The 572,605-nt window shown below is 42.2% G+C and overlaps 6 protein-coding genes across 11 annotated transcripts; 4 read left to right on the top strand and 2 right to left on the bottom strand.

Moving 5' to 3' along the window:
- Nucleotides 1-55,287: 55,287 nt before the first annotated feature.
- ASCL2 (achaete-scute family bHLH transcription factor 2) lies at nt 55,288-56,987 on the bottom strand. The gene is made up of 2 exons (XM_038138606.1): nt 56,205-56,987; nt 55,288-56,106 (listed from the first exon to the last, which is right to left on the bottom strand). The coding sequence occupies exon 1, from the start codon at nt 56,735-56,737 to the stop codon at nt 56,216-56,218; it is 522 nt and encodes a 173-aa protein (XP_037994534.1). The 5' UTR covers nt 56,738-56,987; the 3' UTR covers nt 55,288-56,106; nt 56,205-56,215.
- Nucleotides 56,988-64,421: 7,434 nt separating this feature from the next.
- TSPAN32 (tetraspanin 32) lies at nt 64,422-95,575 on the top strand. Its single transcript, XM_038138433.1, has 8 exons — nt 64,422-64,557; nt 66,572-66,686; nt 67,808-67,905; nt 74,543-74,617; nt 87,287-87,388; nt 88,888-88,980; nt 91,069-91,152; nt 93,302-95,575. Exons 1-8 carry the CDS (start codon nt 64,492-64,494, stop codon nt 93,395-93,397), a joined length of 729 nt encoding a protein of 242 aa, XP_037994361.1. The 5' UTR covers nt 64,422-64,491; the 3' UTR covers nt 93,398-95,575.
- An 8,713-nt stretch (nt 95,576-104,288) lies between these two features.
- CD81 (CD81 molecule) lies at nt 104,289-138,112 on the top strand. Its single transcript, XM_038138126.1, has 8 exons — nt 104,289-104,441; nt 114,613-114,727; nt 126,389-126,486; nt 129,311-129,385; nt 132,035-132,142; nt 132,711-132,806; nt 133,140-133,229; nt 133,922-138,112. The coding sequence occupies exons 1-8, from the start codon at nt 104,376-104,378 to the stop codon at nt 133,982-133,984; spliced, it is 711 nt and encodes a 236-aa protein (XP_037994054.1). The 5' UTR covers nt 104,289-104,375; the 3' UTR covers nt 133,985-138,112.
- A 5,641-nt stretch (nt 138,113-143,753) lies between these two features.
- On the top strand, nt 143,754-148,250 carry TSSC4 (tumor suppressing subtransferable candidate 4). 3 transcript variants are annotated; one of them, XM_038139542.1, is made up of 4 exons: nt 143,885-143,954; nt 144,362-144,489; nt 145,314-145,386; nt 146,424-148,250. In XM_038139542.1, the coding sequence occupies exon 4, from the start codon at nt 146,512-146,514 to the stop codon at nt 147,553-147,555; it is 1,044 nt and encodes a 347-aa protein (XP_037995470.1). In that variant the 5' UTR covers nt 143,885-143,954; nt 144,362-144,489; nt 145,314-145,386; nt 146,424-146,511; the 3' UTR covers nt 147,556-148,250. The 3 variants fall into 3 exon arrangements, with proteins under 3 accessions (XP_037995471.1, XP_037995470.1, XP_037995468.1); XM_038139543.1 differs by lacking the exon at nt 145,314-145,386 and having other exon boundaries at nt 143,754-143,892; XM_038139540.1 differs by lacking the exon at nt 145,314-145,386.
- A 1,394-nt stretch (nt 148,251-149,644) lies between these two features.
- TRPM5 (transient receptor potential cation channel subfamily M member 5) lies at nt 149,645-186,316 on the bottom strand. Its single transcript, XM_038138434.1, has 24 exons — nt 186,200-186,316; nt 185,070-185,250; nt 183,670-183,836; nt 180,443-180,623; nt 177,971-178,035; nt 175,964-176,155; nt 174,536-174,638; nt 173,536-173,654; nt 172,563-172,913; nt 170,368-170,499; nt 168,981-169,104; nt 167,401-167,546; nt 166,559-166,671; nt 165,118-165,213; nt 162,531-162,789; nt 161,252-161,370; nt 160,769-160,901; nt 158,200-158,374; nt 156,052-156,220; nt 155,169-155,347; nt 154,603-154,735; nt 152,559-152,631; nt 151,627-151,717; nt 149,645-150,603 (listed from the first exon to the last, which is right to left on the bottom strand). Exons 1-24 carry the CDS (start codon nt 186,314-186,316, stop codon nt 150,503-150,505), a joined length of 3,519 nt encoding a protein of 1,172 aa, XP_037994362.1. The 3' UTR covers nt 149,645-150,502.
- A 21,229-nt stretch (nt 186,317-207,545) lies between these two features.
- Nucleotides 207,546-542,022, top strand: KCNQ1 (potassium voltage-gated channel subfamily Q member 1). Of its 4 annotated transcripts, none has more exons than XM_038139094.1 (18): nt 207,546-208,014; nt 250,773-250,863; nt 288,610-288,736; nt 290,516-290,594; nt 291,526-291,622; nt 292,146-292,286; nt 299,180-299,290; nt 301,775-301,870; nt 304,091-304,207; nt 305,232-305,373; nt 306,677-306,703; nt 309,073-309,138; nt 311,985-312,105; nt 432,216-432,291; nt 438,970-439,064; nt 439,718-439,764; nt 440,577-440,638; nt 539,924-542,022. In XM_038139094.1, the coding sequence occupies exons 1-18, from the start codon at nt 207,617-207,619 to the stop codon at nt 540,125-540,127; spliced, it is 2,097 nt and encodes a 698-aa protein (XP_037995022.1). In that variant the 5' UTR covers nt 207,546-207,616; the 3' UTR covers nt 540,128-542,022. The 4 variants fall into 4 exon arrangements, with proteins under 4 accessions (XP_037995022.1, XP_037995021.1, XP_037995023.1 ...); XM_038139093.1 differs by having other exon boundaries at nt 304,091-304,213; XM_038139095.1 differs by lacking the exon at nt 306,677-306,703 and having other exon boundaries at nt 304,091-304,213.
- Nucleotides 542,023-572,605: the final 30,583 nt, after the last annotated feature.

Raw genomic sequence — 572,605 nt, 5'->3', positions numbered from 1 at the left:
CTGTTTGCCTGCATCCAAAAGATTTCTTCTCTAATTTACCCCTTCTCTCCTTTCCCCCTCCCCCCCACTTCTGGATGGAGTTAATTCTCATTACATGTTTCAGTCTGGCACATTTGCTTCCCCAGCTTGGGAGTTGCATGAAAGGATTTTGATCTGTGAAAGGATGAAATAAAAGGAAGGGAGAGATTTAGCCCTCTCCAGCCTTTTCCCCCCTTTGTTTGCCTTGTCATGGAGGCAGTAAAGTAATAGGAAAATAACACTGATTCCCACAAGGCAGCTGCGGGACTGGATGCCGTTCTCATGTGAGCACCTCCCGGCGCCCGGCTACTGACAACGCTGTGCCTTCCAGGGCTCCCCCACCACCTCAGAGCTTCATTTGGCCATGTCATTCTGACAGCAGGAGGGCAGAATCTGACTCCTCAGAAATGAAAAAGGCTTTAGAGGAAATAACCTGGAAAAACCCTCGCAGTCCTGCCTTCCTAAGTGCTTTGCTCCTCCTGCAGTAGTTTCTAAGGGACCAAATGCTTGAGAACAGCTGGTGCTGACAGTGTGTGACAGGTCAGACCCATGCCATGGTCTCTGTTTTGTTGTGAGTAAAACTGGCATTTTTCTCTGATTAGATTTGCAGCAGCTGTCCCACCCAAACAAGTGCTGCAGGAATTCATGGCCGTGCTTTGTGTGAGCCACCTCCATCCTGGTGACAGGCCACTGACTGGCACACATCCCTGTGGTGGGGAAGCTGGTGGCCTTTCACCAGCTGACTGCCCAAGAGCTCATCTGCAACCTTGCTGACCAAAGCACTGACATCTGGTAGGGTTGGTGGCTCATCCTGCACTCAGCAGGACGCCTGAGTTCATCCCAGCCTGCTGATGACTTCTGCAGCGCCAAAAGCTCTGGAGGACCAACAATGCATTGCAATCCTTGAGGATGCAAAGCTGTTGATGTTTACCAAACAGCAGGGAGCAGGCAGTGTGACCAACACTGCCTGCCCCACCAAGGCAGCTCGGGAAGCTCATTGGCGAGAGTTGAAGCTGAAGTAATAAGTTGGCAGCAGCTAAAGATTGGTGCAGTAGTGAGACAAAATGGATTTTAAGCCATGTGGAGTATCTCCTCTTATTGCAGGTGCTGAGGGCACTTGGCTGGTCAGTACAGTAAAAACCAGAGGAAGGAGTTAAGCAGCCATCGTGGCTCATCTATCCCCAGCCTCTGTGTCCTCACGTGTGGTATCACCTTGTGCACTGAGAACAGCCCTTGCTTTTGCTTTAATTTCATCCCTAATCCCCTCTGAGTCTCCTAAACTGTATATTTGCTCTCTGCTAAACCCTGGATGCTCAAAACACAAGATAAAACCCCAGCAAACTGACGGAGGGTAATGCTGCCTGGTGTTGCAAGGTTTTCTCAGAAAACATTTTGGGAGCAGGTTCCAAGGCACTCCACTGCCCAGAAGGCAGCCAAGGAGCAGCATTGCAGTCTCAGCCACCTCCTGTCTGCTGGGGTGGCTTTGAGGACCCTCCTATTGGGGGATACAAATGAGCAGAATGCTATGGTTGATTTATTTTTGTGTCCCTGGCTGAGGTGAACCATGGTTGTTGGACAGGCTGGGATGCCAGGAACAGGGCTCTGAAGATTGTAAGGAAGAAAAGAACCCACTCCTAAAGAGGCCACAAAAATAATGCTCAGGAATCTTTCATGGGAGGCACCAGTGAAGAGACCTCAGTGGGGATTCTGTAACACCATTAATGCCAGTGAAGTTGACATTTAAAGAGGGCAAACGACATGGCTCTGCCTCACAATCCAGGATGAAGCTGCAAAGACATTAAGGATGAAAAGCCATAGTTACGCTAGGTGCTCCAGAAATATTTAGTTAAAACTATTCGGAGACTTTGCTGGTGTAATACCTGTTAAAAAGAAGCATTGGCAATTAAGGGTCTTGCCAAGACTGGGCCAGCTTCACTGGGATTTCATTTGGAAGGAAATAGGGACTTGGGTAGGAGGAGAGTTACAAGACTTGCATTTGAATGTATTTACCAAATCAAGTTTTAACTGTGGATGAATTATTTTGGCTTGCACTACCTTTAAAACAGCATGTAGAATGTGGAATTACAACATTTTTTGTTTGAGGTTTTCAGTTCAATTCAAGAACAAAGACAAAATTTAAATTAATTGATTAATTTAATCCCTTTTCCTACATGCTGTTTTCTTACCTTAAAGTCAGAAAGAGAAATCATTTTGCTAGACCTATTATTTTTGGAAACTGACTTAGTTTAAAGGTCTCTTTAGAGAAGTATTTGCCAGGGATGATAAACCTAAAATCAGCCCTCACAGCAAGCTCCAGTTATCCAAATCAGGAATAAATTTGCTAAGAGGATAGCCTTAAAATGTCAGTTCATGTAAAGAATTGAGAAAATTGGAAAAATAGTAAATATGGGAACAGAATGAACCACTCAGCCTTCCTGCAGGCTGTAACCTATTCAGAGATCACATATGAAAGCTCTTCTGACAAGCAGAGGCTTTGAAATGTGCCGATAACATCAGACAAGTTCTCAAGATTATTGTATGACTAGATGGAATTTCTCTGAATATATTTTCTGGCTTCCTTTTGTCTCGTTGCATGTTGTTACTTCCCTTGTGAAATCCAGTACTTTATTCTAGACCATCAGTCCTTCTACTTAGTTATCTCATCCCAAAGCCCTTGATTTTTATTCCCTTGTCTTCTTACTGTTGGCAAATGAGGCATACAACTCTCTTCTTCTTTAAGCCCTGCTAATCTGCTCGCCCCATCCCCGTCTGGTGATGAGAGTCCTGCATTGTATGGAAATGCTGTCCAGCATGGAGCCAAAGTTCTGCTTTCCACGCAACCAAGGGCAAAACGTCCAGATTGCCGTGAGGGGATTGCCGTGGTAAGAATTTCACTCTCTGATAAGAGTGGAAAATCAGGTTGGTTCTCCTGTACTGGAGGGGCTGATGGAGGAGGAAAGCTGGGAGAAACCATGTGGCAGCAGGTCCTCCTTTTGGGCAGCAAGGTGGGTGGATGTCCTTCAGAGCAATTATCAGGACAGCTGCAGAAGGACAGGCATTACTTTTTCCAGACAGTCCAGTGCAAAGCTCTTCAGCATATTTTCCACCTGTGTCCTTTGCAGGCAAATTCCCATCTTTTTGGAAACCAGCCACATCTTAGTTTTTTTCATCTCTTCACGCATCTACATCTCCCTAAACCACCTGCCTGGGTCCATGTTTAAATTCTGCTGATATCAGACATGAATTTTGGGGGGGGGGTGTAAGCCTATTTGGCTAAACCAAGACAGGTTTGTCCCAGCTTTTGTCACGTTTGACTAATTACCAGATTTGCTAATAGGGAAGAGGAGCCTTTAGGAAGCTTTACAAAGGAAATACAACAGATGGATGGGTTTCCATCACTGCTTTGTTTCTCACACTCCAACCACATGACCATCCTTGAATGTGTGTGGGTGCCATGTGTATCCAGCTGTGTGTTTTAAGGGATTAATCTGACATAAAGCAGGCACGGCAAACATGGCTGGACACTGTTTCACTGCACTAGTCCCCAGACAGAGAACTCCATAAACTGGGATGCTCTGACTGCGCTTCTCTCAAGGGTGAAGCAGACCCAAAAACAACCCAGGAAAGGCATTAAGGTGCAAAGTACTGCTGGTCCTGTGGAGGCTTGTTTCACCTGACACAGGATGCAGGATTGGTGGTGCAGAGATAGAAACAAGATATTAATATCTGTGGCTGGATTGGAGCAGGCAAGGCACTGCTATAAGCATAACTATGATGACAATCAATATATACAAGCCTATCTTTAAAATCTCTTTCCACCATGGCGCAAGGCTCAATTTATCAAGTAGATCATCCAGCCATGTCCCACCATCAAGCATTGCTTACAATAGTCACCATTTCTGGCCACCTCGGGTATGGGGACCAAGGGGGAACCCCACCTGCCAAACATCCACCCCTACTTGGGGTGGGGAGCTGGAGTGATCTCCACGAACCAACCTGAGGCCTTGATGCAAGCTCCAGGGTGTACCAGTGGCAAAGGCACTGGGCAAGAGTGGGGGGTCTCTCTGGTGGGCCAGGGAGCTGCAGGGACAGGGTTTGTGCTGTGACAGTCCCCCAGCAAGGCCCAGAAAGGGACGGTGTACTCTGATGTGAGGGCGAGCTGCCATCTCCCATCACAGCCAAGGCAACCCTGGTAGCCATGAGGGGTGCCCAGGCACCCTCGCTGCTCTTTCTTCCACCCACCTGCTCTCTCTCCCTCTTCCCCTCCACAGCATGGAGGGGAAGAATAATTACAGTCTGCCATAATTTTGAAGCAATTATAGGGGGGTGAGCCAGCTCCATCAAGAGATGTTTTTTCCTCTTCTCCCTTCACAGCTCCATTCAACATCCCCAAGCGCCACAAAGGAGTTTAATAACCCATAATGACACCTCAGGCCTTCACATCATCACATCCTCCCTAAGACTGGGCCAGCATCAGGAAGGAAAAAAATAAAAGAGATAATTAAAATGCTCACCTCCCTCTTAACTTTGCAGCCTCCTATTATCTAGAAAAGGTGGACTTTTGTGCACAGGCTGTCTCATGACAGATGAGCCCTGGGGGAGGGGGGCTGCAAGCAGCAGAGATGTGCTAACTCTCCAGTCAGGGCAGCAAGATGCTTTGTGCCACCCTGGGAGAAAAGCTCTGCCATCCCTCCACTGCAGAGGCAACCTCTGGGACGTGATGGGTCTCTCTGCAGGGGTTGTTCTTCCAAGGCAAAATCAAACCAGCCAATTATGTTTAAAAAAAAAACCAAAAAAAACCACAAAATCAAAAGCAAAACATGCACTTTTCTAGAGATGATGGAGAAGGGCTGTGCAACCTCCTCCAATGACATTTTGCCTCAGGGTGTGCCAGTGCATTTCCACAATGCAGTGTATAGGAGAGATCTGCTCCACAGATGCCAACCAATGGCTTGAGGACCAAGGCCAATACCCTCAGCAGCTGAATGCAAACGTCCATGTCAGAGACTTCACATTTCAGAAGGCCAGACCAGCCAGATTAGCTAAACCTGAGAACATTCCTGTAACCCACGAAAAATGTCCTTCTGTCCCCTATTTTGAAGCACGGGGCTGGTTTCATAACTCTGCATCTTCACATCCAGACACAAAATTCTGTACCCGTGTTGCTCGAATCTTGCCTCAAAACCCATTGAATCGCCACTCATTGGAACACTGTGAAAATAGAATTCTGGGAAGTTTTTGCAGCAATCAACTTTTCAGAGGAAAATAACCTAATTTCCAGGAAAAAAAAATTTAATTGTTTGGGGAAAGGGTTTTCAAAGGGCTATCTGGATGGAGGGGGAAAACAGCCTCTTCTCAGGAACTGAGAATTTAGTCCTGAGTTTTCAGAAGCAAACCCAGCTCTCTATTTCAGCAAACAGACCTGGAACAGGCAAGTGAAAATTCAGAAATATTGTATTGATGATTCACCTGCCACTGCAGAATCCAAAACAACCATCTTGTCTCAGATCAATGGGGAAGCACTTAGGAGCAATTTTCTCTTCAGAAATGTGGCCAGCAAGCAGAGAGTCAGGAGCAAGTGGTGGAATATAATGCACACCTCTTGGAACATGCCATTTAGTGGTGTTGTAAAATTAATTGATGACACCTCTGGCCTGCTGTAGTTCAACTTGTGGACAATTTCTTTAACAAGATCATCAGAGAATGTCATCTTTGTGCAGAAAAGTAATTTATGTGTATTGCAACAGATTTTCTGCACCACCAGTACTTCTGATTTTATGTAAGTCTGTGACACCAAATATTTTACTCCTAGTTAGTGGAGTTTATTTTAAAAAAAATAAAAATTGAATGCAAACCTTTGGAGAACTGAGGAAAAACTGAAGAGGATTCTGTGAGCTCCCAGAAAGGTGGAAAAACCTTCAAGAAACAGTAATTATCATGTGGAGGTCTGGCACAGGATTTTTGAACATTGAGTTTGACAGTGAATTTGCTTTTTTTGAAAAAAAAAAAAAAAAAAAAAAAAAGAAGATTGTACAGCTAAAGAGCAGCCAGAAAAGATCAAAAACATTATGACACGAGGAATCAAATGTCCACAGCTAATTCTATTGCCAGCCATGAACACAGAAAACAGGGAGTGCCTTTCTGACAGCTCAGCTCATGGCCGTGGGCATTTGACTCACTGCTTCGTTTCCTGCCTTCTGCCACCAGGCTGGTAATTGCTGTGACCTTCAGCTGTGAAGAACCAGTTAATGGTGGGCAAGACATGCAGAAATCAATCGAAATATTTGGCTCTCACCTCCTTTCATTCCTCTTACCTGATGCCTGGTAGTCCATCAGGTCTTTGCATTGCTGAATACATGTGGAAAAGGGACTCCTGCTACTGCTTATTTTTCTCCAGACCCTTGGAAGTCCCAGCACAAAGAGATTTGCAGTGACCTTAATTTTTCAACTCTTCCTGTAAATGAAAAAAGAAAGTTAAGGACATGTCCCCATTTTATTGCCAAGTTCATTAAGTCCTGGTCCTGCTGTATTCATCCCTGAAAGCTGCTTTTGGGGAATTGAGTCTCTTCATTGCTGGTGACCATAGTGTCTGGCATGTTTAACCTTCCTGCCTGTTCACCCATGCCATGGAGTAAGACAGAATTCATGTAACTCAAAGCAGCATCAGAAAGGAGGAAGACAAGACTTGGTGAGGTACCAAAGCAAGTTCCCACTGCCCTTCCAGAAGGAAACCTTCCTGTGTGTTGGACTGGTCTGAGCCTGGCCAAAGCTGGTGACATGGAACCTTGAAGGGACTTCAGCCCACGGTCATCTGTGACTGAGGACCCGACTGCAAGGCTGCACAGTGTGGTGGGATGGGTCTTGACCCCCTATCAGCTCTTGGTCCCTGCCTCTGAGCGTTGTTTTTTCCCTCAGTTTCCTGGCCACCCATCCCTGCTGTTCCAGCTGTGGAAGCAAAGGATGCTAGAAGAGGACAAGGGTTTTCCATCAGCACTTTGTCAGTGTTTGCCCAACACACTCCATTTTCATGAACATGTAACTTCTCTGACATAGATACATCTTCCTCCCCCTCTTATCCCTTTTCTCATCTTCTGCAACAACAGCTCAGGTCACCAAGGTGGCCCAGCAAAATGCAGCTCAGTGCTACTTCCATGTGAACAGCAAATCGTCCACTTCTTACTTCAGTCAGTTCCCTCTCTCCTCAGGCACTGGAAGATAAAAACCATCCACCTGTCAAACAAAAGGTCTGATGTGATTGTAGCATTACGTGTCACACAGAGGGTCTCAGACCTATGAAAATGTCACCATATTGACTTCATACAAACGTTTATTCATCGCTCTGTTTATACACAGTGAGATTTATTACAAAGACACAACCAGATCTCTACTGGAAATTATCACCAGCATTTCACAGTGAAGCCAGTGCTTTCCTATTGATTCACATCTGCTTGGGATCTCATCTGTTATTCCTAGCAGGTAGTCATCAAGTAAATAAAAACATGAAAAAAGAGCACGAGAAAATATTTTCCTCTCCTTTTCAGAGGATGAATGTAAATGCATCATCCATGGCAAGGTTCATTCCACCCAGCAGGCTTAAGGGGATGACTCATCAAAGCCCTGTGTTTCTCTTCTGGATCTTCAAGGTGTATCAACAATGTTTTATTGATTCACAGTCATGGAAAGTAAAGAAAGAAAAGAGTCTGGGATCTCTACTGGAACAATATGCCGGACTTCAGTACTTCTGCCATTAAGCTGCTGGGATGAAGTCATGAAAAAGCATTTTTGAGATTATTTTTCCTATCCTCCCAAATGGTGGGACTGTCGGTTACACACATGGATCCCACAGGATCTTTAGACTCACACAGGTCTTAGTGGAGAGGAGAACAAAAAGATCAATAGCTGAAAGTTAGGCAAAGAAGAAAAGTTCAAGTCAGCAGAAGGATATATGTTTCTAACAGTGATGGCAAGCAAGCCAAATGGGCATTGGGAATGCTGTGTTCCCCCTTGCCTTAGCTGTCCTCACCAGAACAGGTGCCTCCTTCGAAGGTTTTGTCCAAGACAGGACAGGGTGAGACTAAAAGGGATGGACAGCCTGTGTGCTGTGCCGGAGGAAATCCGGCTGTGGTGACCCACAAGGCACGAAGATGGGACAGGATACCTGCTGCCCCCAGCCAGGGAGCCCCAGGAAGGTGAGGCAGACCCCTCCCAAGACCCACCAGCACTGCATGGCTGAGGTCCTTCCACCTTGCACCTGGCCAAGACTGGTTCCAGAAACCTGGCACTTTTCCTGAGAAAAGACAGGTAAGAATAATCACCCCTGCAGAAAAAGTCTTTCACCTTTCCCTGTGTACCAGCCAGGAAAATTCATCTCTCTGCATCACTTAATGTGGTAGAAATTACGTGGTTTGAGTGCTCATCCTTTCCCCTTTCCCTTTGGTGCTGGCAGTGCCTGCATCAGGAGGTTTAATAGTACTTTCCCTTATTTAATTTACATCAGGGACGTGCTGGATGGCAACAAGGTGGGATGGTCCAGCAGGAAAAGCACTACAAAGAGGGGAAAAACTCCCTGGATCTTCATTGTTCTGTCTCCCTTCTTTTTCCTACTTCCAAAACATCACCAAAGGCAAATAAATACCTTTATAGGAGGAGGCAGGATGTGATTTTCTCCTCTTTCTCATATATATTGCTTCCCTGCCTCTCCTGTGGGTTTGCCTTCCCCCACCTCCCCTGTTCCCTTCCTCCCTCCCTACGTTTGACCTGAACAGCAGCAGAAGCCTGGCCATAGCCTGAAGGGATTTGCCTTGTGCCTTTAGTGGGATGGAGTTTGGATTTCCTTATCTGTCCCCGCTAGGGCCATGTGTTTTTTCTCTGCTCCCCCTCCCTGCAGATGCGTGTTGAGGGCAACAAGAGACAAGGGGTCCTTGTAAGTGCCTTATGATAATTGCAGAGCAGCGACTGCTCAGAAAATCTAAATTCCTCCCTGACATTTCCAGTCTAAAGCTCCCACTGACTCAGCTGCTGCTTGTGATATTTAAACAAGGATTATCTCCTTTTTTATTCTCTTCTTTTTTGATAATGGGATGGCAGAAGGTTAGTTTAACACTTTCCTATGGTTGGTTTGGCTGTTACTGATCCCATACTCTTCAGGACTGTAACCAAACCTCTGCTTCCCGAGTCACTCATGTGGCATAACTAGGAGGATCAAAGGCTCCTGTCAAAAAAAACCAACGATCTTTCCCCAGATTGTCATCTTTTCCAAGTTCTTCTTCAGGGTGAGCTTTAGCATACCTGAAAATTTACAGCTTTGGGTGTAAAAGGACTCATCCCATTGGCTTCAGCACAACTGCACCTAACATCCCTCGAGGTTCCCAAGCATTCCATCTGACAGCAGTTTTCTGTCCACTACAATAGATTTCATTTCATAAGGATGCTGAGAAACATTTCCATGAAAGAACCTCAAAGAAAGTGCAGGGAACTTTTTGACCCCCAAGAGACACAAGTGCAGCATGACTGGGAGAGAACATGCCCTAATGAGATCTCACCATCAGTTCAGGAATTACCTGGCAGAAAAGGGACTGCACAGCAAGTAAGCAATACCCCATCCAGCCCTCCATTTCCATGCTTAGAAATGGTGTCCAAAATGCAGAAATGTGGTCCCCTTCATGACAGCACAAAAGAGACACCCAGCCCCAACTCTTCCAAGAGTCCCCATCATCCCAAGAAAGCTCTCCACATCCTAAAGGATGCTCTGGGGTACACAGGTTCCAGAAAGCTGTCATGGGGATCATTCTCTTGGAGTTGCAGGAGAGCTGCAGCCTCCTCTCCAGCGCTCAGAAATGGGAGCAGGATCAATATGGCTGATAACATGTTATTAAGGCATGCACTGAGTCAGAGTCCCCTGCCATTAGCCAGAGGTTTATTTCTGGAATTGGCCGAGGAACTGGTGAGGATGAGGTGAGGAGGAGCCAAGGGGAGCTCAGAACGGGTCTAGACCGGGGTGCAATCCCAGCACCACATGCAGGACCAGCTTCCTTCCCTCGTACTGGGGTTTGCTGAGCAAAAGACAAGTGGTCCTTTCTGCTTTTCAAAGAGATTAAGGGGTTAGGAGGTGGGGAGGGGGCTTTCCCAAACCCCATTGTGGAGACTAGGGTGGGGTGCTCTGGGGAAATTTAAGCAGAGCAGATGTGCTTGAAAGCATGGAAGAGCTGGGCACACAGTGGGCCACGGGCTGGACCCAGTGAGGCTGAGGATGGGAGTGAGGATCTGCCTTTGCACATGCTGTCCACAGCACTGGCAGTGGCCGTGGGGAGTGGCAGGGGCCCTGATGTCTCAGCACGTTCCCTATCGCACTGCTGCAGTCAGGCAGAGCAAACATCCCTAATGGAGCTGCTCCCAGGGCGCCGCCGATAAGCAGCGCGGGCCAGGAGCAGGGACAACGGCCTGTTTTTCCCCATGTTTCATGACACAGAGCTGCTTTTGAGCCCTGGCAGCACCTGGAGAAGGCCTCTGTTAGGCCCCTGTTTGATCAGGACCAGCACTGTTTGGAATGCCTCCCTGCTGCAGGAGGATGACAGCTTGGGGCATCTCAAACAAGCAAATGGTGCAGAGCTGGTGTGGCTGCACTGTCTGTTTTGGGTCACCATCCCACACTTGTCACACCCTCCCAAGTGCCAGATCGTTCTCTCCTGGACTCAGGGACATCATCCAGGGCAGGAGCAGTACAGGCCATGCCACACCTCGGGTGGGCAGAACGCCTGGTCTCCTCCTCGTGGAGAGTGCCTTAAGTGCCCTAAGCACTTGTTTCCACTCCTGGCAAATTGCAGCTGCCAGGCAGTAGAAGCTCATGGCTGAAATAAAATGCTGCTCCCTGCTTTACTCCTTGAGGATAAAATTCCAGAGAAGGAGTGCTCTTCTCTTCCAGCACAGCTTGGAGACCCAGCAGTGTGATACAGCTGTGCACTGGCTGTGCATAAACCTCCTCTCCTAGCACTGTTCTCTCACCTGGAGAGCAGCAGGCAGCCACCAAACCACAGTCAAAGAAGTGAAGCTTAGGCACAGAGAGATAATGGGGGCCTCATGCAAGGGTGAGACCACTTATCCTTAGATTATCCTTACTAGCTTCTTGTTTTCACTAATTAACCTCTCCATCTGGTCCAGATCTATTTGTAAGGCCTTCTGTGCAAGCAGCTCTTAGAGCATGTTTGGGGTTAGTCAGGTGTCAAGGCGTTTAGAACTTCTCTGTCAGAGAAATCCATGCTCCATGATGGAAAACATGTTGTGGGTAGTTCCCACTGGTCTCTTTTTGGTCACCTCTACAGACCCAAAAAGGACTTGGAGGACTCCTCATTCCTGGGAAGCGCTTAAAACCTGGAATTGAAATGAGGTTATCCCAGGTGACATGTGACACACTGGATGGCCAGATGGCTATGGTGCCCTTCCAAAGGACCTCTGCAGGCTGAAGAAGTGGTCAGCTCCAGCAAGTGACTGGAGTGAATGCAAAAGAAAAGGAATATAGCAGCACTTGAAAAAAAATTCTCTTCAAAAACCCACCTGTAACAATCCCTCCCACAAAAATGTAAAAAACCCAAAGGCAAGCAAAATAAAAGAACCAAAAAAGAAAGTCTCCTTCCCTCCATCTGGTCAACACACTTTTCAGTTTGCTAGGAAATTTTTACATAAGGACCACTTAGTACCCTTGCTAATAATATGACCCCTTATTACCTTCTTCTGATTGCCAGGACACATTGCAGCTACTTCCAGACCAAGCACGGGGCTCTGTACTCAGCCCCACTGGGTCCCTGGTGCCCGTGGGGCAGCCGTGAGCTGTCAGATGGACTCTTGGCAGGGCCAGGCGAGCACAGGGACAGGGGACTGGCTGCTGCTTGTGACGTGCCTGCTGGCCTGTCCTCTCATCCTCTCCACTGGCACAGAGTGACTCAGTGCTCCAGGCTGGCCCCAGGCTGAGTCACAGCCAGGGAACCTTCCCCCACATCCTCCAGCCGTTCTTAGCACAGGTGGATCAGGACAAATGGTGTCTCATGATTCTTCAGAAGGTGGCTGTTGTCTGTCCATCACTGGCTTTGGATTTCCTAGAACAAGAAGGTGCTGCATTTCTGTTCAATAGTAGCATGAAAAGTCATATTCACATCCTTTCTAAGGCTCTTCTGTAATCATGGCACCACATACTGCTCCCTTCCCTGTCTCACATAATGGTTATTCTATCAGGCTTCCAACACAGGGTAAGAAAAACAGGCTGAGTTTCCCAGTGGTGCCTCACCAGCTCTCCTGATCCCTCTGTTATTCTCCTGTCTCACTGTAGGTGGTAGGATTGACCATGGGTAGGTCAGTCCCTGGGCTTCTGCTCTTGCTAGCAAGGCCTGAAAAGCAGACCAGCTTCTCCCAGAGTCCACAGCTGTGCAGGACATAAACTTCTGCTCACACCCCCCCGTGCATGGCTGAAAGAAACTCCATTCTTGTGTTTCTTGAGAACTGGTGGCCTGGAGAATTCTGCAAGACGGTCCTGACCACGGAATCTCCTTCTGAGGGCCATCTTGCCTTAAAATAAGAGGTAAAGCTGATGTAGAAACCTTCTGTGTTTATTTTGTATGCAAATAGCTATAAAGTCCCATGGCCATCTCCACCCTGCCTTTTGCTCAGTGCTATCAAAATTCTGATAGGTCTCAAGAAGATGTAATCAGAGACACATCTGGGAGGAAGTGAAATCCAAACCATCCTCTCAGCTCCCCTGACTCACCGTCTACAAAAGGAATTGGTCAAAAATGTTTCTGATGTTGCAAGTTTCTCCTTAGCCTTCCTCTGAAGCCTCCCTTCAGGTTGCTGGTGGTCAGCCAGGGGTTGAAATGGGAGGCAGAAGGCTGGAGCTGCTCCCGAGGGCCCTCATGCCAGGCAATGCAGGCAGGCTCTGCCTCGATGGGGGGACACATCAAAGGAAGATTGCAAAACTTTGGCAGCTCCTGTCCTCCTCTCCACTGACAGATGCTTCTTACAAACTTAGGAGATGTCCGTAAAGAAGTGGTTTCCTGAAACAAGAGGGACTTGGAATAGCTTTCTGCCTTTAAGTAAACATTCATCTGTTTAATGGGTGGAGATGGGTATGAGAAAGCCTGAAATCTCATTCCCCTGTTGAATTTCCAGGAAACCAAGCATGCTGAATCCAGCTGGATGCACGGCCCCAGCCCACAGAAACATCCTGTCCCTCGTCTTCCCATGACAGCATGTTTGCTCACCCTCTTTCACCCTCATTTTCACACTTCCAATGGGATCCTGCTTCACTTCAGGGTGACTGCCAATAATCTCTGGGAATAGGCATCTGCCTCTCCTTCCCTATCAGCCCCACCTGCAGCCTGGGGATATATCCTGACAGCAGACAGGGAACAGCTCCAAAGATGTTCTTTGTATCCCATGGCAGGGCATGGCAGGGCTGGCCACTTCCCCTCTCCCTTTGTCCACACTCAAATCCCATGCCACCCAAAAAGGTTTCGGTTTAGACCCCTGTGTTAAAGGGACTAGTCTGGGCCTAATTTTTGGAAAAGCTGGACACTTAGTCACCTTTGAAAAATCATCTGTCTGCTGTGAAATATAGGGCCACAAGCTCCATCTGAAACTGTTTCTAAAAGGTCTTAAACCCCCGTTCCTTGTAATGTATTTTTAAACGTGCTTTTTCCTTCTTTTCTCTGTTGTTACCGCTTTCCTTATAAGTGGAGGCATGGGTCAGTTTTGCTTCAGTGCATTTCTTTTCAGCATTAAATAGTGACCTGCTGAAGTGGCACAGGGATGTGCTGGCATTTTGCAGCCTTTTATTAGGCAGCAGTCCACTTGTGAGTGCTGAAGAGGGCTTAACCACCGTGGTTGTCAGGAGGCAGGGAGAGGCGAGGGAAGGGTAATTGAGGGTTTAGACAGCGCTTGGCTCCCTGAGACACCGACCATCAAACCCAGGCAGGGCTATTGATCAGCCCCTCAAGTGGTCTGCCTCTCCTATTAGCACTGTCCTCAGCAAGGCACAGCGTATTGAAGAAGTATAGATTTTTGGTTGTGCTTTGTAGTGACACCAGAGGCAGGTAGAATTGGGAGGCACAAAAAGCCAGCAGGACGAGATCTCTTCATGGGGAAAAAGACAGGGTTGTTGCCCCAGTGCAAAGGCAGGTCTTGGTGTACCATCACCTTGGGGGTAGCAGTGCGTCCAAGTTGGCCTGGGACACTTGCATGGTAAATCCTTCTCAAATAATGTGGTCTTAATTGAAATCACCCCAAATTACAGATTGAAAGCTTTTCTGTTTAGGGACATGAGCAATTAAAATGCAAAGAGGAGTTAGTTGTGCAGTTAAAGACCCTGGAAAACTAGCCCTAAAGAAAGCACCCTTGGTAAAAGAGAGGACAGCATCCTCTCTGGCCAAGGCAGTTTCATATCCTAACCTTGGGCCTGAAAGAAAATGGTGGTAAACTTTACAGATAGGAACGACATGGTGGTGCAGTGAATGCAGAGAAATCTGCAGTTTTCTGTGCAGTATTTTAAGGTGGAAAACAGGTGAAATAGATAACCTGTGCAAGACGGGGTGATCGGTGCATGCCTGAGGCTATCAGGACAGCGTGGTTTGTGATGAACCAGTGGCTTCCTTGCAGGGGGCACCGTGAGGGCTGCAAGGTGTGGGAGGAGGAGCCGGGGTTGGAAGGTGCCATCCCCGCAGTGAGGAGACCCTCACTAAAGCAGTCCTGCTCCCGTGAACTGCTTCCCTGGGTGGGTATCCCCAGCCTGCTGTGTGCGAGCAGCCCCTGATCCGCTTTGGGGCTCCACCTGCACCTCACACTCTTTGCCTGGGTGATGCTGGACAAAATCAGGGGCACAGACAACCTCAGTGACAGACAGGGCACGGCGGGAGCTGTGCCTCAATGGCAAGGAGGGCTCTGCTGTTTCACCCTGGGGGAGGCGAAGGAGCAGCCGGAGTTTTTAGAGATGCGGTCTCGGAAGGTCTCGGTGCTCGGCGCGGCCGGGCCGTGCCGCGAGGGGCGGCAGCAGCAGCGCAGTGCGGCGGCAGCGCAGCGGGCGGCGCTGCGGCTCCGCCGGCAGCCGGGGCATCCTGCCCCCGCACCCCTCCTGATTCCCGCCATCCTGCCCCCGCACCCCTCCTGATTCCCGCCATCCTGCCCCCGCACCCCCCCTGATCCTCGGCATTCCGCTCCCGCACCCCTCATGCTCCTCGGCATCCCGCTCCCGCACCCCTCCCTCATTCCCGGCATCCTGCCCCCGCACCCCTCCCGCTCCCCGGCTCTGGGGCTGCGGGCAGAGGCGCTGCTGCTCTCCGAACCGGGCAGCAGCAAACGCGAGCCCCTCTGCCCAAAGAGCGGCTCAGCGCCAGGTCCGTGCCAGCCCCAGCGAGGGCCGGCTCTCCCCGCCTCGGGGCCGCGGCTGTCCTTGTGGCAGTGGGAGGCTACAGCTGCCAAGCCCCTCTCCAGGCCCGCAGCAGCCTATACCCGAAGCGTTTCGTGGTTTACTCAAGATACAAGACCTGGCTTTTTTCTTTTGAATGTACGTGCCGCAAACGGGCCATGAGGATGATCAGAGGGCTGAACAAGTGACTTCCTTGCAGGGGGCACCGTGAGGGCTGCAAGGTGTGGGAGGAGGAGCCGGGGTTGGAAGGTGCCATCCCAGCAGTGAGGAGACCCTCACTAAAGAAGTCCTGCTCCTGTGAACTGAGGGCCGTGGAGACAGGCTGAGAGAGTTGGGGTTGTTCAGCCTGGAGAAGAGGAAGCTCCAGAGAGACCCTAGAGCAGCCCCCCAGTCCCCAAAGCAGCCCACAAAAAGGCTGGAAAGGGACTTTTTACTAGGGTATGTAGTGAGAGGACAAGGAGGGAAATGGCTTTAGACTGAAAGAGAGCAGGTTTACATTAGTTATTAGGAAAAAATTCTTTACTGTGAGGGTGGTGAGGCACTGGAACAGGCTGCAACAGAGAAGTTGTGGGCTCTCCATTCCTGGAAGTGTTCAAGGCCAAGTTGGATGGGACTTTAAGCAACCTTATCTAGTGGGAGGTGTCCTTGCTCATGGCAAGGGACATGAACTAACTGATCTTTGAGACCCCTTCCAACCCAATGTATTCTATGAGTCTATGAAATGCCCCAGGACACAGTTTGCAATTGCAGTAATATTTTTGCAGGGGAAAAAACCAAAAGAATGAGTTTCTTACTTGAGGAGTGACATACTTCTAAAATATAATGCAAAGCTTTGGTAATCCTGTGGCAGACTCCTGAGGTTGAAGTGATCTTCATTTTGTGACAATCTGCCTTAAAATCTCCAAGGAATTTCAATCTGAATTAATTTTAACCAAAATTTCTGCAAAATTTGGTTCTTTTCTTTCTGCTCCCCATCCAGCCTGCCCAGGCACACCCACACCATTGCTGGGCTCTGGTTGTTTCTGATCAGAGGAGACCAACAGAGATGTGGGAGCACACAGATGACAAGATGCTCAAGAAAGTGGGCAACAATTTGCAGCAGTCCTTTCTCTGGAAAACCCCTCCGTTAGCCTTGAAATGGAAGATGGGATTTTTTGCAGTGAACAGATCTCACTGGCTCCCTGCTGTCTCTTGGGGCAGGTGGCTTTGAGGGATTGAGCCATGACAGTGAGTTCAGGCTTTTAGGAGGTGGGCACCCACAGCCACGCCTTAGACATCCCTCACACCTGAGTAAAGCTTCTGTTGCTGCTGTTTTGACACTGGTTGAGCACTGCCCTGAGGAGAACCTTATCCTTGACTGGCCACAGGAGAGTATTCCTGACCAGGCACATCCCCAAAGGATGTGTTAGGGATAGCCATGAGCCATGCCCATGCTACCTCTCTCCTCTCTTGATGCTTCCAGCCCTTTGCAACCCACTCTTCCAACCCTCTGAATCCCAAGAAAAAGAAGCCTTTGCCTGAGAAATGGATATTCATGGTTTCTACTCTCTTAGGGACTTTGTGGCCACAGGAGCTCCCTCTGCCAGTACAGAGGAACTGTATGCTGCTTTCTAAGCATGCTGAGCAGATGCACCTGCCCAAGAGGGCACCTTTACTGCCACGATGCTGGCTTCAAAAATATTGGGGTTTTTAAAGGTACTTAAAAGTTTTCGAGGCTGTCTTAAGAGTTTGGATTTCAGCTCCAGCAGTCAGATCTAGCCACGTACCCAGTCTGTCCCACACCACTGGGGACAGTGCAGGATTAGAACCTTTCTCACTCACTGATGCATTTCTCAGCCCTTGTTACTGTGCCATGCACTCCTGTTCCTTGCTGGTTGTGCTGCTTTCCAGTTTCAGTCTATGTGCTTGAAGGACTGTAGGAATCTCACCAGGCTGTGGCAGGAGCAGGCTGCTTCTCAGCCTCTCTGCATTTCTGCTGCTGAGCTATGGGAGGAATGCAGCCCCTCTCCTGAGAAGTGACTTGCAGGTAGATGAGGTGGCTAGGTGAGGGAAGGAGGGGAATCGAGAAAGGAGAAACTAAGTCAAGTTTGCTGCAAATGAGAAGGTGTCACAGTCCTTTTTTGCCCGTGGGTCCCTTCTCATACATCTGGGAGAGGGGACAAATGTTTCCCCTTTGACATCAGCTCCAGCTGATGAATGTGCATCTCCTTGGAGGAGGAGTGGCTGAGGGTCTCCACCACACCATCACCCCCCACTCCTGCCCCTGCACCCACTCTTTTCTTTCAGCTTTGCTGTGGGGAGCAAAGAGCTTCAGCACTGAAAAAAAGAAGAGGCTGAGGTCTAAAGACAGTCATTGCCCTTGCTGTGCTCATGTTGCATGGGCTTGCACATAGAGTATCCCCATCCCAGCAGCGCTCTCCTGGGATTACCGGGAAGGGATCAGAGTAAACAGGTTTGGAAACCATCAGACAAGCATTGACAAGGTCACATTATCTGTGACTTATTCAGGGAAGTGGGAATCAGAATCTGAAAGGAGGAACATGCTGTGTTCAGCAACTGTGTTACCAAACTGGCACCTGTAATCAATCAGAACTGCAACCGGCACATCTCCAAGTCAGGGAAGATGCACACCACTGGCTATCAAGCCTGTAGGGTAGGGCCTGTCCAGTCCCACATATTCAGCCATCATCTCCTTTAATACCTCCCTCAAAGGCAGATTCTTGGTAGCCCTTAATAATAGGAACAGCATTAATTATGAAAATGAAGAATATACCATTTACTTCAGAGTTTGAAGGGCAGGCAAAGTTTTCGGGTTCACAGAGAAGATGTGGGGTATAACTAAGAGAAGTGGGAAGGCAGCAGAGGCTGCAGTGATGCTCCATGGCAGGGGACTGTGTGGCAGTCAGAGCGTCCAGGCATTTACCCCAGCCCTGCTGCTGACCCGAGCATGGATGAGATCCAGCTACATTTCACACAGCCAAATGCATGTGCATCTCACAGAGCTGGAGGCTGAGATCTGCCACGGGGCAAATTCCTGTCCCATGAGGGAGAACAATATTAATCTAACTATCAACCCTGCAAACTCATCCTGGATCTCACAGGAGTTTTTACAGGCAACCTGTCCTCATGAGGTCTCCCTCAGCAACTGCACACAACCTTTCTTATCACCTCTTGCTGCTGTTTGTACCTCAGCAACATGTCCTCACCATCTGTCCCTGCTTATGGCAGTGTAAGCCCACTGCTCGGTCCATGTGGTGGATTGAAATCCCAAAGGTGTTGTCTTTGCAAGGCTGGGGAGCATTAAATGTCACTGCTGCCACAGCCAGTGGAGGGCACTTTGACAGCCAGGGGCAGCAGACCTCTCGTTTCAGAGGAGCCCCTTGGCAGAAACCACTCCACAGAGGAGATCCACAGCTGAAAGAAGGGCAGGGTGAGAGCAGGGGAAGGTTGTGTAGATTTGGTACAAATCCCACCAAACCCCTCTCAGGCACTGCAGCAGCTCCCTTAAAGTCCCTGAGAGCCCTCTTTCTGCAGCATATAAATGGTGACTGTGGGCATCACTTATGTCCAGATGAGCTTCTCCTGCTTCCATTCAGTCAGCAGGGTCCCTGTGGGTATACAAAGCAGTGGGTTCAGAGGTTCTCCGATGCACACCAGCCACGCACTTGCACAAAAGATGAGGGCAGCAGGGCCACCTCCTTACCTGCTTTCCATCTGTAAGGAGGCAATTCTTCCACCATTTAAAAATATCTCTCTGGTGAATTTTCCCTGGCACTTGCAAAGTTGCCAGGGAAGCTGAGTGCCACTTCTGTAGATTGCTCAAGCAGATGCTGTGCGTAAAAGTGTCTTCTACATTAGAATAGCATCCTGTTTCCTTGCCTCCAGGCTTGTTGGGAAGGGCTCAGGCTTCCAGCTGATCTGGCAGGCATTTGGGCTTCAAGAATTTCTGCTGGTAATGTACAGCTTGCACCAGGGCAAACCCAGCCAGAGGAGCCCAGGGATGCCAGGGGTTGGGTACTTCCTCTCAGGGCTCCTGTAAGCGCTGCCCACCAAACAGAAATTGCATTACTGAACCCATAGTAGCTTTCTCTTCCACACCATCTTTTCAGCCCTAGAGAGAGCTGCTGAGACTAGCAAATGATTAAGAATATTTAGTTTTTACTTCCCTTGGACCTAGATCTGAGCTGAACTAGAAGTCACAAAGGGGTTTCCTTGAGGACTGCCATCCTTTTCTTCTCCAAGTGCTCTCCCTTCTCCTTGGAGGGGATCTTTCTGCACATAAACTGCAACTGTAGCAGCAGCTCCAGCAGCTGCTGAGAGGAAGGTGAAAGGGGGGGTGGATTCATCCTCCAGAAAAGAGAAAAACATCTCTGCGTGTCTTTCAGGCTGTAAATGGTTAAGTGTTGGGAGAGATAGGGAGCAGCTCCGAGACTCGCCTAGGGAGCAGCACAGGCACAAAATACAATTAAAAGAGCAAAATGACAGCTTGTCACTGGAGGGCTTCAGAAGCTAAAATAAATTATTAAAAAAATAGTATGTGGATCCATGAGGAAGTTCCCACAATGGCTGAGAGTGAAACCTTGACCCTCTGGCAGATGGAGGGGTTCCCAAATGTTTTCATCTGCATTCCACTGCCCCCCCCCCCCCCCTTTTCCTCCCTCCTGCTGGATGCAGCGACTGCAGCGGGTGCCCTCCAAAGCACCACGGGGGACAGAGAGCTTGGCCATGCTGAGAAATGACACTCGGAGACAGAAGGAGAAGGGGAAATGTCAGGGTGTCACTCTCCCAGGGTCTGGGGACCTGTCAGCCATGGGGGAGCACATGCAGTGGGGGGAGCTCTAGCAGCATGGAGCCTTCTCTCTGCCTGCCCTGTCCACTGCAGTGGTGGAAGGGCAGCTGGGACACTCAGCCACTGCATCCCTCACACAAGGATGGCCGAGCCCAGGCAAGGGACACCCACATACAGCACCTCCCTCTCTGCCACACCAACTCTTAGTTAGGAAAGAGCACAGAAGGGGACTTCATGGAGTTGTGCTGGAACTAGGAGGGAGCCCAGGTCAATGGTCAGCCTCTGGAGCTCCTGTTACGAGTCCCTGGGGGTTTTCCCACTCAGGTCCCCATGCCCTGAGCACCAAACAGCCCTTGGACCAAGCACACCAGTTACCTTCCTGATGCCACTCACCTTTGCACTGTAAGTGAGTGGACACATCTTGTTCTCTTGTAAAATGCTATATTAAATCCCATGGGAGGGCTCCTAGCAGTTTTAAAGAAATGAAGGACAGCATGGATGCTGCTGGAGTATAACAAACATTTCTTGACCATACTTAGTGGTTACTCCAGTCCCAAAAATCTGCTTTTTCTCCTTCTCCCTTGCAGGCAGCACAGGCAGTTCCCAAGCCCAGAACCTGTGCTAGCACCAGGAGACTGCTTGGACACCACTATTTCTGGGGTGACCCTTAGAGAGTGTTTAGGATTCCTACCACAGGAACTTTAAGGTATGTTGCCCACCTGCAGTTCAGTTAAGAGCCCACAAGCAAATTTTCCAAGTCCTCCAAAGCTTTCCTCCCCTTTTCCCAAGTGCTTGCTTCTTTTGCAGCTTGCTCTGGGGTTCTGGGGCCGGCCCAGTGATGGACCCTGCACAGAGGTGCTTTGACTCCCATCTTCTGCTTGCTCACCCCCCCGGGGCAGCTCTGTGCTGTGATGGTGGGTGCTGCAGCCTGATTTTAGGGCTTCAGCACCCACAGTCAGGAGGCAAGGGCACAACACCAGGGCTCCCCAGGCCATGGGGCAGCCAAAAAGGAGTTTTTCTTCCTTTCACCCTCCATAAAGTGCTGGTAGTGCAAGGAACTCTGGGCAGGGCATGGCAGGGGAGAGATCTTATGCCCAGGGACAAGAGCTTTCCTCCCCTTTCATCACAGGGCAAGTTTTCCTCTTGATCCTGTTAAAATCTCACATCTCACAGTCCTGTAGGTTGCCCACAGCATTCCCATACCAACATGCCAGTTAGAGTAATAAACCCAAGACTCATTTCTTCCAGCCTCACTTCCAGCATGGTGATGGCAATGGGACAGAGACCTCACCAGAAGCATCTCCACAGGCTCTGGGTTTCAGGTCATTGATCTTTGAGTATGGCTGGGCTGTTTCAGATTGGTGTTTAGGCAGGGGACTGCAGTTTTCCCCCTCAGCTGGTTAGCAACTAGGTGCTCAGAAGTTCTACAGCCAGTGCAGGGATCCTGGCCCTGGGCTGCTCTGATCAGGGTGAGATACAGCCTTGCCTGAGGCAATGTGGTTTTGAGCCTCTGCCTGCCAAGGTACAGGCTTCACAGAGCTGCCAGAAGAGAGACGTGGGAGGGGAGAGTGAGTTTGGTTTTCTTCTGAGCCAGCTCCAACACTGGAAAAGTTGTGTCTACATTTCAAGCCTGAAAGCATCCCCTCCCCTTCTCCAGGGGCCTAGAGTGCCCCTGCATTAACCTCTCCTGCTTCAGGTACCCTCCATAGGTTTTGAAACTTTAATGTCATAACCTGTTTGTCCTGTTTAAAGCACAGGGCAGGGGAGCTGACAGACCCTGAGCAAGCTGCGCCTCCAGCTACCCTGCATCCTCATGGCTCAGCAGGGCAGAAAGAGGGGGAAAATAACTCTTAGAGCCTCTACATTTTGCTGTCTCAAGGTGGGATTTTTTACATCCAATGACATTTGGATGTAGGTCTTGGCTCTGAGAGGGCTCAGTGGTGTGTTTAGCAGTGTGCTCATCTGAGGGCTTTGCCCCTAGACCTCAGCCCATATGTGAAGGCTGCTCACAGCGATCCCTGAGATGAAAAGGCTCCTTCCCTGTCTCCACAATAAGTCTGGCATCTCTCATCCCGACCCATGTCAGCAGCTCGTGCACACAAAGCTGCGGGACTCCGAGAGCTCCAGCAGAGCTGCAGCCCAGCTGCTCCGCACCGGCACACCTGACAGGCACAGGCACAGGCCAGGACACAGAAAATGCCCTTCTTGCTCCATCATCTGTCTTTGCGTGGCCCTGCCACTGCTCACCCCCAAGGAAGACCTTACAGCAGACGGCCATCGATGGCAGCACAGCAGGTGCACACACATGGCTGGGGAGCATCGCTGTTCATCCAAACACCCTGCAAACACTCACTGCTTCCATAAGCCCTGCATCGACACCTTGATGCAGCTGTGGCATGGCTAATGAGGGAAGTGGGCTATGATGCTCTTGGCATCCATAAGATAAACAGTCAAAAGAGAGATAAATCACATTTTTAATGTCAGCAGTGCTGTGTCCAGTACATGGCTTTTCTGGGATTTCTGTTACTCAGGATCTCTGAGATTTTTGATGCAACTTCAAGAAAGAATGGGGCTTCAAAACTTTTTTAATAGAACAGTATTTTCATCTTAACGTAGTCAAGACTACTTTCAAATACATATATTTGAAATACATTTCAAATGTATTTGAATATATTTGTAATATTGAATATATTTGAATATATTGAATATATTAAATATATTTGTAATATATTTGTAATATATATATTCGTAATACATTTGTAGAAATAGATTTATGTTTTGTTCTGTTCTTTAATGATGAAGAGAGGGGCTGTGTATTGTTTGGTGCCTGAATGTGATAAAGCCTGTGCCAGGCTCTAAGATTAATGCAGTCAGCAGCGGGCCAGCACTGAACCCCTGGACAGTGTCTGGGCACCCAGGATTTGGTAAGGTCACAGGTGAGGTCAGCTGCAATTCTCTGCCTGTTTGCTGGTCAAGACCCGACCCGAACCTGGTATGAGTAAGATGTCTGAGCAGTTGGCCAGAAAACACTTTAAAACCCTCGTGAAGTGGCAGTGGGCTGTTGCCCATTACCACACCTTGTTTTCTTCAGCGAGTCCCTATGACTCCTTTTGGAAATGTGTTTTTAGACCAAGAACAGATATGAAAGTCCTTTGGCACACATGCAGGCACGTAGAGACGTGAAGCCCTCGGACCTGGCACCTCCTGGGGAGGCAGCTTGTATGGCTTGGTGGCTCAACATGTGCTCCGAATGGTGCCAAGCACCTTGGCCTTTTGGAAGTGACAAACAGAAAGCCAAGCACCGCCGCCACCTGACAGGAAACATCTGCAATCAGTGAATCATAAAGCAAGCCCATCGTGTTTTATCCTTTTATTTTTTTAATGACAAAAATAAAGTGATAAGTTCACTTTGAAACTCCTTTAGTGCCTAGGAACTCAAAACAAGCTGGTTGGTTTATGCCGCCCCCCCCCCACTCTGATATCTCTGCTTGCAGGTGGCAGAGGCAGGCTCAGCCTGATAAGATTACTGATAGGGGGGCAACGCGGCACAGAGCAAATGTGCTCATTAAGCAGGAATCTTAAGAAGCCGGGGATATTTGCCTAATGCCCTCCTCCTCCCCATTCTCTCCGGGGCCAGGCAGTAGCTGGTCGAACAGGAGGGGGAGCAGAGGGGCTGGGGGCAGAGCCGGGCTGCCCAGGCATGGCCAAAACTCAAGCAGGCACAAAGGGCAGCGGGACTCAGCTGACTCCTTGCCGTCGGGATTGCAGCCCAGGCTGGACGTGGGTCCCTAAAGGTACTCAGGGCTGTCTGGTGAGCCTCAGACTGCCCTTGGCACAGCACCCATGCAGACAGCACTGCAGAGTGCCTCCAGATTTGGTGTCATCGTTGCTTATGCAGTGCAATAACTTGCCCTGGCTTAGCACGTGATAAATGTCTTAGTCATGGGACCAAAGACAGGGAACAGGCCTGCAACAAGCACAGCTCCGTTCCACCTTTATTTGAAGACCAATAGTTAAGCAACCCATTTTAGTTGGCCTTTTTAGTGGTTTAGCGGTTACACCAGACATGTCTCGCTCTTGCCTTTTTCTTTTCAGAAGGGGATAAAACTGTCACGGTGAAAGGAAGTAAGTTCCTCAAACTGATTTCTCTCTGTTTTTTGCTTTTTGGCCAAGCACTTCCATACGCCTGAATTCAGAACTTCCTTCTTCCTTATTTATTGTTAATTAAAATAAAAGCAACGGCTGTTTGCCATGATGGAAATAAGAAAGGGAGGCACAAAATTATGTCCATCATGGATGGGGTGTCCTCTCCCTCCTTGCTCTGCTGCCTCCCTCCCCTGATGGAGTAGGTGAGACAGCCAGGGACATCAGGACTCAGGGGCTGCTCCACCTTGTTCAGTTTGAAGTTTTACATGTCATTGGAGAGATAAAGCCCTAAAGAGTACAAATCTGGAGTGTTTCAGCCAAGATAAAACGATCACAGGGAGAACAGCACCATGTTAGAAAGGGCACAGATTTGGGAAACCCAGAGTCCTTAATGAAAGAGGATTTCTCACATTTCCATGAGTTTATTTGCTACCCAGCAGCAGTAACAACATCGAGAAAGAAATGCCTGGAAACTCAAAGTAGGACTGCTATGGTTGAGTATATTTATAACTTGGTTTGATTACATTTCTCAGCTTGACTCTAAACTTCCTTTGGGAACTTACCAAACAGTAAGGATAGGTCCCAGTCTCCATGGCCTCACCCCTCTCCATGCAGTGTGTCCTCTCTCTGGCACAGCCTTCTCTCACCACATCTCATCTGTCAGCTCTATGGCAATTACTTAGGGCAAAAGATAACATGCAAACACCTAATTAGTATTCAAAGTGCCCTGCAGTATCAGCTCATGTAACCACTATATAACAAAGCACAGAGACCACAGATCACAGCCCGTGGCCCAGCCCTGTGACTTGCCCAGGGAAGCAATACCAGATGTAAACACAAAGGCTGCACAATCTCTTTTGCATGTTAACCGATCAGGCTGGGCAATCATGGACACAGGAACACTGCCTTGGTCTCACTGAGCCTCCTGATTTGCTCCTGTGGCCCATACTTGGGGATGTTCCACCTCTGTCTCCTCCAGGCATATCCTTAGAGTGGTTCAGGTACTTGTCCTTCACTCACAAAATCAAAACTGCCAAGGTTTTCCCCATCACTGATCCCTCACTGGAACGCATTGCCTGGTGCTTTGCAAAACAGCTGGCAAGACACGGCCCGAGTGGGCAGGAGGGAGAGGTCACAGAACTCTTACCAAAAAAAGTGTGGCACCTCTTTATGTTCCATGCTGAGGACTGCACAGCTGAGCTGCAAGGTGAAAAGGGAAGGTGTCGTCTAACACAGCAAAGCACAACCCTGCAAAGATGTGAACAGGGAGGGATGTATGGAGACAGAGAGCGCAGGTGAAGGATGGAAAACGGGTTGGTGTGGCCTGGAGAGATGGACGGGACTGAGGTGGGCAGGGAAGCACAGGCCATAAGGGAGTTCAGGGAGGGATGAATGGCACAGACCGACTCCTTCCCTTGTTAGAACCTTGGTTTCTGCGTTTGCACACCCGGGCTGCTGAGGGAAGTGGTGCATCTCCTGCAGCAGCACAGATGTGGCAAAGAGCCCTGCAGATACCCTTTTTGCTTAAAAGAGCAAAAAGGGCCACAAACAGGGTATCAGTCTGGCCCTTCTAGAAAACAAACAAAATCCACCCCAAGTGAAACTCACTGACATTCCAGAAATAACAAATCTGCATCCCTCAGTGTCTAAATCACACAGGCGGCAGCTCAAGCTGGAACACGCTGGCTGGTTTCTGCCCCGTGCCGCGTTGTAGCCAACTCTCCGGAGCACACTGAGAGCCTCGGCTCCTCCTCCCGGGGAGCCGAGCAGCCAGCAATAAAGAAAGACACCCGAAATTACTGCCAGCAGAAGAAGTCTTGCTCAAGGCTGTGCGGTGCCTCAGCGGGGATCCGTGTAAAGCAGCCGGCGTGAGAGGACGTGACACGACCTGCCGCAGGAATTGTACTGAAACTCGGAGCATGTCAGAGCAGGAGAGCATCAGGGCAATGACTGATGAAGATTAGCCTAGATAGCGAGGAGGAATGGTATGTCAAAGAAGGAGGGGGGAAACGATATGGCTAGAGGGAAGGGAAGGCAGGGTGGAGCCAGGATTCGGGCTGGTGCCCTGCCAAGGTACATATATGTTAATTGAGCAATCCTGTTCCTCCGCTTCCCTGGCGGGCAACAAAAGGCATGCACACCTCTGTGGAAAGGGTGCGTGGGGAATGCTCCACCGGCAGCACGGAGCTGCTCCCCGGCAAAGCCCTCACCCCACAGGTGCCCCCTGCCCTAGGATGGGCCAGGGTTTACTGCAAGCACTGCCAAACCATAGGGGAGCTACCTGGGATAAAATAAAATAAAATAAAATAAAATAAAATAAAATAAAATAAAATAAAATAAAATAAAATAAAATAAAATAAAATAAAATAAAATAAAATAAAATAAAATAAAATAAATGGCTGGTAAGCCAATGGCAGATGTGTAGGAGAAGGATTAATCAGCCACTTATGGCAGACAGAGGTGGAAGGGTCCACAGGGGTTTCAGGGTTGCTGAGGATGAGGAAGCTGGCCAAAAGCTCCTGCTGCAGCAAGGTGAAGCTGGCTGCTGCCTCAGCAAGGGCCACTGCTTCACCCAGACGCCTTTACAGCCAGGAAGGCAGAGCTGTGTGGCCCCTGTCTCCACCACCATCGTGCAGCAGAACCCTGCCATCCTCTTCCCTGGTGGCCTTCAGCCCTGGGGCTGCTGCCTCTGCTTATGAGTTTTGGCTCTCCAGTCTGATGTCTGCACCAAGCAATGGGAATAACTGGGATTTCCTGGCACAGAAGGGGAACTTGGGAACCTGCCCTTCCTGAAGAGCTGCATTCTGCTGCACCAGCAGGCATAAGGAATATTGCCACTCCATTGCAGCTTAACTCAGCAGGCTGCAGTGCTGAACCCTGTGAACCCTTCTCTGAGAAAGGAAAAGGAAAAGGAAAAGGAAAAGGAAAAGGAAAAGGAAAAGGAAAAGGAAAAGGAAAAGGAAAAGGAAAAGGAAAAGGAAAAGGAAAAGGAAAAGGAAAAGGAAAAGGAAAAGGAAAGATGTGAGGAAGGATTTTACTGTGCAGGTGACTCCACAGTGGAACAGATTACCCAGAGAACTTGTGGAGTCTTCCTCACTGGAGATTTAAGAACCATCTGGACACAATCCTGTGCCACGAGCTCTGGGATGGCCCTGCTTGAACAGGGAGGTTGGACCTGATGACCCACTGTGGTCCCTTCCAACCTGACCCATTCTGGGATTCTGTGAAAGCCTAGGCAAGGACAGAGACTCATGGTCTAAAGCTGGGTTTTTATGAAGCCCAGCAGCAGCCACTGCAATCACTGATGCTCCCCCACTGTACAAATCATCTCGACAGCCACCCAGAGTCGTAAGTCAGCACATAACAGACAGTGAAGGAAGCCTTCATAACTTCTGTGTCCTTCCACATACTCACGCCTTTCTTCAAAGGTATTTTTTCCTAATTGTCATAGCTTGGGCAGGTCTTTCCATGGCCACTAAGGGTGCTGAGTGCATGGGAGGAGGGTTTCAGAGCAGCACAGCACCTCTCTGTCACAAATCTGCAGTGCTGGTGCCCTTTGGTACCCAGGCTGTCCTCCCAGAAGGAGGACCACGAATGTCCCCAGAGATGGTTGAGGTCTAGGGTTGTCCCTGAGAGCTGTCATAACGCATGAGCCTTGTTGTCTAGTCTCCTTTACATATGCACTGGCTTTTGTTGCTGTTGGTATTCTTAGTTTTGTTTTCTTATAGCAAATCCTGATGGCACGATTCGGATGGCAGGAAACTCTCCTTCCTCTGAGCCAGTGAAGAAAAGGGTATTAATTTTCTGTGTTGCCTGCCTGCAGCCCACACATCACAGATGATCCTTTCTGATGGAAACCCAGGACTGCAGGCCATGGAGCAACCCTGGGCAAGACCTTCTGTTGAGAAGCAGTGCTGCCTACAGGAGGAGTGGGGCTGGGGCCAGCCAGTGGGTTGGTTAGCACAGGAATAATCCCCGGGGCCACTGCTGCTCCATCAGGGAAACATGCTGCCAAGCACGAATTAATCCCAAGTAGAAGGGATTCGGGTGGCAGCTCCCTTTCCTTCCTCACAGGGATTTCTGCTGGTGTCTGCAAGCTGCAAACAGCTCTTAAGAGCACTTACCAAATAGGAAGCACTTGTACCTCTCCACACAAGTATATATTCCAGACAAGAGGTGCACAGGCCTCTGGGAGTCTTGCTGCATTTCCGTGCTGCTAGGAAGCACTGGGACAGGTTTCAAGGAGAGAAGCTGCATCAGGCTCACTTCCAGCTCTGTTGTTTGCCCTTGCCTAAGGAGGGCTAAAATACAAATAGGGCACCCAGAAATAAGGCATCTGTACGTTTACCCTCCTCCATTCCTAAAAACAGCGCCAATCTTTGCTGCTGCCTGGCACTGGGAGGGTGAAATGCATAACACATGGCAGCAGAGCTATCTGAGACAGAGGGAGTCCTGAGCTGGCAGCCCTCTGACTGCAGTGAGAGTGATGGGTCTTTGGCCCTGTCTCTCTAGCTGGACAATACATAACCAACCAGCATGGGACATTGCTGGCTATCAGAGGCAGCACAGAGCCACTGGCACCCTCTCAGCTAGCCCAGGTCCCCCCAGAGCCATGTTGGCCGTGACTCACATGCCGGACTCCCACTGTCCTTTCATCAAAGCACTGAGATCTCTGACATCCAGGCGATCCAAAAGACACCTTTTGTACATGCATTGCAATTGTTGGGGCTGCCAGCAGGTCATCTGTTGGTCACAACAGACAGGTTCTGTCACACAGGTGTTCACAGGTCTCAGTGAACACCCCTACCTCGTCCTTCTCTGAAGCAGCCACCATTAGACATTGCTGACACCCAGCATTTGCATGGATTTGATTATGTGGTACAGTAAACTGGAGCCTTTCTGTTAAGAAGCCAGGGGCAGAACATCTCATTTGCCTCTCCTCTTGTTCACTTCCTGCCCATGTGCAAACTAAATTTGAGTGATGGTGCAGCAAAAGGCACCCTTGGCAAGGCAGAGCCCAGGAGGAGCACAAAGCAGGGAAAATCACAGGTCTGCCATTTCTTCACCGCAGTGTGCTGTGTTCAGGCTCCTTGGGGTGTGCAAGGCAGCAGGCAGGCCAGGTTCACAGGATCTCTGCCCAGCCACCAGCATTTCTACACCCTCCTGACCCAAAAGCAAAATGGTAGTGATGACTTGCCAAGAAATAATTGCATGAATTTTCATGAGCCCGGTTTTCTTTCCACTCGCGCCTATGTCCACTGTTTGACCCTTGGGGAAAAGGCATAAATGAAGATCCCTCAGACAGTTCTGTCACACTGATGGATCTATTTTGCCATTTGAATGCACAAGGGAATTGATGCTTTCACATTAATGGGGTGAAATATGCTCTGTTCCTTGAAGTCTGGGACAAGAGCAGAGCCTCTGAGCTTTCTCCTTTCAATAGCTACAAAATGCCAAGAGAAAGTGGAACTGACCCTCAATGCAAATTATGTGATACTGGTGAAACAGGAACACTTCAACCAGAAAGGCTGTAGCTCTAAGCAGCACAGAGGCTTGTTTGCTGTGAGGAAGGCATGAATATGAGAAATCAGGTGTAGTGCTTAGGGCTCTACTTAGGTCTTACACCAGCTCTGCTTTCACTGAACTTCTGATTTCACTCACAAACACACACACACAGACACACAGACACACACACACATACATCTTTTCTTGCTCCTTTGTTTTCAGCTGAGATGAACAACAACAAATGGTCATAAACCAGCAAGACAGCAAGGGAGAAGGAGAAAGGACATGCACGATCCTGGTGGTCAGTGTGACCATGAAGGAAGGTGCAAAAGGCACTGCCACAAACCCGGTAAGAGAGAACTCACATGCTGGGACCTGTTCAGGCTTAGAGAGTTGCTTGTAGCATCTGTGTCATTATCAGCCCCACATGTCCCAAAAAAGAGAAACAGCATGGAGCAGAATGCTAGCAGATCACAACTGCAGGGTGGGAGGGAACACAGCAGGACAAGTGACAATCACCCTCATCCAGGGACCAAACACACAAGTCATCCACACAGCAAGTGCAGCAGGGACACAGATGCCATGAGTGAGCCATTGGATTTCTCAGTAATGTCATCAAAACTACACAAAGCTGGGCTTCAAAGGATAACTTTAAGTGGCACCAGACTTTGGGCAGCTGAAACATGTACTGTTCAAGAAACATGGCTAGTGTGTGCACAGGGCCCAGTGCTCGCTGCACAGCTCTCCTTTGGGATGTGCATGTTTTGGGCCCACATTTGAGGCACCTGTTTCTGAAGACATATCCCCAGGGCTTAATTTTATAGCTACCTTCAGTGATAACCAGTACATCCAAGCAGGCAAAGAATGCAGTTACACACGTGGCCAGCTGCAAGCAGAGCAATAGCTCATGAAATCTTTCATACTTTGCAAACAGAGACCAACCTTATCATCTCTATTGGCACATAAAAACCAGCCAAGGCAGGGCAAGGTGGATTGAAGTTCCACAGGCTGTGCAGAAATCAGTGGTGTGCAGTGGCACCTTGGCTGCAGCCTCTGGGTACACCAGTGACCTGTGCACAAAAGAGGTCTCAGGAGCCACACAGAGGATTGGATTTTTCCCTGGGCACCTGTTGTGGTTTAACCTCAGCTGGGATCTGAGCACTACAGAGCTGCTCACTTACACCCCCAACCAGTGGGATGGCAGGAAGAGAACCAGAAGGGTAAAGTGAGAAAACTCATGGGTTAGAATAAGAACAGCTTAATAATGGAACCAAAATATAACAATAATACTACTAAAGTGTAATAAAATGAAAATAATGATAATAATAGAGAGAAATAAGTCAAGCATTGCTGGGTACCTAAAGACACAAACAAGCCAGTATCTAGAATTGCAGACTATAATTTAGAGAGCTTCTAAAAAGCTCAGTAGGTGTTTAGGTGCCTCATGGGCCCCTCATGGGCCTGAATCATCTACAAACCCAGCCCTCAGCCAGCACTGCTAATACATTCTTGGCCAATATAACATGTCTGAAGAAACAGCTTAATGCACGTTACAGTCAGTAAAATGTTACAGCATCAGTATAGCTCCTTTGAAGAGATCATTTAAGGACACAGGTAGCAAGGGAAGCAGAAAGCATTTCTGCAATTGCAGAAGAAAAAAAAAGATTATTGTTACCAGTCCTCTGCTGTGACAATGAACTGCAGCTGAGGGTGAAAAATGTCTCTTTTCCTGGGTCACATTTGGTGAGATCTCAAATCAGAGAAGCTAAACCACAGCCCATGGTGAGCTTCCTCCTGTTTCCTTGATTTGCTTCACTCACCTGACCTTTCATAATCAAAACTTCAACTTCTGCTCAGCAATGCTCCAAAGAGGTGGGCTGGGGGAGCTGCGTGCTCTGCTTTCAAGTGTTTCTTGTGACAAAGCTTTAACACTCTGGCAGTGGGGTGAAAATCATGCTTATTCTGATCTCAGAGTAGTTTAAACTGAATAATAATTTCACAAAGCAGCTATTAGGACAAATTTGTAAATGCAGTGAACAGAGGTGTTGTGAATAAGTAGATTATGGTATGTGTGCTGCCAATAGGGCTTTCCTCTTCCGTTTCCAAAGAAAGCTCTCCAAACAGGTAAAGGGCTGGGCATTTTGAGATTCAGTCTTTGTCTCTACTTGCAGAGCTTGACACCAGGCTTGCACCAAGCCACATTTGTCAGCAAATGACAAACACCTTTCCTGACACTTGGTGGGACCACGGTGGCCCAGCATCACTCCAGCAGGACAAGGCTGAAGGAAGGAAGACCACTGGGATGGCAGGACGGGGTTTAGCCTTCCCACTGTGAATTGGAGTCCATTATATGGCTCAGGGGTGACAAGTGGCACATCCCCAAGGGACAGCTTCCACTACCACGTGCCAACACTGCAACCCATCCACAGGAGGAGATGCAGGGGAGCAGTGAGAGACACGGGCACACCAAAGGCCGCATCCCCCTTGCCTGGGGCAGAGAGGAGGAGCGGTTGGGAGGGTCGGTGGGCGGGAGGGCCACTCAATTAGGCTGAAACCACCCATGCTCTCTCCAGTCTGACTGTTGTTTCCTGGAAGAAGTTTTATTGCTACTGAAATGCTTCATGCTCTGTGAAGCCCTTGCCAGCTGGAATCGTCTCTTTGCACCTGTCTTTTTGTTTACACAAATCCCTTCTCTAATAGAGCTAATCACTCCGCTTTGATAAATCTGCCAGGCCCCCGATACGAGCTCCCCCCATGCTAAACAAACAGACCATTGTCTCGGCAGGGCCAGCCAGCCTGTTAATGGTTAAACTGGGAGAGGGCAGGGTGGGGGGAAAGAGGCATTGGCCACGGGCAGCCTCTTTCTTTTTCTTCCCTCTAAACCTGCAGGTTTCCCCAAACGTTGTGGGGGCTTGAAACTCTGCCTGGGTCCCTGATGTCAGCTGGGGACACCAAGCATTGTCTGACTGCTTGGGGATGTGCAATTCACTGGGAAGCATCCAGGGTCAGGATCTAAGGTAGGATGGCCATTCCCAAAATAGGGGTGATGGGACAGAGACAGGTTCTTTTAAGATGCGCTGAGGAGGACATTAGGCAGGACAGAAAAAAAGTTAAGTCAGTCTGAAGCAAGAACAGTGAGGTTTAGGAATGTCCCAAGTAAGGAATGTTGGTTGACTATCAAGAGAAGAAAGCTGGAGACAGAAAGCTTGGGCATCAAACAACAAAATCTAGGTAAAAGCAAGGAACAGGAGATATTTGACTTTCATCAGTGCTTTCCTCCAGCAGATCTCCTCCTCCTTTGGAGACCTGGTCAATGCCAACCTTGGAGTAATGCGGCACCAACAGAACACCACATTGTTCCCAGTGCTCTGCTGCACCCACATAACCCTGATTTAAAGTGGGTGATGCTGCGACAAACGCAAGTTCACTGCAGATTTCTCTCCCTTGAGGAAGCACTGTATGAACTGCTTCCCATCACAGAGCCTTGGCTGGTCATTTTCCAGCTTGTGTTGCCGAGCTGAAGAGTCACCTCTGGTGACACTTCCCTCCAGACTCTTCTGCATGCATAAGGTGAGCAAATGCAGAAGTTTTGACATGCTGTTTCATGGTAATTGAGCAATACCTGCAAAATTCGGGTCGTGCCATCTAGCTCCAAGGCAGAGCAGCAAACAAACATTAGCCGTCAGCCCTTTGCTGATATTAGCTGCATCTGTAGGAAGATGAATGCAACAGCCAGGAGAGCTCTTCAGCAAGTTGTAATCAGCCTTGTGGTGTTCAGATGAAACCAGTATACCCTTTACACCACCTAACAAATCCATCAGCACCGTTGGATGATTTCTGGATTGCTTTGCTTGGGCCTGCTGTGTGCCTCAGGCAAGCATTATTTGTTTAAGCAGGGAGACAGGAGATGCCCCCGAGGCAGCTCTGGCAACCTCAGTTACACTCCAAGCTCCAAACAAGGATTCAGCCTTGTGTCCCATCTGCGTTTGCATCGTGTCCAGCCCACCCACATCCCCACCACCACGGAATAACCCTGTGTGCCTTGATGTCCCTCATGGCTCCGAGGGAAGAAGCAGCCCCCAGGTCATTGTTGTTTGGAGATGCCGTGCACAATGGGTACCCGTAGGATCTCAACCTAAACTGTGTGTCAACGCTTTAGGTCCTTGGAGCTGTGCTCATGAGAGGCAGAGAGCTCTTAAGCCGAGGCTGGCACAGGTTGCAGGCTGGAAAGGGGTAAAGGGAAATGGCACCAGAGCTGCCACAGCACCATCCTCCCCTGAGCCCCTGCAAACACTGATGCTGCTTTGCGGGGAGCTGCCACACGCTTGAGACCGGAGATTAACTCCCTGCTGGGAGGGGTGAGGTGGCTTACCGTGAGATTGCCAAACTGTATGATTAGGGACTTGTTCGTGCACGGTCTAATCCTTCTCCACCGCTTGTGTGGGTGCAGGAGCCTTCCAGCTCCTTTATACCCACCCCCAGAACAGGACAAAACTTGTGCCTGAGGAACTCGGCGATGCAGGGGAGCTGCGAGGTCAGGAGCCTGGCAGCGCCCCGGCAAGGGATTACACACGGTACAGGGAGAGAAAACAATAGCAGGAACCAAGGGTGATATAAGACACTAAGAGGTTTAAACCACCAGTACCTTCAGCAAGCATTCGGATCCTCAGGCATCACTCGGGAATGAAGCGGTGGAGGAAGGCAGAGGGGGTCTGGGTGCAAGAGCTGCCTTTACCGCAGCACCCACCGCTGCCGGGCGTCCCCCAGCGCCGGGCAGCCCCCAGAGCCTCCCCGGCCACCCGGGCACGGGCACACAACGCGGCGAGAGGAGGGGGCTTTTCCCTTCTTCCCGAAACAATTCATGTCAACGCGGAGAGGCAGGTGCTCCTGGCGCCCTGCCCTCCGTTCTGTTTACAGAACACTCCTTGAAGATTATTTGTGTTGAAATCTTTCAGCTTTTCTCTCTCCCCGTCTTTTTTCTTTTTTTTTTTTTTTCCCCTTCCCCCCACCTCGTTAGCATTCTTCCAGCCAGTTTTCGTGCCCCGCGGGCCCCGGGCGAGCGGCCCGGCTGCGCCCGAGCAGCGGCGGCAGCGGCGGCCGGGCCGCCCTCGCCCTGCCCGGGCCGGGGGCAGCGGAGCGGGGCTGCCCCGGCAGCGGGCTCCCGCTCCTTTGTGCCCGCGGGGAGCGGAGCGAGGGGGGCCATTGTCCAAGGGCGGCTGCTGACCCTCCATTTCCATCTGAAAAGCCGCTTTCAAGGGAAAGGAGCAGCTCCCGTCCCCTCGCCTCGCCGCGGACCCCCTCCTTCCACCTTCCTCCTCTCGCTCGCGGTACGCTCAGGCTGCCTGTCGCTCCTCGCCCCTCCTGTCCTTCCTCCTCTCCTGCTCCCCCTCGCTCTGTGCCCAGCGTCCTCATTGTCTCCCCGTTCTTCAGCTCGGGGAGCGCCGCGCAGGATGTCCCGGGTGAAAGAGGGGAAAAAGGTGGGAACAATTGCGGCAGCTCCAGCCAAAATCCTCGGTGGGATGCAAGATGCTCGTCTCTCCTTGGAGCATGAAAAATCCCAGCTGTGGCTCTGCAGAGCCTTTTGTTACCCATCCCAGCCATAGAAATCCTTCAGCCATGTTTATAAAGAGATAGCACGGGGTCAATGGAATAAGCACGGCCTCTTTTCTTCCAGCCCTCTCGAAAGCGTGCCCTTTTAATGGCAAAATGCATGAAAAATTAGATAGCTGGCTGTATCACCTTCCTGAGGGATAGGTACAGCAAACCCAGAGATTTACAAACAAAGAATTACACAAGTTCCTGCATTAAACGTCTTTATTGCCTTTCAAATCCACTCACTTGGCTGCACATTTGTACTCATCATCCTCACAAGGCTCCCAGCAGATGGAGGTGAGGCTTCAGGGGCACCCCACACTCCCATCCACCCCTGGCTGGTTCTCATTCTAAATCCCACTCAGGAAGCACAGAGCCACCATCATGGACCTGTGGCATTTTGGAGTGAGTCACCCTGGTGAGACAGACCAGGGAGCTTTGCTGTCCTCTTCTCACCATTTCAAAACAAAAAGTGGCTGGAACAGGTTTGAGGCAGTGTTTGAAGGCAGCAAAAGATTGAGACAAAAGACAACGGTGCACTCTCTCTCTCTCTCTTTTTTTTTTTTTTTTTTTAATGAAAACTGACCCTGAAATCTGTCATAGAAATTCACATTGATTTCATCCCCACCGAAATTTTGCTCCACGTGCTGGGGAGCAGCCCATGATCCTCCCTGCAGGGCTGGGGAGGGCTTCCAGCAGCTCCCCACCTGAAAGAGTATATCACTAAATGCTGAGTGAGCATCCCTAACTTTCACTCAGAGGAAGGTGAGACCTTGAATGGCATCTGCATCCACTCAGCACCTCCTTTTTTTACACCTCTGGGCTCCCAAGCAGCAGTGGTCAGGCTGAACTCTTGTTCTACCCAGTCACTGAGTTTTGGTAAACAATGATGAATGCTCCGGTTAAACTGTTGCAGCAGTATAGCTCGGCCAAATATTTCTCTGCCTGTAAAATTAGCAAACAACCAACTGTTTAAGTTGATTGGTGACAGGAAAAAAAAAAGCATATTGCAGAATAAACTCCCGAGGCATTAAGAAACCATGTGGGGAAACTGTCCAGCACAAAATGAGACATGTAAGATTTTATGCTTTGCAGTGTACAGCCAACACGTGAGTGGGACAGCTGAGTGTAGTGGCACCAGAGAAGAGATTTAACACAGACTGGTGTAATATTTCCAGCTGGTTCTTTAGTAAGAGAAATGTTTAAATCTTCATCTTGAAATGACAGGCCAAATGACTTTCTGTCACTTCGTTATCATCATGTTGTTTTCTCTGCTGCTGCTGCTGCTGGTCCTCACACAGCAGTCAGCATTTCTGCTGACAACAATACGTCCAACTGTGTCGATTTTGATAGTTCTTTGTCCCATTCATCCTACTGAACTGGGATCAACATCTCTGGCAGATTTGCCATGGCAGAGATATTCCAAGCAGCCAGGCAGTGAGGGCAAATGCCCCACGGGCCCCTGGGCAGCTGCCCAGCAGCTAATGCAGCCAGTAAAGGGCTGCCCAGGAACTGCAGAGGGCTCCTCTGCTTGGCTGAGGCTCTCAGCTGGGCTTGCAGGCAGTGAGGGAGCTCCAAAGCCACCATCGGGTTCCTGGAGCTGCAGTTCTTCCCTGCCAACACCAACAGCACCTGAATGCGCAATTTCACAGATCAGATTATTTTCTTTATTTTAAGCTTTAAGTTTCATTTCCTACCCACCCTGGAGCACTGCAGACTGTGCCTTTGTGGGGGATTGCTGCACAGCTCAGATGCTCCAAGTCACCCTCTCTGGAGAGCCCGGTGTCCCCTTGTCCCCGAAGGGCCAAGTCCCCAGCAGCAGCGTGCTGCTTGTCAGGTCGTGTTGCTCACACAGAGCACCCAGAGCTTGTCCCCACTGCCCCCACATTTCCCTTGGCAGGAAGAGCATCGCTTCAGCACACTGTGCACAGGCACAGCATCCATCCCTGTGCCAGAGCCAGTGTTGTCCGCACACACAAACACAGAGGAAAAGGAGACCTGGCCTCCCCCATACCCTATGTGACACTGCAGAAGCGGCAGGGACCCTGCCTTCAGCATGGATCTGCCATCCTGCAGCTTCTTCAGGCATCCCCACGCCAGTGCCAGGGTGGGGCAAGAGAGGTGCCCATTACAATGCTCTCCACGACGAGGCAAGCAACTGAGGTGTTCCGAAAGCGGCTTCCTTTTGAAACCAGAACAAAAGCCAGCGAGCAGTTCCAGCTAATCCTTTCCTCATTGTGTGTGCTGCTTGTGTGCATGGCTGGTTGGCTCTCCACGTGTGCACAGGGCAATGTTAAACCCAAGCAAAAAAAGGAAGAAAGCAGCTCAGAAAACCAATCCCCCAAGGAACACTGGGAATCAGTGAATGGGTTTTAGCTGTGCATTTTGTTACCCAAGAAAGGCGGCTTTGCAAAAGGACTTTCTAACTCATCCTCTGGGCCCGAGACTTCCTTGTAAAAGGCTGATGGGCTTGTTGCAACACATTCCAGGTGTGTAAGTGATGCCCTGCCTTGTGCCTTTCACAGTGCAGAGCCTGGGGCCTTGAAGTGAGCAGGGAGGAGAAGGGAGGGAGAGGGGGGTGTGTGTGTGTGTGTGTGTGTGTTCAAATTAAATGAAGCAGAAAGAGAAAGCTGGAACCCACAGTGCCTGGGGCACCACTAATTGAACAGGTTGAACCTGATAGAAGTGCAAAGGAGGCAGCAGGAGGGATCCTCGAGCTTCTGGCTAGTGATATAGAGCCAGAGCCAGCCATGGTTCATGAAGCCATGCTTGAAAAGATCAGGTGGTAGGAGGGGGGGACAAAGTGATGAGGCAGCTTATTTAGGGCTGGAGAAGGAAGACTTCAAAAGAAAAAACTAATTCTTCATAAGCATGACAAAGGGAGGCAAATGAAAGCAAGGACAGGCGTACTCTTTCTCTGCTCGTTCCTGGGGTCCCCAGCTGCAGATCTCAGTGGGTGCCCCTCTCTGGGATCAGCTCTGTCTCACACATGGAGATGTAGAGAAATACAGTGAATGAGCACAGAGCAGCTCAGCAGCCCTGTGCCCAGGGAACCTGGGGGCTCCTGCCTGGCCTCCTCCTCCAGAGATCCCAGATAACATTACCTGCAGTATCCATTCCACCCTCAGCAGTGCCCCAGTTGCAGGGATGTTGTCCAAAAGCCAGAGCACAGGCATAGTTGTATTCTCCTTCCTAATCTCAGAAGAAAAAAAAAAGTATCCTCCTCTGCAAAGGAGCCACATCGCCACTTTCTGGCCTGCAAGGTTCTCCTTGGTGCCCTGTCCTGTGTGGGAGCCAGTGGTGCTGGGGCACTGCAGAGGACCATGCTCACACTGCTGTGATACCCTCACATCCATTCTCACTTTCTGCTCCTGTCTTGGCCCTGTTTGGAAAAAGGATCCCTTGGCTCCCAGACTTTGCAATGATTTCAGGACCTAGAAGATCACGCCTCTTTGATTTTTTTCTTTTTCTTTCTTTGTTACTTTCTTTTTTTTACCTTCTTCTTCCTGTCTGTGGCACTTGCACCACAGAACAATGAAAAACAGCCTGAAGGGAGAAAACATTGCACTGTGGAGACCTTTGTTACTGACTGCAACAAGAACAGGTAATGTGGCAGCCCAGTGTCCTTTCTGGACCTGGTTCCCAGCCACTCTGTGAACTCTGCAGGTCTCCCCCCACCCTGAGTCCCCAGTAGTGGCCACATGGCAGAAGTGGTCCAGTGTGGTCCTCAGGACACCCCTCTGATCCCTGCTGCTTAAAACAGCACAGTTCAGCTGCAACTCAAGGAGAAAATGACAGTTTTGTTGGGATGAAAAGCTAGCTTGAGGTCCTGCTGGTTTTGTGGGTAAGTTTTCAGGGCCTGGCCTCTGCCCACCTGGATGCTTGCTCTCTGGACAGTAGTGACTCCAGGCTGCTAATTCAGACCTGTAGGCATGACTGCAACATAAACTGCAAATAGTCATAATAATAATTAATAAGCATGCTGAAACAAAAACGTTCTCTGTTTAATTAACATCAGTCTTCAGCAGCTTTATCTTGGGGTGAGTGGCTACTTTGCTGGCTCTCTGCCTTCACACCGTGCCTTACCCTCTGTGGCTGGGGCAGGCAAGTCTTCACTGTGGAAGTGGGCACGTTTCTTTTCTGCTCAAGCTCCTACCAAATGACTCTGAAGCAGCCTCTTGCAGACTGCCTCTCACCTGCAAGTAAGGCTACAGCCAAGGAAATAGCAGCTAGAGAAGCTCAGCAGCTATTTTTACCTTGCTGTGGATAGTCTAAGCACATCCAGGGACAAACATTACAGCCAAGGGAAAACTAGAAGTGGAAAGGTTTTGAGTGGTCAGGCTCAGAAAATAATTCATGGCTTGAGGTAGGGAGCTGGTAGCACCCTGGGACAAGGGACAATGCGGCCTGAAGGAGCACAGCAGTACAGGTTCGGGAGCAAGGGGTTATCTGCAGGCTGCAGAGCCTCCTCAGCATAAACCAGGCACTGGCTGCCAACATCCAAAAAACCTCAGGCACAGCTGGGGAGCCCCAAGCAAGAGGTGCTGAGTGCCCAGCTGTGTCCCCTGGGTGACAGCCAGGTTTCAGACGGGTGCTGAGCAGTGCTTGGGTAAAGTCTCTGGAGCAGGAGCTCTGTGTCTCAGCCACCTCATGCACGTGTATCCCCAGCCAGGAACATGGCACTGGCCACACTGAAAGCCAAGATGAGGCAGCTGGAAGCCAGCAGTGAGCTCCAGACTTGCTCATGGCTCCCTCCCACCCCCCTTATCGTGGGGGCTGAAGGCTCAGCCCTTGACCCCTCCCAGGCAGATGGGGAGGAAAGGCATCCCCACAGGCTCCCACAGCCCTGGTGGGAGCAGGGTGGGCGTTTGCCTGTCCCATGCTCCTTTCTCTGTTGCTTTGAAGAAGTGCATCTGTAATCTTTATGAGGCCTTGGAGATAGGAGCATTCCATGTACATATTAAACCACACTGGCCATCTGCTGCCCTCTGTCTCTGCTTTGCCCCAAAGGATTTTGGAGAGGTTGGACAGGAGAGGCCATCAGAGCTGGTGCCAGGATCCAGGTGAGTGTGTAACTTCAGCGCTCTTGTTGCTGCTGGTTCTGAAATGGACGTTAAACACACAGCGCACTCCTCGTGGAGGGCAAAACAGGGAGTGAAAGGGAAAACTGAGGGCTCTTGACATCTGAGCTGCCTGGCCTAACTGGGCTCTTGGTGCAAGCTGGACACTGGTGGCTGCAGAGTCATGTTCCAGCAGAACTCAACCTGGGCAGCACAAACAGTTTGGGCTTGCCAAAACGGGGCCAGGAGAGGGGTGCTCTGGCAGCCTGGCGTGGGCAGGCTCCAGTGTGGGCCAGCCATGCCCTCTCCCTCTGTTGAGATGCAGGAGATAGGGCTGCTGCCGCCTATGTACACCAGGGATGAAGAACTGCATGCAGGCTCTTGCAGGATCAGGCTTCCTGATGGGGATCTGCTGTCCTCCTGGCTTTTTAATGAGCACTCCTTCTAATCAGCCCTGTAAAACTCAGGGTGGGGAGCTGTTACTGATTAACAGTAACAGCTCTGTTGTCTCCAGGGAAAGAGAAGCGGGGGATCTGCTGGCAAAATCAGCATCAGAGGAGCTGCAGCACAGCATAGTATGGCAGAGGTACACAGCCCTGCACACGTGTGTACCCACACAGGTCCTCCGGCCGTCTGGTGTCATCACCAACCCGCCCCTGCCACCACGTCCTTTGGTCTCTGTGGGTTCTCAAAGTTCTTTGCAGCCGCCTGCAAAGCGAGAATGATAGCAGAGGTGCAGAAGTCCTTTCTGGTGATTAATACATCATGTGTACAAAGCAGGTCCGTGGTAAACGGAGGCTGGAGCCGGGATTAATTGCATACCTTGAAGTGGAGAGATTTATGTAAGGAAACAGACTTGGCAGGCTGCCCTGCTCTGGGCTGGGTTTACCTGCCCGTGCCTCCCCACACCTGTTGTGCTGCAGCAGCAAAACATTATTTAATAACATTTGAAGGGAGATCTGAATAGTCATGTGCCCTCCCTGCCTCGCCCCACCTCCCTGAGTGCTGTGGCACAGCTCGGCCTTGCTTTGTCAGGCTGCTGGGCAGCCAGTCTGTCCACTCCCCACCAGAGCTCTCCTGCAAGGGGCAGCCCCATGGCACCTTTCAAGCGCCCACAATCTGGGATCGTGGAGGGATGGGATGGCTGCAGAAGAAGATGAAACAGGCTAATGGTGGAGGCCAGCCCCTGAACTGATGGCAATCCGAGTAGCTCCCTGCCAAATCCATGAGCAAAGCCAGGTTTCTTCCTCCTGAGCTTGAAAACACCGGCTGGACACACGAACATTTGCATGCATGCAAGACTGCATGTATATGTGTATAAATGTATGAACAACAGAGTTCAAAATGTTCATAATGACCATTCAAACGAGAGACAAACAATGGGTAAAACCCTGTTCAGAAATTCTTGAGTAGGAAGCTGTTTCTTTAAAGGGATTTGGCTATTAATTGAAGTTCGTTTGTTAATTTGCATCCTTATCTGCAAAGGAACAAGACTAAAAAGGGCCCCATGGGTCTCTAAATGGGAGCATGTGAAGCTTTATTTCTTACCAACAAAGTCTCTTGGTGATTATAAGCAAATGAGGGAACACTAAGGATTTTTGGAGGAGCGAAAGCAGAAAGGTATCCCACCCGCTGGAGAATGACCTCGCTCACCAGAGCTTTCCTCCTGGAATTACAAGCCCTAAATTGATCTCTGGTTATCTCTATTTAAGGTGCTGGTTGTTTCACCTCCTCCCTGCTGTCACAACACGTGTGTGACCCATGGGGTGATCACACCAAGCTGACAGCATTGCCTGCCTGAGAAATGCCAGCCCCAGCAATGAGCCACCACCATGAGCAAGCCTTCTCACCCTTACCCAGAGGCCTAAACTTTGCCCTTGAACAACTCCAAATCAAAACCACCCAGCATCAACTCACGCCGAGGCAGTGTGTTAAGTGCAGGTGCAGTTCAGATGGTGTCATGGCTTTTCCTCCTCAGCCTGCTGCAATGTGCCAAACCACAGCACGAGGTGCACCCTGATGCTCTGGAGAGAGCCACACTGGTGTTTGCAAGGATGTCAGTCTGCTCCAGCCAAGCAATCCCAAATATAAGCACTTGGCACAAGCAGAAATGGGAGCACCTTCCCTTTCCACTCTCCTCCAGTGGCGGGGATGAATAATCTGAATCCCAGTTGAAGCCATGAAGAGGCATTACAAGAAAAATTAGAAAGAAATTACAAGAAAAGAAATCATTGCCATCACTTCTTGAAAGCAAGGACTCTATTCCATCCTGTGTCAGTACAGCCCTAGCAAAGCCAGGGTTTGCTACACAGACAGGAGAGAAAATAGAGGGAGGTCAAGTGAAACCCTGTCCCCTGTGAGCAACTACCCCATGGTTTTACACTTTCTCTTCTCCCACAAGGCAGGTGAAACAACTCTTTTGGCACCACTGTTGTCACTAACCCTGACTGTCCCAATCCTGATTCCCCTCTGCATTATTGAAGGAAAACAGTGGGGTTTGGGTTTCTTTTCACCCCTTCGAGCAAAGTTCAAAGGAGCGATTGAGAACTCTCCATTTCAATATGAAAAGAGCAGGGGACCTGTTTTCCAGGGCCCACCCCCTGGGACAAACTCATCCCGCCTCATTTCACCCGATAATCTCAGTGGGGGGCTCTGGAGGGGGATGGCCGGGGACAGGGGGACAAGGTTCTCCAAGGTTAATCGCAAACTGCTGCCGCATTCATCGCAGCCGTGCCTGATTGATGGGCACCATTAATCACTGCCCAGAGAGGCTGGAGGTAAGGCAGAAGCGGGGGGAGGAGGGAGGGGGGTGGCCGGGCTGTGGGGACCGGGAAACGGTGCCAGGACGGGAGCAGTGACACCAGATCAGCACGGGTTGGGAGACACAGAATAGCCACATCTGTTCACCTACAGAAAATACACATGGTGGGGCTTCTTTCAAGGAGCAGAAGTGTACCTGCCCCCTCTCTCGCCGTGTCACATATACATGTCCTCCTGCAAAGCAAAGGGCAGGAGTGGAGGCAGAGAGAAGAAGATCCCTCCAGCCTCTCAAAAGTGCCCCTGGCTTTCAGTGGGGAATAGGGATTGGGGATTCTGGCAAAGAGGAGGGCTCAGGGCAAGGTAGGGGTGGGCTTGTCTTGCAGCCATAAGGCAGTTAATAGATTTTCCATCTTCTTTATGGACTGAAATGCCTGTGAGGTTTTTACAGAAACAATGAAGGCAGTAAAAGCCACCCAAGTGAGGTCAGATGAGGAGCTTGTGTGGGCGAGTGACTCCATTTAGGGACAAGATACTGGCACATGCGTTTTCTGTCCTTCCTGACAATTTAATATACTCTTTCTTTCATACTGACCCAAGCTGTTGCTCACAATTCTAGGCAGGCTGAGGGTCAGCCTGTAGTAATGAAATGTGCAGCAGTGCTACCTACCTGGCTGCAAATGACAGCTGGGACTGGCAGCAGGCTTGGCACACTGCAATGGGACCTCTAGCATTACAGAAGCTTCTTGTGCTCTGCACTGCAGATGTATGAGCCTGGTTTGGGCAGCTGTGCCAGGAGGCTTGGGATGATTTGTTTGTCCCACTGCAATTGCTTCTTGCATGGAACCACTATGGAACAACTCATATTACTAAATAATGTGACATTTCTCTGTTGTCTTCCTCATCCCACCTTTTCCTGCTTCTTGCTTTGGATACAGAAGTCAGTGCGTTGAGAACAGGTACACACACCAGTCCTTCTCCTAAACTTCTTTTCCAAAGCAACAAGAAGGAAAGTGTGCTTCCTAATAAGAATATCCTGCAAGTATGCTTTTTTAATTGTTTCCCTTTAAACAGCTGGTGAGACATTTTCAGTTTTGCTCTTGCAATGTCAAAGGCAGTGTAACATTTGAAACTCGTATGACTGCTAGGACGCGATAAATATATCACCCAGATTTTGTGGGATGCATTAAATGCCGTTCCAAGATGAAGAGTCGACGCCCAGTGCACAAGGCTGTGAGCTTTCTTCAGTCTGTCCCATGCTGATCAGGTGTGGTGAACACCAGCAGGGAGCTGGGGTCTGTTTCTGGTACTGTCTCAGAGGGTACGGATGTGATACAAAGGCCACTGGAACCTACAGCAACCTGGATTTCAGTGCACTTTGGGGCGAATAGGTGTTTGTTCAGAGATGACTTCTGGGATGGGGGAAGTGCTCCAGCCTCCATGAGCACCCAGGTATATAGGGCAAGAGGCAACTCCTCTACCTGTGACCACCAAAGCTGGCTTCCACTGACGCATCTCCTCACCACAGACCCACCTATGGATGTTGGGAGGGTCTGGCATCACCCAGGACTGATCCCATGTCAAACAGTCATTCCAGGGCAAGCAGAATGAATTGCTCCCAGAAAATGCCTCTGTGTTCGTGGGCTGCTAAAGCAGATGAGTAGTCAAATGACTAACTTAAAGCAGACACCGCACTCCTAGATGGCTGAAGGGAGGTATTTGGGCTGGATTTTTATCCTCTCCCTTTATACCCAAGAGCGCCTCTTTCACCAGAGGCTATTGACTTTGAAACAGAGTTTCTGCAATATCCAATGACAAATAAGAAGAATTAATCAGAAAATGTGGGTTTGTTTGATTGTACATTATTCTTAGCATAACTAAGGCTGTCAGGCTTGTGGACAACATCGGTTTTTTTAAGTATGGCCACCTCTGATCCTCCAGCAGGGCTCTGTAAATCTGGGATTATGCTGAATTAATTTGCTCTCTGACAGCTATCTCCTCCCAGCAGCACATCTTCTTTCTCTGCTTCTGGCCATGACTGCATTTAGTTCTTTCACAAAGAGCATTTCTCAGCATAAGAGTTTCCCCTCAGAGAGTTAATCATCCACAGCTATATTACTTTAAACATTTATTTTGATCTGAATTACAGTCCCTGTAATGTTGACCAGCATTATAAGAGATGTAAATCCCAGTGTAAGTAAGAGCCATCATTTCTCAGTTGCAGTGATTCTGGCCACTTCCAGCCGGCTCCACAGCTCTTGGGGACCTATGGAAAAATTCAGCTCCATCAGGAACCTGCGCTCAGGTAGCCAGGGTGAATACACATCCTTTGTCATCTCCACCCAACTTTTCCTTCGGGATCTTACTAGTGCCTAATGAAACCTGCCTGTTGATCTGCATAAACAGGGATGAGGGTGTGCCGGGCATCTCGGAGCGGGCGGCTTCTTTGTGTGAAGGGAGGCATGGTCCTTGGGTCTGGAAACATCTCTAAGTTGTTTTGCCATCCTTAGTGCATGTTCCAACGGCAACATTATTGTAAAACAGCTTGGTGTTTACTTTGTGTACAGAAAAGATAAAATCAGCATTTATATGCAAACATGAACCAACAAGGAATTTCAAAATCCTGCCATTTCACTCTTCTGAGAAGAAGAGCCAGAGTTATTGTGTAACCAGAAACATCTGAAAGCTGGGGATTTTCTGGGTCTAAATTCAATTTAGATTATAAGGGACTAATTTAGGATCTGACTGTATCACCTTGGGCAGCCAAAATAGGATCTGAAACACATGGAGACTAGGGCTTTGGGGTGGAGAGTTCTCCATGTGGGACAACCTGGGGCACTGTGTGGATCTCAGCTTTCCCTTTATGAATAAAGCTGAAGTAAAAGGTGAAGTAACACAAGCCAGATGCTCAGCCAGGGAGAGCCACCTGAGCCCACTCTGATATCCTTGTCTGCCCTGGGGAATAGGGGGTGTCCATCCTCGACCTGCCTTTGCAATGTGCACAGCTGGAACGGAACTCTGCCCAGGCACATCTGCTTGAATGTCAAGGCCTGAAAGCATCAGACATGCAGAATAAAGGCTTTCACTGGGATTTCATGGCTGGAGCACTGTACTGAGCCACAGTGCATTTATGATTGCTCAGGAACATGTGCCAGGCTGGGGGCACTGGAAAAACATGGCAGACAGCAGAGGTGAAGCCCCATGCAGGACCAGAGCCCTGGCAGGTGACTGAGCTCTGCCAAAGCCAGCAGAGACTACTAAAGGTGGATAAACCAGCAGGAACTGAAGGGAAACATGCTGGGGGGAGAAAAGCCAGGAGAGAAGTGAGCAGCCCCCAGGAACAACAGGATGGGCTGTGAGTAGCCTCATGCTGTGCAGAGCCCAGCAAATTTTTTTCTCCTCCCCTGTGAACATCCCCGGTGCAGGCTGCAGTTGGACATTTGTTCTTCAAAGGCTCACGTGTCCACATGCAAGTGCCCTTGGCTACCCCAACTCAAGCCTGGCTCTGCCCTTCCTATGGGGCTGGCTGACATGGGCATTTAAATGAAGTGGAAGTAGGGATGCACTCTCTTTTGGGGTGAAATCTGCATCTCCACCTCACTGTGGGATGCTGGGCAGGCTGAGGGTCCTGGTGCACAAACCAGTTCCTAATAACTCTCACGCTCATTCCCCTGCTGTTACCCCTGCCTCGCTGGGGCTAGTGGGGCTGCAAAAGGAAGCACCTGCCCCAGGGCCAGCTCCCTCCGTCCCAGCCTCTACCCATCCCTCGCCTCAGGGTTTATTTGCCCGGGGGAGCAGGGATAAATGGGGATAAGAAGGTAGAAAAGGTCATCTGGGTGGTGGCCACAAAGGGGGACATTGTGCCTCCAGGGAGGGGGTGGAAACACCCGAGGAGTCAGAGACACGGGGGCACTTTGATGCAGTCTGGATGAAAGCAGGGAGGGAAGGGGAGGGAAGAGAGGAGGGGGAGCAAAACAGGGGGAGGGGACGACACCAAAACCCAAAAGGCAACAAAACCTCTCCCAGCTGGGACACAAGTCAGGATAGTCCCTTTATTTAGATGGATAGAGCCAAGCACAATGTGGGGCAGCCGGGGGCCACCCTGCCCCTGTCCCTCAGCAGCCCTTTCAAGCCCTTCCTCCCCGCTCCTCCCCTCCCTTCTCAGTCTCTCACTTTCTTCCATATTTTCCATTTTCTTTTTTTTCCTTTGCTCCCTGTGCTCCACCTCCCACTTCCAGCTTTCTCCCACGGTGAAAGCACTGAGAAACAAAGTGGGTTGGTGTCTGATGCAGAGTTAATTTTAAGTAGAGATGGGGAGGGGCAACCAAAGGCACTGGAGAAAAATGGGCTTGGAGAGGACCCTGTGGGAGATCCCCTCCTTAAACATAAGCCATGATGTCTGTGTCTCAGCAGAGTCTTCTGGTCCCCAAGCTGTGTGCTGCAAATCCTACAGCAGGGCTGAATCTTGGGAAAAGAGCACTCGGGGCCGTTAATGCCACACAGATCCTGCCCTCTGAGATGTTTTAGGAGCCTATTTTGAACATCAAGGCTACCCCCATGGCTGGAGGGGTTTGGGGACAAGCTGTCACTCACATCCGTACCTCTGCTTTTTTCAACCAGTTTTTCAGCTGGCCACCTGACTTTTTCTCATGCTGACTTGCTATCACTTTGTTAAGGAAGAAGCAGAGCCCAGATTTTTGTGGTAGCTCAAATGTCATCACTGTCCTTTGATGTATCTATAATTCAGAGGTACCTCAAAATGAAATTTTAAACTAAGTTTGAACTAAGTGTCACCCAGAGTGAAATCTTTTCTTCAGCAAACAGTCTGCTGTACATTTTGACCATGAAGAAATTTGTCAATCTCAATAAAATGTTGAACATTTTGGAATGAGAAACCATTGCATTCAACAACTCCCAGAATGGGTCATTTTCTAATACCAACGCTTCACTTCTAAAACTCTTCTTATTCACTGCATCTGCTTTTTTACAAAGAATGGTCCCAAATCCTGTCACCCCAAACACAGCAGAAGAAGACATCTTGTAGGCAGCCTGTGTGGCCTCCTGCCCCAGTGTGTGTCCCACTTCCCCTGCACCCTCTCCAGTTTTCTGCTCCTTCCATGATTTCTGCATTGTTCACACTAAATGCAGCCTGCGTCCTACACCCCAGATTCCACCAAGGAACGTGACACTGCCCTCGCTTTCTCCAGCAGGTTTTACTGCACAGAGTAGGTTGGTTATGATTTCTGCTAGGCCTGAAAGAGTGCCCAGAGGTCCCTTTAACAAGCTGTGTGTTTCTCTTTAACAGCGAGACTTGCCTGCCGGCAACCATTAGCGCTCTTCAGCATCATAAACAATCAAATTCAGCTTACACCACGTCTGAACTTGGCTTAGGCGCTCGTTTTTCTGCCAGTACATCACTGTTTTCAACTCCAGTCAGCACTGTTTTGAAGTTATTACTGTCTGGTGGCTGGGGTTTTTTTGGTGGTGTATGCATCCTAAATGAGCTTTGTGGTCTCCCCACTTCAAAAGCTTCTTTGCTCTCACCTCCCTTTACTGCCTGTCCTCTAGCAAGACCAAAGACCAAAGGGTATAAACTATCTCAGCAGCACTCTGGGTCCACACAGGGATGCAGCCTGTGGGACACTCCTGGGGGCTGCTGGAGAGAGGGGTCAGGGAATCAGACAAGGAGATGGTGCAGAGCTGTGCTGCTTCACCCAGACCTGGTCCCCATCCTTGCCTCCACTCAAATCAGGCCCAAACACAGCGTGTGCTGCAAACTCCAAGCTGCTGGAAGCACATCTCACCCTCTCCATTGCCCAGTTTCCTCTGGTGTCTCCTGGGCAGCGGAAAAGAAGACAGAGAAGCACCCTCAGCACTGAATCACGTGCAGGTGTTTCACTGAGGGGACCACTTACTTGCACTGACACCAGCTGGCTTTCCTTTGATAAAAACAAGCCCATGGTGAAAGCAGGAAAATGGGAGTCAGCAGCCTGTGCAGAGGGCTTTGCAGGTACTCTGCTGGTAAGGGGATGATGGTATTTACTAATACTTCTAAGCTAGGCTTTTATTTACCTAGTGGGTTTCACCTTTTCTGCTTTTCCTGTGGATGGTTCTGCTAAAGTGACTGTGGCTTCTTTGTGGAGCCTTGAAGGAATTGTACGTGGGAAACAGAGTGAAAGGGAAAATGTGTTATAGTATTGCAACACTTCCTACTAGTATTTAACATCCTGACAAAATTCATCTTTTCTACCAAAAAAAAAATAATCTTGAAGCGCTTCATTCAAGGGAAAGATATTTGCTGTGTTATAAAAGTGTCAACATTTCACTTACAAATTGGTCATTCTTTTGGCAGTGACTTTAACAGAAAATTCCCCTTGGGGCTATCATGCCTCTTTGTTGGTTTCTCTTCCCTTAAAAAAAAAAAAAAAAAGGCAAAACAAAACAACTTAAAAAGCAAGTACAATTTACTGGGTCTGGTGACTGGATAACTGTTGTACTGCAGGCTGTGAGTGCTGGGGCTGAGGCCAGGAGATGAAAGGAGAGAACTGAGGCTTCTCCAGCAGCAAAGTGGATGCTCACGGTCAAAGCCTGAAGCACTGCCCTGGTCCCTGCAGCCTTACCACAAGTTTCTCCTTTTCTGATGTTTATGCTTCTGCTGTTATTAACATCTACCCATAAACAAAAGCATTTATGGAAGGGGAGGGAAGGGAGTCACAGACCAATACTTGAAATAATTTCTCTGTGCTTCTTGCTCTGATTTAATGCCCTATGCTCTCCACTGCTGACCACTTTCCTACACTTGCTTCTCCTTTCCATTTCTATGTTTCTCTACATGACTGTTTATTTCTTGTACAACGACGCTGATGGCTTTGGCAGATAACAAATGTGTGTCTAGTCTTGGGTTTTTCCTGCTCACCATGTGTGGATGCTGGTTTTGGAGCCTACCATCTGGCTGGGGTTTCTCTGAGTATCTCTCTCCTGCCTCACCTGTAGCACAGCTGTGGTAGGACTTGTGGGCATCCCTTCATTTGCTGTTTTGCCACTTTGTTATGCCTGGGGACAAAAGAGAGGTGACAGCAGGAGTAAGGGGGCAGGCAGTGACCTGCAGAAAATGAGCATTTAGTCATCCTGATCTAAAACAATGATCTTTGTCTGATTGTAGGCTCTCAAGAACAGAAGAGACTCTCAATTTAATTTACATCAGAAATCCGAGTCTCTGATGGTTTTGCAACACTTCCCCTAAGCTAAGGATGCTGATGCTCCCCTTCAATTTTCCCTTCTTGAAGATGGTGATAGCAGAGGTGCAAACCAGCCTGTCTTACTGGGAAGGGCTTTAACCATGCCACCTCTCTCTTTTTTTAGTACCAGCTTTACCATTATTCAGAGTAGATCTTTGTTATGGGAAAATAATGGGTGGAAGAAAGTACTCAAATTAATAAAAACACTGAGAATCTGTAAGTGTAAAACCTCTCCCTGTTCTCAGACTCAGAAGCATCCACTCACTTCTCCAAAGAGCAAGCCCCAGGGACCAGCTTGAGAAGACCTGCAGCGAGTCCCAGAGCTGCTCTGAAAGCACCTGGCAGAGCTCCTCTGTTCCTGTGTGCACAAAGCTCCAAAGGAGCTGGGCGTTGATCGTGTCCCCGGAATGCTGAGCCATTTGTTATAGTGCCCGATAGCCTCCTTAGGGTGTGACATTCACTTGCGATTACACCTGGTGCCGCTTTCCTGTTGCTGGCCCCATTATTCCCAGGTGTGCCTTTGGCTAATGCTTTGTTGGTGGCAGTTTCTGGGAAGCCAATCGAGCCCTCGTTGGCCAATGCCCAAGCCGGGCAAAGCCGGGGCAGCTCTGCCTGCCGTCAGCTGTGCGAGGGGCTGCCTTTCACTCCTAGCTGTGCACCCTCCCAGGCTCCTGGCCCGCATCCAATCCAGATAAGGAATGCCTGAAAATTGTTGCTGTTAGCCAGCTATTCTGTGACCTGCATGAAAAGAGTGAAATGACCTCGGGACTAGTCTCGGCACACAGCCGTCTGCCCACAAACCGTGGCAGCCGAAAAGCCTCGGTACTCAGACCAAAGGCTGGCAGGACAAGTATTTTCTTGGCGGCTGCTCCTCACGGATGGGAGGGGAGGCCGTAACAGGCTGATTCGCAAGAGCTCCCTCCCTGCCTGCTGTCCCTAACAAGATCTTTATGAGGTGTTAATGTAAATTGAGTTGTTTTACATTGAAACCAATCGTGGGCTGTTTTCTGCACGGTGATCTGTGGCAAAGAAGGTATTTACTGGTGATATCTTGTGGTGTAGGAACAGGAGAGAGCCCTTTTCCCCTAGACTCTTATCTCCAAATGTTCTCTTTTCTGTGGTGCTGGGCTCTGCTGAAGCCACTCTCCCTGCAAGGAGGACCGGCAATGCCATTCTGCCATGGGGATGCTACAGGGCATCCTCCTGCCTGATTCCTAGGTCTTCCTGTGGTGTACAAGCCTTCAAATAGGCTGCATAGGCCCTTCCTTCAAAATAATTTTCAGTACTACGTGGAGAAATTTGGAAGGAGTGTAGCCATGGAACCAAAGCTGAGGTTGCCCATGAAGGACATCATCATTTAAACACCACCAGGCCATAATGCACGGGACTATTTTTACCATGTACTGGGCTTTAAGTGCTTTGGGTAACAAGAAAAGCTTCAGTCCAAGTAACAAAAAAATGCCGAGGAGGGGACCATGATTGAAAATGAAAGGGTTCTTTCTGCCTGGGGATGGGGGCAGCTAATCTTGACACCATCCTGCAACTTGTTTCTGCTTTATTAGCCATGTCTGTGGCCTGTGAAATGCTGCTTGGGAAAATGGGAACCCATGGGTGGATGGAGATGTGAGAGGTTTACAGAAGTGTGCTTTGCATCTGCACATTGACAAGCCCTACATGCCCCGTGGAGTCCCCAGACTTTTTTTTCTTAATTCTCAGAATTCCTCAGCATATCTTCTTCTGCCTGAATCTGACTAAATTCCTGCAGCCCTGTACCTTAGAGCTGGATTTTTGTCTTGCTGGGAGCTGGAGTTTCCATTTTAGGCACTGAGTTTCTAGTTGTACATCTAAAGAGAAATGATGTTCTCATCAGAGGCATTCCCCATCCCGGCCACAAGCGTTTCGTGTAGCAGTTTAGGCAGGTACCCAGGCTTTCTGGAATCCTTCAGGGGAGCTCCAGGTTGATGGCAGCTAACCCAGACACTGACGGTCCCGTCATCAAGTGTAGCTGGCTCCTCCAAGCAGGGGAAGTACCTGGCTGAGAGACAGGTCTGCTGTTACTCTTGCTGCTGACAGCTGACTCTCATGGTCAGAGGGCTTTCATCTCCAAATCTTTGAACTGGCAAGTACTTTGCCTAAATGGAGTAGGGTTCTAGGTGTGAATTTTTAGGGTCAGAAGTCTCCTCAACGAGGTCCAAGCAGTCTTCAGGTGGTGCTGAAGATGAGTGGCTGAAGGTGCCCACTGCAACTGCCACAGAACCTACCTTGCGTCCTCCCTAATGCTTCCTTTAGGGGGCACAATGATTCAGTACCCTTCTCTCTGGTGTAGCAGAGCTCTCCTCAGCAGGTTGATCTGAGAATCTGCTAATGACTTGTCATCATGACCATGGCTGGGGAGAGGAGTCCCTCTGTCCAGCCTGTGTTTCTAAAGCACACATACATCCTTTTTCTTGCACCTTCTTCCCCCTCAACTGTTTGGAAGACTCATGACCACTGTGGGGCTTTTAAAATAAAATTGTACCTTCCTGATTTCCCTCTAGTTCTGACTGACAGCATTAAGTGGTGATGCTGACTAAGCTCCTTTTTCCCCCTAATATTAGTATTGCTTAAGTGAAAATTGCTTACATCTGATTTCTTGCCAATAGAGCTGCAGTTGATACTGCTTCAAAGTTGCTGCAATGGTATCTTGGGTGATCAGATGAACATGGTAACAATGCTGGGAGTTACTTGACTGAGAGCCAGATACTGCTTTTGGAAATACTAAAATGATCAGTGCACCTAAGGAAGGAAAACAAACACCCTGCCCAGCAGTAGTAAGGTGCTTTAAACAAATGCATTCTGCAATAATGGGACACTTGTGCAGACCAACGCAGCAGTCCCAATTTCTAAACTGCTTGGAAAAGATGACATGATGTTGGTTTAAGCTGAGAATAAATATGTGGGAGTCTATATGAGTTTATATTGTGGATATTTTTGCCCCTGATGTCTGGGAGGAATGATGAGGAGGACTCCTCTTATCAGACGGCTAATTAATTACTTTATTACACTATATTATCCTATATTATATTACACTCTATTACATTACATCTAAACTGAATCTGCCAGGCACTCAACTGCACTCCACTGCACAGCATGTCGTGACTGTCAGCCAGCAGTCCCGACACACACGCACGCTTGGCCCTGATAGGCCAAGGAAACAAAACACCATCACTTTGGGTAAACAATCTCCATATTGCACTCTGCTTTTGCACAAACACAGCCACAGCAAATGAGATAAGAATTGCTTTTCCTTTCTCTGAGGTTCAGAGAATGTGAATCTCAGAAATATTCTTGGGAAGTTGTGCCTTGCTTTTTCTCTGTGAAGAGAAATGTGGCTACAAGTTAATGTTTGGCTAATTTTTTGGAGGCCATCTGTGAGGATGAAGCCCTTAAAGTCTCTCTGGGGAAAGGTACCACATTACTCCCCCATTCCACCAGCCCTCCTTGCTGCTGCTGAGCACAGCCCAGGTCAGCTCACAGCTCTTGCTCCTACCTGGGGTACTGCTGAACAGCCACAAAGGGTATAAAACCTTTGCAAGACATTTATTAAGTTCTTGAATTCTCCGTCTCTTTCAAAGGGACAGTTTATTAGAGCAACTTTTATTAGGGAATGAACTTGAAGCACAGTAACTATTGCTTTTGATTGCAGGCTCCCAGATGCTGCTTGTTCTTAGAGGCTTCATTTTCCCATGGCTTGTTTTGGAGGTTTTTGTTTCTTCTTCCAATGGAATCATGTATGTGGAATACTCTTACAGATCTGGATTATGGAGCATCCACTGCAATTACTGAATCTGGAATTGCTGAGTGACACTCCTGAAAAATTTTACCTTCACAGTAATAAGGCAACAGAGATTACACACAGGGTCCCTGTAAAGTAGGTCAATTTTAATAACCATTTCTGCTTTATGTTCATTCAGCATATTCTTCAGGCCAGCCCATTTTGCTCCATTCAACTCCTAACATTCACTAGAGCTTTTTAAGGGAATTAATAGTCTCTGCCATAGTTTTTCATGCCATCAGCCCTGTGTTTTATTTCACAGCATTCTTAGCCACACAGTTTTTACCTCTGGCTCACCTCCCCTGAAGCAGGTCTTCAGCATGAGCCCAAAAGTAATGGACAGAGCTTATGAGTCTGTCTATAGTTTCCAAGGAGCGATTCACATTTGCTTATTGCCTTTAGATAAAGACTCTGAACACGGAGCTCAAGTTAGAGTAGGACAAGGTGGGACACTGTGGTTATGGGTGGTCTTTTAAAGGACAACACTGTTCTCAGAGGTGCTGCTTCCCTGAACAAAGGCACCCCAACCTAGCTCCTGGGAGCTGCTGCCAGGACAAACAAACTTCAGCTACCCACTTCCTCTTTACCTTCCTGTGAGTCTCCCATCATCCCAGGCAGGGGCAACACAGCCTCCTGCAGCTGCACTTTCTGCGTGTTCAGGACAGGGGTTAACAGCACCGAACCTGCCTTGTCTCCTACACACATCTGCAGCTCCCCACACATCTTCCCAGCAGGACCTGCTCCAAGCGCTCAATTTATAAAACTTGAATGGGGGGAAAAAAGTAAGCCTGGAGATTATGTTATGCTGCTCCTTATTCCCTTCTGCACATGAAACCCGGTCCAGGGAGAACTGCCTCTCTGCTGTACTGCTCCTTTCTTCCCTCTCCCACCCCTTCAGGCCACAGTTAAGTCACCTTGGGAAATTCTGGCAAATACACATATCTGACAGCCCTGAAGCCATTTATAAATAGATTTTTATTTATAAAGTCAATTTACATAAAATATGATACTCTCTTAAAAACTGCATATGTACAACATAAGAAATCCTAGCAAGTGCATACAAAAATGCCTTCAATACATTTTTTTAAAAAACTTCAGTTTTCAGAGAGGTGGACCTTCACACCAGGCAAACTCAGACACCACGTTAAAACACAACATAAGTTTACAGTCTTTTACCAAAGTGTTTGGAGAGAATAATTAAAAAAAAAACCAAACAAACACCTTTGCATCTATAACGTGTTATGTTCCCAAAACATTCCAGCTGGTAGTGTTCAAGAACAAGTGGATAGGACCTGCTAAAAACACAACCATGTCATCCCTTTTCTCTAAGGTTTGTTGTACAAAAATAAGTCTTCATACACCAGTGTCCCTATAGGCAGTTCAAGTTACATATAAAATAGAATCTGACATGATAAAAAATTCCCTCCCCCTCCAGAAACAAGGAAGCATCAAGTGTTTCTAATGTCTTTTTTTTTTTTTTTTTCCCTTTTCCACCCCTCCAAAGCAACACCAGACAGCAGCGGCGGGGGGAAAGCAGCTTCGCTCGGGCATCCTCTCCGTGGGTCGGCAGCTCCCGGCAGGCAAGCGGAGCCGGTGTCCCCGCGCAAGGAGCGGGACCCCGCAGTCAACTACTCCATTGCACTTTCCACAACCAGAAGACGACGGCTGAACCCGGCGAGAAGAGCAGCCAGCGGGGCCACGCTGGGGTAGAGGTCAGTACTTTCGGGGGACGCTGCCGCCGCCGAGACCGCGGGTGCCGATGTGCTGCGGGCTGAGCGCGGCTGCGGAGAGACGCGAGGAGAGCCCCGGTGGGTTCGTGCCCCGCTCCCCCGAGCGCCGGGGGAGGAAGCGGTGCCCCGTCCCCTCCGCTGCCCCTCACCTCCCGCCGTGTCAGTAGCTCCCCAGCCAGCTGGTGAAGTCCAGCAGCTCCCGCTCCTCGGGGCTGAGCGCCGCGTCGTAGCCGCTCTCCTCGGAGGAGCACGGCGAGCCGGGCGCGGAGGAGGCGAAGGAGGGAGAAGCGGAGGAGTAGCCGCCGCCGCCGCCAACTTCCCCGACGGCCACCCGCCCGCGGCCGTCGGAGAAAGAGGCGGCGGCGTCGTGCTCGTCGAGGAGCCGCTGCAGGGCGCGGATGTACTCGACGGCGGAGCGGAGGGTCTCCACCTTGCTCATCTTCTTGCTGGCGGCGCCGTGGGGGACGTGCTGGCGGAGGGCGGCGAAGCCCAGGTTGACGAGCCGCACGCGGTTGCGCTCCCGCTCGTTCCGACGGGCCACGGCGGCCGCCGCCGCCGCCCCGGTGCCCGGCAGGGCGGCGAAGGCCAGGCGGCGCTTGCAGCGCAGCAGCTCGGGGGAGGCGGGCCGCCGGCGGCCGCGGGGCGCGGCGGGGGGCAGCGGCGGCAGAGCCCCGCCGTTCATCGCCGGGCGGCCACGGTGGCGGCGGCCGGAAAAAAAAAAAAAAGCCAACAAAACAACAAAAAACAAACCAACAACCAAAACTTTAAAACTTAAAAAAAAAAATAATTCTAAACTAAATTTAAAGCGAGACAAAGGAGGCGGGGGTGGGCAGCGCGGGGCAGTTCACCCCCATGCCCGTGCTCTCCCGCCGCCGCTCCGCGCCTCTGCGGCGAGTCCCGCTGCCGGCCGGCCCCTTATCAACGCGCCGCCGCCGCCGCTCGCGGGCCCCCGCCGGCCGCACGCGCCGCGCACGCCGCGCCACGCGCGCCCGCCGCCGCCGCGCCCCCGCCCGCGCCCTCCCCCGCGCGCGCACCCGCCCCCGCGCGCGCCCGGCGCGTGGCGCCTCCGGCAGCCTGGCAGCCGCCCCCCCCTCCCCTCACACACACAGAAACACCCCCCACACACACACACACATACATACCCCGCCATCCGCGGCCCTGCTGCTACCCTCTCCTCAAATCACCGCCCCTGCCCTGGCAGGTTTTAGCATTTCATTTTAATTCAGTGTTTAATATCACTCGGGGTGGGGCCGCACTCTCGCCCCGCCTGCCCCGCACCTCACGGCGGGCGCTCAGGCGCAGCCGGCAGTCCCCGCTGCCCGAGGTGAGGTGGAGGCCCCGGGTCCTGTCCCTTCAGGGGTGCCACCAGCCCGCCCCCTCCCCAGAGCGGGTAGCCCGCGGGTGCCGGTGCGCGGAAGGCGGTGGCCCGGCAGCGCCGCTGCTCCCGGGGCTTTCCCTGAAGGGTGGAGAGTGCCCGCACCCGGCCGCCGGTCGGTGCTTGCCTGACAGAGAGACGGGACACACCGGGGCTCTGCCTTGGTACATCCACCAAAAATAGAGTAACAAAGATTTGTAGTAATGGCGTGGGTCCTCTTACCAACGCCGTTCTCCACAGACCGGCTTTTTGGGCTTCAATGGGAATTTCAAGGATAAAGGCATAGAGGCAAGAAGGAAAATGCAGAGCTTTTGTAGCTCGGGGGTTGCAGCCCGGCTTCCCTCTGCCATACCAAGCAATCCTCCTTGGCTCTCCATCAAGCGAGCCTTTCTTCCAGCTCTGGTGGGCAGAGCAGCAGGGTAAGGTGCATTCTGATAGCTGGGAGGACAAAGGAGCTTCCCCTTGGAGTGCTGGGAACTTGTGGGAAGAAATAACTTGCATGGTGTTTTGCTAAATAAACAAGATGGATGGAGGGGGAGCTACATGAACCCACTGCCCTAGGGCTGTGTCCACTCTCAGCTTCAGCACAGCTTCAGGATGTGATGTCCTCAAGGCTTTGCTCCCACCCAGCCTTTAAAAAAAAAAAATCCACCTGTGTGAGGCAGTTCAGTTACAGGGCTTCACTTTTTGGGAACGAACATAACCTAATGTCAGGAAAATGCTCCGAGCTGGTGTCTTTGAGACCAGCTTGGTGGTGGGGATGTGTCATCACATGGACAGGTGCCAGCAAGGCTCTGCAGCACGATTTGGTTATCAAAGGATCTGTATTCCCCTGGCTGTCCCGAACCACTTTGCTGCTGGTGCTCAGGTGTATCTAAGCCAAAAATGATAGTTCAAAGAGCTATCCATGATTCCTTGATATGACACAGAGGGGGCTTCTTTTGTACCTGTGTGGGGTATTTGGGGAGCAGCAAGGCTCCATTATGTTGAAAGAGAAATATTTTCCCTGGGGGTTGGTCGCAATGGCAGTGGCTTGGAGGCACGAGCTCCACTGCAGTGTCACAGGCAGCCAAGCAGAAATTCCTGACAGTAAGGATCCTGTGAGCACTTTGATTTTCTGGTAATCAAGCACACAGGAGCCTTAGCACCCAAATTCAGCAGCTCCTGAGACATTCTTGGCCGTGCTCTAGACTTGGGGGCAAAGCAATGAGCAGTCCTACAGCTTCTCAGAAGGGCTTGACCCGAGAGGAGCGCTCATGGCATGCAGGGCAGGCAGGAGTGTTTTTCCTGGTGGATTCCCAGCAGCGCAGGGGAGCTGCTTGTGCCTTGCTGGGAGCGCACAGGTTGCTTGCTCAGCTCAGGCCATGTCATGCACTTGTCTCCAGCATCTGCAAAACTGCCCTGGCTGGAGCAAGGGGCTTCCCTTGCGCTCGCTGTCAGATGTAGCTGAGTCAGTAGGAGCAGTATTTCAGTGGAGTAATACTGATGTTCTTTTATTACCTCGTCTCTAATTTCTGCTGAAAACCTTTCACACAGGAAAGGGGAAGCTGCTGCCCTTGAAACTTTTCAAGAAAAAGCCTTCTGTATCGAAGTGCCACACTCAAGAGTAATAACTGGATTTTTATCATACAAAAATAGCTACAGGGAATTTTTTTCATTAGTAACAGACACCAGTAAACCCAGTCTCAAGGGAGAGCACGCAGCCTCCAGCCACAGAGATTCTACACTCAGCTCAGGGATGAGCTTGACTTGTCCAAATTGGCCTCAGGGCTGCTGATGTTTCCAGCCAGATGTGGCCATCGGGTCTGGGCCTGAGCACAACACACAGCAAGTGCTTATGCTTTCCTAGCAGTGCAGCTGGCTTCCCAACAGTCTGCAGGAAGGCAGGTGGGTAGGTACATCTTGTGCTCAGACAAATGCAATCTCCTTTGAAATCTCTTTATAAAGTTAATGACTATGTAAGGATCCAGTAGAACAAGACATCATTAAACACTGTCTGTGTTCACAATCAACTTCCTGATCATAATCTGGGGAGAAAGAGCATCCAGCAATGAGCTACCCATCCCCAGAGACTGGGGAGAAGAAATTCTTCTCTCCTGGAGCAGGTAAGGCAAAAATGGTGACTGCATGGTTGGCGTGGACACCTTTCAGCTCCATGTGGCTTCAGCCAGTGTGCTGCAAGGCGGCCAAACGATGCTCAGGGAGAAGGGAAAGGGGCCTCTACACTACATGTTAGTTCTTGCACCTGCCAAAGGTGAGAGCAAAGCGCTGCCCCTGGCTCGGCACGTGTGTCAGCAGGAAGGCTGCAGGTGGGGTGCTGGGTCAGTCCTGGTGCCACCCGTGCATTACAGCCAGCTGACATGAGCTTTTTCGGGTATTTTACCAAAACTTTCAGGACTTCAGTGGAATGCAATGGAGGTCCAGTTGCAATTAAGCTCGAGAGGGTGAATGAGAGAAATAAAAGGTGATGGGCAGCTAAGCAGCCCTGTTCTTGGTGAACCTGTTTACCAGGCTGGGCTGTGCTCGCACTGGTTCTGCCAGGATCAGGGCTGCATGGGGCAGGGCTCACATTGTGTCTTCAGGTCTATCACCTGCACAGCTGGCTCCTGGGCAGTTATGGTTTGCAATTAGATAACATGAGAAAAAGAAAAAATAATTTAACTTGAGTAGAGCGCTGTGCTTTAGAGCTATGAGTATGGTTCTTTCACTTTCAGTGGAGAAAGAAGTTCATTTGAGTTTATTCTTTGAAGGGAGCTCCCTGCCTTCAGCTTGTGCTCTTTTCCAGTGTAATCTTTCTCTGGCTTGATGAACTATTTTTAATAACTCTTCTGACATTTTATTTGTTCACCTATAATAATTTCCAATTGCCTGGGAATCACTAGAGGATTTCTGAGACACACTTTGAAAATAATAATAAGTAAAGAAGTGCTTTGGAAATATTATGATTTCTCTCTGGTTTTATGCCTTCCAATGCAGCCTCCAGTCAGCCTTGTTTCCATTCACAGTGGAGTTGTATGGTGCATCTGAAGCTTGGCAAAGCCCAGCACCGCCCCCCCCCCTTTCCTCCTCTCTTTCCTTTCTTGAAAAGAGATGGCCCCGGGTTTAAAAGTTGATTTTTAGCTTTGATTGTGTGTATGTGCTATATGAATGCTAAGCAGCCTTTACAATGCATCCTTGTGATGTGCCCGGGAAGGCAGACGCAGGCTGTGAGCTCTGCCTGCCTCCCATCATCCCTGCGGCTGCGGTGCGGTTTGATATGGACATGTTTTATTTACGAGCGAGCTTTAGGGTGAATCCAGCCGTGTTAAGGGCAGTAGCTGAGGGACCGAATGGGCTGAGCCACTGACTCTTGTAAATCTGACACATTTGGAGCTGCTTTCTGCTGTGGAGGAGAGGTAATTTCCCCAATGGTGCTGTGGGCTGGAAGAGGAGGAGGCTTCTGAGGGGCAGCAGAGACCTGCACAGGTGTGTCCTGCCTGGATGATGGGTGTAGTTTTGGCTCCTGGGTGACATCCTCCTTCTTGCTTCCAGCCCATCCTTTCTCGGGAGCGTGAGTAACTGTGCCCCAAAGCCAAGGGGGAAGTTTCTCTTCCCTGCTGCATTGACAGAGTTCAAGCAGCCAAGGCTGGGGTGCTGCTGTTCCGTCACTGGTGCTGCGCTGCTGGAGTGAGAGCCAGGAAAGTGGATGACAAGAAAGCATCAGTATGAATTCAGCCTCTTCTCCATTTCTGTTTAGTGTCCCAAGTTCACCCCATGCAGTATTAACACATCGAATCCCCCAGCTCTTTCGGAACATCTCTCTGACAGAGTGGGCATCACTCCCTCCAGCTCAGAAGAGGGTTGGGGGTTTATAGCTTTGAAAAAAATATGATCTGGCTTTGTTCCCCTTTTAAAAATCAACCCTTCCCGTCTGGATGAGATGGCACATCCCTCTGAGACCCATGCAGGTGGGGATGAGGTTTCTTGTAACAGAAATCTGCAAGCTGCTACAAGGCTAGAAAAAGAGCACCTGTGCTCCCTGGGGTATTTTCAGACTCACTATCATCTTTCCATGCTCCAGCTGATAACCAGAGATAAGGTAGGAAGCCACAGGCAGGAGCTGTGGTCACTGGTGGTTTTTGCACCGCTTTTGGGAGTGATAAGTTGGGCTCCTGCAAAGGGAATCGATCGATGAAACCTGCCAGGGTGGGCAGGAGGTCGAGTCTTGCTGGAAAAGCCATGCTGCCATCCAGCCTGCCTGCTGGCTGTGAGGGTGGTTCTCTGGCATGCCACCAGCCCTGCCCCTCTTCCCACTGGGATGAGGTTGAGGGGACACCCTGCTTCTCACCTCTGTGGGCAGAGGTGTGTGCCTGCTGAGGCAGGTGTGTGCCAACAGCAGGGCAGCCAGAGGAAGTTTCAATCCCATAGAAAGTAAACTGTTGCACAGCTTGCCTTGTTGATGGACACAGGTAGGATGAGCACACAGAGTCCCCTGTTCTCCCTTCAGCAGTGTCATTCCATGTGCTAAATGTGCCTTCCTTAATCAAAGCCCAGCATCTTAGTATCTCAGCTCTACTGATGCTCCTGCTTTCTTTTGGGTGAGGGAGTGATTTTCCTTTTGGCTTTTGTGAATGTGAGGCAGCAACTCCTTTTGCTCTTGTTATTTTTGTGATGTTAGAAATCCACATATGCTGTGCCCCCAACAGTAAACTTTCAAGGCATACCTGTATGGGATAGAGGGTAAGAGAGAGGAAAAAGGAACAGCAGAAAATCCCTCCACTCCTGAGCCCAGCAGGCAGAGCAGTTAGTGGAAGGTGGGCACAAAGGCAGGCACCAAGCACTGGTGGGAGAAGCATCAGAAGACATGGTCAAGTACTCAGGAATAGTAATTTTCAACCAAAACAGAGGAAGGAGCTGTTTAAACACAGGTGTTTGAAGGTACAAACCTGCTCTCAGAGCTCTGTGAGTCAGTGAAAGTACTTGTTTTTATGGCTGGAGACAAAAGGAGGCAGGACATCTTTTGTGGGAAAACTAGCAGCCCTTGCAAGGCGTGTAGATGACGATTTTGGGACCTCTCAGGTGGACATGATGTGAGGTGCGAGGCTTCTGCAGGAGCTGAGGAGACTTCTATGGAACTGGGGAGGGAAATGCCCTTCAGAAAGCCCACGTCGATTATCTCGCCCTTCGGGAAAGGGTTCTGCTGGCCTGTGGGGACCTCTAGTGTGAGACTTGGCTTCGCACAGGTCTCTGCGGTGGCCGGGGGAAGGAAGCGGGATCCAGGGGGAAACGGAGACGGGCTCCATGGTTTTTTTTTTTCCCCTGTCCGCTGCTGGGAAACAGGCTCTGCGTGTGCTCAGGGCAGGTGACACGGTGACTGTCGCTCGTGGCTTGGCTGACGTGGCTTGGTGTTACACACAGAGCTGTGCTCATATTTTTTTTGCAGCCCTTCCAGATTTAATCTGTAACTCCACCGGTGGACCAGCTCTGTTATTTTTGTACCAGAGATCCTTTCCCTTGAAAATGCACGTGACAACATCCCCGTCTGTCCTCTAGTCGCAGAAGAGGGGATGAGTGCCCACAGTTCTGAATTCTGATGCAGTTCTAACTCTGACAGTGTCTTATAAGGCATTTTCCCCACCTGGTCTGTTCCCAGGGGTCCAGCTCCTAAATGTTGGTGGCTTGGCATTAGCTGCCTCACCAGCCTGTTGTCCTCTCCCCAATGCCCTCCTGCCCTGCTGTCTATTCATTGGTTTTCCTCAGGTGGTCTCCAGCTGGTGACCAGAGGTGGAATGTCTCTGTCTGCACATGGGTACCTCAGTGTCTCCTCCTGGGCATCAGGGCATGGACCCATGAGCCTTGGGGATACCTGGTTTTGGCACTGGCTGTGGCAGCTCTCACTGCTGTCTGGGAAGGCTGCAACCAAGATGATCTGCAGGAAAGCTTGCAAGAAAGCTAGAGATGTAGTCAGAAAAATCATAACATGCTTTTTCCCGTGCTCATGGCTTTGTGCAACTCGCTTTCTCTTCTCTTTGCTTTACAAAATGCATCTTCCTTCCTTTTTTCACTCCTCTCCTCCTCCTCCTTTGTCATCTTCCTGTTACTGCAGTTACTGTTGTGGGATGCTTTTACTTTTTTAGTCCCTTTGTTTGCCACCTGATCAGAGTGCAATTATTCACCTGTCCTCCACCAGTCTGGTTCCAAAAGTAAGGATAATTAAGGCACTCAGTCATTCAGGCTCATTTTGGCCAGATCCTTCTTGAGACTTCTTTGCAATTTACTTTTAAGAAATATGCATTCAGGAGACAGCTGGTTTTGAAGAAATCACCTGAGTCTTCTGCAGCCACATGTCCATGGACTCTTTGCTGCTAGGAGAGGGTAAAGGAAGAGTTAAAATGTCCAGGGACAGTGACGGTCTCCTGAGCAGGGGGTTATATGTCTATATAACCATTTTCCTGAATAAAATACTACCAAATGTGGTTTTTTCCCTTACCTGCAAATGCAAGTTCTAATAGAGGCTCAGCCAAAGGTTATTGCCATGTGGTGCTTTTACATGGGGAGAGAAGACTCTTACACAGATCTGTTTGGGGGGGGTTAATCTCTTTTTTAAACAATAGTTTGTTTTCTGTTTTTTTTTTTTAATTAGTGTTTCCTAGATGTTTTAACAAAATATTATTTATATATATTATGAAAAAATGTTACAGACAATGTTCATTAAGCAAAACTGTATCCCAGTGAAAGTCAAAATTGGGATATTTTGACACTGACTCTTGACTAATCAGTTTAATTATTTTTTAAAGGAGCTTTGCTCCAAACTCCATGGAAGGTTGTTTTTCTGTATGCCTTTCTGTCTTCCCCAGCTGGCTGTGTGGGAGCTGACAGCAGCTGACAGAGAGAGAGCCTGTGCAGAAGGTGACTGCCCTAAAGAGGATTCAATAATCAGGCAGGAGGAGGTGCATCGGCACGTGGTGGGGACTCCACTTCCTGAGAGGCCCCACAGTGGCCATGCCTCCCTCTGGTGGAAACCCAGGCTTTATCAAGAGCTGGAGGGACCAACTGCCAGCTCTCTCTGGGGACAGGCTGCCATGGAACTGAGGTGCGGGATGAGGACCACCAAGTGCCAGCTGCTGGTGACCAGCCTCTGTGTCATGGTGAGCAGGCAGGTTTGGGGGGGATCTCTGCAGAACCGAGGTGAGCTGTTGCCTTTCCCATCCCCACTCCGAGAGGGGATGGTTTTCCCACGTTCTGTTTTTGGCGGGTGGAGGGCAAGCACAGCCAACTGCCTGAGTTATCAATGCACCATGGGCGGTTATCGCTGGCCACCAGCATCCCCCCTCCTCTGATAGACTTCTGGTTTCTCAAGGCTGTCACACCACTGCAGCTCTTTCACAACTCAGCCGCTTCCTCCAAGGAAAAAGAAAGGTTGCTGCTGGCAGAATGGGTGGGAGCAAAAAAGATGTTTGCTCCTGTCTCGTTGAAGCAAAAGAGAGCATGGACCTGCTGCAGTCACGCTTGCTGCTGGGAGGGTGGTCGACTGCAGATGGGATCAGTGAGGATATGAAACCTCAAGCGTTGGTGGAAGTGTGTGTGAGAAACATGTGGATTGGCACTGCAAAGCGAAAGCAATTCCAGGGACTCTCTTTATCAACTTTTCAAGCAAATTCAAGGGGAGTTTCTGGACATCTGCTGTTAGAGCTGATGGGAAATGGTAGAAACTGGAGAACACTTCTCGTGGATGCTTTGACTTGTATGTTCTTGTTGCCTTTTCACTTCATCAAAACTTGCCAGCATAAAAATAATAATAATAACAACAGTCGTAACAATAATCTGTATTTAGTTCAAAGAGGGTTGGTGGCTTGTTAAGGGTTATTAGAAGGTAATACCTTATTTTGGGCCACAAATGAAGTTTGTAGTTTTTCCAAATTTCAACATTCCAGGACTGCAGTGGCTGTAATGTGGTTCTCTCTTCCAAATAACAGAATATGCCACATGGAGGAAATGAAAGGAGGATTGGTACTAAGCATGTTTAGAGGAGACATTAAGACATAGCTGCTGTGAATGGTTAGAATCACATTCTCGCTGTTGGGAGGATTTTACACTGATGTTTCTCAGAAATCTGAGCTAACTGGTGTGGCACTTAGTATTTTGCTGGGTGTGGGTCAAGATACGCAGTAATGCATAGTCTGAAGGATCAGAAGGTGCCACAAATTAGGCTCGACAAAATGCTATGTTTTGGATGGATTTGTCTCTGAGACTGTAAGCCTCCAGCAAAAGCTGTTAGAAAATGTCACACAGTGGGGATTATGTTGAGATCACATTGTCACATTTGACACAGGTATAGCTGCCTCATGTTTCCGTATTGTAAAGGCACAAAATGATGAAGCCTTATCTTCAGAGCTAGGAGTAGTCTTACATTTTCCAGGCTCATTGCACTAGATTTGGAGTTCATTTTGCTGCTGGTGCCTTTGTCCCAGCTCTGCCACCAGTCATGCTGAAAGGAGCCCAGCCCTAGAGCCAGGTGCCATCAGAAATGTTCCCTCTCCATCATCTGGAGAGGTATGGACATGCAAGTAGTTACCCCATGACTTAGGCATACCGGTGCTCTCCAGGGTTGGATAGAAACAGACAACACCTTGCAGAGACAGAAACCACCATAGACAACTTAAGAGTAGTACAGGATTCAGATCTTTGCACTCTACCATAAAAAACAGAGCCAACAGCAGAGAGCCAACAATGAGATTATTGCAAAGGGCAGAGCAGAGAACTTCACCCCTGCTCAAAACCCTTCTTGTAGCTGGCAGCCCTCTGCCACACGTGCATAGTCTGCAGAGTAGGGTGGCACTGCACAAGTGTGCTGCAAGACAATCAATCCTATCAGTTTTCTTCATATGATGGGAATTTCATCCATAGGCACTGGCCAAGAGACTGTGGGGTACACAGTGTCACATGCACTCATTATGCAAGAGAGAAAAACAGCTTTAGTATTTAAGTGTCTGGGGTTTGTCCTTTTATGTGCATTTTGGGGTACATGTGGTGGTCTTTGGATGATGAGGCTGTCTGCATTTGTATGGGGCTCAGGAGTATCCAGATACACCTCCAACCTTTGTGTGCACCCAGCAAGAGCTGTTGCCTTGTAAATCCCTTCCTGAAACCCTTCTTTTCCAGCTGCTGGGGCTCTCCATCGCCACGCTGAGCACAGTCACCCACTATGGGCTCCATTTCACCCTCATCAGCAACGTGTCTCTGGACAGCAACGCCTACAAGGTCATCCACCACACAGGTATGTTGTGGTCACATCCCAGTGAGACCTTTGCTTTGGTGATACCCAGAGCTGCAAAATTCCTTAAAGCTGTAGAATAAAATTCAGGGGTATCTCAAGAGATGGAAGGAGCTGGGTTTTGGAGGATGCATTAGGACTAACACAGTCCCACAGGCACTTTCCTCATATCAGACCTGCATGCCTGTAACCAAGGGATGCTGTGGGTGCACGAGGTGCTCAGGTGCTTCTGTGTTTGCACCTGTTCCTCTATTCTCTGACCCCTGTGCTGTGGTGAGAACTCAGGAGGAGCTCCTCAATCACTAAAAGTGCACTGGGGCTGGCAGGAGACTGGAAGAATGAGGAGAGGAACTACAGGAGTTGAAGCAGAACATAGAAAACTGAGGCTGGGAGGAGAAATGCATGGCAGCACCTTGCTCTTTTCTGAGGAAATGTGTGGTATTTTTGCTTTCACAAGGGAGAAGTATAAACTGAGTCTCAGGTACAAGGCTAGAGCAAAGACAGCCCAGATACTAAAATGCCCTGCTCACCACTGCTGCACTTGCATCTGCTGCTTCTCCTGAGCTGCACTCTGGTATTAAACACACTCATATTCTCTCAAGATCTTAGTTCTCAATTTCAGTTTAACATGGCAGGTGTAAAAACTATATTAGTCCAAGGCTAAGTGCTGTGGTCCCTCAGCCCCGCTCTAGGGTACTGGCTGTGATCCTGCCTGAGCCAGGAGGAAACCAGAGGGTGAGTGTTCCACCAGATTAGCAGTGCCCGGAGTCCTGATAGAGGCTGTGGGACAGCTTCTGCACGCCAGCACCCCCCATTTGGGGGGGATCCTTATCAGAATGCTGAAGTAATTGGCAGCTTCTGGTCTGTTGGGTGGACCAACACTGTTTTAGGCTGCTTCACTCTGCTGGAGTTGTGAGAACCACTCAGAGGCTTATAGCCTTGCCAGACATACGCAGCAAAGCATACACAGATGGGGGGTATTGAATAAATTACAGAAAAAATTCAGTTCTGCAACCTGGTCATTTGGGGCCAGCTCCCCAAAGTGCACTTTTTGGTCCCTCTCTGGGTCAAGCATCAGACCAGGCCTCTGGCATCTGACCACAACTCCCATGTCTGTCTTCCAGCTTTCTACTTTGGGATCTGCCTGAGCATGACCCTGATCCTGGCAGCCCTGCTGAGCTCTGCTGCCACAGTGAGGGAATCGCAGTGCCTCACCGCCATGGTGCGTATCCATACCTGCAGGGACTGGCTGGAAGCAGCTTTCGGTCACCTGGGGCTGACCCCCTTAACCTGCAGTGCTGGGGTCTACATTGCCTAATGCCTGGGAGAAAGCATGCCTGGGGAAGGAGGTCCTGTTGTTCACCCTGAGCTGCAAGGAGACATTTTTTAAAAGGCATCACCTTGCAGAGCTCTTAGGGCTGAGGATTGCATCATTCTGTGCTTAGTTTCTTTTGCCAGGGTCCTGTGTATGCAGCTTTCAGAGGGAAGGTGTTTATCTGCCAAGCAACTATGGTGATGACAATTCCCAGGGTATTTTTTTTTTCTCCTCATCAAGTCAGCACATGGTTTGTGTGAGGAAACTTTAGCAGTGTGATTTTGAGTCTCACATTCTTCCTCCAAATTGTGACAGCAAAATTAGCCCTTCTTTTTCCCACCTCATTGCAAACATTCATACAAAGCATGGCAGTAGGCATGGGGGATTTGTTCAGGACCCTGAATTTCAGCCTACAAGGAGAGGATGGAGAAGTAGCATAAGTGTTGAAATTCCCCCTTTCTCCCCTCCATCAGTCTACAAGGAGAGGGTGGAGAAGTAGCATAAGAGTGGAAATCCCCCCTTTTTCCTCTCCATCAGCCTGTTTGGGCCTGGACCATGTTGACTGCACTATGAGATAAGCTCCATTTCAAAACAGAGCCTGCATGTGGGGCTGAGCCTGCACAGAGCAGCTTCCAGCCTTGGAGCTGGAGGGATGAGTGGTAAAGTGCTGCTCACTGCATGTTTTCCCATATGAAGGGCAGGAGTTAACAGGTAGGTTGTTGAGCATGAAATCTTGCTTAATATAAAATAATTGCATTGCTGTCATACACTAACTTTAAAGAGAATTATCTAATCTGTGTAATTGGGGGAAATGATATTGATGGCAGAAATGAGAAGCTGACACCCGAAAATTCAGTGCAAAGCAGCCACTGAAATTAATGTTTTCACCTTCTCAATACACCATCTACCTTTCTCTGTTGGAGATGCCCAAAGGGGCCTCAGTTCCCATGAATTAAGCAGAATGTGTAACTCCCCTCTCTTTTGCTGAAGTGTCTTTAATGTGTGCCTGCAATTACCACATCTAAACCACCAGATGGGTATGTACAGATCAGTGGAGAATGTCGTGGCTGCCTGAAGATACAGTCAAACTTCTCTATAATGTTTATTTGTTGCCTTACTCTCTGGTATAGTTTGGACCATGCCACTCCATAGAACAGGCTGTTAAAAAGAGTGTCAGCACATACTGAGTGAACTCCAGAGCTCTATCCAAAGACCATTGTCCAAGGGCCACACGGTGCTGCTCTCCCTTCCCATTTTAACATAGGTGATCCTTTCCTCCAGCCACCCATCCTGTCCCACAGCCTGGCTTGTTTGGGGTATCACAGCCAAGCTTTGCCCACCAAAGCAACTTCTGGTTGGCAGAACCCTCAAACTGGCCTTTTTTTTTTTTTTTTTTTTTTTTTTTGTGGCTCCAAGTGCACCCTGTTGGCTTGTCTTTACCTTCCACAGTTTTGCTCCTCTGGGGGATGTGGCCGTCTGCATTTTGGACCGCTGATGGCACATTTGTAGGGAAGTCACGGTATCGCTGCCTTGCAGGGAGCAGAGGAAAGGTGCGAGGTGCCTTCCCCGCAGCTGTGGCGACGAGGCTTCATGCCACTCTGCTCTCAGCAGGGATAAGGGGATGCCTCATTGCTGTCTTTAATCTCGGTTTCCGCCGCCTCCGTGCCGAGCCGTGGGGCAGGAGGCGAGCGGGCCGCTGGCAGCCCCGCGGGGCCGCTCAGCGCCGCGCTCCGCCGCTGGAGGGGGCCGCGGGCCCGCCGGCCGCCTGCCCGCCCCCGCTGCCCGCCCGCTCCGGGGCATGCCGCGCCACGGGAGCTGCCTCCGTAACCCCCGCGGGGTGGTGGCACGTCCCCAGCCCTCCGGAATTAACGGGAACCCTAGGAGGCGCTCAAGAGCTGGCCACTAGCAAGGGTATTCTCTGCTCCAAGCCGTGGAAGGAGCTCATCGGCGTCTTAAATTACAAAATGGGGACTTTGCCTATTATAAATCGCCCCCTCCTGTCCCAGCCGTGTCGTCCATCAAGGGCAAGCTCTCTGCTTGTTTTGCCCCCAGTTCCCACTCCAAAGGCACACATTTAATCTTTGGTCTGCCAGCAAGAAGCGAGAGCAGGGAGAGCTGCTGATGGCTGCAGTGAGGTGTAATCACAGGCAGGAGTGGGGTTTGGCCCTGTGGGGCTCCAAAACTGGTCAGTGTGTTGTCTAGCCCTGTGCTGTAGCTCACAGGAGCGATCAGCCCTGCTGCTTGGAGCTTTTTTCCTCCTTCTGCAATAGAGAGAATCTTTCATCTTCCCCTGCTATTGATTTTAAAGGACTTTTCCTCTCTGCATAGAGTGTGTCTTATTTAGAAGACCATTTAATTCACTCTTTAATCAAAGAGGGAAGACACCAGACTATTTGCCTGACATCTGTGGCTGTCCAGGAAACCGAGCTGTGCGTGGGGGATATCTGCATCGATGTGGCTGGTCCACCACAATTCCTCTTGGTAAACCAGCCACCGTGGGGGAAAGCTGACAAGGATGCAGATTGGAGCTTTTTTTTTTTTTTTTTTTTCCTCTCTGTTTGGATTATATATCGTCATGCTGCCTGGCTATCTGGAGGTTTGTGTACCTACAGAGGGGAGTCTGGTCTTTGCAGGCCTTACTGGTGCTGTTCTACTAACAGTAACGGGTGCACAGTGGTTAGAAACCAGGACAGGTCAAACTGGTTTAAGCACACAGGTCTCAGGAGATTGTCTTCTAGCTGCATTAGCAGCATCATGAGAGCAGACAGATGTTACTGTGCATCCAGTGCTGCTCATGAGGAAGCTGGTTCCAAGAAAGTAATCGAGAACTTAAGGATAAAAAATTATGTTCTAAAATCCAGCAATATTACACCTAAAGCTCCTCTTAAACAGGGAGAATAGCAACAGGCTTATTGACTGTCCTCCAGCTCAGGCAAACTCTGCTTTCTTGTGATCCATGGCCCATCATGCAGTCAATCCTGAATGTAAATATCCTGCAGCTTTATAGCCCCTGGAGGCCATGTCTCTATTGAAGGGGAGGAAAAGGCAGGAAAACAGCAGCTTTCCTGTTTGCATAAAAGAAAGACTCTGGTATCAGTGAGGTTTAAAGCACCATGTGTTGTTACCTGGTCAGACAGAGAAAGGGAAAGAAAAGAAAAAACAGGGAGCAACATGCCAGCTGAAATTCTCACATCTGAACTTTACAGTCTAAAACCTGACTAGTATAGAGGAAAATTTGTGATCAGCATGGAGCAGATGTTCCAAAAAAACGCAGTGGAAAAAGCCTCAGTGAAAGCCCAATATAACCCAGTTTTTCATCAAGATTGATGAGCTAGTAGGGACAGCACACAGCACAGGCTGTTTGCTTTATTATACCCAGGTGTAGGCCAGTGTGTAGAGGGTCCTTAATATCTCTGCAGCACACTTCAGCATCTTCCTTTCTAATTTAATCTGCCTCCTGTGCTCTCCCTCATGGTGCAACACTTCTGAGTGAGGCATCTGTGTGCCAGTGGCAGAGCTGGTACCAAGGACAGGTTCCTCTTTCGGACTGATGCCACTGACTCGTGTTTGCTCTGCGGAAGGGCAAAAACATTGCATGCTTTTAGATGAACTAGGTCAGGCAGAGAGGGACACAACCTGATGGATGTCATCTGAAGTTTGCCCCCACTTTGCCTGCCCCTGGGCTCTGCAGTCTGGCAGGGAGCTGGCCTTTGCAATGACCAAAAAACAGCTGGCCTTTGCAGCACCAAAAAACAGCTGGAGCAGAGCAGGGCAGAGGTCTGCTCCTTCCCTGGAAGTATGGGAGTTTGGCAGAACACAGCTACAGAGCACAGTATGAGCTAAAGGATCTGTCCCTCAACCAAATCAGGCCCCCTTCACCAAAGGGGAAGCATCAGAAAGGTAAATTAAAAGCAACACCAGCCAACAGACAGGGTGCTGTTTCTGTAGATTCTGCCAAGTCTGTCAAAGAGAAATTATTCCTTGCAGCAAGGATGGAAGCAAGGTCATTCATAAAAGAGTAATTGATGTCTGCCTGGTGACAGCCCTCCACAGGGCTGATATGGCTGTCTCATGCAAAGGGAACAGGCAGCAGCCTGTGGCTGGCTCAGAGGAGCTCCAAGGGTGTGGGAGATGGTGAACCAGCCTCAACCCTTCCACATTTTGTATGCAAACTGCACGTTGCCTTTTTCTTTTTTCCTCCAAATGTCTTCTAATGTAATTAGAAAGTTGCTCTTCCAAAAGCCTTTTGGCTGGGAAGGGAAAAAGCAGGCTATAATTCATTTATAAGATGTTCTCGGAGCCATGTAATTGCTGTGCACCAGCTGGATGGAGAGAGAGCTTCCCAAGGGGCTGCATCTTGGTATTCCCAAACAGAAATAAAGGGAGAGCTGGTGCCGAAGGACTGAGATGTGGGGTGGAGCTGAAGAAGGGAAGATGAGAAGGAGGATTTTTATCTACTGGGGTTCTGGCCCCAGAGAGATGTTGTAAGTGCTGGAGCTGGTGGGGAAGGAAGGGAGAGCACAGGGGAAGAAATCTGGGTTGTCACTTGCCATCCTGTTGTTCACGCTCTCCGGGTTCATGGTGGGTCACCTGAATTATAACTGTAATGGAATGATATGCAGAAGAGTGATCACATTGCTATCAGTGCTGGTTTTTCCATCTGACTGGTTTTCTTTTTTTTTTTACATTTTCTTGTCTTTGAGCTTGATTTTGGTGAAAATGCTGTTTGTTTGGTGGGGAAGTTGTTGATAGTGCAAAATGCAGGGTCTGGTCCTATTGAGGAGCTTCCTGACATGCCTGTAACCTCACCTCCTCCCTCCAGTTTGGGATGTACCAGCAGGGTTTAACCCCCCCCACTCCAGCTGGGTTTTGGTCTGAGATATCTTGCCCTGAGAGCTCTTCCACATTCTGCATGACTTGTAACCACCTTGTCAAGTCAGTGTTTGATCAGACTTTTCCTCTCATCTTCTTTAGGGTCTCGGGTAATCTCATTTTAGCTCCTAGCAAGGCAACGAGTGATGTCATCAGCTATATGGCCAGGCAGCTGCCAAAAAATAAATGAAAGGAGAGACTGGACATACATAATTTAAGATTTTTCGTAAGAGCTGTACCAGGGTTTTCCCCAGTGTCTGATGCACAGCCTGCAACAAGGCAGCCCCAAAAAAAGTGGTGAATACCAGTGGCAGTCTTGTTCCAGGAGCAAAGTCCCCAGGCAGGGCAGAGAAACAGAGCAGGTGGATAAGAGCCAGCAAAAGGATTTTACTGGCACATTCACTTTCATTTCCAGGATTTGAAGTAACACATTTTCCTTTCTTGCTGCTTAGGCATGAGTTTGGAGCTTTTTTTTTTTTAACTATATCTTTTAAGCAATTTTTTTTTTGTGAAGCAGAACTGGTAGAAGTAATGTTCTTCTTCTTCTCTTAAGCTTGAATTTGGTAAAATTTCATTAAAGATTTAAACTTTTCCAAGTTATTTCAACTATGTCATACAATGAAAAGAGTTATAGAAAAAAAATTAGAAATCAAAATAAGATGCAGTCAGCTGGGTAAGTTTCCCACATAATGTTGTGTTGAAAGAGGCACAGTTTAATGGAAAAACTTGGAAGGGCATTAATTTTCAACCGATGCTTATTCATCACCTTTTGTCATTCCAAGACTAAGCTGTGGATTCATATTGGATGAGCCCATTTAGCCTTCAAATGCTTTACACGCCCTTTTCCCTTCCTTTTTTTCTTTTAAATGTGAACAAGATCATTTGGTCCAGCTGTCACAGCAGGCGAGTGCTTTTTATATCAGGGTGTGGGGTTTTTGGTCCATATTTGTTTAAATAAAAACACCAAGCATGTAACTTCCAGCTCTGCAAGCCTAAGGAAGAAGACAGAAGTCAAGCCATGTCCTACATCATTGCTGTTATTGTTTAGACACTTCAGGGTCAGTTTCTGGCCTTGATTATATTTCTGTCATCCTGTTGTCTAACTAGGATGGTGCTGATCTAAGGAAAGCAGCTTGGCTGTGCAGCTGCCACCTTGCTCACAGAGTAAGGCCAGCTCTTCTTCCAGAGAAGGTTGATTTCCATCTCTGTCCCAGTTATTTCCTTCTTTATGGACTATTCATGTGGGTTTTCCCCTCTTTGAAGCCAATAGCCAAGTTTTAAATGCAGGAGAGTGAATCCCATGATTATGGAGCACAGTCCTGTAGCAGAAGGGAAGCATACTGTAAATATAGTGTTTTATACCTCCTTTTCTTTGTCCAAGAGGAATTTGGGCAGAATAGATTAACTGCTCTGCAGGAAGCTGCCTGGTGTTTTGGTCAAACTCGTCAATTGGCCACAGTGTAATTCGAGGGCTCCTGATGGAGAACCACATTATTGTCCATCTAATTTCTTTTAAGTAACTGACATTATGAGGGATATTAAAAGAAGGTGATGTTTAAACTTTAATGAAACTTGCTCAAACAAGCATATTAAATATGTCCTGATTGTGTTTGCAAATGGGTATTTTTCTCCCCAGGCTGTAACTGTTGGTATTTTTCCTCTTTATCCTCAGGGATTTTTCTGTTTTGCTCTGGCCTTTTGTGGATTGATCCCAGCTGCCTGCTGGAGATACACACACAGCACGGAGGTAAGTGTTGGCTGCTAGGAAATACCACCAGCATCTCGTCAGAGATTTTTTTCATAGCAACTATTCCTCCTATAAAAGGGACATCTGGTGTTAATTAAGCCATCCATATTGAGGTCTATCAGATCCATGCTCTGTTTCATCTGTCCTTTGGAAGAACAGGGTCACCTTCATCAGATGCCTCTTCAATGGCATCATCTGAAGAGAGAAGCCCATGGAAAATCTCATGCAGGGCAAATGCTTTGTGCTGGAGGCAAAACAAAATGCAAGTCTCCCTAGCTTTGGGATTTTTTTTTTCCAGGGGATGTTTGCTTTGTTTTGTTTTGTTTTAAATGAGATGCTTGACTTTTGAAAAGTCATTTCCAGCTGGTTCTAATTCCTGCTAATGTCAATTGGGAGCCTCTATTTGAAGGCAGTGGCCAAGAGAAGTGCCCAGGAGATGTGTTTATTAACATGCAGCAGTGGTACATGAAAAACACAAGAGTGAAAAATGGTGGTTTGGGTCACTACGATGCTGGACCAGAAAGAGAAAATTATGGGAGGCTGAGTTTGGAAGAAAGTTGGGGTATGAATTTTTAACCCAGAGCTTGCTGGGGTAGATGGGTGATGCGTGAGATGCAAAGTGCTGGGTAAGTTGGTCTTTATTCCCCTTTTTGCATCCCTGCACTCAAAAAATACAAAATTAAGAGACTGGAGTATAAAAAAATCATGACATCTTTCTTTTGAAAGCAGAACACTGGTATTTTTGGCAAGTACCTAAATAATTCAGAGAAGTGTTTGGAACTTTGATAGGTGTTTCATGCAGTGGCTCAGTCCTTGTTTCTATTTTGCTCCTCCCCAGCCCTGGGCACGTGCCGTAACCTGCAATGTTCTGGCACCAATGAGGATGTAATGTGAAACATCATCCCAGTGAATTAGGGACTGATGCTGCCAGCTCATCTTTTTATGGTTACATATAGTGGGGTGAGCAAAGACCAGTCTGAAGTGTCAGAAGGCTGGCCTAGAGATTTCCTTCTGTGTTGGAGGAGCTGGCCTTGAGATTCTTTCTGTGATGGAGGAGCACAACTCCATCAAAATGCAAGAGACTCAGTCCACACTAGGACCATGGCAATTTCTTTTGCAGGCACAAGGAGCCCTGCCCTGTAATGGTTCAGTGTCCTGTGCATAAATTAAAACCCAGTCTTCATGAAAGTGGAAGTCAAGGTTAGAGGTGAGGGATAAGGTCCTGCTTCTCTGGAAAGTTTTCCCAGAGTGCCCAAAGTAGTTGAAAATCCTTTGAAATCTGCAGGTGGCTACGCTGGACCAGGCTAAAGTTGTTGGCCAAGGTAGGAGCTGTTGGCCAAAGAGATTTTTGGCTGACCTGCTGTTGGCCAAGGTAGCAGCATGAAAACCCAGCAAGCACAAAGCAAATGCTTTTTCAGATGCCAGCAGCTTGTGGCTCAGGTGTCTGCTGGTGGCATCTGCTGGTGCCTTTGCCTTTAATATTCTCCCTGTGTTTTTCCTCTGTGAATTTGTCCAACTGCTTTGGAAATGTTAAGATGAGTGCTGATGGCACAACAGCATCTTTTACCTGTGCACTTAACTGGCTGAAGTGGATTCAATCAGAGCTGAGACATCCACAAAAAAATGTCTTTCCACAGCCTCTTTTTTTTCCCCCCTTATTGTTTCAGGCAAAGCTATCAACATTTATTACATTCCCACTAACAGCTGAATATGGAAATAATTTGGGTTTCATGACCAACACAGAAAGGAGCACACTTTCCTCCTTCTGCAGACATTAAATTGTAGATTGAAGCACAGGCTGTGTCAGTAAAGGAGAAATGGCACCGGAAACTGTCTGGTTGGCATTGTGAAACTGTGTTTTCTAAATAGACTATTCAGTTTTACTGTAAATCCCCATACATGGTGTAGGGCATAAGAGGACTGCAGGAAAAAGGTTGTATGTTGGGTTATGTAATACAGGGATGTGCCATGCAAAAAATATTTTGCTGAAAATATTTAAAGGAGTATTGCTTCAAATATCTCTTAATCAGTACATCTGGTTTTACTTCACATTATTTTTATGGGTTCTTTTGCTCTGAGTGCCCTGCCTACAAATGCACCCATGGTTATGGTTAGCTTTGGTAATTGGTTGGGTTTCTGTAAGCAAAACAACTTCTGCTAGGCAAAATTAGGGGGTTTTGTAAAAGGTTGACTTTCTGGGCAAAGAAAACCAGCAGTGTTTCTAACAACAGAAAAGAATATCCTTAGAGACCATCTTGTGTTTCTCTGCTTCCTAAAATCCAAGTAAAAGCAGGGAATATAAATGAGAAAGATTTAATTAGAAGTGCCACTTACAGAACGTGTGGAAATATAGTTTTGACTGAAAAGTAACCTGTCTCACTAGAAAGAGCAATGCAGATGTGAGAGAAAAATACAGGTGACTGAAAGAAATGCAGATGTGCCTGCCTGTCCAGGACAGGAGCACAGTGATACAGAAAATTAAATGAAGTAGGGATAAGACTTCTGAAGTCTCATTATAGAGCTGGTCGTTTGCTTGTCTTTCTCAAAAGAAAGAACTAAATTCAAGCAGGTGTCCTCTGCTGCCTACTGCATGTCAGTACTCTCAAAAATTGTTAATTGTGGCAATCTGGGGGGGGGAATCAAACTCAGCCAAGTGGGTGGGTGTCTTGTGAGCCTGATGGGATGTACACAGCTATCAAGAAAGGAATGGAACTGAAGATGTAAAACTGAATATGGATGAACATGGCCATTACACGTGCCTGAATCACTAAGAGCAACAAGGGGTACTGCCCCCATGTTCATGGCTAGAACAAAAATTTCAGTTTTTCGCATGAAAAATACATTGACTTTCCAGTGAAATGCCAGACAGAAAATTAGGCTGTTCATTTTGGAAATGCCAGCTGGGAGCTGGTGTCAGTAGTTCCTGTCCTCTCCCTCCCTGCTGGCAAGGTTCCGAACAGAAGCAGCACTGAAAACAGAGTCCTCCCCTCCCTTTGCAAGCTGGGGATGGGAGGTCTCCCCTGCTCTGATCCATGGCAGATGCTTCAGTGGTTTACTCCTGTTGGTAAAAAATGATTTAAAAAAAAATCTACACTTTCTTCAAAAAGCAGAACCCTCTCACAGAAAATCACCTGAAACAGTAAACCCCAATACTCAGTTGAAAAATTGTTTTCATGGTTATTAACATGAAAATATATAATAATGTAGTTCTATATAAAAATAATAAATATTATTAATAGAAATATTATTAATAGAAATATTATTAATAGAAATAATAATAAATATATAATAATATATATGACAATAGGTAGAAATGTAGTTTGAATATGACGAAAACAAGATGCCCTTTTTGCCTGTGTGGCTCTTTTAGGGCCTTTTTTACAGTACTTCCTACAGAGAAGCTGGGCAGGGAGAAAGGAAGAGTTATTTGTAAATATTTGATATTCTCAGACATGGGCACTGTAAACAAAATTAATCTTCTCATTTCCCATTCTTTTCTGCTTTCATTACTTTCTGTAGCTTCTGGATGAATTCTTTCAGACAGATGTTGAATGTTTTAATTTCAAGTTATCCACATTCCAGATGGACTTGATGTCACCATAGTCTGTTTTCTTGTGATGTACGCCAGACATGCAGCAGTCATGAACCTAAGATTTATCGTGCCTTATTCTAAAAGGTTGCATCCCAAATGTTGCTCCTCTCAGTGGTCTTGGTAGGGAAGTGTTGCAAACCTGCCTGAGGAAGAACAGTGGCGCAATCAAAGCAAACAAGAGACTGACGGGCAGAGGGGATGGGATGACCTCTACGCAAGGCCTTTGCTGGAACTGCTGTGGTAACCACAGAAATCATGAGGTTTTCAGATGGTTTTCAGCCACATCAGGAATTCCTGGTTTCTGAAGCCGAGGAGCTGAGTCTTGTTTTCCAAAGTTATTTTTATGGCAGTTCCTTTCCCACAAACTGCTGTCTGTTTAAGTGAGGTCCCTCTGTCATTCACATCATGGCCAAAAAGAGCAGGGATGTGGAATGCAGAGAGGAATGTAGGAGAGACATGCCACATCTAGCACAGGTGGTGGGGAGGCCTGCTGCTTCCTCTTCCTGCTCCCCAGCTTCCTTTCTCTCCTCACCCATTAACTGCTGCTTTAGAAACCTGTCTGCAGAGGCTGGAGCAAAGCTATACTTGCAGCTGCCATAGAGAAGATTCGGTACCCTTACTAACCAACACAAAACCAGAATCATTAAGGTTGGAAAAGACTTTTAGGATCATTGAGTCCAACCTTTAACTGTCAACTAGACCAGAGCACTTAGTGCCATGTCCAGTTATTTCCTAAACACTTCCAGGGACAGTGACTCTACCACCTCCCTGGGCAGCCTATTCCAATTCCTGACCACCCCTTCAGTGAAGAAATTCTTCCTGATGTCCACCCTGAACCTGAAGCAACTTGAGGCTCTTATGTTGTCACTTGTTGCCTAAGAGGTGAGATGAACCCCCACCATGCTACAAGCTCCTTTTAGGTAGTTGCAGAGAGCAATAAGGTCTCCCCTGAGCCTCCTTTTCTCCAGGCTAAACTACCCCCAGCTCCCTCTCACTGGATTTCCTTTGCAGACCCTTCACCAGCTCCATTGGTCTTCTCTGGACATGCTCCAGTACTTCAATGTCTTTCCTGTAGTGAGTGGCCCAGCACTGGGCACAGCCATCCAGGTGTGGCCCCAGAGTACCCAGTACAGAGGGACAATCACTGCCCTAGCCCTGCTGGCCACACTATTTTTGAAACAAGCCAGGATGCCCTAGGCCTTCTTGGCCACCTGGGCACACACTGGCTCACTGTCAGCTCTTAGCCAGCACCCCCAGGTCTGTTTCCACTGGGCCCTTTCCAGGCACTGTTATCTAAGCCTGTAGTGCTGCATAAGCTTGTTGACCTCACTTGACCAAAGTGCAGGACCTGGCACTTGGCCTTGCTGAACCTGAGGTTTGGGGTTATGTTCTGGGCCCTGCTGTGAAAGAGGCCAGAGGAGTTTCTATTCCCCATCAACTTCTGCTGTTCCCTTTCTCTGCAGCAGCTTCTTCCAGGAACCCTGTGGCCCTGGCCCCATATGCCAGGATGGTGGGGTGGGTCAGTGACGCTAAAATTGCTGCAACATAAAAGGAGTTTTGCAACAGAATGAGCATTTTAATTACAGAGATTTATTCACAGGTAAAAGCTTAAAATTGATTAAATTCCAATTTCCCAACTCAGGAATTTGAAACTGGTGCAAATAGTTGTCTATATTTCTGTAAAGGCCTGATTTCCCCGTGTCCTCTGAATGAAGAAGTTGTTTGAATTTGCACTAGCTGCAATGATATGGTAATCTCTTAATTATCAAGTGGTTTCTCAGGTTGCTGGGTGATTTCAAAACTAGTTTCACCTGTGGCTTTTGGCTCCACATGAGTGGAAAGTCATTAGTGCCTCTGTGCTGCACTGCTTGTACTTCAAGAATAAATGCAAGGATTAAACTTTTTATGGGCAGGGAATTAATACAAGCCATTTGTCTACATTGTGATTCTCCTGCTGCCTTGCTCTGCTTCCTTTAGAGGAACTTGTCTGCTCTCCCCTCCTCATGCTGGGAAGTGGAAATGGAGTCTTCCATGCTTTGTTAGCAAGCAAGGTGGTACCTTTTGAGATGGTGATTTTCTAACCTGTTAGAAAACCTGGAGTACATGGCTGGAATTAACAGCTGCAACTGTTAAATAACAAACATTGAAATACCTGGGTCTTGCTCTTGAACAAAGCAGCTTCCCTCCTCCCTTCTCTGCCTATGGAACCAGCACTGGTCTTCTGTCTGTGGGTCTCCCTTCCAAGCAGCACCTTTGCAAAGCCAGAGGCAGCATTGCCTGGGTCTCCAGGAGGGAAATCATCTCTTACTGTGCATGAAACCAGTGCATGCATCTTGTTTCTGCAGGTATGTAAGGAACAGCCCATCACTTCCCGGTTAATTTCTTAAGTGGGACTGTAGAGCTCCTTCCTCTGTGGATTTCCTAGGGTGTGTGTGTGGCTGCAATTGCTGCCTCTGGTCTGTGTCGGGGCAAAGTCTTGCAGGGACTTAAATGATTAAATGTAGGCTGAAATCCTAGAGATTTTAAAGGGATTTAAACACAAACTGAAAGTGTGCTCAGGTGTTTTCTGAAACCAGACCTGAAGCATACAGGTAGGTTCCTTTTGGGCTTTGATTCAGGGAGGCTGGATCAGGATTGTAGCTTCTCACAGGGGTCTTCCAAGAGCATTTATAAAAGTCACTGTGAAAACACTGTGAACTATCTGACATGCTCCTTGCTCTTGTTCTTAGTCTAGGAGGCACAATTGCTTTAAAACCACTGAGCTTTTCCCAGTCTCTGAACTCCATGGGAAAAAACAAAAATGGGGGGAAACCCCTCCCTCTTCCTTAACGTTTATAAATACTGTGCCTCTTTCCCAGTGTTTATGTTCTCACCATCCAGCGACAGCCCACTCCCCCCAGCGAGACACTGCTCTCCTTTGTCTGAGCTCCACACAGGCATTTGCACTCACGGGTTCTATAATTTATGGCTGCCCCGGCGCTGAACCCACGCTGCCCCGTTTCTGCTACTTTCTATGGCAGAGCTGGAGCTGCAGCTCCTGTCTCCAGCAGCATCAGCCGTGGCACCTGAGGCCACTCAGGCAGTTGCATCGCTGCCACACATCCAACCTTCATGCACCTATAGGATGCTCACCGCAGCAGGACAGCCACCACCCACTCAGAGGGGACAGGGCTGCCCTGGGACTGGCTCTATTGCTGATACCACTGGTTTATAAGCTAAAACTGTTTATTTTCAGTGTTGTTCAGTGCTTTCTGTTGGGAAGCAGTCTTGCCTGGCTCTACTTTCAAGTGCTACAGGTGAAGGCTCAGGGATGGCTGAGATAACTTGACCACATTTTTGGGGAGAGGGTGTTCACAAATTGGTGGGTTGTGTGTTTTGAAAGACAGGAACATAAAGAGTCAGTGTGGGCCCTTGGCAGCTTTTTAGCTTTGCAGTTCTGTTGTAAAATGGACTGAAAATTTAATGTTTGGGGTTTTTTAACAAAAAAAAAACAACAAAGAACAAACATAAAAAAGCTAATCCAAAAAATTCCAAGAGGATCTTGATATACTTGTGATGTTCACAGGTGTGCAGCCACAAATTTGGAGGATTTAGGGGAAAAAATCCTTGTTGGTATTGATTAACTGCCTGCCTGGGTTTTCTGCACTTCCTATAAGGCATCTGGTACTCTGTCACAGACACAGAGCAATGCTGCATCTGAGTAGCACAAAGGTAGCCTCTGGGTTTTATGGCTTAGCTGAGCATGAGGCTGTGATGTCCCCCTGCCCATGGGCCAAGAGGGATATATAGCACCCACACAGCTAGAATCTGCTGTTCTTTTGGGGATGTGGAGATAGGAAATGAGGAGGTGAGCAGTGTAACAGCTCAGCACTTTCTCATGTTTTAAGTGTTTTGTGCAAGAACAGGATGGAAGTGCTGAGGCTGGAGAGAAGGAGTTTTTGCTTTTTCTGAATTTTTGGTTCCACAGCAGTTTTTGGTTTGTCTCCTTCTGTGTATATAGCAGAAAGTAGAGGGAAGCCCATATGGCTTGGGGTTTTTTTAATGTATGTATGTATAGATACAAAATCTGTATGTATATACACATCTGGGGGGGGGGGGGGGTGGGGTGGGAGGTGAAAACTATTTGGCTAAAAGCCTCATCTAGATCTTGTGGCATCAGTGGTCTCCACTGACCACTGTCAGTCAGAGGGGGAGCAGCACCTTCTTATCTTGTGCCATTTTCCACAGGAGATCTCAAAGGCTGCTCTGATTTGCAGCACTGGCTGGATTTCTGCATCTGGGAATGACTGGCTAGAGGAAGGTTCTAAAGGAGAGAAGCTGATGGGCAGTGAAGGAAATAAAGACATTCAGCAAGCTGCAATGACTGTGTTAGATGGGGCTTGGTTGAGCATGAATGGGGGATGTTCATCTTACCATGTGTTTGATTCAGGGAGTTGCTCTGCAACCTGGCTGATGCCCTCAGAGTGGCTTTCTCCCCTCTGCAGTTTTGCTGCAGTTGCATCATTGCTTTGCTCAAACCCAAGCTGTTGCATCTGCCCCACCCCTGTTTCTGACACGCTGTGAATGCATGCATTTCTGCACACTGGGGAAGAAAGGGAAGACAGACAGCAAAATGCAGAAGTGTTTTTCTTCCTGGAACAAGGAAGAGTTTTGACTGAGTTCACTAGTTCATTCCAGCTTCACTTCTTAACTGTCTAGCTTGTGATTCATAGGTGAGTGTGGGAGTCTGGAGTAGCCACCTCTAGAGGGACATTTCTAAATGAGCCTGGGGAGTGCATCCTCTGGTGATGCTAAAAGAACACAAAGTGCTGAGGTGGCAGTTTCTTCTGAGCCTGCACTGCATCTGCTCAGTTTGATTCCTCAAAGGCACAAAGACCCATAGGAGAGGAGGATCTTCCTCCAGTTTCCTATGCTTGTCTTTCTCCTCTGCCATGCCAAGGGTGTTCCTGTTTATTGGAAAGGAGGAAGGTGGTTTTGTCCTTGAGACAGTCCTGATACCTCCTTTCACTGTGTTCTCCTTGAGCTTTGCAGAGGGATTTTTACCCAACAGCAGTTGCAAAGATGGTTCACTAAGACTCAGACCATTGGTACAAGTCTACATTAGTTTCCACCTAAGCAACACTTCCAAGTTGCCTAGACTCAGGCATTCACTGGCAGCAGGATTGGGATTCATTGGCATCTTTGGCTTGCAAAGGCACCAGGAGCTGAAAGCAGACCTTGTCTCATCTTTCTGTTCCAAATCCAATTATAGGTAAAAATAATCCTGATAAATAACCTAATTCAAAAATGTCAGTTTTCCTCTTGAAGGAGGCAAGGTGGAAATTTGCTTTAGTTTTAATAGCCAAGGGCAGGAACTCTAATTGCTTAGAGTACATGCCTTCCTGCAGTCATACATTCTGCTTCTTGGGGGATAAAGGATTTAGAGGATGATAAATAATCTCAAAAATTCCTTTTTTCTTTTACTTAAGGTGAAAAATGGTACTTACTGAGTCAGTTGGAATCAGCTGCATCCATTTCAGTGGTGATTTTCCATTTGTTGTATCCAGCAACCCATCAATATCATTCCTGAATGAATATTTCATTAAGGAATGCAGACATAAGTGGAAGGCAGCAATTATTTACCTGATTTAGAGCTGGAACATTTCCCCCAGCTTCTTCCAGGAAAAGAATTACTTTAAGGTGTAACCTCCATAACACTCAAGCTGGAGATTTTTCTCAACCAAAGCGCAGCTGATTTTTCTTAACCGAAGCCCACTTTACCTTCAGCTCATGGTGTTTCTTACTGATGAGCACTGCAGGCTCAGTCTCCCTCTAAGGGAGAGCTTTGTCCAGCAGAACTCTTCCAGCAGTGGATCACAGCATGTCACTAGGAACAGGAAAATCCACTTGACTAGTGTGATGCTTTTGTGTGGGAGGAGTGAAAGACCTTTCGAAAAACAGATGGACTTTCTCTTCTCCAGCTGTATCTGCCCATTGCGTGCTAAGTACTGTTTAAGTGATGGGGCACTGCTCTGTATCTTACAGCACATTATTAACAGCATCAGTGTAAGCACTTAAACTCAACAGTCATCCTGTTGCTTAAACATGAGAGAAAGCACCCTGAGTATTTTTAACATCTTTTCCCTCAACAACCAGTGTAAGATACAGAAAAAGAAAATTGTCTTGAGGCAATGGACTTAAAGTTGCCCATCAGGGGAGTGTGTGATGGGAATCTGTTGAGGATGGCAATTGAGTACAAAGCAGTCTAGCTCTTCACTGTGTTAGGAGCTGGATCAATGGAAAGTACAGGGATGAACTTCTGCTGGATGTAGTAATGTTGCAAATAAGTAATGAAACCACCTGGTGACTGTCTGATGCTTTCAGGCTTTAATTTTTACATCATCAGGCATGAATGACTGAGCACAATACTTTGGGCTGGATAGATGCTGCCATGCATGACCCATACTTCAGAGCTTGGCTGCAGCTCTGAGTATAAGCATAATCCCATCCCAGGCAGCTAAGTGTGGTGTTTTGCTCTCCTATATCTTCTCTAATTAAACCAGACCTCCTGCATGCTCTGTGGAAGAGTCTTCTGCACAGAAGGAAACAGAGAGTGATAAATACTGAGATTTTCTACCATCTACCTACCTCTGAAGTATTTGAGAGAAAAAAAAGCTGTCTGCAGTAGTCTTTGAAAACAGACCATTATGTTGTATGAAAACAGCAGCTTTTTCCTCCAAAATCAAATGATCCTAGCAAAAATCAGAAAGAGGATGTGGCAGAACTACAAGCAATTCACTCTTTAAAAAATGGATGTAGAGTTTGATATTCCCTTACTAGGATCTGAATAGCCTATTCAGATAATGTCTGGATATAAATGCTAGATATAATTGCTAGATAGAAATGCTGAGAATGACTAATCAGCAAATTGTACTCTTAGGCTTGCCCAGACACACATTCTAAAAGGAAATTATTGCTATTAAACATTTTCCATTTAATGACTTGTGTTTTCAGCTCTTGGAGGCTGCTTGACAAAACGAGAATAAAAAAAATCAGTAGGTAACTGAGAAGTCAGCTCACAAGCAAGCTCAGAAATGGTGCAGCTGAAGTCTTTAGTAGTCAGTATGTACCTGGAGATTACCATCATCATTTCTATCACTGTAGCTGAGGTGACTGTGAAATTATGACTGCTTGTGGTTTTTTTAATTATCGTTTCCAACTGCTGAAATAATTTTGAGCCGCTGTTTTGTTATAGACATCTTGTTCCTTCAGTTCTTTCCTATCCACCCTTATCCTTCAAACAGCTATCTCTCCCAGTATTTCCTAGCCCAGATTTCAAGAGACCTTTAGAAAGTAGTTTAACTTTTGGATTGCTTTCACCCCTTGAACCCTTGCTTGAACATAGCCACTTGCTTGAACCCTTTCATTTTTTTCTTTTTAAGTCATCCAAATTTAGGCCTTTTGGACAAAAGCTCAGCATCCTGACCCTCATGGTAAATATGAAAAGACAAATATTGTGCATGAAGCACTGGTTCCCTTACCAAAACACATATGTATGATGTATGTTGTCACAGCACAAAATAGTTTTTATTCCTACATCTTAGACTGGGACCAGGATATTCAAAAGGTAATAATTGCTTACATTAAGAAACCTGCTGCTCTCTTGTTCCTTTCTCCACAAGAGGAGCTCAAAAGATTATTATTTTTTTCATTATTCTTAATCCAATTCTTCAGTGGAAATGGACGTTCTTTTTATTGAATCCATTTATTTAATTGCTGCTTCTGGAAAGCTATTTTATGGCCCACAAGAAGTTAGAAAAGCTTGGATATTTTCTTTTTTGTTGGGTTATAAGTTTTGCTGTGGGGAAGGTTGGTGCAGAAGTCATTTAGAAATCTGGTCTTATTGTTGCACCCACCTCACTTTATGCACTCTGATACCCCAGGGGGACAAAAGGAGCATCCTCCTTCCTCACCTGTGTGGAACAGCTCAGTGTCACACATTCTGCTATGGAGTATTTTTTTCTTGGCCCATAATATCTGAGCTCTGTCTGTCACTGGTCACTCTTATGCCACATTGATAGCCATGGAGAATCTTTTGATGTGTGCCTTCAAACTCTATTCCTGGAGGCACAGAGCCAATCTGGATACAAATTATCTTCTCAACCTCCCCACCTCCCTGGTTATCACCCTTTGTTGTTGCTTGTGTTTTGGACAGCTGGGCAGAGCAATCTTGCAGTAATAGATGTAACCACCTTGAATGGTCCTGGTTTCACCCCTCGGCAGAGAGTGCTGGGATTTTATTCCTTAGAAGCATTTCCAAGTGTGAACCTTTAGACTGAGCGGCAAAGCCTCACTGAGAGATGGTTCTGTTCCCAGAGACTTCCCTGTGTGGCCACCCGCTCTGCCTGTCTTTCCCATCAATTTTCCCTCCTGCAAGACAAGCACTGACTGCAGGCCCACTCGGACCCGTGCTGCTGAGGAAGCAAGGGAAAATGAAAGGAAGAAATAAGGTTTTGAGTCCAGGCACTGAGGGCAACTGTCATATTTTTTTTCCTCTGACACCCGAGTGGGAGTTGGCTGGGATCTGTCAAGCTTCAAGTTCTCACACATTTGGTAAATATTTAGGGTCTGACTCACCACTGAATCACTCCTGTTATTTTTTTTTACTCTGTTCAGACAAATGGCTCTGCCACTTAGGTAACACCAACCCTCTGAGGTCCTCTCACTTTTTGTATTCCAGCATCTCATGGTCATGTGTGCCTGTCCTCACAGTACCACCTTCAGGATGGGGAGATGGCATCAGCCCTGGCTGGCAGAGGGACTCAGAGGCACACTGGCTGCAGGCACCCCAGTTCTTCTCTGACACAAAATCCAAAACTGGCCAAAAGCTCCAGCCATCAGCTGGTGAGACCCCGGCTCCTTCGTGCCTGGTGGGTCACACACCAGCCCCTGCTGCTGCCTGGGGATCATTTTAGTAGCTGCACTGCTTGTATTGCAGTACCTGGGAGAGCTTCTGTGGAAATCAAGAAGAGCACAATTCCCCCCAGAGACGACTGTGGTCAGTGTTTTGTTCATACAGACCTCTGCTTTCATTGCAGGTGGAAGACAGCATGATGGATGTGTATGATTTCGTGTATGAGGAGGTGAGGAGGAACACCTCCAGCATCAAGAGGCATGAGCTGACTGCCATCCATGAAGCAGTAAGTTGTCTTTTACCTGCAGGAGAAAACCTTGCCCTGGGGTATCTTCCTGAAGGTTTTGGCAGGCTTGGGCTGACACCTGTGCTCTGTCTCATGAATGCTGCAATGCCATTTTTCCTCAAGAACTGAGTTCTCCAGCCTACTGTGGAGTCTGCTCCTCCCTTCTTATTCTTCCTTTCTGAGATCTGACCAACCAGATTATCAACAGGAACAAAGGGTCAACTCTCTGAGCATCACTGTGGTGCAAGATCTACAAAGCTTCTGCCCTGCAGCTGCCATAGTATTTTCTGTCTCAGCATCCCCTGTGGCTTGCTCCCTATCTGTGGTGCAAGAGTGTGGATATGCACCTAGTCAAGTAGAGAGGAAGGGGCAGGAATGCCACATAGTCCAGCAGTAGTATTTGCAGGTGGTTCTTCCTATTTACCCTCAAGTTTGTGTCTGAGGAGTACCAGAGGCTACACAGCCTCTTACAGAACTGGAGACTGCTATCAGGCTCTCAAAAACCACTACCCAGGATGCTGTTGGTCAGTGTAGCTCAGCAGGTAGGCAAGGGTGGTTACCCAGAGCACAGGGAGGACACTTGCCCCCAAAGCCACAGGAGATGAGTGAGGATGTCCCCCACAGTGAGAAACTCCAGAGTCCCTGCTGAGTAAAGGAGATGCCATTCCCTCGCACAGCAGGCCTTGTTTGGGGAGTGAGTTCATGGCACACATGAGGTTGGATGGGGAGGTCAGCCCTGCTCAGCTGTTTCCAGACACCTCCCATACAACTCCCTTTATTCTTTTGTGTTTTCTTAAATCATCATAGCAAGTATGATGAAACAGCTTTTCAAAACTGTTTCTATCTGTGCTTCTCAAAACACAGAAGAGGTCAAATGTTCCTTTTTGTACTGGTGGTGGTGGCCGTCAGAAGCATGCCCAGGCGTGGAAATGCTTGCTCTCAGGGCTGTGGAACAGCACTCCCAGGGTCCCATTTGACAAGGAAAACCAGGCACAATGCCTGGCTTCACCAGTTGCTTATTTCAGTTGCCACTTGAATTGATGGAGAAGCAGTCTTTCTACTCCTGGTTTGGTTTTTTTTTTTTTTTTTTCCTTCTGCCAGAGCTCCAAACTGTCCAGTGCACCACAGCTAAAGGAAACCAGCTCCCTGGTGGGTGTTGCTGGGGATCCCCTCGGCCCATAACAATCACTGGAAACATGAGTCTGTGCATGCCTGGGAGCATTAATATGACCACAGAGGAAGGGCTTGGCCCCACTCCCAGGCAGCAGTCCTGGAGGAGCATGAGCAAGTTTGAGGCCAGATCCATCCACCTCCCCTGAATTTAGCTTGCATTGCTGCAGTTGTTGATTCCTATGGGCTTTGCTCCTTGCCACGCTGGTTGGGTAGCTCTGCCTCTGCCTGGGGCAGCAGGGGCACGTTGCCAGCACCTCCTGCTGCAGCAGCTGGTAGCAAGAGGAGAGCCCTGGTGAGCAGCTGGCAAACTTCTCCCTCTCTTTCAGTTCCTTTGCTGTGGGAAACACTCTCCTTTTGGGGACACAACTGATGTTGAGAAAGAGACATGCTCACCTGACCAAGTGCACAATGGAGGACAGGTAAGGGAAAGGATCGTCCCACACCATAGTGGGGTTGTGCCTCTACTTTCTAGCTATCGAAACCTCACTGGTGCTAAAGTGTTAATGAGAATTGTGCTTTTTGATGCTTTGGGGTTGAAACAGGTTGGGATTTGTTTTGTTGTTTCAATAACACTGGACACAGTATGGGAGTAGGGCATTCAGCTCTGGGGTCCAGCACAGGAAGGACATTGACCTGGTGGAGCAAGCCCAGAGGAGGCCACCAATATGATCAGAGGCATGGTGCATCTCTCCTATGAGGAATGGTTGAAAGGATTGCTTTTGTTCAGCCTGGAAAAGTGATGGCACGGAGGAGACCTAATTGTGTCCTTCTAGAAAAGGAGAAAGATGCAAGAAAGATGGAGAGAGACTTTTTGTAGGAGGATATAATGACAGGACAAGGGGGAATGTCTTGAAACTGACAGTAGGTTTAGATTAAATATTAGGAAAAAATTATTTACTGCGAGGGTGGTGAGGTACTGGCACAAGTTGCCCAGAGAATTTAGGAATTCCGCATCCCTGGCAGTGTTTAAGGCCAGGTGGGATGGAGCTCTGAGCAACCTGGTCTAGGGAAAGCTGTCCCTGCCCATGGCTGGGGTGGGTTGGAACTGGATGGGATCTTTAAGGTCTCTTCCAACCCAAATCGTTCTATGATTCTGTGAATTAGGAGAAAGAGCCCTGGCGGATCAGCAGGTCTCAGACCCACAGATGCAGTTTCCTTCGCTGCTCTAGAAGGCTTTCAAAATGCTTGTGTTCGCAGCCTGTCACTTCCCTTCAGCTTCCTGCTCATCTCCTGCGCTTGCAGAGAGTGTGTGATATCACAAGCATGTATCAGAGCACAAAAAACTGTTTGACTTTTCCACATGACTCTAATTTCTGACACTTAAAATGTGTTCCAGTTAACAGCAAATGTGGAATTTGATGTAATTCCTTTGTCTCCAGGGCATTAAATAGGTATTAAAATGAGAAGCTCATGAAGCAGGGCGATGATGCCCAGCAGTAGCTTCCTCAAGGTCTCTTCATTCTGGCTCTTTCAAGCATCTCAGTGAGGCTGCTGGAGAAGCCACCAGTATTAGACTGTTGTGCACTGAAGCTACAACTTCAAACTCTCTGAGCATATCTATTGCAAGATGATGTTTCTTCCACCAGAGTAGCTAAAGCCACCAGCATCAATATATGGTGTTTCTAGGAAAAACAAAACCACACCGCTGCAGCGATACAAACACGTTGTCAGGTGAAGATGTCAAGTGCTAACAGCACACGTGATGCACAGGCGCACGTCAGCTCGCAGGGGCAGCGTTTCAAAGCACAGCCACCAGGAATGTCACATCCCCGGGCAGGGTGGAATTCGGCTCAAAGAGCAGGAAGGGAGAGCGGAACAAAGCTGGGGACCGTATGGGCGACTCATTCCTCACACTTAGTGGTCTGTTTCCCTCGCTTGGGAGCCGGGGAAGTGAGTGGGAGGATGTGCTTTGTGTGACACAGGAAACCGCAGAGTTTGGTGGCCACACCACATTCACTCCTGGCTTTGAACGCTCTTTCCTCGCTCTGCAAATCCCTTCATCAAGGGCATGCTCTTGCATTTCTGAAATGGCTGTCTTGGCTAACACCTCGGGGATTTCTGTGAGGCCGTTGGTATGCTTAAGGCTAATGTATATTAATGTTTGCAGCACCTCGCAAAATCGAGCTGTTCATTAGTAACCTTGGGGAATGCACTTGGCATCATGGTGTGGTCTGCTTTTCTATCTTTCCATTTCCTTCTTTCCATTTTTCAGTGGGTGAAAAGAAAAAAAGCTTTTTCTTGACCACACTTAAGCACACATCCTCCACAGTCCAAAATGCATCACACCAATAAAATTGTAGGCATGTTGTAGTGACAGAAAAGATACCACAGATGTTTGCCTTCCCAAGCTGCAGCAGCAGAAGAAGGGAGAACTGCCCAGCTGTGCAATGCTGCACTCCTTTCTTGCCTCCTTTTCTCTCTGAGGCTGTGGAAGTGCTGTTGTGGGGATAAAACCCCCCACCAAGCTGCTGCTGTGCTGCAAGGGATATTTGTTTCTCTCTTCCCAGGACTGCCTGAAAGGGATCCAGGACTTCCTGAAGAAGCACATGGACTTTGTCTTCTCACTCCTGGGCATCGCCATTGGCTTCACGGTAACAGTGTCTGTCCTTTCATGTTTTGGCCCTGAAAGGTAGAATCCAATGAGGAGAAACTATCTTAAATTAGCCTCCAGAAGCTAGAAATTTGGGTGATTTTCGATGCTGGCAAGCAGAGAAACAAGCAGTGGTGGACTCCACCATGGAAATTGGTAAAAGGTCAGGAATCTGGACAGGCTGATAGATGGAGGGGTTTTCCTGCAGGAGGAGGCTTGCTGCACAGTTTTTGTGCCCTACAAGGCATGGGAGTGGGGAGCAGGATGCAGCAGCAGTTGCATTTCATCCACTCAGGCTTGCCTGCATGACTTCTCCTGTGAGTGAGAGGCCACGTCACCTCACTGGGGGCTTGTGGATTATGTAGGAAGCCAGCAGCAATGGTAGAAAAGGAGATGCACTAAAGCCTTCATATTTTAGGAAACTTGCTGTCTCCTCTATCAACCTGGGAAGTTGCTTGTGCAGCCAGAGCTGGAAGGTCTTGAAAGCTACTGAGCTCCAGCAGTGGAGCTGGAGAGCTGTGCAGAAGGGAAAGGTCTCATCCTATTAATGACCACTATATGAATCTGATGAGGAAAATGCCAGGCAATGTGTGGGTAACTCACAGGCTCATAAGGAGCAGGCTGCAAAGGAAAGGGGAAGAGTGTGTTGTCTGGGCTCCCAGGTTCTCTCTTTGAGGGAGTAACATGCAGAGGAGGTGAAATCATCATCAGATGATGGCTCATGTAGAAAGGATCTGCAGTTAATTTTGGGGAGAACAAAAGAGAAGATTAAATGCTGCAAGAGAAGCATGTCTTTCAGTGGTGAAGGGGCTCAGGGGCTGCATGGGGATGGTCTCTTTGGAGCTGGAGTGGGCCACTAATTAAAACAAGCCTTCTTGTTTGCCCACCCACTGCTTGGCAGAGGTGTATCACTGTAATTACCTGTACACAAGGACTCTCAACATGTGGGGATGCACACCAGAAAAGAGCATGTGCCAGGAGACTCTTTTCTCTACCATGAAGGCATGATATCATCATGATGTGATATCTCCAGGCTGCTCCCCAGCTGGGATGACCTTTCTTGATTGAAAGTGTATTTGGACACTGTTTTATGTCTTGTGTCCACCCTGGCACAATTAAGGATTAGAAGATTCTTCTCCATCTAAATAAAACCCAGAGGAACAAATGATTTGTATTTTATACTGCTAGCAGTAAATTAGGAAAACCATCAGGCATTGCTATGGAGCTGTAAATGTAAAGTCATGTGTGAATATTTGGTGTCACTTTATAATTTTTCTCGAGTGTAGGGAGAATTTCACTGCAGCTATATTCAGATAAAAGCAGGAGCACTTTTATAACAGATACACTTTTTTCACAGCTTGATGCTATAGCCAGATAAGGCAGCTGGCTTTGAAGCCTGTGCTAGAGGAAATCTTGCCGTGCAGTTCGCTATTGTGATGGCAGGATGCAAAGGAAGCACGTAAAGAGGGCAATAGCTGCTCTGATATCACTGTCCCTCAGCCAACAATGCCCACACATCCCCAGATCAAGCTGCAAGCAAAGCATTAGCACATTAGGGCACACCTGAAGAAAGAGCACATTGTTACAGCCCTCATTATCCTTCCCACAGCAGTCTTAGCTTGAATATGTTGCCTGTGTTAATCCTGAATGTGTGATACACCAGGCAGAGTATCACAATAGAGAGGAAGTACACTGTCCTCTGCCTTCATAACTGTTTGGGGTTGGTTTAGGCATTTGTCTGTTTGTTTTGTTGGGGTTTTTTCTTCAAACAAGACATGGGTGTTGTGGTTTTTTCTCCCTATGGTATCTTTACAAAAGGCTACTATTATGAGAGAGGTATGTTTGTTTGCATAAAGGAATGTTCTGTGGCAGGAATTAAATCTGAATTTCCTGGTTTCATCTTATTTCTAGGTATTTTTAGGGCCAGGTTTGAGCTGTGCTGTGCTAACTCCTGTCAGATGTTTTAACCATGTGTTGCTTGTTTTTTTAAACTTCCATGTCAGAAATGGTGTTCAGCACTTTACTGAAAACCAACTCTCCTCAGCAAAATGTGACAACAGGCAATATTTATGATTGCTTATTTGCACAGATGGAGCATCATAATCAGTGAGACACTTAATTGTGTGCCTATCTCATTTATTTCATTTTAGGTTTATGGGATGTTCCTAACTTCATTCCTCTGGTTCTCCATCCACTTCAGCAGCAACCTGTACCGGAAAGGCAAATACATCCTGCGAGAGAGGTAGAAACCTGATACCTGGGCATCCCTACCAGGCAGAGCCAGCTCTTGGCACAGGAAGGTGTCTGAAGTCACCCACAAACACCTTGGGAAGGTAGTGCATGGGGTCAGGTGGTGGGATATGTGTCACACATTTCCCTTTCCTGCACTACTGCTGGGCTCAGAGATGCAGATTCCCTCGATGGGAGACGTACGGACTGTGGCTCCACAAGAAGGATACACGGAGTTCTTTACAACCAAATGGAGAGAAAAGCCCAGCAAAAATCACAGCATTAAACCAAACTTCTCTCATGCTGTCATCTGAGCAGTTCCCTGTGACCCCCAAAGATGCAATGTTTCTAGGAAGATGGCTTTGGATCGCAGCCCAGGATCACTGTTGCACTATCAGTAAATAAATGACAGGGAGAGTGTCACCACTGGTTGGATATGTGCTCTCCCAGCCTGGACACTTGCAATGATTAACTTTGGGCATGTTTCTGATCGTGCTGGATGCTACCTAGGCATCCAATGACTGTCAGCTAGTTTTCCTGTTTTCAAATGTTGCCAAATTTATAGCACTTTTGGTAGAGATCAGGACAAAAAGTCAGAAAGTAGTGAATGAGCTTTGAAACAACTGACCAACAGAAGGACATATTTCTGTTATTCCTCCTTCCTAATGCAATACAACTTTTTTTTTTTTTTTTTTTTTAATTCTTAGGATTTAGTCAGCCTCCTAAATCTTGATGCCACACTGATTTCACAGGGGCTTGTTAAGCCATACCTGTGTCTAATTCTGGGCCCCTTAATTTAGGAAGGGTGTTGACATACTCAGACACATTCAGAGAAGAGCCAGAAGGCTGATGAAGGGTCTAGAACACAAGCCCTGCGAAGAGTGGCTGAGGGAGCTGGGGTTATTTAGCCTGGAAAAAAAGGAGTCTTGGGGTAACCTTATCACTCTCTACAATTGCCTGAAAGGAGGGTGTAGCCAGGTGGTGGTTGGTCTCTTCTCCCAGGCAACCAGTGACAGGATGAGGACACAGTCTTAAGCTGTGCCAGGGGAAGTTTAGGCTAGACATGAGAGAAAAATTCTTCACAGAAGAAGGGATTGGGCATTGGCATAGGCTGCCCAGGGAGGTGGTGGACTCACCATCCCTGAAGGTGTTTAAAAAAGACTGGACGTGGCACTCAGTGGCATGGTTTAGTTGATAAGGTGGTGTTAGGTCATAGGCTGAACTTGGTGATCTCCAAGGTCTTTTCCAACCTGGCTGATTGTGTGATTCTGTGATTCTGTAACTTCCTGCCCCAGCTCTATGTTTATCAGGCTTTGCTAACCCACTGTGCTCTTGTGGTAAAAGGACTTTGATATTAGACACACAAACAGAAGTTTAAATCTATAAGAGTACAGGACTGATCTCCAGCCAGGTCAAACAATACAATGTCCAACTCCACGTCCTTTTTACATCACTTTATCAATAATAAACAGAATTTGTAAAAGGCTGTCAGTCTAGCTGAAACAACAGCTCCCTGGTATGCTTTGCCCTCATGTCGAGGAGACAGAGCAGCTTCTGAGCTGAAACCCATCATTGCAATATATGTAGCACCTGCTGTAAATTATACAGCTGTGTGAAGTGTCTGTTGAACCAGCAACAGCTTTCACTTCTCTTGTACATAGTGGTTTTTAGGCATGAAAAATTTTAAGTAGCAATTGTTTATTGAGATAAACTGGACAACCCTGTGCTGATGTTCAGGACCAGTCTTGGCCCTCTGGCAGGGGCTGCTGCATGTACAAAAACAGCAGTACAGCCTACAGCACCTGGCTGGCATTTTAACCTGGGCTGCAAATACCTTGCATTGGAAAGAGTTGTGCTGTGGAGGGCTAAGGGAGGACTGTCACTTCTCATTCCACGCCCTTAGAACCAGCAGAGCTTCACTGGAAGCAGGATGAAGTTCAAACTGCTCCAGTGTATATTCAAGCAATCTTCTGGCAGTCACCAACACACCTCAGTCTGGCAGGGAATATGCACTTCCCAGCTTATGCACTTTCTAGTGGGGAAGTATTCACTTATACATGTATATGTATCATCACGTATATTGATCTCTGGAAAGAGAGAATCTCCCTTGTGAGCTCCAGCTGCTACTGTCAGGCTACTGCTATTGTTATTCCTCAGGCCAGCTGGCAGCTCATGTGACTCATGGTTGCTTCAATAAAGATGAATTTCTTGCAAAAATTCCTCCTCTTTTTTTGTGCCATGCATGAAGCTGCCTGCATTGCTTGGGGATTTACACCGTGGGGGGACTCAGTAATTCTTTCAGTGCTGGAAAGAGATACTCCCCAGGCAGCTTGTGCTTGCCTGTCCCAGCAGTTTGCTGGACGGAGAGGATGGCCTTGGTCCTTTGGAGGAAAAGGAGCAGCTCATCAACCTCAGCCAGCTGATGGGCCAGCAGGCTGGCACCTCTCAGGAAGTAATGCCAGCAGAGGCGGGAAAAATGCTTAAGTTCATGTTTAAGCTGTAACAACCAGAGTATTGATATGAAAGAAATGTCTATGGTTTCACTTTTTTAAGGATTAGGTCTTGCACACTGCTCTGCATTGGCTGGCTTGTTAACTGCTGATATTCTACCATATCAAAAAAACATCATGGACAGATTGGTGGAGTCATTGTCATCAGTAGGGTTACCTGCTCAAGCATCATCAACAGGTACAAAAAATCTCTGTTAAAGCATCACCACCAGGACTGCTGAAGCTTTAGGTGCTCCCCCTTCCCAGGTCAGTTTTTAATGTAAAGGCATGGTTGTGGACAGGAGTACCATATATATGATGAAGGTATCTGCTTTTCTGCTGCTGAAAATTGCAGAGGGATGTCATTGCAGGGTAGCAGGACCCCCTGCTGCTACACACAACACAAGCTCTGGGAGAAGTGTGCCAGCCACTGGCCATCTCGTGAGCTTTATTCCCATTTCTCTGGCTGCTGGGGCTCCCCTGTAAGGAGCAGCAGCTTCAACAAGGAGGTGACAGACCCATGCCCAGTTGGACACACTCTTCTCCCAGAGTTTGTGTTGTGTGTAGCAGCAGGGATGAAGTGGCATCCCACAGTGATTTTCAGAAGCAGAAAAGCAGATACCTTCAGCTCCTTGATTTTTAGAAACCCATTACAGAAATGTGCAGTGTTAACATTTTGTTCACAGTTGTACAAGTGGCAGCACCAAGGGATGGCTGGATGGAACCTGCGGGGTGGGTGAGTGTTAAACAGTGTTTTTACACCTCTGCCAACAAAATATCCCTGTCCTACAATGAATGTTTTTGCACTTACTAGTCCCTAATTTTCTGCTGGCTAGGGGCAAATTACAGCTCTTGTGTGACCAGAGCAAAACCCCAGGAACTTTTTGATAAATGGTGCCAAGATTTACACAGTGTTGAGAAGAGTGAGAGAGGGATTTTGCTGGGAGAAGAGCATGGAGCTGAGCATTGGGGATGTAAGCCAGCAGCCAGACAAGGAAACACCTGCAGAGCAGTGAGCCTTCCTGGGGCTTGCTCTAGAGGAAGCTGTTTGTTATAAGCATGTCAACACTCCCCCTCTGCTAGGAGAGAAATCCTATTTATGTAGGCATTTATGGGAGAAAAAAAAAGTAGAATTTTCAGACCAAAGGTGCAAAGTTAAATATTTAGTTGTGAATTGGCTCCAGCTACTTGTCAATTAAGTTGCAGCAATTATCAGTTATTTCCACTAAGATCATCTGGGCACTTGCAGTCTGCCTCTCTGTGAGCATGCCTTAGCTTCTGCTCATGAGTTACTTTTTTCCTTTTACTGTAGACAACTCCCCAGCTCTATCCGAGGCAACAGGAAGAGGGACCAGCATGAGGCCGGGTTGCTCTGGCCTGTGTGGCCACCTTTGGGGCTACCTATAAGCCTGTGGGGCTGGGGAGCATCAGCCCATAGGAGCAGCAGGAACCTTTTGTGCTGCTGTCCACCTTTCACTGCCCATGCACTGCTCAGGCACTGCTCTGCCAACAGGGACATTAAATTCCATAGACACCCTACATGGGGCTCACCATATGCTCATAGCTGGACTGACCACAGCTTGCTTATGAGCCAGAGGAGCTTTTCCAGCTTTTCCACTCCCTCTGATGGCAGTGGATGATGCTTAGAGCACTTGTGGAAAGCTCTGGTTACATAATACAGTAACTCTCTACAAAGATTTGGTGGTGAGGAGAGTGAGAATCTTTCAGCTTTGTGGTGTGCTGTCTTGACTCCAAACTGGTTTGCTATTTCCTGCCCTTTTGACCTTATGTTTGAGAGTTCCTACTGTCCTTGAAATACAACTTCCTCATGCAGCAGCCCCTTCACTATGCAGCTTGGATTGATGCCTGCAGCACCAGAGAAGACACTGCTGAGCAAGTCCTTGCAAAGCCTGAGAAGCTGGCAAATCTGGGTGGACCCTTGCAGTGCTGGAGTGTAAGGAAGCCAACTCCTGCCAAGGTAAAGCTGTGTTTATAAGCTGCAGACACACAAAATATTTTTGGAAGTAATAGTTGATAGACACATGTTTTTCTAACCAGGTGCAGAAGTAATGCATTTGGAAAAGCAGCTGGCTATAATTCTCCTTTAGAAATGTAGCCAGAGATGGAAGATGCCCCACGCAGATCTCGGCCAGCACAGCTGAAAGCAGTTGAGGTCAGAAGCTGCTGTGAATACACAGTTAGATCACACACATCCTGCAACTTTCACATGAAGTGTCATTGCAGCTCTGTATTGGTAATATGCAGCTGGGGAGAAAAGTGATCTATTTCTTAACTGTGTAGTTCCTCTTCTGGGAGAATAAGCAACTGGCAGCAAGGATCAAACCTGTCCACTAAGAGATGTAACAATGTGTGGGACAGAGGGAAAGAACCCGGGGGTGAAGAGGGAGAGCTCTGGAGAAGTCTCAGAGGCTGTTTTGAACAAACACAGGCTGTATGTGTTTTGCAGCTTTTGGCCAGAGCTGTCAAACCCATAACTGACTACAGACCTGCTAGTGAACCCACTCCACTCCCCACCATGCCATCCCTCTCACCCTCAGCACAAAAATTCTGCTACCTTCATCACCTGGCATTTGGGGGTCCCTCAAACAGATTTATACCTGGAGGCAACCTGCATATCTACCCCTGCCAGGAGGGTCAAGGGGAAAAAAAACACCTCTGTTTCTGGAAGGGATATATGTGGTGGTTGTTCAGCTTGCAAGGAAGTGGCACATCTTGGAAGAAATATGTTCAGACAAGCCTGGAGGTGCCCAACAACAGCTAAAGCCCTGCTGTCTTCCAGTTGCTATTCCCTTAAACTCCAGCAAGCAAAGAAGAAAGGTCCTTCCCAGCATTCCTTAGAGGAAGATGCATATCCCTGTGTTGCTCACCCTGGAGTCACTGGCAGTCAGCTAGCTGGGTTGTTTATATTATCCCAAGACAGAATCCCTGTCTCCCCTCAGCATCACTGAGTGCTATTGTTTAACCCCTGTGTGCAGCAGCTTGCTCACGGACGTGCTTGGTTTCTTCTTAGCCCTGTTACATCAGCAATGAAGTATTCCAGTCTTTATTCACCTACTAATGAATTATACATCGATTATACAATAAGAGCTCTCTGCATTGACGGGCTGGGCTCTGGCACCTCCCAAAGCACAGCTCAGCCCAGCTGTGACTCAGTCTTCTCTGGTGCCCTGAGAAAAATGAATGTTCACTTTCTGGGCTCATGAGCTAAGGAGAGAGCTTCTGCTTGGATGGGAAGCCCGCTTGGGTTTTCACTCCCTCGGCTGGAGCTCCAGCAGGAGCTGATGCTGTCCTTCCCCCACCACTTATATAACCTGACCTATCACCATAGATACATTGATATAAATATTTAAAGATGGCAGGGAGACAGGTCAGGCAGATGGGAACCATTTGTTAAGTTTATTAGAAACAGAAACTTCAGGCTCAGCTACAGGTCTCTGCTTGCTGCATCCATCTCCCCTGAGGCTGCAAGGCAAGTGCAACCCGCTGCACTGTCACAGTGCTTTGACTCAGCTTATAGAGATGGGCATGGGGATTTCTGGATAATCAGGCACCATCCTCTCCTGCTGGGGCACAGAAAAGGTATTCTAAAAATGTCCCCTTAGACATGAGAATTAGATTCCTCATATTGTTTTTTCTCTATTCAAAATGAAGGTGTTGGCTGGCTCCCCAGGGGTGTAGACAGGTCTCTTCTGAGGTTATGGAGCTCCATAGGCCAGTACATACACTGCAGTTTGCTCAAGTCTCTTCCTTGAAAAACAGCATTGAGGGGTGTTAGCAGGCAAGGAAGTTACCCCTGAGTGCTCTGGGACTGTTAACCTCCCACAGAATGAATTTCTGAGTTTCTTATCATGCATCTCTAAAATGTCCTATTTAAAGATCTTTGGTGATGCTGCTGTTGTTTGTTTGTTTGTTTGTTTTTTACCACCTGAGGTAAATTGAAAATTCAGGCTATTTCTGTAGTATTTTTCAAAAAAAAAAAAAAGAAGTGGTGGTTAAAAGCTAGCTAGGACCTCACCAGCAAAATGATGTGCATTTTTTTCCCATGGTTTATCCATCACTTTTGAGCTGGCTGAGGAGGGCAGGGGGATTGTCATGCAAGCCCAAAGCATGCAGCCAGAATATGACATCAGCAGCCATCCTGTGGGTAAGGGATTCCCCTCTGCTCTCCCAGATCTCCTGGAGACCTTTCACTGGGTGTTTAGAGCCTGCCTTGATGGTCATCAGTTCTGGTGACCATCCTGGTTGCCAGCTGCTCAGGCCCATGTAAGAGCAGGGGACGATGTGTGTCTGTCCTCTCCCCTTATCCCCACCCCCCTCACTTTTTATAAAACAAAAGGAGTTTAAAGGGGAAGCAAGGCAGGTGGGCATCTCTGTGGGATCATCAGACTGAAAGCCCCAGGGATTGGGTTTGCTGAGTCCCCTGGTAAGGGATGTTCAGCTGAACTCGGACCGGGAGGCAGCATCTGCTCTAACGACCCTGGTGAGTCATACCCAGAGGTGCCAAAACCCACAGGCGTGACACTGGCTTTTATAAACAGGTTCACAAAAAACCCCAACAACCCAAGCCAAACAGACAAAAAAACACTGCAAGTACCTCCTCTCTCAGCTGCTTCACTGTGCCTGCAAACCCAATTGCAGAAGCACATTCAAATAGCCTCTTGGGGACGGGTTTATTTTTTTAATTTGGGGTTTGGGGGATTTTTTTTAAAAACCTTTTTAGAGTGTTTTGGTTTTTTTTGTGGTTTTTTTTTTTTTTTTTCCTTTCCGGGATAAAAGGCTTGGGGGGAGGTAGGTAGCTTCCTCACAGCCCTGCCTTCAGCTGGCTGCTCTGTGAACGACTTCACGCTCTGAGCACTTGAACCAGCTTTTCCTCCTGAAGAGGGAAGTCATCAGCCCTATTCATAGCACTCACACTCAATACTGGCATGTGACACCCAGACACAAACTGAATTTTTGCAAATTAGCTTTACTTATTTATAAAGAGCTGGTAAAGCCACTGAGAGCCTTGGAAAGGTAGTTGTGGTACTTTATAGACTGTACAGCAAGTAATGCAGTGTGAGAAATGAGTACAAAACATGAGAAATGAGTGTACAACACCTGAAATCACACCCAGTCCGGGGAAACAGTGTCTGTTATCTTGTCACTGCTACAGTGCATTTTTCTTCCGGTACCTAAAGGCCAAAGTTTTCAAATATACCCAGCTGAGCTGCTTAAAATAATAACAACAAGAAAGGACAAAGCTTGAAATACTTTTCCACTTCCAACTTTTGGAGAAGACTGTTGGCACGGCCACTTTAAACCAGTAGGCTTTAGGCTGTAACTGGGAGCTTCTTGTTCTAGGAGATGGTGGGACTGTGCCCTTGCCACAGCTGTCCCTGAGCAACATGTGCTCCAAAGAGCCTTAAGGAAGCTTCGAGAAGCAGAACTCTGTTGGCTCCAAAGCAAATTGTTGCCTAATACAATTTTTGGAGGCTACAAAAAAGTTTATTTCTTGTTTTCCATTTCCCTTCACTCCCCAGCATAGGAGGAAAAAAGGGCAGAAAGCAAGAGAAGAAAAGCCACAGTGGCGGGGGGGATAAAAACAACACACAAAAAAGCAATCCTAAGCTCCCTGGAAGCAGTTTCAATGCCAGCCTTGTGGCAGTGATTGCGCTGCTCTCCAGTGCACAAAAGTTGATTTGAGAGTCATTTTCCCTCATAGGTGGTGGGGCTGCTGCTGCTGATGGCCTTACTGCTGCTGGTTCCTTCCTCTCCCACTCACAGACTCTCCAAGCAGCATCTCTGAGAGTTTTTCTGGAAGCAGCTGCCTAAGTGCACAAGAGGCTTCTTGGTTCATATAGTCTCCTGGTTTTGACCTCTACAGTTTTTTCTCTTTTCTCTTTTCTTTTCTTTTCTTTTCTTTTCTTTTCTTTTCTTTTCTTTTCTTTTCTTTTCTTTTCTTTTCTTTTCTTTTCTTTTCTTTTCTTTTCTTTTCTCTTTTATTTTCTTTTCTTTTCTTTTCTTTTCTCTTTTCTTTTCTCTTTTCTTTTCTTTTCTTTTCTTTTCTTTTCTTTTCTTTTCTTTTCTTTTCTTTTCTTTTCTTTTCCTTTTCTTTCTTTTTTCTTTTCGTTCGTTTTTCTTTCCTTTCCTTTTTCTTTTCTTTTTTTTTTCTCTTCTGTTCTCTTCTCTTTCTTTTTTCTTTTCGTTCGTTTTTCTTTCCTTTCCTTTTTCTTTTCTTTTTTTTTTTCTCTTCTCTTCTCTTCTCTTCTCTTCTCTTCTCTTCTCTTCTCTTCTCTTCTCTTCTCTTCTCTTTTTTTTCTTTTCTTTTCTTCTTCTCTTCTCTTTTTTTTGGTGGGGGGGTATTTTACTGTTTACAGCTGTAAAGGACAGAGATGCAGAAAGGAAGATATTGTGGGGCACTGTGCTGGAGCAAGTGAGCAGCTCTGGGATCCTGCCGTTATCATTGGGACTGATGAGCAGGAGCCCCACAGGATTACAGCTATTGCCGTGACCAGATGGGTCATGCTGATAATTCAGGACAGCAGTTACATGCATAAATAGCCTGGTGAACCTCCTGCTTTGTTGGTAAGCCTGGATGAGTGAATGTGGCTTAGAGACAAAGGGGTTATGAATCCACGGCAAGCCCACAATCAGGGACATACTCAGCATAAGTAATTAGGGAACGGAGCCAACTTCTATTCATTCCTGGTCCCTGCTGCCATGTAGGGCATGGGCTGTTACTGAGGGACACAGAAAGTTTTGATGAACGTGACAAAGCCCTGGACCCACTCATCCTTGAGGGCAATGGGATGATTTTGGAAGAAGCTGAGTTAATTTCTACATACATGTGTAGGAAATGTGTGATAGCTAACAGCTCATTCCTGACTATGGGATGCATGGCTGGGAAGACTCTGTCAGAGTGTGCAAATACTTGGCTCAGACGCTGCTCCCTGAAATCCTTCACGGGAGGGAGGTGGCCAGGCAGGAAGAGGGCAGGTTTCCCCACACGACGCTGTGGGCGGGTGTCAGATTCATATTTAGCTCAGTGAGGTGCTGACCTTGGCTGGAGCTGCTCACTGATGCCTTTTCCAGGCATCCTCCTGTGCTCTGGTTATGTGACTTACCACCCTGCCCCTGGAGAAGTGAGTGAGCTTCCTGGAAGCATAACATGGGGTTAGAGCAATTTATATTTCTAAGGATGAGCGAGTGGGCCTGAGTGGGTGTCAGCTGAAAGCTTGGGATATTTCTTCCTGCTTCTACTGGTAGCTTTGAGAGGGAAGGGGGTTAACTAAAATTCCCAAGCCTGTTGATATGTGTGACCCTTTTTTAAAATTTTTTTTTATTTTTTACTTTTCTTGGGGAAAAAGGGGGGAAAAAAAAGGAAAAAGAGAAATGGGAAAAGAGGTAAAGGAAAACAAAAAAAAAAAAAAAAAAAAAGAAATAAAAGAAGAAGACAAAGAAAGGGGGGAATCTCTTTGGTGGGCAGCCCTGAAGCCCCCCTGATGCTCTTGTTACCCAGTAACCAAAGGAAAACATCCTGAGTGGTTCTACTGAACTTGATGCAATTGCTTGCAGTACCAAAGACACAAGCTTAGACAAAAACTATTCAGCAGAGCAGATTTTGAGATAAAATAAGAAGTGGAAATGAGGAAACGCTTCTCTGAATTTCAAACTGATAGTTTTAATGCAAAAGACTTTTGCTCTGTATTTTTTCGAGGGTGAGGGGGAATCCCCTCATGAATGCACCCTCAAAGTTTCCTGTATAGAAATACAAAACCTCCTGCAACCTATTCACAGAGGTTTCTCCCTGCACTCCAGGCTGCCTGGGGATATTTAGGAGGTGGCAGCAAGTTTTAAGGGATGGTGGTCAGGTTTGGGAGGTTCCTACAGCCCCCCAACACCTGCTGCTGTGGCTCCTACTTGTGTGTATGAAATTTTGTAGTGAGCTGCCCCTGGAGGGCGAGAAGAAAGGAAAACCAAAGAAATAAATAAGAGCACATATAAAAAAGGGGAAAAAAGAAAAATGGGGAGATGAGAAAAAATGAGTGAAGATGAAAGAAAGAAGGGAAAAAAGAAGAAGGGAAAGGAGAGGAGAGGAAAAATTAAATAAGGAGGAAAAGGAGGGAAGGGAAAATTCAAAAGATGAAGAAAAAAGAAAAATAAAAAATGCGGATAATAGAAAAAGGAGGGGAAAACAAAAAGGAAAAGAGGAGTTAGGAAAAAACAGAAACTGGGAAAAGTGGGGAAGAAAAAGGAAGAAAAGAAAAAGAAAAAAAGAAGAAGAAACCGGGGAAACAGCAGACAACCCGCGGTTTCGGGAAGGCGAGGGGGATGTATGTGCCATCCCCGTGTCCCGGGGCGTGTCCCGGGCGTGTCCAGGGGCGTGTCCAGGGCGTGTCCGGGAGGCGTTTCCGGGGCGGGGCGCGGGGGCGGGAGCGGGGCGGGTTTTCTGCGCCCGCCGCCGCCCCGGTCAGCCAGGCAGCACAGATTTGGGAGAGCCGTCGCCATGGGAGTGGAAGGCTGCACCAAGTGCATCAAATACCTCCTTTTCGTCTTCAACTTCATCTTCTGGGTGAGCACAGGGGCGGCGGGAAGCGGGGGCTGAGCCCTCCCAGCCTTTAAATAAGGGGGCTGCAATATGGCCCGTCTGCCTGCGCCTGGGTTTAGCCTCCTTCTTGCCCCCCAGCCTTGAGACTTACTGTCTGGGATGTGCCTTAGGGGCTGCTTATTTTTCTTTTCCTTTTTTTTTTTTTTTTTTTTTGGAGGGCGGCGGGGCTAATCATCCTTTGCTTTTTCATTTTAATGCGTGCCTATGTATGTAATTGTACACGTATATCTATTTATGTCTGTTTTTTAAATAGATATGTAGAGGGGGAGGTGGAATCGTAGGATGGTTTGAGGTTGGAAAAAACCTTTAAGATGCTCGCGTCCAGCCGCTACAGATGTTTACGGGCGCCTTTTGGGGCGGGGGGCAAAGGCGGAGGGGGCTCCCGCAGGCGCTCTTGCTGCGCTGGGGAAAGCGGCGCTCCCCAGCCGGGGAGGGAAGGAGGGAGGGAGGGATGCAGGGATGCTGCCAGGCGGAGGGAGAGAGGGGAGGGGAGGCGCCGGCCGTGCCGCCCGCCGCAGAGGAGAGGAGGGGGCGTTCAGCAAACACGGGCGATTCGGGGCTGGCCCCGCGCCCCCCGCCCCGCAGAGACCCGGTCGCCCTGGCCCCGCGCCGGGGACCGCTGCCCCCGCCGCCCGGGAAGTTATTTTAGGATGCAAATTCTATCCAGGCTGGAGAGGCTGCCTTTCCTGAGAAAGTTTTTCTTGAAATAATCCATCTAGACATGCGGCTAATTTAGCAAAAGGCGGCGTATCCCGGTTTCCCTGCGAACCAGGTTTGTCCCGGTTAGAAACAGCCTCCGGCAGCGCGAGGTTGGCTGGCAAGAGTCCCTCTCTCCCTGCTCCTGCGCTCGGGGGCAACGAGATATGCCCGAGCAGGCTGCTGGTTTCGCGTTTTAAATGCTCTGGTTTCCATTCCACAGAATGCTTTTTTGTCTTGGAAGTGAGTCCAGCCCCACCCTGGCAGTCAAGGCACCGCTTGGATGCCCCTTGTCCAATGCCCTGTGCCCCTTGTCAGACATCCCACTCTGTTGTCGAGGATTTGGGATTTTTTTTTTTTTTTTTTTTTTACAGCAGCAAATGTAGCTAGGAGGGCTGGGAAGTGGGAAGGGACCAATGGCTTCCAGAGCAAACCCTGCGTTGGCACCTGGAGTGGCACTGCCTGGCTGGAGCCTCTGCCTGTGGACTCCTCCCTGGGGGTGCCTGGGGAAGCTCTTTGGGGGGGGTCCCCATCCCTGGGGGGTGAAGGGCTTAGCCAAGGGGGTGCTCACTTCAGGCCTGTTCGCCTTGTGTCTGGGTTTAACCCTGGCCGAGGGGGAGGTGACAAGCTCTGATAACAACGGTGTTAATTGATACCTGATGTGTTGCCAGCTGCGCGAATGAGAGATAATTCCGGGTTGGTTTTTTTTAACCTTTTCCTCCACCCTTAAAATGGCCGGATGGAGGCGGGTATGGTTGTCTGTGAAGTGTTGTTCCTTCCGAGTTACTGTGCTTATCCCAGGTTTTTTCTTGCCTTCTGGTCCCGATTTCCTGCCATTCTTGTCGAAGAAGCTGCCGGCTGTGCTTGCGAGGAAGGGTCTCCTGGGTGGCAGGAAGGATGCCGGGGTCTCTGCACAGCCACCACTTCTCAGCGAGATCAGTTGTTCACCTCAAAGTCTTGCAGAAGAGCTGATCTTATTTATAAATGGGCATTTTGCTTCCAAGAGGAATTGCCAATCTGTATAATTTCCCCATTATGACTTCTGGTGTCTCGCCCTACCCTTTTGGAGAGTGCTCCCTGTGAGAGGGGGTAGATCTTTCAGTTCCTCCCCAGGAGGGGTGCCTGTGAGCTGGGACCCACTGGCTCCCCAAAACAGCTCCCAGTGCTGGACTTGCTGGTCCCCTTGCACTGTCTCCTGTGCGGACTGGGAGCCTGGTCTTCATTAGAATAAACGATGCTTTCTGTGCGGCTGGCCAGCTGAATGGTGATTGAATACCAGATCATGGAGTTTTCAAGCCCTGTTGTGTTGCTCTTTAAACTAGTAGGTGAGGGGAATTTTAGGTTTACCACAAAGGCAGGTTAGCTGCCAGCCTGGCACCCCCAGCTGGGGAGGGATTCTGTGGTTAACAGGAGAGTGCGATGGTCCTTTTTGCGGGGGGACATTTAAGGACAGAATGTGGTGGTGAGCACCCTTACTGCAGGCTGGCTGTGTTGGGAAACCACCTCTAACCACAGGGAGGTGTGAGACAGGGCACCTGCAGCCCTTTAGTCCCTCCAGCTGGTTATTATGCAAGGGCTGATGGGCTCCCCGTGCTTATTTGCTTATGATTTGCCTTGTGTGCAGCTGCTGCTCGGTGCTGTTGATGAAAACAAGCCAGAATCAGAGCCCGAAGTTTGGCAGGCACCATGCTGAGCTGCACAGGAGCTTGTTCTAGTGCCCAAGAGGAAGAAGGAAGCAATTCTCATCCTTAGTTACTCTGATAACTTTTTTATATAGCCCAGCTATCCCGCTGGAGTGTAAATAAACTAACACCCCTCTGGCTTCCTCCCCCTGCCTTCCCCTGGCAGCACAGGGGGAACTTCACAAAGCTGCTATGTTGAAAAAGGAAAAGGTGACCTTGCTGCCAGCTCCTCGTTCATTGTACCTGAGATGTTTCTGTTTTATTTGATTTTTTGGGGTTGCTTTTCCTTTGTGCATGCATTCTTGAGAAGAAGATGCCAAGATTGTGCTTCCTCCAGGGCTCCAAGGTGGCTCTCGAGGGAGCAGCAGCTGCTGCATGGACCACGTGAACAAATGAGTGCCTGTCCCAGGAGAGAGGTCCCCACGTGTTTCACAGTGACACCCACCTACTGAAGTGGTGGAGGAGGCCACGGTCAGCACCTGCAGGCTTCACCTGGTTAGCAAAACACAGGGCTGGAAAGACAAAAGTTTTTCTGTGCTGCCAAGTTGTCCTGAAACCTTGGGGTGGCTGATGGCAGGTGGACACTCTGCCCTGTGCAGGAGAGGGAGCAGTAGGTGTTACTGGGCAGTTTGGTTGGTGTGGTGGGCAGCCTGAGCAGGGACCTGCTTTTCCATCCCATCCCTAGAACTGGGATGGCCGGACTTTGACTGCTCTCCTGAATTTTTCAGGCCTGATAGCAGAGCTCAGTGTGTGGGGCTGAACTGACCACTGCTGCACAGGGTCCCTGGGGAGGCTGAAGGAAGCCAGCGAGCTATTTTAAAATATAATTAAACATAACCAAGGAGGAATTGACTTGCTTGGAGAAGGATCGCTCAAGCTTATTAGCTAATACAGCCCATGGCAGCCTTCCAGGTCGAGAGCACCGCTGGCTGCCCTGGCAGAGAGGTGTCTAATTAAAAGGAAGAGCTTGCTCCTAATGCCGTTTTCCAGGCACTGTCTAACTCTTCTGTGTGTTGAGGGAATGCCATACAGTCTGGCTGCAAAGGGAAGGAAGGGCAAGAACAGAGGGAAGGTGGAAGTGAGAGTCTGTCTCCACAGGGGTGATTGAAAGTGAAGAGGTAGAGGAGCTTGGTATTTTCTTGTGCAACACCGGAAGATCTGTTAACTGTAGCCTGGAGTCTGCAAAGGCTGCTCAGAGATACTTGGTGTGGGTGATGAGAGGTGACACTGTGGAGAGGTGGCAGCTCTCTGTGGCAGTTGTCCCACGGTGATGCTTTTGCTGGGTGACACGTGACCCTCCCATTGTGGTGAGGAGGTGGCTGTGTACCACTGCTCACAGCTTTAAACGAAGAATGGAAGATCTCAGGGTTCCTGTAGCTCTGAAACACGGGTTTGAAATAGCTGTGGACTAACAAAGTAGCCTGGATCTTGCTGTGGGTGCAGGCAGGGCTCAGCACTGCTCCAGTGCCACTGATGGCAGTGCCTGGCTGGTTGGGCTGCTGGTCTGCCTGGGAATTGCAGAGTCTGGTGAGCAGCAAGGACCTCATGCTGGCCCTCATGCTGGCATCTTCTTCCACAGATTTTGTTTGGTATCCTGGGACAGTGTACAGGCAAGCATATTTCCATGTGTGTTTGACCCTGCAGCTGCTTAATACCTGTCTTTAAAGGACAAAGGAGAGGTTTCCTTAGCAGGCACAGTACCTGCATTCAAGTTTTGTTGCTGATGTCTCTCTGGGATGTTTTAGGGCACTCTGTCAAGTGAGCACAGCCCTTCCATCACCTACAAAACCTCTTCTGAAGTTTCTATGTGCAGAAGGTTTTTTGAAGAGATGGGTGCACCCTGCCCTGTGGGGGTACCCGACTGCCCTTAATGGGCTGGGCTGCCTGAAAGGAGGGAGCTCGGGGATCGCTCTGTTTCCCTCACGTTATTCTGCTATCAGCTACCATAATACTTATCTTCTGCAAGAGAATTAACAGTGAGAAACGCTTTGATCCTGCACTGTGGAAGTGCCTTTCACTGTACTATTAAGAAGGGAAAGCAGTTGTATCCCTATTGTAGTTAAATGCTTATGTACGGGGCCAAATTAATTTTAAAGCAATGATCTCAAATTGTTTTCCTCTCTGCTGAGGGTAGTTAGACCCTGGGAAGTGCTGCTTCTGTCTGCAGCAGGGATCAGGCTGGGGCAGGCTGGCAGCGGCCTGTGGGCACGGTGCTCCCCATTGTAGGATCCGCTCCTGGATTTTGGTGCTGGATTCCCATTCTCCTGCCATCCATCAAGCTTTATTTGGCCTCTGGCATGCTGCTCCTCTGGGAGTGTTCCTCTGGAGCTTGTTTTGAAAAGCTCTGCAGTGTTGTAGGGCTGGTAACTATAGGCACCAGTGGAGAATTTCGCTCCGGCTGGCAGCTCTATTAATAGCCGCTGCTGGAAGGTGTGCTGCTGGGAGCAGGGCTGCAGGCTGCTCTCCTCCTCCTGCCTGCAGGGCATGCTGCTCTTCCCAAATGCCTTTCCTGCAGTTCCTGGGCAGGCCTTGCCTGCAAACTTTCAGCCTGACCTTTAGTGGCTGTGGAAGTATGGCTGTGGAAGCACCATGGCTGTGGAAGGCAGGAGAAAGACCTCTCCTGTGCTGTCACAGAGCCCTATCTGCCACTGCTGCCTGCGAGTGCCTGTGCCAAGATAACCTTCTGGGTTGTGTGCCTCTCACACTGCAACTCTGTGTCTTAGTGAAGTCCCTTCCCTTGCTTACACCCTCCCAAGGGGTTCCAAGGCATCCCGCAGTCCAGCCCAACATGCAGCCCAGCAGTGATCTCTAGCACATCTCACCTTAAAATTTCAACTGACTCTTTGGTGTGGAGACTTGACATTGCGACATGGAGATGGTCTCAGCATGGAGCCCAAGTTCCCAGGTTCCTGGAGCACCATTCAGCTGTCAGCCCTTTGCTGCACCCCACACCCTTTCAGCAGTTCCATGAGGTGCAGCTGTTGCTGTAGAAAAAAACCTAATCTTCTGCTTTCCAGGAGGTGAGGCACAGGCTGTGGGAAGGTGTGGTGCTACTTGGGCACATTCCGTGTGTCCCTCTCTTTCCTGACTCAGTCCTCAGGCTGGTAGTGCAGGACCTGTAATGTGCTGGCATGGATCTTGCAAGGGCTTGTACTGCCCTTCCAAAGGCAGTTTCCATCAAGTTATGAGTCTCTATCTCCTTGTTTTTTCTCTACTCATGCTGCTTCACCTAGAGACCCACAAATTATCTGGGAGTAAAGCGTTCAACCCCAAATTAGTAGTTTGTTCCTGGCCATATGAGGGGCTTCTTGCATGGGAAGATATTTCAGCCTTGGCAAGCCACTTTACTTTCTGCATCCTGGTTCCCCACACCTGAAAGGAGAGGCATTCCTTGTTACTCCATCTCAGCTGCTTTGCAGGTAGTGTTGGAGAGGAGCCATAAGGAGCCGTGACTGCGCTTCTCAGGTGGGGTCTGGGTGCTGCCCTCACGAAGGGCTCTGCTTCCAGGCGGTGTAAGGGAAATTGGAAACCTCTGCAGCATGAGAACCTGTTAAAAATCTCCAGGCGTCTGCCTTAATCATAAACCAGCTAAAATTCATTAAGCTTTCTTGGCAGCATCCTGCTTCTTGTTAGTAACTGTGGTATTTCCCAGGCATCGTGAGTTCTGCCAGCAGCGTTTTTCCAGCAAGGCGAGAGCCTCTCCCAGCCCTTGGGCTCTCACAGGTTGGGAAGCAGGACCTGCAGGCAGGGCCAGCCGTGGCTGTGGGAAGTGGCACTGCTAAAATACAGCATCGTGAAACTGCTGGCACCTCCACAGGATGTCTGTCTGCTTTGCTTTGGCATGCCTGGCAAGCTGCCCTATAGCCAGAACTTCTTTCTTCTCCTCCTCCCTTCCAGGAAATCTGTTTCAGAGATGGGTGGAGGGAAGGGAGCAGGAGGAAAAAGGCTGAGGGCAGCTGGAGGGACCAGGGGAGGTGATGCACGTCCTGGCATATGCAAGTTTTAGGGAGCAACAGGTCAAGGTAGGGGCAACTCAGAAGTGGGGTACACCACATTAACAGGGGAATGGGGTCATTCCTAATTCATAAGAATTTCTTGTAGAGAGGAGTGACTAAGCTGTGAAAAATAGGCTTGCTCCCTTGTTCCACAGCTGGATCTGGAAATTTTAGGGTGAACAGCATGTCCATTGGTGAGGCTCAGTCCAGGAAGGAGCCTCACTATGTGCACTGTGGATTGGGCAGCAAACCAGGGCTGCACGCCTACTTTCACCATGGTGCTCATCTGGTGATACCTCCTCACATGGGCTACCATCCCATCCCCCCCTTGGGGACACAGGGCATGCCCTTTCCTGCCCCTAGGCAGCATTCCATGGAGACTTCCCCCCCACCCCATGTCAACCAGGAACAGCATTCCTGAAGAAGCAAGCCTTGGGCAGGCAGGATCCAGCTGGAAAAGTCTAGCTGTCTGTGGAAGAAGCAATAAATCTCTGGAAGCTGGAAAATAGCAGTAAAGAGGAAATGTCGGCGCCTGCAGCACCACCTCTGCTGTGCCGGGAAGCTGCTCGGGGCGTGAGCTCTGGGGCCAGCCCCGTCCTGGGGAGCACCACTGATGTGCCTTCCATGAGTGCCAGTGGGGCTGGCAGCAGAGCAGCAGGCTGGGGAGCTCAGCTTTGGAAAGCAGCTCAAAGTCCGGCACACTGCTGGCGTTGCTGAAGTTGCAGCTTTTAGATTATTGCAGTCCTCAAAAATTTAAATGGAGAGCTGTGCTGGGCACTCAGACCATATCATGACAGGTGATGGCTCCAGCCTCTGCAACACTGCTGTCTGACCAGCTGGGAACAGAAGGATCAGTGAGATAACCTGTGTGAGATTACAGATATCCATCCACAGCAGAAAAAAACAGTGATATGTATGAGGATGTGCAGCCTAGAGCGTGACACTGCCATCAGTGGTTGGAGCTCTTCTCGTGTTGGCAAACAGCAGTTGTAGGATGGAAGGGAGGGAAAACATCAAGCTTTTATCTGGAATAAGTTGTTCTTTTAAAAATGAGATTATCCCAAGCAAGGTACAGTGGAAGGCAGAGTTACTGTGGCAGGCTGACAATGTTTTCTCCCTCTTGTTTTCTTTGCTTTGGGAAGAAAGAGCCTTAATTCCGTTTTGGGCTTCTTGGTGGTGGGAGGATGTATGGTTCTTATGGAAAAAGTTACTCATTGTAGCCCCAACACTGTTTTCATTAGTAAGTGAATGTCATTTTCTCTTAAGAAATACAGCTGCTATTGGATTAAAGCTTCCATTCAGAGGTCTTCCATGCTCTGTTAAAAATGCAAACGGAGTCAGGCAGTGCGGGACGGGTGTATGATGTTCCTGGGGCGCATTCAGGATGAAACCAGGAACATCTGGAGTTGGTTCAGCTGGCTGTCTCAGGCAGACCTCACTGCTGGGGTGGGTTTGATGCATTAGAAGAGGCTCCATCCCTCTAGCTGGTGTTCCCCAATGACTGAAAATATCTAGAAGACCATTTGCAGCCTGCTTTTGGTTCTATCAGGCATTTTAAGGGAGATTTGGTTGGAAAGGAGCTGCTGGTGTCATCACAACCCCTCCATGGGTGGCAGGGTGTGCTGGGGTGGCACTGCTGAGTGTGGAGAGCAGCATGTCGGGGCAGAGCAATGTGTCCTTGCAGGGAAAAAACCAAAACCAAAAAGGCTACAGCCTTTTTTCTTTACCTCTTCCAGCCAGAGAAATCCAAACCTTCCTTGGGATGTCTTCTCTCCTAGCAGCTACCAAGAGAGCTTACTTTGAGTGGCATGGATTAATAAGGGGGCATATTCTTTTTTCTGAGGGTAAAAACACAAACTTTGTTATGCCCTCAGACAAGGACCGAGCCACGCCAGGCTGGATTTGGGTAACTTTGTGCAAAGCCATAACCTGCCTTATTTGGAGCTGGGCTTGAGCACAGACTGGCTTTCGTGACTTTTCTCCATAGCCAGTGTTTGGAGAACCTCAGGCTGGCCTCAGTGCAGGAGGGATGAGGGACTGTGCCAGCAGGGAAGTTGCATTAGTTGTTATGGGAGAAGTGTTAAAAGCCTATTACTTTGGCAGACTGGGGAAAAGCAAAGATTTCCTTTCCTCTCTAGGAGCTGGTGGGGATTTTCTCCCTCTGATAGTGGAAAAGCCCCAAGAGCAGTTTGCCCTTTGAGTTTGGAAATGGTGTGGGTTTGCCCCAGCTTCAGTGGCATATCTGGAAAAATCTTGTGGCTGGGATTTATAGAAATGAGCAAGGAGGAAACCACCAGGTGAGCTCCCAAGGGGAAAAGCCAGGCTCCCATTGACAGCCTGTCTTGCAAGTCCCAGTCCTCCTCTGTTCCTTGTTGTGCTTGCACAACTGGAGATTTTCCATCTTTCCTGAAAAAGCCCTTTTTTTCCCTATTTTTTTCCTTTTTTTTTTTTTGTTTTGTTTTGGTTTTTTTTTTTTTTTTTTTTGTTTTGTTTTGTTTTGTTTTGTTTTGTTTAATGTGACTTTCATGGTGTCTATCATGCCTCTAGCTGACCTGATTCAGACTCTTTTAGAGGCAGCATGTTTCCACTTCTATACTCTTTGGTAGTTTTCTTCCCTTTTTTAAGGTGAATGGCTTCAAGGATTTAGGGCGCTCAAAATTAAATTGGCATTTGAACAGGTGATTTCAGCATTTCACAGCAGCGATATTGCAATTCTTAAGGGTTTGGGTTGTTTTCCCGATGTTTGTATTTTTTCCCTTCTTGGTTGTATTTTTAAATGGAAGGAGGCTGTCACAGAGGACACAGTGAGTCCTGCTGGAAAAGCTCTCCCTCGAGTTCCTCTCTGTGACACCCTCCCTGCTGTAGTGTCCCATATCCTCTCCCACCTTCCACGGCCATTCCCAGCCCCTCCCTGAAAGAGAAAACAGTGAGGAAGTCAGTCACAGAACTTCCCATTGTTTGTGCATAAATATCCCCGGGGCTGAGTTGATGTCCCATGTGCAGAACGTCTCCTCCCACATCTGGAGTGTGTTTTTGTCCTTGCCCTGGTCAGTCCTGCGTGTCGCTGTGCACATGTGGGTGTGGGCACGCTGCTCTTCTGCTCTTTCACAGCATGGGCAAGGCAGCAGTCTTGGCCTGGAGGCCCCCAAAAATGGTGTGGTGGTGCTTTGGCCTGACCCCAGGCCTTGCTCCACTTCAATTCCTGTGTTAGGACATTGAGGAAAGCTCTGTGTGCCTGGGGAGCACTAGGTGTGTTCAACTGGAAGCATGACCCTGGGTGGGAAGTAGTGTGTGTGCAAAACTTAGGGGCAGAGGGGGAAAATGGCAGCTCCCCCACTTTCAGTGTATACCTCACAGAGAAATGAAATGGGGTGGTGATAACAGCCCAGTTATCAACTGGGGCTGTTTGTAACTTCTGTTGAAAAGCTCTCCTAAAAACCTTAGTGGCACATCTCCTGCTTGCTTCCATTGAAAATATTAATAAAGCATAATAAAATACCTCTTGGGAAAGAAATCTCCTGCAGGAATGGGAAAGGGCTTTGCACATCTCCAGAATGAGGGGGCCTTCTCATAAGGCAAGGAAGATCATACGGGTCGTGATCCATGGGGCACAAAGCACGTTGCAGGGGTGATGGTTAGAAAGGATGTTCTTGTATATTTGTGGGAAGATGGAAAGTGAAGCTCCTGGCTGGAAACTGCCAGTCTGGGTCTGATATGGCTGGAGCAGTGGATAACCCTTGCCTCCCTCTGTTTTCTCCCCAGCTGGCAGGAGGCATCATCCTGGGAGTGGCCCTGTGGCTCCGCCATGACTCGCAGACAACGAATATCCTGTACCTGCAGCTGGGGGACAAGCAGGCCCCCAACACCTTCTACGTTGGTGAGTAGCTCTGGGGGTGCTGCTGTTGCTGCATGGCTGTGTGCCCCAGGGTAGGCTGCGGTGTACCCAAAAGCAGGCCAGAAAGCTCCAGGTGAGCAACAAGGAGGTCACAATAAAAATACCTCCCGCTGCCCTTGTACTCTCCAAAATATCCCCTGCTGTGCCAGCCAGAGCCTTTGATAAACGTTGGCTGTGGCCCAAGCGCGGAGTCCAAATCCACATCAGCTAAAAATGCAAGAGGACGTGTTGCGGTGTCGTGGGTTTTCTCCAGAGCACGTTTGGGAAGAGGGGGGACTTCTTGGAAGCGTGTCTTGTTTCCTGTCCAAAGGGACGTAAAAGTAGCAGAGCGGCTGGCAGTGGAAGCGAAGCTCGGTGAGAGTGTGACTCATGTTCTCCAGGAGGGGCAGGTGGAGCCTCTGTGCACTACAGCTAAGCTGAGCATGAGTTTTGTTAATTTGACAACGTGCTGGAAGCTGAAACCCCCTGGTTTTCCCCTGTTCTCCAATGATCCCTCACGGACTGGGGGGAGAGGCTTGCAGGAGGGGCTGGCTGCCAGTCAGGAGCTGGCTTGGAGCACAAGCTGACAGGGCTGGGAACATCGTCTGATCCCATGTCCTGTTCTCACCTGTAGCTAAAATTACTTTCTGGAAAGGGTTTTCCTTCGCATTTCCCTGCTTGCCCGTGGAACAGCATGCCTGAGCCCTCTCCCTGGCTGTCCCTGGTTACAGAAGATGCTCCTGCTGTAAATAGCTGTGGGTTTTTCTTGCTGTCTCTCTTCTCCTGCCTCACACACAGAGCTCTATTTGCAGCATTTCCCCTTTGTAGATCTCATCTTTAAAAACAGAAAAGGGCGCTCACAAGGAGTTAAACTCTCTCCTTTCAAGGAACCAGTCCAAGCATCTCCTCCTTTTGGGGGGCTAACAACAGATATCTTCCCAGATAACACTTTCCCCCAAATCTGGGGGACCTGGAGCTTGCTGCAGAGTCCTTTCCTCTTGCCCGTTGAGCATCTTTTACTCATCCACCCTTATTTTGTCTGTGTCCTCAGCTTTTGCTGTTTAGAAGGCATTGGGGAAGGACTGTGGGTCCCACCACCCCAGTGACTTTCCAACACCCGTGAGCAGCCCATGATTTGAGGCTGGCTGTCTTTTTAAAGTTATATTCAGCAACAGATTGGCCTGGATTCCTTCTGGCAGCTGTAATTTCCATGCAGTAATAACAGCAGAGCATTTCTTTCTGTTGCTGCCTTTCCCAGCCAGACCTCTGGAGTCTGAAGACTGGGATTTCTTTTTGCTTCCCCCCCACCCCTGCTCCCCCCCCCCCCCCCCCCCCCCCATTTTTCCTCTCTTACAACTGATACTCCCTCCTTTTTCTTCTCTGGCATGCAGTATACACATGCACACAATGTTCCAGCTTTCGGGAACGGGAACCTCTTTGGGCTTGGCCTCCAGAGCTCTGTTGTTTTTTTTTTTTTCCTTTGCAAATACCACTTTTTGGTGTCTGGCACAGGGCGCTGGTCCCGGGATTTGTCAGGAGGCTTTTAAAGGCCAGCCAGGCTTTGCTGCAGGACAGGGGGAAGCAATAAACACTGTCAAAGGAGGAACGCTTCCATCATAGGGTGTGTACTGAGCGAGAAGGGAAGTAGGAAAGCAGGGATTTGGTGTCTCCTGGTTTCTTTGTGTGTCCTTTCCCCTACCCCAAAGCTGGAGCTGTTTGTTAAAGGCTGTTTCCCCAGGGTGTCTGTGTATTATGGGAGAGGAACAATAATGGATTTGAGAGCAGCAAGCTGCAGGAAACAGCAAAGTTGCAGAGTACCAGGCATGGTACTTCAGGCTGCAGAAGGAGCAGGATAGGAGCAGTCCTTGCCCTCAGCTCCCAGACCAGAACATCACAGCAGCCACCCCTGCAGCCCCCAGGGCACGGGCAGCTGTTCCCTGCTGGCCTTTCCAGCTCCAGGGAAGGTGCTCCTGCGGGCTGGGGTTTCCCACAAGCGCCACCCCCCCTCCCCAGCAGCTTGGCACTGCCTGCACAAGTTGTCCTGTGGGCTGGCCTGGGAGGTTGTTAAATGGGCCCTTGTTCATGGGCTTTTCCTCAGCAAGGCATGCAAACCATCTGATCCCCTAACCACTTGTTGCAGTCTTGGCTTTTGACACTTCCATTTTGGCTCTGGAGCCAGTGCTCCAGCAAATGTGTTAACTGCTTCAGCACTGTAAAGTCCAAGCAGTACCAGGGATGGGGATAGCTGGAGCACCTTCGTTCCATGCTTTCCTAACTATAGAGGAAAATAGTTGTTCTTCATCTGAACTTGGCTTATGGTCTGATAGGCATTTATTTGCTTTATTTGAAGTTCAGTAATCAAAATCCTTCTTGCTCTTGGATAACACTGTGTCTGGAATGCTTTGTCTGTCTGGAGGCTGGGAAGATGTTGGTCACGAGGCCAAAAACATCCTTCAAGATAGCTAGAGGCATTGATAAGTTGCTAACAACTGGCTTTCCACTTCTCAGATATTTACCATAAAGTACCATTGAAAAAAACCCAAACAAATAACAAAACTGTGATTCAGGGTGTTATGAGAGCCCGTAGAAGGCTGAGCTGGTCTCTCTCTGCAGATACCAGTTGGAACAGTTCTGATCTCTCCACAATAAATTAGTGCTGTGGTGTCACTGCTTTTAAGAGCACCCGGGGATCTTGAAAAAGCAAGTGACCCTGGACTTACTACTTTTGCCCTTTCTTGGTGGAATGACAGTGGGATGAAAAAGCCAGGTTCCCCACCCTTCAAAGATTTGGTTATGTGGTGCCTGGAGATGGCTACTGTGGATGAAATGCTTTGAGGAGGGCAGGAACAAAATCCTCAGCTCTTGTTTGCCTTAAATCCACACCCCAGGATTTCACACTTGCCCCTTGCTGGGCTGCCTGTGTGCTGGAGCATCGCTGGGTGCTGTCCCTGCCGCTGCCCTTCCTGTGCTCTCCCCAGAGCTGCCCGGCAAGGAACGGAGCACAGCAGCCGGATGGTCTCAGCTTCGCTCTCTCCTGCCAGATCCAAAATAGGAAATGTGCCTCCAGCTGCTCACAGCAAGTGACAGGGCAGCACGACCTGTGGCTCTAATTAGCTCGGCCCTGGGAGCGGGGCCAGCCAGGATGGAGAGTGCAGATGCCTCCTGAGCTGGGGTGCCGTTTTCCACGTAGTTTTTGGGGTGAGGGAGGAGTTTGCTTTGCCAGTGTCTAGGTTTTGTGTGTTTTATTGGTAAATCCTCTGCTGGGCAGTGTCTTCTCCCTGGAGCATGGTGGCACAGAGGAGGAGTGTGAGGTTTTGGACAGGCATACAGTGGTGGGGTAAACTTGGCCACCGAGGCTGCTGCCACTGCTGCCTCTCCCTGTCATCCTGGTGGGTGTCACTGTCCCAGCAGAAAGACGAAAGGGTTTTTTTGTGCAGGAGTTCCCTAGGTAATGTTTATCCACCTCCAATCCAGTCAGGCAGCAAAGCCGGAGGGAGGCAGGTGGGGGGACAGCTGAGGGCAGTGATGGCTTGGGGCTAGGGTGGTGAATGTGCCTGTGAGTGCTGCTGAGGTGTGGAAGTCTGTGTTCCCATCGGCTAATGGGAACATAGACTTCCTTAGGAGGTGAATCAGACTGTCTTCACCATCCTCCTCAGAACAAATACATCCCAGGATAATGATTTCTGCCCTGGAAACAAGTTCAAACTGCTTTTCATGCAGACTGGCCTAGAATAAATGGGCCAGAAAGCACAGGGAGGCTTTGAAGTCTTCCTTACAAATGAGTTACATATCTGAGTTGAACTGCAGCTGCTCGCAGGCTTTCATGGGTGTCTTCAGGATTTTGGAAGACCTATTATGAGATTTTGCTGGGCTGCCTTGGATGAGAAGCAGTGATTTCTGGGAGGTTTTCATTGCAGCAGGGGCTCAGCAGAACTTGTTGTGTGTTGCAAAGGTTCTAGAGGCCAGCAGTGCTACAATGGCTGTGGATCCACCATGAGCAATGAGAAGGTCTTGGTTTCTGTTCTGTTCCATCCTTGTCCCCACCCCTCTGGAAATGTTAGGCATCTTCTAGAGATGGTGCCAACTTCCATACATTGTGGGGTTAGACTCAACAGCACATCTTTTGCTGGACTTGTTGTGAAAGACTAGAGAAGAGCCTGAGGCTCCTGGTCTGTAGGTTCTGTAACAAACACCAGTCGAAAACCATCTTCAGTCTTGGCATGAGGCACTGCAGGGATCCCTGTGCATACACAGAGCTGGTCCAGGACTGGTTTCCTCTCCCACCCATTTGTCAAGGCCCCCTGTGTTGGAGATTTTCCACCAGACACGAGCTGTGGTCAGGTTTGCATGCTTGGCAGTGGAAACCAAGGTTTGCATTTGGCCTTGAACCACACCGAGCAAAATGGATTATTTGAAAAATAATGTATGTGGACTTTTAAAAATAGAAGTACATGCATTTTTCTGTCTTGGAAATAAACTTACTTACAGTTAAGGACAACAATTTAATTATTTAGTCCCTTAAAGGGGAAAAAACCAAAAGCTGAGTTTTATTTGTTCTGGATTTTTTTCTAATCACTTTCAGATCAACTCCTTCAATAATACTGGAATTATTTTTAAAATAGTAGTTTTAAGGCAAAACACTTTTGTTGTGCTTTCCTTTCTGGCTTAAACCATGTATCTGACAGTACAGGGGATTTTTTTTTGTATTCTTATCACAGAATTCAGTTTCTATTAAGAAAGCAACATGTTATTTCATTGCATTTCCATTTAATTGTAATTCATTCTACCTTGGTCATGACCAACCCCTGTGCTTCATTTACTCTGCAGACTAAAACTGGTTATGTCTTTAAAAATACATGGGTTCCATCAGGTTAATTTGGGTTCAGATCTCTCCGACTACAACTAATGTAGTTGTTCTTTTCCTTTGTCCCTTCCCATTGCCTTTGCTGCCCTGGACCTGTGCCAGAGGTGGCTCCTTGCTCTTCAAAGCTGTTTAAACCTGTAGCTTGGACAGTTTTCCTTAGAAAACCTGCACTGTGTTTGAAGCATGCAAAACCTACTAGGAACCCTCCAGTGGGATTTGTGCTTTTTTTTGTGGGTGAGATCCCAGGGCACATAGAAATGCCCAGAAGTGCTGTAGGCTGGAGCACCAGAGGATGGGCCAGTATATTCCAGCTTGGCTCACCTGTGCTGTGCCACCATTGTCCATCCCAGTCCTGGAGATGTGCCATGGACTTCCTCACAGCTTTTGCAGGTGTGCTGAATTTATAAAACTTTAATCTCCTTCCAGTGTTTCCTGGGTAGGCAAAGGAGAAGAAATCTGACTGTGGCATCTGTGTGGAGTGGATTTGGGTACAAGTGTGTGCACATGAGGACGTTCTTTGGGGCTTTCCCCACCACCCCTTTGTGTTTCTGACAGAGGAGTGCTTGTGGCTTCTTCTTGCCTTGTTCTTGCAGATGAGGGAAGCATGTCCAGGTTTTCCCCTCCCTGCAAGCGCTCTCCATGCTTTGTGACCCTGTTGCTCCATCTGGAAGTGATTAGCAGCTACAGAGCAGCAATGTTTTCCTTGGGAAAGGGGGTGGGGAGGAATGGAGGGGCTTCCTACTTGTCATCTTCAGCAAACCCTCTCTTTTTCCAGCCTCCCTCTCTCTCACTGCACTTTGAAGAAAGCACTGCCAGCTCTGCTGGGCCAATTCCACCAGGCAACTGGACAGAAATGTCTGGGAGACCCTACTTTACTGGCTGGCTCACACAACCATTTTTTTTCCTGCCCCAATCCTGCAGGGAAAGTCCCTGGAGGGACTTTCCACTCTCTGCCTGAATCTTGCTCCCAAGCAGCCAGGAGGAACCTCATGTTCATTTCTTTGGCTACTGGGAAGGGTATTCTTCCACAATGGGCGGTGTGGGGTGGGAGGGAGTCTCCCTGCCATTGTCTAATGGTTCCACCCTTCCCTGCAGCAGCAGTGGTAATAAGCCCAGTGAAGTTCAGCGTCTCCAGGCCAGGAGCAACAGCAGGGTGGCACTGAAGCCTCCCTCCTTTCCTCAGAGGCTTGTAAAACTCTTGGATGTGCAGAGTCACCCTGAAGCAGCCGGTTGGGAGAATAAACATCTCTCTTTTGTCTATTCTCAGCCCCTTTTTAAAGCCCATCCCATGGGAAGGGCAGGCACAGCTTAGAGAGCTGCCTGGCCTTCCCAGGAAGCATGGTTTCATGCTGGGGCAGGGGGGGGATTTCTCATTTGATTTCTTTTTTGTCTTTTTGAAATACTGCCATGGTGACCTGAAGGCAGTGGCTGGCTTCCATTTAGCCAAATGAGTTAAGGATGCTGGGAAAGGATTGAAATGAGGGGAGAAGTAGGGTGCTGTCCAGGAATGCCCATGCCTGGAGCTGCACAGCATCTTTGATGGCCATGGTGGGGCATGGGAGGAGAGTTAGCCAGGCCTGGCCTGCTCCCTGCTTGTTTTAGAGGGACACGCTGGTGCTTGTTCCTTCTTTATTTGTTTTTTCATCGTGTCCTTTTTTTAAAGTCTGTTTATTTCTTCCTGTTTTCTTTATTTCTCAGCAGGGACAGGACATGGGTTTTGCAACCCTGCAGGCACCAGCTATGCTGCTTTAATGCCAAAGCAAGTACTGACACTGAATACTGCCTTTTTTGCTCCCTTCCCTGCTCCCAGAGCTGAGCATCATGCTTCCTTCCTGGCCTGCAGGTAGAGGACCCTCCATGGAGGCATCATCTGCTTGAGCTGGGAGCTAAGTTGGCCTCTTGGCTCCTTTTTTTTTCCTCTTTCCCACCTAGCATCAAACCAAGAGAAGTGCTCAATTACTACCAGTTTCCTGTCTCTGATGTCTGGTGGCTTTCCTAAGGCTTTCCAAGATCCCTGCAGCCTAAAGCAGTGCCTGCCCTGGTTCTGTTGGGGAAAGAGGGATGGTGTTTGCTCCACTGCTGCTGCTTTTTCTGATCATCGTGTCCCCATCATGATGCTTTTGAGGGAGGAGATCATGTCATGGTTCCTGTGCTCCTGCTTTGAATTCAGATGAGGAGGCGAAGCTGAGAGTGTTGGTCTCTCTCCTAAAGCTTTCTGCTTGAAGGCTCAATCTCAAAAGGAGATTGAGGAGTCCAGGCAGTATTGACACCACTCCTCTGACTTCTCCAACTCTTCAGATACAGGTCCTGAGGCTCACAGCTTGATTTGGTGTGGGGCTGGTTATGTGTGTCAGTTGTAGCAAACTTTATTGCTGCTGCCTTATCAGAGAACTGTGCCATAGGGTTAGGAGTCACAGTGTAGTGCTGCTCAAGGATGTGGAGGTGCCTTGGTACCATGAACACCTGTACATGATTGCTGTACCTGCGGCTGCAGCTCCAGCTGTTCTTTTGTACTGCAGCTGAGGGAGAGGGCAGCAGGGCTGTAGGCACTGCAGAGTGCAGTTTATACCTCTCTCATTTTACTTTTTGTTTACAGCAGACAGCGCTGCTTGTTGTAAAACCCCAGAGAAAGCTGCAGTAAAAATGAGCTGGGAAGTGGCATGTGAAAGGCAGATGGAGCCTTGCTCGTGCCAAATTGTGCCAGTTTGGGTGGAGCCCTGAAGGAGCAAATAACCATGTTAGTCAAGAGTTCCTCACCCAGGAGAGGATTTAGGGGTTGACCAGTCTCTGATGCTTACACAGAGGAGGGGGAGGCTTATGAGGAGTCTCCTCTGACTTTGAGGAGGATAATGTGCCATTCCAGGATGGGATGACAGGTGCCTTGCTCACAGACGCGGAGCCCAAAACCACAGCAGGCGTCATCGTCCCTGTGTGCCAGGAATGAAAGCTAAGATGTGTCAGGCTGCTTTCTGGGAAAAGGGCTTGGTCGTTCCAGTCTGCACCGTGATTGCTGTGAAATAGTCCCCCAGCTGCCTGGCACCCAGTCTGAAAGTGGAGACCCCCCTCCCCACCAGCCCCATTCCTTGAGGGGAAGGATGGGTGTGGGAAAACAAACACCATTCAAAGCATGTGGTTGGGCACTTGGATTGCCTTCCTTTGCTTTCCCAGCCTTCAGCATGGCATCTCTGTGGTGAAACACCGCTGGCATTCCTCGTTGCACATGCTATTTTTGCAGTAAATACTTTGTGCTTGTTTTTAAATAAACTCCAGCGCAGAGTCCTGCTCTGCTGCCTCCCGGGAGAGGCTGTCGTGTTCTGGCCCTCGGTAACAAAAGGCGACTCCATAACAGCCACTTGTTTGTGCCTGGGAATGAAGCTGGCCTTTATTCCAAAAACTTTCCAGGGTTTTTTTTGTGGTTTGCCGAGCTCAGGCCAGTCCCTGCTGCCCTCTCCCCTGCCTGGCTGCGCGTTGCCGCTGCTCCCACCGCCCCGGTCGCATCCGCTGGGCTCCGGTCAGGAAGCTGCACGTGGTGCACATCTTCTTCCCTCCCCTCCTTTCCTTCTTGCTGTTTCCTCACTTGATAGCAGTGCTGGCTCTGATGAGGAGCTGGTGAAGTGAGAGCAGGGAGAGAAGTGAGAAGCCAGGATGTCACTTGACAGTCCAAGGTCTGCACAGCCAGCCTGGGGTGGGAGTTCAGCAGGTCAGGATTGGTTTTGTTTTTCTGAAGCTGCCAGAAATCCCAGCAAGAAGCAAGTACAGAGGTCACTAGAAAACTTCGTTAAAACAGCAAATGTCTGTGTTTCCTCTTAGTCTCCTCCATCAGTTGAAGGTCTCACTGGGCTTTCATTTCCTAGTTTTCAGAGTGAAACCTTCCTAGCCACCAAGTGGGTCCTGTGTTTTCCTGATGATCTCAGTATAAGAAAAACATCTTTTACAGTGAGAGCAATCATTTACTGGAAAAATCTTCCCAGGGACACCATACAGTCCCTATCACTGGAGCTTTTCAGGATCTAATTGGGCAGAGTTCTGCATAGTCTCTCCTAAGGTTCCCAGTCTCACAGAAGGCTAGACCAGGTGATCATTTGAGGTCCCTTCAGTCTAGGCTGCCCTGTGACTGTTATCTCCTGGCAATATTTGTTAAGCCCAGAGGGTGCCTTTAGTGTTTACTTTGAAAAAAAATTGGAACTAAACTTTCTGTCTGTGGTGACCTGGTTGCTGGGGTCCCAGCATCGTGCTGCTTGGTCTTCAAATGTGCTGCATCTGCTTGTTACCCATATACTGGAGTGGTTAGCATGAATAGTGCCTAGTCAGATGTGGAAATGACTTGCCCCTAGCACAGCTTTGTCTTCTCTCTATTGTCCTAATGGGAGAAGAAGTCAGAAACTGCTGCACTCAGGGATGAGGGAAGTTAATTTTCTGACTTGTGATGAAGACTCATCAGTTGAACTGCCCAGTGCTTAAAACAGAAAAATCTGCCATAGTTTGGATTGAAAACCCAAGCCAGCAGCTTCGCTGGTACAAGCTGGAGTGGTGAGTGCTGGTTCTTGGACATTAGCAGCTTCTGGTGACAGTGAGCAGACCGTTTTTGGGACACCACTGCTGGTATGTTGTTCTTCGTGAGACAGCAGTTATGCAGTGTCTGACAGCCTCCATCAGTCTCTCTGGGGCTTGGCAGGTGTCCAGCAGCCCGCCTTCTTTGTGCAGGGTTTATTAATGCCTTCCCACCACCTCCAAGCCCTTTGGGGCCCCTCTGTCCTGCACACAGCCCTGTTTGCCATGCTGTCTCCCTGCCCAGCTGCTCCAGCTGCTCCACCTCATGCTATCTCCAGCCATTGGGACAAAACCACTTCCTTCCCCTTCAGGCAGGCCTAGAGAACTTCATCTGCTGGCCTGTCCTTTCCAAGGAACTCTCCAGGAGGTTTCTTTTGCTTGTTTTTCCTTTCTTTGCACACCTTCACCTAAGGAGATGTCTCATCCCCGCTCGGGGAGCTTTTTTGCCTGTTGGCTTCCCATGGCTCCTGGGCGCTGCCGGAACCCCTTCAGAGCGCCTCAGGAGGCGCAGCTCGCGCCTCCGGCCCCGCTGCTGACGGTGTTGCCGCAAGGATGTCGGTGTCTCCGGCCACAGCTCCCGTCAGGTTTTGTGAAGAGGGGCTTCCTGCGGGGTCAGCATGCTCCATTGTGGCACTTCCCCTGCAGCTGGCTTCCTCCCTCCTGCGGTGCCTAAAAATAGAGAGAGCGCGGTGCTGCTGAGAAACACCGGAGAGTCCCAGTGCCGGGGCCGCTGGGGCGGCGTTTCCGTCGCCGCCACTGGCCAAGCCAGCCCTTGCTGCGGCGCTCGTGCTGTTGGCGTGCTGGTGGGTTTTGTTTCAAAGAGGGAAGAGGCGGGAGCCAAAGTCCAGCCTTTCCCAAGTTTGAAGGATGTGTAAGGGAATGTTAAACAAGTGGAGACCGTTATTGCGTATCTGGTGTTTTAGAGAAGGGTTTTGACTTCACGCCGCTCTCAGTGCGTGGCCTTTAGACTTTGCTCTTTAATTATCAGAAGATTGTTTAAAAGCTACGGAGATAAGAAAAACCTTAAACATCACAAGCATGTACAAGTAGTTTTAATCTTGAGCTCTGTTTATATGTTAGGGCTGTTCCTAAAGGAGAGCTGACAGTCTGATTAATAACTATTAAACATTTAAAACATTTTCACTTAGAGCAGAAGAAAACATTTCATTGAAGGTTTGTGTTTCCCAACCACTAGTAAGATTCACTGTGTTGCTGTTACCTCTGGGATGTCCCATGTTCTTTCATCCTCATCATGATTCTTTTTTTTCTTCACTGTCCATTAGAAATAGTGACTGCAGTCTTACCTGATTTGTAAATTTTTGCATGCATCAAATTGCTTTTCAATGGGAAATAAGATTCACTTAGAGATTAGTAGAACCACAATACTTGAGAGTATTAGTTAACCAAAAATGCACTAAACATAAGGGATACACCAGCAAAAAGCTGTGTCAAATTTAACTGAGCTGGTAGTGTTTGGCTGAATAATCACTATGGCTTCACCAGTCTCGTGGTTGGTGAGACCATGGTGATTACTCATGGAAGCAGACTTGAGCCTTGAGATAAGCTCTTGTTTCCTGAATGAATAAACTTTTATTCCTCTGTTTTCTGAACCACTCCCAATGTCTCACTCCAAGCTTTGAACTAGTTATGGTGCAAGTTGCCTGCGCAAATTCAATAAGTTAAAGTAAAAAATGTTGTATTCTCTGTGGAAGAATCTATAACAAAAAAAAAATCACCAGATTTTAAGTGAGATGCTTAAGCAGTACTTTCCCCTTGGTTTTGTGGTTCATCTGCCTTTAAAATGTTAGCCAGATAAATATTTGTATGATGTTTTATATAAATAAACCATGTGCCTTACTGTTTATTTTACAAGATATGTTAACTAATAATTTCCATCTCTGCTTAAATATTTAAAACACTGTGCCAGGGTAACTCCATGCTACAGCTGTGAGGATCTGTAGAGCTCTTGTCATGGCTCCTACAGCCTCTGCCTAGTGCTACTCTCAGCGTTTCCTCTCATTTTGGAGTTGATGGAGTTATTAAAGCTCCAGTGTTGGCAGCTTCAAACACTTTGAGACCCAACGCATGTACATTGTGTTCTGCTATGTCTGCTGCCATCACACCTCCTGAGCCTTAATTCTGCACACCCATAATTATCCACCCCAGGAGCCAGAATGTCCAGCCGGGCGTGAGGGTGCTGCTGGACAGAGCTGTGCAGTAACGTGTCTGCCTCTCACTTTGCCTTGCAGGAATCTACATCCTGATCGCAGTCGGGGCTGTCATGATGTTCGTGGGATTCCTGGGATGCTACGGTGCTATTCAGGAGTCTCAGTGTCTTCTGGGAACGGTAGGAGACACAAAGCTTTGGAAGTCACTTGGCACCCTGATTTCCCTGCTGGATGGCGCGTGGCTGTGCTTCCCTTTCCTTCCCAACGAGCGGGGCTGGGAGGATGTGTGAGCACAAAGGTGGGAGCTAGGTGACCTTTGCAAGGAGCAAGGCAGTGCTGCGTGGCTGAGGGCGTCACTGCCCAGCCTGTGGAGCTCTGGCTGAGCTGCAGTGTCCTGCCTGTGCCTGGCTGCAGGGCAGAAGGGGTGAGATCAGCAGGATTCTTAGAGAATCTTTCTCTGCTACATGTGAGCCCCCACCTTGCAGTTATCCCTTCATGGTCAGGCTGTCTTACCAAGCACCCACTAAACCCTCTTTCTTACCTTACAGCATCCCCTCTCACTCTGTTACAAGGCTGCCTGTAGCAATTCTAGTTCTTTTAAGGAATCATCTACTATTTTTATCTGTTTGGACAAGCAAACAGCAAAGACTTTCCATAATTTCTTAGTGAGAACATCTAGGTATATCCTGGAAAATCCATTACTGAAGTGCTACAGGCGTCCTTGATGTGAGGCAGCAGCTCAGGATTCCTGGCACAGGATGAGCTTAATTGGATAAACTGTAGCAACACCAAAAGCCTTTACCTTGGGAGCAAAGGAGACCCATTTATTTAAAGCAAGTTCTCACATGTGGTTCAGTTTAAACTTGATGCATAAAAAAAAAAACTGGAAGGGTAAAACTTTTTTTTTTTTTTTAATTCAAATGACTTTCCAGCACTTGGCTTTATTGGGCTGGAGGGTTCTTGGTAGTGGTGTAGCAATTAATGGGTGTGGGTTCAGCTGGAACAGAAAGAAATGGAGCTGCTTTGCCTCACTCTTGCAGATGACTTCACCTCTGGTTGCTGCTGATTCCCAATAATAAGGGGATGCTTTTCCCCAGTGTTGATAAAGCGCTTCTGAACGTAGTGGATGGGAGCTCCAGTAGGAGTTTGCAGGCATTGTCCCGGCTGCTGGGAATACAAGGAGCCTGCACACAAATCTGACAGGGGTTGTTGGAGCACAGTTTGGCAGCTTTGGTTTTTTTATTTTGTTTTGTTAATGCAAGTGATTTCAGACCCTGAACTACCTCTCACTCCCCTCTGAAGCTAGAGGATTAGAAGGTACCCGAGGTCCGACAGGGAAACCGGCTGCTCTGGCTGAAATTAGCAGCTCTAGCTGCTGTGCCCTGCCCGTGTTTGCTCACACCTTGGCTTGCCAAGAAAAGTCTGGAGATGCCTCATGAGGATGCTTTCTGCTGGCCAAGGCTCCCACTGTGTTCCAAGGACATTTCCAGGCAGTGTCCTTGGGGTGTTTTAGGGAAGCAGCCCTGCTCCCCTTTCTTCCACCTAGCTGAGGGAGTGACTTTGGGCTTACTGCAAAAGGGAGAAGTACCAGGAAGCTCCATGCTATTAAAATCCTGTGCCAAAGGTAGCATGGAAGGTGAGCAGCAAGACCTAAGGAAGACAGGAAGGAGCCATTTGGCATGGAGCAGGCTCTGCTCCCTGGAAAGGGGCTGGGACATTGCCAGCTGCCTGGCCAGGACCACCACTATGTTCCCATAGCATCAAGCTGCATCTCCTGGTGTTCTGGAGCTGGCTTACAGAAGAACTGAATCTGCTGGAAGTTGTCCCTCCACATCTGGGATAAATGAGCCATCCTTCACTGAAGGGGAACCTCTGCAGGAGTGAGCCCTAGTGCTTAACCAGACTTACAGTGGCATTGCACCCACAGTTCAGGGCGGTGTGAGTCCTTGGGGGGGATGTGGGACCTAGTCTTTTGAAGATGTTCCTACAAAATTAGGAATAGCTAGATGTTCACGTAGGAGTTGATTGTTCAGGAACCGGACAAGGATGTTGGAAGTCCTTTCCTGCTGTCAGGTTAATAGTCTTGTTTCCATTTTGCTGATAACCCTTTGCTTTTGCATGTGAGAGCCAGGTCATAGCTCCTGTTTCGTCTGTTGTTGGAGAAAATGTGCTGAATGTGTTTTGAACAGAGTCTGCTCAGGAGCCAGGGGCTGTTTTCCCACGCTATACTGTAATTTTGTCTGTCCTTGACTGCATTCACGTCTTTTGCTTCTTGACTTCTCCCACTTGGGGGCTTTTCCTAGGAAGAAGTCACTGAGTGATGTTGTCACAGAGGTGATGTTGGCTGCATATGGAGCATGCCTCTCTGTGCCTCCTCATGTGACCCTGATGTATGAGTTTACAGCTTCCCGTTCCCAGTCCAACAGACCAACCATCACAATGTGTTCCCGGGATCTGAACAAAAAGGGAGGATGGCAGGGAGGAATGCTGGAATTGCACAAACAGGGTGGGACTGTGGGAAAACGTCAGTGTTAGTATTTATGCAAAAAACTGCAGTAGCCTTGCAGGGCTGTGGATGCCAGAGAGCTGGCCATAAATCACACCCTGACATCCCCAGCTCCTCAGCAGCTGAAATGTGCTTTTAACCCTGCTGTGGCAATTCCAGTCCTCAGAGCATTTGTGGCAGAGCAGCAATCTTCTCTGGATGGTCCTGCAGGTGCATGAAGCGGGACTATGTATCTTGTGCTACACAGGGCATCTTCATCCCTGCCAGTCCCTTTGTGGGAAAGGTTTTGTTAATCCCTGCTCAACAATCTGGACATGGGGTGGCATGTGATGAGTTAAGGAGAATGTGTTTGGGCTCAGAACATGTATGAGAGAGAAAATGGTTTGAAGTCAGATGACACCTTGCTCTGATTTGTCAGTGGAAGTGGTGCTCTACACCTCTCCCCACCTAATTGCTGCAGATATGTTAAGGATCCCTCTCTTGATTTGTCTTTGCAGTTCTTCACTTGCCTGGTGATCCTGTTTGCCTGCGAAGTTGCGGCTGGAATTTGGGGTTTTGTCAACAAAGACCAAGTAAGACTCTGAAACCTGTGTTTGTGGGACTGGGAGGCTGGGGCAGAACTGCAGCAGATCCCAGCATGAGCTGTTCTGCTCGCACACTGCTCCCAGACTGGGTAACAGGGGCTTGGATTAGCAGTGTGACCTGGGCTGGCCACCTCACTCCTCTTGGCCGGGCTGATGAACTTTAAATGCGAGCACTTGATGGTAGCAGCTGCCCTTAGGGTATGTAGTGCCATGTCTGGAATAAAAATAGCCTGTCTCGCTTGGGTCCCCTCTGTGCTGCCACGCTGTCAGTCACGGGGGGTGGATTGGTGCATGAAGTTGTGAAGGAAAGCCATCTGCACGTCTTCGGTGCCAGGGAACGAGGAGGAACCCAGGCGGGTGGTGCCAAAGGGCGGGAATGCCGGTCAGGGAGAGCCTGCATTAACGGGATTGCTTGGTGCTTCCTGCTCTTCCCCAGTGTCATATAACCTGCTTCAGGCCATTTGTCTGCCAGCACTGGGATTGCTGTGATCCCTGTGCTGTGCACACACGAGGGGTCCAAATCCTGTGTCTGTCCGTGCTAGGCACCCTCCTAGGGACTGCTCAGATAAGGTTTCCTGGCTGGAGGAGGTGAACTGAAGGGTAGAACTGGAAACTGCAGTTTTTCCCCTTCTGCTTCTGCTCACCTTCCCTTCACTATGGTCACATGTGCTCACACACACAGGTTTGGTCTCAAAATGCAGAAGTGCCTGTGTGTGGGAACTGTGGCTGTGCTGCAGCAAGCAGCAACCTGGGTGCTGATCACTGGGGCCTCAGGGGTTTGGAGGAGAGGAGGGGACTGTTTGTGCTCAAAGCCAAGGTTAGACTCTCTGGCAGGGTAGGAAATGTGTTTACTTTCCTAAGAGACTTTAGCCAGCTGTGTAAGTAGGTGCTGGCCTGCTTGGCTTTCTCATGCATGTGAGCAATGGCTCACAGGCTCCTCGTGAATGGGAACACCCTTGCAGTCATTCAGGGGAGAGCACACTTCACTGGAATAAACTCTTCTGTGGCTAAACATTATTATGCAGGCACAGTGCTGTTTCCTAGCAACTTTAGTGAACTAATTAACCTCTGCAGAGGGGCTGTGACTCCTGCAGATGTTAGTTTGTGAATCCTGAAGAGTCCAAGATGTGCAACTGCAACCGACAGCAAAAAAAAGTGAAGGCTGAGTAAGGAGGGACTCCACGGCTGTTGTGTCCCATCCTGGGGAGAAGGAGCTTGGCCACTAGAGCATGAAGCTGAGAAATGTAGGATTTCCCAATACAGAAGTGATGACCTCAGCCCACGAAATTAATTTTGCAGTTTAAAATGAAGGGTGGCAGTCTGTTGGCATCAGCCAGTTTTGCAGCCTTGATGATGAATGGGCTGTTTTGAAATCCTTGCTCCCAAGGCAGGCTTGCTTCTCCCTGCCTTGGATGGGAGCAGTGCAGGCTGAGAGGGAAGCACTGAATCACCCCAGCCAGCCAGAGATGCTTCCAGAAGGGACACTTTTTTTCAAAGCTGAAGGCAGTCTCTCCCTTAGCTTGCCTTCTTGGAGATTCTGTAAATTCAGAATGGGGAGGCAATAAATAGGATTTTAAATTTTTTTTTTTATTTTTATGTACCAGAATGAAATGGTTTGGTTGGAGAATATCATCCTCCAAAGCAAGCTTTTTTGAGTAGTGATGAAAGAGTTCTGGGATAATTGATTGAAATCATGCATCATCTTACTGCAGTTTCTTTTTTCGTATGCTAATCCAGCCTGTGCTGCCAAGAGCAGATGTTCCAGAAAGCATTTTCCCTTTCTTGCTGTTATGTTTTTCTTTTGCTTCTCTTGCATGGCCTTCTTTCACCTCTCTCTCTCAATTATTGAAAGGTGTTAGAGGAGAAGTCACAAGGCCAGTTCCCTAAAAGTTAGGAGATTTCTGCACTGTGGAGTAGGCTCTCATGGGTGGCTGCAGTTCACCAGCCAGGTGGCAGGGTTAGAGTCTGGATAAGGTGTCTCACATAACCACTTACAGGACAGCAGTGTCTGTAGGGACCCAGCCAGGGTTTTAAATCCATCTAAATGCACCTAAGCTTCCTGACCCAAATGAGCTGTCTCACCAGGCTTTGGTGTGCAGTCTCTCCCAAATTCCTGCCATCCCCTCCGAGCCACTCAGTAAGCTGAGGTGCCTGTATTTACAGACAGCCTTGCCTGTGCACCCCACCTCCTCCTGACTTTTCCAGCATGTCCAGCCTCTGCAGCCTCAGTGGGAAATGTGCTGCCTGCCTGCTTTGTCTATGTGTGGTTCAAAATGAGCCGTTTCTGCCTTCCTGAACCCAGCAGCACATCCATGTGGGCTGAAGGCTATCTCAACTTCTGGCTTACCCTCCAGGCCTTGGCTGTCTTCATTTCCTAGTGGAGCCCCTGGATAGTGTTGTCTGAAATCTGCTGGCTGGTGGATGGAGTTCTTCATATTTGTGACAGCTGGAGCCCTATGAAAGACATGCCTGTTTTCATGTGCAAACAAATGGAGTCCAAATCCATTCAAAAACTGCTCATCTTACTCCAAGTGCTATTAGAGGGAACCTGTTCTTCAGGCACATCTGCTGGATAGGTTTTATCCTCCTCCTCCTCCTCCTCTGGCTGAAAAGGAGTTTTTCCTGTGTCTTTCCTAGATAGCCAAAGACGTGAAGCAGTTCTACGATCAAGCGCTTCAACAAGCGCTCATGGGAGAATCAGATGCAAGCAACGCCAAAGCTGTAGTGAAGACCTTCCATGAAACGGTAAGGTGGTGGTGGTTGTGCTGGAGAATTAATAATGGAGGTCAGGAAAATGGGTGGGAAAAGAAGAGTATAAAGTGCAGATAGGTGCAGGCCTTAGCCTATCCAGCTTGTTGTTGTTATGTTTTAAGAAGCAGAGTTGTGCTCTCTTCAGTATTCTCTCCGTCACACGGTGCTGGGAAGTCTGGACCAAACTTTGATTAAGTTACCTTTCATTTACTTCAGCCCTCCTGATTTAAGTAAAATTCAATGGAAGAATGTAGCTCTGAGGAATTAATCCTGATACTTGGTCCATTCAGCAAGAAACAAAATCCCTGGAGAGAATTTGGTTTACTCTCCTCCAGCAGATCTATGCCAGATCTGTTTGGGACTATTGTAGGAAGCAGCTGCATTGCATGGAAAGGAAAAGTCAGTTTGGTGACTTATTCCCCACCCTTGTTTCCCCCTCCAAGATGCCTCCTCAATCTTGGGTGACTTCAAGAAGGTGTAATGGTGGGGAGAGCATTGCATAAATGTTTGCTGTCTGCTAATGTTGGCTTTCCATTGTTTCTTTTTTCCTCTCTCCATGTAGCTGGACTGCTGTGGTTCTGATATTATAACGTCGACTTTCACTCCTGTGTGGAGGGATGACCTCTGCCGAAAGGACTCCATGAAAAGCTTTTTTGAGGTAGGCACAGCTGCTCTTCAGACAGCACAGCTGCTTCAGGAAACCTTTGCTGCCAAGGAAATTGGGGGATTTATTGGGAAATAGATAAAGGGTAGACATTTCATTTATCTGGAGATGGTGTAGAATGATGCTAAAGGGTCCCATTTGGTTCTTCCTTTGCTGATCCTGCTTGAGGGGACTGACAGGTGCAGAGGGGTGAAGTCTGGTTGGAAGTCCTGGGGCCAGGACCTGGGGCCATAAGTGGGACCAGGGGGAAGCTGACCTGCCTTTTTTGGTGCTGGGGGTGGCTGTTGGGAAAGCAGGCTGACTGACTGGAGTGCTTCTCTGCCTCAGAACACCAACTGTCACAAAAAAATTGATGAGCTCTTCTCCGGGAAGCTCTACCTGATCGGTATCGCTGCTGTCGTGGTTGCTGTGATCATGGTAAGTGTGACAGCCTGGTGGGACAGGGAAAAGCCACCTCAGGGGCACCTGGTCCTCTTGCAGCTGAGCTGGATCTGTCCCTCTCCTCTGGATGCCCCTGGAACTCCTCATGCAGCACAAGCCTTGAGCACCACAGAGCTCTGGAACATGGCAAGACCAAGGGCTTCATCGTCCCTCCAGGGAGTCAGGGTGTTAGGGGAGGCACCTGGCAAGCTCAGTAGAGCAGGAGCACCTGCAAACCCAGCCAAAAAGGCAGAGCACCAATGAAACCTCCTTCAAAACCACTTGTTCTGCAGGCTGCCATGTTTTGTTGCTGGGGTCTGCAGTGGGAAGGGATTTGCTTGCTTTGCTCCATTGGGTTTGCTCCCTCGTGAGGGCTGGGTGCTGTGGGGGTGTAACCTGGCATCTGTGCAAAGGCTGAGCTGTAGTGCTGGAGGGATTTCAAGGCATTTGCTGTGTAGCTGGCAGCCAAAAAGCTTGTCAGGTACCACCACTGCTGCCAGTGAGAGATGGGAGGACAGCGCCTTATCTCAAATTGGCCAACTCCGTATGAAAACAGCAACAAAGGCATTGCATCCATGCCCTTACCTCTGGCATGACAGTGTTAATGTGTAGTAAGGGACTTTGGGATGGGGGGAGCCCTTGCATAGTACTGGTTGTTGCCTCATGGGTGCCCCTGTGTCTCTCAACAGATCTTTGAGATGATCCTGAGCATGGTGTTGTGCTGTGGCATAAGGAACAGCTCCGTCTACTGAGCCGTGAGAGCCGGGCAGGGGAAGGGGGGATCAGGGCGGACGGCGCTAGAGGGGACCCCAAGTGCCACCGAGTGACCAGGAGACATTTCAACAACAGACAAAGAAAATTATGTATATAAATGCTTCCAATATTACCATACAGTACTTATCATTTTTATTTTGAAGTACTTTTTTTTTTTTTTTAATAAATAAAACTTTCCCGTATCTTTGTGGCTGAGTTAGTTACACATCAGTTTTGTGTGATGGGAAAGCTGCTGTAGCAGGAGATCAAGTCCTTCCTCCTCCTTCCCCACCCCCAGTAACTCAGAAGTAACATTGGTGGAAGATGTGCGGAGGAGAAGGGTGCAGCCTGGTCTCAGAAAACTTTGCCTTGGTTTTACCAATTTTTTTAATTGGATGCTGAAGCAGAATTCAGTATTTCTGTTAATTTGTACTCATCTTTTCCAACCACTACCCCAGCTCCCTGGTGTTTCCAAGCTGTCCATAGGGATGCCTTGGCTGACTGTCCAAAGCCTGGGAGAAAGGAGGGGAAAGGATGCAGCCTCCATTGCTTGGGTGCAATGTATCCCAGGAGAAACACAGGCATTGTTCCCCTCCAGCCTCTTTCCATTGGTAGGTCAGTCCTTAACACAAGTCATGCTGAAACTTTTTTACTCTCTAATGAGTAAAAATGTTTTTTTGGTTTTGTGATTTTTTTTTCCTTGGGGCTATAATTCTATAAATTGGCTCAGTTGCATTGATTCATTGCAATAAAAGGTCAGTGGCTGGGGAAGAATTTTAGTCCCAGTTTTTCAAATATAACAAAGTGAAAATTAAATTACTTTTTTAATGTCCTTCAGTGTTTCATTATAGACATATGTTTCAAGGAGAATCTAGTTCTAAACCTAAGTTTCCACTGTTAAGCTAATGCTCACATAGAAATAATACTGGAAAAAGAAGAAAACATAAAAAAAGTTCTTGGCTATAGAAATCCTGCTTTTATGTACTGCAGGATGATGTTTGGGTGTTCCCAACTATATGTGTACATGCTTAAAATTTCATCTTTGCATCACTCTCTTGTTCAGTGAAATTATTCTTAATTATAGCATATTGTCACACACTGTAATATTGCTGAGAAATTGTCATAATCTGATTATGAAAGAAAGGTTATTTTTAAGACCTTCCAGTTATATTAACAGCAGATCAGCTTATAAAATCAAGGTAATTTAGCATGTTAGATGGCACCAGTTGAAACACATTCTTGTGATCTGGTAACTTTGGTTATCACTTTGATGTCTGTGGCTTCTTTTATATGCCACTCTGTCACCATGTAGATAGAGGGGGGAGAGTGACCCGGGAGCTATGTAATAAATCAGAGTGTCACTAAAAAGATGATCTATATGTATAGTTCTATAGATATATATTTTTAAGCAAAGCCTTTTCCTTAGCCGTACGGGCACTTGAGCTGGAAATTATAGCATCTCAGCTCTTTTGCCACCTTGAAGCAGGTAAGGGGAGGAGTTTAAATTAGTGATCGCTTTCCCCACTTCAGGAGTATTTCTGTTTCCTAAAGTTTTTCTCCCCCTTTGTCACAACAGAGAGCTTCAGATCTGATAGGGAGGGAGGCCTGTGATCATCAGTCATTTTCAAACTAGTACCTTGTCCACTGCACGTGGCTGTCATGGCTGTTACCATTACAGGATTGAAAATTCCTGCACTGGGGCAAATTGATCCATTCAGATGTTTTTCTTCCCTTCTACTCCCCCCTTTCCTCTTCCTGCCTTTTAGTATATAGGGCCTTTAAAAAGTATATAGGTAAATATATATAGATATATATATATATCTCAAGTTGTGCTGGGTAAAGAGGAGGAAGTGCTTCAACAGATCTTCATATTGAGGGGTTGGACAAGAAAAGATTCAGCCTTAGAAATAGCCTTAAAGCAACACTGCCCTGAATGTCCATGTTGTGCACATTGAGAATGAGATGAGGTTTTGCAGTAGGTAACCCCTTCCCCTGCTCCCCAGCGTAGCTCCTTCAGGTCATCTACTCTGTTATGTGGCCATATGTATATGCAACATCCAAGCATGTGTGTTTACATCTATATGCATCAGGATTGTCAGCATACAGAATGGATGTGTAACTTGCCACCTTTTTTGTTGACTGTTGGTAAATGTGTATAAATATGCCATTAAGCATTTCAATTCTGTTTTCTTTTCCTTATACCGTATTTTTGATATTGTTCAGTATTCAGTTGATGCTGTGTACATAGCTGGATCTCTGTTTGAAGACAGACTGGCTCTCGATGCAGGTCAGATGTGTCCTCAGACATTGTACTTTAAGGGTTTGAGTTGTCCCAGGCAGAAGCAATTGGGAGAAAGTGGTACTTGGAGAGGGAATTTGAGAGCTGTGAGAGGAGGATGAGCAGGAAGTTTGCTCAGACTGTGTCCCACAGGGGGTACAATTCACTCTCTGGATCATTTCAGAGGTTGCTTGCCTTTGTGGAGAGTTCCAGAGGCAGCTTCCTGGGCCATCTCCTGTTTCTGTGGCTCCTGCAGGAAAGATGGTCAAGGAGGGGAACAGCTAGAGAAGGGTCGTGTGAGCAGGGACAGAAGGATGCTTGCAGAGAGGACAATGCTTTCTTTAGTTACCAGCTGAGTCCCCACACTTGATGGAATGGTCCTCAGCTGGAGGAGTCAGTCCTGGGAGAACAGGGACAGAGAGGAACCGTCATGCTTAAGAACAATGAAGTCGTTGAGAAACCCTCTCTGAAAAAAACTACCCACTTGGGTCTCCTGTGAAGCTGGACCTGAGTTAACACAAACTAGAAAGGGAGCTGTGAAGGGCTGAGGGGACTCGTCCCATTGCAAGCCCTCAGGATCCAAAAGCCACGGGGCTCTTCTGCCAGGTGGCCAGTCCCAAAGCTGGCTGAGGTGACTGGGCAGGACCCCTGCTCTGCCCCAGTGCCTCTCCTGCGTACCTGTGCCTTTGTGTGTGCAACATGGCACCCTGTACTGCTCCTCTCCGCAGCCCCAGGGCAGAAAAGCATGGAATTGCAGGCTGTAGATACAAACCCCTCCCTCTCCATGGAAGCATCCCTCCTGGAGCTAGTGGCAGCTGAGAAAATGGCTGTGAGCTGAGGTGGGGATGAGGAATGTCAACTGTCCAGGTCTGAGTTCAAAGACTGCATCGAAAGGTCAAACAGAGCCGCTGACAGCTTAACTGAATGCTTGGGATTTTTTCATACTGTGGAGCATGCCACAAAGCAGTGTGTTTAACTTCTTTCTGCCTTTTTTTTTTAAAGAAATGAAACAAAATCAATTTAATAAACATTTCTCATAGTGTGCATAGTGTGATGAACTGCTGCAATTTTACAACCAGTTAACCTTAACACCAGGATGCTTTGTGAACCAGGCTTTGACAGCATGGGATTTTACAGCCTCTGGGAGGGGGGCCTGCAGGCAGGCTGAGTATGCAAATGGACTGGTGCTGAGGGAAGGCAGAAAGGTTCCTTGCCTGAAGGAACCTTTCCTTCCTCCCCAAGGCAAGGGGGGCACCGCTGTAGGGGAGCTAATGTGGTTTGCAAAAAGAGTGACTGTGCTGAAATTCGGCACGGGGTGGAGGGGGGGCATGGTGGCAGTCCTGCACGCACTTGAGGGGCTCCTCCTAAAGTGACCAGAAATGGCCCAAAATGCCCTGTGCTGCCATCTGGATGGGGACTGGGCTGGTCTGCTTTCTGTGGATGGTCTGGTAATGCCACTGCTGCTGCTCCCACCTGCCCCTCCGCACCAGCAGGGGAAAGCCTGGCTGAGAGCGAGGTGGGCTGTGATCCCTCAGCTGCCTGCCTTCCTCTGCCCTGTCCTGGACTTTGCACTGTGTTTGAAGCAGGAATGTCCTGCAGCGGCTGCCAGCCATCGCCCGTGCTGGTACAGAGAGGGAGGGGGTGCCGGGCAAGGGAGGGCATGGAGAGAATACAGCGTTGAGCTGCTGCAAAGAAAGGCAAGCCCTGCTCCCAGCGGCTGTGCCTGTGCTGCAAGATCATGCTCATCTGTTGTTCTTTCACTTGTTTACCTGAATGTTAATGGAGTCAGACATAATGACTTCTGAAAAGAAAAAAAACCAACCTGATATTTAAAAACAATAAAAAAAAAGCAATTCTCCCTTGTTAGTGGATTTTTCATGTTGTGTTGTCAGATCTTGTTTCCTTCCATTGCGTACTGATTTCTGCCACATCTTCCAAGGGAACAGGCATGTCTCATTCTTGTATTCAAGCAAAATTTGGGCTGCAGGGAAGACCGTCCTCAGCTGACCCTCTAGGTGGTTTCCCATGAATGTGATGCTCTTTGCTTCATGCCTTAAAACGTTTGGATTGTGACACTGCATTGTTGCTCCAGATAGGGATAAAATTATTCCAGCCTCTGGAGCTAGGATTAAGCCGATGTGAGTCACTGTCAGACCCAGGCTGGTGTTCCAGGGGGAGAAACAATAGTGGAGACTAACTGGCAAAGCACAGCATGTATTTGGCATCCAGGGTGTGTGTCTTGGGACCTCAGCCTGGAATTATAGCTGGGATCTTAAACCTTCCCCAGCCAAATGCAGTCCCCTTTGTTTGCATGTCGGGTCTGAGTACGAGCATTGATGTGCTTGAAACAGACGAGCTGAATATGATACTGGGAGAGGACTGGGTAAAACAGGCCCCTTCAAGGTTGTATGGAGATATAGGTTATCCTTGGAAAACAGCAGTTCTGCCATATCAGAGCACGTGAGGCCACGGGGATAACCGACTAAGGGGAAGGGTGGATGCAGTGCTTGCAGCTTGTTTGTGCTCATATTGCGCAGACAACCCTGGCTTACACAGGGTTGTAACATTTCTCTCCAGAAATCTCCTCTTTAACATTTCTCTCCAGAAGTCTGAAGGACCTGGAAAGTCACTGGAGACCTTACTGTGGAATTCCACTGCCTAGGAATGTGACTGTGGAATCTTTTTTTTTTTTCCTTGTGAAACAAGATTTTTCAGGAATTAAAAATACAAGCATGAATTTTTCTAAACTAGACCATGCCAGGATTTTTTCCAGTGGAAATTATTTTCCTCCTCCCTCCCAAACTGGTTCATTTTTTTCTTTTTAAAACCTCCCAGAGTGTTTCTAATGAGAAGTTATGGAGGTATTTTTTGCTTTGGCAAGCTCTGTTTCGTAAGCTTCTTCTGGGCTGTTTGTTTTCTAAGCAGCAATGAGCCTAATTGTCTCGTACTAAGACATCTGTGATTAACATACATAAATTGCTTATGCCATTTCCTAATCAGAGGTTGTCAAAGCTGTAACCAAGAGTTGCAATATTCTCCCAGGAGGGATTAAATCCAGCCAGCTGTCCCATGCCAGAGCTGTTGATGGTGGAGGTTTCTGCAGAGGAAAGCACCCTCACTGCTGGATGTGACTGCACCCTCCTGTGCCTGCCAGCTCCACTTGTCGGGCTCAGCGATGAAGGATGTGTCCGGTGGCTGTGCTCACATCCCTGCTCTGAGCCACTGTTTCCTTTGCTGGGCATGACAGCACGGCCCTTCCAGTTAGGGGGAAGAGAAGAGGTTAGGGAAGGAGAAAAGGTGACTATTTCAACAATCTCATTCACTATCGGGGCTGTGGTAGGCCTGGAACCGTGGCTGCACCAGGGAGTCGGCAGCAATGGGATGGCAGCCCCCAGGGAGGAACCACCTGCCACCAGTGGGTGCTGAAGGGGAGAGGGAAACAATTAACTTGCCTGACCAGCTCTTGAGTAAGTGGTAGACACAGGCGGGAACTCCAAGTCCTCTAAGTACCACGCTGTGCACCTGAACTAGATGGATGCTGCATTTTTTTCCTGACCACTCCCCAGTTTCAGCCTGGGGAGCACCACCTTGCCTTGCACAGGGCATAACCTAAGCTATGGGATGCAGAAGTGCTGTTCGGGGCGACGCTTTCAGCTGACCTCTGGCGGCCTGATGCTTTCACTTCAGTGCTCAGGGACCTGGAGCAAACAGAAAACACCTCCCAGGTGCTAAAACTCTTGCAGAACCGAAACCCGCGTTGTTTTCACACTTGCAGACACATTAGAGGGTATAAAAACTTTGCAACCACTGTGGTCTGCCGTGGTGTTTCTCACTGGATTTAGATGACCCTGCTCGAGTGACAATGGTTGCCAGTAACACTTCTAATTGCAGTTTAATCACACCTTTCACTTTTTTTTTAAGTGTTTCTTGGCCCTGCTTTGCTAGGGCATTCCCTCATGCCAGAACACAGCTTTGCTGAGTACTGAGAGGCGTTGGTGTTGGGCCAGGAGAGATGGCATGCACACAACACCCTACCTGCTGGCTGCAAGCAAACTGCTGAGATTTCCTCCAGCAAGGATTCATGCTGTTAATGCAAGGCTCAGTGTTGGTTGATGGTGCTCTCACAGGTCTTGTTGGAACAAGAGATCTGGGAAGTTTTAGGGTTCTGTGGGGTTTTGTTGTTAATGTTAACTTCAAGGCCACTCAGCTGGTTCCAGTGGCCGTTTTCAGGCTTTCATTATGCATTTTTTTAGTATCAGGCACTTTGGGGCAGGGATAGGAAAAAGGAAAAAGCAGCAAGATTGGGAGAAGGGTTTTCTTGGTGCAAATATTCTGTAGTTAAATCAAAATGAACAGACACCCCCAACTGTTGTTGTTTCTTTTAAACAACTGGAGTAATTGCAGAGAGTATTAATTTTGCTCATAAAGGACTTCCCTCCCACACATGCAATGTCTCTAACAAAAAAAAGGGGGTTGTGGTGTCTCCCTGCAGGTCCTCTACAGGCTGGCAGTAACATTGTTATTGTGAAGAATAGAGTTGATAAAGACCTTCATAGCCTGCCTGTATTAAAACTCACTCCGCAGGAACTAATTTCATGTAGTTACCTTAGGGGAAAATAGCACCAACATAGTTAAACAGCACTGGAATAAATCTAATCTGCTTGCAGGACCAAATGAAAGTACAAAGTAAAACAGGTAAGCAAAGCTCAATGTAGAAGAGAGGTGGTATCAAGCCCTGAATTCTGAAAACCCACCCCACAAGGGATTTCAAGGACATTTGTAGGATTTCATTCTGGCAAATGAGAGAGGACAACTCATTTATTTCCCTCAGGCTGTACCAGTCTGGCTTGGTGTGACTGTGTTCTCCCAGCAGAGAAGACTGCGGTGGTCATGACTCCACTTTTCCTTTTTGCCTGCGGGAAAATACTCCTTTCCCACTCCACCTTCCCTCAAGAGCTGCATGTGGCCACATCTGAGTAACCTCCACATTCCTTCCCGATGCAGGAGATGTTGAAAAATGCATGTTATTGCTCTACCTGGCTTTCAGGATCTGGGTGGCTGTCGGGGAATGGCCTGCTGCTTTCCTACAGCATGAGGAGAGGAACCAGTGGCCCCTGCCCCAGGCACCTACCCCAGGCTCCAAGGACAGGAGCAGCAGCAGAAGCCTGTGAGGGAGCAGCGGAAACAGCTACTGGATGGGGCCAAAAGACAGATTTATTTTCAGGAAAGGAGTGGAGGCGCCAGTGATGGGGCTGAGGCTGCTGTGCATTTTCACATGCCACCCCCACACACAGGGACGCGCTGGCTTCCTGCAGACACATGGAGCCATCCCCGCAAATGAGCGGCCCCTCGGAGCACAGCCCGCACATTTGGATGATGGCCTGTCCTGCAGCCCAGTCCCACCTTCCAGCCCCCTCTTCAAGCCACTCAGTTCAGGCCAGCAAGGGGAAAACACTTTCCCATCTGTTGGTCTTCAGACTCTGACTCATTATTTTTATTTCAGCTGTCGCCAAGCAATAGTGAAAGTCCCAACACACCAACATTTCCACTGCTGCAAGCTGCCTTGTCCTCAGCCACCAGAGAATGAGCAGCTCAGCCTCAGTTCTCGGCTGCGTGTGATACTAAATATCACAGATTCTGTCACAGAATAGGCTGAGCTGGAAGGGATCCACAGAGATCATCAGTCCAACTCTTAAGTAAATGGCTTGTACGGTGATCAAACACACAGCCTTGGGTTTTATTAGCACCATGCTCTAACCAGCTGGGCTAATTTCATTAATAAAAAAACAGGAAGGAGGAAAAGGGTACATTCAGGTTCCTTAGTCATCAATACACACAGGATCGAGGCAAAAAGTGAGAACTTGTAGCCTCTGGAAAAGGAAGACATGGGGCTTGTCCCTGAAGGCACCCACATCCACAGGGGACAGAGACACTGGAGGTGGTGTTGCCCTCTCCTGCTCGTTTAAGCCCCTCATCTAACAAAGAACCAAGGCCCAAAACAAGACAATGTCATTGTCTGCATCACTCTGCTGTACCCTGCCTGTCTCCACTCTTACAGAAATGGGACATGCCACCACTCACTCCACATCCTTTATTCTGCCTGCTCCTTATTAAGCTCAGAGACTCTCCTGCTGTCTCCCCAACCCCCTAGACCATGCTACACAGCACGAACAGCCTTTACCCAGGTTTACTCTTCCTTTTGTTTGCCCATTTACTGCTCTCCTCCTTTCCATTCCTGCTCACCTACTTCAAGATTCATGTTTCCTTTCCTCCCTCCATCTGGATACCCATTTGGATGTTTGTGATCGTACTACCATATATGTATACATAAAAAAAATTAAATCGGCTCACCAAATGGGGAAACACCTCTAGAGCTGTTCTAAAACTACAGCATGACTCCAGCTAGGCAGAAGACATTTTGCAAAAACCTCATCAATGCTGCCAAGTGTGCTCCAAACACAGACCTCATGTCATAAATTACTGTAATTAGCAACACTCCAGCAGGCAAAAGTATGTATTTAAAAACTGAGGATGCGTATGAAGCGGCTGCAGTTTATATTACGGGTGAGTCACGGTGAGGCCCAGCTTGAAGGGAGCCAGTGAAGCCTCTGCAGCCACAGCATTGTCTGGCACAACCCACCCGGCACAGCAAACCTTTTCCTAAACATAGGGAAAACAAGCTGAATATTGAAGCCTCTTGGGAAATGTATTTGTGCTGAAAATTTGAACTTTTTTGCTGAAATAAGGGGAAAAACAAAAATCAAGCCTCTTTGGCCAGTGCCAATAAAACATTTTCAGACAGAGCTCTACTTCTTGACACACGCGCAAAAAATGTTCTTCTGGGACGGAAAATGGAAACTTTTTTATTTGGATGGATAGTGGTTTTATGCCTCAAGCGACTTGGGGTTTTCTGGTTTGAGAATAAACACGTAAGAGAAAAAAACAAACAAAAAACCCCCAAAAACCAAAAAAAAAAAACCAAAAAACAACCAAAAAACCAAACCAAAACAAACAGAAAAGTTCGGATGTGTTCGTGGTGGCCAAGCCCCGCTTTTCCGATGAGAACAAAAGCTGTGACATGGGGGTTTTTTCCAGGCTGCGACTGCGGAAGGCGGCGGCGGTGCCGTGCCTGCCCCTCACGGCGCCGGGCAGCGCCGGGGCGGCACCGCGGCTCTCGGGGGTGCGGAGGCGAGCCCCGCACCGAGCCCCGCACCCGGCCGGGCACCGAGCCCCGAGCACGGCCCCGCACCGAGCCCCGCACCCGGCCGGGCAGCGAGCCCCGAGCACAGCCCCGCACCGAGCCCCGCACCCGGCCGGGCAGCGAGCCCCGAGCACGGCCCCGCACAGGCTGCGAAATGTCGGCGCTGCGGTGCGCCCTGGGAGCTGTAGTCCCTCCGCTCAGCACCGCTTCGCCCCGCTCCCCGGCTCTCAAAATGTCCTCCGCCGAGGCAAGGCGACCGCCTACAACTCCCAGGAGCCCCCAGAGAGGTGGAGCGGGCGGGCGCCGGCCCTTTCCGCGCCGCTCTCCCCGCCGGGAGTTGTGGTCCCGCCGCCGTTGTGGCCGCTCCGTGGAGCCTGGCAGGGACTCGGTGTCCCGGCGCGCCGCGGGCCGTGGGCGGAGGGGCAGAGGTGGGAAAGGCGGGCAAGGCGGGCGGCTGCATTGGAAGGTGTTGGGGCTGTGCAGTGTCGGGGTACGGGGGCTCCCCCTTCCATTTTCCCCCGTCCCTTCCCTCCCCTTCCCCGGCGGTTCGCGCTGTGTGCCCGGGCGGGTGGCGGTGCCCGGGGTGCAGGGCCAGCGGGGGCCGCGTGTGGAGCGGGCGGTTCGCATCCAGCAGCATCCCGGGCCGCCAAGGGCGCTGGGGCCGGGCCCGACGGGCAGCGCAACTGGGGCTGCACCGTGACCCTGCCCTCCGCGGGGCGAGTGCCCAGCGGCCGATGTTCTTTTCCCTGATCCTCTTCCCTGTTCCTTGGCGCGGGGGCCTGTGGATCTTTGTGCCGAGGGACTGTGTGGGCTTTGGTGCGGGGCTCTGAGAGCGGGTCGTGAGAGCTGGCCGGTGGCCGTGGTTTGCGGTGACTGAGGTGTCCGTCCCCCTCGCAGGAGGCAGCAGGAAGACACAGAGTCTGTTTGAGCAGCACCAGGATGGAGGAGCCCACTGGGAACCTTCCCATCCGGAGAGATGTCATCCTTCCCGAGTCGTGCTGTGATCACGTCACCCTAACAAACCTGTGAGTGAGTCTGGTGTGCTGTGGGGGCCAGCATGTTTGGCCACTAATTTTTTGTTAAGGCTAAAACATTTCCGTAGGAGCAGAATTTCTCCTTTGTGTGTAAGTGCCCTCAGACAAGAAATGGCCCTGATGAACACTTCTATTGCCATCTTAAAACAGCTATTTTATTTAATTATGCACTTCAAGGCCTTTCCTGAGTTGTAGTCGTTACTTTTTATGCGTTGCAAAATTAAGCAGAAGGCTGTATCATTTTAAGATTATGTCCTGCTAGTGGCTACGTGGAGGGCAGTGTTTTCAAAAGTAGCTGTCAGATCCTTTTTGTCAAAGACAGCCAGACTTGACCCAGAACACAGCACTCCTCAGGAGGTTCTGTGTTTTGTGCCTCATAACAGTCTGGCCCTAACTTTGAACATGACCTTACTTTAAAAACACAAGTCTGTGTTACCTGTGGTCTTAATACTTAGCAGCACTTAATGTTTGCAATGCATAACTATTATTATTGTATCTTCTTAGCTGCATTTAATACTGTTTATTTAGTGCTTTGCACATGCAAATTAGAGCTTGAATTTTTTTAAAACCTCCCTTCTGTTCTACAGGATAAAGTTGGCAGTGTGAATGTGGAGGCTGGGTAAATATAGTGGTGCCTGCGTTATTAGGCTGTGTGCTGTTCTTCTGCCAAAAATTCAATAATATCTAGTGACTTTTATACCACCATGAGTTTGTGTCAGATTTAGAACCCAGTTCTGCATTTGGATGATTCAGAGGGACAGAATTATTTTTAAAACTACATTTCCAATATTGTGATGGAAATGTTTGTTTTCTAGGGTGGAAGTGCTGAGATCTTTGGTGGCTTTAAGTGACCCTCAGGAGGGGAAGCTGACTCAGTCTCAAGAGAAAGTGAGTGACTAACAGACTTTCCATGTCTGTTTACTGCATCGTTTGATGAGCCTATAATTAGGTAGTCAGGCTTATTCTAATAATATGTTAGAACTGTTTCCATGAGTCACGTGAGCTGAACCAAAATGTGTGTGAGCACCAGCTCTGTTTCCAATTGCCCAGCAAGTGGTAGCTTCATCATCAACCACCTGAATTCAGCGAGGTTCCCTTCAAGCAGGTGGCACTGCCAGGTGTTCCAGCTGCTCCTGAAAGTCAGGCTTCAAGTCATGGTGTCATTTGCTGACTGAAGGGCCAGCTCTTGCAAGCCTGTGGTTGCAACCTCTCCTCATTTCCATGTGTGAGCATGGAAATGTGATTAGTTTTCTTACTCCAATGGGATCGATTTCTTGAGCTGGCTGGTTTTCCAAGTCCTGGAATCAGAAGCCAAAGGAAGGAGTGGAGCTTGTACTTTATGCCACATTAAAGCAGACTTGAAACAGTGGCCCTGATATTTTTGTGGGTTTTCTGTCACTGATAGGGATCAGCGATAGCGTCCTTTGTAATAGCCAGAACGTGATGGCTATTGGGACAGCAGGTACAATGCTAGTGGAATAAGGGTTATACTGGCCAAATCAACGTGTGAGAAATTGGATGTGCTTTTGTGGATTTTTACAGTGTGAACAAACACAGGGTGTAATATGCAGAGGTCATTGCTGTCTCCTGGAAGATGAATAAGACAGTTTTGGGGGACTCAGATTAACTCAAGAGCTTTATGTTCATCTTTTAGTAATTGGACCTGATGTGTAACCTGTAATGAAATTTGGTAGCATTACTTTCAGTTACTCCATATTCTTGTATTCAGTCTTGTGTAAATCTTTAATTTTAATGTGCATTCATTCCTTAAATAATGTTTTCATTTGAAGCAAAATTGCTTGGGAATCCCTAAAGCACAGCTAACTGTTATATTACAGTTATAATTACTTTGCATGACACCGAGTGATGGTCTCACTCTTGGTTCTCATTTCACAGTTAACTTTTTATGCTCCTTTGTATTCTAGGCAGTAAACTCGCTGGGCATTTGGAAAAGTGTATTTAGAGTTGTTCCCGGGCCTACATCAAAGACTTCAGTGGAGTGACCGCTCAAAGATGGGAGACCAGGAAGCAGGTGAACCTTTTCTGGGGATAGTGGCTGATGCTGGCAGAGACTTTGAAGGAGCTCTGCCCTCAGACACGGTGTCACTCAGCGATTCTGACTCTGATGACTTGGGGCTGGCGGGTGAAGCAGAAGTTGATACAATATCTCTGGAGGAGCCATCTTTGGATGAAGGGGATTTCAGATCAGGAGAGACACCCGACTCTTCCAACAGTGGTCACAGATCTCCTGTCCAGCCATTCCATCTGAAGGGCATGAGTTCTACATTCTCTCTCCGTAGCCAGAGCATTTTTGATTGCCTGGAAGAGGCAGCCAAGCTGTCTGTGCCCTCGATGCCTGAAGATAATGTTGTTGATGGGAGGTTTAAGCGTCCATTGCCTCCGACCACAGTTTCAGGTAACGTGGTCCCAGAAAACATGGGAAGGCCAGCCAGGGCAGTGCAGGCTCCCAGAACCTCTCCTGCAGTCCCTGACTACGTGGCACACCCGGAGCGCTGGACCAAATACAGCCTAGAGGGAGTTTCAGAGTCCAGTGACAAGACTAACAGGGCAGTGGCCATGGAATTTCTAGGTGGTCTGAAGAAAAGAGGGGAGCAACAGAGCTCGGCTACCCAAGATAGCTACACCCCATCCTTCAACCAGGACCCTTCCAGCTGTGGAGCTGGGAGGATTGTCTTCACCAAACCAACTAAAAGAGGTGTTGATGGACTGGAAAAGAAAACATCAACAGGGGAGGATGATAAGAAACAGGTGAAGACAGATCTGAAGGGAAAATCTCTTAAGAAGACTGATGACTTGAGGGAAGAAGATAAGGTTGAGCTGGGGCACTTAGACAGTGACAGTGGAAAGGCAGCAGAGGAGGAGGAGGAGTGCATAATGGAGGGGGACCAGAACACAGAATATAAACCTGATGCAAGGCTTAGTGGTGCAGGTGAAGAGCCATCGCTGGGAACAGTTGGATTCCACTGCAGTAAGAAGAAGTGCAGGAAAAATTTCCGACCTAAAGTAGGTGATGAAGGGGAGGAGGAAGAGTCCTGAAGGATGAAGCACATTGGAGACCTCCCAGGACTTGTCTTGTTCATTTTGTTTCTCTCTCTCTTTTTTTTTTTCCCCTTTCTGGTCTGAAAACCACATGATAGCTTTTTGTCCAACAGTTTGCATCATAGCCACCAAGAATGTTTTATATTGTTAGAAATTAAGCTACCTAAAATAAACTCCAGACTTTTTGTTTATGAGAATTCCGTGGGCACTGGATAGTTGCATCCTGGCAGGATAGAATAAAGTGTGATACTCCAGAGCTGAAGTATCCAAAGAAACAGAAGTGTTAGCTAAACGGTTGCAGGGCTTCCTAGTAACTCCCAGTTTTGGAATTGTTCCCAAATCCTGTGGAATCCTAGAGAAAAGGTGATGAGCTCATTATGTAGAGATTTTTAAACAATGAAAATAAAACCTAGTCTTCCACTGGATGTGATTTCTTCTGGCTCTGTCCCTGGAAGGAAAACCTTTTAACTTTTTTGTTTAAAAACATCTTTCTGTCATTGCCATTGAGGCTGAAAGCACAACAGGACCAGTTATATGATGTGAGGATCTGTACCTGTGTATGTCCTTTCCAGGAGGTGCTTCCATACTGATTCTGTATGTGGATTGGGGTATTTGTGGGAATCAGATATTTATACCAGAACTGGAGACTTTTTTTGTTCTATATGATACAATAAACTTTTGGTTGTAACTTGGTTTCTTGTCTGAACCACACTGAGTAATGCGGCTGTAGGAGTTTTACCAAACACTTTATTTGATTTCTAAACTGTCTTGAAAACCTTTTAAAATGTTACTCTAACTTTGCCATCTTGTTAACTTCTCCCTCAAGTCTTACAGATTCTAAACCTCACATTTTTAACATTTTCAATCATTTTACAATGTATAATCCCCTCGTAGGATGAGTCATCTCATACAGTGAATCACATTGTAAGGAATGTCAAATATAGTGGGTTTTTTTCCACAGTGCTAGTAAATGTATTAAATAAGGTTGAAAGATTAAATTCTTTGAAAGGTTACATGATTTGAAACTCAAATTAGTTCAGGTCACTTTGAACTGACATTTTTTTTGGTCAGTATTCTAAATGAACCAATCCCAAAAGTAGTATTTACAACTGTGTAGTGAAAGATTAACTTAGAAGACTTTGGGATATTTCTTGTAGATGGTGCTTGCTCAAACTCTGGAGGGTGTTTGAGGGGGTGACTTCCTCTGGGGGGGGAGTTCATCTTAACAGCAATTAACTGGGAGGCCCAAATCACTTGGGCTTTGTGTTTGAACTAATGCATCACTTGGCAGAAGAAGCAGAAGACAGTGTAAAAAGGAGGTGTTGTGCTCCATTTTTCTAAACTCACCTTTTAGTTTTCAGAGCAGAAACTGTTTTCTCATGAGTGTGCAGTTGGATGCACATTGCTTAGTGGGTTGTTGTAAATACATTGGTTGTTCCACAGCAGGTCCCAATGGATAGATTTTGGGTTCCAGTGGATAATTAGTGTGCTGATCACATTAAAATAGTAGCCATTTCAAAATGGAAACTGCTGCCAACAGCAGGGAATGCTTGTTGTGAGATATCTCTTATTTCTTAACAAAAAAATGCAGCTCAGTAGTACAAACTTACTGGGTTTATGAGTTCTGCTTGCCCAGGGTGAGGAACAGGTAGGACTATCAAAATTCCATTGCTTTTAATGGAGTCACAGGCCTGGGGCACAGCTGAACAAACTGGACAAATGCCTGTTTCATGAAGCCATCATAACAAGATTAATATCTGTTAATAAAAGGCTCATTTTTGTCAGAGCTGAGATTTATTCTTTTTTCCACCTCTGGTAACAGAAAGCCTTTGTGCAATCTACAATTACATTGCATAGAGACAATATACGTGTGAGGAAATGCAGTTGAAGTTTGTATCAGAGTCAGACACAGCCCAATACTTCCCCTTCTGATGCTGTTTATGTTATTCCAAAAAATTTCCCCTTAGAGGATGGTATTGGTATTTTAGTGGTATATCTTGCAAAATTCCAATAAAGCTGGTGAGTTTTTATATGCTAAAAATGTACAAGCCACTTTAAGTAATGGAAAAAGCCACAAACAGCCCAAATTCTTAGACTGCAGGATAATTTTTGGTACACATTCTTATTTTAAAGTCTCTTAGGTGATTTCTGTTTTTTCCTCTGACCCTTGAGAAAGAAAAGTAAAATGAAGTCAGATGCTTAGATGGAGGAGGTCTTCCATGTGGTGGGATAGATACCTGGAGGCAAAGGCTCCTTTCCAGCAGGGTACTGGCAGCAGCTGTGATGGGGCATGGGACCAACAAAAACCAGGTGATTCCACTCTCTGAGGTTGAGTGAGGAGCCCTTAAGAAGGAATACTAGTGAAGGAATACCTCACAGGAGCCAGTGTGGGAAGAGAAGCTGGTGAGTGCAGTTGTTTGAGAGTTGTAGGAACTCCAGGAACTGTATGTTTTGTAATGTTTCAGTGTTCAGGCCCTTTCCTTGGAAACTATTTCTTGATTTCCTTTTCTGAGCAGCTCAGGAGTACAAGCTTGATGTCTTGGCCAAGGAAGGAGCTTGTTTTTAAGTGCGTAAATGATTGTCCTTCCAAAGGGAGACTCCCTTGAACAGAGAAATGTGGAATTTGGCAGGGATGATGGTGAATTGAGGGTGTGGTATCTGGAGAACAAATGGTATTTTGAAAATAAGGTGGTAGAGCCACCCTGGAGGAGAAAGCTTTAATGCTGTTTATGGAATGGTTTTGGAGAAAGGACCAAGTGCTATGGGAGCAACAGAAAGAAAGCCCAGGAAATTGAAGGAGGAAGACCAAGAAATCCGTAGGAATGTCAGGCACTGATATTGCTTAGGAGTGAGCTTGTTTCCTTAGGCCTTCAAGAGATTAGGATTTTATTTCTACAGTAGTTCAGTAGGATAAAAGGTTTAATGTGAAGAAATAGAATAAAATTTAATTATCGATGTATTCAATGTCAGTCTCAAACTGATCTGCACGTTCTTCTCTTTTCCTTCTTTGTGGCAAAGGCACTTCTGTGTTGGCACTCTTCAAACCTGATAGGATTGGAAAAGTCATGTACTTGTTTAAAAGCCTTAGGACAAGGGGCACATTGTAGTAATTGCTTAAGAAACTTTAAAATGTTGAAAAAAGACACTGTAGATTGTATTATTTTGCATTTGCTCAGTAAATGATAAACACAGGCTTATTTTTCAGCTATTTAAATTTCTGATATTTATGCAGTTACAGTATTAACATGTCTGGGAAACCTGCTATGGGATGGAGTTTTTTTCATTGGAATACTGATAATGAAGCAACTCATATAAGTGTTATATAAACTTCTGACAGAACTAAGTAAAGCTTGAGGGTAGCTCAAATCTGAGTGACTTGAAGTCCTGTCATGTTTGACTTTGAGTTTTCCAGCTACTTTTTCTCATGTAGTATATATATGCTCAGTTTATGGGTTTTGGAGGCTCTTTTGTGTAGTAGCAATAGGTTGATATTGAAATAGGTCATTAAGAAGGATATCCAAAATCTTCTTTGTGTTGGATATCCTGCAGTGGCTGAGAAATACCTTGTTCCTCTCTCTAATGATTTAAACTCCATACAGTGGAGCCCTGGGACACAGGACATGGTTCTTAACTGACAGAAATGACAGCTCTAAAGGCAAATGAATTCTGTTAATTAAAAAAATACTGGGAGACTTGCTTAGTTTTTATTTTAATGATTGCTATGCTTTTTCTTTTTAATACTTCTGTAGGATTATCTCATGGACTCAAGAAACCCCCAAGGCAATCCTCTGTTGCAAATAGATACTTGTTCATGGGTTTGAACTGGGTGAGATTATTCTAACTCACCCTGAATGACAGTCCTTTTTGTAAAACTTTTAAATGTGTTTTACAAAAGGTAATATTTTTCATTCTGATCTAAGAATATTCTGTTCCCTATTTATATTCCCATTTCCTCTAGGAATCTCCCTATGGGGTTATTTTCCAATCTTATTTTTCCACCTTGCATTTTTTAAAGCACATTGTTCAGCTGTATGCATTAGCTTTTCCATGATTGTTTTCAATACTTACATGTATGGTTTAGAGCTGGTTGAGTGCACAAGAGGTTGGTTTTGGTTAAAGCCTCTGCCATGGAGGAGATAGCAGCTGTACAGTAGCAAATCTAAAAAATAGATAATGATTAAATACCTGCCCTCTTTTGTGAGGATATTCCAAGACCTCAAGCTGGCACAAACTTAATAAAGCATTCCTTGTGTGTTTCTGTTGGACCTGTATACCCTGATGTTTTCCAGGAAGCCATAAAAGGGATAAGAAGGGAGCAGGAAACTGTAGCAGGAGTATTAAGATAAAGAATTTTCAGCAAGGCCAAAATTATACAGGAGAGCTGCAGAGATAAAGAAAACAATAAGAGTTGTGCTACATAGCAGGTGGTTTAACATTTTCAGACCGTGTAAGAAATGTCGTTTGTTTATATTGTGAGGGTTTGTCATCAAAAGCTCAAGACAGAATTTCCTGCTATTATTTGGATTTCATACTTGTATGTTGGACACTTCCCTTTGGAGTGTTGGTACTTGGTATCTTAAGAAAATTAGATGTACAAGAAGATTAGGTCAGATCACACAGAATGTGTGTATTTTCCAAGCTGACATTAAAAAAAAAAATATTAGGAGAAGGACAAGAAGGGGGGGGGGGGGGGGGGGGCGGGGAGAGAAGATGAAGCATTTCATTCCAGAGGCATCCTTAACAAAGGAAATAAATACTCTCAAGTAAACTACCAAAGAGAGCAAGAAATGTTGTATTCCCCTTTCTCCTTTCTACAGCAGTTTATACATTTTTTCTTTATATACATTTATCACCTAAAAGCAATAAGGAAAGTGAAACCATAATACAGATCTGGTTTTCTGTCCCTTTATCCCCAAGTAGGGTCTGCCAAACCACCATTAAATGAGACAAAGATGGTGAAATCCTACAGCTGCTATAAATGCCTAGAAAATACTACTTACCTGGGCTTCCAGAACTTTAAATCGTTTTTCTTGTTCTTTCAACCCACTAAAATACTTAGACAAATTATCCACCCTGTGGAAACAAAGCAAACACCTTGAGCAAAAAGGAGAGGCTTCAGAAGAAATCATAAAACACAAACCATGTCTAACTTTACCCATGGCCCTTCACTGCAGTTCTGTGCTGCTTAGACATCCCACAGACCCCTAAAAGTTTTTTCCTTTTAAGGTGTTCACAGAAGTTTGTTTTTTGGTTTTTTTTTTTTTTTGGCAGAACAGCATCTCTGGAACACTCTCATGCACCTGTTGCCCAGAGACTCACCAAGGACAGGTCAGGGCAGCTATTCAGCTTCTGGTGAGGGCTACTTAGCCTCAGTTGCTGTGGAAATAGTGGAAATCGTGGAAATCAAGGGCAGCAGAAAGGAGCTGCTCTGTCTTTTGAGCCACTTGTCTTTCCTACCTGGAAACATCAGTACTCAATGGAAACTGATCCTGGTGTGAGAGCTGAGGCCACAACAGAAATAAGCCACTTAAAATTTATGCAAACTTTCATTTCTGGAAACTGGCTTGATAGTCCAATCTCCTTTTTTCATGCAGTCCACAGGAATTGCTTAAGGAACTTCCTCAGAGTGCCTCCAAATTGCTGAATTATCCCCATGCTTTCTGCATCCTTCACCTCTTCTCCCATCAGTTCCTTATTCCTAGCATATGATTCCTCATAGGGTTGGCAAATCCCTCTCTAGTTTCTCCTAGCTACTCTTTCAAAGTTTCCCTCTCACAGGCAGTGTTCTAATCCCATCTATGTGAAAGACCCTCTGCTGGGTGGGTCTAATGCATTTTGAGATTGGCTGCACTGAACCAAAGTTCAAAGAATCACTTCCTGAGGGTTTCCTAAGATTTCAAAACCACACTGCTGCCACCTAAGAGTAAAAATAAAAACCATGGGAGTAGTGGTGTTCATCTGAATCTCTTCCAGTCTTTCTCTGGCTCTGCTATACCTGAAATACTGTGAAGCCAGATGGATTCTCACTCTTCCCCTCCAGTAACTTCACCTACAATGTACCATCTTTATTATATAAAGGATATAGTACCCTTTAATTGGAAGCAATTGCACATACCTTTATTACATTATCTCAACAATTAAGCTCTCACTCCTGAAATTTGTCAGTGATCTGCTTATGAGAATCAAGTTTAAACCTATATAATAATTCTAAATTACTATGCATTAAGGGTGTATGTGAATTAGAGGCAGAGGAGTATTTTCCAAGAATGGAAGTATGCTGTTCTGGTCTCCAGCTATTCTGTGAGTTGGGGGTTTATTTTGAAAAAAAGCAGACAGCACAGGAACATTTCCATGGAACTTTCTTATTATGGTAACTTTCACACCCTTTGTGCCTCTATTTGAAGTCTGGTTTATTGTAAGAGAAAACAACTGGAAGGTGTGTTAAAAACTTCTTCAAGGAGTGCTTTTCTGTCTTAGATGTTTCTGTTCTCCCTGCATATAACTACTTTGTGTCTCACTTAAAGGTTTAAACCTCTGAATAATATTCTAGGATTTATACTTTATCAGACTAAACCAATTCAAATTATATTCCTAGTGGGGAAATATAGAGAGGTACACAAATGGAGACTCAGTCCCATGCCATAAAAGCATAAGTATTTGTTCTTCTGCATCCGTGGCTAATTCAAGGTATCTTAAACTTCCATTCAAAAGTCTGTGTTGTATTCCTACAGGGGATGAAATCACGTGTGCTGCAGTCTAGCAAGCAAACTGTTTTTCCACCATTTTCTTCATGAATAAGATTTTCATTGAGCTTGGCCACAGATTTGGCTGGAACTTGCGGGTCTATAATTGTACATATTTCAGGAGTGACAAACACTCTAACATTGCAGAGATCCTGGCCTCTCACATTTTTTTATGGACTGTGTGTTTCCTAACTGTATTCCAGTTGGACCCTTCATATAAGCTGTACAAGAACTTCAATGCTGAACTCACTGAAAGCTGAAGGCTTGCAAGTTACTCTTACTGTGGGTCAGAATAACTTACTTATTAGACGTGGCCTTCAGCCTTTCTTCATTGCTTTCTTTCTTTTCTTGCTCAAGGTTTACGAGATAATATTCTTTTTGCACCAGCTCCCATGTTATGATTTTTTGATCAAGGCCCACTGGGAGATCTCTTTCTGTAGGAAAAATAAGATAAGAATTATATTTTACCCCTTTTTCTCTGATACTAGTAGTGAAAAGTTGCTATTCTAAAGGAAGGGGTTTTTTTAGGGTTAATAATTGCTAAAACTCAGAAGCAAATGGAAGAACTATTCCTTAAACCTATCAATTGTTAAATCTTGAGAAATCAAATCCCTATAACCCATTTCATATTGCTACCTTTGTTGCAATAACTATGATGCATAAAGAAATGCACTGTGGGAAACTGTTGGTAGTTTAAATTATAAACCTTAATTTTTTGTTTGTATTCTCCTGGCACTCTTTGTTAAAAATAAATTGTGACTCTCAGCTTAAGAAAATCCATCTCGCTCTGCTGCTTTGTGTATGCTCCATGTCCTTGGAGGAGAGTCAGGCTCTACAGTTGCTTGATCACATTTTGTAACAACTCACCCAGGTGTTTTTTCTTGTGTTCCATTTTGTTGAAGAGCCTTCTGAGAACCAGAGTAATGTGGTTGATAATGATAAATGGTGGTGCTAAGGCAGGCCGGCCATGGTATTCAACGATCAGGTTGTAGCGCTGCACTTTCCAGAAGATGTCTGTATTGCCCTGGACAACTTGAAAAGTGTAACTGTAATTTGAGGGTGGGAGGAATAAAAACATGTAACTCTTTTCACCACAACAAGCTAAAGATGAATATAACAAAATTTAGCCCTGTATTTACTTTAAAAAAGAAACAGTAAGATCAGCAAGTGGTGTTAATTTAATCTAAAGTTTGTGCAAATTCTTAATATATTACAAGAATTGCAGTTGCAGTCTTCAAATGTTAAAAGATACATTTGTTTTGTTTGGCATTTTTGTTTGTTTTTTTTTTTTTTTTAAGAAAGATAATTCTACTTTTCTCAAGAAAGATCAGCAAACATGCCACATCAATTCTTCAACCAAATGAATCATTATTAGCTGTGCTGACAACAAGCATTTCCCTGATGTGCAAATCATCCACTGTAAAGTCTGCCAAGTTTATGGCTGCTGTGCACCTGCAGATTTGTGGTTCCACACAGCCAGGGACTCAGGCCCTTCTGTGCATGTTTAATTGAATTTTTAGCAGTAAAAAAAGGCTTCTTTTCTCCTTGTCTCCAATGTGACTAGAGTAAGGATGATGAAAACTTAAGAGCTGTCTGATCACAGGATTCTGCCTATCAATCCCCAAGTAATATTCATTAGGAAAATTACAAGTGTATTTTAAAAGGAATAGCCAGCAGTGAGGTAGAAAATGTGGGCATCCACTTAAAGCTTTGCAGCCTCTGTCCTGATAGGTAGTGAACTCCCTCTTGCCTGAACATAGCAATCAGGAGGTTCAGGAGGAGGACGTTTGTGACCAGCAGGAAGATGACCAGCAGGAGTATGACGAGCCAGTTGGCGTAGCTGTTGGGGCAGGATGGCGTGTTCTCCTGCAGAATCTGCAGGGGGTTAAACGTGCAGTTCCTGGGATATGCTCGTGATGCTGCAAAGAAAGGTGGAGGGGAAAAAAAAGTTATTGCAAAGCCTAATGCTGTGTTTCTTTCTTTGGTTTTGTGGAAGTATAATCGTGTTGTGAACATAAAAAGACATTGCATTGTTGTGCAAGATATTTGCAGCCCTAGGACACTGCAGACCTCCACAGTTTGGCTGCTCGTTTAGTGGCAAGATGTCTGTCACAGCTGGCTTTGTAGTAGTGTTCATCATAATAGGGATTGCATTGAGAGGGCTGTATCCTTTTTAGACTAGTTTTGAGTTCTCAAAATCAAACCTCCTCTGAGTTTGTGTTCCCCCACATCCTTGTGTCCTCATGCCTGGCACGTGGGTTGGAGGAGAAAACTCAGTAAAAGCTGGGAAGGGGGTTGGTTCCTCATTCTAAATTTAAAGTGCTTTGTGTATCTGAGGTTGAGGTCAAGAAGGAGGTCTGGTTCTACTGCATCAGACTAGAGGCCTACTGCTGTATTCTGTCTCCAGCTGTGAATTAAACCCACAAGTTTAGAGTAGCATAATGATATTTACTTTTTTTCCCTCTATTTTTTTCCCTAGTAATCCTTTTCCCTGGTGCTACAGATAACCCCCTGGTTACATTCATCAGAGCATGTGATTACATCAAAGCTCACCAAGCTGGGATTTCTTTCACCAAGGGCACTAGCTTATACTTGTCTACCCTGAATTTCATTTGATGACTCAGCACGCATGAGGCTCCTCTGCCTCTCTTAGGTGTCAGTTTTTGTCTTTGCTACCCAGTGATGTAGTTTTGTCAGCAAATTTTGTCCTCCTCTTTTACCCTCTCCCTTCCCATATATTTCATAAAGATGTTAAACAGAATAAGACCCAGAGGGCCCTAGAATGAATTAATCCCTTCTGGAAGTTGCCCATGTAGTTGGTTCTTTTATCCTCTGTTACTCTTAACCAGTTATTTACCCATGTAGAGACACCCACTGGAGTTTCAGTGGAGAGAAACACACCTTTCTAGGGAGTGCTACACCTGACTTTTTGGCAAATGAGTTTAATCATTTCCCAGAAATATTTGTTTCTTTCCAATTACTTTAATGGAAGTAGGGGTGACTGATGGTGGTGTACATGCTTACACCATAGGTACTTAAAATGGACATGAATCACTTTCTTCTCTCTTGTGTCATTCAGGTGTTTTGGCTTTTCAAAGACATGGTTTTTCTTACTAAGCACAGTGAACATGAGAGAATGCTTGCTAGTTTGCATCTGTCTGTGGCTTTTATGGGTTCTGTTTTATATTGCTCCAAGTTTGACTCCCACTTCATTATTGCTGTGACATTTAGCACTGGCTAAATTCTGTGGTGTTACTGCAGACTTCTTTGGGAGGTGGGTGACCTATTCTGTATTTCACCTGCTTACTTATCAGAAATGTTGCCTTTGAACTTCTATGTCTAATTATTTCAGTGTCTTGTGATTATTTTAAAGTTTTGTTTGCAATGCTGCACATAAGAAATTGCTAGCTTTATTTGATTTGGGCAGCTTTATCTCCAGAGTAAATAAATGCTCTGGAGTAGTTTTATTTTAAAATATGTGTTTGCTTATGGGCAGAGCAGTACTGCTTTAACACTGTTGCGTTAAGCTACTGCCAAAATGTGTGGAGGTGCTGTTATTTATTATTTGAGTTTACAGAGAGTTATCTGGGTCTAGGTTAAACTGAAAGGAAATGGATTGAAATGAAAGCAGGTATGCCAGCCTTTAAAATGGCAAATCCTTGTGTATTTCTGAGAGTTTATCTAAATAGGGCCAGCCCTTATGCTCTAATGTAACTCCACAATGCCCATTATCTCTTTGCAAATACACTGTTTGTGTGACAGTAATGTGTAAGCTTTGGCCCGTAGGACAAAGATTTAAAAAAGCAAAATTAAAAAAGGGCAATACTTGGAACTCCATGCTCTCATCAGAAGTGTGCATTCAAAAATGGCCAAGTTAGGGGGAAAGAAATTTCCTCACTGTCTATTTCATCCAGTGGAATCTGGCCAAATATCTGAAGGTAGGGACGATAAAGAACCCTTCTGAATATCCATTCCACTCGGCTGTCATCGGGATGGAGCAGAGCTTGAGTTGTCACACCGTAGGCAATGAGCCACACACTCAAGAAAAATAGGAAGAAGAAAACATCCTTCATCTACAAAAGAGAGGGGGAGGGGAGAAAAGGAGGGGCAGTGACTGTGATAGCATAGTCAAGGAACAGTAGTCTTTCTGTATGAATATGGCTCAAATAATTCTGTTTCTTTACAAGCTCATTTAGGTTAAAGGAGGTGGGACTAGGATGCAGTTCCATGCACAGAATTCCTCGTCTGACCTTGCTGTTACCATATTGTCCTTGGCCTGTAGCAGGCATTCTTTGATAGCTCATTTAGATAAAAGCACATTTTAAACTAAAAATCTTGCTTTCCAATAATCAAACATTTTAAAATGAAACACGTTTTATCTTTTAAGTGACTGTCACATTTTATCTTTTAAGTGCCTATTTTCTGTGAGCTATCTCAGTGCCATGGACTGCTTTACTGTGAATTACAAGAGTTCTGCTGCAGCAGAGAATCCTGGTAGCAGTCAGGGCTCATTGATGAATACTGAGCCACTGATACAGCAGGCAGTGAAGGCTGCAAGGATCAGGTTCCTTCTGTCTTCAGTTTTCAAGCTAAGTGATGCATCTGAAAGATTCTTTTTGGGGCTTCCTGCTTTTAAACCTTGTGTTTCTCTACAGAAGCAGTAATTGAATCCGAAAACACTTACTTAAAAAAATTCTAATATGAATATAAAGTGCAATAATTTTTCCCTGGTGGAAGAGGAACACTTCATCCTCTCCCCATCAGATCTGACAGAGTTCATTAGGGACTGTAGATTCCTTTCAATTAGATTATTGGATTGTACAGTTACCCAAAAGCATAGGCATTTCAGAGCTCCAGGATGTTTCTTGGAGTTCTGATAAGAAATATCATCTCTAAGCCAGGCAAGACAGAGTTGATGTCTGACTTCTATTAATCTATTTTGTTTTCTGGATGATCTAAAATTTAGGATTGCTGCAGGGCTGTAATGCTATCATAGTGATGGGAGAGTGGTGACAACTCTGAACTGTTTTTTCTCATCTGCAGTCTCTCTGGAAATGAGTATTGTTCTGGAATTTTAGCAATTACCAGACCTGTTTCAGCAAATCTGTATCAAGGGTATAAAGTGGAAAGACAGACCATCTGGGATTGCTTCTCTCTCAAATAAGGGAGATGATTTTGCTTGAACCCCCTTGAAACCCTTCAGGCAGGTTTCATTTACCAAAGTAACCTTCACTGTTTCTTCCTTTGATGTAAGGTTCAACACTGAAATACCAGAGCTGAGGCATCGTGTTGGCTTGGGTGGGGCAAAGATGAAAGGTCCCTGGTAGGGCTTTTTCTAGGCTGCTGTTTATGTTCTTGTTTGCATCTTCCCAACCCCAGTGTTATCTTGCAGGACTTCAGGTGCCAGCAGAGTGGGCACAGGTAGGACTTGCTCAGGGCCCTGGTTTAGCTTAGCAGGCAGCAAAGGAAGGGTTAGGAGCTGTAGCTCTGACTTGTTCTCTCACAATAGAAGTCTGCTAATGCCATAAGCTAGATAATGAACAAGAACAAATATTTATTTGCCAGTTACCCTTTTGCTAGTCCAACCAAATGTCATCTTTGAGTTTCAGTTATTGCATTTGTAGACAAATCCAAATAGCTTGGTAGTTATGTTTATTCAATGTATAGGATTGTTTAGACTGCAGAGCTTTTACCGAGTTCTGCTGTGAGTCACAAATCAAATATTTGTAGATTTTGTAAGGGTATGTACAATTAGATGAACTCTATTAATCAGTTAGCATGAGCTAATTGACCTGGAGGATTAACATGCCTAAGTAAAAAGTTGTTTCAACATACAAATGCATACCCAAGCACAGTAACTGTAATCCCAATGTCTTGTTTCTTGCAGGAGAGCAGTAATAAAGAAAAATATTTCATCAACATCTTCCAACATCTGCTCACAAAGTACTAATATGTTTTCATTGTAACAGGGAGCCAAAAAGTACAAGTAAGAATAACTCCTGTAGGAAACTTGTAACTATCCTTTTTTATTGATTTTTTTTTTCCACCACACTTGCTTAAAAAAACGTGATTTGTTTCCCCGAGTCATTTATTGGAAGCCCAGCGCTTCTGTACATGGCCTGTCATCTGCCTGAGGTCTTTGCCCTGGATGCACACAGCTGAGGAAGGAGGAGGAATAGCAGTAAGGCAAAGACTGCTCTTTGTTAGTCACATCTGAGGAGAAATTATTAGGTAAGATACAAGAATTAGTAAATTGGGACCAGCTTACTGCACTACGGAGGTCTTTGAAAGGATCTACTTCAAACATTCTATCTTATAATAGAATACAGGAATATGCAAAATGACAGGCCTTAAAAATGTAAATATAAAGACAGGTTATAAAGTTATTTCCTTTCTAAGGCCAGGATTTCCTACTCTCCATTTCTTAGAAGGCACAAGTATTTATCCGAGGCAGACTGCACACTTACCATCCTTTCCACAATTATGATCTTTGGTCCAAGTTGTTTGTGAATTGCAAAAATATGGATAAGTCTAAGTGTAAACACCATAAAATCAATGGCAAGTATTGTACGGCCAGCTTGAAAAGTTGAGTTCAGCATCCTGCAGAAAACATGGAATGAAATATCAGCTCACAGCAAGTACTGCTCATGTCTGTACAGTAATGAGAATTAACTAAAAGATGCAGGAACACTCTTTTCTCTCTCTTCTCTTCAATGAGATTTATTAACAGATTAAAAAAAAAAGGGTACTTTGAGTAAAAAGGATTTCAGAAAACAAGCAAAGCAGAGCTTTTCAGTACATATGTTTGAATATATCGATTTTAGAGGCTCCTACTACAGAAACACATCTCAAAGGCTGTAGAAATGAATGTTAGAGCCTGTCTTCTCATGCACATGAGCCTCAGCTGTCAGTTGATGTACACAGCCCTTGCTACTGATGCAAATATGTACCTGCAGATTACCCCAATTATGAAGAGAAAGATGGCCACCATATCACATTTATTCCAGTTATCCTCCACATACAGTTTAAATTTTTTAATTAAATTTGTGTCTTCATCTGTATAGAAACTCTGAAAAAGAGAAATAACCATTGGTATTGATAGTTTTCCACTTTCACTATTTCCTTCTGAGTTTTTTTTAACATACCTGTTGCCTTTTTCTCTTTCATTGCAAAGAGCAAAAACAAATTCTGAGCATAATAAGGGGAAAAAAAAGCAGTTAATGCAGCTTCCAGTCAGAGTTCAGTTTCTAGGCATTGCTGTCTAAACAGCATGAACAGATTTGGCATTCCTGTCCTGGAATTGTCAGTGAAGGCACATTTGATTATCTAGGCAAGGAGTTGGCTTTCTTAATTGGGTTTAGCCTGGCAGTCTTCATGTTTTACAGCTTTATAATGAAATGTTTTTTGATCCAGATGTTTTCCATGTCCTCCTCTGTTAATGGCCTTGCTGCATAATTTCAAATAAATTGTGACAAAGTTTCATGTCTCTTTTGCTCTAAATAATGAACACCTACTGGTTCTTCCAGAGTAAATGATTGTAACTGCCTTTTTTTTGTGTCAGAAGAGAAGAGCTTAGTGCAACCCACAGTTGCAACACGTTTGCACCACTGTTATTGTTTCAGTTTTTAAACTGAGGACTTTCCAAAACCAGTAATAGGAGACTGATGGAGAAGGGCTTTTGAGGGTTGGTGGTTTTGTTTGGTTGGGTATTTTTTAAGAAAAGCAAGCCCAAAAGAGATCTGCTAATATTTGGAATTAAAAATTATTTTCGGAAAAGCCACAAATAATCTCAATTAATTTACTCGTGCTTTTTTTTTAAACAGCCCCCAGCAGGGAAGAATCTCCTAAAAGGATGTAGAGCTGCCTGCTGTGTTTCCAGGTGTAGAATATAACTTCCAGCTTACATTATTTGTGGTGGGAGGACCTAGTTCTGTGGAGTGAAATCAGAGAGGGACTTTACAAAGCAGAGAATTTCTGAATCCTGGCAGCCCGCTTGACTTGGCTAAGGCTGCAGCAGGATGGAAAAACAGAGGTTGAGATGTAGGTTTATATGGGGGAGGAAGAGCTTGCTCTGGGGGAGAGAGGTTTAGGATGAGGTAAGTTCTGTGTTGTTCTGAGCACCTGACACTTGAAATGTCCAAGCCTGTACAGTTACACAGATTGCAAGTCTGTTGCAAACATTGCTGCAGGTTTTGCTGCGTTGGCACTGAGGTGATGCAGGTTACTCACCTGACGGATCTCTTCCAAGACAAGGGTAAACACCCAGAAGTAGAGCACAATTTCTTTAACAGACGGACCCTGAGGTGGAGGTGGTTTAAAGTCCAGTAAAAGGACATAAGTAAATAGAAAGAGAAAAGCGAAGTACATTATAACATTCCCCATAAACACGGTTACGGGGGCACTCCAGAATTTTCTCCACCGGGTAAGTATGAATGTCGCCCATGCTGTGTTTGCAGAAGGGTTCTTTTTTTCCAATGTGTCATTTCCTCTGCAAACCAAAAAGAATACATGCTTGGTGACAATCTCCTAAAATTAGTTCATGGGAATAGGCTCAATATTATTCTATATAAAGCTTCTTGCAAGATAGTAACAGGCAGATGCTGGGGCTGGCCAAGGGGGAAGGCTGTAGAAGTCAGAGCAATCATATTACCATTGCATAAATATTTCAAATAAAAAAAAAAGGTTTTGAAAAACAAAGTCGCATCAGAATTATGTGAGCATTTTTATTATTTCAGTTTAGTTGTATAAATTTATATTTGTTAACTTCATTGTGTTCTGCGTGGACTGCAAATGCACAAGGAGAGAAGGAAGGGTAATTGGCCTTTATAAACCTAAATAATAGGGAAAAAAAGAAAATGGCCAATGAATTCTTGTGAGTCAGCTCTTAATTATTTTGGCTTTAAAATTTCTTGCAGTGTTTGTCTGTTGAAGTTCTTGTTGTTGCTCTGACTTTGAACTTCTGACCCAGTCTCTAGGTGCTGGATTGTGTTAAGCCTGTGTTTCTTGACTGTCCTTGCTGGAATCTGATAGACCTACTGAAGAATACCTTGCTGCTTTGCATAACTGGCATCTTGCCCTTTGTGATTAAATTAGAGCAATTTGCAAAATGGCAATATAGAAGCCTTTTAGCAAAAAGAGTTGACCTCATAAAATATGTATTAAGGTAGTCTTTGAGTGGTGTGGAATGATGCAAGTATTTTGGTAACTGAAGGGAAATTTGACCTGTACATTTACAGCTGTTTTGCTGTGTTTTGGAACATGAAGTGGTATCTGTTGGCAATGCAAAATATCCTGTGCAGAAAATGCAAGTTTGATAGCAATTTGATCTCTGTGTGAGGATTTGTTTCCACATAAAATGCTCTCCTGTGTAAGCTAGGGATGTTATTGGACCTTTAATTTTGTGATTCTTACTCTGAGAAGTTTGATCTCCAACAAAGGATGTGCACACTAGGGTATGTTTTCAATTTCACCTCACAGAAAATAAACAATGACTCTTCACTGGTTTTTAATTTCCTCTGATGATCCTCCTAATTATTAAATACATTTGTTACAAGGAAAAAGTTCTCTTTATGGCCAATCTTTTCTATATGCCTGTTCTGTACGACCTCTCAATTTATGACATCATGAGATACATTCCCGTGGTAACAGGCTAATATCATAAACAGATAATTGCAGCTTTACTGTAAGATGCTGAAATAGATCTGGGACAGAGAGAGCCTCTTTGTTAAAATAAATTGCTAGGATAATAGCAATTGGAACATGGAATGTAATGACCAAACCATGCTGCACTCAGGATATGGAAGTGCTTTATGATATTGCTTACAAATAGGTCCCAAGAGGCAGATGCTTTTACACCTATTTTATAGGTTAGGGAGGGAGAGAGAAGAACTAATGATTTTCTCCAATATACCAGCAGTTAAATGCCAGAGGTAAAAATAGAACCTAATAACTCTGACTTGGTCCAGGACTTCATACTGCAGCTGATGCTTCCTCTCTACCACTGTTCACATATTTCTGGAGTTCTCTTTAAATCATGGAAAAGCTAAGTGGCAATTTAGCACTATTTAGCCATTAAGAAGACTTTGTGCCAATCAAAAGTCTACTTATCCTGACTTAAGTCCTTGTGGTCTCCCAGGTTTTGGTGATAAGTGTGTGGTAGAGGTATAGGGGGGATTCTTCTCTGAATCAAAGATCTGTGACTGACCACAAGCAACTGACAAAACCTTTGTGCTCAGTTACCCATTTGTGTGATGCTTCCTCTAACCCATAAGGTTCCTCAGGTCTCATCTGTTAAAATATAAATTAAGAGTGTGAGAAGCTGACTTGATGTAAAATTCCCTGAGTACTGATGGGTGCAAGTACACCTTTGTAAAAAAGTATGGAGTGATGCAAGGTTTTGCTGAGAACCTTCATTCTGCTCAGCTCAGTAATCTGATAACTTCCTAAAATCCATTGTGTATTAATCATCATTAATTGATGCTGAGCTGATGGGAATGTCAGGGAATGCTACTTGATTCCCAAGTAAATTCCTTGTTCTTTGGTCTTAATTTCTTGTAGAAATTACCTGCTCAGAAAAACTAAACTGGTATCTCCTTAAAGCAGTGCTATATCCCTGCTTATTTTCCTATATTTCTTTTAGAGAACAACAACAGCAATAATCAAAGGGCACTTCCTGAGGAGTAATGACTTTCTTGGCCCTTCAGCTGTTCCTTGGATCATTAACTGATGATCTAAGGATGATGGTCACTAATACACAGGTGTCCTGTTCTTTGACTATTGTCATTAAAACCATCAGCTAATGTAGCTTTTAACTTACCTATCTTCTTCCTTGGAGAAAAACAGAGTCCTCTCTGAATCCAAACTGTCCAGCTCTTTGAACGGCTCTGGCTCATTCTTCGATTGCTTTTCCTCACTGTAAGGAAATAAACTCATTAGGTTAAAGATGATGCTTAGCCATTTTTCACTACTGAATTGGCATTGATACAGAACTGCTAGCATGTATCTTGTATCTGATCTGCTGGGGAGCTATCAAATAGGGCATAAACTTTATATTTACAAATTCTGTTTATTTTTAAGAGGAGGCTGAAGTCACCCACAAGATTCAGAGAAGTGATAATTGGCATGCTTCACAAAAATGGAGCAGGATGCTCAGTTTCCTCAAAATAGTTAGGATTTGATCAGAAGTGAACCCCTCAGTCAGTCCAAGAAGAGAATTGCTCAATGCTCAATTCCTAGTTACTCTTAGTAGCAATTAAGAAGGAAAATTCCAGAAGCAGTAGGAGACATATGACAGTTCTTGCATTTCCAGGGAAAGGAGGCAAAAAAATTGAAATTTGGAAAGGATTGCTTTGATTATGTATAATAATTTAAACCTTTCCATTAAAACTTTGACAAAATATCCCATTAAATAAATTTGTGAATCTGGCAGCCAGAAGGTCATCTTTAGTGATACTGGCAGAAGGCAAATCTTAAGTCAGCATTGCCAAACAAGCTTTCCTCTTGCTTTTTATGTAGTTTAAGAGTTAAGAAACATGTATTTCATAACATGTTGCTAATTCTTATGATTTGTATATGATTCTCTGAATGTTTGAGGTTTTCCTAAGGTTTCAGATCTGTAATTTTTAGGACCACCTGAATAGCCTGGCTGTTTTTTTTTCTTTTCTGTTTTTTAAATTTTATTTAGTTGGTTTGTTTTTGTAGTGTGGGGTTTTTTTTGTTTTGTTTTCTTGGTGTTTATAGTACATGGACTCTTTTTCAAGAAAACCTAAGATTGTAAGGCACTGAATTTGAAAATCCTAATTGATTTTATTGATAATTTAATGTCAGTCCCATGTTTTTAAGCTTGACTTATGGTTATCAAGGCTTGTGGCTGATATCGGTGCTTTGTGATGGCTGTTTTCCTTGGATAAGATACTGAGGTTTGAGCCAGGCATCTCTAAGTCTGGAAACAAATGGTGCTACAGCTGCAGATATTCTATACGTTGCTGTGTAGAATCTGGAGCTGACAGAATTCCAACAGGCTTTGCTGTAGGCTGTGCAGAATAGAATGATCTCTGTGACACTGTGGCATTGATCGTTTAAGTATGGCAACAGCACACACAAATCACTCAGCCCCATAGAAAACTGATTTGGTTAGGTGATATTAGGTGATGTTACTGTTTTAATCACTTCAGGGAGAAATTTTGAGTCCGAATATTTTTTATGGCTTATTTTTCATCACTTAATTATCTCTTGCACTCAAATAGCTGTGTTTATACCTGAATGATATTAAATTGGTGTAGATTAGGAAAGGACACCAGAAGGCACAGATTAACTTGAGGATCTGTGTGCTTGTAGACATGTCTCCCCACCATATTTTTGTCAGGAAGGCCTGAAAGTCAAGAACAGAAGAGATGGCTTTAATCACACAAAAAGATACTTGCAGATGAAGCACACCAATGTTCAGTGACTCCTAAGACAGTGAATGCTCTGAAAGCCTCACAGCTTCAGAGCAAACAGGTCCTTCTGCAGATGTAGAGTATGCAAAGAGTTATTTGGAGACCAGTGGAAAGAACAGCAAGCCAAATGGAATTAAGCAACATCTGTAGTACTAAGGAAGCCCAAGTCAGGCACTGGGAGATAAAAGCAGCATCTCTCTTAATTTAGCTTTGTGTATGCAGAGAGAAGTCAGGTTGTGAGAGCAAGGCTGAATAGTAATTTAATTTAACTTTTATCAGTGAGCTCTCTCTTGAGTCTGAACAAGGAGTTACCTCACATCTTGGAGCAGGTTCATTATGCCCCAGGCAGATTTATAGTGCTTTTCTGATGTTTCTCTGTGAGCAAGACAGGAATAAAAAGCAAAAAAGCACACGATGGATTAAGAGCTAAACCTTCTCAGCACTACTGGTCTGTGTGCCAGCTGGATGAGAGGGTGGGGAAAGGGGAATTGTGCTGCTTTGGCAAGGACATGGTATAATGTCCTTTTTGTCTGTTGCTAGGGGGACAGAAGAGTCCCTTCCCTGAAAAATGGTTCTCAGGGGAATACATTCATTGGGGTTGTTCAGTTCCTGTGCTGCCCTCTCCTGTGTCCAACTCAAGGCCCTGAAGCATGTACACTTACCTGGACACCGTCATGTGCAAAGAAAGACTTTGCATCTGCTTCTGTGGCCAGCTGAAGGCATGTGGTTTTGCTCCAGTACTGATTTTTCCTCACCAACAGAGCAAATGCTCTCTCCTCACTGTTGTGGTAGCATTCACTAAACAATTCTGCCATATGAAGGAAACACAGACAAAAATGTGGGTGATCCTCTTGTGCTTTGAGGGATGAGTGGTCATGCTGTCCTCACTTTCCTGAGCAGACTAAAGAAGACAAGCAGCCCAGCTTTGTCTTGTAGACAACAAATCCTTCATTTTGAGACAGAGCTACTTGACATAAAATAATATTAGACTTGGTGTAGTGTTGTGGCATAATTGTTTCCAGAGAAACTGGTCCTGGAGCTTGGAAACCAGGATAAATTTAATGAGTCAAAAAAAAAAAAAAATCAAGATGTTCTCATTAGACAAGATCTGACTTCTCGTGTCTGTTCCATTCTAGTGATTCACTTGATTATCTCTGTAACTTTCCCAAGCCAGCCTATACCTTGTTACACTGTGAGGCTGGGCAAAAAGGTCAAGTGCACTTAAAATTATATACAGCCATCTTTTCTAGTTGATGTGGTATTTATCATTCTTAAAGAAAGTTTGCTTTGCATAATCCAGGCCAGAAATTAAAACTGAGGATCTGATCTAATACTTAGCAAAGCTAAGAAGCAGAAGTTCTGTGTATTGGATTAGGCCCATAATTCCATGACTAAATTACTTAAGCCCTGCGATTATATGAGAACTTAATTTTTAACTTTTGTAAATAATAATGGCCCTGTGAGAAGAAGGGAAAATGTGATCTCAGTGTAAATAATGCAGCAACGCCCGCATGAGCCTTCAGCTGCTTGGTGAACTGCCTCAAAGAAGAGGAACCTCTGCGTTTGTTTCCATGTGGGGCGCATTTTAAAGCCCTCTCCTCACAGCAGTGGAGGTGTGGATTGGACTGAAGTGAGATCAGCAGAGAAGTTCATGTGCAGGCATCTGTTTCTACAGCAAGCAGAGGGGCGAGGGCTCAGCATTCCAGCATTGCGGATCTGACTGCTGTAGGGAGGGGCATCTCCTCTGCTGCAAAACCAGCCTGAGCCTCACTGCAGTTTGCAGTGCACTTGGCCCTCTTCTGGGTGAGGTAATCTCAAATTATTTTTAGCTGCAATGACAAAACTTAAAACTTGTTGCTCTAGTGGCCCTTAGAGAGCAAGCTTGATATTGCAGGAAGAGCAGGCTGCTGTGAGCCAGGAAGTGTTTTGGTTATTCTATCTTTCACATCGCTGTAACACACCTTGTACTCGGATCAGACAATTAAAATACCAACAAGCAGCAGGAGAGTATCTGTGCATCCCAGGGGGCCTGTCTTGGAACAGAGATTTTTCCAAAATGAGTGGGTTTTAAATCTTTCCTCTGTATCTGAATGTTTGGGACTGTGCTGCAAGGCTATTAAATTATTCATGACAGTTGACCTTTTGCAGCTGAAACTGTATTTTTTTTTTTTTCACTTGCTTGCATTCCAGCGGCAGTTCCTTCATAAATTTTCAATGCCATTCAAAAAGTGCCATTACTTACCCACAGCGAGCTGCTCATACTTGGCCTCTCTCATTATACAGGCCGCTTTGGTCTCCGTCTCCAGGCGGGACATCTCCTTCAGGATCTTGCAGGCTGCCAGAGCTGAAGCTACACCCTCCTGACCCTGGAGAATTGAAAGGGGCGCTGCTGCCACCCTCCACTGGAGGGCATTTCTGAGCGGGGAAGACTCCACCATGTAACACATCGAACAGCAAAAAGTTCATGCCTTTCAAGCAAAATCTTCCCTCCAATCCAGATGTGAAAGCCGAAAATGATGATCAAAATGACCGTTTTGATGATATCCGAGAATTAAAACCCCATATCGCGGATGCCCCATCCCTGGCAGTGCTCGAGACCAGGCTGGATGGGGCAAACCTGTCTAGCGCGGGGTGTCCCTGCAAACCTGTCTAGCGCGGGGTGTCCCTGCAAACCTGTCTAGCGCGGGGTGTCCCTGCAAACCTGTCTAGCGCGGGGTGTCCCTGCAAACCTGTCTAGCGGGAGGCGTCCCTGCCCGTTGCTAGGGGTTGGAGCTGGATGATCTTTAAGGTCACTTCCAACCCAAACTGTTCCATGATTCTTTCTTTATTGGTAGTTCTTGTGCCTTGTGAGGCTGGAGACTTCTGGGTCCAGGCTCTTGGAGGGACCTGATTTGGGATAGCAATCAAGCTCAGAAAGGAGAACAATATGCTTTGGAAATAGAGCAACGCATTCTCCCTGTGTCGAGACACCTCCAGCACGGGTTCAGAGGTGCGGGAGGAAGGCCTGCTGGGAGCTCAGCTGGCGGGAGCGGGGCAGGGGCTGCCCGCAAGGTGCCGATGTGCCCGCACGCACACAGCCCGCCAGCCGCGCTCGCCTCCACCCGCCCGGGGCCAGATGCGCTGCTCTGCAAGCTCAGCGATGGAGCTGAGAGCACTCTCTCTGTCTGTCTGTGGGGGCAGGGAGGCTCCCAGATGCGGGATGGGTTGTGAAACAGGAGCCGATTGTGCCAGCTCGAAGCTCGGCCTCGGAGAGCGTAATGCCGCTCCCTACGCGTCCGGCACGTAAGCTGAAGATGCTGCACTGCTCCGACTTCCCTCCCGTCACGCTCGGAGCCGAACAATCGCCGACTGTGGGAGGCACAAACCCTGCTCCTGGGAGCTGTGACTCATCGGGGGCACGGAGGGGAGCGGAGCTGCAGCCCGGGCTGATTTACACCTGCTCCTGCTCTCCCCCGGCCCCGCGGGCAGGAGCCGCGCAGAGATGAAAGGCCCCATAAATGCCACCTCTCGTGTATTGGAAACGAACCGATCTGTCATCTGAGTGCAAGGCTGAGCAAAAAAAAAAAACCATCTCGTAAACTTGAAATATGCCATTACTTCACCTGAAGCAGCTACGGCTCGGAGCTTACCATAGCCCAGAAATAGTTTGCCATCTTGTGCCGGTTTTGAAGTACTGCCCATACAAACAAATCCCTCCAAGGATTTTCGCTTTTCTGATTCATGTCCAAGGGCCCAGGTAATCGCTTTGTGTTCGTTTTGTCCTGAAATATGGTTTGAAGAATTAAAAACCTGGTTGGCAGTCTTGCTCCATGCAAATGACACGATCTAAGATGCTCTCAGCCTCGCTGGCTGCTTCACATTTCTTTGACTTTTCAGCAGGACCAAAAGGTAATCAGCTCATTCTGTACCGAGGTAAAGGATCCTTGTGTCCCCAGTATAACCCAATATGTGTGAGAACATTCGGGATGAAATGGTGACTCCATTGAAGCCAACGCTAAAGTTTTCATTGGCTTTATTGAGGCTGGGGTTTCACCTCTGGTATGTAATATCAGACAAGACAAACCTGTGATTAACTAATCTGAGCTTGCCTTCAATTATATCAGACTCTGCTCTGCTGCCACAGAGGACAGGGCTTCAGAGAAAAGGGAACAAAAGGCATTTTATTTCATCAGAAATAAATCTCACCCAGGCCTGTACAGGACAAGAATAGAGTACATCAATACCCCTTTTTAGTCCTTCCTTTGAGAAACCTTTCCCTCATGCAGAGAGAAGTTTAAGTAGAACACTGCTTATTCCTTTAGCACTTGATAAAAAAATAGTCTAGAGGAAATGTAGCCACTTAGGTCAAGTTCTGAGTTTTAAGTATATTTTAAAACTACCTTTTTATCTATTGTATTGGTTAGAAGCAGCTAGGGTATATTAATTTTTAATTAAACAGGTTTTTGTGAGGATATATATTTTTTAATAATTTAAATGATGGGATTCTGTTCAAATTTATTTTAATGGCACTCTTGGGGGATTTTGGGGGGTGTTTCTTCAGTGTGTAGTGAGCTATTGAATCAACTAAATATCATTGAAAGCCTTGCAGGAGACAAAGATATCCTAAAAGCCTCATCTGTTTTTGTAACCACTAGTTCCTAAATTGAAAAAAGACACACAGTTTGGCAGCAGTGACGCTGGTTTCCCAGAACTGTGATGCTTTTTCTGTTGCCAGTGATAATGGGATTCAGCCACGGGAAGAAGCTTTAAAATGAAAAAGCGAGTAGGCAGCAGGAGCTGATCTCTGAATCGGGCCTTATCTACAGCACTGGGCTTTAGCTCACTTTTGCTGCCAAATGCCAGAAAGGTTAAGCGAGGCTCTGGGGGCAAATTTTTATTTCTGGCAAGTTTGTGGGTCTGGAGTATGCTTAGTGACTTCAGAAGTATTGTCTCAAGGTGTTCATCCTTGTGAATGAAGAAACACTGAGTAGATTCAAACTTGACTTTTCATACTACTAATTAATTTAGCTAGGCTTTATCAAAGCAAAAGTGATTTATTGTCTCAAAAAAAGATTTTTTTAAAAAAATAGCTTCTAGTTTTAACAGTTTTTTAGGTGTAATTAGAACTTGGCAAATACCAAAAGGCCTAATTTGTTTATCTTGTCTGAAACTGAACTCTAGTGAAATTTCTTTATGTATCTTTGTTTTGAAACCTTGCACCCAAACTTATTTTCAATGCTTTTGCAAGAACTTTGGTACTTAGGGGTTTTAATGTTAACTACACTGTCAAAATGCAAAAATGATGATGTATCTATTGCACCACTGTGGATTATAGACATTCCACATTGGTACCCCCATCACATATTTTCCCTGTCATATGTTGGCCAGCACACTTGCCAGGGCCACATCACACAATTGTTCCTATTTCTTGCTCTGCATTCTGGCACTCCCTAAAAAGACTAAAATTATCTAAAGGCAAATATCAAATACTGGATATTACTGAATATCAATATCTGAGTACAGTCTTCTTGTACAGAGTATAAATCTGAGAATAGTTTCATGTACAAAGATGAACATTTTCAGACGTGGAATTGAAAATCTCCATTGCCTGCATTTCTTTCTCCTAAAATTGTTGCCTTTCCAGTACTACTTCTTGAAGTTCTGTACGAGAAAAGCAGATCACTATTTTTATGTCTAATTACTCCTTAGTAAATGTAAATCTTATTTGTATTCCCCACACATCTTTAACTAGATCTGTTCCCTGCCCCACCCCAAAGACTAGACCTAGTTAAAATTGTACAAATTCTAAATTGGAGGGGAGCAAGGATGCAAAGTTGTGACTCACAGATTTCTTCTTGCCTCCATGCCTGAGGTCTTGATAGAAACCTTTGCATGCATCATGAAGAAAATCCTTGAGAACTCTGGAGACCTCACTGAGAGTGAAGAGGGGGCAGAGCTCCTTCTGCTCACTTGGCTGCTGACCAGTGAGCCCCGCCAGGGTCAGTTTGCTTTCTTCATGCTTCTTCAGGAGAAGTTCATAGAGCAGACATTTCTGAGAAATGGAACAGTAGAGTCTCTGCAGACGACTGTAGGTCAGGAATTCATATATGTTAGCCCCGTTGTCAATAAATAACTTTACAAATTCTGGTTTGTTGTTGACTAGAGCATCCATCATCACTTCCTCCAGGTCACAGGACTAGATTGATGAAAGAGAAAAAGAAAACAAACCAAATAAGGAAATTTTGGGGGGGGTAATAATGGATGGATGATGAGGAAAGAGGTTAGATTTAACATGAGGACAGGCACATTTTGTCTTTCACCAGTCAACAGCGAGTACAATGAGAAAGAGGTGGAAGTCTCTTCATTTTTCTCTGACAAAATGTCTGTGCCAGCATCAGTGTTAAAACATCAACATAAATTGTGTGCTGTAGGACTTGGTGTGGGGTACCTACCACACTGGGTATTTGTACAGCAGCTGAAAACAGTGACATTCTTCATGCCACCTTCTAACAGTAACATCTGCCTGCTTCTTGTGCTTTGTAAACTTTGGTTTGTTTTCTTTAAAGGTCTATATAGAAGGGGAGAAAGATTATTGTTCTCAAACAGCTCAAGAAAGGGATGATGACCACTGAATTATTCCTCTGTCTTTAGCCATTATCATACAGGGGCCCAGAAAGGAAGTATAATACCCCTGCTCAATCTCTCAGTAGAGTGTGCAGGTAGTGGTAAAAACTGAAGCCATCCTTTGGGATGCTCCAGTGTCCTGTACACATTGGAACATACACTGAGCGTCCTCTAAGGCAAAAAGAACCTGGTACCTTCCACTCCACATCACCATTGAATATTTCACTTTTAGCAATGTCGACCCTATTCCAGGCCACTGCCAGTTTCAGTTCATCCAGATATTCCTGAGCCTCCTGACTCTGACTTTTACAGGCTGCAAAAAAATAGGAAATGCAAATAAAGTCAGTACTTCACAGTTATGTTTAATTTAATATAGTATTGGTACTTTGGTTAGCAATGCAAGTTCTCCTTCTGCTATCACAGATCTGTGGGTCGCTTAACCAGAAACCCTTCACAGCAATGTTTTTATAAATTAAGAAACATTAATATTCAAAAATGTTATTTTTTTTCTAGATTAATTCTATTAACAGCATTAAGCATGAATGGCTGTTGGATATTAAGAGGGACACTGGCCTGCAGAAAGCAGGGGACAGGAATGCAGGACTGGCTGTTGCTTTTGCCTTGTGTTAATTAGCACATCAGGAACAGAATGTTTTTGTTGTTTGTTTTTTTTTTGCTCATGCTAAGTTTAAGCTAACATGAACCATTAAATTAACAGAAACTGAAATAGATGGCAGAACAAGTAATGTCTTCTTTCAGAAGATATAGTGGAGATTTCTGATAGGAGAAATGGATTGTTTCTGAAACAAAGGTAGTTTTGGTCTAATTGTGGGTTTTGGTTTTGTTTTCATGGAGGTTTTTTATGGTTTAATTGCAATAATATACTGCTCCAGTATATTTCAGTTCTTTTACAGCCTCTGTTATTAAGAGAAGCAAGTAGTGAAATAAAGGGGTGGCTAAAATACACCATACAATAGCCTGAGATTAAAAAGCAAACACTAGTTTAAAGGAAGCTTACAAGAGTTACAGTAACTGCCACAGTTAATTTGTCAATAAACAGACAAAAGAACAGTGCATCAGAAATGAAATCTGATCCAACAGTCAACTGAATTTGCACTGGAAAAAGAGGAAATATATTTATGGCATAGAACTCAAGTAAGACAAACATTACAATGTTTGCTTATTGTGTCTTACCTTTTACTAAGGCTTTTAAAATGACTGTGTCTAGTTCTTCTGAACCATCTTGCTCAAAGCTGTGCAGAGTTAGAAGATGCTGGTGTGAAATAATATTCTGAATCTATTTGGAGTCAAAACAAAAGTAATTTTACACAATGTCCTTTGGATGCACATTAGTGGCCAAATGCCCAGTAGAGATCAGCCAGACAGTATTCCCCAAAAATTTACATTCTAGCAGTAAAGCTGAGGTTTGGCAAGAAGGCAAATATTACTTGTTTCCCACATATAAATAACTCCTAAGGCAAGGAGGGATTTTCACTGCCTTTTCCGAGTGACCTACCAGCATAGGAGGAACAGAACTTGGATATTCTGAGAACCAGAGCAGTGCTTTAATTAAAAGATCCTTCCTTAACTTACATTCTTATTTGACTCAAAGTCACATTATAGCCAGCATACCACTAGTTTCATTTTACCCCATCCTGCTTTGACATTTAAGTTTTGCTCTCTGAGTTGTTTATTTAAAAGCATAGTCTCTAACTCTTCTCTGAGTAGAAGTCCTCAAATATTGATATATTTACAGTACTCTTATCTTTCCTTCTGCTCCTCTATTTATTGAGTTTTCTTTCTTGCAGTGCAGCTGCACTGAGACTTTGTGAGCCTTTGGCAATATTGCTTCCAGATGCCTTTCATTCCCTTTTGTTAGTGATCTGGTAAAGTTCTTCCTAATGGAAGTAGTATCTGGAACTTTTAAAGCTGAGGATTATGGCAGGGAAGGCAAAGAAGAAGGTAGTGGGCCAGGTCAGGTGGACTTGGTTTATCTCAGAGGCACCCAGTGCTCTTCACTCTTCACACAAGGACAATCTCAGAGCGGGTATTTGTTCCTAAAAGGCTTGTGCAAGTGTAGCCCAAGACAAAGAGTAAAGAAGATCTCTGCATCTGTTTTGTCTTTCTGTTTTAAGAACAATGATACTTAAAGAACAAGTAACTGACAATAGATAGGATCATTTCTAAACATGCTTCATTCTACTTAATTTATTCATGCTTATCCACAGCGAGGTTTCCATTCAACAGCTGTAGATCATGAATTAGGTCTCTTCTGTCACAGCTGCACAAGCTCCACAGCTGTGGATATAAATAATGCTTCGTGTCCCACAGAAGGACTGTCGGGTTCCTGGGTGCTGGCTGTTACTTGAGGAAGTAATTGAGGAAGGACAGAGCCCTCAGTGTTCAGCTGAATTACTGGGGCAGCAAAGTAGTTTGCATGATCCAATGACCACTTGATATTTAATGCTAGAGAGGCATTCTATGACACCAGTGTCAAAGCACTGGAGCTCCCAAAACTTCTGAGCAGCTTCTTGCCAAACCTGCACTGAAGTGGCTACCAAAACTGCAAGTGTTAGGGGATGGCCTTGTGAACATGATGGCTTATCAAACATGTGAACTCACCATCACTGTCCACTGGAGAATGTCCTTCCACGAGAAGCTCTCTGCAGGGAATTTCTCCTTAAATTGCTTTTCAACAGCTTCTGGCATGATAAGCTGTGGGTCATTCATGAATGCTGCTAAGATGTCAGCTGTACCCCCAGACCCTGCTAAGACAAGCCAGGGAGCAGAATTTTCCAACCCGCTGCAAATTCTCTGTAGTTTAAAATAAGATGTTTTTAAAATTCATAAGTGGAAAGAAATTGTTATTCATAAGAAGGACTTCTAGCAAACCAGGAATAAATGTGTGCCTAAATCAGATTCACTATGGAATCAGTCCAGACTCCTCTAAGCTATTAGGATTTTAAAATTCTGTAGCAGGTCATCCATGTATAGGCCTCTGACTATGCTTCTTTTCATGACACATCTGCTGAGTAGCTAAGCAACCTGATTTGGCCAAACAATGCATAAAATGCATTCCTTGACCCTGACATTTTTTTCCCCTACAGTCTCTGTTTCAGCATAGTCCAGTGCAAGAGAGTAACCCTGTACAGAAATTATCAGCAGGCTTTTTTTTTTTTTTCCTGTCTGCTAAACCTGGCAATATGTTCTGAAAATCAGGAATTTGCCTGTGGGAATACAACATTGAGCTACAGGAAAAAAAACACTGAATCATAGCAACTACAAGAGTTAAAGGCTACTAATTCTATTACTTGTGCAATTAGAATGAGTCAGGCAGGTTGTTGAGAGAGGAAAGCAAAGGCCATGGCATCATAATTGCAAAAATGTCTATTTGCTGCCAGTCTGTTTCTTCCTCTGGAGTTATACAAGACTGCATTGATTCAATTGTGGTGCAAGGGTTTTTTTCTTTATTTTAGGTATTGAGATTTTTAAAGCTGTTTGTAGTCTCTGGTGTGTATTATTCATTTTAAGAAATCCATTTAAGAAATTGATATTCTAAAAAAGTGTGGTCAGTCATCCATTCCCAGCACATATCAGTTTAGAGCAACTCCAGCCAGTCACCTTTTGCCTTTCAGTCACACTGCTCTGTTAAACTTTGAAAATAGGATTTACATGTCATAACATGGGATTTTTCTAAACCAAAGATACAGGAAACACTGCAATATTTAGCCTCTCATGAAAGAAAGGAAGTAAGCTCATGAGGTGACAAAACCTTTGTTTAAGCAGAGAATTTCTAATATAAGTGTGTGTTTTAGTCCAGCTGACAAAAGTTATGACAAGATACAAGAAACTGAAACTAGAAAACATCCCCAGAAAGGAGCCATTATTCTGGAAAGGGGTTACCAGCTTGCATGTCACAGTCTCAGCACTTGGAAACCTTAAATTATAGTTAAATTATGTCTCTCTAAAGGTTTTCTAGGCTGACAGTATTATAAAAAAAGATAAGTAAAGTAGAATAGAAATCAAAGACTGTCTCCTTGTTAACAGGTTCTTTAAGTTGTAGAACCACTCAGGAAAAAAAATCAAAACTGATCCTTTGCTGAAGAAGACTTGGGATTATTATCAGACAATACTCCAGTCTTCAATCCTACAATGTACTTTTGCTCAGTGGAACCATGACACTCCTATTTTAAATGGCACATACTGCAACCTGGTCTTGTGCTTCCTCTGAGCTCTGGGACAGACAGTTGTGTCATTGCTGCTGAACAGCACTAAAAGATTCCTCTCTTTTTTTTTTGGTGTATGTTCCCAAGTTAGAGATTTCTGTTTCCCTAGATCTGGAGCTGGTTTCTGTGGGTTTGTTTTGGGTCTGAATTCTTTCATCCCATTGGATAAGCTGGCAATGGAAGTTTTAATGATCATCTGGTGCCTACTCAAAAGTAAACATTTCTCCCAAACAAATACTGTCAAATTTAATATTACCAGAACTCAGTTCTTAACGGTGTATAGATGTGAATTTTGACTTCATGTAAAGTGCCAATAGATGTGTTTGTCATACAGCCAAATTTTCCCTTAATTTACCTGGCACCAGTTAATTTATTTTTCCAAAGCTGAAAACAGCTTTCTTACCTCAAGGGTGCCTGGTCCTCCATTTACCAGTAAGCAAAGCACAGGGATCTCGATGCTACCTGTTCCTGTGAAATAGAAGGTTTAATTTTTAAAAAGCAACAGCTTTCACAAACCTATTGCTGTTTTGCTGACCCCTTGAAAATATTTCTCCTCTTATGTGCTGTTCTGGTCTCTACATGAACCTGCAGAAGGATGTGGCAAGGGAAGAGAATAACACTGACCTAACAGAGGGATCCTGGCCTAGGATTCAGGACAAATGCACCTTTGCCTTGGAAATTGTGTGTGATCCCAGGCAAGCAGTCCAGGCTGTTCTGACCTCAGCTGCAAAATATGGATACTGGCACCTCAGTGTGTCATGTCACTGCTGGCTTTTTGAGTTATTTATTTCCTGCAGGGTTGTCAGGCTGGGGAGCATTGGAGCTGCATTAGGGTGCAGCACAAGGCTGGTGGATTTCCAGAGAGACAGAGGTGAAAAGCTCTCAGCTTGTCCTGGGTGTTATGCATGGGCCTAGTGTGTGCTGGAAGGAGGACTGGAATCCAGGACAAAAGCCTTTTGAAAGGAGGATTTAAGAATATGAAGAAGCTGACTGTGTAGACTGGGTAGGATGAGCTGAGTCAGATACAAGTTGATAGGAACCACGTATTTATTACTGTGCTTAAAGCTTCATTCAGCACAGCCTGGTGTGGTGATTAATAATAACACAGTCTGATACTTTTAAAAGAAATGCTAATGAAATATTTAACATGTCATGGTATTGGGGGAAGAAATGAGGTCAGGGTCCCTGTCCTAAGCCATCCTCCCACAGGGGCCCACAGAGTTTTGGATGGTTTTTACTGCAAATGCTGAATTCTGCAATGCAAAGGTGACTATGGATTGGCCTGAAGGAGCTCAGTCAAAACAGTAAGATCAAGAGATTAATGCCTCTTTCAGATGGAAGATAAAAGGCATTTGGTTCAAACAATTTTTTGATGTTTCCCTTTGTAGATCTCCCAAAACTCAGTACAGATCTCTACTTGCTATTTTTTTTTATCTCTTTTGAGATGACTAGAGAGATAAGGTCGGACTGAGCTGTAGCCAGGATATGGTTGGCAAGAAACTTAATTTGTTTTACTGAATGGCATGGCATTGTCACACCTCTCTAACATGATGCTCTTAGAAGAGTGACCTCTGGGACTACAGGTTCTTCAAGTATGGTTAAGGCTACAAATATTCTTCATTTCCCATAGATTTAGTTAAAATTCAGCCAGAGGAGGGTCAGGTGGATTCTGACTTTACGCTGTGAATCTGTAAGTCCTCAATTATAAAAAAATATTCAGTAAATATATATATATATACATACATATATATATATATAAAATAATTATTCTTGAAGACTTCTAGGTGGTGGGGTTTTTTTAAACAGGGAAATTCCACATGACCTTATTGAAGTGTTGTACTTCAGTAAAGCCACATAGCTTTGCTCAGCTTGTTTATAAATGAGCGTAAATGAATGACATTGGTTTTGCTAATAGAAGATAACACTGAATTCAGCATGTTCCAGCAAAGCATTTGTTATATGAATCAGCATTCTTTGTCAGAATTATGTTCCCCTGAGATTTGTTCAATCAGATTTGGTTGGTGAGCAGAGAAAGGCTGCTTTGTAACTCTCAGCACTGCAACCTCAGGCTACCCTTACAGCCTGCCTGTGGTTGTTGCCATCTGAGTCACCAGGTAAGGATTCTTCAGGTGTGTTTGTGCTCTCAGGTACCCCTGTGCTATGGGCTGTGAAAGCAGATATTCCATTGATGCACACAGCTGTGAACAAGTGAGCTCTCCCTCCTGTTTCAGCTGTGCTAGCACTCACTGCATGTATGACACAAAGCAGAGGTAAAAAAAAAAAAAAGCAACCCTATTATCTCTCAACCACTGAGTTCTTTCCACAAATAGCAGTAGGAGACCTGCCCAATACTCAGTTCTTATTACAAAAAAGATCACAGATTCAGACGGACATTAGATGCTACGGTGTTTACCCAGGATAAAATGTTATCCCTAAACAAATATGGCTTAAAATATTTCAGAGGGCTTTGGAACAAGTCTTTTCTTCCAGCGTGGGAGCAATTCAAGACCCTGTGTGTGGGAGGGGATAAAAGCATACAACAATGACTATCAATCTCTTAGAACCACCGGTAAAGGCACTTGAAGCTGGATTTATTTTCCATATGTTGTCTTTTAAGGCAATTTGAGCTGTGCTTTGAAGACCAGCTTTGAGCTACATTTAAGGAGATGCAATAAAAGTCCAGATTTTCGCTTCAAAGAGCAGCTTTCTCAACTTCAGCAGTTACCATCCTCGTGCCTCTCACACGATGACCAATGCGTTGACTGGGTCTTGCCTCTGTGGGCCCATTTGAGAGCTGGAGTCACCTTTGCTAGGGCCAGGGGCCCGCTGTGCTGTCAGCATGATTCAGGGTGGATGGCTCCACGAGCCCGCTTACCCCCGTATCCCGTGCGCTGCTCGGAGATGTACTTTTCCAAGGCGAGGTGGAGCTTGGTGGTTCCGTCCGGCTCCTCTGGCGTGGTGTGGTCCACCAAAATGAAATAGGAGTGGTTGTGATCCAAGGAGTACAGTGGGCCTTGGGTGCTGTCATCTGACTGGTAGTGTACAAGGCTTTCACTCTAGAAGGGAGGAGGGGAGATGTCATTGCTCTCTGCAAAGCCCAGCCCGTGTTTTAATATCCTTCCTCTCTATGCTGTCTGCACCCTGACACAGCTCACCACCTGTGAGACACTTCGATAGACACTTAAAAAAGGGTGAAGATAGAAAATCTGTTCCTTCTGGAAGCAGCCAGATTTGGCAGGACTGATAGCTGGAGTCCCTGAGGTTTCCCTCTTGGCCTCTGCAAAATACAGTGCTATCAATCATCATCTCTGGAATGCAGGTGTTGGAATGGTCTGTTGGAAAATGGAAAGGGGCCATGAGACCTGATAATTGTGTATGATGTGAAGCCTCAGCTGGTGTAAAGAGGGGCAAACTATTCATTTCAGTAGTGTTTTGTCCATGTTTAGTCCAGCGAATGAGTTCTCCTGCTCCATGTCCCTGTCAGTTTATACACAGCATTACTCAATTGACAGGGTTGTATGAAATCTGATGGTTATTATCAGCTTAGAAATTGCATTCTAAAAGAGAGAGTGGCATGCAGATTTTTGAAAGGGGAATCCTCTTTTATTTTGGGTGAATGGTGTTATACCTTTACTTTTTATTTTTTTCCCCACAAACTCATCTTCTGGGTGAAACAGAACCCCTGCTGCAGTCTTTAGTTCTAAATATTGTACTACACAGGGGCTTCTATAGGTACACTTTTTCAAACTCCCCTTTCTTTCTTTCTTAGCACATCTTTCTGTCTCTTGCCCATCCACTTTGATACATGATTCCAGGCTCTAAATGTCTGATTATTCTTTTTCATTTTCCTAATCATTGTCCTCTTGCAAGCAGGTATATTAATACAACTGTTTAAAATCTTGGCAGTTGTCACTGTGTGTTGCATTTTCCCCGTACTAAAAAGCAGTAAACGTGCATGTTTCTTTCACTTCCTTCTCTCCGTCTCTCATTCCTCAGGGAAAGTTTCTTGGCATAATTAATTTCCTTCAGATTTTGCTTTGACAGAGGGTGTGCCTCTATTCTGCTGCCGTGTAACATTAAACCTCCTCACCAAAGATCTGGCCTTTGATTAGGACCCAGAGGCACAACAACCAATTGAAAAAGGTCTTTGGGGATTTTCCTCTCTATTCCTTGAAAACGTGGAAGTGATCTTTCAGTGATGTTTAGAGCATACCATTAACACAGAAGAGATGGGAGGGTGTTGTATATAAGTAAAGATATTACAAAAGAAAGGTTTTATAAAATTAGGCTTTGTTCTGTTGAATTACTAACTAAGCCTGTAAGTTCCCATAAGAAAGAAAGAATCAAAGGAATAAAAAGTCAGCTTACAAAACAAACTATTCTAGTAACAGAACCACTCATACCTACAAAAATAAAAAATGTGGCTCATGACAATCTGTAAAAAATTATGTAAACTATCCAAGAATAGAGAAATTTGATAAACATGTAAAATGCCATTTTCTAACCAATAAATTAAGTAGCAAAAAACTGCTAACCAATTAGTTGAACACAAAATCTGTGAAAACTATATAAAAATTAGTTATGTAAATAAAAACTTAGCTTTTCCTACATAAAGAAACTAAATCCCATCTGCTTTACTACAAATGGAGCAATCCACTGATTTCAGGGCTTGTTTTTCTCCTTGCTGCTGGGGGTTGTTAGCCCTCTTTTATACAACAAGCTGTCTGTGTTAGTGCCAAATATAAAGAGAGTTGGGTTTAGATCAACATCCCTGTCTGTAGTTCCTTTGTCTTTAAGTTACTGACTAAAACCCAAAATATCTTTGGGTGTAAGCTGTGCCAGAAGTCATAGGGTCAGGAATGCTCTTTGCAAAATATCCCTTGACAAAAAAATTGGGCTTTAGTTGAGGGGGAGAAAATAAAAAGAGAGTGCACTTGTTCTGTAGCTGCTGATAGGGAAAGATCCAGATCTTGCATTTTGATCACTTAGCCTAGAAGGGAGGTGAAACAGTTTGCATTTGCAAACTTTCCTGAACAAAATTCACAAACACAATGAACCAAATTCTTTCCCTTGAGGCCCTTTTGGCCCAGTTGCCACACAAATAGGTTAAAGTCTTCCAACTAAAGAGTCGCATCTGGTAGAGCACACAGGTAGCTCTCACTGGCAAAAAAAAAAAAAAAAAAAAAAAAAAAAACAAAAAACCAAAAAACCAAACCCAAAAACAAAAGGAAAAAAGACCAATGACAAGAAGCTGCTGGTATGGTCGGGCAGTCTCTCAGCCTCTAGCTGGTACTTTCATGCCTGTGAGAGAGAGCAACTAGGTGTGAATTCAAAGGGCTGTCTTTGTCATATCTTCTGCAGGGAATAAAATAGTACAGAGAAACTGTCATTCACTGTCAGTAAACACTATTTTATTGTTATAATATTCTACTTAGGACAGACTATATATCCAGTGACAGAAAGGGAATGCTACTTCTTTTTTTTCCTCTCCACTTCTATGTCCATTCAGCAGCAACGCTTTCAGCCACAGTTTTGTTGGGTGAGGTTTTTTATTTATTGGTGCGTTGTTTCTGTTTTCTTCCCAAGAAATTGGATCCCCTTGACCCAGTTTGAGGATTCCCTACAACTAGGAGAAATCCTGCATGGCTGGTATTTTTGACCTGTTGTATTGAGGAAATTTTTGTGCATTAAACACTAATTCAGTGGCTACTTAATTTTTCTCGTAATATTTATGTCTGGTGTTCCATAATATAAAATATGCTTTTTGCAGTATTTATGTAGTCGTTAGGAGTAAGGGCTTCTGCAGTAAGTGGACAAGGGAGAAATCCATGCAAAGTCCCTTATTCTGGGATATTTTCTTGACGTTCAACCCTGTGCGGCTCGCTTTGCTGGTGCCTAATGCTGCCACCCGCTGGGCACAGAGGGCACAGAATCATCCAACGATCCTTGAGCTGCTCCTGCTTCCTCCCAAAACACAGCTCAAACCCCACTTCTGTTTGTTTGATCGTTTGTTTAAAGTTATATCAAAGCTGCTCTGCCAACGAGTTACAAATTCTGTAAGGGTGCAGCTTCCATCCGAGCAACAGAATAAGAGAGCAGTACCTTTGTGTTTTCCAGGGTTTCTCTGTGCTGGATTTCCCTGAGTGAAGTTATTCCTATGGCAATCACGCTCAGGGTGGATGAGGTACTGGCCAGGGCAAGGTCTCGCACTGCTTGCACCAAGTGTCTGGTCACTCCTACACGCAGAGCACTGGTGAAAATCCAGGCACCTGAAATTATTTTTAAAAAGCAGTTAGGGAATTTCTTTGTATTGCAATGTGTCTGTGTGTGAAGTAGCATTACCTACAGGACAGGATTTAAGGGTTTTTTTTAAAATAGATAAAGGGGAGACAGGTCTTGATGAACTGTAACTTTTAGAATAAAAATACATGCAAAGTACCTAAGACTTTAATAAGGAAAGCAAGAAGAAATTGTGAGCTCAAGCAAACATCCTTTGTGTATCACATGATGCAACGTGGCCATCTTTACTCTGATGTTAATATGCTCATCAAGAATGCTGTGTCCACTCTGGAGTTACCTGCTGTCTACCTATGAGCAGAAACATCCCCGTACCAGGCAGGTCTGAGGGGTGCACAAGGAAGAGAAAAGGGGCAGAATCAGGGAAGTTGTTGACTTGAACTGAGATCTAAACAGTCTCGTGCAGCCATCTCTTGGCAGCTCAGGCATAACCTGCTTAATCTGGAGTCCTTTCTCCTGTTCTTCTGGGTTTGTGGAGAGTGAATTTTTCAGGATAATAGAATTTACAGCAGTGCTGTTATAGTGACAAGGAATATAGTGACAGGTAAACAGCAAGCTGGCCTTTTTCAAATATATGACATAAAGAAACTGGGGATCTTGATGCTGCCCAGTGTGAAGTACAGAAGGCAGATGGAGGCAGAGAATATCTGTGTAGCACAAAAGTACCAATAAGAGCTCTGGTACTGGGCTGTCTCATTACAAAAAGCAAAACACACAATCTTGTCTGGAACAGTGAAGCTAAACCAAGAGCTTGCTGTGAAATGCTCAGAGATATTTTTACTGTATTTTGCAGGTGAGAATGCAGAAATTCTTATTTTTGACCTAAATTCACTCTTGTTGAAGTCAAATTGCTCTGCTCTCCTCAGAATTATTTTGTTATGGCACAAAAGAGGGGCAATTGTATTTGGTCCCATTTTGATGCTATATTTCTAGTGTCACCTCTGAGGGAATAATATCAGGTAATTTCACACTTCAGAAATGGTTACCTAGAGGGATTTGCTTTGAAAGAACTTATTTTTGCTACCGTAACACAATCACTTTCATTTTCAAAGGTATTTACATATCGGTTGCATTCAGTAAAGTCTTGAATTTTCAAAAATAATTGTGTGAGCAGGCCCATTGTCATTACCAGATCACTGCTAGGGGGCTAGGTGTGAGAATCCACCAGGAATACAAATTTCTTCTTTAAAGCCTAAAGCACTCACCTGTGCTTTCAGCTGCCTTTATAAATCCTTTCTTTAAGGTGTCCCGTAGCCAAGGCTTCATCTGAAAATCTTCTTCTCCCCCTACTAAAGAGATAACCAAATTGGGAGCAGGTAGCTTCCATTTGTTGAGCATAACTTCAAATATAATTCCAGGGTGAATGGTACTCTGGACCTTCATAAACTTCAACAAACACAAGAAAAACCCAATGAATAACAATAGGATGGAAAGACACAGTAAAGAGTCTGTTCATGGTAAATGCAGAGGGGAAATTATCATCAACTGGGATATTTGAGAGAAAATTATTTGAGCAAGATTTGACAGAGAACTAAATAATTAATTTAGCAGACTTCTGCATAATTGCCACCTCACTAATTGGGTCAGTTCCATGGGTTAGTTCTGTGTTGCAGACTGACAAATCACACTCTCCCTTACAGCTTCCTCTTGAACTGCCTTCAGTTTCATGGCAGCCCCGGAAAGCCAACAAATATCATAGGTGTTTTTTGTTTCTGCAAAAGCTGGAATATCTGCCTGATTTCATATCTGTTTTTTGAGGACACATTACATGAATCTACTGCTTCTTCCAGTTCTGTATATATTTTGGTTTCCTGCTTAAAACTTTATGGCGAAACAAAACCTTGGGGCAGATTTTGGGAATTCCTAGGAATTCCTTCTGCTCTAATACTAACTTGTGCATGGGACTAGTGAGGAGGTGGGTTAGTCCATATACATCTCTCTCTGCATATCAGCAGAACAGAGGGAACTTTCAGGAAAACCTTGAAACAGTCAGAAGTATGTTTAAAATGTCAAAATCCATAGTGATTAATTTTTGGTGGGTTAAACCAGGGAAAGCTTACAAAATGAAGGAAGCAGGGCACATAACTGATTTTTCTTTTAAAGAGAAAATGGTCACCTGTACTTGTGTCATGTAATTGCAAATCAAGTGATTGATTTCTGAATGTTAAAAGGCCATGTTTTAGATCACACTCATGTTCAGGAAGGCATGGTGCTCACTTGGGGTATAATGTGGTGCCTCACTCTGTGGCACATCGACCCTCACTGTTGCAGACTCAGTGTTTACTGCTCAGAACAGCAATACTGTAAAAGGGTTAAAACTCCTCAGTGCCCGTACCTTTCCATGGTTCTTCCCTGAAGCTGTGAAGTCTATTTCTCCTATGCAGTATGGTAATTCTCTTTTGAAAGCTTCCTCTTTGTCACTGCTGCAGAGCTTGGTTTCCATTTCCTCCATTGAATTTGTAAGGTGATGGAGCACCAGTGGACCAAGATGTTCACTGGGATGACAGAAAGTTGGCAAATGAGAAGCCATGTAAACTGGAGAGGCCACAAAATCCATTAAAACATATCTTGATGAGTTTTTAGTCAAATGTTTTACTTTTTTTACTATCATGCCTGTAATGATTAGCTAAAATTGGAGGTCTGTGTACCAAATGTCAGATGCTGTATACAGAAGGCAGATTCCACACCAACACTATGTAACCTAAGGACTAAAAAGGCATGAAGAAATAAGGCTTCCTGAACTCTCATTCAGCAGACAGAAAGCTGAGCTGCAAAGAGCAAGATCCTGCAATCCCAGAGGCCAAAGGTGACCCTGATTCTACAAAAAAGGAAGAGGAGTCTCAGCCACCAACTCTTTCAAGCAAGAGTGGAGCAGTGTCAGTGAGTGTCTGAGTCATGGTTTCTTGCTGTCACTGTGCCTCAGGCTGCTCTGAGCCATCTCAGCTGACGTGAGTGCTAAATAACCCAGTGGTGACGTTGTGTTTGTCTGGAGATGCTTTAGGACAGGTTTACTCTCTGCTTCCTGCAGGAATAGGCTATTTATTTGTGAGCCCAAGTATTTAAGGCCAGGCTGTCCTGGAGCAAAGGTTATACAGCAAGAGCTGCTCTTCTGCATTACATGAGACACTGGAAAGGTCTGCCTGCTTTTCCTGTGCTCCAGTTTGACTGAACTGAGAGAAATATTATCTGAAAAATACAGATTTTAATTTGTATGCCTTATTTTGATTCTTTTCAAAACAAAAGCAATGAAATAGCTCTCTCCCCTCTGCCTTCAGCTGCATGTTGAGCTACATAGTCTTTAAAAAAAATCCTTGTGACACTAAGCCATCAGTGGCAATCAACACTGCATTAATTTTTATTTCTTAGTCTGAGAGCATTGCTGTGGGATTGAGAGTGGGTCAAACCAGCAAGTCTCTTGCGGCTCTGTTAGGATGCTCCAGTAGAGGGAGCAAGCCCTCCAGCCTTTCCACCGGTCTGGGAAATCTCTTGGGAGCCTGAATCCCGGCTGCTTCACCTGTTCCCTTGGGCTGGGAAGCTCTTGGGAGACTGAATCCCAGCTGCTTCACCACAGCTGCTTCTGTATTTTCTTCTCTTCTGTCTGCTGTGAAAACGTTGTTTTTTTCCTCTGAGTTGCTTTTTTCCCCCTGTGATCTGCCTCTGAAAAGAGGCTAAGGACCCTCTCATCATTTGCTTCCCCTACAGCTATGTCACGCTTTTGTATCTACCCCCAGACTCCTGTCAGAGATCGCTGCTTTGAAGATTCTTGTTCCCATTCTCCCTGCCTGCATGCTGCTCCCTTCTGGAGAGAACAGAGTGACTGCCGTGGACACTGAGGTACCAGACCAGTCTGGTTAAGAGCCTTACCTAAGAGAATTTCTCTTGGCTCTTCAATAGTGATAGTCACAGCAAAGCCCACCTTCTTGTCTGTGTCCACTTCTCCACAGGAGAACTAGCTTTATCTCCTGAGAGCATTGAAAAGAATATTAGGGGGAAAAATAGTTAGAGTAATAATAACACATTATTTATTATTTATTATTATTTATGTATAAATCACTTTCTGGAACTTGATGACAGAACAAAGGATTTGATTAGAAACAAAACTACTCAGTCCTGAGTTTCCAGGGTACTGTAGCCACTGTTCATCACTGTCCTAGATAGTACACATTTATATATAGCAACACACAAGCAATGAACTTGAAATATACAGCAATTTACAAAGTAATCCAATGGTTAATTCATCCTCAAGTGGTTAATTTCAAGTCCAGTTATCCAAGACTTCTCTTTTGGAAAAAAGACACTAGGCTGCTGAGATTTATAGGGTACATTTGGGTAATTAATTTTTTTCTCCAGAAATAGCACATTATTATTGTATTTTCAGTTTAGGAATTCTGGTTCTCAATGGTAGTGAAAAAGAGTGTAGGAGGCAAAAATAGGTAAGGTGCAGAAACAGAAGCTTTGTTCACAAGCTGTTATAAGGCTGGAAGGTGAGGAAAGCACCTGTTAACTGGCAGCTGCATGAGGAACAACTTCCTCACTGTGCAGGTGACCAAGCACTGGACAGATTGTCCAGAGAGGGTGTGGGGTCTCCCTCAGTGGAGACACTCAAGGACCATCTGGACACAATTCTCTGCCGTGTGTTCTGGAATGGCCCTGCTTGAGCAGGGAGATTGGGCCAGATGTCCCACCGTGGTCCCTTCCAACCTGACCTGTTCTGTGATTCAGTTTCATTACGAACATTGCAAAATCCCCGTGCATAAGATGTGTACATGTGGTCCTTAAATCCATGAGCATGTCTGATGTTTCCTTACTTGCCCCTATAAGCTGTCTCAGCTTCTGCAGTGTAACCCCTCCCTGTTAGGGGCAGAACCACTGCATGGATCTGCTCCTCACCTTGCCACCACTGTGCTCTGCAGTGCAGCTTCACTCCCCACCCACCAGTCAGCACATGGATTGTATTATGCCCCTGATGTGTGCTCAGGGCAGGATACCATCAGCCCTGTCATTTCCTCCTGGATTGTTAACACTCCTGTTCTTAAAAAGCATGTGGGTATCTCACCCAAAGTCCTCCAACAAGCAAAGTAAGCACGGATCAACAAACTGTGTGATATAATTATGGGTTTTCAGAATACCTGTCTCCTGGGCTTAATTCAGTCTTGTTTGGCTTGGTTTCAGCTTTCACATGAGTCTCTGGTGGTTTCAGGGGCTCTGAGACTTGAGGCTGTACTAGATTGCAAGTGTGTCAGGTCACAGTAATTGGGTCGAATCTCTGTGGTGGAAGTCATGACATACCACTGCAGTCAGCCCAGCCGTGGCCACTTATGTCACTACAACGTCACAGAGTGGGGTTTAATTGTGAGGGGCTGGAATAAACCTGTGCCTTGGGATAGCATAGACAGCCAGAAGGAGGAGAGGAAAGTACGAGCCCTTTTTGGGTGAAAACCAGTGGGGGATATTTCATAATTTTCTCACTTTACATATACTATTTTTGATTAAACTTTTTAGAGATTTCCAACATTTATTTTATCCTCTTATTTATAGGTTTTCCCCCTGTATTATCTAAGAGAATGTCATTGTAATAAATTTAATAAAAGATTACTTAAAGGTAAGAATTCTGAAAAACTTCAGGGGTAAGGGAAAAAAAAACCACACAAAAATCTTGTCTGCCCAAACATGTGCATTCATATTTTAAATTTTGTGTATATATCAAGAAATCTTACTTTAGTTCTGGTTCAGATTTCAATTTATGTATTTCTATTTAGGCTGCTGCTACATATCTAAGTTTGTAGGTCAAATTCTGTCCTAGACGTTCCATCAACTACAAATACAAACATCTATGGAAAGAATGTCCCTCTAATGATTACCAGATTTGAAATATAACCTAGGAAACTATTTCTAACTAGCAAAGCAAGTTAAGACAATTATGAGGAAAAGACAATTGCCAGTTCCACCTACATCTGGAAATGTGAGTCAATGTCATTTACATTAGGCATGGCCTGGTTAAATCATTCCAGGTGACAGCCAGTCTTGTGAGTCATTATTTTTTTAACCTCATAAACGGGAGTTGTAAGAGTTGTAACATTATATAAACCAGTGATGCTGCAGCTTGCAGGTCCTAATGCTCTTTATTCCTTCCTTTTGGATGGTCCTGACTTCTGATTTTAGCACTCGAGATTTCTGGGACGTAGGAAATTGTCAGGGGTTTATCACTTCAGGGGGCAGTTGTGATGGCTCTAGGGAAGCTTCACAAGGAGAATCCTTGCAGAGATTCCTTTCTAAAGGATTTATTCAGAAAAAGTGTTGAGATCAGAACCACAGGGAAACATTTTGACTCCTATGTTCCCCCCTTTCTGGACTTTCCTCCCTCCTGTCTCTGCTTCCTCTGCCCCTCCCCTGCCGTGCCTTTCTCCTCCAGCTTCTCTCACTGTATCCCCCAGCTTTCCACTGTCTCTTTCCACCTATTGTCACTGCCAGCTAGTCCACTGTTAGTGTGCATCTCTACTTCCTTGTGTGGTAACACAGGACAGGTTGTTCACCTCCAGAGGGGTGAGAAGAATGTGGGTCTGCTTCACCCTCCCTTTAGATTTTAACCAGGATTAGTCTGTGTCCATGGAAGGAAGAGAGGTCAAATTTGAGGCTTTCAAACATGTCTTTTGAAAATGGGCCCAGTCAAGGGATGGTTTGACCTCAGTTGTTGTCTTCCAGGGCAGTGGTTCCATTAAGAGAGTAGGCGTGTGGCAGTCATGAGCTCTCATGACTGAGAAGCACTAAGGATTCTCCTTCACACTTGAATGCTGAAGAGCAGGCTGGGACACACCCTGACTGTGAATCACACCAGATTCCTTCACCCACTCGCAGTGTACATTTGAATATATAGGTGAAATGATTAAATATAGTGATGCAGTGTGGTTGATGTTAAACCAGTCACCAAGTCCCCCTGCCCTTAGCTTCAGTGGCAGATGAGGCAAACCTATTGATTTATAAACTTTCAAGTGTGCTTTCCTGTGCAGCAAAAGAGAACTACACCAGTTCCCATGTCCTTGCTGGTGCAGGGTGAGCTAGCAATCCCAGCAAAAACAAAGCCTCAACTGTTGGTCAGAAAAAAAGAGGGCTCACACAAATTGAAGTGAGTAGTAAGGGGAAAAACTCCATGAAGACCAATACAATGAACAGGGCAGGAACAGTCAGCTTCCAAGCCAGGTAACGGGATCCCTTCTGCTGAACTGCAGCCCCGATGGGAAGGATCTGAGGGTTACAGGCAGAGCAGATGTGAGTAATGCTGTGCTGGTCTAGCAAGAGAGAAAAGACACCTAGGAGAGCTTAAACAGCCTGCGTGAAGTGACTCAGCTGTTCATCAGAACAGCTTTAGCTGCAATATCGTGTTTGGATTTGGGCGCCAGGCTTCAGGGGAACTATGGACCAGGTGGAGCTACAAGAACAGCAGAGAACTTGTGCTAAAAGAGAAGAAAAACTTGGACAAATTAGAATTGTGCTACCAAAAGCAGGGAAAAATGCAGGGAGACAAAAGAGAATTTAATAGTCTACCAGTGGAAAAGGATGATTGTAAAGATTTGTTGTTTATATTTGTGGTTAGGACAGCAAGGAACGGATTCAAGGGAAGAATAGTGTGAGGGCTGTGCAGGGGTACAGCAGTAACCACACTCTGAGAAAGGCTTCCTTGGAAAGAATGAAAGCCTTACTCTGCTGGGTAGGGAACAAGGAAAGCAACCAAAGAGCAGCTCTTGATTGCAATGGCATCTCTCTGTTGTGACCCAAAGAACTTGACCTTAAACCTTAAGGGCTGGATGTGCAACTGCAGCTCTGATCCTTCAGATACACATACACTTATGTAACTTTTCCAGTGGAAATGCTCCTGCTGATTTTATTGCAAGTACTCGCTCCAGGAAAACTACATCAGTGAGTGCACCGGGCCAATGCCAGCAACAGTGTAATGGAATTATCTGCTTCCAACAGTAGCTGCGTTTTCATTCCTGATTTGAATTAAAACTTACTAAATATGAAGAACAAAGCTGATGCAGAGGATCAGAATAAAGAATACCAGAGAAGTGAAGGGCACAGTAAAGACTGCAAATGTCATATTCAGCTTCAGCATGTGCTTGAAAAGTGAATTGGATGGACTTTAACTGGTGTGCACATTTAAGTGTGAAGAAACAAAACCAGTACTTAAGTCGGGGTTAAATGCAGTGGAGAAAGGGAGGTATAACAAGGTATTAACTAGAATCCAGGAAGGGAAAAATATCTATAATTGTTGTAATATAATGTGAAACAAGAAAAAGTATTTGCTATGGAAAATAAATGCATATATATCTGTGTGACAAACTGATGTACCTACATCTGTGTGCAATTACAAACATTATCTTACTTATGTTCAGCTTTGGAAAATGTTTCTTAGGAATTAGCACATTCAAATTCTAGTAAGAATGCATGAAACCCTTCTGCGTCACAGCCTAATGACAAAGCACAATCATCTGCCATGAGTGCCAAGGAATTGCTAAATAAAGTGTAAAGACCTGGGGGTGGTGAAACACACCAGCAGAAATCATGGCCAGCTGTCCTGCACAGGGCTTTGTCATGCCTGTAGCAAATAAATCTCTGAGCATGGCACAAATAGAAAAAGGGGACAAAAGAAACATGACTGTCAAGGCAAGTCCAGCTTGAATTATGCTGTGCTACACTTCCCTCGCATTCAGACAGGAGGGCTAAGGAAAGCCATTAACGGCCAGAGATGAGACCTGGAGGGATGCAAAAATGACCTATGGGAAGGTTTCTCCTAGTTTGGCTAGGACAGAGACAGAGAGAGGCTAGTTCAGGTTGATAACCTTGGGAATGTGTTCAGTAACCAGAGCTTTTATGAGTTTGCAGACACAGGGCCAGACAGGAAATCAGGAACTTGAATTAAAATTGTGGGGAGAAGTGAAGCATTGAAGTGTCCTAGTAAAACAGAAGGGGCATAAGTTTCCAGGTATATTTATGTGAATTGGCCCCATTAGAAGCTTTTAAAAGCATCAGGGTTGACAGTTTCCTTTCCAGAACTGCAGTTGCTAAAGAAAGTTCTATCAAGTAACTCCTCTTTTCTGTGTCTGTGCACAGTGAAAAATCAGAACAACTGAATGAAGAGGGAAAGAATGATTTAAAAATCCCTGTCAACAAAAGCAAGCTATAAATAGATGTGTGGGAAGAGAGTCTTGTTACTGAAGCAGTGTGGGCTTTGAGCACTTCAAGGCACTTCAAGGGTATGGCTCTGGAGCTGGCTCCTTCCTGCAATTGCCAGGACACGAGGATGTGAAGCAAACCAAGCATTAGAAGAGTCTTCCCACTGTTTTCTACGAGAGTGGGTAGTGCTTTGGTTTGGGTAGGGTTAGCACGAGTCTTTAACAAATTAATGTGCAAAATGCTAATGCAAATATAGGTACTCGGTCTTTTTTGTTCCTGTCTTCATTTGCTTAACAAAGTAAAGAGGACCAGAGGCTATTTGAATAATGTACTTATAGTGAATCTGCAGAAATTTGCATGTGGATGTCAGCCAGCGAATTTCATAGAAGTGGATTTCTTCTGGGGAGAAATCCTGAGAGGGTGGAGAGGTGATAAAGGGGAAACGTAGATCCGGGGAAGTAAACAATGTAAGGAGCAGATGGATCTGATGAGAGACAACACACAGCAAGGCTGTTGGATGAAAAGAAAGGAATTGGCAGGGCTTGCACAGCACGTTGTATATGGGGTGTGGGGGAAGGTTGACACCGGCTTCAAATGCTCCTGGACCTTCCCTGCTCTGTTCCCACAGCATGGCACGCTGCTTTGAAGCTGTGCCAGCACAACTCCTTGTGTGGCCTCACAGTGAATCAGACTGAGTTCACATTAAAAGAACTCGTTTTTGCCAGGTCATTTTTCAGCAAAATCAGTTCACTGATGTGGTGTACAGCATGCTGCACAACTCTCTGGAAATAATGTGTTGAGAAACCACGGCCATAGTTCATACTGAAAGAAAATACAATAAATTTGGGGTAGTTCCAATTCAAAACAAGTGCTTCAGGAAGGGCAATGCACAGACAAGGCAGACAAAACCAGAACTGAAAATTTTAGTTGTAACTGGATTGTGCATGGACATGGGTAAATAAATGCTGTTAAAAGTAAACAATACAAAAATACAACTGAAAGCCAAAACATTAGAAAATAAAAAGGACTGCCACTTGGGAAATGGAAAGACTTGAATTAACTTAGAGTGGTTTTCCCCAGATGAGCTTGTTAGGATCTTAATGCATCATACTTGGAGAATCTGCAAAAGTTCACAAATGTTTCTCTTCATGCCAACAGCTGACTTCACAAAATTCACTCCTAGCATTAAGCTCATACCAATATTTACAAGCTATGCTAAAATAATCCTTACTTATTTTCCAGTTTGTCATCTGTACAATTTGTTTTTCAATTTCATGCCTGTAGACATGCATTCTTGTATGGAAAGAGCAGTTTTTACAGTGGAAAAAACCCCTTTGCTGGGTTTCCTTGTGTGGCTGCTTTCATGGTGTCATGTTTACAACAGCTTACTCAGTGCTTCAGGCAAATTTTGTGAGCTCGAAGGGGAAGTATATTCAAAACCAATAAACTCTTTTGCATAAGCTGTATACAAAATATACATTGAGAATTCAAAGCCTTAGGAATATAACTTAGTTTGCTTTTTCTCTTAAATATAACAAAACTGCAGACACAGTTCTGTATTTAGTACATTGTGCACAAACGGTATTGACAAAATGGTTTATCAACTGTTCTAAGTTTTCCCTTTATTAGACACAAGTTCTCTCTGTTTTCCATTAACTGCAGAACTGAAGTTGCATTTGGATGTGTCTGTGACTTGCAGGAAATCTTGGACCTAAGCACCTGACTTCACCGGGTATGTTGTAATCAGACCTACTGAAATGCCCTATGATTTTTTTTTTGAATCTTTTTTGCCTCCAGAATTTCGGGGTTCCTGCATATAGCAAGCCTGCCAACCCTAGATTTTAAGTGTATGCCTATTGCCCACTACAAGGAAGCCTGCTTTTTCTTTTTTCTTGTGGATAGCACTGATGTTTAACCCATAGTTGTAGCAAATCACAGTCAATTTGCTCTTTGGCTGTCTGTTAAAAAAAAAGAAAAAAAAATAACAAAATCCACAAGGATGAACATGTAACTTCTAGCTAATGACAGAATGCAAGCCAAGAAAAAATGAAAAATCCCTTTCTCACTTGCCGCACCTCTCATAAAACAACTAAAAACTACAACTGTATGGAATTCTGCAAACTTAATGCAAATGAATACAAGGTTAAAAAGTAGCTATAGAAATGTGTAATTTCTACTATCAGTAGAAATTACTATCTACTATCAGTCGCTATCAGTATCCTGCTTCCTATTCCACATTGATTATGATTCTAATATTGATGAAACTAAAAACATATGTAGCTGCATAACAGTAAATATAGAACTGAAATAGGTTACAAACTTACCTGGGGTGGTACTAATTGCCAGGTATTGTTTACTTTCATGAAGATCTTAAAAAGCCTGTTTTGAAGACAATAGACTTAGTACTCTGAGAATGCATGTGCCTCATTCTATTGACATGAGCAGATCCCTTGAGCTGCCCCTTAGAACCAAAAAAGAAATACAAAGTTGAAATAATTTACCAAAGACCAGGATGGTTTTAACTGTTATAATTTATTGACTTTATTTTTCAAAATTCACTGGACTTTCCAAGATGAAGAGTTAATGAAGAATAAATTTAGCCAAACTCTGGTTTAGCAGCATTTCTGGCTGTGTTCCCTGTGATCATGTCTGAATATAGAATCTTTACAGACATTGACTGCCTTTTATCAGAAAGCATCAAATAAAGGGGGCTTTTTCTGCCTTAATTCTCTCATCCAGCATTTAGACAATCTGCTGTTCTGAATGCAATCTTATGACATAAAAATTACATGAAAAATTTAGAAAAGCAAATATTAGAACAGACACAGAACTGCAGACGTCATCTGCACCCCAAGACACTGCTGGGAATTGTCTTCACGAGATGAAGATAAGAACAGCAAATACAAGAAAGAAGAAGGCAGAGTAGCAGAAAGAAAAGTTGTTAATGCATATTCACACCCTAAATTCATGGGGCTGGTGGGAGAATCTCACAGTGCAGAAGAGCAGAGGTCAGGTGTCCACCTCTGCACTTTGCTGTCTCAGGAGGAGCTGTATGGTAGATGGGTGCCTGACTGTAGCAGTTCTGCAGTCTGCTAATATCATGCCAAAACAGCATGCAAGGATCAGCTAAATACCTGAGTCTAGTAGGATTATTCCTAGTGCAAGCTAAAAAGTGGTCTGAACAGTGAAGAGTGCACTGGTGGAATGCTGCGGTGTCTAATTGAAGAGCGAGGCAAACACAGTAAGTCAGCTGCCATTTATCTGAGGTAACCAAATTACTGAACAGAAAAAAACACTGCTGAAAGTGATCGTGGACAAAGGATAGCAACAACTAACTTGTGAAATTACTGACAGAAATTCTTAAAGTTTTACATATACTTCATAATTCAGGGGGAAGAGGGAGTGGCAATGATTTGTGAATGCTGCTGATGATTACTGAAAAATGATAAAGGGGAAAGAAAATGTGGATTAAGCAATGATCCCTTCTTGGGTGAATCACAAGCATCTCTTAACACACATAGAATATTTTGTGATCCTACCTGCTGGCAGTCCTCTGCACCAGGCATGGCCATCCATCTGCAGGGCTGGAGATGCACTGAGGTGGCTTTTATGTGCTGCTGTCCCCTTTTCGTGTTTGGGAAGATGAAGATGTTGCCAGTTTACCTGTCACACTGCTCCCTATGACAATGAAAGTAAATGTTGCTGGTGTAGAATGGCATCCACAGCTCTTTGGGATGGAAATAAGCTCTGTGAAATGGAGGGAGATGCAAATAATTAGCACTTCTCTTCAGCAGTGGAAGAGCATAGAGATATCAGGAGCAAACGAGCAGGAGGAGACTTAACTGTGAATGTATTTTCTAAATTACCTTTTCAAATTTTTGCAACAATTGGATGTTGAGTAAATGCATCAGTAACTATTCCTTCGTTCCCTTTGAGAAGAGTCATGTGCTTTCTCAAGATACAGAAATCTTTAACAAATTTCCCAAAGCACAGGTTTGCAGTCATGGTGCTCTCTTAATTATTTAGGTTTCCAAAGAAGCTGTCCGCTTATCCTCACTGATTACTTCAAATTTTGGTGCACAGCATCTCAGCCTTAAAAGTGAATTTGTTTAAGGATTTGTTCTGTATTTAGAGTACAATATTGCATCACAATGCTTCCTTAGGTAGCTTGCCTGTGGGCCATTCTTGATATGTAACAGACCACATTTGGTATAAATTATTGCAACTCAATTGACTGCTGTGAATGAAAGATACTTTGAAAAAATCAAAGATAAGCCTAACTCTTTCATGATTACAGTAATGTGTTTCTTCAAATACTTTTGTCCTTCACTATTAAAATGAGTTCTATGTTTCCTATATGTTCGTACTGGGGCTTTGGGTTTTCTTGCATGAGCTGATATATGCCATAAATATTGTCTGTCCTTAAAACAGATTTTCGCTGTTTTCATAATCTTTAAATTCACTTTTCTTCTGTGAGTGTGCATTCCTTTGTGCTTTTGTTTCTGAAGCATTCATAAAATGTATCTCTGATATATCCCTTTGATGAGACTATAAAATGACATAAAGCAGTCAGATACCCAAATTCTATCTGTTCAAGAGAGCAGCAGACTTTGGTTTATTCACAATGATACCTGTAATAATTCTGAATTGCTTAAAAATTTCCTTTGTACATCTATATGTCAGTATTTTTTAACTATCCATGTTTCTGTAAATGCTTATATTTCTAGGAATATTATTATGTTAAATTCCATAATATCACAGTCATAAAAAGTCTTTGATCTTTGTTACAGCAGAGACAATTGCTTGAAGTATAAAACCCTGAAATGAAGCACCTTAACCAAGACCTTAATCAAAGACCTTTATCAAGAAATGTTCTCTGAAAGCGTTGAAGTTAGTGGCTATTTTTGTACAGGCTTGAGTAATGGTTTATCAGAAAGCAGGAGGTGCTGGGACTGTGGAAGTCACAGCCCAAGCAGAAGTTTCCCTCCAGTTCAGACATGAGTGCTTTGCTCAGTTTAATCTACAGTTAATGAGCAATTCTGCTCAATTAAGACCATCTCAGTCCCTCCTGGGCTATGACTCTGCAAATGTCTCTGTAGAAATCCTGCATGTTTTTATCTTTCTAAGTACTATTTAAACATCAGGATTCTGCCAGGTTAGCTTTTATTTGCGTGTTCTCCCTTCTGCTCAAAACAGATGTGTTTATTGTTAACCCATTCCCTAGACAGTTCCATTAACTTTTCTGGAGAATCCTAGTAGGACTTGCTGGCCACTCTGACCCATCATCACACCTGTACATCTATCTCCCTTCCTGGTAGCCTTCCAGCCTTAATGCCAATCTGCTAAGAGAGAAATAATTCTTGAGTATGAAGATTGATAATTGATTACTATCTCACAGACGTTTCAGATTAAAAATCTTGTAAGCTGCTAAATGCATCTGCAAACTCATGACACTGTTTATTCAGCTCTTTCCACTGCCTTGCTCACCCTGCCAGTGTATGTGCCACGAATTATCACTAACATTCCTTTCTCTTACAGGGTGGAACTTTCATTGGAATGTTCGCTGCATTAAACTGTGTCTTCTAACATAAAATTTGAGGTTTTGCATCCTCAGCAGAGTCCCATTTCTCCCCCTGTGATTATTAAAACCAGCGACTGATGTGGTGATGGGCTGTATTTGGGGGAGGGGGTGGAAGAGGGGATGTGTGTGCAATGGCTGGCCTCTAACTTAAAAAAATCAGGGTTATCAGTGACACTGAAGGGTTTTACTATGTAGCTGATAAGCCAGGTAATGTTCCTTTCCAAGTCTGTTCACGTGGTGAAGTTTCACCAAGAGCAAATGCAAGAAAGAATCTCTGTGGGACTTATAGCAGTTAAAGCACTCCTTCAGGTCTGTGTTTCCCTTCAAAACATGTCTTGATTAGGAATTCCAGTGTTCTTAATTCTATCTGCACACCAGAATTTTGCACAGTTTTCCAAAGCATCCCTTCCTCTATAGTGACTGCTCCTGCTTCTCTTCTTCCCCAGCAAATCCGAGTGCTTAACCTGCAATCACATTTATCATCACAGCTGCAAAGGAGAGGACAGTGCCATTATCCCATTTACAAACTGACAACCTGAGGCACAAATAGGAACAATGTCACAACAGAGGTCACACAGGAAGTCTGTGGGAGAACTGGGTGCTGAATTCTGGTCATTCAAGTCCGAGGTTAGAGACTGAAACTTTCCTCTTTGATGGGGCACTGAAAATACTTTCATAATTTCAATGTATTTACAAGAATTTGATCCTCTCTTTGCCAGCTTCCTATTATTCATTATTCAAATATAGATAATGTATCCAGTTAGTCCAATTATTCTTCCTTTTTTTGTAATGTGAAAAATATTTTTATTTAATTTGACATTTATTTAGTAGGAGGAATGATAAACGTTAGGAAAATCTTTGTCTATTACGAGGAATAGCTACCAAAGAAAATTAGGCAAAACATTTGTGGCCTTTTAAGCCAGACCAGATGAACTTGACACTTTAGCCACTAGAGGGAACTCCAGGAATACAATATAAAAAACCAGACTCCCCAAAAACATTTAAAGCATTAGGTGTCTTTAAAGAAAAAGAAAAAAAGCTCTGCAGACCGAAGTGTTTGCTTATAATGAGGTCTGAAATAATAGCAAACATGAGTTAAATAATTATTTTTTAAATTTGGTCAAGAAAAAGCAACTTTTCTGCTAGTAAGATGTGACTTTGGTGTGTTGTTTCCTCTTCACGGATTTAGTGAGGTTAGCACATCTGCTCTGAAGATGTGAAGATGTAGATGAAGTAATTTACCAGCAAGGTTATGGACTGTTCTTTTAGGCAGTGCAAATCAAATGCAGCTATTTTCTTTCCAGAGTTTCTGAGAAAGATGTGATTTGGACGTAGTGCAGAGAGTCTGAAATCAGTAACCTCCTTTTCCCACTGGGTGGTACTTTAGCAGAGCCCTCAAGTGACGCCAAATTTTAACAGCAGTTTAATAGCCCGATTAACAAATGTTAATGCCTTGCATTGCACGCAAATGGTCTCTAAAAAGTAGTTGTGCTACTGCCTGGGTCACTGGATTTGTGATTAGCCATCAATCAGGGAGATGAGGAGGGTGCTCTAATGTTCCCTTTTTCACTTCTGCAAAAATACAGAGGGAGCTGCGGTGTTCTTCACACACAAAGTTTTGGGGCTCCACAAGCTCAGCAAACTTCGGTTTTATCATTTGCACTGTAAAACACAAAATCCTGTTGGGCAACTGTGCTTTTGAGACGCTGGAGATGAGGCCACTGAGATAAGAATTGCAATTAACCCAATTAGAAAAAGGTCAGGCATGTCTCTAGAATTTGGCATTAAATCACAATTATGGAACAGGTTAAAAGAATTCTTGCAAGACTTTAAATTATGTCGCATTGTTTAGCTTTACCTATTAGAATGGTCCTAGTGAAATGAAAACTCTTATTTTGTGAGATGAAAGCAACCTGAAATTCCAGTTTGGCAGAGCTGATTGTTGCACAGGTCTCCTGTGGTCTATCCACTGACTTTTATAGTTTCCAATTTGTTTGCCTTGAGAGGTTACTTGTGTAAGAAAAGGTGTAGTGGGAGGGGAGGAGACATTGCTAGTACTTGTTCTATTACTCTTTGCTGTGTGGTTGGGTTTTTTTTTTAAGCATTAGAAAGCTTTTTTGATGGATTATTGTTTGAAATAATTTCATTCTCCCAGAGAGTTGGCACAAAATTCCTTGCATTGCGCATAACCTCCCACGGAAGTTTCCCAGTGAACTACCTGCAATTAAAAGACATTCAGCTGCAGGCTTAACTGTCAGACAGATGATGCTTGACATCAAAAGTGGGTTGCCAAGTGGGTCCTGCTGAAGAAGAACGATTATCTGTCCCATGCCATTCCTTACACGTGAGGTAGGATATTATATGTTACAGATTAACGTGGTCACAGGCAGGAAGTGTTCCTGGACCAGGAAGAGATTTGGCGATAGCTAGTGATTTCTTTCTCAGCTGCTGAGAGTGAAACCCTTCCTGAAATACCAGGACATCCTTTCATTAAGAGCAGTCCTCTCCATAAGCAACCATGGGGCAAAAATTTGGGGGGTATTTCAAAATTTCAGTTAATTTACTTGGAGTTTGCTCAGCGGTGTTATTTGGTGCTGATTTTAGCCTAACAAAGAGAATGTTTGTGACTAATGTGAGGAGGAGAATTTGCTTTTGATGCAAGAAAGTGATGTAACAATCTCTTCATTTGGAGAATGCTGTTAGTCACTGTGCCCTCAGACATGCTGGCCTGTGTAAGAATGTGCACTCAGAATCCTGCGTGGCATTGGTGAGCAAGCAAACCCCTGCTGAGTCTGACATGCTCCTGAGATTGAAACACACCACCTCTGCCCCAATGGTGAAAATGAACGTTGCAAGATGTTGTCAGCCTCTTTAGCTTTCTCTTTTGGAGTAATACCTAAAAGAATCCTTTTCAGTTACAAAAATTGCTGGAAAATTAACCACATTAAAGAACTCAGGAGGACAGGACAATATGGGCAACTGCTGAAACAGACTGGATCCATGCATGGATCTAAAAGTGTGTCTGGAGCAAGATCTCCTAAAGCTATCCTCTCTTAGGTTTATAAGGCTTTCCCAACTTCTAGATCTTTATTTTTCCTACTGCTGCTTTGTTGAAGATTGTAAGTAGGTTGGTGGCAGGAAGAAAATGTTGAGAGAGACATATACAAGCTGTGATGCACCAACACAGCTCAGTTACGATTCTAGCACCACTTTCTTTTTTTTTTTTCTTAATGCCCGTGAGCCCTTCAAGGGCTCTGCCCTGAAGTCCTGTTCCTAAACAAGTAAACATTTAGGGCCTGAATTCTTCAAACTGACACGGGGAAGATTTTGATCAGCCAAAAATCAAATAGGAAAGGCTAACATTGTAGAAAAAATTTTGATCTTTATTGACGGAAAACAAAATTCCAGTTGGCTGGCTCTAGCCTTTCATATAAATTAATGTTCCTTAACAAGAGAAAATAAGAGTCTACCAAGGTTTTTGCCTCAGTCTTTAATGGCAACCTCTCTTCTCATGGATCTCGGGTAGATGGGCAGCAGGATGGGGACTGGGGGAGCAAAGTCCCTCCCACAGTACTAAAGATCAGGTTCATGACCACCTGAAGAACCTGAATGTATGTGAGTGCATGGGACCTGATGAGATGCATCTCAGGGTCCTGAGGGAATTGGCTGACACAGTTGCCAAGCCCCTCTCTGTGATACTCAGATAGTTCTGGCTGTCAGGTGAAGTGTCATGTGGCTGGAAAATGGGAAATATTGCACCCACCTGGGAGGGCCTGTTTTCCTCACCTTTGTGCTTGGGAAGATCCTGGAACGGATCCTCATAAAAGCTCTGCTAAGGTACATGGAAAACAGGGAGGTGATTTGAGGCAGCCAGCACGGCTTCACCCAGGGCTGAACCACCCTGACCAGCCTAAAGGCCTTCTGTGATGGAATGCCTACGTCAGGGGACAAGGCAAGGGATACAGGGATATGATTTGACATGAAGGAATGTCATTTATCTGCATTTCAGTAAAGCCTTAGGCATGGTCCCTCCCAACATCCTTCTCTCTAAATTGGGGACTGATTCAATGGGTAGACTGTGAGGTGAATAAGGAATTGTCTGGATAGCTGCATCCAGAGGGTAGAGATCAATGGCTCAAGAGTTCCCAATGTGTTTGAAAACAAAACAGAAAGTGTTTGTGAGGCATAAGCCTAAATAAATGTTCTCAGAGTCTTTCTTTGCTTTAGGACTTCAAACCTGAGCATTGGTGGACAGTAACATTCTTTCCCAGAACAGCACCAATATGCTTTTAAATCCTATGAAGCAATGTAAACACATAAAATGAATGTAGCCATAACCATGCACTCAGCTAGCATTCAAACAGATAATGCTAATCAGGGATGTCAGCAGGGCTGCATGGCCCCCATATGCCAGATATCTGGTGCATGCCACTCGCTATCTCCGGCAGGGCTGCTTCTCTCTGCTGCCCAGATTCCTGAGCAGACTGCATCCCCTGTTAAAAATAACCCAACAGTAAAGAAGGGAGGGAATTAAAGGACACTTCAAACTTTCTGAGTAGAATACTATCTGCTCTTTTCTGTGCGCTCCATCTGTCTTGAAAGTGACAGTCAGGAAAGCAGACTGCATAAACACCTGTTGGAAGTGTGTCTTTTTGGCAGTGATTAGTCTGCTAAGGAAGTGATTAATTAATGTGATCTCTGACTTATGGAAAGTTGATGGTCAGTGTTTTGGGACATACTGGAGTTTTGAATACAATCTCTGTATCTGGAGTTCCTGCTGGTGTGCTAAGTTGTTTGACCAGCAATGCCTGCCAACAGGGAAACCTGCTGGATTTACACAGGGGAAGCATGGATGTATTCAAGAGCCTGTAGCAAAGATTTTGCTTAAATTTAAAACCTGAAGTTAATTTGCATAAAGGCACACAAGTTGCATACTAATAGATTCAGATTAATTAAAAATAAATGAGATTATCAAGGTGTCCAATGGACAATGTCTACATGTACTCAGAAAATTGTTCTTAATTGAAATTTGATGAATGAATGAAAATCCACATATATCTCTCCATCTCCCTACTGAATTGGCTAAGCCATAGTCTTCCGAGGATTTAGAAAGTGAAGCAAACACTTGTGTCTCTTGCCCCTTGCTTTTGTTTTGAATCTTAAGACTGAAGTTTATTTGTCTACCATGTTATTGTTGTGTTTTCAAACTGTACTTTTTTTCTGAGGTCTAAGTACTTAGTAATTTTATAGCTTTTAATAGGAATGTTTTTAAAGTAATGACAAGTCTGTGAGCAGAATTTTTAATTGATAGAGAATATTTCAAAAGTTCTTGTCCTACCTTGCTAAATGAAAATATATAAACAATCTAGGACTTTATTCTTAGTTCAAGTGACATTTACCTTCACCATTGACTGTGTTTTTATAATGATCTACTCACTCAATCCAAATGTGGATTCTCCAGGAAATGGAACACAACCAAATATTTACTCTACTCCAAGAAAAAGAGTTCAAAAATTGAGACAACACAACTCTTTCCTTTCCTTGAAAACTGTTATTTAACATGTCTCCTACTGTAGCTGGGCAGAAATGGAAGTGGCATTAAAAAAAAACCCAAACGTAATTCAAACAAAAACCATCCCACAAAGTAATGTAACAGCAAACAAGAAGATTCCCATGGCAGAAGAGAAGTGGTGAAACCTGTAATTGCAACGTGTTAAAGGCTTTCAGAAGACAGAGAACATTCAGATACAAACTGTTTGTTTGAGTCTTAGCTGCCACAGGGAAGAAATCAGGCAAAAGATCAAGGTGTCTCTAACTGGCTGCAGCAATTCCTGCTTGTAAACATTCATCAGTGACTTAGCAGTGTGATGTTGCATGGTACTCTGGCAGGCACAAAGTGAAAATGCAGCATGTCATGAGCATATCTGTCACTGCAGGCATACTATTGCTCATAACTTGGTACAGGATAACAGAAAGAGGCCCAGGATTGTACAAACATTTTTGATCAAAAAAGCCTTTAACTAATAATTTACCAGTCTTGCTCCAATTAAATTTCTAGAATTGGGAGCTTTGCCATCAGCTTCACTGTATTATCATCATACTACAGTGACTTTTGATATCTCATGTTTAGAATCACAATCCTCTTAAAGACATAAGGATTTAAAACAGTTCTTGCAAACTGTGAATTAAAACATATTGGGTGCTACTCACTTCACTGCAGTTCTGTAAATACTCAAAGCAGATTATTATTATTCTAAGAAACAATTCAGCATAGTAGTTCCACCTTAATATTTATAACCCACATCCTCTTTATTCAACGTATCTTCCTACCTTCTTCCCTATCAAAGACTAGATACCAAGCTCCATAAATATATTTGAACACTCATCTCCCTCCTCTTCCCATTTTTAACTCTCTCATGTATACACCACACTCTCTTTTTTTTTCCCTCTTCCATTTACATAATTCTGTTGTTTTGTAAAATAAACATGATTAAGATCAAGACAAGGCGACTTAAGAAGGGGAAGAAAAGGGAATTTCCATTACTATGTTAAAATATGCATCTTGAAAATGTTGCTAATTAATATACAATTTTGGTAACTTAATATACATTAAAGATAATTATACCCTGGATTCTCATCACTAAGTAGTCATTTATTTGACACTTTGATTGAAGTATGCTCTTGCTTTCACATGTACCAGACATGTTTTACCATTCAGTACCTTGAACAAGCTGGCAATCACCTAATTATATGATTTTTACCACACAAAGGAAGTGTTATCTTTTATCTGTAAAACACTTAAAATGTAGATTTTGATTAATTCCTTGACTCTGGGAAAAGGTCTTTGAATATTACCTAAATACTAATTTAAAATACTTTAAAATTCCTCTATTTATGACAATTCTTTGAAAGATTTAGCAAATATTTGAATTCCAACTTAAAACCTTATGACATTATTTCTGTCCTGAAAAACAACTCAATATATAAGGCTGTGAAAATATATTTGTCACTTTTTTGTTTTGCAGTAAAAAATTTATTGAAACAAATTTTGATTCTTTAGAACTGTTTCTCACTGACCACTGAAGATCAAATTTAGATCCTCCCATTTTTCCTCCCTGTTTAGCCATTTAAGTATATTATATCCCTAACTTTCCTTTTGCAAGGAAACCTCATAAGTAATACAGAAATTCCATTTTCCTAGGTTCAGATTGAGTGAAGATTCTATTCTCTGTTTTGTTAATCAGTGGATAAATAAGACCATTATGCCACAATATTTATTAAAGATTTTGACAAGTTTTATGAAGAACATCATTTACGTATGAACATACAGCCTCTTGTTTGGCTGAACTCTGTATGTTGTATTTTGCAGCTGGCTCCAGGATAAGGCTCTGTATAACCCAGACAATGTTATGTTGGTCTATAAAACAAACTGGAACACTTACATAAAGAAACACATTTGTTAGCTTTAATATCATGACTTTATCAGGCTGGCCCTCAAACAGGGAGCCTTCAAGGGTAGTGATGACATTCTATTAGCCATTTTTCTTGCAGGCTTGTTTCAAGAAAGAACAGTTCCTCAAAATAGAAAAATCAGGCTCTATTTTGACCCGATGCAGGAAATTTTTCCTTTGAAATGCTATTTTTATTAAGCTGGTTTGTTCTTCATGCTCTGGTGGAGGGGGGGAAAGCCTGGTTAGGACATTGTTGGTTTAGAAACAAGTTTTTCAAAGTCTCGTTTTAACACTTCTGTTTTCGTATTCCTAAGATGGAGCCAGATCCCTCAGGGGTGTAAATAAGTACAAGAGCCCACTGGTTTTTCTTGTTTACACTGGTGGAGGATCTTAGTTCCCCTACAATTCTCCCTTACAATTTGTGCAGCCTGACATTTGAATGGAACTGCAATTAGCAGGGTTGTTTTCGTTTAACTTTATTTAGCACCTTATCTCCCTGTAACATTCTTGTCCGGGTACCAGTATCAACCATGAACTCAACATAGCTCTTACTAGTGCTGTTCTATTTTGAGCTGGAAGAAAAAACCCACCAGTCCAGATCAAAGAGCACCTTTCCCTTCGCCCGGGGAATAGAAATTGTTAACTAACTGGTGCACCAAAGTCATGACAAATCAATTCACACCACAATTATGTTAGTTGTAACTAACTCCACCACACAGGAAAGTTATCCAGGCCCTCAAAATGACTGGTCTCAATGGCCAAACATATGCAACTTTCCACAAAAGCCAGAATGATGCTGGTGAGGGACCCAGCTTGTAGAGGATGCAGTTCTGCAGGACTGTGTTTGCTGTGTTCTACTGTTTTCCCAGTTCTTCAGCTATTCACCCCCTCTGGTTACAGTGACACGAAGGACTGCCGAGACCGGTTGTTTGGGCTCATAGTTCTTGTTACTCATTTTAAAAAGAGCCTCCTCCAGGATTCAAACTCTGGCAAAGCTCTGCTGCTCCCAGGTGCTAAAATTATGCAGAAATGAGTGAGGTGGCAAGTCCAGACAGCTTTGGAGGTCCTAAATCTGAAGTAAGGGGTTGTACCCCAGGATCTCAAGCCACCCAATGCCACAGTTTTGGGAAACACCAGAGTGGCCGAGAAGGCAGGAAAGTCTGCTGGGCTTCTGGGTTACTGGAAGGCTGCTCCCTGCTCTCTGCCCCGGCAGCTCCTCAACAGGTGAGAAGCCATCTGCACGCAGCCATAGCGGTGACAAGGCACAGGTGCTTCAGGCGACGGTCAGCCATGAGGACAGCGACACTTTTGAGCGCAACACGGAGATGCTCCAGGCGCCGCCCGGGGCTCCGGCCGGTGCCGGGCAGGGGGTGCCGCGGGCAGCGCCTCCCGCCGGGCCGCACCGGGACTGCGCCGGGGCCCGCCCCCGCTTCCCCGCACCTTTCCCGGCCGGGGCCGCCCCGCGGGGGCCGGGCCAGCGGTGTCGGCGGCGGGACGGGGCGCCCGGCGCTGTCCGCAGCTCCCGGGGCACCGCCGCGCCGCCCCAGCCATGTCGTCCAGCTCCCCGCCGGGCGAGCCCAAGAGCCGCAGCCTGGGCCGGCTCTCGCTGCCCAGGAGAGGCAGCATGACGCCCGGCAAGAAGGCGGCGGCGCTGGAGCTGGCCGAGAGCGCCCCGAACGCCCACTACGCCCCGCTGGCGGCCGCGCAGGGCGGGCAGGCGCCCGCGGGATGCGGCCCCGCGCCGGAGCGGGAGCGGGCGCCGCGCCTGCGGAGCGAGGTGCTGGTGGTGAGCGCCGACTGCCCGCGGCCCCCCGTCAGCCTGGACCCCCGCGTCTCCATCTACAGCCTCCGCAAGCCCCTGCTGAGCCGCAGCAGCGTCCAGGGCAGGGTCTACAACTTCTTGGAGCGGCCCACGGGATGGAAGTGCTTCGTGTACCACTTCACCGTGTGAGTACCGCCCGCTGCCGCCGGGCACCTGCTCCGCGCTCCCGTTACCGCCGCGGGAGCGCTGCCCCGGCCGTGCCGCGGGCTCCCTGAGGGGCCGCTGCTGCCGAGCCCCCCGCCCGCGCCCCGCTCGTCCTCTGCCCGGAGGCTCCTTGGGAACGGAGCCTTCCAGACCTGCCTGCTGCTCCGGGCTTAAACACCGTGCAGATACGGTTCTTTGGGCTGTGGGTGGTTTGGGTTTTTTTGGTTTGTGGTTTTGGTGGTTTTCTTTTTTCCCTGCAGGTGTGAAGTAAAACAAAGTCACCCTCCGGGTTAAAGTTTGCCTTTTTATTTAAGAGAAATGCTGTATCTCAGTTCAGGAGCCCTTAGGTGTATTTATCAGATAGTGCAGGAGCTGGTTTCAGGCAATTTTCTTCAGAAGGCTGCCCAGGCAGTCTTGTTCATACTGATGGTAGAAATGAAGTAGGTAGCAGTGTCACCCATTCTTCATTACTTTTTGATGCATGGCTCCTGATTTCAAGCAGTGACACCTGTGTGATGCCGATGCTCACTGCATAGCAGCAGTTTCTAATTGAACAGGTGCTATCAATTATCAGTGCTGCAGTCTTGTCAGAGGAGGATGAGAAACAGGCGATGCTTGTTTTCCTTCCCTCTATTATTGCCCCGGCTCTACCTCCTTGTGCTATCCATTCGGACGGGAAGGAGGTGGTGTTTGGAGGGTGCTGTTGAACTGCAGGTAGGTTGAAAGTTGCTTTGTCTGTAGTGCTTGCTGTCTGTAGAGTGCAGTGTCGAACCCCAGCCAGCAGCTCTGTGGTGCACGAGCATCCCAACAGGTGTCTCTGTGAGGAATCAGCTTTTCCATCGAGGTGTTGCTGAAGGCTTGTGTGGCCCTTGGGCAATTGGCATGTGTTAAATGTAGGTGAGAAGGTCAGGCAGGAATATGGTGTGTGTTTATTGTATTAATGAACAAACATATATGTATGTGTGTATATCCATTATATGCATACATGCTTATTCCAATAGCTAGAGCAAAAGATATTTTGTGGTCAAAATCCTAAGACAAAAGACACCGAAGTCAGTTTTTATGACTTTGTTACTGTGTTCTGATTTCAAGCTCTATTTCTAAGTAACTGTTATCTAAAGTCATTTCAGGATTTTGTGCTTCTGTTCTACACTTGAGGATTCTGGAGTGCTTAGGTCAACAGGTTAAGTGGTACCATCTTTATTTTAGTGGAGGGGAAACAGCTGTCATCTGAGTGTATGTAATTGGGAGATGACTGGGTACAACTGCTGAGATAATTGTGGGCTCCATTCTTTTTAGCCTTATGATAATGCCGTGAGATGAGAAAATGAGTAATGACTGTAATTATGAAGTGCCTAATAGTTGTCATTGAACAGTGTAAAACACCTTTGGGAATTGAAGCCCCGTCCCCCAACAGGAGTTTTAGGTAGCTATCTTTTATGGTTTCTGACCTTTCAGGTGTCTCAAATTATGTTTAGATGGTGCAGCCAACTGTTTTCAATATCTTAACTAATCTTTTCTAAATCTTAACAGCAAGTCTAGGAGAACTCTGAAAAACAAAAACCAGGCTTATAGTCCTTTCACTACTTAAGATTCTAGCCTGACTTTTAACTGGTTTTTTTTTTTTAATTTTTCATTTTTGGTAAGTATTTGCAGTATGGATTAATCCTGTTTGTGCAAGAATTAAGATTCTGTAATATGTGTAAGTCATTACGTGTTTCCCCCTTCAACACACACCCCTGGTGTAAGCATTAGCCCCAGCATTTCCCTTCTTTCCAGAACTCTTCTGATGCAATGACGAATGACAGCGGCAGTAAATACTCTCAAGCCTCTTACCAAGCATTGTTCAAATTCCTTAGGGCACTGAAGAGACAGAGGAGGGTACTGACACCCTTGTATGTTTCTCACTAGGCAATCTGCAAGTACCATTTAGGCAGCCTAGCTCTGATTCCCACCAGCAGAGGGAATTGAGGCTTCATTGTTCTCAGCCCAACTTCTTTTTTTTTTTTTTTTTTTTTTTTTTTTTTTTTTTTTGTAGTACGTAAGCTTTTTGTGCCCATTTTATCATGGTGCAAGTTACTGGTCTTTGGTCCGCACTTCTCCAGCTGTTTCTGAGCTCCCAAAGCAACTTTCTGCTGTGCCAAGGAATGCTCTGTTTGGAATACAGTCCCTGCCAGCCAGGTGCTGAGTATTGGCAGATGAATAGTTGCTCCAGAGCCCAAGTGTGCTGCTAAAATTAACTGACGAGGCAGATTTGTCTGATTCAGAGAAGCTGCTGGACACGGGCGTCTCCTCGGGAGGAGGCACAGGACCTGCTCTGTGCAGACAGCTGGATACAAGGGATGAGGTGCAGAGCTGGAAAGGACTTGGAGTCATCAGACACACACACACAGAGGCGTGCATGTGCTCCTTTCCCACTGGAGGAAGTACTTGAGTGTTCTATTGTCAGCATGCAAACAGTCATTCATAGAATGCTAAGCCTGGTTTTACCTTGGGGTGTGCGAGGACCCTGGTGTTAGTCTCTCCCGCCCAAACGAGTTTAAGAAGCTGAACTCCTTTTGCCTGTTGTCTTTTTAACTCCCTCTGCAGTCTGCCTCCTGCATTATTCTGGGGGCTTTCAGCTGCCTGGGAGGTCTCGGTCGCTGTCCTAAATGTTTAGAGGGGAAGGAGAGGAAACGGGAGTGGTGTTAAATCAGGGCATAAAGCCCTTAGCTGAGCAGAGAGCCCTGGCCAAAATCTAGCCCAGTGATGGGAGCAACAACCACTGGAGGCTTAATTTTCTGTTTTCTGCGTGGTGTGGAATATGTGGCTGTGTTCTTAATTATATGCTGTAATTATTACAGTTGGAAGCAACTCCTGGAATAGCCCATGTAACTTACTCTGGACCTGTATGTCTGGCTGGTTGTTAAAACACTGTTTATCAAGTGATAACAGCTACATCTACTGATTGCCCGTCACACCCTTTTCCTGCTCAGGAATCTTAGTCAGTGGTATGTAGAGTACTAATAGCTAAGAACTGATACTCAGGATTGATTTTCCTCGGTCTTGTATTATATTGTTTAGAAAAGGGAAGTTGGACACCAAGCTTTAATCCACAGATTGTAGGTTGTTTTGTTTGTTTCATATTATTTTGATTGCTGCTTGTTCTGGTGAGTAGCAAAGGTCCTTGTGTACCCTTAACTTTAAAGATGGAATCTGGCTGTCTTGCACAGGTCAGGCCGTGACCTGTTTTCTTATGAACTATTTCTTTCATAAGGTGTCAGAAATACCTGCTTTTCACTAGGCAAAATGTATATTCTCTCTTGTTGATATTTTTAATCTCCAGGGTAATTTGACACCACAGTCTCTGATTAAATCAATTTAACTCTAGACAGGTCTTTTCTAAGAATTTTTCTTATTTGCTTAGACCAAAGAGGAGAAACATCTCAAGTGAGCAGGGCAGGGAATAAATTATTGTGCCTCATTTATACTGGATTTTTGAAGGCTGGGGAAATAGTCTCTGTGGGGAGAAGGACTGGCTAATCAGCCATTAATCTACCACTCAGAAAACCTGCCTAAAAGTACTAGTGGAGATGATAGCACCTCTTAGTACAGCTGCTTGACTTGGTTTGATTTTGTAATAAACTTCATGTAAACAGATGAAGCATACAGTCTACGTACACCTGATTTTACCAGGGCAGGTAAATTGCACTTGGTGGCTGAGGATCCACATGCATGGCTTCTGCAAACACAAAGTTGGTGGCTGCTTGGAGACTCGGGCTTTGCAAGCAACAGCTTGCCCTGTGGCCTGGCTGTATGGATGGCAATGTCCTGCCAGGGCCACCAAATCTGCCTTGGCTGTCAGAGCAAGGGAATGACTGAGTGCCACTGTTCTCAGTGACCTTCCAGGCTAGGGCATCTTATCACACTTATCATAGCAGTGCACCTTGAGAGAGCAGCTTTGAGAGGTAAAATGTTCTGCAGCCTGAACAAATCAAGTTTTCAGCCTCTATGAGGAGAGGTGGAAAAAGAAACTCTGCCCTCATAGTGGCCTGCTGAAACTCTTGGGTACTGCCCCACAGTTGGAAATGACTGTGCAGAGTAAGTGAAGTTGTCAGATGTTAAAAAGAATTATTTTAGATTTAGGTGCTCAACGGAAGAGGTTCTTCTCACCCTCTTAATTTTAAAATAAACGTCTTAAAATATGCCTGAAGAAACGGAAGTTATGAACTGATTTCTCTTGTTCTTGGTGTGGCAAATAATGACTTCTGGCCGTGTTGACTCCCTGTGTTCTTTGAAGTGTTGGCTGTAACCGGAGGGAACAATTTGGAAACTGATGGACCGTTGGTTTGTTCTATTGTGGCAGCTCTCCTTTGTTGCCTTGCAAGATAATCAGCTTCTATCTTATCTTTGCATGCCTGTACCTGGTTCAATTTACTTTGCCTTTGTATAAGTTTGGTTTAATCAGCAATGATTGTCATTGAGTTTGTTCGAATCTCAAGTTGTTTACATAAGCTTGGACTGGCCAGTGGCTGGGCTTTGGAAAACTGGTCTGTGGAAACAGGCAGACTCTCAGCAGCATGGCTGCATGTGTGTGCACACAGAGGTAGGAAGTGAGGCTAGATAGAATATTCCAGGTGCCTGAATCAGGACTCACAGTAATCAGTTATTAAAGGCAATGCAATGTTCACACCGTGCTCTTTACACTCATTGCATCATGAAGAAAAAGCCTAACTCCAACTTAAAATCCCATTTTTGCCATGTTTCCAGACTTACTGCAAACATACTTCCAAACCTGCTGGTTCATATTTCTTGTGCAAAATGTTGAGGAGGAAAAAAGATCCATAAAACATCTAGTGTGTGCACGTGCTCACACATGACTTCTCTTTCAGACTGAAGAATGTTGCAAATTGAAATGATGTGGTTTTGACGCGAACATTTGTATGTTTAGAGATTTTTGTGGCTTGAAATCAGACTTCCAGATTATTACTTCTGTTTAAAAAAAAAAAAAAAAGTAAATTCTCCAAGGTAAGCACGGCTTTTCCAAGTGGAAAGAAAGAAATATGACTTGATCAGGGTCATATTCCTTTAGCTGCTGTCAATAGCAGGAAGACCCAGGTTTAGCTTTTTTTGTCTCATCAAGACTGAGGTAGTTTAGTTGAGGCCGATTTGCAGCAGAGCAGACACCTTTGTGACCTAACAGTATGTATCTATCAATGTGCTTGGTAACGTTTTATCTGAGAGGAAAAGGCATTGGGAAGCTGACTTTGAGTATTCCCAGAGAGGAGGGAAGACCATTTGCCTGCCCCACATAAGAAAGGCTGCTCTTGTTTAGGAGTTGCCGCTGCAGAGGCACCCGTGTTTGCTGATCAGCCTGATGTTGAAGCTTGGGCTCTTGGCAGGTTTTTGGAGGCAGGTGAGACTGAGAAGTGGCTTAAGGGTTTTGTTGTTCCCTCTTTACTCTCTGCATGCTGCAGTGCAGCCCCTTAGCTGCAATATTGCGCTACAAAAGTGCTTCTTTGAGACCGTGTAATTGACGTATTATTTTTTGGGTTGGCCAGTATAGAGCTTCTCCCTCTTGTCCTGTTTCCCAATTTGCAACCTGTCAGAAGGTTCATTTTTGCTCTGGGCTGTCTCAGCTTGTGGCTGAGACCAATTCACCTTTGTGGCATGAAGAGCTGAAGTGCCAGTCTAGTTATAGATCAGAAGGGGTCCCCATTTCTCTCTCCTAGTGGGACAGTAGAAGTTCTTATGTGAAGAAATGTAGACGCAAATAACTGTGTAATTGACTAAAAAATCAAATCCATGTTTACTTAGTAATTGACTGTCATCAGAAAGAAAAGCCGTATGAGAAACCAAATCCTCTCAATGCCAGCACTAGTGGATAATGCCTGGAAGCCACTTTGATGAAATCACCATCTTTGCATTATTTGTTGCATTCAGTGACTGCTGCATGAAAATGATTGTGGAAATGTATTTTGATTGTTGAAGGAGGGTGGAAATCTAGGTATCTTCTAGTTAAATTGCCTTTTGAAGACACCTCTAGCAATAATTGGGAAAATCCAATTTCTGTTCTGAAATGCATAGTGGGATGTGGTTGACTGCTTGAAAAAAAAATTCATTAGGTCAAGGAAGTTTTGTGAGGCAAAAAAAGCCTTTGTAATTGTATTGATGTTCAGGTTTTCTAAAAACAAATGGAAGCAGAAGATTGTAAACTGGCAAAAACTAGTGCTCAGTGAAGACAGGTTGTGTGCAATGCAGAAATAAGGAACTGTGAAATGCACACATAGAAGTTATGCATTTTTTTTCAATTTGGGCAGGCTTTCCTGGGATAGGCCTTCTCTCTTTTCCCATCATCCTTCCAGTATGACATTTCAAGTCCTTCTTTTGTGTTTGCTTTCCTCCAGGAAAAGAATTATCCTACCTTTTAAAAGTTGCATATGAATGGTCTTTAAAAAAACCAGAAAGTGCAGTATTCACATTTCTGTGTCTCTGTCAAATGGTTGGTTGGGCAATTCTGGCACACTTCCTTGCCCTGGCTCCTCAAGTGCCCGGGAGAAAACATGCAAGGCTGTGTAGATAGGCCTCTTTCAAAACTTCCATTGCAGCTGAATCAAGGCTAGAGTTGAGATTCAATTGCAGTGAACTAATTAGGCTGAGCTCCAAATGCCTGAGTGCTGGATGTGTTACAAACAACGGTGCCAACATATGCTGCAGGGAGCTAGGCACAGGGCTTAGCTGACTTCAAACTTGGCACTACCTCATTAATTTGGTGTGTTAATAGATTGTTTAATGTGCATTAGTGGCTGAGCACAAAAGCTGTGAACACTTGCTCATTCAGTTCCAGATGGAAAATAGTGTCTTGTTGGGGGCAAGGTGTTTTCTGCCTTGCCAGCAAGAGGTCCAACATGTTTCAAATGTCTTGGAGGGCTGCCAGATGCAAATAAAGCTGATGGGGAGGCTGAGTTACAGCAGAATGCCTAGACTGGTGAGTCTTTAGGTGGGGTACTGAGCCTCCTCCTGCAGTCATGCTTCATCTGGCATAATGGCCTGTGAGAACCATTACAATACCAGGCATGGTAATGGGAGAGCACAGGCGATTGCAAGGCTCTGCTCCAGGAGTCGTTGATGTTCTTACCTCCTACCCGGAAGATATGTATGGGAGAGTGTATTTATATCTCTAAATATAATAAGTAGGAGTATTCAATGCTGTAGAAATGAAATTTAAAATTAATTTTACTGTACATTTTTAGGTAGTTGTTTTTTGTTTGGTTTTTTTGGTGTTTTGTGTGTGGTGGTTTTTTTTTTTGTTTTTGGTTTTTGGGGGTTTTTTTTGGTTGGTTGGTTGTTTTGTTTTTTTAATAGAAAATTCTAAAGCTGCTCTCAACGAAGAGTCTTTTCTGGCTTCGAGGCTGTGCATACCTGGAGGAGGTGCATGGTGTGAGCTTTTCCCTTGTCTGTTGTTAGCAATTTTTGAGGATACATGGACTTTGTTCTTCTTTTTTTTCCTACTCTGTGGTACAGAATTGTAAAATAACAGCAGTTTTCTATGTTCAAGGGCCTGTAAGAAGTTGCACACAGTGCAAAGCAGGGCCTGAGTAAGTGTGTAAGTAGTTTAAAATATCAAAAAACCAGCACCAAAACCCCCAAAACAACAACAAAACTCCACAAAATCCAAAAATACTGTCCCAGGTTTCCTCAATGGTATTTCCTTCCTTAACCACATTTTGTAAGAGAAAAGGTGACACCTGGGAACATGACAATAAAACATAGGCACAGGGAAAGCTAGTGTTTTATTAAAGCTTAGTACAACCACCATGACAAAGGCCAGGTTTTGTTCTCTGAACTGCTTTGGTGTCAGAACTTCCAGTTGTGTGAGATAATGAGCACACGTTACTCAAAACTGACTGAATCCTTCGTGAGTTTTAAGAAAAAAATGTCTGGTACTTTTTGCAAGGAATACTTCAAGCACCAAGTCTGCAGCCTTGGGATTTTATCATTTTAAAAGCGATACATTCCCAAAACCAGAAATTATACTGCAGGTTGTCCAGTGTTAAATATTCCTAGCAAAGTGCCCCATGTAGTTATTTCTATTTTATCTCTTTCTTCACAATCACTGTGATAATATAATATTTTATGAAAAATGTCAACCAAAGTCAAAATAAACCTAGGACAGGGCTTCTGGATCCTTTTAAGTTTCTTCTGCCGATATTGATGTGGATCCTTGAATTTCATATTAAAGCTCTCACTGGGAACATACATCTCACATATGTTTTGCTAATGCCAGTGGACTTATGAGACCTCATTTGACAACACAGTTTTGTCCCATTTGTAATAAAGAACTGAATTTTTTACCCTCAGCTATAAAATCTCTCTGTGATCTGCTGAAGTTTTTTTAAAAAGTAAATGCTTTGTTATATAACTACACTAGTATTTACTTCAAATGAGAAATATACTGGTTTTAGTGAGCTAAGATCATAGAATAGTATAAAAATCTTTATTTATCCTAAAAAATTGTGCTCTTGGTAATAATCTATTAATTTTACTCTTACCCCAGAAATAGAGCATGCATTTTCTTTTACAATAATAGGAAATATAACACATTTGTTGGAGTAATACTTGGTATGATTCCTAAGAAGTTATCATGATGTGTTTAACTTAACTATGTGGACAGCTATTTGCTTCCTAGTGGAAGGAATTTGTAAAGGTAAAAGGTAGGGACCAACTAGTAAAGAGAAAAATTTGCATATACTCATCTTCAGAATTAGGGCAATTAAAACTACTTGCAAGGCATTGTGCACTAGATGTGTAGAAATATTTTAATATTATTTTATTTATAGTAAGGCTGTTTTTTTCTTTAACACACCATTTGTATGCAGGTTTTTTACCATCTCACCAGTAGTTTTGTTGTAGATGTCTAACAATTAGTGGTCTTCCCTCTGTCCCTCCCTATGTGTTCTAGACTGGGCAAGAACACAGGTTTATCCCCTCTGTTTAGACCAGAGTGTGGTCACCCTTGCAATAAACTGCTCACTGTCAGACAGCTGGAATTGACACAAGGAGACTGGGCAGGTTTGGATGTGTAGGACTTCAGAAGTTGTTGGTTTCCTCTGCAACATACAATCAATTCCTGAAACCTCAGGGATACCTTTAAATTTCAGTATTTTACAATATTTTCTCATCGCAGTGCTAATACAGCACACTTTTATATTAGTTGGATAGTACAGAAAATTTGGTCATGGTTTGCAGACAGAATGAAAATCACCCACCAGGTAATTTCCTTGGATTCTCTCCAAAGACACCAGGTGCAATAGCAGAGGCAAGGATTAGAGAGCTCTTGCTCATCGCTTGTGACACAAAGGCTGAGGTCCTTCTACTGACTGCATTTTCTTTCTGCGGAGTAAGGAATTGCCTTCAAAGAGTGTGTTTGTTCCTGCAGCAGCTATCCCCTTCCCCATGTCACCTGAAAATGAGCTGGGATTGGCTAGAGTCTTCTTTTTCACAGTTAGCTGCAGGGCACCACAGGTGGAAGTGCCTCATCTCTTGTACGGATGTTGACAAGTAGAGCAAAGGAAAATGAATGCAGGAAATGATTTCTGCTGCTAATGTCATTCTTGCACCCTTCAAATGCCTGTGCCAAATTATTTGTGCAGGACAGTGGACATGGGGATGAGACAAGAGCAAAGATCTTCCATCCTGTGGCTTCAATAAGTAGAGAATGTCCTGTGCTGACCCTGTTAAGAATCAGTGGTGTTTGTATTCTGTGCAATGCCTTTATCTGATCTTTACAAACTTCAGCAAATAAGGCCATATTTTTTTCCCCTAGTAGTCATCCTAAATAGATCTAGTAGAGGCTATTTGTTTTTCACGCCTGTCTTAGAAGACATTAAAATGTGGTCAAACCTGACAATGAGTAAATTACTGAACTGTATTGCTTTATTGTAGTGTGAGTAAACTCCATGTGATTGTATGCTGTTATCTTAGCCACGACCTAGAAAGTATTGATAATTGCTTATCTCAGCACTTCACACAAAATAAACCTGCTCATTTGATGTTTTCTGTGTCAACAGGTCATCCAGCACCCTGGCACTTAGCTGTCTGTGCCTCCTGTTTCAACAGCATGTAAAGTATGCCAGGCACAAGCAACTGAGTGTTACCCAGTCATGTCAGGTGTATGCCTTCATAATTCTGTTCGTGCAATTCAGATCTCTGTAGATTTTATTTAATTTTATGACATGATCTTATTTGGGCAGCTACATACTTGAACCAGAGAAATGAGAAAAAAGCTACAAGAGTGAGGGAGAAAACAGACCTTTGCAATCCTGCAGGTTTTGCAGCACATGGCTGTAGGTGTACTGCGTTAGTGCTGACCCTTCTTGGGTGTCTGAATTGCTTATTGCACTCTGGTTTTCAAGATCTGAGGTTATCTCTGGAGGACTTCTGTGGCATTGTTTTGTTGTGTGGCTTTAATAGGGAACATTACACATCCATCAAGTCTCACTGTAAAGTGAAATAGAGAAATTGAAGTGACTGTGAAAATGTGATGTACTATGAGAAGAGCCTGATCTCTAGAAATTTTCAGTGGATTGTGTCTGTAGGAGTAAAGGGTCACCTGCTTGCACTCCTATGAAAGAGTGGAGATAACATTGAAGCAGGTTTTGATACTAGCTGTTAACCTCTGCTGAGGCTTTCTGCTTTTTCTGAGGGAAGTTTTCTGTCAGGTGTCTTTCTCTTGAAAGAAACAGTGCTTGTTTCAGGAAACCTGTATATGGTCTGTGTTTGTTTTATTAAGTTATTAATTATTAACAATATAGTTATAATTAAATATCAAATATATAATATTACAGATCCTATTATTATACTATATGAAATATGCCATGGGATTATTTTCTTGAGGAATTCTGCTGGAAATGACTTGGTAAGTAATCAAACTGTTTCTAAGTACTTTGAGGAAATCAGTCTGTTTGTTAATACAACATGTGCTAGCAGTCAGTGTGAACTGTGGTCAAAACCCACAGCCATGTGTATCTTCAGTTTCCTCCTCCTCCCTGTAACGAATGCAATCTGATGATGCTTCTGGCTGATTGCTAAAGTGAAGTGCTGTATTTTCTTTGGAATTGCAGTCTCTCTCCATCCCCCTCAAACACCACATATGTCAGTTTGAAGCAGACTTTGTTGTCACTGTTTTTTTTTCATATGGTGCCTCTTTTTGCCTGCTCCCCACCCTCCCTGTGTCTCAGGCATTTTGGTCTGTAGAAGAGACTTTGTGTTCTGTTGAATTTTAGTGGCTGTGAAATACCATGGGAAACTTGTGCAAGTTTTGGACAGGAACTGAGGGCAAAAACTAACTCAGTTGGGGCAAAGTGTCACATAGGCAGCTGTTGATTGACCAGAATAAAATTTCTTCACCACTGAGATTAGCACCTGCCTTGGTAAAACAGAACTGGTATTCTAGAGAATGTCTTTTAAAAGGTGTTTAGAAATTGAACTCCGCTTTGAATAAGTGGTTTTCATACGTAGTTAGGATATGGTGTGGTAATGAAAGTAGTTTCTTCACTTTTCTGTATCTTGTGATAAATGTAAGGGAGAATGAAATGGTTTTTTATATGATATTTTGTAGGAACAACACTGCTTTTGCAATGCTAGGGAGATAAATAGTCATGGGAAAGCCAGGCAATGTGTGCTTTCTTTCCCAAAGTGTAAAGTGACTGCTTTACAGTAATGAGCTGAAATAAGTTTGAATTCATGGAATGAAATGGAGGAAAATAGCCTAGACAGTAAGGAAGAAGGACCACCTGTAAATTTACTTTTTCCTCACAACTCCTCCAGATCAGTGTTACTGGCTGCCTTGTATCATTGTATAGAGAGGAGTGGACCAGATGAGCTCCATCAACATCCCAGGGACCTGAATGAAACCATGAGATTTACTGGCTGTAACCTTCTCTGCCAAATTTGATACTAATCCAGATGGTTTTTAAGGATGCATTTCTGCTACTAGATGTGGATTATGGTGGGGTGTGAGCTGGTTCCTGCCCAAAAGCTCGGTAGCTGCAGCAGTGCAGGGTTGTTCCTGTGCTGGCAAAGGGCTCCTTAGCACGAGTGGGCACCGACAGTCCTGGCTGGCACTGGGACCAAAGCCTGGCAGAGGCTGTGACTCCACCTAGCTGGGTATAAACACTGCTGTGTGCTGTAGCATGATCTTCTAGAGCAGGGATCCTTGTGCATCCTTACATCATCTATTGCTCTGGGAATGTTTCTGGCCTCCAGGATGGAGTGACGATGCACGTAGGTAGCCAGTCTGTGCTCCTGAGTTTACCCCCGGTACTGCTGCGGTGCCTCAGAGCGCTTTGCTTTCAGCACCCTTGGATGTGTGTGAGTGCAATGGCATCAGGGACTGGCTGACAGCTCTATCATAAATAAGGTTTTTGGCCTTCTTACCCCCTGAGTCACAAGTTCAGTGGAAGTTGGAGGCTGTTTGTTCTAGATGTGGTAAATAACACAATCTGACTGCTCTCTCCTCTGGCACCCACGTCTAAAGCTGTTATCAGCATTGCTGTGGCATGTTTGATTTAGGGGCAAATTGGCACCTCTCTGACAAGTGCTGGAATGTCCCAGTCTGTCCTTGGGGTGTTGTTGGCATCTTTCACACCAGTAAACCCCCATCAACAGTCATGATCCTGGGCAAACACCAGCCAAGTGCACAAAAGCGCTTATCGCCTGCTAGGCTGTGCATTCATAAAAAGCAAAGCCATAAAAACCTCCAGTGGCTGGCAATTCCAGAGCCTTCTGTCAGACTTGAAAAGGAGTCCTGAAGAACACAAGCTTCTTATCAATTTTAATTGCTGGGCAGTGGAGGGCTGCCCTTTGTTTAGCGTCATTTGGCGTTAGCAACTCTGACACTGAGTTGCAGAGATGTTTCTGGCCAGCAACATTCTGCTGAATGCAAAATTAAATTCAGCAGAAATCCTTTGTTTTTGGGAAGAACTCAGGCTGAGCAATTGAATCTAACAGGTAAAGGAATGTGAAATGGAATGTTGAGAACAGATTGACTGGAGGTGCATTGGGCAATATAAAGATGTTAAATTTTAGAAAGTTGAGGTTTAAAAGTATAGATGCTGCTATATTATACTTGCTTTTCATTGCTGTTGAAACTAAGTTCTGTATTCCCCAATCCTTTTAGATTGCCTTTTGAAATGTTACAGTCATGCTTATGCATTTGTACTGAAAATAAAAAACTTTGGCATTAATGTTCTCTGAATGGCACACACTATTAGCCAAAATTCATGCCACCTTTAGAGAACTGGGCCAGACACAAAATCACTCTGAACAGTTGCATCAACATTTGTATTTGGCTTTGCCTGTGAGATCTTGGTTTTGGAGTCAGCTTGCTGGCTTTGAGCTGTTGGCAGATTCTGTGAGGGCCTACACCTGGATCAGTAGAAACTGGTAGATGTGCAGGGTTTGGAAATGCCAAGCAAGCATTTTAAATGCAATTGAAAGTGCATCTGAACCACTTTTAAACAAAGGAGCAGTAAGAAAACTGCTTGGAAAATTACTCTGAAACCACAATTTTAAAATAAGAAGCTGATATGAAAAATACATGTATTTTATAGCAGCTGACAGGGAGCAGATTGACAGCAGTTGGTTAATCAAGAGGAGCTGCAATGGAAACTGCTTCACTGACCTCAGGTCTACTCCTTAAGTAGCAGCTGTATCCCATCTGTCTCTGCTGTGGTTTTCACACATGACTATGGAACATATGTTGGACTGTCCCTAGCTGACTTGGAATGAGACCTAAATTCACTTGCTTTCTGTAGCAGCTTTGAAAGTCTTTAGATGAGACTTGACCAGAAATAACCAATTCTGAGAGTGTGACTGTGGCTGTTTGCATTTAATGCTTCATCCTTTTCTTGGGATGGTCAAGGAAGCCCTTTGTTTTGATGGGTAATTTGTTGGCAGCTGTCTGTTCCCAAAGAAATTGGGCAAGGGGAACAAAAATAATATGCAGAAAACGGTCCTGGTGACTGATAATAAGGATATCCTTATTTTAGTGCCCCCCAAGTACAGGTTGAGAATAAATACTGTTTCCTCTCCTCCAAACTCCTACACTTCTTGTTGGTGAAGTAGCAAAGAAATAACCATGTCTTATTTTTTTTTATTGTTGTGTATGTATCTGTCTTCATTTGAAATTCTTCTTTTTCCTTCAGCATTTTTTTTTTGTGTGTGTTTACGTTTCTGAACTTCTTTGGACTCTTGGGAGAGCAGTTGTGTATCAGATTAGGAAAAGCAGTAATGAGAAGCTAGAGCAGTTGTTTACTTTCTGTGTTGAAGTCTGTCCACACTTAAAGTGGAAGGAAACTGCTTTTCCTTATTGCCAGTTGCCAGGATTTGTGTTGGTTTTGTTTTTACTTTTTTTTTTCTTTTTCCTCCTGCATGAGGAATTTCATAGCTGCAACTGCTTTGGCTTATGAAATGCTGAGCTATTGATGTGTCTATTCTTAATTTATGGAGAGGAACACTCCTGCTGGAGTAATGCATAGCCAAGCTATTACTGGCTGGCTACTTGTGTGTGGTGAAACAGAAGCAGGAGCTGGAATCAGACAGTTTTCAAGTGGTCACCAGTTCAGGTCTTTTAATTCAGAGTATCCTGGCAGTGTTACTATGCTGCTGCCTTTGGCTTATATGGATGGGAGGTGTCTATTTTTTCACTTCTCACCTTTATTTATCTTGATGTTTCCTCATATTTGTTAGCTTTTATTTTTCTCATGAAATAGAAAGTGTTTACCTTTCAAGAAAAAAGTCTTTCTAAGTATTCACAATTCCAGCCAGAGAATGGATTTGCAGTTTTGTGTGCAGCAAGCAGTTCCTGTTACTCATGAAACAGGAGTGGCCTTTTCATTAAGGTGCCAGATCTCTGCTATGCAATTACCATAAAATATCCAGTGCAGCAATTCTGTATTGTGAGCAGCTTGACAACCAAATGCTTTTTGAATTGCTTGTAGGCTCTGGTGAGGAAATAAATCCTGAAGAACAAACTTTAATGCCTAATGTGTGCCTTGTTTCTAGATTGGAAAATGTCCCCTTAACCCAGTGTGTAATACAAATGCATCTACATACTCAGCCTTGTTATCCAGTAGACTTGTTGGAAGTTATAAGAAATGTGAGCTCTGCAGAAGGCATGGTGCACAGAGCTATGAATCCCTGGTTTGAATACTTGGGTGAACGTTGGCACCTATGGAAAGGCGCCAGCTCTTTCAGGCCTGCAATGATAGTGATGTTCTGTTATCTGCTTTGAGCACAGCTGATCTTTTAAACAATTTTACTGTCACATTGCCTTTTTGTGTGTGTGTGTGTGCAGTGCTTAAGCAAAAAAACCATACTGCTATGTGGTGGAGGTTGCTAGGTACTAGGGCAATGCAAACAATAAATAATGGGGATCATGCTGGAGTCTTCTGATGAAGTGTAACATGAGACAGCCTCCACAGTAATTGCTCTTTTTTTGCTAGCCTCAAGCAGAACTGTCTTTAAGGCTGGGACGCATCCTTTCGGAACAGAGTGCAGTGCATGGAGTGAAAGTTGTCATAAGCAACCAAAAGACATTGGTGGTGGATGGTCGTGAAGGAGACCTTGTTTGGAGCCAGCCCAGTGAGTTGCAGCCTGTGTCCTGGGGAATGTGGAGCCCTGCAGCCCAGCCACCAGGATGGGGCTTCTGAGAAGCTCGGTTTCTGAGCTCTTCTGGGGAGTTATGCAGGACAATCTGTTTTGCTTTCAGAGATTTTTTTTTTCTTTTTATGTTCATTTGTATTTCAGTTTTAATTCTTTGTAGGTGGAAGTCTTGCTGATTTCAGTGTAATACAACATCTGAAATGCTGAGTATTTAAAATAAGAGTAATAAAAACTTGCTGCATAAGTGTTCATTCACAGAGTACTCAAGCATGCTTAATTCTCTGAGATGCACTCTCATTTGTTTTTCATCATCTTGACCTGTGAGTCAAGGGCCAGCCAAGTGCACGTTTGCTCTGATTGTTAGGAAAAAACAGGAGGAGATAGACAGCTGAGGAGAAATACAGAGTGAAGAAGGGGCAGAGGTTTGTGTAGTAGCAGCTAAAGCAGTGAAGTTAAACAGGTAAGTTATCAATATGGTGGTGAAATTAACCCAGCAGGTAGGTTATTAATGAAGAGCATTCCAAGCTCTCAAAACATTGTTGGCCAGATAACTGCAGTAACACACTGGGAAGCACTTGTTTATGGTTCTTCCTTTACCATGCCTGTACGTGTTTCCACAGCATAAAAAGATTAGAGACTGCAGCAGGGGTGTAAAAGCTTGGAAAGCCTCCTCAGTGTTTGCTGAATGGGGCTACCACACCTAAGGAGTGCTGCCTGCATTCTTTTATAATCCTCTGGCTCCCGAGCCATTTAAAAGCTGTGATTTCAGGCATGTGAAGAAGGCTTTTATGAATCTATTACTATGTGGTTTTCTGGCAGCTGGCAGGAGCCATCTCTCTTGTAAGTCTAAAGTTTCAATAAATAAGAGGCTCCAAAAATCAAACTGATTCCTTCTCCTAGAAAAATATTCTGCCAAGGTTGACCTTAAAGAAGCCCAGAACCCATCATTAATTTTTGCATGTACATTCTCTCACATCTCTTTAAAACATCCCTGCCCCTTTATTAGAGTGGCTGTTCATTTATTTGCTGGTGACTGGGTGCTGTGTGTGTCCTGTGTGCTCAGAATGGCACGTGGCTAACTTTTTACTGGCTGGCAGAGGGTTTTCTTAACTCATCTTGAATTCAGAGCTGTAAATTTCTGTGCTGGCTGACAGATTTGCATATGCATGAAATTGCAGTGAAGCTCTTAATTAGGTTGATCATTACCTCCCATTACACAAAGCATCCTAAGTATAAGTTTGCTCTCTGCATCGCTACTCCTTAGCTCCTCCTGTCTGTAAATAGTGTTTGAGTCCCTGTGTGAACCTGTTCTTTGCTTTTTTTTGAGAAAAAGTGCCCAGAAACAGAGGAAGACAATGTGTTTCCTTTTGGGTCAAACTAAAAAATTGGTTTGGAACCCAATACGTATATGAAGTACTATTAAATCAGGGATATTTTCCAATTTTTTTTTTACTTCAGAGTGCATCAGCTGAGGCCCAGATCAGATCCTTTGTGGTGCCTGATGCAAAGAATTGCCAGGGGTTTGCTTCTTGGTGTGTTTTTGGGTCAACAAAGCTTAGGTGGTGATAAAAAATGAGCTTAAAGTAGTAGCTGTACTTTTCTATCTAGAATATAAATAATACATTGTGCGAACTGGACAGATTTTCTAACTGAGTGTTATGAACTGTGGGTGACATTTTCATTGCTGCTCAGACAACACAGTTCTGCTGGCAATTAAAAGATATCAGTGCGCTTAGGAGTCTGGGGGAAAAAATCCATCCTGAACAACTTAAAGCTAAAATACTAAAGAGTTTAAAAAAAGAAGCATGAAACGAGGTAAACCCCTAAAATCCTCACCTCAGTATTCACTGCTCAGCATTAAAGCTAATACAGGAAAGTTACTAAATGTTTTAATTATTAATGGCTTCTCTAGTGCATATACAAAATATCTAGAAGGTTCTGATTTTGCCACATACTGATTTTTCTTGCCAGCTGCACTGAGACTGAAATCGTGAATGTTGCTGACTTAAATCCTGACACTTAAAACATTGAAGGCTACCTGTCATTGCATAATCTTCAGGTATAATTTATTTTTTCCATTTTTTTTGGGATGATGAGAAACAAATATGTTTAAATCTAGTTTCTAATTGTACAGTTGCTGAGGTGAAAAAGTTGGAGGGAAGAAAAAACCCTTATATTAAAATAAACTAGGCTGAGTGGCTGTGGTTTGGTATTCTTCAGGTATTTAGAACCAGAACACCCTATTGTGGCTCTTGTAAATACAGTCTTGCTGATGGTGAAAACTGTCTCAAAATGTTATATTTTTTAAAATATTATTTTTCTAGAATAATGTAAAATGATAGGCAAAATATGATTTAGTTCTTCTGGCTATCTTTTAAAATCTATTTTCAGCATCCATTTTTCTTTTTATCAGAGGGTACATTGGGAGAGAAAATGAAAAGCATTTTCTGATGAAAAGTAGAAATTCAGGCAGCCTTTGTCTTGTGACAAGACCTTCTAGAACAATCTGTTCAGTTTAAGCAGTTGGGAAGTGCAATCATCCTTGGGTAGCTTGTACATGCTCGTGTTCATCTCTTTGAAGAGCTTTGGGTATGCATTCAGATTCAACCCTTGTATCTTTCAGATCACAAGCAAAAATAATAAACCAACAAAACCCAATCCTCAAGAAGGACAAAAAATGTTAGACCTTTTCTAGCTTTTTTTTTTATTTAATATATTTGGAACGTTTTTGTGGGGAGGTCATGGGTAATAAATTCTTCCTGAGACGAGTGGGATGTTAAATGTTTTCTTCCCAAGGCTACTTTAGTGTTCAAGTCCTTTGTTGTGTATTTTGCTCTGTGATGCCTAGAAGAGGACCTGATGACACATAGAAATCCCACCAATACCTAGCAAATAGCATGGTCTTGCTTTGCAATCCCCATCTCCTTTTTTTTTTTTTTTCAGTTGTTTCTTTTCTTAGGCTCCTGAGTTCCTCAAAGGAGAGTGTACCTTTATCATAATTTTTCATAATTTATAAGTCTCTCTTCAAATGGCAGCTAAAATGACATGGTGTTTTGGGAAAGCCGCTACATGAGAAATGGGTAAACTGTCCTTCCAAGATGCTCTGCCTTGCTCTGCTTTTCTCTGCTTGGTTTTGCACACCTGTTGTTCAGAATAACTTGTTAGTAACACCTTTTGTTTAACAAGTGTTAGGCAGAAATGACAACAAAGAGTAGCCTTCATTATGTATCTGTTGTTGTGTTAAACGCAATATTCCAGGAATGAGTGAAGAATACTGATAGCAGTTCACACACTGAAAATAATTTCAGATATCTTTTTTTGTGCTTTCTGGTGTGGTGGCTTCAAGGAACGCTGATTGTTTGCTGCCCTGGAGCACTTAAAAAAGCCCACCAAAATGCAAAGCAAAACTACCAAAAAGAAACAAAAAATAGAGAGGCAAAAGGTGTCTAAGAACACTTAGAGCTAGCTGCCATTTCTGGCAAGGCAGTCTGCATTAATATGCTTGGCACTCACCATTTTATGGGAGTATTTTATTGTTTCTACATGTGCCTTTGATTACCCAGAAGACCTCTAACTTCCTGCCCTCTCAAGGTGGAAAACCACAACAGTTATAACCATCAGTGTAATTGGACATGCAAACAGTGACCTTGAATGTGTTGGACTTGCTTCCTTGCTTAATTTGGGAGCTGCTGGTAAAAAGCCATTCAAATAAAACACAAGCTTGAAAGCGTTGTAGGGGAAACAATGTTATGAGCTGCACATATTTACAGCTAATGAGTTAATGCTGCAAATGCTGTGACGGAGGAACAAAGGCTGTTTGCGTCAAGAGCTCCCGTGTTGTGTATTTAAACCCAGTGAGGAAGAAGCCCTGTGTGTGAACAACAGCACGTGGAGGGAGATGGGACGGGCTGTTCATCTGGCGTGTGCTCATCAGACTGGATTGTTATGGAGCACTGTCAACAAACCTGGGAGGAAAGGATGTGTGCCATTCTGCAAATGGACATGCTCCTGTGTTACTCTGTGAGATTGGAGGAGATCTTGTATATCCTTTGCATCTGCAAAGCTCAGAGCCCAGTTCAGCTGCCAGTGTGCTGTGGAGTGGTCCATGGTTGCTGTCTTGGCCAGTTTGTGACCACGGTGGATCCGTGTGTACCCGAGCCCATTCTTCTCAGAGCCACTCTGTGCACAGTGTCTGTGCAGCTGATAAATTGTGCGAAAGGGGAACTCACTTGGAGCCAACGAGCTCTTTGACCTAGAGTCAAAGCTTCAATGAAGAGTCCTTGAGAGACCGAATAAACAGCAGCGCATCAAAGAGACAAAACTACATTAATCACTTTTCATTGCCGAAAAGTTGCATTAATTCCCCAGATATGCTGGGTATTGTTTCTAGAAATAGCAAAGAATGATCATTTGTGGGCACCCCCTTGGACTTTGTCTGCATTATTTAACCCTTCTTGAAGACTACTTAACTCTAAAATATGCTGTTAGAGAGTTAATTAAAATTCAAGAAGACTGAAACCTCCAAATATCCTCCTGTTGAATATTCTCTTGAAAATTTCTGCTTCTCTCTCATTTTTTTTTTTACTTTTCATTGGCCGTGAAAAATATTTTGTGTTGGACATTTTTACATGTTTGCTTGATCCTTTTGCAGCAGTGACCAATCAGGAGAAAAAAGGTTTAGAGTGAGTTGAGAAGACTAGAAAATGGGTGAGGGAGAAAAGTACATTTATCACCAGCCTTTTCCCCCTAAAGTTATGGCAGAGACATGTGGGGTTTCACTCTCGGATTGGGATGACCTTGAAAGATGGAAAAGTTCTTCTTCTAACCTGTGTCTTCGAAGAAAGACTCAGTAGTCTTCTGTTGTCGGTTTTTAAGGTTGTTTATTGTTGGTTATTTATAAGATTCTTCTCCCTGAACTGCTGTGGCTTGTTCAGCTGCTTAGACAAAGGCACTCTCCTCTCAGGAGGCTGGTGCTATCTTTTATATCATATATTACGTACTACGTGTTTATATTTTTTCTTCAATACTTACTATTTATATTGAATGGTGACTTTCTACTTTAAACTAATCTGTGAGTGCTAACATTACTAAAGACATGGAGGTTAGGAAGGAGAAAGAAAGAGGACAGGACACATCTAAGTCCCTCCATCTTAGAACCCCTGACCCCCATGTATAAAACTTGGACTCCTGCGTATAAGGCTTAAAACCCCCCTGTACAGCACTCAGAAATTCTTCCTTTCACTTCGTGACTATCTCTACTATGCTATCTAAACTTGTGTGTGTGTGGCTTGTAATTCTTCATACAGAGTTAGTAACTTGCTCCATGGGCTAAGATCCAAACCCCACGTGTGTCTTTGGCTGCATGCCAGGGTCTCAGAGCCCCCTGCCAGCGGCTCTGGCCATCCAGGACACCCAGAGGAGAATCCTGGGTTCCGACATCTCCCCCTTCTCTTTGCACTAAAAGCACATCTTTGGCAGCCTTATTCGTGGCCTGCCACATGCACTGAAGAATGCATGGCTGAATGAGCAGAAGAATTACAAGCCTTATTAAAATGTAAAAGCTATCATTTAACAAATTTTTTATAATATTACTGATTCCCACACTTATGCAGAAACTCAAAGTCTGTAATTTTCTGTGGATTGGTGAAGCAGAAGGTTTGGAATCTCTGTGTAGTCCACATCTGTGTGTCTTCTTTTTCGCTAGTCGAGTGCTCAGCGTTTTCTTGTACTTGATACAGTTTCATATTCTTCACTGAAATCCACTTGTACTTTGTACTTGTTAAAACACAAACAAATCCATGTCCCTGCAGGGACTGGGGTATCCTCTTAAAATTCTAGAAATGAAGAATAGGTCTTGATGTGAAAATGAAACTTTGATCTGTTTTGTTTTGCAAAATTGCATAGAGAAATGTAATACAACAGTAATTAGAAATTAACTAAATAATACAGACTATTAATAACACGTGTGAAATTACACAATTATTAAGCACTACAACATTGGACTGTCATCTCAGAGTCTGCAATAGCTGATGAACTTTAAAACAACAGAAGATTGAAGAAATCATGTCCGGATTCATGTTTCTTCAAGCCTCTTTTCAAAACTAGCTCAGCTGTTATATATGGTTAAATTGTTAAGTCAAAAGGACTTGAATACTTTTTGATGTAGAAAACTTCTGGGTTGATTGTCAATCACTCCACCAAGTAGAGCTAAAGCTTGGCTACAGCTCGAACTCTAATTGGTGAGTATCACTTAACACATTCTAAAATAAGACTCTTAAAAACAATAGTTATGAATAAGAAACTTTAGAATTAGAAATCATCCACACTATGAGATAACATGATAGGGATTCTTCAAATACAACAAACCTCTTCTTCAGAGATATGAACTTCATCACAGTCAGGATTGTGAACCTGGATCTGGACACTGAGAGTGAAAGAAGTGCAGCTGCATGAAAGACTCATTACCTAATATAATATTGAAACTTAAAAACTTAAGAACTTAATGTTATAACTGAATTCTCTGCTGAAGTACCTCTGTAATAATGACTGAAGAAAACTATGAGACTGGTAATTTGGATAGAAAAACTTAAAAAACATGTGAGTAGTTAAGAAATCAAAAGACAGGATCCTAAAGAGACACGTGTCTTGCAGATGATTACAAAAGAGATAAAAGATTATCACACAAAGACATGAAAGCCGGCTGTAAATACAATACCTTAACAATACCTTAATAATATAACAATACCTTAACAATAATTTTTATCACAAGACAATCTTTTTAAAGCATTCATATAACATTAACAACCATCATTATTTATTATTATTACTTATAAAAATTAAAAATAACAAAGGTCACAAACTCAATACCAACAATTCCTAGAACTCTGAACCATTGGGAAATCAGCTGATGACTCCATAGACTCTTTATATGATGTTTTGTTTCCTTAGGAAGTATTTTTCACAGTAGAAAAACAATAAAATCTCAAAAAATGACTGATACGAAAATATCTATTTAGAAATTCAACTCTCAAAAAACTTTGTTTAACTGGAACATAGAGCTTTGTACTTGTGGCATTGTCTATGTCTTCTGCATCTGAATCATGGTCTTCTGGCAAATGCTGTTGCTATCACTTTTGTGGAACTTGCCTGTGGAAGAATTAAATTGCTCCATATAACATCTGCTGCTTTTTTTTTTCTGGAGTTGACTCTGTTGAAAAACTGGATAAAACACTGTGAAAATTCTTAGAAGCTTCTCATTCTGCTCTTGGAAAAGTTTCTAGACCTGTTTTCCCAGAGGAGAATCCTGGGTTCCGACAGAGACAGAATTTAAATTCCACAGCTTTTTGGGGAAAGCTGCAAATCTCTTTGGTGGGATTTGATCGCAGTGTGTGGTGGGATGTCTCAAAACATGACAGTGGCAGTCCCTGGAAGCCTGGGAACTGAGCTACTCTTTCAGACCTTTGGGCAGCATCTGCTGCCAAAGGAGTGTGTGTTGGAACATTTGGGACCTGACAGTAACCAGGCTGATCTCTGAAAGAATAACTGGTAGTTGGGAAATTCTTGATGCAATTTTTTTTAACCCCTGCAAGTTACCTGACAAGTCTGTCCTGTTCCCTCTCAGGCACTCTGTGAGGCCTGCTGGTTAAAGCACGTTATACTGACTCTCGTTTTTTCAGTCTGAAGTATGGTCTCATTTTTAAGTTTGACTTCCCCCCCCCCCCCCCACCCCCCTTCAGTGTAGCAGCAGTTGTGAGGGGTTGCCACCAATAGATAGATGATGTCTTTAAGAAAAATATTGAGCCTCCTAATGCTTTTTTTTTTTTATTTTCTGGTCCCTATGAGGACTGACGAAGACTGTTTCACGTGGGAAGAACAAGGGAGTGACTTATCACTTCCATACTATGTTTATGTTGGGGTTGTGGACAAAAGTAAAATAACCAGTGACTTTATTCTCATACTAAATCTAATGGACTCACTCATGCAGGGATTTCTCTCCTGGTGGAAATAAATTTCCTTTACCAATTCCCAAAATCTGTGGGAAGACTGTTAGGATTTTGTGGGACTTGACTGGCATCATCAGTCTTGTGCCCTGAATACTCTGCATCTTTCATGCTAGAAAAATGTTAGAATTTGTAGAATGCCAGCAGGGTTCTTTCAGGAAGCCAGGCTTCTGGTTTGCATGTTGACTCTGAGGTCACTCATGGTGTTCCTCTAGATGCGCTGTTTGGAGGGAGTAGCTGTTGTATCTTTGTCCCTGATTTTTGGATTCACGGAGTTCTGTTCTGTACCATGTCCCCCCGGAGATATGAAATAACATGATTTCATTCTTTTAGAAATGAGAAGATTAAGCAGGAATAGTTGGAGAAGGATGAGGAAGGGGCTGTCTGTCTTAGCATGGAAACTTTTTACCTCTCACTTAAATCTTCCTCTGAGCTATATAGAACCAGACAAGGATGTTCGAGTCTATTCTGGGTCAAAGCCCAGGAAACTTGTGAATCTTTTTTGCTTGCATTTCTTTAGAAAGTATGCTGTGAACTTTATATCCTGAAGAGTCAATTTCCAGATGGTTTCAGACAGATGAATTTTGTGATGGAAGGGATTTCCTTTTTCCTGATTGCTCCATTGTTGGCTTCTTGCCCTTATGTCTGTGGCTTGGTGGATGCAGATTTTGCGGGTGAGCTTCCAATGAAGTTGAATGAGTGTAGTCTGTGGCAATCTTAGCTACAGCAGGACACTGGAAATAGGAGTGTAGGCTGTGACTTTTCCAGCTGTAGCATAGCGAAATATCTCTGCTCTATACTTTTGTTTTGGCTGTTTTGAAGATGGGTGTGACTTTTATATTTTTCAGCTGTCAGGGGGACTCCTTACCTGAGTGACAAGTCAGTCACATAGACCATCTCTCTCGGGGCCCTCAAACACAACGTGTTGGGTCCCATCTCCTGGTATAGCAGGAGTTCTCTCAAGTCATCCCTAATTCAATCTGGTGTTCTTCCTGGTAGTGTATCTCCTCCTTGAGCCTTTCATCCAAGCACAGAAGTCAAGGAGATGTTGCTGGTAGAGTCTGAGGCAAAGAGGGCATTGGGTGCATTGGCTTGTGTGCCTCTATGCCATCAAATCCCCCACTCCATTGAGCAATATGCCTAAGTTTCCTTTTTTTAGTCTTTTGCTGCTGATGTAGCAGCAGAAGCTCTTCTGGATGCCCTTGGCATTGCATCCAAGTGCCAGCTCTAGCCAAGCTTTGGGAGCCTCTGGTTCCTGGTGTTCACAAGCTGTCTCCTGTCCTGACCCTGTCTAGTTGCCAAGGCTGCTGACATTTAGGGTGTTGAGGATGATGTGGTGATGGGGACAATGGACCACAAGAAGTAAAACTTGAAGAATGTTATGTGATTTCAGAGAATAGAGTAATCCCACAGCTTCTAAAGGAAGTGTGTGTCTGCATAGGGCTGTGCTGTGGTTTCCCATTTGGGCTCTGTGCAGCTCTACAAAGCAAAGTGTCTTTCACCTTCTAAGACTCGAGGTGTGTAGCTGAGAAGATAAATTTTGACTTGCAACACAGATCTGTTAAGTTTTAACATAAATTTAGAGGTATACAGTAATTTCCTGTAATTTCCTGTAGAGGTTAATCTTTGATGGAACAAATGGCGTGGATGAAGTTTTTAATCCTTTTCTTCTATCCTTAAACATGTAACAAATTTAGCTTTGGGTTTCATTCTGAGTGATGAGAAGGCAGTGGCTAATTGTTCTGTATTGGTGCTACATGATGTGATAGGATGCTGCATTACACTGAAATGACTGCAAGCCACTCTCTGTTTTCTCTTTGTATGGTGTGCAGTTCGTCTGTATTTGTACTGCTTTGGATTAAAGATGGTTTTACTGCTGACTTGGGTAAAATACCTGCAGTGGAGTCACAGCTTTAGATTTTCTCCTTTGTTCCCCTTTGTCCAGTGTAGAATTGGAAACCCAGATCTTCCTGTCCTTTAATAGAAGTAAGACACTTTTGATATTTCTCTCTCACACTTGATTTCTTGTGTACCTGATCCAGCTCTGAAGGTCTTGGCACTCTGGATGTCTTTGGGCTTGATCAGTGCTTGAATGCTCATTTCCTTATTGCCACCTTCCACACCTTGTTCAATGTTAACCAGGCCAGAAAGAAGTACTGGAAGGTTTGCCCATCATAACATTTGAAAGTTCACACAGGTTTGTAAATGAAGCCTCAGCAGAGGTTAGCTGCGTTATGATAGATAAGAATGAATTTATCTTAAATCCAGAATGCTCCTGTGAGGACTTGTCTTGCTGGGAAGACTGAGTCGTGCAAAGGGATCTGTGTCTGTGCCCACTGCAGTGGTGTGAGTCCTCATCTGTGTGTAAGTAGAGATCTCTGCTTACACAAAATCCTGAATCATGCAATGGGCTTGTGTGCAAAATTCTGTGCATAATTAGTACCTCCTTGGTATTTGGGAAGTTAATGGAACAGAATCAGCTTCTTCAGAGAATGGTGCATTTTAACCCTTTGTTAGCTAAATCTCAACATATTTATAAAGAAAAAAAATCGCCTGGCTACAGTGCTGCACACTTGTCTCTGATAGGCAACTGATCTTCCCTAATGCTTTGGATTGTTACATGGAGTTTCATCTTCAACACTGATTCTTACTTTTCCAGTATAAGATGCAAGGAGAGATAGAGGGTTGTGGGTCCTTTTTGGCACATGAAACTGAGACAAATTATTACCATCTTTGAATTACTGCTCTGTTTTATCTTTGATAAATTCAGCCTTGCTCTGCTTGTAAACATACATGCTGCTGCTATAAAGCACTTTTTTTTTTTTCAAATGAGATGATTTTGGCCTTTTTCTATTCTGTTATCATTACCAGTGGTCTCCCCCTTTCAGTTGCTCTCAGGTATAAGGTAGATGACTTCAGTTTTTAAGGCCTTCAGCTTACCCACTCTATATAATTTTCTCAATGTCATAAGGCCAACTTAAAGGGACTCTTATCAACTTCTGCCTTTTGCTTCCACTCCTTTGAGTGAAGTTACCAAGCAAATACTTTCTCCCTGTGGTTAGAAGTGACTCTTCTGTAAGCCTCCTCAAGAAGGTGCAAATTTCCTACTATTTAAGCAGCTACATAGCTTGTCATGACAGGAAAGATGGATGTTAAAAATGAGGGTGAGAACCTTTGGCACGGCCAAAGCAGTTTCAGTGTTTGTCCCACAGCTTCTGTGCTCAAGGTGTGGGGGATGCAGGGGTTGCTCTCCCCATGTGGAGCCCTTCCTCAGAAGATGTGAGAGCACCAGGGATGCGCTTGGATTGGGTCAGGGTCTTTCTTGAGGGTGATCCCAGTTTTTTAGGCCTTCCCCCTTGAGCTGGCTGGCCAGCAGGGTGCTCAGTGTTGGGCACCAGGGGAGGTGGGCAGCAAGCTGGTGGGTGTGCTGCATTTGTTGGGATGCAGCAGCTCTGTCCCTTCTGCTCTGACCGCATCTGCAGTGTCCGTGCTGAGGCTTGTGGTGGCTTTACTGGAGCTGGGGAGTGGCTCAGAGGTGCTGACTTCTGTCTTTGCTCAGTGTGACTTACATGAGGCTGCTCTCCCCTTGCCTGCTGGTGTCTTCAGTGCAGAGAAGTGTCCCTGCTGTGTGAAACTCAGTCTTGGAAGCCAGAACCTTTGGGATCTGTCTTCAGCTCTGCATCACACGTGCTGTACGACCTTGTACAAGTCACTTAATCTCCCTGCTGTTCAGTTTTCTTTGCTGGCCAATGAAGACTGTAATTGCTCCATGGGTCACTGCAGTGGAAATTTGCATGCACTTAGGAAGTAGAAAGTAGCTGGCATCCACTTTCTTTTTTCTTTTTCAGTGTTAACCTGACCAAAGCATGTGCTCTGTGCTGCAGACTTGCAATACATAGCATGCAGTATGCTTTCAGTAAAGGTCAGTCTGGAAGAGCAAGGGAACTATGTGAGATCAGAAAGAATACTGATAGAAGTAGAAGTTATGCAGAAATTTAATTTCTTGGTTCCTAACATATTTTTGAAGTCTCAGACTTTATGCATGACAAGTTCTTAACTGGTGAATAAGAAGGTGGTGGAATTCAAGGAAAAAGCAGATTAAGAGAACTAGGTACTGCTGAATTTCTTTAAAACTTGTTCCCAGAGAAGTTATGGATGGCCCATCCCTGACAGTGTTGACGGCAAGGTTGGACTGGCCTCTAAGCAACCTGGTCTAGTGGAAGGTGTCCCTGCCTATGGCAGGGGTTTGGAATGGGTTGAGCTTTAAGGTTCCTTCCAACCCTTATGATTCTGTGCTTCTGTGATCTGATCCTCTTTATCCTGTTGTCCCACTTAAAATGAAAAGTTAGAGTCTTATTTATTTTTTATCTCTTTATTAAGTTAGACAGCAAGTTCATTAATCAGTACACCTCCTTGGGTCCAAGCATACCTTCCTATATGGAAGAAGGTGGGTTTGATTTTCCAGCTGTGATTAGTGATACATTTTCTGAAGGGACAGATTTAAGGCAGACACTTGTAGGTGAGGCCTGAAAGTGCCATTTCAGAATGCAGTAATTTTTAACCAGAGTGTGTTGCTTTTTGAGCATGTGTTTTTTTAATGTTCTTGTATGGGAAACCATACCTAAGTTTCTTAAAAGGGCTTTGACACAACTAGTTTTGGAAGTGTGTGAGTAATGACATGTAATGAAATATGTGCTCTACCCTTGTTCTGACCTTCTCTTAATGGGAAATGTCTTCCTACAATACACTGGAAATGTCTGCCTGAAAATGCTTTCTACAATGATTTGAAGTTTTTTTTAATCAAAATGGAAGAAGCATTTGAAAAGCTGTGCAGCTCTGTAACTATAAAAAATAGAAACACTATCCTTGGAAAAATTTAACTTTAAAAAATAAACGTCCGTTAAAGTGATCACAACTTTTGGGCAGATTTAGTTTTGTGTATTGGTTTACGTTCTTAACTTACAAAATTATACCAAGCTTTTACTCGCTTTAATAAAACAAGTGTGCATTCTCAAATGCATCAGTACCAGCAGACTAACTGGAGTTGGGATTGCGGTTGGCTTTGCTGGTTGTGCCTGAGCTGTGCTGAGCCTTGCTGTTGCTTTGGGGCCACCTGCTGGAGTCTTCCCTCAGGAGCCTCGGTTCTCCCACACCTGTTTCTCTCCAGACAGACTTAATTTGTTTCTCTAGTGAATCTTTTTTCTCCCCTGACTCTGATGAATGCTTGACTTGAGGCCGTTTCCATCCCCAGATTGTTCCTGGGCTCCTGTGTCTTAACCGTGGCAGGGAGCAGCAACAATTCTTGTGACAATTTATTTTTAGGTAAAGTAGTCGGTCTCAGGGAAAAAACCAAACCAACAAAACCTTTCAAACAGGGAATTTTAGTTGGATAAAAAGGAGCCTGTTTCTGCAACTGTCTATTGTGGATGTGATAATATTATTTTAACTTATGCTTAAGTGGCTGAGGTGAATGAGAAACATGTCTGCCAACTTGAGCAAAGAACAAAAGCTCCATAGATCACTTGTAAAAGTTCAGGGACTGTTGTTTCAGATTAAGAAGCTTCTCGGTGTTCAGGATAATCAGGGGTTTTTTGTTTGGTTTCTTTTGGTTTTGATTTTTATGTTGAAGTCTATATTATGAGGGAGTTCAGTGCTCCATCACAAATATTGTTTTAGCTGGCGTGCCCCACTTTTTATGGATCTGCAATACCACATTTCTCAGAACTCAAGTGTATGTCTGGAGCCAGAGTCATACTAAAAATAATATTTTTTTTCTTAAAAATACTTCTCCAAGAAGTCTGTGTATAGAGATGGATGATGTGAAATTGCATCCTTCTTCCCAATTAAGAATTGATTAGGCTATCTCAGAGTAACATTACTTTATTTTGGTATTTGTTGAGCAGTGAGAAACAGTATCTAAAAGAAAGTCTGGAAAAAATTAGGTTTATAAATTAGTTGTCCTTAGATCCATTTAAAAAATTTATTTGAGGCCAGTAGTGCTAACTATCTTTTCAAAAAGGGATTGTTTTATGGGAAAGACACCGTGCTATCTACTTTTTTCCTTATTTTTATTTTTTAGTGGTGGTGGCCCTTTGAGCAGCAGATAGTTAAAATGTGCGTCACCATCTACTGTATTTATCTAAGAAACATTAAAAAATACAAACAATATTTAAGAAACATGAAAGGAAGAGGATTTCACTGGTTCTGAGTTTCTGACATCCAGGGTTGTTTCAGGTGAAAGTCACACACAGACAGCGTGGAGCGGGAATCTGCCCAGCAATTCCTTGGAGAAGGAAAAAAAAGGAGTACACAGATTAAGAAAGCTCCCTTCCACACTTTCCCCCCCCCCCTTTTAATTAAGCATATCCTGTCAGCTGGTCAAGAAATTAATTTGCTCCATCAGATTATGAAACAAATGTTCTGTGCTATGCACATTACAGATACTTTGTTATTTTCCCCATTCTGCTGCCAAAAGACTTTCCAAGTAGAACAATGCTTTTGTTTGTACTGACGAAGGTGAAACTGCAGAGAAAAGCATTCTCCAGTGGCACAGGTGCCATTTCAATAATGGCTCTAATCAAACTGTGTCCTTCAGGCTTGTGCTGCGCTGATGACTTTGGTGTTCCTCAGTCTTCTGCAGCTTTGGAAGTGCTTTGCATCTTTAAAAACAATATTGATCATTGCAGATCAGGTTTTAACATTGATAGACAGAATGACCCCTCTTGACTCCTTCTGTCTCCCATCAGTCCTGAGGACTACAAGGATATCAAGCTTTTTTTTTTTTTTTTTTTTTTTTAATAAAATGTCTTAATGGTCAGGTCTGAAATTCTGAACTCCATAGGACTTAGCCTGTTCTGAAAAAAATTCCAATAAAAATGAACTTGTGTTTTAATCGGTGCAAGCCTGTTTCTAGAATAATTTGGGAATAAGAAGGAAATACATCTTTAAAGCTGCAAAACTTTGAAGTTTCAAAAGGGAGGCAAACTATTTTCATCTTTTGTCATTTTCTTCCATTTTTCTTGTGACTTGCAAGGTGTCTAGTATGTCCTCCATATCAAAATTCTTGCCTGTTTTTAGTTATTGTGAAATTCTTCAGTTAGCATAGAATAAGGATCCTGAATCTTCCACTTGACTAACTTTGTAGTTAATAAATTTGCTAGGGATTGATTGGTCAGAAACAATTAGTATCTGTAACTTGAACTACATGTTCAAAAGGGATCAATGCTTTAAGTTAAAAATTTATTCAAAAGAATAATGGCTGTGTTCCAGATGAAGAACACACCTGCAAATCTGTTCCTTACATTGAAAGATTTTATGGATTATTTGATGCATGGGAAGTGTAATGGTTTAATTACACTTCAGAATTTTAGGCTGGTTTTAATAGCCTTTGTTATAACCATGGAAATCTTTGTTTTTTAAAAAGCAAAGCAGGAAATTCAGTATTCTTGATGGGTGATTCTGTGGTGTTTCTCTCTGCGTCTTTGAGCTCTGCCTTTTCTCTCTCTGTGCAGTGCTACCAGAATCTACAGGATTCTAAACAATAAATTCCCATGGCTGAAAAGTCAGCTGCTGGAGTTAGTAGACCCCAAGAAACAAATGACTGCCAGAGAGTTTCTTATTGAACATGGTGGCTGGCAGCCAGCTGTGTGTGTGGAATGACATACATTAATGCAGTGTCACAGAGGTGGCTGAACTTGGCCCCGTGGTTCCCTTAGGGTTTTGGATGCTGCTGGAATGTTGTTAATACTCCTTTAAAATGACTAGTGGTTCAGGGCCAAGAGTAGTATCTTGGAGCATGGTTTTGCCATGAGGTCACATGTTACTCGGATGGATGTTGTTAATATGTTGGCAGATCATATCGATGCATTTTAGACACATTCTAAACATACACTTGAAATGGCAGCTTAATCTCAAGGGCACTGAACTTCGACAGAAAGTCATCATTTGATATTTCCTGGTAGTTTAGCCATGAAGTGATGACTTCCAGAAGAGAACCCTTCCAGGTCTGCTTCTCATCAAGTCTTGCTCCCTTGTACTTTGTGTTACAAATTTATGTTTATTATTAGTTGCTGTACAGGCCCACATATAAAGCTAAATACACACATAGAAACGTTGGCACTTTAGAAGGGGATATGTGCAGAAAATAAATGTATTATGGTTTAATTTTTCTGCTATTTATAAAGCCTTAAGGAGATAGTAAATTACACAAATTTAGGACTCATAAGAATTCCAGAATCCTATTTTCAATATCTTAATGTTGTAGATATACTGCATGCTTTCCTCTGAAATTGAAACTACTTGATATTCAAGCTTGTGCATATAATTTTGGGCCTTGCAATGTTAACAATTAACTGGAATTTCATTTATTATTCAAGTCAATGTGCAAAACAATTGTTTTGCCTCTTTCTGACTTCTGTCACTGTTTTCAGAAATGTATTGCATGCTGTTAGCAGGCACTTGCTACGTATAGTTTGAATGCCCCAGTAAGAGCTGTAACATAAATAATTTGATGTCTGTATTAACACTGGAATAGCACACTGGGTGTGCTCTCAGGCACTGGACTTTTGCTTCCTTATGCTGCCCTGCAATGACATATCAGAATCATGGTACTATGGTAGCTTTCCCCTCCCAAGGCTGTGGCCTTCAGGTGTACCACAGAATGTTACCATCTTTCAAGTCTTTTTCACTAATGAATTTTGATAAACCCTTGTTTTGGAAGTTACCTGGCAGAATCTGAGATTTCGCTACAAGATAAATAGGGTTTCTTTCTCCCACAGCATCCCAGAAATGTTTAGATGCCTTCTGGCTTTTAGTGCTGGAAGCCTGTTGGCAGGTGAAGAGTAAAGTGCATATCTGGCAGCTGGGGGCTGTTACCCACAGCAGAGTTGGTTGTCCAACTAACAGTTGATTACATTTTTTTTTTAATGTTACATAGAGCCAGTGTATTCCTGATTAGGATCTCTTCCTGTATGATTTGAAGCATCTAACATCTTTATTACTTCATCTTAACTTCTCTTAAAAGGAACTTTTTTGCTCATTGAGTGCTCCAGTTTGAAGTCCCATTTTGAAACATAAGTATTTTGGACTAAACTACCTTGAAATGCCTCTTGGATGCAGGCTTCAGAACTGATTATAACTTTCTTGAGCCATTTTCTCTTAATGTTCCCTTGTTTAATTCAGGGCAGGTGAGTTCAAATGATAAAGCAGAATTTTTAGCCTTGTGATAAACAATTAGAATTTCCACTAACAGCCAACTTGGAGTAATGGAAATAATTATCCTCATAATTTTCAGCCTGAAAAACTGTCCATTGTGTGGTGAGGGCACAAAGCTAAAGCTCTTTAAGCATAGTGTGGATTTCACTTAGGAAATTTAATCTGTATAGGCTTTTTTGAGGAAATGGAGTACTGAGCATTCCTGTATTTCATGGCATGTATTTACAGAGATTCTTGTATTTACAGAAAGGCTCTCTCACCATAAAATTAAAAGCTGCTTGTGCTCTCTAGACTCTCTTCATTCTTTTCTTCCAGGGACACTTGAACTTTCCATCATGCTTAAAGCAAACTGAGGAGTCCAGTTGCCGTAGCTTTCAAGCGTCACATCTTCCCCATAGCAAATACCTTCTGTCCCCTGGAAATGGAAATACCTCTGAATGCTGAATCCCTCTGCTTTCACCTTAGGAGTGTGAACCTGTCATGCAGTTTCTGTTCCTTGTTTCTAGGCTATAACACGAGAAGGCTGCCGTGTTTCTGCCCCCAATGCCCCTAGGAATGTGCAGCTGAGAGCTGAATGTGGAGAAGCTCAAAGGACGATGACAAGGCTGATTTCTGTGAAAGCATCTGTCAACTATACCTTTAAATAATTAAAGCAGAGGGTCATAATGGAAACCCTGGTGAGAGCACTTATCCCAGCTTCAGATCTTTCTCACGGGCTTCATCTTACTTGCCAGCACTTACGAAAGTGCCTTTCAGACACACTGATTTTAGCAGAAAGGAGCTTGAAAAGGCATTTGGAGGGTGATCAGGTGAGGAGGTAGGCCAGTTGCTCAGGTCTCATATCACTTTTGTGGCATTTGCAATAAATCACATCATGTATCTGTCCAGGTCAAGGTACGATTGGTTCTTTTCCACTTGTATATTTATCTGTCTTTTGATTTTTAGTCCCTTTCACTGTTTCACTCTGTTCACAATTGAAGAACTAAGGATACTGTCAAAAATATCTATATTGCTTCTAGAGAGGTTTTTAGAGAGCTAGAAATGTGGTTATTTCTTTATGGAACGTTTAAAACCATAGCCCTTATTCACTTACCATACAATTAGCTTCCAACTTCCCATGCCCTACTACATCAGTTCTGCAAGACTCTGGCATAGTGCCTTTTTCCTTTGGTGTGGAGGCAATGTTGACTTTCTTCTGCCTTGTTTTGATTCCTTGGGGCAGGATACTTATTTACCTGCAGTGTGCAGAAGCTGCTCCCTAAGGAAGATGTCTGTGAGCTGAAAAGTTATCAAGTCCAGTTTTCTGCAGCATTATAAGATGCATGTGCTCCAGAAGTCACGACTCAATGTTCTCTGATCTTTAATGGGAGAGGCCAAGTGATTTGTAGCAGTGCTGCAGGGATGAAAGTAAATGAAAGGAAAAAAAAAACCAACAACCAAAAAACCCATGTAATACATAGAGCTCTTGAATTGCTTTGTCAGATGAAGCCAGAAAATAGTGTTTAGCCAGCCCAAACAAGAGAAACCATTGGAAGTAAATATTGTTACTTGTTTAAAGATATATTATGTAGTTTTACTTCTAAGAAAAGTAATTATTAAAATTATTTATTTAAAAAAAGAATATTTTATTTAGAAAGATGTATTTAATTTAGATTTGACAACAGCAAAGCAGAGGAATAGTCTAGTCTTGGCAATTTTTCAGAAGCTGCATTTTATAGTCCAAGAACTTTTAGTAATTTTCTTTTAGTGTTTGGATACTAAATAATTTAAACTCTGCTGCCTTAAATCCACTATTACAAGAAAAGTGGGATAGTGGTGTAGTGAGTGCTCAGACCAACTGTATAAAACTCCAACTACAAAACAAGTTTTACTTGCATTGTGGCACTCAGTTTCTAGAACATTTTTCTTCTCCTCTGTTAAAAGAACGCATCTCCAGAACTGGCTGATAAAAAATTACACGTTTCCCCTCATTAAGCCTCATGTAAAGAAAACTGCAAAAACTCTCTTGATTTCTAGGGTTGGGTGATGCCCTTACTGTACATGGGAACTCACCCCTTCCATGGCTGTTGTATTGCTTTGTTGGGTTTTCATGTGAATGATGAGCATATTGGAAGCTTATTGTGAACTGTCTGGGGAGGGCTGATAAATATTCTGCAGTCCAGTGGTCATGCACTTGTTTCAAGCGTAACATATTAGTTTTCCACTTTCTTACTCAGTACCTATCATCCTTTTCCTGTTAATCCATGCCTGTTCTCAAAGGAACCAACACCTCCTTGCAGGATGCAATAACATTGCTTTTTGTGAGTAGTTAACCTTTCCTCTTGAAGCATCTTGACGTCTGGTTTGCATTTCTACTGCAATCATACCCTTTGCCAAGACCTTACAGGCCTTTCCTGCAATAATTCTGGTGCTGTATCCTAAATGACTTTTGATTCATTGTGTGCTTTGTGCTTTGGTACACTGCCCGTAGTTTAAATCATTTTTACAGACTTTAACCTCCCAGAAGAGCCAGGTAAGTGTGATAGAAGCCTTGCCTGTTAGCTCTATAGTAAACCTATTTTTCCTAGTATCAGAAAACCCTGCATTGTATGTGATCTTTGTTGTGCAATAAATCTGCTTTCCTACACGGGAGCCAGAAGACAGCATTTCTTTGACAAGGAGTCGTGGAGCTGGTTAAAAATTATGCCATTGTTTCCTTCAGGAAGCACCAACTCTACTTTTCCTTAGGAGTTGGAACAAATACATATTAACAGGAAGCTTCATCTGATAGAGCTAAGCTAAGACAAACAGAGCATTTGCACTTTGTTGAGGGGTTTTTGATGGTAAGTGACAGCTGAGAACAGTGACCTGTCTGCAGGCTTGACCTGTGTTGGACATAACAGAGAGGAAGCGTGTGTTGGGCAGGAAACTGCTCTAGCCAGTTCCTGGAGGGACTCATGCTTCTCTGCATGAATGTGGGTGTCCCTTTCTGCTGGGCATCCTCCTGCCACAGAGAGGCTGGAAGATGGGGAGGGGCTGTACCCCTCCTTCCTTCCCCTGCCTCAAAAACAAAACAGAAGAGATGACAAATCCTTAGAGGAAAACCATGTAAAGAGCCTGCACGGCCAGAGACCTAAACCCCTACTTTTTTTTCTTTTTTTAGTTTAATTTTTTTTATCAGCGCTAAACTACTTCCTGTATATTTATTCTTTTTTAAACTTGCTTCATCTTTAGGTATGGTTTGTGTAGGTTGCTGGTTTCTTACCTCCTTGCTACAGTGATTTTTCTCTTTTTTTTCATTCTAATGCATTAACTCTAATAAAATTAATGCGTAATTAGGAGTGTTAAAGTTGGCTTAAGGTATGTGCAAAGAGGAATTAAGTACGGGGCTCCTTCTTTCTAACCGTGTACCTTCGCCAGACCATTCTCTTACAAACTTTTTGTTAATTGAATAAGTGATGGAAGACCTCTGGTGTCCATCAGCTGGATAATTAAATGCTTAATTTAGCTTTCTGTCAGTAGCCTGGCGCTGTGCTGTCATAGTCATGACAGAGTTGGTGTTCAAGTATTCAGTTCAGACTTGCTAAAGGTTTCAGCATAAGGCCTGCACATATGGGGTGTTTACTTGTGTGGATTTCATTAAGGATGAAAGTTTTCTCTGCCTTGTGAAATCCTGCTTCTTTTTAAAAAAAATCATCCCTGTGTTTCTCAGCTTTAAAAGCACCGGTTGGCATTTGTATTTGACACTATACCTTGATGATCCCATAAAATAAATTGTCATCCTGTATTGGATTGCTAGCAATACTGTTTATGTTCATAGACTTCTTTCTGCTCTTCTTGTCAGCTGTTCTTTATTTTACAAGTTCTACCTGTTCCCCTTCTTTTACGTTTTCTTAGATTTTTTTTTTTTTTCTCAAGCAGTCCCAAAACACATTGAGTGAAAGAACAAAAACCTGGTGCCTTACTGCTGTAAGAATTTACTTGATACAAGTTAGTTCTGAATGTTTTCTTGTTTCTACTGTGGAAATGACTTATGTGTTACTGTGTGAAGTGGTCAGGGGTTTCTGTTGACTTGTAGTAGTAAAAAGCTGTTGAAGTTTTTCATGAGGATTTTCCTGATGTGAATTAAGTAAGAAGTTACTTTGCTGGCATGGAACACAGCAGAATGTATGACAAAATGAAAGAGTCTTCAGTATATCTCTTACCTGAAGTTGTCTATCTAAATCTACATTGCAATAACAGTCTTTGTAACCTGGAAATCTGCATGAAAATGTCCTTTTCTGGCACCATTGACCTTTTAGTGTAAAGTGTCAGCAAGTAGAAGCCATGGGGATGAAAGATGAAATAATGATGCTGTCATATGTTTTAATGAACTAACATGCACTGGATATGCAGGAGCATTATAGCTTGCAAATTATGATGATAGAGATAAAAATCTTCAACCTGCACACTTGTGTTTTCATCCTCAATGTCATCCTTCCAGTTCTTGTAAAGCTTCATACTTAGAGGAGGTTAAACTTTAAATTATTTTTTTTACTTAAGAAACATGTCACTGTTAGAAGCTAAATGGCAAAAAAAGTTATTTACTCTGTTCAAAAAACCACAAACAAAATCCCACAAAACAAAACCACACCTGGGTTACAGGGTAGATGACTGATCAGGTATGTGACTGATCTGAGCTGTGCATTCAAAGAAAGACAATCCAGCTGTGTAAAAATCAGGGCAGACAGATTCAAGAACGGGGCTTAGGTAGAATGTTAAGCACATAGGAGCACACTAAAGACATTTTCTTTTTTCTCAGATGATTTCTTTTTTAGTTACAGTCGTTTTCTCCAGTAGACAGAGAGGATTAACTGCAACTAGCCCTTGACCTCATGCCAAACAAAAAAAGCACAGATGCTGGTAACTGCTTTTTAGCTGGCAGTTACCAGCTAAAATAATATTCCCAGTATGCAAGGACACCAATAGTTGGATATCTTCAAGACTGTTATCTGTAATGAATAAAAATGGTTAGAAAAAAACAGACCTAAGGCAGCTCATGACATTGAACAAGGAAAAACTGTCAGTCTTCCTGGATGGTTAGAGCTCAAGTTGATATAAATTGAGCTGAACTTTGTATGTCCCTTCTCATCTATGAAATGTATTTAAGGTCTCAGCTCAGTTTATAGCCAAATGGCAACCTTTTCCTGGTTTATGGAAAGACTCCCACTGTGAGTATGTAAGAAACACTGCAAGAAGGAATGAAACCTACCCACATTTTAGTGCTGGTTTTGATGATAACAGCTGCATGCACATGAGACTCTTTTAATCTGGTGAGTAAGTACTTCCAGCATGTCTCACAGACTGTTTTTTTAAATGTTCCTGGTCATATCACTGGACATATTTTATAAACCTTTATCAGTTCTCCTACCTGTGACATTCACTAAATGAGCATTGTTATCTGTCAGTAAGTGGTTTATTGTTCCTTTGATCATTCTACACATTGTTTCAAGCCACAAAAAAAGACATGCTAATGTTCAAAAATCATAGTTAAATATAGAAAAAAACTCAGCAGCTCAGGGCTGAAGGGTGCACAGTACTGATAGCTACCTGTAATGTGTCAAGTTCCTGAAGCTGACGCTGAAGTCGGGGAAAAAGCCATAGATCTGTTGGTAAGTCAAAATATAACCTAAAATAGTCATAAAACATTAAATCTACCTTCAGCTCTTAATATATTTCCTATCTGTTGCTAAGTACAGCACATATGCTGCCTGGCTATGTTCCTTTGTCAGCTGAATGATTATTTTGTGGAAATGCTCTAGCTTTTCAAACCTGTTCGAGACAAAAATTAGCTAAATTGTCTGACTGACACAATGAAGCAAGACAAAACTTATCGTTTATTAAATGTTTACCCACATGAGCTCACCTGTGCAGACACTGCCTCATGAAACTCTCTATACAGCAGTGTGTGTGTTCATGCTGTTCTCTCCAGAGGGTGGTGAGACACAGACACATCCTGACTCCAGGTGTGACTGTAGTGCTGCACTCTGGTGCTGTTTCTTGCACACTGAGAGCTCCACTTCTGGCTCTGGCTTCCCCAGGGATGGGAAACCAGCTGCCTGGGAAAACCAAGTTGAAAAGACAACCAGAGAAACTGGCTGAGTAAAATAGTGCTGTGTGAGAGGGCACAGGTCTCCTTGTACTGGTCTTGCAAAAACTGGGTCCACGAAAGAAAACATCTGCTGCTTTGTAATGTCCACACTGCTTTAGCAGTGGTGTTGTGGTTTCACATCGAGAAGTACAGAGATGATCAGCCACTTGCAATTATCCTTGGTTTAAAAAAAAACATAGCACTGTTAGATGTGACTTAACCACCAAGCTGAGTATTTTTAAATGCATCTACTGATGCAGGAGATGTGACTTATCTACATGCAAGCAGATGCTACTTTGTAACTTGGGAGGGACAACATGAGAAACTTCACAGGCTATGTCCTCATCTCTGATGCTTGCTTGGCCCCACAATCACAGAAAGATCAGAGCTGCTGGGAGCCTGAACTCGTCACTCTGCTTCCTTTCCTGAAGATGATCACATTTGTGCATAGGGGGTAAGCAAGCAATGGGTTTCAGGAGATAAAACTTGCGGTTTGCAAGAGATGAAGCCCTGTCTGACTGTTACAGTGCTAGGTTTGAGGAAATTCCAGGGTTTGCTGACTATCTCTCCTTTAGAGGAAAAGTGTATATTAAAAAAATTATACCAGGGTGGAGTCAGTTGCCCATTAGTTTGTCTGATATTTACTGGTTGGATGAAGAGTTTACATGTTCGGCATCTGTAGCAAGACAAGGGGTTTTTTTTTTTTGTTTTTTTTTTTTTTTTTTTTTTTTTGGTTTTTTTTAATGTTGTGATAGCAATCACAGTAAAGTGATAGTAAGAGTGATAAAGTTATTTTGTGAAAATTGTAATGTTTGCTTTTCTGAGGCTGGACAGTTAAATTGCTTCAAGATGATTTTTGCATAAGAAAATTCGAGTTTGAGGCAGTCTGTCCCTGCAACTGTTGTTTGTGACTAACTCCTGTGGACTTGTCTGCTGCTTAGGCAGTAACTGGGGATCTGTGTTCCACTTCTGACTGAAGAAAGAGGACATAACTGTCAAAAAAGAAAAAGATGCTAAACTTCCTTTTTTCTATTTTACTGGTGCCTCACTCCCTTCTTATACTTCAGAGGTGGAGAAGGGAGCCACTAATACCAAAACAAAAACAAAGCTGAGTTTTGGAAGGCAGCAAACAGGAGGCTCATGGCGCAGGAGGAGGACACTGTGTTTGTTTAATGTCTTAGTTTTGCACCTTCTGTTCCTTATGTGTAATTGATCTAAGCAGAATAGCAATGCCAGTGTAACAGGGTGAGTAGCTGGGCTGTGGTGCTGTGCTGGCACCTTGTGGGTGTCATCTCTCCCATGCCAAAGGAGCAGACATGAAGCAGCAGTGCCTGACCAAGCATCTTTGTTTTGCTTGGCATAATGCGTATTTGTGGTTATGAAGGTGTTTCATGCATCAGCCTGGAAAAAAGCACAGCAGTGAATTGTAAGAGCTTTTCTGGGGATGAAAAAAAAAAAACACCTAGTAAGACTGAAATGGGTCCATGTGCATGAAAAGCAATAGAAGTAGTTAGGTAGTGGGGTGAGTGGCACTTGATGCAGTTCTTACCTCAGACATCAATATCTATAATAGGAACAAGCAAAGAGATTTGGCAAACGACTGACCCTAAGTTTATCTTTTTTATCACTTCGGCACATGAACTTTCAACTTTAATGCTTATTAGGGTTTTGTGTTTGTTTAGGAAAGGGATAGAAACAGGATAGTCTTTGCTTTGGTTGCCCCCTTGTGGTTTCTTGTGCTGGTTGAATTAAACATTCTAACCTGTCTGCTGCTATCAAGGGGCATAGTGAATGTGAAGTGGTACTGCTCATCCCTTGCAAGTCATTGTTTGCTTTGAACTGCTAATTCTATGTATGTTGGACTTTGAATCCAGAGATCCTCAGCTGTCTCTGTGCTACTGACTCCATTTATGTTCACATTGCCATGTGTATTGCTCTTAGGCAGTTGTGAGAATATTGCAGACAGAAGGGCTGGATACTTAGGGAACATTTATGTTATGTTTCAAATGACTGACTCACCTTTGCATTCTCCTGCCTTGTCTGCACCTTACTTGTGCTTAAGAATGCCTAAAGGCAGAGATACAGGGTGAAATGAGAAGAATCTAGAGATGAATCAAACAATCACACACTTATATTTTGCTTAGGTAAAGTATATTTTTATATGGGTACTTGTATTGATAGGTGATAATCTGTAGCCTATTAATTTCATTATGTATTTTATTTTTGTGCCTAATTAGCGACAAACTTTATCTCCATTATTTGGTAGCACAATCTCAAAGCTGGACTCAATCTCAAAGGTCAGGCTTGGTCTTGAGAGGTCTTTTCCAGCCTTAATGATTCTGTGATCCTGGCATCATTTTTTGTGTGTGCTTTGGACTTGTATATGCTGTACCATGAAGCAATCATTGTAGGGTGTAGCTTGTGTCAACCTTAACACAGTTTTGTTTTCTTGAGTCCTTGGTCTTTCAAAAGAGTCTCCCAAAGAAGTGCTCACTTATGAATAAAGCTAGAGGCTCTGTTCAGCTGAGCTATGCCAATCTTATGTCCTTGTTTAATACTTCTCTTGAGTGCGGTTTTATTAATTACATCAATTCTGTTTTGTTGTGGGGTTTTTTTGAGTTAAAAGATGGTTAACTGTTTTAGAGCTGCCTAACAGGATGGGTGATTTAGTTATTGGATTTTGCAGCAAGTTTCAGTTGAGTACAAAGGATTGGTGTTGCTTGTCTCAAAAGAACTGTGAGAAATAGCCCTAACAACTAACCTCGTGTTTAGCAAGTGGATATTTTCAGTCTTGCTAATTTCTCACGTTGTGTTTTTCAATGAAACATGCAGTTCTTTGGGAACTGGAAGCTGCCTATGGTTAGTGTGTAGGGGATAGCATCTAGTCGGGGTGCTCCATGGTTTTCTTCCCAGGTGTGGTACATCCTTTAGGGGAAGGTGAGCAGTCCTGTGGGGTGAGGGATGCAGCTGAAGCTGCTCAGGGAAGGGCTTTGAAGGCAGAGGCTGCAGGGCTGAGCAGCCTTGCTCCCCACATGGAGGAGAAGGATTTCTGGGAGGTTACAGACAGCTGGGCTGTTTCCCTGGCTGTCCCAAATCTTATGTTGGAAACAGGACCCCTTCCCAAAGAACGAATGTGTCAGCCTCATCCCTGGAAGTGTTGAAGGCCAGGCTGTGTGGGGCACTGATCAGTCTGGTTTAGGGATAGGTGACTGCCCATGGCAGGAGTTTGGAATTAGGTAGAATCAGACCTCAGCTGTGTTTCAAATGGCAAATGTCAGACTTTATTTATTTGGGGTCTTTTAGGGATCAATTATAAAAGACAGTGTAGCACAGCCTATTAAACTTTGGCTTAGCTGTGATTTTTTTTTTCCAGTTTATTGGGCTTTGGATCAGCAAAAAAGCAAATATTTGAAACGTGTTTGGGGGTTGTGTGGTGATTCAGCCAAAGTAGTCCTCAAAATAGGAAAGAGCCAGGAATGTTCTTTCCATGAGGGGTCAGGAAACAGCAAATCTGAGAGGTAGGCTAAAGCTAGTATTAGCATATGGTTTCATTTGATAGTGTCCAACCCAGAACCTCAGTGTCTGAAGAGAAATAAACTATCTAACAGAAAGCAGGGTCGTACAACACTTACCAGCTGTGTTTAGGGATAATCCAATACCAATGACATTTCAGTGTATCAGATGATTTGTGATGGCATAATTATCTATTCTCCCTATAGGTTATTACACTGCATTACATTATTTTAATTGTTTAATTTCTTTTCATTTGCAGCTTCCTTATTGTGCTGATATGCCTTATCTTCAGTGTGCTTTCTACAATTGAGCAGTATGCAGCTCTTGCTACAGGGACATTGTTTTGGATGGTATGTACATGGACATTAATGTGATTGATGTGTGTTTGTTCTCAATGGGAAAATTCTGATCTCCTGAGCTAACACCATATCAAACAAAATGTTCCTTGTGGTTTAATTGACAGGAGACTTTTCTGCTTTTCCCTAATGAGTCTGCAAAGCTACAGAAATTCAAAAAGTCATGGTAACCCAAAAATGAAGTGGTACCTTCTGTGGCCTATACTGAGGACACCCGTGGTGTGTCCAACACATACAGTTATTCTAATTAATCTTGAATCCCTCCTATTGCTTGGGTTAATAGTTTTTTCAGCCGTACTGAAGACCAGACACCTGGCCACAGCAGGGGAAAAAAGTAAATGGAAGTCTTTTCACTTAGTTGATGTCATTTCCAGCTTTGTTTTCAAAAGTGGAAAACTCATGTCCATTGACTTTTAAGACAACTTGCTCTACCTGTATTATGCTGTTTCACCTCAGTAGAGAAAATACAGTCACTGAGGTTATAGTACACCCCTGCTGCAGCATAGATGTTTCAACAAATGCTTCAGGAGTATTTGTGTCCTGCCAGCCTAGATTTCATTGAAGAGCCTTAGTTTTGAGGTTGGAGAGGCATGATTTTAAACATCCAAACTTTTTATGAATTTGCTGTACCTCAGCAGTGGGATACCTCCTGCTAAATCATTGATTTCTTTGTGCTTATAAATAAAAGGCCATTATTTAACTCTTGGAAATGCTGTCACTTTATCGAGAAAATGCTAACTAGCAATTTAAATGTTTGTTCAAAACAGGTATTATAGCAATGCTTCAGTAATATCATTAAGTGTATTACCACTATTTGCATGAAGTTCACTTAATACCCACACCAATTCTAATAGTTTTTGTCTATTTATCTATTAGATATGCTAATGTTCTATACCTAATATGAATGCTGTAAGAATAAGCATACTAAATTTAGTGTAAATCATACTATTTCTGTAATAAGTGCTTTCATTCCTGTATATTATTTTTAACTAACTTGTAAGGTGTTTGAACTCCTAGGTGTAACATAACTAGTGCCAGCTAAGAGCATCCATACATTTATTTCTGCATTCATTACAATTTTTTTTGTGGTTTGGCATTTTCTCTTTTGTACAGATTTAATTTGTTTTGTTTTTTTTTTTTTTTTTTTTTTTTTTAACTGTATAACTAGTAGGGTTTTTTAATCCAAAACTTCTGCCGATGTCTGTGATGAATTTAACTCCTGGTAATGTCTCACTCACCTTTGCAATATATCATAATACTTGACATGTGCGTTGTCTCAGTGAAACGCCTTCTAGTGACAACATAACTAGTAAGGTTTCATTCTCTGCCCCCACCCAGTGGAATCATGGAGTTTGTTTTGGTTTGTTCAGCGTGTGTTGTCTGTATCTGGCAGTGTGAGGTGCGTGCAAAGCGTTCAGGATTACACACAGTGTGTGGATTATCCAGGATTGTGTATTTCTACTGTTCTGTATGATCATCCTGTCTAAGCAGTGAGGGAATTGGTGAATGATGTATCGGTGTTCCTGTTCTACATAGTGAGAAAAACGGTGGGTAATTTCTAAAATTGAAATCCCACTGGCATGGGTTTCACGGGAAATGAGCAGTTGTCTGTTTGTTCAATATTGGCAGAGGCTGATACTGTTTTCTTAAAGGATTAACTGTGGTAACTTTGACGAAACCTGTGGGGATTATGGGGAGCCATCCATCCAAAGCAGTAGATGGGCTGATGTGCTCCCTGCTCTAACCAGTTTCAGTGGGACTTTCCAAGGAGTTGTGGCATCTTGAAACACAAATATAAATGTCAGAATCTCACTCCTGTTGGCATCTACCCAGTGAAATTTCCTCTTATTTCTTAAGAGATGTTTCTTTGACTTTAAGGTACTCAGCTACCTTAAAGTCAAAGAAGTTGTTTTACTTTTGTTTACTTTTTACAAGTTGTCAAAAGTAGATGTAACTGAATTCTTAGGGTGAGATTTAAGCACAGAGGGCTGGTTGAAGAGAGACTGTAAAATGGAAAGAAGGAAGTAAAAGAAAGTGTAACAGCATGTAGGGATTAAGATACAAAACTGGAAAAGTCAGAGTGCAAGCTTCCAAACCAAATGGTGCTGTAAGGAGAAATGAAAGCTTAGGAGAGCATTCTTTCTACTGCTCTGCAATAGGAATTAATTTCTTTTTTTGTGTCTGTAGAAGGATTTTTAATTATTTGACAGTAATGATCTTTATTTGGAGCCAGATAATTCAAGTAGGTAACATTGTCATTGTAGGTGAGAAAAGGAAGGCAAGGAATTTGATTGACAAAATAATACTGAATGAGACAGAGCTCAAAGGGGCAGCAGAGTACCAGGAGTATGGGAATCCTGAAGATGGCTTTTGCTTGGGCTTAACTGGGAATGAAGGAACTTTGGCCATGTAGAGTTTGTGGTTTGAGACCTCGAGTAAGTCCATGAAACTGGAGTTGCATGGCACTGAAGAAAAGAACAGAATCTCTTCCTCCTGACTGGAATACTAATTAAACAAAACTATTAAAAGCACTCACAGTTAATAGCTATACTGCTTTATTTCCTCCAAATAGCCAAAGTATTTGGCCCTGACCCTGTAAAATATCTGAGCACCTGCATAATTTCAGCAGGTAGTCTTTTTGAAAGCAGGGAGCCTGGTCACATTGAAGTTACAGATAGAAGCTGTGTGCCCTTTTTCATGAAGAAGAATTTAATGCTTTACTAATGTAGTCATACAAGATATTACAATAACATGAAAATAAAAGCTACAGAATTGTTGAGATTATATGTTGTGGCAGTTTCAGTTCGAAACTGGGTGGAAAAACCAATTTCGTGTAGTATATAAAAATACATTATTTTGTAGTCTATCAAAATATATTATTTTGATTTTATTCTGGAGCTGCATGTCTTAAAATATCACCTCCCACTAGCACAGCACGAAACAGAAGATGTTATGCTATCAATAATTTAAAAGCATCAAAAAACGCTTCTATTTCTCATAAAAGCAAGAAAAACACAAGCTTAGCACTGGAAAAATAAACAGGGGCAAGTTTATATGTGTTCCAAGTGGTGTTCCAGATTTAGACAAAAAGCTTACAATTAGCCGCTGAATCTTTCTCTACTTGTCACCACACTTCACGAGGCAAAGAGCCTTGATGAAAGCTATACCTAAATGCAGTTGTAATGGGAGATTAGGAGAGAATTGGCCTTTTGTTCGTTTCCAGAATGCAGTGAAAACTGTTTAAATTTGCATGTGTTTATTTTCTCTTTTTTTTTCACTAGATGGTGCTGTCGGAGGGGGTTTGACTCCAGTTACTCGTTGGCACTTGCCCAGCGTGAGCTGGAGTCTGAGCCAAGGCTGTGAAAGCATCATCATTTTGAAGAGTCCTGTGTACACTTGGCCCGTGTAAAACAGTGGTGCGGGAGAGCTTTTGCCATGACTCATAAAGGGAATGTGGTATATCAGGGTAAAAATTGATTCTGAGACTACAATGTCTAAACTATGGAAAAAAGTAGTGCAGAGATGTATGTTCCCAGAGAGGCCATATTTTTCTTTTATTTTCATAAGCAAGGATTTTATGGTGCCAGAACACAGCAGAATGCTGTTATCTCAGCATGATCTAAGAAAATCCAAGTGCCTGATCCAAGGGGATTAAATATTCTGCTGAACCAAGGGATATTTGGTGTGCCTGAAAAAGCTATTTTCTGGTAGGAATCTCATTTCAATATCGATTCCCGCCAAATAAAAAGAAAAAGAAGAAAAAGCTGTGTTTTTATGATGAAACTATAAACTCTTTCCAGCTTTCTCTTTAAAGTTCCTTTTCTACTTTAGCATGCTTCTTACCAAAGAGATTAAACAATATTTAAACTTCAAAAATTACAAATGAAAATAAAAGGCAATAGATTTATTAACAGTTTTTTAACATTATCACCATAATTATTAACATTTACTTTATTGGCATTGAAATTATTCCTACAATTATGAGAACCTGGTACAGAGTCTAGGCCATAGGAAATCTAGTTTATATTGCTTTTTTTACTAGAATGGTTTGAGTATAAACCTTGGCTTTTGTTTGCTGGAATGTTTTGTGGGTCTTTTGAGAAAGAAAGAGGAAAACACTGACAGTTTTTGCTTCTGAAGGTGGTCTTCACAGAGAATACACAGTTGCAGCAGTTTTCTTTCCTGATAATATCCCTTGCTAAAGAAGGCCAAAATGCAGACTCACCATCTGCATTGGTGCATTTTCATCCTTTTGAAAAATTAAATGAATTTAATATCTGCCAAAGATGCCTGGTGACAGCTCTACAGATTAATCCAGTCTACAGACTCTGAAGAACAGCTGTAGCTGAGAAAGTGAAAAATTTGTCCGTGCAGCCTCAGCAATGTCCCCTGGTCTGACCCAAAGTGAGGCCAGCTGGTGTAGAAGATGTGTCTGGTGGATTTATGGTCTTTAATCTTTTTCTTTTGTTGGACCTGCAGAAAGACCTGTCCAGGGAGTCACTCACTGCAGCCTTTTCTTTCTGTCACTCCACTGACAGCTGAAGTGGAGAATCCCAGCTTTCAGTCAAAGCTGGCTTCTTTACATTTTAGTTTGTAGGAACAATGCCAGCTGTGAGTGATTTGAAGGCTCAGAAAACATGATTAGAAATTAAAATTGCCCTCCCCTCTTTTAATGAGGTAACAGTATGAGGAGTAGCTGGAACAGGGCTCTTGCCCTGAATGTGCACCCAGGTGTTTCTGGCTGCATTTCAGCCCCTGATTGTGATGTTTGTGGCTGAACTGTGCTGGCAGATAACGTGAGGGCTTCTAATCTGCCTCGCTGCAAAATCAGCTGCCTTGGTTTGAAAGGTTGCTGGTAGTAAGATCTTAACTTGTTCCAGCTGTTCTCAAAGCAATCCCTTGTCAACTCCCCTGGCCTGCAGAAGAGAGTTATGCACTTAGTGTAAATGTGATGTTAAAAGGATTTAATTCATTTAGTTCAGAAGGTTGCGTGAATGTGCTTAAATTCTGCTTTATGTCCGTTTTGAACAGGTCAAAGGGAGCCAAATCAGATGCTCCTAAAGTGGAAATAAGGCTGTCTGTTCAGGACAGCTGAACCAATTTCATTAAATGGGTGCTTTCTTATTAAAAAAAAAAAAAATTCAAGACAAGCCTCTTGCTCTGGTTTGGTGTAGATGAAATCTGAGTTGAAGAGGAATGAAAGCATGCTAAGACCGGTAAGGGAGAGATGAACTGGTTTTGTTTAGACATGTGCTAAAAATCAAAACCTTGTAGAGCGCTGGAGTTTCCCTTTAAAATCTGCAGAGGGCAGCATTGGCCCACGCTGTGTTCTCCTGGAGTGGCTGCTCCTGACCTTGAAGGGTGTCCTGAACTAGATAAAAATATATTTTGGAAGAAGTGAGCTCTTAATAAAGAAATGTTTTTCCACATGGGCTTGGGGAATTTTATACGAGTAATTAGCAATCATAATTTGTGGAGAGAGATGGGAGAAAAGGGCCATGTAAACACTGGTGCCAGAGAAAACTCTGGCAACTTTGTGGTGGAGCCTCAAAATTCATGCCGTTTGGTCTACTTTATTGCTCATCATGTGGATGGCTTTTAGAAAAAAAAAAAAAGAACAATTAATGCTTTCAGTGAAATGAATTGGGCAAGTGTTTGCATGGAGGAGAAAGAAAAAGTTCTTGAACTTGTTAAAGCACAGAAAGACTTCCAAAATGTTATGCCCTAGGTACACTCTTGGTATTATTAGATGTTTCCTATTCAGTTGGGATAAAAGAAAAAGTTTATTTTTCTAAATTTCTCTAATGTTAACACCAGGAATGGCCTTTAGATGTGTATGATAAGAATAAGCAGCAGTTTGTACAGAAAAAAAACCCTACATCTCTTTTTACATGTATCCAGACCTTTCATCTAGAAAGGTCCACATTGTGGGTTTGAATTCTCATTTTAGTCTGCTACAATGGAGTGGCTTGGCTGTAGAAAATGGATTACGTCTGCCTTTTCTATGAAAAGAAAAGAAAAATCCCTTCTCTGGGATTTCTGTACCTGGAGCTGTGTGGTGACATAACTGAACACTGCCATTTAAAATGAAGTCTGCATCTACATCCCTGTGCATGAAGGAATTTAGCGTTTGTCCCCATTGGGATGAGGTGGCTGTGAAGTACCAGGCATTTTTTGGGACTCGCACTCTGAAGTCCAAGATGGGCTCTGGGAAGAGCATCCTTCCCTGAGCTCCGGGTGGGGCTGGTGGCAGATTGTGGGCCAGCACAAGGCCCCGCTGATGGATTGGTGCCGTCTGCTGGCTGCGTGGTGGCCCGCATGATCTGACACGGTGATCTCCCTCCCTGGCAGCCCGGGGGTCTCTGCCAGAGACCAAAGGGAGCAGGGTGCCACGCTGTCCTTTTGCACACAGCGAGCAGCCCAGCCTGTCAGGCACGAGCTGCGGTAATGTGAGAGTTTTCAGGAAACACTGCTTTTAAATTGGATGCAGGGTTTTGATAAATAAGAGATGTTCTCTGGAGTTACTAGTTTTTCACCTGTTCCCAGGAGCTCGTATTTCCCTTCATAATTCACACAGTGTTTTGTTTCTTTATTTTTAAGAATAGGTACATTCCAATAAATTGTGTTCAAAGGTGCAGATAAGAAAATGCCATCACTGAAAATGACATGTTTCATTCACAGTTACATTTATTATTCACTTTTGTCAAGCTTCCTACTTAAGGGTTAAAGTTTGACTAAACTTTCCTGGGGTGTAAATCCGTGCCAAACTTGGAACATCAGCTTGGTAAACTCCAAAAGAAGCATAGTAAACATATTTTCTTTGAAATTATACATATTTCTCACTATTTATTATTTTAGTAAACAAGCAGACTAATACAAATTCCATCTAGGAAAAAAAATTTAAAACTGTGGAATACTGGTGCATGCTATAGCCAAGCAGTGAAAAGAAAGATTTTTAAATTTAGGGTTTATCTGGATTAGTGTGTAATGTTTGCAGTGACAGGTGTTTCCTTTATGCTTTGCCCAAATGTCTGGAAAGTAGTTTGTCATTAAGTGCTACATTCAGTGTGTATCTCAATTTCAGTATAACTGGAGGGTCTCTGGCTTTGTTAGGTCCTTGTTTTCACATCTGACCTCAGCCAGCTGGAGTCTATTGTTTTAAGCGTAATGTAACAGCTGACATAACATAACGGATATCAAGCTGAAAAACTGAAACAGTGCCGTGAACTGAGGCAAAGGGAGGGGAAAGGGAGAGGCTGGGAGGAGAGATGGGGCAAAACTAGCTTCATGATTCAAAGTGGGAGTTGCTGGCTTGTTTTCCCAGGGGGAATTAGCTAGGAAATAATGGGATGAGTCTGTTGAAGTTCTATTTGCAATTGATTACATATGATAGACTACCGAGACAGGTTTGAATTTGCCAGCTGTCTCTTGCTGGTGGCTCTTGAATGGCTTTAAGTGGCCCTTGGTAGGCAGAACTGGAATAAGCTCTGCAGGTGTGGTGTAACTGTAGTGCAGAAAAGCAGCGAGTGCCAGTGCCTAAGAAGAAAGGAGCTTCCCGGAGTTAGTAGAGAGAAAATAACTTAAATTGAGTGTATTAAGAACTTTATTTTGCAATGTTGGGTTAAGTGGGTTCAATTAACTGGCTAAAAACCCCAAATCAACTGGGCTTCTTGGTGGCTTTCTTTTTCTTGGCAGTCTCTAAAGTAAACTTCTTTGAGTTTATTTTTTAAAAAGCTTCCTTATTTTGTTTCTTGACTTCTGTGTTTGACAGGAGCAGAGTGCATCTCGGCACTGAGATCTAACTGCTCTTGGAAGGACAATGAGTAAATGAACATCCTGTTAGAAATTTGCCAGGCCATGAAAAAAGTGGCAAGTATCTGGCTTTGTGCATAGATAGAGAGCAACAACATGGGAGAATACTCTTATCTCTTCATATGTATTTATGTATATGCTTCTTTACATGTGTATTTATATATAGAATGTTTCTTCTTTCATCAATAATTTGAAGAAAAAAACACTTCTAGCTGGATTTCATTTGTATTGAGTTTGTGTTTGTATTTGTATTAACTGCCTCTGGCAGTTTTGCCCTATTGAGAGTTTATTCCATGGCTTTGGACGGGGAGGTGACTCCTTGCCTTCCAGGGGGGAAAAAAGGCAAGACTGTATGCTGGCTGTTTTTTTCTTAAATATATATGTGCAGAGGCAACTAAATTATGTTCTATGTTTTTAAGTGAAGTTTTTATGGCACCAGACTTGCAGTTTTGCAGTGTGTTTAACTTGGTGTGTAGGAGTCGTCATCATGACTTCAGTGGAGCTTCCTGTGTGCATAAATATTAACAGGATCAGGATGTAATAGGAAAGATTTCTTCAACAGAGTCTGCTTGTACTTAGGGGTAACCTAGGAAGCACGAGTTTGATTTATATAACTGCAAACTGTATTTATCTCACATTTAATGTTTTAAATGTATTTTTATCTAATTTACTTTTATTTTGTTGGTATAAAAAAATGTCATCATGACTGAAGCATGAGTTGTGTTCAACTTGTCTTGCACAAAGAGTTTCTAGGATTGCTCCTGTTGTACTATGAGGCCCAATTCTACTTTATCTCAGTAATCAGAAAGGCCTTGTGAAAGTTTAGAGCTGTTGATTCAGTGGCTAGTAGTACTTAGCCTAGGCATTTATATTTTATCTCAGCTTATAAAAGAACTGAATTTAATTGTGGAGCTCAGAACATGGTGTTTGTACTGAGCTGCTGGAGAGGTGTTGATAGCCCAGGGAGCTGCCACATGCTGCCTTTTCCTTTCCGTGCTCGTGGCGTGTCCCGTGCCTTGGGAGCAAACAAGGATGGGTGCCCATGTGCCCTGGTAGCCACAGCAGTCAGAGACTCTGAAGCAGAGTAAGTTCTGTAGGCTTCTGAGTTCCCTCTAGGGACCATATATTATGTATATCCCAGATATTGGGATAAATGTCCTAAAACCTCTGCAGTGCTCAGGTATCCCCGCTGGTCACTGATTTCTGGGACCTGTACCTTAGTGCATTGCTTACATCAGATATTTCCACCTAACCCATGGACCTGGAGCATGTTTTTGAGATGTTGGGGAACCAAGAGCTGTTACTGGCACTCAAAAACAGTTGGACTTTGAAGTACTAACAAAATAACCAAAATGCCTGTTTTCACACCCAGTCTGTGAAAGCAGGCTATGTGCTGCCTCACTTTGATGGTTTCCCTTATGCTAATGACACTGAGGCTGCCTCTTTTTTTCCTCCAGCATGTTGTTAACATCCTTATTTAGGCACCTTTCAGAAACTCCCTTTTTCGCTGTTGTTTCTGTCAGTTTGACAGGATGTGTTCACACGTGGGACGCATGCAAAAAAGGAGTTGATTTGCTTGTCCTTTATTCCTCTGCAGCTGTTCCCCAGATCAAGGTGAGAAAGGGTGTCTGCTGTGGAGGTGATTTGTCTGTTCCGTGGTTCCCCGCAGCACGGGTGGGTACAATGCCTTTGGATGCTGTTTTGGCTGCAGCACTGCAGTCCAGTTTTTAGTTGGATTGTGTGTGTGTGATGACTGACCTCCATCTGGCCCACAGGCAGGGAGCTTGACAGCTACCTTCTAGGAGCTGCTCCAAGTCATTGATTTAGTATATGGAGCTCGGAATGAGTTATACTCAGTGGCCAAGGCTGGGGGAAAGGGAGGAGAGAAAATTAAATATTTACTAATCTTACTTGTGCAATGCCTTACAAACACAAGTGTGCTTAACCTCGCAGCGTTCTTGGGAGGTGAATATTAGCAGTTTTATGTGTAAAATCGGGTGATCCATAGCTTTTCCACTCTAAGTTGGCTTTGTGAGATAAATCCTTCAGAGAACCCGGGCTGCACTTTCGAGAGGGGGTTTCAGCCTACATAAACTGGCACTGCCACCTGAAGAAATGATCCTGCTGCTCCATTCCTTCTGCCAACACAAGCATTTATGCAGCTCTGTTGTCAATTGCCTTGGAGAACCCAGATGGGTTCAAATTAACCTTTTTTTTGGCCAGATGAAATTGCTTCTTTTGGCAACAGTTCTGGCTTAAACTGTTTGTGGAACTGTAGAGTAAGATTTGTTAGCTTTTGATAGTTAAAAGTGTGATGGAAACTTTATCTGCAACACAATTTACAAGCAGACTCATGTGTTATTCTTCTGAGAAAGGACATTATTGTTGTTTCCATTACAGCCCTGCCTGAAAGATTGAGTACAACACCTAGTAGAGTGTGGAGCCACATGCTCTGAAAGATAGCTCCTATCCTCATAGGCTTTGCAGCCCAAACAAAGTGGTTGAAAATGTAAGGGGAAGGAAGTTCTGAGTGGGCTGTTGCACAGCCAGGCACTGAGGCAGAGAAAACTCGACTTCCAGAAGTCCCAGCTTTGGCCTGCTCCAAGCATTCTGGTTGGCTGATGTGCCTCAGCAGTCACAACACTGAAAAGGAAAATATATTTAACTTCTTGTCTCATTTCTTAACTTAGAACTGTGAAGGTTTTGGTTTGATTTTTTTTTTTTTTTTTTTTTTTTTTTTTGTCCCCGAAAGCTGAGATTTTGGCTCTTACTTTACACGCTGAAGCATGTGCCTCTCATGTATTGCTTTGACTGAATAATGAATTAAGTAGCATTTTATGTTTACTTTTCATCTGTTTTGCTGCAGGACAGCAGGGTTGCAGCCTGTCAGCTGATTGAGGCCAACTTGGCTGAGATTAAATTTATCCTATAGGTCTAGACCTGCCTATCATAATCCAGAGCTGGTTATTGAACCCGAGTTGGCAGCTGGGCCATCTCGACAAACAAAAGCTGTTTTGTTCCAACTCAGCTAGAACAGGCAGGGTGCAGGTAGGTTTGCAGATGCACGTCTCTCTGGAAATCTTAGGAAGCAGTCATCTGCTAGCTCTTTGCTGCAGGCCTGCCTGGGGGTGGGAACTGATTGGACTGTGTTCACTTTCACAGTCTGCTGCAGTGCCCAGCTGCCCCAGAAAGCCTTTTTTATTTTTGCCACCAAAGGTGGTTAAACCTACTGTGGTGGTAACAAAGAGGGCAAAGAGCCCTTCCACAACAGGTTACCATTGTTCAGCTTTGTGGGTGGTAATCTCCAAGATGAGAAGTGCAGGAATGAGCAGCAGGGTGGGGTAGTATCTTCAATCTCTTTCTGTCTTTGAAGTGATGGTGGGCACGTGGTTGCACATGTCAGTGTAGCCTAGTCCCAGAGGGTATAATTGTACTATTATGTCATCATTATTATTAATACAATAACAGGCACATTTGGGGTTGAATTAGTGCATTTTTTTTTGATAAAAAGGGAAAAAAACACCCACGCAACCAAGCCCCAACTCCCACATATCTCTACACAGAATACTAAATGTGTATGTAGAATAGTCTCAAAACAGCAACTTACCTTATAAATTCTTAACGTGTGTTTCTGTATATATTAATACATATATATAAAATTGTAAAATGCTCCTTGGATATGAGTGGGATTTTTCAGATGCAATGGCACATGTTTTTGTACTCACGTGTTAGGATTCAGCTCTTTAGTGAAACAGTTAAATATTTAACCACTGTGAGTCATACACCTTTTTAAAGCAAACAGAGTTGAAAAGGATTTAAAGAAATAATTCTTCCCTTACTCCTAATTCTGAACTGTCTTAGGAAGTTGTTATCTCATCCACAAGGAAAAAAAAACCAAGAAAATTAGAGGCAGGGTTCTGACTATACAAGTCAACTTTACAATGGTATGTGCTTGCTAATACATTTGTGATACTCTGGATAAGGTGGAAGCAATAGATTTGGGATCTTGTAGACCTTTAAGTGGCAGAAGTTTGCAGCAGTAATTGAAATTAATAACTTTGTAAACAGAGACCTATATTTATATTTTGGCAACAGAACTAGGAAACTCCATGCTACGATGTAGAAAAAATGCTTTCAAGTAGTATAGCAATAATGTGAAATTTCCTTTCCTCATCTTAATTGATTTTGTCAGGTTAATGGCTGATGAGTCAGAGGTGAGAAGCTCAGCCATGCATCAAGTCACACAAAAATGCACACTGTGTCCATTCTGTCGAACAATTCCCAAAACAAACAGGCAGTCTGTCAATCTTTACTTTGTCAAGGTCGACAAACCATGGTACTGAAATGCTAGTGAAGACATTAAGAGAAATTCTGATTAAAGGAATCTCCTGTTTCATGAGTTGATTTGACTTTTGGAAAGCAGCTGAACTCTGGTTTCTAGGTGCTCAGACACAGGGGACTGTTAGCTTTCAAGTCCCAGGCAGCTCCAGTTATTTTGTAGCTGATGTGCAGGGGTGTTTCTATCTTTAAAACCAAGTCGTATCTTCGCGGACGTGTAATGAGCACTCACAGCCCAGAAAGCCAGCTGGGCCCTGGGCAGCAGGTCGAGGGAGGGATTCTGCCCCTCTGCTCTGCTCTGGTGAGGGCTCACCTGCAGTGCTGCACCCAGCTCTCACCCAGCACAGGGAGGGCATGGACCTGTTGGAAGGAGTCCAAGAAGATGGTCAGAGCACGTTCCCTAGGAGGAAAGGCTGAGAATTAGCTTTATTTAGTCTGGAAAAGAGAAGGTTTGGGGTGACCTAATTGTGGCCTTCCAGTGCCTAAAGGGAGGCTACAGGAAAGATGGAGAGGGACTTTTCACAAGAGCATATAATGGCAGGACAAGGAGGAATGGCCTCAAACTAAAAGAGAGTAGGTTTAGATTAGATATTAGGAAGGAATTCTTTACTGTGAGGGTGGTGAGGCACTGGCACAGGTTGCCCAGAGAAGCTGTGGGTGCTCCATCGCTGGCAGTGTTTAAGGCCAGGCTGCATGGAGCTCTGAGCGACCTGGGATAGTGAAAGGTGTCCCTGCCCACGACAGGCAGGTTGGAAAGAGATGATCTTTACTGTCCCATCCAACCCAAACCATTCTGTGATTCTATGATCTGTGCCCTAACTGCTGATTTCTTCTGATTTTGTGTCTGTAATTAGGTTTTACTTGGAAAGAAGAGACTAGTGTTGGTAAATATAGAAGGTAAGGAGGGGTTTTTTTGGTAATTTTCTCTCTGCAGTGTTGCTAGTGCTTTTTGTTAGGAAAAGGGAATCAGTGATTATTCAGAAAAATATCCTCTGGCACTTTAAATCTCTGTTAAGTAGAGTCAGGTAACAGGGTCTTTTTAATGTAACAACTCTTCAGCTCTGCAGGTCCTGTAGATTTCCCACAAATGTATGGATTATTGCTACTTACATCTGGTGTGGTGAACATCTGGAAAATAGTAGGTGAGAAGTGGGATATTCTGCTGCTGTGCCTCTTGGAACACAGAATGGAATAAAAGTGCAGGAGGGCATCACAAATAGTCTTGGTGTTAGATAGAGAAACATTGGTTCGCTATGGAGAAAACAAGGAGGCAAGCAGGAGAAACATTTTTCTGATGACAGTTACCTGAGAAACCTGAATTGTCTATTCCTTGAAACAGCTGTTTCTTTCCCCTTGCTTCCTAATTTGGTGAGACATTGACAAAGTTGGTAACAGGTATTTAATTCATTCTACTGTTTAAGGGACATGTGGAGTTAAAGCTTTTTCCCTTAGCAAAACTCTTTGCTTTAAGGAGTTGGTGGGAGGTGGTGGATGCTGTCAGTGAAACCTTTCATGCAAAGGTGTAAGAAGTGGAGGAAGAAATTTCAGGTGGCTTGGATGACAGATGAAGTTCACTTCTGTTTATCTGTTACCTCTTGGAATAGGGACTTATTGAGTATTATAATTTCTTAATGAATTGCAAATTGTCTTGTGGGACTGTATCTTCTGTCATTCTTTCTGTCGCTTGAACTTAAAAATCATTATTGACTGGAGCAGTCTACAAGGCATGGAGAATCCAAATACACAGAAAGCCAATGTCAATTAAAATTTGGTGGAGCTTGTATTGCCTTACTGAATGTGCATCTAGGCTCTCATGCACAGTACAACTTTGCTTGAGTGTCAGCCTTTTAAAATTAAAATGTCTTTTAATCACTTTGATATAAATATTAATCCCAACCCTTATCTTAAAAGACTCCATGACCCAAGATATTGTGAACATTTTAAATGAAATGAAAATTAAACCAGTAGGGGGAATTCTTTAGAACTGCTACTGTTTTTCATACTTATTATTAGTCCTAGATATAAGGCTGAAAACAGTCAGTAAAAATCCTGGGGAATATTTTTGTTTTGTACCTCTTGATTTGTTTTATTTCCTGGTAAGACGCTTCTCACGTGCTGTGGAAGCAGGAGGAAAAACAATGGCATCTGACTGACCAGCATAGCAGAAGTGATATACAGAACAAAGAAGGCTTTTTATTTGTAATCTCTTAGGTCTTTATTCATCTCAATTCATAACAGAGGAAATCAATAATTTTCAGTTGCTTTGGTAAAGTGGTATTAGGTCAAAATCAAGCAGTTCTTTTAACAAATGAGCTTACTGTAATGTTCCTGGCTGTAAGGCTAAAGTTTCAAAGCAGCGTGCTTTTTACTTTGATTTATTTATTGTCAGTAGCTTATCAGGCCTTTGTTTGAATTGTTTGCCATTGTGGGCAGCCAGAAATCGAACTTTATGTAATATAATCTATCTGTCACTTAGTATCAGTTCCCTAACAGTGATGCTAACACATTCAGACTTTAGCATCTGGACCTCGCACTTGACTATTCAGCCACGAGGTAGGGTCTAATGTTTCAGTGCTTCCATGTAGTCCCTTCCTAGCTATTTCCCATCTGTGTGTGGCTGTCCCACTTCCCTAGGGGACAGTCACTAGTGCTGCCAATGTCACCAGACAAGCCTTTTCCCGAGAGAAATTTTGTTTAAACTGTATCACATGTTAAACTGTGCCAGACTGCTGGATTCATTGTCTTCACGTCAAAAGTCAGAAAAATGATAGTACAGCAGAAAGTTGTGGGATTATGCTTGAGCATGTCTCTAAGATGAATATATAGCTTTTTATTTCATGGGCCAATTCCAAAGAAAGCAGTTCTCCAGTCTCCTTTAATGATTTAAAGAAGAAAGGCCAAAGTATGGAAAGATAAGATGTGATTGCAGGAAAGACAAAGAACAAGCATTAGAGTCTACATCTGGGTTCTCACCCTCCCTGACAAAGTCAGTTCTTGAAAGAAAAATCTGTAATAGTTAATGTACTAAGTGTCATTAGAATTTGCAATCTGCCTTTTACCTCCTGTAGAGCATTTATGGCTCTCAGGCTTTTCTGGGAATGTGCCTGTACTTACTTCATGCTTTCCTAGCTGGAGAATACCTTGGAAGAAAGCAGGCAAGCCTGTCCTTGAGCAAGAGAGAAATCCACACCCACCCGGGGCTTCCTGTGAGCTGAACGTGCTTCTGTGATTGCTGCACCTATTTCTTGTGCTCCTGGTGGTGCCTGGGAGTTGGCTGTGAATGAGGGGCCCCTTTGTGCTTTGGGCCCAAACATAATGTGGAGATTTAAGTAGTGAAGGATAAAAGCAGTAGGAGGCTGGACTGACTGAAGGACACTTCCCCAGATCTGTGCTCATTTTGTAAATCACAAATTGCCTGTTGGCACTAATGATGGGAGTCCAAACCATCAAACAAACAGGGTATCTCTTCTCATACACCCTCCCTCTGTTTTCTTCTGTGAATTGGCTTCTTAGTTTAGGTATTAATTCAGAAGTTGGAAAGCTCCGCCAGAGCCAGTGAGCAGGAAGCTTAGCCCAGAGCAATACCTGCTCTGTCTCTTGAGCAAGTAGCAGCGAGGGAATGAAACTTCCCTCAAAACATCTGGCAGAGCTAAGCTGTGCCAGTACACCCCTTCCTCCCCCAGGGAAGATGACTGACTCCTAGGGTGGGGCCAGATCAAAAGGAAGGTGCAGGGAAACGGAAACAGGGGTGAAAAGGGATGCCAGAATGTTTAGAACATAGCTGCTGCATCTGTCTAGTGGTCTAGCTCCTGTTTGTGAAATAAATTTCATGAAAGATGCTCTTATTTATGTTAGCCTGTGATATGTAGGTCTAGACCAACTGGCATGTTTTAAAAGTTGGGGAAAGAAAAGGAGACAGAGGTATTTTGCTTGCACTTTTTCCTCTAAGGTAATTTAGTCTAAAAATCTTTGAAGTAAAATAAACATTGTCTTTTAAGTAGCCAAAGGCATTTACTGTGTTTGCAAAGACCTTTGCTCTCCGCAGTCTGGTTTGAGGAGATTTGGTTTTGTCTAGAAGAAACAAAAATATTTGTGAGCTTGCTTTTGATTCTTGGACTGCTGCTTCTGTGTGTGAGGTGGAATTGTACAAAACTTCATTTTACTATTACTCCAAAGGAGAGATACACTGCTAGTGGAGGGGTCTGAAAAAGCTACATGAAACTCTTTCTTTCAAGATTTGCTTTGAAGCCTGGTGGGTTGTGTTTGTTTCGATTGCCCTCCCTGTAGTGCTGCTGCTTGGATTGGCACTAAGAGTGGGCTTAATGTGGGTGCTCTTTTGCGAGGTGGCTCTCATGAGCCTGAACAGGTGGCTGCCTCTGTGGGTCAGGAACTGTCCCTGAAAGTCTCATGTGTGATCCCACCTGACATTTGGAGCACCTTTCAGATCTTTGAAGCAATCAGTGATCCTGTGTGGTGAAGTCTCTGTGTGTTCATCTGGTGTGATTAACTCTACTGGCAGGGATAGATTTATTATTAACAATGGAAACCCTGTGAAGCATGACAAACCTTGAAGTCATGTAGAAGATGAAAAGTAGCATTTTTAGCTCATTTTGTTATAATCCTCCCTGCCTGCTGTACCATGAATATATGTGGACCGGATCAGTCCTGAAAATGCATTTGTAAGCCCTAAATGTCAATACTTGTTGCGCTGTTGTTTAGTAGATACAAAGGTTTCACTTGTGATTTAAATGGTGATCCACAGATGCTTTTATTCCCTCCTTGCATGGGAAGGATTTTTAATTCCAGGTTAGGTACCTACTGGTTATATTTTTCAGTGCAATCGAAATAAAGTCGTGGCCTTTTGTGGAGCTTTGTTATTCACAGAACTATTGCTCTTTTCCAATTCAGTGCAGCATTGCTGCTGATTCAGAGTAAAGAACTCTGTTTTCATATTTCTGCGTAATCAATGTGTAAAAGGATAGAAACCATGTGTGATGAAATGGCCACAACCCCTATTCCTGGGGTTCCTCTGCCCCTCTGGCAGAGAGGGGGCAGAGAATTTGAGTGAGTTCAGCCTTGAAACACTTTCCAGCCACCCCTCCCTTCTTCCAAGATTTAGTTTTATTTCTCATTATCTTGCTCTAATCTGATTGGTAATAAAGTAAACTCATTTCCCAAGTGGAGTCTGTTCTTCCCAAGACAGTAACTGGTGATTGATCTCTCCCTGTCTTTATCTTGACCCATGAGCCTTATATTTTCTCTCTCCTGACCAGCTGAGGAAGGGAGTGGCTCTGATGGTATCCAGCCAGGGTCAAAAAGCACCCCTATAAAGGGTGCACCCCCCTATGTAATAAAGTCAGAAAACACCTTGAAGTGTGAGAATGTGGTTCTGGTAAACAGGCAAACACGCCAGATTAAAAACCAAACCAACCCCTCTTAAAAGACTTGACCACAAGAAAACAAGCCACACAGAAGCCAACCAAACCTACTCAGATGTGAAATGCTTGATTTTCTGGTAATAAAATACTAAAGTAAAATTTTTAAATGTATTCAAATAGCTTTTGCCAAGCAGCAACAACCACACATAAGTTTTTCTACTGTCCTCTGAATTACTTATCAGGGAAAATACTTGGATCTTGGTTTTGCCACTAAATCTTTCAAAAAAAGAAAAGAACATCACACAGGAAAGATTTGTGTGTATGAGAGAATTTTGCTTGCTTATGTTAGAGCTTGATTTTGCTCTTTGAATGTAAGGTTATGTTTAAAAGCTGCATTCTTCTGGCATCTACTGAGGTTATGTTCTTCAGAACTCTTTATATGGGCTAAAATAAGCACTAGTAGTTAAACAAATACGGTACAGTGAAAGCAAATGCTTTGATCAAGTATTGTTGACAAATGTACTGTTATAGAAAGCTTTAAATAACATGTTTTATTTCTGTCTTGCTGTAGTGCATGGCATTAGATGAATCAAAACAGGTGGATTTTAAGTTATATGCATGTTTTAGAAACCGGTGGTTAATCAAGAATTATAGTAGTGCAATGTGTATGTCTTCTAGTAAGTGCATTTAAAACCACATTTGGCAATAAATAGGTGCATAACCAAACACTTAATTTAAGGAAACACTCATTTAGGTGCATAACCAAACAATTTAAGGAAAAGTTCAAGAGAAATTATGACGTTGCCTAAACTTACTACTAGTATTAGTACTAGTACTTATTCCTGTTAGGACAGAGATTTCAGCTTTGGGTAGTGTTTATGGTGTCTGGAGCACCTTCTGCAGGGGAGTAGTGAAGACTTAGCCACAAGAGCCTCAAACTGCAGGCTGTCCTAATATTTGTGAGATACTCTCATGTTGCTTGTCACTTCTACTGCACTAGTAGGTTGTGCCATGATTGTTATTCAAAACAAGGTGCCTTTTGGACACAGAAAGACATAACTGTTGATTTTAAACACATGGAGACCCTTGCCGTCAAATAAATACATTAAGGAGCTTTCCTATGCCAAAAACTTCGAGCTATGATCTGCTGGATACAGACTACTTGATGAATTGGCACAAGAAGTGATAAGTTAGCTGTAGCAGCTTTTAAATATATGTTGCACCACAAAACATAATGCCTAAAAATGAAGAATCTCTCTGAATTTTTGGGATGTTTGAGATCTGAGCAGTATATATGTGAGAAGGGATCATAAGGTGCTGATTTTCACGGTGGTTTTTTTGTTTTGTTTTGTTTTGTTTTTTCTGAAAAAGAAACTGTTGAACCAGAATCTATGAGATTTGTTTCTGTTGAATATCAGTGGAGCCAAAAATTCACCTGCTCATCCCCTGGGTCTGATTTGTTCCCTTAAGAGGTGGGAGACAGTCATTTGCAGTGCTTCCTTGGCTTCTACAGCTGTTCACAGTCTGAATCATTGGTTTGAACGTTTGTTGGTCTCAGATTAACTTCATGCAGTAGAATGAGACGTCTATGAAGTGTTGGCATACACTCTTTTCTTTTATCCTTGCTGTTGGACCTGGCAGAAAATCAGTGCATTTACTTCACAGTGGTATGGCAAAGCTCTTTCTTGGTGTAGCTTGGTTTATTTTTTGTGTTTGTACTTCATAGCTTTCAGGAACCTGAGTGCTGCTTTTGCTTGAAGCTCAAGTATGAGCTTATGCCAGTTAACCTGAGGCTGATATGTCAAAAGTAGGGCCTCAGTGTGTTTTTTTGCAGATGCCCCTTTCCTGCACAGATAGATGGATGGAACCAAGGGAGTTCCAGCTGAGAGCAGAAAGCTGCAGTGAAACAAATGCAGGCCTAATTGTATTTCTGAAATGAAACACAAGCTTCTGAAATCTCTAAAAAGCATGGGTGAATCTTTCTGATGTACGTGTCAGTTGATGTATGTCTTGTCACCACCATCTCTCTGACAGTTTCTGCTTAAATGAATCTAGCTTTTTCACAGGTGTACAAATTTTGCTCATGGTGCTTATCAGTTTGGAAGATAGGATAGGACTTCCTAAACCACTGAAATATTTCAAAATGAAGCCTTTCTGTCAGGATACCATACTTATTTATAGCTGTTGTGTAACTATATCAGTAAAATACTACTAAAATTGCCATGCCTTGTTATGTATCCCCTGATCTCAGGGTCCTAAACATCTTAAGGAGAGCTGATGAACTTGATTGTTTTTCTGATTTAAATGAAGTATTGTGCTTTCAAAGAAGAATGAAGCAGACAGATTTGATACTTCATTCTCCTTTGTTGGATGCAGATGTATTTTATTAAATATACACAGTTCTGTACTGCCACTGCAGTGCAGTGTCTGCGTTGTACACTTTGAAAGAAGGATAGGCATGGTTATGATGTAGTGTCCAAATATCATTTCATCATGGCATTTTTCTAGCAAAATTACTTTGGAGTAGAACAAAAACATTATCTTTTTACTTCTGTGGAATATAAGTTTCTGGAGTTTCATCTCTGGAAAGACTAGCTTTTGGAGTTTAAGTGAAAACCCCTCCCATAATGGGAAGCCTAAGGGTTTAGTTGTGGTAGTGATATACTCGGGGGTTCATTGAAAGCCTTTTTTAGTGTCATGCAGACTGACTGCTTTCCCTTCTTTATTGCTTTACGTTTTGTCAGAGCTTAAGTGATCTTTGGTCCCAAGCGTCCGTCCGTAATCCTTTGCTGTGGCAGGGCTGTGGGGGCAGCTACCTGAATGTAATGAACAAACTCACCATGAAGTGGAAATTGCTGTGTAGATAAGGTCTAGGGAAATTGGGTTTAAATGAAGAAAGCAATAAGATGTAATCTCCCAGGAGATCTGAAAGGAAATCTGATTGCACCACCTGATTTAGGGAGGAAACACTGATTTTTGCTGATGCAGTTTTTCTGCTTTTACTTATCCTGCGTGTCGCCATACAGTCATTGTGTCTGTAACTGCAACACTAAGGAAAAAAGATGTGTAAATGTTTCTGTTGATAAAGCCCTGCATGGAAGTCCCTGTGTGCCTACAAGTTCTTCATTACAGTGCTGTCCCTCAGCACAAGCCACAGGGTGGCTGTTACATTGATTGGTTAAACTCCTGAAATGTTTTTCTTGGAGTGCCCAGCACTACAGGCTGTCCACAGCAAAAAGGAGATTTTCCTCACTTGTAATTTAAAATAGGAAAAATCTTCAGCCCTATTCTTCAGTAGAATGCAAAGGAAAATGTTGGGAGGGATCTTGGGGCAGCCTGAGATTTTGGAGGTTTTTCCCCCTCAGCTAATTTTGGAGGACCAGGAATGGCTGCCTCCTCATCTTGTAATTTCCTTGTTATCCTAAACCTTTGCTTAACCCTTAAAGCAGGTTCACTCTTGTCTGATACCTGAATGGGGGACACAAAAAGCCCTCTGCAGAATGTCCCTGGTGATGCTGTCTGGTAGGGCTGCTGTGACAGGAAGGCAAGGAGGAGGCTGGCTGCTCTCTCTGTCCTGCTGTAGGCTGAGCATGCCCTTATTGTTATTTCTGGATGTGCTGATTCAGCGTGGCAGCGGTGTGTAATATATACAAAATATGAGTGCCTACATATGTCAGATTAAAAACTAAACAGGTCAGAGTGCATCCTCTGATGTGTATTTATAACACACTGACATCAGCAGGAGTTACGTACATCTGAAGGCAGATTCAGCCTGTGCAATAAGCGCAGAAAAGCGTGCCTCAAGCCAAAGCAGCAGAGGCTGCGTATCGTATGTTTCAGTGAATATCACTTCTAACTGTCCTTATATATACCCTACTTACATTGTATATCTAACCTCAGTGATTAGAGCCTGTTAGGTATAAATGTGGTGACAAGCTGTACCTTTCTGGAGTTGCTTAAGAGTTACAAATAGGCATGACTGAGTAGTTGAAGGACATTGAATTAAACATGCTTGAATTAATAGGGTAATGATTGGTGCTGCTCAGAGCTATAAAATAAACACTAGCTGGAGCTCTGTGCTATGTAGCGACCAGATCGAGCCGTGGGATTGCTGAAGTATTCTGAAATGACTCAAACTTTGTTAAGTGAGAGAGATAATCCTAAGAAAGCTCTCTACGTAGGCTCCCTGTGCAGTTAATGTTTTAAACCCCCCTTTGGCTTGTTGTTATGACTTCAAAGATACTCCAAAGCCTTTGTTAAATTGATCATTAACTCTGCAATGTTATAATTAGACATTTGAACTTGGCTGCATTCAAAAAGAAAATGCAAGAATGAAAATCCTGACCAGCGTTGTTTCTCTGCAGCTCATCAGCATGGTCAGAAGGATTAAAGTTCCACAGGAGTTAAAAAGCAATGGGGATTGAAGGCATTAACCAGCCTTGCAGGATTGATAGGGAGCCATTAATCCACAAAGTTTTTCTTTGAAAGATTGGAGCGAGAATAATGTCAGGAACCTGAAATGGGTTTCTGCTGGAGATTTAAATTTAAGCTCATAAAGCATTCTGATGGGAATGTCGGGCTGGAAGCGTGTGTTGGGGAATCCTTAAGTTTGCAGCCCAGCAATTGAGCATGTTATCGCCATCAGCTGAGGGCTGCCACTGACCCGTCCCAGGGCTGCAAAGCCAGCAGAGGAAGCCTCGGAGGCGGCTTTGAACAATAGCAGCGAGCCCGAGCAGCGGCTGGGAAGATTGAGGGTGGCTGGAGGCTGCGCTTAAAGTTTATGAGCTCCGGGGCTGGGAGAAGCTCAGCCCTACGTCTCCCACTTTCTTTCCTCAGTCTCTCCTGATGGAGTACAAGTCGAGACAACAGCTGGTAGCTACTATGAGCCCGGCTGCAGAGTGGATGGGAAAACCTGTCTCCATAGTAACAGAGCAGGCATTGCATGTGCTGCTCCTGCTGGATCTGGGGAGTAGCTGGCTGAAGACATCTGGTCAGTGTAGCCAATTCTCTGGGGAAATTAGCTCATTTCATCTGATAGTAACCACAGAAACTTTTGACTTGGTTTAATAGTATGATGCTGAACATGAGATAGAACCAACTGGTTCAGCAGTTTTGAAAGTCAAAGATTATCTAACTACTTTAAGATAAATATTTTGGTAAGGAAGGCTATTGCTTGTGCTCATTACCCCACCTCCTGCTCTTCCCTGTGGTGATGTTTCTGTCTAGTATGAGGTGATTCTTCAGTGTGGGGTGGGTTTTATGAATTCAAAGATAGTTTTCTCTTTCTAAATATTTACTTCTTCTGCTTACAAGAGCTCTTTTTATTATACACTGAGCCATCTATCCCTTTCATCTTAGGGCAGGTCTATATAGTGTGAGATAATGTCTATGTTAACACACTGTGGCCTGAAGTCTAAAAAAAGTTCACTCCCCACCCGCAAAATCTTGGATCAGTTAACTCTTTTACACATTTTCAAAAGGAATATTTTGAACAGTTATGCAGCTACAAATAGACCTCAACATAACAGCTGAATATGTGTCAAAGTCTTGAGCTATTTAGCATCAATTAAACCAATTACAGATCATAATCTTGCATACAATACAGGAAAATTCCCAGCTGATTTTTGTGGAACAAATTCTGCATCCAATAGGTAGAGACTATACTGAGGATATGGTGGTTTGTTATGTTGGCTGTTGTTTTCCTGTTTACCATAAAATTTATCAGCTCATACTATCTATGTAACACTCAGAAACTTGGAGGAAATTGAAGAATGGAAACTTTTTTTTCCATTTGCACATTAGAACATCGTTGCATATTTTTCATATGCCAGTAAATGATTGTAGTGGATGATAGCTTTTCTGGAAGAATAATACATGCAGAAAAGTGTCCTTGAAGCAGCTCAAGAGGAACATCCTAGATGTGTGGGGCACAAAGAAATTCTTGGTCTTCCACCACCCACACCCACTACTGACACCCACTCCTGGTTACAAATATTTGAGCTCAGTGGGTTGTAATGACCATCACGATCTAGAAAATGAAAATGTGTGGGCAGGCATAAACCGTATGTCTCTGTTTATGGAAGACCAGCAGAGCTGTCAGTCTTTGAGAATCCCTACCCATGATTTCTGTTTGAGCACATGGGGTTGAATGAGAGAAGTGTGTTCAGCTCTGCTGGACAACAGCAGTAAATGATTTTATGGAGAATAAGAGCTGCTAGCTGCCATAGTTCTTAAGAAAGATCTAAAGGCCTTAACAGAAATCTGAGAAATGATTATAATAAAGGGGCCTGAGCTTCCCCAATCAGACAAGTGCAGCAGATGTTCAAGGGCCCCAGGTGGGCTATATAGATGTTAATAAACCAGATGAGCTGAAATCAGTTAATGAAAGAAGTTTAATCAATCTGAGTTGATTCAAGAAGTGCCTGACTACCTGATGAACGCACATACCTTATTGAATGAAGATTCTTCGGTTTTCTTTGTCTGCTGAGCTCACGAGCTGATGAACCAAGAGTTACAGCTCTCTGTGGAGTTAAACCATTGAAAGTGGGTGTCAGAGATTTTTTTTTTTCCCCAAATGCTTTTATTTGCTACCTGGAAACAGTCATGTAACAATGTGAAGCAGCATGTGGGTGGGTGGTGGTAAAGATGGCATGAAGGAAGGCTTTCCTTTTCCACTCTGGGCTTCATATTGACTTTCATGGCAAATGAACTGTCCTTGAAACTGAAAACCTCTTGGTTTCATAGTTTTAAACTTCTAGTTACAGGAATCAATAAGAAAAAATTCTACTTAATCAGAGAAAATTGATGATATTTTAATAGAAGGACTTAAGGTATGAGGGTACTTTGGGGGTCTTGAGGTGGGTGGTTGTTTGCCATTCTACATTTTGTTTGTTTGTTCATATGAAGCCAAATGGCTTTGGTTGAAACTTGCAATAAGTCTTCCTGAAGCTGGATGTTGATAAAAAATTAGGAAATTCCGGTCTGTATGGTTATTAACATGAAATCTTTCCTCTCAGGTTAAAGACAGAGTATTTCTTTTCTGCTGGGCTCCTTATTTACACAAGATTTTCAGGAAGTTTAAATCTCCTCTGACATGCCTGGTCTTCTGATCTGTCTGGATCAACTCATGGATTTGGGAGTTTTGAGAGGGAAACCGGAGGTAGACAAGTTAATCACATGGACCTCTCTAGGGAGACCAGCCCAAAAATAGAGAACCCACACAAACATCTCTCTCAAGCAAGAAGTGATAGTAAATTTCCTGAGTAAATTTCCTCTGCTTTTTATACTGTTGCTCCAAGCCGAGTTGAAAGCAATTCTTCTAGGCTGACTGGTGTTTTTTGCAGTTTTTAGCTTATTAGTTAGGTTAGGTGCTATAAGACAGTCATATATGCTGTCCCTTCATGAAAAAGGGTGTAGGTACTCCTGAAATCATAGATGCTTACATCTCAATATGCGTAGGGCACTTGACATAGGTTTCCCATTGTACATCCATATTTCTCTCCCTTAACTGGAGAAAAAGGCATTTTTACCTTGCTCAAGTACTTGGAGTTTGCAGTCCCCATGAGGTCACTTTATAATCTGGCAGTTAATGCTAATTTAGTTAATCAGTGTAAATATTAATGTTGCTTGTGTAATTGTTTCAAACACATCACATGTGTTTGCAGAGGTTTTTAAGAGTTTAGCTGGCGTTTGGAATACGGTACAATTGCATTTCTGATGCCTGGCATTTTGTTCTGTGTTTTCCTTTCAGGAAGCATAAATTGTTGATTATGTGGCTCAGTACTCAGGTGTAAGTGGTGTAAGGGTGTAATCTTCCCTTTTCAACAGATTGGTTCAACTGTGCTTGTCTGTTACAGATTGCAGCTTGCTTCAGTGATCATCCCGTTCACTTGGATCAGAATATTCAGAAATAAATTGTTATGGAGTGAAGAGGTGTCAGAAATCAGATCTGTGTATGTACCATGGGCAGCTTAGTGTTAAAGCCTCAAGACTGAAGTCTAATCTCAAAACAAAATGTCAGAAGTATTCCTCCTGCCAAAATTCTGAATAGCTTCTTTTATCATTGGGTCCTATGATTGTGTTGGCTCACGGGCAGAGTTGCACAATGTACTGAACAGTAGTAAAGAGGGACAACCTGAGCAAAAGGAGAGCTTCTCAACTCCTGAAGAGGAATAAATACTTCAGTGGGGTTCCTTTGAGCCTCAGTTCAGACTGAATTATCTTTGTATTTATTTTAACAGTAAAACAAGTTGAAGGTTGAAAAAAACACCCTGCTTTCCCTGCTTTAAAGAGTAGAAAGAACCACAGAACATGAAGTGAAGCTAAAAGGAACTCCTTGAATGTTGTTAAGGATTCCAGAAGTACTCTTTAATTGCTGCCAAAGCTAATGTGGCTGGAATTTCTGTGGAAAACATCAGTACAGTAGTCAGTTAGTACACAATTGCCTCTAGTTTGCAATAGATTCCCCTTCCCCAAGTTTATTCTCCCTGTTCTCCATGTTAAAAAAATATGAATCCACATTCAATGTTACACTTAACATTGAAACAGTCAAAGATGATTTCTTATAGCAATAGGAGGAGTTGCACAGTGGTAAGTGCTTGGTGTTGCTCTGAGAACTGATTGCTCATTCTGCCACCACTATTTTTTGCTGTGGTTTTAAAGCTAAAAAGTAATCTAATTTAATTCCATAAGCCTGAAATTAATTCACAAAGTGTCTAAAAAGAGGGCTTTCTTAGTGTTTTTCAGAATAATTTAGCACCCAAGATGAACATAGTTCATGTCTTCATAGCATGAAATACCCATTACTATTACTCAAAGGGTGTGAAACCACATAAAGGATTACCAGAGAGTTTCTACCACGTCTAGAGCACCTTATGCTCATTTTGTGATGTTTAAATAGGCACAACATTTCTGGCTCTATCAGCATGCCATTTGGGACAAGTAACATGGTACATCATAGGAGAATTCTCTGATATTACATGCTAAAGGTAAATTTCTAAAGAGGAAAGCTTTATTGTTTGGCTTTCTAAAAACATGCACTCGTGTCATCAGCTTTGCTATCCCAAGTGCAATAGCTTATAAATATTCAAATACCCAGTTATGGGACACGACTGTAAAGTACTTTGCATATCTAGTAGGTTTCCTTTGGCCATCCAGCTGATGAGGAAATGCACATTGCACACAAGGCAGTCCCTTTCTAGTGTAATGTAATTGTTATGAATTAAACCCTGAACAAGTACTAGCGGTTGACAAAGCTAAATATGAATGTGTTATGTGCTGGGGAGAGTGGAAACACGAGGTTGTCATTAAAGTCATTTTTAGCAGAGCTGTTTGAGCTTTACATGCACTATTCTTGAGTCAGTGTTTGGTGGTTGAGCATCAGGACGCCCCTCTTTTTCCTCTCACTTCATCTTGGAAAATAACTTTGCCTGTAATTATTTATTTTGCATACTGAGAAAATACTGCTATAAAAGATTTTTTACAGTGGAAAAAACATTATCACCTCTCAGTAATGGTGTGATGTGAAGCATGTCACATGTTTCAGTTACCACTCACACAGAGTGGAGGTTTGCGTCGTGAGTTAGTAAATATTGAGGTTGGGTATGTTTAAAGCAAGGACTCACCTTTCTTTAGTATAACCTCTTGCTTCACTTCTGTAAGACAGCTGCTACAAGTGTGAGCTTTCACTAGTTCCATAGTTGCTGAACACATGTATTTTTGTGTGGGATGAGCAGTTTTTGTTCCAGTGGGTAATCTTGGCTCTTTGATTTGTGAGTAAAGCCTTTGGTGTCCAGATTAGACTTAAGATTTTTTTGTTGATATCACATCTAACATCTCATGGGGTCTTGAGAGGCTTAAGAAGGACAGACGTCTAAAAATCAACTTGTTGAAAGAGTAAGCATTAAAAACTGCAGAGGAGATATAAAGTGAAGGCTACAATATTGGATGACCTTTCGACATTAAAAAATCCTAACCACAAAACAAGAAAAGTTTCATAATTATTGACAGAATTCATCTAACTGTGGAGTAAGGCTGACATTTCCTTCAGCCCTTGCTGGGAAAAATTCTTTGGAAAATGTGGGTATACAAAGATATGTTTATTTTAATTACTAATTTAAGCAACAGCGAATCTCAAATAGGAGAGAAGGGCCTAGAAAATTCTGCTATCCCTCAAAAAATACTTCAATGAATTACCTGGAAGTATAGCTCACATAAAGAGCAGCTATGCCTCAGGCTTTTGAAAAATGTGTGCAACAATATGAAGTTCTGCTTTACTGCTACCAGTTGGACATTCTGGTGTGTTATTGCATTTATAATGCATAACCATTGCTTTGGTTCTTCTAATCACGTGTATTTTGAAGTGTACTCGGACCTTCATTGCCCAATGCTCCAGCACAAAAGAGGCTCATCTGTCTCTAAACCATGCTCCTTGTGCCCACTATTTTAAGTTACAATTGTTTTTAACTCTTCAACTACTGCTCTGCTGGGGGGATTCTTCTGCTTGGGTGACTTTTGCTTGGTACTGTGCGGAGTCTTGAGTTTATTCTTGACATGTCCAAGGCATTGCTTTTACAAGGTCCCTCCTTTTCTAGAGAGCTTTGGAGTATGTTATTGCTGAATTCTGCCAAATACCAGCTTGGTGGTTTGTTTGTTTGTTTCATTTTTTGTTTTGTTTCTTTAAAAATTCATTCCATATAATGCCCATTAGCTTCCTGAGGTATTTGATGTCTTGAAGCTCAGACCAGCTGCTACTGAGAAGGCCATGGGTTTTTAAAGAATTTTTTTTCTTCCAGCAATGAATAGTGCACTTGTCCTTTATTTGTAAAGGGAGCAGAGGAAAGGTGATAGTGAGTGAGTGGAGTTTCACAGAGCTGCAGTTCTCCTTTAGTAACTTTGAATTCTGCAAAGAGCTGCCTCTGCACCATTTGTTTATGTTGGACCCAAAACTGATAGAAACATGAATTCATATAAAAATATAACGGTAGCTTGGTTAATGGGGTACGCGACTTCAGAGAGATCTGGCTTCTATCTTCATTTTGCAAATGTAAGTTTAGTTTGGTCTCTTTGGAACGCTATCAAAGCTTTGGAGAGAGTTTGCACAGCGCTGGTCACGCGCTTTGGTTGGTATAAATTAAGTTCCCATTTCGGAATGCTCTAATCCTGATGCGCTGAATGATAGCCACAACTGTTCCGCGCCCGCTGGCTGGAGCGGGCGCAGGAAATTGGCACCAGGAGGAAGCTACTTGCCTTCAGTATGTGAAATGTATTTGCCACTTAGCTGAAAATGCTGACTTTGTTGCCTTCAGTTACATTTATTTTGCATGTCAAATAACTCTCCTCCTTCACAAATTTTAGAGGCAACTGTAAAATGCTGACTGAATGGGCTGTGTACATATGGCATCTGAGAGGGTTTTTATTAGCTTAAACTAGCACATGTGTTTTCCTGTGAGGAGTATTAAGTGCCTGGACTGCAGGTTTAGTGTGTGACTGTTTTTGCAGCTGTGTGGAAGAGCATGATGTGTATTCCCTGGAGCAGGCCTGGGAGAGAGCTCAAGTATGTTGAGGCAAAAGCAGGTTGTGTTTATGGGAATGTCAAACAGAAATATGGCACTTGAACCCTTATCAGTGCTGAGCCTGATACTGGTAACTGAGTGACTGTCACCCAGGTGTGTGAAAGGATTTTGTTTCAGAACTTGATGTCTTTATACTGGAACTTTGTCCTGCCAGACCAGACAAAAATTGTTTTCTTTTTTGCTTTTTTTTTTAAATCTGGAGGAAGTTGAAACCAATGTTAGTCACTTAAGATTTTTTTTTTATTTTTAAACTCTTAGTGAAGAGCTTGTTCATTGCTCAGGCCAGAAGTCCTAGTTTTGGAGGATGAATTTTGAAAACATGCTGCTTCTAGGAGAAGAGGGTATCGTGAGTAAATGTAGAATTAATGTCCTGCTTTTGGTGACCTCTCACTCTTCTTACTCATGGAAATTACATCACATCCCAGAAAGAAAAACCAAAAACCACATAGAGGAGAGGAGCAAGGAAGACCTGAGGATCCTGAAGCAAGGCTAGCACACAGGACCATTCCATAACTTACTTCTTGGAGGGGGGACTGGGCCTTGGGGAGATGTTTTTCCTGCACAAGAGAGTTAAGAAGTTAGAGCTTCATCAGAAAGAACTCCTCTTCTGCATGCTCTGTATCTGCTTTCGCAGGAGCAAGTTGTTGAAATAGGCCATAAATAATTAGGTCATTAGCTCAATGTGGGGGCCTCGTGATGTCTCTGTGCATATCCAGCTCTACTTGCATCCACAGTGCTTCTTGTCTTGAAGCATTCATGTGGGTGGTGAATAGTGGGTTTTCAAAACCACTGGGAAAAAATATTTTTTTATCAATGCTCTTTCTAATTTCAAATGTGTTGATGCTTCCTGGATGCTATTACAATATGGCCTCAAACAACAAAAAAAGTACATTATGTCTGAAACCACTAGATTTCAAGTGTTGCTGTTATCAAATTTTATAGCAGGGGACCAGAACTTGACCAATACATCTTAAAAAGGCCATCTACCCTTATATTCCCTTTTAGCTGTACAAAGTGGATCTACTGCAAGTTAAGCTAGGCAGATCACGGCCAAATTCTTCCTTTTGTGTGACTCTGCTCACAGATGAGAGATGCTATGCAATATTTATTTTCTCTTAGAATGGAGTAGTGTTGTAAAGTGATAATCTCAGGGTATAAAGGAAATATGCTTTGCTGGGAGTCACAGTGGCTTTTATTGCCCTGTACTTTGTAGCTGGAAAACAACAGGCATACAGTCTCTTCCTGAGGTCCCTGAATAAACTCCATGTTGGCTGTGGAGCAAAGGCAAGACTTATGAGCTGCTTAGTGTAGGGCTTGGTGGGTATGGAGTAGCATTTTAAAAAAAGGAGTGAGAAAGGTTGTTTAATAAAAAAGCATGCAACAGGATACTTGACAGGATGAAAATGCTCAGATCAAGGAAAGTAGCCACTACGTAAATAGTGTTATTATGACAGTTCTCTGTAACACAGAAATACAGACTTGCTTGGCTTACACTGATTTTTTTTTTTAAATAGTCTGTAGCAGTTCCTTCTACTTGTATTAGCATATTGTATGTACTAATGAACGAGTTTGCATATTTGTGAACTGTGTTCATGTGTGCTTCATCTGAAGTGTAGGTGAATAGCTCCTTTGAATGCAGTAAGATATAAAATTAGGCATATACTGCACTGGGTAGATGCCAGAGCATTTTTCACTTTGAAAGAGAGGGTCCTGAATGAATTCCTTCTAGAGACTTTTATGAAGCCCTGAAAAAGAGGTTCATGAAATAAACAGAAAGAAGTAGGGATTTTTAATAATTTTTTGTATCAAGGTTAGCATGTTGATCCTTTTTCTCTCTTGCCAGCTACTTTGGGTTTGAAGTCTACTTCTAGAGCATACTTTGTGATGGAGGAGAGCTCCACATTAAAACGAGTTCTGTAAAATAAATGTGCAAGCCCAGCTTAATTCATGTCTGCAAATTCCTGGTGAAAATCATCAGCAACCACGTTCAAAAGCTAAAGACAACTGCATTAAGAAGAGGCTTGTGCAGGGGTGACAGTGTGGAAAGCTGTTGTAAGGCAGCCGTGCCTTCACGTGCAGAGTTACACCACTGACATCTGAGGCCTTGTGGGGCTGGTGGAAGAATTCCAACTGCCAGCATTTGGGTTTGGCTGAAACCTCTAGTGAGAAGAGAGCAATGGAAATCGGCAAAAGATTTTTAAATACACCTCAAGGAGTTAGGTGCCTGACTCCTATTGAAATTCAATAGGATTTAGTTGCTTGGAGCCTTTGGAAAAATTTCAACCTGAAATTGCAGGCCTTAAGTATTGTTTAATGGTCCCTGTGCTATTGTTCTGTGCTCTCAGCACTGATTAAGGGAAAATAAAAAAGCTTCATCACAATCAACTGTTCTAGCTCTGTCTCCTAGTAAGCATCCCTTTTGTCAGAACATGAACACTAATGGAAACATTATTTTATCTTAATTCAAAGCATAATAAGGGAGCTTTAATGATGTCCAGTAACTTGGGATTAATTATGGGCCTCTGAAGGTGGAAATCTAATACTGATACCATGTTTTTAGTTTTCTGTAGCCTGTTTAATCATTTGGTGCCCAATTTGCTAGATAAATAATTCTAGCAAATGAAACCAGTCTTTTGAAAGAAAGGAATAACCAAGGGTGTTGGCTTTAAACTTTTTAAAAAAACTTAGCATTATTTGTTTTCCTCTGAAAAGATGTAATTTACAAGCTCTTTGGAAGTGAGGAAGTTAAGTAGGGGGGAGAAAAATCTCCAGTCCTAAACAGCAATTTTGAGACTTGCTGTTGCTCAGTAAGTGTTTATATATACGAGAAACCATTTGTCTTTCTATTTTTGATCTTTGTACTTTGTCAAGTTGGGATTTTTACTTTATTGAGTCTGTGTGCTTGCCTAGGCCATCTGATTTTGCTGTTCTGTGTATCTTAGAAAGCACAGTACAGCTTTCAGGAAAAAAATCCTGCCTTTCTCAATAGAACAAAGAGGGGCCTCTCTATACAAAGTGGGTGAGATTAGAAGAAACAGTTGCCTTTGCTGCTGTTGATTTGCATACCCTGCTCGGGCTGTGCAGAAGTGCTGTCTGGAGCGTTTTGCAAACCCTGATGTGTCAGGTGAGCAGTGTGCTGAGAAGTGGGCTCCAGCTCCCTCGGAATTACCACGCAGCCTGTAGGATTTGGGCTTTGTGCGCTGCCCTTCCGTCAGTGTCAATGCAACCTATTGCCACAAAGAGGATCAGAGGGCTGCAGCACCTCTCCTGTGAAGACAAGGCTGGGAGCTGGGATTGTTCAGCCTGGAGAAGAGAAGGCTCTGGCAAGACTTTACAGCACCTTCCAGTACCTAAAGGGGGCTACAAGAAACCTGGAGAGGACTTTCTACAAGAGGGTGGGACAAGGGGGAATGGCTTCAAACTGAAAGGCACAGGTTTAGATCAGATATTAGGAATAAATTCTTTACTGTGAGGGTGGTGAGGCACTGGAAGAGAAGTTGTGGATTCCCCATCCCTGGAAGTGTTCAAGGCCAGGCTGGATGGGGCTCTGAGCAATATGGTCTAGTAGAAAGTTCCCTGCCCATGGCAGGGGGGTTGGAGCTGGGTGATCTTTAAGGTTCCTTCCAACCCAAACTGTTCTAAGAGTCTGTGATTGCTCTATTTGAGAGACATGCTCCTGCTTTTTTGTTTTTTGACCTTTGAGGAGTAGAGAGATGCTGTGTCCCTGCTTGTTAAGATGCTTAGCCTGTTTGTTGTCCAATCCAGCTACACAGCCTTTGACTGATGGCAGCTGTCCTGTTTGTCACTTCACCCTCAGCAGATCTGTTGTCCCCTCTCTTGGCTCCTTCAGACACCTGCTTGTCATGACTTCTGAAAAAAGCTTGTGCAGTGTCCTTGCTCCACTGCCGCTGCCTGAGACTATGAAGAGGTTCCACTTCTCTGTAGCAGCAATATTCCATTGCCTTGGCTAAAAAATGGGTTTCAGTTTAAGTAGTGCCACAGGAATCTTACAGCTGAACTAATGGTTGTTGGCGTGCAATCCCTACATAAGCTACATGAGAGATTATTTCATTGTTTAAAGAAATCTATGGGAACTTTATCATCCTTGAAGCCAGATTTGGTAGAATTGTGGGAATAATGTGATTTATCTCTCCTATGAGGGTAATGTAATAGAGCTTGTGATATAGCAGACGTGGGTAAAAATTGTATTCCCAGTGAAATGTTGAGATGGAAGGAAATTCTTCAATACAAGAAACGTGTACTTACGAGTCTTAAAGCTATCCCCCTCACCAATGCCTCTTGTCTTCCTGTGCCTGTCATCTCTCCTTCCTCTTAGGGCAGACGCCTCCATGGGAGATGCAATAAGCTGTATGTAGTCTTCAGTTTTGGGTATTCTATAGCCAGTCAGAATAACATGATGGTATACTTTGCCTCCTTCCTCCTAGAGCATGTGTTTTATCTCTCTTACATTTATGGAGTGCGCTGAAAAAGTCTAGAGTCCAAGTAAAGACAATTTTGTTTGTAATAGATTTCAGATGACCTTATCTAGCCCTCCCACACCAAATGGTTGCCTGAATGTCTGTGATGCTTCATGACCAGTTATAGTTATGAGGTCTACAGGCAGAGCCTCAGGCAATATATTCTCTATACAGATGCATTCTAAGCCTCCAGAAACAATTTCTGTATCTGTTAAATTGCTGTTGTTGTGGTGTAGTTATTCATTTTTTTGTAGTTTTTTTTTTGTGGTTTTTTTTTCCCCAAGTTATTAATCTCATAGCTTAAAAACATTTCTTTCAGTTCAGTTTTAGGGCCCTGTCATTTATTTTGGAGTTGCTACTGTACTTTATTTCACAATGCAGATATTGGATGTTTCCCATCCAGGGATTGTAGCTCTTTCAGTACAGTGGGGATCGAGAAGTAAAGGAAGAGCTTTTCAAGATGCATTTATTTAGCAAAATACCCTGGGAACTCTGGAGGTATGAACTGTACTAGCAGATAGCATGGGGAGAACTGTCAGGTGACTGTGTTTTTATTGATCCTGCCTAAGTTCCTTCATCGGATGGCAAGAGCTGTACTGTAACCAGATGATTAGGTTATGCTGTATTTTACTTGGCTGTGCTGGGATTATGTGGCTGAGAAGGCATGGATATGGCACAAGGCATCCTGGGATGAACAGGAAGGATGGCAGAAGTAAGGGTACCATGTAGAAATCAATAATTAAAGGAAAAAAAGTATTTTCTCTTGAGATAGCCCCTGTATGCCCATAGTGGGAATGTACATGACTGTCACATCTTAGAGGGCTCCTTATACCATGTAAGTTTTTAATCTGTGTTGCATTTCTGTTTTCACCTCCTAGAAAGATTGCTATTAAGTTACATTTGGTTGAATGTGTCTTTGCAGCTCAGTGTAGTACTTCTGTGTACGTAATTTTAACCAAGAAAATTCCTCAACTCAGCTTTAATTCCCATGTTCACTTGTGTTTTTCAGGTAGTTATTTTCTTCTAGTACATGTAAATTTCATGTTAAGTTGATAATCGGAAAAATAGAGGGAATGTTGTAATAGCTCAGGAGAGCATAACTAATGTACTTTTTTTTATTGTCTAGTTTCTGGCCACTAATATAAGAGCGCACAGACAGAAATTCATAAGCCTCCCCCACCCCCAGGAGACTACTTATTAGATTTATGCAACACAAGATATTAAAAACACTTTTGTCTGTCACAGAGCCACGGGCAGGGGAGGGGGAATTTGCCAGTTGCTAATGGATACCTGGCGTTTTTGTGTATGACCATGAAGAACAGCTTGTGCACTTTCACCCCCGATGTTCCCTGAATAACTTGGGTCTCATTTAGGTCAATAAGCCTTTATCAAAACGTCAGGAGTGAAAAATGTGTCTTGGTGTAAGCCGACTGGTCGTTCCCTCCAGTCAGCGGAGTCTATAGGACAATCAATGTTCTCTAAGCTTGTCTGCATGTCACGCAAAGAGCTGGGTGACAGTAACCATTGAGTGCGTGTCTGTCGCATTGTCTTTGGGACAGCGCCCATTTGCATACTTGCCGGTGTGCCTGTTAGCCAATGAACCATGGAGGGCTTTAGGAAACATACGCGCACAGCTCCCATGCAAATTCCCTGCGTGGGGAACGCTCGCGCCTTTAAAGCACAATCCAGGCTTTCTCTTCCTGCCTTCCTCCTGTAAAACTGAAACTGTGATCCTGACAGTCACGGTGCTGTTTGTGGTTCCATTGTGCAAAAACATTAACTTTTTCTCTGGCTTTTTCTTTGCTTACCAAGGTAACTTTTTTTCCCTTCTTTCACTTTTAGTAATTGCTTTTGGGGATATCTGAAGGGTATTATCTGTGCTATCACGCATGCTGTGAAGTCTTACATAAAAATATATATATATATATATATATATATATATATATCTTTTATATATTTATATCCTTATATACCCTTATATAGTCCTTCCTATCCCTTTCTCAGATCAGCTATTTTGAATGAAGTATAGTTTTTGCTTCCTGTGTGGTTGGAATTGTCTTTTGTAAAGGGAATTTACTCCATCGGAGCGATGAAGGAAATGTACTAGTCCTCTGCATAAGGAAGAGCAATTGGATATTAGGGTTTATTGACCAGGTCTGTGAAAGGAATACAGTCACCTGATCTGAGAAGATGCTTCTCAGGTGCTCTAATTTCTGTGACAATTCCACAGGACCTCGTGTCAAGCAGAGCTCATAATCCTCCCGTTCAGTTTTGGTTCATAAGTGACATTAGACTTATGGGAGAGTTTAATTGCATTTGAAGCTTGTCATAAGACAGAGGCTAACCTTAAAGAATCTGGTGCAGCTGCTGTTTCTTTCAATTTATGATGTTCATTATGTCTTTAAGTTATTGGAAAATATTTAACAATAGTTCAATTCTAAAGTAAAAAAAATGTTGGAGGGTTCTGGTGAATCCTTTCAGAAGGAAGGAAGGAAACTCCTTTCAGAAGGAAGCTCTAGAAGAGATTCTTGGTTGGATTGAAGGGTCTGTTTACTACAACCAATGCTCTTGATAGTTCTCCTATATCTTAACAATCTACCTTGAATACAAGTGACTATAAGCAATTGTGATAGCTGTTCTACTGCATCTGATGTCTTGCATATGTTATGAGACATCAAAATTAAGGGAAAGAGCCCTGGCTCATGTTCTACCAGCTTGACTAGAAACGTCACAAAGTTGAACTTCAACAATTTCTTGCCCTGAGATGAACAGGTTTTTTATGCCATCAAGATGTTTTAGAGCCACAAAAATACGGCAGCAAAGTCAACTGATGCCTAACCTTTTCCCCATTATTTTTACTGTATACAGCCATATTAGTTTGTTCAGTATTCAGGGCAGTGTCCCATGCATTTTCGAAGGTGATAATGACTCCCATTCATCTTGACTAAACTAGGGCTGTGTCCTGGCTATTTCAGTCAATTAAGAAAATCATAGGTACCACCTTGAGCCCCATTTGCCAGTTTGTTATGCAAAACAGCAGTGAACCCTGCGGACATGTGTGAGGGCTGGATAGAACGTTCAACAGCACATTGTGTTCTCTGTGGTTGCTCTTTATGTGAAATCACACTTGGAAATAAGGGGCTCATTCTCTTAATCTGCACTAACCTGTGTAAGTGTGACATGTTGAGACTAGTTTCTCAGCTGCACTCTTACTTTATGCCATGTGTTGTGTGTTTTCAATGACAAGCCACTCTTACCATTTCAATAAGTAGATTTTGTTGTTGGCTCTGATGGAAAATGTGGCCATTTATTAATTGAGTTGGCCAATAAGTGAGGATTGCAGCTCCCTGATACTCAAGGAAACTGTGCTGGGTATGCCGTGCTTATCTACTCTGTGGAGAGCCCAAGGTTTGTCTGCACATTGATCATGTTCCATATAGGACCTAACTGTACCTCTGTCCAATCAGCAAGAATATCAGCTGTCTTTGACATCTGTTATCTTGGAGGCATTTCCAAAGTCATACCTTAGTATAGGTGAGTAGTGTATAAGTAGCTTGGTACCACAGTGCTGCAGGACTAGATCTCTGCTGAGGTCCCTAAATGCTGACACGAGGAAGGGAAAGGTGTGTTAGAGAGCTCACTTTGTCTTCAGTGTACCTGGAGACTGACATATTGGTGATGGATACTAGAAATCCTTTTTTCAATGCATGTGAGCTTAAAGGAAGACTGAAAAAGTATAAATAAGGGGGAAGTTAAGCTGATCTGGTAGATGGTATGGGAAGCACACCTCTTCCCAAAAATGAAATAAACTAACGAAATGCTCATCTTCTAAATACAGACTCTGCTTGTTTTCTTTGGCTCAGTCAGGAAACCTTGTGTTTAAATTAGACCAAGTGAATTGCACAGAATTGTTTTCAGTTTTAGTACATGTAGAGAAGCCAAACTGCATACAATCAAAGTATTTAATTTTGCTCCTAATGTTCTCTTTCTCTACTCTTACAGGTTTTTCTATTGTACTTCAGATAATTTTTTGTATAGTTGATATATTTGTAACCTTCCTAATTTTACATTTTATTTATTGCTTTCTAATACATTCTGAAAAGAGATGAAAGACATATATGGAGTACAAAATTAACCTAGTACCCTGTGTGTTTCTTTTAGGAAATTGTGTTAGTGGTATTCTTTGGAACAGAATACGTGGTTCGGCTATGGTCAGCAGGATGCCGCAGCAAATACGTTGGAATATGGGGAAGGCTTCGTTTTGCTAGGAAGCCTATTTCAATCATTGGTGAGTGTGCAAAGCTTGCAAAGTCAATGTAAACAAGTAGTAAAACTTGCCCTAAAGGCTTTTAGAAGTTGAACTTCTGTAGCAGTTGAAGCCAAGTTAGAGCGGGAGTTCTTGTCATTAGTGTGAATGTAGATCTGAATTTCCTTTCAGGAACTCATGGCACTGTCTTTTGAGAACAAATGGAGCTCGGTTTGTTTTTCCAGAAGAGCAGAGTGTTTTCTTTTCAGAAGTGATCTTAAGCTCTGCCAGGGATAAGTCTTGGCTGTAGTCCTGTCTCCTGAGGGTCCCAGAAACTGTACAAGAGCTACAAATATATTTTTTCAAAGATACTGAACAGCCTTTTTTTCTCCCCTTAGCAGCCATTTGACTAGATCATTATGAGTTTATTTTGCCCTCTAATTGAGCTGTGTGTCACATGGTGGAGCGCAATAGATGCGCTGCAGTTGCTTTGTGTATCAGTTGAATTAAAATACGGTTTTCAGTGATGCATTTGGAGCTGGACACCTCAATTCCCTTGGGATTCAATTGGCTTCCTAAAACGACTTAAGGGTTCTTGGAAATTACATCCAAATATTCCATATATGTCACCAATCGTTTTTTTTAGAATGCTTGTCATTAATTTAACAGTTTCGCCAAAAGAAACGTAATTCAAAATCAGTCTGTATTTTCTTAGCCAGCATTGAATGAACTGTGTAAAGACCCTTTCCCTGTAGTTAAGTACTTGAAATATAAATGGAATCAATAGATCAGACATTGGAAGAGGAGTATTGTTATGGAAGAATAGTAATTCTTGTTCTGTGACATTTTCCATTACTCAGAAACATTATATGCTGTTGAGTACAGAACACAGCTTTCCATACACTATCTACAGTATTGTCTAATGTAAATTACAAAATTTTGTACCTGGTTATTTTTACAATTATAAAATTGATTTAGCTCCTGTGTGCATCCATATATATATATATATATAATGCATGTCTATATATCTATGTATGCATATATATGTGTGTGTGTATATATATTTATATATGTAAATAGCAACTGCATCTCAGGTGTGACTGCAGCTATAAAAAGACTTTGACTCCATCTTTGCCCTCTGGCCACAATCCATTTCTCTCAAGTGCTAGAATACTAAACTTTCTGAAACATCATCCAAATTAGATGAGTTTGGAAAGCAAAATGTAGTTCCGCTGTCCCAGATATGGATCAAGAACTATTTAATTCTTCAAAATAAGGAGTTTCTTTCCAAAATTTACTAGGCCTGAGGCACGTAGATTTAGAGTACAGTACTGACTGACTTAAACTAAATTAGACTCATACCCTAATTTCAATTTTCACTCCCTTTTAGACCTGGACAGATGAAATGATAGCAAGGCAATTTTCTTATATATGAAATAAACCTCAGAATCTCTTTCAATTAAAATCCTGTCTAAGCACAGAAGAGAAAATAAGAATTGGAGAAGAGAGAATAGATGGAAAACTGCTGAAATTCCACCTGGGTTAAAGCTAATAAGGATACCAGGCTGCTTGACAGTAACTCCTAATTCATCTAGACTGTGCCCAGCTTGGACCCATCTCAGTACAACCTTTCCATGATATCACATGATGGAATTTTTTTTTACCTGCCACAATTGAGATCTCTTGATATATAAACAAAAATATTAAGTAGGAGTAACTGTTCAACTTGTTAAAGTAATATGGTCTTTGGTTCTAGTAGTCTTGCGGAAGTATTGCAAGATGCTGCTAATTAATTTTGTTCAATTGACTTTTATTTTCCAGATTTAATTGTAGTTGTTGCTTCCATGATAGTTCTTTGTGTGGGCTCTAAAGGTCAAGTCTTTGCAACCTCTGCTATCAGGTAATTATATGCAATAAAAGAGAGTAGTGCTATCTGTGCAAGGTGGCGTTTCTTCTTTTGTTTTAATTTGCCTCCTCTTTCAATTCTTGCAGGAGAAAATGAGTCAGTGCCCAGTGTCATGTAATACAGCAGATCACTGATCATGTATGGGTGGCCCTATAAAGTGTAGGGGAGATAAAATTTTGTCATAACACTTTTATGGTTAGTGGGGATAGGGAAGCTTATTCTCCTTCCTCCTTTCCCCTGCTAGGTGGGTTCTACCCAAAGCCTGGTTTAGTTTCTTAGCTCAGTTTTATAGCAGCTCTTTGATGCTTCATATCTCTGACATCTTCAAGATGCCTCTTTACAAAATGTCTGTGGTTGTGAGTTTCTGATGGACTGAATCCACCTTGTGCTCAGGAAGGTCACACCACTTGGTTTTCTTGGATGAATTGGGTGGCAGTTTGCTATTCACACTAGCTGCAGCCATGCTCCAGGGTTTCAGTGACTCCCATAAAAAGAATATTTTAAAATATTATTGGACTGTCTGGTTCAAATTGCCTATGAAATTCCTCAAAGATAAGGAAATCAGATCTTCCGTTAGCTGGTTCCATATTTTGTTTTCTATCCTGGTGAGCACGTCAAATATGAATTGATGAATGATTTCCAGAGCATTTACAGTTTGTGTCCAAAATTCCTGAATCCTTGAGTTATCCTTACTAGCCATCTGTACAAAGGTCATTTCTTCCCTTGGACAATCTCCCCAGACTGTCTTCATAACAAACAAGAAGAAAGATGGGTGAGTGGGGTGAAAAGACACAGGCTACTAAGTCTAATATAAAATACTCTGTGTCTCTTAAAATGGTCCTTTGGAAGCCAGAGTTCCTTTTTCCACCTCTGCTTTTCCTCTTGTGTGTTTGGTCTCTTCATTAATTTGAAAATCGTGTTCCAGGGGCATCCGTTTCCTGCAGATCTTACGGATGCTGCACGTTGACCGTCAGGGCGGTACCTGGAGGCTGCTGGGATCAGTGGTGTTCATACACAGACAGGTGAGTTTGGGCAGTCTGAGGAATAGCACAGCTGATGCCAAAGCTTCTATATTAAGAACAGAATGCATTCAGCCCTGCTGCTGCTATCACTTATACCTGTGGAGGCAGGTAGTCGCTTATTTTAACCAAGCGTGGTTGTTCTGCCTTATGTTCACTGCCACTTTGGCAAATTTTGACTTGTAGTTGGACTCAACAACAGGAAAGGAGACTTCTGAAAACTAGCCCTAATATTTCCTAAAATATGTATGTAAATTCCAGAGTTATTTTGAATCTGGCACTGTTTCAAAACGTTTTGGTGGCCAGAAGGTTAAAGAGTCCTGTGTGACGAGCTTGTTTTGACTCTGTGTTGTCTGTGGATCCTAGTGGATTTTTGTTAATTTGCATAGTCAACAGTAAGTGTCAATATTTTTTAATTGCTGAAATTAAAGATACCACTTCCAGTTATCCTTTATAACCCATCAGTGTTAGGAAATTTAGGTGTTGTAATGAGATCATAAAGCCATTATTTTGATTCTCTTTGCAGGAACTGATAACTACACTCTACATTGGATTTCTGGGCCTGATTTTTTCCTCTTATTTTGTGTACCTGGCTGAGAAAGATGCTGTAAATGATTCCGGAGAAACAGAGTTTGGCAGCTATGCAGATGCCCTGTGGTGGGGAGTAGTAAGTATGGCAATTTCACATGTTAATACTGTCCAATGTGGAGTAAAATTCAAGCAAGCATGGAGTAAGAAAAAGCACATTGAAACAGCTTCTTACTGCTTCAATACACTTTCTGCTTTTGTAATTCCATGACCCTACAAAAATACTATAGAAGATCAGTAATATTATGTGGTGTTTACAGTCTTATGTGATCTAAAGTGATCACATTACATTAAAAAATGTAGAAACAAATGTTCTGTTTCTTTATCGTGTCTTCCCTACTGGTACAGTGATTATTTCTTGCTGCCTTTGTCACGGCAGTGTTCAAATGTCTAAGATGGTAAGAGTCTTGCTAAATCACGGCTAGTTTTTTTGAGAAGGGGATAGTGTTTAGGTTTTCTTTGTCCATCTTTTTATTGGGTTGGGGTTTTTTTCCTTAAAACAGTTATCTGTGTTTTGCAATTTGACCTGTGACTGTAATTCCCAGTTTATTCAGAATGGACTGATTCTGGAGCAAGAAGCATCTAAGATAGATAGGAAACCCAGGCACAGGACTCTTCTAAGGTGGTTATATTGCTTCGGGAGCCACTTAGTGTCTTTACACGGTGTTTGTCTGTGCTATATTGTAACCGCCTTGTTTAGAGATTTCTCAGCTTTTTCCAAGGTGCTGCCACAACTTTGTTGTAGATGTATCTTTAGTTCTGGTAGTAAAGTTCTCCTTTATTGGTATTAACTAATGACAGTTCTCTTTCTGTTTATTATGTGCACTTACTGGTGTGGCAGCTTTATTCTGGGATTATATTTTCATAAACATTTTAATTTTTTTGCTTCTGCTAGTAAATATTCCTTCTTTCGTTCTCACATGATATACAAATACTAGGTTGGCAATTTTGTTCTGGGATTTCCTGTCTGTAATTTTTCTCATTTCTGCTTCCTATTGCAGTTGAAAGAAAGGTACTTTTTGGAAGGTATTTTTGCTTTTCATTAGCTTTCAAGCAATGGCTTTTTAAAATCTGCTTTAATTCTATTAGCTTAATCAAACAAACTGTCATCAGTAAGTGCTACAGATCTTTGAAATGCATAGGCATCACTGATAACATACTTGCACTTTCAAATGTGCCAGTCTTCTAGAGCTTTTTCTTTGCTGCTTTAAATCAAAAGGCATTGTTTCTCTTTTTTTTTTTGTTAAAAATAATACTAAATAATAAGTCCTCTGTAGAGGAGTGATAGGACTAACACCTCCATTTCACTAATAAAATATATGTACATATTTAAGAGTGTATATTAAGAAATATTTTTAATAAACCTCTGTGTGTGTGTGCTTATATAGTCTTTTCAAACCATCACTTGCTGTTTCAGGAAGGAAAGAGCCATTGATGAGCAAATCCACTGCATGTCTGCTGGTGCCGAAATGCATCTGTAGCCCTTTTTGAATACAACAGGTTTTGTTTTGTTGTATTGTTTTGCTGCTATGATCTGCTGTAGAATTCTTTCTTCTTGCTGTCTGCCATGGCTAAATACAGGCTTTCTTAGGACCAGAAGACTTGCTGGGTAGCACAAGAAAGTGGCTTTCCGTCAGGTAGCTTTTTTCAGTGCTTTCATGTCATTATGGCATTTTTATTTTCCACTACATTGGTCAGATGACTCAGTAATTAACAGTGGCAGATGTAGCTGCATTTAAAAACACATGCTGTCATTGGCGTTGCCATTAAAAACTGAGTATGTGACAGACCAGATTGGCTTACTGAAAATACAGTAAAACCTCCCATAGAAGCAAAACGATCTGTCAGGATATTCAAATATTCTCCTTTCAGGGAATTACTGTTCAGTTAATAGGCATGCCAGTTATTTTGTCTTCCTAATTACAATAAACTTATTTAATCAATACATTTAATTATGATAATATTTTTTCTCTGTTATAGCTTCCATTGTGTTGCAGCATGCCACATGAAGTGTGAGACTGCATTCAATGAACACATAATATAATTTCTTTAATATAAAAAGTAGAATTAGGTGTCCTTATTCCGCTCTAACACACTTCCACTAACTGCTAAGAAAAAACTGACATGGCTTCAGGTCCATCCATTTCTGATTTCTTGATCGTGTAATATTCTTCATTCTTTCTGCTAGGAAAAAAACCCATAAAGTTGGGACAGAGAAGTTAGCCCACAGAAACTGTGGATGTCCCATCCCTGGAAGTGTTCAAGGCCAGGTTGGATGGGGCTCTGAGCAGCCTGGTCTAGTGGAAGGTGTCCCTGCCCATGGCAGGGGGTTGGAATTAGGTGGTCCTGAAGGTTTCTTCCAACCCAGACCATTCTATGGTTCTGTGAATAGCTGGGAAGTCACAAGGATTCTTCCTAATAAAGGTCTCAAACTGATAAAAAAGCCTCCTCAAGTGTTAGATCTTGAAAGTTTCAGTTAGGTTTAGCCAGAATTTTTTAAGTTGCTTAAACACCACAAATTCTGGTCGATGAAAACCTGACCCTGCAGAAGAGGATAATTCACAGCTCCTGTCTCAGACACCATCATAAATAAGTGATCTCTCTTCTCTGAAAGTGCACTTACCTGACATAGTAGAGAATGCTTCAAAAAGTCCTTGACAGTGTTTTCACACGCCTTGTCTCACTCTCCAGCACTGTGCTTTTTTGTTATCTCAGTCTGTGTGTGTACTGCTAAACAAGTCCTTTGGGAAACAGTAACAGAATATGTAGTATAGCTGAAGTAAACCATATAAAAGGTCTGTGTTACCACAACTGAACTGCATCTGGAGCTGGGTACTTCCATATTGCTGTGCTTTGCTGACTGTAGGCACACCCCTAGGGTGCATAACTTGTAATTAAATGTTCTTCATTGTCATTGTTGTTATTTATAAGTCTATATTGCTTTTCCATTTTCATATTTAAATTGGCCTCCTGGGCTTTATTTGAATTTCCTTGAGAACTCTGGACTGTAGCTATTTGCCATGTCAGTTATGGGCTTCTTGAAGAAACCTAAGGTTACCTTCTGGCATAAAGAGTTGTCTGTATTATTGCTGCTTTTGAATGTGGTGCAAGCTGTATAAATTCTGCCACTGGCAGGATCTCTGTACATCCTTCAAAAACAGCTTTAGTTTTAGCAAGTAAAATAAATGCGATGTGGTGCATCTTTCAGTTCCCCAGTGCCATTATTCAAAATTAGTCTATATTGTCTGTGCTGTCCAGACTGACAGCTTTAAAGACCTTATATGAATTCAAGACCAATAAAACCAGGAAAACATTCAAAATAAAATATAAAAACCAGATACTTTAAAAAATAGGATAAATTTTCTCATTGAATCTGTCAGAGATGACCACCTTCAGAAAGCATCACCTGCTCTCTGTCTCTGGGGGTTTTGTGGGTCTTAGTGTTTGCTCGTGGGTTTTTGTTTTGTTGTTGTTTTTTTCTCCCCCTCCCTCTCTCCTTCAGCATTCATTTCAATCCCATCTCAGAGCAACTGAGAGGAGCTCTACTTTTGATATTCCCTGAATAAACACACAATTTCCAACCTTCACTTTGGAACAAACATGCCTCAGAAAAACTGTGCTAACAGTCTCTTTGATCATGAGCACTATTTCCAAAAGCAATTATTGCACAAACCCATGCATGGATATTTCTCTGTGGCTTTTGCTTTGAATTAAAGCAAGCAATTTTCTGCAAATAACATCTTTTTTGAGGATTTCTTGTTCCTTTAATTATTACAGTTTAGAAGATAGGCTTTTTCACTAAGGACCAAATTCAACAGAACATCTACAAGTGTGCTTACTCCTAAGCATACACAGAACAATGTCCTGTTTATTAAAGCCCATCAGTATGTGCTAAATGTAAATTGAAAATCAAAGCTGGGGGGAAAACTTTGCTGAAAAGTTAAAGGAAATACCACTCAAAACTGCACACGCATAAAACTTCTGCTAAATTAAAAGTAATCTGACTTAATTTATAAAATAGTTAGACATAAAATTTAAAAAATAGCTTCATGAAAAGTGATCCCACTGATCTTGTGTTATTCAGAGCCCTTTTTGCCCCTCTTCTCAATTAAAAAGGCTGTAGAGAGCTGAACACTGACTTCAGTGTTTGACAGAAGGGAACATGTCATTTTTAGTTTCTATGTGGTTTATAAGTCAAGTGTACCAACTATACACTTGTGACATCCTTTTCAAAAAAAAAATTCTGATTTTGGGGATTAGGTATTTGGATTTTTTGTGGGTAAGTGGTTTAGTTTAGGAATTGTTGGAGCAGGGTTGAAATATGAAGATATTTTTAAATGCTTTTTGCAAGGCATCCCTTCTTTTTGCAGCTGCCTTCTCATCTCTGAGCTTTAACTCCATGAGTGCTTCCAACTACATTTTGTTCTCAGGCAAGGAACTCTTATGGGGTAGATGTGAAGAAACCTTTTAAAATTGTTACCTGCAAAGTACAAATGTAGATATTGTTACAACTAGAGATTTTTACATTTCAGAGCTGTTTACTATCCAGATTTTCCCAGGTACGCAGCAAGGATTTCATAGACAGAACATCCTTACTTAATTGATTCTTTTCCTGTGCTCACTTTGGCCTGGTATAGCCTAAAATAAAATCCTTTCCCTACTCAGTGCTGGTGAAAATTACTATTTCTTCTTTCAGGGTGGGTTTTTGCTTCATATTCCCCCCTTCAGACTTTTGATTCATATGTAATGGGAACAACATTAGTCTTAATGCCTAAATCTGTGGTGATGTTCATCAGATCAAAGTTCTAAAATAGTCAGTGGATGAATATGATTTTGTTCCTAATTAAAGAAATTGTTTTACAGGCTTTTCAATGAAATTCAGTGTGTGAGCTCTTGTATCAATTTAATTTCATTATGCCAACATGTTTACTATGCTAGTGTAGAAGTTGAGTCATTATTTCCATTATAATATCCTCTTTTACAACTGTAAAATTAGTATTGTGCTCTTTAGGGAGTTTTAATCCAGCTGTAAAAAATGACTTAGGGCAGAAACTTGGCATGTAAGATTTCAACAGCATATATTTTGGGGAAAAAAAGAAAATGCACTTTCAGAATACAATTCATTTGTAGATGGTTTAGAGTTACGAGGGCAGAGGAAAAAGTTAACTTCAGACTTTGATTTGCAACCCAAAATGTTTTTTTTTAAAAAAAAAATCCTCCTAGACAGCCATCACAGAAAATACTTTTTTTGTGTTACTGATGATTCATATAAAGCAATTCAGAAGGAAGGAGCAGGGATGTGGTGGGAAAGGGGAGACAAAAATACTTAGATGTATATGAATTCTTCTTCAGTTATACTTTGGTCAGCTCAGAAGCACCTATTTCTTTTCACATTTCTAGTTAATGTGTGTATTTCAGCATGATTTTAGTACAGTAACACAAAAGAGTTGATAACATTTTTCACTTACAAGGATTTATTTTTTTTAAAAGAACCAGAAGCAAAAACCATTATTTTCTCTCATCATCTTCTCTGTAAGAAGGCATTGGAGGCCATAATTTTTCCCATAATTATATTTCCTTTTTTAATTCCATATTTTTGAAAGTGAAATTGTAATTGGGCTTTAGAATTTTATTTTTTGAAGCCACCTTCCTATGTAGATAAGGAGATAACATCACGCTTCCTTCCCTTGTCAGGTCCTGAATTAAGTTAGAATTTTAATAACAATTTCAGGAATACAGGCAGAGGTGCTTGGTTAGTTAACTAACCCTTTCAGTGCTTCTATGGGGTATGAAAGGGTTTTGGAAAAAGGCCACGTTTTAAAAATGTGTATTAAAAATTAAAAACTAATACATGAATGTTTTGAGTATCAGCAACCGGCAAGAAACTTGCAACGACCATCACCCCCTCAAGCTGCCCCTTTTGTCCTGTGTTTGACTTGCACCCAGTGACTTTGCTTAGAGGGTGGGCAAGTTCAGGACAAGGTGAGGATGGCCTGTGTGTGTGACTGTGGGACCAACATCTGTGTCCCTGAGCCCGCAGGGTCAGAAGAGAGTCTGACCAGCCAACAACTGAGCTGTGCTTCAGCTGCTTGAGGGCTCCATGTGGTTTTCCATGCTGTGATTTGGTTAGCCTTCCTCGAAGTCGCAGATAAAAATATCTCTAACTTACAAATTCAGAAATAGCTGGTGCCATAGGTGAATTTAAATTGCTCTCAGATGCCAAATGTATCCTTCTGCTTCAAACAAATAGGTTCTTTCCTTGAGCTCATGAAAATAATGACTTATTAAGCCTTGTTATGCTACATCACTGTGGTGGCAATCTTTACTTCTGTGTTCTGAAAGGCAAGCTCAACAGATGTTTCCTGCATGCGTGCTTTAAATTATCTGTTCCTGCTCTCAGTGTTTTATATGAATTGGTGATTCATTGGACTGTTTCAGGGTCTTTACTACATGGAAAATGTTCAGCCTCTCTTGCTATTTATACCAGTGTTATCTCTAGAGCGCTTCATGCCTGACCGCAGTCTCAGTGCCTGCTTACAGTGTGCATGTCTCTTTCCATGCAGCATTCTCGGCAAACATCTCCTGCCCGTCAACCAAATCACAGCTCAGAACTGTTGGCAGCCTTTCCCTAAGGAAAGTGTGTGACGTGGGCAGGCAACCCCTATCCCAGTAACTTCATATGCTGTCCAGTTGCCTCAGCCATGAAGATTTAAATTGATGGTTTTACTTAGCAAGATTTTAAATGTGTATTTTGTTGTAACTCCGTTTCCTGTATGGTTTTCCGTTCAGTATTAGGTGGGGAAGCAAACCTGGAAGGAAGAGTTAACCTTCATTAGTGTCGCACGGGCTGACAGTGGGAGAGTTAGGAATGCAGCTAATGCTTTGAAATAAAGAAAGAAATGAAGAGAGAGCAACAAGCCCAAAGTGCCTTGTTAATACTTGCTGTAATGCCCTCTTTATTTCTCTTTGCAGGTGACTGTTACAACTATTGGCTATGGAGATAAAGTGCCACAGACCTGGATAGGAAAGACAATTGCATCTTGTTTTTCAGTGTTTGCAATCTCATTTTTTGCACTGCCTGCGGTAGGTTATCATGTACTTTTGCAACAATTTGATGTTGATTCATTAGAGAGAACTTCTGTTATTGATTCTTCACTCTTTCATTTAACCTGGTTTTGTGTAAGCTCTGTATTAAGCTTCTGTATTGTAGCTGAAATTTATGTAGCTTGTAGAAAAAAAAAGAGCTTCTAGAAGTAGCTAAATAAATATGTAGAGGTTTTTGTATGCAACACTAGATTTGAGAAGGATTTGTATTTGAGGAAGAGGTATTTAATTCCATGTAATTTTCCCAGCCTATCTCAGAAGAGTGAAGGAAATTATTTCTAATTACTTCTTAGTGATGACTTAGTGATGTTTTGTGTTTTTTAAGGCATTCACTCATAGTTTACTCAACTGATTAGGTTCAAAGTGAACTGGAGAATTCTCATGTACATCCTTCATCTAGAAAAGCTTCCAAAAATGTCACTGGCAGAAAGACAGCAATCAGCAGCCAGAGACACTGATGCAGTTCTTCACAGAATTAATATCTGTCCATGGCAGAAGTCATGTTTTCAAAAGTGACCTAGAAGTGACCTTTTAAAGCTGTTATGGCACTTTGTTTGCACTGAAAACAGGTTCCTGAGTGCTTTCAAACAAGAAACAAGGTACTTCATTTCCAAGGGTAAATTCAAAATCAGCAAAACTTGGACTTCAGTTTGAAAATCCAAATATTCAGTGCCAGATAGCTAAGGGTATGTTTTCCAAAATTTAGCCAGACTCCTGAACTTTGCTGTTAAAATGTTTGTGCCACCTGAAGCGTTCTGTTTACCTGTTTATTTTTTCAGTTCAGGGACACAAGCAGTCGTGTTTGCTGATGTTTTTGTAGTTCTAATGAAGAAGTGGTGGGGATGGTACAGAATAGATTAGAATACCTTTATGCTAGTAGCATCACAAAAGTTCTTTACAGCATGAAATAGTAGCTACTAAAACTCCAGTGACCTTTTAAAATTAGGTGCCTACTTTAAAAGTACATAATGTTTTATAGAAGAGGATAATGAAGTTTTCTAATTCTCCAGCATCAGTTTGCCTTTAAACCATATGCTTCCCCCCCTCCTCATTCTAATCTCTTCCACTTTTATTTTGGAAGAGAAATCAGATAAGTGAAACGATCGGTATGGAAAATGCCAAAACCTACTTTTTTGACTGAAGAGTGTTGGTGGTGGGGTGTTCTGTTTGTGTTTTGTTTTGGTTCGTTGGTTTTTTAAAATCGGTCTAAAATGACACAAAAATGCTTTATAAACGATTGTGTAGCAGCCGTGCCTTTGTAGCCATATTTTATTATTACCTGTCAGATTTCCCTAATCTTTGTTTAAGTAGAACAACACCAATCACCCCTTTATTAGTGGGATTTTCCTTACTGAGTGAAGTTGTTCTTGTTGGTTGGCCCAAGGGGGAATTTGGGGTTTGAAGCTCTCTTGCAGGCTTTCTTGTTGGTGCTTTAAGTAAGAGGATCTGGCTGAGATCATAGTCAAAAGTGATTGTTGTGGCTAAATGCAACTGGTGTGGGTTTTGGATCTGGCAATGATCCCTCATTTCCCAAATATGTGGTGTTTGAGCATCATCATGTCTTTGATCTTTACAAAATGAACATAATAGGAAGGGCATTTCATGTTCCTTTCAAAATATTTAATGATTAATAGAGTTCTTAGAGGTTGAGCCAAGATCCCTGGCTGCTCTGATGCCTTCTACTATGTGTAGAAAAAGAACTCTGCTTTTCTTGAGTAGGTGTAATCATGTAAGCTGATTTATAAAAGATTTCTTTTTCACCTGTTACTAAAGCTTGTGTTAAATATGCCTATACCTGTGCAAATGACTACATAAATGGCTTTGCTCTTTACTTAAATTTGGACTTCATATCTATACTGCATTTGGAGTCTAGTTCAGATTTCACGCAGTCCACTGCCATTAGTCCGTGTCCCTTGTCCTGAGAGTGAATTAGATGACTTTGTGTTCAGCTCAGTTCACCACTTTGAAATATGTCTTTTTGTCATCTTCGTCCTGTTTCCTCACTCCCACCAGGGATTAACATATGGACATAGAAATTACCATACCACAGTTAAAAAGTCTAGTGGCTTACATCATGCCCTGCCAAAGCTTTATTTCTTCTAAAGATGTAGTTAAGCCCATCAGGTTGATTTTTTTTTTTTCCCCTATTCTGTCATTCCCCTCCACAAGCCTTTGTGAGACTTTTAGAGGGTATGAAATGTCATTTCTGTTTCCTTTTTTGGGTCTGAGTCCAGGCTTTGCATCAGGGCATGATAGCATTCACAGTTGGCCTCAGCAAGTAATAACTGAGACTAAAAATTTTACTGTATTAAGTCATTTCCTCGAAATAATTAGTTGGGTTTTATGATGCTGAATAGAAGTTTATTAGCACAACATAATTTGGCAATTTTATGTGTGGCTCTTTCCCTCCACTCTTAAAGAAACTAAAAAAAGGGAAAAAAAGGGTTGTTTTTCTTTCCACAGGGAATTCTTGGTTCAGGCTTTGCCCTAAAGGTACAACAGAAACAAAGACAGAAGCATTTCAACCGTCAGATTCCAGCTGCTGCCTCACTCATACAGGTACTGAGTTCTTGCATATTGCATACTGTCATTTCTTTCCATTTATAGTAGGTTTTTTGTTGCGTTTTTTTTTTTTTCCCCTCGAGCTGTTGGCAATTTTTCCCTCTCTGATTCCCATCAAAAAATTGTACAGAAGTTACAGATGCAAGTTTTTAAAATCCACTCTTTAATGTAAACTAATGAGCAGAAAAGTGCACTCCCAAATCAGTGTAAACTGTTTAATTTAGCTGGTTAAAATCAAAACTGAAAGTTATCCTGTAATTATTAAACAATTTACGTGGGGAAAGTGTTGTGAAATGTTATGGTTATTGTAATAAGCATAAAACAAAGAGGAAGTTTCATGTAGAATTATGCTTTTAAAAAATACATTGTTGCTTGTAAAGACAAATGTCAAATATGCTTCAGTTGGTACAACTAAATTCTTAAAAATCTCAAATTTAGGAGAAATATGTCAGAATCTTAAATAGGAAAATGTTGTTTGGACTTTTCAGCTCTAGAATAGGTGTCTGGAAACCACTGGGATTCTTTAAAATCAAATCAGTCTTTTTGTGTAGAATAACTGACAGGCAGGAAAATATTGATCCCCCTCTTATAAATGCAATTGCAGTTCAGTATCGGTATGGTTAAAGAGATTTTATCCTTTACTTCATTGCAGCCAGCATTGCACCCTGGAGAAGTATTAACATGGTTTCATTCTAGGTTTTTCCAGCTTTTCCTCCCTCTACTCAGTACCTGCACGTAGCTTTAGAAGCACAGAGATCAAATTTAAAAAGAAACTCAATGTACACCATATCATTTTTTCTTTCTCATATGACTTACTTCTCTAGCTTCATGAGTGAGTGTGGGTTTCCAGGTCAGGATCTTTATGGAAACAGTAGCTAACTGTAAAGTTTATGCTTGAAACTAAACAGTCCCAGAGTTAATGTGAAAAAGGTCCTGGTTATAGCCAGAGATTAGGTAAAAATCTTGAGACTCGTATGGTATGGTTTTGTAAAGAATGGATTTTTAATGTTCCCACTGATTCTTTTGGGAAATGAACACCAAATTATTGGGAAGCCTGAGACTGCATGTCCAAACTTGGCTCCATCAGAAACGTTAAGGAGGATTAAAGGATAGACAATGAGTTCCAGAGTACCTGTTCTTAATAGTTGTAATTATGATTTACTAACAGTCTCAGACTTCTGAATGCCCAATTCAGTAAGTGCTCTACAAATGACTTAAAAAAGATTGTTCTTAAACGAAGATGTTTACAAAATAGGTACAAGACAAGAGAACAGCCCAGACGAGTAATTTTCTTTCCTTGTATTCCTTCTTGGTTTCTTCTAGAGGTCATTTGTTTCTTCACTCTTCTGTTAATCATGGAGGGATTTATATGGTGATATAAGTCCTTTACTGTCCCTCTGCTCTTTGTTTAGCTCTCTCATTCTGCCTTACTTTATTTCTTTCATCTAGGGTTTTCTGGCCTTCCCTGCTTAGATTGTTTGTGTATAACTGTGCCCTTTCTTCTTGTAGTAAGTGAGGATCTGCCTTTTTAATTTGGAGACTCAGTTCTGGTGTTTACACAGTTAAGAGAGAATGCAGTAGTGTTTTCTTGTTGGTCTTGTTTCCTAGGCCTGCTTTTCCACCCTTTGCCTTAGAATATAGGATTTTAATCATTGGGGGTTGGCAAGAGGGAGGACTGGGTTTGAATTTTGGCTCTTGGTTAACCACTGGTACTATTCTGTTGTGCCCACAGTTGCATTTCTCCATATGAATATAGCCTTACTGACCACATCACAATTCTTTTTTTTTTTTAATCTGGTAGCATTTTTGTGAGGCATGAAAGAACAATTTTTTTCTTTTTCTGAGTAGGGGCCTGTAACATAGGATGCAATAGGCAAAATACCTAAAGTCAGGAAGGAAATTGGGGCAGAACATGAAATTTGGACTCTTTTTTTGAGTCCAGTCTAGAGCTCTCTCTCATTATTTGTTTGTTGCTATTGAGAATAAAAGTTGCGCTTGAAAAGACTCATCTTTCTGTGTGGCTTTCCAGTTCTAGCTATGTGGTTTCCACTTACTCAGTAAGAGTTCTAAATCGTGCTGGGTTTGTTTCCAGAGGGGAAATTCAAGAATATCATTAAATAAAGAATGACTGACATGCTACTTGGAAGTTACTGTGTTACACAGTGAGCCACTGATCTGATTGATTAATTGTTTTGTTGCTTAAAACATTTGTTCCAGACTGCATGGAGATGCTATGCTGCAGAAAACCCAGACTCTTCTACATGGAAAATATACATTCGAAAACCTGCCAGGAATTATCATTTGCTCTCACCCAGTCCAAAACCAAAGAAATCGGTGATGGTATCAATAACTAATGTTTCATATTATAGTAATCTGAAAATTTTAAATCAGATCGAGTTTTTTTACTCTCTAGAGATTATTTGCTCTGCTTGTTTTACAGCTTATTGCTTGGTTTCAAATTTTGATTTACATTTCAGTTTTGACAGTTTGAGTATACAAATATTATAAATTAGGACGTGATTTGCTGAATTTCCCTAAGCTTGATTTTTTTAATGGATTTGGAAAAGACTAATAATGACTTAACTCAGGCACATCAGCCAGTTACTTTCCATTGTTGTTTGGAAAACTATATGCAAAGGTGAAAAATAAAAAGAAAATCACATTAACAATATTTCCAAAATAGTAACTTTTAATTGATTAAAACAAACAAAACCCAGCAAAGCTTCTGTTTCTCTCAACTGTTGATCTTGTGATTTTCTAAGCTTTCATGGTAAAGACTTCTTGTGCCTACATACAGTAATATTGTCATATCAACAGATTCCATAAGTTCAGAATTTTTTGGTGTTAAATACAGCAATAAAACCCCTTTGTCAGACTCTTTAGATTATGTAGTACACCATCCTCTGTATTGTAAGAGTATTGCACAGCAGTAGTAGCTAGAAGTAGAAGATGTTGTGCAAAAATTTTCTCTTGTATCTCCAAGGTTCATCTGAGTTCAGTAGCAATATATCCATTGGCTTTGTGCTGAAGGTGTGATTTATTGCATCCATAAAGTGATAAAGATATTCTAGAATAGTTTGATTTATATAAGCAGCTGCATAACTAGCAGATTTTCTTTTTTAACTGCAGGCAAGGGATTTGGAAATGACAATGTGCAGAAATCTAGTGATTAGCCAGTTTTGGCAGGATGAGGGGGCAACATAATGAGAAACACAGTGTAGGATCGTGAAAATGTAATTCAGGCACTCTTTTAATTGGTTATAGCTCATTGGGGACTGTGTTATTATTGAAGGCGTCACTGAGGAGACACTCCGTGTGACTTGGTTTGAGTAATTTAATTTGTGGGGTTTTTTTTTAGGTTAAAAAGAAGAAATTTAAGTTAGACAAGGACAATGGGCCTTCTTCTCCAGACAGGATGTTGGCTATACCACATATCACTTACGACCACGTGGCTGAGGACAGGAAAACTGATTTCAGTTTTGAACCATTTGAAAATTCTGGTAAGAAGCTCCATTATAAAATGCCAGTAACTGTGATGAGTTCTATGATTAGATTTGCATACAGGTTCTTTTTAGTATCTATAGTAAAGAAGGAAAGAACAAGCTCTTGTCACTCTAAAGTGAGAATACTTTTCTTTTTTGCCTTTGGTTTCTGGCTTGTTTGGGTGAGATTTAACCATTGCTTTAATAAGCATGCTCCACTGCAGGCAAACTAAATCATTCTCATTTCTGCCTGCTGCAAGAGCTAGTTAGGCTCTTCCAGCAGGCAGATTCTTAGGCTGGTGCATACATTCCCCAGTTCTGCAATTGATTGAAATTGCAGGGATTAGCTGTCAGCTTTTCCATGTGAAATTTACCCAGGATGTGTTACTATTGTGCTTGTACCTGAACCAAAAAGGATTGGTGTGCCTTGGCTGCACCGAACATGGTCTGCTACATGAAATCATCATGTGCTCATGCCATCTGCTCTGCGCAGTAGGCTGTGAATCAAGTTTTGAAAGCAGAAGTACTTAAGATAAATGTAGATCCATCTGTATTAAATGTCACTGTACAAAATGGTACAGTATGAGGAAAAAGAAGACAGGACCTTGATAATGATTAATAGCTTATTATATTTGCTTTTGCTGTACTGAACTTCCAGAATAACTCTGAGTTTACAATGCGGCATTTTTAAAAATGTACTTTTATTGGATATTTTTTATGTATTGCTCAAATTTTGGTAACAAGAGCAAGGTTTAATTTTTAAGGTGTGTTTTATTGATTATAGATACCTTAAGTACTTATGCTTTTTTCTCCTCAAAAATCTGGCTGACATGAATGAATTTAATGGACTTTCAAATAAGACAGCAGCGTGGGCTGGCACTGGGCATATTTTAGTTCAAGCAGAAAGTCTTGCCTTCTGAGTACTTTTTTGGTGTGCTTGTGTTGTGTTGTACTGCATCATCCATGCTTTTCCACTCTTTCTTGGCCTTTGCTAAGGAATGGTTGCAAATTGCATCTGGTGGTAGGAATGACATAGCTGCTAAAAGGTGGACAAGTACTGAGTGTCTCAAAATTTGAGTACAGACACCTTTCTTCAAAACAATCAAATTAGAGAACCATGCTTAGAATTGTAAAGTCCCACCTTTTACCACTAAATTTCTGGGCTGATTAAGGACAATACAATTTGATGGCAGCCTGCTACTGCTATTTCAAAAGTCAGCTCTTTAGCTTTCAGTGAAAGGATTTTCTCTCATTTCTTCTGACACTTATCTTTTCTCTTTTTTGTCTGTGTTCTCCTCTATAAACTGTTACAAGTATACAGGACAAACAGGAATGTTAAAATTACTTGGTAAGTTGAGGAAAATAATTCTATTTATGGCATGCCAGCTTATGACAGTGTAATGTTTGCAGTGCTTTTCATGTGTGTCTAGTGCCATATAATTTCTAAGAAATCTTTTGCAGCCAAGGAGATCTAGACAGACAGAAAATGTGCATTCTCACACTTGTAATCACAACTGCACCCAGTCTCATTACAAAGAGAAAAGTGAGCATTCATTTGTATAAGTAGATGACCTCTAATGGTTTTTTATACTTGAGTAAAATTGCTCATATATATATTGCCAATAGAAAAATATAATTTTCTAGTAAATGAAATATAATTCCTCCAGTAGTTATCTGAGCATATGATGCAAATTAATTTCTAAATAACTGAATTAGGATGGGAGAGAGCTTTCAGATTTGACCCCCTAGTGTTGTGCATTCTGAAGTACATGCATCTGTTCCTGTAAAAATATGCTGTAGATATTTGTGAACAGATGGGGACCCATAAATTAAATAATTTATTTTACTGTTAGTCTGGGTTCTGTGATCACTTAAGCAGCCATGTAGTCTTATGATGTTTCAAATGTGCTTGCTGATGCACTTTCTCAACAATTGAGTGCTCCCCAAAGACAGTAGGATTAGAGCTAGCTTTGGGCAAAAGACCTCTGTGATTTAGTGAGAGTGCTATGAGCCACCTGTAAGTTTTCTGCTCTGAATTCACTGCAGACAGCAGAGGCTTCCTTCCAGTGATCGAGTGTAAGAATGCTCAGGCTGGGATTAAATTCACTGAAATGGCAAAGTTCAGTTTCACCCCTGAACCCACATGGGACACAGGTGCAATTAAGGTGTTAAAACAGCAAAACCAAACTGAATCTCCTGGACTCCCCCAATCAGTCCTCGATTTTCCCAGTTTCCACCATTCTGTGAGGTGCATCTCTGGTGGGGATAGACATGGTGGAACAAGATCCAGAGGGCAGCAAGAGCCACCAAACAAACCACCTGTTTTATGTGAACAAGAAATTCCTTCATCTTGGGGAAATATCAGAGGAGCTTCACCAGCCATCATAGGTTCAGTTTCTGTGTCCCAGCCAGGCAACCAGAGCTCAGTGGACCTGAGAGGCTGTCTAACCCTGTTCTCACAGCAGCTCAAAGAGGAGTGAGTGTTATTTTACTTACTGTGAAAAGGATTACCTACACAAAAAACTGGAGCTGCCAAGTGCAAAGTTTAGAAGGAAGAAACTAGAAAGTACGAGGATAAAGGATTCTCATTCAGCTTCAATTTGGCCTTCAGAAAGCCTTAGTAACATACCCATAAGCTGCTTTCTCACATTCAGTAAATTTTTGAGCTGCCCGCTTCAGTCTTCACACTCCTGGATCCCTCATCTGGCTTCCCTGCCAGTATCTTCGTGCAACCGGAGATTTCCAGCTTTTTTCCCCTCCTTTTGTTCTCCTGGCATAATCAATACAGCAAAAATCAAAGGACCCATGGCCCATCCTGGCTACTGCAAAAATTAACCCTGTCCTGGCTGGAACCAGGACATGTGTGTAGCACTGAGAGAACACTTGCAAAATGAGGGGGTTTTTTTCTGATTTTTTTTTTTTTTTACTCCAATGCATTTTTTATTTTATAAGTTTTTCTCATTGCATAAAAGTAAGACACCATTCCTGAGAAGTATCAGCCTGTCCAAGTGTGTGAATTCACAGGCAGTTCTTAATGAAATAGTTATTAATAGCATAATGCTATTCGAAAGAACTAAACATAATGTAAAGATAGAGTCTCAGCAAAACACATTCTCATCACTGGCTCCTCTTGCTTGCCTGAAACATTTCCCCAAGAAATTCAGCTTGAGGCAGGCACTTGGTTTACATGGTTGAAGTGGGCAGCTTCAAAAACTTTGTAGGGGATGTGTTTGGAAGCTTCAAATGTGGATGTCCAAACTGTCCCATCCACCTGGCAGCACTGAAATCTGACCAGGAGAGAGCTGCTCTGTGAACAGTGTGAACCAGAGCGAGAGGGGTCTGACCTTGGGGACACTTAAGAAAGGGAAAGACTTGAGAAACCCTGAAGTCTGGAGGAAAGGGGCAAACAGAGGATGCCTATAGGGAGGAATATCTTGTAGCAGTTGACACTGCCATGAAAAATGGTCTTGGAAAAGCCATGACGTCTCCACAGTGGCCACTGAACACTTTGCCAATGTGTAATGCACTCTTGTACAGTTTCTTACACTGTTTGCTACAGTGTTTTAAATTTTGTGTCAGGTAGAACATACTAACATACTAAATTTTAGGTATGTCTGCATCTCCTCAGCTGTCTGTCTGGAGCTTCTTTTGTTTGTTTGTTTTTTTTCTTTTCTCCTCTCCTATCTCTGTTTCATGTGCATCTTCACTCTGACTCAGATTGTCAGCGCTCCTGGCCATCCTTTTCCACAGACCAGCAGTCTTCCAGCGCTCCTTCCTCTCCAGGTAATGCTCATAATATTTCATTGTTCCATCATTTTTCATCACCTTCGTTAATTACTAAATCTTTGCAATGCTCTGTCTGGAGCTGTCTGCTGTGGCACAGAAAATTACAGAGCTGGTTTCTAAAACGAGATGTTTCAGTAGAGTTTTGAGTCTGGAGGTCGTTCAGATTGTAAATTGCAAATATTTAAACTCACCTGTTACTATCCATTGAAAACTAGTGTCTAAAGGTTTGTTTTTCTTTTTTCCCTTTAGCCTTCATATTTAGAAATGGTGTCTTTTTAGGTATTTTTTAACACTGCTTTCTAAGAAAGACTTGTCCAAAGTCTAATGGCTATGAATTTATTTTTATAAGTAAAAAAATGAGCTCCCTGGTGTTCTGCATGAGCCCTGTTTCAAGGCATTTTGAGGCTGAGAAGGTCTCATTAAGGCCATGCTCTTTTCTTAGTTATGATGATATCAGAAGTTTTTGAAACAGAGGGAAGGAGATGCCATGTTTGCCTCATACTGATCAGCTCCTGCTCGCTATGTGATCACACAAGAATTCCTTCAAATAAACTGTGGCCCAGTTTTGACTTCTGTGTTGAAATTTGAAGTGCAGGGAATTTTCAAAGCTTGGAATCAAGGACAGGATTTGATTTGGGACATTGGAAAAGGCTTCCAAGCTTAGGTACTAGAAGTGAGAATATGAATTAACAGTTTAAAGCAGGAACAGTTTAAGAAGAAGTATGTTTAGAGTTTTGGAGTTTAGAATATTGAAAAAATAAAAATAGTTACAAAAGTAAACAAGGAGTTTAGAATGCAGGGCTGTAGCTTATGTATCATAACATGATTTACCAAAACAACTTACACTGTAACATAAGTCCATAAGATGAAATATTTGAGGATTAGGTCAAAAACATAAATATCCTTATTAGCAGTGTTTTATTAGTCTATAAATCCTTTAAAAGTCTTTTAACTAGGAATCTTGCAAGCTTGTGAACCATACAGTAAAGACGTGAGCCAAACTCACCCTTCCTACCTATGTAGAAAATAAACCACATCATCTAAAAACTCAGAAATCCCATCTCTAACTCATTCAAAATTCCTTCAAAAATCCCCATACTTCTGGTTCTTTTTTCATTGTGCCACTTCTTCTTTCCCTTCCCACGAAACTGAAAAGCAACAGCTGTGACTGACCCACTGCAGGAATTGATGTTCCTGCAGATCCCCTTGTGTGTGGGTTGTGCTGTGTCTCTCCTGGGCATGGTGTTGTGAGTGTTCAGCAAACCCTTTACATGGCTTTAGGGTCAGCAGGTTTTATCGCTTGCCATCAGGAAAACAAAAACATTTGTGAGTCCTTATTTGCTAGAAACTGGGAAAGTTTCATTTATGTCTTGTAGAAATGAAAACAGTGAAAATTAATTTGTTGAAAGCCCGAAGAAGTCTGTTTGAAAGATATTTCACTGCACATCTCTATCTGGAATCATTTTGCTGGATTCACAGCCATGTTTTTGAATGATGGCTACAGCAAAGTGATTAAATAGTACGATACTATCATATTAGTATGATACTGAAAACAAAAATAGAAATTAGTGCTTCCTAAAACTTGCTACAAAACCTTAGTTTTGAAGTGCTACAAGTGGCTCTTGCTTGTAATAAATGTATCTCCTAGCAGTTCTCTTATTTATTTATTTGTTTTCAACTGTGATTTCAGAGGGCATCCTTTCCTATTACAACTTGTGGAGTACAGAGACTTTCCTTTTGTAGTTTGGACAGCCATGTGCTTAAAGATGAAATAATCTTCTGTTTTTTTTAAATTCAGATCTATTTCTGCCATATGACAATACCCAATTACCTGAGTAAAATGGTTGCATTAAAGAAAAGAATCGTTTCCTGATATTCCCACTTCTGTTCTCAGGAAATATCAGCTACATTTAAGTTATCTATTTCTGTAATTTTCCTTTAGGTTTTGTGTGGCTTTTTGAAGGGCATTATTTACTGCTATATTATAAAATATTTTATGTAATACAGTAGAATTTTCATAAATTACTGCATTATAATTGTTTTATTAAATATTCCAGCCAGTTGGACTGACAAAGGTTTCTGTGGACTTGTCACAATAACCTATGATTTATATGGAATGTTACCAAGATTTATTTTCTGTAAATTCATTTACAGTCATGTAAACCACTCCAGTAGTTTTATTTATATGCAAATGCTGTGGCTTCTCTAACAAATGTTAGAACCATGTTGGAAAAAGCACTTGGTGTTCTTAGTGTTAGTATCTGACAGAATTTCAGAGCCTGAGTTTAAAAATGAAAACTGTAACACTCTCCCTGGTTTCTTGGATCCGTGACAGTGATGATCTGCAAGTAAATCTGCCAGTAAAACTTTCAATATGTGAATTTTTGTGAATCAACCTTCCCAGTAAGAACCTTGTCTGGGATGAGCTGGAGATCTTGCCACCTGTCCTGTTCTGAGCCGAAAGTTGAGTTGGCCTCGTGCCTTAGTGTGAGAGGGAACCAGCAAATTGTTTCTTAATAATGCATGAAGCCTTCTGTCATATAGATACTGAAGATTCTAGTGTATGGAGTATGTATTCTAGTGTATGGAGTATATCTAGTCTAGGAGTATGAACACAAATAAAAAAAGGAATAAAATATTAGTTTTAATCTTCACCAGAAATTGAAATACTTTGGGCAGAGGAAGAACTGAAATTTTGCTTTTTCTGAACTTTGCGGTACATGCAATTTTGGTAGCAACTTTTGTTTTCGATATTCTTTTAAAATGTACGGTATTTCAGAGGTCCAGGTGAGCTGCAGACAAATGCAACTGCATGAACTGTTATCTGCATGTTTTTCCCACAGTAAAAAAGAGCCCAGCGTTTCTAGATGTGAGCACAGGACCCTTCATCAGGACCAGCAGCTTTGCCGATGAGCTTGACCTGGAGGGCGAGACCCTGCTGACCCCAATAACTCACATCTCACAGTAAGTCCAGCCTGTTGAACTGTGCGTTGGTTGACTGAGACAAGAGAAGGCGCTTCAGGTGGGAGGAGCTCATAGAGCTCAAATGTCTCAGATGTTTGCGTCAAACCCTTTTCACCTTGACGTTGGTGTATCCTGTTCTGAGTGCCAGTAAATCTTCATGCTGACCTCAAGACAAGTTCACTTGGCTGTGACACAAGGCTTTAGTTTTTAGCCAATGTCTCTGGGCAGCTGGTGGCTGATAGCCTCAACATTTTTAAGTGGAGACAATGTGGGGGAGTACTTGCCTGGTGAAGGTTATCTTACTCCCTCCATCATTTCCCAGTGGAACAACTGTAAAGTGCAGATTTTAAATACTACTTGTATGAAATACAAGTCCGTCCATTTCAACAGCACTTTCGCTAATGGTCCGATTAAGTTCTACAGTGGAAGAAAAACTCTGTTTGATCATTATTATTGCTTTGTTGTATATTAAAAAAAAAAATCTGAAATAGGCCTGTAGGGGTGTGTGCATGTATGGGGTTTGGTATTTTCCCTTCTGGAAAGGGATCTTGTCTTTTATGCTAAAATGGTATTTCAGGTTCTCAGATTTTTCTAAAAAAATGGGAGTTGCAGCAGATTTTTCTTTAAATGCCTTTAAATCTTCTGACATTGTGTAATTAAAAATCCTGAAAAATGTTAATTGCTTGCCATAGTAGAAGTGTGGAAGTATATCCTCTAGCAGAGGAATGAAACATTTTTTCCCCCTCTAGAAATCTTGAGGATTTCTGCAGTGAAACCACAGACAAAAATTCTTGGCATACTTTTATTTCTGAGGTACAAAACATGCAGAAATGCCTGCTGCCAACTTCCAGGCCTTCTTCCTATACACAATAATTAGCAGAATCCTAAGTAGTACAAAAATACTTTTTAGAGCCATTTTGGAAGGGCATTTATTAAAAAAAAAGAAAATGTTTGGATGGAGTCTTCCCTGTCCCCAGGGAAAGATATTTGCATTTTCATCTGATTCACCCAAGTGTACATCTGTTTGTCGGCAGGGAATTTAGGAGACTTGTATTCTGGAAGATTTCTTAGTAGTACAAGAAGAAGGAGGAAGTAATAAATTTCCTCAGCCTTAGACAAGAACAATGGAGCAACAAAACCACTTTTTTTTCTTTTTTTAAAAAAAAAACAAACTTGTGTGCTAGGAGTTTCCTTTCTGAGTCTGGGAATTATGTAGCTATTTCTTATTGATACATTTCACAAGGCACTCTATCATCTTTAAGTCCAATTTGTGTAGTAGCTGAATAGGTAGGTGTGTTTCAGATGAAGAACCTCACCAAATGAACACTCTCAACTTTTAGTAACTTATATAGTTCTCTTTTACTCCCTTAATTTTTAGTTGTGTAACCTTTGTTGAAATATCCCTGGATTGCTCTAAGGCACGAATGATGGGACAGTACAAAATGTGTCCCACACACATTTGAATTGAGTCTCTGCTAGGGTGGATGAAAATAGGATTTATTCGTTCTTTTATGACTTTTGGTTTAGATTCAAAACTGAATGAATTGGATTAAATGTAAAACTGGATAAAATATTAATTTAAATGTGTCTCTTTGAAACATGGGTGCCCAAATGTAATCCTAAGAAGTACTTGTCCGTTTGCTTGGAAGTGCATTTACTTTGTATGCAGTTAATTAAAAGGCCTTAAACATTGTCAGATCAGCTCCAGATATGAGGGTTAGTCAAAAAGTTAGTGAAAATCCTGTGTTTTTTAATGCAAACCCAAGTACTCAACAAAACTATAGCACCAGCTATAGTATAGACAGGTCTAATTAAGTGTGAATATATCTAGTTTGAGGTCTTAAAAGCAGTACATACTCTATCAGAGAAACAGAAACACAAAGACGTTTTCAGAATTGAAAGGATAATGTAAAACCTGAGGATGCATGGATTTGGGATTCATGGAACTATTTCCTGGCCAGTTACATATTTATTGCAACATGTGCATTTACTTATCCATTAATCACAGAAAGGTGACTCCAGAATAAACATTAATTTTTGAAAGTCATGAATACATGAGTAAATTCTACATAGTTAATTTGAGACTTGTAATTAGAAAGCTTTTAGTCAACAGTATGAAAAATATTTCCTTTTGACAGGTAGCACAGAGATGTCAGAAGCGTGGGCCACCTGCTGTGGTACCAAAAAGCAAACACTTGGCATCCTTGTGGTTTAAAAACCAATGAGGCTGAGTTCTTTTCCTTCACTAGTCCTGGAAAGTAAATGCCGACTTTCAACCTTTGTGATAAAGGGCTGAAGGCTTCCCTTTAAATTAAATTTCAGAGCCCTGCTTCTTTATGCACAAATTGTTCTCTTTTGGTAAATGTAGATGCGTATTCTCACTGAGTTTAATAGGACTGGTTCTGTGTCCAATAATAAAAATGCAGGTGTTTGTTTTTTTTTTTTTTTTTTTTTTGGCAGGACATATGTCTAACTCTTTTTTAAATGTGTTTTGAAATAGCTGTTGTATTTAATGTAACACTACTTCTGTGGAATTGCTAATGGGAAATCTTTCAATAAGAAAGATTATTTTATCAGTTAATCACAATCAGCACCCCTTTGAGGAAACAAAAATCATAATTAAAGGACATTGAGGCCTGATGTTCAAACAGGACAACCTATAAAATGATCTGTACAGTTTAAAAAATGCAGTGCACAGTGTGTTGTTTGTGATAGGACTTGGTCCTTCAGTTTAATGCTTGTTGTGGTCTGTTGAGTTGTAAAAGTGAAATAGAAAAGGGGACTGCAGCAATACCACCCCTCTCCTTTGGACTTCTCACTGGTATATTTCTCCCAGTGTGCTCTCAGGTTGTCTCCTGATCTGTTTCACTGTGTTGGCTCTTTTGTTTTATTTGCATTTTAAAGCAGTGGAAAATCGATGCTTCTTGTAGCTGAGCCTCAGTTACTGAGAGGCTCTTGCCTTGTGTTTGTGTAAGTGCTTAATTTCAGCATTAGTGTGGATCCAGCTGACTGCATGTATTTCTGGGTGTAAGCATTAGCTAACATGGCATATTTGTGATCCTCTTATTGTCTGTATCAAAAAAACAATAATTCTTGATGTTTTGATGACTCTTTCCCAGGTGTTTTATGTACCTCATAACTAGGGTGATGAAAATGCATTTAATTAGTTAAGCATTGGGCGTGTCTGTTTACATACAGAATAATTTTTTTCCTGCAGAGGTATACTGATGTGATCTTAGATTTTATACAGTGAGCTTACGCTCAAAGGAAAGCTTTACAATAAAAACAAAAAGCACTTAATTTATGTTAATAAGTTTATTTCTATCCTGAAAGCATTCTGTCACGACATTTTAAAAATAAACCCCTCCTTGTTAAACAGTTTAATAGATGTAATAATTAAGCAAAAAGATTTAGGACTTTTAATAATTTCCAGATCGAGAGGACGTGATAACAGATGAATGTTTCTGAATGATTGAAATGGATGCTTTTGATGACTTTGAGATATTTGAGATAAAGTGTGCTGGTAAACATGGAGTGCAGTGTCCATGGTGCTGCAGTTACCATTGGTTTTTTTTGGAAATAATGTTGTCTTTCTCTTTTCTTTTATACTTTTATGAAGTGTTCTATGTTTTTATTACCAGTATATAGGTTGTTAGCAAGAGATACAACCACATTGCCTAGAACAAACAGTGCTGTATTTGTCTTATAACTGTCTCTTTTCTTTTGGATTATCAGTGAGTGGAATCCCTATTTGCCCTGATTTGCTAGGTCATATTGTAAAAGATTCCTGCTTTTATCTTCTTCTATAAGAAAATGACCTTCTGAAGTCTGAGCAAATACTTCAGTTTCACTCTCAAATGGGCCAGATGGAAGAGCTGACTTTGGCTGTCACAAGAATTCTCTTTGAAATGCTGTTAGCAACATTTAAACCATGACTTCCTTGGGGTCCATTTTATCATTAATGACAGGGCAAGTTAGAAGAAGAGCAGTGATAGCTATGTAAGACCATCCTTCAGTTGAGACCAGAGCTTAATGTTCAGTCATCACTGGTTACTGTCACATGCCATTTTTCCAGTCATTTGCTTGACTTGCAACAGGAAAGGCTTCAGTGCTTGATGGATGCTGGGCAGCATCCTTTTTAATTCAGCAGGTTTCAGTGTGTCATCAAGCTCCCTTAGGAATTCTGCTTACAATCTGCTGATTTAATAGTAAAAGAGAAGGACTGTTTCCCTCAGTTATTCCCTTTATGGAATGGCATTATTATTGTTGTGCTGAGACAAATGTGACGTTAGCAGGGGCTGTTGCATCTGGATATATATATATTCAGCCATCCTGTGCCTCACCTGGCAGCCCTTTGAGCTGGTGCCTGTTTTGTGTTTGTATGATATGGAATAGGGGGATCCCAGCACACAAAACTGTTCCTGTATTCTGCATCTGATGTCCACGGCAGACTTGGCTAAAATTGATTGTGTCTTCCATAATACAGGCAGTTATTTACAGTATTTCTTTTTATATGTGGATTAACCTGAGGTGTGCTAAAGGCTTGGGCAGTTCTTCATGGTGTCTTATTTCACCCTGGACACTGCAGCAACTGAGCAGCTTCTGACAGTGCCATGAGTGGTGTGGTGAACATCTGTCCGTGTGGTTACTTACCTCTTTTATCTTCAGGGAGATTTTCTTGTGTACTGTGGTGGGTGGTTGCTTTTTTTCATAGATTAGACAGAGCGTGCAGTTTATGTCTATAGCTCTGAAGACCAGAAGGGATAATCAGATTCCCTTTGATCCTGTAAAAGGCTGTAGCACTCCATCAAGCTGCACCATTACTGTGCTGTGTTTTTAATATGAGCATAATCACAGTAAAAGACTTGAATCAAAGAATTAACATGATAAAAAAATCAGGCAGGAACCTGAAGTTTGCAATTTCACATCTCCTCTTTTTATTATGTTAACTTTCTACCTTTCTTTTATTGGAGAGGGGAGTGCTGTCATATACTAGTGCTGCTATTTGCTAGAAGTCAGTACTGTACAAATATCTTCTGTGTTAGAGGTTGCAAACCTGTATGAAGCAAGACTCTCATGGTCCTTTCTCCCTTACTGCAAATTGTCACTGATGCATTGAAGTCCAGTGCAAAATTACTGTTTGGCTATTTTATGTTACTGACATGGTATAAAAGTAATGTGTTGACTTTTTCCAGTGTACAAACCGTCTAGGCAGAAGCTAAGATAGCTTAGCTATTTCTTTTGTATTGCAGATGAACGTTGCATTCCTTGGTCTCCAAGTGCTGCTTTACATCTTGATTGATGTTGAGTAATTAAACCAGACTCCAGCTGCTTAGTGATTCAGAAGTACAGGGCTCCTCTGCTGTAAAAACAACAAGCAACTCCCCACTTACTAACTTTTATCATTGTTTACTTTGGGCATCATGCAGAATGATAAGTGCAAAACCTTTTTATTATTTTATTTTTTATTGAATGGGGGAGACAATAAAAATATCCTACTTTTACCTAATATTAAGAAAAATTTTTTGCCATCGTCTTGAGTTAATTCCAGAATTAAAATTCAAGACAGGAATAAAGTTTTTCTTTTATGAGGATGGAGAATGGCTTTACTTTTTGTTTAGGTACGTTTGATATACCAAAAGGAGTTAAAAACTTGATTCATTTATAGTGGGTGCACTTAAATTGGGAGTTATTTTATCCAATAAAAAGGGTATGTTTAATTACGTTTAGCATTTTATTAACAATGCAAAAATTAATAGATTTTTACCAAGGCAGTAACAAAGTTAGGAAGTTGTGAAGTTTAGCACTTGTAAGTAGCATTTAGATTGGAGTACTCCAAAATCTATGGGCAACATTGTGCATGTACTGTGCTGAATCTGTGCAGCAGACATACTGGATTCAACGTCACAGCTTTCCAGAGGAAAACCTGGGATCAGTATGAGGTTGTAGGAATGCCTGTCAAGGTCAGGATGTGGCAGCCAAGCCAAGAGATGTTGTTGACTAGTGAAGATTTATTCCACATGCAGGTACAAACTAGCAAAAGCATTTTTAGGAAAAAAAAATTATTCTGATATTGGTCAAAATATTAGTGTTTGTAAAATAAAAAAATTCTTTAGTGAAACAATGGCTGTGGATGTGAGTGTAGTCACAGATATCTGTGTCTGTGCTTGGGGCAGAGTTGAAAACAAACAGTGCCTAACAAGGAAATAGTTAATCTGATGTATTTTTGACCTAATCATCTAGTTCTAGACTCATCAAGTCCAGGCATGGAACATTATGGTATTTAAAACCAATAGCACATGTGACCTTTGTGCTTTAATACTTGGATCAAATTTTAATAAGGTCTTGTTAGAGCATCTTTTGTCATGAAGTACACTTGATTGAAAAAATGGACATCTACAGCTGGTTCAAATATTGCTAAATAGTGCACCAGAACAGCAATGCTAAAGGAAAATACCTTTCTGTAAAGTGTTAATGCACAGGGAAACAATTCCAAGAGGTGTAAATGGGTTAGTTTACCTGGCCTAATACTGTAATTGTCCAGGAAATTGCATGATGTACATTCTGTGGGTAAAAGTGACCTGAAAATTGCTTGACTATTTTATCAATACATTTTTCTTATTAACTCCATTCACAGTATTTTACCAAGAAATGGTTGCAGGTTTATTCATAAGCAAATGCTGCTCCCAGTATGACCAGTACCCAATCCAGACTAAATGTAGTGTTTTCCATTTGCTATATTTCTCTGGAAATTCAATTACAACATTGACACATTAAACACTTTCTTCTGCAGCTGCTCTTTCTGATCACTATTGATGATTTTTTTCCGAAGTTAAAAACACTGCCAAGTGTGATTAACACCCTGCTGGTGTAGCAAAGCTTACTGCTGTGGAAGGTTTTGGTTTAAACATTTGCCAAATCCATAGCAGAGCTGTAAAGTGGGGAGCTCTCTGCATCATCCTGGATGCTGGATGTGTGAAGTGCAGCATGCGTGGCCTTGGCACTTGCTCTGGATAGAAAGCTCATAGGAGATCATGGAACTCTTGATTGAAATTGGGTTTTTTTTTGTGACTGCAAGGGCTGAATATAGTTGTGATTTCACTCAGGGTCTCAGGGACTTTGTCATCCCCATGTGTAGAGCTGTATGTTTTGTTTTACTTCCAGCAGGAAGTTCAGCTGGAAAAAGCTGAAGTATTTTCACTGTCTTGCAGAGAAAATACCTTAAATATCTTACACTGGTTGTCAGCTTGTTAGCAAACTAAAGCTAAGCGCTGACCTATTGCCTGTGGTTGTGTTTTGGTCTGTGTTTTTCTCAGGTTCCTGTATCCCTCTCAGTTCTGTGGTTACTGAGTGCTTTTTGGGATAACAATAAATACAGAAGCTTGTTATTGTGAACTTGGCCAGTTACTCCTTTATGTCTGTCTTTCCCAAGGAAAACTGATGTCTTTGTGTTCGTTTTTCCCTTTTATTCTTCCCATATAAAATGCAGAGTATAGTGTCAAAAGGGAAGTGAATCAAAAAGTGGTAACTGGTGGTGGTGGTCTATCCTCATGTCCTTTTGATCAGGGCCTGCCCAACAGCCAGGCCCCATCTCCTGTGCAGCCAAGTGTCATCGGTGCAGAAATGTGACTGTTCCTGAAAAGGGGACTTGCTGAGTGGTGTGGCTCCCAGGGACTTGATCTTTCAGGAATTTTGGGCCCCTAAAAATTACAGCCTTGAAAACAGAGGCAGAGGATGTTCAGCATGACACAACGTCCTGCGGAGAGCTGGTGAAGTGAGCAGAGCACAGCAGAAAGGTAACATTCATTTCGGGAGTCTTGGTTAATGAGAGGTTGTGAGCATGCACTTTGTAGGTGCGGTGTTTTTTTTGAGGGATGACACTTCCAAGGAGGCCAACTCCATAATCCAGACTGTGTATTATTGGGAAACACCAGATGATGGCAGAAATGTTTTGTGGTCGTCACAGAACAAATATGAAGGGCAGTGCACAGAAAGCTGGACCTTGCATTACTTGAAATTACTTACTTGTCTGTGTCTGACAATAAGTTCACTTTGTTGAAACCTGTAACGTGTTGGCAGTGAAATGTACTTGAACTGTCCTCATGACTTGATTTTTTTTCCATATAGTGCAGCTTTTAATTGAAAAAGCAGTCGAGCCCTTGTATCTATTTTTTTTCCTAATCAATGCCTATTTAGGCACTGTATGTAACCAGTGCTGCTGAAAATTTTGACACCAGTATGTATGTAATTTAAGTTTTTTTAATAAAAGCAAAAAAACCCTTGTAAACCAACAACTTAATTTTTAAAAGGATATTATTTTATTATACAAAATGTCTAGTATTTTAAAAAGAGCTCATAATTTTTATTTGATTTTAGAACCCCAAAATACCACAACATTCTTCACTACAGTGTAAAAGAAAAAATATTTATTTTCTTTTTCTACCTTTTCCTCTTTGCTATTTTTAAAACTGGGCAACATTTAATGGTTCTTGTTATTACCCATCCCATAAAATTAATCGGTAATCCAGCAGGAACAGAAAGTCAGATGCCTAATTAAACAGATGTTACAAAACTTTATCTGTGTTTGAACTGTGATAAATACACTAAAAAGTTGACATGCCAGTCATTCTTGATTTTTAATTTCTTAGAACTTCAAATTTTTCAGGTTTTGTGAGAAATGTCTTTGTTTGGAAGGAAAGGTAAAGATTTGCACTGTGCTTTGTCCTAGAGGATTTGCAGTGTGGTTGGTGTATATGGAGCCTATGCCAAGGACCGGAAGGTAGTAGACCAGAAATAGCTGTGTTTGAGTCCTAAATTGGCTGCTGGGATAATAAATAATGGGGGGATGCAACCATAGTATTTATTTTTCAGTGAACTTAGAAAGTGTTCTCAGTCCATCTGCTTTTTATTTTAGAAACCTAACCCAATTCTGGCTATGTAAAGATTTCAGATGCTAATTTTGAATTTTGTGGGGGGTTTTAGGGTGGTTAGCTTTTGGGCTTGGATTTTTTTTTGTTTTAGACCACCCACACTGGGGCACCTGCCAGGTTTTCTGGGGTACTTCCTTTACTCTGCAGGACCCTGAGGTTTTCTCTAAGTGTGTGTGCTGGGTCTCATCCATTCATCATTATTACATCCTAATGTAGGTTTCAGGTTTGCTAAATTATGTTAAATCACTTCCATATTGAAACACATGAATAATTTTAAATGACTACAAACAGCAGGATCAGATTATTAGAGCTCTTAATTGTTTCTGTCTTTTTGTCTGAAAGCTTGAAAGCTTTCAGGCTTTTCCTGTGAGTTATGAATTGAAAAATAATGTATACTATAGACCTTGCAGTATTTCCACCAATAGCATATCTGAGACATGGTTCAACTAGGAATTTTTTTTTTGAGGGAAGCACAGTTTAAAGGTGTGAACTTCTCACAATAACAGTTCAATATAGATCATACCTAATGGACATGTAGTCAGTGTAGTTTGCAGATCAACTGAGAGAGGAACATATTATTAAAAATATTTGAATGGCAGGAGTCTCTTGTTTGTTAATAACTTTTTTTAATGCATGCAAGGTGTCCCTGTGTCAGAAAAGAAAGGTCTAGATAACAAAAACAAAAAAAAAAAAACACTACAAAAAAAAAAAAAAAAAAAAGGAAGGGAAGAAAGGATAAAAACAAGCCAGGAGTCTGAAGTCCAAGAATATTCACCGCTGAATTGCAGGTTTTGAGTCCAGTTCCTACCTGATTAGGCAAGGAATTTGTGTGGACTGCAGAAGATATAAAGCATGCAGTAGAGAAAGGAGATTGATAGCCCTACAGAGTTACACTTTGATGGAGAAAACATTCAAAGTGGACGTGGCAGTAGTGACAGGTCTAATACAGACACTGAAAAAAGAGGAGGAGAGAGTTTGGGTAGAAGGAAAACAAAATGAGTCAGAAAGCTGTACCTTAGTTCCTGTGTTACCCGTGTCCCATCTGTGCTCCCTTTGGTCAGCTCACTGAAAGGCTGCAATGAATTGGGTTGGGGAGGAAGGGGAAAAGTCTTGGGGATGCTGTGGAGAAGCAGATGGGTTGTAGGAGAATGAGAGAGGAGGAAAGAGAGTAATTGAAGGATGTAAGCTTCGGTGAACAGGAATAGCCGTATCAGCAGCGACAGAAGGAGGAAATGAGCTGAGGACATGGGAGGAAAGTCAGCTGATCTTGGTGATACCACTGGATGTGCTTTTCTGTTTGGAATGTGATGCCTTTAATTCTATTGGCAAATTAATGTGTTTCAGACTCAAATAATTACAATTGGCTAGATTGCTTCATCGTTTTCTGGTATTAAATTTGTGATGCTGCATTCTAGACACCTTGGTTCTCCTCTAGGAACTATGTGGCTGTACATTCAGAAGTAGTAACTCCCAGGAAATTAATTTTGCCATTTCTTAGTTCCTAGGTTTCCATCCATATAATTTGAAAAGTGAATGTTTCTCCTGTAAATGTCTATGAGCCCACTTGGACCGTTGATGTCCTTGGGGAATTTTCCCTTGGTAGTACACTTTGTTTCACATGTTGAACCCAGGCTTCTGTGTTCAGAGCTGCCAGTGGGTCATGCTGGGTGTCTGACCCAGAGAGCTCAGCTCACAGTCCTGCTAGTTGACTTCATTGAATTAATTTCATAACTGAACTACAGGGTCACCAGGGTGGTTAGACGGATGGAACACCTCTCCTATCTGGAAAGACTGAGAGAATTTGGATTATTCAGCCTGGAAAAGAGAAGGCTTTGGGGTGACCTAATTGCAGCCTTCCCGTACCTGAAAGGAGCCTATAAGAAAGATGCAGAGAGACTTTTTATAGGGATGTATAGTGACAGGAAACAGGGGAATGGCTTCAAACTGGAAGAGGACAGGTTTAGATCAGATATTAGGAAAGAATTCTTTACTGTTAGGGTGGTGAGACACTGGCAGAGGTTGCTCAGGGAAGTTGTGGATGCGCCATCCCTGGAAGTGTTCAAGGCCAGGGTGGATGGGGATTGGAGCAACCCAATTCAGTGAAAGGTGTCCCTGCCTGTGGCAAGGGGTTTGGAACTAGATGACCTTTAAAAATCCCTTCATCCCAGGGCATTCTGTGAAAAAAGAGACTGCATTAAAAAAAAAAAAAACCAGCCTTTGAGATTGAAAAAGCTGTTAGCTTTAATTATTTTTTTTTCCTTATGTCGTTAATAAACGTGACAGTGAATTAAGATCCTATCACTTCGGTGTTGTGCAGTGCTGTTTTCCAAATTGCTTTCTATCATCCCTAGCTTACATTTTGTTTTTTCATAGTTACAAGAACTTTATAGCTCTAGTTTCATTTTTAGGAAACTAGCTTAATTACTTGCTTTAGTAGTTTTTTTCATATTAAGGCATGAGAAATCACACTTCTAATGGAAGGGAATCTAGTTTGGCACAAGGGGGCAGTCATGTTATACATTAAATTTTCCCTGTTTTGGAGTTACTCAGCTATGAGTTAATAGGCAATTGGGTAACTAAATTAGCATTGCAGGGTGGCATGAGTGCAGTCTTACATTTCAACAGGTTTCACTGATGCTCCAAGTAGAGTGTTTGCTAGAATTTTAGGAAATATTTATTTGTAATCCTGATTTTGAAGGATAAAAAAAAAATCAGAGTGTGTATGATAAATTGTTTCAGTCTTAAAGGTTAAATATATATATATATGTGTATGATAATGTAAGTGTTAGATGAGATGACTGCAGTGCTTTCAACACTTGTCACCTACAGACTCAAGTGTCAATATCACCTCAGTATTGTGAAATAAGAGGAAATCGAAGCATAATATATATATTTTTAAAACTCTGGATACAAAGGATTTTAGTTGGAAAGTGTACTTGGTTTTAAAGTTGTTGATCTCTGAGAAGGATTGAGCAGGAGGTCTCTCCAAATTTGTTTTGGACATGAGATGGGCCAGCACTCAGGAAGCCTTATTTCCATCCTTCTAAGGCCTGCTCCTTGCATTCCTAAAGACCAGTTGGGTGATGTTCAATACATTCACTGCAGATTGAGTACAATTGCTGCCATCAGAGCTTGTGGGGAAGCATTAAAACTTCAAGTTGAAGTTCAGGTGAAGTTGCTTGAGCACAGGGCTCCAGAACTATAGTTTTAAAGTGAGCTGATTTTATTCTTAACCTGTCATGACACATCATGACAAAAGTCTTGCAGAGTAGGTCTTGAGCACAGCTTTGCACACAAGTTTCAAACATAGGTCCGTGGTGAGAATAGGTCTCAGAAGAGAAAGCAGGATGGAAAAGAAGTTAACAGCTTAACATGTTATCTAACTCTTAAGTTTGGAATCTGTTTCTTGTTAAGAGAGAACACATATTTAAAAGCTGATAGACTTTTAGTATTCTGCTGCTGAACAAGATTACCTATAGCATTCTGTCACTTTAGCATGTCAGAATCTCCCTGGTTTCTGGAAACTATTAAAAGAAAAAGGAAGAACCCTTGAAAGATGAGAGAAAAATCTTATAATGGTGCTGGAACCACTGAGTCCTCAACTGGATATAAACAGGGTGTAAGTGACTCAGAGGGGTGATAATCCTGAAGTTTATGTTGCCATCTCCTAGCATGTCTCACTTGAGGTCATTATTGTAGAAAGTGGTTTTTTCCTTGAAAAATTATGATACTTGGGAAGTTGCATTTTTTTTAATGTTTCCTTATCATGGCTGACAGCATTTTGCTATGCTTATTATCGCTGACTGAATAATAGTTTCATCAGATATGGCATACTTTACTGTCATGAAAGAATAAAAAGATTCAGGTGATTTGTCCTTCATGAGTTCACTTATTTTAACTTCCCTTGCCAGGTGGATCAACAAGAAAAAATTGGGCAGATGTGCATACACTGCTGCATAGGGTTATTTGATCCTGTTGTCTCCATGTCACTCATCCCCAGAGGACTTTTGAACTTTTTGTCTGGCCTTACCTTAATTTCATAGGAGTTAAGTTTAAATGATACTCCATTTCATTAACTAAGCCGTTGTGTAGGATAAGAGGAAGAGGGAAAGCTCACAGGTGGTTCCTCCACTGAAGTGAAAGTCTTACAACCCACAAAGGGAGTTAAATGACCAGGTTTTGTAAATTCTCCTGTGCATAAAACTATTTCTTTTATTGGAGAGAGGATGTTCCAGTTGAGAGCGGGAAAATGCCTGTAATTTAATGAAGAGAAGCTCTATGAAAGTAAAGATACAGGTATATTCCACATGAGCAATGAAATTGTGAGGGAGGTGGCTGAGACAGGCTGTTTTCTCAGCCTTGTTTGCCCTTCTTGTAGTGAGCCAGTGTCTTTACAGCTGTTGAATGACTGACATCAGGAGACAGCCCCTGTCCTCCTGATAATTTTTCTGTTCTTCTTGACAGGTAGGTTCAGATTGATTCCATACGACAATTTGATGGATGTTTCAGTTCAGGGAGTGAATATTTCACTCTCACTCACGCCCAAACTAGTGAGATTACACTAACCTTGAACTAGGCATTTCCTCTTCCAGTGTCTGCCTCCAATGTGAAATTTTGTATATTCTACTCCAGGTTATAGAGGGGAAAAGTAGATAGAACCGCTCTGTTTGGGACAGATGGGGAGAAAGGTACTGCAGCAGTTCTTTGACAATGTAAGGCTTAGAGTATCAGTCAAAGTAATTAATTTTTCTGACAGCAGTCAGTATGTTTTACTTATCTCTATTAAAGGACAGAACAAGTGAGGTGTATGTGAGGCCTTAACAACCTTATAACAATTTCGTAGGAATCCATCATTGACTCTTCTGCAATACTTGTTCCTCTAAGCTATTGCATCTGAACTCTGTTTTTGATGCATTTGGGAAAGTGCTGCTGCCTTATGGGCAGGGAAGTAAGCTGCAGAGTGTGCTAATTAGTCTTGGTTTATTAAAGGTAGTTGATATGTTCTTTGGAGCCTTCCTATAAGGTTGTTAAATTACATTTTCCATCAGATGGAAATAGTTAAAGGTTTTTTCATCATCTTGTCATGAGACTTGGCAAATCCGTGTATAAATTGGTGGCTGGATTCCTTTGTCCCTTTTGTCCCCTCTTTTCACCAGAAAGACAAAGTATATAATTTCAGAATCTGTCTTGTATTTTTAAAAATAATTTGCATCTACCTTTTTCTCTTGTAAATCTTTGCTATAGGATTAAAGTTGTCAAAGTCTGAAGGATGCAATTCAAAGTGGTAGCATGTATATTTTCAGAAGTTCAGTTTTAACTTTGGGTAGAGGCTCATTCATAATCCCCATTGGACAATGCATTTGTTCTCTTCGACAGTTGAATAAGGGGAAAAGACATCTTGAAAAATGTGTTCCTGTCCTCTTTTTCTGTGTGCTTTTCTCTACATCTGTGCTTAGCAGAATCCCTCAGGGTATCCTGGATTGTATTTACCAGGAAGAAAGAATACCTGATTAGACCTGATTATGGTGTCATCAATTAACTTATATGACTCAAAAGTGAAGCTTGCCAGTCATTTTAAAGCTCTGGATAATGAAGCTCAGGAAGTTTGTTCCTACAGCAAATTTCTTCAACCTTTGTTTAAAATAGTATAAAATAACTTCCTTTAATTGGGGAAATATACTGTTGGCAAAAGGCAAGGGCAAACTATAACTCTTTAAACATTGGAAAACACGAGTCCATCATATCTGACAAGTCAGAACTGGTTTCTCTGCACATCCAATAGTAGACAAATGGCATCAGTGTAATAATTAAAGCTTAATCCATGTAGTCATAAGCTATTATAAGTAATTGTGACTATTGCAGCCTATGAGTTTTGCTTTTCTTATCTTTCAGAGTAGGCTTTTTTTCCCCTCCTTAAAGGAGTGGAAATGCCTCAGTGCTTTTGAAGGGCTGGTAGGACAGCTTGACAGTTATGTAAGCAGCTGTCTGCAGAAATTCATTAAATGTCTGATTGTGCATAGCCACGTCTGACCTTCGGTGTGCTCATGCTGAGCTTCCCCCCTGCCAGCTACCTTCTCATCTCTGCCTCATATTGTGGATATTCATTTACAGGGATGAAGACTTTGCTGGTCCTACTCACAGCAAAGTATGCCATGATCCCTTTAACTTCATGGGCAGATTTTTCTGTGAAATGCAAAAGGAATTTGATGTCTAAATGGTGTGGCTTCACAGAAGAATGAATATGGTCCCATACACATGCTTCATGCTACTTTTCTGTTTGAGGCTCTTCCATTTTCTTAGGTGATGTTCTAAAAGATGTAGAAAGTAGGGGCTTTTTAACATCCAGCTTTACCTGATTCTGTGTTTGGAAGTACTGTTGTTTACCTGGCAATTGTAACATAAAAGAAAGCTGCAGATTTTGAGTATTGCAAGTGGTGTTCAACAACTCGTATATTTGGAACCGGTGACTTCACATCTTGTGCTAATTCTATTCTATGTTATATCCCTTAGTCCATTTCCTGTATTCAGATTTTTCATGTTTCAACATCATTGTTCCATTTAGTTTTTCTTCTTTAAATGGAATTTCATCAAGACTTCTAAAACAGATCTCGCAGCTCATGTGTTTCTTAACTCTACCTATGTGATGATGCCATTTATCACCAAAAGGGTCTTAAGAACAATGTGGGATTCCTTCTGGCTTCTGTTAAGATTTTTAACAGTTTGTTTTCATGGTTTGTTTTGGGTTTCTTTAAAAAAAAAATCCCCAGGCTTAGTTTTAGGTGAGAGGCTACAGGACTAAATCATGCAAAGACTGGAGCCACTAGACTTAACAGGCTTTGTCAGTAACCTAAAGATATGCTACAACTGAAAACATTTTGGCAAACATTTTCTGAAACAAGGTCTGGTGGAGCCAAAAAGGTTTTTCCAAAGTTTCAGAATGCTGCCTGACTGTGCTTTCTGCTTCTTCTGCCCTTGTACCTGCATTGATAATTCTGGTTATTGCTTTAACTGAATATTGTCTGATGCATGTTATTGGACAGTAATTCTGGTCTTGACCATCCTGTGCTTCGCACAAAACAGCAGACACTCTCAGCTGAGTAGGCAATTAAGCCAAAGGAAGAATACACCACTTTTGGGAGTAGCTGTCTGCTGACATGTAGCCCCCAGTTTAGGTAATTGGTTAAGCATGCACTTCGAGTGCTTTCTGAGTGTTAATAGCTTCAGTGGAGGTAACGTTTTGTTTAACATACTGCATGTGCCTGCATGTGTTGCTGAATCAGATCCAGCTGAATCCCTGTAAATGATCAGGGATTAGAACTGAGATTCTCCAATTCTCTTGTTTGGACTATGTCTGCCAACTATGAGCCAGGTTGAGTAATCATAGCATTGCCAGCCTCGAAAAGGTCATAAATTGTGAGTTAGGCCCTGCTGAATCACAAGACTTAAGGAAGTATCAGCATCTCTTTTTAACCATTTGTTGCCTTAGCCCTTTGGCTACACATAGTTTTAAGCCCTTCTGCAAAGCTAGAAGTACACTTACAATTTTGAAGGTGTTGCCATAAATCCTTGAAGCTTCAATCCTTCAAGTTTTTTCTTGACTCCTTTCTCTTGATCTGTACGTCATCTTTCACTCGCCCAGCCCATGTCTTTGTTTACTTCAGTCACTCAGAGAGAGGACACCAGATCAGTTGATGGCTTTGGAGAGGGAGGCGAGTACTGGTATCCTGGAGTGTTCTCATATGTGCAGGAAACCTTTATTATTTTTCCAGTTAAAACAAATTTTACTATAATTTTGTGTCTGCTTTGGCTGGTGCATATCTAGAATTTTAAATCGATAATGTTTGTGAGCTTATCTTGTAAGAAATATGTATAGAATGAATAGTGGTTGTTTTATTGCCTAGCAAATTCAGGGAAAGGCTTCCATTTCTGCAGTGGTGTAGCAGAAAGTGTGCTGCAGAAGTCAAGGGAAAAACCATCAGCTTGGCCCTTTGAGCTGGGGTGGACTGGAAGACATCTGAGCCCAGGGTCAATCAGACCCCTCAGCCTGGTCTGTGTCCAGTGAGGATGCTTTATCCTGACATCGTGGAAGGCTGTGGGTGTGTGTATGGATAAATGTGTGTGTATGTTAATTTTCAAACTCATTAATTCAAGTGAGCACTTCGCTTTTTCTACACCATTTATTCCTCTCTGCTTTTAAGCTGATTTGTGCTCCTTAATTGCTCTTGTACTTTTGGCAGTTGAGGTGCCTTTTGTGCAGGGCAACCTGATTCTGTTTTCTGTCTAATCTGTGAGTTGGTTTATGTTTTGTTGATATTATGAAGAAGTTTTCTGCAGTGACCTATGATGACCTCCTCCTCCCAGCATTTTATAGCTTTGAAATTTTCTGCCAATGTCTATTTTATTTAATCTGGAAAAAGCGTGTCCGATAGATTTGTCCTTCCTTTCTACTTGGCTGCAACAGGAGATGTATATTTTGTACTGCTGTCATAACTTGTGGTTCGTTTATTGATAACTTCTACTTAAAACCTCCGTGCCTTGCATGCATGCTTACAAACACGCTCACTTATTTCTCACTGGGAAGCATAAAATGCATTTCTGAAAGCCAGCCCAGAAGGGTTTGTGGACTCAGCCCAAAGGTAGGCAGCGAGCAGCTAGTTTCCCGCCCAAACCCCAAGGTTTGCTCTGCATTCCAGTGCTGTGCCGTGTGTTTGTCGTCCGAGTGCAGACACATGTTCAGTCTAGCAGCTCCTCTTTCAGCCAATGTTTGAGCAGCGGTTAAAAGAAGATGCACTCATGTGGAAAATCCTGGCAGCAGGCACCCTGGATTGTGTTACAGCAGCTGTCCTCAATGGGAAGGCATTGATGTTTACAGTGTGTGTTTTTCCATGGAATTTTGTTTGTCTGCCGTATATATACAACACAGGCTATTCTTCTCTGTGATGTGTTTTTCAGGGCTTTATCCACAGTGGTAATATTTATATATTAAAGGGGAATGCAGATGTAAGGCAGACATGAGCTTGGAAACATTCACAATTAAAATGTCTGATATGTAGTAACTTAGATTAATCAGCATCTTTGAAACAGACAGAAAAAGAGGAGCAGTAAAAAGCCTTACTGATCTGAGACATGCGATCTTCAGCATAAGACTGAAAAATTGTGGTAAAAATAGTAATTTTTTTAAAAGAACCTGTGAGTCATCAAATTAATCAATGAATTCTTTTTAATCCATAAGATTTTTTTTTTTTTTGTATGGAGCCTCAAGGTGGTGGTGTAATCAGAATTACAAATGGTTTAACTGACAGTAACAATGTTGGATGTCTTGATACAGGATGAAAAACTGTCTTTGCGTTCTTTTTCCAAAAATATAAATGTAATGTGGTATCACTTTTTCATAGATATTTTTAGTGGATTTGTCATTTCAGCACCTAGGCCATAACTGGCACAAGTATAGGATGATGTCACTTCTGTTCTGTCATACTTCTATTTATTTTTAGGGGAAGAAGTATTTTCTGGATCTTTTTCACTTATTGAGGTCATGGAATCCTTAAGGTTGGAAAAGACCTCCAAGATAATTAAGCCAAACCATCGACCAATTATCACTATGCCAACTAAACCATAGCACTAAGCGCCATGTCCAGCTGTTTCTTGAACACCTCCAGGGACAACGGCTCCACCACTTCCCTGGGCAGCCCATTCCAATGCTTTCAGTGAAGAATTTCTTCCTGATGTCCAACCTGAACCTCCCCTGCCACAGGTGAGGCCATGTCCTCTCTCCCAGTCATCTGGTACCTGGGAGAAGAAGCCAAGCCCCACCTAGTTACACTCTCTTTTTAGGCAGTTGTAGAGAGTGATAAGGTCCTGCCTCCAGGACTAAATATCCCATCTCTCTCCATCCCCTCAATGTCTTTCTTGCATTGAGGGGCCCAGATGCAGGATTTGCAATGTGGCCTCACCAGTACAGGGGGACAATCCCTGCCCGGTCCTGCTGGCCGCACTATGGCTGATCCAGGCCAGGATGCCCTTGGCCTTCTTGGCCACCTGGGCGCTGCTGGCTCGTGTTCAGCTGCTGTCAGCAGCACCCCCAGGTTGTTTTCTGCCCAGCAGGGTCCCAGCCCCTCTGTCCCAGCCCGTGGCCCTGTCGGGGCTGTTGTGACCCAAGGACAGGCCCCGGCGCTTGGCCTGGCTGACCCTCGCACAGTCGGCCTCAGCCCATGGATCCGGCCTGTCCCGATCCCTCTGCAGAGCCTTCCTGCCCTCCAGCAGACCGACACTCCCACCCAGCCTGGCGTGTCTGCAGCTGGCTGAGGGTGCCCTCCATCCCCTCATCCAGATCACTGATGATGAGATCAAACAGAGCTGGCCCAGCACTGAGCCCTGGGGAGCACCACGGGTGACCATGTCCCAGCTAGATAGAACTCCCATTTCCCACCACACTCTGGGCCTGGCCATCCAGCCAGTTTTTAACACAGCAAAGAGTGCACCTGTCCAAGCCATGGGGTCCCAGCTTCTCCAGGAGAATGCAATGGGAGATGTACCAAAGGCTGTGCTGAAATCCAGGTAGACAAGATCCACAGTGGTCCTTGCATTGTTTTCCAAAGCCATAGTTCAGCAAAATGCTTTGATGTGCTTGCTCAAAGTTAGGTGGCTGTTGGCTTGTGAAGGATTTAAGCACTAGCTTAATTGGGATTTAGAGTACCAAATGATTTGTAGCTTATGGAGAAGAAAACACTATTTTTTCCCCTCTGGGCTCACACCCATAACAAGTTGGATATGATTTAAGTCCAAAACCATTTCCACAACTGTTTGACACCCTTGGATCATTACAAGACCTGCGTGTCCTAACAGCACCATTGTGAAATACAGTGGGGTGTGTAAAAGGAAGAGCACCTCAAGACAATCAGACCCTCTTATTTTTGGATACTTAATGAATAAAAAGGAGCAGCATAAAGCCTGTATTAAAATACAGGCTGTATTAAAATTGAATAGGCATCACAAACACCATGTAGTTTGTCTGAATATATTTCTCTAAGCTGAAGAAACATCTGCCTCTGAGTTGCATCACTTGCTGTTTTGCTCTTGTGATAGGATGTAGATAGAAATCTGAAGTCAAGTACTCTAGTTGCTCTTTGGCAATAGATGCTCTGAAAAAAATTGCACAACAGTATTTTAAGTAGCATTTGGAGAACCATGTTCAGTACTAGATGTACAATTGTCTTAGATTTACAGAAAGAAATAGTGTCTTTGTGTACAGGTCAGCCAGCCTCCAGGGTCTTCCCAGAGACAAAATCACAGCCAGACTTGCAGTCTGGCATAATTAATGAACATAATAAAAAATCCCACGCAAATAAAGCACAGATTTTGTGACAGAGTCTGCTTTAGCTTTTTTTAAGAAGTAAGTATTCAGTACTGGGACCTTAGTTCAGATGCTGAGATGGTGCATCTGAACTAATTATTGTGTTCTACAGTGAGATGGTCTCTACCTGTACTTCAAGGAGCTTCAGTTTCAATCATATCCTAGCCTTATGCTGAAAAAAAAAAAAACCAAAAACAAAGCCCCAAATTTTTGTTGAAAAAAAACAAAAACCCCCTGTATTTTCATGGAAAAGACCATGCAAGTGTAGCCAAACCTTCACATCTATCCCAAGTGTTTATCAAAGACATGTATTGTCAGCAGGAGGCTCTTACTGCACTGTGGCTGTAACAAAGCGTAAAAAAGTGGAAGGTGTACAGGGCTACAGTTCAGACAGTCTTCCTTAGGCATAAAAAATAATTTATTTTTACTAGTACCTCACACAGTCAAACAGTCATAGTTAGTTTCAGCCAAGTCTTCCTTCTCTTTGATCTCTGTGCTGCCTGCTATTATAAGATACTGAATTATCAGCACCTCCCTCAGGCTGTCTCAGAAGTTTACAGATGCAAACTTTCAAAACAGTTTATGTTCAGCTGGTTTCCCCTTACTCCCTAACATGGCAAACCAGCCAAAGCAGAATTCACAAAAGAGAAAAACAGTAGTGCAAAACACTTAATATACAATCACCCATTTGTTTTTAAAATCTTTCCCCAGGGGCATATTGTTTACCCTTTCAAACTGAGCTATGATGAAAGCAAAATCCCTTTGCAGGTTGCATTTATGGTAGGGCATTTATATATAGGCACTGCTAACAGTGATGATGGTTTCTAAAGTATTCAAGGTAATTTATTTGTGAGTTTATGTTTTTGTTTGTGTACTTGTGTAGCTGTACCGTGTGCCATCAGCTTTGGCTGAAGCACTAGCTCAGCAAGAAGAATGCTGTGTGGAAAATCAGACCTGTGTGGAATTGCATGCTGACATTTTCACCAAATTGCTTCCCTTTTTTCTTTTTTCTTTCTCTCGCTAGAATTATTAAAGATGTAACCGCAGAGCCTCCTTTACAAAGTGCAGATCCATACTGCTGTCAGTTTTCATTGCATTTCTCGTATGTGTTGTGGCCTTGAAAGCAATTGAACTATAAATAATGCAACTCCAGTTCGGGAGTTTGGTTTAAAAAAGAGAAGTAAAAATCTGTAATTTCATTTTCAGAGAGAAAAGTTGCTGCCTTTTCCATTCCTTACTCTGGGATTTGAAACAAACTAAAGTAATAGCTCGAAAGCTTTTCAGTTTCCTGAATGTGTCTTTCATTACTAAGGACACTTCTAAATTCTATTGCTAAACCATCTAATCTTTAAAGTTCTGTGAGTGTAGGCAACTGTGAGGGAAGCTGCATAATTCAGTGGTGAAGTCATGCTTGATTCATTGACCATTATTTATTATACAATAATTTCTGTAGTTCCTGAAGATGATAATCCTAGCACTAAGCACTGATGGGAAGTCAGCAATCTTGGACCAGAAATTAGATTATCAGCATTACATACTGGAGTAAAATCTGGTAAAAGATAATCCATTGAGAAATACTGTATTTAAACACAGACTGCCTTTTTAAGAAGTGGGCCGTAAGACCTTTTAGAGCTTATTTTTACCAACTCATTCTAAAAAATATGTTAAAAATTATAATTAATTTTTGTTTCTTTACTGTTGATGGGTATGTTTTTTGACAGTCTTTTTTTCCCCTGCTCTCCTCAACTTTTCTTATTTTGATTCATTAATGTAATTTAACTAAAACATGCTCAGGTAATTTGAAGTGTGTGGTGCAGGTGGCTGATACAGGCTTCCTACACTCAGCTTTTCTGTATCTCAGTAGTGTAACCTGTGTATTCCTGTCCTTCAACCCTTCTTAGCTGGCAGTCTGTGGCTCCGAGTAGTGATAACCTGTACTGTGTCCTGGAGACGATGACAAACAACAGCTGGAGACTGGTTTGGGAACAACTGCATTTATTTTCATTTGAAACATAATCTGTGCCTCCTCCCCCTCTCCTTTCCCCCCCGACCCCGTGTTTTGAATAGAGCACTCAGGGAAGGGAAGGAGAAAAGAAAAGTTTGGCTGGCACTTGTTTGCCTTGGGTTTAGTTCAGCAGCATCTGTGGCCCTGGGAGTTGGTGGCTCGGTGCTGCGAAGCAGTGACGTGTGTTTTGTGTGCTGCAGTGCAGGCAACATTTAAACCCACATTCAGTAGTAGCATTCCTTTGTTCTGAGAGAGGAGGTGGGTAGCTCCTGGCTTCATGGAAGTCATTGGGGTTTTTTGTCAGAAATTTGAGCAGGTTTTAGATTTCAGGCAGAGTTTTCAGCGTTGTTCTGTTGCCAGGATTTGTCCCAAGCTGTAACCTTATGTGCCAGCACTGTCTTTAGTCACTGCTTTGCTCTGTGTGTGATGGCGTGGTCAGAACCTGGTGCTTCAGTGGAAACAGTGCTAGTCTAAACAGGATCTGTGTGCTTGGGATTATGTGTTTTAAACTGACCTGAAAGCAGTGCACTGTGAATTCCTTCAGTACCAAAGCTGGGATTGAAATTGAATGTGCCAGAAAACAACCCAACAGCTGTCACTAGATAATAAATGATGCTGCAGGAAGGGGGGGGTTGATTGGTGGGCTAGAAGTGCAGGTACACATGATGGATGTGCTTCTTAGAAAACCAGCCCACAGAAAGCTGGATATAAAGACACAGACCAAAATAAAAAGCTTCATATACCCTCCTTAGGGCCATGGGAAACATCTGACACATTCAGTTTTCTGAGTCAGGACTTGGCATGGTGTAATTCCATGCAAGGCAGGCACATTTGGAGTGCTTAGAGGCCTCAGAACAGGGCAGGTCAAAGATATGTCTCTCTTCAACAGGGCATCAATAAAGTAGGGACTTCATGCTAAATTAGAAACATGTATAATCTGAGTACAGGTTTTATTCTTAGTAACTCTTCCACTACCAGTTTGCCACAATTTCCTTAAAATTTACAGCAATTACAGTTTCATTTGCTCCCATGATACCTAAGTGGTATTCTAAGCTAACAACAGTTTTAAATCAGTATATTTTAAAAAATTAAAATCTTTGTAATAGGAAATGATTGGTAAATGATGCATGCCAGCTAAACACAAAGTTACATGAAAAGGTTGCAATGCAGTACTGACCATGCACAGAATGTTCATTCCAGTTGCTAAGCAGTGTGGAACTTACTAGCACTTGGGAATGAAGATACAAAATTAAACTCAAATTGAAGAAATTTGATATAACTATTCATTTGAATGTGAAAAAGTAATCAAGATAATGATGAAAAGAAGCTTGTTTTAAACCTTTTAGTTAAAATCTTAATTTAGCAAATATTAAGTTTTTAAACAAAATTTGATTTAAATTTTCCCTAAAAACTGTAGAATAAAAGTCTCAGGATAGGAAATTGTGAATGATGCCCTTGTTTAATTTTAAGGAGAATACTCATTTTTACTAACCTGTTACGTTTTGCTAGTGGAAAACTATTGTAGAGATTATCAAAGTATATTAAACCCTGAGAAAGAGCTGACAGCAATGGCAAAAGCTGTCCTGGATTACTTTACTGTGCATTTTGATGAATAATGATGTTTATAATTTGTTTTGTAGTAGAATTGTATATTGTGGCCTCAGGCAGAGAACTTTACCTGAACTGTTTTACTGCTTCTCTCTCTTTCCTCTGACTGTTAAAGAGTTGTTGAGTCACCTGTGCCTGTTCCAGTGCTTGAACTTCTTGAGCACATGCAGGAGCTTTTCAAAACACCATCCTCAAGTAGGAATGGATTTTATTTTGAAAATCTTATTTCCATTATTTTTTTCTCTTAGGCACCTTTACATACTGTTTTGCTAGTGTTTACCTCCATCATCCTTCCTGGGTTAATTACTGAAGTGGTATGTACATTTTGTAGGGTATATAGGTGTAAGCTTAAGGTTAAGCACATTACAAATCATATCCTTACTGAGCAAACAACTTATGCATCTCTTTAAATCTAATTAAAGTTAATAGATTGTTGACATGCTTGGAATTAGGCACATTCTTGAATATTTTTCTGAAGTGACACTACTGCTTTGACACACAGTATTTTAGTCATTTCTGGAAGCTGAAAGGAATAAATAATTTGCTGCTGTAAATGTCTCATAATTGTGGTTAACTCTTCTCCATGAAGGAAAGAGTGTGCTGTACAGTATGTACCTGGTTTAGCAGAGATTAAGAATGCTTTAATTGCAAAGGAGAAACCAAGTTTGTTGGGTTTTGTCTTTTCTGTTGTTATTTTGGAAAGATAAAAAATTCAGGCTTAATTAAAATGCTGACTTAAAACCAACCAAAAACCATCTGTGATGTTTACAAAATAATTAACTTCTGCAAGTTATTCTGAACTGGAGCTCTGCTAGTTCACAGTCTGAGCAGTTCAGAACTGGTGCACTGACCGTTGAATTGAAGACAAGCAAATCAAAGCCGCTTTTCCTGTCACACATACTTGTGTTAATCCTACTACAAGAGACCAAGCAGAGACGCAGTAGGTGTTAAGAATTGCTGAAAAGTTCAAAGTGTGCGTTCCCGGTAGGATGCGGTGACTCCAGGGTGCACTGCCTTTCAAAGGGTGACGTGGCAGCCTCGCAGAAAGGCTCTGCTCCTCTCTGATACTTAAAATACTCTCATATTTGGTAGGAAGGCGGCTGTGGAAAGCTGAAAGGGAATGACTAATAGCCAATGTGGTTACTGTGGCTTCTGAATATTTTATTTTAACGTATTCCACTGCAATCGCTTTATGAGCAATTCACACTTAACAGAAACCAAAGGAAGAAAACCCTTTAGATCACCTTGGCTGATAGGCTTGCCGGTGCAGGATTGTGTCCTACTGTATTTTCCACTGATGTCCATTTTTATCTGACTCAAGTGATAATGCTTTCCCTAAGAGACTGTTTCACAGTATAGCATATTTTGCTGTTAGGAAATTTTCTGATGCTCTGTAAACTAAATTTAACTTTAAGTTCAAACCATTACAGTGAGTGAATTTCTAGGAACTTAAGCTAAGTAATTCCTATTGCTGTCCTTGGCAGTTGACACAATTCAGGTACCTGTAAGTCTTATAATTATGCTATTAAAGAAACAGTGTTACTGCATACATTTTTTTCACAAAAAGTCCCCAAACCCCAAGCACAACAACAGACAAAAATCATCCCCTGCAAACAACAAAAAAAACCCCTCACAAAACCAATTTGAATGTTCATCAACCTGGAGTTTTTCTATTGTAACTGTGTAAAAGTTTCTGGTGAAATCCAACCCCATGTTTATAACAGCTTCTGGCTCAGCTATGTAGCCTATGCTGTTTATTTATTTTAAAGGTAACGGTGTACACTGAAGTACGGAAGACACATGAAGCTGCAGGCAGGGGTGGTTTGGTTTGTGGTGGTTTTGCTATATGGGGTTTTTTTCAATCACACATTGGGCTGTTTAGTTTTGTTCCAGATGTTAAAAGGAATTTCAGCCCCTTTACAATACCCTGGTAACTCTGAAGAGCTGTAAAACTGACTGGCATATTCCCAGTTTTGGGAGATTTACACAGACTCTGCAGCATCTCTGACCTGAGGTATGGAGGAAGTGAAGAAAGAAGGGGTAAAACAAACATTTGTTGACACTGGTGTTAACTCAGTGGGAATCCAGCAGATATCCTCAAACCATCAGCCATGCCATCTCACAGGGATACAGGGACAGAGACCCAAGTGCACTTACAAAACCCTGTTATGTTCAACCCCCGCTGCAGGAGAATGCAACGTGGGAAATGACTCTGTGGAGTCTGATAGATCTCTAACACAGATCTAAAGTAACAGACACAGGAACAGGATGCATAGAGCTTGCATTAGCCCCCATGAATGCCTCTTGCCTGTGCAAATTGCTTGGATGTATAGCTGGCCCTGGCCTGGCAGCCCAGCCTTTGGAGGTACCCTTTTGCACCCTTTGGCATGACTGTGAATAGATAAAGATGTGTGCAGTTGTATTTTGTAGCTGCTTGATAGGAGAACTCCTTTAAAATACTCTGGAAACCACAGGTCCGGTTTCCTTAGGTGGTTATTGGTGTTTTTCAAATACACACCTCTGTGCCTAATACAGACCCAGAGTTGTGTTTCCTCGATAGAGAAGGAGCTAGGAAGAGATAATTGTGGATTCCTAAGAGAGAATGAAGGGCTGATAAGAGCCCTGAAGTTAGAAGGCTGATGTGATGCTGTGTCCCTGCTGCCTCTCCTCCAATTACTGGCTGAAATGGCTCATCTTAATTAAAAACTTCCTGGCAGCTGTGGATAACCTTCAAGGTTATAGTGCCTCATTTTTATTACCTTTTTCTCTACAATCTGCTATTAACAATGTATCTCATTACAAAATGAAAAGCTTTGTCTTCCAAAGTTAGACCTATAAAAAGTGTTACACTCCATATTCTGAAATGTATTTGGATAAACTTTTTCCTTTTTTATTTATTTTTTTTTTTTGCTATGTGTTTATCCAGTACATCTTATGGAATCGTTGTGCTTAATTTAGATGGTTGACTTTACAAGAGCTCATTTATACCCGTGTATGCTTTACACACATTATCTTTTAATGGAAAAAGCTTGGTTCAGAAAGCTTCTTGCAGCTGCTGTGTAAGTAGAACATTGTAGAATTGCTGGAATGTTCTCCATCTGAGATGCCAGAGCTGATAGCGATGCCCTGTTGCTTCTTTGGGAAGATAAATGTTGAATCAGCATTGCAATTAAACACGGTGAGTGGACTGTGGACCTTGTCATTTCAAGGTAGCATTTGTTACAGGAGTCCCTGAAAGCACTGCTGGAGTTAAGCATCTGTAAGTACTTTTATCATAAACCCTTGTTTTTATAGCTTTATAGCTTGACCATAGAAATTTGCCTTCAGCAAGAATTTGGCACCCAGGCCGCTGTCACCACAGGAGTAAAAGTTATGTATTTATTATCATCTCCTTCTTAAATCTAATTCATTTTAATTAGAGATGAGCTTATGCTGCAGAATTTGGATCCAAATCTTAAACTCTTCTTTCCTAGGTTGAGAGAATGTATAGAGTTGAAACTTATTTTTGGGCCTGTCTTTTGTTTAAATTCAGCTGGCGACAGTTGGGCAGTGAGTTAGAATTACTTTTACTATTTTCTTTCAATGAACAAGCTTTTTATTGTCAGTGTCCTTTCTTCCATTCAGAATGATGTCTAGAGAAATGCTTGATATCTTTTTTTAGTATTCTATTCTGCAAAAAAAATGAAATGGCTTTTAGCTTTTGTTTAGTTTAGAAGAGAACCAAAAGTTGGAAGATGAAGTTGCAACTGTGATTTGACTTCCTGGGTAAACACTAAAATATTAATAGCGCTGTAACTCCTGGGTCTGGGTAGTGACTTTTAGCTCTGGCTAGCTTTGAAAGTGAGGTCAGGCCTCTCAGGGGGATTACAGAGCTGTGGTTTGTCTATGCATGAGGAAGATAGCAAGGGCCGGAGCTCAGTTACAGTTGAAACTGGCCAGTGTTCTTTCAGATAACAGGAAAGGCTTTTTGAAGTACATTAATAGCAAGGGAGAGATCTAAAGAAAGCATTGGACTGATCCTTGTTGAAGATGATCACCTGCCTAATAAGGATGAAGTAAAAGCATTCAATGTGTCAGTTTTTGGTGATACTGATAGACCTTGGTGTGCCCGATGCCCAGAGCTGGAGGCCCATGAGAGCTGGGACAGTGGCTTTCCCCTTGTGGCCACTGGAACTGTGAGGGACCACCTGCATCAGCTGAATGTTCACAAGTCCGTGGGGCCTGTTGGGATTCATCCCTGAGTGCAGAAGGATCTCACTGGTGTTACAGCAGGACTCTCCATCAGCTACCAAAGGCCTTGGGAGCCCGGGGAGGTCTCTGCCAGCCACTGCTATTCCTATTTACCAGGAGGGTGGGAGGAAAGACCCAGGAACCTGCAGGCCTGCTAGACCAACCTCAGTTCCTGGAAAAATTATGGAGGAGATTGTACTGAGTACTGTTAAAAGGTATTTAGGAACAATGCAGTCATCAGGTGCCATCAACATGGGTCACAAAGGGAAAGTCCCATTTAATTAATGTGATCTTTCAACCTTACCTGTGTGGTAAGGTCACCCACCTGGTGGGGAAGGGAAGGTGGTGAATGTAGTTTTTCTGCATTTTACTGAGATTTTTGGTACTGTCCCTCACAACATCCTTCTGGACAAGTTGTCCAGCTGTGGGATGAGGGGGCTCGTGGTGTGCTGGGTGTGGAGCTGGCTGCAGGGCAGGGCTCCCAGAGTTCCAGTGAGTGGTGCTGTGTCTGGCTGGTGAGCAGCCACCAGTGCTGTCCTCAGGGCTCAATCCTAGGGCTGCTCAACGTATTTATCATACCTATGAAGGAGTTGAATGTGCCCTTACCAAGTCTGATGGTGACGTCAAACTGGAAGGTGCTGTTGGCTGTCTTGAGGGACAGGAAGCTTTGCAGAGGGATCTAGATAGATTGGAACATTTTGCAATGATTAATGACCCAATGATTTTGCAATGATTAATGGGATGAAATTCCACCAGTCAAATGCCAGGTTTTTCACCTGGAATGGGGTACCACGGGGCATATGTATCAATTGAGAAAGGATTAGGAGGAGAGTACCTCTGCAGAAAGGGATTTGGTGGTGCTCAGTAGCAGTCAGCAGTGTGTGCCTTTGTAGCCAAGAGGGCAAACCCCAGCCTAGGGTGCATGGAATACAGTAGAACATAAAAATCCCCTCCAAGTATTAGCCTGGGGGCAGAGATACTTGCTGATAAAGTGTGACAAATTGGAGCAGCTGATTAGTAGTTCTCGGATATCTAATTGCTAGAGCCTTTGTTTTGCCTTTGTCGTTTTAAAAATAAAAAGTATTTCAGAAAATATAAAAGGAAAATTTTGGTATAAATATATTTTTTAAATATTTGAAATGCAAAAAAAAAGTGAATCATCAGTTGCATTATTACTCTTCCTTTGTAACTCGTTTAAGCAGCAAATCAGCTGCTCAGAAAGTGTCTTGTTTTTATCTTAGTACTTTAAGCTATTGGAGGATTCAAACCTCTGTTTAAGCAATGGCAAATAGCCTCTGTATTGCAACACTTCACCTACTGCTTCCATCATGATTGATTTTGTTTGCTGCCTTGCCCAGGATCTTAGAGTTCAGTAATGCTCACTGCTCATCAAGGCATTCATTACCCCCTTCCTTTCCTATGCATTGACCATACTGAGTTTAGATGCTTTAGTATTAGAAGATTTTAATAGCACTTGGTATCACTGGGGGGTTTCTTTTGCCTACTAAGCAATTCTAGAAGTGCTTTATCCGTGGAATATTTCAGTGCTATTCTTATCCAGGAGGCTGAAAACACTGTTTTAAATCCTGGCATAAATCAGCTGTGTGCTTCTTCCATACCCTCACCCTGACTACTGATCCTATGCCTTTCCAATTATGCATTCAGGTGTCTTCATTTTATAGAGTTTTCACTCTGTGCACTAAGTCTGCATCTTTATTCCTGATTACCTTGGAACTGGAGATAAAGAAATAAATTCTCATTTAGATAATCCTGGTGATAAAGTCCGTGTTTGTTCTCTTGTTCCTGCCTTTGTTTCCTGTCAGTGCAAATACTGTTAGGACTTTGTACAAAACAAAGGCAGACAAAAATTGCTTATATTCCATGTATTGAATAGGTCTTACATCTTTAATTACTGTATAATTGGTTAATTGCTGTATAAAGGAAAGTTTTCCATAAATGTGCAGCCCTGTTTTCAGGTCGAGGCAGTTGGTAACTGTGGTTATGTGACTGGGATGTTGTACAATAATGTCTTTTGGTGTGGCCAAGCACTTCAGAGTAGACAAATCTGAAGACATTAAAAGATTGCTTTCCCACCATGATTCATGTTAAAGAAGAAAAGATTACAAGCGCATACAGAGCCAAGCATCTCCTAAATATTTTAGGCTTGTGTTATCGGGGTTTTTTTTGCTGAAGGGGGTTAGATTAATTTTGCAGAATTAAGTGATCACTTTGATATGAACGGTTACTCTCAAAGTCACATTCCAAACCTGTTTACTCATGCACAGTACAAGCACAGGGTTTCTTCTGTTGAGCATTCTCTTCAATACATACTCAGTCCAGTGGGACAAAAAAAATGAATCTGACCCCTTGTGTACAGGCATAGAGCAGCAGAACCAGTAATACTGTGCTTGCAACACACGCTTAAAACAATCAGTTGTGAAATGTGTTATTTTTGGGACATAAGGTAGATGAAAACAGGTAATGTATTGCTATTATTATTATTATTATAGCTCTTGCTTCAAGAATACCATCAAGAGGGGTAATGACATTTTGTTTGTGCAGTGCTGTACTCATGTCCATAGTTAATATGTATTTTCATGAACACTGCGAGCAGCTTTTCTGCTATGATTATAAGTCATGCTTTTTCCTTGATGGTTTGGATGTCAATATCTGAGAGGCATAAAAAAACCTCCTGTTTGTTCATTGGTTTGAGTTTTGTGCATGTCTCCATTGACCCACCAGGTATGTTTGAGTGTTGTCTAGCTGAGGTTACAGAAGGGAACAAGAATTCCCTAAACACTGAACAATGGGCCAGTGGTGTTGGCTGGCTAAAGAGCAAAAAAAAGTTTGCCAAGAGTTACAGGGATGTGCTCTGTCAACTTCTCCTTTTCAAGGGCTCTGCTTGGGTTAGTAAGTACCTGATTTCACCTGGTGGTGAAGTGAGCTTCTTATCTGCTGGCTTTTCTGGTGTACTGCTTCTGTTTTACACACAAATTGAGTTTATCCTGACATAACAGGAATAGTTTTCTTGCAATCAATATGTGATTAAATTTAGGTTAAGGTCTGGATCACACTTTCCTGTCAAACCAGCACCTTCTCCTACTGTATTGTGCACTTTTAATAGGACTGTGGAATTCCCACTGTATGTCTAAATATAGAGTTTAAAAAATAAATAACCCCATCAGGTGTAGAAGAAACTTAGAAAAAGTGTAAACTTGAGTTGATATTTCACATGTTACTGTTGCATGGAAGAATTGGAGCATTCTTGGAGGAGATTAGACAAGAGTAAATAGTTCCAGTGCTCAGCAAGAAGGGCTGTCCTTATGACAACTTTAATGAAGAGTTTTGCCCAGATTTAGTAACAAGTGCTAGTTTTGACATGTTCACAACATCACCATGCTGCATAAAGTGTCTATATATCTGAACTTGACAGGTTTCTACAACAGTGACAGTTGAGTCAAACTGTATAAACTAAATACTGCAACCAATGTGCATGTGATCCAAGATGACTGGTCTTGAATAATGTAGCACTGGGTTGGTGCTGAGTTGTTTTGTGTTACTGTTCTTGTCATTTTCTTTTTTAAGAGAATGAAAGAGCACATTGCTCTTTTATATACTCCTCGCTACTGTGACTGTCATATATAATATTTTTATTTCTAGTTTCAAAATGCAATGTCAAGTGCACTTGGACTCGAATACCTTATACATACATACATACATATTTCCTAGTTGAATTCCTAGTCTTCCTGTGCAAGAAGAATCAACATTTTTGCATTTGTAGAGACAGTCCAAAAGTCTGAAACTGTGCATAGAGCTAGCCAAAAAAGAAGCTCCTGGAGCTGTGGTGCACAAAGTAGTCCAAAACACAAAAAACCACCCTACAGCATTTTCTTTATCTGAACAACAGAGACCAGTGTGTAGGTGGTGCTCAGTGTCTTAACATATAATTGTGCTTGAATCTCATGGGATAGCAAAAGCTTATATTAAAATACTATTTTTTTTTCCTTTTAATGATCAGTCTTTCTTCTCCTCCAAGCAGGGAAGTAACATAGATCCTTATTGTGAATTTTGCCTTAAAACAATGTGTACTGAAACATATATTGCCACACTAAATTTTGGTAATCATAATGATATTAATAAATATTGTTCTAACAAATTCAGTGTAAAGCATCATAGTTACCAAAATGTTTGTGCTTTTCTCAGAGTGAGCTGTTTACCAGCTTACTCTCCCTCTTTTTCACGTTGCCTGAGTGAAATTTGACTTTAAATATTATAGAGAAAAGCAAAAAGCCCCACTGGAGACTTGAAATTTTATTTCAAGTGCAACTTCACTGTCAGGACAGCCTCTTCTTAGGCTGTACTCTTCATGTGAGACCTCCAAAATGCTGACAGAGACGTCTAGTGAGTTTTAAAGTCATTGTGAGTCTGAGTGAGCAGTGCAGGGCCTTCATATTCTAGAAAGGAATGGAAAAAAAATCTGTATTGCATGTTCAGTATACCTCCTCCAGATTGTAGCTAGATGTGGTCTGTGCTGGTGTTACTTTTCAGTCAGCTGATCTTGATGTACAGCCAAAGAGCTCAATCTCATGTTCATTACCAGCTGGAATGTTCATTACCAGCTGGACAGAGAGGGGACATCATACACAGAGCATGTTTGCTTTACACGCACGGAGGCATTGATGGCTTTGACACTACCTTGTTTTACTGTACTTGAATGTTGCAAGGATTCTTGTATCTGTTGTTGTACTGAGGAGATTATTTATTACTTGGGGATACAAGTTTATGATGGTGGCTTGAAATACAGACTTAAATGCAGTGCATTTGGGGTTTGTTGCTAGGTTCCTCCATGCTTTAGTGTCTTTTGCACAACTCCTGTTCCCCATTTGAGTGAAAACTGCTAAATTATATATAGAAATGAAATAGCAATGGTGAACTGTTTACCTATGTCCTATCAAGGCGATTTCTCTTCCCCTTCATTGGCACTGCATGTACTTTTAAAATCCTGGAAGATAAAAGATGCAGGTCTGCTTTTCAGAAGAACAAATTAAATGACACAATTTTCTTCAGATTTTCCCAGTGAAAGACCATAAAATTAATTAAAATTTATTTTTATTCTAATAGTCATGAATTTGCATTCAAATAAAAGGAAATGATCCTCTGTGCTGTGCTTTTCATTTTGCAGAAAAGAGATGCCAACTAGACACTACTGGGAAAATTTTTATCCCCAAGGTCTATGTTAATCCCTTCCTGCTAAAAGACGCATTTTTGAAATATTTATCATAAACCTGCCATGCTGTTGTCACATTGTTCCTTTCGCGGTGTGAGCAGTTCTGGGACTTCTGCCAGCATTGTTCCTTCCATTCAAATAGGAAATTTGCTGCAAAGTGTCTGCTTCTCAGATGAACAACTCGGTTTTGTTCATCAGCCTGGCTTTGGTGATTCATAAATTAAATGTGTGATACCATGCAAAGTAGGAGTAGCCAGTATGTGGCCCATCAGGTTTGCTGACATTGTATTTGCAAGTATAATTTTAGTTGTATGTGCACATGGAGAGGGGGGGAAGGGTTGATAATTTTAAACAGAAATTATTTCTTTGAAATACTAAGTTTGTGCTGCTTAATATGTTTTACAAATAATAAGGGGAATACTGCATGAGACTGACACTTTGATTTATGGCTTTTTTTTAAATCAGAAACTGTTACAGCATTAGCTCTTCTGCTGTATTTGTTTTTGAGACTGGACAAGTGAGAAATATTTGTACATACTGCAAGAGAGGGTCTTGAATCTCTTGAACTTGCAGTGTGTTCAAAATACATTGGAACATCTCCCTTAGAAGAGCCTGATTCTAGGAGGCTTCATTTATGAAATATTTGTTTTAATTGGTAAACTAAAAATAGTGTTTCTTCAAACACTTCATTTGTGTGCGGCAGTTTTCAAATTTTTAATTTCTTACATGCTTTGTAGCATTAATAATTTTTTAAAATATAAAAATGGTTTGAATACACTGCTCATTACTCTGATTGCATTTAAAATGGAATTCTATTTTAGCTCTGAGTGTTCTGAGAATAGCAAGAATAATTTGATAATGATATTTCCTCATGAAATCATTTGAAGTAGAAGTGTTCCCATTTCAGGATTCTGCAGTACTGTCTGGTTAAATTATATGTTGCACTTGAATGCATAATTAGTGAAATTCTTGAACCAAACTTTGACAGCTGTTCTAAAATTATGACAAATTTGAGATTGTTTTTTAATATTTGATTCTATGCTAGAATCTACCTGCAGCATAGGTGGACTCTCCTTAAGAAATGATTGTGTAGCATTTGTATATAAAATTAAATTGTTTCAATTCATTGAAGGAGAAAAGTCCAAATTATATAAATAAGGATATTTCTAATAGTGACTCAATCTTATATACATCAACATGAAGTTCAGCACAAGTCATTGACATAATTAGAATCCTTTCAACTTTCAGTCCATGGAGCCATTGAAGTTTCTGTGGTCAAGGTGCAGTTGTTAGTTTACAGACCTAGGATAGATCTGGATCAGACCACCATATTCCCTAATTCAAAGCAGGACACAAAATCCATGTGTTGGGAGAGGCAGTAGCTCAAACTTACTTAATTCTGGACCTCCTTCCACTGTAGAGCTCCTGTCCTCCTGTGTGTTTTCCTAAAGAACTACAAGCCTCAAACTGTACTCTTTCCTTTCATCTGCCTTACATCAAATTTAGTTATTCTCTCATTTCTCACCAAATCATTCTGGCACCTCTGGGCGGCCTTGAATCCCTGGACTTTCCCTGTCTCTCTGCCCCGCGCTTCTTATGAAAGAATTGGTTGCTGTTAATGTCACTGCTGTGCTGTCCCGAAAACACTGATTCGTACAGGACCTCTTAAAAAGTATTTCCCCTTGATTTCTCTGTTTCTCATTAGCTATTAATATGGTAACAGACATTACTTATGGGCCATTTTTTGTTGAAAGTGGCTGATATAAATAAAAATGGCATCACCACCTGTTGGATGTTTTGATTTCTAAACTGTATACTGTCTATATGTATACTGTCAATTTTTTAAGACTATGCAGGAATCTGAAAGCTAAGTTGTTTCCTTTACTCCTGTGTCATTGCTGGTGATAAATAAGAAATTATAACCAGGATCTGATATTAATGCACCAAAAATAAAGTTCCAGACAGCCTATATAGCAATGGCTCTGAGTTATGATAAATAAAACCTATCATGGTATAATTATTACTGTAAGCTTGTAACATTTGCCAAGTTATAGTGTTGGCAGAAGGTCTTTAACATTGCCTTAAGGAATGTAATAGTATGGCCCCATTGTAACTCTTCTATATGTTTTGATTAAGGACACAGTCTTTTGTTCGTGGTTTGGACCAGCTTTCCTCAAAATTCCTTACCTGGTGGGTATCACCTCCTGATAATGCTGCAGGAAAAGCTCGGGTCATGCTTAGGTCATTGCTAAAACTATGAGTTTGTGTTTTCCAAGCAAAACACTGTGAACTGTATTGTAAAGGGGAAATGTTATTGGATAGAGTTAATTAAATTGGGTTAGCTCTGCATCATCTCTTCAGTCTGAGAGATTCACTTTCTGTATGTCTTCTGGATAGAGGGAAACCAGAGTGTTTGATTCCAGTCTTTGTTGGACTGATGTGTTTTTGTATCAACAGCAGCAAGGTACAACATTGTATGTGAGCATGGCGATCCTGATTTTGGTAGTCTTGCTTGCATTTCACTTCAGAGGTTATCTGCTTTTGCCAGAAATTGTTAAGTTTGTAATGTGGCTGGAAGTACAACTGCAGTCACAGTTATCTACTGCCATTAGTGTTCCACAGCTGCTTAAGTCCTGTGTGTGTTCACAGATGCTGAAAATACCTCACTGTATAAAGCCCTAGTTCAATAAAGCTTTAAATTCTTCTTAAATAATGATAAAGGAGCTGCTGTATCACTGAAATGAAGTGCAAGCTTAAATACTTTCCTGAATTAGCAAGAGTCTGGGGAAAATATGTGGTAGGTTAGCTACAGCAGGATGTTACGGGAGGCTGTCAAGCATGTTCAAGGTGTCCTCATAAACCAGGAGTTATGCCATTGGCAAAACAATAAATAATTTTCAAGAGGCAGTAGATGGCATACAAAACATTGAGTATATCATAAGAACAAAATATAATGTGGTAAGACTTATGCTTAAAAATATTTAGGTATTAGTAAGAAATTTCTTGACAACCAAATCACTTGCCATTCTCTTAAGTGTTTGTTTCACTTTATAACTTAGGATAAAAGAATTTCGATATTAGATATTGTGTTTTACTATTGACTTTTTAAATTGTTCTATAAATTTAAATCACTTTTAATATTCACTTAAGATAGACAACTTGGCCTCTTCATTATGCAGCCAGCCATATTTTTAGATCAGTAGCACATATTTTTGGTCATTGAGTGATTATATGAAAATACTTGGAGGGTTCTAGGGTTTGACACTCTAGTCGACTCCTGTGAAATTAACCAAAATTAAAATACATTTTTCTGACACGCTGCATTATCTGCCTAGTCAGAAAGAAAAAATGATCAGAGTAAATACCTAATGCTAAAATTGTTTAGCTTCTATTTCCCAGCTTCTTGCTTTCAATAGAAAAAAAAAAAAAAAGTCTTATTTCTATCTTTAAATTTGCTGGAGTTGTCATTCTATTTAGAGTCAGACAAGCCTGAGGTCTAAAGTTACATTAATTTGGTCAAAGTGACCCTGAATTCTTGACTGTAAACACCATAAATCTTCCCTGCAATAATTAGTTTCACATTGTAAAGGCCATGCTGTGAAGGGTAATCCCTCATGCAACAAGTTAAGTTTCTAATTTGTTTTCCATAGCACAATGAATTCCAAAAGCTTTCACCATGTTTCTAGTGAGTCATTTATCAGCTTCATAATAGAGCATAGAGGGGACATCACAGATCATCTGCAGCAGAAACCAGGTTGTGTATTTCACTATAGCAGAGTAGGTAAGAGTGCCCTAGGGCTACAGTGTTTAATATTATTTATTTTTTGCTTTCAGCATTTGCTTTGTTTCATAAAATTTTTAACTGGAAAAGCTTTCTGTATAGTAATCAAAATCTATAAGCTGAATCCAGAGATTCAGTTACTCAAATTTGCATACAGAGAGTATATCAAACAGGCTTTAATAATATGCCACGCATATTTCTGTATTGAATTATGACTTTACATTGTTGCAAAGGCTCTCCCAACACAGGGAAACACCAACAGTATGACCCAGCTAACATGCAAGTACAGAAGGTGTCTTTGTTCTATCATGTATTTTTCATAAATGGTCTGTTAGTTTTCTCTAGTCAAGAGTACAGAATTTTGTATATTGATGCTTTATAGAGTAATAAAACATTTAGCATAATTCCTCTCCAAGTAGGCTTTTAGTAATTGGTTTGACAGCAGTAGGATATATCCCTAGAGTAGGCATTTGAAGTGCAACTTTTAAAGCACTGCTAAACTCTGTAATATTTTCATCCCATCTTCATTCCAGTGAGAAAAGATACTGGGTCTCCAGTTCAGAGACCCTTTTACAGTTTTTCCCAGGTTCATTTGGGCTTTAGATTTTTTGGGGTGGTGTTGGTTGAATAAATATTTTTTATATGTTTTGATGTTTTTAAGGACACTGGTTTTAGAGAAAATGTATCAGGTACTTTTGATTCAAGTAAGTGTCCCTTCAAATACTGTATTGCTTCAATAGTGAAGCAAAATTGATTCAGCCAAATAGCTAAAAAAAAGTCATCAAAAGCCAGCAATAATTATGATATAAATTTTTTAAGGACGATTTCGTTAGGTCAAAAAATAACTTCATGTCATGCTGAGAGTTTAGCTTAGCATAAAACAGCATGCCAAAAATGTTTCTAGGACAAGCCTGTTGAATGCCAGTCAGGCACGTAGATCATCTCTGCAGTGAATGGTGACTTGTTCTCTTCCAAGTTTCATTCAGGCACAGAGACCATCTCTTAAATATGTGCCTCTGTTCCAGATGCTGTGCTAAAAAAATACACTATCCTGAGGTAACTTGTGTTGGGGATTATTAAACCCATAAAATAAATGGGTTATTAAGGGGTATGCTTCACCTGGTTCCTTCTTTCCCTGCATTTTTCAAAGAAAATGTGCAACTAAACCTGTACCATGAAACTGTAATGTTAGACAAGGCAAAGTACCCAAAGACCAGTACACTTGAGAAATGCTTTGTGGGTTTTTGCAAAGATTCTGTGAGCAGATTTCCGTAGAGTAACAGACCTTCCTCTGATGGCATTCTAGCTCAAGAGCTATTTTATTGCTCAGGTGACTTGGTTGAGAAAAGAAAATATGTTCTGCCTAGCAGTTACCCACTGTCAGTGACCATTATTTTCTTACCAGATGTATTTTCAAAACAGATGGAGATAGGTAGAAATGGTGCTGCCAGGTGAGGCAGTGTTGAGGAATGTGTTGGGCTCATGACCTGGAGCTGAACGCGCAGAGATCTGTGTGACATCCAGAGGCTGTTGTATTTTCTGTGGCTCTGTATGGTCAGGTGGAGGGGCTGGGGTTGGGTGCAGAAGCTCCTTGAAAGCTGAGCACTGATGATGAGAAGTTTGATGCACAGATTTCAGTGCTTTTGAGAATCAGGACGTCGTTAGGAGGGATGGCTGCTTTATGTTGGTTATCATGAACATTCAACGTACACTGAATCCAGAGCACATACCCTCAATTCTGTGTTGTAGGCCTCATCACTCTCTATGCATTACTAGTTTTATCTCCATTAATATTGTCACCCCAGCAGGAAGAGTTCTTTCAGACATAACAAAATGTATCAAACAAATGCAGACTTAAATTTTAAGACCTTTCAAAGTTCATTTAAGACTTCCCCTAAATTACACTTTATTACTGCCTGAGTTGAACACTTACAAGTCCTGGTGGCTTCCACTTGGAGGTCTGTAGTAGATTCCAGGTGTCTCAGTTTGTGCATTCACAATTTAGGGTTACTTTTCAGTAGCCCAAAAATTGTATTGAAGTGTGTTCAGTGTTGTGGAGATAGAGAGGAAATTGAGTTTTCTTGGATGAATATATACCCTTGCCTCAAAGGTGTTTATTCTGATGGATGTAATTAGACTTTCCCTTCTTCTGTAATTCCCTGCCTCATTCAGTAGATAACAAGTTGTTAACAAATAATGGTCCCTGAACAAGTCTGGTGAGTTCATGTGTGGTCAGGGTTGTTCATCCCTGCTGCAAGGGCTGGGCCAGTATAACTGCTACCTGTTGAACCCCTAATCCCTGAGATAATAATAATTAATAATAATAATAATTAACATTAATTATTAAAATTATGAGTTAAAAATATTTTTCTTAGCTGAGTTAAAATATTTTTCTTAGCTCACACACTAAGGAGTGCTGTACAGATATTTGCCTGTACAGAGACTTTCTTTTTAGTGAGGTTATTCAGCTTATTGTGCGTACAAGCCCTGCTGAGTATTGGGCTGTTGCTTCCAAGCTTCCCTAATGTCCCTACATTTTTCATAACAGCGTCGGGTGGGTTTTTAGCTTAGGCACAGAACAGTTGCTCTCTTCCTCTTATGAGCTCTAACACTGACTTCTTATCTCCTGTTCACCCTTGTGTTCCATGAGGACTGCTCTCAACTCAGGCCTCATCCTGCACCTTCATCTTCCTTCCTCAGTGGTGTGAAAGCCTGAAGATGTTGTCCTTTAGCATCTGCATGTGTGTTCTTCAGAAGCTTTCCACTTTGGGGATGAACTGTTTGAAAAACTACCTAAGTCTTTTTAGATCACACATTCCATGTTGAAAAAGCCCTGACAAAGACAATCTTGTTGACTTCGTCTGAGGTCTAGAATTCTGAGTTCAAAGGTCTCCTAAGAAACTTGGTCAGGGCTTTCCAGGAAAGAACATGTCTTTTCCTACTAGCAATGATGATAATCCCCTACTGCTCACAGAATGTAATTTAAATTACTCAGAGGCTTTTGGCTTGCTTGTTGTTTGCCTCTTGATGAAGATTAGCTTCAGCTATAGATTTGGGAAAATTTTCACAGAAAAGTTCAATCATTTTACTAGTCAGCAATTTGTTGTGAATTTCTGAGGGGAGAGCCGTCACAAAAGAAACTGGCTCTTCTTCAAAAAAGCTTTTACAACACAGGCTGTTTTGATCTATGGCTGCACTAAAAAAAAAAAGTGAGGAAAAAAGATCTGAGATAGTTAAAAAGTCCCTGATGAGATTTTTTTATTTTTTTTTTAAATACAGAGACCTTTCATGTTCAGGCAACACTTTGTAATGAAGTACAAGCAAACCTATCTTGGAATTTTCAAACCAACTTTTAAAGTGCTTTGATTAACTAAAACCAGAGCATTGTTACATTTTTATTTGAAAATCCTCTTTTGATTCTTTTTCCTCCCCCACTCTGAGTTCTGGGATGGGAACGATTTCTGAAATCATATATGTTTTCACAGAACAAAAAGATTATCTTTCATTCAGCTCTTGAATCTGTTCACTAGCTGAGGATCAGCCCTGTGCACTTCCACGAGCCCCTTGAAGTGTGAACCTGATATTCTGTTGAAGTGTGGGTTGCTATATCACTTTCAAAGACAGCAGAGATCTGGGGTCACTTTCTGCTGTCCGTGCTCACGCTCAAGTAGTGCTTTGTGCTGCCTAAAAAAATTTCACAAAAACGATTCATGGAAGAAAGTCTTCTTCAGTGTAAATAGACACCGAAATTTTTTTAAGTCCTTGTATACAAGTGGTATACACTCACCATGAGTTTGGATACAATGTAGAAGTCACTGATGTTATGCTGCTTTATTTTAAGGATTGAAAGCTGCAAGAAAATGCAGTCTTTCTCTACCTGCCCAGCCATATGTGCTTATTTATTTAATGTCATCAGTTTGGTAAGAGAACATTAGAAAGGTGGATTTTAGATGGAGTTGAACATCATACTGACTTTCAAATCAAATTGAATCAAGGAGCTCACTGTCATTTAGCTTCAGTGGCAAAAGTATGTATTCTGATACCTTAGAGAATGTTTTCAAAAACCTTTGGAGTTGCAGTGGATCTGTTTCAGGAATGCTTTTCCCAAGGGCTGGTCCTTTAGGGAGCAGTCCTCTTCTGAGGAGAGGACAGTGGGCAAAGTGGAGCCTTAGCACTGGTACTTCTGTGTGTGTCTCACTGTCTCACAAAACCTTGCTGGGCATGTAATTTAAAGAGAGCTGGTGGAACTGAACTTGCTTGGGAAATTTTGTGATTAGCTTTTTGCATATTGGGCTTTTTTATGCAATGGTATATTTTGGTTTCTTAAAATCAGCTGGTCTTTGATTTGCTAAAACTGCACACAAAGCCTGTGTTTACAGTATGACTTATTTCACCCTATGCTATGAATGTAATATTTTTTTTGGAAGTATGGCTGGAAAAATTGAATATACTGTTGTATGTCAGCTGTTTATAATCAAAGAAATATGTTTAAAAGAGTTCTAGGACTTTTATAAACTATGCATGCAAATTACTTTTGGAATTGCTTTATTACATTCAGTTGTGACTGCCATTGCTTTGGGTAGCTATTCAAATCCATTGTAATGAATTAATTACAACCACAATACAGCCTTTTCATACATTTAACTTCAGTTACATCAGCTAATCAAAGGTGAATGCATGTTATGCTGCCACAGAGCATGGCATAATTAATTTTAATGTTACATTTATTTCTCTAGTGCATATTATTTTTCTAAAAATAGAACCCAGACTTTAAAAACTGAAGATATTTGATTGGACATTAAATGCATGCGTGCTTTTTGCAGCAAGAACATCTAGTGAGATATTTCAAATAAACTGGCAAGGAAGTGAACTTCTGGGCCATGTACTTTAACTCCCTCGGGAGTGTGCTGTTCATTTGTTAATACACACAACACATCGTTTGTGTGGGAGATGCCAATTCCCGCTGTGTTTCTCTGTTTTTCTTTCATATGCATGCAAACATGCAACACTCGAGTTCTACAAATTTAACTGCTGCGATCCATGGGAAAATTTGCTACATTTGCATGCGTGAATATTAGGATTTCTAACAGGAGAAAATCATATAAAAATATACCTGTGTGTACACCCATATGTACTCACTTAATGTAAATATGTACATTAAAAAGAAAAAAGCCAGTGTGAACATAACATGCATTTCTTACATACCTGATGCTTTTCCCCGATGTGTGCACTCTGTGGCTAAACAGAGATAGAAAACTGGTTTGAAACATTCTCAAACAGTTGACTTTGCTGCTATTTTTATCCAAACCTCTACCACATTTTTTGGGCTGTTTTTCTAACAGGGCAGTAATCAGTCCCCTGTGGTTTATACAGTGAACTGAACTGTACACACCTCTTGCCTGATTTTCAGCCAGAAATAGAAGAGGTGCTTTTAGGTGTTAGGACTTAAACCTGAAAAAAAGTAAAAAAAAATCAACCAGTAACTGTGTTCTCTTGATAATAGGTGGGCAGAAAAACCCCCAAAAGCTTAAAAGAGGCTTGTAGAGGGAACTGCTAGCAAAAGCTCAAATGGGTGTAAGCTGGCCACAAACTAATTGAGGCTTAGAAGAGGGGAGGAAAAACTATAAGAAAGTGAAGTTCTGGAGCTGCCTTCCAATGGGAATTTGAGCAGCAGGAACCAGACTGATACTTGCATAACTCTTAGGGCAGTTGATGGGGTGGTTCTGTGATGTGGGTGCTGAAATCCCTAGAAATGCAGGTGGTGGAAATTCTTCCGGGTGTGGGCTTTATCAGATTCAGGGACACTGTAGCCTGTGTGTCACCCATGCTTCCCCAAAACGTTCAGCTGGGAGCAGAAATCAAGATGAGCTCTCCTGTTGGAACGTGTTGTGGGATTAGCATTGCTTAAGTCATAGTGGCAGAAATGGGAACCAAAGGCCTTAAATTAATAATTTTTGCTCCTTTTAAATGTATGCATCCTCTTTATGCAAGGCTTACTGTCCTGTCACCGAATTGCAGAGTTAACTCCAGCCACCACAGCAGTCTGCCCCCATCCCATTTTGCTTTGTGCTCACCTTTCTTACCTCACAGTTCTTTTTAAAATGGCAATCATTGCTTTCCTTTTGAATACAAAATATACCAAAGTCCAGAGCTGTATCAGGTTCTTGCTGTTAGTACCATCATATGGTTATTAATCCTGACGTTAAGGTTGGCATAAACTCATAACAAATGACTGAGTAGCTCCAGGTCTACCCTATCAGTATCTTTGAAAATCAAGAAAAGTATTAAGCAAATAGATAAAAACTTAGTTATTTTAGTGAATCCCCCAATTTAAGCTTTTATAGCAGAATATTATTTTAAAGGCATCAGCACTCATTTTTTAGAAAATATTTTCATCATTTTTCAGTGCAATTAGAATTTTTCTATTCTAGATTACTTCATGGTGAGTTTTTTTCTGACTAACCTTTGTTTACATTCTTACCCCAATTTTACTATTTTACTGTTACTATTTTACTATCAGGTTATGAAAATGTGACATTTCTTTGTCCTTAGCTCCTTATCCTAATTATCTATCTACTTTTTTATCTATATAAGCAGTTTACATGATGTATGCAAAAAAGTTGGTCAGTTGAAACCATAAAAGGGAAAAGAGCAATATCTGAAAGCAAAATATATTTCCCTTTGGCAGTCTCTCAGTGAATGCTGGTGTACCACCCAGGCTTCAAGACCTGCCTTGCTTATGAAAGCAAAGGCAACACAGAATCAAACAATGGTTCAATTTCATGCCTCATTTCAGACTTCATTAAACATATTTGGTTTCACCTCATCTTCCTGAAGGTCCCCAAAAGAGATAGGAGCCCTGATTAATATAGATTGCAGGAAAAGAGGAAGAAAGGAAACTTCATAAATATTTTTAAAATCTGATTTCTTTGCTCCTTTGCCTGCTGTTGTGCAGCTTTCTATAGCTTTCTATTCCTTAATTTTTTGGGGTTTTTTTTTTTTTTTTTTTTTTTTTTTTTTTTTTTTTAGATTTTTCTTTCCTTGTGTTATTTCTCTCTTTGCTGCAGAAGTCATAGCACAGTTACTAAATCCCTGGCAAAAATCAGCTTGGCCTTGCAAAACTGCCCATGGTTGTTTCTTCTACAGATTACTGTTCTCAGGAGAGTTTCTGAACTGCTTGGCCAACAGCTTGGCACTATTCCTCTTTACTTTGTTTTACAAAAGGGTCGAAGACCCCAAATAGAGTAACTGTTTAATTTTGTTTACTTTATTCTCCGGGATAGAAGAAAATAGTAGCACCCTGCTTTATGGGTTCTTTTTATTGTTCTTCCCCTGCATGTGTTTACAGCCAGTGGCCAAGGAGATGAAAACCTTCTTACACTACTCTGGCACTGTAGAACTCATGCAGAAATGTCTGCTGGCTACAATGGAGAGAGAATTTCCACTCTGTAGGTTCTAAATGTGAGAAAGTTAGAATCCCATTTTTTCCCATTACCCTTTGTTCAGGAAAACTCAGGTTGAGCCAGCTCCAGAATGAAGCTACTCTGTCACCAGATTCAAAGTAGTGATGTGTAGGGTGTGGTGTCCTGTCTCAGGGGGTGGCTGTCATGCTGACTTCCTCCTATATATCCAACCTAAACCTCCCCTGTCACAGCTCCAGACCATTCCTTTGGGTCCTGTCACTGTCACCACTGAGATCAGTGCCTGCCCCTCCTCTTCCCCTCAGGAGGAAGTTGTAACTGCAGTGAGGTCTCCTCCAGGCTGAATGCACCAAGTGACCTCAGCTGCTCCTCGTACAGCTTTGCCTCTAGGCCCTTTCTTCCCCCCCTTTTTGGTCACATTTTCTATTTTTCCATGTGTCTCTGTCCCTCTCCCCACCTGGCAGCTAGGTTCTATGTGCTGGATTAGTTTCTGCTTTCTGCAATGTTCAAGAGGTCTTGTTGGCCATTGAATTTCCTTCATGTAGGCTTTAAATGAAATTTTGGAAGCCCGTGGTGCTGGCACACAAAACAATGAAATACTAACCTAGATGAAATTTTCACCTTTCTTATTTAAAGGAGGTACAACAAATTCAGTTTTACTGCAGTTTTTTCCAGTACAATATTTTCATATAGTGCTTTTTTGGCTGCTGAATTTTGAAACATTTGGAGAAACTTTCGTTTTAAACTAGTTACATGACAGCAAACTGTTGAACTGAACTTAGCTTTTGTTTATGGAAAATCCAGAGGAATGAGAGAGACAAGGACTTCTCTAAGGGACATTGTATCAAATATCAAAAACATAAGCTAACCTTGATGATTTACATAAATGCTACAATATGTGATTTAACTAAAAGTTAGGATTTCATATTTAAGTGCAACCTCTTGCCTCTGTCATGTGGAGATTTGAAGCAAGTCTTGCAAAAATTCCTCAGCTCAGCAAGCTTGCTCTTAAGCTAACAGCTAATACAGTGCAGAGATCAAAAGGGTTGGTTCAGTTTTGTTTGGAACCTGCACATTGAGATAAGATCTACATGAGACCAAGCTGAATATTTTTCATATTACATCTGTGGTTTACCAGAAGTGACAGTATCATATAATTAGTGATGTAACGTTTGAAACATTTAGTAAAGTTGCATGTGGATCTAATCTTTATGCCTAGTGGAGCTATTATATATTTGTGTAGACTGTAACTTCTTTTCTGTAATGTCTTTATAGCTCATAGTTGATTGGAATGATGTCTATTATAATAATTCTATGCCTAGGGGTAAAACTTATGGGACATAAATGAACTAATATCTCTTGAATTCTGGTTGATTTTACAGCAATAAAAAAAGCTAAGATTTGTCACCTGCTAGATCTCATATATATCTAATTCAAGTAGTCAATTTCTTATTTACTTAATATTTAAATAGCAATATATGGGCTTTTATTGGTAATAATAGTTATGAGATATAATAACTAGGATAATTAACTAGAAAAATCTGGAGAGTCATGAAGAGTGGAATTTAGAACTAATTCATTACATTTGAAATTGGTTTTCCTTATTTTAGACTCATGCTGTAGATACCCTCTGGCACATTCTGAAACGCCTGGCTTGGCATTGAGAACAAAAGTTTTGTGCACGCCTTTCTGGGTGATTTTGGGGTTTCGCTCCCTGGCCAAAGTGGATTATGAGTCACCAGAAGGACAGATTCCTCTGTACTGTGGTACAGGAGGGACACATCTTCTGCATACTGGGGCAATCTTTCCATGTCTAAATACTCATTGAAGAGCTATGGCAACAACCAGAGTAGTACTTCTGTGTGGATGTTCTTCTAAGAAGTGCTTCCTTCCTAAATGGAAAGAATATTTGTTTCTGAATTGTCTCTGGATCTCATGACAGTGAGACAGGGCTTGTTTAGAGTGCCCTTACCTCAGACATGACAGACTGCAGGTGCATTGACATTGACTCTTACTTCAGTGGTGGCAACACCCAGGGGTTTTAGGTTTGATTTATTGGTTGGTTGGGTTTTTTTGGTTTTTTGTTCAAATTTTTGTTAGGCCTTTTCTTTCCAGTTCCATCTTTAGTAGTTGAATGCCTTGTTTCTTTGGCAATATCCGCTATTTTTGTTGGTTCCAGTAAGCATAAGATTTTGTCAGTTGTAATACAAGTTTTTCCACACTATTGCCAATAAGAAATACTGGTGGGCAGCTTTCATGTGGACATGACACAGTGCTCTGGTCTAGTTGACAAGATGGTGATCAGTCAAAGATTGGACTTGGTGATATTGGACGTTTTTTCCAACCTTAATGATTCGATGAATTCATTTATCACTGTGTGTATGTGTAAAATCAAAGAAAGGGCTATAACAAATTCTTCCTTAATTCCTCTTTGCAATAAATATTTAAAATGTTAGGGAAAAGTCAGTAGGGTTTGCTGTTTGAAGCTGGCTGTGACATAGAACATGTGAACAGCTTTCAAGGTTGGATTTGAGAGAAGGCCATGATTGTCTTAGTTCTGCAACCATAGTTATGTAAATATTTGTTTGACTTTTTTTGTAGGTGTTTGTTGAAAGCGCTGGCAGGTTTCTTGCCCTTATTTTTGCTGTTTTTCCCCTAAGCAGTGTGGTATACCATGTACAATTGATTTTCAGTCATTCTGAGAACAACTGAACAAATATAAAGATTTTTTTCCTATAATAAATTGTTATATATATATATGCAAAACAAAAGATTGCTAATGAATTTTAGTTGCAAATGAGCTTTGTCAAAGTGGCTGTGATGTTCATTAATGTAGCAATTTCTTTTTAAATTAATATTGTGAATTTTGACATTCAGTAGGAGAGCTTGTGATAATAAACACTGTGAGTCTGTGTAATAGAAGTTTGCATGCTCTGGCCCTTACAGTTTCTTGCATCAGATAATGAGAGTATTTTATATGTGCAAGTGTCAGGGAAATTTAACCATACTCTGTGACTAATAGTTAATAATAAGTCTAGATATAATCAGTAAAATATCAGCAGAGTTGCGTGCAAGCAAGTGTGGGTTAAATAACCCTTTTATTTTTAATTTATTGTAGCTACATGGATACAGTCCAGAGCATACTTACTCCAAGTTTTGATCCACTGAGATGTACATGATAAAAATTAAAGAGGGTTTTTTTTTGGTAATTTGGGACTTCAGAGGGCTTTTACAGAAGGGCACTTTGCCTTTGGAATCATCTCTCCAGAGCAGTTTTTGAGATCACTGTGCTTAGAAGCTTTTAAAGTTCAGCGCTATAAAATGTTCATGGGAAATAAATATTGAACATTGGCTGAGAGACAGGCAAAAAAGAGGGCAGGTTTAGATTATATTAGAAAGAAATTCTTTACTGTGAGAGTGGTGAGGCACTGTCACAGATAGACCAGAGAAGCTGTGCATGCCCCACCTCTGGCAGTGTCCAAGGCCAGGCTGGATGGAGCTCTGAGCAGCCTGGGATAGTGGGAGGTGTCCCTGCCCATGGCTGGGGGTTGGAACAAGATGATCCTTAAGGTCCCTTCCAGCCCAAACTCTTCTATGATTACCTTCATTCCCCTCCCCTTATTTTTTCAGCAAGTTGCTGCCTGTCTCTCTGTTCCTGTGTAAAGGTATCTGAACTCACTGAATCCTTCTCTGCATGCATAAAATGATAACGGGGGCAGCAAGTTCTAGGATGCTGTGTGGAAAAGCATCCTAATTAGGTACTTTGATTCCTTCTGTAGCCTGTGATTCTGGGCTAACATGCTCAGAGAGAGAGAAAAGAGGAGCAGATAGCGGCTTAGGGTGATACAGCAGCATTAATTTATGGCTGAGGAAGATTGGTTTGTGCCATGATGTATAAGCCAGTCGTGTTTCCACGCTCTTTAATTAAGCAGAGTAGCAGTGTGTTGGTTCTTACTGTGGTTTCCAGCTCTGGTTTCAGTTATCTGTGGCTTTATAATCTTCTCTGCAGTTCATCCAAACAATAAAATGGTCTATTTTGAGCAGCAGCATGGAGCTGCAAGTGGAGGCTGAGTTTGTTTGCTCTTGCACCTCTGGGACGGGGCAGCTGTGCGAGGGCTCAGTCAAGGACACTGGCGATGACATTTTTCACTCCCCAGCAAGTGCCAGAGATTGAGTGTTACTAGGCTTGTCACATTCTCTAGCATGCTGAGTTACATGCGAAGAGCAGATATTTCTAAAGTACTGCATTCATGGTTCATTTGGATGAGCAGGCATTTCTAATTTGGCACCAGCCTAATGAAAAGATGCATTCCATTCCAGATTCCAGCAGCTGCAGACTTCATTGACTCCAAAGATAATGCCTTTAGTTTTGGCTGCAGAACTTGAGTGATACTTCAGCTAACTGCTTCTAAATCCAGTGGTTGTTGTACTTACAGGGAAAATAATGAAATAAAATAGTTACACTTTAAATTCACCCTTGTGTTAGTTTTTGTTTAAACTGTTGGTAAATCATGGATATACTCAAGTAGATTAACTATGAATTTATTGCATGTTTTATATGCTAGAAAACCCACCCTAGCAAACTCCAAACATATCTGACAGAAGAGGTAATGCAGAGGACTCTGATTTAATATATACATGCTAAGCAGTTTTGCTAGCAGTGGGGGTGAGTCATGTGCTTTCATTCTGCATTTCTTTGAATTCTGAAGGGGAGCTTGAAGTGTAGCAGCTGAGGTGGACATTTGATTTTATTATATATTTGAAGGTAACCAGAGTGAATGGTATATGTAGCCTTGTATGTTTGGAAAAAAAAAAGATGAAATTTGGACATTGTATTAGATTCAAATCTTTTAAAAGTGCTTAAAATATACATTTCTCTCTATGTTGTTTATAAATAATATATCTTATCTGCTTCCAAACTGATAAAAGAAGCCTATTGCTAAGATAAATGTTCTTCTCCTAATTTAAGTACAGAGCAGATGAGTTCCCACTTGTGCAGTCTGATAGACACATTTACCTGGTGATTCTTTTGATTTTTCTCTTTATTTTAACCTAAAAATCAGTGTCGAATTTACTTCAGTAGATTGAAGGATAATCAATATTCTGTTGATATCTTAAAATTAATCACTTAACACCTAATTTTTAAATCTAATATTCAGTCCTTGGCATGCTAATTTCAGTTAACTCTAAGTTAATTGGTACCAGCAAGACCTGTAACACTTACGAGAAAGGTATGCCTGCTCACTAGAAAAAAAGACAGGGGCTTTAAAAATGGAGGAAGAGTGACATGACACTGTTAACTTTTAAAACCAGTTTTTACAGATCTGGCTTTCCTGCACATGTAACTTCAGCTTTGAAAGTTAGGTATTTTAACAAAGTTGTGTTCCTTTCTGTGTTTTTGCATTTTTCTATGGACAGAAGTTTTTAACCTTTGTTTTTAAATAGTGACTGAGAAGAATATAAAGAACCTTATGCATTATAAAGTTGAGAGCAATATGTTGATATATGGGCACATTGCACAAAGTTATCATCCCTGAAAGCTACGGAATAAGATGTAGTGGTGTTGGAAATGGAAAGGGGAGAAGGGACGTGTGATGGTGAGGTGGAGTGTTTAGAACAGAAACTCAGCGATTTCTAACCTGAAATGGAGAGTCATGTATTTCAGATTTTCTGTTGATACTGGATAAAAATAATCTGACTGATAAAAGTTGTGTTTTCCCTGACCATTTAGGATTCATATATGGTTGGCTCTTAAATCAAGTTACTTGGGCTTTTTAAAACCCAACCTGCAATTATGGGGATGTCACTACCAACACCTAGTTTTGAGATACTTACCTGAAATACTTGATCATGAGATTTTTTTCTGCTTTTCCTTTTAGGATGATTTGATTTCTTTTTTTTTTTTTTTTAAATTGTATTCCATTTGTAAAATAAGCATATCTTATTTCATGATGAGCCAGGCTTCTGTGATAGATGAGCTTTCACCAGTAGAATTGGCATATCTAATACTGCAAATGCTTTTGTGTGTGTGTGGTTTGAGGTTTAATCCTGACTTCATTCAAGATACCAGAGTGGGGAGACTTAAGACTCATTTTTGTTTTTTTTCTTTCCCCCCTTGGGTTTAGCAAAGTGTCCTTTGTCTTGGGCACTTCTGTGCCACAGTGGCCCATGGAAATTTTTAAGTCAAAATTGTCCATCACTGACTTTTTTTCTGAATGCTGCCATAAGAGAATCTTGGCAGTTTATTCAAATATTATCTCTTGGAATTTACTCAAAGCTTAAGTTGAGGAGGTAGTTCTGATTTATAACTGAGGCAGATAATGTAAATTCATTTTTGTTTTTATTGGCATTTATTCAGACTAAGTGCTCTGGACTGGAAAAAAAAAAAACCCTCAACAAATCATAAATGTAAAATCCAGACCCATTTCTTCAAAGTGGAGAGCCAAATGCACTTTTTTAACACCTAAATGGCAGTTCTGCTAAAGAACAGGTTAGGCAACTCTGATGTGACTAGATTTCATTAACCTGTGAAAGATTGCCAAAGCATTTCATTTTAAAAAGCCTTGTAAGTCACTGAACTGGATCCTTTTTGGGATCAGTGGCAATAATGGCAGAGTAAAAGATCTGATGTTTAAGATGTTTTATACTAAGCACCGATCTAACAGTGGGTTTAAATTAGCAATGTATTAATGCCACATTGCACTGTCGGAGTATTTTTTAAATGAATACCTAGATTGAATAAGTAAATATAGACTTGTATTTTGTGGAAATCCCCCTAGTTAGTACTTTATCTTATGTTTGCTCAGCTTTTAGAAAGTGTGTATTAAGTCACAATGCTAACTGGAAAAAAATTAGCTCTGTACTTGTTATCTGACGCTTTCTTTACATGATTCCTCCAAAAATAGTGCTTTTAATGCCATCACATTTTTTCCTGATACCTTCTTGTGTAAGCTTAATTAACCTTTTGGAAACACCACCCCTGTTATCAGATTTCGTAACAAAATATTGTACATGTGGTTTTTATAACATTTTTACACTCATTTTTTGGTGCTAGGGTAATGCTAAGGTAAAAAGTTAAACACTGATATTCCAGTTCCTCAGGGGAGCACTTACTGTTTTTTATCTTGTCTCTATTACTGAATTCTTTTGTGATCTGAACTCTTTCAAATGTAAAACACTCCCATTTTCTGGAGGGTGAATATGAGATCTATAGATCTGAACTTGAAAAAGGTTGAAATTGATGGGAGCTGCACTTGACTCTATCAAGCGATTCTAACTGCAATTAATTCTTCATTTTCACTACCAAAAATGCAGATATTTTGTCAGGTGATGCTGAAAAAGACACCCTGAAGACATGCTGAGGGGCTCAGCAAAGATGTTTAGTAGGTCCTGGTTCTGAGCCCAGCAGAATTATCTGAAGTGTCTGCAGTTTCCCTCAGGTCAATCAGAGCATGGAAAATGAAAGGTACATTCATTTTTAAAAAATCTAGCTTTTACACATGTAAAGTTAGTAACTGTTTTTGGCCACAACCACACTGCCTTTCTGGTTTGATCCGCAAAGTGAGAGTGTTGTCATATCAGCCAGCTGCCAGGAGTGTTTTGAAGCTAAATGTATTGATATTTCTGAAGTATTTATACTTTAGTATGAGTAGGAGAAAGCGTATCACTTGCAGAATGAGTGGTCCCCTCTGTGAATTCATTTTCCAGGGCTGTGGCACAAAAGCTGGAGTGAACATTTAGTTAAAGTCTAGATGATAACACTGAAGGAAGGAGGACTCATGCTATGGGCTTTTCAGTTTCTGAGCATGTCTCTGCAATAAGAGATTATATGGAATAACCCTCCAGACGTGTACTTTTTTAGCACTTTTTTCACTGTGCACCTGTAGTAAACCTTCTCAGTGAAATAAACTAGTAGTTGATTTCAATTTTAGATAAAAAATTATAAAAATTACAATGTTTGAGAGTTTTTTCCTTCTGTAGTAAACCTTCTCAGTGAAATAAACTAGTAGTTGATTTCAATTTTAGATAAAAAATTATAAAAATTACAATGTTTGAGAGTTTTTTCCTTCTGTAAGGTCTTTATCTCCTTCTGAGATTTTCTCTTAGTACAGCATATTTAGGGCAAATCGCAGGCACACCTTCATCCTCAGCTATAAACCCATGCTTTTACACAAAATCAGAACAAAATTACAAGGAGTTTTAGGAACATGCATTTTTTAACTAATTCAAAGCAGTGATCCAGTTAGATGAAACTCCCAGTGTTATCAAACTGGGTTTATTACAAAGAATGTTATAGAGAATATAATAGATATAGTTTTGTAGTCTACCTCTTTACACAGTCTAGGAAAATGTCACTAAAGACAATGGTCAGAGTCAAGCACAGTTTGCAGGAGTTTCAGGGATGCACTGAAGGGCATCTGCTCTACCTCTGATATTCCAGCAAGGGGTTTTTCCTTAACCGCGGTCTTCCAACAACACTCAACTAGGGTGTGATTTTGTGATTTGGTCTGTTGGGGGCTGCAGGACTATCAAAATCCGTTTTCACTTCTTATGAATTTGGGTTTGAACTTTGGGACTAGAGGCAACTAATGCCATGTTCCAGCCAGGCTTAACATGTTGCTATTAAGTCAAATAATTATGGGGATTTGTGAAAGTTTTTCAGTCATAATTACACCCTCTGACAGATTTGTTCCTTGCTGAGAATATTTTTTAGTGTGTGCTGTGATTGATTACTCGGTAGTTATTCTCTTTAATAAGATGAACAAATTCTTTATTTTATTACTTGAAACAAAATGGAACATCAAGCCAAATGTCATTTCGGCAGTTGGCCATATTAGTTCTATCTCAGGAAGACCAAATCCCAATTACTTTCAACCATTCTACTAGCTCATAGAGAGGTGGCATTGTTGTGAACAATGACTTTACAAGAACAAATGCCAATATTAAAACTGGTTTGTTCAGAAAACTAAATATGCCAAGGTTTACTAAGTCTCTAGAACAATTGTATTTGAGTGGCTTTGTCATTGTATTTATTTAGCTCACATTCAAAAATGATGACTGACTTTAAAAAGGGTTTTTTTTTTAGTTGAGCAGAAATAAGAAAAGCAGCAGAATGAGCAGCTGTACATGTGCCACAGAGTGCCATGTGCTCACTGTGAGAGCAGAGATAACGTGGCTGGGGATAACAGAGCTGAACTTCAGCTCTCGCAAGCACTTGTCCACACATGGAATAATTTAGGAGCAGCGAGTCTTGAATAACTCCATGTGCTGACACTCTTGTTTCTGTTTAGCTTAACACACTTTGATGGGCTGAATTAGACCAAAATAAGGCAACTTTATTCTGGAATAAATGTGTCTACACATGGAATTATTCGGGAATAGCTGTTCTTGAGCGGTCATTACTAAATAATTCCATGTGTAGACAGTTCTTTAATCTAGCAAGTTCTTAAGTAATTTCTGAAAACATGACTTAGTTTCCTGTGTTATTAAGGGACAATCTATATATTTTTATCAAAAGTATTGTTCTGGAAAAAAAGCACCATTGAAGTTCCAGCTGGTCATGAAAGTTGTGTGCTAGGTTAGGGGGAGGGGATACTTATTGTTTTTTCAGATATGATTCAAAACAAGACAAATGTATGGCAAAATAGCAATTTTCAATATAACTCAAAAATACTAGTCTGAAAATTTCTAGACTACCTTTACTAGGAAAGAAGCTTAAAAAATATGATTATTGCTTTAAGGTCTTTTTACCTATCAGTTTTTCAGCTGATTGTGTTTAAAAGTGAAGGCAAGAAATTCTAAGTGACAGAATAATACTGGCTATTACAGTGTTTACCCTTACGGTGAAGACTTGGGTTTTATAATGAGGTAATTTTTTTCCCCCCTGTGTCAAATAAGTAATTCACTGGAAATTCATTACAGCCAGCAGTTTTAGGCCAGTGCAACTCAGTGCTTACATTCTACTTATCTGTAAACTGTGTCTTAATGCATTTATCCAATTCACTTGTGTAAGTTACCCATGGAAATCTATTGCTCATTGGACAGCTTTGCTATTTAAAAAGGTATGTTATTGCCTTGAAAACAGATTACATAAAAAGATGCAGAATTTAAAGCATATTCTTTGATAAACCATTAGATTATATGTTCTTATTAGAAACGAAAGAGCTCCAGTAGCATAACATTCAGAATTTCTCTACAAAGAGATGTTTTGTGAAGAATGAAAGGCTCTGTAGTGATTGTTAAGAATTTCGGATAATCTTAGGTTTTTTTAAAAAGCCACATTCTGAATCAGTGTTATTTTTGTGTTCACAAATGTAAACACACAGCTCAGTGTATTATTGTTAATTCAGAGCAGTGAAACAAACGTGCAGGGTTCAGATGGTGGAGAGATGTTTGAACAAGGACTAAATGCGTGTGGCACGTGAATACTCAGATGGACCTGCTGCTGTATGAATAGTGATGGTTCTGCTGGGACAAGCTGTCGCTTCCTGTAGCCAATTTCTTTACAGTGTAAGGCAGCAAAAGATGTATGCTGTATTTTTTCCTTTTTTCTCTGGTGTACAAATCCCCTATTTTCTGTGTGTATACAAAAATGTGGATTTTGCTGCATTGTTCTCTCCCACTCACATGAGTCACATTCTTAACTAAAGGGGGCCAAAATAGCCTTCAATGTAAGCCTTTCTCCTAAACACCAACATTAAAAATTATCCTGTCGTGAGATCATAGCTGACTTAATTAAAACAAGGCTAATGTGGAGCAGCATTGTACCTGACCTGCCTATCCAGTGTCCTATTCTTTTCTCTCTTTGTCATAATGGAGCAGGCTAAGAAGAATTGGACTGCAGTTTTCTTCCCATAAACACAAGTGAACTTTGGCAAGATCAAGATATACAGATACCATTATTGCAAAGTCATAAATGGGATTTCTGTGGATGCTTCAAATACCTTTCTGCAGACTACCAATAGCCTCCTGACTGGGCTGAGGTCATTCATTGTAGGAGACTTGCTGAATAAACACTGAGGTTGTTGCTGTGCTAACATTCAGGTGCAGTTGTTCTGTGCATTACTGTGTAACTATGAGCTATTGAATCAGCAGTGGGAAAGGGACTTCCAAAAAAACACCTGGTACTTTCCATGGCAAACTCAGTGTGTACAGCAATGGGCAGCAGAACTCCAGACACACAGTTCTTGCTCAGCAGCCTTTGGATTGTTTAAAATGATGGTAAGGTTAGTTTACCACTCAAGGAAGCCTGCAAATCTCATAAAACTGGACTTTTGGTTAACAAAAGCTTGTATTGGGAATCTCTCATTTGTCGCTCTGTTAAATGTGTATTGATAACAGCAGTGCTACTACAGGCTGGGTTTTGGATGTTACCAGACAAGCTTGTAAGAGCACTGCAGACATGTGGATAGAGCTATCAATCAGGTTGCTGCCAGTCTCCGTGTAAAAAAGGACAATTCTCTCGGAAAATGAACAAAAAAATTTTCTGTGTTTCTAGTGAAAAGGCAGTGCTACCTTTCTACTTTATAGGGAAAGTAGGGAAAGCTGCTTCTCTGCTTGGGGAGTTACTTTGTGTCCCTTTTTTTTCTTGGTGCTTCCTGAGAGGTAGACCTCTGAATTTTCACCCTCTCTCAAGCCACAAGTGTTAAGGTCTGCAATTTAAAGTCTCTTTAGACCTGAGCTGCATCTCTTTGTGCATAGTTCTCTCATGAAATATCCATGAAGCTCTTCCAGACCCATTGGAAGGCACCAACCAAGTGCCCTTATAATAAACAGGATTACATGTGGTGCAGTACAGCCCATGAGGGAGAAATCTCCTTTAAGCCCCATGTCAGAAGTTTGTTTGAGGTAATCTCAGGCTTTCACATATTGTATTAAATAAGAGATGTTCAAAGCAATTAGTCCAGGTGCCAGTACTAGTTTAGGAGCATTAAACTTGAGAATTGCTGCAGCATCCCTTTTCTGCCCCAGGTAAACCTGGAAATGCCAGCTCAGTGTTTACTTTGGGATTGCACTGGTCTTTGGATTTAATACTGTGCTCAAAGGTCCCCTTGGATGGGGTAGTGTTCTGTTCCATGTGTACTTGCCATTCTGTTTGAGTAACATGCTGCTCCTCTAAAACCTTAGAGAGGAAGGAACCAAGTATTAGTGAAAAGTTTCTTGTGGATTTGTGCTTCCTGCTCAGTGCTCTCTGTAAAATTAAGTGCTGTGTTTGATAGATTTTTTTTAAATATAAAGTGAGGAAAAAAACCCCATACGTTCCAGGTGTTTGGGTTTTTGTTTTTTTTTTTTTTTTTTTTTTTTTTTTTTTTGTTGAAAAGTTTGTTAAGAAGAAATGGAAGTGTATATATGTATATGTGCAGATAGACGTGCACTTTGTTAGAGTGTCAGACTGACCCAACTTTTCTGTGTAAACAGGGTTAATGAACCTTGCTAGGCACAGGATTAACAAAAGGAAAAAGGAGCTCAGGAGTAGTGAAAATGGCGTCAGCATTAACTGGGGAAATGGATTGCCCTTCAAGTTTGTCCATTTGGCAGCACTTGTGGGCAAGCAACATGACATTTCCTCTTTTCTTCTTCATTTCATTCCTTGTCCCATTCTTTGCACTCTGCCAGCTATTCAAGAAATGGACTTTATTCATCTGTGCGCAAGGCACAGTATACAAATGTCTCCTGATCCTTTAAGATTGTTCATTCCAGGGCAATCCAAAACTAAAATACACATCGTGAATGTAGCATCTTGTTATGTCACATCTGTGAGTGTGTATGATGACTATAATTAGAACGGGTAAAAACAGGCTAAGGCTGCTGCTGGTGTTAAATTATTTTTCTTGTAAAACCTTTGTGAGTACCCTGTGTGACAAGCTGTTGTATGAATATATAAAAAGCCAGAATTAAGCCATGACTGTAGTCTAAAATAATTATTAATTGAACTACATGTTTATGAATAGTGGTTCTGTGGGTTTATGTATTATATAAAAATTCAAATGCATTGCTATTTTAAAAGAACACCATTATCCTGTCCCGACCCCTTTTCTCTCTGCCCCCCATGTTTTACATTTTCTTTCCCCTAAAAGAAACGCTTTCTGATTAAGGATCATGTTGAAAACTCAGCAGTTTTTAATCCAGCTCTCTGCGGGCTGCAGTTCATGCTTCATTTAACTGATCAGTTCCACTGTTACATTACTAGACAAAATCACCAGTTTGAAGAGAGAAGCAATTATAGCAAGTCATAAAAATGGAAGACACCCCACATTTTAAGAAATTAAATGAATTTTTCAAACTCTCCACTTCTCATACAAATGATTTGGAGGGTGTGTTTATACATAACCAAATGAATAGCACAATTTTCAGTGTTTTGCTACACTTTGTACAATGAAGCCAGATCCAAATGTGAAATATGTGCTCCACTATTCAACAGAGACTGTTAAAAAGATTATTCTGTGTGCTTTGAAATAACAGTATGGATGCACGTGAAAAAGCATCAGCAAAGTAATGTAGAAATGCTTCTGTAAAGTATGAGTGTCAGACTTGATCAGTAATTGTTACTGTAAACCTTGAGGTTAGCATAAACAGGGCTTCTAATCAGCAAAACTGATCCTTAACTTTTTGTGGAGCTGCTAGGAAAATAACTGTCTGAACAGATGCTTTCATGGGACAACAAATCAGACACTGAGATGAGATGTTGCTGGAAAACAAATTTCATACCCTGCTGGCAAAATCCAAAAGTGTGGGGCCAGCCCTGTAGCCCTAAATACTCCCATGGACTATTGCATAGGATTTATTTGACCTGTTCTTCTTATTGTGCCAAAATCTCAGAGTGTCCTTTCTAGTGGGTGTTCTTCACTTAAATGCTCACAGGTTCAATACAGTTGCAACTTGGGCTTTGAAATTTCAGAAAATAGCATCTCTTTTTTATTTTTTCAGTTTTTGCTTATTCAGTTTTTTTCATATGAATGGTTGTGATGAAGAGTTTTATTAGCTCTTTCTCTAGCATGATACTTTTTAAATGTGAAACAGCACTTGCAAGTGAGGATTTTCTGTTCTCCATTCTCCCCTCATTCACATTTTTCTTTACTGATTTCTGTTCTTCAGCAGGCCTTCTTCTGAACTGCTGACAAAACTCAGGTTCTACCACCTTACTGTAGTGAAAGTGCAGCGATTCAGGATGTCTCTTGTGACAGACACCTCCAGTTTGGACATTTGAAATACTCCAGTGTTTCAGTACTGTTGTTGAAATTTGGAATTTGTTATTAAAATATAAATTCACTGTATATTTGCTCAGTACTTAAACATTTATGCTGCTCTTTTAAATAAGAAAAGCTTGTCTTGAGCAAGAGTTCATCTTGATGCCTTCGTTGTTTAGGGCATTGAGCAGTAAGCTAGTTACTTTAATCCAGTGGTTGCTAATCGTGTGGAAAAGATCCACATTGACTATTTTCACAGTTATCATTTGTACGTGTGCTGGCATGCAGTAAAAACAGGAGCCTGATGGAAGTTGGAAAGTTAATCAGATAGCCCTGACTCTGAAGGCTTTTCATGGTGTCAGATTATTTTTTGCTGCATGTCAGCCCCATGGGAATCTGTTGTGACAGTGCAAAAAAGGGGCTTGTTTTGAGATGTTTACTTGGTGCCCTACAGTTGAAAAATGTGTTCTAGTATTATAGGGATTTCTTGCAAATATTCCTATGGCACCTCTACAGCCCATGGCCAGAAACACGGGATCATGAAATTTATCTTGTGAGAGCAGTTTCAAGTTCTTTATGTCATCATTATGTTGCAGCTGAGTCATGAACATTTTCTTTGCCCTCTAACATGCAATTTCTTTTCCACAAAACCAGCAGTAAATGTTGGTTTTTTTTCATGTGGTGTGGACCAAAGTCTGCTTGGAGCACCACCTGCTTAGACAAAGCAAATTCACTCCTGAAATACGCTACTTTATAAGGTATATCCATTTCTTACGGGAGCAAAAAAAAATATATGCATTCATTGTTTTTGCTCCATACTGATGCTCAGCTTAGCCCACTGCTTTTCTTCAAACAATCCTACAGTAAGATAATAATACAAGAAAACAGTTTAGCTGTGTGTTAGTCATCAGAGTAAAAGACCTAAGGATGAGATATTTTCAGGAAGACAGAATTTGGCACATCGAAGGAAAAGTCTCTTTCAGTAAGCAGCACCAGACAGTTGAAATAAGGTTGCATAATTTTCCCAAGTTCTTCTTAAATTGCTTTAAAAATAATAGATTTTTCTTTTGGCAAGAACGCAATAATTGAAGCTGAATTGGATGTACTCATGCACTGATTACTACCCAATGTATTTTACTATTGACAGTGTTTCCGGCTCCATGACTTAGAGGTCTCTGAAAACACAAGGGGGTTTTGGAATTTTTTACATTTTTGTGCTGTAGGTAGGTGACACCTTGATGTCAGATTGATTATGCAGATTCTGTGTTAGCATGTAGCATTTCCTTTAAAAGTAGCACCAACATTGGAGGAGAGATTACTACAAAATCCAGGAAATATCATTTGGTCGTCTAACTAATCCCTTTTTTTTTTTTTTTGAGGCAGAGGGAGAAAACATTATGTGGATTGAGGGTTGTTTTTTTTATTGTTATTACTTATGAAAAGATACCTTAGGTTAATCCATTTTGAATGTCAAGAGGATAAATCTGACAGGAGTCAGAAGAGCTCCAGTGGGACTAGCACTACAAGTCACAAAACAGCTAACATCATCCAAGACTAATTTCTTTCCCCTGTTTGTCCTACTGTGGAGGGAGAGTTAAAAGGCAATTCTTGGAGAGTTGAAAGGCTCCATAATAGGGCTCCTCTCTCTAAGGGAGTACAACTGCTTTGTGGCCTTTGTCTTCAGGCTGCTAATAAACCATCCCATGCTGTGAGGCTTTGAGTTCACTCTTAATTCAACTTCAGTTCAGCTTCCATCAGCTTTGGTTTCCCTGTCTTTGTGAGTTGTTTTTTCCTTAAATACACGGTGTATCTAACTCATATTTGAGTTTCCTTATTCATTGCTTGAGTTAATAAATGCACCAGCTTCATAACACCCGGCTTGGCAATTTTTGTCAAAGGGTGGAAATTGCCAGAAGCATTTCAGTAGCTGAGAGTTTTAATGGTTACTGCTGTCTTTCTGTCTGTCTGTCTCTGAGTGCGTGTCTTTTTCTGTCTTAAAGCAACGTACAAATGTAAGGACACATTTATCCGTGTGGATGTCTTTCAGATCTTCTGGGCTGTTCAGGAAGGCACATTATTCTGTGCAGTTGTGGTTTGGCTGATCCTACTCCTTCCCCCCAGTCCCCAATTATCAGACCAATTTAGTAACATTTGCCTATTGTTCCTGCTCCTGCTTTTCCAGATAGGACCAAGATACAGTGTTTGGACTTGTAAATGCCAAGGAATTTGCACCTGGCAAATTACAGATTTGGCAAGAGGTGGCATGGGGGGGATGCTCAGTTAATTTTGCAGTCAGTGAGGTTCTGACACTGGGGGAGCAGCTGCAAAGGGCCAGTCCCAGCCCTGCCAGCCCAGCAAGGTTCTGTTTACTGCCTTTGTACCTAGGCAGAGCTTAGGAAGTGATGGGGGGAAGAAGGGGGATCGCCTGCCTTCTGGTGGCAAGCAGTGACATGCCTGTGATGGTGGCCAGGCATCTTTCAGGGCTCAGGGATGGACCTGGTGTTCTGTGCCCTCTGATGCTTAACCCTTAAACTGCCACTCTCATAGAATGGACTGTGCTGGGTCATTGGGGGGGAGCAGGGGACAGGCGCAGCCAGTGCACCCTGCCATGAGAACAACTCTCCTGGAAGATATTCGTGTGGCTGTTTCCAGAGCCAGAGGGAGCTCTTTAAAATTAAAATGGACAAAGCAAAGGTAGTCCAATATTTGTTTTGTTTTACACTGAACATTTATTTAATGAATTAAAGGTCCCTGCAAATCACACCCTTTACAAATGAGCTTAAAATATTTGCAGTCTGAGTTAGAAATGATGTGGTGGTGCTGCTGCACATCCCACTGAGCATTGCTTGCGTTTTTGCAGGCACGCTTCCAGCATTAACAACACGGGAAAGAAGCAGGTGAGGGTGGTCTGGGGTAGCACATTATTTTGGGAGCAGGGGAAGAGTGTCATGCAGGAGCAATGCTGGATACAGTACCATCAATTTCATACTGACCTGAGGCAGAATCCTGTACTTAAAGGATTGGGTATTTTTTTACTAAAAGGACAGAAAACTGGTGAATTGGTCTCAGAGATCTAATTGACCTTTAAAGAAGTTTGCAGGGAGGGTATAAAAGCTGGCTAGTCAAGGAGTTTCACTCTGTCTTCTCATCTACTTTTCAAGAAGTGCGTTTGTTTCTCTGGTTTGGGTTTGATGTGTTGTATGAACCTATAAGTACTCTGACTTTCTGTTTTGATGAGATGATGTGACTAGGTCTTGCCAAGTAAACAAGTTGGGAGTCTTATGGATATCTGCTGCTGTCTTCTCAAAAATTTTATATATTTTTTTATTATTATGAGAAATCAAAACAGCACAAAAAATAAGCATACAGTTGGAAGTTAGAAGTTCTGTGTTTCTGTAAAGGTATGAAAAACAGATTATTTCTTGCTATTTAAGGCAAATAAACAAGCCTTATTTTAGGTACTGGAGAACTCAGTCACACAGATTTCATTTGGTTTCTCTTTGAATACTGCATTTGAATCTATGGATACTCAGATGTGGAACTAGCACACACATTTACCTTGAAGGATGAACTCTTCGCTGTGTCTTAAGTATGGTAGGAATTTAGGATTTGTTATTTCCAGAGTACTGTGTGTACAGTTGCCTGCAGAGTGGTTGGTGGTTTTCTTTTGAGGGTTTTTTGGTTCCTGGTTTGCAGCTTAATTCTTATACAGGATGTAGAAAATCAAAATATTCAGTTCCATTTCAAGAAGCGAGATTCAGGTGAAAAGTGTTGTGCTGTTAATGAATGGAAAAAAGCTCAGTACTCCAAATGGGAAAGGGTAGTAGAGAATTTGTGGATTGGGAAAGGTAGGTAAGACAAAAAAATAAGGTCAAGGAAGGAAAAAAAATAGAAAGGAAAACAGGGATAGAAAACATAACAGATGGAGATTATATTGAGAGTTTTTTATGCTTAGAGATAATTGAGACTGGGAAATAATTGAGGAAGGGAAATTAATAATTGAGGAAGGGAAATAATGTAGAAAAAAAACAACAGAGGAAGAGTCATTACAAGAAAGCATCACATAAGCCTGAAACTAAATTCTGATTTTTTAATGTCAATTTGTGAGATTTTTTTTTTAAATCATAGTTTAAAAGAGTAATTCTGTGCAGTATCAGCTTTCTTTGGTTGCTGTTTTGGGCTGGGTTTTTTTGTGTTTTGAAAAACCTGAGCCTGTTTTATTACTGAGTGATATTTCTAATTTTTTTCCTTGCAAATCCTGCAACCCTACTTAATAAAACCCACACGTAGTTGGAGAGAGAGAAAGTGCTTTATTTTAAAATTTTACTATCTGCCATATTCCTACTGTCTTTTACTACTTTGCTTTTAGGACTGAAAATCAAACTGACCTTTGCCAGCTACTCAAATGCAGCTGAGAGCACATGTTGAGAGGGCAAAGGCTTGCACACGTAAATGTGATTTTGTACCCTCAGTTCATGCCAAAAGAAAGTACAATTATTCTCTACTCAAAAGTCTCAGTGGGAACCCTGGCCATTGTCAGATGGGTGCTTTGTGCACATCTGCTGCATTGCCCAATGCCTGACTTGACTGCTCACCCTTTCACTGAGGATAAACAAGGAAATAGAAACTCCTGCTTGTGTAACTAAAAGGATATGAAAGGGTATGTCCTCATTCGAAGCATTTGGAGCAAAGAGCCTGTTCCTGGCTTGGAACAGGCACAGAGGAACAAAATATATCCGCGTTTTACCAGGTCATGCCGCCACGTCCAGTGTACCATGGACAAATAATTATTCTTCAGACTTTTAAAAATATGCATAGCCAAGCTCTGAGGTATACAAGTAGGTCTCTAAACAAGCATGTCAAGTGTGATTAGTGTTGTGTGGAAATGGAGTGGTGTACAGTCCTTTCTGCCCCTTTCTGGCTCCTTTTTAAGTTGATGATGTCAAATACCAGAAAAAACAATTTTCCAAGTTTCAGTTTCTCCAGGCAAAATGGGGTATAGCCAACATCTGTAAAAGCACTTAGAATTTGTTGTTATTATGAGAAATTTTTTTTTTCCTCCCAGAAAGTGGCATTCAGTAGATGCAAGTGATGTCACTTAGATGTCTATCTGTTGTGTGGCTCTATTCCTGGAGTATTATTTCCACTAAAAATTGTTTGCTATGAAATGGTTTTGACCCAAGAGCAACCGTAAGCGTGAAATTGGTGTAATTATTTCTGCCTTCAAGGGTGCTCAAAGAAAAAAGACAAAACCAAAACTAGCAAGTAAAAAAAAACATCCATGACCAGGTACATTAGCAGGAAGTTCAGGTAAGGTTGACAGCTGTTGTTTTGACAGGCTTGTGCAATCATTCCAAAGGAGTTCAAAGCTGTAGGAGCCTGCAGCAGGCTTGCAAGCTGACGCAGCCTCTTAAACTTCAGATTTAGACAATAATTTATCTTCTGATGGAAGATCTTGGAAAGGCTTGTTGCACCTCCAAAGAGCTCCTGTAACAGAGGGAATTTTGTATGCTGTGTGAAATGAGCCATCATCTTCATAAAAAACTCCTCGTTTTTTTTAACTAGACCAAAGGGAGGGCAGTGCCCAAGCAGGAAGCCAGGGCACCTCAAACAAAGCTCTGCTAGGATTTTGCAAGATGAAAGGTAAGCAGGTACCCTGCCAGGTACTTGTGTCAGGGTAGAGCTGTCCTGGAAACACACACACAGCCTGCTGTCAGCAGGCTCCCTTTGTGCTTCACAGTGCTGCTGCACTTTTTCAGTTACACCTCCCTACTTTTCCTCAGGATAGCTCCTACCACTTTCTGATACGGTCATTCCTTACCTGGACTGTCCATTTTGCCATCGTTTCAAGAGACCCTCCCTCTTTCTTGGCAACCAGTGTCCTGTAATCTCCTCCCCAAAAGGAGAAACTGAGAAGCTTTAGTTCCTTTGGTCACGCTAAAATGCATGGGCTTTGACCCTTTCTTGTGGGTGCGCTGATGCTAATGTGGGACTTGGCATTGTGCAGAGGGCATGGATGTTTTGTGAATAAAGCATGTGTGCGGCTTTCCCTTAAAAACAAATTTTGTTCCGGATTTTTCATCAACTTCTACTTTAGTTTCTTCAAAATGAAGGAAGCCACCTTGCTCCCACTGCTGCCAGCATCTTTCAGGTTCCCTCTGGGGTCAGACTCAATTTCAATTCTCTGCTCCTGCCCCTGTTCCCCCTTTCACCTGCTGCTTCTTAAGGAGAGGGCTGTATGATTGTCTAGTGTCACACTAATACCTTCCAATTCAGGCCAGCAGCAAACCCAAGTACTTTGATAAAGTCAGCTCTTTAAGAACTATATTTAGTTCTATAAATATATCCCTGCAGAAAATAGCAAGGTATATAGAGTTAAAGCAAGCTGTCCTTCAGCCTTCCAGGCACTGGCAAAATACTTTCAAAACTGGTATCTCATTCTAGCCCATAAATAGGTTGAGCAAGCTTCCTCTGAGCAGCAGACAGTCATCATCATGGAAATCTCTTCACATTTAAAGGCAAAACTCAAATCAGGATTTACACTTCAGAGAATTTAATAGTAGTCTCAGTGAGTTTGTAGAAGCAGACTCTACTGGAACCGATTCAATTGTCAACACCTAGTGCCATTTTTGCTGACTTAACTTTTCTGGTTTGATCTACAAATGCTTCTTTCAGAAGGGCATGGGTCTGATGTTATATCTGCATAACCCCATGCAGGTGTCTTGGATATTACAGAAGTGCCTAAAATAGCACTGCATGCCTCTGTGCTTGCCTCTAAATCTCATGCTGCTTAAGCCTTGGCTCTGATGCGTAGGAAAAGGCACTATGTTGCTTCAGGTCTCATTACTGGGGGAAGCATTAAGTGAAATTTTGACAGCTTGCAAGCTTTATAAATGTCAGAGGTGGTTTTCAACAGAGGCAGAGCTAAATGCTGTGTCTGGTATTTCAACATAAAAGTATCACCTTAAGTCATTCCTTTGGTCAGTTTGGTTAATGTTCCTTCTGTAAGGTTTTAATCCTGTTACCCTCTTTGCTTCAGTAACAGGTACTGTGTGAACTATCAAGTGTTCTCAAATGTTTGGACTATCTTCACATGCATGTATAAATGCAGTTAAGGTTTATGAAATATCTGTAATGGTGATTTAGTAGCATAACAAACGGTCCTTGTTGTGAAAGGTTGCAGTCTGTACTTCTTGGTCCATCACCCCAAACATGGGTAACCTTTAGCTTCCATTGCATGGCTGAAACTTGGAATCCACCTTCTGCTGTAAGTTTAGACAATGAGACAGCAGTAAATATTTAACATTTTACCTGACTGTGGACAACTTGATCTGTCTTAATCCTGAAACTGTTGGCATTCCTTCTTTCAACTTTCTTCTGCAATAAATGGGCTCACTTGGCAATTCCAGAAGTGGAAACTCATTCCATGATCTTAGAGACATGTGTCCATTGTGAGACAGTTTCTCACAACTTAGAGAAGCCTGAGAGGAATGAGAAAAAAATAGTTGGTTACTTCAAATCATATTCAAGCGTGTTTGGGCACAAGGTGCATCTTGATGGATTTGCTGCCATGCAGCTCTGAGCTTCTGCAGCAGGAATATGTGTTAGTTTCTGTCAACTTCCAGAGCAAAATACTTCTTCTTGGCTGCTGAGGAGGAATGAAAACAAACATAAAGAACTCATTGCCATCATGGGAGCTGGATGATATGATGTCTTTTGAATGAGGTTTTTACTTAAAATCTTGCTGGATTTAGTGACTGGCTGAGGCAAATATTTCCATACAAACTTGCTGGTAATAAACCAAGTATCTTTGGTCCAGACTCTGAGAGAGGGGACTGCTGATTGTTAATGCTCATTTTTATGTGGCTAACAGGTAGTAGATTAAAAAAAAATGTTTCTGTGGATTGAAAATGACATCTCAAAAAAGAAAAAAAAATCTTTACTAAGTCCTTGGCACAGCAGTGTAGTGTATGCATAAGGATATGAAGAAGCCAGTGAGAAATTTCAGGGCTCCAAGTGCCCTTATTTACTGTCTTAACTACATGAGGCATATGGTGGGTTTGTTTTGTTATAAACATTGGTCTGACTTAGCTACACGAGGCAACTGACACTGCTTTCTGGAGACTGCATTCATTTTCAGTTTTGTTTGACACATTTGGACTAATCAACCCAAATGACATCATGGACATCAAATTGTGCTGGCATACGTCCTAAAAATGATCCTGTTGGAAAGTTCCAGCTAAATTTTCGTCAGTGGAAAATATACTTCCAGCAAAAGCAAAACTTTGGGTGACATCATGATAAGGTAATAGAGTTTTTCTGTCAGAAAACTTTAAAAATTCTGTATGGTCTCCTATCCTACCTGAGAGTTTTTAGATTGGATAGTTTGTTACTTGTTTTGTCTGGTGTTTCACAGACCCACAGCACTTCCCTCCTCATCCTTCTGAAGGAGGAGAAAGCCAAGACTTGTAGAATGATAGGAGGCTCTTGGATCATTGTATCAGTATTATAGCCCATCCTGTGAAAGAGAAACTTTATCTCAGTTTGTTTGGTGGATTCTCTAAAGCATCCTGGCCAACTTCCAGCTGGACAGCTGCTATGACCTCACACAGTTTTCTGAGGCACAAATGAAAGATTAGCAAAAAACTGATAGACCTGGGACTAGAAGCTTTCATGTGAATGGGGGATGGAGAAGAATTTTCCTTTTTAAATTTAGAGTGCTTTAAAAGTTTGGGGCAACTTCCAGATAAGTACTTGTGTCCTGTTGAGCTGTTCCTTCTGTTTGCCAAAACAAAATGTAGACTCTGCCTAAAGTTGAAGTGTGATGGTTTGCTCATAAAGGTTCCTCTCTTTTTTACAGAATATTCCATTTCCACACCTTAGTTTTCCTTACCAAAGCATCAACTAGTCTCTAAGATTGGACTGTCAGAGGCAATCTTGGTTATAGGCCATTGCTTTATATAGTTTTCATCAGCGCTGTTTCCCTGCCCTATTTGATGCTCATTTAGGTTTGTTTTTTTTCTAAGCAACTCAACCTCAATTTCACTTTGCAACTGATCCTCTCTTTCATTCTTTTCTTTACATTTTAACCAGTATACCATGTATAGCAGATCTGAAACTGCTGCTCATTTTTCATGTGCACAGTATATTTGGTCAGGCTGATAAAACTGAAAAAAAAAAAAAAAGGTGAATCTCAAAAGTAAACTTTGAACTTTGGAAAGAAAACTCAGGTAGGATTACAGTCCTAGTCAGCCCACCTCTCTGTGGAGTCTGCTGAACCACTGGGAAATAAGGGATTGTGGCTAATCTGAGTAGTAGCAAGAGCCTCTTAAATAAGTTTTTCTTTCAGGCACATAGAAGTGTTCATTTCTAAGCTTATATTACATATTGCAGAAATTAAATACTGTATGATCTGTTTTCTTCTAGAAAGTTTATTCTTCTCTGGCTTAAACATCATTATATTTGTAGTTTCAAGAAGTTTTTCAAAATATTTCATTTCCATGGAGAAGTGTGGGGGACTACAATTATTTTGCAGTGTGTTGCTACAAGTGGAGGGAGTGAACATTTGTTGAAGGGATTTTTCTACTGTTGTCTCAGGAAAAGATTTCTGAAACTAGGATAAATGTTTTTTTGGTGCAATTGGCGTCCAGGTACCCTCAGACACAAAAAAAACCCCAGACATATAAAAAGAGGGGAGGTTACCTGAGGATTACTGATGCAGAGAAGCTGCTCAAGAAGAAAACTCAGCAGAATCAAGATATCTGTGTTTTACTGTGATAGAATGGAACTTGTAACAATCCTAATTGCCTTGGATCAGTTCGAAGTACGTCCTTGGAATGATGTTATGATGTTAGCATAATATTTAATTATATTCTCCCTTCTGCATGCCAGATTGGAGTGCTGCAGTGTTCCTTGTGTAAAAGGCAGCTGACAGGAGGAATCTCTCCTGGTGCTGACTTTGGGTGAGCCCTGGTTATACCCGGGAGCTGAGCAGGGCGCTTTGGAAGGCAGCCTTTTGTGCCCTGTCCTGCTGTGACCTGTGTGCTTCTGAGTGCCCTGCTGACCAGCCAGGCAGGGCAGCTGCTATCTTTCATATGAGGTGAGAGGCTTTTAATGCAGTGGGGGGCAGAGCTGGGCTCTCTCTAATACATGGCAGCTGCCCGTTGTCTCAAGGACAGTACTGAAGCCAGCTTTAGTGGGAATTGCCCCTTTACCTGTAGCAAAACACATCATTTTGTTTGGCTGAGATGGTTAAAAGTAACAGATTTGGAGTAGGCATTCTGCCTCTGCAAGATGATGCAACTGCTGTTTATACAGATGTATTCTTTCGTGTTAAGTTTGTAAAATTATCAAATGTAAAAAAATCCCCCAAACAACTCAGTGCAGAATAATGAAAGAGGAACAAAATTATTACTTCTAAAAGTAACTGTTTGGAAGTACTTGTCACTAACCTTCATGTGATCCCAATCAGCCCTACAGAGAAAAAAAAAATTGTAGATGAAGCAGTGTTACTCTGATGATTACTTTAAGGGATAAATCCAAGCACCACAACATGTGCAATAGAAATTTTTGTGTGGAGATTATAGAAATTATTAAATTATATGCAACATAATCCAGTTACTATCAAGCTTTGCATTGTGTACAAGAGAGTGACTTTTACTTTGAGAAGAATAGAGCACTGTACCATCTGAGAAGTGTATTGAGCTGAATTGGAAATGTATATCAATAAAAAGGGCTTTGGAATTACAGAGTCAGTATTTTTAAAATATCCCAAGACACTAAACACTCGTGCTTTAGGGAGCACCAGTTTACAGACAACTGTTTATTCTTGGAGTATTTGAGCTCTTGGGAATTGTTTTCTCAGAACTGCCTGCTTGGAGTATCTGGTTCTGGCTACCCTGCAGACTAAGTTGTTCTATAATCCCATTCCTCTTTCTAAAAGTAAAATAGGATTCAAACAAATTTAGTAAAATTAAATCTCTTGGTGTATGTATAAAATAATAGTGCTGCTGATGCTGTTAATCAAAACAATTCTAAAAATCTTACCATATAGAAGCAGAATTATGGTTCCAATGCCAGATGTTTAAGAGCAGAACCAAAGCAGAACTTTGCCTAACATAGAATTTTGGTGGCTGGATTTTTTTTTACATTTACTCACAATCTTCCTAAATCTTTTTAGGTGGCCTTATGTAATATTTAATCACTAAAATAAGATTAATTGAATAAGGATGTAGTTGCTGATGTTTAAATCTAATCTGTTATTACACAGAAAGTTTTCTGAAGTCAAAGTTTGAGTTCTCAAGAAGTGTTTGTTTGATCTTGGAGAAGATATCCCAGTGATTAATGTTAACGATAAGGTGTTGATTGGTGCTCGGGAGAACCTATTCATAGAAACAATAGCCCATTATACTCTACTTTAACTACCATATAACAATATTGAAGTTTTATTCCCTAGAAACAATAGCCTTATTTATACATCCCTGTCTGCCTCTAAACTAGCATTGCGGTTTCTGGCTTCCTATGGGGTCCAAAGGGTCCATTAACAATTTCAGGGCTTGAAGAGTTCAGTGCTGCTAAGGTGCACCAAAAGTCTGTCTTCTGAAGCTTCTAGAAAAGAAGCTGAATGCTAGAGCTGCTAGCTGGGTTTTGTAGTTCGTCTGAGAGGTGCACTAGGATTTGAGGTAACCATGCTAAATTATTTTTTTCTTTGAGTAAGACTAAACAAGCCCTCTCAAAGTATTTCATCCTGTTGCCAAGGGTATGGAGCACCAGGTGACCCAGATTTCTTACCAATACCAAAATCATCCAAGACCATGAAATTTAACAGAAAAATAACTACAGCATCTGCTCTTCTCAAAGGTGGTCTCAGAGACCTAAGAGAATTTTTGGTGTAGTAACTTTACATTATTGTTGTTAGGCTATTTTGAGTTGTTGCAGTGCACTGAAGCACGTGCAGATTATGGAATACTCAGGCACTGAATATATTAACTGAACAGAGCAAAGATTTATCTTATTCATGCTTCTTTGATTTAAGAATGAAGAAGCAGGCCTGATGCCTCTCCTTCGGCTACTAGTGTCTCAGTGGTTGCAATTTATCATATCAGATTTTCAAGAAGTGGAAGAAGTGGAATCAATGCAAAAAGTTGGGGGAAAAGACAAAATTACCACAGAACCTACGCCAGGGACTCTGCTACCTCAGATGTTTGCATTTAGTTCTGGAAATAGAGAACTTTTCTGATTGAACTGATACTGTGCTCATTTCCTTATGCATAATAAATTGCTATTAATAATATTTTAAGTCAAATACAGAACTACTGCATTATGCTCTGTTAGCAAGCTTAAGTTGGTCCAGAAACACAAGAATAACGATTGATGATAATGTAATTTCATTAGTAATGAATTTTTGCACACTCAGATTACTTGGCATGATATTAAAATTAAACACGTGTAGGGAGGAATGTCTTCAAATGGCCCATGCACTTACTCCTCTCTTGATCTTGTCTTTGCACATTGGAGGGGGGCAAAAGGATTCTTTATTCTGTGTAAAAAATGCAGATACAAATTAAATGGTCTGAGCGATTTAGTCTAATGACTTGCATTATGTAACCTTAATGTTTTTCATCTGTTATTAGTCATCTTAAAATGACAGTAATGTGGTGCAGCAACCACAACAGTTATTTTGTTTTTATTTTCTTACAATATACATACCAGGCTATAGAGGGTTTATCGGGACCAGTTTCTGTAGTTTGGAGTTTGAGCTGCATCCTACTTGTTTTTACTTAAAACCTTGCTTCTAAATAGCCCTTCTCTGTTTATTAGTACAGCTCATCTTTTAAAACAGACCTTGCAGAGAGAAGGAAGGAAATTATCCCTCTGGCCTGGAAGAACCCTTCAGTTTGGAGAATAGGCACAGGAGATTCTGATAGCTACTGAGACCTTTGATTTTGGTTGTTACCAAGGCTTGTTGAAGACAGTGAGCTCAGGGAACTTGAAAATGAGGGTCTAGCATAAATACTAACCTGTTTGAAGAATGAAGGAGGGCTTTTAGTTCTCATGCAGGACTGAAACTCAGATCTAGGGTCAGAATGACAGGCTGTAGCCATTTGCAGGAGTTGTCGAAGTAAAGACCATATAACCACAGACCTACTGAAGGTGGATAGGGAAACAAGTGATAGGAATTGTCATTACAGTGGGAATAGGTAAAGGAAGTCCACGCAAATTGCATGTGTTTTCTTCTTTGAAGCACTTGATTAGGTTTTTGAGGGAAAAAGATACAGACAAGATTGAGAAAAGTAGACAACAGGCCTGTGTCAGCTCAAGCGTAGATTGATTTTTGAGCAGTTTTGTATCACAGTTTGTGGGTGTAGGGTGAGAGGGAGGACTACCAATAAAGAGCATTGTTATAGTGGAATCCAGCTTGAAAAAAAGAGGATTGTTTTCCATAGGCCAAAAAATGGCAGCTGAACAAAAAAGAAAGGAAAATGTAAATAAGGACAGACCTTTATATATGTATGTATTTGAATTTATTAGTTGCCAACATTCTCAAACAAAAATGGAATTTGATACATTATATTCTTAGTTTTGTGCATTTCACTCCTACTAGAATTCCTCTGAAAGATGTTTTGTTTGAACATTGCTCTGGTTTAATGTTTGCTTTATTTTAAAATGCAGAGCATAGAGTAAAAGAGAAGACAAGATATTTCTTCAAGCTGAGAGAGAAGCATCCTGAGAATATCCCTAACCAAAGCTACATTAACCCTTGCTAGAGCCTCAGAAAGGCATCAGCCAGGACCTGTTCAAGCTTCCTGAGGGAATGGCTTGAAGCTGTGGCAGGGGAGGTCTAGGTTGGATATGAAGGAAAGGTTTTTCACCCAGAGGGTGTTTGGGCACTGGAACAGGATACCCAGGCATGTGGTCACAGCACCAGCCTGACAGAGCTCAGGAAGTATTTGGACGCTGCTCTCAGGCCCATGGTCTGACTCTTTGGGATGGTCCTCTGCAAGGATGGGAGTTGGGCTTTGATGATCCTAGTGGATTCCTTCCAACGCAGAATATTATGTTGTTCTGTCACATTATTTTACAGTAAATTTTGGAAATAACATAGATTTTTACATTTAGAGAATAATCAAAATCCTGTCCTACCATCACAATATTACAGAAAGCAATCAGTGACTGCTGTTTCTTTCCATGGATCATCTTGGATCTGTTTTATAAGAACTCTGTTAAATCCATTCTCCTGCAATCTCAGGCAGGCTTTATAAAGTCATGATATGACAGTTCCCTCTCAAGGCTTTTTTTTTTTCCTCCTTCCCCTGGCAAACCACTTTTGGAGTTGAGGAAATTATGATGTCCTTCTCTCAGATCTCAATTCATGCAAAGACAAGTCATTCCAGCCCTCATACACAGGAGCTTTCACAACCAGAAAGGCACTGTGGAACATTTTTAGTGTCTCATTGAGCTCAATCTACTTTAAGTATTTTTTGAGTCATTTTATGCATTCTTCATGTAGGAGTGCATTTTATTGTGTGGTTACTCATTCCACTTCTTCCTCACATCTGTGTTTTCCTGTGTTTAAAATGGTGAATAATTAATTGATGGTTTCAGGTGCAGTAATTCTGCACCACCACAAGATTCTCATCTCAAAGATAATTTTTCTCTAACCAAAGAACTGCACTGTATTCAAACCGATTATTACACATTCCAGTGTATTGAAACAGTATGGAACTATCTCCTCAAATCCGCAAAGGTGTACTCTATTCAGGTTTCACTGAAATCAAATTATTCTTTGCATATCTGGTCTGTCATTGCTTGGCACCTGAAAGAGAGATCACATCCATTGCCCTGTTTAATTTTATTTCAGTTTGTTTGCCTGTATTAGAGTAGGTAGATTATATAATGTCCCTTGTTTACCGGCCTTTTGGGTATTGCAAATCTTTTTCTGACTTTTAACACATGTATCCTGTTGGTCGTTTTTTGCTGCATATGACCCATCGCAGTCTTTTTCCTAGAATCCATTTCAAAGTTGTTGGAGTGATGTGCTCATTTCCTGTCTTTTTAAATCCAAGCCTATTCTTTTTTTATCTTGGGAACTTCATTTAGTAACCCAGGGTCTCTCAAGATCAGCAATGAAAGGCTCCACCACATTTTCTTGCTAAAGAGGTGGTGTGAGTGTGACATCATTCATCTGTGCTAGACACTGACTCATAGGCATTTGACCCGAGGGTGGAACCCAGGAACAGGGGTTAACATGAAGTCAGCTGCGGTTGCACAATGCCTTTCACAGTTGTTCTCCCTCTCCTTTTCTTAAACCATCTAAATAATTGCAGAGAGCAGAACATACCGAAGTACAGCAATCAGGGCAAACATTGCTTTTGGGGCTCTTCCAGGGCGCTTTGTAGACCACAATGAAAAAGAGCAGGAAAAAAAAAATTTAGATGGAATATTGGGTTTTACCATTTAGATGGAATATTGGGTTTTACCTTTGGATGTAGAAATAGCTTAGTCCAGTAGCCAGAAAAGTCTTAAAACTGTAATATCATACAACTTGTTGCATTAATTTTTGCTGTGAAATACTAGACATGGTTTAGAATTTTTAGGACAGTATCCTATCTTTATAGGATACCATTGAGGCATTGTTGACATATTACTATCTAAGACGTGTTTTGATTTGTTCTTTGTTTTGGTTTTTTTTCTCCTGAAACTTTTTGGCTGTGTTTTCAGATTATCCACTGTCCCTCTTTAGAATTCTTTGCTTCATATTCTGGCACAGAGTCTGGAGTCCTCCTTGTGAAATACAGCCTGAGCACGCATTTAAGGGCTGAAAGTCACCAGCAATAGAATTTGCAAGAACATCTATAATATTAAGAGCTCTGGAAAGGGAATTACCTGTTGGCCTCTCCAGTTTCTTATAGTGTTTGAAACCTGGCAGAATTTTTCAGTCAGTATTCTTTTCCCCACTTTTAAGTGATACAGGGAGCCCAGCTGGCCTGCCTGGAGGTAATGCCATCAAGGGGAACATTGCTCAGGACTAACTTCTTCCCGGATGTCCCTGCCAGCTAGAACTGGTTTGATGTAGGCCCTCTATCCTTTTACAACATGAGAAACAGGCTTTTCCCTGCTTCAAAAGCTGTGGAGAGCAGTAAACAGACAGTTTGTTTATTTTTGCTTACTGGTGAGTGCTGTGTAAGTATTATAATTAAAAGAGAAACAGTTGGAAAAAAAACACTAACTTGCAGATTCTGGAAATCTTCTGGGTCTTGTAAGCAACTTTACATTAGAGTGTAACATGGTTTAAAGTAACACTTCAAATATGTTTGTATATGGTGCATAATTACTTAGTATTTTTCATTTCAAGTCCCTGAAAGTCAGTGTATAAATGGGCAAGACAAGTAGGGATTTATATTTTGAAAGAGGAATTTCTATTACAGAACATTTTGTATGAACAAATGGTTGAGGTTAGGATCATTAGTGAGGAAGGGTGATAACCTAGGTCTTATTTTGAAAGGTACTCTTTTTTCTGAAAATAATCCAATTGCTTGCAATCCATGAGGCTAGACTGCCCTTCTCCCCAGTTTTTAAGGCTTGTAGATCTCTCCTGTTTTTAATTTGCAAGTGCAGTAAGTATTTCACTTCATAGGTCATGTGAGTAAATATATTTTAATAAACTTCTTGAGCAAATGAGCAATGTAGGTCTTGCTCTTAGCAAAGTTCTTGCTGCGTTAATGCAGTGTCTCCTGCTTGTCTCCACACAGCTAGTTCAGCAAAAGGTTTAAGCACACATTTGCTTTTGTATACATGGTAGGACTTTAAGAGGTTTCTTAATTGAGGGCCTTTGTCCCTGACGGCTGATTTCTGGTTGAGTAAAAGACAGAAAATCTGGTTCTTGAAAAAAGATATGAATAGGTGGAATGTGATTCTGCAGCCTAACTTCTTACCAAATGCTGGTGTGGAGCCTTGGGGTTTGTGAGACAGTTGCTTGCTGCATGGTACATAAGCAGTTTCTCATAAAATCAGCAGAAGCCTTATCTGGAACAGGATGGTGTAAAATCTCTTTGGCTCTACTTGGAAATAATATTTTAAATATTGGAACTTCATCATAAAATAGGGAAAAAGCAGCCTCTTTTTGCCACAAGCATTGTTGAGTTCTGATGCAAATGCCATGCAGATTACTGACCTTGGAAACCCTATGGGGGCAATCTTTACGTAGGCATGAACAATTTCTCCAATGTATGAGGCATAAATAGCTTTGGTTTTGACATCAGACAAGCAAGAGTGGTTTTTTTCAGGTTACATGTTTCTGGAGAAAATGCATTTATTGAAGTCAATGCCCAAAAATCTCCTTTGGAATTATTCTTCACTAACTTTTTCCCAACAGATTGTCTATCATTTTTACAAAGTAGTTGGTTGTTTTCTGTTAACTTTAGTGTTAGCACTAGAGGATGCAACCTCTATATGATGTGGTCAAGGTGGCTTTGAAAATAGCAGGGCAGATGGGTGTGTGATGGTTCCACGAAAAGAGAAATATCTATGCCTATAGGCATGCAGACAGATTGTAAATATTCCTTGTCCTTCGCCATCTTAGATTAAGTACTGAGCATCCTGCTTTTGCTCATAGAAATATGCATTTAGAAATTAGTACAATTCATCCAATAGTTCAATTAAGATTCTTCAATTTTAAGGTGTATGTGTGCTGTGATTTATTTTTTATTTTAACACTCATACACACACCCTGTCTCCCATCAATTTAAGTATATTCCTAAGCATTCCTTTTGGCTGATTGAATTGTTTATCTCACCTGATCTAGTGAAGTGCACAAACATTAAACATTTGCTTTCTGAATTACTGGAAATTATAGTCACTCTTGCCTACAAGGTCTTCTCTCAAGGAAGCACAGCAACAACCAGGCTTTTGTTTATGGCAGATGGCAAATTTGCTGAGTTTCACTGGTGGCAGCGGGAGGGAGGAGGGGACCAAATAATTCTTTTTCTCCCCCTCAAATACAGCAACTGGAAATACAATCTGCAGAGAAAATTCTTTTCTTCTGTATGAAGGAAACGCAAATTGTGGCCTGTATTGTCCAAGTGTTTGGGGTTTGGTTTGGTAGTTTTTGTCAGATTTCATCTTGGAATTCTGTATGATTAAAAAATGAGTTTATAAAGGAGAGTCTGTCAGAGTCTTAACTGCAGTGGTGCTCCTGGTGCTCCTGCAATTTTATATGTGTTTCATTATAGGTTGTACATTATTTCAGTATATGATATACACATTCCTAAACATTAAGCATATCCTATGGAATAACAGCACCTCATAAAAAGGGATCATTTTCATACTAATGTATTTAAGTTGTTCAGAAACTAACTGAACTCACAACTTATTTCCTGAGGCAGGATTTGGGGATATATTTAATTTAAATGAGGCAGTCATAGTGAGTTAGGAATTGTGAATTGACCACTATGTTTACTGCTTAAGAGGTGCAAAATTGTTAATTGATACATGGAGTCTTCCTTGACAAGTAAATTCTTACATGTTGCATGTGTGCATTCTCAATAGTTGGATACAAAAAGTGATCTGCACATATTTAGAAACTGAACTTCCAGTTCTTCTTATTTTATTGATAATTTTCACCTTTTTTTTTCTTCCCCCCCTAAAGACCTTATTCTGAAACAGGGATCACAGAGATATTTTGGCAGAGATTTATTAATAAAAAAGCGTTTCACTACAGTAGGCCCGGAGGAAGGGCAGAAAATGAGTGTGAGTTGCCAGGTTTCTCATCACATCACTATCAAGGTTTAAAAAATCCTGCAATTGCTGTCACACTTATGTAAAGAATAAAAGCTAGAGTTTCTTCTTCAGAGAGTTTTCCATCAACTTTGATTTACAGAATTTGTGGTGACTGGAGGAAAAGAGCTTGGTGTGAGAGCAAATTATTTTTTTGACCTTCTCCAGGCATGTGAAGCCATTTTTTCACGCAACTGCCATGTAATTTTCGAAATTGTGAAAGAGAGAGTTGTGAGATAATCTGTTTCTCTGAGACTGTGTATATTGAAGAACTTCTGTCTTCATGTGAGAGGATAATGTCAAGAAATGATATTCATAATGTTGCACCCTTGCGATACTATAATGAAATTTGAAATAAATGAAATAATGTTAAATCAAAGGACATTTTCAGTGAAGGCTAAACCTTAAACCATTAGTCAGGTGTGCTCTAGTGATTCATTTAGATATAAGATTTATGTTCATCAGAACCTGAATTTCCTGCACTTTTTTTGGTTGTTTTCTGGGGGAAAATTAACACTCCTCAAGAAGATACATTTCTTTAACTGCACTTCCATGAGACTGAGATGCCTGCGTTGTTGGTAGACCTTTTATTTTAAGAGGGTAAGGGTGATTTCTCAATATCTCTTCTGCCTCACCATCCCTGTGTTTAAGGGTTCCAAACACGGGGAGAAGCGTGTTCTCTTGTGCACTGCAGGATTCCTGGCTGCCTCACATGACAGCTTTAAATTAGTGCCTCTGCTTTCATTTCACTGTGTTCCTTTCCATCATCCATTTCATCAGTGAAACTTGCCTTGGTGTGTATTGCAGTCTAATAATGGCCTGCCTTAGGAGCTGTCTGGCCTTGTGCCACGGGCAATCAAAGTGTCATTACTCGATCGTAATATGAAAGTTGCCGTATCTCATTGCAGTGATAAGGGAACTTCAGAGGGAGAGGAAGGAGGAGGAGGAGGAATTGGATCATACTGTGATAGAGAGGATATACCATGGAAGAGAAGTAACTGTGTAGGGTTTGGAATCTGGCATATGTTCCTCACATCGGACAAAGAACAGCCCATAATAGTTCAGATAGTTTAGCAATAAACATTTTTAATTTATCAAGCAGAATTGAGATAGTTAAAAAAGGAGGCTTTTTTTTTTCAGAAGCGCTGCCTGCCCCTCACAGCCCAGATCTTGGGCAGAGCAGTTACTGGGGGCTGGTCCAGCCCCAGATCTGCATTCCTGTACTAGCAAGCTGCTGCCTTCTTTAGCCTGAGCGTTACAGTCACAAAACACAAGGTAAGACCAAACTGTCATGCAGAGTCACTCTAAAGCTGATTTTATATCTGGGAAATACCAGAGGAAACTTAGGAACCTGGCTTGCTTAAGTGGTTTTGTAAATCCTCCCCAGCTGTCTAGTTCTGTGTCTATAAGCATGCAAGTGCTCTTATGTTTAATCTTGCTGTCAGAACAGCAGTTTGTTTCACAAACCATCACATAACATGTCTCTTTCACACTTTAAGAAGAAATACATGGGTAAGTAAATCTCTGTAACTAATACAAACATTGTTTTTGTGTTTTGCTTCAGCAAAAGGGCTTTGCACAGCAGTAGATGAGGATACAGGGTCAGGAGTGTACAGTAAGATTCTGAAAGACTCACAGAAACTAGCATCATGCACATTGAGTTAATGGAGTCTTGTCATCACCTGTAAAGTTTCTGTCAGCACACATCTGTGTTAGATTGAACTTCCCAATAAACTGTGTTAAAATTGACAGGGCACAAAAGGGTTTCTATGTGAAAGACAAAGACGAGAGCATTAAGAATCATGGTGTTTCCAGACTGTCATCTCAGAGAATTGTGTATCCTCAGGAGGGGCATGGGCAGCTTCTGTAGAACTGGACTTGATTTTGGCAATTCTGCATGTTAAAACAATATTCTAAATAAAATCAAATCACTGCAAAAGCATCAAACTCTTGACTTCGGCACCAAGGAAAGGAACTTTGTCTTCAATTTCCGTGAGCATGCTGAATATAACATGCAGAAAGAGCTGTGTCACTGAGAATCGAGGCCTAGAATAAAAAGCAGTTTAGCTGCATGGGCTTTTTCTGTGCTATAAGCTGCTCACTAACATAAAAGCTGTGAGTGAATTGCTGGTTTCAGGCTCTCACTTAAGTAACATGTTGGTATTGCAGTTAAATGCTGTCAGGGCACAGACCTATAGACAAACTACAAGGGGTTATTTTTCACATGGAACAATTGCTCCGCTCTACTATTTTTGTTCTATTTTTATGGCCATAAATATTGTCAAGAAAGACAGGAAATTTTATTGAAACATAAGAAAAAGCGCTTTTACTTGCTCAAACAGAGTGGTTACCCAGGCTGGTTGTGAGGTCTTCCTCCTTAGAGCTATTCAAAACCTAAGCAATGTCCTCCAGCTGACCCTGCTTTGAGCAGCAAGGTTGGACTAGAAAATTCTCTGAAGATTCCTTCCAGCCTCAGCTATTCTGTGAAAAAGCATGCTTCACACCTAATTGTTTATGCTTTTTCTTTTAGCTCCTCTATAATACTATGAACTTGAGTGTCTTCACTTTTAAACTTCCGTGTTTTCTGTGTCATTGTTTTTATTATGATGTGGTCTTCCTAGGGATTAAGAAGTAGCTGTGTGTCTGCCTCCCATCATTATTGACCTGGAGACTGGGTGGATTGGGATTGGGAATGGGGTTTATGAGTCTCTGGAGAGGTCTAGAGTGTGATGCTGGAATGATACTGAAATATCAAGGGGATATGAGTTGCTAATCCAGTGCCTGGGTGAAAATTGCTTGTGAATTTAAAAGATTCAAGTTCCATTGAAGTAAAATCCAGTGTTTAAACATTAGTGAAGTTTTGCTCAGGAAAACACTTTATCAGCAAAGACGGAATGTAGTAGAGAGTGAATGAGGTGTAGGGTGCTTTTCTGATTAAAATGGGTGCATTTGATGGCCTTTAAAATAAGCCTCTGGTTATCTTTTTTCTTTTTTTTCTTTTTTTTGCGTTTGACCTTCTTAAGGTGATGATGTGCTCTAAATTAATTTTTGAAAAGTGTTGATGTGAGATGTGCAATTTGTTGATAGAGGAAAGAGACAAAAGGTTTTGGTGTTTTAGGGATGCAGAGTGAAAATCTGGTTTCCATCTTTATTTCACTGAAATGAACAAGGCTGTTCATTAGGCAGGGAAGCTTCTTTTTACTAAACCCATGAATCCATATTTTTCCCCAAAATTTGACTGTTTTGACAGGTGCGTTACAATGTCTGTACACAGAAAATCAAGCTCTGCTGCTTTGTGGGTCTTGTATTAATTTTCAAAATTGTGATGTGTTTCAAAATCATTGATTTCCACATTCTGTTGTCTTGTTCCAGCTTGCTAGGTTTCAGTTTTAACTAATTTTCCTGTCATAGTACTTCTGGTTTTCTGTCTGCCTCTTAAGTTTCTCCATGGGGTGTTCACTGCTCTCCTGCAGCAGTGGTCCCGGGCTCTTATCCCACTGAGGTAAGAGGAGGTGGGAATTAATTACTCACCATGGTCTTTTGGATGTCTTTGGCCTTGCCATCAAACTTTCCTCAAAATGGCATTTTTTACATTAATCATAACAGTGAATTTGAGAAATGCATTTCTGATACTGTTAGAATGGTTACTTCAGTAAGAGAGAATGTGCCAGGTGACAAGTGAATATCAATATAGACTTTTTAAAATGCTTTCAGTCGGATGGGATGTGAGCACCTTCTGCTCACCAATCACTCTAAAGTAGAAATAGACTTCCTGTGTTTTATTATATCTGAGGCAGATGTCCCAAACAGGAGCAGTATTCTCACAGAATAGTGAAATTACTTTGGAGAACAAACCTTCAAAGCCTGCTGTGCCCTTTCTCAAAGAAAAAAACAAAACTAAAATGCAAAAAAACCCCTCCAAAACACCCCAAGGACAGGCATTGTGCCAGCCTTAAAATGCTGAGAGCAAAGCAGGAAAGCGCCACAGAATCTCCTGTATAAGCTTTTAGGCTGAGTCTTTTGCCACCTTGATTTTATAGTGTTTGGGTGCTGTTCTCAGAGATGAGGCAGGGGCCAGGCTGTTTTCTACCTGCTCCAGCCCTCTCTTTCACTCCTCCCCAGTATTTACTTAGGTGCTCTCTTTAGTAAGCCAGTATTGAAAACTCACTGTAGTTGTATTTTATTTTGCAAATACCAGCTTAGAGCAGGAAGGCCAGAAATGAAAGCAGCAGCAGCTGTCTGTTGTAGGACCAGGAGATATAAACACACTTGTGGATACAGCCCTGCAAGTTGCTTCTGCCCTTCACCTCCCACCCCCCGCCCCACCACACACACCCTTTTTTTTCAGCTCATTGAATGTTATTTGTGCCTGTGCATGGAACAGGTGTCTCTCGTGAACTCCTTAAATAAACTGAATTTAGAAAAAAGATAGTGATGTCAGTTTACACAGGTGCAGACATCATTCAGGAGAATGCTATTTGCACACAAGCACGCTACTGTTTACTGTCTGCGCTGCAGGCAGAGCAGTGCCAGAAGGGCACTGAAGCAAGATGGGGCTTGGTTTGCTTTGCTGCTGCTGTCGATTGATGTGAACTTTCATAAAGTTCCCTCTTGGTGGGGCAAAGTCTTTTTTGCTCTGTGAAGCATTAAAAAGTGGTCTCTCAAAGAGTGACTCAGAGGAAAGCAGAAGCTGTTACTGATCACAGTATGTGAAAAGGAATAGAAAATGTGCCTTTATGAGTCTTTTTGGTTTTGTTTGGGAGCTTAGCAGGAACTTAATATTTGATTTTGTTTGTTTTTGGCCCTTCAACCCATATTATGGGGGGAACATGCTAGGGACAATTTTCTTAACTTACCTCTCTCACTGTGTGAAAATGCCCAGTAGTTGTCTTTGAGATAGCCCTGCCCACACCAAAAAACCCCATCTGATTGCAGATGACCCATGAGCAAAGGAGCACTGGACATCACCTAGCAATGTGCATTTGCCTCCCAGAAATCCAGTGGCATCCTGGTTGCATCCAAAGCACCATGAGCAGCAGGTCTAGGAAGGAGATTCTGCTCCTCTGCTCCGGTGTGACCCCACCTGGAGCACTGCATCCAGCTCTGGGCTCCCTGCACAGGAAGGACATGGACCTGTTGGAGCAGGTCCAGAGTGGCTGCACCAAGCTGATGAGAGGGGTGGAGCACCTCTCCTGTGAGGCAAGGCTCAGAGAGTTCTCATTGTTCTGCTTGGAGAAGAGAAGACTTCAGGGTGGTTACCTAATTGGAGCCTGCAGGAAGCCTACAGGAAAGGTGGAGAGGGACTATTTGTAGTGACAGGACAAGGGGGAATGGCTTCAGTCTGAAAAAGGAGGTTTAGTTTTAAAGTAGATATTAGGAAAAAATGCTTTACTTGTGAATGTGGTGAGGCACTGGCACAGGTTGCCTAGGAATTTGTGGATGCCCCATCCCTGGAAGTGTTCAAGGTCAAGTTGGATGGGGGTCTGAGTAACTCAGTTTGGTGGAAGCTGTCCTTGCCTGTAGCAGGAGGGTTGAACAAGATGATCTTTAATGTCCCTTCCAACTCAGGCCATTCTAGGATTCACAGCCCTCTTGAGCTGATCAGACTTGTCCTGTCCCCAAGGTAGTGATGAGCGCATCTTGTCTGTCAAAAGAGCAAGTAGGAGCAAAGCTGCCTTATATAAACCACACTCTGGGATATCACAGCACGGGATAGTTTTATTGATGCAGCTTCAGAGAAATTGATTTTCCTCAGATTTCCCAGCATTGCTAATGTCCTGTGTAGCTGCCCAAAGCCCACAGTGGCTGGAGCTGCAGGATCCCTGCCTACCCTGGTATCTGAGCAGTACTGGGCCTGACTGCCACATGCTGTCTGTGGTATGTGTGGAAGGAAAATGAGCTGGATGTGTCCAAGATATCTTGTTCATCACACACTTAAATAAGAGAAATGTTGAGATTCCCAGCAGGAGCCTTTTCCTTTATGTGTGTGTATATATATTTCAAATTTTGAGTGAAGGACGTCCCCCAAAAAGGACAGGTTTTTCTGTGACAAGAAAGCCCACAAGCTCTAAATATCAGCCAGTGCCCATTAATTCAGATTTCTGACAAAAGGCATGCTTGCCACACCCTCCTACATACTGTGTAATTTCTTCCCTAAGTAGAACTTTTAGATCAATTTCTTCCATTGGAAATAGTGCATTTGAAAAAAAAAAAAAAAAGAAGAAGAAGAAAAAGAGAAGAAAAACTTCTGCAAAATCAAATTAAGAACAGATGTAGCTGAGCAATACTTTTTAACCCAGGAGTAATAAATGTTTGGAATGGACTGCTGTGAAGGTTATTAAGACTGAAACACCGGGGTCATTCAAATAAGAGCTGAGAGCATCTAAGGGGATGGAATTGGAGTAGAAAAGAAGTGGATAACTGAACATGATCCACTGTGTTCTTGATGATGCATAACACCCTGTGCACTTGTTTTATGTTGTATGACTTGAAAATCTATCTGCATTGGTTAAGCATATACTAAGGATTATGCCTTGGTAAAAGCTATGGAAAGTCGATTATAATAACAAATGCCAACAAGCCTGTCTCTGGACTGCATCAATTGGGAAAAGTTGCCTGAGGAGAAGAGCTGTTTGATTTTATTCCTTCTCCAATCTCATGGAGGACAAAGATGTGACAGCTTGAAACATTTATAAACATTTAAATTTTATACTGACTGTGGTTACTGAGGAGAGATTTAATACCCTGTAAGGAACATCAAGTTTTGTGGAAAAAGTAATATTCTATGTACAGTTTAAGTCCATATTGAATAGATCATTGCAAAGATGGGAAGTAGAGGCTTATGATGGTCTCAATTGAAGCAAATAAGCAACAAGAAAAGCCTTACACTCTGTGCTTGTGTCTGGTATTCCAGGATTGTTATCAGATGTTTGTCTAATTAAACAGCTGGAAAAGCTACTGCATATAAACTCTGGAGCCAGCTCACAGTCACACCTGCATTTTTCTTGACTTTGCCAATGTGGTTTTTTTTCTCTAAGTCAGTTCCGTCAAACAGGTGGTTATTCAGTATTGTTTCTATAAATAGCAGGTTTGTTTGCATGTATAGAACCTGAGAGGGACTTGTCAGGCACCCATTTCAAAACACCAGAGCTTAGCAGGTTGATGTTAAGTGTTTCATGGCATGCACTGGCTCTCCTTCCAAGACAGAAGGTGAGGGAAGGGTAGGAAAGCTTTTCAGGATTTTTTTAATTGAGCAAACTATTCTTTTATTCTAAGGACATCAAAGAAATCCAGAAGAAACTCATATTTTGAAGCAGAAATGAGAAACTTTGTTTCATGGGGAAATGTTTCATGTTTCATGTTTCATCCCCCTACAACAGGATGGGGCATGCACAAAAAAATGGCAGGCTATGAATCAATATCTACAAAGCTGAAGCTGGAAACAGCAGTTTGGGGTTCATACATTCTGAGCACATGATATCTTGTAAGATTTGTTTTTATCTGGTGGATAAGTAATACGTCTTAGCGTACAGATTCACGTCTAGAGTTATTGCCTGTAACTCTATAAACCAAAAGAGGATAACACAATAGGAAATGCCATAGCTAAGTTAGTAAACCCTCAGCTATGCCACTTTCAGTTTTTGGGGGTTTTTTGAGGGCTTAATTTAATACTTTGGAAGATAGAAGGAAAATAGAGACAACTTCTCTGTTGTAGAAAGTTCTCAGAAATAACAAGTGTCAGTAGTGACTCACCCAGGAGTTTCAGTTATCCCCCTTATAAATAGCATTCTGAGTATTAATTAAGCCTCACAACTCTACAAGATAGATATCTCTTTTATTCCAGTGTAAAAGACCGTGTGGTGCTGAGAACCCAAAGACTATGTTCTGTTCTCCTCTTATCTAATTGTCCTCCAGCCTGGGCCTACATGCCGTAGAAGAAATTAGGAAATACTTCTTTGAGCCTGAACAGTGGCTACTTGAGAAGATGACAATTGCTGTGCGCTCTTCCATGCATCCCTGTTGAGTACCTGTCATGGATCTAAATGCTCATGATGCTCAGAAACCCTAAACAGCTTTTCCACTGCAAACATCATTTATCAAAGCTATAATAAGGGCAACTTGCACAAATGACTTGAATACAATGGAAAGTCTGTAAGCTTCCACTGCCTCGGTGAAGTTGTTTCCAAAGTTGTTGTAAAACAAAGGGTAGCTTTCCCTTTTATTGTCTTGCAAGGATCTCGTTGACTACTACAGGCCTGAACTTTGACCTTGTAGGCTATTGTTCTTACCAAATTATAAAATATTTATGAGTGGCTAAAAGACACAGCCTTTTTTGTTTTCTTATAAGATTCTCTCAGCAGTGTGATCAAATTTTTTTCCTAAATCATGAGGGTTTATGATGTGAGGCATTCTGCAGCTAATGGTTGCACTAGTAAAAATAACAAAGGAAAAGCAGTAAAGAACAAGATCTGCAAATCACATGAAGCCTCGTGGAGTAGCAAATATCTCTGGAGGTGACTTTTAGTAATGAGAGAAGTCAGTGCCTTGATAATTTGCTGCCTTTGTTCCTGTTACAAGACAGTCCAATGCCCCTATATCAGACCTTTGTTAGCCCAGCTCTCTCTCAATGCCCTTATATCAGACCTTTGTTAGCCCAGCTCTCTCTCAAATGGGTACCTTCCACATGTGCCTTAGCCCTGGTAAAAACAAAGGCTACTTGACATGACCTCTTTTCCTGTGCACATTTTAGCCTGGAGCCATTGGTCCAGCCTGTCTTAACTGATGACAGTCTTCCAGGTGCTGTTCTGATCTTAATCTTCTGGCTGAACCACAGGCCTAGCATGGTAAGCTATAAATCTCCCCAGGTCACCAAGAAGTCTGCTGGTGTCATTTCTAATTGACCTCAGGGTAAGGAGACCAGCTTAGTTCTTAATTTCCTCGGTTTACAGATTCACAGGCTGGCCTTTCCAAAGCAGTGCTCGTGACTTTTCAGTAATAAATTACACTGAAAAGCCTACAGCAACAATAATTTATGGTTTTTCTGCTGGTCTTATAACACATGTTAATTGGAGGAAAAAATTATTTATAGAAAGTTTCAATGGAGTATTGGGGAAAAAAAAATTAGCATTGGAAAGCCAGTGTTTTCTGCTGAGCACATTCTTTTGTGTAAACATATTTAGAATTTTCTCAGGCCATAGTAAGAAGAAATAGACTGGGGTATTGGAGGGAAAAGCCAGTGGTTGCATAGTGGGACACTTTGCTGTGTATTTAAGGATGATGATTGCTGAATAGATTGGCATTTTTGTGCCAAGCAAAAAAGGGGTTGAGCACTGGGGCTTGGTCTTTGGTTGCACTCACCTGCCCATCTCTAACAGTTCTTTTAAGTTGTGCTAGAGCTAATTGGTTATTCTCTAGGTATAATATAATGAAAGGATATGTGTAAATACTTAAACATCCAATAGAATAGAAGTTCTTGGTCAGTTTTATATGAACTGATCTTTTGATAGAACAAGAAAAGGTTTTGCTCAATCCATTACCAGATTTGACATATAATCAGGAGTTAGGAACTGATTCAAAGCTCATTGAGTGATTCCTGGTAACCTTACTGTCAGCAAAACCAAGAGATTTTTCATTTTTAAAGGTGTTTTTAGATGCATTGATCAGAATTTTTTGCAGAAGGAGAATACAACTAATCTCAATTAAGGCACAGTTTGTTAGCACAGACTTGCTACTAAAATCCTTTAATAATAATTTAAATAATTAAGTCTTTAATACTTTTTTCTTTCTACCAGTCTTTTGAATATGTAGAAATTTTGAAATAAGTTAAATATTATTTGACAAGCCAACACTGAAGTCCTCTAAGTCTGAACAACATTTTCATACTTAGTCACAATTCCTGGAATTCCTGGAAAATTCCAAAATTGTTAGCTCTGATTCTTATCAAACTACATTTTTAACTAATGCTGCAAAACAAATATCTTACTTTTTGCCAATTTTCCAGTGCTGTTCTATGCTTAGTTACTGCTTCTGAACTAATCCTGAATAACATTATTTTATAATCTTTCCCAAATCCTTTTGAAACTTTTCCAGAAGGCTTTTTGGGAAAGCTGTGCTGTGTAAACATTTCAAAAGTGAAACAAAAGAATTTTCTACCGATTTGTGAAAAATGAAATACTAAGCACAAACATGGTACTTTTACCTAGTAAGTAAGAGAAGCATTTTGGAAAGCTGCCTTTTAACTGTTCTGGTTTACAATATCAGCTTTATGATATCTCTAAAAAGTAATTTAGCACCTTTCAAAAATACAGCACTAATTTCCTGATAGACAAATGAACTTTACTATTAGGTTTGTTTTGGGAAGAATGACTCATTTATTCAGTTCACTGCTACTGACTGGTTTTAATTTGTTATTGATTCCTTATGGATTGTCCAAGTCACAAGTTATTTCTTAAGAGTTGTGCCACTATTTAATTTGGCATTTCTGACCCAAGCTTAGCTCATACATGAAGCTGTGGATTTAAGACACTTAAATTAATCAGCACTCAGTCTAGTCTCATACTTGTGGATTACATTTATATTCCAGCGACATTACTGGAATGGTCTAACCAAGGCAAAAAATAAACACACTGAGCCAGGAAAAAATAAAATTCATCTTTCAATCCTCTTTCTGCTCTGTATGATCACTTTTCTTTTAATCAGTTAATTCTGTAAGAAACTTGTTCTAGAGAAATGTGCAGCAAGGTCAAGTCATGATGTCCCCTGGGGCAGGGAGAGCGTGGTGTGGAACCAGCACATATGCAAGAATGCAGATCCATGTCACGCTCTGAAGTAAACGTCTGGTTCCTTCCCAGGTCTTCTCAGAGGGTTTCTCATAACTTTACTGTGCAATTTCAGTTTTTCCAAATTAATTATCTATAGTGATTGCTGCAAATACCTGCTTAGTGTTCATACGGTTACAGTATGCTTTTATCTGAGACACTTCAGGAGTATATCCAAGATTTTTACATCCCATATGAAGTCCTTGGTTGTATCTACTCAGACTGTTTTCCTGGTTTATTTTCTGACAGCTAGATCTTTAATATTAAGTATCAGCACAGGAAACAAGCAGGAAGATTGCAGCCAGTCATTGCTATACCTGTCCCTTAATTCAAAATTTAGTAAGGAGATTTTGCAAGTTAGCACAAGGAAAAAAAAATGTAGTCTGGTCACATGCTGAAGCACTAGCACAGGCTGAGAAATAATATGGATCTTAAATAGCAAAATCAAGTTACCTTCAAATATAGAAGAAGAAGAAGTTTCTAGAAGTCAAGTGGTTTCCTCACAGCTATTTTCCAGCTAAGAAAATTCTTCCCTATTTCCCTATTCCGTAATGTTTGATGATTCTCATAAATGTGTATGTAGAAATGACACATCCTTACCATCACCAGCTCCAGCTCTCCCTAAAAATCTGTGCTTCTGCTTCTTCTGAATTTAGAGCATATCAAATGCATTAAGACACCAAAGTTTAGTTGGGTAATCAAAAATAGTCAGTTTAATTAGTTTTTCAGCTTGCTTAGAAGCAAGTTATTGTAGGCAGCTCTGTGCACTATGCCACAAGCTGGAATCTACCTTCTGGAGGTGAACATGCTGTGAATTCCAAGAGCCTTGTCTGACTGCACAGTTTTAGGTTGCTTGCTCTAAGTTCCAGTTAGAAAGAAAAAGGTGTTTTCTTTTGTGAAATATAGATGAGTGTGGGTTAAATCACAGATGCTGCTTTTTAGTGCTGGCCAGGACTGGCCCAAGAAGGACCCGAGTTTCTGCATTGTTCTGATGACAAAATCATTTCCCTTCAGTTAAAAAGGAAGAGAGTTGCAAACAATCTCCTCAATGTGCATTTCTTTACACCCAAACCCACTTGAGTGATATGGGCAGAATTCAGGCAAAAACCCGTGGAGCTTTGCCTCATTCCCATCAGTGTGTGTAGCTGTAGTGAGGAAAACACCTACACTGGCCCATGAGCACACACTCACAGCCTGCCAGGGCTCTGACCTCTCCTCTTGCAAGATTGAAGCTTGGAGGAGAAAATTCCCTCTAAGGAGTGAACGTAATGACATTTTGATCCCTTGAGAAATGCTGTCGTTAACCCTGCCTGGATTCTCACACTGTTTGGATTTTATTTTTAGCTTTGGCATTCTTGAAGATTAATAAGCATAATATTGCTGAAATTACTCTTCCAGTGTAATGTTACCTGAATAAAGTGTTAGGCAGTTGAGTAATGAAGCTGAAATGGTAACTTAGGGAGAAGCACATGCTACAAATGGCACCAGTTTGTAGAAGAAGGCGTGTTTTGGTTTTGTCCTGCCAGTGGGCTTTTGGCTTGTTGTTTCAGAGCACTTGCTAGCTAGTGAGGCACAGAAAGGTGTGTAACAAAAATTGATGGAGTGTTTCCTTGTAGTAGGGTTCAAAAGGAAAGTACAATATATAGGTAAATTTCAAATGTACTTTTCTGTTACCCTGGACTTATACTACTGGAGCACTGTAAAAGAAGACTTTTACCTGTAGTGTCTGCTGCATAAGCCAGAGAACATCCGTTCATAAGGGTTTTTTTATAATATTTAATAGCACTTGAAAAAAAAAAAGAAAAATATCTTTCCACACACATTTTCTAATTTTGTTAAATTTTATATTTTTTCCTATCCACTGATTTTTATGATATGAAAAGACTTCTCCATTTTCTGTTACCTTTATTCTTAATAAATAAGTCACGTGAGGTTTTTTTGTTACTGTATTATAGGTACACCTTAAAAAAAAAGAAAGAAGACAGCTAGCGGTGTAAAACTGAACCTGCCAATTATTTCTGAGAAACTTAACACAAGAGACTTGTTTGTAAATGTTATGAATGGTACTCAATGAAAACTTTGTTTGATTTCACTTATGTTTAGTATAATTTGTTCTGCTCTAGGGCATCCTGAGAATAGGAGATTGTACGCAAATGAATACTGAGTGAAGCAAAGATCATTAAGAGAGGAACTGGGGGGGAACCACACATGCTGGACACAATTATGTGTGTGTGTTATATTATGCTATCTTGGACACATCAGCACTGACTGCTTTGTTCCTTTGAATGACCTTTGATCAAGAGAGACTGCATGTGTCTTTGGTCATTCCCACATCCTAGGCTACTGTAGATGAAGGGAATTTCTGTGGTGTCTTAACTATAATCTCACTGGGAGCTGCCTCATTGTGTGCAAACACTCTGGTAGATGTCTGCCTTGTTGGGAGTTTACAATTGGAGGAAAGGATGGTGGCATTACCTCAAGCATACTAGGCATTGTGCCAGTGTAACTGAGCAGATGGTGACCCGTGGGTCATGGGACTATATTTCTGAGATAGATGGGAAAGGAAATTCTACAGTTTGCAGACCAGATGGAGAGTTCTCACAGTGCTGGCTATAAGGAGTGTATCTACACGTGTGTGTGTGTAAGAGAATGTCAAAACAGAGTAAATTACCAAGTGGATGCTATTAAGTGTAGGAAGAAAAACTTATCAGTGGTTTTTATGCAAGAGGATGTCAAGTAATAAGGGTATTTCACAGGGCTGTTAAATGCAGCATTCACAAGTTTCCTGCTAGTTTCTGTGCTTCACTCTTTTTTACATTATGCAGCATTTTAATTATTTCTATGTAATATATCTGTCATTAAAAAGCCCTATTGCTCTTACTCGAAAAAGACAAGTGATTTGCTTTATCTCTAGTATTCACTTTATCCAGTTTTTTTCTTTCAAAGTGGTGTTCATTTCCAAATAAATTACTTTTATTTTTTCCAAAGAGGGCACCAGGTGCAAAGTTTCTTTACCTAAAAGGATATTCTCTCTCTGCCAGATTTGCCTCCTTTCCTCTATTATTATTTCTTGAAGGTTTTTAGGTGCTCTCAGTTGTGTCACTTGATGGGTGCTTGTAAAGCAAAACAGATATTCTTTAAGCAGTAAAGAGAGTTCAACTTTCAAATACTACAATCTGTATAGGTTTCATTTACACTGAAAAAATTCCTGCTACATTGATCTGAAAATGTAGAAAGTATTGAATCTCTGGGAGGAGAGTATGAACTTCACTAGATGGACTAAGAGGTGTCTGACAGGTTTTTTGTATCACAAACCAATACATCTATCACTAAAACAGGGAAGAGAGGAGTTTCTTTTCCTGAGAAATTTCCTTTGACTCTCTTATAATGAGTCCATGTCTTAGTACATAATGGCTTAGTACATAAGCCATTCCATTAAGAAAAATTCAGTTGTAGGGTCTCTTTCTCAAGATTAAAATTGCATAAAAAATCAACTAGAAGAACCTCCTTCTGGTCTCTCTGCAATAATTGTGACCACAGGAAAGGGCATTTATTGTGCATTGCTCAGAGTTAAAAAAGAAAGGCAAGTCTTGAGCTCTTTTTGCTTAGTGCTTTGTTTTCCACCTGGAATTAACTGTTTAAGGCAACAGTTCAAGAGGAGCCTAAGAAATCCTTTAAAGAATGAAGAGCATAAAATTAATAAATATTCAGAAACATAAACTGTAAGGTAGGATATAAAGTTCTGGTTGCTATTATGTTTCATCCTCCATCTAAAAAATGAGGCAAGGGGAGACAGTAGTAGCTGTCTTCTCCAGTCAGTTAAAAGTATATACTATAAAGGAACTACAAGAATAGTATTTGCCATGGAAATTTCTGAAATATATTGTCTAGAGAATGTTCTTTTTTCCCTTCAGTGTCCTTAAAGAGCATTATTCACTCAGAACTGGTTATGCTGACATCTTTTATTTGAAAAGCTTGAGAATAATTTTTCGCCATTGTTTTCATTTTTCCTCTGAATTTTACTGGCATTTAACCCTATTCCTCAAAGGTAGCTCTGTGCCTTTTAAACTCAGTCGAGTGGTAAAAGCTTTAAGGGCAGTTGTAGAACTGGAATAATTTCCATGCAGTTTTGTTTGTGCTACGCAAAGCTGGGAAAAGGAAGAAGGAAATTTGGCTTTGGGTACTCAGCAAGTGGTAGGAGTCAATAGCAGAATTTCAAAGCCAAGGTCTGGACAAGGTTTCATCAAGCAGTCATATCCTTAACACCAGGCACCTTCAGAGAGATCTGTAGATGCCTACCTGTGGGACAATATCAGGACATGCTAGCTCATCCATGTGACAGACTTTTAGGTGTGTAGGTGGCATTTCTGGGCAGAGACTTTCAGCTTTTACATGCTTCTGAGATAAGAAAACATGTCACTATCTGAGGTCAAGATGCCTAAAGAGGTGGTACCTGTCTCTGTGTGTCTGTGTCTCTAATCCCGTGGCCACAGGTAGTGGAGCACATGCCTAACTTTTAAGCAGGAATGGTCTCATTAACTGAAATGGGACTACTCATGTGCTTATAAGTCAGACACATGTTGAAATGCTTGGTTGAACTGGGGCCCAGATTTCTATTTTTATGGAAAATTCACATGTGCAAACAGTAATAACATAATTAATCTCTTTTCACGAAGTGTTGGTTTTAATAATTTTACTCAGGGCTTATTGTGCGTAGAACTTTTCATCTTCAAGGCCTTTTGCAAACATCACTGTAGGGATTTAAATTGGGTGTACGATTGTGAAAATTGCTCAGTCTTATATCTGACTTTGTAATTCTGTACCTTCACGTTCTTGGCAGGAGGCTTCTGCCATACAGCTGGCTTGGCTGAACCAGGAACTTTGGCTCTGTCTCCACTTAGCACATTGGCAAATTATCTCCCAGGTGGAATTTTGGAGGTTGTAAGTGGTTTCAAACTTCTTCCAAGTCCAGATTTTCAAGTTAATGACTTCATTCACCTCTGAGTGAAGCAGAGGTGGTGATGTAGGCTGTGTTTGGCATGCTTGGCTCTTATCCCTTCCTTCTCTTCACCGCAAGCAACTCAGAAATCAGAGAGGACCAGAGAAGCGTCCTCTAAGGTGCAGGCATATTCTTGTTGGCTTCGGAATGGCTTGAAGTACATGCTCAGATCTCAGTGTTACCTGTGTATTAACTGACCCGCAGCATTTATGTTAATGTGTAGAACCTCAGCATCTGACAAGGGAGGGCTAATTCCAAACACATTTCCAAGGCATGAGAAGCATTTGAGGTACAGTGATACTGACCATTGATTCCACTTATGATGCTGCCAGGCAGAGTATTTTTCTTCACATAAGGCCTGGATTGCAGAGATCTTTCCATTTTCTTCAGATACTTGAGAAAGCTCAGTTATTCTCCAGCTGGGTTAGCTGGCCTGCTGGAAATGAGGTTTCTCATTCCTCCAGGGTGTAGCCAACCTCACACAGATGCTCCCTCATGCCCTCCATAGTGGGATAGGGGAGAGAATCAGAAGGGTAAAAGTGGGAAAGCTTGTTCGTTTAGGTCAAGACAGTTTAATATGTAAAGCAAAAGCCACAGGTGCAAGCAAAGCACACCCCCCTTCCCAAGGGCAGGCAGGTGTTCAGCCAGGCTCCATCACACGTAACTGTGACTGGGGAAGGCAAATGCCATCACTCCAAACATCTCCCCCATTCCTTCTTCTTGCCCAGCTTTACAGCTGAGCCTGATGGCACATGGTGAGGAATGTCCCTCTGGGCAGCTGGGGTCAGCTGTCCTGACTGTGTCCCTCCCAACCTCCTGTGCTCTCCCAGCCTCCCCGCTGATGGGGTTGAGAGGCAGAAAAGGCCTTGGCTCTGTGCAAGCCCTGCTCAGCAACAATGAAAACATCCCTGTATTACCAGCGCTGTTTCCAGCACAAATCTGAAACACAGCCCATATTGGCTGCTGTGCAGAAAATTAACTCTACACCAGCCAAGACCAGCATCGTTTGACTTTGGTTTTTCCTCTGTAAATCTCAAGAGTAGCAGCTAGGTGAGAGAATTCAGAATTTTTGGGTTTTTTACTCCCCCCTAGGAAGAAAATGTCCTTAAAAGATTTTTGGGTTATGCAGTTGTTTTCAGCAAGAGGGCTCCTCCTACTGTTGCAATTTCTATTTTAAAGGAAGATGCTCAAGTTATTCACTTCTGTCCCTTTCAGAGTAAAAATTCTCATTTCAGAAGAGAAATTACTGTCCTTTCTCATTGTCCTGTTTCTGACAGGAAGGAGGTTAAGTTGTGCTTTACAGAGAAGGTGCCTTTTTCATGTGGGTGACTGTGCACTGGTGCCTGTGACATGGCTTCCTTATTGAGTTGTGTATTTCCTGATGGTACCCTTGGAAGATGCAGCAGCTGAAAAACAGGGAAAGCCCTCTTTTCTGTCCCTCAGTCATCCTCAGTGATGACATTGCCCAGTCTTGCTTTTTCTCTTCACCTCTGCTGGAGGCGAGGAAGATGTTTAACTTATGCTGCTGTCAAGCACATTACAAATGCATGAAATGAGTCAAAATATCATATGAGGGAAGGGAGTAATTAAAGTGCTGAAGTGTCAAACAGGCTGATCCCGAAAAAAGATGAACTCCAGGTTAGAGGAGGTCCTGGATTTAATGGCGTGCTAGCGTTCATGGCTAATGTGTGTGCTGCTGTGCTGTGCTTAAGCAATATACGTGGGAACTCCTGAAAGATCCTCTTCACATAACTAATAAGCCACTAGAAATTCTTTAAAGGCTCACACCCTTTAAATAAAAGTATTGCCTCATTAGAAATATCAGAAAATAGAGAGTCTGAACAGAAATGAAAATGGAGCTTGTGACTTAACAGTGTAAATGCAAACCTAATTAGTCTGGTATTTTAAAGTATTAACAGGGAGCCATAAAATAAGATGGATTGGAATGAAGAAATTTGTTGTAAAGAAATTACTGGATAGTGACAAAAGCCCAATTTATTAACACTCCATGATGTGGAAACAATGAAAGGGGTATTAATTACTTTACTAGTACTGATTTTGCACCGTTGCCCAAAGTAATTGGTTTATTGACCTCTCTTTAATCTTGAGTGGTTCAAAAAATTAGTTAAAATGGCAAAAATTAAGTTCTGTGCAGGAATGAGTTCTGTGAATGAGACAGTTACTCAGAAATAGTACAGAGTGAAAAAAATGTGTAAATAATACATACATATAAGAGTCTAAAAATTTTTAACTATTTACAAAAAAGAATACATATAAAACAATAAATTGGAGACAAACACAGGTGTTTTCAAAGTGCTGCATGTACTGCCTTGCAGAAGTTGGAAGAGGTGGACGGGAGCTTTTACAGAAAGTAAAAATAAGGAACTTCCTGTTAGGAATGAAGGGTTAGGAATATGTACATAGAGATAGTTGAAATTAAACTGAAATTAGGAAAGCATAAATATGTTTTCTTATAGCCACTTTTCTTAAATTATCTGGCACTAATTGAAAACTAATGCCTGCATATGCAGTTCTGGGATGCAGAGAATATTACAGATATACAGCCAGGTGTGTTTGAAGCAATGTATCATTTATACTGAGGGTCAGATAGAAAAGAATTGATTAGCAATTTGTGACTGAACAAGACTTTTTTAAAACTAATTTTACCATAGAATCTTAATTGTTTCTTTGTCATGGTCATAATGAACAAAGATGAGGACTTTATTGATTATATCTTTGGGGTGTCAGTCTTGATATGCACCCAAAAGACTGATAGCAAACAAGTAATTTTGGCTTCTGTTTAGTTTGGCGTACATTAAGAGCAAAAGTGTTCATGGTTAACAGCTGGAAATGGGTGAAACCTCTGTGGAAATCAATGTAATTACAGTGGACAAGTGGTCAAAACACACCCTGTTAGTATGTCCAAGTAGGAAGGCACGGGATACAATGCAGTGTGTACTGCTGGTGTACGTAAGGTTATAGTTTGATCCATAAAATTCAGTATACTGTCACTTTCAGCTATACAAAAAAATCCAGCAACTATTGAAGTAGCAATATTCCTACTTTGAGTGTTGTTACTTCTGGAATATCTTGCATTTGAATTAGGACACTCTATTCAGGCTTTTAAAAAGCTGTTTCCTCCAAGAGATGAGCTATATAACCAAGCCTCTATCTTGTAAGTCTGTTCATGTGCTCAGGTACCTTAGAATTATAAAATCATTGTTTTGCTTTGGCTCAAGTAGCAATCAGTTGTCATTGAATCATAAAACAGTTTGGGTTGAAAGGGCCCTCTTAAGGTCACCCAGTCCAACCCCCCTGCTCTGGACAGGGACACCTTCTACTTCACTAGGTTGCTCAGAGCTCCATCCAACCTGGCCTTGAACACTTGCAAGAATGGGGCATCCACAGCTTCTGTGGGCAAGCTGTGCCAGTGCCTCACCACCCTCATAGTGAAGAACTGTCTCTGCTCATTCCTCTCTTGTCCTGTTTTGACTCTTTGCCTTCATTAGGAGACTCCTGCCTTCAGGCATCAGTTTATATTTTCTGGCTTATAGTATCCATATAAAACAGTGATGTAACTTTATCATGAGAAATATGAGTGGTCCTTCCTCCTGTCAAGGTTTATAACATTCAGCTAGTTAGGCAATTTGTCCATATTTAAAGTTTAATCTGAGAGAAGAATATCAGAAGGTACTTAGTGCTTCAGGTCTCTTGGAGTGGATTTGCTGACCAGGATCCTGTCTGCACTGCTTGGGTATATTGATGAGATACTTAGTTATGAATCTGTAGTACATAAAGCACATAATCTTGTAATGGGAGAAAATCAAGTCTACTTAAATACTTTGAAAGTTGCAAGTGAAAAAAAATGTTTTTTCTATATTATTAAAAGAGATAGTAGGAGAAATTGCCTGTTTGTAATTGCTTGCAGTTTTGTTACTTAGTTAAATATTATATTGACATTTAACATTTAATTGAAACTGTGGTCAGTCATTCTTCATTTCTTTGTGTATAGGGGAAAAAAGAGTTAAAACTGTTCCAAAGTAGATTTTTTGGGTAGGTGAATTTTGGTCTTCGTGATAGCAGCTGTTATTTCCATATGCCTTCTCTTTGGCCTCTGTGTTTAGAAAAGAAAGGTGCTTAGAAAAGGAATAGTAGATTTAGTTTTCTATTCAAACAGAACACTTGGATAAACTATTTATCTCTGATTTTCATTTATCCTTTCATAAAGGATGGAGAGGACTTCATGGAGGAATGCTGGTATTCTGTTACAGAGTAGCTTAGTAACCTAAATTTTCCTAGGGAGTATTCCTGCAGAAACATTCACAGGCTGAATTTTATTGTCTAGAGGAGGTAAGCTACTCTTGAGCAGTATTAAAAATAAGAAGTGTTTTCAGGTTGGGTATTTTGGAGTGAAGCAGACTGTAAGTGTTAGATGCTGAATTTCTACCTACTATGTGGGTAGCATCAGCACATGACTGGTGTTCCTACATTCTGGTATATTCTTCCTTGAGATCCCTGGTGAAAGCACTGTGTGTTACCACGTAAATGTTTTTGTTTTGGTTTTGGTTTTTTTTGTTGCTTTTTCACATTTAGCTCAGCTGGCTGTTGGAGGCAGCTTTTTCTGTGCAGAATTTTTTAGAGCATAATAAAGCTTTCATTCATAGGGAGGGAACCTGATGTTTTCTTTCTTTGGCAGAATTCAGTAGTCACTCACCAATAAGTCTAAAGTAAATGCAGACGCATGCAGATATTGAAATGCCTCAGTACCCACTGTGCCTGGTGCCTGGGGAAATTGGCTGTATCATGAGCAAAGATGGTTGGATTCAGTTTGGACTGAATGTCCCTCCAGTGCAGTACTGACAAGGATCTACGTGATGCTAATCCAGTTTGCAAGGTGACAGGTGTTCTTACCAAACTCGCTCAGGGGCACACATGCACCCCTGCACCGACCACTTGACAAAGAAGCTGAGGCCAAAATACACACAGAAACTGGCCTCATTTTCCTTCAAAATGTGTTCCAGAGAAACAATAAGAGGACAAAGAAAGAATGAATTAAATAAACAGTAGAATTCTTGCTCTCATTTTATGCAGAAGCAATCCAGCTACGTGCTTTTTTTTTTTAGAAGTGCAGTGAATCAGCACCTGTTTCTAAAAAATTTGCCACGGAAAAATGGAAAAATACCCAGTCGACTTCAAATCGGATAAGTAAATTGATAGAACCAGCTTCTGGCCATAGGGATATTTGAAATCTCAAACTTCACAGATCTCAGTATCTAAGTAAGCCTCAGAATTTGGGTTTATTGGTATAAAATTTGATTTTCTGTAGTTCACCATTTAGGATGGTTTACCATTTCTTTCTTACCAAAACTTGAGGTAAGAAATATGTAATAAATGTAAGAAAATGCAGATCTCCTTGTGCCAAGAGAAATTTCTCTCTCTCTCTCTCTCTCTCTCTCTCTCTCTCACACACACACACACACACACACATTCTTCTGCATTTTGTCTTTCCTGGTGGCTCAGGAAACCAGCATCTCCCAGATCTACTGTTTTCTACTCCATGCCCTCTGTGGGTACTTGATATCCTTCTGCTGTGCTGGCTCTGAAAACATGCCACAGTAATTCAGACTGAAATAATACAATACTTTCATACTAATATATTAGTACATCACAGCACATTACTACCTCAGGCTAAAGCACTGGTTCATAGCATCTTTTTAAGAGATTCAAAGGCTCAGCAAAAAGAATTTTCTCTCCTTTAATGAGTTCAGTGGTAGCTAAGCTTGTTATGAAGAGTTTTAGATGATTCTGTAAATAGTAAGGCTTTAAAAGGAAAATGTCTACAAAGCTGTTCTAGATTCCATCCAACAAAGAGACTGTATCATTCATTTCAAAATGTTAATGTTTTTTGTCTCTTCGACTCCATTTTGGTCAAGCAATCCCATATAAGTCATCTCAGTGCAGCCATTATTTATAGCTAATAATCTCCTTTAGCTGCCAAACCGAAACTAGATCTCCTTCACTCTTGAGCTGAAAGCGCTTTTCTTTCTACAATGTGCTGGAAATGTGCCAATTTACCAGTTCCATTAACTTAATGAGGTCTGACAGCCTGCAGCAAATTTTCTCATAATCTCTCCTGGATTTAAATTTGGTGCTGCACAAACAACTGAGTATGACCAAGTAGTTGCTTTTTAACTCTGTGTATTCTAAACAAAATTCTTTACTCAGCTTAAATACAAAACAGGCTTGAGTCTTTCTTTTCTTTTTTTTTCCTTTTTGGTAGGCATTTTTTTATTCATGCCGCAATTATTAAATTTATTGATAAAACTTTTAACAGTAATCTGAATGATGTATTTGTGTTGATCTGTTAAACATCAGTATTAAAACTTCAAGTGCAAGTGATTTCAAGTGTAGTGCTGTTGGTGGTGAGAGAAGGATGGTATTTATTTATTTTTATAATACACCTGAATAGTTATATGAGCTGTGAGGTTATGTCATGATTTTCACAGACTAATAAATAATCACTCTTATAAGGTCAACAGTAGTTTTAATGCAAGGTTAATCCTTAGCTTCTGTTTCCTAATACTTCCAATGATTACTGTTCACTGAAGGCTGTAATATGTTTCTGAATTCACAAGAAACGGAATTGCTTGGCAAATTAAACGGGACAAAAGTAAGGTCTTGCTTTCTCTTGCTTGAATTCTACCTTCCTGCCAGTAGCAGCCATATGCTGAAGGCAAAGCTGAAAATATGGTTAATTACTCATTGCAAGAATAGTGGGATTTTATTTGTGTTTTTAAGTACATCAGATTTCTCTAAATCTGGTGAACAACTTTAACATTATGGCATTGCAATAGCAAATTGCTACATTACACTTGAAAAGTGAGCTTGCAACAAAGGTTTGATCTGAATTTGGAATGGTCAGGGCTGTTTCACTTCTCTGTATTTATGCTTGTACTGTGCCATTGTTTCTCACACCAGCATTTCCCAGGAAGATGAAAATTTTGTCTTGAAGTGCTTTGGACATTGCAAAACCTCAGTACTTGGGTTAGGAAGTATGTTGGAGAAATACTAAATTTGATAAGTACCTTGAGTAAAAATAGGACATGTTGGGCTGCCTGTTTTATCTGGAGGGTCTCCTTGCCTGGGCTTTGTGTGTTTTGCATTTTATCACTGTTTTTGTAAGTATTAACTTCACTCTATAAATATTATCAGGCTGAAAGTTTGTACTTCAGCCCACACCAAAATCTTTTGGTTAACATCAAATTCTGCAAAAAATGTGTAAGTCCTCTGTTTAATATCTTTTCTTCCTGAAACAGTCTTTTGGTGATCTTTTTCTAGTTTATGAGAAGGAAAAAGCCTCTGGCCTCGTCCCTGCAAATCTTTTAAGTGTGTTTTACCTCACGTGAGGTATTGCCCAGTGCACTCAGTGGAAGTGTCCATATACTCATAGCAGCATGAAATTGTCACTGCAATATTTTTTTAGCTAAATTAGAATATTTTCTAATATTCTGGAGAGGCTCATTCTCGTATAAGCATCAAGTTTTCATATGTGGGAGATTTGAATGACTGTTCATATTTAGGTAACAAATGAGTCCAAATAAGTTGAACCTAAAAATTCAACACACAGGTACAATATTACATGGAATTAATACTGACATCTTACTCTTCATACTGGGAGCCATGGTTTAATGCTGAGAGCAGGGAAGTCACCTGGATGTGCCTTTTTTTAACATATCTGATCCAACATACTGATTAGTGTGACCATCTACAAAAGGTTTTAATTTTATGTTCCTCAGCCTTCCCAGAATTTTTTTTTTTCCCCAGTCTCAGGCAAGATATTTCTAGAGGCCTTGAATGTACTTGGTTAACCTTAAAGTCAGAGTTTTAAACACTTTTATATATTTTGTTGCAGCTGTAATGTCTCGTGCTTACTCAAGCAAGTGCATTGTACAGTCTGGGGAAGGAAAAGGATATTTCAGGGCTGTGGAGGGACACTGTGTCCTGCTGAATCATTGAACAGTCTTGTAGCAAGGCTTGGATGTTTCTTGCTGTATTTCTGAAAATATTCTGTCAAATTCCTCATATTAGCTGAGTGTAAGTTGTTGGAGATAAAGTGAAATATTAAAAGAATTAAACCTTTTTTCAGGGCACGTACCCTTGAGACAGGCAGGTACTGTCAATTCTCCCCAGACATCAACATAGCAAGAACATATAATGAGTGTTTAATGCCATTATATATCAGAAAATTGTGCTTTGGACTAATGAACTTAGACTGTACCATTAGTCTAACATCAGTGAGCCTGGTGAGGCTGGGTTCCTGCCAATGACCCTGCTTTTATAAAAACAGTCATTTTTCAAAAATGCATTTGTTTTTTCTACATGATAGCAAATTTAAATGGAAATCTGTATAATTGGAAAGCTTAGTTAGAAAGACTACATTGAGTACAAAAAGTGAGAGATAGAAATGAAATGTGAAAAGAGTTGTTAATACTTAGCAGCCATAGTGAGATCTCTCTAACCTCTTCTCTGTTTTAATATGGATTTTGTATTCTTCTTGTCACTGTTCTAGAAATGGTCACATAAAAGTTGCCATTCATAGGAAGACCCTTACTTGTTCCCTGTGCCTTTATAAGCAGATATACACAAATACTTTGATGTATGCATATATGATCATAAATAGGGACATAACCTGGCTTATGTTTGTGCATGTACAGTGTTTGCCTTGCACTTTAATTCATTGTCCTTCTAGGAAATGTTGGTCTTGAAAAATGTTAGTTCACCAGTATAAGCTTCCCTCATCTCTCATTTTTTCCCCTCATGTTCTCATTCTTGATTGGTACTTCTTAAAAAAAAAAAAAAAAAAAAAAAAGGGAAAAAAATGAAAAAAATTAATATGTTCAAATAATTTCAATAATTTCGTGGGTCACTGAATTTTTGGCTTTGCTACAGACTTCCTGTGTACCCTTGGAAAAATGGTTTACTACACCATATTTTGATGGGGGTCAAGACAAATGTGTTTCTGGGAAGCGAGAAAGTATTTGATTTTTTTTTTTTAAGTGAGAGGACTCCATAATAAATCTACCAAACAAGTCAAGCACAGCAACTTGTAATGAACCCTGATTTGTAAGTACTTTTTAATGGGATGAAGTTGTCCTCACCAGCAGATCAGAGTATTTGTAAGAAACTGCACTTTGACATTTTAGAGACAACCTCAGCAGATATTCAGGCAGCTGTCCAGGTGTCTAAAGATAATAGAAGAAATTCCAACCCAATGATCTCAATAGCAAAATTTTTATTGAGTTCAGCAGGCCAAAGTTTTACCCTGTCAGATCTGTGCTAACCCTTGTGAAAGGACAGCTCTCCACAAATGGATAAAGATGAGAAGCAATTTTAGGGCACATCCTCTTGTATTATGACGTCTCTGCCTTTTATGTTCTCTTCAAGATGTGGTGTGAATGCACATTTGAAAATTGACCTTTAGTAAATATGTGAGAGAAACACACGTGTGTGTGAGAAAAACAAAGCATAAATGGCATTTCCTTGACATTCTCTTGGTTCTTTTTCACTGACAGGTGATACTGTGATACTTCCAGAATGTTGATTTAAGTGTTGTCCATGCCAGCCTCTATGTTGTAATTTTTCCTGTTTAATGATAGATATGTTGGATATCTCCCCTCAGTTTCCAAGAACTATTCAATCTTCTCTAAGGACATCCTTTAAATAAAAAAAAATCGGGATCTTTGCAAATTGCTTCAAGTGTTGAGAGAACAGAGAGCATGTTCCTGATGAATTCAGAAAAAAAAAAAGAGTCATTTCTAATTTCAGGTCAAAAGTTCTCATGTTCAGTCCTCGTTGCCAATTATCTACTTAGGTGAGGGTACATTACAAAAGCTAAACAATTATATGTTATTATATAATCCACATGTTTTTATTTAAGGCTGTCTTGGTAACTGAGTAACACACAATAGGGCAGATTTTTTTTATTCCAGTGGATTCATACCAGTTATTTTAGCTCTCTCACGAAAATTCTCTGAATTGCCACCGACTTGAAGAGGGTGCTTGGACTTCAGGCCTTTGGGCCTTGCAATTATATGCAGATCTGCAGGTTTTAAAGTGGAAAACATCTCAAAGCTTAAATGTTGTACATTAAATCCTTGCACAATCCAAGAAACTTGAAAGGGCCTGACCTCATTTAGGGGATACAGTATTTCCTCCATTTTGTATTCCATTTCTTTTTTCTTCCAACCAACTACTCTTAATATTCTTCTTACCTGATAGGGAAGAGAACTAGCTCTGTAGTTCAGTAGAAGTATTCCAATAATAAGCAAGCAAATTATTAATATATATACACACAGGCAGAAATGAAAGCTGTTTTTTTATATTAAAAGAGTGAGGATTGTGCTATTGCTACTTTTAAAATATTTTGTGTTGTGCTGATTAATGTGAAGTAAAGTAAGATTCCAGTTTTTATTTAGAAGTTCATATCTATGCAATTCAAAATAATAAAAACCTGTCTTTTGGAAAACGGGGTTTTAGCCTTATTATATATACTTACCTTGTAAGGAGTCAGGTAAAGGAATGTCCAGGTATAGTTGGTACATAGCTTAATTAATTTGTAATGCTGCCATAACTATATAAGAAGTAATTTTTACTGCATCTGAAGATGAACTTTATAGTGCTTTACTTTAATAATGTTGAGTATCAGAATGAAAACAAGCTTTGGGACAGCACTTTGTACTAGAAAATACTGTCTGCAGCCAGTTAGCACTTTAATTTTATTGGAATGTGAATCTTAAGCTGCAAGAGCTGTTCAGAAATTCTGCAATTGCTGTTCACTAAAATACATTGTAACTGCATTCACTTCAGCCCAGATTCAGGAAAATATTTTGATGTGAAAAATCATTTAGGATTTTATTTGGCCTTTTTTTTAGATCTGACTGCAAACAAATAATTATCCTAATGGCTTGGTATCAAATGTCCCTGGAAAACAGCCACAGGTATCAGTACAGGCTGTTGTCCAAGATAGAACATTTCAGGACCTTCCATACCTCTGGGGACAAAAAATGGAACTAAGTGGGGGGAAAAAAAATCACAAATTAAATTTAATCACCTAATTATACAAATAAAAATCATTTTCATTTGTTGTTGTTCTATTTTGTCTGGTTTTGCATATATACACACAGACAACACACGTAAATATAGTTCAAAAGAGGATAACATTTAAACTTATAAAGTATTTTTAGGTATATTTAGACTTGAATTTAAACATAGGCAGAGGCCATCCAGTGACAGCACAAGTAAGACAAATTTGATTATCTGTTCTAGAAAGCAATGTCATCTTAGTCTTGTCAATAAAATGTAGTGGATAAAGATTCAGAGAATTGAGCAAAAATTGCCCCATGTGGAGCCTCTCAGACTCATTCAAATCTCTTGGGTTTTCAAACTGTGTCATGAAAGTCTTGAGGGAAAAGATTTTGAGCTGATTTTTTATTTGGTGGTGTTTTTGGTTTTTCCTGCTTCCAGTTCAGACTGGAAATTCTACAAAGTTGTTCTTTATCGTGGCATTTTATCATTGATGTGTTATGTCTTGACTTGCAAACAGAATTAATTAGTACAAAAAAATATATTTAAGCCTTTTCAAATGTAAAATTCCAAGAGTTTTCCAAAGACCAAACCACATGGTTCTGGTTTGGTCTGAGATTAAGTGAAATGATTTTTGTTTCTAATAAAGACCAGACTTTTATCGGTATAAGGCAACTCTGAGATAGATGAGTAATTGGTAGGGTTTTTCCTGAGTGTTTTTAGTTGTCTCCTTGCATCTTTAGGAATTTATTTAGTGTGTTTAAAGATACCCAGTGTACCAAGAAGTGCTAGAGGCTGAAATATTCTGAGTTATGTGCAAAAATGGCATTTGCCTAGTGTGTTAAGCTCTGCAGTTCTTAAGCCATGTAACTTTTCATAGGTCATAACTTTTCATAGGTCTCTCACTGGCATTGCTACAGCGATAAATTACCCATGGCATGAGCTGCAGTCACAGCTCCACAGCTGCTGCCCAACAGCCATCAGCCCTGGCTTAAAAAAAGTCATCACTGAGTCCCTGACCCCTGAAAGGCACAGCAGAGCCTCCATGTCGTGCACGGTCACCAGGCATTTTCTGCCCACAAGGAGCTGGCTGTGCCTGGCTCAGCATTTTTGCATAAACCAGCAAATAAACACAGATTTTTAAGAGCTTCCCGTTAGGGCACTCCAGAATGGAGTCTCTCTGGCTGTAGTCACTCATACTTGTTTGTAATTGTCTGGGTTTGCATGAATTTTAAGCAGTTTATCAGCTTGGTTTTTCCTTGTATTCTGACCAGACTGTTATTTCATTTAAAACGTGATCAGGGAATCATGTAGGCTGGAAAAGACCATTACATTCATAAAGTTCAACCATTGTCCCGACACTGTAAGTCCACCATCAATGGTAAGAAAATATCCTATCGATGATAAGAAAAATAATAACAAGCAATGAGTAATTAATGCATTTTATACTTGCCTGTGGAAAAGTTGTAAATCTGTAGTTCTTTCACAAAGCAAAACATCTGCAAACTGATTGCTGACATTACAATTGAAAATCAGGCTATAAATACCACCAAACCTCCAAGTTTTTTCCTGATCCAAATATGTTCCACACAAAATCATCCAAAAAAGGTTTTATAAGCCAAGCCACTCTAAGAACCAGCAAAGAAAGAGAAAATGCACAACTATATTATTTGATTATCCCATTAAGCCACACACACAATCAGACACCTCAAGGCCAAAAAGGGACTTGTAGACCTGCAGGCCAATAATTATCAGGTTGCCACTACTTGTAACATATTTTAATGTGACATTTACTCTTATAACCTGGCATTTGCTGACTACAGGATATTTAACAGGATTTTCAAGTGGAATTTGGGATACACAATTTGTTCATCAGCAAATTCCAGGAAAATCAGTACTAACTCAAAAGTGCCGGGTGAAAAGGCAGCTTGAATTTTCTTCTAATGGATGTTCTTTCTTCTGTATTCTAAAAGCCATGCAAAAATTGAGTAATAAAATTATGTAGGGGGGAGGAGGGGGAGTATTCACCTGCACTTGCACTTTTATGTGTGGAAAAGCCTAGATAATTACCTGTTTGCAAAAATACCTGTGGTGTTCTTCAGGCTCTCATTAAAGTCTCAGTAGATGGACCTGGTGAAAGCATGCTTTCATAAACTGGAAGCAGAGGAAAATAACAACAATAAAAAGGTCATGTGAGGGAGGAGAGAAAATACAGCCTCAGAGCCTGGTTTAGCTGAAACCACACCATCCACAGATGGAATACACTTGGCTGGTTTTCTGGTACCATCCTAGCCAGGGAGGAAAGCAGCATTAAACCCGAATACAAAGCTCTTCCAGGGGTATGATAAGGCTATGCCTACTCATAACTGTTTTTCAGTCCCCAAAGTGATCAGGGCTTAATAATGAAGATTGAAATTAAAGACCTGAACAATATCAACTATGAAGTCAACTGTTTGCTTTTGATATGAGGGTGGCATTGTGCATTAGTACCTTCAGTGCTGATAAACACTCCCTGAAGCTCTAGACCACGAATGAACCTAGTTTTGTTTCAGTGTTCCTGCATATGCTTAGCTTGCTCTCCTCTTTGCTCTTGGACTGTGAAGAACTCGGGGATATAAAGGCAAGGTGTAAAAGTAGCTGGTAAAAAAGTACTACTGATTTTCAGTGCACTTTTCCCATTTCACACTTCCCCACTTTCTCAGAAGATTTTCAGTGAGGCATCACTGAGGTGTCTATTGAAAGTCTCCTCACCTTCCTTATCACTTTAAAAAACTTTCTCAATTTTGGTATTTTCAAAATCAAATTTTTCTCCTTTTTTCTCCAGTTCTTGTTTGCAGTTTGCTTTCATAGACATCTATTGTATGGTAATTACTATGTATGTAAACTTATATAAATAGATATTTTTATGAAATAATCAGTCAGAAATCAAATAATTTATGGCCTTGTTCTGCAGTGTATCTGTAAAGGACCTACTAGGAAGGCCTAATTAGGTTTGGTAAGTCCTTTTTCTTCTAAAACAACTCTTGTCTTGCAGAAGTTTGAAAGAATAAGTTTTTGCTTGGTTTCAAGGTGTCTGTATCGTTTGTTTAGCACAGAAAACACGGTTGCAAAACCAATAGCAACAATGACAGCCTAATTTTACTATGTTCCTCTTCAGCATTTGTGCTCCTCAAGATACGAGGATTATATTCTCTGAATTGTGTTCAATTGTTAAGAAAATATGTGAAACCAAGAGTAAGGAGAGGTAGGAAAAGGTTCTCATGCAGAATTGGTTGATAAAAGGCAAAAAGGAAGGAAATATGGAAAGACATTTGTGTGATTATTGAGTGGTGGCACACAGAGTGAAGACAGCTCTGAGATTTGATGGCTGAAGGCACAGTAAGCTATGAAGGACTATGAAAACGGTGACACATAACTTTTGAGTGATACAAGAGAGAGGAGGAACCTCAAGACAGATCCAGAAAATATAAAGTAGAAAAATCTGAGCGTAGGAAAGTCAGAGGAGAAGAGAGAGGCTAAGAGCTAATGTGAAGGAAGGTGGGTAGGGAAGAGAGATGGCTCACAGGGATATGGAGAGAAAAGGGGAGAGGAGGGCCTGATGCAGTGCTCTTCTCTAAGTAAGACTTTCAGGACTGCCTAATTAAATCAGTGGAGTTCTGATTTGAGCCAGCTGAGGGTTTGGCTAACTCCTCCTGATTCTATCTCTTTTGTAGGAAAGACACTTGAGAGTGAGAGCTGTGTGTGCATCTATTTTGCACATACAAAAAAAGGGGAAATTCTAGTCTTTCTAGAATAAATAAAACCCACCTAAAACTTGCCGGGATCTAGGCATTTCTGTTGCCTACGCTGTAACTGAGCTGATGCTCAACCCTTACAGAGGAATTACTGCTTTGCAAAAATGTGTGTTGCAAGGCTGTAAAGTTACAAAGTAATCTGATATTTCTAACAAAGTATTCAACTGTTAATTGTTCTCTGCACATCATTGCATATTTACAGAATGAAATAGGAATATTAAGAAAAATATTTTTCCTAGGTAGCTGAAATTAAATTGAAATATACAGCTGGGCTTGTTAACAGTTTCTTAATTAAGAGGGAAAGAAGTAATTAAAACACATTCTGCTTTCCATATCTAACTTACCAGAGGATAATTCTAGTAAAAAATACATTGTTGATTTGTGCTTGTGCTTTGAAGCCACAGAAAGAAATGGAGTTCAAATACCAGAGTAGTCAGTCCCAGCCAGTTTCTGTCTCCAGCATATCAGCTCGTAAAATTCCCTGCCTTTTTGCAATAATAATAACACAGTGCATTCTTTAATTTTAGATTGAACAAGAGAGTCTTCTTGTATGTACAAATTTTCCAAGTTTCTCCTGATCCCTTGGTATGCCAAGCCCATGTGTAGGTTCAGGGCTGTGTTCTCCCCTTGACTTCATGCATGTAGTCCTGCACCCAGTGTGGCCACAGGGGGACTTCAACACAACTTGGTACATTTAGGCAGGATCTTTTGCTCTGGATATGCTTTAAAGAAGAGTTTATCCATCAGTTTGGAATACATGATTCAGTAAATGTGATGCAATCCCTATTTTTAGTGGCTTTCAAGAGCAAAGTGCTTCTTCCTTCTTACTCATAGAATTAGTACCTATGGAGTAGGTCAGATGATCACATTAATTTAGGTAGTCTCATGAGATTTTTCAGAACCATGTATCCATCCCAACCTAGTTAGATGGTCTGATGCACATGTTTGGAAATCCCAGTGGCCTCTGTATACCGATACCATCATGGGTTCACAAGAGATGATGTCTGGATCTGAGCATCTGCAGGAATAACCTGAAGCATTGGGTGGTCCTACTTGAACTTGGACTGTAGTTTGAAAAAGTTTTAGTGATGAAAGGATGAAGGTGCAGCTGTTGATGGTCTAATCTTAAGTTTTCCACAAAGTATGTATTTGTGAAAAGTCAGTCTTTGGTTTGAAATGGTTTAAAAGTAAAAGATGTGGCTCTTGTGGTTATAGAAATTTGCTAACAAACCATTTGATAAACCAAATGTTGGTCATAAGACAGAACTGGGCTAGTAGCATAATTTTTTGCCTTACACTCTCTATTTTCCCCAAATCTTTCTTTGCAATTACAATTACATAAAAGAGCTTTAGCAGAATTTTTCAAAAGAGCTCAGATTTTTTTCAGGTTGCCCCTCTGATTATTGTAGCATAAAATTCTAGCCATGACTTTATTTTTTGGATGCTCCACAACATGCCCAGTGGCTAAGATTGAATTCTTTTTTATGACGCATTTTTTTCTGCTGTTCTTAGGTAGCTGATTTCTTCACTTGAAAAGAATTCAGGTGCTTGTCATTGCCACTTTGGAGATATTTTTTCCATCAATTGCAACCTTTTCAGTGAAGACCAGAGACACCCTAGCTTTTCATTAGGAGACATGGACAAAAGTACCACTTCACTGAACTGCAGCCAATAAAGGGACGGAGCTTGAATTACCACAGGCAAACACTGTGTCTGCAGATGACTGATCTTGCAGTAAGCTTAAAATTATTTTTCGTCTTCTCCTGTCAGCCATCCTGGGATGGTTGGTTTAGAGTTTTCTCTAACGTATTACACTGGGTAGAGATTTAACATGACATAGCATCATACTTTATTTCAATCTGGGCCCATTTCTGGTTTTAATCACACCATTGTGTTACGTATGTGGGTGAATTTCTGGAAGTACTGGAACTCTGACTCTGACAAGGTAGAGACTAATGCATCTTGGCAATGCTGAGATTCCAGTTCCTTCTTTTACACTGTGGTTTTTTTTTCATTTAAATTTAAAAAAAAATTAAAAAATCAAGGAGAAGGCTGTGTCTTAGGATTCAAGTTGGAACAGGATTTGCTGGGTTTTGGATTTTTTTTCCAGCGAGCCATAGGAGAAGTTAAACTGATACAGAAATAATTTGGGATCTTAAAGAACAATAAATAAACAATATGTCATTTTAATGCTCTTACATATTTTTGAAGAGAAATTATTACTAATGTGTTAGTATTAGTTCTCCTATTGCCTGATTAAGGAGTTTATAACATTATGGTGAGACGACAGGCTGCTAGTTACTTCATTCCCAGTGAAATATAGCCTGATATTCAAAACCAGAGGCCTGTGTTTGCCAGGTCTTGCTCTATAGGAGAGATCCTAATCTCAGTAAGATAAACTGCTTAAATAAAAGTTGATGAAAGAACAGTCCAAAGACTGGATTATGCTCTAACAGTTTTACAGTGCTTTGCTTTAGCACAATTCTGTGCTTGTGTCCTTAGGGAAGTCTAAACTATTCAGTGTTTACAGAATTGTATTAATCTTGATTTTTGCCAAGTTAATTTCTGTTCAGTATTTGTATATTCATTTTTATTTTGTACTGGGAAGGAATTATGGGGAAAGGGTTAAGAGCGTGCTTGCTCTTCATCTGTTTTAAATCCATAAATGTGAGCCCCTGTGCTGTTTCTAGGTTTCAGATTACACTCTGTGATTTATAGGGAAAGGCTGTTCTCCACAAGTTGAAATCCCATGTGTTTCCCCACTATTGTAAAATAACAAATCCTGGAGAATGCTTGCAGTTGCAAAAATTGCAGTTTTGAACTACATTTGTAACTGCCTTTTTTCCCTGAAGTGATAGCTTTGACAAGGGAAGTGAAGTCCCCTTGTCCTACTGCCATCTTTCACCGTTTGCCGGGCTTTTCGTGGCAGCTCGCAGAAACCACAGCAGCACCCTTGCCTTTGCAGTCTTCTGTCAGTTTATTTTTGGAGGCTACGCCCACTAAAAAGTGCAGCTGTGAGAACACACTTCTATCACTGTGCATAAGTAACCTCCAGAGCCCCTGCAGAGATGGCAGGCCAGGAGCCAAGGTGACCTAACAGTCCATCAGCTCCCAGTCCCTTCTGTTACCCCATGGTGAACACGAGACCAGAGCTTGGCTTCGTGTTTTTCAGTGGATTTCTGTGGCAGTGGTGGGGGGCTTGGATACAGTTTGATTTCAGAATTCAGTGCTTAGGAAGAGCTTCACAGCAGCAAGTTCCACCTTCTCCTTTTCATTACTGAGAATTTGCCAATCACCTCTGTAATAAAAAAACATATGGAAAGTGTTAAGACTTCTGACATAGTATCATCACTTGATTTGGTAATTATTTGAATATTGGTATTCCCATCAATGGCCTTTCAGGTATTTTTCCTGCTGTAATTCCTGTCTCTGCAACAGGAGACCTGCTTCATTTTTTCAGTCACAACTGTGGAGTGGTTTTCATGTGTGTTGAACAGCTGAGGTACTCTCTCAACTTTGCCTTGGTAGGGTAGTTGAATTTGTGAAGATGTATAAATGACTCTAACCTCTTGCCTGTGATTGGTTTTACAAATAAGGGACAGAGGTTTTATATCTATTCACTATTATTGAAAATATCACTGAGATGTGAGGGAAAAAACTGAAGAGGGTTCTGGCTTAAGTCATAGTGTGAGGTTTAAACAACGCAATATTGCTTTGACCTTTCATGGATTCTCTATGAACTGCATCAGTAGCTGACCCAATGAAAGCTTATTTCTTTTGTCTCAAAACAAAAGGTTAAATGGGATGGCAGCAGTAGTACCACAAGATGAGTCCTAATGAAGATGTGAAATACAGCTTATGTTAAATTAGCATGTGTTATGTAGAGTAGAAGCACATAATTGGGAATAGAAACATACAGTTGAGAAATCTCAATGGGCTACATCATTTTGATGTTTTTACATCTCATATTCAGCATTGGATAGTTTTGTGTACAGATTGTATCTGAGGTGCATTCTGAGCAACACAATTTAAGCCAAATAGAAAAGTCAAACTCAGTCTAGAGTTTGCAGGAGCCTTGTAGTTCCTTACAATGAGCTCAGCAAAAAAGCTGCTGTGTAGTGTGAGCAACTTCTTCAGCATAATGAAGTAGTGTAACATCAGCCAGTTAAATATTCAAAGGTTATCGTAAGTTGAATAGGCAAACAATAGAAAGGCAAGTAACCAGGGGAAGTATGGTTATTTCTTCCTAGTGCCTCTGAGTGCAGCCCTGCATTGCCTTGTATAATTCAGAGCTATAAATGAAAAGCTCAGCAAAAAATATTATTTTTAATCTGAAAAGATGGCTTTTAACCAGAGGAGGAAAATAATAATGCCTACATCTTCCTGTGTGCACTGAACAAAAAGCTCTGTTGTGTTCTGAATTCAGCTGCTTTAGAAAAGGAGTTTAATGTGTCAGACTGTATTTGTAAGAGTGCTGTACATTATTATTTACTTATCTGTGATCTCATTTGTGTCTCGCTACATTCAAATTGCTTGGCCTTGAAACCGTGTGAAAAAGCAGCAGGCTTCTAACTCAATAAGATGCAGAGGGTGAAGAGCTGAATAAAGGTTCTCTGTGATTTGATATGGACATCAATATCAATTGGTATTTGAAAATGACATCACCAAAGCTGCAAAACAATACTTGGTTCTGACAAAATGGGAGCTGGCTTGTATATTTTTCCTGCTTTCTTTATGTGGCTTTTTGGTCCTGACCAAAGATAATTTTGTCTTCCTATTTTTTTTCCCATGTTCTTTGGGCAGCTCTTCCTGTCCTAGTAACAGGCATGAGTTAAAATGGAATTGTGAAAATATACAGCAAAGGTGATTAAGGATGTACAAGAAATCCCTGGCTATTGCCTGATTTTCATACAAACTATCCTTGTAAGAGTTGAGTTCTTAGCTACCATCACAGTGGAGCTGACCACAGAGGAAATATCTTGCTGCTACATCTGCTTGCCCCAGCTCGCCATTAGTTCTGAAAACCTGATCTTCATTCTAGCTTCAGCAATTTGTCTTTGTTCTAGACCTGCAACGAGTTGGACCATTTTCCCCAAGGAAAGTTGAGCAAACTTAAGTGGGACTACTCTAAAATCCTATGCTGTTTAGCTATTCTGATCCTTGTAGGTCTAGTAGGAAAGCATTTTTTGTTTGTTTTTGTTTAAAACACCAAAATCCTTCCAAAGGAGATGGTTTTTCTTAAACTTGTCTTTCTTTGTATGTCTGTTAAAAATTTGCAAGCTAAATCAAACTAAGTCAGACTATCGGGAGAGAGAAGGAGGATTGCTATAACTACATGAAAGGATTTCTCAGTTAAACCCATTACTTTTGAGACGGGAGACATGAAAGCTGCTGTAGAATAAAATGTAAATCCATTATAAGATGACTGTGGTTTTTAAATTACATATTTTAAATAAAAAAGACCAACCACATATATTTGGGAAATTACATAGTGGGTGAAGAAGAGTACAAATGTTAATTCAACTTAAGCTAATTCCCCATGGGCCAATGTTCACAATTAGTAAATAATCAAATTGTTTACTGACTGAAGGGTTCACCAAAAGACTGAATTTGACATTACTCCTACAGAGCAATTTTTTAATTTATAATCACTGATACTCCTATGGAAATCAGCCCCTGCATTCCCCTAGGTTGGGAACAGAGATTACATTATAAGACATGCATTTAAGTCAAAGAAACTTTTATTTTTGAAGTTAAACCCTTGAGACATACTGTTCTATAAAAATTATTCATCAAATGTCTTCATAGAAACAATTAGCTATTGTTGTTGAATTATTCAGTGCTTAGATGAACAAATTCATTTGATGAAATCTTACCCGTTCATAACTAATTTACAAGCATGAACAGGAGTTCAGCTGATGTAGATCTTTCATAAACAGATTGTTTGCCAGTAATTACTAAAATGCCTTTGAATGCTGAGACCAAAGAAATTTTTAAGCTATCTTACCTTCTGTTTGTGATTCTTCATGTTCTATGTGTATCTGTTATTTCTGTAGTTCTATTGCATTTAAACCTGTGAAGACGACGGTGGTGATAACCAGGGGGGGGATAGGTGAATTCATCCAAATTTGATTTGTTTTGTCACTAGTTTTTAACTTTGCTTACACTGAAAATACTATGGGAGCATTTAGTAAATTCCAGTACCTGAAGGGAGCTTACAGGAAGGATGTAGAGAGACTGTTTACAGGGGCAAGTAACGACAGAACAAGGGCAAATGGCTTCAGATTAAGAGAGTGGGTTCAGGTGAGGTATCAGGAAGAAATTCTTTTCTGTGAAGGTGGTGAGGCACTGGAACAGGTTGTCCAGAGAAGTTGTGGATGTCCCATCCCTGGAAGTGATCATGTTCCAGTTGGAAGGAGCTCTGAGCACTCTGATCTAGAGGAAGATGTCCCTGTCCACAGCCGGAGGTTGTAATGAGGCAATCTTTAAGGTCCCTTCCAACCCAAACCATTCTGTGGTCCTGTGTAAACTAAGCCCATTTAATTAAACTTCAGATGTGTAACTATTTTGCTCTTCGAATGCCACCATACTTTTCTAACACTTCTGGGCAGCTTTTACTGGTTTATCCTTAAGATAGTTTTTGCAAAACATTTATGGGCCAGGCTGTGTGTAGAGAGCCCTCACTAAACTGATCATAACCATGGCAAAAACAGTTGCTAAACTAGCAACAAATGAAAGGAGAAACTGGGTAGTCTGTAATATTGGAAATAATCAGTGATTCTCATTTTATCCCTGGGTTTGGTGATCAAGTATTTCCTGTTTCAGAATATACAGCAATGCAACCTCATCTTTTCCAATTTTCAGCATCTAAAATGCAGCTCAGTGCAGAGAGATTTCCATCAACTGGGAGTAGGCAGGGAATGACAAATAAGCTTGAGCCACAGCAAATTCTATACCTAAAATGCCTGGAGGACTAAGGATGGAAGATTTCATTAGACTTAAATGCACTAATGAAATGGATTAATGTAGTTACTCTGAATCTCTTCCACCATTCTGTGACAAGGAATGTTTTTCAGGGCCTGAATGGAAAAAAATACTTCAGTTCACCTGCAAAACATATGATTAAAAACTGATGCATTAAAGATAAAGCTCAAATCTAAATAATGATTACTGCCAAAAGCTTCAGGCCAACTAACTTCAGTCTTCTTTCTTAATACTTTATCTTGTCCCAAGTCAGATATTTAAGATGACTGCAGAGAATTTAAATAGGTTTTAAAAACTGAGCCTGGCTTCAAATCAGTGTTAGGTTTACCGAGAAATGGGCATTTTGTAAAAGATATTATAAATCTGTGGCTTTCTCCAGCTGCATTTTCATTCCTGTTTGACTCATTCTGAACAGACAGCGTTGACCTTTTAGCTCTGATAATATCAGCATCCGTGTGCGTTGAGAGGTCTGTGCCAGACATCACAGTCCTGATAATCAAATGTTCTGCACATGAACAAAAAGGCAAGTGTTATAAATAGGAAATTAGCACCACCTTTCCTCTGCTCTGTTGCTTTAATATTTCTGTGAACACTAAACCAATATGTAGAACACCTTCCTGAGATGAAAAGGGGAACACACTTCTAATGGAATTACTAAGGGTTTGATATAAAATTTAGCAGCTTTGTAAGGACAATAAATATTTCTAATTAATAATTGCTTTTCCTTTATGATTCTTTATCAAAATAAATCTATTTCAGAGAGGGAAATAATCTTGTAAAGCTTAATGTTTAAAAAAAAAGTTTTATTACTGAGGCTTTGGCTGATTGTGTTGGCGAAAATGAACAATATGTAGTCAACTGAGCAAAAGTCTGAATTGCAACAGTTCAGAGCATTTATTAATGTATAATAACTTTCCAACCAAATGGGAATGTCAGTTGAATTACGTAAAGTATTTCATCATGCTTGTTTTCCAGTTTAAGTGAAATTCCAGTTCAGATTTCTGATGGACTGATGATGAGATCAGATTTCCTCCCAGTGACTGATTGTAGGTTAAATATCTTAACAACTAGAGGAGGCAGTAAAAACTAAGGATTTCTGGTCATTTAGTTCTCCCAGGCTTTCTTTTTTTAATGTGGGTGCTCAATCCATTGTATTTTGTTGCCAGGTTTTTCCATCCTCATTTCTTATGCTTTGAATAGTGCCTGAATCCACAACAGGTTGTTTTTCAGTGCATGTACAAAGCAGTCCTAGTTTATACCTGCAAATAATGTAGGTTTTTATGAATCTATTGGCCCCATTACAACCAGGATGGTCTTCTGTTGTTGAATTGTTACATCCTTTTTCATCCTGCTGGATTCCTAAGGGTTATAACAACGTGGTAGATTCCTTAGTGGCTTCAGGACCTAATTGTGTGAGTTTAAATCCATGAGAAATGTCACATAGCATGTGCTGTATTCAAGGTGATCTTGATGTCCTCTTCATATTGAGAAAGAAAATTACTTGTGAAAGCTGTTGGCAGTTTTTCTTCAGAAGCGTGCAGGCTGAGAAGTTGTCAAGTATGAGAAATAATAACTTCAGCTTGATTTTAAAGGCATTCAGAGTATATTACTTTTTAAGGTAACATGCTGCTGGTTATTAGAATCAGTCAAACAGTGTTTGGCAAGTTCCTTCAGATGTCAGTTATGATATTAGTGGGTATGGTGATGGTGAGGCTCAAAGCCTGATGAATGCTTAGGGGAGGAAAATAGCTTTGTTGCCAAAAGAGCAAAAAGCCTGCTGACCCTGTTGCTAATGCATTTATCCAAGAAGCTTTCCCCCAAAGTCAGGGAAAACAAACCATCTGAAAATGAGGGACTGCAGTTGCATGAGAGCTTCACTCACACAGCTACACTGCAGCAGAAAGGCTCTCTGGAGCTGCCCAGCAGTCCCTGAGAACCCCTTCTAGGCTGCCATCAGAGACTCACTGTGCCTCTCCAAAGGGTGTCTCCCACTGGCTGTGAGGATGGACACAACAGCAAGGTGAGGTGCTGTGCTCTGGCAGCACACTCAGGTGAGGTCATTTCCAGCCACACTCCTAAAAAAAATTCAGGCATTCACAGAGGTGGGCACGGTAACGCACTGAGCACCTACCTGACGTCTGAGCGTGCTCCATGTGCCCAGAGGCTGCAGACAGCCCCTCTGTAACCAAAATTCAGAGATGTCACGAGTGGCTGAACAAACAAATATCACTAGTTAATGGTTAAGCTCTCAATTTACTAAAGCGTTTGTTACCAGTTTGCCAAAGAGATCAAACAACTGTGAATCACAGCCTTGGCTACTAATTAAATCCTTTATTCCCTTCTCTCATCGCAGAAGCATTTAATCTTGGGGAATCAGGACAGCCTGTTGTGCAAAATTGCGTTTTACAGCATAAGCAGAAACAAGCTTACTGTAAGGCTTCCTACTGGAGCTGGAAATGGGAAGGATTAAAATGAGAATATTAACTTTTCCTCCTGGCACGGTAGTTCATGTTAGCACCGAAAAATGATTGATGGTGAATAGCTGCATTAGAAAATCATTTTGGTCGTGTAGCTTTGTTATTTCACTGAATGGCAAATACCATTTTTATTATCTGCTGGCCTTGCTTATAGATGGGACTTGTCCTCTAGATAGAGAATGAGGGATTTGGTGTGCTCTACTGGTGACTGGGTGTCCCAAAGAAAAATGTTTTACTCAGAAATAATGGACTGTGAAGAACACCCCAGAGGAAATGAGGCATAAACCAAAACACTATAACCAGTTTTATGACAATTCAAATATATTTCTATTTGTCAAAAGATGTTTTTGTGTGCTTTTATGTATTGGATGTATAGCTGCATGATATCATACCTTTGATATTTACTAGAAAATTAAGCAGTGTTTACCTTTTTGGCTCCCATCTCTGTGAAGCAGAACTTAAAAGCCCAAACACTTTCTTTCCTTTGAGTTTGGGGGAAGTCATCCAAGTCCTTAGCAGCAGAATGATGCAGCACAGGCTCACAGAACAGGGGTACCCTGAACCAGCATTAGGCTAACTCAGTCCACTGGGAACTGATCCAAACACACAACCATTCCAGGCAGGAGTAGCAAATTTCCATTTTTGTAACTTGAACTGTGATGTTGCAGTCAGATCTGTGGGAGCAGGGGCCTGGAGACAGTGTCTCTAAGACACTTCAGGAAGGTGTTAAGAGGGGAAAAAGCTGCCTATGCAGATCTATCTGCAGGTTTGGTGCATAATTACTTAAGTACAGATGATTTATATAAATACACTTAGGGGTAGCTATCTGTAGACCTGCGATGAAAAGCTGTATGTTATTAGCTTATAAAGCAATGCATTTTATGCTATTTCTGGAGAAAGTAATCTTTTCTGTCATTGCTAAATCTGAACAATTTCTATAACAGAAAGTACCCACCTGAGAGGCAATAGCTAGAAGTGGGAAATTATGGCCTTTTTTTGGTTCTGCTTTTGACTTTGCAGAATGCTGCTTTCTTACTAAAAAGTGTGAGTTTTCAGAAGGGGAACACCCCAGCTACACCTCTTTAGAGGACAGACATTCACCATTTGCACATGCAGAACTTATGTTTATTGGGGGAAATCTTTTCTGAGGAAACACCTGAATATTGATGAAAATTCCACATTATATTTAGCTGCAGAGGCTTGGGTGATACCATGCTGTAACATACTGAAGACCCAAACTTGCGCAAACTTCTATAGAACTTAAAATAGTTATTTTATAGAACTTACATGACTTCTGCATCTCTTAGTGAGTATGAATGCTGTCATGTTCAGTACAGAGAGAAAGCACTGCAAGGTCACGTCTCAATATGCCATTCTATCTGTGTTGCTAATAATAAGTTTATAAAGATAAAACATCTGGAACACCTAACTGCTTTTGCAGCTGCTCCCCAAAGCCATCACTAGAAATCTGTTTGGGATGAGAGTTAGAAACACTAGATGTTCATGCAGTTAAAAAGGAAATAAAGATGGTGCAGTAATGTCATTCAAGTGCATCTTGGTAAGACTAATAGAATGAGCAATCTGAATAATTTGCTTAATGTTTGATATTATATCTTAATGTTAAGAAGAAAATGCATCATTTTTCCAAGCTTTGAAAAATTTGAAATAACCTTTGTTTTTAAGGCGTTGTTTAAAAAATCATGTCACATTATATCAAAGCCTGTCATTTAAAAGCGCAGTGAGCAAATTAGTTTCTCTTTATTCTGTTGTCAGATCATATGCACAAAGATGGGCATATATTTTTTAAAGACCTGTCAGATTATTTTGTCCTTATATTAAGCTACAGTTCCATTTGGGGATAAATATGTACACAGAAATTACATCCAGCAACCACTAGATTATTTGGATTATTTGTTTAGCAGTCAACAAATCAAAGATCTTTCAAGTGGTTTTTATTTAAATAATTCTTTGGGGGAAAAAATCATGTAAGTGAAGAAACATGTTGTACAGAAATTGTGGGGTGAGCACCTCAGAAAACCTAAACAAACCAAAAAAATCCTAAAAACTAGGGTGACTGTATAAAAGCTGTTCATGGCTGGATATGCAGGAACTTTGAGAGTTTGGGGGTTTTTTTTTGTGGAAATGAAACTGGGAGGGATGCATGGAGGATTGCTTAGACACAGAAGGAGGTTATGTGTCTTTTAGCTGTGAAATGGGTGCATTTCACACCCACTAGCATGGGTCGGATAAAACCCTGGATTGTCAGAGCCTTCTTGAAAGGTGAGGGAGGTCAGCAGAATGGTGTGTTGTGCTGCCAGGCTGGATCACAGCTCCTTACACTGCACATTGATGTGCTGGGGAAGGGTTTTCTGCAGCCTGCTGTATTTCTTGTCTGGATGAAGATGCTCTTTCCCACCCTCACCTTCCTCCTTTTTCCCACAGGCTACGGGAACACCACCGCGCTGCCATCAAGGTGATTCGGAGGATGCAGTATTTTGTGGCAAAAAAAAAGTTTCAGGTGAGTTGTGAATAGAAAGCTCCTTTTCTAAATAAGCCCTTTTAATCTCCTGATTCATTGTCTCTTTTAGAAACTTAAGAGAGACTAACACAATTCATTTCGGTAATGGTGATCTACACCCACTATTCTCTGCCTCCTTCAATAGGGCGGTTGTTTCGCAGCAGGTTAGTCAACTATGGATGCACTGGAAATAGGCTAAACTCCTGAAATGCACTCTGAATTAAAATGTTATTTTCTGCTAATGGACTTGACCTTTAGCCCTCTGTTATCGCTGTCTCTTTCTGGCAGTGCAAACATTCTCGTATGTCTCCATTAATTCTGAGCTGTGTGTGCTGCTTTCATGCCCAGTCAGTAGGATTAGAGATTAAAATGCTACCTCAGCCTTGTTTCTGTCCCTTACTCAATGATAATGAAGTCCTGATAAGAAACCAAGGTGGAAATTTGTTAGTGTATTCGAGGGTTTCTCATTTCCTCTCCTTTCTCCCCTCTGCATAGTAGGAGACCTCCTTCCCAGTTAGTGAGATACTGATTCTCTTTCCTCCCCTGGTCCTCACTGATACATTTCCCGTGTGCCACTTCACTTGCTGGGGTCTTGTGATGTCATAAGCATTTAACAGTGGCTAATTAACCTTGTTTCCTGGTCTGAATAGAAAATTCAGACTGCTTTCTAAAAATCTGTTTCATTAGTCTAGTAAAAACACATGTCAGCAGCCTTCAGCTTGATTTAAACCAGCTGAATGTATATATAGATAATAAATATATTACCTTGCATAAAATCAACCAATAAGGGATAATCTCTAGAGAACAGGCTTCACAACTGAAAATGCAAAGGATGAGAGGGGGTTAATTGCCTAAATCCATTTTCATGCATGACCTAGCTACTACTGCTTCCAATAAACCAGAAAGCTATCCCACCTTTAATCCAGACCCCCAAAAAGAGAGTCTTTTCTTCTTCAAATATGAAGGCTACAAAATTTAAGATCAACAAGATCACGATGAGGAGGATGATGATGATGACTAGCAGTCCAGTATATCTATCTGTAAGGCGAAGTTTGCAGACATTACAATCCCACAATTCTGATTTCCTTGTAAAATTCAGAAGCATTTCCTGAATTCTTTAGAAAATTGAATATTTTTATTTTCACTAAAATTCTTGAGCTAGTTTATGACTAAGGTTGCCTGAGCTTGTCAGAAAATTGCTTTAGTTATGTATAATGTATTCAGATCAGCACCATTTCGGCTGAAATGTCCCAAGTCCAGAGTTTTCTTGAAGTAGGGCTTTCAAAAAGTTTCTGCTAGCCCATTTCACCTTTTATTATCATTATTAGACTAAAATTAAGAAAGGCACAGTCTCAACTACTTAAAGGTAATATTTACAGTCATTTTGTTGAGAAGCTTCTTTGCACTTGCTGGTCAGCACTTGAAATTGGGCAAGGGATGTGGCCCAGTCCAGTGATGTGTCTGCTGCTGTTGTGTGAATAATTGCCTAAATGTGGCCTGTTCTATTAAAATCTAATTTATTTTCATTCTAAAACTTGATTGTGATCCTTTGCTCTGTGGTAATCACTGAATCATTGCTCTCATAAATTTAGATCCTAAAATATTTGCCATGGTATTAACTAAACTGCTTAGTAACAAGAAATCCACGCGTTGTAGATCTACCTCCCAAGTGGTATTTGTCAGAAACAGATTTTGAAAATGCCTGAGCGCCGTGTGCAACATTATCCACCTGGCAAATAAACGAAACTCCCCTGCGGCAGATGATTTGATAGAAGCTGAAAAAGCATTTGACTGAATAGAATGGGACTATTCAGTTCATACTTAAAACTTGTTTGTGCTCAGTATCTCAGTTGCTAATCTGGCTTCTCAGTTGTACTCTCCCTTTCGCATCTGCAAAAGGCTCAGTCCTGGCCATCTACAAAATCCCTGGACAGGGTTGTCCCCCATCTCTCCTCAGCAGTCTTCCTTGTTCCTGAAGGATCAATATTAGCTGCTACTAAAGAACTAAAAATGTCATTTGGCTGAAGTGGGGTGGATCTTAGGTCTCTACTCCTGTGTACAAGTGATAAGCTGTTGTTTCTTCAGAAGCAGACTCCCCAGTAGAAAAGTAGAGGAATATCTGATACTTCTCCATAATTTCTGAATATAAGGTCATGATCAAGCTTAGAAATTTGGAGAGCACCAAAGGTACAGTTTTCCAAAGCACCCAAGTAACTTGATGCACAAAGTCACCTTGGAATTCCAGCCACAAGATAATTTTGAAAATCTCTCCTGTAATTAAGCGATAACCACTGCCATTATTCTTTCATCAAAAGTTGTAAATCTGTTCTATGCACATAAAATAATCATAAGAAATTAAATTGTTTTAGCATGTGCCAACTAATGACTGTATTGTTCCTAATAAGCTGACTAATGTAATGTCTGAAAATAAGGTGAAGCAGAAGATGCATTTTAAAAATGTATCTTTCAGCATTTGAGAGGTCTGTACAGCTTTTTAGTAGGTGTTTTCTTTCTAAGCTTTACAAATTTGTAAAAAATAAGTTCCAAAAAAAAGAAAATTCAGGTATTTTCTCCCTGTAACTGTTGAAAAAACCCATAACCCAATTTCATCTGAAGTCCAGTGGGCAATTCATGCTTAAAATTAGCTGGAACTCTAAGGAAGGCCAGCCCTTTCAAGGAGTATTTTTTAGAGATGCCTCTGAACCTTTTAGTAGGACATCATAGGAAGAAGGAGAGGAAGAGGAAAATTTTGCAAAATAGGTCCCAGCATGAACCCAGCATGGTTCTTAAACTATACCAGCTGTTTGCAGGACACACCTGTGGGCCTAAAATTGACTAGATATATTTTTTAAAGGGCTCAGTTAATAACAGGGGGTGATGGCATCAGAAGGACAAAAGCCAGTTAGAAAGCAAAGCCTTCCTGTTTAAAACTAAATAAATAAATAAAATAAATAAAGAAAAGGTAAACAGGGATACAAAGATTTTCAAAGGACATGAAAAGCAAGTCTTTGTGAAGTATCATTTCCTCTTTAAAAAGGAGAGAAATTTAGGTTGTATTTAAAGTCAAGGTTTAAATATAGTCCTTAGGAGGATGCCCATGTATAACCCATGAACCCAGCATAATATTATAAAGATAATTATATTATATATATATATATATAATATATATAATATATGTATTATATATTATATAGTATATAGATAATTATATATAATAATATTATACCTTTTTTATGGATGTGTTTATGTTCTCGTGAAGTCTGTATGACTGTTTCAAATTCTATACAAATGATCACATTCAACACAAGTCCTGTGCATCAGTGGAGATTAATGACTTATGGTTAAGGAAGGATTTTATTGATTATAGGGAAAGCAGACTTAGAAATTAATGCTTTTCTAGGCTTTGTTCACCCTACCTATAAAAAATGAATTTTATATATTAGTTGTAAAGCAGATGTTTTTGACACAATCTAATATTACAAATGAATTTCAGAAAAAAAAATGCCATACTCAGTTATGCCATTAGCTTGATTTATGAGTGAATAACCTTTGTTTTCCAACTGTGCAAGTTTCTAGAAGTCTTAAAACTAATGTACATAGATGCAACTGTGATATCTGTCAGATACAGAGACCAGGAATTTGTTCTGATTTCCCATTTTCATTTTGAAAACTTTTAAAATTTCTTTCCATGTAAATTCTCCCAATTGAGTAAATTAATTTCCTTCTAAAATAGCTTTTTAACTTGTGGTATGATTTTTACCATGGCAAATACTCTATACATAGCATAAATTAAAAATACAGGTTGCAGTTCTACCGATGACATAACTGTTGCCTGATTTGTTACAGTTTCCCTGGAAAAATCTTACATTTATAGTCTTGTAGTTCATCATATTATGTGATTCATATGAATTGTGTGTGTAACCTTTTGTAATCTCCATACTGGACTGTACTGGACTATGTATTTCAGTGTCCTGTTCTTCACAGGGTGTTTTGCCCATTTTATTTGATGTTACCTGGCTGCATTTCCCAGAAATTCCCCTTTCCTGGACTCCCCTTTCCCAGGTCTGCCTCCCTGCCCACGCAGTTACTAGGGAACAACAACAGTTACAGCCAGTGGTGCACATATAATATTTAGCATTGGGTTTTGTGCCCTTTAAAAACTTCCATTTATGATGGGGGAAATTCTAACGCATTTAAAAAGAGTTTTGCCATGAGTTTTGCTTAATTAGCAAAGGACCAAATGTAAGGAAGAGAAGCAGTTAAGGAATACTGTGGGACTAGCTTCTACTTTGTCTATTCCATACTAATCTGTTGCTTGCTGCAGGTTTTTTATATGGTCAACATCAACAATATTTTCTTACAGAAGATCAGCTTTCAAGATGAAGCAGTTACAGAAAAATCAGTACTGACCTAAATACCCAGTCTTACTCAGTTGTTTAACCTCATTCTTATAATATATTTACTACAGGTTTTTAATTCTTGTTTTAAAGAGGGAGAAACACCCTGTAAATGAAAAACAGGCAGGGAAATAGTTACGCTACTGTCAGACTCCTGTGTCAGAGTATGAGGGAGGCAGGAGAAAGCTCTGCATCTTTATCCTTACTGAACACCTTTCCTGAACTTGCAGTTTTCAAACTTGCAGATTTTTTTGCTTATTTATAGTACAAAATGAATCCAAGAATTATCTTTTTATTTTTCTTTTTCTTTTTTTTCCCACTACGATCATGTTTACAGTGCTAGTCCATGGAAAGATTTACAGGCTTATGCCATGGCAGAATCATATTTCTTTCTTTGTGGATGTTAGTTATGATTTATGTGTGTGTAACCAGCTGGGATGCTTGGGAATTCTTCTGTGCTCCTTGGTTAGATTGAAGCAATTCCCGGTCCTGCTTAGCCTCCCACTAGAGAGGGTCTCACATTCAGCCAAGGTTTGCAGTTGACGTGGGGAATCTGGGAGACTGAAATACAGTTTGTTTGATGAAGTGATGTTACTGAAGGAATCATTCCTGAAATGTGGGGGCTGCTTTCCAGACAGGTGCAGGGGACTGCATGAAGGTGCCACAGTCTCCACAGCTTGTTTTTGTATGATATTCCATTTTCCTTTGACTTAGGAAAAAAAAACAGTATTTATGGCATGGAATTGAGGAAATCCTGAAGTTTGGGAAATAAGATAAAGCAGAGCAGAGACATTGGCTTTTGAAGTACAGGTGACAAAATACTTCTGAGACTTCAGAAAGGATCCAGATTCTGGTATCTTAGAAGCTACCACTGAAAACTCTTTTCCTTGTTCTCAGAAGATGCAAGAAAAAAGAAGTTGTAACTCAGTGTTACCAAGGTTTTTACAAAACCTTGAAAATTAACTGCAGAGTTTCTGTAAACAGCTTAACAAATGAGTCAGAAATCATAGAATAATTTGGGTTGTGAGGGACCTTCAGAGGTCATCTAGTGCAAACCCCCTGCCATGAGCAAGGACCTCTTCACCCAGTCAGGTTGCTCAGGGTCCCTCCCAACCTGACCTTGAATGTTTCCAGGGACGGGGCATCCACATCTTCTCTGGGCAACCCATTTAAGTGTCTCACCACCCTCACACTTAAGAATTTCTTCCTAATAGCTGATCTAAACCAGCCCTCCTTCAGCTTGAAGCCATTTCCCCCTTGTCCTATCACTACAGGCCCTTATAAAAATTTGTCCCCAAATTTTTTAAAAGTCCCCTTCAAATACTGAAAGGCTCCAATGAGGTGTCCCTGGAGCCTTCTCTTCTTTAGGTTGAACAACACAGCTCTCTCAGCCTGTCTGTAGCAGAGGTCTATAGCAGCCTGTATATAGCTCCAGCCCTCTGATTATCTTTGCAGCCTCCTTTGGACGTGTTCTAACAAGTCCATGTTTTTCCTGTGCTGGGAACACCAGTTCTGGCACTGATTGGACTCGAGATTCTAGATGTAGGATTAAGATACCTTTAATTTGTTGCTACCCTTCAACATGTTCATTAGCTTGCTTCCCAGTTAGTCTTGGTGTCTTACAGGTAGATACTATTGCATTTATCTTGATACTAGTGCCTCTGTACTACACAAAAGTTGTTTTATGAATAATAGGTCAGATGAAGTCTTTCCCATGTATGAGATGCAAATTACAGACACGGGGCATTTCTTGCACCAGTGTTTCCCAGCATGTTTGAAAGCTCAGCCAGTCTTTCTGGAAGGGGAAATCAGTCATGCACCTTCCTCTAGGACTGTGTTTTAACTTCCCACAGTAAGACCTGAACTGTGAGCCCCAGCTGCTGACTGTGAAGAGGGGCTTGTGCATGTGCAAGACCTCTTTATTTTTCAGTGGCCAAGGAGTATGAACCTTGTTTCCAGAAGGAACTAGAGTTTGCACAGGCCAGAGTTTGAACAGAGTGCCCGATAAACTTTTTTTGGCTCCAAGTTCTTTTGAGCTCCAGTTCAGTGGATTTTCTCTTGGAAGGCAAACAGACCTGCGGTAACAAAAAGGTGGATGAAATGAGAACTGTCAGAATTATTCCACCAAAAATGTGTGATCATGGCAACAATCAAAATAACTCACATGTTTACACAGTGCTAAAAGAACTTACTGTTTGCTCTTCAAAAACATCTAGATTGCCACAGACCATTCCTCCATTGTTGTGACTTAAGGGCATGGTTTTTGTCTCTTCTTTTTCAGCAAGCCAGGAAGCCCTACGATGTCCGAGATGTCATTGAGCAGTACTCTCAGGGCCACCTCAACCTGATGGTGCGAATCAAGGAGCTGCAGAGGAGGTACATCAGTGAAGCCCCTCTTGGTACCTGTAAACAGCAGCAGTTTGTAAATTAGGGGCCCACTTCTAAAAAACTGCCAGGGTTAAAGTCCCTTATTGGCAGGACTGTGCAAAATTAGGGAATATAAAATGGCATTTACATAAAGTTTTCTTTTCACACAGAGAGGAAAAGGCAAAAAGCTTAAAAATCTGATGTTTGGGGCTTAGATGTATGACCTCGGTCCCTGCTAGCTGTGGCTATAGACTGCAATCCCTGTATGACTGTTCCACACCTGGAGAGTGCAATACTGTCACCTACTCTGGTAGAATTGCTTGTAAGCCAACTAAGAGATGACAGATGCAAAAAGAAAGCTGCAGAAGGGCAAGGAAAAGACAAATCAATGCTGAGCTCATGGAAAAGTAATGGGCATGGTAAAACTTCACAGTGGTTCAAGAAGCTGTAGAGCAATCTAAGTCAAATCCCATTTTGCTACTAAAGTTTTCATTTCAAGCTACTCTTAGCATAAAGCAACTGCTTCACTCACAGGACAAACCAAAATTATTTGAACTTAACCTTGCTGGTTTGTGAAGAGGCTTCCCTTCTCCAGCTAGGGAGAGAGTGAAGATGCTGGTTCAGATTGATAAAAAACACAAGTGTTTCTTTTTGTTTTATAGGTTGGACCAGTCCATAGGAAAGCCATCTCTTTTTATCTCTGTCTCAGGTAGGTCAATACAAAGGATGTGTCTAAAATTAATCTGATGAACATATAATTAATGGAAAATACTTGCTCAAGCACTTTTCATTTTATTGCCAAATTTCTAAACCGTGCCAACTGTTGTGCTCTGAAGATCAAGCGTTGGCAATTATATTTAGTCATCAACACTTTTAAATTAGGCTTGTTCTTATTTAGATTCTTAAAGCACCTACTTTCACTGAAGTCTTCAAAATATTGGCTCTAGTCTTTCTGAGACTCACCATATATTCAATAAATTGGTGTGCTAAGATTGCAGAGTTCCTGTGAAATTTGTAATATTCACATAGATCTTTGATAGCTTAGAAAAGACACTGGAAATGGAGCACAAAGGACTAAGTCAGTTTGTGACAACTCTGGTAATGAAAACCGTGTTTGTGTCATTTGCAAACTTATCTTTCTGTATAGTTTATAGTGGGGAAAAAAAGATAAAATGTTACCAAATGTGTTACTCAAGTTGGCTGTAGAATTCTTTGCGTAGTGGCAGATTGTTTATAAGTGGCAATTAAAACATTAACTAAATTGGGAACATTTTTGCTCTCCGTGGTTAAAGCATAAAACTAAGATTAAAAATGCCTTAAACTCAAGGCTATTAAAAGCCCTGGCGTAGGCCAATGCTATAAAAAGAAACAGAAAACTACTTTTAAGGAATGGATCTATCAGCCTGGTAAGGGTGTTTGGTTACACGGTGTTGGTGGGCTAGTTAAACACACCCTGTTGTGGTTTGCTGCTATTTTGTTATACCACCATATATTAATTTGAAAGTGTTTCTTGTTCCACAGAGAAAAGCAAAGATCGAGGAAATAACACGATTGGTGCCAGGCTGAACAGAGTGGAGGACAAGGTAAGGCTCAGTTGGACTGGCACTGAATGAGGACTTGGTTTGTGATCGAACAGTGCTTGTTTCATAAGATGTGAAGGAAAATTCAACTTAAAATAGAGTTGAATGCCTGGCTTTTCCAGGTCATGGAGTCTAATTTTTGTCACAGATTGCATTTTTGGTTCTCATCACTTCAACAGAATAAGGAAAAAAAACCCAGAATTTAATTGATTTCAGTCACTTTTGGGACTCACCGAGGTATTTTATTTTTAATTGCAAATATTACATATGTCTCAATGCTTTACTTCCTTCCTCCACAATAGATAAAAGGCTCTGTTCCTTTAATAACTCAGTATATTATGCTCCCTAAGATTTGCCTTTGATCTTTGCTCTGTTGTTTACATAAGTCCACCTACAATTCCTTAGAGAGGGAAATAGCAAACCTTGTTCCGTCCTGGTTTTCGTTCCTTATGATAAGTGGAATTTCTCCTTCCAAGTGACATGAATCCAAAAAAATCAGACTTGTTCTGTAATCACAAATTAACAGTTAAGTGCTTTGTAAGCCTTTATTTCAATGCTGGCTGTGCTTGAGAAAACAGACGACAGGTAGAGGTTCATTGTCATGGTAGAGGTGTCCTTGTTAAAAAATACAGGTTTTCCTATGCTGGTATTTAGGAAAGAAAGGAAGAGTTAAAAAAATAGTTTGACTCTTTTACTAATCTCTTAGAATGATTTGGTGAGGGAGTGAAAGCATTTCTTTACTTTAGAGTTATTTCACTCGTGTATCTCACCTGTTCTTTAGTTATTAAGACTGAAACTTTTTCCTGAGGAGAAGAACTTTCAGTGTTTCTTCCACTACTGGAAGTATGTGGTAACCTCATGAAGGTTTTGTTCTGAAGAAATATCAGCAAATATCCTGCAAACTAAAAGAGGTGTGAGCAATATATCCCAAGGACTACAAACCAGCACCCTGATCTGCCCTGATTCACTTGTGACATGCCCATTCCTTACACATATCTCCTGAATTACTTTAATAAACTTGAATGACAGTACTCAGAACTGGACTTCACTCTCCTGGAAATAATGGTGTTTTAAAGGAAACTGGTTTCTTTTGGTATATGGGGGGACACAGGGGAAGAGTGAAGTTAGAAGAGAGGAAGGTAGAGTGTATTTAGCACAAAAAAGAATCACTGTGCAGTGCTCCCTCACATCTGTGGTTAATATGTGTTCTTACACATGGAAGCCCTTTGCAGAAAGTTTGGATTACATTTATTTATTTTCTCTCCATAATGTCAACTAAAAGTGTGGAACACTAAGAAATGTCTTGTGACTTGTGACAAAGAGCAATGACTTTTCAGTGTGGACAAATAATTCTCAAATGGCAGCTAAAGCAGCTTCTCAGTGCTATTTGTAAAATCTCCAGCGAGCCTGGGAAAGCCTTGGTGTTGTACTGGCTCAGAGATAAGCTGTTTGGGGGTTATTAATTACTCTTTTTTTACATCCTTACAAATAAGTACACCGTGAATTTATGGTGACTGGGTTTTTATGTCTTGTAATGGGACTGTAAAACACTCCCTGTATAATTTTAGTATAGCTGGGTTAAATTTTAGCCTTGTTTTAAGTAACAGACCCTTCTTTCTTTGCAGTTGCATGAGGTCATCTGTGGTTTCAGAGTTGTATGTTATCTGCCCTATACAGCTAGTCCTATCTGCAGGAATTTTATCTGAAAGTAGCTGAAAGACTAAAAATAGAGAATTTCAGTTGGACTCAGCAAACAGTGGTTAACATAAAACACACTGGCAATGCTAGAATCACATTTTTGCTGCAGCTGTAGATGGTGGCCAAAGCTAATTTTATGGTATTTTTGCTCCCAGAGATTGGTCCTCTCTTTCCCATAAAGTACATGGTGCTTGGTATGCTTTCAACATACAGTTAAATCCTTCCTGAGCTGAACGCTATATTAAGGATATCAGGTGGTTTTTAAGGTGACAAAATATTTTAATCAGTTTCATCCCATTTGGTTTGTGAATTAGTTTTCAGTCTTGGACTTCAGCAGGAGATATTTTTCACTGCTGCAGGCTAGTGTCAGCATCTAAACACCTCTTGTGCATTTGAAAAATCTCCTGTAAGTCAGAGGAGGGCTCTGTACAGCCAGCAGTACAGAGGGGATGGCACCTAAAAATGACATTTTAAAATAAAAAGCTTAAACAGCAGTGTGTTGACAGGAATTATTATATTTTATGGCAAAAACCTGGATTTTCACGTATTGACATCAGCAAAACGTTGTGTTTTCTTCTGTAAATTTAGGAGTATGCTCATTTAAGGGAGAGAGTTTCTTGTGCACTGAAACTTTGACCTTGTGATATGCGCAGTTTGCGATCCTGAACCTAAAGATTGTTTCGTACAAAAGCCAAAGGGATGAATCACACTTGCAAGAACCTTCCTGCAGATTCCTTCCTGCTGAATGCTGTAATTTTGGCAAGATCCTGAAAAGGTGGTTTTGTGAGTGTGACTAGAGGCTGCACAGCCTGGTAGGCCTTTGTGAAAAGAAACCCAACACGTAATCACGGCATATTTTGACTTTGCCGTTGTCCTCTGTTGCTTACAAAGCTGAGGGTGGCAAGTGCTGTGCTCTCCTAGAGGTGTCCTGCCATGCTGGGTGCAGGGGGCTGCCCAGTGGGAATGTACCGGCAGGAGTGCAGCACCCAGAGGGGCTCACACCCCCTGCCAAGTGCCAGTGCCCCAAGAGTGTGCATGTAGATACCTCAGGGAATGTGGTTGAGCAGGATTACAGCAGCAAATCAATTTATTTGCGGTGACCAGCCTTCTCTTTTCATCCTTGAAACATCTGTGAGTGACTGTTCAGCCTACCCTCAAGGAACCTGGCCACAGCTGGCTTGCTACCAAGCTCAAAATCAAAAACAGTTTTTCCAGATGGGCCCAGCTGTGTGTGCAGAGTGCCCTTCCTCCTCACACAGCACTCTTCATCCTCATGCCGCAAGCGCTGCCTGCCAGGGCCTTAATTCTGGGTGTGCCCAGCAGCTCCAGCCAGGAACAAGCCCACAGCACACTTGGGAAATTCTGTGTCCTGCAGCTCCTATTTTCCTTTCACTGCACTAATTTTAGCTTGGCTATGAATGACTGCAGTGCTAGCTTTTTAATTTTCACATTAATCTGTTCTTTTTCAGCCTTTTGCCAACCATTAATTCAGCTATAACAGGCGCAGTTTGCACTTCTCAGGTGATCAGCCAGGCTTGCTGCTTTGACTGCTCTAAGGAAATTCAGTCTCAAATATGGGCACTGCACAAAATCATCTAGAATATGCAGTGAAGGCTAAAAGTGGCCAGTCCCTGGACTCTCCCTGTTGTCCTTGCAAACCAGACTGCCCCAGATGTCTGTAGGTCCTGCTTGTGGACCTCCCAGAGTAGAATAACACAACCCAGATTTACAAAAAAAAAATTTAAAACCATTCTGAGCAGGAGACATTATCCTCTCTTTCTGTTAATTTGTTTTGAAAACAGAACTTAATCTTCTGCAATGACTTGAACCCTTTAACGTTTGCCTTTCAGGAATGTTTCTAGCAATCCAAAGCAGTTTTCTGGGCATCCCTTCTTGTATACTCAGAATTGCCCCTTTATCTGACAGTAAGTACAGTATTAATACCAGGATTGGCAAGGTCATAATTAAAATCTTGTAATAGTCTTTTTCAGTTGCATGAAACATTAGGAGTTAAATTATCTAAATTATCTATTGCAAAACTTCGTACTGTAGAGATTTAAGTGGAGATTTTATTTGTACAGGAGATATGTGGCAGTGAGACTTGTAACACCCTTTAATGTGAATCAAACAGTTCTGTAAGACAATATTAATTCCAAGCTTTTACACATTTTGCATGCTTCTAGCTGAGAAGGTGAACTCTTATATCCTAACCCAAAGAACAATATAGACATCATTGCATTTTTTTCAGATTTACTTGGAAAGCAGATAGCACCACTTTTAAAATCGATTAAAAACACATCTATCACATGAAAACATCTACCTTAAAATAGGTGCTGCTGTGCTTGTTGGGTTGAATAGTGGAAATCTGAACTGACCTTGGAAACCGAAGCTGAAAGGCAGTGTACTTCTCACAGGCCTTTTGAGTTCTGGTTATGCTGATTTGGTTTCCTGTCTTCCATCTACCATGTCTGTGATTGCTAAACATATAGAGGCCAGTAAAATTGTAAGGATATAATAAATATTTGATACTTTTTTTTTTTTTGCGGTGAGTGCTGACTGTGTAACTTCTAAAGAGAAATAAGTGTAAAGGCTTGTTTGACGTGGCTTTCAAAAAGTGATTAATACTGAATCTTACAACATTTATGTACATGGTATGACTTTTTTTCTAGTTAAATAGTTTTCTGTAATTGCTTCAGTGGAGTATGGATTTTATCCATACATGTGTTAGAAACCAGCTTGACTGGAACCATGTTGAAGGCAGCTCCAAGGAATTGAATGACCATTGACAAGTCTAGGTCCAGTTTCTGACTTCATTCTTGCTCTTTTCCACTCTTGCTTTCTAATCAACTAACAGTTCCCCATTGCAAAAGGTTTCATGTATGATTTATTTATCTGGCTGATTTGCTTAAAAATGTGTGAACTTGAGTTATGCATTGCAGAGGAATCTTACTGTAACGTGAATAAATCCGCTCTTTTAGTGTATCATGAGGCAGATTCTAATCATGCCATTTCTAATGATGAGCTCTCAGCCCATTCAATGCAGAAAAGTTTAGGACATGCTGCAGAGACCATTTAAAGGTGATAGGTCATTCCTTTGACCTGAGGAGCCAACATTTTAGTTTCTCCTTGTCATGGTAGGCAGAAGCATTAAGCTTTATTAAAGTTGTGTACCTTTGAGAGGACTTATTTTGGTTGTTGTGACATAGTTTTGCTCAGCACCATGGATATGTTGCTTTTATGACAGCATTTCTGTCATAAATAAAAATATAGATCTGTACTTATTTATGTCTCATTATTTGATGCTCCATACTTACAACCCAACAAGCACGCATTAGATAGTTGAACCTTTTACTTAGAAAAGTATTATACCATCTACATCATCCTGAGTTCAAAAATACCAGTTTTATATTGTCAGCTTGTTCACTTAAAATAATTCTTCATGTGCAGCCAGTTTTTCAGTTTCATGTGAAACAACTGCATAATAGCTGTGTGAGGATTTGCCTTCCCAATACTGAGAAACAGAACTAAAAGCTGTGGGTTTGGCTGGGAGTTTTAAAAGATACCTGAAATCAATAAAAATCAAAACGAACACCATCAAGCAGTTACTCATCTTGTATGTAGTTCTTGCAATAATGCAGAAGTAATAACCTGGGGGATGTGGAGGAATATTGAGGCATATGGAAGATTAAGTATCCCTATTAATTTAATCCTTAGTCTTTTTCCAGATGCTGAAGTACAAGCATACGGAAGCAATTTCCGTGCTGAACTTTGTGATGAGGATGCCCATTTTCTATAAATTGGACTATAACTAAGCACATCCTTCAACAGTCTGGGTCATTAGGCAGCCTTACAGTTTCAATAGCTTTTCTCTTACCAATCTGATAATATTTCAGTAGGTAAACAATGGAAAACTACAGATTTCTGTGTCCAGTGTTCTATACTTCCCATTTTGCCAGCTACAGTAAAATAAAATTATCAGGCATGGTGAAAAATTAAATTTTTGCACGGTAAAAAATTAAAACAAAAAAATAATTGCTTGCTGGATTCACTGCTGCCAGAAGCTTCAGTAGCTAGAATAGAAACAAGCTGAGAGAGAGATTAGGCAAAGCCATGGAGAAAGACTCACTTGAGTATTATTAAACAGGATGTCTGTATGTAAACTCCAGTTTAGCAAGTACTTTAAACAGTAGTCAGGGATGAGTTGGTTAAAAAAAAAGGAAAACTATGATTTTATGCATATATACTTTCTTATGCTTTTATTTTTAAGACTCTGCTACAAGCCTCGCACTAGAAACAAGACTGGGGCAGAGAAATTTGTTCAAGACACCCTTTTTATCCTAGCTTTTTTATACACAGCTGCTTGCTGCTGGATTTGGTCCCCCACACAGCCTCATTGCTGTGCTGTGTCTTGGATCTGATCTGTTTACAAAGGCTGTGTAAGCAGCACCCTGTTCCTGGGAGGGTTGGCAGAGCCATACCTTAAAGACCTCAAAGTCTTTGGAGTGGCCTTCACTTGGATCTGTTTGTTAGCACCAATTTTATCTCTTTGAAGATCATTAGATCCTATCACTGCACAAATTCAAACCAGTCAATGTTTTGCATAAATTTTGAAATGGTTTAGTATAAACTATGTTAAGTGCTTTCTATAACCTGTAGGAGAGTTTCTAGGTGTAGTAGCTTAGGTTATAGTTACCTGACCTGCAGAGCAGTGTTACAAGCACTTGAGGTGTTTTGTGTTCTGTTTCTAAAGCATCAGTTCTTGGATCAGAGTAAATCTGATTATATTAAAAAAAAAGAATAAATCTAGTATTGAGCATAAATAGCTGCAGATAGTGAGAGTGCTGCACCTTATCAGTTTATTTGCTGGAAATGAGAGCGTACACTTCCTCAGCACTGAAAAATGAAATTAAGCGATGCAAAACATGATCTTTATTCTCAAGAAGACTGGCTGAAGGTAGTTCAAGCTAGCCCAGAGGCTATGCTAGTACTCAAAAGCAATGATTTATTAAGCTCTGGTGACTCATTTGCATGACTTGTCAGTGATACTCCTCCACAGATTTTATAAAGAGTAAAAAGGCAAAAAAAAAAAAAACTCCTAAAGAGAATAATTCCTGTTTAAATGAGTTTGATAGATTTTACTGCAAGTTTCCAGCACTTTTGGATGCAGACAGCAGTTGGGAAGCCTAATGCTGTGGACAGAGTGTAAACCTTTAAAAATTCAAAGAGTTACATAGATATACATACACCTATATATATATATATATATATACATACATATATATATATATATACACACATATATACACATATAATTAATTCTTAACACTGGCCATGGCTTGTGTTTATGATCCCCACAGATGTCTGCTTGCTTAGTAAGAGCGGAAATCCCAGAGGAGTTTTAGCTAACATGCAATATATCCTATAAAATCTAGGAATTTGGGGAGGGGGGAAATTGAAGGAATTAAATAATGCCTTGCCAATTAATAATCTTTTAAACAATCTTCAGATTAGTTGCTGGTTTGGGAATCTGCTGGTGGTGTTTATATTTGAGTAGGTATGCAAGTGGATGTAAGGTCTGCAAATGGGGATGACTCCGTCTTTTATCAAACCACATAAAGCCTGTTTTGTCTGGCATTCCGAGATAAACCCAAGCAACATTTGAAACGCAGCCTCCATCATTCTTGTGCAGAGAGTGTTTACATTTGATGTGGAATGGAAATGCATGGTGCATATGCCAAGGGAGAATGTGGAACAGTTGGATGGACTACCCTGTAGAGCTGATTAGAGAAAAGGCATTTAAGTGAACAACACATGTGCACAGCATGCTACACAGACAACTTTTATTTGTCTGTCTTATAGGTTAAAGGAAAAAAAATGACCATAAGATCATCTCTACTTTTCCTGGGTTGGTATGTGTGTTGCACATAAGGGGGACTAAAGCACAGTCCAATATAAATGGCAAATTGATAGAGTAGGATGCACCTTTACTGAAATTAGAAGCATCAAAGTTGAAATTGTTCCTTGTCAAAGATGTGGTTTTGGAATCATCTTGTTGGAATTAAACTTTTTTTTCGTTTGCAGTTGAGTATCAGGGAGGGAAAGTGCATGGAGCTGAAAGGACTCTATTCAGGCTGCAGTCTTTTCAGGGCTGGAATCTATTCAGCTCTTGGAAAAGATTCAGAGAAAAGGGAGGTATACTCCCTTTCTTACACAATGTCCATACCTTCTGACACCCTATCTGCTCCTCCTGTTCCCCCCACCCCTCCCCACCCTCAACTAAAAATTGCAAACCAAAACTGGTCCAGGAAGGGAAATAGGAGAAGAAACCTTTGCTGTCTGACTCCTACTTAGAGCTAGGGGAGTCAGAGGGAAGATAAGAAAAATAGGTAGTCATTGGAACTAGAATATCAGCACATAGTTCAAAACATACCTACCACTCCTAGAGCTCAGGCAACCAAGAGGACAAATATAGTTTCCTCAAATCGATCTCTGTTCTTGTGTCCTACCCACTGTTGTTGATTACAACAACAACTCACATATTTTTAAGTATCCTACTGCTCCAGCAGTTAGCAGAGGGCTGTGAACCCATGACAAAGGCTCCCTTTCTGTCCCAAACTAAGTGATGCTCCACTTAGTGGTTCCATCCGGCAGCCCCAGCTGGCACAGTGTGATTGACCTTGGATGCCATGGGTGTAACAGTCTGATCAGCTGCCTCCCTTTGGATGGACCTCTGTGGCAGCTTTGTTATTTCCATCATGGCATGAAAGCTCCTGCTCTGACAGGTTAAGCACACAAAACAGAGAAGGGATGGGAGAAAGAAAAATATTGTTTCCCTCCTTTACAGCTAAGGCGCAGGAAGTGACTTGCCTGAGGTATCACAGTGGCATCTGTGGCACAGCCAGGAATTCAACTTAAGCTGTGTCTGGGACTTAACCACAAATCAGCATTCCTTTTTGTTGTTGTGTTTAAACGCTCCTCTGGTTTTGAATAGTTATATTGGCCAGTGCAGGGTTCAACATAATCATATCCCATTAATACTAAAACCATCCAGTACTTGAGAACAGCATATATAAACACATAAACCACACCAACCCAGCCAATATAAATGTACTGGGACTATTTTAGACAGTGCATTTTAAATCATCTAGAAATTAATCTACTAACATCATTTTGTAGCCCGGGAACCTAAGGGTGGGGAGGACTGAATATGCTTAAATGACACAGAAACTGTCGTACATATAAATAATTATGCATGTAGTTTTGAAGGCTAAACAAATTATATTAAATGCTGTATTTTCACAGTCAAGCAGAGAGCAATATTCTAGTGAGTTCAAATATTCCTGTAAGTTTCTATTTTAAAAGCCTTGGATCCAACATTGCTCGCCATTGACCCTTTTGCGACATCTGTTAATCTTGGGTTTATTTCAATTTCTTTTTTAAACAGATGACTCCGCTTAAATCAGCACTTGGTTTCCATTAGACAGATAGAAGGTGATTCACTTAGTAACATGTGCATCTTTATCTAGTTAAGTCCTAATAGCCTTAATATATCAAGGAAACTGGTGTGATTAACAGCACTAAAGGCTTTGTCAGACACTTCACCCAATAAATACTGCCCTTTGTCCAGTCATAGAAAAAGAGTGAACAAATAGATTGTGTTTCCAAACTGAAAATGTGTGTACAGCCTTGTTAAGTATTCTAAAATTATCCCTATAAAAATATATGTTGACAATAGGAGTTACATCTACATCTCTGTCTGTGTTTGTACATGTCTGCCAGTCCCAGTGTGCTTTGGCTCTTTGCCCTGCCTAGGCCGTCCATCATTTCATGATGCAGCCACCACTAGAGTATGATTTTCCTCCTGTTCACTTGCACTTGGGGCAGATTCCTTTGACAGTTCTTTGTCTCTGGTTGTCACAGCTTATCTGTCCCAGGGCAGAGGGATGTGTAAACATCAGTTTTGCCATTCCAGTTAATGCTGGCAACAGAGACATCTGACTTGACTTGACCATCATGTAGTATAATCCTGCCAAATGAGGCAATCAAAGCAAAAACCCCAAGAATAGAATATATTCAAAATGTCAGCTTGAATGGAGATGGGGTCCTTGCTTCATCATAGCTGAAGTTGTCTGGAAACTTTCCAGTTGTGCCACCAGTGTCTGTGAGTACATACTGTGGTTGTCAAGGTACTGTAGGAAGCCTTTATGCTGCTTCTATCCCATTTCTAGAGAGCTTCAACCAGAGGAGTTTTACAGCAGAACACCTTAGAAAGGAAACAGTCAAGGGAAAGTTTTGCTTCTTCTCAAAAAGAGGCTGCCTGAGCCATAATCACAGATCCTCTTCCTCTGTGTTTGCTCCATGTTACAGAAAGGAATTTTGGCAAAACTTTGAGGTCAACCAACCAGTCCCACAGAGATGTCACCATAATCTCTCAGCAGAATTTTGGTATCAGAAGTGGGTGGGGAGGAGCACAGTTCCTTTTCCCTTATGCAAAAGAGCTGTAGTTTCTGCTGTAGCCCAGAGTTCACACTCTTTTGGCTAACACAGTGCCCTGCAGGCACATTGGCCTGGGGCCCCGGGATCCATCAAGCAGCATTTGGGTGGCACTGCATCCACACGTGGCTTGCTGGTGTGGGCATGATGCTCTGCAAATGTACAGCTGTGTCTGCACTTGGCACAGGCCACGCTGGTGCTGCTGTCCTTGCAGCACATTTTGACTGTAGCTGACTTGACACAGTGCTCACCATCAACGGGTCATTCTAAAGCTGCTCCAAGATAGCAGTTGACAAAGCTGGTTTTGAATCCAAAAAATCCTTCTGAAATCTCTGGGCAGAGGAATTTGTGAATCTCATGGCAACTAGAAAAAAAGCCAGTGGAAAATAATTTCCTTTGAATAGAGAAAGGGGAGGAGGAGGATTATCAGTTAGTGATGCTACACTTAGGAATGAAAAGGACAGTGATTCCTACAAACAAGGTCACCTTAGTTTTTTTTTCTGTGCACTGGCTGTACAATTTGAGTGAAAAATCAGTTTAAAAACATCACACCAGACCTGAAACAAAATGAGAACTACTTTTGTCGGTGGTTTGGAGTGGGTTTTTTTGGTCATGAGTAGTTGTGATAAATGAAGAGAGCCCAGACTGCTGCATAGTCTCTTGTCTGAGATCAAACAAATAATTTTCTTTTTTGTCCAATTTTTGTCCTTAGTCAGTCTTGAGGTGGCTGCTTTAACAAAAACTGACCAAGTGCAGTGCTTCAGTTGTTTTGATGGCTCCTTTTTTTCCATTGCCAGTGGAAGGGCTGTGAGATAAGAGTAGGAAAGCCACAGCGTTTAGAAGGTCAGATTTCTGTATGGCATATCTGAAGGTATAATTAGGACACAAGCAAATTCATTAGATCTAGCAGTGACTGCTACATCTATATTATTTGAAGAGCTGCATGTTAGAGGAGTGTAAATTATACTGTGAAACAAAGTCCTAAAAACAACTGATGTAGATTTTAATGCAGTGAAGTTCCTCATCTGTATTCTCCACACACCCTTCCTGAGAGAGGCTTGTGCTCATTATTAACTGAAGCAAATAAGGGTTAACTTCATAAGTGCAGCAGACAAACTTCAGGAAAAATGAATTGTTCTGTCTTCAGAGACACAGAGATGCGCTCAGGGAGTTGAAGTCTTTAGAATCTATGGCCTCTTTGCAGTGCAGAATCATCATAATGTAAGGGAATTAATCCAGCTCTCACTTGATGATAATTCAAGTTAATTTTTCTCTCCAACTGCCCTGCATTTCCCCCCAGACTTTGACCTGTATTGTAACCTTAAAAAGACATCTTCAAACATCTCAGCTCCAGCTCCTGTGTAAAACCTGGGATGCCCATGTAGGCTGAAAGCTCTCAGAGCTCCAGCCTTTTCATTTGTGTGGATGGGACTATCCTGATTTCCAGTTGTGCTGGGATCTTGGATATTACCGATGACAAACAGTGAAACAGTAGAGCAGAAGATTGGTGTGTTATAAATTCCTAGGCTTTTACCCATAAAATAAAAACAATGTAAATAAAAACAATATAAATACAGCAGTAATGAAACAGGTATTTTCTATGCTAGATAAATTACTAGTAGATAGCTTGGAGAACTCTAAAAACTAAAAAAGTAGAGAACTTCAGAAACCATTGTGGAAAAAAGTGAATTCATTCATTTGTATAGTGTGATTGTAGTGAGAGCAGGGGGCAAAGGAAACCAGTTACCAAGATGAGTTATTAGAGGTAAATTGGGTTAAATGTCAGTCCAGAAGAATATGATCTCTGCATATAAAGTACTATTTCAAACATTTTGCGTGATGTTTTGATCACTGTTTCTTCTATAGGAAGCTATTGCTAACCTTGGAAAAGACAGGGATTAAGATTCCTTCTAATAAAAAATTCTTGAAGTCTATTATTAATTCACACTAAAAGTGAATATTTTTAATAACTTAAGGGATGCCTGCAGAGTAGGTACATGCTGGTCACACTCAGAAATACTTTCCTTTTAGGACATGGGAGGAAAAGTGTGGGAACAGGACCAATATTTTAGTCAGTAAAGCTCAAGGAAGCTCCTGGAAGAATATGGTATACATTACTTTCAGGGACAGATAGATCTCTCTTTGAAATTATCTAAGAAAGTTAACACAAATTGAAGGTGGTATGAAGGTAAGGGGAGAGACTGGTTTAATTAGAGATTTAATTAAGGATGAAATTTTATTAGCTAAGCTGAGCTGGCAATTATCAGGCAATAACTTATGGAGTGGGGATCTTCTCTTCTTCAACCTCACAGGAGGCTGAGGGAGCTGGGGCCAGAGTGTGTCTCCTCTCTGTGCTGGTGAACACAGGGTGTATTGGACCCTGTGACATCTGTGAACTTGCAGCAGCTTGAACCTTGATTCCAGCCTGGATACCAGAGCAGCTGGAGGGCATTGTAAAAAAAACTCAACAACCTATGCCAACAAATAAAAAAATCCTTTCCAGTTTCAAAAAAAAATTGTCTGGGGAAGTGTCAGAGCACATCCAAAATCTCCCTGGGCGTTGTCCCGATGCTTAGTGATGCAGAAAGGAGAAGGTAACATGGAAAGCATTTGAGAGGGCTCTCTTTGGCAGGGTGATGCATGTGCATGTATGTACAGACTCTTGCTTGCCTCTAGCAAACCTTGAGCTCAGGGAATTGTAAGCTTTTTTACCCATTTTATACCCAAAAGAAGCAGAAGTCCTTCTACAGTGAGAAATGCCATTTTCTTCTCCTTTGCTGTAGAAAATCCCCCTCTCCACTGAACCCAAAAAATCTGCACTCCCTAGTAAATAATAATGAGGTTTAGTGTAAAAGACTCGGTTTATTTCCTCCCCCCTCCCAAGCTTGCTTTCATTTCTTCGGAGGTTTGTTTTGTACTCAAATGAAGCTGTGAGACACACACTGAGCAGGAATCACAGAGGTGCTTTCATGGCACTGCTGAAGCTAATCACTTGGCTTGCTGCTACAGGCATCTGCAGGCACCTTGAGCTGTGCTACAGTAGTGTGCTGGCTCTGGAGGCCCAGCTATTTTAAATCATAATAGTGACCCAGTGTGCATGCCTTCTTTCAAAGAGCCTGGGCAAGCCACGCTGAGTTGATTTTCTTGGCACGCTGTATACCTATAATTTTGTCTTATGTTTTGTAATGTTGGTATCTGGGCACAGAATCAAAAAGCTTCACTGAGTATGTAAGATTTTTTTTTTTCAAAAGTAAAACACAACAACAAACACATTCTTTGTTTTTAGATTGATAGTATTCCTTCCAACAGCTATAGATGTTTAAGAACAAAGGAAGTTACTGGGGAAAGAAAAAAAAGGAAAAGAAACTTTATATGATTGTGGGAAATGTTTTGAGGCTTTTTTGGCAAGACTGTCCAGGTGTTTTGTTAGTGATTTTTTTCCACCATGATTTTGGTTCTCTGGTGGTATTCTAAAGTGACTGGGTTAGTCAGGACAGAGAGAAATAAATTAAAACCTTCTATGAAACGCCTGAAAAGCCATGCATGTGCTCTGATGAGCCGACTTAGTCCAAGAGGATTGTCTAATGTTCATTCTATTGGTTTCCATTTTTTGTGTTGTTCAAAGAAGTAAAAGTAAGAGAGGAAGATCTAGGTGTGTTACTCCCCACTTCATTTCCCAGTAGCCTGGTTTTCAAAGGTGGTGGCAGACACTGTAGGGGCTCAGCTCCACTGAGAAGTCAGCCCCTACCTCTGCTCTGAAAAGGAATTTGATGCTGTATTGCCTGTACAGGGCTGAAGAGGCAGCAGCTTTTCACAGTGAGGACACTGAGCACCTGAAAAGCTAAACCTACCCTTGCTAATCTCTATGAAAACAGGAAGAGTAGAGTTCAACAAGGTTCTCAAACAATCTGTAATTTAGGATAATGGTGTAATTAGCCTCATGATAATAGCATGAAATGGATAAGCATGGATGGAACTCCATTCAAATACAAACAGAAGACCCAACTTCAACTGCAAAGTAACCAAGATGGACCTTTTTGTTGCTGTTTTCTGTTCATTGTATGAAATTGGTAAATGCTGCCTACCTATGCTTTTAGGGATGAGGAAGAGCAACTTCTGAATACAAAGTAAAGAAAGAGAATGAATGAGCTGTTATTGGCATTTTTTTTGCTAGAGATCCACCACAGTAGTATTGAATTATTACAAATAAAAACTTTTTGTGCGTGGATTTTTTTGGCCATGTCTAACTATTTCCTATGCATCAGTAACCAACTGCTCTTAAACACAATATTGAAAAATAGTTGTGATCAAAAATGTTCCTATTTTCTCAGTGATTTTTTTATTTCTCAACTCTGAGGAAAGGGCTTTTCCCTACCACAGGAATGTTACCATGGTATGTTGCACCCACTTTTTCTCGTCTTCCTTTTTACCTTAGATTTGTGTATTTCCTGTGATTGCTGGTGCTGATGCTTTCCCTAAGCATTCAGGTTTCACTGCTTCTGTCAAAGGCTTTCTGAGGTTATCCTTGGTTTCCAGAGGCAAGAAGAGGAGGACAGCTTGGTCTTGGTTCATGGTAGTCAGTAGACCTAAAGCTGTTCCAAAAGTGTGTTTTGTTTCCAGGCAAAAGGATTTGATTTCAGAAAATTGGTCTCTCTGGCTAGTTGTAGGGAGGCAGATTGGTTAAAGTTTACAACCTCTTTTTGTTTAGCCCCTGGAACAGGGCCATGGAGTCTCAAGTTTCCTGTATAAAGAGAGATCTGTACTCGGTCAGAAGGTAACCAGGCAAGGTACATGAAGGCTGCAGGGTGAGTGGCTCTTTCAACAATGAAATCAGTTTGGGGTCTTTAAGATCCCAGCAGTGAGTTGTCTCAAGACAGTGTTGAGCAGGCAAAATTCATAAAACCCTCAGAGGGCCAAAATAACCACCCTTGAGAAAACAAAACAAAGCTTCAGAAAACACTAAACAGCAAAAAAATTCCTACGAATCTGATAATCCTTATGAAGTTCCCTGGCTCTCGGGAAATCAGAGGAGGTGCGAGCTACTCATGTCTTCATTTCCTTCCCAGCGAGTCCTGTGGGCTTTGGCTGCTCACATGCATACCCATGGAGAATGGTATCTCGTGCAAAATATCTTGGTGCACTGTTCTTCTGGGGGCAAATGCACCAATGCACTCTGAGTTTGAGGATTAGGGATCTTAAATAGCCATTCCTGCAAACAGGATTCACCTTGTTTACTGATGCTGAAGGTGTCACTATACAATTAGTAAATCATATTCATACTTTACTCTAGAGTTCTCAGGCAGAAAAAAAAACAACAGAAAGAAAAGAAACAGACTCTTAGAAATACTGAGTTCAAGAAACAGCAAACTTTACAGCATTATGATGATGCAGTAGTGAAGCTTTGTGTTTTTATAATCTCATTTTCCTGATTCCATCAAATAAGTAAGGGAATGCATCACTTGTTTGCTCATGTATCTGTTGGTGCCTTTCTGTTGCCTTTCCAGTAGCATGTTGTTTGATTCTTTTCTCTTGCACTGATTTGCAGAATAAATTCCATCAAGAAGAAAAGAAAATGTTAGGCATCTGATTTTGACCATCTTTCCACACGGTTTGGGGAAGTTTGCAAATTGTCTCGATGTGTGTAAGTCCATCCTTGAATATCAGCAAGTTAACTCCCCCAGCGCAGCAGTCTAAACTTTGCCACTTTCAGTATGTAGCTTTAAAACATTACAGAACTTCACATTGAGAAACATAAAGGAAAAAAAAAATTAGAAAACTGTACCTGAGCAGAAACATCACCAAAGCAATGATGTTTTATTTAGAAAACTTATGAAAGCCCCAGTATTTCTGGAGTATTTGTGGGACCTTTCTGGAGTATTTGTGGGACCTTGTTTTTGGTGAAACCACGACGCTGAGGCCTGAATTAATTTCATGTAATCTTACCATAGTACTAACACCCCTTTCCAGGCAGCTGAGAATGTCTTTATCCTCAAGGCAGCTTCTGCAGAGAAGGTGGGGTGACCCAATCCTGCTGCAGTGTGCAGTGGGGAGCAGCAATTGCCGGCTGTCTCTGTGAGGCCCTGGCAATTTCCTGCTTTTTCTCATGTTAAAAGCAGCTCCATTGTGAGCTGGATCTTTGCAGGGATCTCCATAGATGGTCTTTCTTCCAATGATACTTTTCCAGAAGTAAGCATTTCTTGTGCTCTTTCCCCTCTCAGTTTCTGGTGTTGTAAAGGTACGTCTGGTGCAAAGCTGTTCAAGTATTTGTCTTCAAACAAATGGGCTGGACAAGTGCTCAGCACTGGGGAGAGAGCACTGGGTTTTCCTGATATTGACTGGTGCCTGTTTGGTTGAGATTTTTATGGAATACTAATTACTTTTTTTGTTCTCTGCTTAAGCTAAGCAAGAAGTAGGTATAAAGTCTGGTTCACTCAGTGTGTGAGGTGATGCCAAGCGGTGTCAAAGAGTCCTTTTCTGGCAACAATAGGCTGTTGTTCAGTATCCTCATGCAGGTTAACCACAGAGCTGCTCCTGAGAATCCTTCTGATTTATGATGACATTGTTGGCAGCAGCAGAAAGCCCTCTAGCAGTGCTTTCCACAGTGCTGTGTCAGCAGTTTCTTAGATATACACACACTTAATATACGTACTTATAGCAGGCAATTCTGGCCCAGTTCTAGAATTCATCCTGTTTTTCTTTGCACTTGAGTGATGTTTATTCAGCAGTAATGTATCTACCTATGTCTCAGGTTGCAAATTTAGTGTCTATACAAATATCAAAACTGTTCTAGTCAGAACAGCCCTGGGAAATGAATGAAATTAATTACATTGATCCCATGTTGCAAATGCCTTGCTAGGAAGAGTTCCCTGGGAGGGAAAGAGGCAAGGAATTCTGGTTCTGCAATGATAGAACTTGTCTCAATAAATAGTATTAGAGAGGCAGCTCTGAAATCACATATACAATAATTATAATACAATTATTATTTGTCATCAGAACAGAGTTTCTGCTATGTTTGAAAGACACGACTTTTCCAAGTTGAAGGAAAAAAAAAGGCCTTTGTTCTGCATTTAGCAGAATTTACGTTGAATTCCTGTAGTATCATTCTTGATACCCTCTTTCTACCTTTCCCTCTATCCCCCAGGAATTAAAGAAGTCCCACCCTACCTTGGTTTATATATAATTTGTCCTTCATCTGTTTCTTATTGCTGTTGTCTTCTTGGGCAAAATTCCTGATAAAAACTACACAAATGCAGAACTTGTGAGATTTTTATCGTCAACCTTTAGCTGAATGTTTTTGATGTTGGGGCTTGGGTTTTTTTTAGTTATTTTTTTTTAGTTTTGGGAGGCCCCCCAGTCTTTGATTTGTCTAGAACAAGCTACAGGTTTTTCTGTTCTGAGGAAGTAACATAATGAAATGTTTTACCAATATTGAGCTACACCAATTTCTAGAAGGCAGCCTGTGGACTGTGCTCAGGTCCAGTCGAGGTCACTCAGCCACACAGTTCAGGCTCTTAACCTTTTCTTCTAGTTTGTGAATGCATGGATTAAAAGAAGTGAAAGCACATTGACAGCTTCTTTATTATTATATTGGCATTTTATTGAGTCTTGTAGACAGTCAGTGCAGAGTACGCAGGTTAAGGATAAACTATGACCAAAAGGAGGGATAAGTGCACATGATCACCAGTGGGACAGAAAGTGCTGGTGAGGCATTCCTGCTGCTGACAGAGATGTGTGGGAATAGCCAGGCTATATGTAGACTATGCCATGTTTAGCTCCAAATTCTTCCTTTGGGGCCAAATCCCACAGCATGTCACGTGCAGGCACCACAGGCCTGTCCTTTTCTTCCATTATGTCACTTCCTACTGTGGTGTTGTCCAGGATCTTAATAGACTTCTGAAAGAAATAATTTAATATCACCTGTTGAAGACACATTTCCTTCTTAATTTTACAAAGTCTATTGCAGTTAATATCTAGACATACTTAGATTTGGGGTTCTCTGTTGGTCTAAAGAAATTCTCAGAGGATATGAGTGACTGATAATTTGTTGGATAAAGAAATTCCTTGATTGATTATCATTCTGCCTTTCTAAGGGTTGATTTTTAATAACTTGCTTGACACAGTGGGATTTCAAAAAACACTGAGTTCTTTCCTACTTGTGAAATTATTCCTGGTCACAAAGTGCATGAAATGCAACATAAAAGCTTCAGTAAAGAGAATACAGCAACATTCTTACAGAGATCTGTGGTGCAGTTCTCAAGCTCACCTCAGCCATAATGTTTTTTCCAGATGCTTCCCACTCATCTTTTTTCTCTTGTTTTTTTCTTGTTTACATTTAAATAGGAGGTTTTTTTCTGTGTTTTCTGGGCTCAAACAGGATTAATTGGCAGTGCTGGGAAAGACTCCTGCACTCACATGTGTTGATCTCAGTCTTAGCATCACCCCCACCAGGCCTTAATATCACACAAAATGAAAGTCCTGGGGTTTTGCTGCTTGGGAGCATGGGCTAAATGACTGCTAAGGGATATTTGCTGCTGGCATCTCTATATTGGAAAGGTAAAACCTATAATTTTCCGACAATTATACCATAGATTTCACATAATTAGCAAGAAATCCCATCCTTTGCCCAAAATCTTGTCTTATCAGAATTAAGTTTTCTGCTTCAGAAAATGGAGGGCTAGAGATTTCGCTAAAATGTCTTTTTTTTTTTACAGAAATTCATTTTTGTTGACATTGCTTTTAGAAAAGACAATTAATTTGTCTGAGGTTTCAAAAAAAACTTTGATATTCAGCATTAAGGAAATCAGGCCCAAGGGTTGTACTTTGGCAGAACTACTGAAGAGTTATCATTTCACAGGAAGCGTAGGATAGACTATACAACTCCTAATGTATTTGTTACAACTTTCCTTATTATCCGAGAGAGCATCTGATCCATTGTGCAATTTTAAAGATGCATTTTGATGATTATTATAAAACCTTTTACAATTAAGCACATGTCAAATGCTGACTGAATGAGGAAATGCAATGACCTCTTAAGGCTTTCATTTTAGAAAGTGAGTTTTCTTGTCTGGCTTTTAAGTCCTGTAATAATTTCTGCTTCCATAAATGCACTGTTGGTGAGGTGATATTATTTATTGGTGAACAAGCAGTTTGCTGCATTGGGTAAGTAGGGATGTAATTCCAGGAAAGCTCAAGAATTAGGAAGTTTTAGTGAAATGAAAAAACAGCTCTCTACTGTGTGTGTGTCTATACATGTCTAGCTAAGTGTGAATTTGGTTTGGGTAGGAAAAATAAATAAATAAATAAATAAATATAGCTGTGAGTCCCTTGAATCTGTCCTGGTCCTCTTGGACTGTGTCAGACAGCAAATCCCTGTCCTAAGCAAAACAAAGTGTCTGCCAAGGGTCCCTGTGCCTGCTTGTAATCAGCCTGACAGCATCTGCAGAGGAGGGTGAGATACAGCACGAATTAAAAACCAAAAGGGAAGCCAGGACATAAAAGAGATAAAAGCAAACTCGCTATGAGCTACTGTTGTGGGCACTTTTACAACAGTTCATCTGAGTAAAGGTGCCAGGCTCTTTCCTTAGTATTCAGAGAATCCCAGAATGGGTAAGGTTGGAAGGGACCACAGTGAGTGGCCTGGTCCAGCCTCCCTGCTCAAGCAGGGCCATCCCAGAGCACATGGCACAGGATTGTGTCCAGACAATTCTTGAATATCACCAGTGAGGGAGAATCCACAACCTCTCTGGGCAGCCTGTTCCAGAGCTCAGTCACCTGTCCCTTCATCCGGGTCATTGATGAAGAAGTCAAACAAGACTGGACCCAGTATTGAACCTTGGAGGACACCACTAGGGACATTGATTCCAACTGTCTGGAATTGAGGATGATTCAAGGCAGTGGTGCTTAAGAATCAGTCAGCTGTTTTCGAGATTGTTTTCTCTCCAACTTCTCATGTGTAAATCTCATTAATCTCAATGTGATACAAGCAGGCTCAAGGAAAAGGCTGTAAGTTTCTGGAGCTGGCTCTGGAAAGCACCAAGAACCGAGCAGCAATAACTGTATTTAACCCTTAATCTAATGAGACATACTCTTCTTTACATACTTCCCTGAAACATGAAAAAAAATAAAATGCACGTGAATGGCAAAATTTAACGAAAGGCAGAGAGTGGACATCAGCATAATACAGAATTGCTTGGCTTTTGCTTGCAAGTTTGGCTGAAGCACAAGTGAACAATTACACATCTCTTTATTTAGGCTGCTTTAACCCACTGGACTCCACTGACCTTCCCTGCAGCAGGTTGCTTTCTCCAACAAGTCTAGTATATTTAAGTTAAGGTGTAGTACATTTCAAGATTATTTGTTCATTTTTTTAAAAAATTTGTTTGAAAGAGACTGTTCCCAAATTTAATGTTGCACACTTGGCTTTAGTTCATCAAGGTACTTAAGTATGTGCCATGTGTGAGTATAAATGATTACTGTCCGCTTCAGCTGGAAGTACTGTTGCTTTAGATTTATGTTCTGCTTGGGTAGCTTGTTGAACAAGGGTCCTCATTTGTAGTTAGGCTTCTTTTATTATTTTTTTCCCTAACTTTAAAAACAACTCTGACTTTATTGTTTTTAAAAAGCTTACAGCTTTTAGAAGGAGAGTGGAATCACAACTGCCGTGGCCCTTTGTCCCTGTATGTATAAATCCTGCTTACTGTGTGAAAGCAGAGGACCCTAACCACATGCCCAAAAATCCATGTATGTCTAGAAATTTTTAACTTACTTATCTCTAGTGATAAGGACCAGACAATTTGCCAGGACAAAAACTTCAGATTCCCAAAGACCAGGTCACTGCAATGAAATCAGGGCTAAACAGCTTCATTTTATGTGCCAATAAGTTATGTCTTATAGTGTTGACTGGTGAAAAGCAGCAGTCTCCTGTGTCCCATTCATTTATGCAAGACTCAAGAGATTTCCTTCCAGTCCTTTACTCACCAATCAGCACTGTTGTATAAGATTTAGGAAGTCCCTGATAAATCTCACATAGCAATAAAGATTGATGAGAATGGGGTATGATTAAAGCTGGAAATGCTTTCTGAGGTGTCTGTAAGGTACATCCATGTGTAATTTTTCTCTTATTTTATGTAATGAAAAAGTTTTGTCACATTTTAGTCTGAGGACCAGATCCCTTATGGCGAAAATAATTGTGAAGTTCTACTTGGAAAGAAATCTGTTACAAAAATAAGAAAATCACTCTTTTGGGGTGTGTAAGCTTTAGAGGAAGATGAGTTTTAGGCATCAGAAAAGGTGTTCCTGGTGCCTTTTCTTTTCCAGGCTGAACAACCCCAGCTCTCTCAGCCTGTCTTCACAGGGGAGGTGCTTCAGACCTCTGATCAACTCAGGGCTTTCCTCTGGACCTGCTCCAACAGGTCCTTGTCATTATGGTCTTGGAGGCCCCAGAGCTCCAGATGGGGTCGCAGAAGAATGAAGTAGAGGGGCAGAATCACCTCCCCTAACCTGCTGCCCACAATTCTTTGGATACAGCCCAGGTTAAAGGTGGCATTCTGGGCTGGAAGCATGCACTGCTGGGTCATATTGAGCTTTCATCCACACACAGCCCCAAGTCTTTTTTCTCCAGAGCTTGTCTTGATGCATTCTCCACCCAGCCTATATTTGAGCCTGAGGTTGTCCCAACCAGGGTGCATCAAATTCATGGAAATGTTGTACAGTTGTTTGGTTATGTGCAATCAACGTAGGTTGACAGTGAAGGGAAAAACCCCCATGAGCTAAATTATTGTGAACTTTATGTGTGAACACCGAAAGTCATTACTTTAAAATGAAATCCCTATTTTACTGCAAATAGGAGGTTCCTTCAACAGCTTCTTCCTAAAGATACAACCCACAAAGGCTTGAAATACTGAAAATTGAAAACAATAATAATTACAGCTATGAAATGGAAAATTCTGCATTTAATGTGAATATATCAATATCTGTCACTTCTTCCTAAGCCAACCATGACATCTCTTTCTGTAGTTTCGCAGTGAAAGCACTCATCTGTGTGCTTGTATGTAAACTGGCATTTCTCCCATCTGTTCTCTGGATAATGAGTTGGTTTTGGTTTTTTTTGTTTTTGTTTTTTTTTCTAAATGTATTAATTCCTTGTCCATCAAAAATAGTTTTGTTAGAAACATACTGAGTAGGAGCTATGATGCTCAGTATTTTTCACTGAATAGTATTATATGAACCTTTTCATAGCTCAACCTCTGATCTTTTATGGCTGTCTTAGAGTCAAAAGAGAAAGATGGGAGAAAAAGTACAGCTAATTTACTAACTGCTGACAAAGTCTCCAGATATGCAGAGAATGGGAGTTGCTTCAGGAAGGGACAATTTCCATTTTTACAGGGTGTTTCCAGGGGCACCGCTTCTGTCGTCTTCCCCTTTCCGTAGTCACTTTGATTTAAAGGAGCTTAAGTATATCCATGATTGCTTTGAGCCCTACTTTAGCTCACATCAAAGTGTGTAGAAAAACTGGCAATTAACTTTAAGGTTGTTAGATCATGACCTTGCTTCTAAGATCAGAAATAGGATCACAAGTAGCAAGTTAGGCAATGTTGCACTTCAGGACAGTAGCACCTATAAAGCCAGCAAATTTCAGTGCTTGTATTCAGCTCTGAGGGGGACTGATCACTGATTTTAAATGTCTCAGTACATTTTTCAGATTTTAAGTTATTTTTACATTTTTTTCTAAACCTATTTGAGAATTTTGTGCCAGGAAGTTTTAGCATGGTACTTTTCCCATCAGAAAAAAACAAAAAGTGAAATCCTATTTTGCAATGCATATTTCATATTTGTAAAAGTACATTTTTGTTGAAACATTTAAATTTAATTTGAGGGATCAGCCTAAAATTCTGTTGACCAGGCAACTCTGACTGCTGCTTAAGTGCCATTTAGAATGTGCCCACAGGTCAGCTAAGTCTGTGCTGGCATGTGCAGGTGAGCTGCTGCCTTATCTAATTGCAGTTAGGAAGGCATGTCTTAATTCTCCCAGCCCATCATGTTGACCATTCATGTTGAATTTCTGTGCTAAGGGATTTGTATGCTGTAGGGCTGGTTGGTCTGCTGCTTTACAGTGAATATATTTCAGCTAAATAGCATGATCTGTCTAAGATGATGGGGGCAGCTGACCATCAGAACTGCTTTTGCCAAGGGCAGCTCTGCTGCTCCAGGTGCACACCGTGTAATGTCTTGCCAATCCCAGAGATAGTATCCTGACAGTGTCTATTTTACTCATTCAAAGAGAAGTTTGTGTTCAGGTGTGACACTGTGGCACTTTGTGTTCGGGGCTGGTGTGCATTTTGCCTGCAAGATAAATGCAATGGCCATCTCTTTTCCCATGGGAATTGCCATGAGTGGACTCATGACCATTTCTGTGCAATGTGAGAGCTGCAAGAGTCAGATGCTGCTTTTCAAACACTGCTGTCTTGAGGAAAAGCTGCTTTTACTGGAGGAGGTGGAACACCACTTGAAAAGTATTGGTTTCTTTAGTGATGTGCAATGCTAACATCAAAAAGTCCCTCACTTGGGCTTGATGTGCTTTTCATTAAAGCTCCTTGGAGGTCAAACGGTGCCAGACAGAGTCCCAGAGGCACAGAGCAGAGAACAGAAGAACTCTATGAAGTTTACACGACACAGAAACACTTTCTGCATATGGCTTTGCACAGAATACTCACTTTGAAATGTTTTTCCTTACATAAAAATCACCAGGTTTTTTAGGGTTCTTTTTTTTCAAAGCTCAATCACTTCTAAGGAGCTGTGTGATTTATTGTTTGTCCTGTGTGTTTTCTTTGCTTTATAGAATATTTAATTAGCAAAGGTCCTTCTGTTTCTGAGCCTTTTGAAATAAGTTCAGGATCTCTCTGACAGCTGCCATTTTTTATACCCTGATACCATTACCTGCAGCAAATATCTGCTGCTCAAGCTTGCTTTTCTCTGATCCTGCTCAGTCACGAAAGGCAGTGGTCTCCCTGCTTATTCCTTGCCTTGTCTGCTCTTTTTTTTTTTTTTTTTTGGGAGCCAGATGGTGCATGCCACGTGTAATTTGTGTCAAAACCAGTTAATACTGCACTGCTGCAGCACTTTTTTTTGTATATGGTGGATCTCATCTCGTAACAGTTGATGGCTTTCACAACTGGTTTTGTTGTAGGACAGTAAGTGCACTCTAAAGAAGCAGGTACTCCATCACAGAGACTGAATGTGTTAAGACAGCTCTGTCTTGTGCTATCACTATAAAAATGGTGTTTACCTCAGTACAGTCAGCATTGCTTTCTTCCCATAATCCCAACACAGAATGTCTTGGTGAGAGTTGGAGGGAGGTGCTACTTCTCTGCCCTTCTGGCATCTCAGTAGATGTTGAGAATCTGCTTTGTCAGCTGGTTAGCAACAGCACCAAATCTGCATAAAACAGATTTGTTTCCACTGGGCAAAATATACAAAATTAGATTTTGTTTTCTTTAAATTTGTTGTTTGGGTTTGCAGCGTGATGGATGATGACTAATTCCAGTGCAGCTGAAAAGATGGTTTTAAAAGACAGTGAACCACAACAAAGGCAAAAGCTTGTGTGGAAGACATGGTTGGCTTTGTGGCAGGAGTTGCGTAAAGAAACAGTATATTCATGCATGACAACATCCTTTTCAGAGGGAAAAGGCAGGAAGATTAAATAGAGTGGATGTTACAACATGTGTTTAAAGTACTAAAGTAGGCTCCTTGCCTCAGTAACATATACTTTGATGAGAAGAATTTGAGAACATTTCAGACGATAGAAGGTGAAATGTTCATGGCAGAGACTACAAAGCAGCGACATTTCTTTTGCAGGTGGTTGAGCGTCAGTGTTTATTAGTCATACATCACAGGAAAATCCATTTTGGTAATGTAAATAACTGGCTGTACGTTCACAAAAGCAGAGTAAAGTTATAAAATCAAAATGTTGGTTGTAGCATTGCTCTGTGGTACATCCAGCATGTTTTTCTGAATGGAGGTAGTGGCATTTTTTTAGTTGCAGTCTTACATGTACTTAATCAGATGAAACACGTTGCAGTTTTTTGTGCAGTTACATCATCTCAATTATATAAAAAATTAAGAACCCAAGGACTTGTATTGACGGTTAAATCCATTTTTCTACCAGTATATGTGTAATAGATGAGTATGGTGCATTAAATTAATTGTTCTTGCAAGGCGCTAATCATTTCTTCACTCTGATTATCAGAAAAGTGCCTTTCTTTCCTGCCTCATCTGTTTGCAGGAAAAAGAATTGTATCCAGTTGTATCTGTTCTGTGCAAATGGCCACAGAAGTTGTAACGGGATTAAAAAACCCAACATATGTGACCCAATGTGTGCCACTGGTGGAACAGACTCTGGAATCCTTCAGGATGGGATGGCAGGCTCTGATATCTTTCTAAAACCTATTGTCCAAAAAGGTTTGTTATCAGCCTGAAAAAGAAACTCACAGTATTCATTGGTCACCAACGTTTATGAAAATAGGACCTTGAACAGTCAGTGTGCGTTTGACCTTTTGACTTCCAGAGAATTCCTGGCAGCTTTGTCCAGCCAAAGGACTGTTTACGCTGGGTGTACGAGGCATTCTGAGATTGAGCTGTGATACCAAGAAATACCAGGAGTTACTACGTAGATGATTCAGATTCAGTAAAATGCCAAAATAGACATTCAGAACAAAAAGCCAAAATAGACTTCAATGTCTATGTAAAATTTGTAGCACACTCCTTCAGGTGTCTGCATCTGCATCCAACTGGCAGAACTTCTGGGTACCTTTTACAGATAGGTACATTTACCTGCATATATTTTTATAATGTAAATATATTAAAAAACATATACACATATATATATATATTTATTTCAGTAATTGAATTGAGAACATTTGTGAGGGATGAAATTAGATCTTGCTTCCAAAAAAATCTGTTTTTAAATCTTACAGCTTTGTTATGGTAGTATGTTTTATGTTACATGAATTACGCTCCTTAATGTGAATATCTGGAAGATACATTCACCATCGGATTTAACTTGCATTTTGGAATGTCCACAGAAAAAGGATCAGCAGAGCAGTAATAAAAAACAGGCATTTAGTACATTTTTTTCTGACACATCTGTGAGCAGTAAAGAGACACAGGGTTTTACCAGCCCTGAACATTCAATCATAAGTGAAACTTTACAACTGCAGTAACAACAGCGCTGTGAAAACATTCACTGGATTGCCACAAACTCTCTACTTACTACTGAAATCCTTAGGTAAATATTGAATGAAATTTCTTATTGCAAGGCATGGCAAAGTAAAACAAACACACTTTCATATCCACTTTTTTCGCCTCCAAGGTACATCGGGTGACACAGAGGCACGTTAATTGAAGTTGATTTTTAAAGGCTTGATTTCCAGGCTCTGAGTTGCTACAGGTGTATCTCTCTTGTGGTTACTAGGAGTGAAGGACTGAGATTGTCAACATAGCAAAAGAAAACATCATGAATACACATAATCTGTGTATGTGGCCACATACAGCTTCTGTATTTTTCTCTTTAGCTTAGCATCTCACAAATGCTGACAAGTTAATTTAAAAATTGGAGTCTGTTTTGTGTTTTGATAGTATTAGAAAAGGATGTTTATAAGAGAGGCTTTAAACTGCAGACATTCCCTGAGTTTGTAAAGCTTCTGCTCTGCGTGTCTGGGTAAACAAGGTTTTTGCTTCATAGAACCACAGGATCATTTAGGGTTGGAAAAGACCTTTAAGATCATCAAGTCCAATCATTAACCCAGCACAGCCAAGTCTATCATGAGGAATGCTGTCTTATTTATCTTTCTGTGGATTTTATTTTCTGTTTGGTTTGGGGTCTGTTCTGTTTAATCACATCTTCTGAAAATATTTTCAGCATTTCAGAATTGCAGTACATTTTTGTCTGACACAGGATGAAAATAACACTACAAAAAGAAAAGCATGTACTGAAATACTGATATGAAATGGTTTCCTGTTTTATTAGTTGTGTTCATGCCATCTGAACCTGCAGAACTGAATCCAAAGTGACTCTATCCATGAAACAGTTTCTGTGCTCTTCTACTTTTTCCTTAAGAAGGCCAAAGTATAAGAAAATTGCCAGAATGTTGAGGCTGTGCCCAGAATTCTTGAATTTACTTAGTGACAGGCAAATCAGATATGCACATCAGCAATTGGTCAGATGGTAACACAGGTCACTGTTTTTACCAGTGAATCACTGCAGTGAGTGTCTTTTTTGGAAAGACCTTTGAACAATATACACATCACAGAGAGTTCATCACAGTGTGTGAATCCTGGGGTGAACAGGATTTTAATACAGGTGCTGCTAGGCTGGAAGCAAGTCATACAATGGCAGAAAATATGGTCAGAAATAAGGAATAAATGCAATTCTGTACATCAGGGCCTGGATTTCCAAGGAAGTCTAACGAGCTTGGCTTGTTAATGGCCTCTGAGAGCAGAAGTGAGTATGAGAGACAGGGATCTGAGCACCACCTCACAGGCTATGATGAGATCTGTGCTTTGAATTGGAAGTGCCACTTCTAAGTTCAGAATGAAACACTGGCTCCACACCATTCACCCCTCCCTAGCACTCAGCAGAGAGCCTCTGGCTCACATCCGTTTTGGGCAAGCCAGGGCATGTTGCAGTGGAGAGAACTCTGTTTTCTGGCCCCAGCAGCTGATAACTGCAGTTCGAAGGGGTCGCATTTGTTCCAGGGCCAACATCATGGAGCCCATGTGGTACATCAGGCCCATCTGCTGCTCATTTTCTGCAGTGATGTTGCTTGTAGAAGAGTTAAAACTTGAAGAGAGTAGTGAGTGGGAATGCTTTAAAAAAATGTCAGCCTGCTTTCTGAGGGAACAGCACCTCAAGAAGAGGTTCTTTAGTATCCCTGAGTACTTTTCAAGCTCCAGGCTTAGGACATCAGAGTTGCATACCTTGGTATCAGCATTGTTTACTTCAGGAACAGGCAAGTAATGTGCGTGCTAGAAACTGAATTAAGTTGACATGTCTTTTACATTTAGCAGCAAATGCTGCAGAGTAGGCCAAAACTTATACATGTGCCTGTGGGCAGTGCCTTCTCAAAAACAAGTGTAGGTTTTTGTGAGTGCATTGCACACAGCAGTCTGTCATTCACAAAATCACTCACAATAATGGGCTCAGGATTTATCACAAGAGCAAAGACCAGAGGCAGTAAGGGTTGACTGACCCAGCTGACCCAGATGTCACCAGTGAATGAGAAAGGCCCAGCAAACAGGTAGGGCATGTTGTGATCTTCTCACCCAAGGGTATGCTTTGGTTCTTCAATTTCAGCTCTCTTTGCCTTCCAATACTAGCCACTAGTTTTCAGAGTCTTTCCTTTCCTCAGAAAATGGGGCTTTTCACATTTTCTGGAATAAGTGAATTGCAGTAGTGTCTTTGGCATCCTGCCTATCTGCAGCACACAGTTACTAGCCCCTAGATCAGCTTCCCAGTGCGGGATCACCTGCTTCCTGGATTGTTCTGCTCATCCTGTTCTCAAAAAATATAGCAGTCAATTGAATAAAATCTTGTTTTGAAAAGCAATTTTGCATTAACATTAAGGGAATATGCAGACCCTAAAGTGAGGTTATGTTTCGTTTAGTTTGGATGAAGACAGCAACTCTATAATGTATTTTTGTTAACATTTCTATATTAAGTCTGTCAGAGTATCAGACTAATTTTGAAGGTTTGTAAGCAATTAGGTAGTGATGATAGGATAAGTAAAATGTGTGACTGAACCTGCCTGGTCAATAAAAGGAAGGGATGAACCCTTCTATTTGGTTTCCAGGTAGGTCAGAGAGAAGTAATTGCTGTGTTGCTCAAATTAGAAACCAGAACAGTTGTTTTGGTGTGTTTAACCTCAGCCACACGCAGCACGTCCTCACAGTAACCTCCCCATTTGCTTATGAATAATACCTCATCAAAGAGCCAACTGGCCACCATTTTATTATGAATTCTAAAATACAGCATAAAATTAGTAACATCAAAGAGACCACTCAAGAAACTAAGGCTGGCCCTACCTACCGCATGCAGAGGTTGTGTTTCTCTTTAATCTAGCTTCAGGTGGCAATGCTGAGTTTGCTCCAGAGAGGCTGCCTCAGCTCACAGTTTCTCTGACCAGAATAATCCTTACTTCTGGAAGATTTTTAATGTACTTGAGTGATTGTTGCATGTAATCGAAAAGAAATTCTTTTTTTTCACCGATATCCTAGCATGATGCAGTTCACTTTTTTTGTTTAAAATGGGGGAAAAAACGGACATTATTCTGTACTTTTAGCATTGCTGTTTCATCTTCTTATAGAAGAGCCCTGCTATGCAGTGTTCCAAGCATGTCTTGACTTTCTAGGAGGATGACCTCCCTTTTCTTCATTTTGCCTATCCGTGCAACCAAGAAAACAACACTTTCCTCGCTAAAACTGAAGTAAAGCTAAATGCTTGCTGCTGTTCATTCTTTTTAATCTATCTTTAAAACTGCCCCACTACATTCATCAGCAGTTCAGTTTCTGAAGGCAAAGGCATTTTACATCATGATGATACTGAAAAATACTTTTGGCATGTGTTAAGGAGTTTTATTTTTAAATTAAGAGTAAATGGGTGCTGGCATCTATTAGATGAACATAAAAATGAAAGAGGCTTAATATTTTGTAGCACTGCACCTACATTTGGCAATAGCAAGACACAAAGAAACTTCCCAGCTGGTGTGTAACTCTCATGGAATCCTGGCTGGTTTTAGACTTCCCCATAGATTTGTCAGTCAGAGCTGTATGAAGATTCAGAGATACTCAGTACATATTGTCCAAAAAATTTTAGAAACACAAGGGAATTCCTTTAGGCTACATGGATGTTGAAAGGCACAAGAAACCATATTTTAGAAACTTGGACTTTATTAATGTGTGACAAAGCTATGGTCAAGCCCTAGTCAGTCAGACCCCTGGCAAAACTCCTGTTTAATTCAACTACTTAAAATATAGGTAGTATATTTAGTATATAAGTATATTTATGTGCTCAAAGCTGAGCATATAAAAATTCAGGCATATTTTGGAAAAGCACTATAATGTACTTTATATTAAGTACTGTGTATTTACTGATCCGTCGGTGTTGCAAATCTCTCATAAAACAAGTATTTTGTGTGTACCCTGGTGTCCCCAAGAACAGGAAAAGTCATAAAACCAACTGGTATGTGTGTTAGTCATATCTTTTTTTCCCCTGGTGTGGTCATTTCTAGATTCCCTTGCCAACTCAGTTTGCTGTTTGATTTTGGTATTCCTCCGTGACCTAGATTTTTTGGGTTCAGCAAACACAAAAAAGGAGGAGATCTCTATCAAAGTACACCAGCTTTACCCCCTCATCTCTGGAACATTCTTCTAGCCCAGCTGGTAACTTGGAGAAAAGGCTCCAAGGTGAAGGTTCAGACCCAGTGGTCCTTCAGCCTTTGCTGTGGACCTGGGTTCTAAATCCATATGATACAAATTTTGCTACTTTTCTGAAATTTTGAATTTAAAAGGAGATTTTTATAGAAGGGAACTTTCTTGCCTTTTTACCTGGAAATCCTTCCAGCTTACCCTACAAAAACTTTTAAGGTAGGATGAAGTGCCAGAAGATTATGCCAGACACCAAAATGGTGTTTTTAAGTATATGAAGGAAAAAATGAAAGGCTTCTGGCTTGAATGGAGTGGACTGGGAAGGAAAAAAGAGAGGTGATAGGTTTACAATGTCAATGCAGCCCTATATAAGTGACCTAAATATAGACAAGTATTTCATATTTCCTTTCATAAATCCCGTGAAATTTTGAAAGTACTGAAGTATTGAAGTGGGTTGGGTTTTTTTGCCTTCCACATGCTTGAGTTTAGCCCATCCTTTCTGTATACCAAGTCTGTGTGGAGTAGAGCTGCCACCTTGAAGAGGGTGCTTGGCCAACCCAGTCCCCACCCCATTACTGGGGGCTGTCATTTCACCCAGAGGCCATAACTGCAGGAAATAAAATCAACAAGAATGCTACACGAGTGTGTGTACATACCAGTCCTCTAAGTGGCTTATTTATAGTCTGAGCTGTAATGTCTATTCATTAAAATCTCACAGAAGGCATCGTGCCCTGGCCCTTAAGCTGTAGAATTCTATGTAATACCCTCTTGCTCAGAAATCAGTGGCTCTCCAGACCCTGTTATACAAGGACAAAACCTCAGCCTTGAGCCCCCATCACTGAGCTGAGGAGTTTGGCCAGCGTGGCTGCTGGGGAGCGGGGCACACCTCGGGGGCACCGTGTGTTTTCCATGGAGGGAAATCCCGCAGCATTGCCTGCAGCGGGTGGAGCCAGGGCACTGGCGGTTGTTGGCAGAGCTGGGCCATCATCGGCCAAAGCACGTCGTACATCACTGTCCTCGTTCACAGCCAGGGAGCACCAGCAGCAAAGGGGAAAGGATTTGCAAAAGCTGTGCTTGGGGTTTGGTAGCTGTGGTCTAAAGCAAGTGAAATATCAGGGGTTTTGGAGTGGCTGGGAAGACAGAAAGGCATAAATGGTGCTTGGTGTTGGTTTTTTAATTAATCAAGCAAGTAGCTGTCGTTCATGACTGAGAGGTATTAATATGCTGTTGTAGTCAGTGGGAGTGGAACACTTAAATACCTTTCAGAAGTTAATGTCAGAGTTCAAGAGAAGGATTTCAGAGACATTGAACTTCACCTCTGCAGAGCAAATGAGTTGGAAACTTTTGTCTCAAAGTCAAATTGAGTGGGGTGCCTCTTCAGTCAGACATCCAACCCCACACCTGTACCTGGCACCTGCCAAATCTACACAGTCAGCTAGTTGCCAATGGCCACTGGGCTGGTGCTCCCTGTTGGAATCCCAAACTGGGAGGTTCCCTCAGGAATTTGCAGATGGGACATGTGACACCATGAAATACCATCACCTGCTGCTCTGCCTTTCCTTGAAAGAGCAGCATATACAAAATGTAGGGAGAGAGGTTGGCTTTGTTTTCGTGAGTTTTTTTGTAAAAGCAAGCCAAAAGTTTATGTGTAAGGAGAGCTTTTCCTTGACTCTCAGTTTATTAATAAAATCTTTCTTTGTTTTTTAGTACCAGTCACAGGTCCTACATTAAAGTAGGACAAAAATATCTCTAATGCTATCTCTGTGGTTCCCTTTTCTTTTAGTTTCAATCCACACTAGAGGATTCTTCCAGGGTTTTTCAACTTCTAAATGCCTACAAGAGTTGCTATTAACTTACCACAATGCTCTGCCAGCCATCTGTTGTGGTTTATATCATTAAATATCAGTAGGGGCTATGTATTACAGAGCAGGGAGAAAAGCTCTGACATAATAGAACTTGTCTCCCAGAGGAAACGATGGAGAGCCACAGGCTACATCTTTTTTGGACATTAAAAGCAGCTCAGACTGAAGCATAGGAGCTTGTACTGCAGGGCATTTTTGCAATCCTATCTGTGCAACCACAGAGGTCTAAAGTCTTCCTGGTTCTTAGCAAGCAGAAATCAGGATGAAGTTTGTTGACCTTTAAGAGTAAGTTACTTCTTTCAAACTGCAGAGCACAATATTTTCCCATTATAAATTTGCATTGCAAATGAAACTGCTTGAAATATGTGTATCTGGGAGAAGCAGAAAGAATATACCTTATATGTATTTGCATTTCAATAGCACCTGAAATGTGTTGCAGGTCTTCTGTTTGCATCTGGCTGTCTTGGATAATCAGAAACCCAATACCCAGAGGAATTGTTTTTTAAGGGAACAGTTCACAGCTGGGTCATGAGATTATAGCAGATTTCACAGAGACTGACTGATGGAAGAATTGCAGCCAGTTTGGGCTCGTGGAGTAGCTCTGCATGTTTATACTCTGCATGGTCTGGTTTTATCTGCTTTACCCAAAGGAAGAACATACTGAAGGTTTTCTCCTAAACAGCCTTAGCATCTGACTTTGCAAATGCCACTTTATTTCTTCCACTGCAGTACATATGCAGCTTCTCTGGTGTCTGTCCTGTCTTTTCCAGCTTCTCCAGCTGGAACAGGCATGGCAGGTAAAAAACAATTAACAGCAAAGTAGTGTACAAAACACCCTTAGCAACTTGCAGTTAACCCCAGTAATTCACCCTCCAGACTGCTGAATTCAGCTGTGGCAGTGTTCTGTGGGAGCAAAGGAATAGCCAAGCACACAAGAAAAAATGATTAAGGTGATAGCCTAGAAAATTCTACTTCTCCAATTCATTGCCATGCCTAAGGATTTGTTGAGACAAGGAACCATGGATTGCCAGTAGGTATGTTCGTACACAAAGATACTGAGATTTTGTTCAGACATGCCTAAGCTCATACTGATAATGACATATTTAAATCCAGTGAGTGTGCTCTATGTCCAATACACATAGTATTTCTTATTCAGAAATATTTTAGCTTGCTTACTGTTGGTATGGTTATTTTTTTGTTTGTTTATAAAAGTAACCAGAAACAAGAGAGAGTCCAGACCTTCAGTCCCAACACTCCATGTCTCATTGCAAATCATGTCATGGCTGGTTTTTTTGTGAAGGGAGTGTTTCTAGAAGAAATAGCCCAAAATGTCAATTTCATTTACTAATATTTGGCCAAAATATATAAAATTCCTTTAAAAAGAGGAAATAATTCAAAATATTACCCTTCTGTTTGATTTTTAGCAACTGACATTTAATTATTTGGTGCCCAGTATACTCAGAAATGCTCTAGAGTACCAATTTCTAAGACTTTCCTCAACATGGCAGGAAAAAATATGCAGTGCACAGATAAACTAAAAAAATGCTGTGCTTCATCTGTGGGTATAATCCATTACTACTTATCTGTCTTTATTTTGTTCCTGTACTTGGTTACTTCACAGATTCCTTCACTTTGTCCTCATTAGTATCCAGGAACGCATCCTTCATGAATGTCACCAGTGCTCTTTGTTATCAAACACAGATGTGAAGAAACCACTGAGATTTTTTTTGATACTTTTTCAGTCATTGGAAATTTCTTTGTTGTTCTCTTTGGTCCTGCTCCAACGCTGTAGGAGTCAGTGATTGTCTTTCCACCAATTTCAATGGGATTTGGATCTTGCCTTTAATAGTTCCACTAAATTCATTTTATTTTCAACCTTCAAGTATGTCTCAAATTTATTTTATTTTTAAATTAATTATGTTTTGCTATTTGACCTTCATGGATTTTATATATTTTTGAATACTGTCTTTATTCCATCAGTTGCTTCTTGTAAAATTTAAACCCTGTTGCAGTCCTTTACCCCTGCACTAATTGTCCTGCTCTCTCACACTCTTGTTCAGAATTCTGTTTTTACTCAGGTAACAATAAACTACTTACAGTCTCTTCTAATGGGCGTTTAGTTTCAGGTTTCACTCTCCAGAAGTATCCACGTTCCTCCCACTACCTCTTTCAGCTTCAGCAAAACTTGTCTGCTGTGCTTCTTTGCCAGTCCACATTGCAAATTTCTCTCATGAAAGTAGATTTCACTTACTCAAATCAGGCTGTATATTCACAACCATTTCTGACAATGAACTTTTCATGGGATCACAGAATTATAGAATAGCCAGGGTTGAAAGAGACCTTAAAGATCATCCAGTTCCAACTTCCTGGCATGGGCAGGGACACCTTCCACTAGACCAGGTTGCTCAGAGCCCCATCCGGCCTGGTCTTGAACACTTCCAGGGATCCAGAATTTCTCTGAGTAACCTGTGCCAATGCTTCAGAGTAAACAATTTCTCCCTAATACCTGATCTAAACCTCCTCTTTCAGTTTGAAGCCATCTCCCCTTGTCTTGTCACTACATGTCCTTATAAATAGTCCCTCTCTATAAGGACTTTCCTGTAGGCTCCCTTCAGGTACTGCAAGGCCACCACTGGGTCACCCCAAAGCCTTTTCTCCTCCAGGCTGAGCAATTCCAACTCTCTCAGCCTTTTGTCACAGGAGAGGTGCTCCATCCCTCTGATCATCTTGGTGGACCTGCTGTGGAATCGTTCCAAGAGGTCCATGTCCTTCCCGTGCTGGGGAGCCCAGAGCTGGATGCAGCACTGCAGGTAGGGTCTCACCGGGGCAGAGCAGAGGGACAGGATCACCTCCCTTGGCCTGCTGGCCTGCTACTTTACAGATGCACCTCTCTGTTGTTCAAAAGCCAGATCTCAGCAGCGCCCAAGATGAAATGCAGAGCAAGGGCAGAAGGACTCTCTGCTGCTAACAGCAGGAAAAGGTTATCCCCCGACTCATCTCATATAATGTCACTTGTTCATGTTAGGAGGGGTTAGCCAATGCATTACTTTGTTCATTTTGGTTGGATTTTTTTTTTCTTTGAAGGACTTGGAGAAAAACTGTGATGTTACACGAGACCTGAGAGTATAGGTAGTGCCAGTAATATGGCAGAATGTAGAAAACTGGGAGGCAAAGCCAGGTACGAGACAGCCAGTATTGAGATAACCAGCATTTCCCTAAAAACTTGCACCTAGACGAGAAATGACTGCCAGCAGCTTGGCGTTAGGGGAAAAAATAAATTTGCATTGTTCTCAATTCTAGTGGACACAGCACAAAAAACACCATGATTTTTGCAGGTTTTTGTACTGCCTTTCATAAGGGGAAAAGCTGTGGCAAAGGAAGTATCCACTCACTCTTCCATGCCACAGTTAGGATGAATCAGTGAAGCCCTAAGAGAGGATCTGGCTGCTGTTACCCAGGCTTTCTCTGCCCTGTGTAGAAACAGGGCAAATGATTTCATTCTCCAGTGCTTTCTGTCCTGGACCTTCCTTGAGCAGGAAATTAATACAAAAATGGAGAGTAGTTTGCCATTAACATGGCAGTGATTATCTGACGACCAGACTCGGCATCTATTGAAGTCAAAGGGAAGAAAAAAAGCATCAGCTTCCAAGGGCTTTGGCTCAAGGCCTAGGAGAACCTCTTCAAATTTCTGAGGATTGCTAGGCTACTGAAAAATAATGTACGTACAGTGCTTCAGTGTACATATGTTGCTTTGATTATTTCATGGATATCACGTGCTTTGATGTTGGAAGCTACATAAAGACCGCCAAAAAAGATCTGTTAACTAATGACTGTTTATGCTGTAGTAGGCAAGTGCTGAAACTGAATTTGGCCTTTTTCCCCTGGGACGGAATCCAAATAAATGTCATGAAGTAACTGCACAAACAGCACTCACTGGAAAAAAAAGGTCTTTGTTTCACTAATAAGCTCTTTTAAGGAACAATGGATACAGTTTCTCAGTTTTCTTTGCATCTGACAAAATAAAGCAGGCAAGAATTCTATTTTAAGGCCGTTTGAATGAAAGCAATGAAAATTGGTTTGCTTAACAAAGGTAACTTGACTAACTGTTTGTTGTTGTTAGGAAGATGTGAGAACCCCTATGAATGTTTCTTAATTCCTGAAAGGATTGCGTGGCTGAGGAGGTTTGCTTGTTTGCTTGTCTGGTGAGGGCAGTTGGGTTCCAGCACATCAGGCAGATTTCACGGGCCAAAATACACCCAAGAGTTGTAAAGTAGTCAGAGGATGCTGATGCTCGGGAATTTACAAGAATGTGGTTTTTGTATGGAAGTTACACTGTCGTTAATTTACTTGTGATTCTTATTGAACTGCAGCTTGGGTAGCTGTTTTCTGTAATTCCTAGTAGCTTTCAGTGTCTGTGAGACTTCTTTTGGGACAAATGCTCTTTTAGCTGAACGTCTTGGAGCCAGATTCCTTTTGATGTCTGGGTAACTCTGCATCTATTACACACTGGAGGAGCTGCTAGTTTGAGCCATGGGCAGACTTCTCCAAATCCAGCCATGTCACCACAATAAGTTCTAGTCTTTAGCTACTTGCTGTACTTCCCCTGCCAAAGGCTGCTGCCCTCTCCATCCACTCACACCACTTGTGCAGGAGCTCCCTCGTTTGTTTTAAGCAAAAATCATCTCCATTTGTTTTGCTCATCGTTGGTCTGTACCACGATAACAGGCTCAGCCTGAAGCTGCGCCATGTAGGAAGTGTTCATACAAACTGTTCAATGAGCACAACAGTGGGGGTGATCCTTAATGAGGAGAGCATGGAATGGTGCTGAGCAGCTGAGAGTAGTAACCCCTTCCAACTCACAGCAGGGTTCCCAAGAGGACATCTGTTCATGGCTTCTGTCTGCAGCTCCTTTGTAGGTCTGACCAAAGTGCTTCTGGCAAAAATAAAAAAAGTGATTCCTACTGGGGAGGGGGGGGAAATAAAAAAAAAAAATTAAAAATAGAGAGAAAACAGTTGTTTTAAATATTTTCTGTAGGGAAATGTTAATGTGGAAGAAATTTGAACAAAAGGTGAAGTGGTGCCTCTAGTGAAGGAACTGATGTTTTATCCACTGAATTCATTGATGCTGGGAATTTACAAAAACATTTAGCTTGAGATTTCTCACAGAAAACTCCTTTTGAATTGAGATTTCAATTTGTAGATTTACATGTTTTTCATGGCAAAAGAAAATTGGTTTCTTCACTTCTAACACCTGCTGCTGTGCTGCTACAAAAAAAAAAAAAAAACAAAACAGGAGCACACTCTACTCCCACTCATCCTATAAAGACTTCAGCTTCAGATCCTTACTGTAGATTTTGGCCCTAGCTATTTAAATGGTAAGCTGCATTAAAATTGATGGATATGACTGTAGCCTGCAATCTGTAGTGGTGGAAAACCTCATTTCTACATGGCTCTTATGCTGCAAAGTGTGAAGAACAAGAACAAGATTTACTGCCTGCTTTTTGCAGCATGGGAGACTTGCCCTTGCCATCAAGTCAGACACTCAGTTTGCTGCCCACTCCAGCTCCCAGGTAGTGCTTCAGAACCCAGCCCTGATGTGAATGCACATCACTGATCTGCTAAAGGATTTCTATTGCTTAAAATAAACACATTACAGTGGGGCAAAATTGAAGTTTTGCTGTTTGTTTTTAGCTCAGAGCATTGTAATTTCTAATTTCTTTGCCCTGTAATTATGTATTAAAAACCCCCAACATGCAGAATACATACTCTTACATATTTCCATAAATATCTCTCAGCAGATTTTCTTTGTCAAATAATTTGACAATCTGTTGGTGTAAGACTTTTATCAAGGGAGTTTCAAGCAGTATGGAGTAGATTCCCCCCAAACTGTAGTTCTCTACAATTACTCCTGTGTGTTGCTTAAAAAACATTTTCAGAACAAACTGCGTAGTCCGTCTTTAAATCTCACCATCTCTTATTTCTTCAAAACATGGACCTTAATGAAGGCATAAATCCTTGGTGCTTAATCTTTCTAAAGAAATGCAGTAGTGTTTGCACAGAAAGGAAATTATGAAAAAATCAGTAACTACTGAAAAAGCACAGAATATCTCAATATCACCATTTATATAAATATCAGAAGCTGTTTGTTTTATAGCACAGAATGCAAGAAACTGACTTTTATCTCCGCCCCCACAAATTTCAGTAAATAGTAGTCTCAGGATGAAATTATCTTCAGTGTTAACTGTGAAGCCATGCTGTAGTCACAAGGATTGTTCCAGTTTCACTATACCTCTGCAGAATAAACAAGAAAAATCTTATAAGTAGGGCCTGTTAAAAGAGGAAAGGGCATAACTTAAAGATCAGTATATAACTAAGTTGTAACTCTTTTTTTTAATCTATATTGCTTTTCCTAAATGTACTAAAACTGTAAAGTAATATCAGTGGAAAATTGCAGCAGAATTATTTGTTTTCAGAGTTCATTTATAGTTAATTTCCTGTACTAGTAGTACAGGGAAAATGATTTAGCAGCAAGTCTAGTGTGAATTCCTTACAAGAAACCAGAAGATAAATAGCTTACTCCCCGCTGCCTAAAGGTTTGGGAGTGCGGATGAATTGAATTAATAAAATCTTTGGAGCCTTTGTGCGCTCCAGTATGGAAGGCATGAAAGGTATTCCTCCACTGTGCAGTTTATTTTCTGTACATGTTCTCCAAGAAGGCAGCCTAGAGATAATACAGGACAAGTTACCTTCAGCTTTGAAAATCATAGTCTGCTTTAAAGTTCTCTTCAGGTGCACCAGAAGGCTGTGGGCTTCCTACCCCCTTTCTGCCTGGGGAAAAACCAAAGGTGCCCCTGCACACCTGAGGCATTTGGCAATCAGAGGAGTGCAGAAAGGGTTTTTGCTATATTTTCCATTCCTACAGAGATATGTGGTGGTGTCCTCCATGTACGTGAGCTCAGCTGTGCTAGTTCATCCTCCTAATTTCTCCCCTGGAAGCCAGAAGGGTATTTATTGTGGGGGTCACTCCTGTGTCTGAGTGCTTGACTGCTGTCACACCGAGGGCATTTTGCACTTTCTTTGTCCCTCTCTCAGCTGTTGCTCAGCTCTAACATGCTGGCAGTGTCCATTTGAGGGAAGGAAGAGAAGGAGGAAGGGGGAGGACCTCTCATCAGAACTTGGCAGGAATTTTATTTTGGTGTAATTTGTTCCTTTCTTAAAACACAAATAGGTACAGTAGGATGTATATAAATACTAAAATATATATGGGTAAAGAGTAAGAGACAAAACACGTCCCACTCTTTTCTCATTGATAAACTAATCAGACTAGCAAGTAGATACTAATGGTTCATGGCTGCTCCCCAATTTTCCTGCCCTCCAGCTGTCTGTTTTTGAATAACAATTTGCATTTCCTCCCTTTCCTAATAAAAGATCTCAGTCTGACTAGTCCTGAGCTACTTTGACTAGAGAGGACTGGACTGAACCTGCTGACCAGCTGCTGTTGTAGCTCTGGAAAACAAATAAATTCACCTCCCACACACTTAACTCCCACACATTTTCTTTCATCTGTTATGTATGAGATACAGTACAAATGGGATGGTCTCAATTATGAAGATCAGAGGAGTTACATGATTAAGGCTTCTTCTTTATTTCATTGATATCCAAAAGTAAAATACACATTATGCTTTCTTACCTAATTCACAAACCTTTTCTATACTGGAATATATAAATCTAATTTTAAATACTCAAATCAAAATATGAAATAAGCAAATACTATAATAAGCTACTGAAACTTTGTTGTTTATTTTGTAGAGAATAACTTTGGCTCTTCAATATTGTGTATTAAACCAGAGGGTCATATTCTTGACTAACAAAATGCAGTTGAAGTTATTGATAAACTGAAATGTGAACTGAGAACATTTTTCATTGGGTCTGTTCTACTTCATTCACATGGAAAATAAGGATTGGCTGATCTGGTATCAAAGAGTTGGGAAGTTTAACAATGCTGGCAGCTCATTTTAAAAGGATTCCTAATGATGAAGTACATGCTATCTTACTGTGGTGGATATTGACCATCAATTTAAGACAGGAGCTCAGTGCTCACCATGTGATCACAATGTTATTGTGGAAGGAAAAGGCTGAATGTTGAGCTGAATGTTGAGCCTAAGCTAGGTAGCAATTAACTGTGCTTGCTTTTAATCTTTTCAGATATGGCAATTTGAATTATTAGCATACAGGTTCATTGCATGACTGTTAAGATGTTGGCTTAACTCTGAAAGGTGCTGAGAGTTGCAGCTGAGCAGCTGACAAGTTTCACAGTACTACATTTATAGTTCTGTAGTACTGCTGAAAACACTCCCCTTGAATTGAATAGAGTAGGATCAGGTCCAAGTTTGGATGTTGTCCACAGTCTTCATAGGCAGACATGTGTGAGAAAGTCAGTGAGACTTGGTGTGTGGCTGGGTGGGGATAGCAGTCAAGTGAGGAACCTGCTTGTATGCCTGCTTGGATGACCTGCTGTAAGTATCTAGTGTATTCAGCCACATATATATGGTCTTATTAAAATTATGCAAGTAATTAGACTGTGAGGATAAAGAGATTTGCAGTGAGTGTACAAATAAAAACCACTGGCTGCTTCCTACAAAAACAGATGGCACTAATATTTGTAAATTAATGGAAATAAGTTGACGATGACTTCTAGTGAAGGTCAAGGAAACTTAGGCAGGTTTGGATTATCCAGCAGCTGGAGAAGGTTATCTTATTTGCACTGTTTCTACACATAACTGAAAAATGACTACTGCTGAAATCCATAGCAGCCCTGTTTATTTACTTTAGAAGTGTAAAACTGACATTTATATTATAGTAGGAAACAATATTTTAATGACTTCCCAGCCAGGGAAAAGTGTAATTGTTGGACATACACGAGCCACCACTCACATGGACAAGAGTGACCTATTTGAAATGCTGGGTATGGATTGCCAGAGGGGCTTGACAAGTTCCCTGCTAAAGGTCTCTTAAATCCTCTCAGAGCAGTCTCATGGATCCCCCACAGATTTGAAAGATGGGAAACAATGGCTGTGGAGAAATGGCTAGGAAGGTAGTAGTGTGTTCCCAAGGGATCTGGTGTGGAGCTTGAGGTGGTCAACATATTCATGAGTGATCTGCACAGCAGCGACATGACAGTATTTGCTAGTGATCCAAAATTATTTTAGCTAATGGCATTTAAAATTAATTGTGTGCATGACACTGAATGGCAGATGAAATTCAGTGTCAGTAAATGAAAAGTAATGCATACAGAGAGAAACACTCTTGCTCTCTACAAGGCGTGCACTGAATTAGCTGTTACCACTCAGGGAGGAGATGAGGAGTCCCTGTAGATGAAAGCTTCCATTCATTCCCCAGATGCTGTATAGAGCAGAATTAGGAAGGGCACAGAAAATGAAACTAACATCTTGTACATAATAAATATTTTCTTAATATAATACAGAACAAATACAGATTTCCAAAGCCAGGACATGGTGCAAGTGTGGAAGCCATGCTTAAGTATTTGAGAATCTGCCCTGAAGAAAGATCCTTTGAGCCATGATGCCTGTACTGACAGACAAATGTCCCTGCAGTGGCTCACTCCTCCCTTCTGCCTATTTTGCTCTAAGTCCAGCAGTGTCACCAGAGGGGGCAGTTAGGGTTAGTATCTTCTTCATCACCATAGCAAGACTTGTCAGCAGCCTCTGTCCAAAAGGTTTTTCATGAGATGTGGAATTTGCAGTTCTTGAGTCCATTTAGTTAATGGTTCCTGAGCATCTCTTGTTATTTTGCATTATACATTTATATGAGTTTAACTCTCAGATGCCAGTTTTATTTAAAGATATACATTATTTTACAAATACATTTTGCATGTGTGTCACAAACATCTCCATTATTTGTGTGTTGAACAGATGCTGGACTGAACAGCTCTGTCACAAGAGCCCAAGCAGCAAATCCAAGGCCCTGCACTATACTCAGCACTATTCTTCTTGTTCTGGAGCACCACTTAGTTGGAAAACGTTTTCCTCAGCAAAAATTCTCAATTACCTCTATTTAAATGGGGGGTTTTTTTTGGTTTTTTTTTGTAGCAACCAAGTGTCCAACCTGCCTTTCTGTGTAATACCATTCTGTGCCAGCTAAACACTCCCCTTGCAGCCCCACCAACCTCAGCTTTCCCTTTCTGTCCTCGTTGGTGCTTTTCTAAGCACTGATTGGACCCGTCTGGTAACACCAGGTTTGGTGAGCATTGGAATGGTTCCTTGTGTATGTGTCCTCTTGAGCACATGTAGGTGTGGAGGGGAAAGGGGGCTCAGGTTTATTCACTTAACAAGCAGCATTTGGGCTTGGTTTTATCTTGAGCACTCAGGAGAGCAACTAGCTGCAGGAGTTGATCACATTGCTGGTATGTTTATAGTATAGCATGGAAGGTGCTATGTAAGTGCCAATTACTCTATTAATACTAGTAATTAGGTTTTTATACCCTACATTCATTTTATGCTCTTCATAAGAAAATGTAATCAGTGCAGACTACCTTAACTTTCATGTGTCTAAATGTGGTTCATTCCAAGGGTTAACCATACTTGTAGTTTACTGTATTAGTCCCAGTTGTATTTGACATAAAAATGTTTTTATAGCACAACCAAATACCAGCATATTTGCGGTTGCAGTCAGATGTTTTTAACTATATTGGATACAACCCACAATGGTTTCAGAAGATATTTCCATTGTTTTAGCCAGATTTAGAGAGGCTGGATTAAGCTATGGCCCAGTGGTGTTTACATATGTGAGTATCAGTCTTAAAGGGCAAAGAATATGATGTTCCATAAACCTTTATACAGAAATAAATACCTCGCAGCAAAAATGTTTTTCTAAGATCAGTTACTATTTCAACTATAATGACCTGCTTGGAGAAGGTCAGGGGCCAAATTCTTCTCTCATTTACACTGGCGTAAATCCACAGTAATGTAAGTGCAGGATTTGGGCTTGGGAGTTTCAAACTTTGGAATCAATTTTCCCCTGACCCACAGGGGATTGCATTTAATGCAATCTGTTCTGTTTGAGCTGTTAATTTAGCAAACTATTCCATGGATAAGATCCTGATAAACTACATAAGATGAGAAATAAATTCAGTCAGAGCTTCAGGGCAGAATGTAGTCCTGGGCAGCCCTTGTTTTATTTAATTCTCTTTCTAAAAACAAAACCCTCCCAGTTTTGATCTGCCAAAAGGCTTGTTCAGGTTGGAGATGTTACTGTTTAGACAGAACTTGTGTATGTATGTGTATATATTTATGTGTGTCAGTGATTTACTGAAGCTCTGATCCAACCTGTGTACCAGTCCACAGAAATCCTCAACTCATAACTGCCAATGCAAACACCCCTCAGTCTTTTATCTATCTTCTGGTTGAACCAAAGCTCATTTCATGTATGTTCCTAATTTTTTCAGTTTTGTTTCAGTTCTAAACTTGATGGACTTCTCCCAAATCATCTCTAGCTTCCCACTGCAATTAGTATTTCTGTTATTCACTGCTTGCAGTGAACAGCTTGTTAATGAAAGGTAATTTAGTACCAATTTGAACATCAAAAACTGTTAATATTATGTAAATATAAAGGATATTTTTTTAAATCACATACTTGACTTCTGTGAGTGCAGTGCAAATCCAGTGTGTGTACACAAGGCAGTCCACAGTGCTCTTGAAAAAAGTAGGATTTTTTTTTTTTTAGGTTAAAACAGTCAGTTGTTTAACATAGCTGAACTCAAAACCAGGTCAACAGATCCTGTGTAGAAACATCCCTTGTAGCAGCCCTTGTCCCCAGCTATGTGGGACTCTGAACATGCCCCCTTCAAATTCTATTCACTCACTCACCCAACCCTGGGGAGATGGGGGAGAGCATTAGGGAAAAAGAAGTGAGATCCATGAGCTGAGACAGAGACGAGTGATGCGCAGTGCAGTTGCTCACCACCTGCCGACTGCTGTCCAGCCAGTTCCCAAGCGGTGATTGGCTCCTCCCAGCCAGCTTCCCCCATTTTATTTACTGGGTGTGGCGTTCTGTGGTACGGAATATCCCTTTGGCCACTTGGGTCAGCTGGCCTGGCTGTGTCTTCTCTCAGCTTCCTATGCTTCCCAGCCCACTCACTGGTGGAGTGATGGGGGGAGCTGAAAAGCTTTTGAGTTAGTGTAAACACTGCTTAGCAACAACTGAAACATTAGTGTGTCAACATTATTCTCCTCCCAAATCCCAAACACAACACTATAGCAGCTACTAGCAAGAAAATTAACTCTTTCTGAACTGAAACCAGCAAAGCATCTGTTCCTTCTTCTATACCATCTATTTCATGCACTTTCCAGTGCATCCTTTCCTGTCTTTCGATATATGCACACAGGCATCATTCACTTTGTCTATGGGCCATCCCTTCAAAATTTCATTGAGTTTATTTAGTCAGTGATTTTGGGATCCATCTGTCACAGCAGTCCAAAGGGCAGGAGAAATGGTCTGTGGTGTTGGATTGTTGAACTGGCACCGAAGCCAGTTCTGATTCTGTCACCATTGTGCTTGTCTGGCTCTATAATTTCATTCTTCATTAATCTGGGCAGTTGTTGCTGCAATGCTGTTGATACTGCATATAGCAACCAAAGTAGGGATTACATATAGTATTATATAGAATTAGCATCATACAATTCAAGTCATTGGCTATTCTCACCCAGCATTAAGTCCCCTGGAGGAACATATCAGACCTCCTCATCATCCCAAATCATCCATGATGCGCCTCCAGGTCCCTGAGCAAAAGCAGTCCCATGGATGCCTTTGCCTTTGCCTGACAGCAATAACCCAGCCTGTCCTCCCCGGCATATTTTTTCTGTGCACTATTGGGCCTTTATCCCTTTCTTTAGTGTGTAATAAATTGGATAGGGCATGGCCAGCCCAACTGGCAGATCCCCTGGAGCTTACTGAGCAGGTGACTTTCCCTAAATGTGTACCCCAATGTTTGAACGTCCCCACATCCATTGCTCTCAGTGTAGTCTTTAACAGTCCAATTCTATCATTCCATTTCCCCAGAGGCTGGTGTGTGGTAGGGGATGCAGTGGACCCACCCAGTGCCATGCCCTTTGGCCCAACAAGCAGCAGTTTTCATGGAAGAAGAACCCCCTTTTGTGGTTGTTTTTCCTTGCAACTCACATATCCATGCCTCTAGGGTCAAGGTAGATTTGTCATTCCACTTCCTTATGAATGATGAAAGATGAAAGGTAATTTAGTACCAATGGAAACATCGAAAACTGTTTTAGTAGATATAATGTAAATATGAAGGATAAATATTTTAACACTGCATACCTGACTTCTGTGAGTGCAGTGCAAATCCTTTGTGGGTACACAAGGCGATCCACATTGGTCTTGAAAAAAAAATTAGCAAATCCTTTTTTTAGCTTAAAATAGTAAATTGATTAACAGATCCTGTGTTAGGAACATCTCTTGTAGCAACCAGTTACATGGTACACTGCACATCATCCAAAATATATAGGCCAGGCTACACATACGCAGAAAATGAAGGCCCAAAATATTTCAAGAAGCCTGAAAACTCCTCTGCTTATCTTCTACCCATGGCTCTTTCACTGGTCAGGAACCTGAAGCAGGATCCTCCTTCTTCTAGGGACAAACATCTGCAGCTCTTGTGTAGCCCAGCAACCTCCCAGTATTTCACTTCTCAGGTGCCAGGGATTTCTATTGGGAATGTAAAGACAGCAAATGATTAATTGAAGCACAAAATCATGTTAAGCTATCATCCTACCAAGAAGATTTTCATGCTTTTGTTTATGAGTTCTTGTTGTTGTCCTGGGCAGTGAGGGAGTTGATAAGTCAGAAGTGCAATTTCTGCCTGTCTTTGACACTGAGCAACACAGGTCTGGCTGAATTTCCCCACTTGACCATGCAGTGTGTTAGTAGTAGATAGCTGCTATATTGAAACCTGATGTGGTTTTGGACGTGCATTGGATTAGTTTCTCTCAAATAACTCTTCCCATCTAATTTGAGCTTTACACAAATACAGTAACAAGTGAGAGGACTTTTATTGTAGTTTTAATTCAATACAGAGCACAATATATATAACTATTGAAAACAGAACCAGAACTTGACAGACTCAGAGCTGGCGCTTCCCTAATCCTGCAGGCTTTGTGTGAACCCTAACGGAAAAATACCCAGGAAGAGATGGGATGGGATGAAATCAAACTCTCTACAGTTCTTTGGAGATGCTGCTGTCTTTGGGGATTCAAAAGTTTGTCCCTGAGGCTTTGAAGGGAGTCAGGACTTTTTTCTGAAGCTCCATTTTGAAAAACCTTCCTTCTTTTCACAGCTCCCCACCTCCTATTCTGGAAGCAAAACTTACTTCTGAGCCCCATTGTTGTTTCATGTTTGTGTAACTGTGCAAAATGAAGGGGACTCTGAAAGTTTATGGTGGTGTTTGCTATGCTAAGCACCAGATGGATTTCTATCCAGATGTCCTAACAGCTGCTGAAAAGGCATGCACTAGAAAATTACTACTTCCCAGTTACACGTGCAGTTCCTACATGCCGAAAAGACATGGAAAGGCACTGGTAGAGCTAGGGGTAAAAGCACATGTAGAAGCACATGCTTTACTTCCCTTCTTTCCCACCTGCTGAGGGAAACTAGGGGCTTTTATTATTATTCTTCCTTAGGTCACTATGGATCATATACTTCCTTCCTTCTTGTTTTCCAATCCCATATTCTGAAGGTCAGGTTTGAGCTCAGACATGTCAGGGAATGCTGCTTGTGGAACCACTTCTGCATTTCACTCAGACTCATTTATGTGCACTGTTCAAACTGTGTCAATCACACTTCCATCCTTTGATTTCTCTTACTCCCATTTTGTGACTGGGAGATCCAAATGTAAGTAAATTAACTTAAAGAAAAAAAAATCTGAGTTAAGCCACAGTTTTACTCTTTCCCCTTTTCAGAATAATTTATTACAAGACCGTGCAGGTGTAAGCACCTACCACCAAAGACCCAGGCACTTGGCATGCATCCCAACATGCTGAGCAGTTCCAGGAGTTTTCCTCTCTAGTGGGAAAGATTGCTCACAGAATACAGTATTTGAGGTAGAATTAAAAGCTCTGGGAAAGGCTACTTCACTGTGGTATGGGCTAAAGAAAGTTGATGCTAGAGGTGTCTTCTTTCTGGAAAGGAAAATATTTAAGTAATGTGGTATTAGCTGCTAACTAGATGCAAGCTGTATGTGAAATGGGCAGGAGAATAGGACTTGGTTCCATTTTGCAGGGTGAGTGTATTTTTAAAGTAGATTCTTGTAATCAATTAGATTCAGATATATATATATATATAGATTATATATATATATATATATATATATCTAGAGAGAGATAGATATCTATATATACATAGATATATAGATGGGTTTGGGGTTTTTTTTATGAGGGTAGGATGGGAGGCTGTGTAGTTTCTTTTTTTCTAGGATCCAGTCAGCATTAGGAGCCCATTAGGAGTTACTCAAAGGCATAGAAAGCAGTTACCCTGCCTGAAGAAGCCCACAGCACACAGAAAGCTGTTGTACTGGTAACAGAAAAAGTCTGCTCTCTTAGCACAATGGCTTTTTGCTTTCAGGCAAGTCACTTGTTTTTGGATGTAGTCTACACAAAATAATCAATTGCTTTTATTAACCAAATACTCAGCTACAATCATTAACTAGATTAAAAACTCCATTTATCTTGTATTTTTGGTTTTGTCCCATCAAAATAAGTCATTTTTCCCCTCAAAATGAGTAAGAACTAGCAGCCATACTTAAAATGTATTCTTTCAATGTGTGCTATAATTGCTTTTGTTCCTCATCGCATCAAGTGTTTTTTTTAAAAAAAAACACCATTCCAGTGAAAGTTCAGCCTCTTTAACAGTTTATACATTTCTCTCTTGCTCCATTAGGAAGCTGATCCAGCTTCAGTTTCTGAATATCCTCGTAGTGTCAGTGCACACGTCTTCTGTCAAGTTCAATTAAGAATAGCTCAGATAGCAGTTGAGTATTTTTCCATTGCAAATCATAACTTCTTGACCTTTTCAAAACTTCTTCTGCAGATGTTCCTGTGACAGAGTGTCAGACTCCACTTGGGCATCATTCCCTCATTAATGTGAAAGAGTGTTACTCTGTCTTCTCTTACACAAGCAGCTTTGTTTTGTTTTCTCTGCTGTTATTTGAGTTTCATTTTGGAGTGTGCATATGCTCAGATTTCCCCTCTAGCAGCACAGCTGGCTATACCCAAGAGTGTGCAGTCTCGAGTTTACAGCTAGCACTGCTGGGGTGGGGGCAGTGCACTGGTGAGGGAAAGGGAAAGGAGGCAGTAGCACAGCCTTAGCAATGTGGAGGTCATGGATTTATTCTGTTTAGATGTATCTATCTCAATAGCTTGGTCAAACTAATAATGGAATGGTAATGCTGTGTTGTAGTTAAGGTTTAACTATGCTGTTCCCAGTGGATAATTGCAGCTTATTTATGAACTGCCAAACCTGACCAATTTGCTCACTAAGACCCCTTGGCAGAAGTTGCCTTTGCTATGGGCCAGGTGTATTAACTCCTGCTATACAGTGGAATTATTCTGGGCCCTGTACTATTTTTTTCTGATTAAAGTTGTTGATAAGTATTGATACAAAAAGACAAACTTTAACTGTAGCTGAGCTGAGCCCAGGACCAGCTCTGTGCTGGACGACATTAACAGCTGGCAAATCACAATGTGCCTCCTGAATTCTTGCATCTTAGAAATGACCCTGCATCTTGTTTGGCAGGATCTGCTTCCTGGTGTGCATTGCTCCTACATGCCTTCTGCTTCTGGGAAGGGATGCCCAAGCCCTGCTCAGATGGGAGGCTGCTCAGGATCCCCAGGTGCCAATTCCTGGGGGCCCCTCTTGTTCCCAGCCTCATGAGTCTGATCCACGTAGCCAGGATATGGAAGCAGACAAAGCCTTTTGCAGAAAGACTAATGATAAAAAGGATGATTTTGGGGAGCAATCAAATTGCCATTCGGGGGCTCACCTTTGTGGAAACAGTGCTTTTCTTACGTACACAAAAAATGCTCTGTGATGTGTAGCTTTCTCAAATTTTAGAAACAAGACCAAAAAGACAAACACCAAAATCCTGTTTGCACATCCTGGCAACAGCCCATTTACAAGGCATTTGAGCATTTAGCCTTAGTTAAGACCTCTTTGAAGGCACTGTATAAGTTTGCATTGCCTGGATTTTCTCTGAGTCCTCAGTCTCAGCTGTTGATGGAAGTTACGGTAAATAATGCTGGACACTTGAAAAACACAGATTAATTGTATGAAAATGTCAAGGAGGTCAAGGGGGATTGTGTTTCGTTGTATTAACTGATACAGGGCAGCATCACCACTGGAATTTGTGCATCCTATACTCTAACATGCTCGTTTATTTGGCACTCCTTAATGGAAAACATGGAGCAATTATATGCAGACAATGCTGTAATGGAAAATAATTGAAGACAGACATGGTTTGGGGTTTTGTTTTGTTTTGTTTTTTTTTAAACAATGCATGCCAGATCCTGCATGCAACAATCCTTTTTTTTCTCCCGGCATAAATGCAGCCAATGCTTGAACCACATATGAAACCACAGTTCTGAAGCTCTAACTTCACAGCCAGCTCGAAATGACCAAAACAACATCTGCTACAGTTAGAATTTGAAAGTGCTTTTTTCCTTTGCAGAGTTCCTTTCTCTGCTGAAGTCACCCTCAGCAGAGTTACTGTTTTGTAACTGTTTTATCTGAGTAAACAGAAGACTCAATGGTTTTTTTGAACTTCAGCAAAGGATTTGTGTGAAAATCATTCACACAAAAATGGATGAAGTACACGTGTGGATAAATCTGTATTATGTAGTATATGAAGCATTTCTTGTTATGTCTTCCACAATGCTGTAACAGTTAAAGCTTCTTTTAAGTCAGTCAACGCTGTAACAGTTAAAGCTTCTTGACATCCCCTTGCTTTTTATGGTTTTAAACATCAGTGTTTACCTCTGCATAAGTGAAGCTGTCAACACAGCACTTCTGATATTAATGTGACATATATGCCTAATCTTGTTGCTTTTGTTGTTATTAATAGTAATCATAATATTTGAGTTATGGTAGTACCTCAAGGCCCAGCCCTCTTCTCACTAAGTTCTTACAAAATGAAGTAAAGAGAGGGTCCTTTCCTAGACAGAAAATCAGTTGAAAATCAGGCATGGAGAGGGAGAACAGTGAGCTGGAGCAAGTCAGAAGAGCTGAAGTAATGGTGATGATGCCACAAGTGTCAGAGGAATCAGAAATAATCAAGTTAAATTGATTTGGATGGTCAAATACATTTCAGTGCTCTCGCACAGGTTGGAGCATTAAATTATGGTTATGGGAGTGGAGTGGAAAGCAAACAGCAGAAAACTGATGCTGAGACATAACAGATTTTCTTGTACTAAGTCATTCATTGTCATGTTGCAAAAGTTGTCATACTGGAAAAAGTTATTGTCTTTTTCTTTATTGATAAAATATGAGTATTTCCACAGTGAGGTCAGAAATCATGGAAAAGGTACAATATGAAAAATGTTGCTGTTTGATGCCTTACTGCTGCTGAGTCTTTTTTTTAGGGATGAAAAGAATAATTGTATGGCCATATTTTAATGATTTGATCATTATTGATAGTATTGTGAAACAAATCTCTCTGCTCTTCATTGTTGGAAGGTTACAGGAATTGTGGGCAAGCAGGCATTAAGAAAGCCTTAAATATTCTGCGTGCACTGCTATGAATTGGTGGAATAGAAGGCAGGAAATCCAGCCTCCTAAAATTGCATATTAATAAGCTACAGCATAATTTTGAAATGGTGAATTTATGGGTTGGTTTTTTTTTCCCTTCAAAATCTGACTTGCTCACAACCGCTGAAGGAGAAAACGCAGCTTTTTGGTGCCTAACTGGCACAGATCCAACATGCTAATGATACAGTTTTAAATCCTGCAGTGAGTCAAAGATACAAATAAGTGAAGATAGGCTATGTTAGAAGCTTTTAGAGCTAGTTGTATGTGGAAATGGACCAGAGTTTGCAGATGACTCAGGAGTGCTGCCTCCATCTGTCCGCCTTGCTGGCGTGATAATGGAGGTGATTAGTGAATTGCCAATATGGCAAGGAACAGCTTCCCTGGTGACACTGGCTTTGACTGATTTTATGCAGCAGTGAGAGGCTCCATGTTTCGTTCCCAGACACTCCACGTCCCGGATCAGAGGTTATAGGGATAGGAGGGTGGAAGTAGTATGATGTCTTCATTACTCAGAGGAAAAAAGCCAATTATGCTGAACACCAGTGCTGTTCCCCCAACTGCCATTGGCATCAGCTCCTGAGACATAGCATTGCCAAGAGTCTTAGCCAATATCTGCTCTTCTGGCAACTGGAGCCATCAAAAAAAATTAAAAGGGAAAAAAAAAAAAGAAAATTAAAGGAATTATAAGAGTGACAAAGGAAGACAATTTTAGGGTCTGGTTCTCCAGCTAGTATCAACTCCCTGTGAATAGCAAAGACTTCAACACTTTAACAAGATTATTTATGGACTGGACTCTTACAGGATAGCTTGGGAATACATCAGTTTGCTGTTAAACAAATATGCATGTGGATATTTGTATTTGTGTGTAGCCAAATTACCTGGGAGTGCAAGGGATTACCCAAACATAGAGAATAGGAAATCCCTCTGCAGTTATCATGAGCTTATAGCTGTACACAGCAGTGTCTCTGTGGTGTCAAGGTGTACTTCTGTGCTCATTAGGGGAAGGACAGCATCTCACTTCAGCTTTCTCTGCCAGTTCTTTCCACAGTGCAAAGAAATGGCTCTAGCCTACAGATGTCAGAAGCTTTTTTTTCACTGTCATTATTCAGCCCTTCTCAAGGTTTTTGAGGACATGTGTGATGGTTGAAACTTGAAGGAAGTAGGTGTTTTCAGAGTCAATCCATATCCCTTCCTCCAAGAAATAATGTCCCTGAATCTGCCTGGTTGTCACTGAAATATCTTCCCATACCAACCACTGAAGAGACCATGCTCTCACTCCCTGAAAAGAAAACATTAACACTTCTGAAGGTCTCTTTAGCAGCATAATAAGCTTAGTACATTTCAGGCCTGGGAGTTATTTACAGAATTTTTATGGGAAGCCAAATACATCAATAAGCACATTGAAAATATCTACTAGGACAGTGGATTAGGAAAACTGAGAGTGCCAAGCTTCAGAATTATGAAAATATTTTGAACTGTGCAAAGGATGAATGTGATGCCTTATTGTGAAGTTTGAGCTAAGGCATCCAGGTATATGAGCTTGCTTAATAAGGTATTATATAATACAGTATGGTGAAAACAATCAAGTAAGTAATTTTCTTTTTTATAATGAAAGCACTCATTTTTCTTCTTACAATCATGCTATCAGAGCACATTTTATGTTGTTGCTTAAAATTTAAAAATAATATTTAAAAGAAAGGGGGAAAATTTGAAGACATTCAAGTGCTAAAGGTATCTTTTTAAATTGTCTGTCATTTTAACTTAGAAGGAAAATACTTATTTTTCCAGTTCAAATTTTCCCCTTTCTTAAAAATAAATTAAAATGAGCTACCTCCTCCACCACTTCTTCCCTTTCTCCTTCATCTTTCTTTTGATGTAAGGGAAATTGGAGTGAAAAATAAGCAGCTTTCTCAGTTTTTAGCGCCCACCCCCCCCCAACCCTTTCAAAAAGTCAGTCTTAGCCGACTGCTCTTTCTTTCTCTCCATGCTGAAAAGTGAAAGTGTGTTCTTTCAGCACCCAGCCTTGACTGGGAAAAGGGCTGGTTTCTCTGGAGGAGTTTTCCTCTTGGCTCGCCTGTAGCATGATCCAGCTGCCATCTCCAGGGAGTCTCGTGCAGAGGAACTTTGGGGACAGACCATGTCCCCTGGGAGAGCTCAGCCTGACCCACCTCAGCCAGGACTGAAGGCAGCCAAAAGCAGGGTTAGAGCCAGGCAGCTCCTCAGGGATATCTCTGAGCAGTTCAGGATGTTTCCCATCTCTGCAAGTGGGGTGATATTGTGTATTTAAAGATCTGAAGTGCATGGCGTCACAGGAGAGCGGGAGCATCCAGACAAACCGGAGCTGCTTTCGTGGCTGGTGCTGCTTTCAAATTAGAAAAACAGTCAAGGGCTTTCGGATAAGATGTGCATGTCAAAAGGCAATAAAGAAAACAACTGGTCTTAAAAGCTAATCGCCATGCACCGTTGAGATTGGGACCAAAAAATGTTAGCTAATATTTTAAATGTGAGTGAAGGGTCAACAGATGAACCGTATTGTAAACATACATGTCAGCAGCAGGGCAGGGTTGAAGATAAAATTGGAACCATGTGCTTTTCCATTTCTCATAAGGCACAGAGGTCATGACCCCAATGGCTTAAAAGTCCCTCAACAGGGAAAAATATAATAATGTCATATGTCATGCAGGGAGATGCTGTGCTTATTAATTTTGTAAGGTACATACAATTGCTAAGAATAATGTTTTGTACTGTGAAGGAGAGAGTCTCTTTTAAGAACATCTGGTTTTTATCAAATAAAACTACTCTTGAATCAGGTCTTAACACAATACATGGAAATACAGTTAGAACTTACAATGAACTGTAACTAATCCCACAAACTGACGAATCAGCACAAATCACTAAATATGATATTTAGAGCAAATGAATGCAGTCATCTGATAAACCTTGGAACTGCCTCATTACTGCCATTTATTCAGTCATTAAAGAGCTGTACCCAAGTTAGTGTCCACCTCATTTCCACCCTAATACCTGAGGAAGCTGCAAGCTGTTTCTTTCATTTTTTTTCCCCCATTAATAAATTCTGCCCATTTCCTTCCATGGTGCAGTTAGGTGGTCATTGTGCTGGGTTTTTAATTAGAGGGGGAAGCGCAGAGAAAGAATCCACCATTGCACCCAATTCCCCTCAAAAAAGACGAGGATGGCAAGGTGGTGCTCTGAAGGCAGAAGGCCCTGTTGCATTTGTGGCAGCTCCATGGATGGGTTATTGATGGCAATGACAGTGTGCTGTCACAGAGAGGAAAATTCTCATAGTGCCTACCCAGAGCTTCAGCAAGTTCTCATCCCGAGAAACATAAATGTGTTCTGCAGAAATTGTTCAAGAGTGATACTTTCCTGGGATGCAGATGTTCGTGGGTCTTGCCTCTTAATAAAAAAAAATAGAATTGGTGTTTTTAGCATTTACTGTGCATCTGCTCTTATTAAACAGTGTCCACTAGAGGACTAAATCTGGGATTGAGAGAAAAAGGTTCTGAGTTCTGATCTTTGCTTTGGGTAGGTTTTCATGTCTTGGTAGGAAAATCTCTCTGTTGCTTTCTCCTAACACTAAAATGAAATATCTGTTTCAAAGCATATCTCAGAATATAACTAGTTGCAGCTTCTGTGTTTCTTTAAAGATTCAAAAAGGATATTTCTGTATTAGAGTTATGTCACAAAATGCCAGGTGCCTCCTGGCTTTTCCATTCCTTAGGGTACTGCGGTTCCAGCCTCATTTCTTCTCTTCCCAAACCAGACTTCTCTCTCCCTCTTGTACTTCCTATCACTGTTCCACTTGCATTTCTTGCCTGCCAGATAGCTGTCTGTTTTATCTCCCTTTATATGCATTTCAAAACTGAGGCTCTGAAATGTCTGGGATGAAAATTGCCCTCCAAGAGGCCAAAGTGAGGAAGGAACTGAATGTTCTACTTAATTCAGATGAATCCATGCTAAACCTGTTTTCGGCTGTTTTCTCAGATGCAATTACCAAATGCTACCCAAGCCAAAAAGAACTTGTCTGTTGACTTTTTTTCCAGTCCCTGTGCTCATGAGCATGCAGGTCTTTTATAGTAAATTGTATTCAGGAATATCAGGTTAGAAAGAACCACCTTTGAGACTGATCTCCCACAGTTGCAACAGATGAGACAGATGCCCAATTCAGGAGTGCACAGATCTTTCATTCCTGCAATCACAGCACACAAAACACTACTTATTAGCCTTCAAAAATACATATTTATAGTGAAAGGTCAAAAGTCATGCTATGACGTGCCATAGGAGTATAATAGGAGAGATCAAGGGTATTGCAAAATGAGATTGTGTGCAAAATACAGCTCCCAGGTGGAAAAAGAAGCTGACTAATAACCATTGCTTCTGAGGAAACAGGGAAACCCAGTAAAGCACCTGCCAGTATGACCTGAAGGAAAAACGTGTGCTGTTCCATTGAGTGCCAGTGGGATGTGCCAACTAGATGCTGAAGGGAATGTAATGCCTTGAAGCATTAGTGTGTCTGCATCTTATTGCAGTATCCAATTGTTCAGCAGAGGGGGGAAAATATCAGAAATAAGGGCAGCAGGGTGATTAATTCTTTACAAGGCATGAAAGCTTGAGGTTTATTTGGTATAACTGCACTGCAACAGAGATACAGTCCCCTTTAAACTCCCTTGTACCAATATGCCAGATACCTACAGATCTGCTTCAGAACCCACTTTCTGGGAATTTCACTCTATAAATTAATCGTTCCCTTCCCTAATCCCCTCAAAATCCATCTGAAAGCCATTTAGGCAACTTGTCACCATGAGCCTCATGTGTAAGCAGCTTACAGAATTTCACTCTTTTAGACAGCTAAAAACCTTTTTCTAACTTTAACTACATTTAGTCATGACAATTTTATTGCAATTTGATCTCATGCTCTATGGTCATAGTTACACAGGGCCATGATACCTTTTCTTTGTCTTTCCTTTATGAGACTGAACAAGTAGCTTCTCCTGTTTTTCTATAACAAGATGCATTGTCTCTCCCTTAATAAATTCTGTGGTCCTTCTTTGAAACTTGGTTTCAATGCTGTGGTTGTCCTTAAGATGTTTAGAAGAAGGGTGTCTGGGAAATTTGAGACCATGAACATTCAATAACTTGTCTGTGTGCATGTGTTAAAACATATAAATGATGCACTCTTACACGTATCTCTACACATGTATTTTGAAACAAAAAAAGTATCAAGGTTCAGGTTCTTGCCAAGCTTTTCTCCTTGTGCTTGGGTCAAAAGACCTCTTGGAATCCTCAGTTCAAGTAGCAAGATGGAAGAAGATGCAGCACAAAGAAAATCAAAGCAGACCTCAATACAATAAAAAGTAGCTACCTTCTCTCTTCTTCTGAGAATTGTGTAACCTGACCTAGTTATGTTTTTAAAAAGTTAGTATGTGCCCCTACACGTATGGCTTCCAGCATAAAGAAATCCTAGAACCAGGCATGTTGTTATCATGTCACTTTTCATACTCCAGTCATCTTAAAAGATTTCATAAATCGTAAGGATCTTATTCATATTTAAAACATTGTCAAAAGCACTTAACTCTGTTACACCCTTCTAATTTTAATTTTCATTATTTAAGCCTCCTATAAATGCACATGGCTTAAATGCTCATATAGCTGTCAGTACTCCCCCCGATTTCATTAGCTGCAAATTCTTGATAGAAAGCTGTGCACTGAAACCACTGTGTTGTGGAAGGCTTAAAAGGGTATTTTGAATGACTTATCCTGGGTCACCTTGTTAAGGCATTCAGCATTTACTTGAGGTACCAGTCTTGTATTTTAGTAAATTCTATATTCTTTTATATATTCTATAGAATATATTATATATTCTTTTAGTAAATTCTATATTCTGTTGTGTACTTAAAGGCTATCCACATTCTGGGCCTGATTCTGCAGTCACATCTGCACAAGCCTAGGTGTGTACATCTGCAGAGCATCTTTGACTCTAGCAGCGCCTTGAGCAAACAGCAGTTCTATAATCTTGGTTAAATTTAATAGCCAAAAGAAGAGGCTAACCACAAATCAGTGATGGTGAAACTTAAGCCTTGCCCACCTCACAGAAATAAGAGGGTTCTGTGCTCTCGTACCCCACCCCAACTGAAAGCCAAACCAAATTGTAAATGAATCCAAAACCAAACCGCAAATTGGCTTCTGGCACTTTAAATGCTTTTATTTAGGTGCCACCCAGCTATGGAGCCTCCACAAAACCAAACTGGTGTTATTATCATCCTTTATCCTACTGCTATGACTGCTTCTCTCACCATCTAGGGCAATTTAAAGCATAACTAACAGAGTGAAAGGCAATGAAATTTTGACTGAAAATGGTGTATTACTGTGATCCCATAACTTTTCTTTCCTAAATACCATGTCAAACTTTTTCATTAGGAAGCCATTTTTTCTTTTTGTAACTTTCCTCAGGTTTCTCCTTAGACTTCAGTCTTCACACATTTCTTAGGGTCAATCCCATCCACAAAAGCTTTGATGATGAATTTTGGGGGAGAATAAGAATACATATTTTGATTGGAGAAAAATTAGTCTGTTTTCATGGTTTTTTGGAAAGTTGTCACAGAAATGGTTGTCCTGTGAAAGTCCACATTTGTGTCTTTTACTGCTGCATTTAATCTGCTCCAGTTGAAGAGCTACCAAAAGCCAGATTCTTGGAGATATTAGAAAGTGGTGTTGGTGAGTGTTCTGTAATGGGGAAGAAGAAGGGTGAGCACTGTAAGCTTCTTCACTTTCAGCTGAGATGTAAAGGTTTGGATTATTGGTTTTGAGAGCCGTGATGTTTTAACCTTGGCATTGACCCCGTGTTGTTGTCTCCCTTTGAGGCCCAGGTCTGTAGGAACCACTGCCTTTGCCAAGGCAGGTTATTATTGCTAACAGCTCATCCTGGTTCCCATCCAGGTTGGGACAACATGCTTATATTCCCAAATGGAAAAGCACAGCCTCCAAAGGTTGTTGGCTCTTGGCCTGGTGACTGTGATGGGGCATGGTGTGGCATGGTGGCTGAAATGGAGACAGAGCAATGATAAGTGTGATACTGGTTTCGTGACAAAGTCAGTGGCAGAACCTCATTCACTGCAGCAGAACAATGGGCTCAAGCCAGAGTGAAGGTGACTCATCTTGACTCTGGGTATTTTACTCTAAGTGTTGATCTCTGATCTTACCATTCTAGACTCAATGTTTATGGAAGGAGAGGTGAGAGAAAAGTCATATCTAGAGCATGATACATCTCATCCTAAAGCAGACATCTAAAATAAATTGTGTGGACTACAATGTAGTTGCCCATTTTTCTCTGCTGACTGTAAAAAGCATCAGTATGACTGGCTCCAAAACATACATCTGTGTTGACACTTACAGAAAGACCATTTGCTGGAGAGGACTGAAATGACATGGGGAAAAAAATTCATGGTATTTGGGTGGAAATCCACCTTCCCAGTGTTGTTACCTTATGGACAACAATTCAATACATATAGCAATATTCTACAATTCTCCTCTGTGAGACCCAGGAGTGACTCAGAGCTCAGGAGTGGTTTTCTGTGATTCTTAACCCTTCTATTTGCAATCTCCCCTGTGCTGGTGAAGCAGGAGGGATGGGAAGGGGAAAGGCATTGAATTGGTCTTACTGCTTCCTCCTCTGTTTCTAACTTTTTGCTTTCATTTAACTCCTATCTTAGTGTTGTGTTTCCGTAATTCCAAATGTTTAGAATTTAACATTGCAGTTTCCAATGAAGAGTGCCATTCCCTCCCTCACTTCTGAATAAAATAAACACTTTAATTAATTTAATTAATAATTATAATGCACAGGATAGCTAAAAGTTGTAGTAGAATATCTATTTAGATATTCACTTTTAACAGTTTTTAGGCAATTGCTTTTAAGAATATCTATTTAGATATTCACTTTTAACAGTTTTTAAGCAATTGCTTTTAGGTATCATGGTTTTACAGTGGCAGACTTTTGAACAAGAGGAAAATAGTGCTTTTTACATTTCCCATTCCGATGTTCTCAAGCTTTCCAAAAGGCTGTAATTTTTTTCAGTGTGAAATGGAAAGTTGATAGTGGTTTACGATCCCCAAGGCTTTAGAAGACATCAGGATATATCAGTGATGTGATGCCTGTAGATGCAGAGGCACCTTGTTATTCTCTAGCTGTTATTGTCACTTTCTGAGACTTTTGGTTCACAAGAAGTGCTTGCCATAGCACCATCAGTAGCACCATCAGGCACTATCAGCAGTTTACTTTATGATGCCTCTTTATGTGAAGCATTTCCAATTAAAAAACAAAAAAGAACTTTTATTTCTGAGATCTCTTATGGTACAAGGGAGGAAGATGTCTCTTGTTCTGTCTGCTTGCACAGCCTAATTTAGGGCCATACTGCCAGGTTCAGCATGCTTAAGGCCTGTGCACAGCATTTGGGCTGCTAAAATATGCTCTGAATTTGGAGGGAGAATATCTGCAAAAGCAGTCTGACATAAAAGAATTTTTGTAAGTAAATAAATGAGTGATTCAAATGTTACCATGCATAGGGAAGTATAGTTTACAACAGAATTTTTTCTTGCTCTGTGCATTTTGAGATGCTCACAGCTGCTGTATTCCTGCTGCTCAAAACCCAGGCTTCTTTGCTAGTAAGCACAGGGGTTATTTTCTGGGTTTCATTTTCAAACCATAATGAAACTGAAAAAGCAACAAGGGCTGGATATAAGTGCAAATTATGAAGGCCATAAAATACTCCCAGCAGACAGAACTCTCTGTGGCAGAACTGACAGTTCACATCACTTGGTAAATACTTAGCACTACTACTACAAAACAAACACTAGGATTAATCACAAGAAAAGTCTGCAGGTTGAAAACCTTGAATGAGCAACTGCAGAAGGATTTTCAGAACTGCTTCAGTCTGTTGATGTATCTCACCATAAAATCTTTCCATATTCATATTTGTTTTTTGGCTGAAGAAGTTAAACAGTGGTCTGGCTGCTAGTACAAAGTGTTCTGTCTCCCTTCCCCTCCTGCCTTCCTGTATTGCCATGACTCCAAAGTGAGGGGAGGAGTCCGGAGACTGAGCAGAATCAAATGCAGGTGGGCATTGAGTTCTAACCAGCCAAGACAAACAGCGCTCCTGCTGTCTTCTATCTTTTTTTTTTTTCCTTTTATATTCTTTTTTTTTTCCCCTTCCCCTGAGCTGTTCTACATTTGAAGCTCTCTGCCTGTTTGTAGCTGCTGGTGTGTGCAGTGATACTGATTGCTGTGGTGCTGCATCTCCCTCTTGCAAGCAAACGCACAATCTTATTTCTTTTACATTCTCTCCTCCCCCTCCACAAACCCTTTTTCCCTAATGGTTTGGTTTTGAAAGAAAAAAAAATTATGCTGAGAAAAATAGATCTGTGCAAAAAGCCTGGTAACAAAGCCAGGAGAAACTTGGCCAGCTTTCAGCTTTGTTACAGACTCGAAGCTCAGCCCAGGTGTGTGGAAAATTTTGCGACTGTTCTCCAGGCTGCTCAGCAAAACTGGGCCCTCTTGCACTCAGACTGGAGCTCATTTCTGGATTCACATGGCAACATGAGGAAAATCCAGGTCCCACGTGGTTTGTGGGTCAAAATCTCAAACTCAAACAAGATACACCCAGCCCTCAGCCCACAAACTGAAGCAAAGCAGATTGACAGAAAGGCTGTGTCCCTCAGTGCTGAACTTGACAGATAACTAAATTTCCCTGTAAGCATCAATTTTTAATTACAACAATCTGATTATTGATTTTTTTTTGGTCTGAAAATTACACTGAGATTTTGCACCTGAAATACAGTTGATGTCTTACATCATCCATAGATGAATGGTGAAAACGTTAAACTGTAGCAGAAGAAACTAAAACTGATCTCATCTTCTGTTGGCTAATTAGTTCCTTTAGGCAGCATTTTGCCACATGATCTTTCTCTTGGTCCCAGCTCTGCTATTGAGTTTGACCACACTTTGCAAAAAGTAGTTTCACTGGGTCCCAACAGCAGTGGACACAGAACCACAGCTCCTGGCATGGTCTGTGTGTGCATGTATCAAATTCAACCCTGCAGTCACTTTTTATGTGTTCTAATGTAAATATCAGGTAGTCTGCCTGGTATTCTCTAAGCCAGCACAAGGTGACTGTGGAGAGACTGTGCGACTGTGGTCGCTCTTGGAGAGACTTGCCATGCTTTATTACAATGAATGGCTCTTCTCCATCTCTTTGTTACCTCCCTAAATTTAAAACGCGTGTCATAAATTCTGAAAATGCTAAATCCATACTGGCACTTGCCTTGTTTCAGTGGCACAGGATGGAAGTAGAGTCATCCAGGCATCGTCTGTGAGTGGTGCCTCCCATCTGACATCCTGCCCACCCATCCTCTCCCTGCTCCCCCTCAGAGGAGCTCTGCCTCACTCCCTGCCAGCTCACCCTGGTATCTCAGCCACTCCCCAAACAAGATTAAGTGAAGTTGAGGATCACCTTAGAGAAACAGAAGGCATTATCAGGTTGTGTTTTTTTAACTCTGATCCTCAAAAAGCCTCACAGGCTTCCTTGTCATCAGCTAGATAAAAAAAGCCTTCTGCCATCATAATGTACTTGTTGATAGGTGATGGAAGATTTAACTTCTGTGGGTGCAGAGGAAAGCTTTTGCCAACACTGAATCAACACCCAGCCTCCATGCCAGCAAGAAAATGCTTCCCCATAGCCAGCACCCACAACCTGCTCAACATTTCTTGCTAGGACTCAGATGCCAGCTGCCTTTTGGGCTGCCGGCAATTATGGAGTATGGTTGTTCCTCCCCTTTTTCTCCTGGCTGCATAGCAGTTTATAGATTAAAATCTGTATCTGTAATGTTTCGCTCCATGAAAAGCTGTTCAATGCACAACCAGTCATTTTCTGCATTACTAGAGGTACCCAGAGGCTTTAAAAGTGCACCCAAGGTGGAGCACAGCGTGAATGCCCTGCCTGAAAGTGCAGCAGTTGCACTACACGTGTGGCAGTGTCCTTACATGAAGAGAATGGTCTTGCTGCCTTCTAGCAAGTGCCAAGAGCAGTTCCTTTTAAAAAGAATTCAGGAGTGTCTAGTGATAGCCTAATACACTGCAAGGATTGCAACACTAACTGGCAAAATGGAGAAGAAATAAAATGCTGTTAACTGAGAGCCAGAGATCTTTTGTAAACTCTTGCTGTTGCTTTTGACACGCTGAGTGGAACGTTAAGGTGGGCAGTCCAGTGTATAGTGACAGGGAGACATAAACTTCCAGCAAGATGTGCTACCAGTACCCATAACTGGGGTTTTTTTCCTTGTCATATCCTGGGTTAATAGAGTTGTTTTAAATCTTGTTTAAGTTTTTTCTGCTTGCTCAGTTTAGGAGAATTTAACTTGTCAGGCTTTGTTATAGTGAAGATCCTCTTTCCTGCTTCACAATTTACTGCAGTGGGATTGCAAAAGCTCTAGGGAGAAAGTCAATTAAATGAGCGATGAAAACACTCCTAAGGATATTAAGAATTTGGATTTTGTTTGCTTTCTGCTTTTAACAAAAACCTACTGTCAATTTGAGTGCTAAATTACTTGATATTGTTTGGTTTTTAAAAATTAATGGTTCTAGTGCAGTGTAGGTCTTGCTGGTTGCCTTGGTGCTTTAGTTCAGAGCAGGAATGCACTTTTGAAACAATCATCTGACAATCCCCATTTATTAGGGTTTTGTTTTTGTTGAGAGCAGTCTTGGAGGATGGGAGAGTTATGAATGAAATCAAGCTGTGCATGTATGCTACAGGAGTACACTTAACACACACCTGGCCCTGAGTGGCATTCCCTCCTTGGGTCTGGAGTTGAGCTGGTGTGGAGCAAACCCAGCTCCAGAGGGACGTGGGGGTGATGGTGGCTCTGCCTCAGCAGCAGCTCTCCTGCAGAGATCCACTTCACCTGCGCTGCCTCACGTGCTGAGGCAGAGACAACCCCTGGTGCTCAAATTCAGGAAACTCACTCCGAAGGGTAAGAGAGGGTGAGCAGCATACCTGTGTCTTGTTTTGTCAGGCCATTGACCACACTGGGTATCTAAACCAGTTCCACTCCTGGGTAGGATGAGTCCAAGCCTTGGTTGCATCATTCCTCAGGTCCCCGTTTACCCTGAGACATGAGAGAGGATGGTTTGATCAGAAAGGAAATCCATCCAGCTGACAGTCCTGCCTGCAGCAGCAGCAGCATGGAATGGAGCAAGCCTACAGTGAAACATTTGAACTACACTTGAATTCATTAGAATATATGTATTTTTCATGAGGTTCTGGAAAAGCAGTTGCTAAATGACCTCTACTAAAATTCTGATGTATAAAATAATTTTTGTCAGCCTAAGTAGAGTGCATGTGTCGTGGAATACAATGGACATCCTTGCAGTTTGGAATTTGTGGCTTCACATCGGATTACAGCTCAGTTATTCCACATGAAAACTAATGCTTTAATTGTAAAACAGTTTTTTTAACCTTTAAAAGATGGAGGCTTTGTGCACAGGCTTCTGCATCTGCTGAGTATTTTTATGAATGCATGACATAGAAAGGGTGTTAAAGTGCATTTGACCTTTCCAGTGAACCTCGTATAGGAGCAAAACACAAGAAGGCAAAGTGTGCCTCAGCCTTTGGCCTGATGAGTTTATACAGTAGTTGGGGTCTGCTGGAAGCAGGCATTTTCTCTAGTGCTCAGTGTCAAGTGTATTTTAATGTAACTTTCTATCCAAAGCTGTTCTGATGTAGGGAAAAAAAAAAAAAACAAACATAAAAAACCCCAACAAAAATGGCAAAACTCCAGCCCTTTTCACAACATTTTGCTGCTGCCCTGGGATTGGTTATGTCCTGGGTGAGTCCAGCAGCAATGACACCCATGTGTGCTGTGCTGGGGAGCTCCTCCTGGTACCTCTGTAGGAAACATGGGCAGGGTAGTTACGAAGCAGTGAGCTGCACTGAAGTTGTTGGAGGCTCAGCAAGTGATTTAATGGTCACAGCTGTTTGTTTGCAGACAGGATTTGGACAAGTGGAAATATACTGACCTGTGATGTGAGACCTACTCCGAGCTCTGCAAGTTCTTCCTGTGTGACCTTGGGCAAATCACTTCTCTGCTTTTTCTCCCTCCTTTATCTGTCTTGTCTATTTAGTCTCTCAGGAAGCTCCCAAGAGCAGAGACTGTATCTTACTCTCTGTTTGTACAGTGCCTAACATAACAGGGCCCCAGGCTTCCTGAGGTCCCAAAGATGCTGTTGCAATGCAAGTTGTAAATGTTAAAGAGGTGTAAGAATCTGGCCCCGTGCACCACCATCACCATCTGTTTTCCTATGACAAATTAGTAGCAGAGCACACAGCTGAGTGATCAGAGCTGTGACCATTCCCAGGTCCTGCTCCTGGCTTTGGCACCGCCGTGCTTTGTAACAATAGCTGTTCAAAAATTTTCCAGCAACATACTGTCGGTTTTTCTTCCTTTGAGAGTGTGAAATTAGTTAAAACTGAAAATAAGGAGGGGAAAAAAAAAACCAAGAGCATGCCAGTTTTGACAAAGCTTTACTGGGAAGATGATTCAGAGGCTCAGATTGGAATTCCTGGAAAAACAGAAAGCAAGTGACCTCCTTTTCTCACCTCTTCTAGAAGAGCCAGTACTGTTCTCATGCACTGGAGGAGGCTGTGCTTGAAATCTCTGCTCCAGCAAAAGTTTTGCATAAAGACAAGCTTTTGCTGCTGGATAATGTCACAATGACCAGGGCCATTACCTGAGGTGCCAAAAAGTTGGTTCTTTGTTGGGATTGCACAGAACACAGATGGGGGCCTGGCTTCCCCACACCTTGATGATTTCCTCACCAGTAGACTCTGCTGTCTCAGGGAGAAAGGAGTTGAGATTCTTTGTGTGGCTTTACATTCACAAATTTGCAAGGTTTTGAGGTTGCTCTCACCAGAAAGGAAAACAGAAAAAATATTTTATGTCCTGAAACAGACAGGAAAGCCATTTGCTGCTCAGCTCCTTCTGAAAGCAGCATCATTTCTTACTGTCCTTGTGTGTCCTCTAATAAGTGGGTACTCTGTTGCTTTTAAATAACTCCTGTAACATCTTTTGTGATGTTCAACGAGTTATCACTTCTCCTTTGGGGCTGGCACTTCCTCTGATCTGTGTGGAAGTGTGGAAAGGCATCTGTATGAAGGTGCTTTGTGCCCTGGAGCTGGCATCACACAAAGCAGCCATCAGGCAGCTTCCTCCAACCTCAGCTGCAGCAGCAGCTATGGAGCTGTTTGCTCCACAGATAATAATTAGATTTTGGTTGTGCTTCATCCACACAGCACTTCCCTGTAGTGATATAATCAGCTGTGCCAACTTTCTGCACTTCCAGGACTCTCCTGGAGAAAGGGAGTCCTCCAGCAGGAAGCAAGTATACACTGCTGCTCCAGAATTTAATTCTGTCAGGATGGAATATTCTGAAAACTTACGAATTTGATTATTTCTTTACACTGGAAATTTTAAAATATACCCTGCTATAAGTCAAATTGTTCTTGGCTTCTCTTTAGTAATTCCCCATTATTTGTTGGAAATTATGTCATCCAAAGCACTGAAACAAATTGATCATGGGAAGTCTACATTTAGTCATAAAACTACTGTGTTTGAGCTTTTGTCTGATATACCAGGTGGGGCAATGACTGGTGATGGTGATTGTTGTGTTACCACTGAATTACTAGATTATTTCTATGCTTTTATTCCACTTTTCTTGGAAGAGGTTTCTTTGACAAGCAGGTGTTGCTTTTCAAGATCACAATCGGTGCAGAAACACAGGGTGGCTTGGAGCTGCCACATTTCCACCAAAAGTATTTCCTTACTCCTATGTTTATGTCTCTGTCCACTTAATGAGATTTCTATAGATCATGAGACCCACTTAGTATGTCCTTAACCCCATAATGATAGGAAATGGTGCTCTTGGCTGCCAGACTGATTTCCCTCATGAGGGTCATAATGTGAAAATTTCCTTTCCAAAACCAAGAGCCATATGCTGCCACATGGAACTGCCGATGGCTGCTTGAATGAGTCAGCGCCCTGAATTTTATGACAACTGGAATGGCTACTATGGGTGAAATGAAACTTTTCAACCTCAGGGGCTGCAGTCACAAAGGAGGTTAGTGTCTGGACTTAGGTAAAGTGTGCTGGTGCAGAACTGAGCTCATTTCCTCACTCAGATCTGCCGTTTCTTCAGGAGCTGAAGGAAGAGGATTTTGCATCTGTTCTTCTTGCCTGCAGGAAAGCATCCTTATTAACTGTATTTCTTCACTGAAAGGGTTGTCAAGGGTTGGAACATGCGGCCAAGGGAAGTGGTGGAGTCACCATCCCTGGAAATGTTCAAGAAATGTGAGTGTCATCGTTTGGTTGATACAATGGTGTTTGATCAAAAGTTAAATTTAATAATTTTGAGGGCCTTGGTCCAAGTGTAGATTCAGTGATCCAGAAGGCCTTTTCCAACCTTTATGATTCTCTGAAAAGACTCAAAACCTTGAGCTGCAATGATGCCCAAGTCACTTTGTTCACTGAATCTTGTAAGACACAGTTTAATAAAATCTGTCACTACTGCCAATATTGGCACAGAGAGAAAAGAAAAAATGTATTAATGGGAGAGATTTATCTCTCCTAATTTGCATTATTATCAAACTGAGATATTTCAGGATGAGGCAAAGATGGGAGAGTTGTTTGTTTTGGGGTTTGATTTTTATCTCTCCAGGCTCAGGCAATTTTGTGAGCCTGCAGCTGTAACTCCAGGAAGAAACAGGTGAAATGGAAAGTAAATTGTCAAGTAATGTAAAGATAACAGAGCACTGTTTTCCAGCCCCAAAGCAGTAGCCTTGAGAGATAGATAAACAGGGAAGAAATCCTCCAAAATATGTTATACTGCCTGTCTGTTGTGGTGTAATTGACTATTGTTGTATAGTCATATGAGGTGTAGGAAAGCATTTAGTACGTTTTTGCTATTAAAATAATTAATGATGCAGATACCCATTTCCCAGTAATTAATTGCAACTCTTTCTGCTCTGGAATGTTTATAAGGCTTAACTGACATTCCAAGAAAGAAGGAGAAGCTTAGCACAAAATGTGACTGAAAAAAGTCCGTATTACCCAAGGGCTTACTTTGCCTTTTGGTTTGTGACACGTAGTGTGACAGAGTCGGTAATGGTTTATTGCATAAAGATGGTGCAATACTGACACAGCCTATTTGGCTTCAGAAACTCAGTTCACTTGTATTGACTGACTGACTGTCAAATCCAGCTTTTCGCAGGTTCCAAAAAAACCCCAAAAACCCCAAAGCTTCAAAAGAGAACCAGGTTTTGTTTAATCCCTGTGAATACGTAACGTTTAGACTTTTCCACCATGACTACACACAAACTTTCAGAGCCCACTGTTAATATTGTATTTCTTCATGTACTTCAGGCCATTGGAGGTTTTTTTTCCTCTTCCTCTCTCCCACTCCCAGTCTCTCTCACAGTCTGACTTTCAAAGTGTCTGCAATACCAAAAGTAAATATACTGTTGTTTTGTGCATGTCACAGCTCTTAATCCGAGGGCCTTGAACTCTGTAATGAGTTTCTCTACTAACATAAAAGGATGGGAAAAGGTAAGAACTTGTATCATCTCTGAGGTGAGCTTTGTGGAGCCATGCCAGTGCTCTGCTAAACAGAGGCCTGTAATGCAAAAATGTATTTCTGCAGGTAATTTTGTGTTTAGGGGGAAGACCAGAGATTGATGGATTATAGGTCTGACTCAAAATTCATTGAAGTCAAAGAAGAGATATTCAATGATTTTAATAAATACTCTTTCTTTGAGCATGAATTGGTGACAAGCCAACTTGGGCTTGAACTCTCTCAGAATTTGGGAATTAGTTGAAATATGATGTTAAGAGCTGTGAGTAACATATGACTCTAGAGGCCTAAATCCAAGAAATCTCTGTGTTGTTCAATCTAAAGTTTGTTTTAGAGTCTCTGGTGTAAAGACCTGTGATGTTTTACAGTGCTAAGTCCTAATTTTACAGTAGGAATTTGAAAGATGCATCACAATCAACTTCTTTCGGATGATAAAGGGATAGAAACTCACACTGTCAGTAGGTTGGATTTCTTGGGTAGATAATTATGTGACTTGTCTGTGTGATTGGCCAAGTATTGCAAATAAGGCACGTAAAATAGCCTGTTCAAACTGAGATGCTTTACCCTGTGAGTAGTCTCACAGATTTTCAAATCTTCACTTACTGTTCCACTGCCGATTTTCCATGTGAACTGTAGTAGCCAATGTGGCTGGAAAGACATTCTTGTAAAAGGAACAGAGGTTACTTCAAGGTAATCTCCAGTTTAAAACAAGTTCCACCACGCAAGAAGTTGCATAGCCTGTGCTCTAAGTCATAATATCAATCTATTTTTAGTTAAATTTGGGGTTACTGAGGGCACAGCTTTACACTCTCGAATGCTGGGTCATTCAGTAGTAGGTTATTCTCCAATTTGATCTTGGCAAATCATTCACTCTTGTTTATACAACTTTGCCAGTAACCAAGACAATTCATATAGCACTGCCCCTAAAGGTACTGAATTCTTTCAGACTCAGAAGAAATTCACAGTGTACCAAGTAGAACCCACTACATTTTTATCTGATGGATGAATCTTTCTGTGTCCTCAAAAGTGTGGAAACAAAAAAGCATGCACTGTCCACCATTCAGAACTTTGGATTTGTTAATATACGTTTAACATATGCAATACTTATTAATGTACATAAAATTCAGACATGCAATATCTCTGGGTGTTTTTGTTAAGAATTTGAGTATATGGGACGAGAAGTGTTTCTTAGATTTGAAAAGCAAAGCTTTATGGAATGAGTCTTCATAACTTATTTGCTAGTTTATAAAGGATGGATGGATGAAATTTGTTCTACCTTTCAAAAACATCATGTTTGGGGGTTTTAATAGCTATTTCATCTGTGGAGCCTTCTCAGTCAATTTGGTTTGACTATTTGTGTTTTCTAAGTAAAGGATATATTTTGTAATTTTTTAAAGTAAAATAGATATTTCTTAAAACATTAAATACTTGCATGTGGACACAAATATTCCTTAAAATGTGCCTTTAAAGGCCAATACACTGTAATGTGTATTAAATCCAGTCTTATGGAATATGTTGTCCTGAGAGACAAGTATAGATGATTTTAAAGACTGCACTTAACCTGTCACAAAGCACAAGCCATGAAGAAGATGGTGAAATCTTCTTCAGAGCTTCAAGTCTTTTACAACTGAGCATTCAGGTTACCAGAGAGTACCTGTGCCATTTCCTACTAAGATCCAATTTACTATGAAGAATCTATGGGTGATTCTTTCATGCTTTCATCTCCCTTACTAATAGCCATCACAAACTGGATAAACTAATTATGAAAATTTTATTCTTCTTTCTATGCCTTATTGTCAGTGCTAACATAAATCAGTTTCATGGTAAGGAGAAAAATTAAAGAGGAAAAGTAAATACAGCTGTAATTGTAAACATTTGTAACATGAGTTATAGACATGGGATGCCAGAATTTGTAATCTTTAAAGAGTGTGTTTTTATAGTGCAGAACTTAATACTGCAGAACTGAGTAACAGCATAGAAACTCATATGACTTCTCTTCCACAATGTTAAAAGCATACTCAGCCCATCCATTTCCAAGCAAGACAGAGTAACTTCTTCAAAAGCTTGATACCTTTTCTGAAATTTTTTTATTTTGTTGAATTGTGAGGATGCAGGTTGTTTCTGTTACACCATTTACTCAGGGCAAATAATGTTTTGAAAATAGCATTTTGTTTTCACTTGGGTAAAACCATATTGATTATTGCTCTTAATTAATATTAAGACTTGCTTAGGCTGTTGCCATCAAAATTTCCATTGTTACAATATTATTTATCGGTTGATAAATGCAATAATTTCATTCTGTCTTAATTCACTGAAGTATCTGCTGCTGTTTGCACATTTCCAAGCTCTCAGCTTTGAAGTTTCATTATTCTGTTTGCATCCATCAAACACTTTTGCCATCATACTGAGTGTGTGGCCTTCAGATTAAAGATTTTTCATGATCCTTCCTGTCTGTCACCTTATTGGGTCATGGTTTACACCAGCTTGTATCACCTGCTTCCTAGAGAAGCCCATTTGTGCTTCATCCCACACACTATAATATATATATAAATATATACATAGTATACACTACTATATATAAACACAAACATATTCGTATGTATCTGTTCAGAGTGGGTCTCCATAAATATCTTAAAGGTTTTCTGCTTTTTCAGATCCTTCTGTAAAGCTCATGCCAGGAAAAAGTACCCGTCACATGCTGCCGGTTGTTTCCCTCTTGTCCCCCATTTGTGTCACTCTATACTACTTGGACTAGAAGACACCTGAAGCAGGGTCTCTCTTTTCCCTTGTTCTCTTTCCCTTTTTAGTATGGAATGTAGCATGCATTAAATCCTGATCAGATTAGTCTTTCCTGACATGGTGGTAAGGCATACATAATCCAAGTGGTTATAATGGTTGTTGTTGCTCATGCACGTGGTATAAGTGTGTAAAGGACTCCTCCAGTGTGCATTCACACTGTGTTTCCATACAGCACTTTTTCTATGGCTTCTTCAGCTTCTCCAGGTTTATTGTTGTTGGGAGCAGGCCTGCCAAAGTAAGAGGTCATTGTAGTCATAAGAAACTAAGTTCAAAGGAGAGCTAGGTCAGACATTGACATGCAGTCATACTTGTGAAATTAACTTCTAAGAAAGCATTTGGAATCTAAAATATTTGTCACTTGACAGCATCTTGTAGTTATTCACTTATGATTAAGAAGGGGTTTTCCTCTGTGTCTTTTAACTAAGATGAAAGTAAACATACCTTTAGTTTGAGCTATCACGTGGAACCAGAACAACTTCTGAACCAGGCTCTCTGTCCTTTGGAAATTATATACCCTGTTGTATGTGCCTGTTACATTGCTTAATGTATGTACTCACTGCAAAGTTTTCTTTCTATGTGGAGTTTTTAATTATTAATTTTAATTTCCTACTCTAAGTGCGGGGCTACAATTTAATTTCCATTTACTTCACTGGTAGCTGGATTAGACCCCATGAAATGGTCAGTCAGGGGTGCTTTGATTAAAGGAAAAATAAATTTACTGTCAGGCAAGTTGAAGATCTAAGTGGAAGGGACAGCATGCCCGGGCTTGTATGAGGTTATTGCCTTCTGTATGGTTTAAGGAAAAGATTGTCTGGAGGCTATTACTTACCTGAATAACTCCCTTCATAATGTCTAGCCATTAGCTATGTGAGCAGGGAATTTACAGTGTTATTTCCCACTCTCGTATTTAGTTAATACAAAAGTTCACAAAGTGGCTTGTTCACAACATGTAGGTTTGTTGAAGGCAGTATTTGGTGTGAAATACATGAGCTTTGTTTGGGGTGGTATACACTCTATAAGCCTCAGGACTCAGCCCCTGTATCTGTCACTTCTCTGCTCCTGGAGTATTTTCTGACTCTTGTCCTGTGCTGTGATTAAACGGGAATCTGTTTGCTGATGGATTTCTACAGCTGTAAAACAAAGCAGGGCACATCTCCAGAGAAGTGAACAGCACGTCATAAATAAAGAACAGTTTATTCACAATCTCTCCAGCAGCTGATGAACCTGTCAGGCACAGGAGGGCTTTCGGAACGGGAAACTTCTGTGAAGGACAGAAGCTAGTTTGGGATCAGTGATTTATCATTGCATGTTGTGTAAAAACAGCAGCATGCTGACACATCTGCAGAGCCCGATATACAAAGCTGTTGAACAATTTTTCCCAGAAAACCTAAGAATAAGAAAATATTGATCTCTAGTTGAGTTCTGCTTGCCTCTGACTCATATCTAGGTAAGCAAGGAATCTGCTGGCCCAAGAGATGTCACAGGAGGGAGGTCTGGTCAGAAGCCAGGACCCTGGGCTGCGTGTGGAAACAAAAGCAATCTTCCCCGCCCTCAAGAAATGTTTGTCAGCTGCCTTGTGTCTGATCTGCTCGTTGGATCAGCATAAAGGGAGAGGGACATTAATCCTCTCCCATATTCTTTACAGAAGTTGTGAACAGGAAGCTGCTATCAGCAGCAGTACAAACTGATGCATTCCTTTGGCTCCAGCTGAACATGAGCCAGCAATGTGCACTAGCAGCTCAAAAAGCCAATTGTATCCTGGGCTGTGTCCAAAGCAGTGTGGGCAGCAGGGCAAGGGAAGGGAGGGATTCTGCCCCTCTGCTCCTCTACTTTTTTCTGCTGAGACCCCCTCTGGAGCACTGCCCCCAGTTCTGGGGTCCCTAGCCCAAAAAAAGACATCAACCTCCTGCAGTAGCTGCACAGGAGGCCACCAAGATGATTAAAGGGGTGGAGCACCTCTCCTGTGAGGAAAGGCTGAAAGAGTTGGGATTTCTCAGCCTGGAAAAGAGAAGGTTCTAGAGAGACCTAATTATGGCCTTCCAGTACCTGAAGGGAGCCTACAGGATAGGGAGGGACTATTTGTAAGGACATGTAGTGACAAGACAAGGGAGAATGGCTTCAAACTAAAAGAGGAGGTTTAGATCAGATATTAGGGAGAAATTGTTTACTGTGAGACATTGGCACAGGTTGCCCAGAGAAGCTGTGCATGCCCCATCCCTGGCAGTGTTCAAGGCCAGCCTGGATGGGGCTCTGAGCAGCCTGGGATAGTGGAAGGTTCCCTGCCCAAGGCAAGTGGTTGGAACTGGATGATCTTTAATGTGCCTTCCAACCCAAACCATTCTGTGGTCAGTACCAAAGGTCCTTGTTACTTTCACTGTCTCTGTTTGTAGAGAAAGATCTGTATGCATCAGATGTCCAAAAAAAGCCCCTGAAGTTGTATGTGGCTGTTCTTAAAGCCATGAAACTTTTTCTGGGTTTTGGATGAGTTTTTTAATGAGTTGGGAAAGTGAAGAAAAAATGCACATAAGAATTGTTAGTAATTTTGAGGAAAGTGAAAGTAAAAGCTTTTCAAAGGGGTGTATGAATTTCCACATGGCCCCAGACTATTGGGATATGTTTGGCAAAGGAAGAATGTGTGGATTTTCTTCATTATGTGGTAGATAATTTTGTCTGTGAGGCCCTATCTCAGCCTGCCTATTTTTCCTTAAATCACTAATCCACAGAAGTAACTGATTCATTTGATTAGGATTGGTGAGAGATATATTTTCTAGGTGTATTTTCCTCTCTACCACAAGAGGAATGCTGAAAATTACCTTATACCTGGTTTTAACTGTGTAGAAGTGCAAACCTCTGTCCTTGAGATAAAGAGCAGGGAGAATCTGAACATATTCTTCTTTCACTTCACCAGAGAGACTGAGTAACACACACACACACACAGAGTAAATTTCAATTTTAGACAGTGAGACAATGCAACCTGGCAGAGGCACAGTAAAACGATGAAGCTCATTGCATAAACAGCTTATGCTTATTATTGGTTGTACATCTATTTAAACTGGAAAATTCCCCTTTTCCCCAAGCTAATTGTAGTTTTCCTCTGATTGTTTAGTCTTTTTTTCTCTTCTTTTCTTTTTTTTTTTTTTCCCTTCTGGTATGTCTTAAAGAGAAAAGAAACCTGATGTAACAGAGTAGCCTAGCATAGCAGGATCCAGATTTGCAGCATGGGTACCTTGGAGATTAGGTATGTATCTTTTTTCCTTGAAAAATGTCTAAAGTACTGTAGAAACAGATTCAGGGATTGTTATTGAAAGGATTAAGTCCAGCTTGTTTCTAGAACAAACTTGAACAAAGACCAATCTATTTTGTTCATCTTTCATAAAAAGATTAAGCTGGCTGCTTTACTCTGCATTACAGTAGTCACACATTAAAAAAATTCTTTCCAAAGCAAAGGCACCTTTTTTATTCCATTAAAAAAGAAATCAAAAAAATTGTAAGCAGGAATGGACAGGAACTGCTACGTTCCTGGGCTAATCCAGTGTGAACACGTTGCTCTGCAGTTTGAAGGCAGTTGGCAACTTTCTGGCAGGAATATTATTTATTTAATTAATTAGTGTGAAAAGAACAGTTTGGCTTATTTTCCCGCTCTTCTTGCAATCAAGAACTTTTCCCTGGTGGATGCTACATCGCTTCTTACATACCACTTTTGCAACCCACTTTAAGCTAATGCACGATGTCGTTCCTTCAATTTTGTGAACCAAGTTAAATCATGAGTAAACTAGCTCTCTCTGACTGTCAGATGCTCTAGCAGATCCCATGGTTTTATTGCTAAGCCATTAAGAGACTTTTTTATTTTTCACTTAAACCTTCCCTGGACTGGGTTCTGGCCAGAGGCAGTTTCCCCAGCTCATAAGTTTCAGACTTTGCATGGAAGAGAGCCTCCAAATAAGCACTGGCCCTCCCCTCTGGGAGCCCCACAGTCCATCAGTTTTGAACACAACAGCCTGATCAGCAGAGATTGTCAGCTGCACTGGGACACTCCATCAATTTAATGTGGAGACAGAAGCCCCTTTGGGAGTACCTGGTGGTGGTGTGGGGGAGAGTTACAGAGACCACATTTCTGTTGGACTCGATGATCTTAGAGGTCATCTTCCAACCCAAATGGTTCTATGATTCCATGAAACCTAGGGAAAAGAAAGAAGTGCAGTGGATGTATTCCTACAGGGAGGGTCTTTTCTTCAAGAGTTGTCTCATTCCTAATGGGCACCAGAAGTAGGGGGAGTGCTCCGAGGGTAGGCACAGCAAGCAGAGGGAAATCATTACGTTGGATTTTTTTCTTATCAGTTCTGCAACTTAAAACTACCCTGAAGAGACATGTTTAGACAGAGCTCTTCACACTTCCAAACAAAAGAGCTTTTCTCTCTTCCTCCCCCCCTCCCTCCCTCCCCCCCCCAGTTTGGATGTACGGCTGGAGAAAAATGATTGCAGGCATTGTCTGGCAACAACAACCGCAGAGTCTCTTCTGGAAACGTGTTGGGTCAGGTTCATGAGCACGCACAGAAAGAGAGAGAGAAAGGGGGGGAAAAAATCTCCCTGGCCAGATAAATAACTCAGTTTTGGAAGATGCTTCACCAGTGTTCCTGCTGTTCTGTAGCAGCCTCAGCCAAGATCCAGCTATGTCAGTTGTTTAGTCATTGGTAGTGGGAGAGGTGATATGCTAACAAAAGTATGCAGTAACAAGCATTTAAAATGTGATGTTTTATTAGTTTTTCAGTAGATACAGGGAGATGCTAATGACTAATTTCTGCTCTTACAGTAATCCATGTTGTGAACATGAAAATGAGCAGAGGAATAATTTCTCAGAGTCTGGATCCTTTCACTGACCCTGTGCATGTTTGCTCTTAAACAAAAGGAACTAAATTTCTGCCTGTGCATGACTGAAAAAATATATCTATAGTTTTGTCTCGGTAATGTGACAAAAGGGTTTAATGTAACCTAAGGAAATAATTTGAGTATAAAATGGGGAGCTGATTAGAGCAGTAAAATAATCAGATGTTAAAAGGAGCAAATACAGGAGAGTGTAACGGCTAAAAGCCCGGGAGTGGGAATCAGGCCAGCTGGGGTTCTGCTTCCATTCAAGCATGCTGTGCAACTCTGAGTAAGTCAATAAACCTTGCAGTGCTTCAGCTCGACCATCTGTAGAATGGAAATAATAAAAATATTATTCCCTGTCTCCCCAAACTGCGCTGAGGCATTGAGATGAGTATTGAGTCAGAGTGCTGTGAGTTGAGAAAAGACAGATTTAAACTTTCCCAAAGTTCAGAAGTTTGCATCCCCTTCATTTCTATTTGGGAGGCTCAGTTCCACTTCTGCAATTGTAAATCTGTTCTCCTTGTAGCTCTGTAGCTGCTTGGAATCTGTTTGCCTTGTGTGAAGATGTATTTGTGTCCACAACAGTGTCACTGTGAGTCAGAGAGGTGTGTTACACTTTGGGAGCTGTGGCAACGGGAAAAACGTGCACGGCTAGGGATGAAAAATGGAACAGAAACCATGGGACTAGTAGTTAAATTCTTTACATACTTCAGAGCTCTCTCTCTCAAACAATCTACTCAAGACCCAAATCTCATGAGCCCATGCTGTATACTTTTAATTATGACTGCATCTTTCTTCTTTGGGTTGTTTTGCAGCTGTGAGATGGAGTGTGCTCTGGAGCCCAGGCATCACCAAGACGTATCTTTGTGCTTGTCCCCCTGCTCCCTGAGAAATGGGATGAGGGATGATCTCAGTGCACGTATGTGCTCGCAGCCATAAGTCTTGGTTGGGGCTTAAGCACGTGCAGCAAAGGGACAGTTGGGACACATGAAATGCTACACAAGTGAGCCTTGCTAAATTAGCTTTGAGTTGTTTCTAGCTATAAATTGTTTTTCCTCTTAAATTTCATCTCTGATTCTGGGTCATAGCTGGAAACAGAAGTGCTGAAATACAAATCCAGCCTTCCTGGTGAGTTTAGCTCAACGTTGGAGTCTCCAGAGGTTGAGATAAGTTCCAGAGATTATTCCAATGGTTTGTTTGCTCGTTGAAAGTAATTTCCAGATTTCTGAGTGGTTCAGAAGGTGAAACAATCAATTAAATACACTCATGTGCATACTCACATGCACAGAATATCCCCAAGGTGGTTAATGGGGCGAAATGTTTAAAAGGCATCAGGAGCCCAGTTCAGGAAAGCTGCAAAAACCTCAGCAGTTTGGACATCCAGTCTCTTCAGAGGCTGCAACTGGAACATCCCACATCTTTTGTGTGTTACACGCCAGCCAAATTACAAGGAAAAGAGCAGCACAGCTATTTCGTCAGAGTAAAATGTACATTTTCTGTATAAATTCATTCATTTTGCACTCCAAAGTAATTGTAAAAATAAATACACACATGCAAAATATTTTCCTTTTTCCTGTGTTCGGTTGGCAGTGGGTTTTTTTTCACATAAACCTCACTAAAAGTCAGCCATATGGGAAGGGCTTACAGTGTGTTGTAAACAGCAGGTTCAAATCAAGGCTAAACCAGTGCTCTTGCTCCAGCCAAAGCCACAGGGTGCTTCAAACTCCCATCTATTGCAATATTGGAAACAAACTACTGTGCAGTAAATTGGGAAGACTATTTTTTCATGTTGCTACTCTTATATGAATTCATTTTCTTTCAGCTGTGAACTCGGGTGAAAAATATGAGACAAAACAAAAGGAGGAAGGAAAAACTTTTTCAGTTACAGAATATATTTTTTCATATTCTTAAGTTTGTGTTGCAAATTAGTGAGAAGATAGTTTATTTACATGCCCTAAAATTCTTTACTTCTTGATATATATTTTATTTTATGTTTGGCAGGATGGCAGCTGAGTTCTGATACAGCTTGGCTTAGATACTTCAAAGCAGTTTTATAATTCTGAAGTGACTTTGAAAAAAATTCTTTCTTTTTTCTAATTCTGTGAGTTTTAATCCTGGTCTGTACATGCAGATTCTGTAACAGTCGATAGAATCTTTGGGAATTCTCCATGTAATAGGTTTCCCATGAAGTTCTGAAAGCAGAGTTTTGCCTTTCTTATCTTCTTGTCAAATGATTATATATATATATATATATATATATATGTATATATGTATATATGTATATATATATATATATGTATGTATTTAAGTTTTTAAGGCAGTAGGCATTTATCACCTAATCATCTATGTGCTACTGAAGGTGGGAAATATTAAAGCTCATGGTTTACTCTAAGACATTATCTTTTCTGCTTTAGATTTACAAGACTTAACTATCCTCTCATTGACTGTTTTTCAGTGTATGTCTCTGTCACTGACAGAGCTCCGTGCATCCTGTGTATTACAGTGGCAGGACTCCAAGGCAGTATTTGGCTATCAGTTTATTCACTAGATTTTTCATTCAAAATCCCCCTTGAGCTTTTCAGTATGGCTCAAATAAATTATTAGTTGGCTTAGAGTGCTGGCTGTAAATGTTTGGGCCTTTATTTGAGCATTAAAAAAGGCCTGGGAACTATTTCAGGGAAAGTATTATTAACAAATTCTGCATGATAAAAATCTACTATTTGTTTTGGTTTCCAACCAGGATTTTTTATTTTGGGGGAAAGGCAGGGAGGAGATTGGTGGCAAGGAGAGCCATTCATATCAGAAGCAGTGTCATAATTACAGAGAGTTAGAGGGCCTTTCTAGAAAAGCGGATTTTAAACATTATGCAGAAATCTTTATAGCCAAAGAGGGAAATTCCTGTGGATGCTTGAGGAGGATGTCCAGCAGCTGGGTCACTGGCCTGGTACAAAAGTCCTCCTGGAAGCAGAGGTTAAGGTTTCATTAAGAAAGCATTTCAGACAGTCAGCAGGCACATCCTGATTGCCAGGAAACAGGTATTATCCTTATTAACTCTTTGAGTGCAAGTCAAGGTACAAGTATTCCTGGGAGGTGCCCAGAACGTGCTGGAACACGAGCAAGGTTCCTTCAAAGGGCAATGCCCCTCCGTGTTTTCCACAATTAGCCTGTGCAAGTGGGTTTTCTATGCACTGGTCCTCAACATCATCCTTGCCTTTGTTAAATTCCTTTCACATGGTGTTTCTGGTGGTGCACTGGTCCTGTCAGGAGTGGTTGAGATTCTCCGTTGGGATTGCCAGGTGTGTCACAGAGAGTGGAGTTTCCCTGTGCAGCCTGCAGATCTCTCTGCACTCCTTCTTTAGCAGGGATATCCTTCATAAACCCGAGTTTCTTACCATCCTCAAGAGGCAACCAGGGCTAAGATTTTTGATCCGTGTCTCATAAAACCACATGACCAGCTCTTACTGTTTTCTTTTCCCTCTGTATTTTCCCTGGTAATCAGATCAATGTGTACAAGAACTGGCTTAACAAATTGGGCTATAGGATCAAGATGGTTTCTTGTATCACTGAAACTGAATAAGACCAGAGATTAATGGAAAATTTTCACCTCTAATCACTGGATGGATTTATATTTTCCATCCATTTCTACAACTAAAAGTCTTGGTTAGACTTTTTTTAGTCAAAACTTGAAAAAGTAGACTAACACTGACACTAATTGACTGTGCAGATTGAAGCACCTTCAGGGCCAGGCCTGACCTGAATGCTCATGGGAGTAATCCTAAAGTGTGTTGTTGATAAAAATTAATTATTCTTGACTGAGCTTCTGCTGCTTTTAAAGTCAATGGCAAATGTGGGAGCTCCATCCCACTGTATTTTCACAGTGACCCCACAGCACAGTCTGCATGTCAGACTCACAGGTAAAACATGCTGCCTGTCCACCCTGAGCAAAGCTGGAGATCAAAAGGTGCACTTCAGCCATCCAAAAACCATTCAAAGGGTTTTTGGCAATCTCATTGCTCTGCAGCACCAGCAGTTGCTGATCAGGGAAAATCATCAGTTCTGTACAGGGAAAATCAGTTTGTCTCCCCAGGGATTTCTGCTGGCAAGAATTAGTTAGAGCCACTTAGAGAAACAAGCAATTCTGCAGTTTTATAAATTATTTTCAAATTGATAGCCCTCATGACAGATGGTTCTTCAGAAGCCTCTCCAAAGTGCTTCCCCAGTATGCAGGTACTTGGGGCAACATTTTAGGAGGGCAAGCTGGTGGCAAGTAAGGACTGAGAAATGGATGGGCTTTGTCATGGAGAGGAGATGTTATTCAAATAGTCAGAAGTCCTAAACACCTTCTTTTTGTTAGAAGAGGCAAAAAATCAGCCTTTTTGGGAAAAGAAGTTCCATTAGAAAACTCTGTGTTGTCTTATGTGAAGAGGACTACTTGAATAACATTTTCCATTGAACCTTCTTGGAATCATTGATTTAGACTTTTGCATTGTGGTCAGCATTTTAATCCAAGGACATTGAAAGGCTGTACTTAGCCTGCTTTGTTGTCTTTTTATTCCTTTCAAGCCCTTTGGAATAGTGATAGAGTTTTTACTCTTTTAATGAAACATTTCAGTACTGTCAACATTCATTATTAAGCTAAAGTCATTTATGTGTTTCCAAATTAAATTAGTTTGCTAGCTCCACTCCTTGAAATATCTCAATATTTTTAGAGATCAAAAAAATTGTGATATGCCATAATTTCCCATACAACAGAAACTCTGTTTTCTGACCAAGACATGTAATGGCAGCCCTTTTTTTTTGTAAAAGTAACCAAAAATGGGGTACTGAAGCAAATATTGAAGCCGTTTGACTTCCATTAACTGTATTTTTTGATTTATCATGCATATACACCTTTTGGTCTTGGCCATCAGGAGTGCCAAAACTTTGTAAGACATTACCTGCTATAAGACTGTGTTTTAATTTGTGCATATTTAGCCACCTGACCTGAAGTTTTCCATTTTGGGCATCTAAGACTAAAATTTATAGGCATGTTTCAGCTGAAAAGCTTCAGCTATTCCAGGCAAAAAGATAGGAAGAGACACATCCTTTTCTGCATATTACTGTAGTTATTTTTAAGCTTGGTAAGTGTTTTGTGATGTTCTCCTATATCCATATTTTGGAATGAAGATTTCTAAATTTATCTGGAAGTTGAATCCCTGGTACATTTACTCTTTCTATTAAAAAATACGTTAAAAAAAATGCCAACCAACAATAAAACAAAACCTTCACTTTTTATTTGACCAAAGTAAGAGCATCTAAAATCAGATACTCTTAGGGCAAGGGGGGCAGCAGATGAGGAGGTGCTGATCGCCTCTCTCTGGCCACCAGCGTCAGAACACAAGGAAATGGAATGAAGCTACATCAGGGGAAGTTCAAGGGACATCAGGAAAAAATTCTTCACCCAGTGGGTGGTTGGACACTGGAACAGGCTCCCCAACTAAATGGTCACATCACTAAGCCTGAAAAAACCCTTCTGAAGACCAAGTAATAGAATTCTTTACTGAAACCTGCATAACTACTCTTTCTTTCCCTTCTTTTTATTAGTAAGAATGTGTGAGCTGCAAGTCAGATGTTTAGAGAAATCCCTTAAGTGATTATTTACTTTTTCCCTGAAGCATGGCACAGTTTGTTGTTTCTGTGGCTGCTTGTGTAGAGGATTCTGCAGAGAAACAGCAGAATCCAGACTTCCTTCACCAAATAAGAAATCAGAATATGGAACTTTACTTCCTAAGCTGTGTTTTTCTAAAGCTTCAACTGATAAGTTCCATATAACTACTGCTATATGAGCATATATATTCTTGCAGGAGGTTAGAGGGCTTCTGTTTCCCCTCTGTGCTTGGAGCCTGTCCCCAAGAACTGAATGTCGCTCTGAGATCTCAGCTTATAAACACAGGTTGGAGTAGACTTGTAGTTAGTAAGTAAAGGGTTAATGAAGGAAGATGAAGTTGGTTTGAACCGAAAAACATTGGTTCAGTTCCTAGGTTTAGCCCCAGATATTTTATGTGTGAGCACAGGAAAGACATTTAATCCCTCCATATCTCAGTTGCACATGTTTAAAACAGGAATGAAAATCTGATCTTTGTCCCTCCCCTTGTTTTTATCTCATCTCTTTAGATCATGCATTTTTCAAGGCAAGGGCTGCTTCCTGTGTGTGTGGACCTGAAGTGCTATTAGTGTGTAGTAGGAATAGTAATAATAATAATAACAACATTTGGAGTTCAAATTCTGACAGACAGCTCAAGCCATTACACATTCAGGAGAATGAAACACAGTGAAGCCCAAGACAGCAATTTTCATCTGAGACCAAATTTAACAGTTTGGCAAGGCAACCAAGTTTGGTGTTATGTAAGCTGGGCTTTGCAACTTCAAACCCTGCGTTTATTTATGTTTTGGGGGATTTTCCTTACATTTCCATACGGTTCAGTCTGTAACTGGCACTGTTTTAGGCCTGGCTCGCTTGCTGTGGGTTCTACCCTGCTGCAAACAACGTTTGGAAATCTGAAAAGAAGGTTTCTTTAATTAACTGAAAACCAGAGCCCATAGTCTACTTGATATGAAAAATAGACCAAATTATAGTGGTATTCATAGCCTGCTGGAATGGTTGGTTGTTTTGGAAAAAAATTGTTTTTAAAGGAGGCTTGCCAAGAAACTGTTCTGTCAGGAAATGATAAATGGCAGTTGGGAGACTTGAGTGGCCTGCGCTGTATGTATGTGCCTTGGTAACTGCTGACTCAATCCTGTGTGCTCCTGATGGCTCCCACATTCACAGCAAGGGAATTTACAGTCCTGATTCACAAACTCATTACTGTCCTGCAGTTCAGGACTTTTACACATGGCCTCAGGATTGTTTTATCTGAAAACAATGCAAACACATTTCTTTAAATTACACTTCAGATAAACTTTTGGTTTTCATTACTTTTACAGTGTATGCTAGAAACTTTGCAATTTCTTTTCCAAGACTATAGTTTGTCTGAACATTCCCTGCCAAGTTTGGTGTTTTCTGTTTAAGTTAGATTTTTTTTTTAATAGTATGTTTTCTATGAAGCTGTGAAGTTTTAAGAAATTTAAATAACAGAACAGTGAAGGCTTGGCTAGAATTTGCATGACAGGGTTGGGTTTTAAAAAGTAAAAGAAAAGACTGTCTCTGCACTGAAGAAAGGTTTGCTTTACACAATGCACCATTTAGTCACAGGAGTTCTTTGCAGTGACATGTGTCATTTACCAGATTCTATTACTGTAGGGGATATGTTGCGTGCAAGTGGACAAACCTTTGGAGTGTGCTCTTCTGAGTGCTAACTGTGATCCATCTTTTCAGGGCATTTATATTACCTTAATCCCATTGACATCAATAAGTTTACTCCTCATTTACTCTGGAATGAAAGAGGAGTGAACTGGGACCATTGTATATTTAGGCGACATTGTTGCAAAACATGTCCCGTTCCTGAGTCAGCGGAGGGAGAGAGAGGGGCTCACGCAGTACACAGAGCTCAAGGCATTATTGTTTTTCTAACGTTGCCTAATGAATCTGGCTGAAAAGGGTCACACAAATGGTAGAAACAATTTGCATCTACGCGTCCATGAAAATTTATGCTGTGTTCTTGAAAAGATGAAGTACAGATTAAAGAGTTTGGAGATAATTTTATAGAAAATATATCGATTCGTTGCCTTTAGCTTGAATGTTAGAGTTCCTAGGCACCTTAGGAAGAATTTGTGTATTTGGTCATTTGCATCCTTTTTAGCATTCACATAGGAGGCAGTTGTGAAGATGCCAAATCCTTCAAGGATCCCTTCTCTGCCCTGGCTCCATTATTTTTCTGTCCTGGCTCCCGTTCTTTGCTCTTTCTGAACAAATCCCGCCTCTGCTTCCCTTTTATTTACCCCGTATATGGCACTGGGGCACAGAGCAGCTGCAGAAAGCTGGATGGAGAGCTCTGCCCACGCCCTCAGTGCTCCTTGCCTTTGGAAAATGCTGTTACTTGGGGCAGCATGACACCTTGGCGTGTGTTTAATTGAAGGCAACACCTACCTAAAGTAACCTTCTGCTCTGTGATTTCCCAGTGACAAACCTGCTGACAGCTTTTACATGCAGTGATTAGGAGAAGAGTAATGTGAAATGCAGATATCTCTGCCCCCTACAGCCACTTAGATGCTGGTTTTCACATAATGTGCCATTGATTCTGCATGTTTTGCATATTGAGCTAAGGGAAGTACCAGTGCTGATTAGCATCAGTGTGAACAGGGACTCTCTGGGAAGGACTGAACATGACTTCATGGGGAACTACATCAGTGAAAGAAATGAATGCTGACCTTGGCATTTGACTTCTAGCATAAGTGTAAGTGCATAAATAGCACATGCGAATCACAAAGTGAGTAAAATTAAATTATTTGGCATTTCTCCCATGCTTACAAGTTTTGCTGCGTCAGGTATCGGTATATAATGAGAGATGGGAAAAAATGTTATTAACATGAAAGTCAGAAGAATCACTGAATCACTAAAAATAGTGCTAAACTTCAGATTTCAACAGCAATTTCTGTTTACTCTCTTCATTTTCTCTATTCATTCCAATATTTTGTGTCCAGCAATGGGGTATCCCAGTCTTTCACCTCTAGAGACTTCAGAGCGTGAATCTGTTTCCAGGGTTGCCTAGTTTTGCAGCACTGGAATGACTGCTCCAGAAATATAATGATGTCTGTCTCCTGGGGTGGCTGATTTAAAACCTTTGCCATGAGCAGTGACCCCCGAGTGAGTGAAGTGCGTAATTAGTACAGGTGTTCACTGTACTAACAAAAGCATTTGTAGGCTCGGGGACAGTCTGCAAAGATTGAGTTAATGTCATTTTCCACACAGGGCAAGCTGCTTTGTCCAGCGGGGACATACAAGCCCTAAATTAACTGTAGAATTATAAACAGACCATAATTACAATACATAAGGAGAGAAACCTCATTTTGACCTCTTGTATTGTGCTTTCACTTGTATTGTGCAAAGTTACAGGCTATGTGCTTCACTTGTATCCAAATACATGGATCTTCCTCAGTGAAAAGCTCACCAGGAGTCGAGGGCACTCAGAGAGTAAGGGAAGTGTGGAGCATTTTGCAGCAATGCATTGCAAACAAGCTTGACAGCGTTTCCTCTGCGTGAAATATTCCTGTAGAAACAGTTCCCTGGAAAATGGCACTCATTTCTATTGCATTGGAGAGATGCTGGGATTGGAACAAGCTTACGCTTTAGCCAGAGGCTTATTTTGCTATTGTACTGGATGCTCTGTTGTGCAGCAACAGGGGGGAAAAACACAAAGAATCAAGATAAAGTTATATTTGTGATGATGTGTCTGTGTGTCTGCACATCATCTGCAGGCTGTGGATTTATTAGTTTTTAAGTCAGTAGAGCTGTTGTATAAATAATGCGTATCAGAGCTGGTCCCACATGGTGTACTCACTTGCACATGTACACTGAGAGTACTGCCTGAGCCAGAGAGGAGTAAGTGCAACCAGACCTCCTGTGTCCTCTCTGACAATCAGCTTTTAAAAGGCAGTGTCATACACTTGTGTCATCATGACAGTCCATGTCCCTTCTAGAAACATGCACTGGTGTGGTTATTGTGGGGTTCTCAGGCAGTGTGGGTGCTGTTCCTGCCTCAGACACCGTTTCTGCAGAACCTGAGGCAAGCCATTTCACTTTCTGTTGTATCCATTTCCTCAGTCATGAGTACTGGGTATGATAAACGTTTTGAGGCTTGGAGGTCAAAAATGAAAACAGAAGCACTTTGTCATGTTTATAATCTTTGTTATTCCCACTGCTGTTCTGGATTTATCTTAAAACTTAGATATAACTCGAAAACTTCGTTTCTTGATGGCCATGGTATTTTTCCGGTCCAGGTTGGATGGGGCCCTAAGCAACCTGGTCTAGTGGAAGGTGTTCCTGCCTGTGGCAGGGGTGTTGGAACTATAAGATGATATTTAGGTTCCCTTCCAGGACATTCTGTTATTCCATGAAACTATAAATCAGCAGTTCAGGTACTACGAGCAGAAATACCTTGCACCCCAAAGGAGCTGTGATGTTTGAGACTGAAGTAAAGCCTTTTCACATTTCAGAGTCGATGTGTCAGAGCTAAAGCTGTTAGTCAAATCACATACAGTCACCCATGAAAATGGATGAAAGAAATCTTTATTAATTCTGAATTATGTTAGCATTTTAATCTGTAAAGTCCTTAGTAGGTACTATGTGGCAACTTTTTTTAAAGGTTGCATGATTAGGGGTGAATTAATTTCTCCTGAGTAGCTGATTACTCTCTCTATTGGACTGGGGCAAAAATATTACTTAACAAAAGAGATTAGCAGAACAAAGAAAACACATTACTCCAGAGTAACCTCTTTCCCTCATTCAAGGAAAATATGCAAAGAGAAAATAGGAAATGCCTGCAGCTAAACCAGTTTGTGTGGTGATACCCAGATCTTCCAAGCAAAGCACGGTCTGGCCCCTGTGAACACCAGTGATCAGTCTCCAGGAGGAGCAGGCTGCAGCTTGCTTCAGACACAGGGTGCTGACTCTCTGCTGTTCCCCTCCTGGAGTGCCACTGTCACTGAAGTCTCCCTGGCAAATGCCCAAGACAAACTTGGTCCCTCTGTGGAGGACCACCCTTTATGTGACAATTAAAGTGCTGTCTCTCATGACTTGCAGCTACTGAAATCCTGTAGAGCTCTTTGGCTGTCTCAGGCAGGATTCAGTACCTTCTTTCTGGCACCATCAGGCTTTCCCCTGCTTTCATTGTATCACTGCTTTTTGTTCCTCTCTGTAAAGGCTGAAGAGTGTTACCCTGTGCTGTGAAACAGATGCTGCCTCCCATCGCTGAGAAGCTACATTTTGTTATTGATTTAACAGGGGATAGTGCAGCCCTCGATGGCAGGGGCTGGATGGGAGAGAGCCAGCCACGTGTTCGTGCTCTGCTTTTGTGCAATTACAGCACTCCTGGTTGGAGGTGGAAATGGAGAAGGGGAACGTCACAAAGCTTTATGGTCAAGACTGTCACCACCTCTGCCTGAAGAGTCTTGCAGCATTTCATCATGTCTAGACTATATGTGCTGTGTGATCTCGTGTAGTAGCCTCCTCTATCATAATATAATATTACAAAGCCCAAAGCCCTTTTTAGTTTTGAGCAGTAAATGGTCATCATTATCTTCAGAATGAACAATTCCGGCTACTGCCTAAGAACCAGAAGAATAAGAGGTGGATGCACATCTAACATCTGGAGCTGGGCAGATCATTTAGTCTTCAAGCCTGTCATAATGATTAATCAGCTAGGAAAGACTGTGAGCCTTTTGCTTCCACCACGGAGCAGTTGCTTGTGCTGCCAAGAGATCCACTTTTGAGTCATGGTTTACCAGCCCAAACAAATGCCCAGCCTGGCAGTATTCCTAGAAGAAGTTACTGACAAAGAAATGCACTAAGGATTTTTTGTTATCTTTGTCGTCCATTACATTTTTCAAGCATGTTATTTTGTCGGGAACATTTACTTACTTTTGAAGGCATTATAGCTTAAAATGTTATGGAAAAGAGCCTTGATATTCTAACTGACTCAAAACCAGAGGGAAACCTGCAATGGGAGCAATTGGGAAAGTTAACCCATGCAGAACTTGCCACCAGTAGCAGTCAAATTATCTGTCTCTTCATTTTCAAAATGTATGAAGCCTCCAAAGTGTTGGGAAATTGGCTTAGCACCATAAGGTTGTATTTAAGCAGTAGGAAAAAAAGGGAACAGATATGAGTCTTTAAAATCTAGTTTTTGAGACCTTGGTGTATACAGAAGACCTGTTTTGAGGGTTTCCTCTTCAAGAAAATTGGTCAGAAGCCAACTCTGGAAATTGAAGCTGATATTCTTGCATAGCTGGTTGGCTTCAGAATTTGAAATGTTAAGCAAAAATGTCTAAAACTACAAAATGCGTAACAAAATAATCACTTCATTCCCCCCGAATTCAACTGGCAGAGCTGTTGAACTCCTGCAGGCATGGTAATGACTTTGTATGACCCATGAAATTTGACTGAAAACCCTTCTTCATTAGCAGTTGGTTGCCTTTGTTGTAGTTTTGCTCCTGGTATCCCTAAGATCTCCTAGTTTGCCTTTATGAATAACACCATGACAGCCAACAAGCAGTTTCTTTTCCTTGTAAACATGGGTTTCCACTGGTAAATATATTACATTCTAGTGCACTCGTTGGTTATTTGCTGGCTTGTGATTGATTGTATCTGCCTCCACTTTTTGAAGTGCTTAGTAAACAAATGAAATGTGCTTTTGGGATGTCCATTGATTTTAGAGGGTGCAGAGCACCTGCACCTTCTCTGGATTTCAGTGGGGTTTTGCTGGATGCTTAAATTTCTACAAAATGCAAGTGGGTTTATATTTAGAAGATTCTGAAGGAGGTATTTCCAGGGAAATGATTTCAGCAGAATTGAATGATGTTTCGAAAGGCTGGGGGAGTAGAGTGGGCTCACAGACTTTTTATCACCACTGAATTTCACCTCTGATCTCTGTGCAGCCCCTGGGAATGAAAAGTGCCTTTGGAATTGTGTGTGGTTTTCTTTCGTTCCACTGAGCTTTCCCACTGAAATTTTCTGTCTTGCATCTGTGTCTTTGTAAAGCTTAATGCAATGGCAAAACAAGAGGCCGCCTCCTTTCTGAGGAGCAGGCTCAAGCCAACAGGAGCACAGCCCTGGTTTTGTGTGTTCAAAATGGGTGCAAACTTGCCACCTTATTTATCACCAGGATTTCTAACCTTCACATGCCATGGCCCATAAATGACTTCCCCATAATAATATTTATCAAAGTATTTCTGGTCTAATTATTCATGCTGAGCTTGTTCTCTAAAAATTTCTCTTGAAAGAATCTTTTTAAAGATTTTTCTTTTGAAAACAAATTCATGACCACATCAAACAGAGATTCATGTTGCCGTTAGTTTAATTACCAGCAGCCCTCAGGGAAAACTCTCTCAAAACTCACTGTTGTTGTAATTGCTTCTCTCCCTTTCTCTCCCCCACTCTTTTTACCTTTCCAGTTTTAATTGCTGCAGAAGTCATCATATGGTTATTCATTTTTAAGCTCATTTTAGGTACTAAGGGGTTTATGCCCTTTTTTGCCCATATAGTAACTATTAAATTATAAATAATTTGTAGATTCTGGATGCTGAAAAAGGAGCTGGCAAAAAAAAAAAACAAACAAAAAACAACACTTTTTTTGAGATAACAGTTGAAGTTATCTTTGTTTTAAACCTTTTAAGCAAAAAGGCAGATAGTGATGTCCTTCCCAGTGCCATGCCATAAGATCAGATCCATAACCTGTGGATCTATTCCAGCCATGAAAGCCACTGCACCCAGTCTGGCTTTATTCCCTTTGAAAAGCAGCATGGATGCCTCATTTGGGTGAAGTGCAACGCATAACATAAGCAGTGCTGACCTAACACGACATGATACATGGCAGATTTGCTTTAAAAAGAGCAGCAGTCTCAAATCTGTTTTGAATTAGAAAAAGTGTTTGAGGGAAAGGAAGGAAAAAGGGAACCATTTCATAGCAGGCATCTGAAAAATAACAGTTTGGAGGAAGGAGGAAAAATTGTCAGACAAAACCTTACAGTTAAAGCTGAAAAATGTATTTCTAACACAGGGGATTATGAGTGTATATCTTATTCTTTGTTTTTTTAAAAATAAAATCTTGGCAACCTAAGTGCATACTATGATGGTCCAGAATGAGAACAGCTACTCAAAGGTGAAATTATCAGCAGTACTCTGGCAAGAGGTTATTAGTCATAGTCCCAGTATCATACAAGAGCCAGAGCCAAGGATTCAAGAAGCAAAACATTCCCCTTTGGAGAGAGGTCAAGATTAGTCACTTTTGTTTTCTTTATTGGGGGGAGGGGGACAATGGGGGTTGGGTTGATTTGGGGTTTATTTTGTTGGGGAGAGGAGTTTTGGACATATTTTTATGCCAGTTGGGTCTTGTACTCTACACTTTTTAACCCTAAAGTGCTGTAAATATGCCACTGTTCCACACGGGGAATGGGAATCTACAGCTAGGGGAAAGCTGTTGTCTGACGGCCAAACTCCTGACAACGAAAATATGGAGTGATATTCAGAGGCTGTACTGCCGTGGTTAAGCCAGCAGAAAGGGTCCTCCAGAGGCAAGAGCCACGGGGAGTTTTCTTCACATCTGTGGAGCTGAAGCATCTGAAATACAAGTGCCTGTTAGCCAAACAGAGAGCCTTTCTTTCCTCTGCAGATAGGTACCGGGGTGCTCAACCAGAGGGACCCCGCAGAGAAATGTTTTGCTGAACCAGAATGTGATTGAGAATGAGAAAGCAACCTGTTTTCCAGCCTCCTGGCTCCATAATAGAAACCAGAAAGGTGCTGTGAGGTTTTTTCTTGAGACTGGAAGTTGTGCCCAGGACAGGGAGAGTATTTTTAAGGTTTTGTTAGAGACACTCATCCAAGCTGATGTTAAGAATATTTATTTTATCTCAAGGTGAGCTGCTGACTCTGCTGCCTCAGTTTCCCCCAAGTTGTGCTAGCAATAACAGGACTTACCTGCTGTGCTTAGGTGTACCCAGGTTTGCACAGTGCTGTAGATGCACTAAACATGCAATCATAGACTATCCTGAGTGGGAAGGGACCCACAAGGATCATTAAAGTCTAACTCCTGGCCCTGCAGATGACCATCATTTATTCTAGAACTCTATTCAAACTATTACACAGAGATAAGGGGCTTTTTTTTCCTGGTTTCTTTGATCAATATTTCCACTATTTCTTGTTATCTCAGGCCTGTTTCCCATCCTCCATAAGGCTGGATTTCAATTTAAGCATAATTTGGGAAGCTGTTTATGATTATGGTGCTGGATGGATATCCAGCGATTTTTGCAGATACATTAACTTTTAATACTTCTGGTATTATTGATTCACTTGTAAAGAAAGAATCCCTCCCTTCTTGCCAGCTCATGTCTTATCTTTAAACAGAGTGGGAGGAAAGTTGTGTCTGGTCAAAGAGATACTGCTTCCTGAAGATGGGGCTATAGTTAATGAAGATAAGCTAATTCTTGACAATATCAGAGTATTCAGTTAATAGGATAGAGGGATTTGATCATCTTCAGTAGTTTCCAATGAAAGTTATATTTAGAGACAAGACCCTCACCTTCACTTTGCTGGCTTCGTGCAAGGAGGGAAAAATATTCCAAACTCCCTTGTTCATCTACTGATACACTGTTAATTTAGAGGAAAGGGTTAAAAAAAATCTGACCTTTGTAATATTTTAGAGAAAAAAAATGCTGTATCCTGAGGCAGAGCTGGGCCAAAGACTGTAGATTTTGGATGCTGTTCTAACTTGAAAATTTCCATGTGTTTTAAGTCTCGTCTGATTTATCTAAAACAAGAGTCAACCACAAATTTTAATTGCTTGGCTATAGCCTTCTGGATGCCAGATAGATCTGCAGGCGTTGCACACATCTGGGCATGGACTGAGTGCTGGGAGGCCAGCAGGATGGGCCTGGGGAGTGGTGAGCCAACAGATGGGCCTCAAGGCCCAAGACTACACCTAGAACTGAAGAAAGGCTTTCAGGGAAAGCTGATTTCCAGCAGTTTGGTTGCTTTAAAGAAGCCAAATGTTTTTGCAAGTTGTTCATAATAGCCACAAAAGCACTGGACGGAGACCCCAGCTCTCTGCTCTCTCTTCTTCAGTGGCAGCTGTTTCCAGTCCTGCTTCTGACCATCTCCTGTAGCCACATCCATCATGGTTCTCATTCCTGTCTTGACTTATTGGCATTTTAGGTCATCCCTTCCCAGCATTTTTACCCTCAAGCCTTTCTGAATCCTCTCCACTTCTAAAAGAATCACGGAATCACCATAGAATGGCCTGGTTTGGGAGGGACCTTCAGACCATCCAGTTCCAACCCCCTGCCATGGGAACACCTTCCACTAGACCAGGCTGCTCAGAGCCCCATCCAGCCTGGCTTCAGACACTTCCAGGGATGTGACATCCATAACTTCTCTGTGCAGCTTGTTCCAGTGCCTCACCAGCCTCACAGCAAAGAATTTCTTCCTTACACCTAGCCTAAATTTCCCCTCTTCCAGTTTGAACCCAGAAAAAAGAATTCCTAAAAGAAGTGCTGTTCTGAAATCTTTCGAGGTCTCACACTCCCTAACAGTCCATGACCAAATGCATTTCACTCTCCTGTAACTTAATTCTCCCAGTTGCCAGCATCCTACTGACCTCTTTGTTAGAAGGAGTGGTTTGTATCCATTTTACCTTGCTTCTGTCAGTCAAGCAGCAAATTATAGACAAAAAAATCTCATGAAGGTGATCTGTAAAAAAACAAACCAACTTGTAAACTTTGATTTCTACTTATTCCTCAAAATTTTTAGGATCTTAAAGGAAGTGCTCTCTTATATAAGCACAACATCTCTTGTTGCTGCTTGTTTCTTCATAGAGATAAGTGGCAGTATCAAAGAAGAGAGTTTTGATAACCTGCTGCTAATATTCTGTATTTGGTCTGCTGTATTTCATATTATATTATTTATTCCATCACATATTACTGAAGTGGCTTTTTCATATCAGTTTTTCAGTTTTTGACCCATCAGAGCATGTCTCTTACTGCCACTGTTTTCAGCTATAATTCAGGGGAGACACCTAATCTGAAAAATGACATTCTAGTTGTAACCTACCCTCTCCTAAGAATCATTAAAGAAATGGAGCGGAGTGAATAGTTAACCAGAGGTGTCATATTTCCAGAAACTTTGTGGAAGCTTTTAGAAAAACATGCCTTTCTTTGAGAAAAAAGAACATTTGGAAAAGAAAATTCTCTGCAGTTTAGTTACTTGCTAATCAAAATTGCTTACCCAATCCTAATGAAAAGAACAGATGCATAAATCAACCGTGTAATTTCTCCCATTTCCTATAGCTTGAGCATTTGCTACCCTAGATCTTGTGCTGCAGAACTACAACCAAATTCTTCAAACAAACAAAAATTACTTTAAAGTGACACAAGTATTACAGTCAGTAACCAAATGGCTACATGCTGGTGTTGCTAGTTTAATTCCCAAAGCAATTTTTTTAAAACTGTGGTACAAAACTGAGTTTCTTTACAGTACATTAGGAATTTACTGTAGAAGTCAAGCCCTTTGTAATAGTTCACTGATATCAAGATAACTTCTGGAGAATCAGAGCCAGCAACTGGTTTATAAATCCTGGTTGTTGCTGAGATCTGATCCTGACTCAATGGCTCAGAATTTTCTCCCCAGGGTCATCTCCCTCTGTTGAATGCACAAGCGCCACACCCTGATCAATGGTGAATTCTCAGCAGCTGTTCAAGGGCTCTTACTACAAAAAATAAGTGTTTTTTATGCTTTTGAGACATGTGAGATAAATATTTTCCTATAAAAATACACAGCAAGAGAGCAGCAACAGTCTCGGTTTATTGAAAAAACAGAACAATTTTTAGTATCTCAAAGCAGAGATTGTCACTGATAGCTTTAGGCAAGAGAGCTGATTTTAGAACTCAGAGTGTAGCAAGTGTCTTTCTTTCCAAAGATGCTTTTTGTCTGAAAAATACCCATTTTATTTGTCAGTTAAGAGAGTGGTTACAGTGTTCATATAATGTTTTCATTGACTAGAAAGAGACTTGTTCATGTAACCTTCAAAACCTGTCAATTTTGTTCCTCAGAAGCTCAGCCCTCCTGTTTTCCAAGCAATGATCAATCTTACAGTAGAGTGTTTTTTCACTGGCTCCACTTCTTCTATCCTTCCCCTGGACACCACAAACATATTTTCTTCTTTGGCCAACTCTCAAGAGAAAGTACAGACAGTCTGGAGAGCAAATCTTCTTTCATGCAGATTACATTCTCCTTTAAACACCTCAGTGGCAGGAATATATCCTCCAGCAAAACTGCTGCCTCATCTCGAGCAACAAAACAAACACATCAAAGCCAGAAGTTCTGATAGGGGGTTTTCCAAGAATCTGGGATCTTGGGCATTGCAAATGGAAGGGAGGCACATTCCATGATTTTGGAAGAATCATGCACCTGAAGAAAGAAACCTTCCTTAATAATACTGAAACCATTGGTCTCTCCTGCCACTGTTATGGAGAATTCTTTAAGATAAATTCTCTGGGAAGATTCCCATACCTATCCCTGAGCTCCTGTCCTCAGAGCCCTCCAGGATAAAGCATTAACTTTTAGAAATGCTGAGATACCAACATGTGAGAGGACTTAGCAAGAAAAGGAGCCAGGGGAGTTTCTCTCTGAAGCTACCTCAGGTATTCTGAAGAGGTTAAGTAGGAAGAATCCCACCAAAGACAAACGTGATTTATAACCACGTGTTTTCTTCCAGAACAGTCTCACTGTTGTTAAGTAGCAATGGATACTGATACATTCCTTCAGAGCATTGCCATTAGCAGGTATCATAAGTTCTGGAATATTTTTTGCCTTTTATCTTCTCTCCAGCTGAGTCATTAGTGTGCCTGATGGTTATTTTGTTAGCAGAAAGGACCTTTTTGTTTGTTTTTATGAAAGATAAAGCTACCTTATTACTGAGTATGGTACTGAACAGCAGACACATTAGAGATTTGATACAGCATGGAGAGATGCTCACAGAAAGCATAGAAGTTTGAAGTTTGCTACACTGCAGAACAATAGGGTCCTCCTTAGTAACAGGCCACCAGAAGTGATGAACACATGAAGGTCTCCCCAATCCTCTTTGGTTGTTTTGAAAAAGGCCTTAAAGAATTAGTTCTCTTTGAGCCAAAAAGCTGCACCGACAGGAATGAAGGGCAGCAGGCTTGGGAGTTTAATGTTGTAAAAGCAGCTGAAATCTTCCTTTATCACATTTTCATTCAGCCAAGTGTTGCTTGCATCCTAGTTTCCCTCTTCTCCTTTAGCAGCTTCATGCTTGGCTTTCTTTACTGAGAACAAGGACAGCCCTCCTGAACCCACTGAGTGAGCAATGAGCTGATAAAAATTCTCTTCATTATGGACAAAAAATCTGTTTAATCAGTGAACCATGTTAAGAACATAGGTAGTTATAAAACAGCATTCTGTTCAAAGGGACTATGATTTTTACCCTTAGTATTTACTTTTAAAATCTCTGAGGATGAGAATGACAAGCAGATGACACAGCTTTAATCAACAGCATTAATCAACCTTGATCTCTGCAGATTATGGAGCAATACTTGGAATAACCTATTAATAATTTGTGGTCTTTGTGGCTGAAGTTATGCCAAACTCAGAATTTTGTCCTTCAGCTTCCCGTGGCTGAAAATACTGTTCCACTCAGCTCTGTAATTGTGTCTGTCATTGCCTTTTCCTGGTAAATTCCTATAATTAGTTTTGGGAGTAGGTCTCCAAAGTGCTACCCTTTAGTTCTCCATTACAGGAGAGCTTAAAAGAGACCATTCTGTCCCTGGAGCTGTCCCTGGAGCTAACCAGGCTTCTGTGTTTTGTTTTGTTTTGGTTGTTTTGTTTTTAAAATCGAGGAAATAAATTCATTGTTACATATTATGTTCCAGATCATACCATGAACTTTTTATGAAAGCTTGAAATTACAAAGTGTTTCAAGTTAATACAGCGTGAAGATTTGCGGAATTTTAATAGATAAAAATAATAGACAATTTTAATTGGGAATTATTTTGTTCTTTCAGCAAGTACAGTCTCTGTCTTGTTCAGTAGCACCTCCTGGAATGCCTTTGATCCCTTTACAAATATTATTACCTTTGTAAATGCATGTCACTAAGGCTATGAGAATTGGAATTGTTCAGCCTGGAAAAGAAAGGCTTTGGAGTGACCTACTTGTGGCCTTCCAGCACCTGAAGAGAGCCTACAGGAAAGATGGAGAGAGGCTATATAACTGCATGTTTTAACTTTTCCTCATGATGTGCCATTTAAGATTTGTGTGCTAACCTTTCAGACTTCATGAGGAACTATTTGGTTTTGGGTTGTTTTTTTTTCTCAGTGCACTGCATGGATGAGATTTTATTCATTTCTAAGAGATAGATTCAAAACTTGTTTAAATCATCTCTCCATCTGTGCTCAATCCATGATCCTTAGATTTTTACTTTTTTTTAACTTAACTCAGAGGATGGAAAAAATTTGTATTCATACAATATTTCAGTAAGACTTAGGAATAACTGTGGTGTGTAATTTCTGAAGTTTCAGACATTGCTTCCTCTTCCCAACAACTGTGAAATACAAAGGAAATTATTTTGCATATAAAGAATCTGATCATCCAAACACCATGCTTCTAATGAAACATAAATCAGCTACAAAGAGCTTACTTAGTTTTTCCTAAAGGAAACAAATCAGTCTGAGTTATTTTTCTATGTAATTAACAATGTTTGCTGTTTTAAGTAGAGAGATCAGAGTTGTTCAAAGTGGTTAAGATTAGAGCAACATCAGCAGTTTTTCTGTTTGCTTTACTTTTATTCGTTCTGGCATCAGAGCTAATTTCTAATCAAGTAAATGTGTTTGAAAGTATGATTCAGGGGGGATGATACATTTCTCCATGCTAACTGCCTAAAGCTGGCTTAATAAAAAGGATATTGCACACAATGACATTTTTCTAGTGGGTATAATTATCTCTGCAGCAAGCAAGTGAATGATGTATTTCAGGATGTGTGTTTGGATGATGACAGGCAGATTGGGCACGTTAATAAGCCGGGCTGTTCACCAACAAGCCTCTTTTTCTGGTACATCAGAGGCCTGTGATGACAGTAGAAGCTGCCTTCTGGTGGCTTTTACTTCTCCTTTTAAAATATCTCATACTTTAAGCAGATGCTCCTTTGGCAGAATTAAAAGTGGGGGCCCACTGCTGCCTCATTTGCCAATATCATCTTTTCTGATAGAGCCCCGAGAAGCAGAAGATCCATGTACAGAAATGCAGACTGCTCCTTCTCTTGTAACATCCAAAGAACGTGTTACTGTTTGGGATTGATGATTCAGTCCAGGGTTGGTACAGAGCCCACTGAAGCCACTGGGAGTCTGTGCTTGCCAAAATCTACCACTGAGTCCAGTGTGTCTCGGAGCAAGCCCTTCACAGGCACAGAACCCCCTGGGAAATGGAAAGCAAAACTGATTAAACAACAACTAAACACAACCAGCTTTCTGGACCTCCCTTCACAAAATCTTTGTGGCTTTAGAGCCCTACCCCAAAAAGCAGGAACATGGACGACGAAAGTCTTTACTTTTAATCTCATATGGCTCAGCTCAATAGCAATTAGCTCCTGCCTCTGCTTCTGTGGGCCTCCTGCACTCCACAGCTGCAGCAGCCAGACCTTGTTGCCTAGAAAAAAATTAGACAATTATCTCTGGGAATTTATTTCCCAGCAAGAATATTCACTTCTCACTTCTCCCCAGTACTTCATCACCAAGATGCACAGCTGTTGAAGGACTGTCCAGATCTCAGTCCAACCTACTGTCATGTTCAATAGTTCATCACTGCAAGAGTTTCATGAATGCACGTTTTCCAGATATATCCCCAGTCTGTGTTCCCTCTGGTAATCCCTGCCTGGAATCACAAATTAAGACACATATGCATATAAAAATCCCCCAGTTCATTTAGAATAGTTAGCAAAAAGACATTTCTTGCAGAAGGAGAAGTTGTCTTTTGGATTCTGAAGATAGCTGTTTGTGTGGAGGCTTTCACTGCAGTCCTTCCAGCAGAGTTGTCTCAGAAAACAAACAATACCTGGGCAGTGGGGGATGCAGGAGTGAGGTATTTTTGTAGGTTTCACTACCACTCATTTGTACTGTGACACTCGGAGCATCACGAGTTTGCCATCTGTAATGGGCACCATTTGGGCAAAACGTGTCTTATTTAAAGGAGGGAATAAACAGTGATGAAATGAGAACCTGATGATCTGCTCAGTTTTCCATCTGTGTTTCCTTCTTGAAATCTTGAACTTATCTGTTCTTCAGCTTCCTCATTTCATAGAATCTCATCTTTCAACAGCCATTTCCATCCAGAATTACTAGTGTTTCATGTACCATCTAGGGTGCTTTGCCTAATGTTTTCAAAACCAGCTGCAAAGTATAAATCTCTGGCACCTCATATTTTTAAATCACTGTATCTGCTTCCCTACCAGTTGTACAAAGTGTTTGAAAAAACCCAGCATTTTCTCTATGGTGGAAAAACATTTTAGTCTCTGCTGAAATCCACCAGGTTTGTTGATGTTCTGCTCAGCCTTACTGTCTTTTACTATCCTGTGTGATACTTGGATGACAGCCAGGCACATATAAATTGCTCCCACTCATGCTCTCTCTGGCAGTTTTATGTGCCTTCCACTACTTTCTAGCAGATATTTTAGGCAACAATTTATTCCTATCACAGGTTTTTTTTTTCTGTTTGCTTTCTTTTCCCTTTCTAAAAAGTACTACATCTCTTTGCCTAGAATTTACTCAGTGTTTTGGGATCCCTGTGGATCAATGGGTCAGAGACTGCAATGACAAAATTGAGGCATTCTTATGATGCTTGAAGAAGTGATTAGGAGGCCATAAGGCAGAGTCTTACTGCCTAATTTCAATGCTGTTACCACGCCAAGGGTCAGAGAATAGGCAGCAGTTTGAAGCTAGAAGTGCCCATCTTGCCCTTGGGATATTTTGCTCAGTGCAGGGAGGAGGCTTACGATGCCAGATAAAAGGGGTGACACTCCTAGAAACACCTAATTCTCAGTTTTCCTCTGAGTAACACAAATATTTGCCAAAAAACATCCATAACCTAACCTCTCTTAGGTTTTAGCTTTTTTATTATATTTTCTCCTAAACATTAGAAGAAAGACCAGAAAAAAAGGAGGGGGGGGGCAGGGAGAAGAGAAATTAAATAATTTAAGGAGCCTCTGTCTAAAGAAGAAAATGAGCATTATGGATACAGGCTGAACCTGGAGTCCCCCGGTCAGGAAATTAATTTTCAGCCATCTTAGCATTCTTAATTTCTGTCTTGCTGGGGATCAGGTCATTTCAGATGGCAATCCTAGGGAATGCTGTGTCACTGGGTTTTGAGAGCATAAAACTGACTCATGTCCCACTCCCAGCTGCTCTTCACTCATGGCAGCAAAAACACCGATGGGCATTTTGTGGCCTGAGCTGTTAATTGAACCCAAATGCAGCAAAGAGCATCACTCAGTCCCAGCTTAAGAGTTGATTAGATCACTGCAAGTCAAGCAGTTATTTACTAGAGCATATTGGTATTATTAGGGCATAGAAGCATGCTACAAGTTTATAATTTTTTTTTTCAAAAATATGGACACAATACTAACAAAAAAAAAACCAAACACAGAAATTCAGTTCTGGGACTTAGTTCTCTATTCCAGCAGATCTCTTTAAAATCCCATTTGTCATGTGTTCACCCAGATATATAATGAGTGTCAAAGCACACACCCGAGGTGAGTATTAGCAAGCTTGTCCCCATCCGACCCTGACCTATTGCATTAAATTCCTAATGATCTGTTTGATGAACTCGGAATGTGTGGTATCTTCACAGAGGTTGCTGTGATCCTAATTAATATTACATGTATGCCACCCGGTTTGTTGCAATTTTCTTGCCTGCTGCTCCTTAACAGCTCTCCCCTTTGCCTTTGTAGGTCACACAGATGGACCAGAAGCTGAACCTCATCACGGACATGCTGCATCATCTGGTTTCCCGTCAGCAGGGGGATCAGGGCAACAACAGATCCTCTCAGAGAGGCAACAGCAACCTCAGTTCAGAGCTTTTCCTCCCTAACAACACCCTGCCCACCTATGAGCAGCTGACAGTACCGGGAGGGAACGAAGACGACATCTCCTGATGTGGTGCAAGTCTGGGTTGGGTTGTTCCTACTTTTCTCCTCTGAACGGGACTGAGTGTTGAGAACCAGGGAGAAATTAAGTTCATCAGCCAACCAAGAAATCGTGCAACTGCTGTATCTACACCACTAGTCTCAAACATGCTGAAGTTACCCACAGTAGCCAAAGGATTGCCAGGCTGTCTTCCACCAGGCAAAACTTCTGGAAGTTCCATGTTGATTTTGTTCCTGAGCAAATGATCACAGCTTGTTATTTCTCAAAAAGACCAAAATGATGCAAAGACAGGCAGAATGGCAAGGATTTAGAGCTCCTGTAATAATAATAATAATAGTAATAATAATATTCTAATAATACTTGAACTTAGATGGAAAAAAATGCATTCTGTTTATGAATCTGCAGATAGCAATTTATTTCTATTACTAAGGTTTTTAAAACAAACTAGGATAACTTATGTTGTTTTTATTGTATAAACATACACTAACATTCTAGACAATAACAAACCACATACTGAATGATTTTCTTTTTCTGTTTTATTTTAGTGTTACTACATAAACAGTTATCAGATAATGACCAGATTTTTAAAATCTGTTTTTCTTCAGGGAGGAACTAATCCTTAATCTGGAACAATACTATTTATAGTGGAAAGTGCTATAGATTTTCTAAGATAGCAGTTTTTCATGGGGGAGACAATAAAGTATTATATAGAAAAAAAATCATTCTGCTTTCTAGAAAATTGTTGCCAAAGAATTTATATATAAATAGAAAACACAGTGGTCTGGATGTACTTGTCCTGAGCATTTTAAAAGGAAGGCTTTCTACTTCTTAAATCTACTGGTTTTTAGCTTACAGACGCCAAGAAAAATACAAGAGGCTGAAGTGGCTGGACTTCACTGGTCAAGTATTTGAGCTGGCCACTCACAGAACATCCATAATCCCTGCAGGAATCGAGGCTTCAGTTCAGGAAAGCATCTCTAATCCACACAGCACATATGACAATTTTAATGTTTTCTTGAATAACATCTGGAGAAACTCAACCCCGTACAAGAGTGGGTTGGTATTGACAAGTGCCAGCTCTGTATTTTAGAGATTTGAGGGCCTCAGCTACGAGCCATGGAGCTGAACCACACTGCCCCACATGATGATGACTGCAACAAAACCAGCAGTGTTGGCTTAGTGTGAGTTCTCACACACACAAGGTGGGCAGGAGATGGGCTTTGATTACTAAGGCTGAAATTACCAAGCCTTTGCAGAGACTCAGAACCTGAATCATATCAGTCTTTAAAGCTGACAGCCTCAGGAAAAGCTCTTTAGTCCAACCTGGTGGTAGTGGTAGCTCAAACTGCGGGGAAGCGAGAGACGTGGACAGATTTATCAGCTCTTGCACTTCGAGCATCCTACACATCCAGTGCACCCTGTTCCCCTCACTGCAGAGCCTGTAGCCCACAGTGGTCTCCCTCTCCTGGGGGGTGCCCTAAAGCCTCATACCTTGGCACAGCAGTTTATATTACCCATCTTTTGACCAATATTACCAACCTGAAATACTGATGCATAATAAATGAGATCACAGGCAACCTTCTCATAGGGAACTCTCACATTCTGGGCTTTCTTTCCAACATTTCATCGCTTTGACTTGGACTGCAGAGAAAGTCCTGTATTAAATATCCTGTATTTAACTTTCCAGATTCTGTTACAGTTATCCAGCCTCTCTGTTGTACAGTAGATAAATGTTAAGGGTGTAGAAATTTACAGGCATAAAGAAGAATTGTATCAGGGCATTATGTTTTCATGGAAATCAAAAATATTGTCATGATTTTGAACATTTTTTTAAATGAGATTCACTATGTAATTTCAGGTTATCAATCAGCCTGTTAATTTCCTAATAAAATACAGGACAAGAGTGCCATGTCTTTTGGTTATTCTAAAATCCAGACACTTGATATACACAAGAAAGCAGATGGCTTTTCTTCTCCTTTCTCTCTTAGCCCAGTGTACAGTGTAAATATACCTTATTTGCAATGCATGACTGTAAGGCTTCTGCTGATTCTTTACTAGAGAAATAAAAGAAAATCCGGACATTATCAGCTGGGATGACTGGAGAGAAAGGTGTGTCACACAGCCCTGGCTGAAAGCAGACAGGTCTGTGCATTTCTTAGGGGCATTGGTTTTAACAGAAAATGCCTCCATTCCTGCCTGTTTGTTCCCAAGTCCATACCTCCATTCTCTGTTTGACACCTAATCCTGGTGATGACAGACTGGCACAGCAAACACTTAATGCAAAACATAATGTCCCTTTCTTGTCAGTTGTCTATAGCCATCTGAAGGTCTCCATTGGAACCAGATTCATTGGAATCACTGGATTTTACAGGTGTTTGAGGCTGGTGGCCAGTTGTGAGGTCAGTGGCTCCTCACCTGAGTCCAGCTGATCCTTTCAGAGAGTACAAAGCTCTGAGATCTACTACTTCAAACCTTATAATCCACCTCACCCTAAGAAAAAGAAGACTATCCCTTTTCCCTGTTGAAGAGGGATGTTATAAAATGAACCATCCCAATTTGCCATGCAGCTGCCTGGTGCCAGTCATCCACAAGGGCTCACCAGAGACAGATCTGACCTCTCTGCTCGGAGGACTGCCTGGGATATATATTATATAAAAAATAGTCATCTAAAAAAAATGCTAGCTGGCTTAGCTTCCCCAGCCTACCAGGGGGATGCCAGATGGCTGCCAGATCTGGATGGTAGGAAGCCAAGGAATTGGGGAGGAGGCAAAACATGGGGCTACCCAGCTGAAGGTGGTGATGAAAGCTTGGCCTGCCCCAGCCTGCAGCAGAGGCAGACTGATGTGCAAGTTTGCAAAAAGGAAGATCCATGGGAGCTGGAGCGGATTTGTGCAGGGCAGGAGTTTTAGTCCATGAGCAAAATCTGGGCTCCTGGTGAGGGGACTGTACTGGGATTCAAAAGACAGAAGCACTGCCTGGCATCAGCATTAATCTGCAGTGTGACCTCAGGGCGAGTCATTTCACCTGCTTGGCCACATCTGCTGCCCCCTCTCCTGCACTCAGCCCACTTGTTTGTTTAGACCACAAATTCCTCGGGAAGGGAGGGCCCCTTTCTGTGTGTTTGCTCAGTGCCTACACAAAGGGACCTGCCCTCTGGGGACTAGAGGTACCACTCTCAGATAAATAATTACCCACCCTGGAGTCCTGCTACAGGCAAACCCTTAATTATTCCGAGCCCAAGGAGTTTCAGTTGGAAGTGCCTGCTGCCAAACCAACAGTTAGAGGAGGCTGGGTTTAGGTTCCCTTCCACATAGTATCTTACAAAAGATCAGGAGCCTGGCCATCACTCATTTTCACTCTTCTGCTTTAAAGCAGGTTCATTTCAAATAACACAATGGGCCACTGCTATGCTCAAATACTAGCTAAGGCAGAAATCTTTGGATGTCAGTGGATTAAACAGACATTGTACTACAACAAATTAAGGTTTGTTGTTGCTAGCAGATACCTCTGGGCTGATTTAGCACCCATCAGTTCTGAGGAAGCTGGAAATATTCCAGGCTGGTGAGCTTTAAAGGTCTGGGCAAAAAAACAAGCTGCTTTTTTGAAAGATGAAAAACTAAAACTCTTCTTTCCTGTGAGTTTAAAGGAGAAAAGGTTAAAATAGTTTTAAGCTAATCCTCGTGTACCCTGCTGAGATGGGTTTTACTGCTGGGGTGGTGGTTTGGGAAGAGGAGAGGCATTGAGAAGAAAAGGAAAAAGATTGAAGGTACAATGCAGCTCCCATGAAAACGTACTTGTGCACTTGAACTATGTTGGCTTGGAGCTGGGTATTGCCTGCAGTGGGACTGCTCCATCCATGCAGGTCAGTGTAAGCCTTTGGAAGCTGAAAATGTGAAGTAAAGATGCTTTTCCATGGCTTTCAGTGGAAGCTGGGCTGAGCCCTGTAGGCAGCATTCCTTTCTTCATGGTCACAGAGCCACAGAACCATGCGAATTCACAAGTTTCTGCTTCCCATTTCTGTTTTCAACTGATTGGTTTCTAATATTCCTGCATGCCACTTGTGTTTTCAAGCCAAAACAGTAAGAGGTATTTCCTTCCACTTCAGTGATTTGAGTGCTACTGCACACACACAACACAGAGCAGCCTTTAAAATGCCCTCCAATTTCATTTAAAAGAGTTTCTGTAATGTTTTGCATCTTGGGTCTCCTGAGCAGCAGCAGCAGCAGCTGTGAGGAGGGCAGCAGGTGCTTCTGCCAGTACGATGGGGAGGTGACACTCAGCTATGTCCCAAGATGTAGCTGTGGAATTGCCACAAGGTGTTGAGTTCAGGTTGAAACTAGCAGGGATTTCTGTGAACACTGTCTTTTTTGGTCTTGTTTGTGGCCTGACTTTGATGTCTAAGAAGTGTGAATTTCAGCTGAAGTTTTCTTTTGTGGTTGCAGGTTTGTTTTCTGTGTTGTTCCCCCGATGCCCAGCAAGACGTGCGTTCATGTTCAGCCTTTCGTCGGTGAGGATGTTGATGACACCAGGACCCTCTGTCTTCAGTGCCTATTTTCACAAAACTTATGAGATCCTAATTTTTTTTCTAGACCTCTGTCCTTCTGTCAAGTTGAATTGAACAAGGCCAACAGGTTCAAAAGTTATTAGGGGGAGGCAAAACAAACACAGCATGAGTGCATTAACCTTGTTTTCACAGGAACTGGGCTGAAAGTCCTCTCTCTCCCTGCCCAAACACAGAGATCTGGAAGAAATGTAACCCTCACTTTGGAGTAGAAGACCACTTTTACCTCCTGGGGTGAGGAGGAGAAATACAGGAGACGTGTTCTAGGATTCTGTTTGCTCCTGCAAGGCTTGATGCACCTTGCCTTTGGATCAGCCATTGAAAGATGCTGGAAAATCTCTTTTTCCTCACATTGCTTCCAATGACAATGGCTTAAAACATCAAAATGCTTGGTGCTGCTGCAAAGAACAGGCAGGTGCTGGATGGGCGCATTATGAACCGTGCCCGTGTGTGTTACTGTGACACAGCACATGTCCAAAGAGAGATTGTCTGCATTGCTGGCAGGGGAGCACTGCTGGGGAAGGGCTGGCCCGAAGCAGTGGCATTGTCCAAGTTCACATCGCTCCTGCATGAGCTGGCAACTGCTGCCTCTGGGAGAGACTTCCCAGGGATCTGACATGAGGCATTGTGCTCTCTGCCTGTGGATTTGCACCTAAGAAGAGCTGATCTATAAAGCCTGTCTTGAAACCATCTTGGAGCTACGTTTGCTTCAGAGCTAGCGTTGCTCTGGCAGGCTGCCCAGGGATTTAGGCTCGGTTAATCCAAGCTTGGCTCTCCATGGCAGACACCCATGGAACAAAGGGAATAAAGCTTCCACGACCCCATCGAGTTGCTGGTCAGTCTCTCAGCCAGGTGCAGAAAGTAGGCTAGGCAGCCCTCAGTGAACTGTCTTGGATCAGAGAGGGCCAAATTCCCAGCAGGGGTGTGCAGACAAATCCATGGAGATTTTCTTGCCATAATTTCCCGAGTCTGGGAGCCTCGCACACCGAGCCCCCAATGCCTGTGCATTTCACACAATCTTTAAAGCCAGCTGTGCTGAAATTCATCACTGCTGCTTTCTGTGCTAGCAGTCTTACAGGGAAATAAAAAACAAGGCAAGGAGGAAAATAAATTCAGTTTTCACTTCTGCCATATGTTACATCCTTAGGATTATATTGATTATTGATTTTTAAACATCAGTATGTTAGAGTTGATACAGGTAGTACCAATGCTGTAAGAATGATAATCATGTGAGAAGGATTAGGGTTACAAGCAGTTTGTGAGACGTTATCATCTGCTGTTTAAGCATTGCCTAATAATTTGTCAGTCCTAATGGTCACGTAATTGGATTTTTAACTGGGCTGTCTACACGTGGAACCTAAATGTAGATGTGATTCAGGTTCTACTCCTTTTACATCTTTATCCTTCTTGGCTGTTATCTTTCTTGTAAATTTGCTTTGATTACATCCCTTTTCCTGGTTCCCTGTGCTCATTGAAACACTGTCTGCAGGTTTGATTGGCAGGGGGATTGATGTGCTTCAGATCACTTTCGGGAACAATCAGGTAAGAGTTACCCCCATGGGGACTGGTCACAACTGCACCAGGGAGTCTTCTGCAAGCCACAACGTCTATTTAATCATAATTTGTCTTGTAAAGCTTGAATGACAGAAGATCCTGCTGAATCCCTCCTCTGCCTGTGCTGCAGGAGCTGCAGACTCGCAGCCACCACCACGTGTGCTCCCTTACAGCCATTATGGAGCAGATTTGAAATAGTGCCTTTGCTTAAACGGTTGCAAATGTTTCCCTGTTATTTCAGTTGGCAATCAAGCCAGCACTTGATTTTCCATTTATTTTCTCTCCTGTGCTTAGAAGTGGGAGAATACTCTGCAGCTGCAAGCCAGAAGCAGAGGAGCAGATAGGTGCACCAAAAGACAGGTCTTGTCAATAAGCAAAATGTACTGCCCCAAGCACACACATTTCAGTCCCTGTTTCTTGCAGACTGAGCATCACTTCTACTGCCCTGGCTTGATCTTCTTGCACCCAAATGTATTAAGTGCCTTAACGCACCTTTAAAGTACCCTGAAGTGTCCTGAACCTTAATTTCTATCTGGTTCTCCCTCTTCCACAACTTGACTCAGGTCTCAGTCCAAAGCCAGCAGGAGGCAGGAGGGCTTTTGGCTGGCTCTGGTGGCACTGGAGCTGCAGCCCCGGGATGTTTGCCGGGGCCTGCCCCTCTCAGGCACGTTAGTCACTGCTCCTTGGCACGGCACAGCCCGTGATTAGCATTTCCTTCCTACGCCAGTCCTTCATGCCGCCGCTTCAGCCCTGACTTTTTGTTTTCCTCCTTCCCCCCTTCCCAGCCAAAGGGGAGAACAATTCCTGGAAAAGAAAAAATGCTCTTTCCCCTGCATTGCCGAAACCTTTGCCGGGAGCTCTGGGGAGGAGAGAGTAGACTTTGGAGAGCATATGGCTAAAAGCATTTGGGGGTTTTCAGATGGTAAATGACCGATGAGGTCTCAAAGGGGTTTTATTTATAAATGATAGACTCCTGAGAGAGAAATAATTGCTGCTCTCCCAGGCGTAAAAAAGCAATTCACCTGACATAAAACCCAGGGATAAAATTAGCTAACTGAAAGCAAGATATGGCAACTGTATTAAGCCGCTTTTTTTTTTACTCTCTCCCTTCCCTGCTGAATGGTGAATCATTTTAATTTTGTTTTCCCCTCCTTTCTTGGAAGGAGAAAAAAAAAACAACAAAAAAAAAAGCCAACGCCAAAGCAGTGCCTTGGGTCTGAAAGAACAGATGGTGCCCTGGGCGGCCCTCCGGAGCGCTCGGCGGCGTGCATTCCTCCACTCCAGCACTCAGATAACTGAGTTATACAGCACACGACCATCTGGTGTATGACACATCTTGTGTCCCCCGGACAATGCCCCGGCAAACCTCTTCAGGGGAGAGGTTAGTTTCTAGGGTAACAGCAGCATGTGCAGCTCCAGGCCTTATTGAGATTCAGGGCTCCTCACTTGTCCCTATTCTTCTCCTCCCTATTGTTGTCACTTGAGCTTTTGCTGCTTGGTTACACCGAGACTGACAATATCCATCAGTATTTTGTCCCCGGCCCAGAAACCATTGTCTCCAAATTTTGTTTCATTATTTATGTTTTCAATATCCAATGGTTGACTGAAGCATCTGCTGTAGAGTGATAAGGCAAGTGCCTATTGAGGAGAGCTGTGCTGCTGCCTGACAACGATGGTTTGAATTATTTAGGTTGTGGTTGGACAAGCATTTGCAAAAGGCAGGGTAGCTGTGAAGCGGTGAGGTGACTTTATTTATTTCTCTGTTTCAGGTTTTTTTAGGTGCTCACATCTTTTAATCCAGACCTCAAAAAAGCTTAAAGCCTCCGTAAAGAAGTCAGCACTGAAGAAGTAGCTCTGTTTATTGACTGGAGGTCTCTGGATGTTTCTTTGTGGAAAACCGATTGGGATTGAAAAAAAAATGAGGGGTTTACCTTCCTTTTAATTTTCTCTGGGGTTTGTTTTGAAGTGACTTTGGAGTTTGAGCATTCATTCTCTCCACTTATTTAAAGAGCCAAGGTCTGCCTTGTAACCGTGACCAAGCACTATGCACAGTACTCTAAAATTCCATTTCAGCAAGCTAAACTTAATCAGAAAAAAAGAAGTAGTAGGTGTTTTCTCCACCAATAAAAGACATGTGCCCCACTGAATCATTTACTATGTTACAGAACAATTATACCAGCAGTGTTACCTTCCTCACGTATCTGCAATTGTCAGCCAAAATCCCCCCAAATTCTTCTTACATCTGCATGAAGTAGACTGGTCATTCACTGGAGTGAAAATACCTGTCCAAAGATGTAAAACATCAGGCATGAGTTCTAAGCATTAAAAGCACACAACTAAGAAAGAACAATTGATAACTGAGCTTAACTTTTTGCTTAACTGCAGGCCTCAGTCAAGGTATGAGAAACTTTAAAAAAACTGCATTGTATGTCAGGTTCAGGTCAAGTATTAGAGAAGCAGCAATAACAGTTAAGAGAGGTTCTGTATCCATGTATGAAATAATAATAACTATATACTGATATTGCGATAAATTTGCCATAACATCAAGTCTGTTTCATTATTTTCACACATTTATAAATGGAGATTTTACTTCCAAAGTAGCATTTGTAAAATACAGATATATGACCTTAAAGGCAATTTTTAAATAATTTGCCTAAAATGTTTCAGAGCTACCATGAGGAAAAGAGTAAAAGAATTTTGGGGTTTTCCCCTCATGAAACAACATCTTTTTTGTAGACTGGTGGCAGGAAATAACAGCGAGATGCAACCCTGAGCCTGGTTTTAAATATTCTGATGAAATTCAGTTTTGAGTTGCAGCATGTTCTGCCCCGGACCTGCTGGTGAGGTGTGCCACAGTAAGTGCATTTGCTTCATCACATGCTTGAGTTGGCATCTGATCACAAAACAGAGACCACATTAGGGTCCCTGTGTAAGAGGAGGAGGAGCTGATCCTGGGCAAGCCTGGCTTAGCTGTGTTTTGCTTGGCAGATTTCAACAGTGGGGAGGAAGGGACGGAGTTCCTATTTTCCTGTTCAAGTGTTGAAAGTTGTCAGCAATTTGCTCCATCAGAGCCTCTGCGTTACCTCTGTAGGTGCAAAACCCTCCACAGCCAACCAGGCAGGGCCAGCTGGGAAGGTGCAGGAGAAGCACCTGGGCTTCAGGTGTTTGTGAGTGCTCGGGGAAGGTCCAAACACCCAGATCTGTCACATGGCCTGCAGAAGGGGCTCAGCTGTGCAGCCTTTTCCCACTTCTCACAGCCCTCCTACCTTCATCCACCCAGCTTCAGGGATGGGGTCTGCAGCCCTGAGGTGCCTCAGCCTCTCTCCAGCTTCAGAGCATGGGAACAGCTGGAAGTGAACCAGAGCAGGCTGTCCCCTCTGCAGAAGGTGCTCTGCTCTCCATGCAGTACCAGGTGAGGAGTTTCCTTAAAAATTGTGGAAGCTGCACCCAGTGTTGAGCCTTCACCTGGAGCACTGTGTAGCAGTCTGGTGACTTGAGCTGGATGAGTTTTTCCTGATTGTGGCATGGAGCAGAAGAAGGGTTACAAGGGTGGTCAGAGGAAGCAAGGGCCTGTGTTAGGAGTTTCTCTCTCTAACCAAATGAAACAAAAGGCTAAGGTTGGTTTCCTTAAACATACAGGAAGAAGAATTGCTGTTTCACCCAAAGGGCATTGTTGGCATGAGAACAAATATGTAAGTTGTCAACAAATAGAATTTTTGAAGGTTTCTAAACATCACAGAAGGGGATTTCTGCAACAGCACTCTGGTGAAAATATGAGGAACCAAACCTCCAAGCTTTAAGGCCCCACTTGATCAATTTGTAAAAGAGGTGTGATTGCCTGCAAAGGCAGGGAACTGATCCTCGTGACTCAGGACATCTCTTCCTCTCCAGTATTTCATCAGTTTTAAAGTCAGAAGAACCCATTAGACCATCTGGCCTGAATTTCTTTGTGATACAGGCCATAGATCTCACCCAGTTACGTTTTGCTGAGCCCAGCAATTTGTCTAAGGCACTATCTTACCATCACCAGAGAAAGAAACATTATATGTATTTCTATATTTAAATAGATATCATTTTTGATTACTATTAAAAGAAAAGTGAAGGCACACAGAGGCACAAGTGATACCTGCAGTATGGAATCAGATGAGAAAACTCACTTCACTTCTAGAAGAAGTTCTTGCCTGCAGGCTTCAGCCCAGAAGGGTTTGTCCAAAGAAGCTGGTTTTATTTCCCTTGGGGAAAAGAGGAGCTGCCATTTTCTTGCCTTTGATCAATCCAGAGTGAGAAAGGTGAGCCAGGCAGATCCTGCACATTGCAATATCCCTGCCTTTACTGCCTTGTCACTTCAGGGGAGCTAATAAAAGCAAATAGAGGGTGAAAAGAAAGCCCAAGGGGTCTCCATCTCTGAAAGCAAAGGCTGCTTACAGGAAAAATCTCAGCTCAACCAGGAGGGAACCTTCATCTTTCCCATTTTACACAGAGGAAGGACGAGCCACAGAGAATAAATCTCTGCTCAATTACATGAAGATGTGAGCATTTTTCGAGGACTGTAGTGAGATGTCTGTGTAGAGTTTGAGGGCCACACTTGACTGTGTTGCTCTGCCTTTGTCCAAACCTCTGAGAGCCAGATGAAGCCAACCAGTTTGTCATATAATCTGTTTCATTGACAGCATAGCAAACGGCCTCTTAGCAAAGAGGTTTCTCTTTGGAAAGGATCACTGAAGAGTCAGAAAAGCAAATTAAATTAAGAAGCATAAAGCAGAGTGCCATGGGCAGAGGGCAGAAGAATATACTGCTGTTTGCATGTGATCAAAGAAGTCAAAGGTACTCAGTTTTTCCAGGAATATCTGAATACTTTCATACTTTAAAAAAGAAATCATGGCACAGACTGTTTAGAGGAAAAAGAAAAACAAAACAAGTGAGGCTGTGAGACACGATGCAATTTGCATCTAAATACCTTTTAGAGATAAGAACGTGTTCAGAGGAAAACACAGCATTGCCAGTTCACGAGACTTACTTTCTGCTATCTTTGTGGGAACCAAATGAATTGCAAAACATCTGCAAGGTCCGAAGTGTCAATTATGCCTTTATGTACGTGGAGGAAATGTCACATGATGGAGGCAGTCATTGGACATGGTCAATTGTAGGGTTTTATCCTTTGCTTAGCCTTAAAGCCTCGCTCAACAGTCAGGTTAGACAATGGCACTGTCAGAGCAGGAGATGGATCAGTTTGGCCACTCAGAGGAGGTGCTTATCAGCACAGAAAGTGTCCCCAGCCTCGGACAGCGCTGACATTTCACTTGCAAAGCCTGGCTCAGGGCTGCTTCGAACAAGTAGGCTTCCAGATTTGCACGTCTAGAAGCAGCCAAATGAAAAACTGAGCACAAAGCACAGATATCAGCTAGGATTTGCAAAAGCAATTATGCAAATGAAGTAATTTTCCAGAGTTCCCCTTAAATCAGATCTGTGTTTCTTGGTAAGGTTTCTCCTCCACAATTTATTTTAAAAAATGCCAACTTTGCAGAAGCATCTTACAGGAACATATAAAAGGAGGTTGTGCATCATTCAAGGACCGTAGGAGCTGCCAAACGAGAAGAATGGTTTTGAAAGGCCCATATGTGTGACTCTGAATGCCAAATATCCTCATTTTAATGGCTTGTGTGTTACAGTTTATATTGAGCACTTCAACAAGTCCCAGTAATTTTCTTTCCGGATTTGCAAACTTGCACTGCTTCTCCAGGAAACTTTTAAATCCAGCAACATTTGTAAGACTCAGTTTGTGTGTGTTTTACTGCAGATAATGTCGCACAAAACAGCATCTACAGCTTGTGAAATAGCACAGAAATGCCACTGGCACCATTTCCAGCCGGGCTCTGATCTCTCTGACCATGGTTGATCGCTCTCTAGTCCTTGCTATCCATGTGTCAGCAGACAGGTTTAGGTCCTTCAAAGCCCACACAGATGCTGTCAGAACCTGTGTGCAACAGTCATCTGCAAGAGGGGATCTCTAGAGGACATTTTTGTGGCAGTTAATGGAGAACATTCCTGCAGAACCACCAGAGAATCCTGCAAAATGGGGCAGTTTCTGCAAAGTCTGGTTTCTACGTTTGTGGAAAGAAAATCAACAGCCTGAACTGCATCAGCCTTGTCAACTCCACAGCTGCAACCATCATCCTCTTTCATTACACTTTGTCACATGCAGATTATTGGCATCAGCTCCCCTCGCATCGTGGAAGCTTCGGATTGAGCTTGTAAACATTATTTTTAATTCTTATATATTATTGCATCACTAGGGATGCTTTTGTAAAGCCTGCGTGACTGGGCAAACACCGTGTCTGGCTTCACTGTGAGTGCGTGTCCCACCGAACGGGATGCCATTTGCAAGATATGAGCCAGGCTGGATAAGAAAATGAGCAGCAGATGGGGGGGAGGAGGAGGCAGGGAGGAGAAATGTTTGGTAAGAAGTAACTAACTCTTATATCACCTGTGTTTCTGCTGCCAGACTGTGGTGTTGCAGGTGCTGACACTGTAACATCACTGTGTAACCTACACAAAGATAACAGGAGCCTGAATTATGTAACTTGTAAGAAGTCTTTTTAGGGTCAAGGGAGGAATCCGGGCCAAAAGATTCTAGATCTGTGTGATCCAAGCAAGGAGAGAAATGAGCAGAAAGGGAGACATGCAGAACAAGTGTTTTCTATTGCTTTAGAAAGCGTGCAACCAAAACTGGAAATTAAACACCAAGAATTAAACCCGTTCTGAATTGGAAGAGTCTTCATGCTGTTTTAACTCAGATTTTTGTATTTAGTGAAGCTGTGTTTACCAGCGCAGTGTGAGATAGAGTTTGGGAGAGATTTTAACCTGCAGGAGGAGTTCAGCCCCCTGCTGAACTCCTCATCTCTGCATCCTCTTGACTTTGGCCTACAGAAGCTGTTTGGTGCTTGTTCTGCCCCAAATACTGGTCAAAAGCCTGGCTTAAAGTAATATACCCAAGAGGAGAATGATGGTTTTGCTCTGGTTGTGACAAGCTGTCAGTAACTAAACAAGTTATGACAAGGGGTAACCCATACACCTAAAGAAGAAAAACAACTGGAAAAGGGATGGAATTTGCTCTGCTGGAAAAGAGCATGTTGCCTAGTATTCAAAACAACAGCATTTATTTAAAGTTTGTTGGATAAGCCTACCAGGACAGGTATTCCAGGAAAGGGTGGAGTTCATATCACAATTCCAGGAATGGAAAGGATTTTTGTGAAGGGAGCAGACACAGATCATGCAGACTTTGAGATAAACCCACTGGACAGGTTTGAAGTGCATCACTGTTTGGGATGGATTGCAGCAAGTTTGGCTTCCATTTGTGAGGCAGCATGAGGGAAGACTGCTACACAAGATGGTTCTAGCAGCAAAATTACTGGAAGGGAGGATTCCTGGAAACTGCTCTTAGTTTGAAAGGTATGGCAACAGTTTCCCTATGCTAATGAAGCTTGTGCAAGTAATATCTCTGCAAAAGAAGACATTTAATACAGTATAAAATCCAGCATCTGATGGTGAATGGATCAGGCTCCAGCCTTCAAAACCTCTCTAAAGGGAAACAGTAAATGCCAGGAGGGGTCAGACAATTGTCCATCATCTCTGTGGGAGAAAATGACTTATATTTAGGGGGTAGGAAATCATACAAAACCATACAATTTCTAACTGGAGAAAGCTATCTGTTAGAATTTCTTATTTCTGTGTTGGGTGATGTCCCTTCACATGTTTAGAAGAATTATCTACCAACTGAACTGAACTCAAAATATTAGTGTGGTGTCCCTCCTAAGATCTTGTCATCAAGAAAACAGGACAAGACAGTGTTTAATGGATTTACACTGTTTTGGGTTCTTGAGAAGTTGCTGAGTAACCAACCAACTGATAGGTGTAGATTCCTTCAAAGCCAGTTGTGCATGGAGAAATGCAGGTTTATCAGGAGAGGAACTTGTATTTCTTCAAAACTTCATGCAGCAGGGTCAGTGACTGCATCATTCCTGACCCCCCCACAAAGGGGGAGGTGGGGATGCCAGTGGCTCCTCTCAGGAGCTCTTTTTTCACCTGAAAAGACTCCAATTGACATATTTTACAAATCAGAGATTTGTGTATAAGAGATTAACTTTGTCACACGCTTATCTCAAACATAGGCAGAAAGCGTTGGCATTTACTGAGTGTTGTGTTCTCAATGTAAAAGTGCTGTTCTCTTATTGCAAGAGTCCCAGACCTTCTCAGCGATTTCTCATGGGTAGTTCTTCTCAACACTGCTCCTTCTTCTTCAAAGCCCAGACAGCAACTGGCTCTAGGTCCCGGTTCTCCCTGTCTCACAGGACTGTTCTTCCTTATTGGTTACAGCTGTGCATCAAACCTGTTTCTGGTCTTGGATAAGTGGCCTGGCTGCAACTCTCTGGGGGTAAAACTGCTTTTTACACATTTCTTATCCTCTATTCCCACCACAACTGAGCATGCTGAGAAAACACCAGATGGGGAGTCTCCAGCTGGTAGTGCCCTATGGACTTGGGAATATTGGTGGTACTTCCAGCTTTACTCCGCCTTAAAGGTTAGGATAGAAAGTTAGGAACTACCAACACATTTGTTTTGCAAAACAAGGACTGTTTTTCCTCCAGCTGCCTTATGCCTCCTCTCTGGCAGATTCACTGCTCACAGGTCAAATACAAAGTCAATTTTTGCCATCATCAAAATGAGGATTCAATGAGATTGTATAAATCCTGGCTTGAATACCTCCAGTTGGAGCTGGTGAAAATACTGTTGGGGGTGGCAGTGGGAGCTGGGCCAGGCTTAGCACTCTCCTGGTTACACAGATCATAAGATGAAGGTGGATGTCTCCCAGGAAACCAGGCTGCCACAGCAATTTGCTGCTAGATACCACACTGTGGCTTGAAATGAATGGTATTTAGGCTACGACCAGGGAAGGCAGTGGCTTAAAACAGCAGCTTTGCCATTACTTCCCCAAAGATGATCTGGTGATTTGTTTTGAGTCGCAGCTTCTGAATGCATAGGATTACCCAAAAGTTTTTGAGTTTCTTTGTTGCAAAAAGGAGCTTTTTAGCTCTTTATTTGAGCAGGTGGGGTGGAGGTGGGAAGCGTGATCGGATTGCAAAGCATCCTGAAAGTGGACAAAACCTGGTTTGTATGCACCTGGCACATAATTGACTTCAGCTTGCAGCCTCTGAGCACTGTTGTGCCCTTTGCCAGATCCATGATGTTCACAGGTGTGGGGCAGCCAAGCAGGAACACTCTCATGAATAAACCTCCCTGCTGGCTCTGTTACCTAATTCCTCCTGCAGAGAGTCTTGGAAAAGACCCTGTCCTGGGTGAGTAGCACTATCAGTGAGTTCCCAAGAAGGGTGGAGGGGCACTTATCTAGGGGTGATGTTTTAATCATTCTGTGTTTATCTGTAGAGAAATCAATAAAATGCCTCATCATCCCCTTTCTCTGTTAAACACAGGTAAGGAAAGCTTAGGATAGCAGTTTTATTGAGGTGTATTTTGGAGCTGTTAGCTAAGTAGGTTTGCCTCTAGTAGAGCAATTTGCTCTATGCTGTTTATCAGGAAAAGACCAAGAGCAGAAAATGTGCACTGAGCTGCCAAAAAAGGCCCATCATCTGTGGTGCTACCCTGAGGTAGACAGCTGGGGTTTCACCAGGTGTACTCCGTAGGGGAGCCCTGCAATGTCCCATTTGTATAAGTGCTACTGATAAGAGAATAATTTCAGCTCTTGGGGCCCCAGCAGTTGCTGAGCTCAGGGTCCTCCAGGAAGGAGCCAAGGCAGTTCAGACTGGGGCAGGTTCTTAGCATATCCTTCTTCACAGTGCAATGTCTTGATACCAAATCTACCCAGCTGTGTGCTCCTTGTGGAGCCTTGTCAGGGCTCTCCACTTACACTGGGAATGCTCCCCCTCTCACAGACCCATTCACTGCAATTCCATTTGCTTAGTTTTCCTTCCTTCCCATCTTCAGCTGCACAAAAACATGTTAAGGCAAGTTTCTCATATCTTACCAGCAATGTCAGGTCCCTGTGTTTCAATGAACCCAGCCTGAACCCTCCTGAAGATGGATTCTGGCAAGAACCAAGCACCAGCCAGCCCAAACTATGGACCAGTTGAGATCTCTACCATAAGGAAACAACATTTTCCAAGTACAGTCACGATCTTATCCTTCAGTTCTTCACTATTTTGGTTAGCCTTTCTTTCCTTCTCCTTATACTCTTAGCATTGGCCTCACTAGTTGTCCTATATTTTTTTGGATCTCTAATGTGTTTATTCAAGCAGCATTTATTAATATTTGAGTCTTATCTCCTCTGTTTGAATACTAGTCCTGTCTCTTTTTTTGTCCACTTGTCTCTCTGGTATTCTGTATGTTTTGGTACCTCTTCTTTTTCCTAAATACTTCTCTTAAAAATACTGCATTTGATTTTACATAATGGTAGATTTTCCTCCTGGAACAACTCTGCCACCTTTCTTTGGCCAAATTACACATACGTCAGTTATTAATGAAACATTATCTAACACCGCACTTGGAGTTTTTAAAATCTATCCAAAAAAATCAACATTTAGGTACTTTAATTTTACTGTCACTCACCTGGCTATTGTGAAAAAGCATTACCCTCATTTTAAAATCACTTCAGGTGTTTTTGTGTAATAAAATTAAAACTGTACAAACTTGTCTTAAAAATCATCAGGGTTACTCATTGTATTCTCTGTGTTATCTCTGGAGATTTAAATGTGCCCTGTGCTCTGTGGCCAATTAAAACACTTGCTCTGTGATTTCTATTCTAATTGCTGCTGTCAGATTGGAGTCTGGCTCTGGAGGAATTTGGGAAGAATGGAGCAGGTGGGAAGCAGGATGGCAACAAGGTTCGAACTTAGTTGATTCACAGATTAAATACACGAATATGTTTCAGTGAAATAGAAATTAAGCCTTAAGAAGCCAAACCTTCTAGCCCAACCAATCAAATGAGTCAGAACTTTATTATTGCATTCATTGATCTAAAAAGGAGACAAAACTGTCAAGGTTTTGGAAGTGCACTTGATGATCTCAACTAATAATTTTAAAGTCCATGCAATGTGCTCCCTTTATCTCAAAACCAGGGTAGTTCTGCAGACTGTTCCAGTGACGATCACCTTGTTTGAGAAGTCCAGCTGCTGGGAGAACAGGAGCAGTACAAAGATCTCTATTTTTTCACTCCAGCATGATTAGCTGCCCCACACACACCTCCCTTAGCATCTCGCAGTATTGGCTAAACCTGCTGCGTTAACCATCACGACTTGTATCTCACTGGAGCTGAACCAGTGATTTAGCATCTGGTGGGTGGCTTTGGACAGGTGTCTCTGTCCCAAAATAGACTTATTTGTTGCTCCTTTTCCACCTGTAGCTCCTCCCTTGTAACCAGAGACAGCACAGGTTATCTCCACATCCCTGTTTAATGAGTCTGGAGTAGCAGCTTCATTTCTTGCTCAAGGTTAAGGTCTTCACAACAGGAGTGTAAGTGGAACTCGTCACACACCTCTTCATCCAGAAACACAGCAGCACGTGAGAAAATGTTGTCAGTGCCTCTGTTTGTCCTCCCTCCCTGCCTTTGGGTTTATCCCCCAAAACTGGGAGGTGGAATTGTAGTGAGACATGCTGTGCTCCTGTACAGGCGTGTGTCTTGTAGTGAAGCATGTTTGTTCTTCTGCTCTCTTTTTCCAGGTGGATGCTCAGCAGTTTTGGGCAGCAACGTGTCTGTGTGAGTCCATTCCAACGTAGATTTTTGCAAAACGGCCCAAACGACCTTTTTTATCCCTAGAATGCCTGGATGCAGGGAGTGCCTCCCCACGGCTCCCATCCTCCTCCGCCTTTGGCTGTCACGCTCGCTCCAGCAGCAGCCCAGCGGGGGCTGCGCGGGGGATGCTCAGCCTTGCCGGGACGAGCGCTCCGGGCGCTCCCGTGGCGCTGGCGGCGGCGGGGACACGGGGAGGGTGTGTCGCCTGCCGTGCGGGACGCGGGGAGGGTGTGTCGCCTGCCGTGCGGGGACGCGGGGAGGGTGTGTCGCCTGCCGTGCGGGGCGCGGGGAGGGTGTGTCGCCTGCCGTGCGGGGCGCGGCGGGGCCAGCAGAGGGAGCGCACACGACGCGCCGCCGCTGCGGCCCCGCTCCCGGCGGGGGCTGGGGGCAAAGGAAAGAATTTCGGGGGAAAGGAAAGGATTTCCCAAAGCGCCCCGCCTCGCCCTTTCCCCGCCCCGGCCGCAGCCCGCGCGAATGTGATTTTTCCATCGTTCGGCGTTGGAAGGCGGTTTGGGCAGCTCCTGCTGCGGGGCTGAACCCATGCCCTCGCGGGGTGTGAGGTTTGTCCTCCAGAGCATCTCTTCTCTAACCACACCACAAAATCCACAAATACCTTTTTAAGCAGACACCAAATCTAGGAGTGTCATCCCCAGTGCGCCATTGATGCTTTAAATGTGACCGTCACCTCTGCAGCCCTCGTGAGCATCTCTGATTACAAGCGCTGGAGCTTTCACGCTCTGATGGCATATGCAGCCCATCAGTGACAACTGAGCTCAGTCCCAAACTCTAGTGGCCCTTGATGCAGAATTGGTCGGAATAAGTCTTTTGCATGAAAATGATCAAAATTTTAAAAGAAAACCAGGTCATACAAAGAAAAGAAAACTCTTGAAAAGACTTAGTCATAAAAAAAAAGAAATTTATTTCTGCATCTGCCACTCAGAAAGCACCAGCTGCTTTATAGACAAAATCCACCCCAGAGAGGCTGTGATGTGAGACCCCAGACTCACAAACCAATGGGGAGCTCTTCCACCTGCACAGAAATCCATGGATTTAAGGGGAGCCTGCATGAACCAATTTGCCAGAGTAGACCTGAAGCCAGTCACACAGATGGGCAATGTGACATTCGTTTATCCATTGCCCTTCATTATATTCTTAGCCCCCCCTCCCCGTGCCCTAGCTAATCTTTATTTTCCATGTACAAAGAGGGAAAATGGCTACTCCAGATGTCTCTAAGCTCCTCTCAAAAGCCATTATCTGACAGGTCTCTCTAGAGAACTGTGCTAACTGTGGGAGTGTTGCTCAGTGGATAATAGTACCTATCCTCTATTTTCATGCTTGTAACAGTGAAAGATCTGGAGTTGTCTAATACATTTTCAAGCAAATCACCAAGTCAAGCAATAGCAGGGATGATGGGGAAGGGGAAAAAAAGCAAGCATTGGAAGGACCTGGGCATTTTTGTGGAGGATTAAGACTAATCAAGCTTTGATCTCCAGAGCTTTTTTTTTTTTCTTCTTTCCTTTCCTGACAAGCCCCAAACATTGCCTGCCCTGTGAATGTTTCTGGGTCTCTACTTTTGTGTTCTCACTGTCTTTCTCTGACCTCTCTAAGACTTGGCTTGCAGCTGCCAAGTTTCCCCTCTATCCAGGCTGTGAATCTGTGGGTTGTTTCACTCCCAAATTGTCTTCAACTGCACCTTCTGAATTTGGAGGAGACACTCAAAAGGAGGTAAAAAGAATGGTCTCCGGCTTGCAGAAATCCCAACTGTTTAGTGAGGTGGCAATACCTTCTAACACAGTGATTTCTTCTGCCACTTCTCATTTCTGAGTGCAGTCCCATCAGAAGAAGGCAGAGGGGATCCATGTGAAGGGGAAAGGAAGAAGCTTGTGTTATTCCTCTCCTGTGCACTCAGAAACCTGAGGCTCTTTAAAGGCTGACAAGGCAAGCCTGAAACAGGCTCATCCTGGAGGAGTCTGTGTTTGCCAGTACAATCTGTGCAATCCCAGATTGTGCCACCCTCTCTTATATTCCCCTGGTGGGGCCAAAGGATTTTGTACCCTCAGCCAGGAGTCCCTGGTAGTCCCAGCCGCGCTCATTCCATGCTGTGGTGGGGCCAGCAACACAAGAAGAATTGCAGCAGTGAAGGAAACTTGTTCCACTGAGCTGTATGTGTATTAATCTCCTGTCCAAATCCACCAGAAAGGCATAGATACTGGGAAGTATGCTGGGACTTTATGCTAAGGCTGGAGGGTGGGAAAAAAACTTTGAGCTAAGTCGAATCCATATTATTCTTCTGAGTTTGGCAGCAGACAGGGCTGTATCAGGACACAAGGTGGGCAGTCACCAAAAGCAAGGGACTGCTTGAGGCAGCAAACCAGCCTGCAGTCTGTTCACCCCTTCCAGGGCAGCTGAGCTCAAGGCTGGGATGCAGCAGTGGGCATCAAGGAAGAGCACTGCCTTGCAGAGGTAGGCAGCACTGTGTGCCTCTGGACTTGTCCCTTTTCCCATCAGGGAGCAGACTGTGTCAGCGTGTCCATGGAGCAGCACAAAGCTGTCTGACCCACACTGACCAAGATCTTCCAGCTGGCTCTGCTTGGAGGCTGTTGGTTAACCCAGGTAAGACAGCAAACCACAGAAAATCAGATACTGAAACAGCCACACACACAAAGACATAAATAATACCATCGATGCAGCAAACAGAAAGTATAGCCTCCTCTTAGATATATGTTTGAGCACTTCTGCTTTGGTTATTATCCCAACAAATATCTTTGGATGAAAACCTCTCCACCTTTTTATCTTTTTTACTAGAGAGGACATAGATTTACCTGTGCCTATGCTTCCAAATAATACATGAGTCAGATTTACCTTACCCTCTCCTAAAGCTCCTGTGACTTAATAAGATGTAGGAATTTGTCATTCTGTTTGTAGTCTCTTCAAGACACTCATTGTAGGCCACAGTATTGCTGCCTTCCCTAAGAAACGTGTCTACAGCAGCTCAGGCAGGCTTTTCTTGCTGCTGGTACAGGTCTTTTTAGTCCTACTGATATGTGACAAAAGTTATGCTCATGGCTGCAGCACTCTGATCTGCGTTTGATACCAGGTTTGGAAGTGGTTGTGGCTGGTTCATCAATCCCAAGGGCAGCCAGAGGAGCCAAGGCGTTGCCTTCACTCAGGTGGCCCACTTGGCTAGAGGTGCTGCTGCTTTGCTTAACCTTTACAATATTTTTTCTAATTGTCACGTGCTCTTTCCTGTCTTTTACAAACCCAAATCCATATCTTCTGTCTCCCTCAAGAATGAAACTCAACCTTAACCACTAATAAATTCATTTGGGGGACCACAGAATGTTAACATGAGGCAAATACGAGGTAAAGATGCAAAATTAGCCTGCGTGCCACCAGTGTGACGAGGATCTATCCAGCTGTGGAGGGTTCTTATTTTACAGACAGCAGCAGCCGCTGTGCCTAAAGTACACCTCGAGGGCACAGCAGGGACTGTAACATGTTAGAACCCCATGCTGAATCGAGAGCCAGCCCCAGACCTTGCAAAAAGGGATGATTGCTGCTCACAGCTTCAAGTGCAGCGCAGAAAGGACCTAAGAAAGAGGGGGAAAAAAGCAGGAAAGAGCTTATGCTTGGATGTCTAGGGCCATCTGCCACCACAGAAGTACAATACTGGATTCTTGAAATGTAAAAATAGATCTCAAAAGAGACATGTTTTAATGAACTGAACACAAAGAAACATGGTCGAAATAAACTGAAAACAGAAGCAAGGTTCAAGGATCTGTTTGTTAAATGAACACCCAAAGCCAGAATATGTTTTTAGTGCTGGAGAATGCTGGCTGTCTGGTTTCTGCTAAAGCCTCCAGTCTCTCTTTGGGATGCATGTGGGAGAAGGAGGGGTGAATGGCAGCCCTTGTTTGTCCTCTCTTGAGGAATCTAATTATGTATCAATTGATTTCAAAGCCTGGAATAGTAACTCTCTAGAAAACACTCACTCAGAGACATTGTTCCAATTTTCGCCTGTTCATAATTTATTCACCTCCGGTTTCAATGAGAAGGGTGCTCCCTCATACTGATTCGCTCCCCACAAGTTGCACAGAAAATCACAAGTTTGTGGACTAAAAAAAAAAAAACAAAAAAACAAAAAACAAAAAACAAACCAAAACCAAACAAAACATGCACACACAGAGCAGCGCTGTGAGGCGAGGGGAAGGCGTCTGGGCAAGCGGGAGGGAACAAAACGCAGCTCCTGCACGGCGGGTCTCACGCACTCCAGCGCGGTGGGCAGCCCCGCCGTGCCCAGCTGCGGCACGGCTCCCGCCCGTGCCCTGAGCATCGCGGCACAGCCTGGAGGGACGCTGGCGGTGAGGGAGCTGCGAACCCCGGCAGCACGGCCGCTCACAGCCCTGAGCATCGCGGCGTGCGGCGCAGGCTGCTGCTCGTCTCCTGTTGCTCAACGCGCAGAAAAATCAAAAATGTTTTGGTAGCCGACCCTCCAGCCCTGGTGCCACCCCACCTGCTCGGGCCAGCCGGCTCACGGCCGTGCTGGGGCTTCCCTCTGCACTGCGGCTCTGCGGGACCCCAGGAGCCTCCGGCCACTCTGGAGGAGCCCCACGCCTGGGCAGCCACGCGTCCCCCGGTCACCCCGGCACACGGCATGGGGGTCACCACCGGCCCCGTTAGCCGCAGGCCCCGTGTGCGTGGATTGGTGTGTGTTTGGGGTGGGGGTCCCCCGAAGCCACAGCTGTCCGCCGGCAGCGAGAGGCACCCGGTGCCCAGCGCCGCTGCCTTGTGCCCACCCAGAGCAGGACCGCGGCCCCCAGCCCGGCAACCCCTCCCCCAGGGGCCGGGCCCCCCCAAAACCCCGCAAGGGCAGCGGGCTGGGCGGCTGGAATCCATCCCTCCCCCCTCCCCAAAGCAGCCGAGCCACGAGTCTCCTGTCATTCAGCCTTCTGCCCGGCTGATCACTGTGAAAAGAGCGGCCCCGGTGACAGAAACACATGAATATTGACTGCAAACAAACCCCGGGGGAGCGGCACCTGGGGGGCTGCGAGCGCCGCTCCCCCCTCAGCCCGCGCCGAGCGCGCTCACCTGCCGCGGGGCGCGGGCACGCACAGCCCTGCATGCACACCCGTGCATGTACACCCGTGCATGCACTGCCATGCATGTACAGCCCTGCATGCACTGCCCTGCATGTACACCCGTGCATGCACTGCCATGCATGTACAGCCCTGCATGCACTGCCCTGCATGTACACCCGTGCATGCACTGCCATGCATGTACAGCCCTGCATGCACTGCCCTGCATGTGCAGCCCTGCATGCACTGCCCTGCATGCACACCCGTGCATGCACTGCCCTGCATGTGCAGTCCCGCATGTACAGCCCTGCATGCACTGCGCTGCATGTACACCCGTGCATGTGCAGCCCCGCATGCTCACACAGATGCCCGCCCGGCCCTGCGCGCCCACCCAGCCGTGCCCGGCAGCCCCGGCCCGGGCGGAGGGTCGGCGGGCTGCAGCCCCCCCGGGCCGTTCCGCCCCCGCGTACCTGCCGCGGGCCGGGGAGGCGGCAGCTGAGTCTATATAGCTGGTGGGTTATAATGGGGCTGTCCCCCGGGGGGGAGCACCATAAAAGAAACACGTTTCATTTACAAGTTTCCCCCAGCTGGCCCCCGACTTTAGTCCTTATTCCCTTTCTGGAGAGGGGATGGGGGGAGATGGCTTCCCCCCCGCCCTCCCTTTTCATCTATCTACCCCAGGCCAAAATCTTTGCTTTCACTTCCAAATCCTCAAGGTTTCCCAATTTAAAGGCAAGAGTCATGGGGGGAAGGGGGGATAGGAGACAAAAACTAACCCGCACTGTTTTCCATTTCTTTTGGCATCCCTGATTATCCCTTTACTCTTTATCATCTCCATTAAAAAATTATATTCATAATTGCATTAGAAATCTGCTTTGGAACAACCCTACACCCCCCTCCCCTCGAATTAAATAAACAGCATCTGGAAGCTGATATATCACCAAATCACCCCCCTCTTTCTTTTTTTTTTTTTTTTTTTTTTTTTCCATTTCTTCCCCATTGTTGAGGATTAGGGCTGTAAATAACGTGTCGGGTGCGTTTTATGGACGAGCCACGTTATAAGGAGTTTCCCCCGTTATACCGTCAGAGAGGGGTGTAGGGTCGGGGGTGCAGGGGTGACTCCCCCCGCCAAGCCCCTATTAACAGCCTATTACTGCGGGTGGGGGCAGGGAAGGTGCAGATTTAAATGGCCTCTTCCCCCCCTCCCTTCAAACGCAGACAATTTTGATGAGTGGGTTTTTGTCCGGATGGTTTGTAATGGTGCCTGTTTTGGGGTGTCCCGGGGGGTCCGGGAAGCTTTAATTCGCTCACAAAGGCTCATTTGCAGGTCAATGCCATGGCACACTCGCCTCTCCCCTTTGCCTAAATCTCCTTTTGTTCCCCATCGCCTGCTCCTCATGCCAGATGGCCGCAGAAAATGCTAATTTTCTCTCTCTCCCCCCACCCCCCCGCCCCTTTTTTCTTTTTTTTTCTTTTTTTTTTCTTTTTTTTTTTTTTTTCTTTTTTGCATTTAATTGCAGCCCTTTGCAGATGGGGGCTGCGGAGTGTGTGCTTCATTCAAATGAGGTTTGCTTTTTGGTTTCTAGGCACGTTTCTAAAAGTCCGATCTGAGTCAGGCAGGGATTAGCTTGACAGGGAAGTGATCAGATTAAAATCCGTGCATGAGCTCGGCCTCGTCCCTCCCTCCCTTTAAAGCTCTCCTCCTGCCCCGCCGCTTTCCTCCCAGGAAAAAGGCAAACTCTTCTCTTTGCTGAGCATCTTGCCATCGGTGGGGTCATGAGGCTAGATTTGCCGTGAAAATAAATGTTTTCTCTCTTTTTCAAACTTCCTTTCGAAAAGGCAAGCGTTGGTCTTGACGGGAGGTGGCGAGTGGGTGCCAGCACAGGTCTGAGTCTGCGGCGGTGGGGATGGGGACTGCAGGGTACAGGGGGGCAGCCGCCGGCACCACAGCCAGTAAAACACCCTGGGGGAACCCAAACCTGTGGTGGGGACAGGAGAGCCACCAACACAGGTCGGCAAGAGATGCTGGGAGAGGTGTGCCCTCTTCTTCGGGCGTGTCACTCAGTTTTAGTAGGATGAACTTGCCCTCAGATGGGGTTTGTGACCTTTGAAATCCCTTAAAAACGGTCGCGCTGAAATGCTTGCCCTCAACAAGGAAAAGAATGCCAAAAGAGAAAAAGTGGTGTTTTCTCCTCTCCTTAAAGACAGCCACACAGTGTTTGCAAGATGAAACCCAGAGTCCTTCTCACGCAGCCGGCTGCTGCTGCACGGGGTAAGCCCCAGGTCTGGGCTACTCCCTTTTCTGCGTATTTTGTGGGTAGATATAATGTGGGGGGAATGCCGCTCTTCTTCACCCAACGGCAGGGTGATTTTGCCCCTGGGGTAGGGGTGGGCTGTGCTCCTGAATTTTCAGCAAGAAGGAGCCTTGTTCAAGGCAGGTCAGCCAGACAAGAATTTTAAGGCACTTCTGCATTTTAGGTGGCAATGGGTTTGGAATTGTGCTCTGCAGCAAATCCCCCAGCAGCAGGAAAGGCCCAAGGATCTGCCCCCGGGCTGGATGTGGTTTAAGGCACCATCAGGATTTGGAGATGGACCGAGGCTGGGGGTGTGCAGAGGCAGAGCTGCAGGATGGCTCACAGTGAAATCAGAGGTGGCACCTTCACCAAGCTTGGCAGGTGAGCATTGCAAGCTGGGCTCACAAAGGTACATGGCAGGAAAAGGAAATTATTGTCTGAAAAGTTTTAAAATTATTTAATGGTGCAGAGAGGCAAACTTAACAGACAGCTTATCATTTTCTGTCCAGTCACAAACCTACACTTGATTTTTCCCAAATAATTTGTTTTGTTACAGCAAGATGCTGATGTTTACTCACTGATGTTGGATCATGTTAATCAACTGCGTTGCTTGAGTTCTCCTTAGATTTTTGGCTTAATTAAAGCCAGCCTGCAAACACTGATCCAGGTGTTCTCCATCCATGGCTGGCAAATGGCGGGCACAGACACCTGGACCTGTGTGTGCAGGCTGGGGGAGCAGCCTTGCAGCAGCAGATGGCTGTCAGTACACATTTATATATATATTTTATATTGATTTATGTATTTATATATGTATATATTTATATACATACACACACTTTGAATATTTGTGTTTTGAATGACCCACCTATTCTGATTTTTCGAGTTTAAGAAAAACACCCTTAAAAAAAAAATCATTATAATCTGTGACTGATTGTGCCCCAAGAGAAAAACCACAGCTTTAGGCGTTTTAGGTGTGAAGGAATTAGGTAGTGCCTTTGCCTACCAGGTAGGGTTCTGAAGGAAGGTGGGGAATGTGCATGCCATCTGCTTTTTGCCTCTCTCAGTGCTGGGAAATCACAATTGATCTGTTAAAGATGAATTTTTGCATTATTCTAATATTTATTTTTTATATTGCATTGCCCTAATGGTTCTATTATTTCTGATATTGCATTACACTAGTTACTATTAATAGCTCATTGTGAATACAAGGAAGCAGGCACTCTCTTTGGGTTAACTAGCAAAAATAAAAGCAAAATTACAGTAGAAAAAGATTTATCCTAGTATCCCTTAAATATCTTTAGTAAACTAAAGATATTTTTAGATAACTAAAAATAGTTATCTTTAGTATCTATTTATTTCTCTCTCTCCTCTGTCTCTCTTAAATTTGTGTTGGGGAGGGGCAAATCCCATATATTCTGGATTTTTGTTTAAGTTAGGTTTGTTTCTCTAAGAATTCAAGAACATTTATTTGCTTAAAGGCTTGCCAGTAAAAAGGCCCCAGGTCTAATCCCCTTTCTGCTACACACCAATGAAACTTAGGAAACTCTTTGACTATTGACTTTTTCACGTGGAAACCGATCTGCTCAAAGTGAAAAGAAACCATTTCTTGGAGGGGGGAAGAAAAAAACTCTGTGAAACTCTGTTTTGAAGAAGTCGTCGTCCTTGGCCTGTGGAGTAGCAGCAGAAGCAAAGGCTTTTTGATCCTCAGATTTGTAAACTTGTAGACATAATAATGCCATTTCTCTAGTGTTAGCAGGTGTCCTGTCTGGAAGTTGCTGCCTCAGCCTCCAGCAGAGCTGGGAATTAGAAAATTGTCTGTCTTTCCTGAACCGTGAAGTGCTGCTCTTAAATAAAGGCCAGGTCAGATGTTAAAGGGACATTCTTGTCTCCTGAAGCCGAAATAATCTACAGTCACGTCGAGAAATGAAGGCATCCTCCTCCCAAAATGGTCAATCTCTTTATCTCCCATTATAGTCTGAAGGGTCAAGAAAGAGCCCCTTCCGTGCCGACATTTTGCAATATTTCTGCTAAGTCTGTAATTATTCCGGTTCTGCATAGCTGAATTTCAGGGAAATATGATAATCGGGGAAGTTTTATTCTCTTCCTTTTTCTTTTCCTCCCCCTCCACCCCCCCTCCCCGCTGTCCTTCGCCTGATAGAATAGTTCAGCGAACTTTGCTCAGGCTTTCTATATAAATTCTGTATTTTCTCTCTGCTTGTTAATAGCTGTTAAACGCCACTGGGATTATTATTTTGAATCTAGTGTCGTTAAAGAGAATATTTGCGCCGAGTCCTCGAAATCCTGCAGACACGCACAAAAGCCAAACCAACAAGCGCGTCTTTTGATTTGCAGCTAGCTCCTTCTGCTAAGGTGTCTTTGCCCGCTGTGTTTTATGGGTGTTTGCTAACAGCGATTGTTATGGAAATGATCCCCAAATCTCCTGTAGTATCCCCCCGCAGAGGTGACTGCTGCTGCTCGGGGCTGTGCTGCACACCCGACAGCAAACACGGACGGCCGCTTTTATTTTATTTACGCGGCAGAAGGGCCGTGCCTGCCCTTTCTCCGGGCAGCGCCCAGCCCAGCAGTTGTGCTGGTGGCGAGAAAGCTGCGGATTGTCCCCCTGTTCCCCCTGCCCTGCCCTGCCCTGCCCCACCACTCATTTACTGGGCGCTGCAGGGGGAACGTGCAATTTTGGCAGGGGAGCGGATTTTGCATCAGGCAGGTGCCTTTTGCCATCTCGATTCCAATTAAATGTGTGCTCCCCTGTAACAGACAGTAAGCTGCGTTCCCTGGGTTCCTCACTCGTGCTGCAAGGGGTGCTGTGGACATCCTGAATGATTTGGAGAGGAGGGGTGGGTACCACTGCACCCTCTCCTACACCTCTCCGACCAGAAAAGCATGGTCACAGCAGCTCCTAAAAGTTTGCTCTTGGCATAAAAGTTGGGCTTCCTCCTTTGAAGGGATACGTGTCTGGAGTCCTTCAGTCAGCAGGAAAAAGAAACAGGTTTTACTTCCTGATGTGCAGAATAAAATAGAGAACCGGGGCCCAGTATTCCCAGTCCTGCTCACGCATCTGGGTGAGCAAAAAACAAAACTGAAAACAAACAAACAAAAAAAAAATCCAAAGCTTTTGGGATCACCGGTCAGCAGATGGAATGCTGTACTGCACCGGCAAAACTGAAGTGATGTGAACTCGACTCATGTTTGAAAGCATCTTGACTGAAGGTCCTAAGAAAAGCCGGCTTTGCTAAACCAATTACCAAATGTATGAAAACAACTTAATTCGTGCTCATTGTTTTCCAGAATAAATTGCTCTAAACCTCAGTTCCCAGTAAGTCTAAGGCTGCTTGATGTAACCCAAACAGGGACTTTCCCTCAGAATTTTCGTGTAGAAACAGATGCCGTGGTGGGGATGTATTCTTGGGGAAAGGTGTTTTTGGTTTCATTTGTCGATTTTTGAGGTGGCTGGTTTGCACATTTATTGCCACCAGCCCCTGCAGAGAACGGTGTGGAAGAGTAGCTGTGTGCTCATGTTCCTCTAATCCAGGATCACTCAAAACCAACCCCAAACAAAGCATCTCCCAGCTCTGAAAAACTCTTCTCCTGCCCCCCATCTCATAGCCAGGAAATCACAGAGGTGATTTCCTAGGCTTGCTGTGGTGTCGAGGATGGTGGAGACCAACAGGCTGGGGCCGGGTATCCACGCCTGCAGGAGTCCGGCAAGTGGTCAGCAGGGTGAGGGTGGGACTGAGGGGTGACAAGCAGGGAAAAAAAGATCTGGCGAGGTGAAAAGACTTCTCAAAGCTCAGGCAGTGATTTCTGCTAGTGCAGGGGCTTGGAAAAAAATACTGAATGTTTTTTAGGTTCTTATTGTAGGTTACATCCAAGAAATGTTCTGGTCTGACTGATGCGGAGCAGGCGAGGATGAGGGAAGACGGGCCCTTGGCTCTGCCCCCTTGTGTCTGTGCATGATGATAAAATCTTTTAATTAAATGATCACATTGAGTGCACAGAGAGAACGGTGCTCGCTTTAATGAGCAGTTGCTCAATTTTGTTTTTCTCGACGTTCAATGGACGGTGCTATGTCTTATTAACTGGGCACTATTCAAACCCCGCTCAAAGACATTATTAATGTCCCTACCAGATTTATACAGGGCTGCTCACGGTAGTAACCCAGCACTTTCCAAATATTAATGGATCAAAATATAGGAGATGAGTGTTATTATCCCGTGTGACAATGGGGAGACAAATAAAAAGAGATGGGAGCTAATAATTAATTTGGAGTATTGGTCCAAAGTACCCCATGGCTATTCCTTTTCAAACCATGAGCTTCCTCTGGCCAAAACCACATGCAGAGCCAGGCACTGTGACCCTGGCTGCAGCTGTGGATGCTCAGCACTTTCACAAGTCAGACCCCAGCAGCTCGTATCAGCTGCCCAACAAACCTGGGCACAATTAGTGGCTGCTTATGAAAACTTGAAGCACCTGGCCCTGAACTGCACAAAGTCTTTGTTGCAGGAACAGGTCAGGAGGAACCAACTGAGCTCTGAATAATAAAAGCCTGCATTCAAGTCTTGGGATTGGATTAAACATGAAAGTATCCTTTAGCACCTTGCTTTGCTTTCTCTGGCAGGAGTTTATCCAGAAGTTTCACCTTTACTTCAGGCCCAGATTCATTCTGTAAGGTAAAGCACTGGGTGAATTGGGTACTGTGTGTCCTGGGGGAGAAAATTGTGTGCATGGCTGTGAAAATGGGCTGGGAGCAAAAGATCTGGGCTGAAATTGTACAGACAGCTTGGGCACCTCCAAAACTTGAGGGTTTTTTCCCCAATTATCCTTCTCTGTGTAATACAGGTGTAATGTGTGTGAGAGGGAATATTAAGCAGGCTAAAGCAAATCTGGGGGAGAGTGAGTAGTCCTTGATGATGTGAATGAAACCTACTGACTCCTCAGCAGGTCTGGGGCAGTTTTAGATCCCACACTGACCTGGGGCACAGGGACAGAAAAGAGGAGATTATTGTTAGCACCCATCTGTAAATGAGTTGAGGGGAGGGATAGGATGTTACTGGATGAGTTTCATGGGTGTTTGCTGACAGCAGAGATGTGTTGGGGCCAGGCAGCCTCTGAAGGAATGTACAGGGTATAAACGTTGTGGCCTGTTCCCTTCTCTCCCTCCCTTGGTGCACACCAATAGAATTTTGCGCCGTCTGCCCAATCTCTTCCAGTTTACCCCAGCCATGCTTCTGCTCCACCCATGCCTTGTTATCCCCATCCTAGGTGTTTTCTGGTGCTGCCTCCTCATCCTCCCGTTCCCTGCATCCCCATCCTGTAGACTGGGGCCCACATGACACCACAGATGTAGATGTGAGGCCACTTGTTTTCCTGGAGCAGAGGCTTGGCCACGTGGATTGCAGAAAGTGGGTCTGAAATTTAGTTTGTTCTGTGCTCAAAAGAGTTTGAGTTCTTTTTTGTCTCAGCGGGGCCTGTTTCAGGGCTTTTATGTTGTATACAGCTCATCTAACTGTTTTGGCATCTTTCATTCTCTCTTCTTCCCCAAAAAACTCTTCCAACCAAGGTTTCTTGGAAACACATGGCTAAAATCCCCCTTGGGTTAAAAAACAACGGAATAAACCAAAACATGAAGAACTTTCCATTGGGAATTTGGGAATTGTGTGGTCTTCAGTATTAGATACTGCGTGTGTGGGGAGAAGATACTTGATTCTTCTCCATCCTCTGACAGTCATATATAATCCCATCCTTTTGTTTTAAGTAAAGATTTTTGGTTTGCGTTTTGGCTCACCCTGTTCCAAAAATAATTGTCAAGAGCAACATTTCTGAGCAGGTACAGGAGGGGAAGACTTTGGAAAACCATTTTAATTTTATCCTGTAACAATAGGTGACAGTGTGGCTTAAAAAAACCCTGTTCCCTGATGAATTATTTTATATTCCCTGGTTAGCTACTTCTTGTGTGTTTGTGTGTGTGTGTGTATATATATATATATATATATATATGTATGTTTGTGTGTGTATATATGCTATTACTTGTCGTATCTGTTTCTTTGCTTTAAAATGGTCAATCCATTTTGCCTCTCTCTTTGTGGATCCTTTGCATGAATCTCCCTGTGCAGCCATCCCAGCAAGCAATCACAACTCATTGCACATGAATTTTTTATTTCTGCATCAAAACATAAGAAATTATTCTTTAAAAATGATGTTTTTTTCCCCCCCATCCTGTTACGTATGCCTCCTGCTCATTAGCAACAAATATTTGCTGAAGAAGTGGAAAGCAGTGTTTTGTTTATTTTAAGTGATAATAGAACAAGTTTTGGCCCAGAAAGAAAAGTTGTGGCTAGGAAGGAGAATGATTCCCAGTGTCAACCATATGTTGCATTCATCTAACTGAAGTGGCTTAATTACTGGTAGATGTCGCTGAGCTCATAAAGACACCTTTTTGCCAAGATTGTTTGCTGATAATTGCATCCAAAAAAAAAAAAAAAAAATCTGAGAAACTTCCTCCCACCAAGCTTCCCTTCCAGTCTTCCTCCAGCACCCTCTCCCTTTAGGTGCCCGCCACAGATTCACATCGAGAGATGCTTGTATGTAAAATTTCTGGAGGTCCAGTATTGTTAAGGCTCCTGTCTTGGTCTCTCTTGAGGCAGGGGAGGAACTGCAGTAGCCGTGCTCCAAATGCGCGGCCCTGCTCCTCGGGAGAGGGAGCGGCTGTGATTTTGGAGTAGATTATTCCTCTAATTGCGTAGCTGGTTTCAGTCTGGGATTAAGGCAGCTCAAATAATGACCTGACTTTTTGTAGCTGTAATGAGCAGCAAGCTCGGTCCTTCAAGACCCCTGATATTTTGAATCCTTTCCAAAAATATTCCTGTCGTCAAATCCAAAGTGGAATTTGGGATTTAGCGCTAAGGGGTAAGTGGGTTGGTGGTAACAACCAGCAGCCTCCCTCCGCTTCTGCCTATGCATTCTCATGATAAAGGGCACTTTAAAGCCCCTCTGACAATGAATGAGTCCTAGTTAAATATTTCAAGAACTTCTTTACATGGTTTCCCCTGATGCATGTACTGTTGAGACATCTGTCTTCCGTACTAATAAAGTAGTCTAGATTTAAAATGAACTTCATTGGATTGCTTTGAAACTATAGGCACATATGGTTCATAATTAGCTGGATATCTCTTATAGTTAAATGA

Source organism: Motacilla alba, chromosome 5 (assembly GCF_015832195.1).
Source record: "Motacilla alba alba isolate MOTALB_02 chromosome 5, Motacilla_alba_V1.0_pri, whole genome shotgun sequence".
Classification (NCBI taxonomy): Eukaryota; Metazoa; Chordata; class Aves; order Passeriformes; family Motacillidae; genus Motacilla; species Motacilla alba.
This window is presented reverse-complemented; position numbering and strand designations above follow the sequence as displayed.

Excerpts from the sequence above, each read along its gene's own strand:
- ASCL2 (XM_038138606.1), bottom strand. The coding sequence starts at position 56,737 with ATGAACGGCGGGGCTCTGCCGCCGCTGCCCCCCGCCGCGCCCCGCGGC.
- TSPAN32 (XM_038138433.1), top strand. The coding sequence starts at position 64,492 with ATGGAACTGAGGTGCGGGATGAGGACCACCAAGTGCCAGCTGCTGGTG. Across the intron at positions 88,981-91,068 it reads AAGTGCACAATGGAGGACAG|GACTGCCTGAAAGGGATCCA; the intron begins GTAAGGGAAAGG and ends CTCTCTTCCCAG. Across the intron at positions 91,153-93,301 it reads GCATCGCCATTGGCTTCACG|GTTTATGGGATGTTCCTAAC; the intron begins GTAACAGTGTCT and ends ATTTCATTTTAG.
- CD81 (XM_038138126.1), top strand. The coding sequence starts at position 104,376 with ATGGGAGTGGAAGGCTGCACCAAGTGCATCAAATACCTCCTTTTCGTC. Across the intron at positions 114,728-126,388 it reads CCCCAACACCTTCTACGTTG|GAATCTACATCCTGATCGCA; the intron begins GTGAGTAGCTCT and ends TTTGCCTTGCAG. Across the intron at positions 133,230-133,921 it reads TCGTGGTTGCTGTGATCATG|ATCTTTGAGATGATCCTGAG; the intron begins GTAAGTGTGACA and ends GTCTCTCAACAG.
- TSSC4 (XM_038139543.1), top strand. The coding sequence starts at position 146,512 with ATGGGAGACCAGGAAGCAGGTGAACCTTTTCTGGGGATAGTGGCTGAT.
- TRPM5 (XM_038138434.1), bottom strand. The coding sequence starts at position 186,316 with ATGGAGGAAATGGAAACCAAGCTCTGCAGCAGTGACAAAGAGGAAGCT. Across the intron at positions 172,914-173,535 it reads ATGGTGATGTGGAGTGGAAG|TCCTGTGACCTGGAGGAAGT; the intron begins GTACCAGGTTCT and ends TCATCAATCTAG. Across the intron at positions 162,790-165,117 it reads TTCTCCAAGGAAGAAGATAG|AGGAAATGACACATTGGAAA; the intron begins GTAAGTTAAAAG and ends TTTGGTTTGCAG.
- KCNQ1 (XM_038139093.1), top strand. The coding sequence starts at position 207,617 with ATGTCGTCCAGCTCCCCGCCGGGCGAGCCCAAGAGCCGCAGCCTGGGC. Across the intron at positions 290,595-291,525 it reads TTTGCAACCTCTGCTATCAG|GGGCATCCGTTTCCTGCAGA; the intron begins GTAATTATATGC and ends ATCGTGTTCCAG. Across the intron at positions 305,374-306,676 it reads TGAACCATTTGAAAATTCTG|GACAAACAGGAATGTTAAAA; the intron begins GTAAGAAGCTCC and ends ACAAGTATACAG.